General features: G+C 38.7%; 1 protein-coding gene across 10 annotated transcripts; it reads right to left on the reverse strand.

Annotated features, from left to right (window-relative positions):
- Positions 1 to 6,931: 6,931 nt before the first annotated feature.
- DLGAP1 (DLG associated protein 1) lies at positions 6,932 to 422,496 on the reverse strand. Of its 10 annotated transcripts, none has more exons than XM_054059670.1 (14): positions 422,176 to 422,496; positions 340,546 to 340,687; positions 264,521 to 264,631; positions 202,626 to 202,692; positions 149,865 to 150,890; positions 135,803 to 136,017; positions 105,625 to 105,802; positions 102,978 to 103,218; positions 36,407 to 36,780; positions 34,369 to 34,460; positions 25,179 to 25,597; positions 16,580 to 16,671; positions 14,082 to 14,234; positions 6,933 to 11,187 (listed from the first exon to the last, which is right to left on the reverse strand). In XM_054059670.1, the coding sequence occupies exons 5-14, from the start codon at positions 150,816 to 150,818 to the stop codon at positions 10,978 to 10,980; spliced, it is 2,928 nt and encodes a 975-aa protein (XP_053915645.1). In that variant the 5' UTR covers positions 150,819 to 150,890; positions 202,626 to 202,692; positions 264,521 to 264,631; positions 340,546 to 340,687; positions 422,176 to 422,496; the 3' UTR covers positions 6,933 to 10,977. The 10 variants fall into 10 exon arrangements, with proteins under 10 accessions (XP_053915650.1, XP_053915645.1, XP_053915647.1 ...); XM_054059668.1 differs by lacking the exon at positions 202,626 to 202,692 and adding an exon at positions 318,252 to 318,412 and having other exon boundaries at positions 6,934 to 11,187; XM_054059667.1 differs by lacking the exon at positions 202,626 to 202,692 and adding an exon at positions 318,231 to 318,412 and having other exon boundaries at positions 6,934 to 11,187.
- Positions 422,497 to 548,947: the final 126,451 nt, after the last annotated feature.

Below are 548,947 nucleotides of genomic sequence, written 5' to 3' on the forward strand. Positions count from 1 at the left end.
CCAAGCCGTTAGTGGAAACAAACCTATAAACGCCAGGAACACCACGAACGTGCCGCAAATGGCTCAAAGTGCAACCTGTGATGGACAAGTGCTGAAACATTAACTAGACCTTGGGACACCATCTGTACTTGCCTGCTCAGTGCCCATGCCACTGCTCCTGGGAGCCGGGAATGAGGGCTGCGCTATTATTACACCGTGTGGAGAAATGCTGCAACGGTGTTTGCACAGCACTGATGGAAGCACTAGTGGCAGCCCCGAGGTGTCGCTTGTAGGGCGGTGAGGGCAGCAATGAAAAGGTATGGGCTTCCCCATGTGGGGCAGCACAAGAGCTTGGAGAGTTCGAGTGCTTAAGTCTCAGTTTCTGGCTCTTGTTGAAGTGCTATGGGAAGTGACGTGATGGTGTTGTGGTGTGAGGCCACTCTTTCGCGTGAGCTCACACATTAGCAGGTATAACTTTGCCTGTGGTTGAAACCCCTAAGCCTCTCCCTGCCCCCAGATGAGGTAAGGCTTGTGGGAAGAACAGATATAATTTATGAAATTGAGGGCGGTAATAGCAGGGAGAAAGGAGGATGCTAGACATGCTTCTGGTCCCACACCTCAGATGGTTTGGATCTGGGTCGTGTTTTGGATTTTTTTTTTTTCAACACTGGTGAGCTGTCCTGGAGATCAGATGAGGAGATAAAAGGAGCCAGAAAGCATTTCTGAGTATGCAAGTGTTGTAATCACATTACTGCTCTCTGAGCTCAGCTGACACGGGAGACCGGTAAACATCTCCCACTGCCTGCGTAGGTGACAGTGCATAAATCTTCAGAGAACCCTGAGGAATAACAAGTCTTTTGCAACTTTGCCTTTGAACTCTGAAGAAGTTATGCTCGCATGATGGATGGCAGTGGTGCCTGGCTGTACTCTGAGGGAGCAGTGCGGTTCCTGATTCCCTTGCAGAGGCTTTACCCTCACCTGGAGGAAGGGTATAGCCAGGCTGTGTGCCAGTGCAGACATTCTCAGCCTTAAAAATTGTCATCTCCTTTCCAAACATTGGCACCCTCTGCAGGGCACTTGCAGCTGCCTTGCATGCTTGGTATTGGGCCAAAAGCCATTCCTATAGTGTCTGCTCACACATATATACATGTGTAATGTTAACTTACCTGACACGGTAATGCCGTGTTTCTCCACAGGCATTACCACATGTCCGTGTCTTATCAATGGGACAGCTTTGGGTGCAACCTCTTCCATTAAAGCTTCGAATGAATTTACCTGACAGTGTGTCCCCATTCAGGAGCAGCAAAGTGATGCCTTGCCCTGCATGTGCTGAATCACTGTTACCTGGTAACAGTTTGGGAACTATGAGATCATATTTTATTACAGTACACTAAAGCTGCAGAAAAGTATTATATTTTGGGTTTATATCAAAAGACTAATTCTTAGTCAGGATGATAAAGTCTTCAGGTATAGGACTTTGCCTTCACAGCACTTTGTAAAGTAGTTGCTCTCCCAGTAGTGGCAAAAGAAAGAACAGGCTAATTTATGGTGCTTTAAATCATACAATTAATTTCCAAAGACAAATAACAAAATCATAGCAGAGAACTGGTGCGGGGCTCCTTCTTGGACTGTAAACACTACGAGACAGAAACCATCAATATTTGCACAGTGGTGAGCCCAGCCCAGCTTCTCTAGCTGGGGCTTTGGAGGCACACTAGTAGGGATATTAAATCACACTGAATACCTTCTTACGATATTTACAATTTAACAATCACCATACATGCCTGTGCCCAGAACTGTCTAATGTGCCATGCAGCACCAGAATCAGAAGATCCACAATGAGGCCAAGTGTTGTGATAGGGCCTCAGGCTCATCCGGTGCTCTGCTTATCATACATATGCTGCAGCGGCTGGGATCCTTTCAGGTGCTGTCGATATTCATCAGAAACAACTTCTTAGAGAGAGCTATGTGAGAGCAAGTGCGTTACAGTGTGAGCTGTCAGCAGCTGTGCCAAGAACTGTGGATTGAGAAGGCAGGGGAAAAAAAAAAAAAGCATTAAAAATACCATTGCTGTGTTGCCCTCTGGGCTTACACAAATGTGACACAGAGAAGAATTAGACGTTTGTGGTTTCAAGTTTCCTTGACCTTTTGAGAGAGGGAGAAAAAAATGGATCCAACTTCTGCTCCCAGTATAATGCTGGAAGTCCAGAGCAAATATAATACACTGGCTCCTGAGGTGTGAAAGCAGAGCTGTTATGTATCAAAAAATCAGAGAGAGAGAGAACCAAGGTGTAAAGATAACAGAACAAAAGCTGGGTGAGTCAAAAGCTAAACCTCTGTCCCAGGTGAGTGTAATTATTGATGTTTAATGAGATTCATCTGCCTGCTCTGGTGGGAATTTTGACTTGGCATCAGTGCAAGGTAAAGCAGAAAATACATAGCTCCTACAATACAATGTCCTCTTACCGTATGAGTGAGTGATGTACCAAGAGGGAAGTTTCACAGACAGTGTCATCTCAGCTGCCAGACCCTGGAAATGGTGGCTCCGGCTAATGCATGTGACAAGAATGCTGTGACAGTACCCCCATCATGCTCTCTTGACACTTGGGAAAGCCTTGGACCATTAGCATTAGGCTCAGACATCGTATTTGACATGTAAACATTTCCAGTTAAAATTATTTCAGAAGATTGTTTTATTGGCTTGTGTAACTGTTGACAAACAAAATCTACTTGGATTGAACTTTAATGAAAAACTGTGCTTCAACAGGTTTTCTTTGTTTTGGCTTGGTTTCCTGGTTTTATTCCGAGTGCCTTCTACCAGGAAATATTTTAGCTCAGGAAGGATAAATACAGAGGGTGGGCTGCTTCCCACCTGAAATCTCAGCATTGCCTGGGAGAAGCTGATCAACACAAATCATTACAATGAATGTGGTACTGCAAAACAAGTAGCGTTGGTTTTTTTTGTCTTTTGTATACAAACACAAGACTATTAAGCAACGTATGAGAAACGCGTGGAGTACACCGCAGTTTGCTAACATATGGCTGCGTTCCCAGGTCCACGTACATTCTTGCAGACAGGGTGCAGTTGTCATGATGCTATTGCCAGGAAAGATGTCAACAAAAAGGAACCTATTGTTGTCATTTGAAGCATTAGGTTAACAATACAAAACAGTACATCATAGACTGTCTTTCAGGTTGATACATGCTATCTATTTATCAAATATGCTGTTTGCTGTATGCAGTCAAAAGGCTTCATTAACATAAGTCCCCAGTTTTTACAATTCTTAAGATCACAGCAGTATTTACTGTGGTGAGTCAGGGCAGCAAGTGAGATTACGGCATTCTCTTGCACAGGACTATGTCTTAAAATGTGGGTGTTTTAGGCATGGCTCTTCTAAGTTCGCTTGGAGATTGATATACATGTTTCCATTGAAGCTGCTAAAGGTTCATCTTTATACCTCAGATAAATTCCACAGCTGGCAATTAGCCTGGGGTGAAGTCTCCTTTTTGTCCTTACTCTGTAAATGCAAGTGTGGAATTTCACTGAAATGCAATGCTGGGGGTTATGCTGGATTAGAACAGTTGCTACAGAGATGAAAACAAGACTCGCCCTTTGAAACTCTGAAGGCTACTCCATGGAAATAACAACCATGAATTGTCCTGGCTTACTTTTGGGTTACGTTGTTTGCATTAAATCCCTTCCATGGTCTGTTAGAACTGGTGTCATTTCAGCAGTGTGTGACAAAGCCCTGCTCAGTGCAAGCTCTGTTGTTTCCCAGGGGCTTGCATCTCTTGTGCCCTCAGCCAGGGGCCTAGGGGTTCCTTGAGGGCATGATGCTGCCCCAAAACATCATGTAAATTGTGATTATGGTGGCACTGATGCATTCAGAAGGGATGTCAGGTATTTAGAAACTATTTAGTGAAACTTTCCAAGGTGGGAAGGAATCTCCCCCTTCAGCTGTCACTACAGATTGTAACAGCAAACACTTCAGCCCTGTATGAACTTGTTGCAGATTTAATGGTGGTATCCAGGCTCTTCTGCCAAGTCCCTCTCCTTTCCTCCTTCCCTAGGACCACCAGTGTCACTCCCTGTTTGACTTTCAGTACCAAGACTCATGCTCTCAGTTCTTATTTCACTCTAGTACCATACCATGACAAAACACCATTGCAGTTTTAGTGCAGCGTACATGAGCTGCCTGACTGGTACTGATTCTTTCCCTTTCACAGTCAATTATTGTATGGAGAGATGAGGAATTACACACACTTAGGTACATAATTTATCTCAGTTTCTCCCACTTAGGCCTGGCACAGCCATGATTTGCCAAAAGTATCTACAAATTGAAGAAGTTTCAGTATTGGGTTTTGTTTTCTTTCAGGCAGTAGGGAAGTTTTCTTCCTGAAAACTGGCACAACTACTAAAGCACAGTGAGTTATTGTTATGAACACTTATTCCAAATAAAAGAAAAAAAGAACATGCTGTAAGATGACAAATAACATAACTCATGCAATGCATTAACATCTCAGTGCTACATACTTTGTGGAGCGCACACAACAAAAGCAGGGCTGATCACAGTTCTGGTTCAAAGACTGCAGCAACCCAGCGTCGAACACACTGTCATGGAGAGATTCCAGATTGCAATTTTGAGCACCGATAGCCAGTTCAAATAAGCCATACTATTTTAAGGACATGACTTTGGTAATTGTCTAGTTAAAAGCCAGAGATAAGTGACAGGCTGTGAATTCCCAGTGGGGAAATAGGTTAGTTACATGGGAAGGGGTTACCTTTTGCTGTTTAACATCTTGTCTCCCCGGTTACCATCTCCAAACTAAGATGTTTACCTCCACACATGGTTGTTTGCCCAAGTGACTCATCTTACCTCATTGAGACATTTGATACCCATGAAATGTTCTCATCACACTTTGTCCTACTGCTTTTCTTTAGCTCCAGGCAAGGTCCATCCCTTTGCTCAAACCCTTGACAGTTTTGAAACACAGCTGAGTGGTGGTGGCAGCGAGGCTCATGGGCCATGCAGTGTTTGCCTTCTCCAGGGGCACTGCAACACTCTAATATTTCTCGTCTTTGAATAGAGCTGGCAAAATTCATAATCGCTTCCATCTTATGTGGCTAAAAATGAGAAAAAGCCCAGCACCCCACCATGGGTATTGTTCAGTGCAGAGTCGATATGACGAAGGCCTCTGCACCAGAGGTTGCCCATAATAGGTGGTGGCGATGTCACAGCTCAGCTTGTTTTTTAACATATCTCTTCCCCCCTCCCTCCCCCCCTTTCAAGTGTTGTTTTTTCCCCCCCTGGGTGGAGCACAACTAGGGAGGTGATGACATACCTGCCACAGCTTGGTAGATTGCAATCTGGAACTGATGGAGTGTTAACACAATGCCCCAGTAGAGCTTTTCTGTCTCTAATTTCTATGATTATGTTGTTACCGGATCAGTGAAGAGAACCATGAAAAACACAATCACCAGGAAGCCTGTTTCTTTCCTCGTCCGTTTGTCTTGCTGCGGATCAGGTGTATGACTCACAGAGCAATAGAGGACCCACTGTATTCGTTCATGCTACTGAAAAGGGTGCTGGCCTGCCGAAGAGACCCAAGAGCGGGAAAGCCTGTCACGTCTTGTTTTTCCAACTGGCATTGAAATGGATCCTGATGAACCAAGTGATAGCAGCTACCTTCTGCTATACCAGTGGCTGAGCAGCAGCACAGAAGAGAGGCTGTAAAAACCTTCCTGCTATGTACGAAAGCACGGGGAAGAGGAGATGGCTGTGAATGAGATTGTCATGGCAATTGTCATTTCTTTTAGGTCACTGGCATAGCATCAGACTAAAGGGAAAAGTATGTTTCAGCTGTGGGTGCTGGTCCAAGGTCTGCTCAGTGCAAGCCCACCTATGTATCACAGGCTGGTGTGGCTGACCCAATTCTGTGATGTGATGAACAGTGGGAAAGGAGAACTTCACTTATTGACTGCACTCCAAATCATGTATAAACATAAGACTCCAACAACAAATGCCAGTAGCAGCAGAGCAGCCAATATTTTTATTATTAACTGCCATCAAAAATGTCAGTTCAAAGTCAACACCAACTCTCAACAGATCTGATAGGCGAGTGTGCTCCAGACTCATGGTTGAAAATTATTATTTGCCTATTGTGTGCTGCAAAAAATAAATGTCTAGCAGGAGAGAACAGAATTTGGCAAACAAACTGACAACAAGCTATGCTTGTGGAGAAAGCTCATGATTTGATCTGGAAAGGAACATTGAGTATAGATAGGGATAGATTTTACCTTAGGCATGCATGAAAGGCAGAACCATGAACCATTCTTCTGGACTTCATTCTTCTACCAGAGAACAGATTGAAACGTTATCTGCTATACCTTCTGATCGATCATCTTTAGAAAAAGATACTAGCCACCTCAGAAAGTTTTTTATACAAGAAACCATTTTTTTTCCCAATTCCTGGTATCCCCTGGTGACAAACAAGCAGCTGAGGAGAAATCCTTTCATTCTGGGATCGCAAACGTTTAAGCAGAAGATTCCCTGCTTATAGAGCCCTGGCACAAATCTTTCTGATCTTCCTGTGCTGAGGGCCTATTGTGGGCAAATGGTATGTGGTGTAGAACCGGCAAACTATTAATATTGCTATTAAGATCTATAGACAGAATCAGAATCTGTTTAAATGCTGGTATAGCTATGAACAACATAATGTGGGACATATTTCTGTGGGATTTGTTGACTGTCTTTATTTCATGTACTGGGAAAAACCAGTCTGGAAGCAGGACTCCAGTAAAGGGAAAGTCAGCTATGTTTGCCAGGAATCTCTTTCACCACCCCTCCCTCAGTATTTCAACCACCACTGGAGAGCAAAATGAAGGAAGGTAGTGTGGGGTGAGCAGAAAGAAACAGGCTGGGTTTTTTTTTTTTGCTGCTTCTTTTGAAGTCACCAGTGTAACTTCTGACATCTTCAGCGGGGTTTGGCCAGGCTCTGTGCAGAAGCGTCTTTGAAGATTTTGCTAAGGCTCATGGCCTGATTCATGGTAACATTTGCGCCTGTGAGTAACTCAGTGCAGATGAGCACTTCCAGGGTCTGCGGGACTCTTCGTATGAGACTCTGCAGGTTGGGGCTTAAGCAATGAGTGCTTAAGAGAAACATTCTGCTTTTCGAGCTTTTATCCTAGACCACATCAAATGAAATGCCTTGGCAGTTATGGGAGAACAAATTTGCATTGAAAACCCACAGCTCTTACAAGCAGTGCATTAATTATTTTATTAATTTGCTCTTTTTACATTATGGGAAACATTCATCTATTTACATTTTCCTGTCCACACACATACTAGATAGATAATCCTATGGAAACTCAAATCGTTAAGCCATAAAAACGCTCTCCTCTGTCTAAAGGCTTTCAAATTTGTGTCTTTTGTTTCAAATCAAAAACATCTTTAAAACCACATTTGGAAAAGCAGGTAGGCCAGTGATTTACATTCCAGTTACTTAAAATACGTATTTGAACATTTTCCTTAAAAAAATCCCCCAAACCAAAAAAACCAATAAATTCACAAAGATACAGTTTAAATTAAATTGATATTGCACATCAAAGCATTAAGGGAACACCAATAAATAAACTGAAATATATTACAAATAAATTATTTCTATTTACCTTTTCAAATATTAAAAATCTTTAATCCATTTCTTCATCTTTCTTTACAAAAAGATTATGAGAACTTTATGGAAACATCTGCAAAAAATATAATAAATACTTTTTTCTTTTAAACTTTTGAAGCAGGAGACAAAATCAACTTTCTTCTAAAATTTCTCCCAAGAAAAAAAAAAAGAAACCAAGACTTTAGTACCAAAGTGAAACAGAATATAGGCATTTTTAATATACACTGGGCAGGTTTTACTAAAAATAAATAGTTACAAATGATACCAAACCAGATGACAGAGCCAATATACTAGCATTAGTGTCAGAAAATGAGTCAAGTGGCTAACTAGTGGCATTCTAGGGGCAGAAATATTCTATTTTATATTTCGTGGTCTTGGCTGTACTTTTCAAATTCTACTAAAAAACTAAGCAAACATTATAATATCCTCTCCAGTGTCAAATGAACTAACAGGCATTCAGCTAAGAATAGATTAAGTAGGTACAAAAAATATTCTATGATATACAAATACAATAATTTGTAATGTACAAGACTGGATAGTCTTCGCTTTTCTGCTTTTTTAGAGGGGAAGCTTGCTGGATATAAATTTCTGTAGCCACTTGTCAACCCAAGTCTTAACTCATCTTTCGTAAAATATTCACAAAACTAAATAATTATGTGACACAGTTGTGAATGTGGACTCTCACTTGGATACTGCTTTGAGTACTTCAGTGCAAATGAGTTCCAAATAATTTATACTTCTTATGACTATATATGCTCAAAAGTGGCAGTTGGCACTATTACATACTGCAAACACGGTGATGTTTCATTGCTGCTATAAGTTAAACGAGGTGTTTCAAAACTAGCAAACACACTGGTATTCAAATGCTTAGAGGGTCAAACCTTTCAAAGCTCCTGTAACACAAAGCACTCTAGGGTTACACTGGATTTCTGATTACTCTAGTTAAAAGTCATTTATTTATTAAATTATTAGCCCTTATCTTGTAAACCACAGCAGTAAATATTTGTGCCCTGTTTATAAAGACATAGCTCAGATATCAATGGCTTCGAGAGGTAGCAAATTCTCTAGTGGTTTTAGAATGCTGTCATGAAAACACTTGGTGCCACAACCTATTACCTCTCCTATTTTCTTGAATAAAATTAAATTAGCACCTGGCTATGATGTCGTAGGAAAAGAAGCTGTCTGGCATGATCTCGATGAATAGTTTTAGCTTAACTTTTTGATGACAATTTTTATATGCTTTTTAAGTGCAAGCTGCAGAATTGTGCCACCCGTGCAGTGGGATTTTTCACGGGTTGGACTGTCCATACGAATTTAACAGCTACAGGCACAGCCAGCCAGCGCTAGCGTGTGGCAATGGATGCACCCTGTGCTGTGCTCCTCCATGGGGAGGGCTGCCTTCCCCTCCCACATACCTGTGCCCTGGCAGCCAGGCTGAGGAGCACGGAGGGACCAACGCAGGGGGCTGGAAAGTGTCATCAGGGGCTGTACACACACCAGGGAGCACACCACACTCCTCTGCCCCGGACCAGCCCCATCATCCAAACCAGCTCACGCTAATTTGCTTTCAGCAGCACATGCCAGCTAGGCACGCATGTGCACACACACGCACGCACGCACGCACGCACACAACTTGCTTTCAGCAACATGCCTGACATAGCTTTCTTAATGTTGGCACAAGAGGTTTTGGTAGCGGCATGGTCAGCATTGCTCCCTGTCAGAGGAGGTGGAAGACAAGCTTCTGCCTCAGCCTCTGCCTCAGTGGCTGGCGGGGACAGACAAGCAAAGGCTGACCTCTCAGGCTCCTCTCCAGCCCTATTGTCTGCCATTTCTCCCCAGTATTAATGAGCTACTTGGGGTGCATATTTTTCATAATTGCAAAACAATGGCAGAAGCCAGGGTAGGAAGGCTTGTCGTGAAAGAAATTAAGTTCATATTGATCCCATAACTTGTGAAAAATACTTTATTGTTCTTGTTCAAATGGGTATTTTATACTATCAAGAGGAGGCTGAATTAGAAACTGACTCCTAAATATGGACGGTTTGGTGATGAGAAGTCTGAACTGTAGCATACAACCGGCTGTGGATAGAGCAAAGCAAGGCTGGCCTGGAAAAGCATCAGAGGCTCCATGTACAGAAATTCACCTACAGGTGTCCATGTGTGGCTGCGTGGACGTGTGAGATCGGATGGTCCCACTGAGATTAAGACATCAACAAAACCAAGCTTTTTTTCTTTTTTTTTTTTTTTTTTTTAACCAATATAATCCATACAATACAATACAATAGGAATTGACAATACAGTACAATTTTAAAAATTCTTAATACTTGGACAAGAAAATCCTTCTTTTATATTATCTCTTCAACTGTCATTGCTTTTTATCTCCTTCCTTTTCACTCTTTTATTGCCTTTCAAAATAGATTATTTCCCTGGAAGATCGAATTTACAATCTTCTGCTGATTGAAATGTTTAAGTAGTGATTGATGAAATAAAAATGAGGCAGTTTGTGCAGCTGTGAGTGTGCAGGTTATCTTTCCAGAGGACCTTTTCTATCCCTCACCATCTCACCTGTGGGATATGCTTCCACTGTTTCACTCCCACAGATCTGTGTTTTTTTTTCTCTCCCCATCCCTGCTCCCATCCCAGCCCTCTCTCCTTGTGTGACTCCTTAAATTCAGGTGAGAAGGTGTGATTCAGAGGTTTAGAATAAAGTGCGCCATCTGCTTTAAAAAAAATACTAATAAAAAGAAGGGAATCCGAGTCATAGCTCCTTTCATCTTTTGTGAAGAAGATGGCAGAGTCCGAAAGGATCACCCTGCATGACTGAAATTTCCAAAGTCCCTTACAGTTTGATATTGCTGTACACTGGGTAACAGACTAGCTTTAGGTCAACTAAAGATCATGAGTAAGTTAAACGGAGCATCTACTGTACAGGTGCGCAGGTGTGTGGTAGTCTGAGCGCCGCGTTTATTTGTTTCAAACAGAAAAAAAGGATCGTACTCGTTTACATGAGGCAAAGTGGTAGCATCAGTACATGTGACAAAGCATCGTGATGACATGGGCGAACCTTCAAAAAGCAAGGGTGATTAGAGGACATCTCTCTGAGGACCAACAACTACGCCATGGCAGTGGAGTTCACCGGGAGCATCGTGTGGCTGCATACAGAGAGTGGGGAGGAGGAGGAGGGAGGAGGGCGAGAGAGAGCGAGAAAGAGAGAGATAGAGGAGGAGGTACAAATACTTTGTGGTGACCTTGAGCAGGAGCCTAGAGGGGCAGATTATACATGAGGCTTGTCTTGCCAGAGAGAGTCCTCCAGGTTGGATCCCTTCATAGCCTGGTCTGGGCTTCGGGGATGTATATCTCAATGCTTTCGGCGCTCTCAGTAGCTGAGTTCTGGCGGACCGATGCAGCGCGCTTGGCAGCCATCAGCCGTTTCCGGGCCTCTTGACGCTGTGAGCTTTCCAGAGAGCGTTCTCGTATGAGTGGCACCTGACCTTTCGATGGCTTCTTTGGCACTGGAGGAGGGACCCTTCTCTCCTGATCAAAGCAGAAGGTTAATGGCATTATACAGCTTCTCAGGGAAAGGTGGGAAAAACTAGGATACGTCAGTAGTTAGAACACACATTTTACCTAAGGTTTGTTAGCTCTTATCTGCCTTTCTGTCTTCAGTGAACTGGCTTTTGCTCTCAGGGGTTCATACACATAGGGCAAGGGCAACGGGGAGGGAAGGGCCAGCCGCAGTGCTACTTCTCCTCAGGGACAGTGCGTTAAATGCCTGGTGCTGCCAGGGCCGAGGCTGCTAACCACTTAGTGCGGCTCCCCAGGGCAGGGGGGATCCAGGCGTCTCCTGCTGGTGCCAGGGACTAGAAAGGAGAGCATCTCGAATGCCACCTCCCACCACCACCGCAGTTGTGTGTGGCCAGGGAGCGAACGCTGCCCTGAGCAGAGTCACTCTGGAGAACCCCAGCTCCTGGGCCACCTTCTTCTACATGTGCATAATGCTAGATGCTCTTAAAACATGGAGATACCGTGGCTTTGGTGTTCCCAAATGCAGATGGGAAATAACTGCCTGCAGCTGGTGTGTCAGAATAAATATTTTTTAGAACCCACCATATGTTTATGTATATATTTTACAGTGACTTCATGACTGCTCAAAAATCCCACAGTTTGGGTCTCACTGTGCAATCTCATAAGCTCTGGCTTCCTGCTAAATAGGCATGACAAGCTACAATCAGCTAGAAACAGAAAAAATGGTAGTAAAAACTTAAAAACCATTAAGAGAATGTGCATTAATCATCACAGTGGCAGCTAGCTCCAGATATGCAATCAACAAGGAGGACTTTTATGTACATCCTGGTGCATGTACACACACACACACACTCCCGCACACAAACCCAACAAAAAAAAACCCTCTGAGAAGGATCTCTCCTGAAAAAGAATAGTGTATTCAGGTCTGAATATCAGGCGGTCACAAAGACTTTGTCAAGTTAATTAGATTGTCTTTTAAGTTACATCCCCTTCCAACTGTGAACACGGTCTCTGAGCGAATGGATTTTATCGCACTACAAAGGTCCCATTCTGCCCTTTCATTTTCTCTCATGCTGCTCACAACAGCTTCCATGGCTTGAAATATAAAGGTGCTTAGTTACACTTATTCATACTTTGCTTTTTCTCCCCATCCAAGGATTAATCTATGCTGCTTAAAAGGGTCCAATGGCAAAGGCTATAGGCAACGGCAAATATTTGTTCCACAGAAGGTTTTTTCTTCTTTTTGTTTTTTTCCTTTTTAAGAAAGGAGATTGTCTGTTTCGTTTAAAATCATAGACAAATACTGATTGAAATAGGAACACACCCAGTGTAATTCTTTAAAATCTTTACCTTCCTACTGTAGATCCCTTTCTTCAGCACTACTTAACTTCCTTTAACCCGTTATAGTCTTCTTTTTCTTGGAAATTCTTTGAAATGTTTTTCAGAAGCAAAGGAAAGGCACATTTTTTTTTAAGGAAAACTCTCGTTTCTTACTGCTGCAATTGCAAACACTTGGCCTACCCGCTTTACTGTAAAAGCTAATGAAAGACCATACACCAGCGTTTCTGTGCATGCATGCATGTCTGACGGTTTTAACTTCCTTTTCTGACAGATACTGAAAAAAAAAAAGAAGATAAGAAAATGATTGCCTTTGGTACCTTAGGCTAAGAAAACACACTCCCGTTCATTCCCCTACAAAACACACTGGTTGTGCACAAGAGGTGTGAACATGGCACTCCTAAATGAGGAATAAGTATTTAGTCTTGATCAGAGGAGGAAGGAAAGTAATACCAGCACTGCCTTTCCAAGCTTCCTGCTGCAAGATTAATGGGGTTTGATATTATTATGGTTATTCGTCCAAAAGAAAACATCATTTTGGTCATCGGCAGCCAGCTGACTGCAAGTTGAGGCAGCCCAGGCTCCTGTCTGAGCCACTGTACCTGTAAATCATGTTCCCCCTCCTTCTGGTCACCCTACCTGTTGGCTCTCTTCATTGCTATCAGATGACCCACAGTGGAAATTCAGCATCAAATTACATACCTATAGGAGCATCACATTAGACCGTTGATTCCTCTAGGAAGGGGTCTGACTTTTAAGGATTTTCTGAAACATTTCTGTAGTGTGGCTCACCCAAGTGCTGTTTGTCTCAATGTGGATAGTGAGGAGAAAAATATGGCAATGGTGCTTAATGAGAATGGGAAGTGAAATGTGGCTCACACTTGGAGATGTGGTAGTTTTTCATGGTGACAGAAGAAGACTACATTTAAAAAAAATACCAAAGCTCCAGATGATTTTTATGCCACCTTGGGTAAACAACACCACCAGCAAAGTGAACCTGTTCATGAAATCACTCATTTAAAAGAAACCAAAATAAAGAGCAAACCAAGCAAACAGACCAAAAAAAAAAAAAAAGAAAAAAGAAAAGATGTAGAAGTGACATTTTGGAAGGCATATTTTTGATATTGCTCTGTTTGTAATCTAGTTACAAAAGTCAGTGATGGTTACAGTGCTTCCCTAATTTTTTCAGTAACACAGTCTAGAACTCTTGCTATATGCGATATATGAACCGTAAATGTGATTTATTTAATGTTAAGAATCAATATATAAGGCAGTTCCTTCCAACGATTGATCATCTAATATGATTAAATGTAAAGCTTAACAAAGTACCACATTCCCATTACCCGATTCACAAAGACAGATTTGGTTTAAAAATATGCCTGAAACATATTACAGATAATATCCCAGATGATTATTATGTAAACATTGTTGTTACAATGAAATTAATTTGATATGAGCTTCATTTCACATTTTTAATGTCAACGCTGTAACACAGAGGCCTATTTAATCTGTCCAGTATTTGTGCAGGGTTTTAAATGAAGCATACAAAATCTACAATGTTCTACCTTCTTGTCATGAGGATCCATCTGTTTCCAATTATTGGCCTTTAACTGATGAAGTTCATCAAATTTCATACTAATATTTTCTATGGACAACTGCAGCATATCCCAAAACCCTGCTAAATCCTGGGAGGTCGGCCGTGGATGTGCATTAGGATTCTGTGCAACAGAAGAAAAAAACACATTGGCTTTAGTATCTCTTACTGTAAAGCATTTGTGCAAATGGTTACGAATCATGCTAGCAAAGCAGTTTCAGCAGATTCAAGCGATCAAGACATATAGAGAGAAACCAAGTGTAGCGCTGCTTTCGGGCAGGGAATTTTGCAAGCCACTGTGCCTCTGCAAGCCCCTGCTCACTGAAGGCAGTGGCTATCCCCCACGGACCATGGGCAAAGCCCATGTGGCAGGTCCCTTGTGGCAGGATCTGCCTAGGGATGTTCCTGGGCACAACCGGTGATATCCTAATCACACTGAAATTAATTGTCAACCTCTTCTTCACTTTCATGAGGAAGGACTCTTGGCCACGTTCACATTTGTAGAAAGACTGATGCCGTGCAAATGTACATTTGCTGCATGTACAAATAGTAATATACTGATGCGTGAACACTTTTCCCATGCTTTGAGAACCTGAGGTCTACAAAAATACACAATTTCAAGTAAAACTTCCTCTTACTGACCTCAGGCCAATTTCTTAATAATTTGTTTTTACAAGAATAATCTCTGCAGAGTAAAAAGCTCAGAAGAGAACATGAAGCACACTAATTACATTTTTACACACAGATTTTGGGGAAGAGTGAGACTGGGACACAGGTGGGAAGTGTCGCTTTGCATGTGCAAACTCAGTTCAATTCATCAGCCTGAGAGTATTGCTCAGAAGAGCACACATGGGATGTCAGTGCCTCTAGCACGGCATGGGCCAGAGTCTGGAAACCTTAGAGGTCCTCTGTTGTCTTGTGTTCCTTCAGTGCAACCCAGCTCTGAACATTTTCTGCATTCAGTGGACACGCATGGAATTGTCCCTGTGCCCCAGTAAAGTTTGTATGAGGATTTCTACAGGATACATATTTGTAAGCATGTTCCCAATTGAAACTCTTCAAATAAAATGAGGTGTTACATACACTCACTTCAAGAATGTTTTTTCATAAATGCTGAGCAGTCCCTATGCCAGTCTGAGTCAGCAAGGTTTCATGGATGCTGTAGCCTCAGAAGATTGTGTTGATATATTGTTACATATATATAAATATAAATATATATATATAAAATAAAATTATATATAATAAAGAACAAATAAATTATTATTAGACCCCTGCATATTGTTTAAAATGGATCAAGTTTTACTCAGTAGTTAAGCTTTCTCCCTCACCGGAAGCAATAAACCTAAAAAAATCAGTTGCTTACCTTAAGAAATTTCTAAGTATTTGTGCTATTCACAGCAACACTGACAAATTATTTTGATAGGATGGTTATACATCAAAGGAACAATTATTGGAAACAATAAAATATATATTTTCAGATTCATAAGTAGACCAGCGATTATTCTTGGATTCCTATTTTTTCAGCACTTGTCACTAGCACATTGCTCAGTCGTAGGCCTTTATAAAGATGTGCAAGCAGAATGCCTTTTCAATTTTTACATTAAGCATTGACAGGCTTAAGCAGGGTGTATTCCTGTTGCATTTTTTCACCGTGGCAGATTTTAGTTTGGGGCTTGATTTTCAGAGGTTCATTAACTGAAGTGGAAGATGGTCACCCCACTCCAGTGAATAAGACAGTTTGCCTTTCTTTCCCTATTCTATGCTGATAGAGCATAATGTTATGTCCACACACATAGGCTTCTAGGAATATATGCCAAAACTGGGAATTAAATGTGTTGTATCTGCTCTGCACGGCAGAGGAATATAATTCTGATTTTACTACTGTGAACAGAATAAAAAAAGCAAATAAAAATAGTGGTAGAACATACCAATTACATACAATAATAATAATGGTTACATACTGGAGATTTTTCTCTTTGCCCTTTTAGCAATCTGGAAAATGACATTCTCTCTTTTGCTGCTGGGATTATGGAACATGAAGCACCAATTTTTCCTGGTATTTCTATCTTGCTGAATACAGGCAGCATTTGGATTATGTGGGAAAGCCCCATTCACGAGATTTCTGGTCCACCTTGAAAGACCCTCAGGAGGCACCCTCACTTCTCTATGATCACGCAAACAGAACTCAGAGGTCAAAACAAAGGACAGATCCTTGTTCCTCTTATGTCAGTGGCAGAACCTCTGCTAGAGTTCATCCAAAGCTTTTTGCCTGTTTTTATTTTAAGGTTCGCAAGGTATTGTGAAACTCATGGTGACTCTGCCAAGTTTTATAGGGTTACTTCCAAATTCATATCAAGGTCTTTACTGGAAAAACTACCCTGTTTGTCAGAAAATCTGTCTAGTTTAGGTACGATTATTCACAGGATTAGTAAAAAGCACACAACAGTGTGTAGCAGAAAAGTTACATACCAGGTTTTCTTCACAAAGTTCTCTGAACTGGTAAAATTTCTGGGCCATGAGAAGCTGGGCACTGCCCACCGCAGTTCGAATTTTCCCTAGAACTGAGAGAAAAAGAAACATAAGTCACAATGCTTTCTTTGCCGCAGGCAACTAAAAACCTACAAGAAGAGAGAAAGCTGTGCAGTGGTCAGCTCTGGCTTTCAAAAAGAATGTTATCTTTCAGTCATGGATTTGAGAGAAACTGATAAATCTGAGACCAGAGCTACACTAGGCAAACACACCAGTCTGTTGTTGCAGCATATTCTCATTCCCCCAGCTGTAACCAGCAAAGAGCAATTCCATGGCAGTATAAACGTGACTAATCAAAAGCTTTTGCAACCTGTACAGAAAGCTCACGAGAAATTGCACCTCTTGTCATCACTGTGACTCAGGCTCAGGCTTTGAATACAATCCCAGATCCCAGTGCTAGAACACATGGCTCTCAAACACTGTGATGCCATCTACACTATTTGGAAAACACTGTGTCTACCAGCATTTCTGCCAGCTTGCTTAGCAACTCAGCACCTTGTTTCCAGGTTTAGCTGAGTGTTGGTTAATCTGAGCCCCAGAAAGGGAATGGTGATTTTAGTGCACGCTGATGAATCTCATTTGGACCCTCTGAGTATTTTCCATAAGCACAATCTTAAGTGGCTTCTGCCTTTGAACTCAGATGCTCAGGCACACTTCAGGGAGCAATCACACCCTGGCCTCTCCTCCTTACTGGCAACATGGAGAGGAACATTAAAGAGTAGCCCAGCTTGTGCACTGTCCGGGGCCTCCTTTATACAGACAGATGGGTAGTTAAGACCTCTTTGGACTGGCTGAATGCTTGAAGGACTGCAGTGAACCAGAAGACAGACTGTAGTAAATGCCTCTGAATAAAATAGGACCTCATATGGTTTTGGCTGCATTCAACCTCACTGAAACTGTTGGGTTTTACTGCTGCGAGAGGCAGTTGGGAATGTGCTACCCTAAGGCACACATTGGTGCATTCAGAGAACCACACTTCCTTAGGGCTTTGCTGAGTTCTGGTTGAGGGGGACTGTGTGTGTATGGGCCCGTGTTAAAAAAATAAGCAAGCATGTAGAAACAGAGCAGAAAGACAGACATGGCCACAGCCAGCAGCAGGACAGTGAATCCAGAAAAGAGAGTGTGATTTTGGGGACTGCTGATTGAAAGAAAATTGGTGCTGTGAGCAAGAAAGCAGCTATCAGTTTGTTTGAAACTTCAGTGCTCAGGATAAAAATTCTCACAACTCATAAGTTATACACTATCTTTAAATAAACAGGTTGGCATCATGGATGTATCTGGTGCCATCATTAATTTTTCATCTCGGCTGAAGAAATTTATTCTTCCCCAAATCTCTGGTTAAATATTTTTTAAAATTTGATTACATTTAATAAAAAAAAATATTTACTACTTCATTAGTGAAAAACAAGAATGGCAGACACCATGTCACTATTTTTACTCTCATTTCTGCTTCTAGATATTTGCATTGTCCTACTCCTCATATAAAAACAGCAACCTCTCCATGCCAAATTTACCATCTTGATACACGAGGCAGGTGAGTGAGGGACACAAAAACCAAAGAGATGAAGTGTCTCGCTCAAAGTGGGTGAACTGTTGGCAGAGCCTAGAACAGATTGTAGTCCTAAGCTGCCACCCTCTGTACCATCTCTTGGGCATGGTCACTTTTTGTATAAAACCTAACATAATGTTAGCAGAGCTCCACTGGGAAAATACCATGAAGAATTTTGACTTATCACAATGAAAAACACACAAACAAATGCAATTTTGCTATAACCCCTTCTGACGACATGGTCCTGTGACAGGCATGTGCATGTCAGTTCCTTATGACCAGAACATGCAGTGTTTGGTGAGAGAAAGACCCCTCCATGTGATTCACTTGTGTAGCCACATGCTAAGCAAGCTGGCATGAACACTCATGACGAACTGAAACCAGACACCCAGTAGTATGAAATCTGTGTTCTGCTCCTCCAAGGCAAGAGGCTTTTCCTTCAGCAGCCTTAAAGCTCGCTCCATAAGGCTGCTGACGGAAAAGTGGGATGTGGAGTTCATTTATACTTCAGACATAAAAAGGAAAGGAAAAAAAAAAAGGAGGGTGAAGACAGAGTTTTTTCACATTTTTTTCAGAAACTGTAGGAGAGAGCTTTGTGAACACACACACAGCCCAGACTATCATTTTGTTCCCAGAACTGAACTCAGCACTGCCAGGAAATAACTGTGAGCTGGAAGATTCACTAAGTAGAATATTTTCAGCATATTGCGCAGGGAGTTTTGCACACAACTCTCATTATTGTTAGCAAGGCTTGCGTGTCTAATTCTATGCGCACAGTGCTGAAAATGGACCCCTTGGTGTGTCTAGTCATTTATGCAACCCAATATGCAAACCACTCAACTGAAAGGACTCTTCAATAGTAGGAGGAGCTACTCCGGGAGCTTTCATGTGGTTCCCATTGTTATGAAAACTCTTCCCACTGAGTATATTTGGGAACAGCTGCCTCATCTGGAGCTCAGCCACTGACGCTTCCCAAGACTTGAGAAGAGGAGAAAAAACGGTCTCTCGACTTCTCGGGACAAAAGAAGACAAGGCAGACTCTTCCTGGAAACCTGCAACACCCGGGTCGGAAATTGCATCCCAAGCATGAAGAAATGTAAATACACCTTGTTGGTGATGGATGGGAATGTGCCCCTTTCTTTGAGGGAAGAGGAGCTTATTATTCAGAGAGCTCAGCAGAGGGAAAAGGAAGTCCTTGTCCTTGGCTGCCTAGCGACTGGCTATTTGCCTAAAAGCCATCATCCCAGCTGACTGTGGGATGCATGCTGATGTTGTTCTCTATTGTTGCCACTTCTGCTGTATCCACGGCTGTATCTAGTCAAGTGTCACTGATTCCTCTCCTCCAAAGCAAGTGGTCTGTTAATGCGCAACTGGTGAACAACCAACTCCGTCACGGAAGTTAGGGGAGGGAGGAGGGAAGACAGAGCATGCCGAAGACTGAAAGGAATCTCTCCAGAAGGCATAAAGCCTTATCAATAGTTTTGTGTCCAAATGTACATTGCTTTTAGCGTTCCAAGGCAGAGTGCTCGTTTTGCTTACTCAGTCAAAACCTGGTCCCAAAGAGAAAGGCCAGAGTGTAGTAAGAAACCAAAAAGTAAAAACAGATTGATACTTTCTGAGGAAAAAATCCTGTGAGATTTGAAGCCAAATACCAACAAAATAACTTGAATTGCAAAGATAATGTTCAAGATAACATAAAAAAAGAATTAGAGAAATCTTTAACAGCAAGGGAGATGGGCTATAGGAGGAAAACATAAAAATTCAAATGGATATGTTCAGCTAATAGGATGAAAAAAAAAGTATAAAACCAAGCAAACCCAAAAAATACTGACCCATCAAAATGCAAACATAATGGACTTAAACACCTATGTAATATTATTCATGTCTGCTTTCGATTCCATACAAGGTCATACAGCACACTCAGCACTGTTGGATCTGAATGCCTTCCAGTAATGCATTAAGCAACATTATCAACATCCATCATATGCTTTGCTGTCACCCTCTTCCCCAGGCGGAGAAGCATGTCTACTGCAATGTTTTGTTTTTATAGTTTGAATATTTCCCTTTTTTTTTTTTTTTCCCCCCCCTCACTCCTCCTTGCTTTGACCTCTCTTCCTTGCAAATCCGGTTCTCTCTGGTGATGACCTTTAAGAAACAGACAGTTGTGTCTATTCAGGAAGAACTGCTTCCGTATAGCGATTTTGATATAAATCAGCTATTGTGGAGTGCCTCCCCACTATTATTGTTCTTGACTAGAGGTCACATACTGTTATGCTAGGATAGATATGCAAAATATAAGAAAATATCAACAACAAACACCGGAAGTGATGTGAAAAGCCATCACATAGAAGCCATAGGATTTTTGGAGGAGCATCAGCGTTATTTGGCCTTAAAACACCAACCTATCCATTTGCATTTCAACCTTGACAAGCCTGAGGGTCCAACAAGTGGCAAAGGAGGTACTTTGGACTGTGACTATCAAATGCCCTTAATGTGAAAACATCTGGTTGGTAGATAGGGTGCAAGCTAGGGAATAGAAAACCAGCGGCTTGTTCATTGCCCCGGGAGCAAGTGGCAGGAACAACAGCAGAAATTACAGGGACAGAGCCTGACATTTGCGTTGCAGATGTTGGCTGGGCGCTGTGCATATGAAGCAATCCTGCCATAGAGCTGTCACAATCCATTTCCAAGCCAGGATGGACCAGCATTTTAGCCTATTCATGTTGACAGACCTACATTTAAATAACGCCAAGCATGACAAAGGCCAGGAAATTCAAAGTTAAAGCTACTGCTCAGGTCTTAAGCTCGGCTACTAAAGAGAAACAGCCAAATGGAACAAGCTGTGGAAGGGGCAGTCCTTGCTTTGAGTCATATTTACTTATAGGAGTGATCTAATTGAAATTAATAGGGCTGTCTGCATGAGTAAATGCTGTTCACTGGGACTAAAGCAGTTCCCATGTGCTCTCTGACTTACTCGGCTTTTATTAGCACACTTCGTGTTTTTTTCCCCCACATGTATATTGTTCTGTTGCTTGTGGATTCCTCTTCTTTCATTGCTAGCCTTTGGACACTGGCACGGCTTCCAGCCTGGAGCTGGCTTTTTTTGGATAAATCTTCACAGAGGGAGAAGTCCCTTCTGATGAGAAAAGAAAACCAGAACAAGAACAGGACGAGTCGGGCAGACAGCCCGAGACATGCAGCCAGGGGGATTCCAGCAGGACTTGGCCACCTGTCAGGCTTCTGACTGCCCCTTCCCAGGCTCCATCAGCCCACTGTGAGACGGGGCCAAGGCTGCCTTGCTCTTCTGAGTGGCAGGGATCAGGAGGGCTTGGTTATGGAAGCCCTGCAAAGAGCTGGAAAATGGTTTTCCTTGCTTGTGGCTGAGTGTAAACTCAAGGGTCTCCTTTACTTTTGCTGTGCACAACTGTTACAAAAAGCAGATCTTTTCCTCAATTTTCATCTGTTATGCGTAGACTTCACTCTTCAAGTTTTCCTTTGAAACAACCAAAACAAACCAAAAGAGCAGAAAGTGTGCAAACATTGCATAATTTGCCAGAAGTGCCTGAATTTGCAGAGACTCTGGCCCTAACAGGTTACTGCAGACTGGAGGTCAACCTTTGTTCGCAGACTAGCCCAGAGGAGCATAATACGCAGGGCAAGGCAGTTAAAATGGCATGTCTTGTCAAAGCCTTGGTTTTCTGCTTTAGTTTTTACTTCACTGGCCTGACTTGTCTCACCACTAAACCCACATTACACCTGACTTGTGGTGAATCAGGCCCACTGTTGGCTTCTGATGGTTATCTTCACATTACAACTCCATGCAAAAGAGAAACATTTCTGAACAGGGGCAAAATGAAGCCCTTTGGTTCTCCCAGAAAGGTTAACGCCCCATGAGAAATAAAAACACCAGCAAAAAATCCAGCAAAAGCCAGCCAAGGTGATAGGTGTATGTTGCTGTGTTCACACCACTGCTGTGAAAAAAGAGGCCAGAATCTGCTTGATAATAGTGCTGCAGGAGGAGCCACGCCTGTTGCTGCTAATTCTACAACTTTGTGAAATTTTGCAGGTGAGAGGTAGGAGGAGAGAGCAGGGGGTTGAGGAGAAAACAAAACAAAACAAAAAGATGAACAATTGATTTCACTTGAGGCCTGATCCAAAGCATCAAACAATTCTCACAATGTGTTTAGCCTCACATCTCTAACATCTTTTTTTCTTTTATGAGAGCCCTAGAATTTGGAGCTAACGTCCTTGTAACAGCAAAGTACACAGAAAGCATGTCAAGTATTTTAGCTTAAAGAGTGAGTGGTATTCATCTGCCTGTTACGCACACTGCGGCTATATCAGAAAATGATTTCCAATAAAACCAAAATATACTATACAATAAATAATTCATGGTGGAAGGGGAGCCACATTTCTCTCTATATTGGCATTTCATCGTGCAGCCACTGAACCACAGCTTGTTTTTATACACAACAGAAGACTCCATTTCCCAGCTAGACACATTCAATCCCATCTGGTAGATTCATTCCCAGCTAGATAATACCCAACGTATCTATGTAACATACAAGCTACTGTCAAACAGCAGCGAGCCGTCTCCCTGAGACAGCTGTTTCACACAAGGGCCACATTGTCTGGAGGAAGCACGGATCGTTTTACGCAGAGCGCCGGGGGGACGAGCCCTCTGTCAGCTGCCATGGCATTGAGAAAACCTCGCTCATCACAAGTTCTCGTTATTTTGTTATCTGGCCAAACACATGCTGGGGATGTCAGGTTGAAAACAAAGGATGTGTTCCCTGCTCTGGTTATATTTCATTAGGAAAACCAAAGCAAACACACCTCTTACGCTCCTTTTGTCCCTCTCTTTGAAGTTTATAAGAGTATGAAAAAGCTGCATTTTGGGGCAGGGTTTCTTGTAACAGCCAGGCTTTTGTTTCTGGTTCTGCTGAGTGGGCTGCGTGGCCCTGACCATATGCTCTATTTTGGCACCAGGTAGAGTGGGGCATGTTGAGCGGCAGTGGAAAGCCCTGTGCAGCCTCTGCGGGAGGCAGCTGCCACGTGCCTGAGTGGCTGACAGCGTCCCACTGAAATCCGTACCTTACCAGTGAGCCCAAAACATGGGCGACCCCTTTCCACCTCCCTTTTCAGGTGATCATGAGAAGCACCAGCCAGAAAAACAAAGAGGAGGAATAATCCATGGGACACATGCCATGTGCTCTGTACGGAGGCAATGGGAATAACCAGACTAACTACTCCTTTATCTTCCCCTTAACTGATTTTTTCCACTGATTGCTCAAAGAAGGGACCTTTAAAGCTATCATATATCAAAGACACCAAGACATTGAGAGAAAATTCTGCATACGGATATATAAGCTTTGTATGTATCAACCTTGTAAAATACACTTAATTTTCTTTTCCCAAGGTGGATAACTACTTTGAAGCATAAATAAAATATTTGTAGATTTTTTTTCATTATTATCAGTTTATAGATTCACAGAATCTCAGAATGGTTTGGGCTGGAAGGGACTCTTAAAGATCCTCTAGTCTAACTCCCTGCTGTAAGCGGGGACACCTTCCTGTAGACCAGATTGCTCAAAGCCCTATCCAACCTGGCCTTCAGCATTTCCATGGATGGGGCATCCACAACTTCTCTGGGCAACCTGTTCTAGCATCTCATCATGCTCATTGTAGAAAATTTCTTCCTAATATTCAATTTAAGTAGTTGTGGCAAAGAGAAAGCAAGTGTGTTCTGTGGCTTGGACATAGAAATATTGTGTAATTCCTGTTTGTTATGTGCTCACACTTCTTTTTCAATTAAAAATACCTTGCTTCATGGGGTTTATTTCTTGCATGCTAACAAAAGCAAACCTTTGTATACTGACACATGTTCAAAGAGATTTTTGAATGTACCGATGATGAAAATTAAAAATGAGTTTTGAATAATCTAAAACTTGGGGAATCTGGATCTGCTTTGAATGCTAGTCCTTCAGTATTTTTCCCTCAGAAGAAATTGGTAGCCTATTATGTAACAAAAAAAATTTGTAGAAACAGAAAACCTGATCATATGTTAGTGTTAAGGTTATCGCACTTTCCATTGGAAGTCTATTTCCAGTAGCTTACAATAGTGTCTAACTTTAACTATCTAGATCAAACTTCTCTGTGGTTATTTCTTTCATTGGGTTAAATGGAAAATATCAGCCGAAAGAGCTTATGCATTGCTAAGCTTTCTATCTTTCTTAAAAAAGATATTTTTTGCGAGTGTTAATTCCCTTTATTCCATAAATCAAAACTTTCACTTCTCAAAAGAATGCTAGCTCTTTCCTTCTTGAGAGAAAGGACTAGATATTTGGAAGAAGCAATCCTGGAGCTGAAGTACCATTACCTTACAGGTGGGGTAATACTTCTGGCAGCAGTGACAACTGAGGTGTAGTTTGCATGTGTATGTGTTTTATCATGGAATATGGAGAGCTTATTTTACCAGGAAGATTAAAGAGGAATGAGAACTGCAAAGGAGATGAGGTGAGACTTGAGAAGGGAAGAGAGGGACAACAACTTCGAAGCATGACTGAAATTCCTTTCACTTAGGGGAAGTATCCAAAGACTTTGGTGTCAATCACAATCTACAAAGGCAGCTAAAATATGAATTTAATGAAAAGGAACAAGAATCTGTCCAATTTTATTCTAAGGCTATGAGAAATTATTTCAAATGGAAGAGTTAAGAAACATTAATACTACAAGATCCCTAACCATGATCTCCTAATTATCCATTGAACTATGCAACTCCAAAAGCTAATACCTCTGGAGTTTCTGAAGTGCTGAGCATTTGCATTCCCCATCAACTTCAATAAAGATTATTATATACACACATAAAGTCATTTGAGAATCATGATGATAGCTTCATTAGCTAAATAAGACAGGGCACAATACAGAATTCACTTGACTTATATTAAATACTTTTTTGTGGTTGCAATATTATTGTATACAGCTACTTACTATCCTCAGGTAAGTTGTTTTCCCGTTCTTCTCTCTCCATCTGTTGGCACCAGCCCTCCATACGATCTCTCTCTGCTTGAAGTAGCTTCAGAAACCAGTGGCCATCTCGTGGGCACACCGACCTTTGAACAGCTTCCAGAGGATCTTCCGTGATAGAGTCAATCCAGGGGTCAGGAGGAGGTAAAATGGATGGATCAAAATCTGTATCAAAGTCATCATCCACAGCACATGCATGGTAATGGTTTCCTGACCCTTGTATGCTAACGGTAGAGGTGCTTGCATCTCGGGAAAATTGTCTTGACATTTGTCCAGAACACGTATTGTCCTCTTGGGGGTCGATTATTTCAAAGTTCTCATGAAAATCCAGGTCTGCTTGCACGGCTGTTGTTACACTATTAGATCTTGTAAACCTGCGAAAGCTTTGGAAATCAGAAACATAAAATGTTTAGAAAGCTTTTTCTAGGTAACTCGATAAGAAAGGACTTACTAAGATTCTGCCACTCCTCCTAAGACAGACAGTCACAGCTCTCAGGGTGTTTTTTCTTGAGATGATTAGCATAAACTTCTCATTGCAAGCCAACAAACAAACACCTCTCTGTTTACTGAGGCAAGCACCCCTAATTGTTGAGTGGTTTAACAAAGCCAGAGGCTAGCCCAAGAGACAGCTAAGACTGCCAGTAGCTCAGAATTTTAGGTTACCAATTAATGAAAAGTTTAAAGGGCACAACTTTAAGAAGTGACTTATCTTTCAACTTTTAAAACTCACACTGCTTTGAAGTTGCACACCCAAACTCACAAGCTGCGTTTAAAAATCATAGATGTGAGATTGATAAGATATTAATACCAAGCAGTCCGCTATCTATGTAAAGTTACATATTCAATTTATAAAGAAGATAAGTATTTTTAATCCAGATAAGCATTTTGTATTGCTTCTTCGTAACTGCCCTTCATAGTCACATACCTGCTAGTTCACTACTTCTGTAAATCCCACTGCCATTTCTCACAGTTTTAGCACTTATTCCCACTGTTAAGACAGATTGTTTTTCACATCCAGCTCTCAGTTTCTAAACAGCCTTCTCTTCTTTTTCAGCAAATCTAGCATGCTCAGTTGCTGTCTATCTTACTCTCATCATGACGGCTGCAACCCATAGGTATCTTCCTTTCGCCTTGCATAGTTTCCCTATGTAGGTACCTCTGAGGGTAGTGAGCAAACCCTGAGAGTAGAGGTAAAAGCAAGAGAGGAGGTCTGGGGCTTTGGGTTTGAGTGGGTTTTTTAACATAAATAGCACTCCAAATTCTGCAGTCCAAGACATCTGAAGTAAAGAGACTGATAGAGAAAGAAAAGAGGGAAGTATAAAGAGTAAGAGATGCTTAAGGCTGTGGTAGGGGGTGGTACTGAGAGCAGATATGACAAGCAGTAAACTGGAGGGAATGAGTGGAAAATCCACAGGCAAATAATTACAGAGAGTTGGAGTAACTTTAGAAACTGATGCACTGAGGAACACAAGAAAACAAGTGAAGCACAGATCTCTCTTGACCCATGATGAAAGAAGAAGGCAGAACCACAATTAATGTAGATGTTACTTAAATTAGTAATAATTAGGCTTCAGAATTAGCACAGTCTTGAACAGAATAGACACAGATTCACACTCCACCTTCTTACTAACACAGGATGCCTGTGCACTCATGCACCTGGTACTCTGCTTCTGATTTGTTCACAATCTCCCATCTATTCTTGAAACCAGTCTTAGGACCTATTTCCCTGTGATATTTTGGCTGTTTCGCCCTTACTAGCTCTATTTTTAGTTTGAGCTTAAGCAGCAATGAAAATACTGAGAAGAAAGTGAAGATGGATGCTGAGCACCATTTCACTTCTTTTCATCTATATTCCTCCATCCACTGAAGAGCATATAGCCTATTATATAAATAGCCTATTAGATAAATTCAACTGACAGCAAAACTTTGTCAAGTATATTTAGTCTGCAGCTGGGGAGGGAGCAGATGGAAGGATGGTGAGGAAGAATTTCATGTCCTATATACCTGATGCATCCAGATACCTCAGGAGAAGTGAAGCAGACTTCAGAGAGGACTTTATGAGGTCCTGCTGATAGAGGAAATCGGTGGCTGTTGATCTGTGGCTTTGAAAGGAGTAGAGCAAAGCTAAATAAAAGTTGAGAAAGTTTCTTCAATTGAAAAAAAAGGCTAGTTCCTCTGCAGAAGAAAGCTCAAATTAACTCCTCAGCCACACTAATCCCTGGAAACTTTTAATAATAGATTGTATATTTTTTTACAATGGCCTAGAATACAAACATTTTAATATAATGCCTGCTGCTTGCAGTTCTTTTGAAACCTAAACAATGCAAAAGTCATGGTTATGCCACTATAGTTTTGCACACTATGCACCAGCAAACTGAAAAATATGGAGTGAGCAGAACTCTTTTACCTGGTTGTATTTATCCTTTGTCCAGAAGAGCAAAACACTTTGCTACGGACTGATTCAACAACAAAAGTTCAAAAGACAGGACAAGGATCATTGGAGATATGGCATGGCTTCCATAGGAGGGAAGACATTTATTGGTTTCAAAAACAGATGGCTGAGGAGGGATGTGAGAGACCTATGAAATCCCAGCCAGATGATGTTTCACCATTTCTCGAAGTGCAAGAACTGTGGTAAGAAAGGCAGCAAGTTGCAAGGCTTAGAGGTCTAAAGATTTAAATCTAGAGAAAGGAAGCACTTCTTCACATAACGTGTAATTAAATTGCCACCGAATTCTGGGAAAACCAAAGGTAAAAATAGGTTCAAAGAGAATCTGATCAAATTCACAGGAGATAGGTCCAGGAAGAGCTATAACACAGATGTCATATCTGGTTTAGGAAGTCCCTAAACAACAGACAGCTAAATTGGGAAGGTCTACTGGGACAAGTAGTGCTTTATACACACCCTTTATTATTTTCCTTTTGTATAAATTTTGTAAAATAATATTGTATACTCTTTTATACTTTTCCTAAGTATCTGCTACTGGTTCCTGGCAGAGAAAAGCTGTTAGACTGGTATGAATGCTTAGAAAGATTTTAGCTTTAGTTTGACATGACGACAAAAATCTTGTGGTCTAGTCTGTGCTAGTTTATAAAAAATTGCTTTAGTTTGGCCACCAACATAACAAGGCACTTTTCATGCACACATGCACACAGACACATGCAGACAAACATGCGCCCACACAGGCACATGCTCACACAGGATTTCTTTTCAGTTTTTTAGTCAAGGTTCAATGAAAGCCAAGGCGTTAGTACACTGTGTACTCTCTTCCACACCCTCCAGGGTACTGAAGAGAAAAGTAAATTGCTTAATCCAGTCTTGTTCTTTTCTATGCCCCTACCAAGACATCATAGCCACCTTCTGCTTTCCCCAGGGCCCTAGACTCTGATACCCTTCTGTTTCAGATGGACATTTGTATTTTCACCGAACACCCTGGCTTTTCAGTGTACACCAAATCCCAAACATGTCTGCTTGCCAAAATGATGTATTGCTGGAAGTGCTGCATTTCAAAGCTTTCAGGAGTGTACTCTTACTGGGTTCAATATAAGCTAGTACCACCAAAACCAGATTCTACTCAACAAATAAAATAGAATTACCTACATTTTTTACCTTTGTTTTATGTGTAGAATAGCATACTACAGACTTGCTTGACAGATTGTTGGCACTGGATTGTGTAACCTATCTGTCTTCAAACAAAACCCAACTTGGCAATAGAATATAGCATCAGTTTGAAGTGAAAAAAATACTCCCAAGGAAATGTATATTGAATGAAATGGAAATGCAGGAAGGCACCCACTATCTGCCTGCCTCCAGCACATCTATATAAACTGTCTAATAGATAGTAATTTTAGTGTCTGACATAGCTTCCTCACTCACTTCCAGGATGTTTTACTCTTACAAAATAACATTTGTGCCCCATATGAGTGTTTTGCATTTTGTTCTCAGTTAAAATTCCATACCAAAGGAGAGCTGCTGAAGCTAATGTCTAAGTTTTCACTGTTTCTACATATACAAAACATTCACAGGTCTGAAAAAAAAAATAATACATTGGTGGTAATCATCAAAACAAGAGAATTGCTTCTTCCTCTGCTTTCAGGCACAACTTCATAATCAGTTGTGCCCTGCAGGCACAAGGTGTAATAATTACAGCCTCACAGAACTGCAGCAGATATCTGGCCTAAGGTGCAGAAAGCCTCAGACTGGATAAACCAGTATGGTGAATAAGAGCACAATGTGTTTTGAACAGCAACAACAGGGTCACTTGCTAGCATCATACTCTCTGCTTCTAAGTCTGTTTACATGTCAACTCAGAGAACTTCATTCTTTCCTAAAAAGACCCTGAAACCCAGAAAAGATCTAGGTTTCAAATGAATTGATACGTGTTGAGCCTCAGAGGCACTTATATAAAATTATGCCTGTCTCACTTTACCCATTGGCTGTAGTCTTTTTTGGTTTTGGTCTTCTCTGCTAAAGTTGCAGCTGCTGTGAGCAGAACAAAACAAAATGCAGGAGGAGTTGGGAGACATGATACCATGTCTTCTAATGGCAGGATCTTCAGCTATACATATTGAAACTGCACAATCTTGTGTGCTTTGCTCTATGCCTACCCTTTCTCCCATTCATATTGTATTTTTAATCACATTCTTTGCAGGAAAACTCTGATCTGTTATGCAGTGTTAGAGAAGACTATTTCAGTTGGAAGGGACCTACAATGTTCTCCCAGTCCACCTGCCTGACCAATTCAGTGCTGACCAAAAGTTAAAGCATGTTATTAAAGGCATGTCTAAATGCCTTTTTAACACTGAGAAGCTTGAGGCATTGACCACTTCTCCAGGAAGCCTGTTCCAGAGTTGGACTGTTTTCTTGTGAAGATATGCTTCCTTACATCCATTCTAAACCTCTGATGCAGCTTTGAACCATTTCAACATATCCTGTCACTGGATAGCAGGGAGATCAGCACCTCCCTCTCCACTTCCCTTCCTCAGGAAGCCACAGAAACCAAAGAGGTCACCCCTTAGCCTCCTTCTCTCCAAACTAGACAAACACAGAGTCTGCATCTGCTCCTCACAAGACGTGCCTTCCAGCCCTTTTACTAGCTTTGTTGCCCTCCTCTGGATGCATTCAAAGTTCTTCACATCCTTCTTAAACTGTGTGGCCCAGCACTGCACGCAGTACTCAAGTCAAGGCCTCACCCATGCTGAATACGGCAGGATAATCACCTCTTTTGACCAAATGTTTATGCTGTGTTTGATGCACCCCAGGGTTTGGTTTATCCTCTTGGCTGTCTGCAGGGCACACCACTGACTCACACTGAACCAGCCACTGACCAGCACCCCCAGATCCCTTTCTGCAGGGCTGCTCTCCAGCCACTCCTCTCCCAATCTATACTTCTGTTCAGCATTACTCCATCCCAGATGCAGAACCCACCATTTCAACTTGCTGAATTTCATCTCATTAGTCATAGCTCAATGCTTGAATCTATCTATAGATCCCCCTAAAAGGCCTCTTGTCACTCAAGAGAATCAACAGCACCTCCCAGTTTGGTATCATTAGCAAACTTGCTAATGGTGCATTCAGCTCCTGCATCCAGATCATTGACAAATGTATAGAGCAGAACTGGCTTTAGAATTGAACCCTGAGGACACCACTGGTGACAGGCTGCCAGTCAGATGTAGCCCCTTCCACCACAATATGCTCAGCTCAGCTTAGCCACAATACTGATTTGAAAGTCCTGTCCTAAAGACTGAAGAGTTAAGATGTTTAAGTTGGAGTGTAGGACTGGCCTACTGTGCAGGGAAGAGACTAAAACCTGAGTATTTTTTGTCAGGACAGTAAGTGACCAAACCCAAAAACCTATATGGAAAAAAAAAAAGAAAAATGTGGATTTATATAGTAACAAAAGCCAACGATGTGGGGCTTTTTTCCTTGAAGATGGAAGAATTGTTTTTCTTTTAATCTTAGCCCCCACCATTTCAAATCATTTCACTTTGTAACACACCAAGAGATATGATGTAGTAAACCACACTTCATACGTCATGAAGAGGTAGGGGCAGCTTCCCTGACACCATAGAAGCCAGAGAAAATGGAGAAGGACCATATGTCTACAGTCTTAGTCTCCCACGGCAGTGTTCTTACCTCAGAAACTATTCATAAAATTCTGCATTCATAAATCCTTGAGATGCCAAAGCAAGTAAAGTCACCAGTTGATGGTATGCCCAGGAATAATGAATAAGACAATTTTGGGCGTGAGGATGTAACAGGAGGAGGTCTTGGGTCAGGTGAAGTAAAATGCAAGAGAGACTAAGAGTGATTACAGACCTATGGGATTAAGAGCCCCTTGTACAATAAGGACACGTGTAACATAGGATCATAGAATGGTTTGGGTCAGAAGGGACCTTAAAGATCATTCAGTTCCAGTCCCCCTTTTCTGGTTCAGCAGCACTGATCAGCTTCAGTAGATACACATTTCAAAATTGCCCTGGAAGAGGAAGGTCATGGGAGGAAAGGGGAGGAACACTTGGGTTGGGGTTTTATTAGCATGCTGGGGGAGATGAGGTAAGAGATAAGAGAGTAGCACCAGGAAGACCATGAGGTTACCATTGAAAGAAAAGTATACCATTTTTTTTCCCATGAGGAGGACTGGACAGAGTTATTCTAGAAATCATAGAGCTGCACTTAGGAATGGGTAAAAAAAAACCAGTATTGAGAAAAAGATTGAGAGCAGGCAGCATAAGGGCTGAGGCTAAGATGAATAGTGGTGTAGATCCAGTTGTAATACAGTCAGGTGGTGGTAGGTAGGCATATTTGTCCTTTGAGCAGTAGAAGAGGAGGACTCAGTCATTTGTCTTGGCAGGAAGCCCAGGTTACAGAGAGTGAAGGACTAATCAAAGGTCTGAGTCGAGATGGAAGATGGAAGGGATACAGCTGTCTTCTGAAGATGCTGTGGTTTTGAGTTACTTAGATTGAGAAATGGAGGCAAAATCTTTTGCTTACTTGGTCCAAGCACAGAAGCAGGAATATTTAAAAGGACATGAGGAGGTAAGACTCCTTGGCATGAGAATGACAGTCGTATGAGGTGAAGGAAAGGGGGAGGAAACAGCAAGAAGAGGAGTGGTGTAAATTTTCTTTGGTAGACTTTTGATGCATTAAGCAGAGTTTTGTTGTTTTATAACTGTACTTAGTACCTTAGACTTGTACGGAAACATGATTAATTTACTGTATTTATCCTCTTTGCTGTGTTTTTCTCTCTTTTTATTTTATATTTATTTAGCATTTCTGAATCCTGGAATGTTTTTTTAAGCATTCATTTGCTATGGTGCACGGGCAGGAAAGAATGCACTGTATTTACAGTTCTATTCCTGTAACAGATAATCAATACACTGTGCTCCACTGTGTTAAAAAAAAAAAGGAGGAATATGAGTGCCAAACCGTGCTGATAAGCCCTTTGTGTCCTGAGTGCACTCATTTTCTGAGGATTAGGGGCTGTCCTTTATCAGCCAGTTCACTTCTGAAAGTCCATGATAGATTGCTGCTTGCTGGTCTGCTCCGAACAGCAGCAACCTCAACTTTATCAGCAAGGAACTCCCCAAACACAGCCATCAGTCAGCAGTGCAGGAATATTGCTTTCTCAGGCCAGACCCTCCCAGGCAAATCTTACCTTTTTTGTCTGGAGCAATAAAAATTGCAATAGAAAGAGGACTTTGGGAGGAAGGTATTTATAAACAGCCATTTCTTTATTGGTATTTTTTTTCTTTTTTTTTTTTCCTGGGATTTTTTTCTGGGAGGAGGGTTGAGCTTTTGGGGTACTTACATCCTTTGTGCTCAGGCTGAAGGGAAATGGTCCTTCAGCCTCTACTCTAATGTGTTCATTTATCTCTTGTAGGAAGAGTTGTGGGTAAATGGGGCTAAGGTCTAACACATAAAGAAATGTCTGCCAGTAAGAGATGTTTTAGCAGGTTAATGAGGAACTTGGTAACAGCCTAGCAAGGTCATTGCAAAATCACATTTCTTTTTGCTGAAATCACTCTGGTCTTTTAAAACCACAGGAAAGTACTCTGCTACTTTATGGGGAGATTTGGTTGAATTGAAACGTTATAGATAACACATTACTTTTGAGTATTTTTAGCAGACGTAGGAAAAAAGCAGTGTGAAAGTGGACATCTCCTCTACTTAGTACTACATCCGGCAGGCCAGAGGAGGGCAGAGGGCCCTAATTTTGTCAGTTCAGATTTACTGCACCCAGGTTTTCTCTGGAGAGATTGCAAGGGCAACTCTTCCTTCACTGACAAGAGGTACTTTCCTCTTCTCGCGCAGCCAGTTATAAACAAAACAGCTCCAGGATCCAAACGCTTTGTCCATGCATCTTGTGAAAACCGGACAAAGACTTGTGTGGGTGCTTGCTGGCCTGTCTGCTCATGGAGTGACTGTGCTTTCTTCAGTCACTGAGTCCAGTTCGGGGCAGGAATTATGATTACAGTTGTGGTCAAGCACTCAGAAACTTTGTGTGTCTGGAAAGCGCTGTGCAGATTTATGCTGCTGTGCAACATAACTGCAATTTGTCATCAAAAAGAAACATAGCCTTTAAAAACAACAACTACTCTATATTTTTTAAATTTTAATTGGAGCCTCTTTTGTTTCCTAATTCAGGTTACACTGCAGATTGGAGAGACAACCGAGTTTTACGGGTTTGCTTTTTAATCTCATAATGTTTTTGCAAGGGAGAGCAGTTGTAATGCAGAGATGTCTGGGTGAGATACCTGAGCAAAAGCAATCAGTTTGGCTCTGCTGCTGCACTGCTCCACGTGGCTGAAATTACTCTGCTGAAAAACAAGGTAAACTTCCCCATCAGCTCTGTCCTGCTGCAGCCACCCTGAGACTAATAATGCAGCTGCATCCTCTTCTGCTGTTTAGGTAGATTTTCTGGAGAAAAAAAGTCTTATTAAAAGTATATTGACCGTCAAAATTTGTGGCACATTTCTTCCAGTTCTTCCACTGGTCCTGAAAGATCCCTTCTGAGAAATAAGAACTACATTTTATGACTCAGCTTTTCTGCTGGGTCATCTAACAGTTACCCAGGTTTATATGGTCATGTGTGCAGGAACTAGGCCTTTTAAAAATATTTACTTTAGAAAAACAGCATTAAGTTCTACTCACCACTTCTCCTCCTCTACTTGAACTCCTATGGACTGGAACTTACTGGTCACTTTATTTTCACCTGGTTTGGTGGATTCTTCAGCACCATCAACCTTAAAAAAAGTAACCATCTAATTAGAATGTATTTTAGGAAAGATGTCTCCCAGCTACTTACAATTCCTATGCATGATAACTACTAAGTGTCTGCATACATAGAGCTTGTACTTAAGTACCTTTATCTAGTCAGATAGTTTATCTGTGAAGGGCCCATTTCTGATGTTATCAGTGAAAAGTCAGAATTCTTATTAATCTATAAAGCACACATTTGGTCTGCAAAATGCAGATAGAGTTTATCCAGTATTTTATGGAGGATGAGTGCTCAGATTTGCCAAAGCAAATCTCTGAGCAGTTTTAACTCTACTTACTGTGCTCCACCATTTGTTTGATTTTACCTGTTAAGTCTGTATTGGCATGCCTATGTGAACTCGTGTCAAAACTGTTTATTTTGTTTAAATGTTAGTGACCTAAATCAGAGCACTGTACAGATGAGATTTCAAGAAAGCAGGTGCAGCTCTGGGATGCATTTTCTACTGCTTCATCATACAAACACCTGGTCCCTAGGAGCACAAGCAGGAACTTCATACCACCTTTTCATCTCTGTGAGATTTATACCAATGGTAAAAAGTTAAAATTTAACGACAGATATGTCTATGAGCAAACCCACAAACTTCTGGATCCGGTCAGTGTAACTGTTAATTCTCAATGCTATATATAACATTGTTAGTCATACAAGAAAAAAAAATTCTGTCACACAGACCTTGTGGACCACAGCAGTATTATGAAGTGACCTATGGATCCACTCTGTCCCTGGGTGTACAAAATCTCCAGCTGTAGCTAGCACCTGTTTCACCAGTAAATAAACTTGTTGTTGAGAGACAATTTAACAGCCCATGCAGAAAAAGTGCTCAAGGAGGGAGGGGAGTTCAGTGAAGTAGGGTACTTACCTCATGCTGAGGCTTTTGGGGAGATAATTATGCCTTAAATCCCATAACTGACAGAGAAGCAATCTTTTAATGGAAGGGTTTTTCTTTTTTGCTTTACTTGTTTGCTCAACAGATTTAAAGTGAAGGCTTGTAGTGTTCTAAGAGTGACTAAGGGATGTGGAGGACCTGCATGCAGGTTCATCACAAATGCACATTCGGTTTATTTATTAGAGGAGGAAGCAAACCAAGAAATGCTTCTGGCTAAAGCAGCTTGCTCTGCTCTACAGAGAGGACTAAAAATAAGATGTATACCCGGTCTGAATTCAGTGTTGATTCTCAGTTGACTGTAAGTTCAAGTACATTGTTGAAAAAACTAATCCTGCAAGCAGATAGTTGGAGTCCTATGCACATTCTTTTTTTTTTGGGGGGGAAAACGGGAAAGATTAATTAAGAAACCAGATTAAATTAGTCTAGTTTGTTTGCTCTTCTCCTTTCTGTAAATAGGACTGAACTTCAGCAGGATTAGTTTTCTTGCCTCTTTGCATTAGAGGTAACAAAGTGTAATTTTCTTTAACATGAGCAAATCAAAAGGAACTTAGGTCTGTCTGCTCTTGAGGCTGAGATAGGAACAATGCTGCCTCATTCAAGCGGCTACCAGTCATTATGAAATGCATGAATAAGCAGTGACAATTAATTCAGTGAGGCTAGACAAAAATATTTTTGGGGCGATAATGTAATGTAAATAATTGTTTTACACATTCCCTTTCAATGATTTAATTCATGCCTTTCTGACCCCTGCTGTGTTATGATTCATAGATTAGTGCTCATGTGTGTAATTTAACAGAGCTGAATAATAAGCAGCAAGGAGACTTAAACAAATCCCCACATCTGATGTTTTTATGATAAATTAGGAAAACATCATTGGTATCATGCAGAATGATTATGCTGCTGCAATTTCTTTGTAGGCACCTGTCAGGAAAAGAAGAAAAATACACAAAACATTGCACAACAAACAGTAAAACAGTTGTAAGAACCAAAAACAATGGCACACATATAATCCATGTTTTTTACTGTACCTGTATTCCAATAGATAAGCATCTGTTTTTCTTGAAGTGGTCCTTCTTTCTGTCTTCTACTGCAACGGTGGCAATGGTTGTGGTGGTGGTGACAGTGGCAGTATTGTTCCCTACATGCTGACTTGCAGGGCCGTGGATCTGTGCATTGGCAGCTTCAATAGCAGCTGTTAGTGCCTTCATACTGTCCAAGCTCTCTGTGGAGTTGCTAAGTCCAGACTGACTGATGATATCTCCCCTCTGTCCATGCCCATCCATATATGCATCTTGGGCAGACTCTGTGCTGCTCTGGGCTGTGATGGAAATAAATGGTTTGGTGGTAGTTCTAGGTGGGACTGGAGGTGGTGTCTTCTTATAGGTGGTAATGCAGGATGACACTGAAAAAAACATATGAGAATTCTTGATTTATTGACACTGCAGGGAAAACAGATGCAAGTATTATCTCAAAGCATCAGGGAGCATGGACAAAGCAGACTTAAGGAGGACGCTGTTAGCCAGGGAGTCCCCAAAAGCTCCAATATAAGTGCCATGGAAATACCTCGCTTATCAGTGTACTCTGTTCCTACTAATGTGAGCAGCAGAATTGCCAGTAGAGGGAAAGAAATTATCTGTTTGCCGAGTTCCTCCTCAGTCTTCTTAGGATTGTTTTCTCCAGTATACCTCCTACAGTTCTAAGTCTAGTGGGAACAAGTCCTTTCACCAAAATGTTTGTTCTGCTCATAGCTTCCAAACAAGATTCACAAGGATGATAAGTCTCCAACCACTTATCCTAGCTAAAGTGTACTTCATCCAGTTTTATTGCAATTGTTTTCTGTCTCTCTACCCTGTCCTACTATATTTACCAAGCTTATGTAGAATTTTCAACTACATTTTTTTCTGATCAGAGAGAGATCTCCAAACCACCCTAGATCAAAGTCTATTAACACTCATTGTGCTTTGACTTATGTATAAAATACCTCACTTGTTGCAGGCTTCTTAAATACTTTGAAACACTTTGCAAGCTGCTGAGGACGTAATAAAAACAACATTTTGCCATGCCTAAATTTCTTGTCATAAATGTAACATATCAATTCTGGAAAAAAAAGCTTGATTTTACATATAGGGAGTTATCATAATGAAGTCAATGATGACTAAAGCCAGTTAGTCAGTGGGACTACTTAAAGAAAAGTGAAAGTATAGATGTTTGCAACAACAGAGGCTTTAATAAAAGTTTATGAGGACTTCTCTTTTCATATTGTGAAGGCCATGCTCTCTTTGTAAGTGCTGCCATATGCATTTAGGAGCTTTGCTTGAGGTTCCAGGGTGAAAAACTATTGGCCTGTGTATATAAAATTACATGCAGGAAGCACTACCTGGAGATAAAAACATTGTCCTTTAAGGGACAGTTGGCAGCTCTGCATTACTGAAGTCCTGGAATGTGTTCAAATGAGGAAAGAAAGTCAATTTCGAACAAAAAACAATCATGATATGTTCTATTTTTTAAGAAAATAAATGCAGGCATGAACCTGTACAAAGTTCAGACGCAAACATGTTAACATAAGTTCTTATTAACAGTAATCATATGGCAAGAAATGATTCATCAGATCATTTTAATTGGCAGACATCTATGCCACCCACATAAAAGGTAACTACTACAGCTGTTCTGCTCTCTGGTTGCACAGTACGTGCTTGTCGAGCCAGAAGCCATTATGGTATTAATTTGACTACCTCAGATCCATATGCCTTCTATCCCCCAATAGCTGTAAGAATAGTTATAGCATAAAAGGTGTTTCCAGGGCATGAAATCACACAGGATTTTTTTTAAGGACTCTTAGTTAATATGATAACATGTCTGAACCCATGTTAAACATGTTGAATGCTAATGGAAAAAGTGTTTCACTTCAGGTAGTGAGGGTTTTGAAACTATGATTCACTTCTGAAGAATCAAACAGAAACTACAGTACCGTGGAGAGAAAAGACAGCTAAAAATGAACTTGTCAAATTTTAACTCCAGTGAAGTGAATAGAGATGTGTTTTAAAGTGCCTATGAAAAGACCAGTATCTGGAACTAACAGAAAGCATGACAGTTCACAAAGGGGATTGTGATTTTTTTTGTGCCATTCTTCATTGGTTTTGACCCAAGAGCCAAAATATACTTGTTGCAACTGCATGTACAGGTAAATCAGCTGCTGTTGCTGCAGCACAAAACATTTACTCCAGGATTTATGAAGAATTGCGGTGGCTGCTGCTTGTCTGCTTAAATCCCAAAATGAATCAGTGGTTCGTAATCTGGAGAACGTTCTCTGAGTGGTGGAAATGCAAACTGAAATTCACCCCTGAAGAACTGAAAGAACATGCACATGCGTATATCCAGGTAATGCTTTAGGAAGCTGGTGCCAAAATTGTCTGATAGAGGTTGGTGTGCACTGCTACTTTGCAATTGAACAAAGCATAAATGGCACTATTTAAAATATGCTAGGCAAGGTCATTGTGGAACTTCTGGGGAGATGCCAACACCTTCAGGACAACCCAGCAAGGCATGTAAGTATCGTTTTCCCTACATAGCAGATAGGGAAATGGTAATGTAACATACTTGGAAAGCACTTATGGATAGGAGAGAGACCTTTGAAAATAAAACTAAGCCTTAATAAGACTGGTCCTCACATCACGGGGTCATCCCCCTACAGAAAGAGAGTCAATTGCAAATGTCTGTCAACAGCTACCAGGCATTCTGGACAGAGCAGTATGAATACAGAAACGCCTTATTAAGATGTCTTTCATTCTGTTGGTAAATGTACTCAATGTGGAATCTAATCCACACTGCAGTGAGAGATGTTTGCACTCAGCTAATTAAATTCGAAGTTATTCTTAAAAGAAGGAAAGAATTGACAAGTCATACGGTGAAATTGTAAAGAGAAACAGCAAACGTTCTTTTAGCAAGTCAAAACAAATCCTCAGTTTCCTGGAGTCATGCAGCACATACTGTACAGCTCCGGAGAAGTGGAGTGTGCAAGTCATAAAAGAACCCCAAGCACTTCATTACTGGAAATGATGTAAGCTCCCGCCGCTCCTCTGCAGAAACGACAACAAAACAATGCTTGGGCCGCCGCTGCTGTCAGAGGCAGCTGTGCTCTAAATGTCGTAGCTGGCTAAGCCCTCCAAACGGCTGAAGCACAATAACAAAAGGGATTTGGTGCATGAGTTTTCCTCCAGGCACTTTCAAGAACCTGGCAACTTGTGACATGGCAACCTGAAGGATCTGCCAGCTTTTCAAGTGGCTATGGTATTTTAAATGCTAAGCTGTTTGAATAACAAAATCAGTACTCTCCAAGAGAAGTGACAAAGCCCTGGCACTCTTCTTGTGCAGCCAAGAGAGCCTGAGCATTCAGTCGGTGCTGGAAGAGCACATCACGTTGCTTTCTGTCCCTGCAGGCAAAGGAGATGCTCTTCCGTACAGTTCTGCGACAGATGGACTGCCTGACAGGAGGACTCTGAGGGAGAAGATTACAGAATCATGGGATGTGTGAAAAAGATGGAGAAATCCTCACTTCACACACAGGGGACTTTCAAAGGTTTTTGAGCATGAAATTAAGATTAATCATAGAATCAGAATAATTTAGGTTGGAAAAGATCTTTAAGCTCGTTGAGCCTAACCATTAACCTAACACTGCCAAGTCCACCACTAAACCATGTCCCTAAGCATCGTGTCTACATGTCTTTTAAATATCTCCAGAGATGGTGACTCACCCACTTCCCTGGGCAGCCTGTTGCAATGCTTGACAACCATTTTGGTGAAGAAATTCACATCAGGAAGTGAATTTAAAGGGCTGTATAAATGACCTAATAAATATGTTCCTGGACATGTATCAAGCAGCAAAGTTCTGTATGGAAACTGATCCGACTGGAGAGTCAAGTCAAAGCATTGTTTTTCATTAAAATTGTTTAGGCATGGAGTTAATCAGAAATTACCTTCTGAACATCAAATGTGTATATGAATCCTCAGTTTTTCGCAATACAGAGAAGCTTTTCATATGATTTTCCAGAGCACACATGCTGCTGGAGCAGGTATACATTCCTGTCCTAGGGCATATGTAAGTTTTAATCCAGAAACTAGTTAAGTCATGTGCAAGAATCCTCTGACTCCCAAAGCACCTTGAATGAGGCCTACTCTTTCCAGCTGTATCAATCTACCAAGAAATGCTCTCTTCTTCCTTTTGATCCTTATCCTCTCTCTGTTGCCTGCCTTTGGGTTACAGTTTAATCCCAAATACCTAGTGAAAAAGCATGTTCTCCAGGTCAGAGAAAAAAAAAAGTTATAGTGTTTGTCCTCTTAGCACGTATTTCCAAACAACTAGCTCATGGGACAGGAATTTGGAACAGGGAGTGTCAACCACCCAGCTCAGAAGGAAGTCTAATGATAAAAAAAAAAAATAATCCCAGATTGCATAATAATAAAGGGTTGATTTTTAATGTTTCATTGTAAGAGCACTCAGTTGTTCAAACACGCTCAGAAGGGAGATGAGCCCTCAGGAAAAAACATCAGCACGCAAACACAGATCTTTAGCTTGGTGAATGGGTGCTCAGGAGAACCCCAAGGCAAATTAAAGTTTGTGAGAAGATCAAATTCATGCGGCACTCTGAGCAGTTTAAGTGATGAGATACGTACACAGTATCTTTCTAATTTGGCAGTCTCGCATAAGCTTGGTTAACAAATACAAGAATAAATGAAAGTGCAAATCTAAAGTTAATTAAATAATAGTGTTTCTCTTGAGAAACACGGACTAACTCCTCTGTTCGAATGGAGCAGCGAAGGACACAACTTGTGCTCAACTAAATATCAAAGTATAGTATAAAGATAGACCTCAGTCTTCTGATTTACTGTCTGTTAAACAGGTGTGTTAACAGCAGTGCCCTTGTACCTCACAGAACTGCAACACAAAACACGTGTGTAGGCACATTCAAGCAGATCTGAGCCTCACAACTGCAGCCCCTGAGCTCCCCACACAGAGAGGTAGTGTTTGATTTGGCTTGTTTGACTCAAACAGAGCTGTTATTCTCTTTACCATGCACTTATTTCCTTACTTTCTTCAGGTTTGGGGGGGAAATGCTTGGAAATATGGTTTCAGATCCTATATTGTTATTTTTACAGGCAAAAAATTGCTATGAAAACCAAGCATGCATCTTCTTAATTAAAAATACTTTCATATAGCAGATAGCTTCTGAAGATGCAGAGATTTAGTATTAAGAAACCGATATAAAGATTTTCACAAGGACTTCTAAACTGCTCAAGGGGATATACCAGAGTGAGCTATGGATGTCATTATCCCAAATGAGAACTACTGAAATATATGTACCAGGCCATCTTCATGGCTTTGCCAAGGCCATGCTTTTTCCATACCCCTACCACTGCAAGGCCAAATATATTATCTGACAAAAGCCTAAACTACACTGGATTTAGAAACAGGCATAACTAAAATCCTGCATAAGTCTATACAGAGTATCTAAACTACCTTTACTGCACACAATACCACCACAGTGTTAAGATTTAGTATCCTGTCTACTCTGAGGTCTAAAAGCCAGTGCTGGGGATCTTTTCATAAATCTGGACATTTTTATTTGCAAGTAGCATGCCCTTTCAGCTTCCTAGCTGGGTACAATAAAGGACCTCCTGAAACATAAGGGAGGAGTGACATTAAAACTGCATCTCAAATAGATTGAGTTAGGAAATCTGCATATGCATAGTCACTGGATGACAGATGCATATTTCTCTAGTAGATTTTCTTTTCTTTTCATGTTTGCTGCAAGCTGCTGATGCCAGTCAGCAGTTTAATTGCTATCTCAAGGAAGCTGAATTAATCTACAGCGAACAGGTGAGATGGCCAAAAGCGTCTGCTAAACGCAGTTCATCAGTACGATATCACCACAAATTATGGATACACAGACAAAATTCAGTGCATGTAGCCTTCCTATGAGACCCACTTCTCGTACTATATTGCCGTAGCTGAACTTCTCTCTATATAAAAATTACCAGTATGTAAACAGGACACAAGTAATTCAACTCATCTGGCCTCAAAGCCAAGAAGTCTATAAACAACTGAAGGTCTGGAAAGAAAGATTTCACATAAACTGAAAGTTGTTACCCAAACTGGATCATTGCTAGGGTGGTTTATAATACTTGTACTCCTAAAACCTGTGATCTGTACTGGTGTCAAGCAATAAAGACTTGCCTTTTCTTTTCTGAAGACAGAGATAAAATAGGTAAGAATATGACCACATGGGAACACTAGATTTTATTTCAGTTAATGCATATGAACTGCCTCGTCTTCTTGCATGGAGTGAGCAGCTGGAGGGGACAACAGTAGCATTTGCTTCTGCCATTTTCCTGCCTGCATCTGTCTCCATCAGATTGAACTGCACTGCACCTGCAGAGATGGTGCTTTACTTCAACCCTGGCCGTTGGCCCATGGGACACAATGAAGTTATATACCCACAGATGACATGAATAGTTGCTTAAATTGAAGTTCAGTCTGACTGGAGAAGGATGAATATTCTGGCCTTTAAACTCTGGCTACCAATAAAGCATCTGGAAAAACAACATCAACATCTGCAGGGATGATGATGATGATGTGAGTCTGTTCCAGACAGCTGCTCTCTGAGAGCTTTGAAGATTCAAGCTACTTTACAAGAGTCATGGTAGAAGGTATCTGCATACAGAATATCAACCTCTACATTCAATGGAGCATCTTGGAGAAGAGGGAAAAGATAAAAGGAAAACAACAGAGCAGCATGGGCTTTTTTTAGTTAGCATATGAATGATTTGCCATCTCTTTTCAACTGTGCGCCTTTCTTTTCTGAGAAAATCAGGGAAACACTGATCTATAGCTTAAACTATGTCTAACAAACCTTTCAAATACTTCGTGCACTTAAGTACTTCTCCACATTCTTCATGCTTCCCTCCTTTCAGAGCACTCATGGAAAACAAGAAACATTAGAATTTTAGATTTTAAAAAAAGGATACTTAAAAATGTTTTATGTTCAGAACTTGCATGTCATAAACTCACCATGGTAAGAAATTTGTAAGCTTTCTGAATATCAATATATTTATCTTATAAAAGGCATTTATGGAAAACAGAGGAAACCTTGTGAAATATGGTAGTTAATCCCGGTTAGACCAAGAATGTGTAACGGTAAATAAATGTTATAATATGCAGCCTGATGAAATCAGATCCTTTCCCCATATATTTTCCAGGAAGCAACTTCACTCTCACTTTGATATAGCACTTTGTTATGTGTTACTGCAGCACTCTCAAATTCCAGAATTTGCATCTTTTCCCCTCTGGTGATACTGTTAATAAAACAAAATGGGCATTTTTTTTTAATGTGGAGTTGTACTAACCAAATACAGACACATATATGTAAGCAAGTATTTAAGTAAAAACACAGTGCAGGAACCAAAGCCTGGATTTTCAGAAGCACAGCGACTTGAACTTTTTGCAAGTATCGAGCCACCTTATCTAGGAAGACATATTTAAAAAGTTTAAGATCCAAGCATACTCTGAAAAACTAATAACTTTTTATTTTTTTACTGTTGAGGAATAGTTGAATGTAAAAACTTCAGCTTGAAGTGCACATTGTTAAGTTCTTGAGGCTAATCACTTGAAAACCTGTCTCTTATTTACATTTCTAAATTGGATCTGGATTTTTGAAAACCTGAGCTGAACCATGAATATAGCGCCTAATTTTCAGACTATAGCAGTAGATCTTTCAACATGTGAAAAAAGAGTGTGTTACAGTGGAGCCCACACTTGCCACTCTGTCTGGGCATATTACTGCAGGTGCTATTTCCCGAAATTATTATTTAATGTTTGTAGCTACTGGTTCTGGACATATTAATATACTCTTGTATATATGATTTCCCTTCAGCTACAAATAGAATATTTAATATCTGACTAGCCAATACATAAGAGACTTGAATCCTATCAAACCTGGAGATATATCTAGGCAGATGCATAGTCAGAACCAAACTCACGTACTAATGCTGTCCTGAAGCAAGTACCATGCATCATGCCATCCTTTGCAGTTCATTAAGAAGCACTGCATTTTATCCTGCCTGAGCCTCTGCTGCCAATCTTCCATCCTCCCACAGCAGCAATGAAGTGACTGATCATGAAGTTTAGCAGTCAGTTATTTTAGGATGAGCTTGTCATGAATTTGATGGAGAAATTCCAGGTTGAAGTTGTACAGCTTTAGTTGTGTGGGAAGTCGGACAAGGGAAGAATTAGGATACTCCTCTTCTAAATCTGTGAATCCCAGAAAATAACCTGTGAACCTAGAGAAGACTTAAGCAAGCCAATTATCTCCAAGTAATCTGATCATGTAGCATTTAAGTTAGCTAGATATTAATGTAGATGGACATCACCGTTTTAAACATTACTGCCCAGTCTTTTATTTTTACACTCTTCACTGCAACTGATATTCACAAGGCAATATTTGGCTGAGGTATTGACACTTCAAAGTGTGATTTCTGTATAAGAAAAAAATTCCTGTAAAAGTTATTTCCCCTTCCTCAGTCTGGACATGTACCTTCTTTGTCTAGTGCTGATGTCAGCAAGAAAACAAGCTTCTACTGTTTTCTACTCCCAGTGGTTTTCTGAATGCTTAATAAACTTATGGTAGTGTAAGCAGAGTTTTGTATCATTGCACACATTGGCATCAAGCTGATCTCACAGAATTCGATTAGTGATGCATCTAAATTGGCTTAGAAATCAATTAATTTAAATTGCTGTAAACCCACCCCTGATGTGGACACATTTTGAAGTGGATATGACTGATACAGGTCATTTTTAAAATGTTAAAGTTTTTTTTAAAAAAAAAAAACTCAAGTTTTTTTTAAACTTGAGTGAAAATGCAGTGAAAATAAGAGTTTATCCCAATTAACTGTACCAGTTCACTGACTTTAAACTGATTTCCTTTTATGTCATGGTGTGCCAACAAGCTGTACATTGTTATCAATTATCAGTTGAATCCATTGGAAACTCAACAGGTATAATTTGTCCTGATGACAACTGGTGAAATTTAAGAGCCCTCTTTTATTTTCTGAGCCAAAATCAGTTCCCAGGGTTGCTTTATTTGAGCTCATTTGTGCCTGCATGGTTTGATTACTTTTATATCCAGGATTTTTTTAAAAGCTGCAGTAAAACACACAACACAGTGAACAACACTGTTCCTTAATCAAGTTTTCAAAGCTGACCTACTGTGGGGAAGTTCTGTACTATGAGACAGGTGTGTATCTATATATACATACACACATATGGGACAGTTATATTCCTTCAGTCATTAGGGTACCAGTGGATGCAAGAAGTACAGAAATGTAGGTACACCAGTTTTGCGTGTTATTCAAACCTTAGGCTGTTCAGAAGCTTTTAAGCAATCAAGAAATTAATTTCTTTGACATAAACTATTTGTGTTTAATACAACCTATATGAGATAGAATTTACAGTAGCCACCTATTTTATTAAGCAAACTACCTCATGATGCTGATGAGTACAGTTTGTGACACCTCACAGTAGAAAGCATTTTGTCTCAAAATCCAGCAAAGGACGCAAATCTCTTTAAACTCCCACCATAAAAGAAACTATATGATTAAGCTTTCTTGCTCAGTCCCCAACGGCATTAAGGCTTTTCTGCTTTTGCATTGCTTAAAAAATCAACTTTTCAATTTGTTTTGAAAGGCTTATTTTATGCTAGTTGATATCTCAGATTATATTAAATAGTTTGGCTAAGAGTTAAAAGTTATTCAAATCACAGCAAAGATGAAGGACTGCTGTGTTTTGATCAGATATATGTTGGGAAGAAACTGTACAAATGCCAAAGACAAGAAAATTAAAGCCAATACAAACTAAAAGAAGAATGTGATTGATAAAAGCAACACGAACAACTTTTTAGCTACTGTAAATTGCCATGAAACACCACAAGAACTGATTAATATAATTTTACTATAAGTTTCAATGGAGTTCACTAGTTATAAGAACACGTTATATTATTCTCATAATAAACTTAAATATAGAAAACCAGCATTGAGGAAAAAAAGTATCACATGTTGTCAACAGTTTAGCCCTGGCCTGGCAAAATTTTGGTGCCTAAAACAGTGCAGTTGGGCTCTCAATTCCCTTCCCCCCTTTTCACGGGGGAAAGGAAAATGAGAGGAAAAAGACTTTTGAGTTGGAAACTAAAACTACAGCTTTAATGTAATAATAATAACAATAATGATAATGATGATATAATAAAATCTATATAAATATATGAGATCGTGCCCCACCCCACCACTTGATGACTGTACGTCACCACAAATGCTGCAGAGTGGACACGAGGGAATGGGTCCACGGCTAGGATAGAGCTGGACTCAGGAACTGGATGCAGGAACACACGGACCTGGGATCGGTAGCAACCAGCCAGATGAGGTCCTCACTGGATGTTGGCCATTGCAGAAGAGAGAGAGACCCTTGTGATCTCTCAATTTTATATCAAGTATTATGTATATGGGATGAAATACTCTGTCGGCCAGTTTAGGGTCACCTGCCTTATTTGTCCCTCCTTGCAGGTGTCGCTCCCTTCTGTCAGCTTGAGGATGGCCTTGGTCAAGTATGGCAGCATACATGCTTTCTCCTATAGTTAAGTATAACCTTTGGCTTGTTTTGCATACCAATGCCCTGTGTTAGGGAAAAGCAGTGTCTCAAAAACATGCAGCTAGCTTTCAGAGAGTGAAGTTACAGCAACTGAGTTAGACAGAAAACTGACTCTAATTTAGCTAAAACCACAACACCTGGGTATTGAGGAAGAACATTTATTCACCCAGGGAATTACTGACCTGGTTTTTTATGCAGCCAGTACTGCACTCTTCAGAAGGCATATTGTTTTTGGGGTGTTCCAGACTAAGAAAGTTATCCTCGTGTCTTTCTTAAAAAAAACAAAACTAAACTATAACCAAAAGTAAAAAACACAAGAGGAAGGAAGGAAGGAAAGAGGGAAGATTATGACTAGATCCATGCTCTGGGCCTAACAGCGACTTGTCACCTGAGTGAGAATTATGACCCAACTCAAAAGTCCTGCCTTCCCCCATGAAGTTATCAGATGACCCACTAAAACTCTCCTATCAGGACAGGTCCTCAAGCGCTGTGGAGAATAATCCTGTCCCTGCTCAAACAAGGAGGAAATGTAGACAAAGGCTTTACACAAGAAGTTATATTTATATTTAGCTTAATTTCAGGTAAAATAGCAAAACTGACTCAAGCTTAAGGACATCAATATTTTTCAAAACTCAGTAAAAATAGAATTGTTTGATAAACAAGGAATATGAAGTATGTGTATGAAATACACATTCTGTGTTGAGAGGAATTAAAATCTACACCAAAACCTGATTTCTATCTTCCTGTTCTACACTGACATTAGTAAGTTAGGTCCTTACTCCGTGACAGGTTTGCGGTCATTGTGAGGAACCTCATCCTTTTATTTGTTTGCTTTTTTTAATGACAAGAGTCATAGTTAATAATGCAATGAAGTGGCTGAAAATACTAGTTTGACCTGAGAACTTCCTAATGATCAGCCTGATTACCCTGAACACAAAAAATACTGCTCTCTCATTTACGATCACTATAGTGTACAGGTAAGAGCATTTCAAGAAATCTGAGCACAAAGTCACTTCTTGTTGGGATCCTGAACTAGCAAGGGGACAGCATGAGTTCCCAGAAGACATTTATACAAAGAAAGATGGAGGATCTGGCATACATGAAAGAGGACAGACCAGTCTTGTGTTACTTTTAAACTATTTTTGAGTGAAAGAATTTCTCATTTCTTTCTGCATATTACTTCATTTATTAAGGAAATGTCAGTAAAACAGGCCGTAAAGAAATTCAGATTCACATTTTGTAGGAGATATCTGAGACAAACTCCCATAACTTCCTTGGAGACATCAGCTGCATGTCTGAGGATGGATCAAAAGCTTTTTTTCCCCCTATTTTTCTGGCTTGTTTCTTTTTTATTTAAAACCTCATCAGTTTAGTAGAGATGGAAATATTAAAACATGCCGACATGATCCTGAAATTCTGATGGCTGAATTAATCTATTATCATTCCAGTGGTAAAAATCAGAGGTTTATATTACATAATTTCCACAAGGACAAAGCAGCATTGCTATAGTAAAGAATCAACGTGAGTAAACTTTTTTTCTCAAGTACACAGAAGGTTTATCGTTCAGTTACAATTTCCTTTAGCCAAAGATTTCAGAATTAGTGCTTATGGTCTCAGCCTCAGATAAACCTCCCTCTTCCTCAACCCTTAGACAGCCAAATAATATTAGCATTTCTTACATTTACATAATTGTAAAAAATGAATGATGCATTTTGTACCGGCTTCGTTAAAAGTTAAACCCAGACGTTTTGTGTTGGCCAAGTTGAAAGGTAAACCCAGGTAAACTCTATTTAATACGTAAAAAGAGAAAGCAAACACGCCCAAGTGAATGCTGATGCTTCAAAGTATTAAGACCTTTTAAATCTCTAGACTATAGAAATGCTTTCTGAAGATCACAAGGCCAATGCAAATTCTTTTCAAACACCAGCAAAGTGAATCCTACAAATCTGTACAATTTCACATGCACATAGCAAATCCTCCACACCTCTGACTGCATGAGATGCAGGAAAAATCAGATTTTTAATCTAAGCTCCAATTTTTGAGTTCTCTCCCTATCATTTTCTGCCCCAGCCTGAAATTTCCTCTTCTTTAATCATCCCTCTGGTAAGACCCATTTACTACGCACAACTACTCTTCCTATAAACTCGATGTTTCTTTTCAAATAAAAATCTGTCTCTAAGACTTTGCTGGCTCGCTGTTAATCAGAAGGTAACCCAAATCTCCGACTGAAGATGCTCCCACAGGCACAGAGGATGTGAAAGAAAGAGGAAAAATCAGATCCTCTTATTCAAATTGGTCATTAAAAAAGAAAAAGATAAACTAACATAAATAGTCGTGAATGTTCTATGAAAACAAGGATGCTCAGCAGAGCAACAGGCAACCTGGTTCAAATCAGGCTGTTCAGTTCGACTCTGCTTTGCTTGAAAATCTTTACATGACCCCAGTTTCTGTTTGCATAGATGTCTGTCTTAATACTAGCACCTTTATCTGCCTGGTTAACATTGCTGAGGATGTGTGGTTATTCATTATTTGTTATTCTCATCAAATTACAGAGTCTGAGCAGTATCACTGTCAAGTGCCAATCACCCAGCACAAAAAGCAAATAACTAAAATGGACAGATGATGGATAATCCAGAGGTCAGGGTCTGCTTTTCATAAACTGCCTGTTAACAAATGATAAACAAATACGTGTGTAATAATGCGTACAGTTTGCAAACAACTTGGAAACTGGTAAAAATTATAAATCCAAGATTAATATCCATTCTAGTGAGTAAATCAGTCAGCTCTTGTTACCAACAATATTAATACAATCTACTTTTTATCATAAAGGATCTAAGACAATACAGAGCTGTAGGTCATAGCGGCAGCATCCACGGCAGCACGGCACCCAGCTGAGACAACAGTTTAAGGTTCGTTGGATGATTTTCAGAAGAGGTATTACTCTGGAATAATTATGCTTTTGGAAGCGGTTTAAACTGAATCACTATGCCCCTACTTTTTATTTGGTATTAAGGGTATCCAGACAAAGAGTTATTCTGGAATAGTCACAGTACTTTAGGAGAATTTCCAGAGTTAGGGAGATTTTGCTGCAGAGAGTAGCTTGGCACAGTGAACCAGCAGTCTCCTCCCGCGACCTTTGTTTTCCTCAAAGTCTGTCAAAGTGCTGGCAGGTCTGATCCCCTTCAGCTTTTAAAGACTAAAAAGGACAGTATTCAAGGTACTTTGGCTGAATGACTTGGGTGAAGAAAACAGAACTGCCTCTAATATTTCTCAGGGCACAGACTTCCCTACCTGTGGAATGATTAGAAAAAGTGTGAACAATTAGATTTTAAAAATTACAGACAACTTGTTACATCCACAATGCCATTCTTTTGTATATAGGATTGCTATTTAATTAATTGTATATAGGATTGCACCAGGAGTGAAATTTAGTCAAAAAATAAAAAGAAACTTCCTTAACACTTTTTTTCCCTGAATTTAGTGCTTAGGACTGTGGATGAGTCACATTTTCCTTGTTATCTAATTTAGTTGACTTTCTATATATGTCTTCAGTGTGCTATGCATTAACAGCCAAGTAGGCCACCACAGCAGTTTTCTTTGAGATTGGGAACCTGCTGATTTGACCTGTTTATGAAGAGAAAAGAATCATTTCAATAGGACAAGATTGTTTCATATTTTTCCTTCCTATTTTCCTCTTGTGAGCAATTTCTTTTTAACCCCACAGAACCACATAAAAAGTGACTAGCCTAGAGGATTTTCTTTTTCTTCTTTTATAATATTTGTATATCATTCAAGAAAAAAATACAGAAACATTTATATATATATATAAATATATTTTTATATATCTATATTTACATATAAAAGTTTAAATTGTGAAGTTTTATATATGTCTGGAATCTCTTTGTGTCTATTTTTAAGCACATGCATTGGAATTTAGACTCTTAAAAGGGAAAATATGATAGAAATGAGAAGATAATAATTTCAAACCACGCCATGTTCATGCAACAGAATAGACTTGAGCTCTATTGAGCGTGTTAGAGTCCTTCAGGATGGAAGGCACTATTCACTGTAATTTAAGTTACTTATTACAGTCAAAGAGCTTCTGTGTTTAGAAGTGTCCTAAGCTGCTCTGAAATGTCCCGAAGCTTTGTTTCCCTCATTTCCACTGGCACAAGTTAAAACTAAGCCTCCTAGCTCATTGTAGTAACCTCACTGCAGAAAAGTGAGCCAATGGTACCTCCCGCTCCTCCATAAATTAGATGTCAAAATTATAAAATGTGTTAAAAAGGCTACTTTTCATGTTCTTCAGACTGCTACATGCCACTTGGCCAAGAACTGAGCTTCCGATGAGCTTTCATAGTCTGCCATGTGGGAAATTCATCCTATGTGACAATTTTAACATTAACACTTGTTCCTGTCTGCACACAATGTCTTTTTGCACTTTGCTAGATGAGGCAGAGGCTGGTTAATTGGTACTGTGCACATGCAAATTTGTAATAAAAACAATATGACCATTATTATTCTTGGAAATGCATTCAGAAAATTGTTCTCTGCATTGTATGATACACATAAGGGTGACAGGTAGGTGAGGTGTCTGTAGTGCACGTAAGAAAGAGGAGTTCCTCAGTACATCAAATACCTGTGTACATGTGGTTGTCTGAACACACAAATACAGCCACCCACATATACATATACAAAACTACATTCATTTTGAATTCTGCCTTTGAGTTTTGCTTTCATTCTCACCTTAGATGATGCAATGAATTTCAAGGCAAACTGTTTTCCTGAGCTTTGATTTGTATGTTTGGTTTCTTAAAGGATGCTCCTTCTGGGTGGCTTTCTCAGGTTCCTCAGCATGACACACTGTGAGGGATTATTTGGTCTATCCATAGCTACCACGCAATACGTGTTAAGTGTGGAAGTATCTTTTAACAGTAATTATTTTGACTCAAATGCCCCAAACCTCACAAACCTCCCAAAACTAAATGAAAACACATAGAACTTGCAGTAAAAAGGCTAAAATCACAAAAATGAAATGCTACAGGAAAAGAACATAAGAGCTTCAAAGGCTCAGCCAGTGTCATGGGCTCTTCTAGCTGAGAGTGAAGCTGCCCAGGTGATCCTTTCCTACAGGTAAACTAGTTTATTTGACACCACAGATTGGAGTTAAGAGATAAACTGGTTTGAATCCAAATACAAGTTAGTCCTGTGACAGTTCTTCACTTCACAGAATGGTATACGAAGAGGTACTCAGAAATCTTTTTTCTGGAACCAATTTTCTTCAGCTTTGAGGTAAGTGTATATGCATGTGCATATATTTGTATAAAGGTGTTAGTGGGACACAGAGGGAATTATAGTTAATAGCACCAGATGTCCTATGGCTTTGAGTCAAAGACAAAAAATATGCAGCTCGGTTGCTCACACAACCTGCTTGCTATGGGCAAAAAAAAAAATTCTGCTTATGAACAAAATAATGCACATTATTTTACTGCTCATTCTAGCACTAGCCCTATAATTATTGCATTCTCAACTATCTTCCACATTCCCCTTGAGTTGTGAATTACAAGCTTTCAGCATATTGGATACTAGTACTGTGGCATGATTAGATTACCATTTCCACAGGTTGCCAAGGCAGAAGAATAGCTCATCTAAGTATGAATAGATTCATTTACTTGAAGAGAATTTTCTTTACCTTTCAGATTAATCATCTGTGTCTAACACTGAGTAAAAAGAACATAAATTCTTTGCAGGTTATATTCTCTTAGAAAATAAAACCAAATTCCGGGTCTTTATATACCAGCAGTTGAAGGTATGCAGATCTGGGGGGTTTGTCTGGCTGCTCAGAAGACAGCTGTTGTTTGCAGAATGCAGATACAGACCTGTTTTCTGTTGTAGACCAAACGCATTACTCACTAAGAGGCTAGAGCATAATGGAAAGTGGCCATTTTGTGTTCATTTTAGTGCACAGCCTTTGAGAGGAGAAACACATATCTGTGTCATTTTTGATGTGCTATTGAACAGAATATAAAGATTATAAATATTTTATTAGTTGTTTATGGGTTAAAAAGGTAATTTGCACAGAGTATCTCCCTTTGGAATTCATGAAGATGTAGCAGCTTTGAATTTGAAATAAGAACCGGCATTTGCGGATATTTGTTATCTGCAGGCTATGTATAGTGTGAAAATTTAACTGTGTTTGTTCAGAAACGCTCAGATCACCAATATGCCAGTAACACTCATTCCAAAGCTACTAAGCTGCCATAACCCCAGACTAGCATGCAGTTGTCTATCAAATTTACAGCTCCCTCATGGTGCTAGAACTGCAGGCAAAGTAGGCAGGTGAGTCCACTCCACGGTCCATTCAAGTATATTAGCAATAGACCACATGCAACAGGCTTGTCTTTTTTATGTGGAAGCTGATCTACCACATGTGGTGATGCAGGTTAGAAGCCGCCTCAGTGGCTCATGGGCTCCACTCACCCACTGTTGATAGAAAGATAGTTTTGCTGAAATGCATTCACATCCTTGCCCTGCACAACAGCATAAAGCAGACAGCCCCACACACTGCCTTCCCAGCTGTTCTCATTTTACAAAAGGTTTTTGATGGATATAAAGGCTGACCCACGCAGAATGCTGGAGAAGTCAGTGAAAACTCATAGGTCCTTCCATTGTTGAGCAACGTTTGTGGCACATCCTTTATGATTGTAAATGAAATCCCTGCCACACATTTGCGGCCTGCTTGTCATTCTTATTTCCCATGTTTTAACTCTCTGGTTTATGATTTTATTATTTTAATATGAACTCCAGACCATTTGTAAACCACCTACGGGGCCTGGCAGCTCACACAGTTTGGAAACATTGCCTTATGATACTCCTCTGCAGTTATTACATTAGAAGCTTGTTAAAAAGGCAAATCTAAACAGCTTTGGAGATGTTCAAGAAGGGCTACAGATTTCTTCTTGACATGCATCATTGTGTAGTAAAAGAACATTTCGTGAAACACAAGGACGTTTTTATTCAACAGATTACACTCCATTACAGCTTAAGCTAGTCTGGAAAAAAAGGACAGAATTATTTAATTAATGATAGTTTACAAACTATATCCAGAGAGAAAAAAGATGCCTTTTCAGTTTTTGTTAGCCTGGATGTGGCCATGTAAGCATCTCTCACAGAAATACTACTCCTTTTTCCCCTCATACACAGGGACACACATTGTTCTCTGGATTTACTTTGTCCTGACCATTCCTGAATGAATTTCCATTCAAACAAACATCTAGGCAAACAAAACCATGCCACTGTAGGAAGAAGAAGCCTTTTACCTTGGGGTATCTACATCTCTCTCTCTGTAGGACAAAAACTCACTGTGTTTTCCACTGTGGCCTGTCTCCAAGCTTTCCACCCCCTCCTCAGCCCTGCCTCACATTTCAACCTTTCAGATGCTCTTCCCAAGTCTCACTGCTTCCTGCAACCCGATGTGATTACAGCTCAAACTCTTCCTTACCGACTTTCAGGACACTGTATTTCTGCCTGGTAGCTTAATGCATCACATTATTGCTGGCCTCTTGTGCATGTATTGTCTTGCCTTCTGTAACAATGCAGTAAATGCCATAGTTTTTGTCCAGCAGGATGAAGCCCCTGTGCAGGTGCTTACTCACTGCATAATTTATGCACAAAATTACTGAAGCTTTCCAATGTTCTCTTTATGCTCTGTTGCAGTACTGTCTTTCTGAAAATCCCAGTTATGTCCTGACTCCTGTTTGCTAGATAATTTCAACCTCGCTAATTTCAGTTCCTTGCTGTGAAAGGAAATCTGAAACAAATACAAATCACATTCACAATCTTTTTAGTAAATACTTCCAGAAAACAGAAGGAGGAAAACTGTGGAAGAACCTGTATAAATGGCTACAAATCCTAGAAAACACAAGCACTTTGGGCAAGTGACTTATCCCCTCCTCCATACAACAACTATTTTTGGAGGGGATGAACTGCCCTTTGACAGTGTCTGTATTTCTCCCTGTAGTAAACAGCAGGCCTGGATGACTAATTTTGGATGGCCAATTAGGCATAAGGAATCTCAGCACTAAACAACTCCAGCACTTTGCTGCACAAAGTTGCCACTATTTGTATTTGGTCCCTTTTCTCCATCTTGGTTAAGCCCTGAGATGAAAATCTGGAGACAAAAGAAATACTATTCTATCTGCAGAGTTTATCTGTCTCTAATAAAGTGCTTGTAAATGTTCAGAAGGGCTCTGCTTCGCTGTTTGTGTAGTGCTGCCCAATGGAAATGAGCAGTTTGTAGACAGCTCTTTCAAAGATCAGTGAGAACAAACACTTCTTTCTTTCCTCACTGATTTCTTCTGACTTAACAACAGATATTGACCTTATGGAATCACTGTAGCACTTTGTGAATTATGTATGAAACACAATTTTCCTGTCTGCTATGGACAAGTTTAACTGTGCTGTTTGCAATACCCATCGTGAGAAGGCTCAGAGTATTCTCAGAAGCACAGCAAAGTCAACCCAACTCACCAAAAATAAGCTGTTAATTTTCCATTAAAAAAACTTCTTACATTTCTTAAAATCCTCTCAGCAAACAGCTTTTCATGGCTCCTCTCCACCTCCTAACACAGTTTAAGACCTTTTAAAAGTACATGTTTTATATTCTTCCAAGGATTGAACATATGTTTAAAGATAAGGCGCAATATTAATGGAATGGAACAAAATGGAATGGAATAGAACAGAACAGAATAGAATAGAATATTTCAGTTGGAGGGATGTGCGACAATCAACTAGTCCAACTGCTTGACCACTTCAGAGCTGACCAAAAGTTTAAACATGTTGTTAAGGCCATGTTCCAAATGCCTCTTAAACACTGACAGGAATGGGGCATTGACCACCTACCGAGGAAGCCTGTTCCAAAAACCAAAACCCCAATAAATGAGATTCAAAAGTATGCGCGGATGCCTCACTGGCAAGTGTGGAGGCAAGAAGCCAATGATTATAGCCTACCTACCTATTCTTTTTTCCATCCAGCAAAACTTACTGCAGTAAAGTTCTCTCAGATTGCACCAAATGAGTGAACTCATATAACAGATCCCATATAGAGAAAACCTGTCTTTCACGTGTAACCTGACTTGTGCTGGTCCCCTGTTCACCATGTTTCTTGTGCCCTCCGATTTGATCTTCATAGATTTTTGTGAGGATTACCCATGTGACTAGCCTAGGAGATTAAGGTGGAACTTGGATTACCTTAATATGGCTCTAGAAGTTTCGCAGCCCACTACCCAATCAGAAAGAATGACTCAATTTCTCAGTAGGAAAACATATTTTTTAAATTCTAATCGGAACATTTCTCCATAGTTGGTTTATTAAGAAGTTGAAACATGAGCACATTTTTATGGCATTATTAATTTTTTCTTCCTTCTGTTACATTCAGTTTTAAAGCTTCTACTCAGTGTTTTTCCCTCATTCTATTTTATTATCATCTTAGAAACAAAACGCCAATAGAGCAATGAAAAATAAGTGGAAAAACTCAGTTACACTTATTAACCATATATAAAAGCTGTAGGAAAGGATTCAATTACTGAAGCTAGCTGTTTTTTTCTCTCTCCTCTTGTGCAAGCCCCATTAACAATGTACACATAGTCCTGGATGTCTGATAGGGTAGGAGTGTAGTAGGACCTCCCCAGCAACATGGGAGCAGTATCCCGCACCACTGCTGTTTCTCTGAGACAGCGAGATTTTTTTGGTGGGGTACAAACTACAGTCACACCTGAGCTAGCAGCATAAGTAGAGGAAGAAAATGTAAGCAAGCTGCCTTTAGCTGCTGACTGCATGAGCAACTTGGACAGATACTCAAGTACAGCAAGTAGATTTGTGTCAACTGTTCATTCTGCTGAAGCAAGGGTTGTCCTGTAAGCTGCACCCAAAAGCAAGAAAGGTTAGCTTGGAATGTTTAGCTCTAAAAATCAATCTTAAAATGGGTTATTTTAAATGCATTAGTCTTGATTTCCTTATGGGCATGCATAATTTGCACTCTCAGAAGCTGGAGGAGCCTTTTTTCTTCTGCTCTCAAGTAATTAAAAGTGAAACTGTTCAGCTAATTGCATGCAATGAATTTGCTGTTGCCTCACTTACACTGCTATGTCCTGCTACACACTACACTTCCAAGGATTATATATTTCATACACATAATTGCTTTTGATCCTGTGGTGGAAATAAATTTTATAAGCTAGCCAAACTTCTTCTAACCACATATACATCTGCTTTCTCCCTGAAGCTTGCTGACAGTTAATTCCCTTTGCATCTCCTGTAGCTGCACAAGAGGTACTTTTCCCAGTGCCCTTGCAAGGTTATAGCCTGCTCACACCCCACATGACTAAATCAAAGCATTCCAAAAAACCAAAGGGACAGTCAAGTCTCTGGAATTTCAAAGCAAACATTTTCTGTATGTGTGGTGCTTCAACTCCTGCCAAGTCATTTCTCCTGGTAATCATGTATTCCATTTAGCACACCAGCCCAGCTCCCGACTTCCATTTCACTGACAGAGCAGAGGCTTTGATTCTGGCCTGACATACACCTGGATAAATCCACCAAGGTCAACAGAACTACACAAGTATAAATTGAAAAGAAATAGATACAGCTGTGGCTTTGTGTACATGTATATTGTGCAGTAAGAACGCACCGTGATTTTTGTAGTAAAACTGTTCACCTTGTTCAAGAACACACATCTCTAGGGATCAGCAGCCACACTGACCCACTGTGTGCAGGTGCTCAGCTGGGAATGCGAGATCACTGTGGTAAGACAGCAGGCAGCTCATGATGGATAACACACCTGTCTTAACTGAGGACAACTCAAATATAGATTTTTCAATGAAACAGGCAGTTTGCCCTAAGAATGCTAGAGATCTAGAAGAATGACTATCCCATATAACATCAACTAATCAACACTGATTTTACAAACAGCAGAATGTCTGAAAAGCGTTGCCTTGTATGTAGGGTGATCTAATATATATAAAAACTGGCAGGAGCAGAAGGTCAAATCAGAAGCTGCAAGGGTTACACAGTGAGGTTTGCCTAGCTCTGCCTAAGGGTGAGGTGGGTGGGAGCCAGTAGCATTAAAGAAGAGTAAATGGACTGATCACAGTCAGCCTCAAATGCTTCTGAATCAATTGTACTCTCAGTTAGGCATGGGATGGAGATGCATCATCACGCAGCTCGTCAAGGCATGATAATACAGTCTCCTTCTGTGAACAACTGCCAGTACCTAGAGAGACCCAGAAAGAGCTGGTAGCTCTTGACGAGCCTGGCTCTGGGTGGATTTCCAAGGCAATGGCTCTCTGGCACCTCCCTTCCATTCCCTGGAGAAGGAGCTCCACTGACTCCACTGACTCAGCCCTGATTAACAACAGTCTTTTCTCTGCTGCCACTGTCCCAGAGCCTTTCAGCTGAGTCTCTTTTTGTTAACGGATGAAAATATAACAATTGGACACATAAGAATCAATGAATGTTTTTCATCTAAGTATGGAGGTTACACATAACAAGGGAGAGAAGCAGAAGAAAAGAAGAAAGGAAGGAAAGCAAGCAGGTCTAGACTGGGCACCAGCCTCCACTTACAAGACCTAAGGAAAGGTATAATCCTCCTAGCTTTACTCATGAGAAAGTGAAGTTTGCTCTCTTGCACACTGCTCCCTCACACTCTTTATTCCTCTTTTCGTAATGCAGTAGAAATCCTGTACCACCAGCAACCATTTTTAAGGCACCCTATATCACAACATTTATGCTTCTACGCTTATGCTCCTGTATTTTATCTTCTGTCAAATAAGACTGAATTTCTGAATATTGTGACCCATGTGTGTATTATTGGGAATTTGGACCTTAATCTGTGCACGTGCTACCCTTAAGCTTAGAGAGTCCAAATGTGTAGGTACCATTTGAACTAATTTCCTCAAACTTACTTCATTTTTAACTCTCTCTGATTGTACATTTGTCTCTTACATGTGCAAAAGCTCTGCACATAACACACAGACAGTCCTGCAGTAAACATAAAGAGGGGATTCCTTTATCCCTTTAGGTTCCCAGTGTCTTCCCTGAGCCATGTTCCAAAATCTCATTTGCTTTAAAGAATAACCCTCAAAATACTTTTCAGGAACTTGGTTGATCTGGTATTAATTATGCTTCTAAAATTTCAAGGAAGGCCTTGAAAGACATCCAGCTAACAGGCAGTGTGTAGCTATGGACATAATTATTTCTGAGGTTAAGACCTTGAGCTGAATGTGCATATGGTTTACATTTGTTTTTTAAGAGAATTCCCTAATGAAGCACATTCCCCATTCCACAAGGCATAATAGTCTCCAAGATGGTAGAAATGAAGTCTTCTCATTAATAATTAAAATTTTGTTGCTACCACAGTGGTGAGCATAAGACAATTACCTTCTGTCTTTGGAGTTATTTGTTCAGACAGGTTTGTAAATAAATCCCTGCTTTCATGGGTTTGATACATTAAAAATAAAAAAAGAAAAATTGCAAGCTACCTCCTGTCCCAGAAGATGCCAAGGACTTCTGCAAATATAGTGGATTTTGCCCCAACCACAACATGTATTTTGTCTGCATTTTGTTCACAATCTTCAATACATATATCAACAAGCAAAGAGCAGAAAACAATATCTACTACATTTACTCATTTCAAAATTAATAAAAGAATATTTCTGAGGAAGTATATAAACTCTGAGTCAATGCAAATAGTTGTAAAGGCTTCTGCTGTCAAATACAGGAAGCCCTTGGGATGGCTTCTGTGCTTGACAAGTGCAGCTTGTGTCTCAGACACGGTGTAAATTGTACGAATAACAGTCTTTCCAACAACTGCCTGCAGAGCTCAGTGTTGTGGCCTCACGCCTAAGGAATCCAGGCAGAAGAACTAGGTACTTTTGGGATTACTGCCACCAAAGAGAACATAATGGATGGCACCTGGTGATAGCTGCTGGCCAGGTGTCCTCAACAAATGGGGCTATCAGCTGGCCAATGCTGCCTCTTCTTTCAAGGGCAGCATCCCTGGCAAGTCTTGTTACCCAGGGCCCCAGGCAAGCTTCAGTTCACCAGCTTCCATGCAGATGATTGGAGCAAATACGATTTAGATTCTCACTCTGTCCCAGTGTCCTCCCTCTACCTTCATGCCAAAATCCAACGACGAGAACTTGCAGTTTAAAGCTGTGCTGGTTTTTTGCCACAAGTTTTCAGATATCAGTAACATGTTTGAAGCGCTGCGACGTTTTTTTTTTTCCTTTCTATGTGTTCCTAAAATCACTTTTTTTGTGATAAGGAAAAATAAGGATGGCTCTGTATTTTAGAATGTAAATGCTGTGATTGTGCCAGTGATACCATACTAAGAAAAAGCCTAGGCTAAAGTGTTTATAACCAATACTGAATATAGCCTATCCTTTTTCCACTCACAAAGCTTGCAAATTATGTTTTTTTTGTTATGCAACATCATGCTATAACACCTCTTATGGATCTAGGTCAGGTTTTAGCACTTGTTTATAAAGAGTTGACTTCAACTATATCTTGGCATACTCAGTGTTTATCGTGTGTAGCTGAGCAATTTTCATCACACCTGACAACTACTTTTCTTTCATTGTTAAAGGAAATTTTTGTAAAGGGCAGAGAGATTGGCAACTTCAAAATGCCTGCAAAAACACTCTGAGTATCTGAGAAATGAAAAGTGCTCTTTGAACTTTCCATTAAAAATACCTAGAAAGATCGAAGGATACTGTTCAAAGAGACTTCATGTTATTTTTCAGACAAAAATTATATAGGAGAGTTGGGGGTAAAAGTCATTATTGCCAGGTCAGAATTAATAAAATGAAGCACTGTAGTACTTTTCCTAAACCAAATATTATAAGAGGTGGAATTCGGCGGCAAAGTTAAATATAAAATAAATCCAACAAGATTACAGAAGGGCAGTGTAACCCTGTCCCTGCAGTGACCCATGTAATAGCTCTATGCTGGTGCTTGGGATGACATGTCAGCAATACCTCGTTAAATGTACTTTAAAGGCACATTAGCTTCTCCTCTTCTTTGTGCTTCCAGAGGTTTCCTTTACTTCTTTATGAACAAATTTAAGTGTCTTCTGCCCCCTTCCTCTTTAGCCCCGCGTTATCTGTGAATAGCAGACTGTTTTCTCCTGACCTTTCTCCTCAGCTGATTGCTGCAGTGTTTTGAGATACAAGCTCATTTTTTTCTTCTGTTTTTAGCAGAAATCCCTTCACAACAGCTTATTAAAAATAGCTGCCGTGTGCAAGTGCAAGTGCTTTTGCAACCACATTTGCTGTAATGCTGGCAAACAGCTAACACCATCTTTGTGAGATGTGGAGGTAAAAGAGGCAGACATAGTCCTAAAACAGCAGTGGCAGGAGCAGAGATGAATAATGGTGCAAGCAAAAGGTCTAGGTACCAGGTAAATACTGCCTCTGGGATGAGGGGAATAAAATTTTCTTGAACAGAAGGATGGGCAGATATGGAGCGAATATTTAATACATTTTACAGTTGTGACATTACACATTAGATATAATTTAATATAGGCCCTTGCCACTTAATTTCAATTAGCTCTTTCAGAAAATTAGTCCTAAAATTGTAAGTTTGGGAGAGTTAAAAATACTACAGCTGATCCACAGATGTTGTACGTAGGCAGGGGGAACTTGTCTGAATGAAAAAACCCAGAAGCTTCTTATTTTGAGGCCACAATTAGAATCATTGAATCATAGAATCCTAACTATTCTATGATTCTATAGAATAGTTCGGGTTGGAAGAGACCTTAAAGATCATATTGTTCCAACCCCGCTGCCGTGGGCAGGGACACCTCCCACTCGATCAGGCTGCCCAAGGCCCCATCCAACCTGGCCTTGAACACGTCCAGAGATGGAGCATCCACAACCTCCCTGGGCAACCTGTGCCAGTGTCTCACCACTCTCATGGTGAAGAAATTCTTCCTAATGTCCAGTCTAAATCTGCCTCTCTCCAGTTTGTACCCATTCCCCCTGGTCCTAATTCCAAACCCCAAGTCTGAAGGCTGGCAATGCCCTATTGCTTCAGTCCTTTTGGTGTCACTGGGTTGCCCACTCCAGGTCCCTGGTGCCACCAGCTCATGGCCCCAAGCAGAGCAAGCAGCATCCACACACTCTCACGCTTTGGGGATGGCAGGGTGGGAGTTGCTGGGCCTGCCAGAGAGGATGCAAACCCAACCTGGCTTTCCTGCCACTGATTTTCATAAAACTCAGCAGAACACAAGAACTCCTGAGAGCTTTTCCTCACTTAAAAAGATGGCTGAAATGGATCAACAGGCTAAAATATTATGGCATGGGTTATTGGCCCCTGCTTGCCTGTCAGGTAGTGGGAGAATGCAGGTTTAGGAAACCAGGCTAAAATCAGCAATCAGCTATTACTTTTCCTTTTTAAAAGGAACAACTTTATTCAGAAGTAGCCAATTTGCTGTGAGATGACAATGATGAGAAGCTTGAAATATCCATAGCGCTTTTTTATTAATGCTGCTTGTGATAGAAATGTCAGACACCAGCAGTTCAGGAAGCACTCGCTTCTGAACTAACTGTCATCCCTGAACTCCTGCGCTATCTTCGCTTGTGTGTTCTCAGAAACTTGTTCTTTATATGAGCAGTAAGTTTTGCAATGCCAGTCAGGACACACACACCTTTCATTTGTGAGAATACGAGGATGAATTCCTGCTTTTAGTGCAAAATAGTGTTAGGAGCTACTGTGAGAAATTGCATGTCATCTGGGGCTTACATTTTAATAAACATTAGCAAATATCACCCTTCACTGCCACTTGGATCTTGCAGCAAAACATGGCTGATTATACGTATTGGATGTAGGAGCTTTATTAAATTCCATCTGTCCGTGCTATGTACATATATATAAAAGGTACATTATACTTGCATGTATAGTTAGTTTCTCTGTGCATATATTGTAATTTACACAAAACATTTTCAACACCTGGTTTAGTTTTTCTTGCTGAAAAATAACACAAAGTTATTCCTTGTGCCTCCTACACTATTCCCTGTCGCCACATGCTAACATACATGATAGGAAAACGGCCACAGCCTTGTAGAAAGTAATAACAAAAACTACCCAGGCTTACAAGTAGTCCAACTTCTAGTAAGCATTGCCGAATCTTGACATTTTATCAGAGCGTTCTGAAAGCTCTGGTCCTCAAATTAGGTTAATGTTCCTGTAGTAAATCAATGGCATCTGAATGGTTTGAAAATCAGAATATAAGTAGAAAGACATTTCTTTTTTACATCTAATTATTTTTAGGTATACATCAAACTTCAGCATCTGGAGTTGCTGCAACATACAAATGACAGTAAATTGTTTACGGTAGTTGAAAAACCAGGAAAACCTCATAACCAATGAACACATGTTTAAATGTATCCTTCCATCAGTTATGCACAGCGATCCCAGATTTTCAAATGGGCAGAGAGGACATAAATTACACAATGCCACCTTTTCTCTCTTTTCCCCCCTCTAATATTTTAAAATTTGTACATTTCAAACCATACCTCTGCTCTAAGCTAATAAAGTCAACCAGAGCAATTGACAGGAGAAAAAAAAAGTCTTATATTTCACCTTACTCATTCAAAAGAGAAAAGTTGTGACACTTCTCACTGTGGCACTACTTGGAATTTTGTATCAGGTATCAGAAATAAAGCACATAAAAGCAAAGCTAAATGAGAAATGAACAGACAGCCCTGAGCAAGTCACTAAATATTTTTTCAGAAGGGGAAACTTTCAAGCCCCCACATCATCAGGCAGGGCCCTGTACCACCCTGGTATTACAACCTCATTTTTTCAGTTCCAGAAAGCATAAACACAGACTAATACTATATTTAGGAGACTCTGCCTAGCATAATTTTTGTGGGAGTTCTCTGTCAGTTTGCCCCAGTAAGTGATTTACCAGGACAGTAAGATCAAGAAAGTGTTGAGTTGGCCTCTCAAGACAAATTACTTTCTTCACCTGCCCCTTGAAAACCTTTAAAAACTTCTTATAACAATTAATTTTCCAGAATTCTAAAATCTGTTGAAGATAGCGGCTCATAACTACTATATCTCTCTCCTGGGATAAAGACACAGCGTGGTCATAAATTAAATCCCATCCAGTGCATCTATACATTTGCTTTGCCTATCTATTTGTTTCACTTATTACCTGAATTTTCCTATATCATTAAGGTTTTGGTATTTTATAATGCCATATATTTTTCTACTAAACAAAACACGAGAGAGTGTTTTGCCCTTGTTTTTTATATTCATTGTGTGAAAATAATTTGTTTCAGGCGTGGTAAAGACAAAAGCAGCTCACAGGGAAGAAGGAAAATGCAAGTGGGAAGATGCCAATAAAGGCAGAGAAAAGACATGAGGGAGATGACAGAAAGAAATGTCTCCACATACTCAGGGGGATCCCCTGCCTTTCTGCAATACTGGTGCCTTACTGGGACCCCTGAGGAGTTTTGCAATATATATAATAAAGAAATGGTGGTAGGAGACACATGGAGAAGAACAATTGAGAACAACAATAAGAAAAAAATTACAGGCATAATTGTTCCTCGTTAGAGGTACTTTATGATAATAAACAATGATATGTATTTCTGGTGATAATGAACCTGCAGTTCACTCTCTCCACTTACTCTAATTCCCCCTAATGTGCTACTGCTGTCTAATATAGGATATTTATGCAAAAGATGATTTAGAAAATTAGATTCCATTATAATAGCATCAGGTATAATAAACAAAGCTATAGAAAATAACCTCCTCTTCCTTTACTGCTTCTACACCTGTCATTTCCACTGGTTTCCACCACCCACCCACAGACATTAAATATTTTACAAACATCTTGAAGCCCCACGTTCTCTTCATTTTACTGAAGGAGAAACTGAGGCATAGAATTAACTTGCCTACAAGACTGGATGTACCAAGCAGCTGGGCTAGGCACTGGGCCAGTCCGCAGTCACATACTTGAATTGTTTCTGATTCTTCTACATAGAATATTATTAATTACTAGCAATTTGTAGTAGGCAAACCCATATGAAGGCCTTATTAGCAGCGTGCAAACACAGGGAGAAGAGCTTCTGCTCCCCAGAGGAGCTCCTGAAAGGCTCGCAGCTTTAATAGCCCATAGAAGCTCACATTGGGAACAGACATCTTTTACAACATTGCTCCCATAGTAATTTTAATTATGTCAGGTCATTAGTCAGCAAGCCCATACTCGGGGACTGTTTATTGAGCAAGGAAAACCTTGTATCCACAGCTGTAGCTGTGACTGCAAGCTAGAGTGCCTCGCAGTGCTAACAAAGGCAATTACAGAAATATTTTCAAGACCTCTAGCAGTCCCACGCAGGACAGTTTATTCATCTACCACTATTGGTCTGATTGACTTGCAAAACTAGCCTGCAGGGCAGCCAAGGGTCAGGCATTTGCCCCATTTTTAATAGTAATATGGTACCTATGGACTTTGTGTGCCTTTGAAGCACAGTGCAGTTATTTTTAAAGGCTCTCATCAACCAGTCCATCATGTAACTTAAGAAGAAATGGCACTGTAATAGCAGACATAATATTCTTCTTGCAGAGTCTGCAGTTCTTCGACACGTCTGCTTGACTCTCCTTTCATAGCGGACAAACCTCCTGGCAGGAATCAGTTAACCAGGACAGCAATGAGCAGCACAGAGAAGCAGCAACTCTGGAGGATGGCAGTCATGTATTTAAAAAGGAAAAATCACTATCAAGAAGTCCACAAAAAAGCCACAATATTTATTTTTCTAGGAGGTGAGTGGGAAGACTTTCAAAGCGTGGCTGTTATGCCGTTTTGGCACAAAAAGTACTTTTCCAAATTGAAATCTTCCATCGGGCTGGCTTGGAAAACAGCATGTGGTTTATAACCATGGTTTGTTTCTTTCGGCTTTGCCTCCTCTTCCAGGTTAAAGCCAGCAGCTGTGAGCGTCTCTGGGAGAAGGGAGGAGCGTGTAAGAAACACAGCATCCCCAGTGCGTTTCCACTGCCTGGCCGAGGGATCTGTAGGCAGTAAACACAAATGCTCTCCCTAAAAGGACTTTGCTTGGCAGGATACCGGGGGTAAAAAAAATGAGACTATTGCTGAGGTGAGGAGCGAAAAGAAGTTGTTATTTGCTGGCACAGGGGAAAGGAATGAAGGATGCTGAAAGGGTACTGGGCAGCTGCTTTTCCGGCTGCTCTGGGAGCCAAGGGAAGAGCCTTTGATCTGCTGAGCCGGCCTGGGCTTGCCGCCAGGACCTATATCCTTTCTCCAGCAGTGACAGCAGGCTTCCTCACTAGTTCCTCTCTGATTGTGGAGTCAAAAAACAAGTGACGTAACTCATATAGGAACCTCAGTGAAATGTTTCTATTATCACCAGCTCTGCAGAAAACATGTGCTACAGATGCCTCAATTTGAAATCATCCAAAGCGGAAAAAAAAAAAAAAGAAATATGAAACCATGGATTACATCTTGCAAAGACTCATAAAAACCCCTCTAGCATACCAGTGAGTTAAACAAAACCATTGGTTCTACAGCTGAACTACCATATCTGCATAGCACTTTGGCCAAGCAAGCCTTCCCCCAAATTTTAATGTGTTCTTACCTGTTGTGATTGAGGGATTCAAACAGGAATAGGACATCCAGACCTAGCAAGACGCTAGGAGTACTGGCTCAGCAGTTTGGAGTTTACTCAACCAAAAACTTCTATTCTCTCAATAATGCTTCCACCTTGCTATTGGGTACTTACTGCTCTATACTAATGTTACTTGCATGGCAGGGGCAGCTACTCTCAGGCGAAGTCCCCTGCAAGATGCGTTGGGTTGCTCTGTATTAGTTTTCTTTCCCAGGTCATAGCTTAACACTGTGGGATGCAATAATCTGCTGAACTCAGCTGGAGCCTTGGTATTTGGGTCAGGTTCTGTCTCCAGCCATTATCATACTTAATTCAATTTGCTCTTGATGAAACCCTTAGACCCTGATACAACTTGGGACACTAGTGTCAAGCTGTGACGCTGTCTGCTGCTTTGCACAGGGACAGCACCTTTAAATATTTTGTGATCTTTTCTCCCCGTTGGCAAGTTTTACTGAGCCTAAGAGACATTGGTACACATGAGAAGACATTTTAAACACAAATTCATTTATGAAGTTGGGTGTATTGAGAAAAGAACAAACCAGAGAACACGTGCAACAGGTTTTGAAATTGTTGGCTAAATTCACCTTCTAACACACACAATGAACTTCTGCAGAGTTCTTTTTGAACCTATGCCCCTGAAACCTGATTTTTTTTTCACTCAAGACACTGGCTTAATTGTGTGCAATTACTTGAAAATAAGGCAACACACATCAGTGGAGCTCTTAGCTGGAGTAAACCCATGCCAATAATTAGGATTTCTATCAATTTTAAGAAGCTGTTTTGCTCACTGAAATACTGCAACAGCAGCCAAATTGTTATGCCAATCTCAGACAGTGGATAAGGTAGGCTGCTCAAGACAAGAACAAGGCAAAGGATGTTCTCTCTTCCAGCCACTCTCCCAGCTCCAGCGACTTGCAGTTCAGCAGTTTCTCTAGTCTGACATGGTATCCTTTGCAATTATAACCCTTAGTGGATTTTATTTCATTTATTTGCATGGTTGCTTCTTGAACCCATATGGTAACAACAAAATATCTAAATAGTTTTGCACATTTAATGAAAACAGTGAGTTATATTTCCTGCCTATGTACAATTCAGTTTCACTGTTTTCATCACACTCTTACCAATATTCCATGTGTATGATTGCCTTGTCACTTTTTTCTACCTGTAATTGTTCATCTTACTGCTGATGATGCTGACTGATACAAAGACAGAGGTGTAAACAGAAAGGGGACATTTGCAGATGTGGAAACACTTTAAAATAAAGTGTCTGTCAAATGGAAAAGAACAACACTCATCAGGAAAGAAATTATTTTTTCTATCTTCCTACTGTGCACACTACAAATGATGCAAAGTTTTTTAAAAAGGACAGCTTTGAAAAAGTGGTTGACACTTTAATTTTTAAGAAAACTGAATGATGAAGCTTTCTGATGTGTAAATGTTTGAAATCTCATTTTTAATTTGTCACCAGTAATAAATACACAAGCTGTAGAAATGTCAGTCGGGTTTATAGGAACTTAATACTAATATAACTAGAGACAACTATGAAGAAAACTGAAAGCATACGGCAGCAGAACCCTCTTAATTCTCTGTCCAAAGCTACATAGAGGGTTAAGCTGTAACAAGGCAGCCAAAGAACTTGTCAGAATTATTATTTGGCAACATATTAATAAGCTGGAATTTGGCCCAAAGAGATGACACAAAACCCATTTTTCCTTAACAGATTTTGCCTACCATTGGCTTTTTGAAGCTGAAGGCCCATGATGACTTCGCTTTTCCTGTGGCTGGGAAGCAAGTTGCTGTGATCTCCAACAGCCCCCATCACTCACCTTCTTGATAAAGTGACAGAAAGAACTATTAGGATCTTCCTTCTGAAAATAAATGGCAAACAGCCCAAATTTGGAGATTAGGAGGGAGACCTAATACCAGTAAGTCTTCAACCAGTAGCTCTTCTTCCTATCGTTTTCCCATGCCTGTGACTTTGGCAAGTTACTCACTCTCTTAAATGGCATCACATACTTAAAGTGCTTCCTAAATTAGTACCAACCAGATCTTATTTGGTATAGCAGGCTTCTGGGATGCAGAGGTGGGACTAAGGCTGTTGGAAAGCCAGCTCTGGCATCATGCTTTTCCAATCTGGTTGTAATAGAAACCAGCAACATATCTCCTAAGCCTCTTCTTCAGACTGTTGACATGTAACTAATATGTAGCTAGTATCAGACAAAGGGAGGTAAACCTACAGAGCCAGAAATAAAAAACACCCACTAAATCAGATGCATCGCAGCTATGATAGTTTCCACTTATTTTTGCACATCTATACTAATTGCCAAACTGAAATTGGATCAGCCGATTGGCAGTAATGTATAACAATTATGTTCGTGTTCATATATGTCCCTGGTTTCCTTCCCAAATGTACACATTTGAAAAGCCTTATGTTTTGCAGCCCTCACCCAAACATCTGCAATCATTTACAGAATAAAACAATCTGTCACCTCAGCCTAGGATTTTCAGTGCGCACTACAACTGATGTCATTTTGGTATTTTAGATTTTCAAAAGAAACAAATAGGTTTCCAGGCAAACTACATCATAGAACTCGCCACGGTTATCAGTTCGAAGAGCCTCACTGGCGCAGCAACTAGCACTGTGTTTTATCACGTCTTCCTGAGGTCAGGCAGGGAAATGCACATCTATGTAGGAATACACATCTGTGTGTATACAAATAGCTTGAGTTTTAGGTTGTGCTCTCCCTGACCGCTCCCTGAAAGAATCCTCTGCAAAGCACAAGAACTGTCAAGTACAGGCTTGGCCAAGGGTAGACTTTAATATGAATCACGTTACAGTCTGGAGCGTGGGTGTTTTGTATATCATTTCAGTCAGGAAGGAAAACAGACTGACTGAAAAGGAGATTGTTACTGCACTATACCATCACCTTACTGTGAAAAGGCCCCTCAAACTTACTTACAAAAGTGTATTCTGCTCACATTTTGTCTTTCGTCTAGCCCACTCCAGAGCTAGAGTGTGAAATAAACTCCCTAATAATCCCAGAGCACGGACGAAAGACTGAATTCAGGATGGAGCTCTTAGACCTTTGCTTCTCCAATTTGTCCAAAGAGGCTGGATGAATTTTTGGTTCTCCAAGAGGACTCCAGCATGGATCCAGGCTCCAGCGAGTGACAGCACAGACCGGACATAGCAGAGGCAAAGCAGAAGTGCCTCTGGGGCTGCTCCCAGCTAGCTTGTTTTCAGCTAGTAGCCTCAGAAAAATCCTGGGCTGACACCTATGCAACATTTCTGAAACAAATACAGCTGTGTAAAGGAAACTAAGGTCTTAAGATAAAGGGGATGAGAGCACGCTAAGAGTGCAGAATTGGTAGGTATTGATTAAATACTTTGTTGACTAATCTTGACAGGCTACCAGTGATAAAATTATATCAGACACTAAAGACATCCAGTGAACAAACATACTTTACTAAAATTAGAGGAATAAACTGGTCAAGGGACTCAAAGGAGCACTAAGTTTTTTATTAATACATAAAACCTTTGGAGTAAGATTTTACACTATCTTGGTAAATTATTTTGAACCTAGCTGAGCTTGGCAAAATATGGTGTAGTAGACATTAATTTAGATGAGGTGGAATGGCTACAGTTTCAGAAGACCACAAAACATCAAATGAAATGTCCTAATGCTTTTATGTAAAAACTTAAGATAGAAATGAAGAAAATGAAAAAGTTGGCCATGAGAGTGACTCAAGAGTTTGACCCTTGGAAAGCAGCCCCTGCATTGTCACTGGGACTACTGTCCAGTGCTTCTCTTCCCTGTTTGCAGTCTGACATATACAGGCACACACTGCTGGGACTAAGATTAATTTTATTGTAGGTTATACATCCTTATGAAACGGCCCCAAAGGACGGGTGTTGTTCAAAGTAGGCATTCACAGAACCATAGTATCACAGAATAGTTTGGTTGGACCTTTAAAGGTCATCCAGTCCAACATCCCTGCGATGAGCAAGGACATCTTCAACTAGATCAGGTTGCCCATCCAACCTGGCCTTGAAGGTTTCCAGGGATGGAGCACCTACCACCTTTCCAGGCAACTTGTTCCAGTGTTTCAGCACTCTCCTCGTAAAAATTTTCTTTCTTATATCTAATTAAATCTACAATATTTTAATTTAAAAACATTATCCTTTGTCCTGTCACAACAGAGTCCGATAAAATGTCTGTCCCCATCTTTCTTATAAGCCCCCTTTAAGTACTGAAATGTCATCTCTGAGCCTTCTCTTCTCCAGGCTGAACAACTCCAACTTCCCCAGCCTTTCTTCATAGGAGAGATGTTCTATCTGTCCGACCATTTTTGTGGTCCTCCTTTGGACGTACTCCAACAGGTCCATTTCCTTCCTGTACTGAGGGCCCCAGAGATGGATATTGAGCTCACGGAAGGGTCTCACTGCAGCAAAGTAGAGAGGAAGAATCACCTCCCTTGCCCTGCTTCCTGGCCTTCTCCCTTGTCATGCTTCTTTAGATGCAGCACAGAATATAGCAGGCCTTCTGGGCTGTAAGCACATGTTGCCATCTCAAGTCTAGCTTTTCATCCACCACTATAATTTTCTTCAGGGCTGCTTTCAATCCTTTCACCTTCCAGCCTGTATTGATACCACGGGTTGCCCTGACCCAGGCGCAGGACTTTGCACTTGGACTTGTTGGATCTCATGAGATTCACATAGCCCACTTCTCAAGCTTGTCCAGGTCCCTCTGGATGGCATCCCTTGCAATTCAGCTTGGTGTCACCAAATTTGCTGAGAGTGCACTCAATGCCACTGTCTATGTCATTGATGAAAATATTAAACAGTACTGGTCCCAACAGAGATACCTGAAGGACACCACTTCTCACCAGTCTCCATCTGGATATTAAGCCATTGGTCACTACCTTCAGGATGCAATCATTCAACCAATTTCTCATCCACCAAACAGTCCACTCATCCAATCCATATATTACAAGTTTAGAGAGAAGGATGTTGTGGGGGACCATGTCAAAGGCCTTACAGAAGTCCAGGTAGATGACATCCATAGCTCTTCCCTTGTCCACCGATACAGTCACTCCATCACAGAAGGCCACTAAGTTGGTGAGGCAGGACTTGCCCTTGGTAAAGCCGTGCTGGCTGTCTCGAATCACCTCCCTGTCTTCCATGTGCCTTAGCGTAACTTCTAGGAAGATCTGTTCCATGATGTCTCCTGGCACAGAGGTGAGGCTGACAGGTTGGTAGTTCCCAGTGTCCTTCTTTCTACCTTTCTTAACAATGGGCTAAATACTTCCCTTTTTCCAGCCACCAGGCACTTCACCTGACTGCTGTGACTTTTCAAATGTCATGCAGAGTGCCTTGGCAACTACATCATTCCATCAGGACTCTGGGATGCATCTTGTCAAGTCCCATAGACTTCTGTATGTTCAGATTCCTCAAGTGGTCACAAGCCTGATCTTCTCTTACAGTGGGAGAGACTTCGCTCCTTCAGTGCCCATCTTGTGGTCCATCCACTTGAGAGACTGCCAGTGAAGACTGAGGCAAAAGAGTTGTTGAGTACCTCAGCCTTCTTCTTATCTGTTGTTACTAGTTTGCCAGTTTTGCTCATCAGAGGAGTACACTTTCTTTGACATTCCTTTTCTGGCTGACATACCTGTAAAAATTCTTCTTATTATTCTTTGCATCCCTTGCAAAGTTCAGCTCCAGCTATGCTTCGGCCTTATGCATTCAAAAGCACAGGTTTCTAAAAATGTGTTATTCCTTTCCAACCTGGTGATTCTGTGATTCTGTGAAAGAACTATATGAGCTTTGCAAGCCCTATTTTCCCAAAACTCTTTTTTCCCTTGATCTTATCCTTGTGGTGGTGGAATTCTTTTCACAGGCACAAAGCCTGAAAGATCCTAGTGAGAAATGATTCTTCACATTACAGATGCCTCTTCAGCTGTCCATACAAGCTGCCTGGCAAAGCCTTCTAAGCTTTAAGATAGCATCATAAGGATTACTTCTGATTGTAAGTCATGCTTGACATGCAAATTCTACCTGTTTGCAGTGCCCTGGCTTTACACAAACACAATAGCTCCAATGGTTCAGAGGAACGGCTCCTTTCCACAGGCATGCTTATCTGATGAATAAATTTAACATTTGTAAGTCTAAGCTGTTATCAGCACACACTTTAACCAAAAATAGTCACAGTCTCACTCACCCCAGAGTCATGCCCTGAGGTTTTCTGTGCTACATCTAGCATTTTTTATGTACTTACATGAGCTTCTGTTGTTTCTGTCACTCACCAACAGGTACAGCTCAACAAATCAATGCCACAGCTCCTGTGTTTGCTGTTATACTTCGTTCTTAAGAGATATTCACCATGTTTTTATGTTTTGGGTGATGACAACATACTGCTTCAGGTCTATAAACCAGCTTGTTTTGGATACCTGTACTCAATGGACGACAGTTGCTAGACACATAAGCTCTTGTGCATATTCTCCCCATTCCCCAGCAAGCCAACGTCCTCCAGGCCAACCAGAAGAATTAATCATAAAAGCTACTTTACAGAAAGATATTATTTCCCTTTACCTCAGTGCTACAATATTGTAGCAGAAGAAACACCAGCACTACTCAGGAGTTGTGGACAACTCACATAGAAATATTTTAGCCTTACATAGAAATACTGCATGGAAATGTTTAAAAGTCTAATGATGAAGACGTTCCCACTGAATGGGTTCTTCACAAACGGTCATTTCAGCTCCTTTCAGACCATGTATTAAGGACGAAGTTTGATGGTAGTTTTCCTCAGTGGTAGTTCCAATGCAGACACTTTAGCCTCTTCCTGCTACTTCTGCATTGCTACATCCCCACCTGTACTAAAATACATCTGTTGAATGGTGCCATCAACCAGATCAGGTACATGATACACATCACTGTTATTACATTACTACATTCAGGTTTTTTTTCTTTTTCCTTTTTTTTTTTTTTTTTAAACAAATCTACATTCACAGCACAGGTCCGGAAAATAGCCACATTAGCAGAGTTGGAGGAAGCAGTAAAGCAGTAACTGCGAAACAGGGGCAGAGACATAATATAACAGTACCACTTCTGAAGACAGAAGTGTCTGTCACTACAGCCTTGAGGAGCTCCTGTCTTTACATTCACCGTGAGAGCAGAGAGATTTATTTTCCTAGGCTGAAGTTGGCCTTTTTATATATAACCTCTACTTCTCTCCATATTGTAGGAAGATTCAAATCTGTACCCTGATTTTTCCTTCGAAAGCAGGAGCAATGTACCTTGCAGCTAAGGAATCAGACCTGAGGTCACAGAGATAGTGATATTTAACCACTTTTACAGATTTATTAAACAGATTTACAAAACCAAACCAAACATTTTGTCTGCAGGTACCTCTACCCACCATTAAGTACCTAAATATATTTTTCCTCCTCTACCTTTATGTTGGTGCAAATAAGATGAGAATTTGATTCTAGTTCTCTCAGGGTTCTATTTTACCTATTGGAAAAAAAAGATTTATCACCTAGATAATTTGTGTGTGGTCCTGATTTAATGAATCAGCAATAAAACACCCACCTCTAATAACACCCATATCTTTTAAAAGATCTCTACAATGCAAGTCAACCACCTGAATGTATGAGGAATCTTCTATATTCACCATTATAACAATGCCATGTTTCTTTTTTTGTGACGGTGAGCCCTGTAAAGCTGACACACCTAAGAAGAGAAAAGGTTCATCTCCATTAAATCCTGCATACCTACAATAAAACTGTTAAAAAAAAAGGTTTGTTGCAGAATCCTGAACATTGGCAGTGTTGTGAAAGCCATTTAACAACAGGCTCAGCCTGGACTTACTTTGATATTTGTCAATGAAAGGGTGATTTTTATAGAATACCGTTTTGAGAGCAGAAAGAAACTTTGAAATCTTCTGCTTCTGCTGAAAGGACAGGTGGATTGTGTAATAAGCAGATCTTTGCTTCATACTCCACAGGTGAACCTCAGTGTGGTGTCTGTGGAAAGCTAAGCATCATGTATATAACAGAAACTAAAAGCAGTCCCTGCAGAAGCTTTAATTACATGTGGGGGAAAAAAACACATGGTCTCTGTTTTAGTCCATTGTTTTAAAAGTTCAGCAGTGAACTGGAGAAGCTTCCCATCTGCCCTAGCTTTGTATAAATGGTAATGGAATTGGATCAGTCTGTTTGTTGAAATGTTTTCCTGAAAGATACTGGCATAGATTCATCTTGGGGCTGTCTGCATGTTTTCTTTCAACCAGTTACTGAAAATCAAGCAGTTGCAAGAGCCTCTATATGGAAAGTCTAGAGGATTCACTTTTCCTGGTACAGGAAAAGTTTTTTTTAGAAATTTTTTTTTTTCATATTTCTGTCTGGGTAGAAATATATAGGATCCTGGACAGAAATATAGAGGATCCTAAAGTTGCCAAAACCTTACATTTCCAATCAGTAGACAACCCACTCGCTTGTTTCCTAACTGTGTTCCCAGATTTGCTTCAATGGAAAACCAGGCCACCTGGGGAGATGATTTCATCCTGGTCTGTTTCCACCATGCAGCACACCTGGGAACCAGGACTAAAGGTCTAAAGACTTTTCTAGTTCAGACACAGAGGTAGGGCACTTGTGGATTGATCAGAAAAAAAGGCTCATTTAATAAACAAGTAAAAAAGTTTATTTCTTATTTTCCGCTCATCTAGCTCTGGGCATTGAACTATAAACCCCTAGTGCCACAAACAGATCTTGAAAAGTTATTAGACCACAACTGAGTGTTAAGCAGCCACTTATCGGTACATGGAATCAGTACGTTGGAGTCAGCACTGAAAAGCCATGAAGAACGCGCACTCTTTCAAACATTACTAGAATGAATGGGTTCACTACTTACATTTTTGTAGAACATGTCTTTGGATGTTTTTCTTTGTTTAGAAAACTGAGTCGCTATTTACAAACACCGGATCCTAAGGCTTTCCTTCCCAGACCTCCAGTAGAACAATAACTCCCTCTGGTGTTTCCCTGCTGTCGTTACTGCCTCAGCCACAGCCCTGGGAAACCCTGCCAACTGATGTACATACTGTAAATCCTCTCTCTCCTTGGTCGATGGTATTTTACGCTTTGGGCAGAAAGGACAGTGTGGACCCACCAGGCACATGCCAGCTCCAGAGGCTTTCACGTCTGCAGGTGAACATCACCGCATCATGAAAAGTGGATTGCCAAACTGCTGCTGAGCATCTCACAGTGCCAAAGACTCATCAACATGCTCCCTGTATTTATTTAATTACATGAACAGTAGGCTTATTGCAAAGTGTCTGGATGTTTTGTTTGATGACTCCTGGAACTTAACAATCCGACTTCCAAGCGGGTCAGGATACATATAGGGATATATCAAGTAGCTGTATGACAGTACAGAATTAATGAATTGCTGTGCTCTGCTCTTGGGAGGGACAATGTAGAAATGTCACTCAGCTGCAAACTTATTTACAAGAATGCTGTCACAGCTTCAGGGCTCAAATCTGACCTACAAGTGAGTTTCAAGCCATATCTGCAGGCAGAGGGAGCAAAATGAGATGCAAGATAATTAAGCTCCTGTCCTTCGGACTAGAACTTACCAATGTATTGCCATAGTCATGCTGATTGTCAATTTTTTAAACTTAAAATTGACAAGAAAAATCTAAACTTTTAATGTTAAATAACACAATAATTTATAAGTAAACACCCAACAATGTTTATCCAGATTTTTGCTTTAATCAGATGATGACAATGATTCTGCAAAATAAGATGAGGTAACTAAATGTTTGACATATGCATTTTGTCAAAAAGAAGAGGGTATTTTGCTGGCCTGTTTAACAGAAATTCTTTGCAAAGGACCATGTGATCATTCAGCTGGGTGCTTTATATATTTCACCTAATTGTCTGGAGTTTTAGTCTGGGTTTTGGTTTTTTTTTTCTTCAACATATCACAGAATAGGAATCTGTAAGCTGATTATTGTTACTATTAATTCACTTCTGAATGCAAACATCTTTGCCTATTTCAAAAACGGGTGTATAGAGCTGAAATCAGAAAAGCCAGCAGCAGTTGAAAGCTCAGGGTAAATCACAACTGTCTGGCACCTTGGTCAATTCCTCATATTATATAAAGTGTGTAACTGTACTACCCCTTTGATTTCTTTTGGAAATTATTCATACCATTTTTTCTTGGCATTGACAACTAAATATTACAGAAAATCTGATTCTTCTGTCTTTCACCAAAACAGTCTGGATTTTTTGTATTCCACGTTCATTGCTTGGCTGGAACTGGGTCAGCAAAATGAGTAAACAGTTTCTAGTTGACCAGCAGAACAGCAGTGTGCATACTTTTTGTTTGGTCAAAGCAGAGGCACAACATGTCTAGAAGAGCTAACAGGAAACAAGTAAACTGACATTTTCTATATAGGTTGTAAAACACAAAATTAGACTTAGTTGTCTACAATGAATTACAAATATGTCCTTCTGGACTAGTAGAACAATTCAGCAACAGAAAAAAATTCCACCTCAGGAGTAAGAGTCAAGCCTCCCCAGCACTTGGACTCTTACAGGCATGCTACTGGGTACTCAAAGTTTCATTACTGCAAGATTAAATGGTTTTAGACATTTCCACCTTAAGTCAGAGGTAGAGGTTAAGACTAGAAATACTTCATCAGATCAGCATGTTTGTTTAAATGATTTAATCATGACAACCCATGATGACTATAACATGAGTTTCATCAGGTCAAATGTAAGATCCTAAATGACGTAAGATGCATTAACTGCAGACATAATGAATATTAGCCTAAGAGCTAAAACCCATCATTTTATTTGCTGAGAAACATGCACAGTGCCATAAGGAATTTGTAGCAAGCAAGGAGGAGTGCTGAGATACAGCCTCCAATGATACAACAGCACAACCTGCTGATCAGACCATCTCATTTGTCTGTCCAAGCCCAGCCAGCTTGCCCCACTTGCTCCCCAAAAGACTAAGCACAGAATTTTCCCCAGCTTTTTTATGGAAGGCAGGGTCTGCTGCCAGCAGAACAGATCCAGACTGTACTGCTGAGGACTAGGTGTATTTTATTTCTTTTGCCCTTGTTGAGAGGTGCTTTCCACTGTTTTTGGGCATGGGGATCACCCATCCACAAGCCCTATGTGTTGATCTGTCCTACATAATCACATTGTCTTCCCCTCTGGTGGGTCAGCAGGCAGAGTGAGGGATCAGCCGTGGGCTCTGGCTCAGCTTCTGGCTCATTGCAGCTGCTCTGGGGGTGATAAATAAATACACCTGAGCTGAATAGCACAGCTCTTTGGCATTCTGAGTCAATATTTTACAGTGTTTGTCATTTAATCTTGTGACTACAAGAGGCTTAAAGTTTCTCCTGAAGTTCTGTGAAACTCTCACAAAATTTTGATTTTGATTTCACAAAATCAAAATTACTTTGCACTTACTTAATTCACATTACAACCTATACCTTATGAGTCAGAAACCAGAACACAAACTCCCCAACTTCAAGGGTATGAGGGAAGTCATCTTGATAGCCCCTCAGCCTAGTCAGCTTTGAACCATGCTGGATGTTTAGGGATGTCCTGCAGACCAGCAAGTCCCTTTTTGAAGTGAACTGCAGTAGCTCATGTATCATAGCTCAAAGACTGCCATCAGGCATAACAAGAACAATAAATAGTACTGATAAACACTCCAAGTTGAAGTGGGCTGCACATGGGAATTAGGCAGTACTATTTCCAAAAGAAAGGCAGGAAATTAGGCTCTCTTATACTATTTCAAATGTTTACAGTAAATCAGCAAAATTCATGGTTTTAGCAGAGAGAAACTCAACTCTCACTGAGAAATTCACTGTACTCCAAGCAAACTAGCCAAATATTAATTTCCTTACAGCTGTTTTTGCCATTTATTTCCTTGATTTGCCAAAATTAAGTCAGCTGAATTTTCTCATGAGTGCAAACATTTGTGTTGCAAAAAATAAGAAACTCAAAGATTTAATCCATTTTTAGGAAATAAAGTTAACTTATCAATTCTAAGTGCTAATCTTCCAGTCTACAAGGAAGTCCAGAAGCTCTAATAGAAATAAGCCACTTGGGTAACTTGACTGTTTGCATAAAGATTTAGAGTCTAAACATTGAAGGCAAACACCTGCCAAAAGGAATCAGTTTTAGTTTGCTGAGCAGAAAAAAGTGAAGTAAAACACCAAGGTTTCAAGCAAGATCCCTAGGAAGATGCTAAACTAAATTTTTCATGCACATACATCAGTGAATATAAAAAAGAAATAACCTCACCTTTTGCATTCTTCTTTCTAAGGAGGATTAGAAGTTCAGCTGTCACAGGGAGCATGCTTGCTCTCTTTAGTCCTCATCTAGGTGATGACAAGCAACTCTAGTTTGCCAAAGCTTACTTAAGTAATCACTTTGCCAAATTTCATTACAAGGGTGTTGATTAGAAAAACAAATTTTAAAATATGAAATATATTGCCTTGTTCAGCTTCTGAACTTTTAAAATCAGCATAATCACTCCTAAACCATTGCTTTGTTGTCTGTTGATTGAAAAACAAATTTTGAGGTAAGAGCTAATACTTATAATTAATACTATTCTTCTTTAATCTTAATTCTTAGTTGAAATGAGATTAAATGAACAGGAATTAAAAACAAAAGCCAATGTAAACCCATTGTACATATGTTATTACTATGAGGAGAAGAAAAATTTAATATTCAGATGAGAGGCTTAATTTTATCATCACTTACAAGACTGGAATCAGAATGTCCAGATTAAAATTCAGGCTCTAATTCCCTTTTTATTTGAGTTTTCTCATCAGTGATAGGGGGCTAATAATCCTTACTTTTTTCATTCACTGTTTGTTTCAAGGCTGAAAAACGCAACATCGATGTTGAGTATTATCATAATTCGTTTTAAAAGTATGACTGGAATAATGAAGATATATCATGGAAGTAAAGAAACAGGGTATTTTAAACTATAAATGCACAACACTGAATTTATCAGGGAAGAACAGTCTGATGAAAAGAGAAAAATTCACTGGCAACGAAAGAAAAATTTCAGAAATCACCATACGACTTTTTTCACATATTTCCACTAAAGAGGTCTATTCTGAAAATGGTTATGGAGTAATTTTTGAGAGTTAAACCTATTACAGGTACAACTATCTTTTGGTGTATGTATGGGTATAGCCTAAGATTTTCATTTTATAGAAGAGTGGTTACAGACAAAGAACTAGTAGGGAGTAGTGAGTAGGAGTAGGGAACTAGGAAAATGTTGTAGTTAAGTAGATTCCAAAACACCTAGTTTTATAATAAAATAAAAAAAAAATTACAAAGCCCTATTTAATTATCTAAATGTATAAAAAACTTAACCCCTCTCCCTGAAGAATTCATGGAGAACATAAATGGCATAATGGCGTAACTAACTATAACAGGAAAAAAAATGTTTAAAATATTAAAATTAATGCATACAAAAGTCATCCATCAGAGTTTACTGTAACACATTATAATTGGAGAAGCATAATTGGTTTATTATTTTTCCAGGCAGTCAATAGAACAAGATGAATAACAAAGCTAACAAGTTACAGCAATTTATCAGTTGCTTGTAAACTAGTTTAGCTATATTGCCTTAAAAAGTGTCTTGCTATACATCAGCAAATGATGCAACTCCCTTTTTTCACATCATGGACATCACCTCTTCTAGTAATCTCTTCTCTACAGTGGATTTTCAGGACTTACTCCACTGATAAACAGGGGAGTGTAATTCTTCGGAAAATTTGTCTTTTTAACTTTTTTTTCTCCTAATCTCCGCAAAAATTCACACCAACAAACACCAGATTATTATTCAAAACAATGTTACTTTGTGGACATCGTCATGTTTCCTTTCAGAAGAGAAAGTCAAAACTCAGGTCTTACATTTGCATTCACAGCTGAGACACAGAAATTCCAACCCACTTCACACTTCTAGGCATTTGTAAATCAATAGAAAGGTGTAAGTTCCAATGTGATTTTCGGTATAAATTAATTTGTTTGGGTTGCAGGACCAGGAACTAAATCAGTCTTTAAAAATAAACTCAGTCATCTTATACTCGTTGCTAGAAAAACTTTAGGGGCAATGAAGTGAATCAGGGATACAACATAGAAAACCGATGGCAAGGTGCATACAAAGATCTACCTTTGCACATTGTTATTTGCTATGGATAAGTGTCAAAGCTCTTTAAGACCAGAGGATCCATCTGTATACTGTAACATGAGGATGACACCAAAATGACAGAATTTTAAAAGAGAGTGAAAAAATATCAGATTTTGCATGCTGACACACTTACCTGCATAGTGCTACAGGGTTCTTTTAATCTGACTGATTAAAATCTGGAATAATTTTAAAATGAATCAGCACAACATCAAAAGCACTACACTATGATACCATATGTGTGCTTTGTTTTTCTGCAGAAAATGAATCCTTTATTAATTGTACTCATGGTTAATATGACAGTTATCAGAAGAAAAATAGTTTAATGACAGGCATTGGTCTAGACATTACATTTCCACAGAAACAAGGAAGAACATATGATACCATCTAGCTGTCATAAAATTCACAAAGATGTCATCCTTTGTCATTTTCAAAGTAGCTTTAAAACCTTCAGTTAAGACATGCAGGTCTATCATTATGTCAAATCCCTCGCTTTTAACACCAAACACATGATTAGTGTTGTCAGATCTGTCAAAACTCAACAACTTTGTCAGATATGAAGTAGCACCGACTTGGTTGTCAGCAGTTGGTCGGCTCTAGTGGCGCCTGCTGTGGGACTGGGACAGGATGCTTTACTGGGAGGGTTTCAGGGCTCCCTGTCTTCCTCTGCTCCCAGCAGCCCCCTGTAGCGACCTTCTGGGCTTTCACCTTCTCTAAAAGACAGTGTGAGCCCGAGTGCATGGCGAGCTTTCTCAATGATGCAAAGACAGTGAAGGGCTTTAACAGGTGGCTGGTTGCCTGGCTTTCTGTTTAATTTACCATCCTAACGCTGCTGAGATCAAACTGTATTGTTTACAGTGTGTTAAAAAAACACTGCTTTGGATGGGGTATTTTTTATTATTAGTGAAATCAAATAACTAAATGCAAAGGGCAGCTGTGCAAGAAACATTTTGTAGACAGCACCGTATTGTATTACATTACACTACTAAAAGCACACAATAAATGTCAGAGGGTGTAAGTTTTCACCAGCCCCAGTTTTCTGTAGCTGCACCTTTCCTGAATGAAGACAAATAACGAGAACAATTGAATATTTTAGAGTTTCAGTTTTCAAAGACTGATTTCTTATATAGTTGTTATGTACCCAACTCTATGTGGGTCAAACTTTGAAAGCATAACCCAAAATATATGTATAAAACTTATGAAAGCTTTTCATGCCAGAAATTGGTAGTTTCAACTTTGATGCATCAGGTCGTTGCAGGATTTGAAAGAAGCAGCTGCACAGAACAATTAGGCAGCTGGAGATCAGCCCTTCGCAGTGATATAAAACTTCAGTTTCTGAGCCTGCAGGGATATGAGATATCAGATTTTAAGTAGTGATGTCTTAACATGCAGAAGAAATGTCACTGCTGTTTTTCATTTCAAAAAGGGGAATTATCGCTGGGGGTAAAGCCAAATTTAAAGAGGAAATGTTTTGGGGATGTATTAAGGCTAAAGCTGGAAAATTTTTGGAATGGAAACCATGTTTGAAACAACGTATCATGTCTTCATTTTACACCCTAATTATCACTAAATTTACCTTTTCTGCAATACTTGATTTTTAGCCTTGTATACAATGTATTCTAGTGTGCTTGTGTGGGATAACTCTTAGAAATCAAAGGCAAAATGGTAACAGCCTGTCAGAACACTTTGTTCCAGCATTTTTCAGTCTCTGCAAATTTATGTTTAATCGTGGCTTTTTTATATTTGTAAATTTATTAAGATGATTCATCAGATCTGTAGAACTTTAAATACTGCACAGAGAGCTTACAAAGGTGCTCTACACATGCCAGCACTGAATTCTGCAAAAACTCTGGGGACCTTTCCCAGAGCTAGCCAAGTACTGCAGGATGCCCAGCAGTGCTTAGCTCCATTTGCATCTTCTATCTGTGAAAGAACTTCATATGATGGTTGAAATGACTTAGAATCTCATTACGAACATGAATGGTTACAAAAAACATACGTTGGAGATGCTGGGAAAACACACACACACAGGGGCATAAGCTATAATCTAAACTTAATTTGAGTTGGGGAGAAATCCGAGGACAGATGATTAGACATAAAGTGTGTATCATATATTTTTCTATACAACTGACATAGCCATATGTCTGCATACAATACCTAAACTTTTCTAGAGGATGCTGGAAGAACAATAAGTGCCCTGTACTCAAGATGTAAAAAAAAATAAAATAAATTATAGCCCTTATAAGCCTTATCTTAGCCTCTTTGGCTATTTCTTCACAAAAAGGCTACTAATTAGGTACACAGGAAAAGCAGTGCTCATTTGATCAGCAACTCTGCCATATATTGGGCTTTCCTTCTTGTTTAATGTGCTGTCTCATCATAGATCTACTAAACATAGCTCACACTACACCCCAAAGACAAAACTACTACATTCCTTACTGACTAACCTTTTCTTTCAGAAAAAAATACTGCATTTTAAAAGCAACCTTCTGAGGAAAAGCAAAGTTAATTACTCCACTTCAGAGGTGAGGAAATGAGAAGCAGAACAGTCAAATTTAAGATTACCTACAAGTTTTAGTGCTCAGTCTGAGATGTTACCTATTTTTTCCCAGATTACATCACCTCCTAAATGTAAGGAAAAGTACCCTGTGATTTCAGTTCTACCTCAGTACTTCTACAAATCAATCTGCTTCTCCAGCCAGAGACCTATGAAACAAGGAGCTCAAAGTAGGCAGACATGTTTCTGCCCATGACAGGGAGGTTGGAACTAGCTGATCTTTAAAGGTCCCTTCCAATCCAAATTATTCTGTGATTCTATGACATCTGCCAGAAAGACTTGTTTAACATTACACAGGAGCTTTGTGTCAAAAGTGAGGCAGAATCCAGCTCTCCAGGGTAGCTTTCCATGGATTTAACTGTGAGACCACTCTTTTTATCATTGCAGTTCCTTGATCTTGTTTGTTATACACCTTGCTTCTACAACAAATGAACCTCAGCCTCAGAGGACAACCGCTTCAAAACATTCAACAGTCTTTTTTATTTCTATGCTGTCTTTTTTAATATCTGTGCTGTCCTGTTGAGTCACTTTGAGTATTCCGTATTTAAGAAAACAACTACTTCAGGTTATAGTCTGGAAAAAAATATAGTTTTGAATTTAAAAGCTTTCATGGGTATTATTTGTCTCATTACGAGGAATAGACTGAGACTGATCTACCTCAAAACATTAACAGTCTTCTTACCTTGCTGGTTACAATACTCCTAACTTCTTAGTCCCAGGCTTACCATAGTGTCATTCTGGCTGCCCCGTCCACCTCAGAGTCAAGAGCAGTTTATAGCTTTCCTATAAGGTAAATCCTTTGTCTTTCTGACACGTTGCTCCTAAAACTCTCCAAGAGAATTTGCCTAGGCAAAACCTTGGTCCTTGGTCTGAACATCTGCCTCACAAGGTTTCAGGTGAAAATGTCAACATGGGCTTTTTTCTTCAAACAAAGTCATAGGCCTGGTGTGGTGCTTGAGTTTGTTTTTTTTTTTTTTCCTCCTCAGCAAGTGAAAATCTTTAGCTTTACAAAGAGAAGCATCTTGTTGAATATGTTATGCATTATTTTCCTCTTTAAAAGATGACCATGGAAGACAGTGTTTGCATTGTGCTGTAGTCTCTTTACTAGGAAGCAATGCTTGCTGCAAAATGACTTTAAGGCAACCAGGCATCTACACATTAAGTGTGAAGATACCTAGAAGAAATGATTAGCTATTTGCTTTATGTGATCCCTTTTGTTCCAACATGATACACACAAGTAAAACCATTTGTTCTCAGGTCTTGCAAAAGTGGTCTCTATCTATGACAATGAGAAAAGCCAGAGAGCTGCAGCACTGCTTGGTAGGGCTTACCGCTGAAAAATAATCATGTCAGAGAAGGAAGCAGACACATTTCAATTTTGTCATTGGTCTGTTGGAAAGCTATGACCCTTATTTGCAGTTACCTCCAAGAAAGTTCTCATTTATTCATTTTTAGTTTTAAATTAGCTTTGTCAAAAGCATAAGTGTGTATCCCTCAGGGGAATGTGAATTCAGACCACAACTTTCTGCCTGGGACCAATTTGTACCCTAAATTAGTGATAGAAGCAATGGAACTTATTGATGCAAGCAATGCAAATAGGAGAATTTGTAAAAAAGCCTTTCAAGCTTGAATAAAGTTGACAAACTAAGAACTAACAAAACTGAGGCACAACAGCAGCTTTCAAGAAAATGAGCATTATTGAATAATAAATTTGCAAACCTCTGCAACAGAATGGGCACATTTCAAGTAGAGCACCTGTTGAACTCTTTTATTAGCCCTCCAAATCAAAAACATCATTTCACATTCCTTGTTTCCAGGATCAGATGTCAGTCTCCTTGAAAGCAGGAGGTGCAACAGATAATGCCCTCTGTCATGCTTCCAACAGTGCTAGTTGTTACTTTCCAAGCATGTCTTTCTGTTTTTCTCAGTGTTGCGAGAACAGTTTTCATTTTTTGTAAATGAGGGTAATGATGGTATCATGGCAGTTGCATGACTTGCAGAAAAGTGAAAGACAAAAGGCATGCTGATGCAGTTCATGCTGTGCTTCAGTTCGCACACAGATGAACTTCACTCCTCGGAATTGTCTGTTCTCAGCGCTCACCGCAGCTGTGAAATTCGGAGCTGCGCCTTGGCTACAGCAAGGCAGGGTCAGGCATCACAGTTGGTCAAGCACTCAGGTTGTAAAGGAACAAGCAGTAAGCACATCTGCAAGACTTTGTTGTGATTTCACAGATATCCTCAGCGGCTCAAGTTCAAAAGACATGGAATAACGGATTTTCTTCTGATATCCAAAGAGGATAATCCAGGGTGCATTTATTTCAGGGTAAAATTTACTTTGGCTACTGCAACAGTGTTGCCTTTAGTGTTAAGAATTCTTAACGTTTCAGTTCGAATACATAAAAAAGGGATTAGCTCATAACTTTTCAGATATCAGAACTAGGCTTCATTCATACTTCTGCTGCTATTATCAATGTAATTTTTGTAAGGATAATTGTATTTAGTTTAAATCTAGTTAACAGTTTTGTATCTTGTGCTGGATAGATCCTTATGGCCAATTCTGACCCATTAATGAGATGAAGGTTCACTGAAGGCATCAAATAAGATAAATCAGCACATGCATATGCAATTATTAAAAACTTTGATCCTGTGCCACACAATCCATGCATCTGAATGAAATACAGGCTTCAGTTTTGCCCATAAATTTCACATTTTTATTCTAGAAGTTGAAAGAACACAATATACTGTAATTGTACTGTATTTGTAATAACTTCCTCAAAAAGAGATTTTTGTAAAAGAACAATCATGAAGTGGAATTGAGCCAGTCAGATTACTGGCAAAGCTTCCTGCTGAATATGATTAGATAAAGGGAAAACGGAGACGGGAGAAAATTGATCCTCTCAGCAGAATTTGCCTTAATTACATGCAGGAGGAGGAATTAGCTATTATTCTACCATTAAATTCCTCGAGTGGCCAGAAGGAACACTCTTGCATAATCTGCCTTTTTGATCTAGTATGGGCAAAATGAAGATCCAGTTAAGAAAATTGGAGATGTGGCTGATCAGGTTCTATAAACCTGGCAATTTTTCTCCTTGTAGGTCAGGAAGTAGAAGTATGTATTGGAATCACTTTATCAGCATTTCTCCAATAACCCACTAGTTTCTGCTTAACAGAAGTTTTCATTTAAAGAAGTAAAATAATGGATTTTCACACATGCATTAATCGCTGGCAAACTGCAGTGCAAAAAGCCTTTAAATCTCAAGTACTATTCTTGTAAGGCAACCTCTGCACTGGTTCACTGCTGGCATGACCTGAACTCTGCCCCATCGCAAGAGCAATCACGCTGCTGTGAATCTAATTCTTGTGTTTTTACTAATAAAAGAGTAAATATCTGGTTGAAAGCTTCTGTTTATGCAAGGAACTTGTGGCTTGGAGTACAGCTTTCTCATTGCTGCTTAGTTTAAGTGGAGACAGTGCTAATAAGATGAAATAACAATTCTGAGCATGAACTCCAACAGGGAATAGGCCATGCAGCCTAATGAGAAAGGGAGGTGCCCTTAATATTACAGAGTGCATCGAAACAGCAACAATGACACTGTGATAGGGTGGCATTACTGTCCCATGGGCTAACAGCCGAGTTAGGTATCAGAGAAACCACAAGCACAGCTATACAAGTTTTAGTGGAAAAACTCAGCGCTTCCCCTTTTCAAAAATCAGAAACTGTTACATAATTATTCAAATTAGCAACATGAACCAGAATCAAAGGAAAAGGAAACAAAAGCAAGAAGCTATGAAAAGGGACAGCTTGTCTGAAAGATAATTATATACAGTTAAAAAGAGTAAGAAAAAAGCACTGTGTTTAGTACTCTAGTTTAGCAATGCCCCTTCCTCAAATGCAGTCTGCTCTGCTAATTCTCCCCATTTCTTTTAAAATAGATGTTGCAAACATGATGATTTTATTGTTCATGACTGGGTGGGTGAACTCTGCTGTAATATTACTACAAGCTACCTATACTCAGTCTGCTGGGAAGGCCTCACTGTAATTCGAACTGCTAAAATAATCACTGATAAAAAAGGAAAAGAATAAAAAAGAATAAAAAAGAAAATCTGATTTACTAGTAATAGTCCAGAAAAATCTCTCAAGTTGTCAGAGCTGTAACATTGCCCCTTTGCTTCCTGCTGGCTTCCATGTAAACCATTCCCTTTCTTCAGCCAGGAATGGCACTTGTCTGCTGGAGCTGCCTAGTTTGTCCAACAGCAAATTTGACTGTGAATAGACAGAGTTTCCTTTCATGCTAACCAAAAGGGAGAAAATAAAAAGTAACATACTGGCAAAATTGAGTGGAAACCACCGTTACAGCCATGACTGCTTAATATGTGTGTGCACAGCAAGGAGAGCTGCTGACCAGTAGCATCAGGATACAATAAGGAATGTAGCCTATATAAAACACTACTTTAATGGATACAATGCCAGACAAAGCAGCTGTATGCAAGAGTTGGCTTTAGAGGTGGGAATTAAATCAAAGGCTTTGAGACAGCAGCAGCTCGAACTACCTATATGTTATAACTGATGAGCAAAGGGCACCTGGGACACTATCTAGGAGTTCTTCCCTAAAAAAGCCTTTCTTTATTCTGTACATACCACTGATTCAGATGCAGCAAAGACTGTTATGTCATACAGTTTTTAGATACTCTAATTTGCACCTTTAAGATGGAGGCAGATTAGCAGCACATCCTCACAGTTTGGCTCAGAATAGTCATGCACTACTGGGTGGGAGTCCCCCAGTTTCTGTGAAAATGTCAATCGCGTAGTGTTGGTTCAAGAAAAAGTCTGTTGCTTGACTGTTCAATGAAGGTGCTGCTGGCTGACAATCTAAGAGACAGCTGCATTTTTCATAGGCAGGAGAAGGTGAAAGATAAAAATCTATGTGACAAAAATAAATATGGAGACATCACTGGTTTTCTCCATAGCAGTATCATAGAAAGACTGGAGAGCCATTATCTGTAAAAATCAGAATAAATGGCCTAGGAAAAATGATGGTTGACTTAAGTGTCATGAGGTCATCAGATGTAGTTTACTAAACAGGTTTTTTTATTGAGTAAATCAGCTATTCTATTAGCTTCAACTTGTCCCCAAACAAATCTTCATTAACTAACCACTTCTGCCAAGCATGGCAAACAGCTCAGGCTTGATTATTGTGCAGAGTCATCGGGGACTGAGCCAGAGAAAAAACAGTGCAAATGAAAGTCTAGAAGAAGACATGTCAGTTACCTTCAACAAAATATGGATTCAGTGGAAATAGAATTGGAAATCTGCAGTGAGAGTAAAGATGATTCAAAGTGCATGAAATTCAAAGTTCTTCGCAAAACCAGATTTTTAGCAGACAGACTACTAATTATCAGCAAAGAAGCTAAAGTGAATAATGGAAAGTCGACTGGCACATGACTTGTACATTGGCAGCACTTAAAGCATTTGCAGGCCTTGATCTACAGAAGTACATAATTGACATTAAAACTCCTATGATGTGAGCTTCTTTTCACTTAGGCTAATTTGAGAAATGCAACACTTCTCTCCAATTCACCTGAAAAAACATGACTTTGTGACTTACTGCACTTTGAGGAAGATATATGTAAAATGGGATTTTGCAAAATTTCTGCAAACTGCCCCAGTAGAAAGATACTTCTTCCTTCTACATTATCAAGCAGCAAGCATGCACCAGTTTTATTTTACAAGTGAAATGTTTTTCATAACAATATGAATGAGCTTGATATGGCTGACAGCTTGAATTAATAATTTCCCCGGGCTTCTTTCTCTCTCCTAAGAAGCACAATGTCATGCTCCAATAACAATAATAGATTTTTTCAGGAGAAAAAATTAGATATAAAAGATGATGCCAGATGATGCCAACACAGACAGTGCTCTCTGGTATCAGAAGCTGACAATGCCTCAAGCCTCAAAGAAGTTAATATCATGTTGAAACTGAGAAAAAGAAAAGTGTTTTTGAAATGGCCTAGATCAAGCGAGTATACCCAATCCTGCACTCACGATTGATGTCATATGTCCTGAATTACTACAACGACGCTGTTCAATAACCACACTGCTTATTTTTGGATATTAGTGACAGTAATTGGCAACATTCTGCAATTATACAGTTTGTGGCTTGGGATAAAAAGAACCTAGACCTTCTTCCATGTGCTTCGGCATAGGGTTTGGCCATAATGCCACCCTAAGAGAGCCCCTGACTCCGCTCCACAGACGCTGGAGAGGCAGCCTGCTAAACACAGATTAAGGCTTTCTCTTTTCATCAGTAGTAACTGGCAAAGTTAGTTTTTTTGCCACTTCCTCAAAAGTGACACAAAAGTCATGCATGTACCAAATTCAATGTGCTGAAGAGGAGAAAACACAGATGGTTGGCGGGAAGTGCACATGGCTGCAGTGCAAATAGAAATAATCTCTTTAATGGAGACATGCTAGTTTTGCAGTGGGTGGTCTTGTTTAATCATCATTTATCACATGTAGAGGAAATACAGTGGTGCTGGTCAATTCATGGTCTGATGTTATGGAAAACAATGCAAAGCAAAGCACCCGGGATTGCTCCATCTCATTCTGCTGAGCATGAACTCCTCACTAATTGTGGGGCTGGAAAGAAAGGCACAGCCACTCCTCCTGTCTCTTCCACTTACGAATGTGACACAATCTTAAAATTGGGTAAAAATCAGTTTTTCTTGTGCTGTAAATTTGTCTGCTGGGACAGCATAGGGAAATGTAAATATTTACCTCAATGATGTTTCCCAGGATATCATCTTTTTTAGCAGCATAATGTAAAAAACACCAGCATTTGAAAACATTCCCCCTAAACTGTGTTTTGCAAACCATTTCTGTATTATTCCCTAAGATCTGGCCACATCATTTAAGCTTTCAACAGGAAAAGGACGCTTACATTTGTAACTTCTAAAAAAATATCATAAACCGGATTCCAACAGATTCATGCTCCTGACCCAGCCTTTTCTTGTTGTAAAGGCAGCTGCAGTGAAATAGAGGAGCCAGATGTCTGCAACACCAGGCATACAGAAATTATGAGCTGATTCTATGCTGCTGGCAGCTGAGGACACTCAGCACCTTTTACAAATAGACACTCGATAAGCAAAGTTTGCAGGAAAAGAAAGATGGGTCTTATTTTTCCAATTTAACAGACTTCTCTGATCTCCAATATTGTACTTAAAATACTAAAAAAAGTATCTGCAAAAAAGATGAGGGAGGTACTCTTCACTTGATTAAATTCCAGCACTGCTGCTGCAGTCCCACAAATTCCCACAGCTATTTAAGTTTTCTATCCAGTGCCTACCCTTATCTGTCATGTTCATTATTTTTCATTTACAATTTTCCCCAGCCTTTTAAATGCAATAAAGGGATTCTGGATGCCATTAATTTGATGACCATCTCATATCCTCTATAGCTCCTGCCTGCAGAAGAACCGGAGACTCATCACAACTAGAAAACATGTTCTAAAACGTATGTCAAGAACTGGCTACACTGTGATATCAAAGAGCATGAATGAAATGTGCTAGATAGCACACAACCTCTAATTCACATACCAAGTCATATGTGATGAACAAATAAAGAAGAGACAAAGTACTTTGGAAAGATTCAGGTTAAAAGCTCTATGCATCTATTTCTCACCATCAACTATTCACACAGGGAAAGGTGCTACTGATTCTACATTTTGTTGAAATAAATGAATTTTGAAGTGCAGGACACATTTCTGTTTTATGAAACTATTCTGGATTCACTCTGCTAGTCAAATTCAGTCTCCTCCTTGCCCTTTTCCCTCTCCTTTTGCCATTTCTTCCCACCTTTTTTTGCCTTAACCATCAAGCTCTTTGCCCTTTGAAGAGAGGAAGTATGTTGAACTAGGAAAAGAAAATAGTATTATATTAAGAGTAAAAAGTGCTTTAACTCCTACTTTTTTACAGATACATTTTCTGCATTGCTGCATGTCATTTGTAGGGTGGGCTCTTATATTTTATTAAATAAGAAAACCTCCATCCACATGCTTTCTGGTTCAGTACCCCATTACCCTACAGGTATTACTCAACCAGCTCATTCAAGCTCACAAGAAATAAGGCCGGTCTTTGTACTCAGCCTGAGTCTTCTCAACTAACTTAGTTGTATATGTTCTCTGTAAGGGAGATACATATTCACTTTCTCAGTAAACAGTGACAGAAATAGGAAAACTCTCAGGACTGCAGCACACATTTGAAGTCCAGAAAGGGGAATGACTGGGAATCACAGAATCACAGAATCACCAGGTTGGAAAGGACCCACTGGATCATCGAGTCCAACCATTCCTAACACTCCCTAAACCATGTCCCTCAGCACTTCATCCACCCGTTCCTTAAACACCTCCAGGGAAGGCAACTCGACCACCTCCCTGGACAGCCTGTTCCAGTGCCCAATGACTCTTTCTGTGAAGAACTTTTTTCTGATATCCAACCTGAACCTCCCCTGGCGGAGCTTCAGGCCATTCCCTCTTGTCCTGTCCTCTGTCACTAGGGAGAAGAGGCCAGCTCCCTCCTCTCCACAACCTCCTTTTAGGTAGTTGTAGAGAGTAATAAGGTCTCCCCTCAGCCTCCTCTTCTCCAGGCTAAACAACCTCAGCTCTCTCAGCCACTCCTCGTAAGACTTGTTCTCCAGCCCCTTCACCAGCTTCATTGCTCTTCTCTGGACACGGTGAATCAGATTAAGGGAGGATGTTCTTATTCACAATGTCACGTGTAATCCGTGGAAGCATGCAACATCAGAACAGGTGTTGACGTACTGCAGGCTACAGAGTTGGTGTAGACAAGGACTACCCCACAGGTAGCTGATGTGAGGTTAAATGACACTCTACGCTTTTGCATGAACGTGATGCAGTTTTTCAGTTTTAGATAAAGTTTTAGAGGAAGATTTGGGGAAGGTGAATGTTGGTATTGGAAATTTTAACTAACAACTTCTTGTCCTTATTTATCTCCCTTTTTCTGAAAAGAGAATAAACATTATGGCCTTATATGTGCATTAATATAACTTTTAACATGATCTAACACACCCACAGCAAAATCCCAAAGAGGGGGAGAGATAGTGTAAAGTGATACATATGAAGACAGAGCCAGCTCCCTTGGAAGTACCTAAGAAGACAACAACTGACTTCACTGAGATCAGAGCATGCAGCCCTGCAACCCACATTGCCAGAGCTTCCAACAGAGGCAGAATACTTCCCCTCACCCCACCTTCATCTCTCTGAATATCTTTGTCTCCTGCTCCTCCCACCCCCTTTTTTTTTTGAAGAAAAAGAGGCAAATGGTAAAATGTTACATGAGAGTTCAGAGAACTGTGTGAGATAACACAGCATAAGACCAAGGCACCAGACGACAGCTAATTCTATCACTTGGGTGTAAATTACCCTTCATGCAAAATGGAAAGTGGCAGATTCTCTCAGGACTTCCTGAGGCAGCCAGATCAGGGCTCATAGTTCATGGATAGGTTCATTTTCATTTATAGCTTGTTTATTTTTGGTCTGCTAAGACCGTGGCTTAGCAGATGTACACAATTTTATTTGACTCTTAGCAAAGTCCAGGAGAACAGAGTTAAAAGAAATCGAGAGCAACTAATGTCAAAACAGAAATAGCCTACTTTGTTTAAATCAAGAGTCTGCTACTATCTATTTTGTTACTTTATTACAGTATTCTGACTTCCATTTAACTTTCCCAGAGCGATATTGATGTGCATTTTACTTTAGCTAAAGACAGAATTACTTTGAAAAATCATTACAGCAAAGAGAACAGTTATCAAGTCATGATCATCTTGATGGTGCAGAGACAAAAAGTAGGTGTCTTTCTCAACAGAATAAGCAAGAGATCTGTCACAGCAGAGAGTTCCGTGATATTATTTATTATTTTTTTTTTCTCCTTTGATACCTTAGCTCAAATCCTTGATCAGAACAACTAGGAAGTGTTCTGCTCAGATGGCTTACTGTGTTTTAAGTGGAACGCAATTTAGTGCTCTCCCATTGGACCAAAGCCAAATCCAATAAGGGAAGACAATGTCCAAAGACCAACACATCCACTTCCCCCTTGAGGGGCCAGACAAAGGTTTTGGCATCAGAATAGATTACCAGCATCTGCCTACAGTGTGCCTTTGATAAAAGGGGCTATTAGACTGTAATGGCAGATAGACTGTCCCTCTTTGCAAAATAACATTAGGCATTTTCCAGATCAGAGTATTTGAGTTGCATTATGCTTTGTTATTGAGAACTGTAAAAAGCAGTGCAGGGAGATCAGTGTAATAGCAAGTAATAAAAAGAGTAAATCACATCTCCGTGTACACTTCAGAGCTTCTGTAATTTTTTTTTAATGTACAGATTTCTTTGCTGCCACATTTCCTTTGGGTTTATCTGTGGCATTACTAAAGAAAAAAGGTAGTCTCTGTTTCAGAAAATGGTTAATAATATACACACCTCATAGTCCACCATAGCTTCGAAGAGCCAATTACTGTTAGACTGTTGCATAAATATACATTTAGGAAGCATGAAAATCATAGAATCATAGAATTGCTAGGTCGGAAAAGACTGTTGAGGTTATCCAGTCTAGCCGTACACAACCACTACTAAGCCATATCCCTGAGTACTCCATTTATCCATCTTTTAAATACCTCCAGGGATGGTGATTCAACCAACTCCCTGGGCAGCCTGTTCTAGTGCCCGATAATCCTTTCGGTGAAGAATTTTTTTCCTAATGTATAATCTTGGTGCATTTTGAGGCCATTTCCTCTTGTCCTATCACCAGTCACTTGGGAGAAGAGACCAACACTAACCTCGCTACAACGTCCTTTCAGGTAATTGCAGACAGTGATAAAGTCTCCTCTTAGTCTCCTCTTCTTCAGGCTAAATAACCCCAGCTCCCTCAGCTGCTCCTCATAAGACTTGTTCTCCAGCCCCCTCACCTGCTTTGTTGCCCTTCTCTGGACACATTCTGGCACCTCAATGTCTTTCTCAGGACAAATGTGTAACTATTTACTTGATCCTGTACCTAATGCATGATATCTGAGTTGTAAAATGGGAATTACTGACATGATGAAATACGGTGGCTTCAAACGATTTGCTGTAGTACAAGAGGGACCTGCAGAGCTGTACTCATTAAACTCACTTACTGAAAATTCTCACTTAGTTTTTTGAAGTTCCAAAATCACTCAGTCACTTTAAAAAGCTCAACATCACTAAACACCTCATCGGTAACTTCTTGGAATCCATTATGGCTCAAGACAGCTTTGTTATTATTATATCTAAAGACAACCAAAACATTCAAGTCTGTCTTAAAGAAATGACGTGGAACTTACTGTAGATGGATGGCACACACTAGAAAGAACAATCTGAGTTATTTTTACACACTGAATGTATTAATCAAGCATAGGCCCTGCAGGAAAGAGGCCTAAGTCTTGCTTCCCAGAAGACAACGATAGTTAAAAGCAACCACATTAGTCTCGTTTAGGGAAATGGCAGGAATTATTACTGAAAATGTGATTGCATTATATAAATTGAGGCATGTCTTCAGCTTACTGATTCAGCTCATTTCTGTCACTGCCGTCACAAAAACACTGCATTGGAAATAAGCCAGAACAAAGAAAACATTCAGGTCTTTGTTGTATTTTTCCATAAAGAAAAAATTGAATTATTTGCCCTTCATTTGTTATCAGCATCTCAGCTAAGGGGCAATGTATCCTTAATGCTCAGAGTTCTGTTGCTTTAGAGCAGCGACCAATACCTGAAAACAACATTTTGGATAAAGGTTATACTGCCCTCCCATAATATGTAAGTGGGAATGGACTGTGGGTTTATTTCATATTCTGCTGCACATTCTACCCATTAGTTTGCGATTAAGCCAGCAGTGCTGTGGGAAATCTGCTTCCCTGCAATGTAATTCCAGGCATATTTCAAAGGAGGTTGGTTCCTACTCCTGCTTGCAAGTCAGAAAACGCTGTCTCCAAAACCACAGATACAAAAGGCCACTGAGTCAGAGCTGTTAATGTCACAACCACCCTGGCCCTGCATCTCACCTCCCTGTTAGGACACCAAATGAACCTAAACTTCTGCTTCTACCCGAAGTAGACCTGCCAACCAGCCTAAGCTTCATGGCATAGGGTAGACTTGACTTCCAGCAGTGAGCAGGAGAGATGATTGATTTTAGTCACTGCTTCTTGGATTGTGGCAAAATCACTGAGGTTTCATGTTAGTTTATAGGCTTAGAAAACACTTTTCAGCTAATGAGACTTGAGGCACACAGAATCAACACAGCAATGTTCAAATAACTATTTTGCTTGTAATACCCTCCTGTACATTTGTTAGGCAAGCGGCATTTTGTCTCAGCTAGGTGCTAGATATTCAGGTGCTTTAATACGCTCAGACCAGCATGGCTGCACGCTCCATTAGGGGTATTTATACAAAGAATGTTCACACCAGCAGGAGTGGGGTACACAGCCATGGGATCAGGGTTGTTTCACTACATTAGAACACCAGAGAGTCTCCATCTAACTGGAGCTCTGGACAGTGTTACAATAACGTCCAGACAGTGGTGCATTTGATAATACGTGTGTGTAGGCTAAAGCACAGCTCAAATCCAAACATGATCTGTACTTCTTTAGGGAGAAGTATGCAAGTCTGATCACATAAAATGATTTTCACTTTAGCGTGTGCAATATAATCAAAGAAAATGAATTAATGGTAGAATACATTCAGGCACATTCCAGATAGACCTATGCAAAGGGCTTCCATACAATGCTTCGTCTCAGAAAAGAAATTCAGAAGAGATTAACAAATAATGAACCATTGCATTTTATGCAACTAATTATTGCATCCTCTTTATTTGCACTGCCAATAGGTGAACAGTCTTAAAAGTTTTTTTCACAGAATAATATGAGCTTCTGTTAAAGACCTCCTCCTCCTGCAAAAATAATAGCTTTTCCTGTTTCACCTGAGACTGTCAAATCTATGGGTCTGATGGCCACCCTGTTCCCAGCATCACAAAAGGCCCGCACTGTACCACAGCACAGCAGGCTGAATGGCATTCCGTAGTGTGCCCTTGCACTGAGGACAGCTGACTGTATGCCAGGTAGTCTTTGCCAAAGCACAGCCAGCAGTTTAAGGGAGGTGGAGTGCTGGTAAGACCACATCTGAAGTCTGTGCCCAGTGTGGCACTCTCGATTGTGAGAAAGATATGGACATTGGCAGAGTTAGTGAGGCTGGAGTGTGATGCACCCATTTTCAGCCTTGAAGATGTCCAAGCCCTCTGGACAAGTGGAGAACTCAGCCACACAAGCGCTATCTGAACAAAAGAACCCAGAATCATTCTGTGCTTCTGGAAATGTCCACGAAGTAAGATAGCGCATTCCTTCAAGGCATTTTAAGATCATAGTTTTGAATACTTATACTCTTTATAATATCCTTCCCTCACTAAGATCCTTATTCCAAAAGTTTAGAAGCATACTAAGCAAAAGAAGAGTGAGAGTAGTAACCAGAGATTGAATACCAAAGGTACTACAAGTCTTTCATTTCCTGCATTTGAAACACGTTTATAACTTTGGAGACCACCATTTTCAGAGGTGGAAAAATTTAATAGGCCATACGGTACAAAAAAATTGTCCTCTCACCATTTATTTTTAGGAAGTTCTGAGCTTTCCCTGAGCTCTTATGTTCAGCAAGCTGCCTCAAGCCATACTTGAAATTCCAAGAACTGAGCACTTTCCTGAATTGCTATGAAGGAGAGTGGACTTGTCACAAGGAAACCAAAATCACCAAGCTGCAGACTGAATGCCATAGACTGTCTCTCTCCGGATTCAGGCAGCGTCTCAGATTGAATCAAACAGTTTAAATTCAATATTCATAATCACACAGAGAAAAGAGGGAGAACCAGGGAGGATGAAGAAGAATTGGTGTAATACATTCCACTACCTGACAACACTTAAATTGTGAATCAACTGTAGCTACCAAGAGTTCTTAAAGTAGGGGCCAGTGTAATAGTCATTCCAGTAATCCCTATCTTTCAGGCCACAAAGTTCCACGTGTCTTCAGGTCATGTACACTTTGCATCCAAAAGGTAAAATGGAATTTACCAGGCTTATTCCAAATCTGTTCTCAATTAGTATAAAACCATCCCACATGTAAACCGATCTGGTGCAACCTGCCAGATGTTTGGGTAGCCTTTCTGTGGCCGACTCATTCTCATGACTCAGTCTTGCTCCTTCTCAGGCACTTATTATCAGAGCAATTGATGAGCGCCTTGTATCATGTGTTAAATCAATTACAAATGTTCCAGCAAGAGCTCTCTTCTGAGTTCCCCTCATTAGAAACTTCCACTGGCTTCATAAACATGGGGTTTTTTTTGTGTGTGTGATGTGGAGCTTAACATTCATAAAGCTGACTTCTGGGACAGACAAGATGAAACTTGCTCTAGCTACAGTCAGATGCCTCTAAAATTGGAAACAGTGTTCTCCTCCAAGGTCAGCTCCTCATTAGTAAAGGAAAACATTTTTAAGTGCTGGTTTAAGCAATTTGATAGTGGATCCAGAGGCAGACTGCATTTCAGGATTACTCAAGGAAATGGAGGAAATGAACCATGTAAATTCTTTGTCAGTTTTCTACACTCTTCAAATCTATTTTAAGGTTTAACATCTGCATGAAGGTCTTAACTTAGTTATATTTCATCAGACCTTCCACAGAAACATCGTAGTTTTGGTACAGATCCAGAAACCAATCCTCACTTCAATGGGAAATCAAATTTCAAATCCTAATTCCTTGTTTCTTTTTGGACAGAACAGTCTCTGAAAGGATAGCTCTGAGGAGTTCAAGAGAGCTTGAACACAGCTGGCATACAATCAGTTCCAACTTTATTCTCCACAGGATTTCATTTTGGTTTTGAATCCTCTCTGGTGTAAGTCTATTTTTAATGTCTTTCTTTCTTTCTTTCTTTCTTTCTTTCTTTCTTTCTTTCTTTCTTTCTTTCTTTCTTTCTTTCTTTCTTTCTTTCTTTCTTTCTTTCTTTCTTCTCTCTTTCTCTCTTTCTTTCTTTCTCTTTCTTTCTCTCTTTCTCTCTTTCTCTCTTTCTCTCTTTCTCTCTCTCTTTCTCTTTCTTTCTCTCTTTCTTTCTCTCTTTCTTTCCTTCTTTCTCTCTTTCTTTCTCTCTTTCTTTCCTTCTTTCTCTCTTTCTTTCTCTCTTTCTTTCTTTTCCTTCCTTCCTTCCTTCCTAGGCAGCCCCTTAGAGATTTTCCAGAAAATACCTGATCCCTCTTGGTCAGATGTTCCAATGAACGAAACAGCTTGCTCAGCTGTAGCACTGTAATTAGCATACATCGTGACAACTCTCAGTCCTTCTCTAACCTGCTGGCTACACAGCATGATTGCCTTGGGATTTTAAGCAGATTTGCTTTTAAGCAGAAGTGTAATATTACTGAGAGTCACCATATGGCATTGCTGCAGATAACTTTGATATTCCTGTTTACCTGGCTGTACAGAGGTTAGATATTATGAAAATACTTCTTACAAGCCAGTGCAGAGTTTTTGCTGATGTTACTGCTCCAGCTCCATTTCAGAGGCAACACTTTCAACTTAAACATATCCAATCTCAACTATGTATTTGTATCCACATGTGCTAATGCCCAAGCTCTCACAACAACGTAGGGTTTCTTTGCAGCAAAGGAACGCGAACAGCTGCACAGCCATGGTTTAGAAACACAGACAGGCACAAGAAATGTGGGAGGAAGATATTCCTAAACTACTTTAAAAATTAATTGCTTCTTAATTACTGCATTGAAATGCAGTAAAAAAAGCTCATTGAAATGATTTACTGACTTTTAAAATTGTTAAAAGGCTACCTATTTAATGACTGAATATGTTGGCTGAAAAGTTTCGCCTACAATGGTTGCATTTGCAAATAACCTGGGATCAAATAATGTAATAACTCAGACCTCATTAAATTCCTCTGAAGGGACTACTCTCCAAATGACACGAGTGGTAATTTTTAGTGCAGGCTGTGGTGTATAACATATGCCATCACTTCAAATCTGCTGTAGCTCCCAGCCTGAACCGTCTGCTGTCGGGGATGGGCCCTGGCTGGTGCAGAGTGCAGCTGTCTCTGCAGGTCTGATTGATGCTGAGTGAGCAAAGAAGAGGGTCAATGGACCTTTTCAAATGCTTAGCTTTCAAGGCATGATGAAGTTGTGGCATGGCTCTTATTTGCCAAATGTCTCTATTTTCACATAAAGTTGTAAGATCATATTTTCTCTTCTTCGTTTCAAAAATTCCTCATTTAAGAACAGGATAAAAATTTGTTTCATACATAAGACCACCTCATGAACAAAGTACTTTCCTCTCAGATACATGCAGAAACTTCACTTTGGTAAGGTTAGGATTTTTTTTCCCCACTCATGGTGGGGAAAAAATTTCATCTCATTGATGACAACAGGTTTGTGCCTACAGACACGTTTTCACACTTGTGCTCAGTTTCAGCCAAGTGCAATCACCCTGCAGCACTGCTATGATTAGCACTAAAACCAGTATAGGTTGCAGAGGCCACCAGTTGTGCAGTTACATGTAGCTAAGCTCCGTGCCACAGCTAGTGCATTTAGCACTGTGTTTATGGTTAGATTGAACACATCCTCAGGAACAGAATAGTTACACTGGTAGACATATATTCCCAATTTCAGAACTAGACCTCCAACACTGTGTGGCGAAAGGAAATTGAAACCTGAGGCTGCGATCACTGTAGCATAGGCTAATAGGTAGAGGTAAGTGTGAATTTTGTCCATGGTGCTTGCTTTATTTTTTATCTAGATACCCTGGAAGGCTGTGGCTCACCAATTATTCCACTGAAGGAATAATTTTGAATCCAGTGGACAGGCAGCTTTCATCTTTTCCATCATCATCAAGATGGTATCTTCCCAGGCTTCCACAAAAGAAATTCCAAATATCAGTGCATGACCACAGCTTTGTGCACCAGTGAATTATAAAGCAGGTCCCTGAGGGAACTGCTAATATTGATGAAAGGAACCTTGCTTGGTTCAACAGGCAGAGGTATTTTTTGGCAGGAGGACAGCGCTCTCCTTTGGGCATGTTAAATCCATACTTTAGATGATAACTGCCCTTATGTCTCCCACAGAAGCATTTGAAACATTACCTCAGTGGAGATATGTCTGAGATACCGTTCTCTTTTCTCACACCTGCCTAGCTGTTGTGCCATTTTCCATTTTATTGAAGCAGATATTAAGAGAAACTACTAACGATAGCTTTCATGTTTTTTTCTCTTCTGTGAGTCAGCCACAGGCAACAGCAAGGGAGTCAATATAGATGTTTTTGGATGGAATTAATTCAGCTCTAATCCCCATTAAATTGAGAGTGATATGTAAGTCAGGTAGTAAAAGAGACAAGTTCTCTGAGATGCTACCAGGGCAAAGGGGGCTCTTGGGAGTCCAAGAATTAAAAAATGAGAAAGATAACCAAGTAAAATTCCCACAGCAGAAAATGGATTCCTACAGTAGACTTAAAATGCTTCTATGGATGTCCAAACAGAGGGCTGTAAATCATTTCTCCTTCCGCATTTTAAGGGGCTGACTCCAGAAGCATTAACTCAAGACAGACCCACTGGATCACATTTTTCAGTAACAGTTTTTTTCATTTTTTTTTTTTTAATAAAGCTAGCCAGAGAAGAGACCAGGACTCTTTTTTGTGGTTGTACTACAAAAGAAGAGCATAAACAAGAGACAGTTTCCAATAACAATTTTCCCTTTTTGGGTTTTCCAGTGGTTTTGGCCAATATATACAACCTTCTCCATTTATACACCATCATCCTCAAACACAGGCACCATTTCTTGAAGTGACAGAGACAAGCTATTATAGAAAGATAATTTAAAAAAGTTATTATCTCCTGGTTGATTATAGTTTAGTAATTTTATAATGGTTATAGTTATTTTCATAAAGGGAAAGTGTTAACAAAGCCATTTTCAAAGAACTGAAAATCCACTCTGAGATACCCAAGGTATTCTAATATAGGCAAATGCACACTGAAAAATCCCTGAAAAATCCCATCCTTCATCTTTTGCTTTCAGAATACATTCAACACAATCTAATTCTGTACAACTTTAATAGCAGAAATGTTGTCACATGAATAAAATTTCTTAAGGGTTAGTAATTTATATGAGAACTGCTCTGCAGCATTTGTTAAATGCTTTGATGCTTGTGATGTACTGCAAATGTATTTCCAACAGTATTTAAATTTGTTACTTTTAAAGAAATCATGAGTTAAGCTGAATATGTTTGGTAAAAGAATTGAAAATGTCCTTTGATGACATAAACTAATTGATAAGTGGTTTTAAAAAAGACTGGCGTGAGAGATAAGGAACTTACAAGTCATAAACAACTGCACCTATGAGATAATACACAAAAAGGCTGAAGTTTGAACTACAGAAAACAGAAATTAAAGAACTGGGAAAAAGAGATAGTAGGTTGCAAGAAATACTTGAAATAGTCAATGTTAACCATGAATTTGAATATACATGAATAGTGAATGAAACTTGTGTAAAGTAGTGGAATGGATGCAGAGAAGTCAAAAGAAAAAGGGCCTCTCCCATCTTCCCACAGGGAAGAGCACATACACAGGACTTTCGTGATTGAGAGAGGCAGATTTGGATTTTTGTTTCTGACTTGCTTTTTCTTCTCCTTAAGCACTAATTTTGGTGACAGAATTTGGAATTGATTATGATTATTTCCAAAAGAAAAGCAACGTCAGACATTAAAAGAAGTTCTTTAAGTATCATATTTAAACTGAAACCTCTCTCGCTTGCAAGGCTTGAATAGTTCGAACCGCAGAAAGAATAACAGCAGGATGTGAATATGCATGTTTTGACCTGCAGACCACTTCCTTTCTTCATTTCCATGTCTGAAATAGGGCCTAGAGAGCTTTAACCTTCTCTCTGAGACATTAAACAACACATCCAATAAAGTGTAACTTTTTTTTTAGAAAAGACAAAGATCACTTCATCTTTGTAGAAAAACTCACCAGAGGGGCCCTCCTCTGCTGGCAAGAGCTAGCAGATCTGCTAACCTAGAACCTTCTTGTTCAGACTTGCAAAATTGTGACTGCTCTTCTGGGGAGGAGAACAAGAGGAGATATGACCTTGGATTCCCCTTCTATGTGCTTTTAGCTCAGAATAAATCAGCTTGGACATAGGAGGCATCACATCTGCATCAACTTGATCTGTAAGTAGTTTTAGGCTGATTAATCTGTCCAGTTCCTCAGTGAAACACAGACTCTCTTACAGGCTTGGTGTCTGACAGAGAAGAACCCATCAGATTAACTGATGCAGGTACACAGAATGATACCTTCCCTTTCTACCATCCCATGGATTTCCCATTTTGTTACTCACCAGTACTGCTCTGGATGGTCCTCACTGTAGTGGTTGTACGTGGGGGTGATGAGGATCGCAGCGATATGCATTCATCATCCTGGGAACAGCCCTTCTCAATGGCTCTGACATAGCTGTGGCTCCTCATGCGGAAGCAGCCTGGCATGGGCAGATCCAGTGCCTCCACTGCCTGAGATTCCAGTTCACTGAACACCGACTCGCAGACGGATTCAAACTGACCATTCACCTCCATTTCACTCACCTGCAGGCAAAGACCAGGCAGGTTCAGTACATCCCATACATCATTGGATCTGGTACAAACACTCAAAACTGCAGAGGCACAATCGTCAACATCTATTAGAAGATCTCATCACACAGAAAGAACAGCTCAATGGCACATAAACACATCCCATTTTACAACACAACAATTGTTAGCGGGAAAAAAAGAGCACAAAAAGGGGAGACAGAGTCTTTAGGCACAAATTCAGCAGAATTTAGGCTTTTGGTTCCTGCTAAGACTGGTGGGAAGCTGGGAGTCCTCGTAGCAGCACCTGATTTATCTCACTCTGGGCCCACAGCAGAGGCTGAACCTCTGGTCACTATGACCATTACATTATAAACCAAAAATCACTCTTTCTTTGGAGGCTTAGGAAAAAAGCTCAGCTTAACCCCAGTACACAGTCAATGCAACACATAGGCAGTCACAGAGATAAACCTGAGAAGCTGGGAAGCTCGAGGGTAGAAGTGGTAACCAACAATTAGGAAGGGGAGGCTGATAAGGGAATTAGCTTTATTGCAGGGGAAAAATGTTTGTACAACTACATTGCTGGGCTGACCTCTTTGGCTGAGAGCAAGTGATGCAAGGAAATCCTTAAAGCCTGGAGCAGACACTAGATGGTGACAAAGACTTGCTCTCACCCTCGTTAAAGAACATTCAAAAGATGTGACCTTGCTGCAGGTCTCACAAACCTGAAAACCACTGACCTTGGCTTGATTAGGAATGGATGCTCATGTTTCTAAACCGAGAACAGAGGCCTGAGATTGGCATTAAAGCACAATAATCATCACTGTAGGAAACATGCACACAGAAATAATCACTTGGGGATTTTGTTAGTTTTCAAGCATGGAAAAGGCCAAGGTTGCAAGAGAAGATAAAGACTGTTAGGGTGGTAGGAAAAAAAAAATTAGAAATTCTTTCCCAGGACGAATTTTACCAAGGAAAACATGCAGACTATTTCTACATATAAAGGAAAATAATTTTATTTTTCAGAGGAAAACTGCTTAAAAGAGCACAGAATAGTAGTGGATAGTATATTTTAAATAACAATCCTAAAATGGTGGAGAATAGCTGTATCTGAAAACCCATATCTCTGAATGACTGCCTTTTTAAAAAAAAGCCTCCACAACTTCTTCATATTGCTAAATAACACTGGCAGGCAGCTTTGTGTGGGTGTAAGGTGTCCAGTAACCAAACATAGTAATCATATAGTTGCCTTGGAAACCTGAATTTCAGTGCTGTTTCCTCCTAGATACATCCTCAACCTCTTTCTAGAGCATCAGTAAAGTGCTTGACTATAGAATACACAGGTGGATACTCTAAGGTTACAGTGCCCAAATACAGAGCGCCACAGAAATTCAAACGACTGCTCCATTCTGAATGGCACATATCTTCGCTAAGGCCACAGCTGAAGTTCTGGCATCAATGATATCACATGCTTTTGTTGACACTGCTACGACCTGACAGTAACAGGAACTACAAATCCTGCCCTGCTGCACTTCTGGACTAATAAAAGAAAATTCTGTTATCCAACTGATTTATCCAAATGATCCACTTAAGCAAATAAGCCAAGAAACACACCACGGAGCTACAGGATTTAGCAGATGAACTACTGGCCCACTGCCCTGTGGAGTGCTGGCACTTTTGAATTTCTTTTTTTTTTTCTTTCAGATCTGTTTCTGACCGATTCAACTGTACAGGCATGTTGTATGCAAGGACAGACTGTTTTATGATGGTAAAACTCATAAACTGAATGTGTCACAGTGGCTTTTGTTTTTATTTTTATTTTCTAGTTTGGAATGAGCATGAAGAGATCTACAGAACTTAAGGATAATACCTTTGCACTTTATATATGTACTGTGACATTTGTACTACATAGGTGAAGTCTAGAGGTGTATGGGGCTAAGAATGTATATAACAGCATAAAGACTTAAAAATTCTGATAAAATACTAATAAAATTATGAAATACAAAATACTACAAACTTAGTTTTCCTTTAGCATCTCATTCAGCATGTGAGTGCTTTAAGTTTTTTTTAGGCATTAAAAAAAGTTTGCTTTCAGGTACTGAGCACAAGATCCCTAAGAGAACACTGTTTAAAGACTCGATGTGCACCTGCTTTTGGAAAAGAAAAATAAAAAATTACTGCTTCTTCAAACCAAGTGCACGTTGTGCCACTCATCCTATCAAATGTTACTCTCTCAAAAACAAGATGTGAAAACAAAACCAATGTGAAAACACTACCATTTTCTTAAGAAACATTTTGAAAATGTGTGCCATGCAACAGCCAGATTTCACTTAAAGCAAAATCAAGTTTCTTCTACTGCAAGGGCTTGGCCAGCACCCAGCATGGCAGCTGCTCTCTGGGCCGCTGTGGGTGAGTGTCACCCACCTGACTGATGGTGCTCATGGCTCTCATGTAGCTCTCATTGCGGGAGCGGAACTTGGGGGATGTCAGCAGCCCTGCAGGGTCCAGGCTGTCCAGGCTTCGGTTGATGGAGACTTCACTCACTGCTCTCAGGTAACTGTGGCTCCGGATCTGAAGCTTTGGTGAGTGTTCACTGGATATCCTGGGAGGTTTGTGGAAGGAAAAAAAAAAAAAAAAGAAAAGAAAATAGTTATTTCATCAAATCTGACAGGCCTCACTAGGAGTGGGGTAAAGGAGGAGAGGCTCAATAATAAGATTGGCTGCATGATCATAAACACATGAGCTGAATATCCACTTCTTGGAAAAAAAAGTTTTTAGGAACTGTAGGGGTTGTATTCTATTAAACGGTTGCTCCTCTGTGAAAAGCTGGTGCTGACCAGACCTGCTAATGCTGTGACCCTGACATCTAAGTATGTACCCCTTTAATGGGGCTGATTAATCTGGAGCTTTCAAGGGTATATGGGCAAATACAGTAGGCACATCATACACAACATGCAAAAGCACTCCTAATACATCCTAACCTGGGAAATCATTCCAAGAATGTGGGGCACCTGGTAGGAGTTGATGTGCTTTAAAATTTATTTTGTACCTAGCTTAAACTGAAAGTTGAAAAAATGTAGGCTAGAGAAGCAGCTTTATGTGACGATGTCAAAATATAAGTTTAAAAACCACGGTTGTATTTCTGAAGCGATAACATTTCCTAACTTTCCACTGCCAGCGACAGATGAGATGCACAAGTAATCAAAAACAAACAAAAAACCCTCATAGGTAATATGCACAAACTGCAGTACTCCTGCCATATGTGCTTATTCAACTAGATTATTCAAAGGTTATAACGTGTAGCTACAATTTTCCACCTGCGAGCAGTTTTACCCTCTGAAAATGCCCGTTAAGTACTGTCTTCACAATCTGAGGCATCCTATAAAGATGTGAATCACAAAAAGTGAACCGTGTCTTGCCTCTTACGCAATGCAGTTCATTCTGGCGATATTCCTTTTTGAACAATTAATCAGTGGATAAAGTACGGAAAGGATGATTCTGCAATATTTTTATTAAATATCTGTAATATTTTCCAAATATGATGAAGTAAACAAATTAAATATAAAATAAATTTTCCATTTTTTCAAGGTAAATCTCACTTGGATGTTTACAAGTATATGAAAGAGAAATCTGTAACCTAGTTACAGGCTTCATTGTGGTCCCCTACCCTTCAGAAACACACACAGAGATGACCTGAAAGAAGAGAATCCATTTAATGTCTAATTCCTCAAGCATTTGCAGAGCTTTTGTGTTCAAGTACCTAACGCTGGTAATTAGTATGAACAATTTCCCAGTGGCGTGCACAATTCTGGTAATTGTCAATGTATTTTAGGAGGACAATTCCATTGTGTAATCTCACACCTAAGTAGTTCAGAAACTTGATCTGTTTCTGAATGGTATAATAAAATCTAGGTCATCTCTACAACACGCTATTCTCTGGTTGCTAATTACCTGCCTAATAAAAATATGTAAACTTACATTAATTACTCAATATTCCTGTCACAAGATGAAGATTCTGCTTGCCATTTTCACTGGCATACGTTGCAATACTTAGAGCAGTCATATTCACACACTTTGACCCCTTATGCCATTGATTCCACATGACGAAAGTAGAAAGCTTTATAGACATCATAATTAGTAGTGTTCCAAACTCAAAAAAAGGATGATAAAATGATGAAAAAGTGATTGTTACCAGCAGTTAGCTACAACATTTTGATAACTAAAACTAACCATGGAAATCTTGGCAAAAAGATTGTCTGTTATTTGATAAAGAAATAAAAAACCCCATAAAATAGAATGAATAATTCAACACACAATTATTCATATGCATGTGAGCTACTTCACCATCCTGTCGATCTGTAAACTGATGAGCATTGCCTCAAATGCATTTCTTAAATTAATTCGAAGTGTATTTTATGAATATGTTCTGAACAGTTTGCTGCCAATATGTGACATGCAAAATTCAAATATGCTTGATTAGCTGCCAGTGAGTCAAATACGTCACCTGAGGCTGTTGCTGTTCACTGATTAGGTAAGCTAACAAGAAGACTGCAGCACATCAACAAATTCAGCACACAGATACTGTCAGACAGAAATCTGCTAGTGCTGATGCCAGTGCCCTTTAAAAGACTGGAACCTGTACGACAAGATGCAGGTACCCATAGCAGCAAGATTTTGCTGTGGCAGCCAGAGTACAGATCAGATCAGATGCTCCAAGTGCCACAGAAAACCACCACAATAGATATAGAAATAATTTTTCTCTATGCATTAGTGCTGCACAACAATGTTTTCTGAACTCTGCCTCAGACAAGGGCATCCATCCATGAAAGTAAATATTTTCCTGTTGTTTCAGATATGTGTGGTCAGCATAGCTGTCCTCTTTTTCTGACTAGTTTTCTTCCTGACTTTACAACTGGCTGGTTTGGCACATATCTAGAACCATATTTTACAAGGAGCCACTTGTCTTAGTCTGCACATACCTCCCATCTGTTGTATAAAGCAGACCAGGATATCGGCAGCTGTTGGAGGAGGTGGCTCCTTGCTTACTGATTGCTACAATAATTTTTTCACTAGATACAGTGATGGGGGGAAAAAAAAAAAGGATTGAAAGCACAGACAAAGAAACATCTGAAGGTTTGCATTTATAATGATTACTATTGCTTTTATAACTGCGTAATAAATCATGACTATATTCTACAGTATGCTTTAATGAACAGCTGAAATGCTACTGGGATTTTGAGAACATCCCATTTAGGAACAAATCTGGCTATGTATGACAGGGGAAGATCTGAATGTCTAATTTATTTTCTTAGAGTTGCTATTACTAGTAACCAGTAAATGAAAATATTATTTTCTTCCTTAAGAGTTCATTTCCATCTTTGTTTATCTTGCAGTACCTAAACTTCTGTATGTGCCATCATAATTTCCACAATCAAGTACGACAGACAAGGATGGAGATTTTGGGACAGCTCTTTGGCCAATATAAAATGGTCTTATAGCTCTACTCCTTTCCTTGGATATATTAATTGAGAGAATGAGGATGTAAATTATTAAAGATGTGAATTATTAAAGATGTTGAACGAGCTCCTCAAGCACTCCACATCATTTTCGAGCTGCAGGGCCTGCTGGTGGGACACAGGACAAGCACTTAAAGGGCAGTCCTGAACTCAGTGCCAGAGCCCTTTCAGAGGGGCTTTTATACAGCTCACCCTTACTGAAAGATTTTTTTGCCTGGGAGGCTTCTAGTCCCTTGTGGATACATAATGTGGCGATGCTGGTTGAAGCAGCGCTCAAGGAGCTTGCAGCAAGCATAGGGAGCTATGTGTACTTTGGGGTTGGACAGTCTCCTAAGGCAACATGCTGCCCTCACAGGTGTCAGGTCCCTAAATGAGGTGCACCAACTGCATGGGGTGGGAGGAGTAGCACTGCTAGATGCGTGTCATGCCCCGATTCATAAGCTGCGCACTCCACACTCATGTCTGGGTCTTCTTTTGACCTGCTCAGTAGAAAGAAGGTGGTTTGCTCATCTGTGTGGCAATCTGGATGCCGACAAGGTCACTCTCAGGGCGAAAATCAGAAGCAAAATTTATTCTGGCTTTGACCAAAATAAACAGACCATAACACTCAGGTGCACAGCTGAGATATGGGGGTGCAACTTCCCAGAGTTGCAGAAAACCAGATTTCAATCTGTTCAGATCACAATCCAATTGCTGAACACAGCGAAGGGCACTCAGATTCAACCTGAGACACACCAATACCAGTCAAGAAACAGCAAAGTAAATGATATAGAGAGAAAGAGAGAGAGAATGGAAAAAAGAAAGAGTCGCCACATCAATGGGCAATAGCAGTTCCTTGGGAACACATGGTCGCTCCAGTAGTGTCTTTTTCCACACCACATGGTCCAGGCTGCTCCAATTGAACTGATGGGCATGCATGTGCTTCGTGGCTCATTGTGAGTTCTTGTATAAGACCAGTCCGTGGGGGGTGCTCTTGCCACACGTGTGCTAAAGCTCCTTTGGGAGGGTCCAACCAGGGCAGTCAGGTGGGTGTGAGGAGGAGGATGGGGAGGATGGGCAGTGCCCGCTGCTGCATCTCCTGCCCCCATAGCAGACGTCCTGAGCTTGGCCATGCGACGGGGAGCGGTGCTCACTTCTGCACCTTCCTTCCCATTGAACCTGGCACCACATACAAATGTTTAAGGCAGACAAAACAGTAAAGTCGGTCTTTACGATGTGCTTCCCAAATGCCACACAGCAAGAGACACCAGGAGGAGATGAAGGCTTTGGTTTTTTGCTGCTCTGCTGGCTGCCATTGCAATGTCCCAAGGGGATTAATGAGAAAAAGAGCCAGTCCTGTGCTGAGGGGTGTGGAAATCGAGTTTGCCGAGTCCTGGCGGAGAAATAAAGGGTCCTCTGGGTGTAGGAAGGCAAGTGCCTCTGGATACACACTGTGCCTCAGAGAAAACTGAGGTATCCTGCCTGTCAGGGAAAAAAGCTACTGAAAGTCTATGAGGGGCTCTGAGAGGCAGAAGAGTGTTCATTTGAGCAGAAAATGCATTTTAGCAAAGCGTTTAAAACAGAAGATCATGTAAGTGTGTAAAGGAAATCTTTAAGCTCCCTTCGCATATTTCCCTTTTATTTCTGCTCTGCACATTCAGACATACTGAGGCTGATTCTTCTGTTTTCATTCAAATTCAGAAATGAAAAGATTTAAAATGCACACACCTCATCGCCCCTACTACTGTTGCAAAATGCATGTTAATAAATAATTTTAGCCAACCATTACAAGTGTGTTTGTATTTCACAGTCCTAATTCAAATGGAAACAATTACTGGTCCATTCGCTTAAGTGACTATTTGCAGAGTAAGGAGTTGGTCAGCATAGGTAAGCGTGGGAGGAGGCAGGCTTAAGCGATTTGCTCTGGTTTGTACAGGGAAGTCTGAGACAGACAGCACACAGTCTTAGACTCAGATGATCACCCAGGCTGAATGAAGGGCGAAGGAAAGCATCACTGTCTTTACGTACTGATGTTTCATTTCTGACATGGATATACTGGCTGTAATTTAGTTCATTCAAATATATATTAAAGGTTTTAAACTCAGTGTTAGCAGATAAAAAGTGAAATAACTTTGAGTATATTCCTGGAAGAGTTCCCTTGCCTTCAGAATGGCTTTCAAATGCCAAAAAGAAGACAGAAAACAAGAGATTTACAAGAATAGGCAAGTTTGGTTTCAAGTATTTCCTTCTAATTTAGGAAAGCACTATGCACTCTTGTACAAGTGCTCTTTAAGAAAAACACTTTCATTTGTTGTATTTCACTCCACTATGAAAAAAGGGAGAGGCAAGACTGATGATGGCTGCTTTCTTTCCCCTTTAGGCCAGACACCATATAAACAAACTTCACAATAAAAAATAGTCCTAAGACTACTGTCTTCTGCAAGTTCAGCATCCAGGTTAGAGACTTGCTTGCCCAGCTAGACGTCCACAAGTCTATGGGGCCGGATGGGATCCACCCAAGAGTATTGAAGGAACTGGCGGATGTCCTTTCCAAACCCCTATCCATCATCTTCCAGAGGTCCTGGCTGACTGGGGAAGTTCCACTAGACTGGAGGCTGGCTGATGTTGTGCCCATATACAAGAAGGGTTGCAGAGAGGATCTGGGGAACTACAGGCCTGTCAGTCTCACCTCAGTGCCAGGGAAAGTCATGGAACAGGTAATCTTGAGTGCTATCATGAAGCACACGCAAGAGAACCGGGTGATCAGGCCCAGTCAACATGGGTTTACAAAAGGCAGATCTTGCCAAACTAACCTGATCACCTTCTATGACAAAATCACTCAACTACTGGATGGGGGAAAGGCTGTGGATGTAGTCTTCTTGGACTTCAGTAAAGCCTTTGACACAGTTTCTCACAGCATTCTGCTGCAGAAACTGTCAGCCTCTGGCCTGGACAGGCGCACACTCTCCTGGGTTGAAAACTGGTTGGATGGCCGGGCCCAGAGAGTGGTGGTCAATGGAGTTAACTCCAGCTGGAGGCCAGTCACAAGTGGAGTTCCTCAGGGCTCAGTACTGGGTCCAGCTCTGTTCAATGTCTTTATCAATGACCTGGATGAAGGCATTGAGTGCACCCTCAGCAAGTTTGCAGATGACACTAAGCTGGGAGGAAGTGTCGACCTGCTGGAGGGTAGGGAGGCTCTGCAAAGGGATCTGAACAGGCTGGACTGCTGGGCCGAGACCAATGGGATGAGGTTTAACAAGACCAAATGCCGGGTCCTGCACTTGGGGCACAACAACCCTATGCAGCGCTACAGACTGGGGGAAGAATGGCTGGAGAGCTGCACGGAAGAGAAGGACCTGGGGGTGCTGGTTGACAGCCGACTGAACATGAGCCAGCAGTGTGCCCAGGTGGCCAAGAAGGCCAATGGCATCTTGGCTTGTATCAGAAATGGGGTCACCAGCAGGTCCAGGGAGGTTATTCTCCCTCTGTACTCGGCACTGGTGAGACCGCACCTCGAATACTGTGTTCAGTTCTGGGCCCCTCACCACAAGAAGGATGTTGAGGCTCTGGAGCGTGTCCAGAGAAGAGCAACAAAGCTGGTGAGGGGGCTGGAGAACAAGTCTTATGAGGAGCGGCTGAGAGAGCTGGGGTTGTTTAGCCTGGAGAAGAGGAGGCTGAGGGGAGACCTTATTACTCTCTACAACTACCTGAAAGGAGGTTGTGGAGAGGAGGGAGCTGGCCTCTTCTCCCAAGTGACAGGGGACAGGACTAGAGGGAATGGCCTGAAGCTCCGTCAGGGGAGGTTCAGGTTGGATATCAGAAAAAAATTCTTCACAGTAAGAGTCATTGGGTACTGGAACAGGCTGCCCAGGGAGGTGGTCGAGTCGCCTTCCCTGGAGGTGTTTAAGGAACGGGTGGATGAAGTACTTAGGGACATGGTTTAGGGAGTGTTAGGAACGGTTGGACTCGATGATCCAATGGGTCCTTTCCAACCTTGTGATTCTGTGTGATTCTGTGTGATTCAGATTCACAGCACAAAGCACCCTGTTGTGCCAGGCAGGTACTGTGCTATGCTAATAGAAAATGACGAAGCAGAATAAAAGTGGAAGTCCAGAGACATGTCCTGAATGCTCCTATAAGCCAGCAGAGGAGGTTGCTAAAATTTGCCTTCAAACAAGACAGCCCCTAACGACACACTATAAGCAACCCCAAACCAAGAAAAAATAAACATCACACCCACCACTATTTTCAAATATCCTAGCTCTCATTTTTGGAGCCTGCAATGGACAGGTTAGTTCCCTAGGGCTTAATTCTCCTAGGCTGAATGCCCCACCTCTAGCATGGCTGGTGGGCACAACCAACGTACATTTCTAAGCTTAGTTTTATTTGCATTTTAGTGCTGCTGGAAGTTAGAATAATCCATCACAGTCTGACGCAAGGCAGACACTGAAGGACATCAGGGGAGGAACATGTATAGAACAAAGTCATTCAAGTGCATCTGTCTGATCTTGGTCATGATAAGGGTCATCAGGCTGTGGTAATTTGATCATGTTGGACTCTATGTTCTGCTGCCTTTTCAGTGCAGTGAACAGAAATCTGTCATGCTACCAATGTAGACAAGGGCAACACATAAACAGTTTTTGAGCATTCTTCCCCCTCACAAGGGATTTTTCTGGGTTTTGAAGATCTCCTTTCCTGTCTTTGTTTATAAAAAAGTGAACCTCCTCATGGGGATTTCATACCTTGAAGCTAAAAGAAGAAATAATAAAACCTCTCTTTAAGTCCTTAGTAAGCTGCTAAAGAGCCAAGTGTGAGAAAGGAAAATCTAAAACTTGGAGTCAACCAGAAAAAGTTCATCTGCTGAAGAGCATTTCAATGTCATCAGCACAGAACTGGCACCTGCTTCTTTTTGTGTTATGAAAGACTATGCTGTTGAGTCAAACTCAACTGCATGGAGAAGCCAACAGGTAACACAAAGCCGCACAGGACATGACAGTGTTACAGGGATTGTCACAAAGTGAGAAGAGGCAGAAGTTACAGTACAGTGTACTTGTCCCTCTGCCTGATTTTGCAGATTCTGCTAGGACTGCAGAGGAAAACACTTAAAAAAAAAGTATCCAGAAGTCTACACAGTTTGGTGTCACGCAGCTCTAATGTGTCTATCTCCAGCTGTTATGGAGTTTTTTTTGAATAAGCACATGGTGTCCTGCCAGACAGCTCATGTTTTTTTGATAGAGGGCAGCAGGAACTGAATCAACAGCTTCTAGCAGCAAGTGCTTCTAAAAACCCCAGTCCCTTTTAAAACTCTCCATTCTGGCTATTGCTGGCTTCAGAATCAGCCATAAAACCACTTTGTGATTTTATTACAAACATGCTTTCCTCTCAAAGGACATGGAGTCACTGCGTTTATTTCTTTTTGGGGTGTGGGGCTGCTGAGGTATGAACATGTTTCAAGAGCATCTTAAGCCCTTAATAAGTGTCAATATGTTAGCAAACAAAGCTGACCATTGCATAAAAATTCACATCTACACTAAAACAAAGATCCTCTCAGGTGCTGTGTTCTATAAAAAAAAAAATTAGGCTAATGAATTGAAGGAACCTTTCTCTTGTTGTTGATGTGCTGAATCTTCTGCCTGCTTTCTACACATGGTGAAGGAACAAAGCACAGCAAGGAAGGGGCACATAATGCCATATGCAATTCAGGTGGAAAGAGAAGCAGATGGAATATGATGCAGACAGACACTATACAATTTTCTTTAATCAGAAATCTGAAGGGAAGTGATTGTCCCCCTGTACTCAACGCTGGTGAGGTTGCACTTTGAATATTGTGCAGTTCTGGGCCCCTCACTACAAGAATGACATTGAGGTGCTGGAACATGTCCAGAGAAGGGCAACGAAGCTGGTGAAGAATATAGAGCACAAGTCTCATGAGGAGTGGCTGAGGGAACTGGGGTTGTTTAGCCTGGAGAAAAGGAGGCTGAGGGGAGACCTTATTGCTCTCTACAAATACCTGAAAGGAGGCTGTAGTGAGGTGGGATACTCTTTTCCCAAGTATCAAGTGATAGGACAAGAGGAAATGGCCTCAAGTTGCCCCTGGGAAGGTTCAGACTAGATAGTAGGAAAATCTTCGTCACTGAAGGTGTTGTCAAGACTTGGAGCAAGCTACCTAGAGGTGTGGTTGAGCCACCATCTGGAGGCATTTAAAAGACATGTAGATGTGGTGCTTAGGGACATGGCTTAGCGGTGGGCTTAGCGGTGTTAAGTATGATCTTAAAGGTCTTTTCCAACCTAAATAATTCTGTGGCCCGTCTAGTGAGACTCAAAGGTTATCCACAATCTGCTCAGATTAAACTCTTATTTTAGCAATTCAAACATTTTAATCAGCTGGCCAGCAACCTGAGAGCACTTGATCGAGGGTAACCCCTACAAAACAGAAGGAAGGAAATGCTTCCAGGTCTGCTCAGGCACAGGTTTTGACATTGGACATGGACTGCTTCACTGACACTTCTAATTGCTGTTATTATGGTAAGTGAGTCAAATCATTCCTCCTCTCGCATGTTGTGCAACACACTCAAAACATCATTTTGCACACCTCTGCATCTACACTTCCTGAAGCACTCATGACGAGAACTGAAGTTTGAATCTCAGTCTCTCTTAATATCAAGCTTGCTCCTACTCAGAATACTGTCCGACAGCTTTTTTTTTTTTTTTTCTTTTTTTTTCATCCTCAGGGTCTCTTGGATCAAGATTTTCTCCTTGTGCTATTCTACAAAAATCACAGCCTCCACGAGATCAGACCTCACTTGCTTAAATTATTTTTCAGGCCTCCTCCATTCATACATTAAAAGTTCGATTAATGCTGCCAGTGGGAAACCCCAAGCATTACAGCTCTCTGCCAAACTGCAGGAGGAAGGTAGTTACTTTTCAGGAACGTCACCTGGCTGTGTACTGAGCTGGCTGCATAACCAGCCCTCCCTGATTAGCACTGCAATTTATGCAGGAGCTCTGGCTTGCTCCTGGGAGTGGGAGGATAGCACTCCAGCTCAGCTAAAAGGCATCTTCTGGGCAGACTTCCCGTAACAGAGTCTTCCTGTGGTACTCCAAGTTACAATATTGGACAGTATTTATCTACAAATAATGTCTTCCAGTAAATACAAAAAAATGTATTTGCTGTTGAATGTCACTGCAGTGTTTATTTAAGAGCAATTTTCCCTGTTAAATTGCAATGAATTTTCAGTGTTCAGTGTCCTCAATGCCACATAGAACTGAAAGTGATGACCACCCATGTGCTGCAAGGTCATGAGTCTGCAAGCCCTGCCACGTGCCTGCCTCCGAGTCACCTAGTTCAGAAAAACGTTTCCAAACATCCGGGCTAGATCTGTATAAAAGTTTCCCAGTGAGATTAGAAACACATTTTAGTTTTGCAAGTCAACACCATGACTCCAAAGCCTTCACATAAATTAACAGCCCCCTGCATTTTTCAAAAATGCATTATACATATGTAGTATTTTTCCACTTACTCTGCATTGTTCTGCCATTTCAAAAGTTTCAGATACCTACTAAAAAAAAAAAGCAGGTCCAACACCAGCTGTACAGATGTGCAACAAAACAAAAACATTGCAGAACTCTGAAAAGCAAGCGCACTTTAAAAAAACGAAGAGTGGAGGTTAGTAACTCTATAAGAGAGAAGGGAAAAATCCCAAGTCCAACTAAGCAAGATTCAATAGAGGGCCGAGCATGCTACGTGACAAATACTTCAAGTATCACACCTGCTGAGGGCATGTATTATTTCTTGGTAACACCTGTGAATTCTTGCCTTGACGGTATTATGGGCTGGTGATGACTGGATTTCCTCTCTCCTTCTCTTTCATGAAGATCTTTCACTTCGAAAGATCATATGTGCACTCTGACTAAGTGGTTGTTTCAGTGTCCTCTATTTTAGCTGGTTTGCATTTGAAGAACACTAAGCATTTTATAGTGCCTGAAGAGAAGCTCGTTTTTAATTCTTTTCTAAGCAAGTACTTCTAACTTATTACTTTTTTCTTCTCTGAAGTCACCAGGGAGGTGGTGACTTGAAATCTAAGCTACTCTTGATGGCATACAAGCTTGAGGGGGCTGGAGGGAAGACAGAGCAATGACCTCCAGGATAACTCTACAGCCAGTTTCTCTAGCTGTGTCCGGATAAATATAGCTCGGAGCTCAAACATGACTTGTAGCCATCCCTTCCTGATTAAAAAAATGCAAAGACTTTGAGGTAAACCCTTCAAATAGAGTTACCACTGACTAAGATAAAACCCTGCAACTTCTCCTGTCATATCAATGATGCTCGAAATACTAACTTTTATTCTATTATTTTATTTAAAGTAATGTGCTTTAAATGTGCTTTTAATGTACTTTAATTTTATTTAAAGTAATGTGTAATTTTTTATTTAAAGTAATAAGTAAATTAAAAAATAATGGTGTGCAGTAGAGTTTTTGCAAAGTCTCTACTGATTCTCTGGGTAGCAGTCTCTGCTGCTCTGGGAGATTTTCCCTTTTATCACTGATATTGCACAGCAGAAGTGATACCCCAAGAAGAGGGAGACTTCCCCTTCATGTAACTTTACCAGAGCTATTAGTCAGAAAAAAGAAGCCAATACCACTTTCAAGCTGATGTCACTTTCCCGTCAGGTGCTTTTACACCAAATGAAATACCTCAGAAGAAACTCAGATAATGTAAAAAAACCCAGCTATCCATGTGTATTTTATAACTCTCTTTCAAGTTTCCAAGTTTCTTTCCAAATTTTTTTCCAGCTTTGTTTTGCAGTGATGACAAAAAGACCTGTCTGCTATACTGAGATACAACATGAAGGGATAAGCTGCTATTTCAGGTATGAGTGAAATATATTGTGGTCTGGGCAAGTTGACTTGTCAATGGATTTATAAACAAGGCCAAAGCACTGAATACCTTGAGGTGGAAGTCTGTAGTTGATTTTGATTATGAAAACTCCCAATAAATAGAAGTTTGCTCAAAAAATGTAAAATCATGCTTAAACGTATGTTTAGACTTTTTTTTCCTTTTTCTAAAAACAAATGCCTTCTGTGTTATGGGCTATCATAGGGCCAAACTTGTACAGAAAGAATTGTGATAAAGTAGAGCTAATCATATTTTGAAGTATGAGAGACAAAGGAAAAAAAAAAATCTTGAGAAGCCTGCATAATAGTGCCAAACATAGCTGGGGACTCAAAGGTATTTTTTTTTTTAAATTATTTTAAATACATATCATTTAATGCCATGGAAAAGAAATACCCAGAAACATTTATTTGGGACTGGGAGTAAAGGAATGGAGAACCATTTATAATGCCATTAATCACGCTGTTAGTGTCAAGTGCAGCAATTCACATAGAGAGAATGAGAATGTAAAAAATATTTCCTTCAAAGGGGTTTTGCACCTCATTTCAAAGGAAGAGAGCCTTTAACTCCTGAGAAAGTCAGCTGGCCTCTTGTCCTGTAATAGGATGCATTCTTAAGCCTATCCTATATAAATCACAGATTAAACAACCACTTCTGAATGAGTTAAGAAAAATCTCTCCTTTTCAAAACATAATGATAGGATACGTGGTGAAGATGGAGATGGCCTTCTGTCTTACTCAGAAGATGAAGATATCTGGACATCTATGTTTTTATTCAAAACATCGTAACAGGAAGAAAAAAAAAGGTAAGATAAACTAAAATTTTCTGGACAAATAACTTCTACCTCGCATTTAAAACCACAGGCAAGGAACACTGGCTTATGGCTTTGGATTTCAGTGTTGACAGAAATTTGCTGTTTGACCAGAAGAAGAAATCATATAAATGCTCAAACTTGGCAAATAGGTGTGTTAACACTTCCTACAGTGCCTCTCAGATGGCTTTGTGATGCTGAATTAAAGTTAGCAAACATGATTGAGGTTCTTCAATGAAAGAAAATAGCGGCATCATATTTTTATATTAACGGAGGTAAAAGTGACAGAACAACTAAAATAAACTTCAGCCCTAGAGACAGATATTGTACATAAAGTGGAATAGCTGGTTAATAAAGAGTAAAGTGTGTCTGGCGTGATGGTCAAAAGGTACTTTAGAAGAAATGCATGTTTTGATTAAAACCTTTATTGACCATAGATGGTGATTTATGATATCATCTAAAGTCAGTGGTTTTGCTGAGGTAAGACAAAAATCTTTTTGAAAAGATCTCCAGCCTAATAAAACTTCAGTGAGCTATGGAAAAGTCTAATACCTAAAAGGTCACTTACAAGCTATGTGTAATGAAACCTGTAGTAGTTTTTCAAGCATCACAACTCTTAAGGAGGGGAACTGAAATTTTGCCTGGAAATCACATAATTTAATTGACTCATGTGAGTAAGTAGCCTCTTCCTTAGACGACTTCTTCCTTAAATGTATGTTGTACATACAGTGACTATTTTTACCGCTCAGATTTTTTGTCACCTTGATTAGGAAAACAGCAGCATTATGATAACATATTAGCCCACTTCTTATTGTCAGGAGCAACAGGGCAGACACTTGCCTGATGATCTTTGAACTAGCATGTCTTTGTGTGCAGGCAGGATGCACAGGGCCACCTTCGAAGGTCTGCTCAGCATCCCAGGACTCTGACTTCTCCTGTGATGTGCCAGGTAAGGGCCAATTTTTCAACCCACTGAATTTTGTCCCTCTAACAAAGTAGGTAGGGGTTGCTGCTAGGCAAAATAAAGTGGAGCATTCCAGTTCTGCAACACCTTTACATTTTCCTGAACTGTCCATGAATGGAGGTGTTTGGTCTCTTTTAATGACACAAATATGCCTGAGCTGCCTGTTGGTGTACAGGCATGCACTGACCCATCCAGGTAGACAGAAGAAGCACTAATAACCTGCTCATTTGCTCACTGTCCAAACACAGATATCCCAGTATTGTACCATGACTAGACAAAATAACCTGCCTCAATTAATCACTTCTTCAGTTTAGCACACATCAGCAAGCAGTTGTGTCAAATCACCCGGAACCATAGAAACGCAGCTGAAGTGGGGCAACCTTCTTTATGTGACTGCTACTGGGATATAATGTACAGAAGGGACTGTGAAAGCTTGAGAACGCTGTAGAGAGGTGGCCTTGAAAAACTGAAAGGTTGGTCACGTAACATAGTCACAGATACGTGCACAAAGGCACCACGGATTACCTAGCAGGCAGGAAGGTGGAGGATGCTAGCCTGAAAAAACTAAGTTCCTGGTAGCTAGAGCAAAGGAATAATTCCTTGAGATGTTAATAAAAAGCTTCATTTATTCTCGCTAGAGCCAGTCAGCCACTAGAGGGAGGAATAATCAAGTGCTGCCAATGATTGCTATTTATTAAGCTTCCGCAATGCATTATGTTTTTCTTAAAGCTCATCTCATGAGGTTTGCAAAACATTTCCAGTTAAAGGAAAAAACCTCGAGTTTCCATAGTTGATGAAGAAAGCACACAGACACAGAGTTCAAGGACTCAAGAAACAGCATACAAAAAGATGTGGCACATCTTTGTATCTTAGAATATATTCTGATTTGTATAGCCCTGATGATTTGTGGACCTAATTTCCAATTAATTAGGATTCATAGGGCAATTTGCTTTTGTAGCATTCAGCATATCATTACAAAAATGGTAGGATTTAAAGCTTTTTTATGTGCTTTTCATGAATGAAACTATTTTTCTTGGTGACTAGAAAGGGCAGGTCAGCACTGGGGTTGAAAAAGGAATTTACTTCTGTACAGAAACTGTCAACTTGATAAAAAAGTTACTTCCATACTCTTAAAGAATAAAGCTATTTCAAAGCAGAAACGAAAGAAAAGCCCAACACAGTCATACATTCTCGGTGGCTGCACTACCAACCTTGCTCCTTTCACTACAGACAGCTATGCTAAATGTCCATTTATAGCAGGAAGGAAGCAATTTGTATATGCAAAGGCAGGATTTTGTGTGCACAGCTGTTCACTACTTACTAATGAGAAGATTGCTAGATGTTTATTCAGCAGGTCAGATCTTGGAGTTCTGCTGAAGGTCTATCAATGGGAAAGTTCAGGCCTTGTTTTTTCCTCAACTTAAACAAATTCTGCCTTTAATGGGCCTTTCTAATGAGGATAAAAACCAAACAAATTCAGCAGAAGAAAATGAATCAATATTCCTCATAAGAGGACTGTGGCAATCTCATAGATAATCTTCTCTGTTTTAAATGCAGTAAGATCCTAGGATGTTAGCAGAAAACTATTCCTCCACAAGCTCGTGTGGATTTTACTGTCCCTGGCACCACCGTACTCTTAGTGGGTTATTATGGTCCCATCAGTAAGGGACCATAGATGCTGCTTTCTACCCTCTCCAAAGAGGAGAAAGAAGGAGACAATAACAGAGACAAATGTTTCTTGCAGTCTTCCAAGTGGCTTTTCATCAAAAAAATTCACAGGTTTTCAGGAACAGGCATGCACAGAGCATACCGTAGGAACCCTCTCCACTCAGCCAGACTCTGATTTTCAGCGTGTGGTGCATTTGCTTCTCTGTGCAGCACATACAATGGCAGCTCAGGCTCTGAGATGTATTAAAATACCTTTTCCTAGCTCTGAAGGCCTTCCCTATGGAGAAAAACAAGGCATTTTAAGATTCCCTTCTGTTATAGCGTGAAGGGTAACAAACACAAACAAAATTATAAAGAAGTGAGTGGGAAGCCATGTGTTAGTGTATGTAGGCAGGGCATAGAGAGGAGAGGTAGGACTAACTGAAGGGAAGCATGCCTTTCTGTCATTTGCCCCCTGTGAAAGTATCTGAACCACCTCTGGGATGTATGTTAGCAATGGGGGTGGCCTACATGGTGGTAAGATGGGGGGAGATGTGTCAAGTTATGAGAACATCACACCTACGAATTTCAATGGACACAGCAAAATGCAACATGAGTTACTGTTATTCCTAGGAGTATTGTGCTCCCCTTTGCGGCGTTCACACATCATGGGCAAAGCAAATACATACAGCGGGTGGAAAGAGAGAAGACAGCACCCTGGCAGCAGGATGCACGTGGGAAGCACAGTTGAAAAGGAACTACAAGAACCGACCCTTCTATCCCTTGCTGAGGCCTTGCCAGCATCTGCAACTCTTCCTCTGGCAGGGAAGTATGAGGATGAGTTAACTTCTTCCCCACTGCTTGTGCAGTATGGTGGGACTCTTCCTAAGCATCGCAGTGAACACAAGGAAATGCTACCACAAGCCTCGCCTCAGGAGTACAAAACAGGAGCTAAGAGCAAGGGGGCAATGACTAATAATGACTGCTTTAGCATTTCTGCAGCCTCTTCAGAAGACTCCATAATTGCTGCGCTAACTGTAATGAATCAATCCTCATGACATCCCAATGTGCAGGAAGTGTGTGTTATTATGCCTTTTTACCCAGAGCTGGTGGCATACTGATATTTGCAGTTGGAAAAAAGTCAGGCAGGGAGTAGCAGTGATGGGGCACCACGTTCCTTGGCTCCTGCTCCCGAAGCCACAGCTTACCTGCCACAGAGGCACAGCACAGAGGTGTGGGGGCCAACCTTTCCCACCACTCCTTTCCGCTGGGGCAGAAAAGGGGGCACCACACCTGAGAGTTTTGCCTTTTCAGTCCTTCAGTTTTAATTGTTCACCTGATCCTCCCCTTCCTTACAGGAAAATCACAAGCTAGGCACTCATTCCAGGTGCACCCCTCATGCTCTTTTTTTTGACCTGAGAAACACCAAGCAGCCAAATCATACCTTAGAGTGCTCCTGAACTATAATTAACCTTAGTGTATCATTTTATGGAAGGGAAAGCTGTTAAATTTGTCTGAATTCAAAAGAACTTGGAAGAACAGATGCAAGATAATGTTTTTAACACACAGCTTGATTAATTCATGGCAGAGGTTATCATCCCATTGTGTTGGGTAGGAGGCTGACATTTAAAACTTCATATGTACTTTGCAGAGGGGAGAAAAAACCCTTCATCGCTCAGCTTTTAAATGCTACGCTTGAGACTTGGAAACAACACACTGCAGTATCCAGTACTGAGGACCCAGATCCCAGTTGCATAGTATTCCCAAGGACTTTCAAAGAAACAGTCGATATTTTGCTGTGCATTGTTCCTACTAAGTCTCAAGTATTAGAGAAAATAAAACAGTGTTGATTTTGAGTACCATGCATACCTCCCCAAGAGGTGGGATGCCCTCCCAGTGGGTATCTCAGGCTTGTACTGGGGCAGTGGGTAGCCCAGGGAGCAGGGCAGGGGATTTACATTCATCTCAGATGTAATTTGGACCAAATCTAACCTTCCTATTCTGGCTGGCATCAGTGGTGCCCATGTTAGAAACACTGAAGAAATAACAGAGAAATATGAGATAGCACAATAAAAACTAGATGATCCAACTCAGAAACAAGATTTTACCTGTTTTTTTTTTTACCTCTCCAGAAATAGAAATATTATATTTACAAGATGGGATTATATTTTTTAAAATATTGGTATTTGAAAATATTCTAAAAGAGGCTTGCAAATAACCACCAAGAAGTTCTAAATTCAGTGTTTAAGTATTACTTTACATGTCAGTTTTATTTCATCCTCTTCTTTAAAAATATTGTTTAAAAATAAATAGTTTATTATTGTCTACTACATACCTCATTTAAAGGTCACATAAAATAAAATACATAATCTGAAAACATATTCAAAAGATGAAGAATCTCTGCAAAATCACTGTCAAACTACAGCCCTGTTTTTAAGAAGACAGCTGTTCATGTGATTCATTGTTCAAATAAACTTCAAATGGACTGCTTTATTATTCTTTGGGCTGTGGCCCTTAAGGGAACTAGTTACATTAAATAACAAGCTACCATTATGTGGACATACTGATTCCGAGAACAGGGAAAGGAAATACAGTCATAATATGCAATTTCAATAGAAATCGAGGGTTTGTCAATCATCTGCCAGAGGCATAACACTGAGGCAGATACCGCAGTCTTCACAGAGATATAATGAATCTGATTAACTTCTCTGCAGAAGGGACAATTACAGCCTAGAGAATAAAGCCTCCTTGGCGTTCACACATGTTTGCACAGCTATCAGTGTGCAAGAGCTGCCTGACCGCTGGTCGACGTCAAGAGTACCTCGGCTACCAGGCTGCCGTTGTGAGCCACTGCGGCAACTTCTGTCCAGAGAACTGGATCATGGAGCAAACCCAGCTACCCAGGAAATCACTTCAAAGATAGCTTGAAACACAAATGACTGCAACTAACCACCACATGAATTGTGACAGCAATAGAGCACCGAAATGAAGGAAGGCATAGCCGTTTTTCAACATAAGCTGCATGACTCCCCATCAAGAAAAGGATGCAAAGAGAAGGATCCAGGAGTGCTAGCAACAGACCAATTCTAGTCAGAACTAGAAACTGTGGGATAAAATAACTGTGAAAGCGTCACAAAGATGATATTAGTAACAGGACTAGTGAAAAAAGTTAATGATTAAATTACAACTGATGAAAATCTTAGCAGGAGAGTGTTTAGGATCAAGGCCATAATGAATGAAAGCAGAAGAGAACGCTACACACCCATTATTTTCAAAGGTGTGAAATTAATTATAAAGGGAAATAAAATAAGCAATGGAGAAGTGGAAATATAGAAACACTTGATAGTCAGAAGGTGATTTGGTCACTGTGTGAGGGGCTGATGACTCCAAATGTGGTATTCTTCATGCAAATCTCAGCTCTCTTAACGGAGAAAGGATGCTGAGTTAAGTACCGAGGATTACTACTTTGAAATATTAAGGAATCACATAGAAAAGAAAAAGAAAGAGAAAAGAAAAGAGAAAAGGATAACAGAAATAGTGACATCGTGCAGACATTCATTACAGCCACTGTCAGTCTAACATCTTAGTATCACAGTATAGTTAGGGTTGGAAGGGACCTTAAAGATCATCTAGTTTCAATCCCCCTGCCATGGCCAGGGACACCTTCCACTAGACCAGGCTGCCCAAGATCCCATCCAACCTGGCCTTGAACACCTCCAGGGATGGGGCATCCACAGCTTCCCTGGGCAACCTGTTCCAGTGTCTCACCACTCTCATAGTGAAGTTCTTCCTAATGTCTGATCTAAATCTGCCCCTCTCCAGTTTATACCCATTACCCTGGTCCTATCCCCACAAGCCTTTATAAATAGCCCCTCTCCAGCTTTCCTGTAGATCCCCTTCAGGTACTGGAAGATCACTATAACATCTCCTCAGAGCCTTCTCTTCTCCAGACTGAACAGGCCCAACTCTCTCAGCCTGTCCTCGTAGGGAAGGTGCTCCAGCCCTCTGATCATCTTTGTAGCCCTCCTCTGGACCCGTTCCAACAGCTTCATATCCTTCTTACATTGAGGATTCCAGAACTGGACACAGTATTCCAGATGAGGTCTCACAAGAGAGGAATAGAGGGGCAGAATCACTTCCCTCGCCCTGCTGGCCACGCTTCTTTGGATGCAGCCCAGGATACGGTTGGCCTTCTGGGCTGCAAGCAGAAGCAAATTGCCGGCTCATGTTGAGCTTCTCATCAACCAGCACCCCCAAGTCCTTCTCTGCAGGGCTGCTCTCAAGCACATCATCCCACATCGTGTACTGAAAACAGGGATTGCCCTGACCCAGGTGCAGGACCTTACACTTGGCCTTGTTGAACCTCATAAGGTTCTCAGAGGCCCACTTCTTCAGTCTGTCCAGGTCCTTCTGGATGACATCCCATCCTTCCGGTGTGGCAACTACACCACTCAGCTTGGTGTCATATGCAAACTTGCTGAGGGTGCACTCAATCTCACTGTCAATATCATTGATAAAGATATTAAACAGCACTGGTCCCAGTAAGAACCCCTGAGGGACATCACTTGTCATGGATCTCCACCTGGACTTTGAGCTGTTGACCACTACTCTTCGAATACAACCATCCACCCAGTTTCTTATCCACCATACTGTCCACCCATCAAATCTTATTTGAATAAGGCATCATTCACTCCCTCTCGATTCAAATTTATTCATCACAGGTAAACAGCAAATAATTTGTGCCCCAAATAAAATGATCTCTAACTAGGGGATAGGGAGGAAGTAACAGACAGTTACTGCTCTGTCAGAAACGACATGCTCCCCAACAGTAAATGACTGAACAACTGCAGCGGCACAGCCTGACTCATCAGCATTACAAACAAGTCTGAGTGACAAATCTCCGCCAAAGCCCTGTTGTCTCACAGCTCTTGTAGCCACATGACTGAGATGAGCCCCACAGATCCTGAAAGCCATGGTTAGGCATTTAGATTGGGCCCTATTGACAAGACAGTGCCAACATTTTTGAGATTTCTAACATCTTTGACTTCAACTTCATGAAGATGGTTGGCTACATCGCAGTAGAATAAACAAAAAAGACCTTTCCAAAGAAATTACCCCCCCTCAATACCAGCTTTTATAAATATTTCTGCCACTGCTACAAACATAAATATTATGAGATGAAGTCACGAGTCAGTTGATGTCATCACTGACACTATTTTACCCAGAGTGGCTGAAAGCTTTCTGAATTATGTATGTATCCTTGGTTTTCAGATTTATGTGAAGTTCAGAACCAAATTATTTCTCCAAATGTGATAAAAGCAAAGTAGCAGTTTTAAGTCTTGTAAAAGAAAAAGTAATAAATGAAATAGGAACTTTGCATTATTTTGCAGTCTAGTACATTTTCCTATTTTTACCTTGCAAACAGTAATAAATATTGATTCTTACAAGAGAGAATTTTATGCCCATTTTGGTGCAGTAAAGTAATAAATGGTAATTGTGAACATTTTGAGGACTAGCTCAAGAAGGACTACCTTCCAAAAGAAGTTTTACAAGGTTTCCTTTCAGGTATAGAAAAATCAAGGCTTAGCACAGATTTGCAATAGCAATTGTCAGATATAAAACAGGAGAGATTTATATCCTAGTCCTGAAAGCTTCTGAGCTTGCCTTCAGCATGATGCATCACTGTCACAGTGCAGAGCTGCACAGACACAACCCAAACATGGCTGCAACCCTGACATCACTTAAATAAAAGGAAGGATTTGGGTGCCCCAGTGGATGGGGCTGCTGGCATTCGGGGATGACAAAACTAGTTAGTGCTTACTCTGGTCTCTGGGCTTGCTCCAGGCAAAACTGCTCAACAGCTGGGATAGGGGCTGGGTCAGGTAGCACAGTCCTTCTGGAGGGGAATGGGAAATTACTGCGCAATTCAGCTACAGATGCAGCCACAGAAATCTCTCACAGGAACTCAGTATCTCCTGCAAAGGCACTTTCAATAAAAATGGCTTTTTTTTTTCCCTCACCATCAAATCACAGAAACAGTGGTCATATGATGGTTCTCTATCTTTCTGGGTACAATGAATAAGAAAACAGAAATAATATAAGAAATAAACAAAAAATAAACCAGAAATAATATAAGAAAGTCTTTAAGGATTTTCCCTGATTTCTCTCCTCCTGAAAAGATTTATAATTTCATTAGGAGGAGAGGAGATTTTAAAAAGTCAAGTCTCTGCAAATGAACTTTCACTCACGTTTCACTGGGAGCAGAGTAGGAGTTGATGCTGCCCTACTTCAGCAGCTTAGCTACTAGAGGCCACATACTTTATTTGCTGCCCCTGCCCCTAACCTTCACCCCATACTGCATCCAAGCCACCAGAGAATTACTAAAATAAGTTGAAAGTTACTCCGTCTTATCAGTAATAAAACCACAAGATAATATAAGAAACAAATGTCTAGGCATTAACACGACTTAGACATAAGTAATATCTTCTATTTGTAAAGGCAGAACAATTACCCACTTCCATTTCTCTTTTTCCCCTTAACACGATGCATATTAACAGAAGATCCTAAAGCATGTCTGCAGAAACACTGTTTCGTAATTTCACACTAAAACTAAGCTAAAACATACTATTTTAACTTTTTTGATATTTATTCTAAAGGGGCTCCAGCATTTCACTGTAGATGAACATTGCACTTCTAGATGACCAGAACAGAAAATTATTATGAATAATTAATTATCATTGCCCCTTTGCTTGTCTTCTTTTGTTGGACATTAAGGACTCCAGACTGAATTTTGTGCAAACGTACATCTCTTTTATGCCTGTGAATTTTCTGCATGGCAGATTTAATACATCAGCTGAGCTCCCCTCAGCAAACTAAACCAGATAGCACAAGATCACATACCAAGAGTCAAGCATGGTATGGCTGGCAGCAGTCAGAACATAATTTCAGAATGCTAGCAATGAAATAACATTTAAAATACATGGAAGAATTGCACAGTACTGCTGTGGGTGGGATATCTATATTTACAATTTAACAGCAGGCCTCCAGGAATAATCTGCTCCTGATGAGAATTTTATTTTTGTATTTAAAAAATAAGTTAAGAAAAGGAAGTAAGAACAGTGATAGTGGGTTTATTCAATAGCCTGAGAAAGACAGACAGAGAATCATAAAAGATAGGTCTGGAAGGGTCTCCATGAGGTTATTTGGTCCCTTCTCCTACCCTTAAGCAGGATCAGCAATACTTAAATTTGTCCTGACAGACATTTTTTACCCTTTTCTTGAAAATGTCCAGTGAAGTGATTTCTCTTGGCAATCCACTCCTGTGCTTAACTATCTTTACCATGAGGAAAATTTTCCAAACATATAGCATGCGTATGTCCTTGCAGTCTAAGGCAAGTATTTCTTCTCCTGTCACCGCTGGATGCTACCAACTTCCTTCCAGGCTTTTAAGCAGGTGGGCAGAAGTAGGTCTAAAAATAAACAAGAGCAATTTTGCACACAAACATGCAGGTTGGCCGTGCAAAACCCTGAAAGAGACGGCTGAAAAACACACTTTGGTTCACTGATTATAATTGCGTTTCTTAAAGCAAGCCCTGAAAGTGCCCATTTGACCCATAAAATACAACAACAGACCCAGTTTTTTAAAACAGACAAAGGGATGGACTTGGATTCACCAAAGTATTTTTCTCTAAAATGAATAGATGTTTACAGGATTTAACTTGAGAGAAGTTAAAAAGTTGGAAGTCCTTACTTTCATGTGTAGCTATGTCTAGCAAAGCTAAATCTTGTGCAAATTTGAGATGACTAGATACAGGACAAGGCTTTTCATTTCTGCAAGTAAGGCAATCATCTAAACAATATTGCAGCTTTTCTCTAACAAATTATTGACTTCCAAAACTCTTCTTCAGTAATACCAAAATATCACACTTTGACTAGCAAAGTTAAAGTTTTTTTTTCATCTGATGTTTATTCTTACGTAAGGTAATTGTTTCATTACCTCAAATTTCACCAAGTAAAGTTAAAAGTAAAAGTGAGGCAACAAATGTAGTACAGGTCATGGTGACCTCTCATCTTAAAGAAATGAGAAATGATATTATTTACACAAATGTGATAATACTGATGTAATAGGGCATAAGGGCATATGAAGTCAGGTGTTGATCGACACAAGGGTAAATTTTATGATTGGATAAGCAGTGTCTGCTAGCAGTGGGAGAGTAATAGCTAGTGCATCTCAGTTTCATTGCCAGATAAACTGGAGAGGGTCACCAGGGAAGTAGAGAGGAGGAGTGGCCTTCCTACTTATGTACTACACAGTGAACTGTAGGAACATCCTGTCTCCACAGAGGATTGCAGAGTGAGATGAGTGAATTCATTTCTGTGCTGTAAGACACAAAGTCCAGAGGAGAAGCTGCAATGAGGCACAAACTTTCTCACGTGCCCACCAGTGATATTAAAGATTAACTGATTGAACATGCTTTATATAATAATCAGTAGAAAGTTGTAACTGTTTGTTAATAGCTCCAAGATATAAGTTCCTTCAATAAATCAATATTCTCTGCTCCTTAGATATCACGTACACAAAACAGATGTCAGTTGCCTTAAAGAAATCACTGATTTCAGAGGAATGCCCTCCTACTACCTCAAAATAAACACATTTTTTATTATCTCGCCTTTCAAATTTTCTTCTGACTTATAAATTATTCACTGAACTTAATCACACCTGACAGGTGAGCCTGAAGAGTGAGAAATCGGACCAGTAGCTTCTCCCTAGCTTTCAGAGAGAAGGGAGAATGGATTGCAATAATATGAATAAAAAGCTAAGTAATATATCATGCATCAGTGACTGCAGGCTGGAAAATTACTAACTAAGCCAACAGTAGTTCCAGAATACTATTCCTTCAGTTGCATGTCCAAAGCTCATAAAGATGCTCCAGTCTCTTTCATGGGAAATCCAAAAAACTCCCCCTTGAAGCAAACACACAAAACACGTTTCAAGGAAAATAGAAACAATTCTTTCACTAGCTCAAATTTGATGAAAATGAAAAAGACTGCAACGTGAAACAATGAAACACATGGTACTGGAAACACACTGTAAAACACTAATAAAAGATTAATCAGACTTGTTCCTTTTGTAATAATTAGGAAAGTCATTGTTCCCTAATTGGAAGTCACTCAACAAGAAAGAAAAGCTTCCCCACATGTGTCTAAAAACATCCATCATAAGGAACATAAGGTATTGCATCACCTTATATTTTCCCTTCCCCGTTCCCCTATCTGTGATCTGTGTCAGTGAGGTTAATGGGACATCTTCATTTATTTTAGCAGAATGAGGACAACACCTCCATTTTAAAACAAGTATGACATCTTTTTTTTCTGGGGATATTTTTAAGCATGTTATCGTAATACAGGAACACCTTAAAGGAAATAGGACCTTATTCCTAAGACCAAGATGGTTTTCATACTATGGTGAAGTGCAGTGTAAGGATATCAGCTTCAGCTGGTTCAAATGCTAGAACAGCCTAGACAGTAAGTCTGGCTACAATGATCCTTACATCTCTCATCATTTTCCTCAGTACAGACACTTCCCAAGAGCAGCATTTTAGAAAAGCTGAGGAAGTGGGAGAACCATCTCTAGAGTTTATATTGTGCCATTGTTTTCTGAGCACTGTACATCTCAGTTTGAGAAGCCACAAAGATATCTATGTACACAAACACACATTGCATCACTATAGGAAAATCAAAAATATAATGATTTCCAGCTTTGTGCATAATATTTAATGATGCACTTCTCCTTCCCATCAGCCTGTCTGGATGTGCCCAGATGTGTATATATCACCTGCCTCCTGATCACTACAGAACTACCACCAGACAAAATTATTTGGGAGGTTTGCAGATGATAGAACTGTTTTGATCGTAATTTCTTTTGACTTTTACAAGGATCAGGGGGGTTTCTATCTGAAACATCTTATACTATATAACAATGGGGTGGTTGGATTTTTTCTGCTAGTCATCCTAGCAGAGCTGGTCCTGCAACTCTGTTGAGATTTGATTTGCAATATAGGTTGACTCTAGCTTGAAGGTTTGTCCTCCAGGAACGGACCCAATCAATTCTCAGACAGGTGTTGAAAAGTTGGAATTCAGGACGCATAAATCAGATCTACCTCTTTCTTCTTCCTTTTGTCATTGTTATTAAGTTTACTACCAGATTCTGTGTCTTAATTTAGCTTGAGTTTACTGTGATTTTTCAACTGAAGTTTTCAAAACATTTCTATCTTCAGATTCCTATAAACATACCAGTAGAAAGTACTTACACTATTTGTATTAGCACATAAAAAATATAAGCCTGGGTGTAAACAAATGGCATGCACATATTTTCAGATAATGTTTTTGGATATTATTTTTGATAAAATTTAAAGTTAGGAATTGCTTGGTTTATTGTAAGCATCACTCATCTATGCAGTGAATCATAGGAATAGATGCAGCTATGACAGATGTTACTCAGATGAATTCTTTACCATAGAATAAAAAGAAAAGCCCAATACTTTTTGCCTATATGCTCATACACTCTTTTCACATCAGTGGTGTAACTTGATGCCCGTCAAAAAGTGTCTGTGGTGTTTCTAACTACATTTCTCAAAGTCACAGCTGACTGGAAAATCATGATGTGTCTATTAAAATACCTTGAAAATAAGCATTTGTTAAGAAAAATCTCATTTCTCTTTTTCCTTCTCTCCTTTTCACATGAATTCTACAATTGCACCTCAAAAGTATCAATGTCATTGAAATTGTCAACACACTGGCGATCAGAAAGTAGCATTTATCTCAGAAGAAAGTCTGTATGATAAAGTATGAGTTTAACGGAACAGTTCTGCAACTGTATATAACTGAAAATCCATGTAGAATGTCCACAAATGGATTGCCATTAAGTACTGTAATGTTTTGGAAAAAAAATAAAAAAAAAAAAAGAAGTGCAGCAGACTCAAGCAGCTGAAGTTAGGGAAGCAGCAATATTGAGTTAGGAAGCAGAATCTGAAGCCACATTTTAAGCAGTGGAGAAAAGGATGAAACAGAATGAAACAGAATGAAACAGAAAAACTACAGTGACAGGATCCATCTCAAAAGATGAGCTTGTCCTCAACAGAGTTTTCCAGTTCTTTCCATATTCTTCATCTCTCAGATGGGAAAGTGCTGCAATCACTTTATACCTCGTGCCGAGTCACCAGCTACTTTGCCCATGCTCCCTCAAGAGACTCTAAGGGACAGCAGCAGATCTTTCTTTGCCTTATGCAGCTACAGATCTTCATAAATTTGCTGGAACTTCGTATCTTTCTTGCTTCAGCCTCTCTAGAAAACTTCGTGGACATGACAGGTTGGGATGTGGGCAAACAATGTAACTGCATACTTTTTTCCCAATAAAAAACAGGCTAAACATTACCAAGGTACATATAGATAGTGAAAGAATATGTCCTGGATCAAGGTCAGCTGTAATAGAAATGTCAGTTATCTGTTTCCTGCACCTTCTTTAGAAATTAGCTAACCAGTCCATTTTCCATGTGTTTGTTTACAAGTGCAAGATAAACTTTAGCCACTTTTCGGGAATGGGCAAGAAAATGTCTCTTTTTTTTTCAACTAGATCAGTTTATCTAGACTGTGAAAGATTAAACACCGAGAAGATGCTGCCAGCAAAGACAGAGAGAAAAAGCTGCTTACTTCCTGGCAGGATAATGAGAGTGCAGCAGCGGAGGTGTGCATTTCAGGATCACAGCAAGCTGTGCTTTATTCAGAATGGTACCACAGAATTTGATACATGTGCTGTAACCACATGGAAACCATGGCATGAGAGGAATATTGTAGGAGGGAGATTGTAAGGTAAAAGAAAACTCAGCAAAACCAGGAAAATAAATTCGTATTACGTAAAGGAGATATGACACAATTGTGCTGCTCAAAAATTATTCCTCATATAAAAAAAATGGTAATAATGAAACCCTTTTCTTAGAAGAGTAGGTACATAGGCAATGGTAGGTAGGTAGGTAGGTGGAAGGAACAGCGTGGGTTGTGAGACCAATATTAGACTTAAAGGAGTCAGAGAGTAAAAATCCCACAGGATGAAAAATTCATTCAAAACCAACAGCAGACGCAAAAGGGAACATGTTTTTAAGTTGCTTGCTCTGTCAAGGATGAAAGTGAAGCCAACTACATACAGAAAATGGAAAGAGCATAGTGCAATGATGTGCAGAAGATCCCTGACAATTGCCATGGCAGAAACACCATTTTCACAAGATACGTTGTTCTTCACTGACAGAAAAACCATAATTAAAGGAGCGAAATACCACTCAGCATTATGGCGTTAAAAATATCTTGCAACGTCAGTTATAAAGTCCAGTAGTGTCACTTAAAAGTCTGCCTGCTGGCTTTTGGCTCCTTTCCCTAAAGCCGTTATTCAGGTGCAAATTCAGCTGAAGTCAACAGTAAGCCAAGGAAATAACTTGTTATCATACACTACACAATTGCTTGATGACCTATATTCAGTGAGTTAGAGGCCTTAATTTAGTCTCTGGCCGACATGCCCGCAAAACTCTATCATACCTCTCAGAGTAATCACGGTAGCTCTGGGATGAGCAAGCAAAGTAATCGTCAAGGTCAAGTCATACTGAAGAAATCTGCAAAAATCTGAATTCCCAGAGCAAACACTTGGTGAGTTCTCACAAAAAACCTCCTCAAATTATCTTGTTCAGCAGAAAGGAATAAAAGCAATGCATAATTATGTATTATACAATTTGTCTCTGAAAGTGGAAAAGTTCCCCAGGAAGAGATATTTCTATAAAGCATCACCATAGATCAAAATACATAATTCTACTTCACCCCAATTTATGTTGAGAAGTTATTGAAAATGAAGTTTCCTATTTTAATTTCATATTTTTGTCTTCTTTTTTTGTTTTGTTTTGTTTTACTACCACCTACCATTCTCCCCTTCCTTCTTTTACCCTGTGATTTTCATCCTACTTCTGTCTAGATCCTAAAGTTACATGAATTTTACAGAGTGCATCTTAAAATTGAAGTACATTCCTAAAAGCTTTCCTGAACAGGAAGAGATTAAAAACCATATGTGAAATGAAATATTTGTACAAGCACTTTGTTGAATTACAATGACTTCAAAGCTAAACCCCAAACTCCTGCTGCCTAGTCTTCTGATCTAGTTCACCCACTTTGGGTGAACGGTGACATGCAGGACTTCTTTTTAATAATTCCATACTCTTGCAAATCTCATATCAGAACAGAAATGACAAGGGCAAATACACTCACTGTGATGCACTGTACTTCAGATATATTTTATGGAACTATGGAACATATATTTCTGAGGTCTCAAAAAGAGTAAGCTCCATGCCTCATAGTCTGTCTATGCATAAAGCACAGCTTTATGTAGTTTGTGGTGGTAACGTTTACATTCACCTTGCAGAGGCTGCAATAACTGATCTCAGAGTAGGAGTTTTGGCTCCAGAAAGGATGTGCTAAAGTCTGCTGGATGATGACAGGAATCACTGGATCCCTTGAGCAAACACCAGCTAGCTTGTGAAAATCCCTGCAGAAAATGAGATTGCTTTCTCCTTTGGACATTAACAGAAAGACAGAGCAGAAGCAATTCTTGGCATCCCCTGAGACAGTGTCAGGCTGGCTGCTATGGGAGCTGGGGAGCTCCCATAAGGAGCTGCAATAAGCATGTTTTTGTCTTCTGCTCCATTCATCACTGATGTCAAGAGCATGACATTCTCAACAAAGATCAAACACTTCTCTCTAAAACCTATTTCTCAGATAAGGTCTCCGGGAAAAAATGGGGTAGAGGAGGACAAGGAACTAGAGGAAATTAATGACAGAAATGCAGAGGGAGGGTTTTGTCACTAATCACGGATACTAGAAGAGATGCAGCTCTTTTTTTTTTTTTTCTATTTTAAAGCTACAGCCTTAGGCAAGTTATACTAAAATTAGGTTATTTTTGGTTCAGTGAACTATGATTCACTATTATAGCTATGAATTTTGCAGAAGACAGAAGCAATTGTTGATTTAAACTCACACTATTTTCTTTTATGGATATAATTAATTTTCTCGCTTAAGGGGACCTCTCCATTTTAGAATAATTTAAAATAAAACATTAGTACTAAAATTCTCCAATTATGGCTCTTTTAAAAGGCCTGACTAGAAGAAAAACAAAAAGTGACATTAAAAAAAACATAAATTCATCATTGCTCTTATCTAAACCTTTCATACACAATTTAAAAAAATCTATTGTGGTTATATTTCTCCATAAAAATACAGTGCAGTTTTGAGAGAACTAAAGAGTGGAACCCATGGATTTGTCTATTTTCAGATCATCATTGTTTTTTTTAATTAAATGTCAGATGCTCTCTGAAGAGTTGCAAAGAGTAGCTTAGGGCTAATTTCACATGTTGAGCATATATAAATATACAATTACACAAAGCTTTTGCAAGCCAAAGATATAATTCATCAAAGTATTTAAAGAACAGACCTATTGTACATACCTGAATACTCACTTAACACTAACAGGTTGAAATACTTTGCAAATTCAAAGTGCACATGGGAGGGGCCCTTTTCAGAATAAGATTGAAATACATTCTCAAATCTATTCTGGTTCAGAAAAAAAACCAATCAAAACCAAGCATGACCAAACACACTTGTTTCAATACTTAACTGGTACCTAGAAGTAAAGAGTAGAAACAAATAGGAACAGAAACTGTATGTCAGAGACATCTGTTTGATGCAGTAAAACATGAACTTACTTGAGGGTGGTGAGCTCTGTAAGGGATGGCTGGGTGGCCTTGAGATAGCTCTCTCTCCGTGCGGCAATCTTTGGAGATGGCTTCGGACTTGTGTCTGAGTCTCCACTGTCATCATCCCCCATAGCTTTGATGTAACTGCCACTACGCATTCGTCGACAAGGAATCTCATCATCTTTCCCTCGTGGAGTGTACCCAGTCCACTCATCTTGAGGAACCTGGAATGATAAATACAATTCTCTTTTTAGAACACTCTTCCCTGATGTAATTACACAGCAAGATTTAACTGTGCTAAGCCACAACAGAGCCATAACAAAAACTCTCAGGGCCAAGGGCTCATCCTCAATCCCATTTAACCATGGGCTGCTATTTGCAGTGGAGGCTAAATTCTCCACCGCAGAGTTACAAGCACTTTTGGGGTTGTTATCTTCTACTACTTATCTGGGAATATTCTAGCAAGCGTGCTGACACAGGATCCTCGGTTAGGCCTAATACTGGGCTAGATAGATCTGGGGTTTTTTTGGTGTTTTTCATTCAAAGCATTTACAAACTATATTAGGATACTTTTGGATCAGCTCAGCGTATTGAACACCTGTGAGGAGGCACAAAAGATGAAATACAAATCCCCATATCACAATCTTTTCAGTTACAGTATGCATAGCTACATGCACCAGGATGATTTTCGTTCAAGATACATTTCAAATTAGCGGAGCTACATACTAATCATCACAAAAGCAGGTTTGCAAGTGTGAAATTATACTACTATTGCTTCTATAGCATAATTGGTGTGACTGAACACCTGTCAGCTTCCAGGGATCCTCCTTTTGAATTACGTTAGTCTGTGTGTCTGAGTCATACAACTCTTTATTCCTTCTTTTTCTTCTTCTTGATGTGCATTATTTCTTTTGCTCTGAAGTAAGTGCTGTCTATTCTTTCCACTGGAAATCTGGAACACTGGGAATGTTCATTCATGAGATATTTGAGATATAGCAGAGGACAGTCCAAAAGGACACTGCTCTTGCCCACTTGTCATCTTCTTTCCTCTGCTCTTGGGGCTTCTGACCACTGTAAACCAACGCCCTTCTCTTTCCTGTTACTGAGGAAACAACATGCAGTGGAGCAGGGTTGTTGAAGGAGTTGTTCTGAAGTTTTTTTTGCAGAAACCCCATTTTTATAGCTAGGGTGATAGTGCAAAAGGGCTTTTCAGTTGAACATATTTTGCATTAGACTTAAATAACAGTAGCTGTGACTTTTTACTTTGCTAATTTTCTGATTATTCTTCGTGAATTGGCTTTATAAAGCAAGATATACCTACCACGCTCAGAAACTTTCACAAGCCACATTAAACAAGGAGTCTCAAATCTGTTGCTAAAATTTGTACTGCAGTTTACAAATATAAGCATCTACCAGCCTAATCCCTTAGTGTCTCTTTGCCATGGAAAGTTGGTTATTCAACAACATTTATTGTCTGCTGAGTATCTTGTGTATCTGTTGCTTCCCAAACTTCAGCCAGAGCATTTACATGCTTGCTCATTTGGAGAACCCAAACTGACATATTGGACTGTGTGCTAATAGCTGAAGTATTGATTCTCACTACAAACATAATCCTAAATTCATAGGCTGCTAGGACTTTCAAAAGTTACTGTCCAGGCTCAAACAAGTCCTTTCCTCTTGTGTCGAGACTAAGCTGCCTCTTCTCCCAGAACTCTCTTGCTCAAGTCTGGCCTTGATAAACTAACGTGAATCTTTGATATTTTCCTCAGAGGACTCAAGATTTAATCCTGCAAGCGTACTCTAATTTGTATTTTTATCAACATTTTTTCTTATGACTCAGTGTTCCTTCTCAGCACTCAGTTTCCCTTCTATGATGCTCCAAGTTTTATTTGACTAATTATTTCCTGGTGCCTTTTAAAAGTAAATTTCCATGTTTTCTTTAAATAAGCTTTAGTTAATGATGCTAGTAACTCTGCTGCTGTGAAATATTTACGTTCTTAACTTTCAGCAGCATAAAAAATTTGCCACTTTTCCCATCCCCTTCCCCCACCAAGTATAAATTTCTTACAGTAGGAATGTATTTCAAAGTGCAGTTTTCTCATTGAACAGTGGCATACAGAATTGTGTATACACCGGAAGTAATTGAATAAATTCACTTAAACCACTTAAAATATTCTAGAAAAAGGTAAGACTCTAAGAATTGGAGTATTACAGACCGAGAGTACGAAGTACTAACAGAACCTAGTCAAGGAACAGGTTTGAATTTCCCAGATCTGCAAAGTTAATGCTTTCATAGCGTGTATACATTTGCAAAGTGCAAATGCAGTCAATACATAGTAGTGGTTTTGATTCTGATTTTTGACATACAAGAGTATTTTTAACATGCAAGAGCATTTTACACTTTTCCTCCAGCCACAGGGTAATATATTTCAAGTCTTATTTTTGCATTGATTCTAGGCTTATAGCATCATCAAACAGTGAAAATGCAATCTAAATTTACACCACCCCTCACACATTTTGGAACCTACAGCTCCTGTTTGTCAACTGTAAAACCTTGACTTTTCAAATCACCCATGTACAAAAAAGAAGTTAACACAAGATTAGTAAAATAAAGCTCTGCAGACATTTTGATGACATGCTTGGACTTCAATCAGAAGTTTGAAATCTGTAATAGTGTATTTCCAACCAGTTTTCAGGCAGGTATTAAATATCTAAGTTGAAGTATGTAGAGAATCTGTGAATTCTCAGAGGACACGTGCTTTAGTCTGTTTAATATTTTATTTATTATGTTTTAGTTAAAGATCTGTGCTTTTTCTCATTAAAATAGATTAGTGAATTAATCTTTAAAGCGCTAAATAAAATATGGTAGTATAATGTTAAGGTTGGTGTCTTGAACTGAGAAAAAGTCAGAGGAGTTAAAGCTCACATGACACCCATAATTCAGACAAGCTGAACACCAGTAGTTTTATTAAATAATGCATGAAGTTTATAGCTGCAATCCTAGTGATAAAATACAGTTGCTACGGGCACCATACCTCCAAAATTCTTGTTAATAATCCCATACATGAGTACAATAGCTTTCATCCTAAAGCTTCCCAAAATGATTCAGATAAGATAAGCCATGTTTTGAAGATTGGTTGCAATGAATTTACTACAAAACTGGAGGGTGGAACACCTCCCATGCAAAGACAGGCTGAGAGAGTTGGAGTTGTTCAACCTGGAGAAGGCTCTGGAAAGAACTTAGAGCAGCCTTCCAGTACTGAAAAGGGCTACAGGAAAGCTGGGGAAGGGCTCTTTATCAGGGAGTGCAGGGATAGGATGAGGGGTAATGGTTTTAAGCTGAAAGATTTAGAGAGATTTAGATTAGATATTAGTAAAAAATATTTTACTCCGAGAGGGGTGAGGCACTGTAACAGATTACCCAGAGAAGTTGTGGATAGTCCATTCCTGGAGGTGTTCAAGGCCAGGCTGGATGAGGTTTTGAGCAACCTGACCCAGTGGAAGGTTTCCTGGCCCGTGCCAGGGGTGTTGGAAACAGATGCTCTTGAAGGTCCCTTCTGACCCAAATCATTCTATGATTATATGATTTAATGAAGTAAGGCAGCTTATGAAAAAAAGCACAGTATCTTTTTAACAGCTCTTCTACCTTTTAAGCACTTTAGTTGCAGAAAAAAACATTGACCTGTTCACGTAGTCACCAAGAACAAGGCAGTCTTAGGGAGTGCCATAAACCCACTGGCTGGTTGGTGTGCTTCATGTACCAAACCAAAGACTGATAGAAATGCAACCCAAGTTCCATTACCACTCTATAGTTTTAAGGGTAAAGCCAGTATATGCCAAAAAGAAAAGGATGGCTATGGTTAGGAAACCCACCCAGATTTAGAGAAGAGCCTAAGATAACTAACTCGATATGCTTCCAATTTCAGTTTACACATCGAGGAAGGCAGAGTGTTTGAACAAACTATTTTATCTGCCTAGATAAAGCTGCAGTAGAAGAATGTAATGGATATTTGATTAAAAACCTATTTTGGTTTAACAGTTTGCCCAGTTTTCTTGCTGATATTTAAGGTTGAATGGCTTTTGTTGTTGTTTGCTTGTTTGTTTTAATCTTTTTTTCTCTAAGTTTTTCATATTTAAGAGAATATTAAGGAAAGTAATTTGGGTCCAATTCCTTTCTATTTTATTTCAGTTTCACAAGAGTCAGGAACCCTGATTTCAGAAGATGAAGTAGGAGAAAAAACTAAGATGTCATGTAACTGGTAGAGAGCACCTGCAAGGTAGAGAAACAGTTCAGAAGCAGTAGATTTTTTCTCTGGCTTTTAACAGCTGTAATACGTTTTTATGAAAGGATCTCAGAGCATTGTCTGTATATTACCAGAGTGGGAAAAACAACCCTTAGGGCTCAGTATTTCCTTTTATTGTACCTGTTTTGCGGTTCAGAAAATAGAGGCAGATAAAATAATGTCAACATTTTAATACTTCTGTGCCTATAGGCAAATACCTCAAGCAGTGAAAGAAGTGACCTGATTTTCAGAGTTTGCTAAAAGGAATGGCTGTAAGAGCTTATAGCAGGCAGTGCAATTTACCATCACAGACAAGAGTTTCATATAAAGGCAAAAAAAATAAAGCCCTCTCCAAACTATAGATTAGGAAAATAAAATTAATCACTTTATTTCCTGCATTCTGTTTCTATACATATGGTACTGTAGTGTGTTTCCTTCTGTTGATCTGGAAAAATGCTGGGAAAAGTATCTATGTGAATGTCTAGCTCTTTTAAATTTTTTTTTTGGTCAGTCAGGAGGTCTGCGTAAATTTTCCCAAAGGCTCTTGCTTTGTTTGAATGGCCAATATTATGTTTTGCAAGGTCACATACCACACTGCACACAAGTGCATACACAGAGTATCTGCTACCTCAGAGGACTAATAGCTTTAAGATTGACATATATGAGATAAAGCTTTTAAGTAAATCACATTATCCAATTACCTTGGCAATATTGTTTTTTTAGTATCAGAATATCAAGCAGGAAAATCACTTGGATCATTGTTTTTATTCTCATGAAAAAGGGGCAAGAGCTAAACTCAGATCTAACAATGAACATCATTGTTTTAAAATAGAGCTATTATTATTCACACTTTGAATTAATAGAGAACCTGGAAACATTTAACTCAGCAAATTATCTTTATGACCATGTACAATTCTGTCTTTACAAGTCTAGAAAACAAGAGTGAACTTCACTTACACATAAAGCCCAGTGAAACAGAACACCATTATTACTTGAAAATAGATAGAAAATATTCAGCAAAGGCCTCTGTGCCAGGCAACTGAAACTTAAGGCTTCAGCATACACCTGGAAATAAAATGTTTGTTACAAGTATGAAAGCTAAGCCCGTCCATAGTTTCTTTCTCCTCATTATACGGCAGATACAATATTATTTTGTAAACAGTAGGCTATACAGATAACATACTGCCACCAGACAACATCTTAGTTGGATTCAGCTTCATTTAGTGTATGAATTATCTGTCCTGATTTTTAACTAAATTTATGTTGCTCTGGAAGCGTTCAGACTTTGTCATTAGCCAGGCTGTACTGACTGGTCAAGACCTTTAATGCATTTTTTGGATATAAATGAACTGGATTTTTATCACAAAAAGTCTAGGTCCCCACATAAAGAAACTAAGCAAACAGGTACATACTCCCTCCCAGCTTTCAAACATTCATTTTTAAACCTCGTACACAGTGGTATGTGAAAAAAATCCAGCATGTAAGCACAAACGTAAATTTAAAAAGCTTTTATTCAAGTTCTAAACAATAAAATTAGAATATCTAATTTCCTTCTTTCTTTTTTTTTTTTTTTTGCCAAAAATTGTTATTAACTTACCTTACTGGATGAAATAGCAAACAGACTGTCTCTATAGCAAATTAAGTTCATTATTGATCTCTAGTTTGATTTGGTTTATTGTAGATGAAATCATTAAAGCTTCTCCCTGTGCTTTGGCAAAGCAATGTGGATGACTATAGAAGTAAACACAAGAACTGGAAGGAGTGGCTAACCATTGCTCACAGCAGTAGATGTGTAACTTTAGCTTTCTATTAGTATGCAAATACTTAATGAAATGAAATCACACAACTGAAGAACAATGCTTAATGACTGCTCGTTACAGATTTTCAAACCCATGCAATTTGGTTTTCTTAGCCATTATTATGCCTCTTCTGCGTGCTGTTAAGGAAGTTTCAATTGCAGTCTTCCATTTACTAAGCCTATTCCTAGCACTCATGAATATTGAATTAATCAGACCAATAAAGATCAGTAACATTTCATTCTATCAATGTGCATGCATTAAGAATCACTGAAGTACAAAAAAAAAAAAAAAAGCAAGCCTTGGAAAGCTTAAAGAATAATATATGTTTAATAAGCCTCAAGAGTTTTCAAAAAGCCAGAAAGGGAAAGTTGCTTTTATTTAGGACAAACTTAATACACTCAATGTCTGCAGGAATACTTGCTTTAGCTTGTACTATTTCAGTCATCAGGTTCTACGAATAATTAATTTAATTTAGCTGACTTATCTCCATTTTTTTTTACACAAAGAACATTAAGAGCCAAAACGAAGACCCTGTCCAAGATAGAGCAATACTTCCTAAACCCTAAGCGCGCACACCTTGCATCAAACCTTAGCAAGCAGTTTGAAGAACTGCAATCTTCCTTCACATAACTGTAGTTTGGAAAGTCTTCTAAAAAGTATGAACCCTCATGCAGTAAGTAAACAGACAAAATGCTTCAAGCATTGCTCCAGTTTATAATTTTCATTCATCAAAAGGTGCCTTGACCACTACCTTGTCAATCTGATTCACATCATGTTTTATGAAGAGAAATGTGTGTCTCCTACACAGAACAATCACTTGATTCCAGATAAATTTTCCCCTCCCATTTTACATATAAAACTACAACCATCCATAAAGATTGACATACAGATACAATGATTCGAGCCAAGGGCCTGGCAAGTTTGCACCCCCAAACCTTATTCTGCAGACAGGAAGCCAAACAGCAACTACCACATCTATTAGCTGAAGGAAACGTAACTGAAGGTCATATAGCAGAACTCTTGGCCAGGACCTCAAACTAAAACTGCTTCAATGATACTTACAGATAATATTCTTTCTGTAGCAGAGGGCAGACATTCATTCTCATCTTTCTCAACACCCTTGAAACTTTCAGTGCAGTTGGCTATAATGAGATATGGCTCCTTGCCCAAGAAAGGATGACAGGACGACTGTTAACAGGAATACAAATCCTTAAAAGGACACTTTCAATGACTAGCAATAGAGAAGTGTTCTTTCACTTCTAGATACCTTCTTTTGGGGAGAATCGGTTCTCTCCCTAATCTCTTCAGCACCTGCATACTGTGACTAGTCGGCATCAAATGGCAATACCGTTATTAAATGAGATGTCTTTATACCCTTTTTTCACTACATATGACCACAACCCCGCTATCCAGCAGCCAGCGGGACACAGGCTTGTGGATGGAGAAAATGTAGCTGAATTTGTATTCATGGAAGAAAACAAATGTGGTGGTGAGACAATTTTGAGAAACAACCCTTATGCTGTTTCTGTTGGCTGACTGTTAACTGGATAATCTCTAGTGCTTTGCTAATATTTTGTGCTCGTAGGCAGCAGCTGCAAGTAATGCAGTTAAGCTACCATCTCCAGCTGGCTGTTAGTTTCTGTCACATTTTAGTGTACAGTGGACAGACTTCACTGAAACATCCACAATGCTTTCTTTTGGATTATAGAAATGAAATACACCCGAGTAAGAAGTTTTCATGTGGCTCTAAGGAAACTTCCTGGAACATCATAGCGTGTCTTCTCAGTGACTCCAAACTGTCACCTCTGCTTTGCAGTAGTGTCCCACTGGATATCAAATCAAGGTCATGGTCTTGACTCATCTGCTGGAAAATGAATTGCTAGAGATCAGAAAATCTCAAAGACTTCCTAACGAACTGATCAGCAGGCTGGGGTTATGTCAGTAAAGCAAAATTAGACAAACTTAGAGACAACCCAAAGACCATCCCTGGAAGCCCTGGCCCATCAGAACTGTCACAGTCCCTTATCCAACAGCATGGCACATTGCTTAGCCTTTGGTGAGAGAAATATATGTCTACTAGAAGTCCAAACAAGACAGCCCATTGCACAGGCTCAGAGTAAGAGGATGAAAGGACAAACAACATACCACAAATTCATGTTCTTGTTGCTTACTTCACTAATGACAGAAGGTCAACTGTGCAACAAGCACAGTGTAAGAGCATTTGTAAAGCAGAACAGAAACTGTGGCCAGCTGCCCCCAACACAAACCACTCTGCTGGCAGAGAGGTATTTACCCAATTAAGACCTGCACTGCAAATTCCATTCTTGAAACAAAAAAACCAAGAACTGGATGTAGGGGAAATATTCCTTATTACTTTGCACTGAATGAGGAAAACATATCACCATTCAGCGTTTTTTCCCCCACCTACTTTGCATGTCCCAACAATAAAAGTTAAGGATTTCAAATTCAGATGCAGATTGAAATCATCCACTTTGCTGGACTTGATTTGCCCTAATTTTTTTTTTAATAGTGAAATTACTGAAAATAGTAAGATTAGAACACTAGATATTTAAGGCTACAGAAAGCAGTGAGATCCAGGACTGAGTCAAATCTTACCCATGAAGGAAATGAAATAGATACTAAATGCCAGCTATTATGTGCAGCCATAACTTTCATAAACATGTCTGACATAACATTGTCAGGAGTGTCACCCAAATATGTTGCTAAATCCTATTAATATGCTAACAACACAAAATGGGGATCCAGCTGCCAGAATTACATTCATTAATGGATGCTCTATTAGAATGTATGGATGTTAACAGAATGAACCAACACTAATTCAATTTAATGCAGAAAAATAAGATCAGTGCCAGTATATTCAATACCAAGACGTTACAGAATGGTGATAAAACTAAAGGATAGAAAATTATTACCTAAGGAACATGGACTGATAAAGTTACAGCTGTATGTGAAGTACTGACATTGCTGTAGAATAGCTGTCTTAGTTCTCTGGTGGCCCTCATTACTGCAGTACTCAGACACCAAAGGTCAATCCAGCTTTTAATTAAATGAATGAGAACACAGCAATTGTTAAGGTTAAATATGTGGCAAGATCATTCTCACCATCTCAGCTGATGATTTGGGTTTGCAGGTAGTCTAAAAAAACAAGATGCAAGTTCAATTATTTCCTATTAAAATATACTTTTTCAAAATAAGCTATTTTGTGCTTTATTAATATTTTTCAAGAGTCCACAAATTCCCTAACTATATTCATTATTCATACCACCCATCTTAAAATTTTAGAACTGAAATAAATTAGTGTTCTGTGAATGATATTTTTCTATTTTAATGTTCTCAGATATTAGTTTATTTTAAAATTTACGTGCATTTAAGAATTTTCAAGCATTTTCATGATTATTCCATTACATGGAAGCTGGCCTAGCGTACATTATAACATTTGATATTTTATTTCACAATTGTTCAACTTGTTCCACTAGCTTGACGAAGAAGTATGTTTCATATCAGACAGTAAAAAATTAAAAACTTATAGCTCATATACTTTGTAGTTCTGACTGGAAAATTGAAGAGGAAATAATATATGCATCATTTATTTTCAATTTGTAATGGAATAAGAGAAAAAAGAAACATCTTCAGATATATGAAAACCAGAAGATCAATATTAATAGATATTAAATTACAATATACATATACATATATATATATAGAGAGAGAGAGGACATATTGGAAGAATAATGTGAATATGGTAGTGGGGACAGAAATGCAAACATCACAAATGAGGAAATAGTAGAGATTAACTGAAAATTCAGATAGACTTGTACAGATAAGCCCAATATAAAATATCTCACATAAATGGCTATGTCATAGGATAAACACTTTGTAATTCAACATACCACATTAACAAATCATATGACAGATACTGGTCTTTATTAGCACCGTGACCTAGGACAATGCCCTCTATTTGGCCACCCATGGACACAAGCAACAGAAAGAGGCTGGGATTGCGCAGTATCTCCTAAGAAACTGTGGAAGTAATTTACACTGAGACTGGAAAGCAAGTCAGTCTAATGATATGAGTTTCTTAACACTACACATTATATACTAACGCACAATACAGACAACTTTCAAGCAGGAAACCGAGCACAGTGCAAACCAGAGTCCACCACAAGAAAATGCTTATCACACTCAGAAACTTGGCTTATATTTTTTATAGTATTTCTGACAGTCTTCCACTACAGGACAAGTGACGCAAATGTGGAGCTTGGATGACTGCATGATCGCTCCCACCTACTACATTTCAGGTTTTAGAAGTAAAATTCCCACTTTCAGTCCCAAGTATCTGACACAACTGATTTCAGTCTCATCAGATGGGGTCAAAAGAAAATATATGACTGACCCACATAAGAAGAAAAGAGGAATATGACAAATGTCATCCTTTGTATTTTTCTCCTTCTCTTCATGAATGGACCAAGGACAAAAGGAAGAGTAATTACAGGGAATATTGAGCAGCAAAACTACAATCAGAGACAAACTCTGCAGTGTATGTGATACTTTATTAGCTTCAACAATCATGAACTCACAGAAAACAAGAGTGTCAAAAATATCTGCCTGTGTAGTTAGATTGTATCGTCTGCAGAAAAACACTGCTGCTTACATTTCATCTTCGATCATTTTATTTAATTTTAATTTTTCTAGAGGAGAATTTACCAGAGAAGTGGAGGCTGTCCGCTGCTTTATAAATTATTCTCTCAAGGGAGGGAAACCATTTTGAGGAAAAATTATGAGAAAGCAAGAACAGTTCCTTCTCACCTTCCTTCAAATTATTCCAATTGTAAATCTGGATCTAATAAAGCACCTTCCTGAAGTAAGACACACCTTAAAAGAAGGATCTTATCTTTCTGCTATCCAGCCCCTCATTCTTGAAATGAGAAATAAAGAGAAAAACCATTTCCACTCTTGAAAAGCATGTGAGAGAAAAAAGTTTGCTTGACACTCTTTAGACTGGTGCAGGAGCTAGTATCTCCTTCCGAAGACTCACAGTATTGAGCCAAGCCTCCCCTAGACTGACAAGGATGGACACTGCACCTCAGCACCTGGGCTGGAAGCAGAGTCTGCTGGGGTAAGGAAAGACTGTGAAATGCAGGAGGACTCTGCACTCGATCCAAATTCCAAATTATGAGAAATAAGCCCATCTGTAACACAAACTACTGCCAACTCCTTCCACAGAATGCTTATGTGGAAAATATCACCCCAAGTGAGATAATTGTTTGTTATTTCCATGTCTTTACACTGAGAATTCATCCGGATACTTTTGTGATAAAAGTCCTTACAAGCAAATGTGAAGTCAATATCATCTGTGATCTCTGATACACTCATATCTATGAGGATAAAGAAAATTATCCCGGGTAGGCTGAGTTTAAAAAAAGTCACCCCTTCATTGTATTCAGATACTATCCCAAGAAGAGTTTGCATGAACAAAAAATAGTTGCCCCTTTCAAGGATCAGAAAGTTTATGTCCTGGGCCACAAACAGTAGCTTAAATTATGAGTTGATAAAGAAATCTATTTAACATTTCATGAGCTAAATAAAGGAATAAAGAATCATCATAATAATTAAAATAATTATCAGAATTGTCTGGTACTGTAATGAATTAGTCGTTTTCATCTCATTTATTGCATTTCTAATTGTTCTAACACAGGCCATCAGCATTTTGATACAATGATGAGAAGGTCACCAGGAAAAAAACAGATATACAGAATATCTCTGCAGCCCACTAACAGAGTAATATACTCTGTCGTTGTTAATATATACTCATATTGCAGGACAGACAAAAGGCCTCGATTAGGTTTTGCAACCCATTGTGCCGGGCACTGTGGAAACACAAAATGGAACAGAGTCCAAGCCCCAAAGGGCTTGTAGAGTAAAAAGATAAGTGACAGAGTGAAGAGAAAGGCAATGGGATGCATTCAAAATAGAGGGACGTTTTAGTGTCTATAATAATTTGTCATCCTTTTAAACTGCCAAGAGAGAAGAATAGTCCTGACCTGTTTCCTCAAATCTACCCTATTCTGTTTGAATATTATTTCCAATGATAAATGAAGCCTGGATAAGATTTTGCTTTTTTAAAAAAATCATTAAAACTAGTTTTATTTCCATGGCTTTTACAAACAAGCATACAATTAGAAAAATTAAATCAAATGAAGACCAAAATAAAACTACCAGTGAGGATGGGAAACACAGTGAGAATTTAATTATTCTAAGTGAGAATTTAGTTATTCTAATTCCTGCCCTTGACAATTGTTGGACATATTTTCATACAGACACAGATAATGTCCTCTAATTCCACTTCAAGAGTCTATTCCTGTCAGTTAAACATTATCTAAAAGTCCCTATGGAGGTGTTCATTTAAAGATGATGCTGGCACAGTTTTTCACTCTTTTCTAGCCATCTGGTCACATACTGAATTGTCAGCTATTTTATTTAACCTGAGAGGAAGATGAAGGAGTAAACAAAAACATCAACAAAGGAAATCTCAGGATCCTAAGTAACCACAACAATCAAGACTAAAGTTACAATTTCTCCTCACTCACAAAATTTAGACAAAATAGACTAATAAAAAAACCCCAAACATCCTCAAGAGGTTGCAACCTGAGTCAAATTTTAAACCTCTCTCCCTCCCCAGTCCATACACAGGGCTATAAAAACACACACTGAGCATTCATATTACCCCCTCCCCCCATAACAGTTAATAGAAAATACACAGATCTATTTCTCTATATTTCAAACTTAGACTCTCAGAGGCTAACATTCAAAATTATTTTGCATGTCATTTAATAAATCCTTTTAAGATCAATTTTTAAATGTGAATGCCTCAGTCCTGCGCTTTCTCTGCATACTGACTTAAACAACCGAATGTGGAAACTGGAGCTCTCATTAAAGCACTCATAGGAGAAAACTTGCTATAGTCCTTATAGAAATAGACAAGAGTCCCACTACATCAAAATGAAACCAAAATTGTCTCAGCAAACCTCTTTTTTCCTCATGGTCTTCTCTCTTCTCTGTGCAACGTTGTTCCATCTTACACATACACTTAGATGTGCCATAAGTGCTTCGTTTAAAGTGCATAAAAGCTATCCACAGCTCTCCTAAGAATGAAACGGTTTTAATATTTTCTGATCCATGTTCCTGCCACAAACATTCACCGGCAGTATGATAGCTCCAAGAGCAGACATCTGATTCTTGACATTTAAAGATACAATACTGGTGAAAAATAGTGACGCTGTATTAACTGCAAACAGCTTGTGAGGGAGTAGGTGATGTACTCCTAAAATGTATAATCAGAACAAGCAATAATTTCAACCTTTTGATTTTTTCACTTTTGACTCAAAGCCATGAGAAAAAGGAATAGGCAGATAAACAAATCTGGACACATTACAATAAGTAACTATTTAATGAGAATTTATATTCTAAGGCAAAAAGGAAAGTAGGTTGTTTTCCTGCTGGAGCAAGTATTAAGGTACCCCAAAGTTTCTCAAAAGAGTCTCAAAAGCTTCCATAATAAAATAAGCAGTAAATGAAGGCAAATCTTGAAATTACAGAAATCAAAGAATTTGTATCCTGGTAACATTCTGTTAATTGACACTGTAATGCTAACTGTAAGCACCACGACACCAAATTCTCTATACCCCTGCTGTGACTGCCTTATAAATTCAAAAAGTACAGAGAAAGGTCTTATTTTTCCCCCATGAAAAAATTAAACCTGTTCCTACATGAACTGTTTCTTTCAAATACTGAATGCTAGCAAAAAGCAAAAAAGTAACCTGGTTTATTTTTAATTTCAGCAGCATTAGCCTTTGTTTGGTGGTCAGTGACCTCTCGGGAAGTTGAAATATCAGAGCAAACCTCCATCCCCCATAAACACCTAAGACAAGGCAGAGCACAGTTAATAGCAATCAGTTCTCCACACTGTACCTGGAGGTACTGACATGACCGTTCCTGTTGACACGTCTCTGCCTTCACCACTGTCTGGTCCATGTTAACTGATGCTTTCTGGTAAACTTCACGGGCTCTGCTCACGGTTAATGTAGAGGACCAAGAGCTTTTCTTCATTAACTGGGAGTCCAAATTCACAGGCAGGTTTGCACAAGTAGAGCATTTGACATCATTATTGCTTCTGGATGACTTCACAGTATGTTCGCTAATAGTGTTATAGGCTTCCATAAAGTATTGGGAAGAAGAACGATCAGGGCATCTTCCCATGGTCATGACCCCACTGGGACCATGATAAATGCAAACGTCATTGTCCAAGTTGTCATCTGAACTCCACCATCCTGATGCATTGGATCTGGGCTTACCTTCTGATCGCCTTTCTTTACTCTTGCTGCGCTTCCCATACCTCATCGTCTGTGACTCCTCTGGACTCGCTTTGCCCCCATTGACGCTTCCCTTGGATGGTCCCTCCAGAGAATGGGACTTAGTAAAGAGCTTTTGGACAGAATGAACCAGATGCCGGATCCTCCCTGGGCTGTCGCTGCGGTGCTCCATGGCAGTCCGCTTGTACTGCAGAGTGTGGTAGCCATCGCGATTCAGAGGCAGCTGCCGCTCAAACTGGTCCAAAAGATTGGCAGGAATGCGGTTAGTCTTGTTGGCAGTTCCATGGGGAACCAGGGCACACTCATCCTTGAGTTCGTGGTGGGAATTGTAATGCCTCCGGGGAAATGTGCTGCTGGCAATCTGATCATTGTAGGGCACCATGCACTCTGCCTGAAAAGAGTTCCTTTGAGTGTAGTAAGGGTGGTCTGCAGGATGAGGGTCCACTGGGTTTAACAAATATGGCTTCCTGTCTGTGTGGTGTGGTAGACTGTCACATGGAGGGTCACAGGTAACCCCATGATGATGACTACGGCTGCTTGATAATCCCTTCATCGTTGATGTAAAACAAGTCACAAAGTCATCTAACACATATGGCTATGCAACAGGCAGATCTCAGAGAAAGTCCTAAAAGAATGAAATACAACAGAAACTTATGTAAGATATCCAAGCTATGAGAAAAAACAGCATGTGCACTTTTAGTATTCATTGTTTCTTTCAGTAAAAATAAGTAGAATAAACAGTCTCTGATTCTTCTTATTGCTTAATTTTCCAAAGATAGTGATAGGGAATATCTAAATAATGTAGAAGGAAAAATTATCTTGTTCAACAGCTGGGAAACAGATGCAAGAAAATTTTTCTGGTATAAAACTGTCACTAATCCACAGCAACATAAACATCACTATCTATACTTTAAAACCTCAGTGCTGAAAACATTCAGAGCAGGAGCCTCCCAGAAGCCTTTAATTGCTCATGTGCAAGTTTTCCAAACCAAATAAATGCATTAAAAAAAATCACGTCCTTGATGAAGGACTTTCTGGGTTATTTTATACCAAATAAAAAGCATGGTGCAATTAATGGGAAGCTTCTACCTGGCTTCAATGCACATCTGTTCATGACTCAAATGCAGTTTTACTTGATCTCCTTGTTGCCTGCAGATACTTTAAGCACCTTGAGACACCTTCCATCTACAAGAAGGGTTGCAGGGAGGATCCAGGGAACTACAGGCCTGTCAGTCTGACCTCAGTGCCGGGGAAAGTCATGGAACAGGTAATCTTGAGTGCTATCATGAAGCACATGCATGAGAACAGGGTGATCAGGCCCAGTCAACATGGGTTTACAAAAGGCAGATCTTGCCAAACTAAGCTGATCACCTTCTATGACAAAGTGACTCTACTGGATGAGGGAAAGGCTGTGGATGTAGTCTTCTTGGACCTCAGTAAAGCCTTTGACACAGTTTCTCACAGCATTCTGCTTCAGAAACTGTCAGCCTCTGGCCTGGACAGGCGCACACTCTCCTGGGTTGAAAACTGGTTGGATGGCCGAGCCCAGAGAGTGGTGGTAAATAGGGTTAACTCCAGCTGGAGGCCAGTTACAAGTGCGGTTCCTCAGGGCTCGGTACTGGGTCCAGCTCTGTTCAATGTCTTTATCAATGACCTGGATGAAGGCATTGAGTGCACCCTTAGCAAGTTTGCAGATGACACTAAGCTGAGTGGAAGCATGGATCTGCTGGAGGGTAGGGAGGCTCTGCAAAGGGATCTGAACAGGCTGGACCACTGGGCTGAGACCAATGGCATGAGGTTTAACAAGGCCAAATGCCGGGTCCTGCACTTGGGGCACAACAACCCTATGCAGTGCTACAGACTATGGGAAGTCTGGCTAGAATATTGAGATATACAATATTCTCTGCGTGGAAGAGAAGGATCTGTGTGTGTTGGTTGACAGCCAACTGAACGTGAGCCAGCAGTGTGCCCAGGTGGCCAAGAAGGCCAATGGCATCTTGGCTTATATCAGAAACGGTGTGACCAGTAGGTCCAGGGAGGTTATTCTCCCTCTGTACTCGGCACTGGTGAGACCGCACCTTGAATACTTTGTTCAGTTCTGGGCCCCTCACCACAAGAAGGATGTTGAGGCTCTGGAGCATGTCCAGAGAAGAGCAACAAAGCTGGTGAAGGGGCTGGAGAACAAGTCTTACGAGGAGCAGCTGAGAGAGCTGGGGTTGTTTAGCCTGGAGAAGAGGAGGCTGAGGGGAGACCTTATTGCTCTCTACAACTTCCTGAAAGGAGGTTGTGGAGAGGAGGGAGCTGGCCTCTTCTCCCAAGTGACAGGGGACAGCACAAGGGGGAATGGCCTGAAGCTCCACCAGGGGACATTTAGATTGCACATTAGGAAAAACTTCTTCACTGAAAGGGTTATCAAGCACTGGCACAGGCTCACCACCAGGGAGGTGGCCGAGTCACCTTCCCTGGAGGTGTTCAAGGAACTGGTGGATGAAGTGCTTAGGGGCATGGTTTAGGGAGTGTTAGGAACGGTTGGACTTGATGATCTGGTAGGTCCTTTCCATCCTGGTGATTCTATGATTCTATGAGTCTATGAATACAAAACACTATTTCTGCAAACTCTTATCGAATGAAGAAAAAAATGATAACACAATTTGCTACCGCTATCAGAATTAAACTAATTGTTTAATAAGCTAGATATTTGATGGTTTTGTATTTAGTATTTACTTCCTCTTATTTGTAAAAAACAAACCAAAATAAAAAAAATCATACTTAATGCATGGCTTGGCTTTCTTTTCAGAGGACTGAGCAGTATCTAAATATCCCTGCCTACTCCTTCTACCATCAGTAGAAAGAATAACTTCTTGGAATAGCTATAACTTGCACGCTGCTACAACAGTGTAAAGGATTTCAATACATGATTGAATTATTTGGCACAGAAGCAACTCACAATGTTACAGACTATTGATTACAACAAGTTGAAAATTAAAATCTTCATTACAAGTGATCAGAAGCTGAGACACCACTCTGTTTGAAATCAGCTGTCCTCATTTCGGCTCTCACTGCTAGCAAAAGTCTGAATGTAACTGATACTGCAACTTCTGAGCTTCTAATTTATAAATTGTGGGGTTTCAGATGTGGCAAAACATGGTGCTGCCTCAACTCCTGATGGGCGGAGGACTCTTTAGGGGATGCCTGTTTGTACCGCACATAACTGAAGTGGGATTTACTAAACTACTTTATTCCTTTCTAGCATGGCTAATCACATCATACTTTTGGAAATATCACCCTTGAGATCTTTCTTGGACTATGGATAGACATGCATAGCAAACAGTTTTCCATTATGTTTCTCCAGTACTTTCTCAGATAAAGTTCACATTTTAACAGGTTGTAGACATTATACCTACTGACAAATTTGCAACAATGGTTTTCTAAAATAGCATTAAGTTAATGTCAGTCTGGAAGAGCCTGCTCTGCTTTTCAGAACATATTTTCTATTTTCTTCTGAATCTGTGGTCAGCTAAGAAGTTTATTTCAATATGCTTCAAAGCTACAGTGGAAGTCCTGCATTTCACTCCCCCACACTGGATCCCTGCAATGCAGAAAATGTTCATTCTCAGGAGACCTTGCATTCTGAAAAAAGTTTTCAACATATCACAAAAGGCTCTTGAAATATATCAAATGAATGAACTCACTGGCTTACCTGAAGAAAAGTATGGCTAAAGGCACTTTAAAAAGTACAAAAATAATATATTCAGAGAGCAGGCGTCGTCAATTATGTTGTAGTGACAATCCTTGGCACTTCTAAGGAACATTTTATATCCTTCTCAACTGCTTTAAAAATGTGATCTGTTTGGCTGTGTAATAGAGAAACATCCAAAGGGATGTAGTAGTAGATACATTACTTGGATCATCAAAAATCTGACTTGACCAAGAATATCCTGTCAAGAAGAAAACCACTAAAGGAAATAATAACCGAGTAGAAATGATCCAGTCTCTGTTATCTATGAACATCTTTCACAGTTGAAGGCTTGTGAAAACAAGACTCCAGACTGTTAATTTTTATCTAAATCCATTTACAATCATGCAACAGTCCTCAAGATGATTGATAAGTTATCTTAGGGCTAAAAGTAGACTAGCGTGCCATATAAGATAAAAATAGTAAAATCTATACCCAAAGGTATGAGAAAACACAAAGCAGTAAAGTAGGACATACCCACAACCAATGATTTATTTTCATTTTTTCATTATCTGAATGGTTATGATTTTTTCGTTTTTGTGTACTGTGGAAAATGAGTATATGTAGACAAAGAGAAGAAAGGACCAATAATTTACAGAATAGTGAAGTTATGACAGGCACAGGGGACGCCCTGGAATTATAAGAATATGTAGTCTTAATATATTGATGGAGCAGAATCTCTGGCTGGGATGAAGAAACACTTGATCTGATTCATAGGCTGGGGCAGAACAGCGAGGAGCATCTTGAAGATAAAGATGAGCTTAAAAGATGTAAGTATGGTTTGACAGATGAGACCAGCAGTGTTACAAGCTGTGTTTTGGATGTACCGGCAATATGGATGCTAAGAAGGATGTGCAAGAAGTCTCAAAAAGTGAAAAAGCTTACGAAAAGTGACATTTCTCTGTATAGAGGAAAAGGGACAGGCTTTCCATAAATTGTGCAGGAAGATATAACAAGCTTGGCTAAGCACTGCTATATGAGTTTGGATGGCAAGTAGGATGGTGGAAATGTTTAGAAGAAAAGATAACATTTAGTTCTACACCCATTTTGAGTCTGAGCTGTCAATGAATCTTCCATGAGGAAGTGCTGGAGATAAAAGCAGAAAATAGATAGGAAGATCTGCCCAAGAGGAATCAGATGAACAGATACAAAGAATAACAGAGAAAATATGCTTGTTGAAGCAAAAGATCACAGAGTAACAAAAAAGGGAGGATAAATCTTTGCAGGAACAGCAAATGTAAAAGAAGGGGCAAGAAAGGAGTAGCAAAGACCAGAGAGTTACAGAAAAACCAAGCCAAACGGGAGCAACCAACCCATGTAACGAAATAGAGTGATTATAAAGGCTCCAAAACCTGGGAGAAATTGAAATTCAGGGTAAAAACTGCTTATTCTCAAGTATGGTGTATGGATTATAAGAGTTTTTTTATGCTGCAACAGCACTGAAAACATTTATTCTACTATGTGTCAATTGTGATAAAAATATTAGTATTAACTGAAATATAGCTTATTTTACTTTAACTATGTTACTGCTGCTACAGAAGTGTAATGAATCAGAAAAGAGAATCCAAGAATGTACTATAGGGCACCTTCCAGAAAGGAAAGAATAAGTATGATACACTTTGCATCAAAGAAAGGTGTGGTGCTTTTCTTAAACTTAGTGGACAATTCTGCTGAGAAACGCCCCCCCCCCATTACTAAATCATTCTCACACCTCAGTCCTGCTTTAATATGTCACTATCTTAATACACATCTACAAAAAAGCCCTCAACCTACAGCCTCTGATTTCATCAGTATTTTTCAAAAAATGCATCATTTTCTGTAATTGTTTTGGCTGAACTATCAATCAATGTTTCGTGCAATTAACAGCTGGAGGCAGGGCTATCTGATCATGCCATGAATAGCTGAGAGTAAGCCAATTAAGATTTTATTGTATTGTTATTTCTTGGCCAAACTAGAAACATTTAATTACTCATGAAATAAGGCAAGATAATTGATGAACATACTCTGTATTAATAAACAGTGGAAACAGCAATTCTGTGGACAGCAGACCAAACCCACTTGATGGTGTGGGAATAAATGAGATATTAAATAGATAAAGCACTCTAAGGCTGGAGAGTGCTTATTACTTTCAGCATTCATGATACATTTGTTTTTGTTTTCTTGAGGATGCCCTGGGTAAGAAGGGTATGAAGGGTATGAATATATTAATCCTTGCTGCTAACATGGTGTCCCTAATGTACAACAATTTGCTGAAATAAGTCAGTGGCTAGAAAAATGTGTAATTAATTCTTATGTAATTAAAGTGGAAATGCATGCAGAATAACAAAACCTGAATGCATAAATTACCTCCACCTTTACAGATTAAATTTAACTAAATTTTCTACTTCTGTGCTCCAAATTTACTAGTAAAATATGCCTTGAAGATATTCTTTTGCTTACATCTATGTGAAAACTTCTCTCATAAAAAAGATTTACTGATATGCCACATAGCCTCTCCAGCTTCATCTGACGAGACTGCAGAATTACTTTTCATATTTTTATGGGAAGCTGTGAAAAACAATCAGATAACAAATGCCTTCACTAAAATAATGCATACATCGGTTTATAGAGAGTAGGTAGATAATAGCGACTTACAAACCTTCACAAATAATCTATATTTTATAGGATCAGTATGAAGAGTCACCATTCATATTTTTCTCTTTTTTCAATCATCTGATTACACTGTAGCAATTCAAGATTCAAAGCAAGGCAAACTGCCACAAGCACAATATAACACATAATGTAAAGTGTAAGGTCAATAACTGCTCTGACAACTGACAGAAGAGCAGTGATATCTATGCCAAGGTGTGCAGCTTAAATATAAAAACATGCAAGTGATGTATATATTAGAAACAGACAAACATAGTCTTGCAATTTGTATTACCAAAATACAGATGGAAAGCAATACAACTGTATTACATGTAGTTACCAACAGACACACTCAAACAGCCAACCTGAACCCTTACACCAACAGCAACATTCTAATTAAGCATCATCAGAACCACAGCACCTTAAGTGTAATATCCTTGTTTCTTCAGAAACTAAGGAGTGAGAGATGTTGATTGTTTTTCTGTTTGGTGAACACGGTTCTTCTAAGATACCATTCAATGAATTAGAGGATCTTTCTGAATCCTCAGTTCTGTGCTGGGTGTGGAAACTGAAGGGCTGGTAAACAGGTGGAAGGTGATGCCTTTCCAAAGAAGTGCTGTGCTGTGTTACTGTTTGAAGTGAAAGGACATAAATTATGCTTTTTAGCAGTACTATTTGTGGTTGTGCTTCTATTTTATGCACTACAGCAAACAGAGATTCCCACTTCCATGTTGAACAGTATTTGCTTATTTATTTACTCACATGCTATGGGATGTTCCCAGGGAAATTCCCTGATTCTCAGACTTTTGCAAGCACATGGAAGATTGGTTTACATTGAGAATCAAAATTCCACATGTTCCTTATGCTCCTCACATTTCTTTATCCCAAAGGTCTTGATATTTTGCAGCTACTCTATGTGGCCTTTCTGTTCTTATATCACAGTAATGAAAATCTAAACATCAATAAAAGGACACATATGTTAAAATGCATCTATCCATATATTTTATTAAAGATGTTCAGAAGAAAATGAGGTTTTAAATAATTTTCTTAATCCATCTTAGCATGTAATAGGAAAGATACTATGCCTCGGGTAAAACTCAGAAAAGAATATCTCCATTTTTGCTTCTATGTCTGCAATGACACCAGGCAAGTGATAATTACATAATTTAATTTTGAAGCGTGGACAGGGAGTCATAAAGAGAAATATTTTGGCCAGTAACATAAACTCATTCCAAGTTTATGGGCAGATCAATAACTGGGAGTAACCAGAAAAAAAATGTAATTAAACTCTAGCTAATCTGTGGAGTCCCTTGTGAATGGTATGCATACAGAAAAAACAGGAAGAGAGGAATCCCTTCAATGTCATAAAAATGGATCGTTAAGTTTTTCTGTCTGCATCCAGCTCTCTTTAGCTTGCATATACTCGTGGTGGCAAGTTTCACATTTACATTTGATGACTGTTCTCATCCATGTGCATTCCATAAGCGACTGCAGTAGTCAGTATTAGGGTAATATGTGGCTTAAAGATCTGGGTTTCTTGTCTTCATCTCTGTGGCTAATAGTAAGTTGATTCTTCAATAGGAGTGTCACTAAAACTGTAGTCACTATAGGAACCTAACACATAATTAATCTCTGAGTCATATCTAAATACATTACAAGGTCTGCAAGAAGTCTAGCAGTAATATGTCAGCAAAATTTTGACACACAGACCCTGGTTTTTTTCAATCTTGTTAGGAATGTGACTGGGAATAGGCAGGATTGCATGCAAAAATCTTACCTCTAAAAATAGAAATACTAAACTATGATCATCTGCTCTCCCACTCTCCTCATTTGCACACACAATTAACAGTCAACTTTTAAAATATTCTGATCTGCTCCAGTGAGTAATAATATACTGCATAACTAGACTGCTCATGCCTTTTCTCCCTGACATGCTAAGATACAGCACATTGGTTGGAGAGCCTGCTGTAAATAATTCCACTGCAAATTCAAAACTGTCAATCAAAATTTTCTTCTCTCAGAAGAAAAGGACCAGGAGATGATATCTGTACAATGTGCATCTAAGATAATATACTAAATTAAATAATTTGATAAATGTCACATAGGCAAGATTGAAGAATATATGTTACATTTTATCCTTCTCAGTCTGTATGATGATGAACTTTATGATCTTAATATTTTTTTTTGGCAGTACTGAGTTCCCAGAATGCTGTTTGGGTTAGGTGAACTGTGCAAAGGGATCAAAAGGAAAGTATTTCAAAATTTGGAACACAGTTAACATACGCTTACTTGGGTTGCTTTATTTTGGGTACCTACCCTCACACCTAATTTTGCAGTTCTAGGGGTCTTTTACTTGCTTTCTTCACACAGAATGTCTTAAAATGGAAGGATTATAGTCACTACTTTCTAGCGATTACAGATAACCAATGCAATTCAGACTGCTAATATTATCTCAGGATTACAAAAGGAGGTAAGTAACAGAGATAGGCCATGTGTTCCTACTGCACTGACATCCCATAAAAATAAAGAGGCTATCACATCGATGTAAACCATACAGTATTAAATGACTAATACACAAATGGAGATTTCAGGTATGTATATAGATTCCTTCAAGCCAGTCACTTAGAAAAAGCTCATTTTTCTGGCTGAAATGGGATGATCAGCAGATAAAATCAACATTCAATGTGTACAATGTATTTTTCCTGTGAAAGTCAAGTAATGTCATCCTCTGCAATACAGCCACATAGTGAAAATGGACATCCCTTTACTAAAAGAAGTGCTTGATCTTCATGGCAAGGACATCAGTGTGACCAAGGAAAGGAGCCACCATAGCATGAAGCAACTGACAGAAATCTAATGAAGTTGCTAATCTAAGTCAGATCAGATATTAGCATCAATATTACTGAGTTCTTGGCTGCATGGCTCACTAATTTAGTTTCTACCATTTTTTAAACTGATCTGCAATCCTGTAGCATGGCACTTTTGCATCTGGAATCACATTGAAATTATTCCCTTAGATATAAGTTTTCATGAGCTTAAGAGCTTGTCTACATGTATCTACATGTGACAATGTTAATTGTAAACCCAGGCAAATGTCTTTTCTTAGTTCCATGCACTATAGTCCACTCAAGGCGCACCATACCAGAGGATCCATACTTTTATTTCCATGATGGCAGTGACAGCATGATTGTGTGACTTTGCTGGTCTTGACCAGTAATGCTTATGACTCAAATTACCTCTAAGCTTTGTATCCCTTAGTATTCAGAAACTAAGTTAAACATTATATTAAATATTTCTTTCCCCACAAAAAAAAAATCATCACCCAAATAATTTTAATTTAATGAAACATAGTTTTATGAGACTCTTCCTACAGCTCCAGTCTTACTGACAGACCTTGACCTCATTTAGCAGAAATAGAAATTGATTTCCTTGAAAAATGTTCTTCCAAGTACACTGCGATCTTTTAAGCCCAAGCAAAAGTGAAAGCTACAGAAACATATAAGCACCAGTGTCTCTATGCTTGCAGATGGTCTCTCATCTTGGCTTTCAATTGGTAGTTCTATCTGAATGGTATCACCCCTGAAAATCTGTTGTCAGCCCCAGAAACTAAAGAAAATGGAGAAAGAAATTTACAAATTCTTCATGAAAGCCTTACAGGAGCTTTATGAAGACCAAGGGTAAGAGTTGAGAAGACGTTAGTTTTAACAAGGTGATACTAGAGGGCTTATTGATTTTCACAGCTGGGCAGCCCATATGGTACCCCACTAGCTCACCAGGAAGAAAAAAAAAGCCATATTGTAACTACCAGTAACAGCTTCCTGGAAAATCTACTTTATAGTCATATTGGAATTATGGAGCTTTGGCTGTATTAACAAATGTCACCACTATGTTAACCCTGTCCGGTCATGGATACGTTCCAGCTCCGGTGTGCCCATGCCAGGTTTCTCCAGTGAGACAGTAGGAAAAGAGAGGAGGTAAATAGCGGCAGGAATGTCCCACTCATATCCAAGGCCAATGAGCTTCTGCACGGGACAAAACTGACTCTTGGAAGAAACAATAGCCCTCTCTGAAGGTATGAGATAAAAGAGCTCAGCAAGGAAGGTGGAAAGTTCCTTGGGTTGGAAGAAAAAGTCATGCTTAAATCAAAATTTAATCTTACTAATTTTAAGCTATTCCTTCCAGCTCAGTCACAGAATCATGGAAAGGTTTGTGTTGGAAGACACCTTAAAGATCATCTAGTTCCAACTGTCCTGCCATGGGCAGGGACGCCTTCCACTAAACCAAGGTCTTCGAGTCCCCATCCAACCTGGCCTTGAACACCTCTAGGGAGGGCACATCCACAACTTCCCTGGGCAACTTGTGCCAGTGCCTCACCACCCTCATTGTGAAGAATTTCTTCCTAATGTCTAATCTAGATCTTCCCCCTTCCAATTTAAAGCCATTCCCCCTTGTCCTATCACTAGATGCCCATGTAAAAATAAAAAAAATCAAACGTAAGCTCAGTTTGGCATTGAATAAGAAACCTGTTATTCAAAGCCAGAGAAAACCAGGACTATTGTAACTGTTCTCCAAAACAGGGCTGTAACATTGAAATTCCTGATTTTAAGGTGCTAAAAACCCGAACAACTAAAACCTGAACCAAACTCTCATAGTAACTGGTTGACATTTTTTGTCACAGGGAATGTAAATAATTTCTGGATTACTTAAGCTATGAAACTGAGTTAGATTTGGTGGAAGTTCAGTTAAGCCAGTTGCTCAGATCAACTTGTCTCATTTCACCTTTGATGGCAAAAAAAGATAAGAAGTGAAAAAAACCTTCTTTTCAGAGGAAAATACTTCTTACAAATATTATATTTTGCAGTCTAGTTATTGAAGAAGGTGAAATGGCAACCATTTTGATAGAGGGCTCTTCCTCACAGAAGTCTTCAAAAATTATTTGTGAGCTACGGCAAACTGGGAAATAAATTTTGATTTACAAAGAATCTCTGAAAAAAAATTACTAGGACTTTCAAAAAGCTCCTTAAGTTTAACAAGTACCTCATAGAGTACAACATAACAGCAAAAATAAATGCAGAAAAGGTCTGTGGGCACAATGCTCTTTCCCAAGCATGACACAATATAGCAGCTGCAATCTCTCCAGGAGTCCTTCGAGCAGAGGACACAATTTCTCAACTTCTGCTTTGAGGCTTCATTCAGTTCCACAGAGCCACTAGCTGTACTTAACCTATAAATTTGCAACAGCAATAATTTAAAAGCTTTTACAAAATCCCTCTAACAGAAACTTTGGTTTTATTAGGGTATTATTTTGATTGAAAACACAAAACATAAAAAAAAGAGCACCTCAAATTCTACTGCTATGATTTACAGGTGTGTTTCCACAATGTTCATGACCTCTTTTTCATGCATTTTTTTATATATAGATTCATTGATATGTGCATACCTAGAAATAAGTAAATTTAGAGATTAAAAAATTACTCCTGAGGAGTTTATTTGGAACTTTTTTCATGTGTGTTAAGATACATGGATAAACGGCATATGAACACAAACTGGCTGTAGGAATTGTGCTTATCTGATTAAAACTAGAAAATATGCATGTAAAATCAAAACAAAGCCTAACTACTGAGTATGAAACACTTCTAATGAACTCCTGCAAATATGCTAAAACTTATTCAAAGAAATAAAGTTTTTGGAACAGTGAGAATGCCTTAAACATTTCAGAGATTTCTTTCAGAATGACATTTAAATCAAGAACAGGCAACAATAAGTGAAAAAATATTTGATGGAATTATTAATTTTGAATAATAGTATGTCTGACATTGGATAGCTAAAGAGGAAAAATGAATAAACATGCTGATAGCTTGAGTTGCACAGGTCAGCTTTGTAATGTCACATAATTTAAATATAATTTGTACTTGACTGACTGATCTTTACTTAAAATGGTTTATGACTGATCTTGTATCAGTTTGGTGAGGTCACACGGGACCCACTTAGAGGCTTCAACACTGGGAGGAATATGGTGGTAGTACCCTGAATTAGGTGCCACCTGCTTCTGCATGTTCTTCACATGTTTGTAAGAAACTCAGATCTGAAGATGAGTTGTTCTTCCCTGTATGCAGTCTATCCAGAAGCTCAGCACAAATCACTGTGCTGAGATACACAAAATAGTAAATTAACCTCTTACTGTGGAAGGATGCCTGACTTTGTCAGCAGATTAGGCATTTATACACCATACGTTTCACTTTTGGGGGCTCGAAATACGGGAAAAGAGGGAATATGAAAGTACCAGACTGTACCCAATGTTCAAATAAACTAATTTTAGTTTTCATTCATTTTTTCAGCCATTACTTTTCACCAATGTTAAATCTGTACTGCATGGAGAATAAGAAAAAAAATTACATAATCCCCATAAATTAGTCGCTGATGTAAAATTTCATGTTTATCATCTTTCTTGGGAGGTGCACCATAAAGCCATACCTAATGATCATTATGGGCTCTGGCAGTCAGGTTAACCCCTGCTGAAACAGCAACGCATGTGAGTGGGAGCAAAACACTGGGACACATCAGTGTTACAAAACTTGCAACTATAAGATCCAGTGTATTTTCAGAGTGCACTATCTAAGGCAATTCAGCGAAGATCCAATGAAGGAATTTTGGATAACACGGGTAGTTGCTGTCAGAAATGTATGATTTCTGTAGTAATACATTCCAGCAGATAAGTGAAGGACACTAGTATCATTAAATGTCCATTATGAAATTGCATGAACATTAAACTTCTTTGAAAATAAATTACCTTAAAAAAGGTAAATAAATTACTTTTTTAGCTTACAGGGGACAGCTGCTTAAAGGATGTTACCCAAGTAATTGTATTAATTTTGTTCTTAAATTGTATTTTTTTTTAATTCTGCATCAATATTCTGTATCTATTTAAAGAACTACTAGCTGCTGAGTATTTGGGGTAGAGTTCTACAACTGGTTATAAATTAGTGAAGGTAAAACAGCTGGAGACCACAAGTAAATGAAGACATGGGTTGAATCTTATGTTGTAAGCAGAGATCCTCAGAGTCCTGGGACCTGCAATACTGCGCAGTCACAGAGAGTTTGGCCATTTGCACTTTGAATTAATATGCTTCCATCACAGGATGGCTGTATGGAATAAGGTGTGCTCCAGTAATATCAGGATATAGATTTATTTTATCCAGTTTCTTCCTTCCTTTTTATTTCAGGTTTAAGAACCAGTGTGGTCAAGGTAAGATAAGAGGAAGTTCCACCATTTTATTTCAACATCTTTCATAGCAGGTTTTTGTAGAGTGGTGTGAAACAGAAGACACAGTAAAATACATACACTCCACAAAATCACTGAAAACACACCAAATAATGGCATACAAGTAGATCCAGCAACAGAAACACTTCTGCTAACCTGAAGAAACCCCTTAATTATTATAGCAAGTCTGGTTGTCCCACAGTCATGCAGGTAACAAAAACCCCAGTCCTTTATACCTTCAACCCCAGCTCACCCATATGCCCAGAAGTAGCTAAAAGAATCCACAGAATCTGGAAAAATTAACTGTCAAAATTTATCAATCCTTATTCCATACATTTTAAACCTTAGCCAAATTGAGATGTTCTGAAGGTTGCAGTATTCTCTTGCTGATTGCATCCTGGTTGATGTTAGTGTTTCACAATACAAACTTGGTCCTCCTCATGGAGGATATGCCATCATACCTTTATGAAGGGGACAGGTTTACTGCAATGTCCTGCTCTGGTTAGTTAGGTGGGGATACACTCATTCTCCATAGGCAACTCATGAAAATCTTGGACTAGATAGTCGCAGGCTTCTACCTACTCCTTCTCACATTGCCAATAAACCTCTGGTGTTGCCAGACTTTGTAGTCATCATTCTCCTGTGGCCTGAAGTTCCCAGCTACTGTCCTTGTTTTTCTTTAACAGAAGTTGTGATCAGAAACCAGGATGATGGCAAGATTGCAGAGCATTTTTATTAAAATGTATGTATTTCCCTAAGCTGTCAATTTTCATTATATTGGACATGAATAGTATGGCTAAAACCAAGATGTCATGGATGAAATTTACTTGGAACGCAACAACACTGCAGGAATATTCAGCAATGAATTTAATCTAAGGCCCCTGTTTCAAAGCTCTTCTAAAGACCAACTGGATGCCTGCAAAACTAAAATAATTGGCAAATGAATTTCTAATTGTCAGTAACTGAATATTTTTTGTTAAACACTCCATAATATGACTTCTTCTCAAGCTAGCTTCTCAGTCCTAAATGCACACTATGGCCAATAGTTTTTTCCTTTATGATGCAAGTCATGTTTTTCTTCCCTGTGCTTCCATGGATATCTTCAGCATACAGCTAACTTTCCTTTGGTTTAAGGTGATCTGCCCTAAGAAGTACATGCTTAAGTACTCAGGGACATATAAGCAGCATTATGGTTCTAAAGAGTAGTATTATGGTTGAAAAAGAAGATGTAAAGGAAGGGAAGTGAGAGGAATATGAAATACTCCATGGCTAAGAAAGCTTGGCTGTCTTAGAGTCACAGGAGTCAATAATAAGCAAAGAAATTGGCTGGTGGTATTAAGCTACCAGCGAGAGGAAACCTTTTGTGTTGCACCTCCTGGTCATTTACATCTCGTGGTACATATTAATTAACTTCTTGGGGTTTGGTATATGTAATGGCTTTCTCTATGAAACACGAAGAAACAGAATGTACACAGCTTCCCAGAACATCATATGATACCAAGGAGATGAAATGAAACAGGAATGTCTCAGTGACGCCTACAGGAACAATCATCATTGCCAAATTGTCAGCATGCCTCTGCAATTCCAGACCACAGAGAGCATATGGATAGTTTAGGCTTTCTGCCATTAGACTAGATTAGTGAAGCACATGGTTCATACATATCTAGTCTAGCTTTGTGTCAGTGGAAAAAATATTTCCATTACAAGTGGCCCCTGGGACTTAGGGAAGAAGGGATAGTTCTCAGGCAACTTCCACGAAAAAGCCTGCTGCTGCCTTCTGCACCCACCAGGTTCTGTGGTACTTCCCCAGAGAAACCCTTCATGCGATCTGCGATTACAGATCTGAGACCATGAACTGAGGTGTGAAACAGAATACCCTTCCCTTCTGTTGAGCGAACGTGACTGACAGTTCTGCAAAACACTTCCAACAGATGACACTACCGGGGATTTTCATTCTGTTACAACTCACAAAGGCTGTAAGGCAGCAATTTGTGCAAAGCCTGCTCTCCCTGACCTCCTCAGGCAAGAGTGCTTTAGTGAAAGATACACACTGCCCAGAACCTTTTCTGAAAAAATGCTCCGTATCATTTGGAAGAGAAAACTTCAGGTCTGGTGGGACTGGATATTTCAAGTTTCATTTTCTTTAGAAAAACTTAGCGCGCAAGCCATAAAAAACCCACAGGGTGAACAGAACAAAACATGACCTAACTTTTATCTCTCCAGAAACAGATTCTGGTATAATCTGCTGTGCCGTCGTCTATGTTGCAAAATAACCAAGCCACTTAGTGCATTTTTACAGATTTTGCTTATGCAAGATTATTCCAGCAGAAAGTTAGCGTTCAAATTTGCAGTATGTTGACAAAACTATGAAAGCCAGAATATATTATCCTATTCTGCACTTGTCTAAGTGGCTAACTTCTATCAGCCCTGAACGAACTAAAAATATGGTTATATAACATGTTCCTACTTTTGAAGCTGACCCGATTATTTATATCCCAGTACATAAGCCATATTACAACTCCAAGATCTAGGTAGGTTTCCGACTAATATGCTACAGATGTAACAACGGCAATTATGTACCTGCACATTTGTTCCAATTTAAACAAGAAGCAGAATATAAAATGAGACAAAAGCTAAATACAAAAGTTAAATACTGGTTAACATATATATCTATCATTATGCAAACAAAGATGATAAATTATAATAACTTGAATAATCCTAGGCAAATTAATCAGTTCGCAAAGAAAAAATAATAATATTAAATATTTGTGAAATAGAGGACAAAATGTCCCTACCAAACTCACAATTGAATACAGTGTTTAATATAGTCTCTTAGTGTTTGCTTTCCATTTTTTGGCATATTGAGTTTTCTTTTGTATTGGCAGCATACAGGAATGATTTGATCAAGAACTCTTTAAATATTAACAGTGAGCCAGAGGATCCTCAGAGGAAAGACTCTTGTTAGGTCCAATGTATAAGTAAATGTATGCAATGCTTATTTCTGGCATACTACTATTGTGGTCTGTTTTATAGGTCAAAAATATTATTATCCAGCATACTTTAATTAGATATCTTTTCAACTAATATAGAGAAATGCCTTTTTTTAAGGCCACTAAGCCTTCATGTTGGGTATCAATGTATTTTTTCCTAATACTTAAGTATTCTGCAAAATTGAAAATAACAACTAGCTGTGTAAGGTTTCAGTAAAAGTACTTCTGACTACATCATCCCTCATAACCTTTAAGCATGTAACTTCAGGAAGGAGTTGAAAAAGAAACTACACATCACTACATAGGCTTGCTCTTCAGCAAAACCCACCACGTATACATCCTTTGCTAAAATTATCATCTAATACTGACAACTATTAATTGTTTTATACAGTACAGATTATTCTAATAACATTCTAATAATGTTCTAATAAACATTCCCTTTATTATCTACAAATCAGAAAACAGAAATTCAGAATTTAACATATTAGACATAGGAAACTAACTGTTCTGGCAAGTCTTTACATCCCTCTTGTTTGTTCCTACACAAGAAAGTTACTCACTGCTTGCACAGGGGAATATTGGAATGAAGATCACTCCAGATTGGGTACACAAAAATAGCTATGTTTAAATAGGTCATAGCAAGACAGTGTTGGTAAAAGTTGAACAACCACTTCTAAAAAGTCTGACTTTGTACAAACATATTTTCCTAACAATTCTTAGCTACACCGACCACTATGTTGTCAAGCGTAATTTTATGATTTATAACAATGCGGCTCTAGTGCTGAAACCAGCCATTGGAATGTATAGGAATTATACTGCTAAATTCCTTAAGGCTCATTTAAACTAAACTTCAGGTGTACTGGACAAAGTTGTAAGCCTATAAAAGAACATGCCACTGATGCCACTGTGACTGTCATGAGGGTTTGAGGTATTATGACCATGCATGACAAATTGCAAAACAACTGGAAGCTTCAAAGATCTTGCAATTTCTAAGAATTATGAAAATATTCTTGAGCATTTTCTAACACTTTGACAATTATCAGCCTAAGAATGTACACATATACTATATTCCCTTGAGGCTGAGACATTTGTGATTTATGCATTACATTATCTTGAAAAAATCTGTTTGCCATATTCATGACAATGCAAACACATTCGCACGTGTTCTTACTCATCCCTTTAATGAATATTCATTTACCCAACAGATTTTGGAGTACTGGTCTTTTAAGTATTAGATAACCCTTCAGCGAATTTTGCATTCTGAAATAGAAATATTCTTTTTCCCCTGGATAGTCATCATTGACCAGAATAAAGTTGAAACTTGAAGCTTCATTCGTCATTCAAGATCACCATAATTTACTCAGAAAAAGAATGAAATGAAACATGCACTCATCATTTTCTTATTGCTATTAATTATTCATTGAAGTATGTAACCCTTTGTTTATGGAAGGTGGTGGTTTTTTTTTTTTTGAGAGAACTTATTGCTCAACTAACTTCTCTTCTGATTCCATAATTATCTATGAAACACAAGATTCCTTCACTGGCTTAAGAGATATCAAAGGGACTCCTAGGTATTTACAGATAGCATGCAGACAAAAAAATGATGCAGTTTCTCGTGCACTATTCATTGCATTTCTTGCTGCTCATCTATCCTCCTCCTAACCTCAACGTAGCAAGCAGTGGTGCAATACAGCCATGAGGAACTCCATACAGCCTCCTGTAAATCCAATCTTAAATTAGGGAAACATTCTGGGTTAGTAGGAGGCTAATAGGAATTGGAAGCTAGTATTTTGAAAGACTGCTTTAAAATTCTCATTCCTTGCACAGTAAGGAAAACACCACCTCCTCTTAAAAAATATACATTGTTGGATTACGACTACTTGTTCAGTGAAATGTGCCATTGCCTATAATTTACTATTGCATTTCAATAGTTGGAGTGTGCAATAAGAATGAATTTGCAACATAATAAGTCAGATGTAAAATAAGAAGGGCAAAAAGATTGCTTTCCATACTTCACCACTTCTGGAGATTACATTTAATATAGTTTGGGGAAGGAATTCATTGAAAAAAAATTGTCTATGCAAGAGAAAAAGAAGAACGTCCTCCCTGTCAAGTGAGGCAACAAAGCATTTTTACTGCAGAACACTTATATCACTAAAATATTTGTATCGTTGTTATGCAACTAGGCTAGAAATAAATCAATTCATCATCTTATAATGCTGTAGAAAACTGTTTGCATGTAAATTACTACAACACCCACACCGATTTATGCTTTTACCCTACAGAAAAATGCTAGACTTCCATAAGCGTATTTATAATGCCTGTAACCATATTAGTGTTTTTCTGCAAAACCAAAGGCCAAATCAATACAAACACTCTGAATAAAAACTTATGGGCTTTGGGTTTTTTTCAGCATATCAGTGAATTTCATGGATTTAAATCAAAAGGGTTAGCAGGCTCAAACCTTTTGTTTTACCATCTCATCCTGCACCTGCAAGTTCTCCTTATTTTGACTACATTAATGTAAAGTCCGGGGAACAACTCCTGCAAGCCTGTGCTGCCCTTCAGGTTGGCAATGCCCATGCTTGATCTGGATGTATCAAGCTTCCCTTTTTACTTTCTCCTACAGGTGTAGTCACCAACAAGCTCCCTTTCCAAGAGAAGGATAATTTCTTTTTACAAAACTCTAAGCACTCACACATAAATCAGAATTTAAAAAGCAGCGAAGTAGATGAGGGCAGCACTCACATCTACCATAGGTTGCCATCAGCACCAGCAGTGCCACAGGAAAGGATCTTGGTATGTTATCGACTGTAACTGAGGAATAAATAAAAAAGAGAACTGAATTGTGACAGATGATAACAGCAGGTTGCTGAATTTTTCAGTTACTTGCAGACTGCTTGTGGGAAGAGTTCAAGGCAATGTGCTCTCAGCTGTGCTTCATTTGCACAGTAGTGACATTCACGAAGCACTCCCACATTTACAGAGGCAAAGACACATATTAAAGTCCAGGCTTCACATCATGTTATTTTTGTCAGGTCCCACAGCTACGGGTAGGTAATATGAGGGAAACGACATGATATTTAACATGGTATGAGTCAAATATGCAAATGTTTCTATAAACATGCATCCAGCTCTCCAGATAAATTGACAAATGGTTATTTTGAATTTCTTTCTAAAACACTATCGGTAGTGTTTCACAGTTTCACACTACTGATAGTATTTTAGACAAAAAATTCAAAAAACCGTTTGTCAATTTCTGTTTCAAGTTCTGTTTCAAACTCTTTGTTGTGACAGTACACATTAATAACATTTTTCTGGTATTTCAAAGATGATCATCAGAATACACAGCCCAATTCCAGTTTCACACTGTCATCTTCATCAGAGAGCAGGTTCTTACAGTATTCAAAATCTTGCCAGAGTTCCCACTTTGCCTTCAGTCCTTGCTTACACTCAAATGTGTCCTTATGAACTAAAATAAACTTGCAATGTGGTATCTTAAAAGCAGCATTTTTCACAAAGGTGAAACCAATATGGAAGTGAGGAAGAAGCATTTTTTTCTGCAGTATACATTCATTGCTCTTAGAAGAGAAGCGAATTAAGTCCCTTGAAATATATGTGAATATGGTAAGTTCAGGAAAACTTTCAGATTTAAGCTCCATTTTTCCGAAAGCAACCTGTAAGCAGGGGGTTGTTTTTCACCTTCTATTTATCCATTTATCGCTCTAGTCCTAGGAGTATCCAACCACGCAAATAGTGAGCTGAGAGTATCACTGAACTTGATGGAATTAGATGTGGGAACATCTTGCTGTGGCTTGTAAACAACTATGGAACATACTTGGAAATACTGCTAAAAAAATGAAGTACAAAGTATGAAGCATAGCTGACGACTCAGTATACCATTATGCTAAACAGGTGGCACTAAAACTCTGTGCAGCACAACTGTGTTTTTTTAATAAAGAAGACTAGTGTCAGCACCTATCAAAAGACTGCCAAACACCTTACAAAACTTCCTTTCCAGTTGTTCATAACCTTAACACACCTCTGTGCATACAGGCTGATATTTTCCATTAGTGGGGGTTTCTCCCTAGTTCTGAGTGCTCTTTGAAAATTTCAGCGAAAAGAATCCCACTATTTCTGCAAAAAAAATTAGTGAAAATATGTAGTTTTGCTTATTTTAAAAAGAAGTGGTGAAGTTTAAAAATTATGTACATTAGCTCCTTTGTATTTGAAAACACAGATACAATATTTGCCAGATACTTCTTATCTATTCTTGTGAATATTTGCCCAGACTGAGGAATTAAAAAAACACAGTGAGAATTAGGTTTAAACAACTACATTTCCACAGTTTCTCAGCCCCAGGGCTTGTGCAAGTTTGCAGATGCAGTGCAAATACTTTGAACACACAAAGCTATGGAATTCTAGCTCTGAAAAATTATGTCTTGAACCCATGGATGTGCTGAGTACATGGCAGAACTTTCTCACACGCACAATTTGTCTGTTGCTATAATACTTCAAAACCAGGCTATGCATATACATAAAAATATATCTCAAGTAGGCTATACTGTATTACTAGGAAAAAGCATTATTTGGCTATCAGTTTCTTAAAAAGATACCATATAAACAACTTCAGAAAAGATGATTTCCATCTTGACATAGTCCAAGAGATTAGTATATTACTGTGTAACAGCTTCTGGGAAGTATTTGGAAGCTGATCAGCACTGATAATTCCGTAAAATCTCAATGAGTCCACTAAGCATTAGCAGTGTAAAGATAAAATGAAATATGTATAATACAGGTCATGGAAACACTCTGAAAAAGTGTGCTAACTACCACACAGTGGAGAGGACAATGAGAAAATGTGGGAGTTAACCTTGCCTGGCTGTAAGATGACCATCAAGCTGCTCTCTCATTTCCCCTCCTCAATGACCTCAGGACATTCACCAAGCACCATCATAAGCAAACCCGACTCAGTTCAAGGAAATTAATTTATTTTATTGCAAATTAAAAGAAAAGCAGAACAGTGAAAACAAAAAATAAAACTACGTAATAAAAACATCTTGTCCCCAACTGCCTTCTTCTCAGGCTCAACTTCACTCCTTCATTCCCAACTCTTCTACTTGCCCACCAGCAGCACGGGGGGTTGGAGAATGGGGTTTGTGATCAGCCTGTAACCACTTTCTCTGCCACTCCTTCCTCCTCACAATCTTCTCGTGCTCCAGTGTGGGTCCTTCCTGCAGGCTGCAGTTCTACAAGAACTGCTCCAGCATAGGTCCTCTCTATGTGGTACAGACTTCAGGAACAGACTGCTACAGAAAACCTGTTCCTGTGTGGGCTTCTCTCCACGGGCCTCTGTTCTTGCCAGCAGATTGCTCTGGTGAGGGCTCTCCATGAGCTGCAACCTCCCATGCAAGCCTGCTGCAGTCAGGGTGCGGGGGCTGGGGATGGGATGTGTCCTCTATGACCTGCAGTGTGGATACGTGCTCCACCATGGTCCTGATGGGCTGCAGAGGGCAACTTGCTTCACCATGGTCTTTCACGATGAGCTGCAGGGGAATCTCTGTGCTGGTGCCAGTACCTGCCCCTCCTTCACTGACGCTGGTGCCTGCAAGGCTGTTTCTCTCATATTTATCTCACTTGCTACTACAAAAATGCTAACTTAATTTTTGGGGGTAATTGGGAGGGAAAGAAGAGCTTGCTTATGCATCTTGATATTTCCCCACAAGTATCAAGATACTCCCATATTTACCATTTTTTGAAAGATGAAGACTGAATGAAATAATTAGGCAAAACCTTGCTGTGACACCACCTAATAAATTTTTCATGCTACGTATTGAAAATTCCCATCCCTAGTTTTTCAGTCCTTGTAGTCAGATAACCTGATGCATTTTGCAGATTCAATGGAGTTTGAGTTTGGGTTCAGTTGTACTGACAACTGTACCTAAACTGTGGAGTAATTTTGGGCTAAGCTGGAAGAATAACTTTAGTGTATTCAACCACTGTAATGCCCTGTGAAGAAGGGGGGTTTATAGAGTACCTGTAGGTTTTGGAATTATACATCAGAAGAACCTGAAATTATCTAATAGCAGAAGGATTTTAGTTTGCCCCTTCCCTTCTTCGCAATTGGGCCACGTTTTTTTAAAACCAATAAGTACCAATAGCTGCCTCTCCTCAATTACAATGAAGATGGCTGTCCTGAGACCAAAAATGCTGTGCAGTGCTCTCTTCCTTCATTTATATAACTGAATAGATTGTAAAGCTGATCAATTCATTAAAAATGGAATTGAACTCCCGTTGCAATTGTTCCCTTTTTAATCCTGGCTTGTTTCTCAGCATTTCCCACATAATAACACCCTATGCTCTGTTAGAAATGTCATTATTCTCATTTCTTAGCCACTCCACTGATGGACTGAGTTGAGAGATTTTCTAGTGGTGAAAAGGTCCAACTGGACTTGGATACATGCAATACAGTTACACATTTATTTATTTCATCTCATTCTAATCAAGTTTATATGGTCTAAGTTTTCACTTTTTGCACATATTTAATTGATAGCATTCTCTTTTTTTGGTTAACATTCACAAAAGCAACGTAAGCATGAATACTGCTACAGAGCACATTTTCAGAATGTGAACATATGGGAATATGCATTGAAATTGACATATTTTATTCTAGTGTTTGAGAGGTAGAAGCACCTGAAACCTCAGCTTATTTTTACTTAGAGGCACCTGAAAGACATCACATCTCTAAGAACTTGGCCCAAGGTTTCTTTTCTTTAAAAGCCAAATGAAACACACAATAACAATTCATCTCAGTGGTTGCCCTTGGCATTCTCACTGTTTCATGCAAAGGAGTGGGCTATAATGGGCTGTAAAATTTTCTTTAGGGATGCATGGTAATGGATATATTTAACAGAATTACACTGTTGGAGCTGAACACTTCTAATTTCATAGAATCACAGAATCATAGAATGGTTTGGGTTGGAAGGAATGTTAAAGATCATCTAGTTTCAACCCTCCTGCCATGGGCAGGGACATCTCTCATTAGATCAGGCTCCTCAGGCCCCATCCAACCTGGCCTTGAACACTTCCAGGGAGGGGGTATCCTCAACTTCCCTGGGCAACCTGTGCCAGTGCCTCACCACCCTCATCGTGAAGAATTTCTTCTTGATCTCTAATCTAAATCTTACCCCTTCCTATTTAAAGTCATTCCCCCTCATCTTATAACTGCTTGTAATAAGTTCCCTCCTCTAACCCCCCCAGCTTCCTTGTAGCCCCCTTCAGGTACTGGAAGGTCGCTATAAGGTCTCCTTGGAGCTTCCTCTTCTCCAGGCTGAATAGCCTCAACTGTCTCAGCCTGTTCTCATAGCAGAGGTGGTCCAGCCCTCTGATCATCTTCATGGCCCTCCTCTAGACCCATTCCAGCAGTTCTATATCCTTCTAAAGTTGGATATTACTCCAGGTGGGGTCTTATGAGAGTGGACTAGAGGGGGGTAATCACCTGCTGGCAACTCTTCTTTTGATGTAGCCCAGCTGGCCTTTTGGGCTGCAAGCGCACATTGCCAACTCATGTTGAGTTTCTCATCAGTCACCCCCAAGTCCTTCTCCGCAGGGCTGCTCTCAATTACATAATCCCCCATCCTGTATTGAAATGGCAGATTGCCTCACCCCAGGACCTTACATTTGGCCTCACTGAACCTCATGAGGCTCACACAGGCCCACTTTTCCAGCTTGTCCAGGTGTTACTGGATGATATCCCATCCTTCTGGTGTGAAAACAGCACCACTCAGCTTGGTGGCATCTGCAAGATTGTTGAGGGTGCACTTGGATCTTGCTGTCTATATCATTGATGAGAATATTAAACAGCACAAGTCTAAGTATGGACCCCTAAGGGACATCACTTGCCACAGATTTCCATCTGGACATTGAGCTGTTGACTGCTACCCTCTGAATGTAATCATCCAACCAATTCCTTATGCACTGGACAGTCCACCCATCAAATCCATATCTCTCCAATTTAGAGAGAAGGATGTTGTGGAGGACTGAGTCAAAGGCTTTACAGAAGTCTAGATCCATTGATGTGGTCACCGCATCATAGAAAGCCACTAGGTTGGTCAGGCAGGACTTGTACTCAGTGAGGCTGTGCTGGCTGTCTTGAATCACCTCCCTATGCTCTATGTGCTTTAGCATAGCTTCTAGGAGGATCTATTCCTTGTTCTTCCCAGGCATAGAGGTGAGACTGACAGGTCGGTAGTTCCCAGGATCACGCTCTCTACCGTTTTTAAAAATGGGCACAATTTTGCCCCTCTTCCAGTCACCAGGGACTTCCTCAGACTGTCATGATTCTTTCAAATATCTTGGAGAGATTTGGCCAGGCACTGATAGTGCTAAACACAGTATTGTGGTAGTTTTAGTATAGGGAGGGGGGAGGGATGAGGACTTAAGAAGTGAAAATCAAAAAAAGTATCAAAAGCTAAGTTATGATATTACAATACAGTATTCTCCCCTTTTCATCGAATTTAGAAATACAGTTTTTGTTTCTCATTTCCTAATGTACAGTACTATTTCCAGAGTCCTACACAAAGCATTGCTTTCTCCCCCCTCAAATGAAGTCTCTTGCATTCAGACTCCTACCACAAATGATCATAAAAAGCTTATGTGAACTGGCAGAGAAACTCAAGGACAGCCACGGAACCTGAAAATAATTTAGTTTTTTTTTTTTCAAATGGACTAGATTTTAAATGCCCTTCTATATCCTTTATTTTGTTGCCAAAGCATTTCTGCAAGGCTACCAATGGGCAGTGTTGCTCTTTTGCGTGATCTCCAAGTTAATTCTTTGTTCTCAAAAAGAAATGCTGTTATTTGCTTTCCTTTGGGGGAAAAAAAAAATCACAATATAAAGGGTATGATGATAGGGATAATTAGACTAAATGGTGGTATAGAACACAATGGGAAAAATATCTTTTATGAACACCACCTGTCTACTAATTTTTGTAGCCTGAATGATGTTTTGTTTTGTTCAGGGAAACAAATTCACTTAATAAAATCCAAAACACAGATGGCAGCTGCTAGAAAAAAACAATGCAAGATTTTTTTTGCAAAGGTTATAGAAGTGATCTGAGCTGTGAATGGAAGAAGGAAGAATTTCCTCTCTCTCTGTCAATGCTGCTGTTTTCCAAGAGCTATCTCTCGTGCAGTCTGGGATTTAGTTTGAGCAGCAGTTCTAATCCTGAATGTTAGAAATAAGGCTTTCTTTCATGTCACTCTAAGCTGTTTCTTATGTACATTCTTTTCATGCACCTTCATTATTTTATTGTAATTTATTTGAAAAATAAAGCTTGAATTCATACAGTATTTATTTAGGCTAGTATAAAGGGGATCAGGATTGGATTTTCCATTTGTCTTACAAGTTCAAAAGTATATTTAAATGCAAAAATAAATAATAGTTTAAGAAAAGATACCAATTCTTTTTTTTTAAGATGCTAATGTCGTTTATTAGAATAAGTCTGTATCTTAGCTTAAACTCAAATATACCACAAATGTGTTGACACCCTCACTTGGAAAAAAATAAGCCATGAGCTACCTACGAATAATAGTAAAAGCAAGAGTTACTCAGAGAATTATTTAAGAAAAAAAATAATTTACATATTGACAGTGTCTCCTTGGAAAGTCCACAAAACTGAAAAAACAGATTTGTTATGAATTCAGTCTCGTTCTGCTTAGGAGTTTAGGAAGACAGGGGCTTGATTGAGGATATTTCTAGTAGGCTGGTCAGAAGCACATGAGGTGTCTCAGTCTGATTTCACTCTGGTCTCAGTCCTTCAAACACATTTATCAACATATGCAGCTTAACAGAGAGAATAAAACAAGGACTCTAAACAGCCAGTGAATTTTATGGTTGAGATACCAAAACAATCTTCTCCCAGAGAGGATTTTCTTTCAAGGAATCAAAATTCCAGTGATGTTGGGGACCTATTTGATCAGTTTTCCTTAGAACTGTAACCTTTCCCATGGCAATCTTACTTGTGCTTAGAGAGGAGGGCATATGCTTACAGCACTGCTATTCCTCCAGAAACCCCACCTAGAGGGATCAACCAGCGTAAAAACCAGTGCAGACATCTGCTATCATATATAGTAAAGTTATCCAGTATAAATACAGCAGTAGAAAAACTTTGAAATACGTGTGGTATTTTCTACCTTAAAAAATCTTTACTGGACTATTTCTCTACAAATACAGCGTATTTGTAGGTCCTGTATCTTGTTGTAAACATAATACTGGAGAACTGAGAAAGAGTGAAGTAAGAATGTATAATTTACAAAATAGTCTAAACTCATCATATTCTAAAGTTATATATCAGGTACTTCTGTGCTATAATTCTAATGCTTCTGAGACTGTACTTATCAACCATGTAGTATCAAAGACAAGATAAACAAGAAGATACCGTCCATCGGACTGAGACTGAATACTGACCATTTTGGATCCCAGGTTGTAGCAAACTTTGGGAACAAAATGAAACAGCTGCTACCTGACTGTGCTCAGAACCTTCAAAATACATAAACTGGAGTAAAGCTGTGCAACACAGGGCAATACACTCTTTTCTTTACATATTGTTGCAGCACCTTTAATTTGTTATATGAAGGATAGTATTCTCTATACTAAATACTCTCTATTCTCACTTGAGCAAAGTAATACACAAGTCAAGTTAACTGAGGTACTTGACACTTCTGTTTGTCTTTTTCCGTTTTTTGTTTTTCCCCAGCAAACTTAACTAAGCATACATTTAGCCATAGTCTAGATTCTCCCCCGGCAGTCAAACATCCATCCTTTCTGTCTGTGTAGCAGAAGTCATCCTTGTCCTATCAGTCAATGAAATCAATCTATTTTTAACTCTGAAGATCGACAACTGCTAACAGACTGAAAATATAAATGCAATTTTGCCATACTATCACAGATGGACTACAGCACTACTCTGTGTTTTCAATGTTTAAAGGCCTATGAGAGAAGGAATTCCTTATTTCTCAAGGCACAAGAGCATATATACATCTTTCCACCACTATAGGGAAGGGAACAGGTAATTTCATCAAAACTCAGAAAGTATTTGCATGTGTAGTTTCCTAAATAGTGCACAGAGGTTTTACTTACGCAAAACAAAATAAAAATAAGCATTATGAATAAGTCAGTACAAATACATAGATGTTACTTGAAAACTTTTTAATGAGATCTTATGTTCAATAAAACTTACTCTCCTGCTGCAATTCTGCTGGCTGCTTCATATTTGAAAGAAGAATGCAAAGAGGCTGCTTGAAGCTATAGATAAATAATAGATGATGGTCTTCCCAGTGGAAAGGCAGCAAGTGCTTTAAAAGCACAGCAAAATGAAGAAAATCTGTGCTAAGATGTTGAATGGAGCTAGGACTAATCATGAAAAGATAGTTATTTTGTTTAAATTTGTAAATGATCACTCGACTTTGGGGTCAGTGCCCATTCCTATGTTAGAACAACTTTTGACACATTTTAAAGTGTTACTCGCACTACTTCAAAGAGGACATAGGGAAAAGAGAGCTTTCAGTACAAAAAACCCTAATCACTTTCTCTAGTGTTACGTTAAGCAAAAAGTCCTTGCACATCTGGAATTGTAAAAGACATGGTAACTTAATATTAACAAGTTAGATTTTACTCCATTACAGAGGAAAGTATTTTATTTCCTAGTTGATTTTTAAATAAAGTCACAAAATGCAATAACCATTCCCCTGAGTCCAGGCAAAGATTTCCTTTCCAAGCAAAAAAGAAAAGAAATCTGTATTGTATTCAGCCTAGCAAGGCCATAAATGAAGTTCTGAAACATATGGATTTCATGAATAAGAATAATCTCCACTGCTTTTATGCTTCATTTTCTCAAATGTATTCAAGAGTGAAAAGCTAAAGAAACAGAGGCACTAGTCAAGCAAGGAATGACAAGCAAAAGATTCCAGTTACTTAGCACCTCCTGGAGTATGAGCCAGAAAGTTGTTTTGGTTTCCATCATAGCACTGTTGTGAAAAGCCCAAGTCAATATATATTCATAAGTGTATTAAAGATATTGCTGAAAAAATCCCTAAGTGGAAACAGAACGTTTTGTAAGAAATCCTCTTCTCTCTGAGGAGCAAAGGAGTTCTCTCTGAGAGCATAGGATGCTCTCTCATCACCAAGAATGATAACAATAAGCTAAGAAATAGCAGCACCACCCTGACAGAGCAATTTCCAAAAAGAGTCATGAGCAGTCCTTTTCCAACTCCTCTTCAGACAATCTCTAAACAGGCAACCTGCAGTCTGCTTCCAGAGGCTGTATCCATCATACCTTGCCACTTTGGAGAAGTTTCCTGTGCTTTTGTGAAGTTCTGTCCCAGTCTGAGACTTCACTTAGAAATTTTGTCCCATGGAGTTATAGTAGGGACATTAAGGGAGAGTTGGGTAGAATAGTCAGCCCCCCACGAGAAACATAATGATTACACACGCAGACATTCTTTTTACCGCTTATGTGCTTAATGAGGATGTGTGTGCACAAGAAAACAACAGAAATATGAAGCAATTTCCCGAGTCTTATTCTACACATATACAAACCATGTCCCTATTCTTATCACACAGCCTTTGTTGTCTTTACCAGAAGGTACATCATTTGGTGGATGTGGACAGGCTTAACCGTTCAAGCAGGTCAGAGTCCACCTGGGCTGTTGCCACACTATACTACAGCCACAATTCTCCATGAAGCAACACCACTGAATTTATGCAGCACAACATACAGTTTAGCTCCTGACAGTGCTTACCTGGCTCAGCATTTCTGTTCTTAGGACGGGCTTTTTCATGTCACTTTTAACACTTAACTAACGTTTTTTATGATTCGTCAGAGACTATCCTGGCATCTAAAGTATTCAGATAAATGTCATTTAGAAAATCAAACCTAATCTGTATTTAAAAGTTTTCAAAGAGAATTCTTTCATTGTAACAACTGAAAAAAATGGGGACACAAACCCTAGAACCTATATTCTACCTTCTCAACAAATACGCCAGCTAGTCCCCAAATTGCTTCTTTTCTGCTTCTTTCCTCAAATTTTGCATTCTTGATCGCACAGTGATCCTGTAAGCTCAGCAGTGGGAATGGGAAGTGCTGGGCAGCTGGGGTACTCAACACACACAGTGGGGTTTAGGGAAATCCAGAATCCAGGTGTCATACCTTCTAGGTGAGTATTCTAATGAGGCTACTAGGGAAAAACTTGTATCATCACCCAAAATATCATTATTACCTTCTTCTCCAGCCATATATTTTATTTTATTTTCCACCTTAGCCCAGCATATTCTAAGCATGCTCTGAGTCTACCTAGCAAATCAGGGCCTCCAGGAGATGTGTAATTTGTGAATCCCACTTGATTCAGCCAAGACACTGATTGTGTGAAAACATAAAGTAACACTGGTTTGGATATTTGAAAATCTTTAAGTGGGAAACTCTGTGGTGGTGTAGATTTTTACTGCTCAGGAGTGCTCTCGCTTTCTGGAGTTTGGAATGCTTTTGCCTCAGTTGCATTTGAAGTGCCCAAGGACCATTCTGCATCTTATGTTTGGTCTTGAATTGTAACACCAAATAAAGTAACTTCGAGTATCTGGTCTCCTCACTGACAGCAAATAATTGATCATAGAATACCAATAAACTGTCATCATTAAACAAGTACTGAAAAATATTATTTTCATCTCAGTACCATAGCTGTTGTCACATATTAACTTTGTCATTTACTTTCACAGAACTGGAATCACAGAATCATTCAGTTTGGAAAAGATCTTTAAGATCATCAAATCCAACCATAAACTTAACACTGCAAAGTCCACTACTAAGTGAGCTATAGATGTTTGCTGCTGTTTTCACATGAACCTGAATGTATCACTGGAAAAATGTAACAGCAGCTCAGGATACGAATTTATCAGAAAATGGAAAACATTTGTAAGCTCACCTGTACTTTGAAATGTATTCATTTAAAGACAAGGTTTCCAGCAGTTCCTGTCACAGATATGGACTTTCCACTGCGTTATTAGCTAAAAGGTGTAGTTATAATTCACAGTACACAGGCAATGATAAATAAACCTTAGATTTTAGGCACTCCATTTTGCATCGGGTACCTACACTTTTACTTTTCACAAACAAAATATTTTTCAATATAATTCTGTTCCTGAATAGTGGAGTAAGAAGCACAAACATGTTACTAGGAAATTAGTGTCCTCTTTGCCACTGGACAGTATCAATGGCAACATCAAACAACTGACAGCTGAACTGTCTTCATGGTGCAAGGAAGTAAAAAGCTCTGTAATGAGCTGCTTCACTACCTCCATTGAAGTCACAACTGTAAAAGTGGCCTGATCCACTCTGCTACTTTTGCAATCCCAGCAAGGCCACCTATCCACTGTACAGCTTTCTCTACTACATCCTCTCCAGTTCCCTCTACAGGTGTACTCAAAGAAGTTTTCAGAAGATGAACATTATTTCAAGTTTAGCAAGAAAGGAGCCCTTCACGTGAAACTGGAATAAAATACACTCAAGCAAAAACCATTGCATTGCTGGTATGAAAGCTCTGTATTCCTTTGTACTGCTACTTTTTGCAACTATTCATTGTAACTCTGCAAAATCTGCAGTTTTGATAAGACAGGTGAAAAACACTAATGAAGTATTCTGAGAAGACAGTTGCTGTTATGTACTCAACAGCTGTCAGTATTCTATGCTCCCTGAAGATAAAAATATTATTTACTTATAGAATGTAAGATTTAAACTGACAAATATCTCAATTTGAGACTTTGAAAAATCCCAGACCTCGTTTTACATCTGTATGTACTGCACTAAGAAAAGAGCAAACCTGTTTCGATTCAAACATGGGTGGATGTTTCACTTTGGAACTAGCCCTTCTTCATGGTGCATATATAGAAGCAAAATCCAGCCTCATGGTCAGCTCCAGGTAAGCCCGAGAAGTTTCCAGCTGAATCAGTCATTGTAACAGGAGAAAAGAGACTGCTTGGATCTGCACTGTTTCACTAGTGTAACTCAAGTTATACCTGAAAACCCACCAGATTCATTTGGCTGTTTTGCCTCTAGAAGTCAAAGGATGTTTTGCTGGCAACTTCAATGTGCCAACGTGCTAAACACTTTACCAAGTGTTTAGATTCATGATATATCACATGGTCAGAATGGGTTTTGAAAAACTTCTGAGTGGAGTTGGAGAGAGACACCCATTAACACTTAAGAGACACAAAACACCTCAAAGAATAACAAACCAAAGCTGTATTCATTCCAAAAGCACAGTTTTCTGATCTTGGAAGAAGAGATATCATAAATAATTTAAGAAAAAATATGTGCAAGAAGATAAACTTCTCATAATCTAAATTCACCTTTCCTTGCATAACAAGTGACCACTTAGAAAAAGACCACACATAAGTTTGAGCAATACTTTTAAGACTGTCAGTGAATTCAAAATCAAAGAGAAAGTTATCCTTTGTATTGGAATTTTTGTTCAGGATTCAGGAAAGGTCAGGATAATAAAGCATTTAATTTCTCTCTCCTTATAAATGCTAGACTTGCATCAAAGGTGCATTTTATTTGGAAACAATCTATTTTCTTTCTTGGCATGAACTTCCAAGCATATCATCTGGAGTTTTGTGCAAAGCCTGGTTGTTTTCCCCAAGACATATGGTTGATTAGAATCACACATTAAAAACATCATAAAATTTAATTTCAGCGGAGAATGATAATTCTCCCCCTTCCCACCTCCAATTATTTTTTAGGCCAGATTCAAGGAATAGAGCTAAAGTAATTTTCAAAGCTAGGCTGTGCCCCGCCCATTACGAACAGCAAGCTTGGATGTCAGAGTCTTTCCTATGCTTTTGTACATAATACAAATTGTATAAGAATGAATTGAGACAAAGCTTCACTACGCTTTTGTAATGGTCCCTGTGGTATCCTGGGCCATGCATTTAATGAATATATGTATTTATAAGCTAATTGTACCATCCATCAGCTGTGGCTTGAAACTATGTATTTGCTCTCTGTAGGTAGATACATGCCTAAAGGTAAGGCTCAATAAAAGTAACACTTTAAAATAGTTACTTCTGAAGTGACTTTAAAAGAGATCCCTGGACCCCTTATTTAGTCTGGAGAAGAGGCTTAGGGGAGACCTTATGGCCCTCTACAATTACCTGAAAGAAGGTGGGTGTTGGTCTCTTCTCCCAACCAACAAGTGGCAGGATGAGAGGAAATGGCCTCAAGTTGCACCAGGGGAAGTGTAAACTGGATATTACAAAAATTTTCTTTGCTGAAAGAGTAGTGAAGCATTGGAAAAGGCTGCACTGGGAAGTGGTGGAGGCATCATCCCTGGAGATGCTAAAAAATGCACAGGCATGGCACATAATACACATGGGACATTGTGTATTAGGCATGGTGGTGTTGGGCAGCCAGTTGGACTTGATGATCTTAGAGGTCTTTTCCAACTTTAATGGTTCTACGATTCTATGATTCTATAAAATGAAGAAAATGAACCCTAGTCAGTAATAATTTCAGCAAAGTTAAGAGCTGACAGATAAGGAATATAAGGAAATTGAACAAAAATATTCACCAAATCTTTCTTTAAGAGGTGCTTGAGCTGATCTTAGGGAAGCTCTATAGGTCTGTGCTAGAGAAGGGTAAACTGGTAGGGAGGAATGAGAAATATAAAAAAAATTATAAAAATATAAGAGAGAAATTTGAAAGTTCAAAATACTCGGCTTTCTTCCCTTTCTGTGAACCCAATAATAAATAATAATTCTAAAAAAAATCATCTGTTATCTGAGGAAAATTAAAAAAATATCCGTTGGAAGAAGTTAGGAGGACAAAGTACTGGGAAGGTCACAATGTCTCTCTGGAACCTTCTTGGTTCCAGGCTGAGTAACACCAATTTTCTCAGCCTTTCTTTGTAGGAGAGGTGTTCCAGCCCTTTGACAGTTTTTTGTGGCCATCCTCTGGACCTGCTCCAACAGGTCTATGTCTTTCCTGTGCTGGGGACCTCAGGACTGGATGCAGTACTTCATGTAGAGCCTTACTAGAGCAGGGTAGAGGGGAAGAATCACCTCCCTTGACCTGCTGGCCACACTTCTTTTTATGCATCCCAGGATACAACTGGCTTTCTAGGCTGCAAGTGCATATCGCTGTCTCAAATACAAATTTACATCTACCAATGTCAGTGGATGTTGCAAGACGAGTCCTCTCAATTATCTACCAAAGCTCTCTGCTGGCTGCAAGCTAACCAATGTTATTCCAGTTTATAAGAAAGGCATGAGGAATGCTGGATTCTACACCTGGGACGAACTAACACCAGGCAGAAGAATAAGTTGGGAGAGGAGTGGCTGGAGAGCAGCCCTGCAGAAAAGAATCTGGGGGTGCTGGTTGGTAGCAGGCTCAATACGAGTCTGCAGTGTGCCCTGGCAGCCAAGAGGGCAAACCACACCTTGGGGTGCATCAAACACAGTGTAACCAGCTGGTCAAAAGAGGTGATAATCCTGCTGTACTCAGCATTGGTGCTGCCTCACCTCGAGTACTGTGTGCGGTTTTGGGCCCCACAACTTAAGAAGGATGTGAAAGTCCCTGAGTGCATCCAGTGGAGGGCAACAAAGTTGGTGAAGGGGCTGGAAGGCATGTCTGTGAGGAGTGACTAAGAGCACCGTCATCAAAACAGATACCATTTTCTTAACTGCTCTGGCATAAGGAAGCATACAGAACTGTTTACAGAAAAAAGACTTCTGAAGAAACTAATATTTTCTTTGAATTTGACACCAGTTACTACTAATACATAAACAGCACCAAAAATTAAATACATATCATACATAAAAATTAACGCATCTCTATACAGAAAGAAGCACCACAAGGAAAGATAACCACAGCAAAACCAGCCAGAGTTCTTTAAAAGGCCAACTAATCATCCATGCATTGGACTGTTTTGCAGCTAACTGAGAGAAACTTGGCTTGCTGAAGAGACAAGGAGTACAGCACTGAGGAAGAAAAATTATATCCTGGCCAGACTGAGGTAACAGTGTCGGCTTCTGCTGCCTTCTCTGTGATGTGCCCTTGTTGTAATGAGCTGATGGCTGTCCCCTTCCACCAAAAATGAGGTAAAAGTTCTTTCTGGGTATAGGGCATTAGAAAGAACAGATACCAGTATTTGTGTTTATTCCATTCTAAGTGTTATACTATAAAGATTTAGCATTTTCACTGATGTGGCACTATTTACATTCTGCCCAATCTGCCAGCTATGTTCCAGGGACTAGGAAAAATTTCTGTTCTTTGCCAAAATTGTGGCCTCATAGGTGTGAGCTTCAATGTTATGAAGAAGACATAACTAGATTGGGTGGGGGATAATTTATCTGCTTTCTTTTCTTGCCTTTCTCAGATAGGTAAGGAATTTTTCTGGGTTCGAAGTGATTATACTGTGCTTGACTAGGATTTGCACTCAACTATCTCTTCTGAGTCAAGAGTAAGAGAAGTCACCTCACAGTACCTCTTAAACTCCGTTTATACTATGGATGAGTATAAATTGTGGGGTTTTTTTCCAGTTGTGTAAGCTATGTTTTATCCTCAGCAGTACTTGGGCTATTTCTAGTGTTCACTTCTATAACAGTTCTGACTAAAATGAAATTTCTGCTTCTTTCACATGGAACACTCTACCCTCCCTGCCCTCTTCCCTAAAAGGGAAACAGAAATTCTCAGGTAATACTGTTACAGTAGAAAAACAAGTGGATGTCAAGAACCATTTACCTGCCACCACTTTTTAGACCACTGAGCATCCTAGCTATACTTGACATCCCTCCCTTTAGAAACAACCTTTCTGACGCATATTAAATGGAGATATATGGTGACAAAAGTATAGCCAGCAACAGCAGTATCTGAATAATTCAATGGAGTCATAGTCCAAAAAGGTGATACAACTCATATTTTAAACAGCCTTTAAGGATGTGTTCTTGGAGGTTTTCCTACAGTGATGTCACCTGACACTATGTGACTTGCTTTCTGCCAGTGTAAATAAAAATGATTATAGTGATAAATGAGGCTACTTCTCTTCTGACTGGCTCTGAAGTGAGTTTGTGACTTTATCCATACTTCTGATGAGACTGATTGGGCAAATCACCTCCAAGAGGTAACAGATGCTGACTTGACAAGATAAAATTTCTGGTGAAGGACACAATTTTTGACTGTTAGTTTGTCTATTAATTCATATTTTCTGAGAAAACTATGGGGCTCTTTGAATTTTTGCAGTATGTGTCTCCAGCATTTGACAAATCATCAATACAGTGTTAAAACTAACATCGAAGTTAAAATGAAATATTATGGTTGAATAAGTGCACAAATGGTTTTCCTGCAAAAATCTAAATTCTCAACAAATTAGGGAATTTCTGAACGCCACGTGGAATTAAGTGTGTCCCAAGTTATTTTTTAAGTTTGTTCTAACAGCGCTCAGTATATGAAAAAATAATATTTAAGACATCATCTCATTTTTAAAAGGCCTGGCTTAAAACCAAATGAATTTAACAATGAGGTTTTTGATTGATTTTGAAATACGTTGTATTACCTGCTTGAATATTCCTCTTGCGGAGGCTAAAAGACAGCATTTCAAAATTCAATTAGAAAATCACCAATAAGCTCATCTGGCCCCAAAGCAAACTCAAATGGGGTTTGTTCTCATTTCTGTCAGACAACACGCTACACAAGAACAAGGTCATGTCCTGTGCTATACAAGCAGACACTGCTGCATATGGCTTGGTACCTTGAAAAAATGCTTCAAAGTATTGCCAAATGGATAAAATGTGCATGTATATATATATATATGCTATACACACACATAAAACCCACATTCTAATCATATCAGATGTTATCCATGTAGACTCTCAGTCAGTACGTAATAGATATCTAGTCTTCTCTCTGTGGAAACCAAACCTTCCAGTAATGCTACTTTTAATGAAGGTGCGGGGACTACTGCTGTTGTTGACTTCAACTGCTGTGTCTTAGAAGGACGTTTCCAAATGACAAACATAATAAGGCGCCCACCTTGAACTGGAATAAATGTTTTTAAATCTTTTTTCCTAAGGGAATTTAATTTATAAAATAGAGATTTCATAGTGTCATAGTATCATAGTGTCATAGTATCACAGTATCATGGTATCATAGTATAGTAAGGGTTGGAAGGGACCTTAAAGATCATCTAGTTCCAATCCCCCTTGCCATGGGCAGAGATTTAGCTGTGGGCAGAGATTTAGCAGATACAAAAACTTTGAGGATCTCATCTTAAGCCTACAACTATAAATCTGAATCATTAAAACAGATTGCCGTCACAAAATTCTGGAGGACCTGAGCGCCCACGACAAAACAGACTCTTGGCCTGTAGCATGGTGTCCTAAATACATTCATTTATCATTTTTAGAGTTAAATGGCAGCTTAGCCATCAGAAGAAACACTTTCTTGTAGACAGCCTTTGCATAGCACATGAATACTTACACACAGGCTTATACTCCCTCCCTCATAAGGCATATTTTTCTTTTTGCAAAGCAGTACTGGTAATGGCTAAGCATATAATAACATATATTCACAGAATATGACATACAGAATCCAAGTGTAGCCATGTCCTAAGGTCCCTATTTTGCAGAAAATACTACTGACATATTTTGCTGATATATCCTGGCCCAGTGTGCATCCAGCCTATTCAGCAGAAAGGTCAGAAACTCATCTCTCACCCTCCCCAAAGCCTAGGTTCAAGACTCTTATAGTCCTCACGTCCCACTGCTTGCTCTTGAACAAAAAGGAATTACCTCATTAAGTCCAATCCTTGCTGAAAAAACTCTCCTCTATGGATCTATATGAATGATAGGGAGAGGTACTGACTACTGCTGACAGTCTGCAAAATAATCTATTTTCTCAGGCTGACACTTCAGTTACTGTAAATGTGCAAAGTGCAAAAAAGAGAAATTATTTAAAACTAGATAAAATTGATTTTTATTTGGCAAGACATTGCAAATTGTGATTATTTAATTTAAAAAGAGGAAAACAGGTTTATCCATAAAATCATAGAATCATTTAGGTTGGAAAAGACCTGCAGAAACAAACAATGAACACCTACAGCTGGGTTTCACAGAACTCACCCACTTTTCCTATAAAGAATGTAAAGAAGAATGGTACAGAAGCCAAGGAGGCAAAAATAATCCACTCAGTTACTATCCGAGCCAAGAGAACGAAACACATTCTGCACCACTTTAACCACTCATCAAAAATATGCCTATGGACTTTTACCCAGCAAAACTATCACTCATATACTTCAGCTAAATTAAATCATGCAGTTTTGCTGGAACTTCGGGCAACAGCTTGAAATTATGCTAAATCATTTACTCCCTAGAATTACATTGTAGGTCAAGCAGGGAAAAGCAAATAAAACTCTTCCTATCATGTGCTGCCCCCAGTTTCTCTAGGCAGACAGTAAGAGGCAATACTGTCACTTCTAAAACTTTCCTTAGGAAGAGCCATTTCGGTTTATCATAGACTTACAAGTAGCCACATACAGCAGAGGTACTGAAAGGAAACACTGAGTGGCAGCCCCAGCCCTGCTGATTTCTGGCAATACAGCAGCAATGTTTACCTGGTGATTCTCCACAGTTTCTCTCTTTCAGAGAAGTGGAACTGCATCTGCTTTCCACTGTAAATAACCACAAGAGCAAAGCCCATCTATGGCTGAACGCTTAAACTTGTTCTCCACCTAAGTGTGGCACAAATGGTCTAGATAACAGGAGCAATTCCTGTTGCTAAGTAGCACCATTCTGATGAGTTTTTAGAAACTCTCTTCTATACGAAATTCTGCCACTTATGGGCAGAAATTTGAAACATTCTCTTCACAGATTTCCTGGAGGTGTTACAGCTTTACCTAGAATTGGGACAGCAGTGGTACCTGCCTATCAGCAGCCTTATTGCCATTTGAAGGTGGCCTGATGTAGCTTGGATACATATGCGTTAAGAAAAACTCTCAGTTCATTACATTGGGAATCAAGGAGACCTGTATACTGAAATAACGCCCTGTAGTTTCTGTATTGGTTTTGATCCTTTATTACATTGGATGGCAGATATGTAAAAATGGTTGCCATCTCCCTGCCTTACACCAGCAACAGTATATTTAGCAAACCTAATGTATCAACAGCTACTCAAGTGATTAATATTTAATTAATCTCAGCCTATAAATAAATAACCAAATCCCTCAGTGTCACTGCACCTATATGAGTTACTCCTCTTAATCTAGTGGTAGAACACCATGTTTCTTGAAAGCAAGGATATTATGTTTGGTCTGACAGGTAGGCACTCAGCTTTCACTGTACTGCTTCTTAATTAAGAAATCCCACTGAAAATTGGTAAATTAATTTAATTGTTATACAAAGGGTGAGGGTTATGAAATTGTAGATTTAAAAAAGGATTTAGGATTCAGTTTTTGTTTAGTTTTTGTAAGACATACCGAAGCTTGACAAAAAAGGCAAACTAATAGGTTCCTCAATGATCTCTGTATATTTAATCTGGTCATTGTCCTCTTTTTACCTTGGATCCTCTTCAGGTTTTAGGTCTTATTTATTTACCTCAGATATATTCAAATTCTGAATACCAGAACTCCTTTCTTCTCCTCCATCTCACTATTTTAATCTCTGTATGTGTAAAACATCAGAACTCATGTCTTTTGTTTGTGTTTGGATGTGAATATGCTTAAATAATTTTCTTTCAAAAAATTCCAGATTTACTGGCTGAGTAGATGCTTTCAGTTCATCTCATCAATATATGATCAATTTAATCCTCATTCTTTATTTTCTCTTGCATCCTACTACGTTTGCAGTTATCTACTCTTGGATGTCATGTTTTGCACATGACCTTGGATCAAAATCCACTTTGACAAATGCCAGTGATTTATTTCAAAGGACTTGTGAGCTTAAATTCACCATCTCAGATGTACCTTATATATTGTCTGGGGGCTTTTTATTTTGCTTGGATAAGTAAGAATATACAATTACACACAACCAAGATCAGTAGAATTCACTGTTGAATATGACGGAGTTTGCTGTTGCTCCTGTAACAGATTGTCCCTATTACAGAGACACTGAGAGACTGAGTCACAACTTACAACATTAAATATAAGAAAAATAATAGAAATTTGAATAAGCTAACTACTCATCCAGTAGATACAGATGTTTACATGAGCATGTATTACCATTACACTGTAGAGAAGCTTTGATATTTACATTACACTTCCAGTACTGCCATGAAGGCTTTTCTACCCTCCATTTAAACCACTACTGTCTAGACAATTTTTTTCACACAAGTTTTGAATACTCTGTTGTTCTGGACAGCATTATAGACTAACCACCTAGCAGAATATTATTCTACCTTTTAAAGATATATAAATATGTCTGGCTATGGTAACTCACCCAACTATATTGCATTTTTTGGTTCAGTTACTGCTTACATTGTTTCAATCTTTCAAGTCAATTAACATTCAGAGGAATAAGAAATCAGCTAAGTTCAGTCTTGCATTTTACAAGAGGCTTCCATGGTTTTAAAATGATCTTTTTTTATTATCTTTTTTTAAGGTTGCTGAAGTCTTGCTCTCTATAGAATACATTTTATATTTTAAATATATCACCAAATAACCCTTACAACAGCTGTAAAGTCTCACTTAGGGAATTGTTCTAAAGCTGCTCAGAGGTGTAATAGTGCTGAAAAGTGAAATCTTAAAATACTCTCAGGCCAGGAAAGTCATTCTACTTCTGCAGACTAGTAGTTTAGATCAAGGCTCTATCTTGACAATAATATGTGCTTCTCCAATCTTTTGCTGTCTTTTTCCTTTTATTTAGGAAATTAGCATAGCGACTTTATATGTCAAGATAATTAAATGTAACAGTGAACTGTGATTATGAATTTACAACTTGGGTAATAAAATGGGTGATAAAAGAATAATAAACATCCAATTCTGTTGCACAAATCTAGGCTTTACATTCTTTTTACATATTTTTCCAGATTAGTCACAGAGAATACAATGACAAGGCATGGTAAAGCAGTTCCAGTTTATATAGGGTTGAACAGACTGGTTACAATTACTCGATGGTTACTACTGACTATCACATCAGCAGCAAATCTAGCTTAAAAGAATTTTTGTTAAATAAAATAATTAACAGATGAAACCTGCTGTCCATTAATCCATAAACACAAAACACTGATCCGCCTCAGCTTCATTTTTAAAGATGGAACCATTACTTAAGACGGCACCCATCTTCTAATGATTCTATTCTCCTTCTTAAAGAGTATTTCTAAGATTTTAAACTGCATTCTGGTTACAGAAAGGAAATGACATTTCTCTTTGTCCCAGTGAAAACAATTAAAAAACCCTAAAACCAGAATGTACATAATCCACTTTCAGAGAGTCAGATTCCCCTCATTTATATGACAAAGAAGATTAACCCTTTCAAAATAATCAAAACTTGTGTATTATGACCAGCACCTTTTATAAAATAGTCTCAGAAGAATTTGAAAGCAGAGTGCAGGAGAACAACAAAGAAAGAAAAGAAACTATCCACCTGTCTAATCCACCCAGAACTGCCATAGAACTTCATGCTCAGAACTTAGCATGCTCTCAGAAATCTTAAATTAGCAGCTGGCACTACCCAGTTTTAAAAGATTAGGAGAGTGAGGGAGAACACAAAAACATGTTCTCTTACATAAAAGAGAACATTTATATATTCTTTTTGTTCAGAACAGATTTTATACTGTACCTGAGCTACAGTTGAGTGACCTCAGCATCTAGAAGAGTATGCACGAAAGCAGGCAGAAGAGAGACAAAAGGAACTGTGGAAGAGTAGTCAACAGTAGGAGAGACACAGTGGACGAATGCCGGGCAAATCAAAGCTGAGAGAAGAGGGGAGAAAACCCCAACCCATTCCCAAAACACCAAGATGGTGTCTTCAGTTCTGAGATAACCAGCTCATTGGGAGAAGCATGCGCACAAAGTAGTCTTCACGTGGAAAGCCCTAAGTATTCAATTCCAAATGCTAAAGTCTGTAACACTATAAACTCCCAAAGTAGATCAAAGGAAACACTGTAGGTATTCGGGTGTAGTAATCCTATTTTAAAACGGAATCTGTATGATGATTATGGGATCAATATTTTTTAATTGCAGTTGAACTATTTTATACATAATTGTTCTGTAATATAAAGCAAAAAAGCGAAATAGTCTTTAGCCAAATCGCAAAATCTTATACTCTTAAGTGTTAATCAAGCCTATGAATATCATAAAACTTGAAGCCACTTCATCTGGTGTCTGATCACTCATTTTACATATTCAACTCACACAAATACTGGAAATAAAACACACAAAGGATATTTTCTTTACAATGCTATCTCATTAATTTTGAAATATATTAGTTAAAAGCTGTTTTATCACTAAGTTTTGCAAAAAATGTCATGAAATGAAAGCAGCAGTCAGTTTTCACAGCATTTTTCATAGATGTAGAAGCATAAACATCTGCTTTTGTATTTTTTTTTTTCCAAAATTCTTCAGGCTTGAAAAAGTTACACACCATAAATATCACTCTATGACTCATTTACTTAAGTGAACAGCTGCCTGCTAATTAGCCAAATGCTCTCCATTTTAAATCATACAGTTAAATGAACACACTTCAACAGGCACAAGAATGAAGCACAGGAACTTTACTAAAATGATGAAATGGCAGAAACTTGCTATTTTCGTAGCAGCAAACAGAAGTAATTTCCTTACTCTGCATCTATGGACTGAGACACATAATGAGCATTTGCAGTAGACTGTGGGTCTGAATATAGAAAAGCAGGCAAATACCACAGAGTCTTGTTAAATATATGAAATGATACAGCTTTTAGACCACCACTGCTTTATACTAATTTAATAATGCTAGCTTTGCCTTTTCTCACAGAAATGCTGAAGAGTGCTAACATCTGAAGAGCCAGATTAATAGGCATTAGAAAGGAAGGTTGTTCATGTTTACTGGAAAACTCTTCTGTTCTACAGTTATTTAGAAAGCTAATAAAATCTAAATAAAAGACAAAGTAGGCATGATTTCCTAGAAGAAGAGAAAACAAAATAAAACCCCCTTTTTCTCACAGCTCTTCTTGTCCATCATTCGGAACTTGTATTTTTCTTTATTAGTGTAATTGATGACAATAGAAAAGAACTGTATGAGTCAGGATTTCCCTTTTGGGCTCATGTCTTGCCTTCCTAACCAGAAATTCTTTTAATATAATAATAAGGAAACACAGATACTCAGTTCTCAAATGAAACGCAAATGGTCAAAACAACCTAGTGTATAGTGAGAACAAAGCATCTGATCTATCTGACTGTAACTAATGCCCCATAGCTCCACCTTTGCAGGCCACTAGGCTTTGGGTATGCTTTTGCAAAGTTACTTCAGAACAGGATATAAAGAGTTTCCAATTGCCTCTTTGCATCTGTAAGCAATCAAGGAAAGTTAGTTTACAGAGGTGCTAAGAAAGTCAGAGCCATAAGATCTAAAAGGCCAGTATTTGAAAACCCTACGTAAAATACATTTTTCAGCAAATGCTCAATCCAGATTAAACCTGTAGTTAAAAAAAAAAAAGCCCAACAACCAACAAAACAACAAGAACAAAAACCAAGAAGAAAACACATAATCATTTTCTTCCTGAAAACTATTTTTCAAAGAAAACTGACGCAGTTTGGAGAGAGGGCTATTGTGTGTTGTGGGACACATTCTGACCTGATTTTTACTAGGAACAAGAATGCACGCGTTCCTTTTTGTTCTCTGTTCATTAAAACTGAGAGGTATACTTAAACAATTAAGAAGGTCTACAATATCATTACAACAGTGACCTCCAGTGAAAGATAACCGTAAAATGAATAACTCACTAATAGGACAGCCATAGTGAGGGGCTTTAAAACTTAAATTACTTTATTTTTAAATTACTTTATTTACCTATTTCTATTCTATTTCATAGAACATAGGAGAGCTTCAAAAGTTCAGTTTTCGATACCTTTGCTTATACTATCAAAATAATTTCTGAAATGGTATGTGATAGATTTAAAATAGAATTGTGAGACTAGATTCTTTGCAGTAGAAAAAGACTTGACTAGATAACTCCTCCAAATCCCTTTAAAATACTGTATTCATAATGTTAATCAACACAGGAAATTTCCTGGAAGAAACAGGTATTTTGTGTTATTTTAGTATGATCCCTCATAATGCTTTCCTACCATCAGTTCCTAATCAGACTCCAACTTCTCATTTTAAATGACTGTATGCTACTGTTTTGGGGTTGCTTTTTTTTCCATTTTCCCAACATCACATCAGAGTTGGGAGCTTAAAGTGACACACAATTAAGAACACCTACCTTCCTGATGGTTTATCAGTTTTACAGTGATCCATTTGTACATCAAGACCCACAATCCTGTGAAACCTGTTCAGTAAATCAGGTAAAACTGAAATAAAAAATCCACTCCCCATACAGACAGGCTGGAAAAAAGTGTCCCCTGATCCTGCCAATTTCTATTTCAAATGGAGTCTATGAACTTTTGAATTTTGGGCTTACAGTTGCTATTCTGTTCTTTTGCAAGATGTAAACGACTCCTTGAGGATTGAAGCCTACAAAAGGAAATGACAAGTGGGTAAACAATTTCTGCTTTCATCAGTGCTGCTACTCAGAAATCAATTATTTTAAGGAAGGTGCTTTGTAACATGTTCCTTTCATTCTGCTTTCCTCCATAGTTGCAAAAAGAGTGAATATACTGAAGCAGTTAAAAAAGATTATATCTCAAAACAGTGAATAGTTACAAATCGAAAAGTTCTGCACAGAACCTCAATTGTCTTACTGAGGAGATAGAGGGCAAAATTTGTTATTAAAAGATGCAGATGCCATCTGTTCATTGGGAAAACAAACTGCATCATTCACCTAGTATATCTCTCATTCTTGCCAATACGCATGATTCAAACAGAAGTCACATATTTTTGTAAAAATTATTCATACATTGAGTATGAATACTCACTTTTTAAGCACTGACATCCCCTCTTCTTACCAAGAGCCTTCAAAAAGGCCTCCTGCAACAAAAAGTGACTGAATCTTCCTGTCTCTCTCTGAATCAAGCTCTCACCCAGCCAACAATTTCCTTCCTGGTCTATTAACACCACCGTGTGCCAAACAGGCAAATTCTTTTAGGAATGGAACAGCCACAGGTGTAGCTGGAGAAGGATTTGAATACTGTTATGTAAAGATTAACTGTTTGAGCTCTATCATATTGTGAAGGGATTAAGACGAATTGTGAGAAGAAAAATGGAAGAAAACAGTGTGAGGAAAACAAGAAACTTTTCAGGAAAGGGAAGAGTATCATATATTTAGGGTTTGAAAGCCAAAGTGCAGAATGAATTTGTAGAGGGGATTACAAATGTTCATGTTTATGTAACCTGCCTTGACTGTGGATCAGAAGTCTGTGCACAGCTAAATGACTTTTTAGCTTGAACTGCCTCTGACTGCTGTATTTACATAGAAAAGACACACCAATGTCCACAGAGACATATCAAAGCCAAAAGACTGCAGCAATTTAGAAAAAGTATGCAAGCACCAAAACCTGCAGCAATAACAGAGAAAAACTGCAAACCATAAACAGAAGTTCTAAGCTTACAGAGTCAATTACTTTAAATAAACTGTTTCTTGCAGAGAAGAATAAATAACAAGAGAGAGAAGCGGAAAACTCACTTTAGATGGATAGCTCACCATTTCTACAGAGTAATGATATGTCTATTTCATCTTAAATATTCTAAAAATGCAGAAATTGGTCTGAGATGCTTCTCTCTACAAGATTTAGTGACAGTTAGGTTTTTCCTCTTTGTTCAGAACTCAAACTGCATCAAAGCCACCTCAAACATCTGTGCACTAGTTATGTGTAAGGAAGACATACAGCTTCCAATGGAAAATCAGTCAAGATGTTTGAAAATATAGGTTCTGCAGCAGTGAAATGAAACTAATATGTATTCCCAGATTAGGGGACAGAAAAATCAAGAGCAATTTCCCTTTCTCATTCTCTTGTCACTCTCCAACCTTACATACATATTCTATAGCACATGACATTTTCATATCTGTATCAAACTCATAGTGTTACTTGCCTGGAATAAGACAGTCGTACATTTTACTGATAGGTTCAGTAAAACTCACCATCTTCAACTCTGTACCTCTTCTGTGTGAGTGTTTTAATAAACATACTGGGCTAGGTGTTGCAAAAGGATGTAATTCATTTAAAAGCCTTAATGTGTTGTCTCAGCAATGCAAATGAATTAAACTCGGATGGCAAAGAACAGTTACCATCCTCAGCTGTTTGCTCTACTTCTCTCCAATGGACTACCATCAGCACTGCATGGATGGGCAAACCACATATGAGGCATATCCTGAAACCATCACAGTTAACAGCCTGATGCTTTCAGGCAAACTATAATTGATTCTGGGCTGTAAATGGCAGCAGGAGATGCTTAACAAAATGCTCAGTAGCTTATACAGTGTTAATAGAGCAGAGTGCTCAGGAAAGCTGCCGAATCAAACATCTCAAGAAACTGCTCCTGCTCAGCAGCATTACTCAAAATGGATCTAAGCAGCTTGATGCTTTGAAACTATGCAAGTGCTAAACAAGCTGTTTTTTCAGCAACTTCGTTACATATTTACTTTTGCAGGTAATATAGGTATTTCTGTTAATTTCCTTCTGCTCTGCAAATTCAGAAAAAATAAGAAGTAAGACAGGTTTGTCAGGGTGGCTGGTCTAAAAGCCCACTGAGAGTGTGCAGTGTCTCCATGGAGAGATTTATCCCTTTGTAGGACTGTTAGCTGAGACACGGAATTGCCTTCTGGACATTCCCTGATCACAAAGCAAGACTAAGTAATGCTCTCAAACAATGCACCTACCTCTTGAACATTCAGTTGGACTTTTACTATCCTGAGCAAACTTCTGTTTTCATTCAGGTTTCTCCTTACCATGTTTTTCCTTTGGTTTTTTTTTTTTTTTTTTTTCCAGGCAGAATAAAAGGAAAGAGAAAGGCATTTCAGTCACTTTGCACACTAGATTACTACGCATCTACTGAATTCTGACATTAGAAAGATTCTTCTAGTGCTCAGCCTAGAATTTCCCTCATTTAATGCTATCATATACTCTTAATTACACTCCCACTTTCTTCTATGCTAAATAGATCCACTGTTACTATTTATGGAATTTGGAAGAGAGATTTCCAAGTCTATGAACAGTAAAAAGCGATTGCTCTTGCATTTGATAAATGAGTAGATAGCATATCAGAACAAAAGGAAATAGCACACTTCTAAAGACATGCTTCGCTTTGCCTTGTCAAATCATCCACATGACTCATTTAAATCTCAAGTATTCTCTGCGGGATTGGAAGGGTACCATACATGTCGGAGGCTGAGATTAGTACTAAGGCTTCACAGGTAGTCCTTTCAGCCTGAGAGTTCTTATTGCTATGGATGCATTACTTATTGCGCATGGAAATCAGATTTTGTGGATTGTTACTAATAACAGCAAAAATGTGAGCTAAAAATATCAGATGAGAGGTCAAAATGCATTTTATCAGGTAAATTTGTACTCCAATTCTAGCTTTAGTGTTTAAAAGAAAACTATTGGCTAAACTATTATCTCCAAAACTCAATATTGATATAGTACGGTGATTTATGTTTGGTAAGGACTTCACACTTCCTTTGCATAGATTTTGTGTCAAAATTCTTTTTCTCAAGAAGTAACTTTTTTTTTTTGAAAAGAGGAATAAGATGAAGCAGCCATTCAGCCTAAATTAGATAATTTCTAAATTTTAGCCAGACAAGGTTATTTTTTCCTCACCTCCAAGTACTCCACTAGGTGCCAGTATACTAAGACCATACCCAGCATGTTACATATGTCTATGAAACTAAAATCCCTCCCAAGAAAATTCACTTTGGAATAAATCTCTGAAATAAAAAGAACTTTTTCCCTGCTTCTGTTCCATAGTGATATTTTACTTTAACACTAAAATTTCATGGAGTCATTACCATTTGGAAAATATATGAGGCAAAGTTTGTCTACTATAGAGTCAAAAACAATCTTCTCGTGAACTTTAGTATATCAGGGAAAATAAATTAGAAATAAAGGTTGATGAAGAAGACCAAGTAAGATTTGACATTTTATGCAAAAAAAAAAAAAGTTCCAGTGTGGTTTGTGGAAATGATAGATGCATAAAGAAAAATCACATGAAATCTCTGAAAGAAAAATGGTGCTGAATTCTAAAGCTAACAGAAAGCTTTGTCAGGTAAACTAATAATGGGAGCAAGTTACACTTACGCATTTGCCTTTACTGTTAGGTTTTGAATTAAGCACACTGTTAATTTATGCAAAATACTGTAATTTTTTTATAACGTAAAAATACTACTTCTAGGCTGATTTATTACTCTTATTTTCTAAATATTTAAGGTCTTCACAACAGAGGCATTTATAAAGTCTGTGTGTTTTTACAGCAGCTTGTACAACGGAGGTCTGACTTATCAAGGTGCCCAGATACTCTAAAATAAATAGGTATCCATACAATATCCTTAGAAAAGTTGACATCTGTTAAGAAACACATACTAAGACTGTTTTTTCCTTTTTCTGTTTTTGCAGACAGTGCATCTGTCTTTTTTTGTGAAGGGTAGAAAAAAAGCAACAAAAATGTTTTTAGACATTTAACCATCATATTTTGCAATATTAAGTTAATATGAAAGCAAATAATAGTATGTTGCCTCAAACATTCAAAATATTGGCAGCTACTTCATTAAAATTTATGAGAGTTGTTTAAAATTGAAAGGGTTTTTTGATGGATTGTGAGAAATGAAAGTGAAAAATCCATACTAAGTATACAGAAACACATAATGTGATTCATGAACAGACTTCAAATCTGGAAAAAAAAGAAGAGAGAATAAGAGGTGGGGCAAAAAATGAAATAACAAAGAGATTTGATTGCACTATAATGTACATTATTATTGTACATCTCAGCCTTAAAGTGAGGAAGAGAACAGTCTACTGGAAATACAGTGTATACTGTAACAAATTAGGTTTTAATTCACACAAGGAGAAAAAAAAAAGCCTCAAACATGCATCATTTGTAAGGACTTCTTCTCCCTTAATTACAGAAATCTGATGTGACATTAAATGATTAAGAGGACCAGACTGTCAGTTTTCATTAAAACACACTTAAATAAGATAAGAAGTACTTTTTGATGAAATTGGTGCAAGAGGCATCATCTTTACAACAAACCCCTTGCTACTGCAACATGGAAATTCTCTGAAATCCTCTCTAGGTCAGTGCTGAGGATTAACACTTCAGTGAGATGAGAAAAATACCAAGAAAAGGGCAAAAGGGGACAGATGGTCACAAAGCAGACACTGACCCTGGCAGTCCACGGTGTTCCGAGAGGGAAAACCATGGATCCTCATTTCTTACCTGTCTTGTCTTCAGGGAATGCACATAACCAGGCAATTTCAGAAGTATCTATCTTCTCACCTTGATTTTGATGCCTAATCTGTGATAGAGTTTGGTATCTAAGGAAACTGGAGGTAGATATTATCAAAAACTGTGATCTAAATTTTTTCATCTGTTTCAGCGTCTGTGTCAATGAGACCCTAACAGTCAAGGGGTTGTACGGGGATCAGTCAAGTGCTGGTGAAACACCCTGAATAACATGAAATGCAATTTAAAAGCTGAAACAGTGGCTGGGTTGGACCTAACTAGCCTCACTTCTCTGGCTTTACAATACCGCCTGATGCTGGTTTTACAGCATCTGCGTTTCCAAATTGGAAAACAAAACTTACAACAGCATCCCTCCTTTCCTCGTGAATCTTGAAATTTGCAAACTCTTATGCTAGACACTGCATTTCTTGATCTTACAATTCGTTCTTGAAGCCTGTAAGTGACAGGTTCTTTGGTACTTTTCTGATTCACCTACTGAAATAGAAAAACCACCCACAAAATTGATTCAAATATATTTGTTTGCATTAAGACTTTGTGTGTCAGTCCCACAATATATTGCATAATTGCTCCCATGGATTTTGCTCACCATCCTCAAAGGAGTGGTTCAAGACTTGGTTTTGCATTAAATACTTTTTTATCTTATTAATGAATTCCTCTAAAGGTAATTTTAAACATTATCCCTCTCAATTAAGGTGTTAAGCAATAAAAACTATTCTACTTCATGCAGTAAATGGCATACCAAATAATTGCTGTAGTTAAAACTTTTCCTTTGAAGAAGCTGCAGCATTTTTGTTCACCTGCAGTGCTTGCTGTACCTGCTTCAGTTTTCAGAATTAAAATGATCACATTTTCAGCTTTGATTACTGCGGATGCTTTCCAGCTTTTGCTCTTCCCTGGAATATAAACTTTAAAGTTAACTTAGATGAACTGCATTTAGTTATAATAATGCCTTGGCAATTTTTCTAGCAGTCGAAATAGACCATTTAGGCAGCATGTAATATTTAAATCCCTTATGCCCACTTCACTTTTCCCAAAGGATGACTAAGGCCTCTCCCTCATATATTAGAGCAGTCACTCTACATAGTGCTTCCTAATGAGATGTCTCTATAGTAGTAATCTCTGTAATACAGACACATGCAGTTTTAAGTAAAAATAAAAGGTATTATTTGCTGCAAGCTTTTGTCTGAGTGACAAAGATATTTAGCCATTCAAGGAAAAAGAAAATAGCACATACTAGCATTGTTACCCAAATATCATAGATTTTTTTCCTTAAAATTAATTACCTATACAAATTATGTAATGTGAATTACATGTTCTGGAGTTTAACAGACTCCCTAGTGTTAAAAACAAGGGAGGAAAAGGTGAAAAAAAACCCCAAACCTTCAAACCAGGAGCCATTCCTTGATATTCATCTTGCAATTTTCTAGTTCTCATCCTCTTTGTAGCCCAAGCAACACATCTCATCTCTTGCTATTTATACCCTTTAGGTTCTGCAGTACAACCCGTGCTGATATTTGTATGGACAGCATCAGTCCTCACAAACACACATGAGATGAGCTTCAAAGCAGCAGTGCTTCTAAAGAAACTTTGACAGAGTGAGAGACTTGCTCACTGCCACCCAGGAAATCTCTTGCAGAGCAAGAAAAGAAATCCCACCTTTCATCTAACTTTTTGATGCCATTTTGACAATAAAGTGTCCAAAATGAAACACAAGTAATACTTGCTTCAGTAATGCTACACTTGGAAGACCCTGTGCCCTGATGGAACTCTGTGACGTATAGATTCTGCATGCCTTCTGCTCCTTTGGCTGTGGTTGGGATATATTTGATAATGCTGTGTGTAAGCAGCACTGAGCACAGATCATCAGAGCAGGCAGTAAGAGTGGCAGGAGAAAGCTGAGAAACAGCATGGCTTCTAATTTGTGAAGTAGCTCCATCTACCCAAGCGGAGTTCCCTTGGAAAGACCCCCTGCATAGAAAATGTTCTGCACAGTTTTGGAAAACAACATTCAGTGGCTGTGATGAATATTTGTAAACCAGGAGCTTGTCAGACTCTACGGAAAGAGCACTGCTGAAGGTGAGCTACTGCAGCTTAATGTTATTGTGTACATCATTATCACCCACACAAACCTTTTGATGGATGAATAATTCTTATGTGTGGGAAAGTAACACTAAGTGATGGATTTCACCAGCATAAATATCACCAGCAACTAGTTGGAATAGTCAAAAAAAAAAAAAAAAAGAAAGAAAAAAAAAAGAAAGACAGTACAGTCAACACTTCAATTTAGAAATATATTAATTTTAGATTAGTAATTCTAATTGAGAGTTTTATATGCCACAATGTAAGAGAGCCTTCAGAATAGAATGAAGCTTTTTTTCTACCTCTACTATGATTGCAAAAGGGCTGCATAAACAATGAAACACTTTTCAAGGAAGGACAGTGAAGAATATTTTCAGTTCAATTTTCCATCTGTTTTGCGAATACAGAATATTCTTGTGTTATATGATTTCCATATAGACAGTCCCTCCTAAACTATAAAATGAAATTCTCCATACCTATTATCTGACCAACAAATGTTTAACATTATTATGGATATAATCAGTTTTGCTCAAAAGCAATAGCTGTAACACAGGACAACCCAATGTCTGCCAATGATGTGCAGAAGACCTAGAGAGCTATTTCAGAACAGCCACTGGCCTAACAAGAAAAAAAAAGTATTTTTCTTTAAAAATAGACTCTTTTCAAGAGGACCAAGACATACACCGCTGCTGTTCTCCACTAACTCAAGTCACTCCTTTTGGGTACATAACACACTTTGTAGGAAATATCAAATTAATCTACACAGTATTTCTTAAATTTTGGCAATATGTTACAGGTCTCTCTACATCCTGTAGTATGAAATATGCCTGTAAATCACTTGTATCTCTACCAAGAAATGCTCTACTTGCAGATACTAGGAAATGACAAAATAACTGGCCAGAAAATGGAAGCAGAAATCTGAAATTGCTGATGGAGCATCTCTGTGTCACTGAAGCATGAGAGGGGTTTCTAAAGACAGAACAGAGAAGGAGATGATGAATCATGAACGATATGGAGGGAAGTCTACGGTAGATGGTAAATACGGTCTGCAGTCAAGGGCTAAATGATAAAACATCACAGTAGCCTCAACTGACCTGAGGAGGACTTGAAATGCCCTTATTTGAAGGATGGAACAGCCTCTAAAGACATGCAGTTCTGCATCTGCATACACACACGTAAATGACAGAAAGAACAAAACAAAAGAGATCTTAGGTTCTTTATGTAAAAGAAACAGATGTGCCTGAAACAGTGTTCAGCAGCTACATGTCTTTTACACGTATTATTTTGGTATGAAATCCGAGTATTGGAACAACAAATCAAATATGAGCAATTTCATGGAGTTTAACTGATTTGATATTATACAGCGTATAATTCTTAGAAGTTCACAAATAAATAAGTAGGAGCATCATGTCACTGGTTAGGCTGTTTCCTATCCTATCCTATCCTATCCTATCCTATCCTATCCTATCCTATCCTATCCTATCCTATCCTATCCTATCCTATCCTAAGATTAAATATTCCCCATTGGCTTCACGCTCCTTCCATTGCAATCTAGGTAGCATAAATATCCTTTTTGAAAAAAAAAAAAACAAATAACTCTGAACAAACTGAAACACAACAATAATGTTTCTCAGGCTATTTTAAGCCTGCTACAAGCTATGTATAAACCAGTACATTAATAGATATATGCTTCCTTGGTCTTTATTGCGTACACATATCAGCGAAAAGATTAAATGGCACTAGGTATTACATTACCTTATGAGTTTTGGGAATCACATAAGAGATGTACTGAAGACTATGAATGGGATGTAGCAGAACATAGAGTCATGTAGGAGGGACTGTACCTGCAGCTCCTTGGTGTCCACAGGGCTGTAACACACTGTCTTCTTGGAAGAGATATTTGAAGGTACTATTTCCATAAGCATTCGGTACCTACCTTTTCCATCTTTTTAACTGAAGTTTGTATTTTTTTTCTTGGTTTGGTTTCTGCAGTATATGTGGCAGTTCCAATTCTTTCCATCATTTTTGGGAATACTGAAACTCCAGCCCTAATTCACTACTTGTTCCTTAGATGCATCTCTTGCACTTATTTGCTGCCTTTATAATTGTGAAGGCCCTTAAGCTCAAGACAGAAGTCAAGGCCTATTTAGTTACCAAAAGTACTGCTGGACAAATTCAATTAGTGAAGGGGGATTACATACAGTTAGACCTAGGTTTTAGCAGGTTACTCACTGCACTGAAAACTATTTCAAATCCTACCTTGTGGATTTTCATTTTTCCGAAAAAAACACATTACTTGTACCGTTTGGAGCAACAACAAAGAAAGCAATCTTTAATTATACTATACATTATAAATATAGAATCACAGAATCATAGAATCACTAGGTTGGAAAAGAACTCTTGGAACATCGACTCCAACCACCTCCCTGGGCAGCCTCTGGGAATTTTTTTTTTCTGATATCCAGCCTGAACCTCCCCTGGCGCAGCTTGAGGCCATTCTCCCTTGTCCTGTCCCCTGTCACTTGGGAGAAGAGGCCAGCTCCCGCCTCTCCACAACCTCCTTTCAGGTAGTTGTAGAGAGTAATAAGGTCTCCCCTCAGCCTCCTCTTCTCCAGGCTAAACAACCCCAGCTCTCTCAGCCTCTCCTCGTAAGACTTGTTCTCCAGCCCCCTCACCAGCTTCGTTGCTCTTCTCTGGACACACTCCAGAGCCTCAACATCCTTCTTGTGGTGAGGGGCCCAGAACTGAACACAGTATTCAAGGTGCGGTCTCACCAGTGCCGAGTACAGAGGGAGAATAACCTCCCTGGACCTACTGGTCACACCGTTTCTGATACAAGCCAAGATGCCATTGGCCTTCTTGGCCACCTGGGCACACTTCTGGCTCATGTTCAGTCGGCTAATACGATAGCTTGGATCATCTGAAAGTGGATCTACTGAAGAATGAGAAATCAAAGTCCCCGTTTTCCATTTTTGATTAGCAGAACTGTGTTTTGTATTGTAGTTGTCCCTTTTGATGCTTCATTCATAATCCAAAATGCAGTGCAGTACGGAAAATATGTATAAACACACACAAATGCTCTTTCTCTTTATACTATATACTTACAGAGTATGTGGAAGCAGTAAAAGCAAGTACGTGGCAAACAACTGAAGCACGGCTTAAGACTGATAGCAAACAGTCCTGACATTTGTCTTGAGATTTGTATTCTGATGATTGCTGTATTCTATTAATTTCCTTTCGACCATTAGGCATCTGTCTTTCTTTTTTATTAAAGGTTCATTGCATCTGCGTTCTCTCCTTTTTTCCTTAGGTGCAGAAGCACTTTGCTTCTCCTTACATCTCTATTTTGAGTCAGATCCCCACAGGTATATACACTGCTTATGCATTTTTAATGATCTTATCCCTATGGTATCTAATTTCCAGAATAAAACATTTATATGCAATATCTTGTAGATCAGATAGTCTTTCCCATGTCTACACTTTGGACCGCTTTTAAGTTAAAAGGCAGGTTGGGACAAACCGCATTTTTCTGCACTCCTTGCGCATCTGGTCATAGAAGCTCAAAAAGCAGCTACCTATATGAAGCACTTCTACTGTATAGTGTAGACTGCTATTTTTGGACACCAGTGGTTTCCTATGGGATTCTTAGACCCAGCTCTACAGTATTTAAGATGCCAGGCCCTGTCTTGTATGCTTTAAAACTGTATTTTAAATCTGTTTGAGGTGATGGAATTGCAATCACTGTATGTACTAGATGTTATCTATCATAAAGACAAAATTATTTGGGTTTCATTAGAAAGAAAATGTGTTATTACTAAACTAAAAAGAAGATGGAGAGCAAAAGTAGTTATCTATATACAGATTCTTCATTAAGTTAATGAAATTGGCTTAAATACAATACAAGTTAGAGGAAAAATCTCTAGACAAGATCAAAATCAAGTTCAGCATTACAGTACATGGTAAAGATAGAAACATCAATCAAGCAGGTTACCACAGATGGTTTCACATTCATTTTCTATGTTCCTTTCCCAAGCAAATTGTTGCAGGAAAAAATGAAACAACTTTCCATCACAGAATGCAATTGGAATCTCTGTCCCTCCACTGACCTTCCTTGATTGGAAATGCCCTGAAGAGGCAGAGAGGAAGATATTCCGGCATAATCTGTCAGTTCATTCCAGAGAAAGCACACTGAGTGTGTTTCACTCTGGACTGAACTGCCAGGTTGCTATGTGACCCTGAGTCCATCCTCTGTGAAGCCCATGTCTCGGTTTACTGACCTTTTAAAAATGGAATAATGACGCTCATCCACCTATTTAAAGGTCTGTAAGGGAAATTATTTATTGCTTTTATTTTTCTCCAATCTTGTTGAGATTTCTGTTTCCCTTTCAGGCATTTCAGTATCTTAAGGTGGTTTTCTTTTTTAAGTTAATTGAACTGAAAGCGTCTTAAAAATGAATGAAGAGAATGGAATATTATTTAAAGAAGCAGGAAAAATGGGAAAGCAGGCTAAAGAAACAATTTGAGTTGTGATATCAGTAGGGTAGCTAATGATTTGAATGTGCTTGGCAAATGAATTTGAAATACACAATCAATGCTTTGATGTTTTTTAATCACAGTGGACAGTAATCATATCTCAAGCTGTATGGCTGTAAGGAAGCCTTGGGGAAATCAGACCACTGGGCCCATCAAAATCATTGGGCAGAAGAACTTTTTAAAAACACTTTAGAAGTATAATTTAAACTACAGCAACAGACAGAAGTAATTTCCGCAATGTACTTTACAAATGGAAAGGCTACACTGGCCTACGTTGCTGACGGTATGCCATCTGAAAATGACAATATATTTGGCTTTAATTCCATTTTCTCTTGCTTCAGAGGTTGACAGGCTGGTAAGTCGAGTGTCATTGGAAATTCTGCACAGTGAAATTTCTCCGCAAACAAGTCAAAATTAGTTTCCAGATCTCTTCATTCCTGAACAGAGATTTACAACAATTGGGTGGCCTTCCAACACCTTTCAGTGGTTTTAATAATGAAGTCCTTAGAATAAAATACTGCAGCCTTCAAAAGACACTTCAGTAAACATAATCCAGGGAGTTGATCTAGCTAAAGTCTCTCTCATTATTTCAGAGGTTACTTTGCTTTATTTGAAGGAATTTGGACCTAACAGTTGTCTGACTCTTTCTCCTTCACCCCATGCAAAAATCCCGTCCACTGGCACTCTCATCTTAGGCTCTCTTGAGCTGGTGGCTGAAAGCCAGTTGAGATTTTCCCAAAGAGGGTGTAGAAATAGCCACGTGAGCACAGTGATTTTTTCAGTGCCTCTATCTAATCTATTACTGTCTGGTCAGAAGGACAACCAAGTTCTAGACTTCACTATGAAGGAAAAAAAAAATACAGCCACTCAGCTTAACTAAGCACTAAGAAACATGTATGCCATACAGCAGACCACAAACCTTGGCACATGCAGCACAGGAAGGATGCAGTGTCTTAGGCAGGGCTTTTCCAGTGCTGCTAATATTCTTAAGTCAGTTAAGTCAGTGGCTCAGACCCCAGTATAGGTCTTTCAAGCCTCCATTCAGTGAATACACACACAGTGGTTAAGCTGCTACTAACTGAGGCAGAAAAGAACCAAAATTTGAGGTCTGTCAAATGTGAGAGCTCTTCAGAGGGAAAACCAACAAATCGTGTTTTCACTCCAGAACACATTATTTATATGTCTCCTATAAATAATAGAAAAGGTTTTCCAGAAGACATTCAGAGAGTAACTCAATGTCTGTCACAGCATCAATATACAGAATCTTGTAACTAATTTAATTCTTTCTTCCCTAGTACAGAGTTATAGAAGATACTTCCTGACTTGACCACAACCTTTAGAGATGGCAAGTGTTTAAGTGGGAAGACCACATAATGGCATGCCACAAGAAAATGAAAAGATGTAGAGTGCAGTAACTCCTCCAAAGCTTTTCTTTCCATTTTGGGGAAGAAAGACTTGTTCTACCTATTAATGCTCTCTCAATGACTTAACAAGTGATGCATCATACCCTCTTGTTATTTATATCCCATTTCCCGGTTCACAGGAATGAAGAGTATGGATTAATGAAGACACAAAGGAAAGACACAGACTGGAGAAGAAACAAAGTTCATACTGCGAATGGAAGGTAAAGGGAGGCCAACTGAATGAGCAGTTAGGACAATAAATAGACTGTTGCAAGGAGTAGCACTAAGGTAAAAGTTACTACATTCTGTATTTCAACTCTTTTGTTGCACGCATACATTTCTCAGTGATGTTATCATTCCCTAATACTGTTAAAAATACAAATCCATATTTACATGGGATTTTTTGTTTACTAAGGGATGTGCAGTCACTGTTAATACATCTTATACAATGTAAAATGATCCTGAGAGTCACATCATATTTAATTCACTAATATCACTGTCATAGGAACACAGCAGGAATTATCAAGTGAAAGTATTATTTTGCCTATTTCACATACCAAATATTTATAGATGCATTAAGAAGTATTAAATTTTCAATAGATTTGTAACTTTAATATCATCAGATGCCAAGCTCCTAAATGAAACTGAAAGCCATTTTAGTTATCACTGAAAAGACAAGGAAAAACTGCTGTAGGTTTTGATAAAAGGATGCGCCTAGATGTACGCAGCTACAAGCACTAGTAATATATTAAAAAAAAATCCCATGTTATTACTAACATTTCATATCCTTTTATTGACAAAGCGATGTGACTTCTGTTCAGCAGTTGCAAGAAATAACATGAAACCAGTTGGGGTTTGTCAATGTAAATAACTCATAGGAGTAAAACTTTTATAGCAAACAGACTAAATGATAGCAAGACTACAGTTCTTAATGAGGAAACAACAGCAGTATTTTCAAAGTTACCTTCCTTTTTTTGAAAGTCTTTTTTATTGTCTAACAATCAATTTTGATGATTTAGTGACTGAAATAAGATAGGTGTTTCAATCTCTTTGATCCTTATCTAAAGCCTGATGAAATGGAGATGGGTCCTTCCAGTAACTCCCATTACTTTGGGAGGCTGCAAAAGCTCAGTGACTGACTATTTCTTTATTTATAACTTAAAACAAATATAAATAGCAACATTTCAAATTATCATTGTATGCATTTTTTTGATGGAGGTTTTTGAACATTGAATTCATCCCCAGCTGTCTAGCCTGCAGTTGTTGAAGGTCAGATACAAAACTGTAAACATGGTCTTACACATAAAAAAAGAAGTGTTAACACCCTGCTCAGGGACTTGACGTGCAAGACAAGTTGCATTGAACTTCTTTTTTTCTGACAAACCAAGCAGCAAGTTCAGAATTCATCCTGTGTCCTCTAACGTAACTCTTATGGCCCAGAACTTCCCAGAAGTGTTCTGACCTCCCTAAGGGTGCATATTTTCAGCTGCCTTTCTTCAAGTTGATCAGTTTCCATTTTTTAAAAGGTGAAGAGCTGATATTTTATCTAGATTGAGAAACACATTTAGGTCTATTCATTTGTTCCTCCTTGAGGTGCTTGCAACATCTTTTTAATTAATAAAATCTGCATACTTCAGCATACACTTTATTTTCTTTCCTCAACACTCAATTAAATGTTAATGAAATTGAATCTAATCCTATCTCTAGATTTTGTCCTTTAGGTATCTCCTACTCGTTGATTGTTCAATTTACCAATTTAGTTTCAGTCTCAGGACAGAGCAGTATTTTATTCAATATACTGCTGGTAATTACAATAGATATCATATGTCCTAGTGTAAAACAGGAATATTGCACTGATTTAGATTCTCTTCCTACCAGTCTCTATGAATTGCTGGAGCTGCAGATCACAGCAGAGTCACTCCATCAAGAAGCTGGCCTGACTGTTGTACTTAAACCAGAGCATTTTATATCACTGAAATTTGATCCCTAATGTGGGAGTGTTCTCAGCTCTGAGCATAATTTGATGTGCACTTATCCTAGTATAGAATATCCTTAGGGATCCGCTTCCACTACCTTATACATTTGATTTCTAACTACATCCTGCTTGTATCACAGCATACAAACCTTCCATGCAAGAGCCTGTAATTACAATGCTGTGAAACTTCTGCTGTCCAGTAGTACAAATTACCGCAGAACAATTCGGAGCAAGTCAGTAGACAAAATCCGTGTCCATCACTGGGCAGTCCTGGCCTCTCCTCACAGAGACCGCCCCATAAGCCCTCCCAGGGAGTGCTTAGGCACAAACACTCTACAAAACAAATTATCACAGAACATTTTGGAGCAAGTCAGTAGACAAAATCATAGGTACAGCCAAAGCAAGGGGAAACAAAGGTGGCTTTACATCACCTTTACACTTCACCTTCTGTGTTGAGGGTATCCAGTTGCTTTACATTGTTACATGATAATGACTGCAATAAGAATGCAACAATTATGAGCCAGAGTGAGTATGAGGAAGCAACAACAGCAATTAGTTTTGTGACAAATACATCACACACAGTTTTGTCAATGTTTAAGCCTCCTTTGCTGCAAGGTCTCCCAGAGTTCAATGTACTCTCTAGCAGAGCAACAGCAAGACCATGTTGCATTTTAGTGATAGCACTTCAGCAACAGGGAATATACTAAGGAAGTTCCTATAGCTAGAAAAAACACAATGAAGGTACAACACAGAATGGGAAAAAGTCACCACTGATATACAGAGAAACTGTAGGCGGGCAAAGCAAAAGAACAAAACTAAATCGTGCTGCTGTAGCCAGGCTTAGACTTGCTTAAGCTCCAGACAATAGCTCCAAAATGGGGATACAGATCAGGCACTGCATCAAAAGCTGACTGCAGCTAACCTGAACTTAATGCAAAGAATAATCCCACTTGAAAAGAAACTGGCGGTATACAGACTTTCATAGTGAGCAGAGACCTGTCTTCTTAACCAGAAGAAGAATTTGTGTTTTTCAGTCCTGAAAGGCTTGCAACTGCAAGTCGAGCCTGAGAAGAGTATTAAGTTCAGATAATATTTTAATAGCCTGCATTAGTTGATGTTTTAATGAAAAGTGGCAGCATGTTTAGAACTGTCTTCTCAATGTTCTCCAACCAGAGAATACGTAGATTCAATGAAATTTTAGAAAAGTCAGAAAAGGCAACATTGGACTAATTTTAGGTTGGTGACAGTGTTTCACATCCCAGTTCGGACATCATATGAATTTTCTGCAGTGTGCCATTTTCATTGTCAGTGCCATGGGAATAAAGTGACATACACATACATTTCATGGACTGAAGTCACAAATAAATTTCCCAATGCTAATACAATCTTCACTCTGCTCTGTTAGGTAGTGTATGCTTTCAGACAGTGAGTATAGTCCAAATTCTTTGAAAAAGAAGTAGGAAATAGTGGTGGGTTTGATCTTGGCTGACTGCCAGGTGCCTACCCAGCCGCTCTTCCACTCTAACAGGAAGAAAATAAGATTAAAAACCTCAAGATAAAGGCAGGAAGATCACTCACCAATTACCACCACAGGCAAAAAAGACTTGACTTGGGAAATTAATTTGATTTATGGCCAATTAAAAATAGAGAAGGATGGTGATAAACAAAGACAAAACAAAACATACTTTCACCCCTACCCTTATTCCCATGCTCAACTTTACTCCTTCATTCTTGACTTTTCTGCCTTCCTGCCAGTCATTCAGGGAGATGAATCATAGAATCATAGAATCCCTAGGTTGGAAAAGACCTTTGAGATTATCAAGTCCAACCGTACCTGTCTACTACTAAATCATATCCCTAAGCACTTCATCTACCTGGCTTTTAAATACCTCCAGGGATGGTGACTCAATCACCTCCCTGGGCAGCCCGTGCCAGTGCTTGATAACCCTTTCAGTGAAGAAGTTTTTCCTAATGTCCAATCTGAATGTCCCCTGGCGCAGCTTGAGGCCATTCCCTCTCGTCCTATCACCTATCACTTGGGTGAAAAGACCCAACACCCACCTCTTACAGCCTCCTTTCAGGTAGCTGTAGACAGTGATAAGGTCTCCCCTCAGCCTCCTCTTCTCCAGGCTAAACAAACCCACTTCCCTCAGCTGCTCCTCATAAGACTTGTTCTCCACCCTCTTCATCCATTTCGTTGCCCTTCTCTGGAAACACTCCAGGACCTCAACGTCTTTCTTGTAGCGAGAGACCCAAAACTGAACACAGTACGTGGGGTGCGGTGTCACCAGTGCTGAGTGCAGGGGCAGAATCATTTCTCTGGTCCTGCCGGCCACACTGTTTCTGATACAAGCCAAGATGCTATTTTCTTGGTCACCTGAGCACACTGCTGGCTCATGTTCAGTTGGCTGTCAACCAACACCCCCAGGTCCTTCTGTGCCAGGCAGCTTTCCAGCCACTCTTCCTCAAGCCTGTAGCACTGCACAGGGTTGTTGTGTCCCAAGTGCAGAATCCTGCACTTGCTTTGTTAAACCTCATCTCGTTGGCCTCAGCCCATCGATCCAGCCTGTTCAGATCCCTTTGCATAGTCTCCTTACCCTCCAGCAGATGGACCCTTCCTCCCAGCTTTGTGTCATCCACAAACTCTCTAAGGGTACATTCAATCCCTTCATCTAGGTCATTGGACGAGGAATGAGAGTCATGGACAGTCCACAACGCTTCCTCTATGCTGCTTCTTCCTCCTCACACCATTTCCTTGCTTCAGCGTAGGGTCTCTCTGCTAGGATACAGTCCTTCATGTACTGCTCTAACATGAGTCCTTCCCACAGGCTGCAGTTCTAACAAGAACTGCTTGAGCACGGGTCCTTCCCATGGGGTACAGTCCCTCAGGAACAGAAAAACAACACATGGAAACAAATGGAGATACTTTATAAGTGATTCTGAAAAATTAAATTGAAAAAAGAATTTGAGGGAAACCAGAGAGTTTTAAGGTGCACAGTTCATTATATCTATGTTCATTTCTCTATGATAAATAGTACGTTATGATATCATTCCATTAGGTGGTACCATAAGCTCAGAATTTCACTTCAATATCAGAGAAAAAAATGGATCAAGAATAAGGGCATGTAGGTAGACAAAATTAAAAAAAATTTAGAAAAACTCTTAAGTACTTGAATATGAAATTAACTTCATTACACCTTGTCTTTCAAAGTAAGCTGAAAGCCACAACTGATACAGTCCTTTCCCTCAAAGGGTCATTTCATTTATTCTCTCTATTGAGCTCTGTGCCAAATGACTAAAATCAACACATATTGGAACTTCTAGATAGAATATTAAAACAGTGAATTCGCTGCTGGTAGAATCTATACACAGTGTGACTGGAACATCATCCCAGAAAGTAAATACATTTTCTGGTAAGATTATAAGAATTTAGAGAAAGACTGATGTGTCTAAAGCAACGGCATGCTCCTCATGCTAGATATCATCTTCCTTAGATTATTGTTTTCACAATGTCAAATAGTTTGGCACTAATGGGACTCAGTTTTGTTTTCATATCCTTTATTAAAATAGAATGAAGGTCAAAGTAAAGCTCATTTCTCACACTTAGTTAAACAGGTTTCCATTTGTTTATTGTATTTATGTGCTATAAAAATATGATTTTCTTACTTAGCTTCTTATCTAGTAATCTTCTGTGATGCTTAGCCTTTCTTACGGTGATGCTGACATAAATATTAAAACCATATTTAAAATTAGTAGAATCTTTCTTGATGTTTTAAAGATTTCTGATGTTGTGACAAGTGATACTAATTTATCCACAATTAATTTGTATTCTGAGTAGTTTTATGGATAAATTTCAGTACTGTATTCATTATTAATTTATAACTCAAGAAAATTGCATACAAGACTAAACTACCTGGCGCAAAAAGAAAGTGACATTAATTGCCTCATGCTATTTGAAAAGTATTGATACTCTTTTTAGACATATAGAAAGGTCTTATGTAAACAATTTGCTTTATTTCAAAGAGGAAACTCCCTGAGATCTAGGCAACACCAAACTGATAACTACTGTTCAGAAAAATACAGTGACCATATAGACTGGTCAAGCAAAAGATCATTTATAAGATGTAAATAGATTTTTTTTTTAACAAAATCAGACTTATTTCGAGCTACAGAAGAAGAAATTGTTTGATTGAAATTTACTGTGATCCTTGACCAACCCATGACTGTACAGTGCAAGGTTTAAAGGAAATGTTATTCCAAAATGCACGATGAGATCTGTTGCATTTACACATCAATGGCTCCTGTACCTATGATCACCCTACTCACTGTAAATATGCTGCTGTTGAGAGAAAAATAAATACAAAGGCCAATAGCAGCTCTGAAGCAATAATATGATTTCCTTCTCAGTCTCCTGTAGCTTTTATTTTAACTGAAACTTCAAGTTATAATGAAAAAAATAAAGTAACACTGTGTTCTCTCTATGCTAAATGCTACCTGAATCATAGAACCACAGCATGGCTTGGGTTGGAAGATCATCTCTCCAACTCCTCTTTGCCATGGGCAGGGACATCTTTCACTAGATCAGGTTATTCAAAGTCCTATTCAACCGACTGACCTTGAACACTTTTAATAATGAGGCATCCACAACTTCTCTCTTCCAGGGTCTCACCACCGTCATTATAAAAAATATCTTCTTTACACCCAAATATACCCTCTTTCACTTTAAAAACCATTGCCCCTTGTCACTACAGGTCTTTCTCCATTTTTCTTATAAGCCCCCTTCATACATTGAAAGGCTGTGATAAGATCTCCCCAGAGCCTTCTCTTCTCCAGGCTAAACCACTCCAACTTTCTCATCCCTTGTTCACAGAAGAGTTGTCCCAGCTCTCTGACCATCTGCCTGGCCCTCCTCTGGACCCACTCTAACAGGCCCAGGTTTGTCTTGTGCTGGGGGCCCAGAGCTGGGTACAGTACTCCAGGTGGGGTCTCACCTATAATATAACTAAAATCTAATTTGGGAAAACAAAACAAACAAAAACCCAAGCAAAGCAACACCAGCCAAAAACTCTATGAGAGAAACAAAAAAAGAGATATGGTAGATTTTAAAAAGTACATTTGTGCAGACAGAGATTCAATCTTTTTCTTAGACAAGCTGACAGAGTGGAAAGAAATCAGGGAAGTTCTCAAGCACAGAAGGTCTTTTTCAGTTCTAAACTGTTAAACGCCTTTGTGCACCTATCCTGGTCAAAACAAACTTTCACTTTTCCCAAGCCAAAAAAAGTAAGAAAAAAGAAAAGTAAGAAAAAAATACTCTTCAACGGCACTACTACAGAAGTGATCATGGTCACAAGAGAGACCAAAAGAGGCCTAAGTATGTGAGGATGAATTAGCTATGATTTCCAACTGTGCAAGTTTCAAACAACTTCGTCAAGACTTATTTATATAAATACGATAATTACTTCAGCAGCTCCCAAGGATCAAGCAGAATCCTCACAAAATATTCAGTATATTTGTACCTAAATGTGTCTATGTCTGCATTCTACAAAAACTGCTTTGAATGAGATGGGTGAAGAAGGCTGCACAGGAAATTCCAGCTGCACTGGACTTTGCACTCCAGAGACTCTTTGACAATAATGCATAGTATGAAAATAATACATACCAGGACTTTGGCCTCAGCCAAGATCTACAGAGGTTAAAAAAAGAAAACTCAATTATATTTATTTTTGTGGGTTTTTGGCCTAAAGATAATTTCAGAAAAGAATAATGGAAGGTCCAAACAAATTGGCTTGTTCAGATATCACTGAAAGTCCACATTTGAAGGAAATACTGATGAGTAAGAAGGCAATAGTCTAGCTTCAATTTTAGACACTTAGTAGAGCTGGCAGATCTGGATCTGAAATACACGATTTTATGAAAAAGATGAAGGACAACGAGGAACATGGATGGTGAAATACTTACACAGGTTTCTTTAGAGAACTGTTTTCTTCAGACCAGAATGACATTGTGCACTATTTTGCATTACTGAAATATTACCTCTGAAAAAGCCAACAATTTCCAAATTTTGCTTTCTGAAGACATAACAGGAGTCCAAAAAGTAAGAATAACATACTGTAATTTATAAACTATTGAATAGATGTAAGCAATGTTATACTTTCAACTATATTTTAATGATACTCTGTTACATATAATAAGAATGTAGAGTGCCACTGTGATCCCTGAAAAAGGGAAAAAATATCGAAAGACCAATGGAGACTAGAAAAAACACAGAATCCTTTTCCATAGTTGGTTACTATCAAGGTTAATAACTAGATCAAATTCCAAAGAAATTCTGTGCTGCTGTCTTACTAGATATCAGGCTAGGTATTCCCCTGCCTTAAAAATGGAAGAACAATCCTTGAAACGCCGCAATATCTATTGGGGTGCACCAGAAAAGCCCTAGGTCTGGTGGGAAGTCCCAGTCATTCTACAACTACAGATAATGACATCTGAAAGATACATGCTTCTACTAATCAACAGATTTGCAACATTCCACTTCGCTGCCTTCAGGTATGTGAACCAGTTTGCAGCTCCCCTCATGGCAGGGTTTACTGGACTCCCAAATATCCCACCTTTCCTAGTCCTGTTCATGATGCCAAGTACAATATCGTTTCCCCATTCATATGCTACTAAGAAGCTTGCCTCCTTCTGCTGAATGATGTCTTATCTCATTTAATCTGCAACTTTCCAATATGCTGTTCTTGTCTAGGCAGATAGAGAAGGCTGCAGGTACCTAATCTGAAAAAAGCTACTGTCATAACAAAACTACTCTTTTGACAAGCTTTAGCTGAAAAAAAGAGATGATCAATACAGGATCACTTTGCTTTCTTTCAGCTGCATAACTGGACTTCTGGAGCTGAATGTCATCCATACAATTAAATCCATTCTGAAATGTATAAGTAACATTTACTGCAAAAGGGCTGAAGACTTCCCTTGTTTATTTTGTTTTAGCATTTCTCAGTGTTTGGAGTAAGACTCATGAGAGTCCCCTGAAGTAAAAATGCAAATTTGCCTGCCCCAGATAGAGGAAAACTATATCTATGGTGCTGTATTAACTAATATAACTATATATATAACCAATATAACTATATATATAACCAATATAACTATTGGTGCTGTATTATTGGGACATTGATATTTAAAGTAATCTGGACACCTCAGGAACTGCTTACCATTCGTAGGTACTTATATCATACTGCCTAGGATGAAATACTCTACTGAACACCATGTTCCACCATTCATGCAGTAACCTTCATTCCAGTGCTCTCACATACCATTTAGCATTCTGAGCTAAAGACATTTTCACAACTTGCCATACTGCCATCACACCACTGACTTACTTGACACTACAAAAGATGCTAACAGCTATGCCTAGGGATTTGATGTTTTCACCCCTTAATTATTGAAGGACTAGTTAAATTTGTCTGTCTCTATGGAAAGCTGAGGGAGGCATATGCTTCTCTCTTGGTCATGGGGTGGCAGCCACAGTCACATTGTTCAGATTGCAGATGCTGCTTGCCTGCCTGGGAGATGCTGTAGCAGGTCCTACTCAGATAAAGTAATCCACACCTTCCTTTGCTCATCATGGATGCTGCCCCAGATGTATTCAGTCTTGCACTGATCTGAGAAACCCAAAGCACAAGGACTCATACCTTAACTCCTTTGATTTCTAATGCACAGACCACAGTGACCATCAAAAGAAAAGTAGCTGGATTTTGTCTCTAATAATGCAACTAGGAAGCTTAATCTGTTCAAGAATCTCTTTTTAGCGCGAAGTCTGCCAAGAGGAAGGTGTTCAGGAAGAAGGTTTTCTTGCACAAACAGGGCTACTCTGACTGAAGCTGGCTGCTCGGTGACTCCCAGCAGCAGTGGGAAGGGCTAACCAAATTATGTGGCTAAGTCCTGAAGGTTTGAGGGGAAGGCTTCCTTCTCACAGCCCCTGACAGAAAAGCTTCTTAGCAATCTGTCCAAACAATGAACTGCTTCTTTGAGCAATTTAAAATTAATGTGACAGTATTCTGCGGCAGGGAAATATGCAACATATATTTCTGATTATAGTTTATTTAGTAAATGATACCCTTACTAGCGAAGGGAATACAATTAGATGTTTTCACATATTTTTTTAATTCCCTCCCCTTGAAGAATGAGGGAAAATATATAATTTTTTAATAATTAAACTGCTAAGTTGCTGTGGCCTTTTGGAAAAAAACCCAGAGATTCTCTCCCATCAGCTGTGTGAGCTGATACATGGTACACGAGGCAGGCCAACCATGCAATGTGCGGTAAGGAACACAGCATGCCATCAGCACAGATGCCCTTACAGAACAAGACAAAATACCGAATCAAGCGCAAGGCAGGTGCAAACCAAATATTCAGGATTCATACAAGAAAGCCTTACAGGAACTTAGACTCCTTTAGGAAGTCGTAGCACGTTATTATTTGTAAGGACAAACACTCCCATCAGTTTCTGCCTCCTTTTACACACACTTAAAACAACCGGAGGGTTCTGTACTGCCCCATCATGTGGTACAGGAATGGACTGTACACCCCTTTTAGAGGTGGGAAGGAGACTGGTTTTAATCCATCTTCCTGTGGGCTGAATTCTAGTTTGGATCTGTCCCAAAAGCCTTAAATAATCTTTAGCTTCTGTTGAACATACACCTGATCTGCAGTACCTCTAGGCTGTCCCACAATGCACAGTCCCCCAGCGATGCTCTTATGTCATGTCAGATCTCTTCCCTTTCACTCAAGTACCGCCCAAGACATCGCAAACTCCAGGCCTTACAAAGAAATCTACAGGGGACAATATTATGGCTGTCTTTCCCTACCACAAAGAGAAGCTCCCCCTTGTTTTAAATAATCAGCCAGTCAGTTCTGGAAAGGAATTCAACCGTGATTTCTACTTAGTAAACACGGAAACATTAATTTGCAAATAAGAAGCTGAAATTAAGGAAATGCCTAATTATTCTGCTGAATTTGGATTTTAATAAAGTATCTTAAGTAAGAAATATTTTTCAAAGGATACGAGAATGTCTACATGAGTGAGTAAAATATTTTTTAAAATGTGAAACATTATTTAGGAGTAAATGCCAATTTAAATGGCATTTCATATATTAACAAAGTCTGAGTTTATATTTTAAATTAATGAAATACTATCAAGTGGAATCTAAACAATTTAATGGTTGGCTGAGTTAATTAGCATTTTTCAAAACCCAATAATTAGTATTTTTTTAACTTCAAGGTCACAGCTCAGAACCAAGATCTTACTAGTTAGAGCACTGACAATAATTAGGAGGACAAATATAGCATTTTCATCTAAAGATCTTAACATGTTTTATTTCTGCATGTATTTCCTCAAAACACCTACAAGATAAGTGACAATTTTTAAGGCTTGTATTACAGAGAAGTAGGCTGAAACAATATTTTCTTCAATAATCATAGTAGAATGCAGAAAAAAAATTTTGCACAAACATTGGTAAATGGTCTTGACAACTTTGCAAGGCTGATAAAAATATGTGTCTCTTTTTATCCTCTTCCCAAATGGATGTATCACTGTTCAAACGACAGTTTCATACAAATATATAAAAGTGCTTTCAGTGAAAACAGCAAGGGTTAAAATACTCACAATCACTAAGACCATTGAGAATTTCCTTTATTTAATTAAAACTTTCTTTTCCTAGAAATGTATGTATTAATTAAGTACAAGACTGCTTATATAGTACTCAACAACATGAAACCACTTTCCATAAAAAAGTGATTGATTTACTGTTCCTAACACCATCAATATTAACTTGCACACACAACTCCTGCATAGACCGTATTGACATTTGTAGTTTGGGGCAGTTCAAGTTCAAAGAACTTCATCTAAAAATATCAGAACAAAGAGCTCCTTTCCCAATTGGTTTATCAGCTTTTCACTCATTTACTATTATTTGTACTACTTGGCACAAGAGACATCCACTTGAAATCACAGCGAAGCTGTGGAGTGTCATAGAACAAGATCTTTCCAGTGGAACCTTCCAGCTGATCTTGTTGAGACAGATGAACAGTAAGAAAGAGGAAATATTAGATCCTTTCATGGAACTTGATCAAAGCCACCAATATATGTGAAGAAATTTGCCAGCAGTTAAGCAGAATGCCTGCAGTGAAAACTCAGTTCGGTGCCTTAGTAACAAGACCGTCCAAGTGGTATATTAAGAAGCATGATTCAGGTACATAAGCATAGGCAGCTTGTGCCATTTTGGATGCATCTGCAACTTCTTTGTGGGACTGGCTGGTACAAACTATGAGACCTGAACAACAGCTTAAAGCCAGTCAGGATAACGTACAGCAACTGAAAGAACAATAGATACTCGGTTCACAAAACTTGAGTCCAACCTCTCTTTGGTTAATTCTTGAGACAGAAAACAGTCTATTAAAACTATTTAAAACAAGGAAAGATAAGAAATCTGTAAAAGTGATGGAAAGCTGGTGTGCTGCCAGAATCAGGTCATCATTAGAAAATTCTCCTTTCATACAAAGAGCTGTAAACATAATGCAATGTTAAACATTCAGTTTCAGCTTTCCTGATTTTCTTCTACAGGATGGTGACCTGTACAATCACCTCCTCAACTCTTTATTATTTTGCAAGTAAATTATAATTAATAAAGCAAAAGCTGGAAAATTAATATAAAAAAGTAAACATTTCTTTATAATTACAGAATTTGATAGAAAAGATGGTGCACTGTACTGCACATTATTTCTTCAGGTTTTTCTCTTTTCAACTAAATGTAGTGAAAAAAATATGAAAGGAAAACATAAGTAAATGAGGCTTAAACTGATAATATCCCTAGGTACTGACTACTTGCGCACATGCACCTCTTCAAATTCCCTTTAACATATTGTGCTCTATACCACATGGGACACATAATTCTTACACTAATTTTCACCCCTTCTTCAATAGCTTTCTAGGTGCTTTCCTAGCACCTAGAAAAGTTTTGTGCTACAAACAGTAGAAGGTTCATTTATCTTCTGATCACAGGGAACCTACAGAAACATTTTACAACATCAAAAACATAGTTGGTGACAATCATAGGGCTAAATGGAACAAAATTTCATACTGTTATAGTTGCAAAACACTAAAAAGTGAGGCCAGTGGAATTTTCTATGTATATACATGCACACATGTGTATCTGTCCCTGTCAGTTTCAGCACTCCGTCTGGATTAGGTGAAAAATTTGCAAGGGAGCTCAAATCCAAATCTGCCTGTTTGACACTGCAAGATATTTGGAGAGCAAATCAAAGACCACGCTTCCTTAAGAAAGCAGAGATACCTTGTGAAGTGTCAAGCACACAGGCACTGCTTTTTGGGTAAAAGTCTTAAATCACCCTTCTGCTGACAAGTGTGCTCAGGGAGCTCCCTCCCTCCTTCTTTAAGGTCATTTATCTTAATGTCCTTATGTATTCTCTGCAGCCTATTCACACATAATGCAAAAAAAGTATCTTGGAAAACATGCTACTGACGTAATTCTGTGCTGTAGCTGAATAACATTAAACAAAATTTATCCAGCCTTTGAAGCGCAACCTCTTTATTCTCCCTTCGAAAAAATAAAATAAGTAAAAACTGAGGCTTTCATGTTAGCTCTCCCATCTTTTATCCCTTTTCTCCAGCAAACACAATGAAAGCTGGGACTAGGAAGCAGACAGTAATGTAACATAAAGAACTATACATTTGTTGCAAGACTTAGTGGCTTAACAGAAAAAGAAATCAGAATTTCATACAACTGTTTGTCTAAGAAGTTTTACCTACACTTGCATTTTATTTTTTCCTGAAGACTATGGTCCAAATTCTGTAGTTGTTTATATTCAATCTCTGGTAGCCCAGAACATGGAGTTCCGCTTCGCAATGCAATTAATTGACAGCAGATGTCCATGCCTGAACACTGGAAGCATATTCACTTTCTCCCACTTTTTTTTTAAGCCCTTATCTGCATTGGCATTAAGTATGTTGTCATGTTATAGTTGAACACAGTGAAGCATTATTCATAAACATGTTGAATGTTCTTGATTAGTATCTCTGTAACGCATTTCAAAGCAGACCTGTAGTAATCTAACACAGTTTAACAAAAATGACTAAGTTTTATTAATACATGCGTTTAAAAAGGGCCTAAACACCTGCTGGCTTCCAGACTGAGCTGTTTTTGACAGATGTTTTTAAAAAACATTGTCAAAGTGCTTTCAAACAGAAAGATCAAAGTTCCTATGATGAATTCAAAGGCATTGACTCTCCATATTCAGTTCTCTGTTGCATAAGGAGCCAAATAATAAAGACTGTACCACAGAGCTGATCATAGCACAGGAGCATCAGAATGGTGCTGTGGCTCAACTGATGTGTGCTTCTCCAATCCACAGTTAGCAAAAAGCCTCCAGAATGAAGCAGTGGCCCAGGGTAGGCAAGGAAGGGATGTGCAGTACAAGACTGGCTCCTTTTTGGCTGCTGTGCAGCTAAGCTCAGCCAAATCTGGCAGCTTCGGGGGACAGAGTCATAACAAAATCTAGGCTGTCAGGTATCTCTGAAAGTCATCTGGCCCAACCTTTTGGTCGAAGCAAGGCTAACTTCAAAGTTAAAGCTAACATCAAAGTAAGATCAGGTTGCTCAAGGCCATGGCCAGTCAAGTTCGGAGTATCTCTAAGGATAGAGATGCCACAGTATCTCAGAGATCTGCTCAAATGCTTGATCACCCTACAGGTAAATTATCTTCCCTAATATCAAAACATCATTTATTTTTCAACTGGCAGAGTTGAAGAGAGCAATATATTCCCACTCTTTTCCATGCAGTACTGAGCAAACCCAGCTTTCAGCCTCTCCATCTTGGAACCTTCTAATCATCTTGATGACCCTCCTCACTGTATGGTGCCAATTTTACCCCCGTCTTGTTTTGCAGGTCCTATCTGCAGTAATGAAGGGCTCTTGTGAAAGGGGAATAATTATTTTTGCAATGAGCAATGGCCTGGGCACAGGGTATTTGAGCTCTGCCTCTCCTCCTTGTATTTTTCTTGTGTAACTGTGGGAAAGTCATCTCCTTGAGTTTGGTTTTAGCAGGGTCTGTTAAGCTCTACAACTTGAATTAAATCTACCTAAATTTAGTTATCTAGTATGCAAAAATAATGCTTGTCTATATTGATTACATGAGAAAGAGAGCAGTTGGGACCCTGAAATAGCCACTTCAGTTAATTGCCAAATCCAATTTGAAAGATGGGTTACAGCCTAAGGTAATACAAAAAGGGAACGATATGACATTGAGGTGAACCTGGGTAACTCTGGTATAACAAATGCCTGTTATCAATGGCATCAACTGAACTTAAATTGATTTTTGCATGTGCTTTAACAGAAGAGAATGGCCAAGGCAGAGTTATTGAAAGTATGTCAGACCCCCAAAATCAAGAGTTGGGGCAAAAATATTATGAAGACTTTAGGGAAGATCAAGCCAGTTTTCTTTTATCTATCTTCTAATTCTCCACTCATTTCAGATATAAGTATAGTAATAACCACTTTGCCACTCTTTGTGCAATCACTTTAACATGACTCCAGGGGCATGAGCTCTTACCAGGGAATCAGGATCCCATTGCTCTGAGCCATGAACCCAGCAAATATTAAAGGATGCTGCTGCACTGATGAGCTAACAAAGCTTCTTGGATAGTGAATTGGAACAAATATTCACCAAAACCTCATTGCATACAAATGCCAAAAATCTCTTAGATGGAAATGGCACTTAAAACCCGCTGAGCTGTGCAGGATTCAACTTAACCTGCAAGGGAATGGCTTTATGCATGAGTAGAAATAGTTTGAGACATCCCTTGTCCTTAAAGAACGTAGGTTACATCTTTCAGAATGAGCTGAAATACAAGCTTATTAAATCAAATTTTAACATTTTTGTAGCTTACATCAGCAGATGTCCTGCATATAAGAAATGTGCAAAATATCCCGTAGCAGGCTCTGAGTATACACATTTAGATGAATATAAAACTGTTTTCAGAGAAATAGTTTTTCTTAGCTGAAAACATAAAAATGAACATTATCACACCATCCAAATTCATTTTGAAGTGCAAATGTTTTGCAATATAAAAATTATTTTCCTTAATCCTGTTGAAAGACTGGCAAAGCAGATGAGTCTTGGTGCCAAAATAATAGCAATCTGAAGTCTGTTCCCAGCTCCACTTGAAGTGACCTTGAAGAAGCTGTCCAATATTTTATTTGTGAAAATGAACCACTGAAAGATACTGTCAAAGTCAGAAATATGAACCATGTGTAATGTGAAGGAAACAGAAATATTAGCAGCAATTAGGAGGAGAGCTGGAACTGAAATTTATGCTTTCTGGGCTTCCTATCAAATGTATCTTGGTACATATTAATGGCAATAATAACAGGGACTGTCTGTGTCTCTTCCACAGTTGTTCTAGTTCAGATAAAATAATGCACTCTGGCCGTTGTGTTTATCCTAATGTTGCTGGCCAATCTGATAGCCTTCTATGATGGCATAACTTGCTGAGAGATGAGGGGAGAGCAGTGGATGTTTTCTACTTTGACTTCAGCAAGGCTTTTGACACTGTCTCCCACATCTTCCTTGGTAAGCTTAGGATGCATGGGTTAGATGAGCGGACAGTGAGATGGATTGAGAATTGGCTGGATGTCAGAGCTCATAGGGTTGTCATTGGTGGTGCAGAGTCTAGTCAGAAGCCTATAGCCAGCGATGTACCCCAGGAATCCGTACTGGGCCCAGTCTTGTTCAATATATTCATCGATGACCTGGATGAGGCGACAGAATGTACCCTTCAGATAGTTTGCTGATGAAACAAAACTGGGAGGAGTAGCTGATACACCGGAAGGCAGTGCTGCCATTCAGCAAGATCTGGACAAGCTGGAAAGTTGGACAGAGAGGAACTTAGGGAGCAATAACCCGACGCACCAGTACAGGTTAGGGGTTGACCTGCTGGAAAGCAGCTCTGTGGAGAAGGACCTGGCAGTCCTGGTGGACAAGAGGGTAAACCTGAGCCAGCAATGTGCCCTCATGGCCAAGAAGGTCAATGGTATCCTGGATGCATTAAGAGGATTGTGGCTAGCAAGTCAAGGGAGGTTATCCTCCCTTCCTGCTCTACCCTAGTGAGGATCCAGTTCTGGACTTCCCAGTTCAAGAAAGACAATGAATTAGAGACAGAGAGTCCAGCAGAGGGACCCGAAAATGATTAGGATACAAGCATCTCTCCTGTGAGGGAAGGCTGAGTGAGCTTTATTTGTTTATCTGGGAAAGAGAAGATTGAGAGGGGATTTTTTAAGTCCTTATAAATATCTAAGAGGCAGATGTCAAGCGGATGGGGCCAGACTCTTCTCAGTGGTGGCCACTGACAGGACAAGGGGCAAAGGGTATGAACTGGAACACAGAAGTTCCACCTGAACAACAGGAAAAAAAGTCTTTGAGGGTGACAGAGCACTGGAACAGACTTCCCAGAGAGGCTCTGAAGTCTCCCTCTCAAGACCCGCCTGGACACATTCCTGTGCAACCTGCTCTAGGTAAACCTGCTTTAGCTGATCTCCATTGCATTAGATGATCTCCAGAGGTCCCTTCCAACCGCCACCATTCTGTGATTCTGTGATGTGAAAAAAAGGCCAGGAGGTAAGAATTTTAAATAATGGAAATCTGAAGGTCCAAGCCAGAATCAGTGGCACATAGATCACTTCTCCTTAAAGCAGGATGCTTTGATTTTCCCTTTTGCAGCTATGAAATCCTTACAAGAAGGAAGACTGAAAATATATTTCTTCAGGTTAAAAGTAAATCAGATTATAATTTCACTGACGATGCTTTTCTAATCTTATAAATAATCAAAAACAGTTAAAGAAAAGTGTATAATCTTTTCTGTATCAATACAAATTTCTCCTTTCTTTTAGAAAAGGGGGAAATGATAAACAGCAGGTTTGAATTGCTTAAATGAGCCATTTTTTGTGTTGCAAAACTCAACAATTAGCGATAATAACAGGACAGAAGGTGAGGTTGCAACACAATTTTCTTTTGGCTTGCAAAATGACTTGAAGCAGTGTGACATGGGCCACTACAAAGCTACTTTTACTGATATTTTGAAGGTAAAGCCAGACCTCAAAATACTGGTGCAGACTTTTCATAGTTTTAGAATAATGACAGATAAAAAGTGTTTAGATTTTGTTTCCACTAGCATATCGAAACATGTCAACGTGCCCTCATGGCCAACAAGGCAAATGGTATCCAGGGTGTATTAAGAAATACGTGGGCCAGCAGGTTAAGGGAGGTTATCCTCTCCCTCTACTCTGCCCCAATAAGGCCCCAGATGTCAGGTCATCTGCAGTTCTTCAGACATCTATATACTTTATATCAGCATAACATTTGGTTATACAATGTGACTTTAAGTTATGATAATTAAATGGTTTAAAATTTTGTATGGAACTAAATTTAATAACAGTGAATTTTACACTGATTCTATAATCAGGAATATATGTATGTAAGACCATGATCTACAAGACTCAACAAGGATATATGAACCACAAGCACTGAGAGTATTAAATTGGACTTAGATCTGTCATTTTCTGATGGTAGTTTAAAGAAAGCTAATACATATCAAAGGGATCAATCATGTCATCTCTTGAGTGGAATTCCCCAGGCCTCCTTTTTCTGTCAACTTTGTGTGCCTTAAGAGTATCATCAGACATGACGGCCTACTCTAGCACTTGCAGGCAGTTAAGTCAGAAGCAGCTTGAGGGACTGACAGGAACAACTTTAATATAAAATAAACAGAAGATGAAAAGTGGATCCAACGTTTGTAAAATACCCCAGCAGTGTAATTATTTGTTTGCTTATTTTGGAAAGAACTAGAGAGGTTGCAACACAGGACTAATGTCTTCAAACAGACTGGAGAAATGGGAAAAAATTGACTACTGTCTGTAATTAGGAGAGACAGCAGCTCTGTTTCTCAGACCCTTATCCTGATTTTAAGTTACAGGTCTAATTTTTTCAATTTTCCTTCTCATCAATAACTATTTTCTGCCTATGATAAGAAAGATTCATACTGTTGTTTGATGACATATCAAGTCCCGCATTTCTGCCCATAGAAATGTACTATATTTGCACCTCTATCTATAAAAATATTGTAACTGCTATCTACATAGATGGCCTGGAGTGAAAAACTTCTCCCTGAGCAATTTCTAAATTTTAAAGTTTTTTCTTCCTTTTTGGTAGTGAATTACTCCCTGCCTACCTCCCCAGTACCATGTTTCAATGTTTCCTGCTGGACAAATGAGGGATATACTGTTTTGCCTAGATTTCTACTGTGACCTCATTTTTCATTAGAAAATGTTGACTTGGAAACATTCTTAAAGTGAATTTATTAAGGTTTCCTTAGTTTAGAAGAAAAATATATGTAGTCTATCAATTTTATGAAGGACTTTTTTTTTTTTCCTGAAGAGCCTGTCCTGGTTTCAGCTGGAATAGAGTTAACTTTCTTCCTAGTATAGTGCTGTCTTTTGGATTTAGGATGAGAATATTGATAATATATTGAATGTTTTAATTGTTGCTGAGCAGTGCTTACAGAGTCAAGGACTTTTCAGCTTCTCATACCGCCCTACCTGTGAGGAGGATGGGGGTGCACGGGAAGCTGGGACACAGCCAGGACAGCTGACCCAAACTGGCCAAAGAGATGTTCCATACCATATTACATCATGCTGAACAAAAAAGAACAGGGGTATGCTGGCCGGTGGGTGGTGGCTGCTCCTCAGGGACAGATTGGGCATCAGTCAGTAGGTAGTGAGCAATTGCATTGTGCATCCCCTGTTTTGTATGTTCTCTTATCATTTATTCTTTGTATATTCATTTATAATCATTATTATTTTCCTTTCCTTTTCTGTTGTATTAAACTGTCTTTACCTTGATCCACAAGTTTTAACTTTTGTTTCCCCAGTTCTCTCCCCCACTGGTGTGATGGGGAGTGAACAAACACCTGTGTAGTGTTAAGCTGCCCAATGGTTTTAACCACAACAAGCTTTACAAAAAATCTCTGTAAAGGGGAAGTAATTAATTCATCTTTTTAAGAAAACATCATCCCACATTTAGTGTTATTGCATTTGTCATCTCCTTTCATGAATCAAGCCATCAGCTCCAAGACATCTATGGATGAAGTATAAATTAACTGTACCACAGGAGCACATTTCATTTACTAGACATATATAGCTTCCTCAAGCAGCACCACTTCAGCACACCCAGAAAAAACCTCCAGTTTGCATCAGCAGTACAGTTATATTTTATGGTATGTGACAAAGAATGTGAGAAACTCACCCTTTGCATTAAAAATAAGGTAAGTTTCTAGTCCTCAGCTGTGTGAAAACAAGATCCAAGGGAGTACTAAAAACTTAGGAACTAGCAGATGAATAAAAAGAAACGTAAGTCAAGGATTTCTGGAGCTTGAAGGTTTTTAAACGTCTGAGGCTGACATTGCTGAGTTTATTACACATTTCAACTATGATAGGTCCACTGCGACTACCTTGTGCTGTATCTAAAGCTTACTTAGTTGCCTGGAAAAATCCTGTGTTATTGCCTAGGAGCTACCCTTGCTAATGTGTATTTCCGCTTTGAGGGTCAAAATTAAGTCAGAAGATGTATTTAACTTCTTCAGTATTTTTGGTGTTAAAAGAACTGAGATGGTTTTTCCTGCTCAAACACACTGAAAAGGCCTCTAGATTAACGTTTTTTTTCTTCATGTTTCTGGTATTTTAAACACTCTGCATATTCAGAATATACAACAGTGCAATTGTTGCAAGTAACCAGAAAGCAGCTACAATGGTCGGGTTTTTTTGTATTTTAAAGTAGTGCTACTTTGCTGTATTATCCATTCGTAATTATCATGATGCAACAGAAATTAAGGAGAAATCTAGCAGGTGAGTGCAGGGGATTGGAGGCTTCCTACTAACACCATTTACTCCTGTATCCCACTCTGTGACTTGCTTTCAAGCATCCCATGCAGGTTGGAGATGAATCTATAGAATCCGAAATGGTGAATGGGAAATAGTTTTGCACTTGTCCTCAGCGTCTAGGATTCTGAACAGGTACAGAATTATGCAAATACTTGCCCTTGTCCTTTTTTTTCTTTCTTACAGGAGATATAGAACACCAGCTACCATGAAACAGCAATGTACCATCCAAATTCACTGGAGGAAATCACATGGAGACTCTCATGGAATGTCCTTTGGTCCCCCAACAGGACAGCCAAAACATGATGGGTTTTTTCTGTCTTCTGTAAAATGAGTACATATGTCCCCACTCCCAACCACAGTGTCATGAAAGCACCTCTAAGTATTGGCACAGATTGAAAAGCTTGAAAGTTATCTGTTTATACAGATAAGGTGAAATACTTCTGTATCGGTAAAGACTTTTTTATACAAGTTCTAATAAAATTTCTATAAAATTGTATTGCCCCTAAAAACAAGTTACTCTAAATGCTACAGTTTCTTAATGCATGGTGTTCAGAGATGTTTTTAACAATTTTACTGTTATAAATACACAAGGACAATAAAATTGAAATATTTCATATCCAATGTGCACAGAAATGTTATCTAAATTAGAACATGATTACTCTTATTGGAAGCATTTTCATTACACTTAGCACTCAGTAGGTCTTGCTTTTTTCTCCCTAAGAAGAAAACCAATGGCTGGAGAAAGCCATATCTACTGTAGCATCTTCCTATAACTACCACAGAGATTTTTAACAGTAGGTGCATTTATTTCCTAACTTTGTGGGAAGAAAGTCAACACAATCTCTTTTAGGAATCCCTGCTGTGCCAGCACTATTTGTGGTCTAATATTTTCTAACAGCCTTTCCCAGGTATAAATGAGATGTCAAAATTAAATTAACACTGGAAACATGACCTGCCCTGCTCTTTTGCTGCAAACTGACAGCCCATACACTTATGTCAAACGTGAATCGCCCTCCCAGCTAACTACAGACTCAGGATTGGCATATTGCTGAACTGCAAAATTTTCTAACAAAACATCACCACAAAGAATAAGGAATCCCAAACAATTCCATAAACTCTATTTTTCCATGTCTTTTTTTTTTTTTATTATTATTATTATTTTGCAGTGTTAAACTTACAGGGCCTCACAAAGCCTTCCCGCTTAGCAACAATAAGGCTTTCAAATGAACCTCTTCCCCTGAGAACTACATTTCTTACACCTCCTTCTTACACACTGTCATTTGCATTCTGCTTTGCTCCTTCCTTCTTCATAATCATAATAAAAAATGCAACCTGGAATAAACTGCAGATGGTGATTTTATCAACCCTCCTACCAAAACTGAATACACCTATATACTTTTGAATCTTCCTTTCTGAAAAGCAAGCCTGTCAGACTTTTTTTCATATCCTTAACAGAATGGAAAAATAAATTTCGTTCTTCTCTGTAGTCACCTCCTGGTTAAGTAAAAGTTATAATATATCCTCTTAATTTTCTTTTTCTTCTAAGCAGTCATTATTAAGCTTTTCCTCTCAATAAATAGTTTCCTGGACTGGTATAATTTCAATTGCTCTCTACTGAAAGTTATCCTAATCTTTCCTGGAGCACAGCACCTAGAAGCAAAACCAGAACCTTCCACTGTAACCCTTCAGTGACAACTCTTTCCGTCCTGTTAAAAGTTCTATGTAAAAGCCTTTCAAAACAGCAAATAATTCAAAATGATTAAAAAAATAGGTAATACAAGGAGAGAAAGATGTAGTGAAACCTCTGTGTCTTCATGTACCAAACTTTGCTTATCTTCAGATCATCAAAAAAGAGGTTTTTAGTTCATTTGGACTAAAAAAGATCTGAGAAACTCGGAAGACTTGTAAAAGCTTAACGTTTCATGTCAGATAAAAGTAGAGATAAAAAACTCCTGTTCCTTTCTATGCAAATGATAAACCCATATTCTCCATGGACCCCAAAAACAACAGGAAGAATGAAAGCATTTTGGAAAATCATGCCATCAAACCCACAGAAAAGTAGAGGACGATCAAAAACATTGAAGACTGGCAAAAAAATAAGATAAACTATTTTTTATGTTGATTTTCATTACCACATCTTCCAATATCTGCCTCTCAGTCATAGCTAAACATAGTTTATGTAACTGCAGTGAAATACCTTTTAGCTCTTCAGTGTGAGAGACTAATCTGCAATCTTTGTCATTTGGCAAGTGAATACTTGCTCAGCACCTCATATTTCAGCACATTTCCAGTTCAGTGGCCAGTCCCTCCTTTTCCTCTGGCATTTTAACTTATCTCTCTAAAAATAAGACTTCTGCCTTTACGTACCACTGCAATTCTCTGCTGATCCACCTTATCAACAGCATCCTTATTTCACCCAGGAAAGTTGACACTATTACTGACTTTCATCCAATAAGGATCTGTTTCACCACAGATTTTGCAGGACATTGGTATTTTTTCTCGAACGAAAGTTGAGGGCAGGAAATAGGAGTGATAAGGGTGGATGGAAATATGCCTAATTCACAGCACGGAAATTCCGGCCTGCTCCTTCTTCCACACCACTTCTAAGGCTTCTCTAGGAGTTGTCAGAGCCTGGTGGCAGCAGCAGTACTAGTATACTTGCATGTGGTCACACGATAGGTATGTATAGGAGTCAACACTTTTTCTAGGTGAAGCAGAGGATTCAGTATTAAATCAACTGCACTTCACCTTGGGAATTAATACAGATGACAGCTATGTAGGAAGGAGGCATTTCCTGAGCAGCTAATTAGAATATTCCTCTGAATAAACAAGAATAACAACTAGTCATTATTGTAATTATTCATTTCTGTGCCAGTCACTTTGCCTTCTCAGTGTACATTAATGTACTTCAGAGATGGCAAGCACAGCTGAACAAACATCCTATATCACCTGAAATGACTGAGGCACAAAAAATGAAGACAGTATATTGGTGGTTCTGATACAGCAATATGAAGTCATTACTGAAAAACAAACTAGATGCTGTCATATGTCAAAGACTAAGTGATCTTTTAGAGAGATAAACATACTGTATATACAAACTGCAGTTATATGTCTAGATAATAAATGTATCAGCCATATAGGTTCAAATATCTGTTCCACGTGCAAATGGGTCAACATTCAACAACCGATTATATATATATATTCTAACCAGAACAGAGGTACATATAATCATGTTTCAAATGTTTCAAGTATTCAGAGTTGCACTACTTAATTTACATTTCATATTTCTGGTACGTGTAAGGTTTATTAACAAATACAGACATGAAAGCTATTACCACATTCAGAGTTCTGGAATTCAGCAGCTCAGCAGTGTGTGAAAACCCATTCACTATGTTACACATTTCATTGTACTAGTCCTGGAACAGCCTTCAAGTATCTGAGTAACCAGGTATTTTTACCACAGCTGTCTATTCTCTCTGAGAAGCTGATCTTGCTTTAATTCCTCACCACCAAGTATTATTCATGAAGTTAATTCCATCAATAACCTTTCTATCACATTTTTTTTTATTTTGTGTATGCAAGGTCAACATTATAAATTAAATATTTATTGCTATTGAAATAGTGAAGATTTTACATTGACCTCCATTAAAACTGTGAGCTTATTCTACATTGGCTGTAAAAACTGGTTATTGATAAATGTTAACTTCAAATCTCAATTACTCTAGTATTTGAACAAAGTGAATGAGGCAAAAAAGCATCTGGGTTCTAGGATGCAAAATGTGATATGCTTCTACAAAATCATTACAGAACAAGGGAGAAAAGCCATGGAAACATTTCTGTGATAAAGAAATGGTCATAATAATTATTTCTCTCTAGTTTTTTATCTCATCTCCTTTGACAACATAACTCCCAAGGCCTTGCATAACATCAGCAGACCCATATAAAACAAACGCGTCATGTCAACAAATGACAGCCACCCACCAGCAAACACTGTGATAGATCAGAAATAATACAAGAGTAGGATGAATCCCTGTGGCACTCCCAAATTAAAATCACGAAATATTGATTGGGAGCAATTTGGAACAACCACCTGGTCTCATTACATCATGATTTTAAAATGTGATCATAACTGAATGAGTGCAATGTTAGTTTTGCAGGTATAATCCTGTTCCATAAAGCAACTTGAAGAGATATATAGAAATTCTTAATGGGAATTCCTGTGACATTGGGAAAAATGGCAGTAAAACAGTAAACATGGTTGAAACCATCCTTCCTTCCTTCTTTTCCGATAAGATTTTTAATTCATTGTCTAATACAGCATGACAGAGTACACTCAGCGTGACAGAGTACACATCAGACAAAAGATAGTAGAGCATAACCTCAATGTGACTTCATTTTCTAGAATTTCTTAGTCTCATCTGGAAATGCCTCCTGTAACTTAAGTAACTGAAACCTTTTAACCTCTTCAACGTACTTGTACTGAAGCCAGTAAATGCAATTTGATCCAAATAATAATGAAAAGGAGAGAAGGAGGAAGGAAATAACGTTTTTGACTTAAAACTACCAGACACTATTTGTTGATGCTTAATCATACAATTAAAAAGTAAAGGACTGTCTTTTACATCAAGAACTGAAGTCCTAATTTGGCCTGTCTTGAAAGCCCCATTAGACTGTTAGGTCCCATGCAGGAGATGGACCTAACATCTCTTTACCTGTACAAGATGCTGGCTGGAAAGCATAACACCATTTGACAACTTAATATCCACTTTGAACAAGGCATATCTTGCCTCTACCTATGTGAAGCTCCAGTGGCAGTCCTCAGAGATGCTGCAAGAAGTGGACAGAAAACCGCTCCAAGCATCTTTTTACTCTCATGTGGAGAAGAAGTCCAATCCATTAACCCCCCTACAGACTGCAAAGCACATTTCAACAATCACGTCAGTTATAAGATGAGGAGGGCAGCCTCACCCCCGTGCCCATCCAACACTTTCAGAGACTGGGAGGAGGAGAAATGGACACAGAGCAGAAAAGAGGCTCTGTGGGTCTCACTGGCCAGGTCAAAATAGGTGACAATGCTTTATCTCAAATGAGGTATGCCATATTGTTTCACTTCACATAGATATGCTGCACTTAAACTGGAAATACATGAAAGCATTCTCAAGAAGAAGGCAGTTGGTTAAGCTGTTGATTAATATTTTCAATATTTCTGAAGTTTTTATTTAGTTGCTTGCAATAAACTCCTCCACATATCCTGCCAAAGCTGGATCAACGAGGAGCAAGTATGCCATCAAATTTTCTCTGCCAGTCATGAAATTACTCTGTTAAATCCCCATGCTAGTGCAGAAAGAAGAACCTCCTCCCAAGTCTCTAAGAGTGGGCTCTCTGCTCTCTCCTCACTGTTGCAAGCCTTTGGATTGACACTGGTTTTCCCTTTGGAAGCGAAAGCATTCCTGCAGCATGTGATAGGCTATTAAGCTTGCCTGGGGTGCTGTGAAGAGCTGACAGAAACAGCCAAGCTTATCAACTGGTTATGCTTCCTCTTTCCCACTAAATTTGCTGTGAAGTCACACATCAAACTTCAGCTAAAAAGAAGGGAATGTGCAAATCTGCAAATTTTCACAGGGAAGAAGCTTAAACCCTAGAGATCAATGTACTGACAATCACAAAACACATCTTTAACAATACAACAACTCGCAACCCTATGTCATGTCCTCCCATTAGTAATCCAGTGAAGTTATTACAGCAGTTCAACTTAATAAAAAATATTTAATTCCATAAATTTGCAGTTCTGATATTTTATGTGCAGAAGCTAGAGATATTTTGTGTGTGGGTGTGCCTCTTGATACTGACACTTCTGCTTCATCTTCGCAAAACAGCATCCTGCAGCCTGTACCGTTTTTCATCCTTCTCTATCTCTCAATGACTGTTTCTAGCCCATCAACCATATTTTAGGATAAGCCATTGCATCTTCTGTTTGAGTCAACATTAATTCATGTATCTTCTTTCTTCTTTTGTTAGGCACTGCCAACAACAAAATGGAGAATCTTTTATAAACTTAGCTATTTATGCTGACTACAACATGGCCAAAACATCTGATGGGCACTTTATTTATCACTACACATCGCTAAACTAAAAGAATCTCATTGTCTTATGTTTTATTTGGAATAAATTTGATGTTAAACACTGGTTTTCCAGATATATGCCATGAATGCACATTTTCAAAGCATTAAAAAAATCTTAGGGCTTTGAAAAAAGTAACAGAAACTCTGCAAATATTCTCATTATGCCTGTTCTATGCTTCAGTTTTTATTTCCAATGAACATTAAATCCTGTAGGCTGGTGAAGGAATCTGGTGGTACTTCAAGTATGTTATTATCGTATCAGAAAATTAAAAGGTGTGCAATGATCTCAGTATAAACTGTGTGAAAACCTAGTTGTTTATTTTATTTTTCCTTATTTGTAGACTTGTGTAATATTGATAAAAAAATATGACAAATGGCCACAATATATTGAAAGAAGAAACTACTGAAAACCAGTCAGGATCTGTGCAGCCTTTAACTCCCCAAAGGATGTAGTTCTGAGGAATAACTGTAGCTCAGCTAAAGGGTTTTTTTCTTACAATGAAGTAAGAGGTTGGTCATCCCCAAGACAGATGTATCTTTTAATCCAAATTAGATGACTGATGCCCTTCTCCCCCACCCAGAGACAGGTATATTTACACAAGTTTTTAAATCTCTTTCTGTGTCACTTTTTATCCCGTTCTCCATTCTGTTACACCATGTCACCAGACTCTCAGAGACCCTTTATTTATAAAATCCTACTCTAATTTCTTCCAGGCAGAATTAAAATGGCAAGTATTGTAAATAGGCAATGCAAGGTAAAGTGAAAGCTACTTCTAGGCTGACATCTCTAACCAGGATATTTAAAAATACAGTGGAATGCAGTAAAAATCCATCAACCTTAAAAGTGTAAAAGTTTATTTGAGACTATAAACCCAGACAAACTGCTGCAGAAAAATAAGCTGGGAGATCATGAAACCATGAAAAGGTTATAGCTGGAAAATCAGATTGGGAAACCTTTCTACTGGGGCATCAGGGTGTATCCAAAGTATGCTATTAGGCCAAGTACAAAGAAACACACAATGGTACAACACTGCTGAGGGATGCAAAGATGACTTAAGAATACAACTAATTAACGATCATGTTCATCGGGTGTCTCCTCCATCAAAAGTAACTAGGGGGAAGCTTTTGGGTACCAAGATGCTGAAATCACGGCTGTACTATACGTTACTATTGATTCAGTTTGATTGAATTATGTTTGCTCTCAAACTTTATATAAATGTTTGGATTAATAATCAGCTAATATTTTAAAGAAATTTGGTCATAACTATGCAATTTTAGGGCTTTTTGTTTTTTTAAGATTATCTTCTGGTGCTGTATGTTAAAAAGTTTAATCCAGACTTCAAACAACAGAAACTAAATTCAATTCTGAATTGTGAAACTGCTCTAGTTCTCACAGTATGCCAAAACCATCTCTGGAATTTGGTTTGATCATAGATACTTTCTAGCTCCGCCTACATTCAGTAATTCTTTCTAAGGATAAGCTCAGCTATGCATATTGGAAATGAACTGTAAAAAACAATGTACAATTTCCTTCCTGATTTCAAATTAGGTGCACAGAACGTACCAGATATCCATTTTGTTCATCTGACTATGACATAGGATCAATAAATGGCTGCCATTGTTCAAGGCAGAAAAAGCCAATCTGTGGCTACTTACTTGGGACTACTTATTCTAAATTATACTAGGCTTTCTCATAAAATTTGCTTATCCCTTTTGTCGTAAGCTCTTTATGATTTGTATTTTTTAATCATTACAATTTCCTTCTCTTAAATGAACTTCTTTACTTCATTCATGATTTTAATAGTACTAGGGATCATGAAATGCCAGTTCAATAAACAAACTCAATTATTTTAGTATTATGAATCTCCCAAGACCTAGTTTTGATGAGATGGTATCCTACTAGAACATTCATCATGCTTAATTCTGTTATTTCATTAAAAATGTTTTGTAGCTTCTAGTGAAACAGCATAGCAACTGTTTACTTACCAGAAACATGATGTCAGTTAGTAAGCTTTGTTCAGCTCAGATTCAGAGCTGTTTGAAGCCTTTACAATAACCAATATATTATTTTATCTGGTTAAATTTCAAACTAATAACTCATAAAAATGAATTCTAATATCTTTTTGATATTCTGTATCATTATGCTGGGCAGTAAAAGGCTCAAAACAATGAGAACTGACCACAAATATTATTATCTAAGACTGTATTTTGTAAAACTGAAATGGGAGTTCCTTTTGATTCACTAGGCAGTTCATTCCCTATATCCAGATATTTATCAAATGACTGTCAGCAACTTGGCGAAAAAACAGTGTATTCTGAGAACACTTTTTGACCTATGGTTTCTATCAACTGCTGTTATAAGCACATTTATAAAATCCCAGGCAGAAGTCTACTCACTACCTTACAATCAAGAAAATCTCTATTAAAAATGCACGGGGAGAAAAGGAAACATGGCTTCCTACATGAAATCCACTTTGGTTTCAGAGACTTGATATTTGTTTTTTTCTCTGTGCGCTGTACAAAATTACAGAAGCACACAGAAATGACACTTTGCCCTTGGGTGCAATGGAATGACAGATTAAATCAGTAAATGGAAGACTTGGAGCTTCCTCCAAAGGGAAAAAATAAGCTACTTAAATACTGTCAAAGCCCTTTCAAGTGTCAGCTTTTTTTTTCCAAATCAAGAGTGTAATCATTTAGTGAACCAACTTGAATCTCTTTAGAAAGTAGGAAGCAATGGGGAAATGGATGGGACATGGAACTTGATTAGTTCACCCACAGCTGTGACTGCCTTCATAAACACCTGATTTTAACCTGAAGCTACATAAGCCTCTTGCTTGTATAAAGACAAGCTGCATCATCAGCTGACACGTCAGAATGCTTCTTTTTCTTCTATCAGTGAAGAAGCCACTGACTGTGCTTCACCTTCAGAAACTAAATATATTTTATAATATATTTTGACCCTTCATCATAACTTAAGGGAGAACTTATAGAGCACATTAAAAGATGAGTCAAATTTCAATTCAGACTGCAGGCTTATACCAATTTAAAATTTCTGTATGAATTAAAGACAAATTGCAACAGCTCAATATTAGTATGGGCAGGAGGGTGGGGTTCTGCAGTCAAATGTCTACCTAACATTCACTAGTAATGGCACAGAACAAAGACTCAATCTCTTGTGCCTGAGTTAAAGAACTTCCTTTGAGCAATTTTAATATTTCACAACATCTTTACAACCTTTACAACATCTGAGTGTTTCCCAGTTTCAGTTACATAATTTTTTTCCATCTTCTCTTAGGTTACATTTTATAGATATTTGTTACTGAACAGGAATATTTTGTTCACTTTTCAATTTATAAATTAAACTCCTTTCATCAAAACAATAAATTTAAATCCTTTGAGGGTTGAGAATAAAGTGATAAACTCAAAATGAGGATGGATCAGAAATATTAATTTATTGAGCTCATTGATCACATTTGCAAATTAAAGGAACAGGTAAGCACCACTTTGACTGTAGCCTTCTAGACTCATTTTAAACAGCTATTTTGAAAAGAAAGGAGATTATAATGTCAAGGTCAAGACTTGAAATTTAGCTGCCAGAAATTTTTGGGGCAATAGAAGATGTAGGTGCTGTAGCACTGTGACCCAAATGTGAAAACAGCAACTTACAGAAGAGAATGGCAGAAAGAAATCCTAGAATGCCTATTCACACAACTTATGCCCCACATTTAAAGAAAACTGGAGCTTCAGTAGAAGTAGTAACACGAACCAACACTCCTAGGGCCCTTAAGAGATAATGATAATGGCTTACTCTTCCCAGACAAACCAAGAAGGAGCTGTGAGGACAGTTGAGGACAGATATATATATTTGGATAGACTTGCAATTCACATGCATTGAAAAATGCTGCCGTGTTTTATGGACAATCTATAGCTAAACACAAACTTTCCTGAAATAGACAGGTTTGGTCTCTCCTATGAAGAAAGGCTGAGACAGTTGGGGTTGTTTGGTAGGACCTGCGGTGACAGGACAAAGGACAACTGTTTTAAACCAGGGTAGATACAGATTGGACATAAGAACTAAATTTTCCATTGTGAGGGTGGTGAGACTGTGCAACAGGTGGCCCAGAGAAGTTGTAGATGCCCTATCCCTGGACGCATTCAACGTCAGACTAGCAGGGCTTTGATCTAGTGAAAGATGTCTCTGCCCATGGCAGAGGATTTGGACTAGATGATCTTTGAAGATCATCGTCCCTTCCAACTCAAATTATTCTAGGAGTCTATGACTGTACGATAGTTATCCTACCTTAAGACTAAATGGATGCTTACTGAGGGTCTTTCCTGGAGGCTGCGGAGTTTTTTGGGAGGTGGTGATGCTTGCCTTCTGCACACCCTGCATGGCTCTGCACACTCGCTGCATGCAAGCGAAAAGCAAGGTCAGGCAGCAGGAAACGCAAAGTTGTGAATATGTGTCCTTAGACAGAGGTTAAAAAATAAACCCATGGTACACACGACAGGCTGAAAAGGCAGCAAGGACATTTCAGGAAAGGAAATTGCCTGTTGTTTATTCCTCCTGCATTCAGAAAAAAATATGCCTTCTGTATCCTCTTTGCAATCTAAACAGAAGATCATTAAAGAGATAGTTGACTCTCACAATCCATTTCATCTCCAAGCAGAAGAGTTTGGCAAGGGTCCAAACAATGGCCTGAGTAATTCTTTCATGAGGCAGCAGAACTTTCCAGAACATGAACAATGATTCATATATGGTCTTCTATTAGAAGGAAAGCATTTAAAAAAAAGTTAATAATCATAGAGTGATGCAAAGAAATAAAAATAACCAAGTAATCATCATCTTTTTCATTTTCTGTTTTTCCTTCTCATTTTCAGACCTGTGGTTTTCAGTGGTTCTCAGTGCTTCAATGCTTTCTCAGAAGAGTACAGCCTTTCATATAGTAAATAAAAAAAGCCTGCTGGCAATAAGCTTATTTCTCTTAGTGTTCTTTCGTAGACTTCCTTGGACTTGTTTATTGACTGTGAACATCCAAGGATCATAGGTTAAAAAAGCTTTGGAAAACAGAGGATTGGCTGATTGACTTCCATCAGGCAGCAAGCTATCAGAGACAGAAAACCAGCAAATACTACACAATTTATTTCACTAAGATTTGACTCTTCATTTTTATTTTCAGATTTGTTATTCAACTTCTCATGGAAAAGCCAAAGGCAAAGTAGAAGACCCAATTCTGGCAGCCTTGTTTCATCATTATTATCTAATCAAATGTTTGTTCATTCATTCATCAATATTTTCCAAACTATAATGAAGACACTGCTAAAATAGTATACCGAGAAGCTTCCCCATCCTACGTGCTATTAAAAAAAAAAAAATCCAAGATCCTTAGTTTCAGCTTTGGGTGTGTCATACTGAAAACTACAGTACAGTGAGGAAAATGTAAGATTTCCACTCCTATACAAAATATTGACTAACTAATCTGTAAAATGGTTATTTTTTTTATAAGCGTTTCTAGCAAAGATTTCAGGTTTCAAAATAACGATATTTTTGGTTTGATATGCAAAATATATCCTGTTTACAAATACAGTTTGGGCATATTAGAATACCCTTAGAAATAATAAACTCATGCATTTCCATCCACAGCAGGAGTATACTGCACTCATGAGCATATATTGTTACAAGCTTTCTGGAAGATACTTGTAGATTCAGAACGATTACATGAGTGAAAAATTAAGAATGTTTCCTACCTCCAAGAACCAGATTCTAAGTGAAATACTAAACTCTGGATTCCAAAATGACAAAAAATAAACACTGTGGGAAGATTGTGATGCACTTGAAGAGAATAAAACCTGTACTAAGTACTGCAAGAAAAAGAAGATGCAGAACGCGAGGTAAGGGCTTGTTTTTGATAATCTCTGTAATATGTTCTCTAATGTGTTTCATATGAATGTGTAAGTGCATAGATATATCTGTTCACTACAAAAATGACACTAAGACAGGTAACACAAAAGTTACTCCCATTCACATCAACATCAAGTTATGAGATAAGATAAAAATACATCAGAAGCACAGGATCAATTTGACTCTTTAAGAAACTTACTACAACAATAAGAACTAAAGCATTTTACTTTCATGTTCCCATACGTCAGAATACGTTATGCAGACACATGCATTCTAGGATGTAAAATTTTGGTAAAAGCTTAATTCTAATATCAAAAAGTGTATTTCCAGTGAATACACGAGTCTCCTAATTCTAACTTACAATACGTAACATGAGATGCTTTACTATACAAAAATTTTATTTTATGTTTTTAGGTGCAATCTGGATTGCCTGTCTTTAATGTTTGAATAATTTGTATATTGTTGTAGCTTTCAATACCTACCATTGTCTTACAAATCCTTAAAAATGTCAACATGAATTATTTCATTATTTCTTGTATGTGGTATAAAAGAGAGAAAAAGGGAAAACCAGAGCTAGTATAAAGAGTAAAGAAATGAAAGTTATTTATTAGGGTGGTGATGTCGGCCATATAGTCAAGGAAAGTGACTGATAATACTCAACTGACCTGAGAAAAATTGGTAACTTAAATATTATAACAGGCAAAAAGAAAATTTAAGAGTGAAGAACAGGGGAGAGATGGAGCACAGACCATCATGAGATCTTGCTATTATGGTGCCCATATTTTTCTAAACTAAAGGAAATTTGTCTAAAGCTTTAGACAAAGATTTAAAAGATTTTCATCATTATTTCTCAAAGTGTTTCTCATTGCAGTTGAAATTTAGGTCATTAATGCTGAGTCAACAGTACAACCGATGGTAGCTTTTTTTTTTTTTTTTTTGCAGTGCAATGCAACACTTAAATACTACTGTACTAAAGAAAAGGCAATGTGAAGCGAGATGAGATTAGACCTGTAAAGACCAGATGGCCTTTTTACATAAACTGTAAGATCCCAAGCAACACTTAGGTCAGGCTCCAAGGGATAGGTACTGAAATGCTTTCACCGCCCTTCCCCAAGTCAGCCAGCCTCACAAAAAACACACAAGCAAGCTCCTTTCTGTGGTCTCTTGTATTTTCAAATCTACCTTTTGTGACACCAGAGAAAAGAGGAGTCAATGACTGCTTGTGTATAGGAGTTTTTTTCCACATTTGTAGCAGGAGCTACCTATAGATCGCTCAGGGGAACTGAACTCACCTGACTCTGTGCCTTTGCACACCTTGGCTGGACCTACACCACCCCAACTCCCTGGGCAAGGCCCCACTCCTGAGACTTAAATCAAATGAGTGGTCGAAAAATCTGTGCTATTAGAACACAAGTGAGTGCACCCAGAATTAGTGGATGCTTAAATTGAAGGAAATGGTGGTGGTATAGCAGAAAGTAAAGAAATGATTTTGTAAAAAACTCAATATTAAGTATGTAGGATTCTTAGAGCACTGCCCCAGTCCTTCTCCATACTGCCAAAACTCTTAGCCTAGAGCAACTGAACAAGATGCTCCAGGAAAGATGAAACACAACCTTGAAAAATACTGACATTACTAAAAAGCAAGTTTAGCCACTTCTAGATCCAAGTACGATAAAGCACAGAAGAAAAGAGAGTATACGACTGCCCTTAAAAACTACAGATTTAATAAGAGTACAAGACAATGTAATAGGAGAAAAGTAAGATGGTTTAGTGCATATACGGAGCTTTGCTGGCTATCAGTGATAACCCAGCAACCATCTAAGTTTTATGTGATAGAAGTTATATATCTATTTTATGACAGAGGTAACTTTTAAGGATGAATGTGAAGAAGGAGAAGATGCTTGGACGAAACATAACACTGCATACATTATATAGATACATCATATACGTAGGAATTTCTCTTGTAAACTGCAGTATAAAACACAGGGTAGGATAATACAAGAAACACCTTAAATCAGTGTAACTGAACATTTATTGAAGCATGCAGAAAAGGCACAGAGAAGTTAGACCTTCCTGGACTTCAGCTATGGCAGCAGTAAAGATAACCAGAAAAAATTAGAATAAGAATGAGAAATGAGACAAAATTGCCATGTGCTGAAGGAAGCAAATAATCCTGGCAGATGCTAAATACATTTATTTGCCTTTTAAAAATTTTGAATTAGTTACTGATGTATTTGGGCTCCATATAGATTAAGAGGATTTTAAATATGTAACATCAGTTTGCATTATACAGATAAAGAAAATTTTATGTTAATAAAGAAAGAAGTGTTTTGCTCTAAGAAGTCACTCCCTCTACACTGTTAATGTAGATTCTCACTTGCTTAGGGGAGGAGCTATTTCTTGGAACTCAGTTTCCAATATTGTAGAATCACAGAACCATTTAAGATCATTAAGTCTAGCCATTAACCTAACACTGCCAAGCCCACTACCAAACTATGTCCCTAAGTGCTAAATTTAGACATCTTCTAAATACCTCCAGGAAGGTGACTGAACCATTTCCCTGGGCAGCCTGTTCCAATGCTTGATAACCTACTCAGTGAGGAAATGTTTCCTAATATGCAGTCCAAACCTTCCCTGGTGCAACTTGACATAATTTCCTCCCATCCTATCACTCGTTACTGAGGAGAAGAGACCAACACCTACCTTACTACAACCTCCTTTCAGGTAGTTATAGAGAGCAACAAGGTCTCCTCAGCCTCCTTTTCTCCAGGCTAAACAGTCCTGGTTCCCTCAGCCGCTCCTTGTAAGACTTGTGCTCTAGATCCTTCATCAGTTTCAGTTTGTCTTTGGATGCACTCCAGCACCTTAATGTCTTTCTTACGTGGGCTATAAGATTTCTGAACAGCTGAATTACCTTTCTAGCTCTCAGTCAGAAATGAGTATTTGCGCTGTGGGATTCATGTATCCTACTATCACAAGGATCCTTTTTAAGAAACAATGCAAAAACCTTAAGATTTCTAAGATGCCCAGGATTTAGCGTCTCTGTTCCTTCTTTCTGACACACACTATTTTCCTCTGGAGATATATCAGATGCACTAAATTTTTCATGGCCTTCTCTAACTCTTTGATTTTAAGCCATCCAAGTATAGAAAAAACAATGTACTGACATGAAATGACATTCATGCCTTAGCAGAATGTCAGCACATGGCTTTTATAAAGCCTGAAAAAGAGAGATTGCTACTTAAGAACAAATTTGCTTCATTCAGTGCAATGAAAGTACAAAAACTGTGGAGAGTGATTCTTTTAATAAATGTCCCTGACAAGGGCTTGTATCAATCAATGTTCAGACCACATTATGTTTGCTGTCATCCTGCCATTCTCCTTTTACATGAGGACTGTGGTTGGTTTTCTTTAGAAAATGGGTTCTCCCAATCTGTATTGGGTTTGCAAAGATGAGTTACCAAGGAACGAGCACTCTATTGAATAATTGCCAACTATGCTGCTTTAATATGAACATTTAAACTAACCTTACTTATTTAATCCTAATGCACTTACTGACTCCAAACAATTTGCTCTGTGTCCATATGTTAGCATGATCCACCTATCAAACTTGTTAAACAAGGCACTTCTCACCAAAACAGAAGTTCAGTGCCTACAGAGGACAAAAAGTTGTAAAACAAGTTTCTAATGAGGCAAAAAGACTTTTTTTTTCTCTCTCTTTTTTTTTTTTTTAGCTTTCCTGCCTCTCTAGAGTGTCTCTACTTCTCAGTCTATGGCAGCATGGTATCACTCCCCCAGCTCTACTTTCACCGTGTTCCAGATTATGTTTTCTTATGCATAGTAATTTGAAGTTGCAAAGTAACATTATTAATTAATAATCACCCATCTTAGAAGTTAGCATCCAATACTTTCATAATTGATTAATCACACAAGTAGCTATATATAAAACAAGACAGTCTTCGCTCCTATAAACTTTCTTCCTTATTAACTTGCATGACACATGTACAAACATTCTTGCTCTGCATGATTCAGTGACTCTGAATTTTAATACTTCTGCTAGGTAGGACCACTATAGAGAAAATGATTTAAGAAGCAAAATAAAAGTCAGTGAACAGTGGCAGAACTTAAGGAATTACAGCTGATACTTCAGCTGAAAGGTTTTCTCAGAAATGTGCAATATATCAAGACCGTATGCATTCAGTCAAGAAAGTATTCTCGATACAAAGTCATCTCTCAATACAATACATCTCAAAATTTAAAATAGTTAATGACAACATAAACTTCTAAGTATTTTTGAATTTTGAAGAACATTGATAAAACAACAATAGCAAGCTACTTGGAATTTACATATGAAGTTGTTAGAAGGCTGCAAGTAAATGTTTTCAAGTTGTCCAATTAATTCCTTAAGGACCATCGAAGAGTATCATTAACTGCATGAAACAGTTAAAAGTAGAATCTTATCTTCACTGGGGCAGCCAAACAATAAAGATCATATATTTAATCCCTAATCTGACAGATAGTCAATATGGAAAGGCTGTGTGTGACTCTTACACCTCCTCAACAGTTTATCCACTGCAGTCACCCAGTAATTTTCACTTGATTTTTTTTTTTTTTTATAAACACATTCTAAGTATGCATTTAACTTAGGACTTGTGAAAGGGCTAAATATAGTAGCAGGCATATTGCCTGGATGCACATCACAGAAGTGTGACATTTGGTATCCAAACTGTGATAATACAGGAAATAGAAAGGAGAGAATGAATTAGAAAGAGTTAGGCACTGCAACTTAAATAGGACACTATACATTATGTATCTGTATACATTACAGATATATAATATTCTATAACATCTGTAAATCCTGTTTCCTTGTCTTTCTGACAGTTAGGAGTTAAAAAAAAAATCTGTGCTTGAGTTGTTCTTGAAAATAGACACAAACAAATAAATATCAAGTTATAAATGAAAAAGCAGGATGCCTTTACCTACACACAAATGATAATTTTGGGGTGATTGGTCAGAAATTATAGTAGTTCTGGTGTCCTGGTTTGAGGCCCAAATTATAAGTTGTTCTGTATTCAGTAATAAATGATACATGACAGCTTTAGTATGTTATCAGATGGGTTTTGCTCTATAATGGAAACAGGGAAAGCACTGTTAAGAAAATAGCAGTAAGAAAATATTGATAATGAAATACCAACTCTACAGAATATATTTTCCAAGACAGAGGTAAATTTCTCTGTGAAAACGGTATAACGTCTTACATGAACATTTGCATTCCTCAGTTTTTCTAGTATGAAAGTCCAGAAAAAAAAGGGATCTGCTAAGTGGAAGCAGAGCTAACTTCACGCCCCACTACTCCCTCTTTCCCAGCACCCTGCAGACCCATCCCAAGGCCAATGAAGCATTTATGTCGTACTTTATCTGTAATTTGAATACATTCTGTCAAGTAACAGAATTTTCAGAACAAATCATACATCATGTGTTGGTAGTCATATTTCCTACTGGAAATTAAAGTTGTCAGCAAATCCAGAGTTAGTTACATAAATTTTATTAAAAATGCATGTAACAGTTTTTCAGTGTGAGATTACATATCAGTAATGTAAAAGATGAAATTATAAATTATCTTAATAATTAAAAGAGGGATGATTACAGACAAGCAGAAGAACATAACCTGCCTTGTAGATTCTTTGGCCTATCAATACTCTGGGTTAAGAAACAATTAATGCACTTCTGAAAACTGCCAGACTTCTACATAACAAATTGTATTTGACAAAGAAGGATATTTAAAAAGTACCTAGGAGTCTTTCCCCCACCCTGCACTGAAGTCCACCTGTTCCTCTATTATAACTAGACTTCCTCTTGCTAAACTGGAACCATAGGTTTCCATACAAAACCTGTTTTCTTGCATAATACAGCAACACTGAACTGTTACATAACAGGCTGAGGCGATGGCAAGTGCTCTGTTCTTCTGCAAACCCATCTCTCCTGTCCCTATAATTCAGGCCAGGCAGCTTTCTTTCTGTTAAGTCTGGCTCCAGGATAAATTTCATAACTCAGACAACTCTATTCTAGGGGAAGAATTATCCCTACTGGGATGAAGTGATAAACAAGTAGGAAAAAGCGTTTGCTACTAGATACAGGTGGATCTCCTGTTCAAGGAGGATCTCCTATGAACAGAAATGCCTGCGGTGACTAGTAGCACTTAGTCCATACTCCTTCACTCATAAAGAGGCAGGAGGACAGAAAGAAGAACATAGAACAAGTAAATATTACAGAAACTTTCAGGCCAAGGAGAAAGTACATAAACAAAAATGCCTACTGGACACTTCACTTTTCTTAAAAGCATAAAAAGCACACTGGGGAGATAGTTCACTGGAGAAAACCCCTCTTGCTTAAACCACATAGAGGAGAAAGAAGACATTTAAAAAATATTTCCTAGATGTTGGCATTTAATGTCACAAATCAAGGTTCACCAATGTACATCAGATACTACAGCACAAGCCGTCTAGTACTTACATGGACTAAAAAAAAGGGTTTGAGAAATATGACGTTCTATTGAAAAAAAAGAATATATTCTTAATAAAATTTTTATTCTAAATAACAACCAGGGTGTAAAATATAAGTGGTATAGGTCTGATTGTTTTTTTAATTAGTGTTTTGATAATTTCTTAACCCAGGTAATAGACATCACTACCTGAAGGGACGCAATACCGGACCTGATGGTCACCAACGCAAGTGAGCTCATCCGTGACATCAAGACTGGAGGCAACCTGCACTGCAGCGATCACGCATTGGTAGAGTTCAAGGTCCTTAGGGTTATGGGACAGGCAAGCAGTATAGTCGGGACCTTAAATTTTAGGAAAGCAAAATTCCAGCTCTTCAAGGAGTTAGTCAGCATGACATCCCTGGGATACGGTCTTCAGCGACAAGGGAGCAGAACAGAGCTGGCATATATTTAAGGATGCTTTCCATATAGTGCAAGAGTGCTAATTCCCAAGATGTAGGAAATGAGGCAGGGAAGGCAAGAGACCAGCATGGCTGAGTCAAGACCTGCTGGTCAAACTGAAGACCAAGAGGGAATTGCACAGGCAACAGAACCTGAGGAGAGTATGGACATGCTGCCTGTTTGTGTAGGGATGGGGTCAGGAAGGCCAAAGTGCAGCTGGAAATATACTTGGCAGGGAAGCAAAGAATAACAAGGACTTCTATAGGTTTGTCAATCAGGAAAGGAAGGTTAAAGAAAGCGTAACCCCACTGATGGATGAAAACTGTGGCCGGGTATCAACAGATGAGGAGAAGGCTGAGGTACTCAACAACTTTTTTCCTCAGTCTCCACTGCCAACCACTCTCCTCTCCCCTCCTGGGTCAATGGACAACAAGATGGGGACCAGGGGACTATAGTCCCTCCTACTGTAGGGGAAGATCAGGTTCATGACCACTTGAGGAACCTGAACACGTATAAATCCATCAGACCTAATGAGATGCATCTCAGAATCCTGAGGGAACTGGCTGATGTGGTTGCCAAGCCACTCTCCATGATATTTGAAAAGTCATGACTGTTCAAAGCCCCTGGTGACTGGAAGAAGGGTAAAATGATCCCCATTTTTAAAAAGTGTAAAAAAGATGACCCTGGGAACTACTGACCTGTCAGTTTCATCTCTATGCCTGTGAAGATCATGGAACAGATCCTCCTAGAAGCTATCCTAAAGCACACGGAGCACAGGGAGATGATTCAAGACAGCCAGCATGGCTTCACCAAGGACAAGTCCTATCTGACCAACCTAGTGGTTCTCTATGATGGGGTGACCACACCAGTGGACACAAGAAAAGCAATGGATGTAGTCTATTTGGACTTCTGCAGAGCCTTTGACATGGTCCCCCACGACATTCTTCTAAATTGGAATTATTCTAAATTGGAAAGATATGGATTTGATGGGTGGACTGTTCAGTGGATAAGAAATTGTTTGGATGATCTCATTCAGAGAGTACTGGCCAACAGCTCAATATCCAGATGGAGATCTATGACAAGTAGTTTCTATCTACTGGGACCAGTGCTGTTTAATATTTTAATCAATGGCAAAGACAGCGGGATCGGGTGCACCCTCAGCAACTTTGCAGATGACACCAAGATGAGTGGTGCTATTGTCACCAGAAGGACAGGATGTCATCCACAGGGACCTGGACAAGCTGGAGAAGTGGGCCTGTGTGAACCTCCTGACATTCAACAAGGCCAGGTACAAGGTCCTACAATTGGGTCGATGCAATTTATGGTTTCAATACAGGTTGAGGGTGGGTGGGACGTGATTGAGAGCAGCCCTGCAGAGAAGGACTTGTGGGTGCTGATTGATGAGAAGCTCGACGTGAGTTGGCAATGTGCACTCACAGCCCAGAAAGCCAACCATATCACCATATCCTGGACTGCATAAAAAGAAATGTCGTCAGCAGGTCAAGTGAGGTGATTCTGCCCCTCTACTCTGCTCTCATGAGACCCCATCTGGAGTACTGTGTCCAGTTCTGGAACCCCCAGAATAAGAAGGATATTGAACTGCTGCAATGGGTCCACAGGAGGACCATGAAGATGATCAGAGTTCTGAAGCACTTCTGCTACAAGGACAGGCTGAGCGAGTTGGAGTTGTTCAGCCTGGAGAAGAGAAGGCTCTGGGGAGACTTTTTAGCAGCCTTCTGGCATTTGAAGAGAGTCTACAAGAAAGCTGGGGACAGAGTTTTCACAAGGGCATGTAGTGACAGGATAATGGGGGATGGCTTTAAATTGGTGTGGGGAAGATTTAGGTTAGACATTAGGTAAAATTCTTCACGATAATGGTGCTGAGGTGCTGGCACATGTTGCCCAGGGAAGCTGTGGATGCCCCATCCCTGGAAGTGTTCAAGGCCATGTTGGATGGGGCCTTGAGCAGTCTGGTATAATGGGGGTGTCCCTGCCCATCACAAGGAGGTTGGAACTAGATGATTTTTAAAGGTCCCTTCCAATGCAAACCATTCTATGATTCCATGATTTAGGTCTGATTGTTTTTTAACTTCTATTTGAGAACAACCTAAGGGAATAAAAGACAGATTTCTCTTACTAAGCAGGACCACTTTTAGGTGGTTTCTTGTGCTGTTGTATTTCTTTATTCATTCAAGAATAGGTGGATAACAAAATTGTATACTGTAACTCATACTGGAAAGTCTCACACAACCGGAAATAAGTTCTGGGCTTAACCAAACGTTCTTTCAGCTGCTCTACAAAAAATAGTGCGTAACTGAACAATGATTTAAAAGACTTCCAGTGGGATTAATCTTTTTTTAGATCAGTCACCTTGCCTCAGCTCTTTGCCAATAGAGCTGAAGAGAAGCACATCTGGAGGTGTGTGTTTGGGGACAGAGGGCAATAAACTGTCCTCATCATTTCGGGATTTGGCCAAAAACATTCTTTGTTGGCAGTATTTCCACTGCCTAAAGACAGACATTAGACAACTATCTTAGTATAAACCAGTAACTTTGGATAGATCAATGTGGGTGAGTTGTACTCATCCATAGCACCCTGACTAATGCCACTTGTGGGAAGCATTTGAGAATAAAAAGTAAAATACAAGACTTATTCAAGAGCATCCATAACACACCAAAATGAACTTGTGACTGATATTAAATGATCATTTCAGAATTCGTGCAATACTATCATGTTTTAGCAAAAATATAATTAATTTATAGGAAAAGCTAAACACTATATGCATGGAAGAAAAATGTTCATTCAAAGATGTGTTTATTATATTCCCATCAACTGCAATCTGGGTAGCTGTACATAATTTAAATTGTGAATTAAATAACACTATGCTATGCTAAACAATAAGATTTATCAATTACATTGCTGTTTTTTCTAGCCCAATTTAACATTCATTCACATTTGGAGAAACAGATGATCCTTGGATGAACAAAGGATCATATTTTTCTGAGCTAACAGCCTTCCCAGTAAGTACACTCCTCTGCCAGCATTTACATTATATCCTCAAGCAGAAGTTCACCTATCAAAGCTGAAAACAAAAATTACATCATTAACGTTGACACAAGCTATTTATGGGTTAAGTGATGATGGCAGGTAAGAATTAATGGTGCTTAGTAATAGATTTATTTTCCGGAGAATCCCACGCACTGTAGAACAAGCTCTCTTTAGCTGTATCAAATAAAAGAGTTTCTCAACCGTGAGCCCACAGTAACAGCACAGGAGACAAGCATGCCAACAGAAATCAGTGATAGCAGGAACGCTACATTACCTGGGTCTTGTCAAACATCTGGATTTAATGGCATCAGTGGAAATAATCAAAGCCTGTTAGTAGCCCGCTAAGTTTTCCCTGTTCTCTGGAGAGTAACTAGTGCAAATCCAAGTCCATTTCCAAGAAGCCTTTCAAACACTGTGGACTCCCATTTTGCTGAGAGCAAAGAGAGATTGCTCACTCCAGCATCAGCACACAAGCATCAGTTTGTCCACAACAAAACTGCCTTCTTGAGACACCTACCTGCTGTTTAAAATTGCCATAAACAGTACATGTCCTCTTGGAGGTGCCTCCACTTTCAGGTCCCTTAGATCACTCACACTAGAGGAAACTAACTGCTTAATATGTGTCAGGATATCAGGTACTACCATGATGACCAGAACAGAGAAGTATAATTAACAGATTAAATGGGTCCTGTACAGAAATCATCCCTTTGTTTCCTAGCTATAAAAAGGTAGGTTTTATTTTTTTAATTAAAACCAAAATACATCTCAGTATACCTACCGAGATTTTGGGATCGAAATGATATTTATTCAGACTGGGATATCGAAGTCCCAGCTTTCATAGATTTTGAAGGGTCAGGAGGATTAGTAAAAACTGCAAGGGAAAACTGTTGAAGAGATTAAGAGATTTCATGTATGTTTAATCAGGATTTGCCAGAGGAATGTTTGCTATATAAATAATTCAAGTTTGAAAAATATGCCACTAATGTGCATTCTGTTTCCCTGGAAGAAGATGACATAGCATTCAAACCTCATACATCTTCCCTTGTTTTAGTACCACTGTAGCTATGAGTAAGACCATAAACTAATATTATGCGTTCAGAAGGATAAACAAAGCTAGTAATATTTCAAAGTCAGACTTTTTTCCTTCTTTTGCACAGAGGTCTAGCTCCTCTGGGTGAGGCATTTCATTTTATGAAGTTAAAAAAGAATACTATATCACATCTCTGTAAAAAGCAAAGCATTAAATTTATCAAGATTTCCTCACAGAAAACAAATAAGTTTTCACTTCTCAAACATGCATGAAACGAACAGTCTGAAAGACTGTGTACCAGCACAAACTATCAGTAACTATAGTAATACAAATTATTTCAGCAATCCTGTTCAATCACTCTAAACAAGAAAGATGTCTGATGAACTATCACTTTTTTTATGAAGAACCACAACATAATGATATTTTGCATATAATTTGTAAATCAAATGGAACTGAATTGAGAGAAAATAGCTGTATTACAGGAAACAGTGACCTGCTGATTCAATAAACTACATTTGTCATCCTTGATTTGTTTTAAGATTTGGATTTTAATTACAAATCAAGTACCTAATCTAAGCTGCAACTAGATAATTCAATTTATTCCAGGTATGGGTTTATAGAAAGTAATCAATCTAACATTTCAGAAAGAGGAAGAGAAAGGATTTCTATTAGTTCATTATTTGTTTAAATATAGGGAAAAGATTGAGAAAATAAATAGAATCAAAATAAAGTAGTTGTACAGAGCTGTACATATGAAAAGCTACTTAATATAAGAAACATTAGATTTAGAATTTAAGAGCTAAAAAGTATTGGTATTATTGATTTTTACTTGTCCCCTGACAGCTAAACAATTACTCAGAGAAGACATGCTATAAGCACACAATCTTACCAATAACATCATGTTCAATAAAGATTAGAAATTGAAAGTAAAAACCGCACCATGTTGTTGAAGGCTACAATAGTGAGGCAGTGTAGGGCAAATAAATCCTTCTGGTAGAAGAATATCAGGATACAGCAATTATTTTCTCTTTTCTCAGATACTCAGGCTATTGAGATCTCAACAAGAGATCAGTTCATTATCCAAACTGTCTCAAGGCATTAACTTGTCTAACCCTAAACCAGATGCTCTGTCAAATAAGGTAATCTCTAAAACTGCTATGATATATATCTGGTTCTGTTACGCTTCCCCCACAGCACGTGCTTCTTTGCTTTTTGTTGCTCTAAGACACTCATGATACTTAAAAAAATCTGACTGGTGTCACCAAGTATCAAAGAGTCAGACCTAGATCAGAAATCTTGCTGCAGGACAAAGTTCATCCTTGCTACAAACTTCACCAAACTGGAAAAAAAAAAAAAAAAAAAAAAAAGAAAAAAAGAAAAAAAAAGATCAAAAGATCCTACATGGTTCAAAAGCATCTGCATGGAGGTGATGGTGCTGCATCATAGCTCACTTATTTCTGAATTAAAATAGCTGTGGCTCCTATAAAGTTGCTTGCTTGTATCTCTCATTGGATTGCTCCCGGTCTTAAATCTAAGAAGCTCTATAGTTACTTTAAGTCATATTTCAGCCCAGTAGTGTTATTTCCTTCTTGATGTCATACTAACTGCCTTCAGTCCTGCCTAGTATTATTTTGCTTATAGGCAGATTCCACAACACATATTAAAGAAGATATGTTTTGACCTAATCAGTCCGATTTATACCTCCTGGGACAGCTAGGTTGCCTCACTGCCTTGAACACACTTTTTGGGTTACATTTTCAAGTTGGATAGAAAGAAAAAAAGAATTACTTCCATGTCCTATATTTACAAATGCTTTAGAAAAATAGATATACATATATGCACAAACCCACATATATAATGTCATGTAAAGAAACATAATGTAATAATTACATGACTTATTCAGTGCAAGCATGTCTCAGACAAATTTGGCCAAATCAAGAGCTGAACTTATTTAGCTTATCATAAAGCAACATAACTCGGTTTTTATTGTGTTCAAAACCTAATTTTAACAAGGTTCAACCATCAGGAAGCAGTGCATCCTCCAGATGAGAGGGCATCTTCATGCTGTGCTCTGCAGCTAAAATCACAAAAGTCTTAGGGGAAAGCTCTACAGTTCTTTGAGGCACAGGAGCAAACTGGAGTGTATTATTTGCATAGTTGCATTATAAAGCTATGGAAGTTAACAAGGATATATACTACTTTTGGTCTTGCTCACTCATAGCAACAAAAAATGCCAAACTGCTAACTTCAGCACTTTCATTTTCTCAGTCACTAACATAAAATAATTAACTGCTTGGACCTTGGGCACCTCCAACTCATCTACCTGGCTGGAATGTCTTGATCTTGAAAAAGTACTCTATTTTAAGATTGATTTACACTTTTTCCAGCACTGGACATCACAATAGCAGCTTTTTACTCTGAACTTGTGTAAGCTGTGCAAAGAAAGCACATGGCAGTTGTCATCAATTTGTCTGAAATATATACTGCTGCATCTCCTCGTTGGACTCGATAATTGCATGATAACAATGACAAACACAGCAATCTCATCGGTATAATTTTTATTCTAATAATGATAGTTCATAAGGATGGCAAATAGCTTTTATCTACTGATAATGATACTGGCCTAACAACCTAATACTATAAACTTGTTGTCACACTGATGCCTTGGATAAACAGATTTCCAAAATATCTATGATATATCAACCATTACCTAAGCACTTATTTTTCTTTGTACTTAATAGTCAACTCAATTCACTTTTATACAAACTGAAGTAATTTATACACTTCTTACCACTGAGCTGATATAAGCTTGTTTTTATTTACAACAAAAAGTATATTTCGAAAATGGTTAAGAGGAACACACAAGTCATAATTTAGTGTTAACAACCAAAAGTGGACTATTCATTTTCTGCCTCAATTATTTCCCTGTTGTTAAATTGTGGATTCCTTAAAAAACAGAAGAAAAAAAATCAAGAACCCCCCCTAAAACCTCAATGCTCTTGGTTACTGCTCTTGGTTACTGCTCTATACTTAGTGTTTATCAGGCAGAATTTGGATTTCTAGAGCCTGACAAAACTCATCTTTGTGAGTAAACAAAATGCAGGAAAAAATCCAGCTCTGATTCAAGGATATAGCAATCTTCCTCACCCACAGGTAAGCTTTACTTTGCTCTCTGTGACCATGCTATTTCAGATGCATATCTCTGAAAAGTAATACTAGGAAATTGGCCTTCAGATAGTACTTGTGCTGATCAACCATGCAGACCCTAGGCAGTGAAGTGTAAAAAAGAAAGCAAATAGATAATTTACGGGGCTGCAGTGTCCAGTGACAGTGAAATTACTGCTTGTACTGATGCGTGACTGGATGTTCAATACGTCTGTGTAGCCTCTAATTCAATGTAACTCTTACAGAGGTAAAATCAAGCCAACCAGACTCACTCATTTAAGATCAAAGTTATCCTGGTTAGACACAATGTCCTGAAATAAATTCTTTTTATAGATAATAGTACAGAAAAACAATAAATGTTTTATTAATATATCTATCTAGTGATATTTCAGGACCCCCTCTAGTCAACACACGCAGACCGCAGAGGAGGTCCTGAAACATTTCTGGTCTGGCAATCAAATTAGCTGTTGAAAGCCTAATAGAAAACAAACTCAGCTGCTTCATACCATCTATGTGCACAGGTCTGGCCTTTCAGTCTTTTCCCCCAGCAGCAGAATGGAAGTGAAATAGCATCCTACTACTGTAACATGAATCGCTGTCATCTTATTAAACAGATGGGGTGTAAGAAAACACTTTGAAAGTACTTCAACAGCAATCTCAAGCAGCTCGTATTAGGTCAGAACATTTCTTAGCTATCCTCACATACAAATAAATAAACACAGTAACTCTGTGAACAAGAGAGGCCACTGGCACAATACGGTCCAACCTGCTGTGTAATATATCACAGAACATCTCAGAATACTCCACAGCACATTCGAACAAGCCCCCATTTGTAAATGAAAAGCAGCATACTTTTAGCTTTGCTGCACTTCTAGAGGAACCCAAGATGAATTTAATGAGTACATTTCAAGGATGTTTGAGCATCTAATTCCCTAAATTGCTTCAGCAATCCTAGCCTTAATTCCAAATGAAATCTTTGGAGTTACAAGAATCCACAACACTGCTTGGTAAATTATGTTATTTACTTCTGCTTGAAAATATGCACTTTGCTTCCATTTCTATGTTTAACTTCCATGTAGTGCATCTTTGTTGTCTTAGCTTGTAAGTGTCAGAAGTCCAGTATTTTGCTGTCTTCCACAGCGGGAAAATAACTTTCCAGCTATTCCAGAATACTGAACCAACCCGGCCATTATTTTTAGACTCATTTGAATTGTTTTTGTGCTTCTCCCAAAGTCTCTCCGGTTTTCAACAAATTTTTTAAACATGACTGCCTTAATGAAATATGTCCTGGAGTGGCCATATTTGGAATAGAAATGTGATCCTCTCATATTCCTAAGCCCAAGTAATGCATTAAACCTGCACACCCTCAAAAATCTTTTCAGAGTTTTAATCATATCCCCATTTTTTACTCCTTTATTTCTTGAACTGCCTCATTCTTAACCACAAAATTTATCTATATTTATATCGATACAGGACATACAGAATGATACTTTAAATATAAAATCATCTAAGATGTTTAAGCAACTCAGCCTCCTCAGTATCTATCATTTCCCCAGCTTTTGAACTGTTTCCAGAGTTTCTATTATTTTAGATTTTCTTCCACTCCTTGAAATCATCCTGTTTTCTAGGATTAGCAAGATCTGAGTGTTAGTTGTTCAAAGAACTTTCTAGACAGCTCATAAATCCTAGGTGAATATTATTTCATTGTGCTGATTTTATTTTAAAATAAAAACAGTAAGATGAGTATTTGCAGGAAATTTCTAGCCTAATTAAACTTCATCAAAGTGCTCTGATAAACCCATGCTTTAAGAGTAAAGGCAATTAAAAAAGTTTCAATAAAATACATAACTATACATTTTGTACTTGAGAACTTGCATTTTTTTTCAAACTGTTTTCCTTGGTCTTGAGAACATATTCGCTGCATCCAACAATGATTGTGCTCTCTCTTAAGCATTCAAGTCCTGAATACCAGAATTCTTTGCCATGTACCTACTGTAACTCACTGCTATCCTGTTCCTTCCCCAAACTGCTGGCCAATTTTTTAAATTGTACCTTCAACACATATGCAGAAGCTAGAAATTCTGGTAGTAAAGGGCAACAAAACAAAAGATGAGTAGAAATTATACAATAGAAATAAAACAGATTACAGAAACTGTTTAAAATAATAGACATATGGCAGAGAGAGTTTCATATACAATAAGGGCTTCAGAGGAACATCGTTTTGCATCACCCAATGAGTTGGAAGATGCTACTAAGGTACCTTGGCCAGCCTTTCACCATTCAGTAAGGACAAGTTGATCTTTTCATCTTGCACAGTACAGGTTCCATACCTGCAATAATGAACTAAAAAGATTGTCTGAATCAAAATTTTTTTTCATGCTATTGCTTTAGCTATTGTGATAATAGAAAAACATAGAAAGACAGATCATATAAAGACAGACCATACATCCTATACTCTTTCCTGTGTGACAATACACCTGGAGCCACTGATTCCATAACGACGTCAAGAAGTCATGAGATATTTATCATTGTGATTATATCTGCTTATGATGTGCAAGGCAAACTTAAGGAAGACAAGGCCAAATGCCGGGTCCTGCACTTGGGGCACAACAACCCTATGCAGCGCTACAGACTGGGGGAAGAATGACTGGAGAGCTGCACAGAAGAGAAGGACCTGGGGGTGCTGGTTGACAGCCGACTGAACATGAGCCAGCAGTGTGCCCGGGTGGCCAAGAAGGCCAACGGCATCTTGGCTTGTATCAAAAATGGGGTCACCAGCAGGTCCAGGAGGTTATTGTCCCTCTGTACTCAGCACTGGTGAGACCGCACCTTGAATACTGCGTTCAGTTCTGGACCCCTCACCACAAGAAGGACGTTGAGGCTCTGGAGCGTGTCCAGAGAAGAGCAACAAAGCTGGTGAGGGGGCTGGAGAACAAGTCTTATGAGGAGTGGCTGAGAGAGCTGGGGTTGTTCTGCCTGGAGAAGAGGAGGCTGAGGGGAGACCTTATTACTCTCTACAACTACTGAAAGGAGGTTGTGGAGAGGAGGGAGCTGGGCTCCTCTCCCAAGTGACAGGGGACAGGACAAGGGGGAATGGCCTGAAGCTCCGTGAGGGGAGGTTCATGTTGGACATCAGAAAAAAATTCTTCACAGTAAGAGTCATTGGGCACTGGAACAGGCTGCCCAGGGAGGTGGTCGAGTCGCCTTCCCTGGAGGTGTTTAAGGAACGGGTGGATAAAGTGCTTAGGGACATGGTTTAGGGAGTGTTAGGAATGGTTGGACTCGATGATCCAATGGGTCCTTTCCAACCTTGTGATTCTGTGATTCTGTGATTCTGTGATCTCTTCATGCATCAGCAGGCTAAAATCGGTGCCAGTTCTATAGATCAGTTTGTTTCTAGGGCAAGTGAATTATTTCAGGGATATGATTTTACACCATGGGAATAAAAAGGATTTGCCACTGTGCTCAATTTGAAATTTTTTACTGGAAAAAAATGAAGGGAAGAGAAGAAATATTCACGTTCTCAGAGGTAATAGTATTATTTCTATTGACCTGCTATGCAAGCCTCTTACAGGCATCTACTTTCAGTAGTATGCACTTACAAAAATAGCCATACTGGAGTGAATTGAAAGGCTCATTGAGCCACTGTCATAAACCATTGTGGAAGAAGATTCCTAAGGAAGAGTGTAAAAAACTATGAAAAAGTTGAATAACTTGGTATTTCCTGACCTAGCAATGATCTCTTCTGAGGCTTGAGACCTTACAGCAGTGTTAATTGTTCCCAATAGTATGCCTATTGGCCTCAGGTGGCCACTCAACAGCCATGCATTCACAAATCTAATTTGCTGTGGCTATCACTGTAAGAAAATAAAGTCACAAGGAAAGTAATTTTAAAATTAAAGGGCCATTTAGCATTCCATAGGATTAACACAAAATAGGAAGAAAAGGTATAATATAGCAAAGGCCTAGATACCACTGGATCGGGCTGCCCAAGGCCCCATCCAGCCTGGCCTTGAACACCTCCAGGGATGGGGCATCCACAACTTCCCTGGGCAACCTGTGCCAGTGCCTCACCACCCTCATAGTGAAGAAATTCTTCCTTATGTCTAGTCCAAATCTGCCTCTCTCCAGTTTATACCCATTGCCCCCAGTCCTATCACTACAAGCCTTTGAAAACAGTCCCTCCCCAGCTTTCTTGTAGCCCCTTCAGGTACTGGAAGGTCGCCATATTATCTCCTCGGAGCCTTCTTTTCTCAAAGATGAACAAACCCAACTCTCTCAGCCTGTCCTAATTTGGGAGGTGCTCAAACCCTCTGATCATCTTTGTAACCCTCCTCTGGATCTGCTCCAACAGCTTCATATCCTTCTTATGTTGAGGATTCTAGAACTGGACACAATACTCGAGATGAGGGGCTGAATCAGAAACAGAGGTGCTGAATCCCCTCCCTCTCCCTGCTGGCCATGCTTCTTTTGATTCAGCCCAGAATATGGTTGGCCTTCTGGGCTGCGAGAGCACATTGCTGGCTCATGTTGAGCTTCTCATCAACCAGCACCCACAAGTCCTTCTCTGCAGGGTTGCTCATAATCACATCAACCCCCATCCTGTATTGAAATCGGGGATTGCCCTGACTCAGGTGTAGGACCTTGCACTTGGCCTTGTTGAACCTCATGAGGTTCTCAGAGGCCCACTTCTCCAGTCTGTCCAAGTCCCTCTGGATGACATCCTGTCCTTCCGGTGTGGCCACTACACCACTCACCTTGGTGTCATCTGCAAAGCTGCTGAGCATGCACTCAATCTCACTGTCAACAGCATTGATGAAGATATTAAACAGCACCGGTCCCAGTATGAACCCCTTAGGGACACCACTTGTCACGGATCTCCATCTGCACTTTGAGCCATTGACCACTACTCTCTACATATAACCTCTCAATCAATTTCTTACCAATTGAACAGTCCACCCAGCTGTAGAAAACAGAGCCTTATGGCACTCTAGAATATTTTCCTCTGCCAATTTTCCATCTTCCACAAAAAAAAAAAAAAAAAAAAATCAATATAGATAACAGAGGAAGAAGGACCACATTTTCTTCTGGAATTCAGTCAATAAATATCTGGATGACACCAACTGTTAAAAGGCAAGAGATAAAAGGTGCATTTCTGAAATAAATTTTGACACAAAAATTATTATAGCAGTGAGGAATCGTTACCTATTTCTGCTAGATATGATAAAGTGAAATTTTGTTCAGACTGGCGTAGAAAAAAATGATGGCCTTAGCTATAACCAACTTCAACCTTACTCTTTACTTTGTTCTTTTTTCCCCAGTTACATAATTAAATAGTGCAAGCAAATTCATCACAATGTTTTATTACTCATGCATAAGCTTCTGTACTTTCTAGTTATTAATGAGTGTTTCCCTATTTATCTGTTGAAATGAGATTTTTGATACAGTATTTTAGTCTATATCTCAGCACCTCCCTATCTTCAGTTTCTGATATTTTCTCCACATATATAATATAACCCTATTTTCCTTTATGACATTGTCTGTATGGCATTCAAATCTAAGGAGTGTTCCAGTGTAGTTTCAGTATCCATCTCATCCCAAAAATTTATAGACATTCCCTGGATTTCTAACTTGCCACTGGATGCAAAAATGCATTTGGCTCTTTTCATCTCCTCAGGTCTCCCTTGTTGCCTACATATTCTTGCTCAAAAAATTTATTCCTATTTGTAATTTTGATGTTAGGTTTTCCCATAAGTAGAGAAGGGAGTGGAATATATAAAATGTACTTTGATTTTAATTTTGCTGCTTTATCCAATAGACACTACAATTCACTTTTCTATCTCATAAGTTTCTTATCTCTGATTCATAGGCTTTGTATAGCCAGTCACAGAATTAACATTCAAGCTATACTAAAAAGTCTTGTCTAAATTTTTCTTTAAAAAATTCCACACGAGTCATGATCAGTTTTCAATTAGCACCCAAAAGCTGATTTTTTTAATATATTCTATCACATTGCCTCATCTAAACTTTGTGTCTTCTCAGTGTACTTTACCTGAGGCAATAGTTCTAATTATTCTTATTACAGCTGTTACCTTAACACCTGCATTATTAGTAAAATATCTTACACTTCCTCTTGTACTGCATCAAAGATCATCACATCTTTTAACTGGTAATTTGTTCTCTATGGCTTGTGTCCTTTTTCCCTACAGAACAATATTTTGAAAAGCCTATGACTGCTACATAATTAGATCATACAAAGCATCCACTATCCACTATCCTACCTCTCAATAAGACAGGAAGACCTTAAGATTTACATTTCTTTCACACATCCTCCCTGAAGAGGATTAATTATATTCCTTTTGTTTGGTCTCATTAAAGTGCAATTTCCTCTTTGTCCCTAATAAACTTCGTATAGATTCTCCTCATCTGACTTTTTCAAAGCCCAGCCATATTCTCCCTGCTTATAAACATCTCAAATTAATGGCATATTTAAGTTCTATCTGTAAATGTCTTGAACAAAATTCGCTAATTCACAAAATAAACTAATGTACATTGATGACATGCTTATGAAAATAAATGGACCACACCTTGTTCTTTCTAAAAAAGATTGTCACTAGTCAAAACACCTTCTTCAATTATATGATGCTTTCTTTTGTATTTCTTTGTTAAGAGATTTCTTATGCTCCCACCCTCACATCCTTTTGCCTCAAACAAAACATCTCCTTTATAGAAGGGCAATAAGTTGATAGGAAGCCTGACAGAAACTGGTGTTTCTTCTGATAAGCATCTGTATCCTCACAGGAGTACTTAGCTTCTGTCCTTTGGTCCATTCAGATTACTGTAAGACAAATGGTATTTTTTTTTTTCTAGTTCTAACTGTATCCCCCAGTACTTCAGCTTTCAGTTTTTATGGGCAAACAATTAATTATCTAACAAAACAGTGTATTTACAATAAAAATCACTGCTCTCTGCATTCTCCAACACAATGCTCTATATTGAAAGAATTCCCTGTGACACCTCTTCTCCCAGCATGCAGTGAAAAAAGTCTCTGTTCTGCCCTCCAAGTGGTGGTAGAGCCATTGCTTCTTATGGATAAGCACAGGAGTGTTTATTAGGAGGAATGTGTGTGTTTGTATATAGCTACAGATAACCTATCCAAGATCTTAAACTACCCTATAGAAAACTGGACGGGTTGACGGTGTATGTGGACTCTATAAAAATTTGTAAGAAGGATCAAGTTTAATAATAGAACTAAATGACAAGTTTACTTCTTAATCATTAAAAAGGGAAATCACCAACACTCAGGTGAACTTCAAGTAAAACTACAGGGAAAAAAATGGTACAAAAACCTGTTGTTGGAAAGCATCTGTCATGTGTGTGAACTGACTATGCGCATTTTGGCATTTCCTAATTTCTGGAGAGGTAACTGCAGAGCCTTAATAATGTTCCTACAGCATCATTCTTAACTTCCTTGACTCTTTGAAAAGACACATGCTGAAATCCTGGTGCATATAACAGCCAAAGTTGAGCACAATAGTAAGAAACTGAAGACTGAGAATGCTGGAGATAGCAATTTTAAGCAGCCACAGGGAACTGAGGGGATAGATTTTTTTGTGTATAAAAATGCATATTCATTGATGCAAATATATGTGATTAAATGTATTATTATGAAAAATGAATTCCTAAGCTAAAATTCCAACTTTTACTTGCATAAATCACAACATTGCACACGTTGTGTCACCATTTCAATGAAGTTTCAGAGCTTTACAGAAGGCCAAACTGAGCCAAAGGTGGTTGAACTGACCTGCCTACTTTACATAGTCAGGAAACATGCACTAGTTCTCAGTCCTATTCTTCAAAGAAAATGCTCCACTTACTAATGTATACATCCCTTAAAAATATATACTTGTAATATATAAGTACATGTATATGCTGCAAATGTAACATACAGAATCCTGTATATACAAGGTCTGACAGAAAAACCCCAAGACTAATCCTATAGCTCAGGAACCAAGAGTGGAGGGGAGAGAAAAAGAGATGGTTACAGAACATATTCTAACCTGTCACAGTGCGACAAGACTCAACTCAATTGCTTTACTCAGGATGAGTGGATGTGTGTTCAAATACAGATGTTTTCTTACCCTTGGTCAGAAATGTCGGTGTGCACGAGCAAATAGCGAGTTAACAAGACAACACGCCAGCCCATAACACTCTGCCTGTGAAGCAGTTTTTAGCTATTAATATTACTGTGCTTGAGCATCCATCCTGTTCACCAGATCTGGCTCCCTATTCCCAAAGATCAAATTGGTGTTCAAAGAAGATGTTGGGAAAATATGTGAAAGCAAAAATGATGGAGATCCTCAACGGCCTTTCAGGAAGTGATCTGTGGAATTACTTTGAATGTTGGCAACACCATACGCAGCTGTGTGTCAACTCAGGAAGGAACTATTTTGAAGGTGATCATAGCTGATTTTCTTCATTTGTTAAATAAAAAGAGTTGCAGGCACAATCTCTTTTTTGTATGTGTGTGTCAGACCTTATATATTATGTGTAATAAATTCTTAAGGATACAGTTTTACGGTTAATGAAATGATGCAGCAGCACCAGTATTTTCTCCTCTTACAGTATGTTTACTAAAATACAAAGCAATTGCTACTGCTGGATAGTTAGATAACACTCTAATTGGAAGAAAGTAATTTTTTTAAGTGAGGTATCCATTGAAAAGTAAAGGGAAAGCAACAGATAAAGATCACTCCGCAGTGATCCAAAAGGCATTCCAGAGATGTAAAATATTAAATATATAATCATTATCTTAAACTTATGCTCTACTCAGAGACATTACAAGTTGAAGTACAGCATCATACCTAGGTAAACTTGATAAACTCATAACCAGTTATATAATTAATTAATTTAACAATGTAATTAAATTGCCTGTTTCTGAACTGCAAAGAGTTGACTATAGCATAGTACTAAGAGATAATTTTAAAATTATATCAAATAAAAAGTAGCATTACCACAATTTTAAAAAGAAATACAGATTAAAAACACTCCTTGTTTTAGCTCAGGTATGTTCAAGTCCGTCACATGGGAATTAAGTAGGATATGGAACTGTCGATTTTAATTTGTGTCGCTATTGTTAGCTTCGTGAAATATAGTTCACTATATGCAGACTTTCACTACTATTCAATTTCTGTTCAAGAGGCTAGAGTTGCTAGAGGTCTGCTTATCTTCAGTATGTCTATCAGGTCAGTAAAGTCCTGGGTTTTTTGTAGCTCTTAGTGTAAAAGAAACCACAAAACCCAATAACACAAGGACAAAAAAACAAGCTGTGGAAACTGTGGAAAAGGAAGTTCTTTCTGCACTAGAGCTTCTCTAGGCAATGTTGCTTCCAAGATGCTGCAACTACTGCCCTATGCTGTCTTCTGTACTTTGTTTTTGGCTACCTCTTTTTCATTATACTCCTCCAGGTCAAGTCAGTCCTTTCCTCTCATGTTCTCTAAACTCACTCCATAGCTATGGCACATTCAGCCCTGTGGGGTTCTACTCAACATTTAAGATTACAGGCTGCATTTTTATGTTCATGTCAGACTCATGAAAATCGTTCACAATGTTCAAAGACACATGATACTAACACTGCCTGCAGCCTGCAGACCTAGGTAAGTATAAAAATCAGTTATCCGATGTATAGTCTTCTAACACAAAATAGTAAGCTGTCAGGCTACCTTCAGTTCCATTAGAGCAGTTCAGAATTTGCAATGATTTGGCTTTCTGCCTCTTACAAGCAAATCTGTAGAAAAATGAATAAAAGCGATGCAGAGACCGATCAAGGACAACCACCAGAGAATAAGAAAAAAGGACTCACCTCCTTTAGTCAGTTTTCCATTTTAGTTCTTTTCAATGGTTAAAGAGGGAGGATATTTTTTGCACACTCTTTAATTCAGATGTCAGTTCCAATATTTGATGCTTGACTCTTCTGAAACAAAATCAAAGTGTAGCAGTTAAAACTACTAGCCTGAAAAAAAGATAAAATTATTAACATGGCAAGCAGCTACATATTCATTAAAATCACAGCAATCTTGAGAGGCTTTAAAACAGTGGTCCATGTAAAATTTTCACATGGTACCACACTCTCCTCCTTGCAAGAAAAAAGCACAAAAATAGCATATTTAGATTGTATAACACTGCATTTGTGCTGCCATCTCACAGGTTTTACTCTCACTGCACAACGCATGAAGAGTTTGTCGGTTCTTCTACAGAAAAAAACCCAAAGACTAGTTACATGTGATTGCCTCAGTAAATCCACTGACTCTCTGCAAGCACACCTCTCCCCCAGTCTCATACTTCTACAACCTTTTCCCACACTACATATGCACCATGAAGTCCTGCTGCCTCTGTCTGGAAAAGCAGAGGAGAATGGTGAGAAAACCTGAACAACCACCCAGCTGTATACACAAGGCTTCCCCATCACCGTTTGATGGGTGGTGGACAAAATTGTAATGGTAAATAACTGTACATTCAAACATATGACTTTTTAAAATTATATAAATGAAAATACTTATTTCTAAGCCATCTTCTTTCTGTGTTAAGGAAAATTATATGTATGTTTTCCCCTTCTTAATTCTCTACTGCTACTTACTGAGACTAAGAGAAATAAATGGCTTTCCTCTATGTTCTATATTTGAGCTCTATGAGTCATCTCACTATTTCAAGTTTTGTTTCTCATCATTTAAAGGTCTAGCCTATTTTATTCTGTTTTTCTTCATGTGAACAATTTACAAGTACAAGCCAGAATAAGCACAAACTGTTTGTCTTGTACATGCAGCTAACAGCTCCAATCAAACTTTTACTGAAAAGCATATTAAAAGAGAGAGAAAAAAGTGTGGGTAAATCTGCTTTGATACTAGCCTCAGCCTGTACTGTTTAGTACAACAACTTGTTTGACATGTTGAAAATTCGTAAGTTATTAAGAAACAGCCTTACACAGACAGCAGTCAACTACTGGGCACTAGTTGTCAGAAAAAGCAAGTAAAAATTCTCAGAACAAAATTAACTTGCAAATATTAAAAGCTCATTTTATACAGCCAGAAGAGACCAACCAGACCAGAGACTCTAATACGTCACTTCCTATAGGCTAGAAAAATTCCTAAATTAACTCCTTTGGAAATGAAATGCACATCTTAGGAAAGCACTGAGCTTTGTATTGAAGTTCTTCCAGATAACCACTAATAGGACAGGAACAGTCTCTATACACAAGGCCAATTTATTTCTAGGAACCCCTTAACCTCAAAGGCAGTCAAATTGATTAAGGCTGCAGCCTGCCTTTTGTTATTGTCTTTCTATATACTATGAGACCCGTTTCCAAAATGAACTAAATTCTGACACTAGTTCAGAGTCTCTGAAATGAATATCAGAATAGAAACACATTCCAATAGTACTCCAATGACAGCACTTTGTGCGCAGCTGGCTTTGAGGGCCTGCCTGCCCCTTGAGGTATACAACCATCTTTAGTGTATTTCTAACGTCTAAAAAGTCTAAAACTAACTTTCCAGTGCTTTCTGTGCAGCTGGTCTTTAAACAATTTTTCTTTCTTGGTTGTTCAGGTTTTTGTGTCAGAAGGGGGAGAAAACATGTTCAAAGCAGGAAAATGTGGCGGTAAAACTACTAGATTGGCAGTGGGATCACAAGAGAAGTCCAGAACCAGAAATTTTAAATAGTTTCAGAAATGCGTAATTTCCAGTTCACAGGATCTCTTTTGAGAGAAGAGTATAATTTGACCACAATATTGGCTACATCATACTCATTTCAGATTTTCCCTGAGAGTATAAAATCGACAGAGTATATTTAATTGTAACAATTTTACTGGATTGATTTTCCATACAGGATCCCCTTAGGGAGCTTTCAAACACAAATCTCTAAAGGATCATATCTGGCAGGTCTTTATGCAGAGGCTTCAGTTTTAAGGACTCCTCTGAACCCATTCAAACTCCTGTGTGTTTGAAGAACTGTGCTTGAGAATCTTGCTGAAGCTGGGCTCAAACGGGTTTCTCTTAGCCAACAGAATTTACTTGGATAAGAGAAATTTTAACTTGACAGATATGTTTAGTGATGACAAAGAGACTGAAACAAGGCAAAAAAAGGTATCACCCGCATCACACAGGTGTAAAGCACACTGTAAATCACTGCCTAAAATGTAAAAGTGAAGACAATATTTGAGAGAAACTTTCTGCAAACATTTATTAAAAGGATATACGATAGCATTTTCAGAGACGGAGGTGAATGAGTGTTTCAAGCTCTTGGTACTATCCAAGTTAGCAGTCCAAACTAAATCAATATTGTTTTAATAGTTTTATAACTTCTTTAATTCTTCATCCCTTTTGCTTTTAGTCCTTCTTATTTGTGCATGTCCATGCACGCAAACACAGAAGGACAGGGTAAGAATATTTGGTCTGTGACAAACAGAACTGGACCATTGAAGCTTTAAGAAAATGACTGACATCAAGGAGAGGGTCGGTAAAGCTGTTTTTTCATTGCCTAGCCAAGAAGTAGATAGCATCAAACGGAGCTGGTTAAGAATGCCATTCAGAATAAGGAAGAAAGCAAAGCATATAAACAAAGGGAGTTGGCTCTTTCTGCAGTGTGCAGTTGTGCTGTGGAACTCGCTGCCACAGGACATCATGGACATCAAATCATGCCTTCAAGAGAAGTCTGGAGGAGCGTGGGAAAATTAACCCCTCTGAATTTAGCTAACTATAAATGTTCAGAAACATCAAGTTCAGAAAGGCCCAAAGTTCAACATAGCTGGGTGCTAAGAGCATACGTTTGCCATATTCTTATACAGTTTAGATTTTCAATGCATGAAACAGGACACGGGACAAAGGACTTCACGCCTTGATGTGGCAGACATTTTTATGTTCTTTGCATGGTACAACCAACAAGCTGTGCACCCCCCACCTCTCTACAAGAAGAGGGCAACTGAATTGAAGGTGGACAGGATTCAAATGTTGCTCTTTTAGATCCATTACAATACTTTGAATGATGTTTAAGTAAGTACAGAAGTAAAACTTGTAGGGTATCTGATCCCTTTCAAATAGTTTCAAAATTTTCATTTTTCATGAAATAAGAAGACATTATGAATTGACTTTTCACTCGAACAGACTGACCTGAAAGTGCCTCATAGCCTACATGCATCACCGCGGCAAGAATCAGACATACCTTAAACACCCCAGTTTCTGGTTCAGTTTTAGCAGAGAACAGTGACTCAAATTAGCCAGGTACTGTACGGCAGATCATTTACAAAAAGCAGAATCTCTAAAACTAGCTTTTATGTGGCAAATAGTAACCTAACCACTATATGGTTCTAGCTAGATTTGGTCACAAAGACATGTGGAAAAAGTGCAGGGAAGAACAGGAACAAAGAATAATCTGGAACAGGGGCTCAGGGAGGCTATAGTATCTCCATCCTGGGAGGTACTGAACACTTAGTTGAACAAGACACTCAGCAACTTGATGTAATTTTCACATTAGCCCTGCTCGAGCATGGGCTTCAACTAGATGAACACCTATAATTCCTTACTATATAAATTATTCTGCAATTCTGTATTTCTAAGAAATAAACTCTAATTATGTCCGTATCACTCCTGAGCAGACAGCAATTCACAGTGTGACCATTATAATTAAACTAAATTTCAATGCAAAAATGAAGAGCGAGTCTTCAAGTGTTTCATTACGTAGTTACCCACTTGATTTCTACATGATGCAACTTTACATTCCTGGGATTCTATTGTCATGTGCCATTTTTAATTAACAAAGATATACTGTAAAGCAGGCAGATCAAATTTTTACCTGATTTTTTCTTTCTCATGTTTTTTCCCCCATTTCTCATATTTTTGTTAAGTAAAATTAATTCATAGTGAAGGTGCACGATTACCCATTTTTCTGTAAGCAATATGAGGGTACCGACCTACTTGAACCGTCCAAATTTGTTCATTTATAAATATGTACTTAAGAGGAGCTTTATATATCTAGTGCACCCTTTCAGTGAGGATACCTAGGGTGGGAAATGGCAGATAACCTCAGATGTTCAGAAAAGGCCTCTTTTAGAAGATGATTTAGTGCCTATTAAGCCACTAGCATCAATGATTTTTTACTTTAAGCACTACGCAGGACCCTTATGTATTTGCTATTCAAATTATAGCAAAATAGTAATAATTACAGAAATGAGGACTGACTGGTAACTACTGGCAAATGAACTTCTAAATATTTAATTAGAACCATACTACTGTAGTAATAATGGGAAGACCTTATAGCTTAGCAATAAGCACAAAATTCAACCTCCTTTTTATAAAGGCAAAACTACAATATTACACGCTTTTCCCAGCTCATTTGTAAAATTAACAGTCTCCCTCAGACAATTAAAAATCATGCTGAGTACTGAGCCACAGTAAATTACAAATATAATTAAGTAAATAATATGAAAGCCCAAGTCCCTACTTAAATATGCTGCCAATTCAGCTAATCCAAGCACAGCAAATATTAATGCAATACTTCAATGTCTACAGCTCCGCTCCTGATCTACAGTAATAATAACACATTAAGATTTTCTTTGTACTCAGAACAAAACAGCTTATTTTCCCCAGGACAACTGGAGCACCAAGTTACCAATAATAAGCTACTTGTATCTTCCATCACGCTGCTGGGGAAGGCAGGCAAAGAAGAGCACTTTTAGCATGATTGTATTTGCCACCAATTACATAGACACACTCCCTCAACTATACCTTACTCTAAAATGAAGACAAGCCAACCTGAAGCTATTTAATGACAAAGGATTAAAATCAATGCTGACTAAAGGCCTCTGCAAAGTGTGATTTTTAATTATGCTACTTTAGGAAGACACTAGACAATCATTATTGGTATTCCCTTGTTTCTGCATCCAAAATGGAAACAATTCATACCTTGGGAAGACTTTCTGATTTCAACAGTTAGTACACCAATGGGAGAAAGTTTAGAATTCTGGATCAGTGCTAACTTTGAATAAGTACTATGCAAGAAATGAAATATGTCTGAAATTACGCTGACAAAATACGTCACTTGCCAACAATGTACATTAGTGCTAATATGAGTTGCTATCTGTTTACAAGCACAGAGAGAAAGGAATAAATACAATTTAATTCATTCAAACTTAAATATGTATTTATACCACTATAAAGCAGCATGTGAATCACAGACATTTCACTGTCTCACAGCAGTTGTATTATTCTCAGTTCAACATAATAAATATTAATTGCTTTTGAAACTGAATTATAAGAATACACACGTCATAAAGGAAAAATCCCAAGCACAGACTTTCCCTCAACATCAATCTATAGGAGGAATAAAACATCCTCTATGAAATGTTCCTGCATCAGCATCAGTGGGAAATTCTGCAGCTTCTTGTAGTTGGAGGTAAATAATTCTAATTTGCTTTCCCTTGTAAGTGAATCAGTTACATAAAGCATTAATGCTTCCAAATGTGTTCTGCAATAAAAAGAAGCTTCCACAACTCCTCACCTGTCCTACTGTGAGATTTTTTTATGGTATGAAAAGATGTCTGCTTAAAAATAGTTAGAAATATAATACGGAGGCAAATTTTTTTAAGATAGTAACAACACATTCTTTGGTATCTAACATCTTCCTCATCCCCCCCAAAGTCTGTGTATTTTAAAAGGGAACTGTAAGAAAACACAACACTAAAAAGGGATGACAGCAAAAATTTAAGCACAACAAGTGAGAGAGCAAGGCAAGAAAGGCCATAGGCAACACCTATGGTCACGCTCACTCCTAACAGCTGCTGCATTACTCCTGTTGAGAACTTCTTGCCCTGCATTGCCTGGGGCTGGTAGACACAAATACTTCTAGGGAGGTGAAACTCTCACCTCCCCCTGATTGCAGAAGAAGAGCCAAGCAGCTAACCTAAACATTGCAGCTGCTGTGCAAAAAGGTCAACAAAGTATGAGAGATGTCTAGACCTGGCAACTAGGTATCTAGCACGCGTGCAGTATCATCCCAGTTTCAAATGTGTCAATGGAAAAAGCAATGGAAAAAATAATACATGAAACAGCCTCATGAAATTTGTAGAGCATATTAACAGCCAAGGTCATTCAGCTTGTCCTCTGCTCCTAAGGAAGGAAAATGAGATAGAAAAGTTTTATATAAAATAAACATGACCTAAAATAATATCAGTGCAAAGCACTGTATAGACTGTCCAGCCCATCTCCCATTACTATTTTTATTTAATTATTCATTCATTCATTCATTCATCCATTCATTCATTTGCACCACATATGTGGTAGAAGTCTTTGCATTGTACCTGCAGAGTCAAATGAAATGTTTCTTTCACATACTGTTGTACATCTTATGCAATTTCTGCCTAAAATACTTATACATCATAGAAGTGCTTCTAACACAGCTCTGCCAATTTTTAAAAATCCATGTACCTCAAATGACATTTCCACAAATGTATAATGCTCCTCAAATTATACTCGTCTCCATATTCCCCACAACGTCCTTATGTTCCATCAGTTCACCCTCACTTCTGGGAATAAGTATAGAAGCAAACATGTCAGTAGCACTGCAAGAATTATTGCGGTTTTGAACCACTGTAATTTTTCATCCATCTCTTCCTCAAAATAAATGGGAAATAAAAATCAAGGTGTCCTCTTTTTCACAGTATACAATGAAAAGTACACTGCTTCAAAGTACACCTTCCAGAATCCACATGTGAATTTTAAAAATGTCCTGCTCATGTTTGCATTGTATGAAATCCTACTCCTGTAATTACTGAAATTCCCTTTGCTTTGACATGCCACAAATCTGTTCCCAGCCTAAATAGCAATCATGAGGCATTTGAGCAGTTTTTGATACTGAACATGTTAAAAAACTGTATACAGCTGTTGCAGGGAGAAATTCTCAATTACACAGTTGGTTGAAAATATGCTGTGTAGCAAAGAACTCTACTTGTGCAGCAGAATTAAAAATCTGCAAACATGCTTTGATAAACTCACCACAATATTCATAAAGGTTACATTTCTCATAACACAAATTAGTCAATGCAACAGAACATCTTTCAAAATATTTAAGAGCATATTTCTTTCTCTTTACTGTTTCTTGGTGAAAAAATGCCCTATTTCTTTTCTTTCATCAGGTCCATGTCATTCCACACTTGCTTTGGAGCCAAAGCAAAGATTCACTGCGGATATATGACAGAGGCTACCCGTGTTATGGGTAAAACATCTAGCTAGGTAATGGTTTTCCCATACAGCATGCATTTTTTTTGTTCAGTCATCATCTATTGTCTGTACTTAAACTCAAGCCTTCTAACCTACCAAACAGGACTCTGGATTCTATACTGGTTGTGGAATAAAAGCTGGCAACAGAAAATTCATTATCTTCCTGTCATACTACACAGGGTGGTAAAAAGACAGAAGACTACTCATGCATGAATTCCCACCAAACTGAACTGTCCTGGTCAAGGCACAGTAGAGATTGCGTATTATATCCTGCATAATTAAACATTCCTTTTGTTAGCAGAGAAATTGCCTTAAAAAATAAATAAATAAAAAATCAGGGTAGGTCATGTATTTTTCCACCTTGGCAAGCTGAGAAGGAAAGACCTAGGCAAGTTCAAACTACCTTGTCAATGGAACTGATTTGTAAGTCTACAAAATAACCTCATATGACACTGGCATAAATCATGGCACGTGGTCACTTATAACTTTCTAGGGAACATACAAGCAAATGAAAATACAGTATACCAAGTTTATCAGCTATAAATCAGTCACATTTAAAAAAACCCAACAAAATAACAAACAATTCTGCTAGGTTGACCCAAGCAAAAATTTTTGTCTTTACTTTGAGCTAATAGGCAAGACACATAAAGACAATTTGATGGAATTTTTGTAGTACCTTAGTCACAGCAGTTTCCTGCTGCTCTATCTCTGCTCGCGCTGGCTGCCAATATTGCCGTTGATCTGAATGGGAACATAGGTTGAAGTAAAAAGCTTTTAAAAAATCCCACACAGTGTAATCAGTTTTATTGTATCTAACTACACAAGCACTGGTTTTGAATTATATTTTACTGTGAGAAAATTGAAGAGATCACCTAATCAGAAGAACGTTTTATAGATATTTTTGATTATAGACTTCACAGCATACCGGTAGGCAAAAGGACTGTACAAGGACAAAGGAGAATATAATTCCTGTAACTGCATGTTGGTTTTGCTTAATTAGTTTATTAACTTCTTGATTAGCTAGTTTGCGCAGTACTTAGGAAATGTAAAGCAGTAATAAGTGCTAATTAATCGTATTATTTATGTAACATTCAACTACAGCTGCAAATTGTACACACGTAGCAAAAAAATATGAACTGCATAGTGGTGAAGAAACAAGCCTACATTGCTGGTGAACTTCCTTCTTCAGGAAAAACAGAACTAGAAAGCAGTCACAGCACCAAACAGTAGGCTGGAGCAGCAGAAAGGCTGCTTCTCAGCAAGTGACAGAAGCAAGATGAGGTGAGTGAATGATCCTGAAAGCGCTGCCCAACTTCTTATATTAAGGAGAACATATGGTGGAAAAGAAGCAGAACTGCAAGGAAAAAATGACAGTTTCATTGAATTGCAAATGAGAGGTAATAATTTCAACATTCACTGTGACAGAACACTTCTATGTGTTATTATAAGCTCTGGTGGATACTGTCTTAAACAAATTAATGAATTGGATCATTTGGTGCCACAGCATTTAGTGCAGTAAGGTTGGAGACAGAAAGGTGCTCCTGGTAGCATTTTCTGATGACCTAATGAACCCACTCTAACTGGAACAGCAGTTTCTGCTGTCAGAATGACTTAAGAACTGAGTGATAAAGGGGACACTGCATTTATCACTTTTTCAAAGTCCAAAATCATGCATAAATGGATGAAGCAAGTGGGACAGAATACCTACTGACTGTAAAAAAAAAAAACCAGAAGAGAGAGTTTAGCGGAATGAAATATGAAGAAGAGAGAGATATATCTGCTAGTCTAAGAGCGAAGTTAGTTTGACTTCTACAAAAACAGCCACAAAGGATGAGAAGGAACTTCACATCCTTTATGACAGAAGTCAAACACTTGACAGTGACCTTCCAAAGAAAGAAAGAAAGAAAAAAGGTGCATTCTAGAAGTGAAAATAAACCCCTTCCAAAATGCTTCTGCCACAGATTTCCATGGTAAAGTTATAGAATGAATAACAATAAGAGTTTAAACGTACAGCTAGATATTTAAAGGTAAAACAAACGAATGGAACAAAAGATGAAAAAACAAATTAACATATTAATCTTCATAACTAAGAATGTTTACAGTCTTAAATACTATTATGTCTATGATATCAAACGTTCTCCAGATAATACTTCAGAAAGTTTAAATACAACTTTGTGAGGTGGATTTCTGTGCCATTTTTTTTTCCTTACTGGCTTCTTTTCTTCAGCCTGCCAATATATGTAAAACAGCCTGCAAAGATGATTAGTAGGATGAGACATAAGGGTTTTTTAATGTTGCTTTAAATATAGAGGATGCTGAGAAAGCTGATGGATGCATATCTTAAGAGATAAAGAAGCCAAAACCATTTTGTGATACCATTATTAAGTTTATCTAATCAGGTAAAAAAAGTCCAGAGTTCATTTGCAATTTTGAATTCATTTCCTCTGACACATTATTAACCCTTATTATATTTCATTTTTGTGATCAAGTCCTACTGAGTTGTCCTTTTATTAGTTTGAGGAATTAGCATTGTTTTAATTATTTATTATTTATAACATTCTCTTTAAGATCTAGTGCTAAGGTATACAAGGATGAACCTTGTTAGGTACTTTGTATTTTATGATATTTACCGTAATAAGGGGCAAGTACCTAGGAGTCATAGTTCTATTATTCTGGAAGGCATTATGAGCACCTTCTTTCCAAGGAGAATCTTTAAGTGATAAGTAGATTACAGTTTTAACTTAATGACCATGGAATGTAGAAAAAATTAGTTAATAAACTGAAACCTCTCAGTGGAAGTTGCAGGTCCTCAGCACCAACTGCTTCAGTGCACTGATTCCATCTTCTCATGCTGCAGTAGTTTCTGAACAGACACAGATTGAGAGTCCAAATGCCCACTCACCATCGCTTGCATTTTTGGCACTTGCACTTTTTTACTGACAGAAGGTACATACACCCCACATGATGATGACAATCAAACAATGCTGGAGGAACAGAGTCCTACCCTATTCTCAGGCTGTTAATAAGTGACTGGCAATTCATTTGTGCTCTTGGCTGTTCCTCCCTTCTATCCCAGATGTCACCTCCAGACTCGGAATACATCACAACCTGCATTATGCTCAGATTACAAGTTTCTGCTGAAGTGATGAGGCAAGAAACCATTTTCTTTCATGGAAGCTGAACTTATGACTCCAGGAGCCATTCTCCATCAGGTGTATCTAAGCCTTACTGAAGAAAACATTTTGAGCATAAGGAAAATGTGCTTTGAATAGTACCTCGTTCTAGCCTTTAAGGAAATGCAGCTGAGCACTAATTCTAAAAGCTTTGGAACTTTTTTTTTTGTTTGCCTATCACAATCCTTCCAGAAGATGACACTACAGGGCAAAATGCAATCTTCAGTTTCTTCACACTTTAAAAGTCAATTTTATTCAAGTTGGCACCTTTTGCAGTTATTGAAAGTTTTGTAAAGAGGCTGAAGTTGTGTATATGTATGTCTTATTCAAAGTAAAAATATTTGGGTTATTTTTTTTGAACTTTTTTTTTTCCCTACCATCTGGAGAAGGACCACAGTCAACAGATCTTGTGTTTTGTTAGCTGAACACACCCACCTATGCTTACTAAAACCTGATCATGTGGAACATGAGCTAATCACATCTACGTGCAAAGTAACATACAAATCTCAACTATGCACTCGGTAGATTTATGTGTTCCTACACAAAGAATGAAATTAATTGGGGCAGATCTTTCTACCCAGTTTGCACAGGAACCGCTTTTAGTGTCTTCAGGCTAGTAAATCTCATAGAAGTCCCACAGAATTCTGAAAACTCCCCAAACAGATGAACCTTCATGAGATGCTACAGAAAATAATTTTATTGTTTAAGCGTGTAATGACATGCTGCATGTTACACGGTGTATGACCTACAGTTCTAATGAACACTTTATAACAGAACTGACAGTATCCTCAGTATAACCATCTCTGTTTTGACAGCTCATTTGGTAAATTTTGCACTAATGGCAAATGACAACCTTGGGAAGGAAAACCATCTTCAAAATACTTATCAAGAATGCCCATTGTTTCTTTAGATGGCTTTTGTCTTCTTCTGGTTTTGACATAGTTAGCCAGTTATTGTGACATAGAAATCAAGTCTCGATATGAGAAAATTCTTCTCAACAGATTTTTTGAATGAATACGGGGTCTTTTCAATACTAAATTTTTCCAGACCATGAAAATACACTCCTTAATCAGTCAGAATTTTTTTTTTTCTCATACGTGGAACTTTCTTGCTCTGATTCTTCAGGTTCTCTTTTTATTTACCATGTTCGTCTAAAATCCCGCTGTTTAGCATGCACTAATATTTATTCTATGACATATTTAGAGATGGATAATTCACAGGTTTTTTTTCAAACAGAAGCTCTTGAGGAAGTGATTAATAAATGTACTGGGAAAATACGCAATAAATGCCTCTGGCACTGTCTCCATACAATGTTGGCGGAATGTTTGAATATGCTCACTTTGTTCTTTTGCAGTCTGAACTGTTGGTTTGTAACACTGGCTTCTGTCTGCTAGATTACAGAAGACGACATTGGGTGAGAGATGCTTTCATTCCAGGTTAGTGAATACAAAATACCAGAACAATATAATGCTTAAGTGTTCCAGCACTCAAATAACTTCCTCTATTGTAATCACTTGTAATACAAACATCAATTGCACTTATTTGCTTGCTTTTGGTAAATACCTTTTGTATTCTGGACTCCCTCAACAAACCATGACTGTCCACAGCAGCTGACTGTCATGCCAAATGTGTCACTGAAATATAGCTTTAATTTATATATACCAGCACTCAAAACTTCTTACACTATGGCACATTAGAGACATTGCTTGAGTGGTAGACTGTGTATCCGTAAAACCTAACCTGTGATTTGCAAAGAAATATTCAGATTGCAGAAACATTCACGTAAACCAACACAGACTTCTCCACTGAAGTTCCTCTCATCAGAAAGTTAAAAACAAAATGATGATTCAAGCATAAAGACTTGAAGAAACAAAAGCTTCTTGTGAAAATTCAAATCACTGCACTGAATGATTAATGAATTCTATTAATAGCTTGTGAATTAGATTTCTGGCCCAAAGGGACTGAACTACTTCACTCAGCACTTAAAAATATTGTTGCAGCATTACAAATAGATAAAGTTTTCCTAAAAGAAGACACAATACTGCTTCTTTTAAAATAATGTCTGCAGGAAAGCAAAACACCTTAAGGTAAAAAACCCTTGATTTTCTGTGAAACTACAATGAGTACTGTCTGTCTGGCCAAGAAATAAGTATGATTTGATGGGGTTTAAAAAAGTTTCCTAGCATTCTTCTGAGGAGCCTGTAGCACAAAAGTTGTGAGTCTAATTTCATGTTTGCAACCAGAACGAGTCATAGCTCAAGATTTTTAATACAATCATTGTATAAGACATAGTATCATGATATCACTGCGTATAATTTGCATTCACTGTAGGCAATTTTTATAAAGAAATAGCTATTACAAATGCATGAAACTTGGTAGAACAGAATTTCACCAAATGACTTCAGCATGATTTGTTTTTATCTCCCTTTTCATTATTAGGCTAATAAAAACTAGCCTTATTTCTTGCCTGAGTATTTTTTGACTTTCTGTGAAGGCAGATTTTTCAGTTGAGGTTCTGGAGTACAAGATGAACAATCTAGTCAGACCTCTAAACCAGAGTTTTAAAAGCCTGACTGTAACCTGCATCTACCTTTCTGCTGATTACAACCCCTGCCAAAATGTTCAAAACAAACACGTCAGGACAAGAAACATGAATAACATATTTTCCTATATCCTGACTATTGAACTCAAACAAGTCTTCCTGCACATTAACCAGAATTACTATTGTGCACTCTTTCCTGAATCCCAGTATCAATAAGTATGACATGTTAAGGTTGGCCAAGCCAACAGAAATTATACAGTAACACAAGTGATCTACCAAAGCTAATTGCAACAATAATAAAACTTTCCTTCCTTACAACCCCACTATCCACAACTGGGTCCCAATAACACAATTTGCTTTTTATTTGGGAAGAATTTGTTTCCCAAGAATAATTCTCAGCAAAAATGTTCTGTAGTAATTTCTTCACCAGGTCTGACCAGCGGTCAATATACCCTAGTGCTGCATCTGCATCAAACCCAGGAAAGTCAAAGAAGATCCAAGTTGCAGAACTGCTACTATGTGCCTTGCAGGAGGATGGCTGATCTTCTACTTCAGTTCTCAAAGGTCCAGCTAAGGTAACATAGGAGATGACTGTACTACTGACCTACAGCCAATCTGCTTCATCTATGCAAGTCACTATCTTTCCTACCTCTCCATTGCTCACTACCAAAATTAAAATCTCCTTTTCTATAGTTATCTCTTTCTCCAATACTTTTTTTCCTTTTCAAACGTAAAAAAAAAACAGTTGGCAAGTTACAGCTTGCGATGGTCAGAAAACTATTGCAATCCACTCAGTATCTTGATTCCACAAGCATTAAAAAACAGAATTCCTGGTGGATAAAGGCCTTTGCATGCAAAATATTGAAGTGATATCATATCTGTTTTCTAACCAATTCATTAATGTGTCATTCCATACAGAGAGATGAACTGAAGTGCCATAATTGGCAATCTCATCAGCAATACTAAAGTGGAAGCTATTAAGACTGCAATCAAAAGCTGAGGGTAAGATATACAATAGCAAGGAGGATGCTGTTTATAGGGCTGTTGCTTATGTCACATGTTGCTTACCAGCACGGCAAGCAAGTGTACCCTTTTTTGCCACAAACTTGACACAGATATCCTATGCACTGCATTTGTGGATCAGGTCTCTCTCTGTGCAAAAAGGAAGGTATAAAAAGAATTTTTGTTGTGCACTCGTTCAGTCTTAACTTGGAATTATTATTAATTATTAAATATTACATACAGGCATACTGACAAGGTTAAGAAAGTTTTCAGACAAAGTCAATCATGCTATGAGATACAGAAGAAATTGTAAATATCTCACTTCCAATACCAATATATATCCTTTTTTTTAAAAAAAAAAACAAAGAAAGAATACTTCTATTATGCAAAACAGCATTTCCCCAATTTCTTTAGTTTCAGGTTAGCAAGCTCTTCAGAGTCAAGTGAAGTTTGCATCCCATCATCAGGAGAGGGGATAAATTGTTCAGTGAACGATGATTAATAATTTTTCTACTTTCCCCTTTCCAAAGTTGCTTGTGTTGTCAAAATTTGCAAGTAAGTTACACAGTTTGAGAAGGACTCACTTTCAATGAATACCAGCCAGGCACACATGAGGAGGTCAGAAATTGTAATCTTACTGGTTACAAAACAATTACTGATTAATTTTACCTTTCTTTAATTATCCAGAGAGCTGCACAGAACTGGCTGATGTTCATAAGATCGACATTTATTTTTATCATGCAAAGCAGATATGCACTGAGTGTCTGGATGGGGGACTGGATCACACTTCTTTAAGGATACATTTAACATTTGCATTTCTTTAACAATTCTCCAGATTCAGACTGTCTTTTTTTTATACAATGACTAATATAATAGATCTTTCATTACTGATTGGACTTCCCACACAGTGCAGTGACCTCTGCATTAAATAGCAGCACCATAAGAGTATTAGGAGTCTGTTTTGGTAGCGATGCACTACTGAAACAAAACCTCAATTCACAGTATAGGCGTATGAGAAAAGAAAATCAGCTAAAGCAGGGGAGAATGCTACTGAAGCAGGAAATGCTTAAATACCAGATGCAGCTGAGCTCCCTCAACAGAATGCACTTTGACTGCAAGATGAAGGGATAGATAAAAAGTGAAATTCAGTCAGAGCTGAATCAGATTGGCAGGAATATTTGTCAGATATTTTGGTATTGTTTTTTTGCATGACCAAAGGATTGTCCTTGGTGAGTTAGTACTTTTCAAGAAAAGTAGTAAAATTAGATCAAATCAATACTGCAGAGTCTATTTTACAAAATGTTTTTTTTTCAGTATAGGCAGAACAGTATGTCTTAGGTAGTTCTAAGGAAGAGTATCCCCTTTGACTTTTAGATCTCCATGGCTCTCTGCCACTGAGAACATAGTGCGGAACTTCATACTATTAATTTTACTCTCAGAACAGATGATGATTTAAGGGACGAGGTTTCTTTCTACAAAATGCTGATAATTTCAGCACAAAATCTAGATGCCAGCCTTTAAAAAAATCTGGAAAAGCAAATGCAAGACTAGTAGTATAAAATGTTCAGAGGTACCAAAAAGAGACAAAATGTTTACATTCCACTTAATTTCAACAGAGATCACTGTTAGAAAGCTACTCTATTTATTGCCTAACAAAGATGGTACCTTATAATCTCTCCTCCCTGCTTTCTTGGTAGCTTAAAAACACCCTACCAGTTGATATACCTTGGTTGTATGTTGCCTCTTTAGGAATAAATGCAAGTTCTTTTTCTTTCCCTAGGAAAAGGGGTGGAATATTTCCTCATCTTTTTGCTATTGTTACAGTACCCTGCCTGTCTGCATAGTTTTGCAAAAATGTTGTCATTCAGATGACCTAAATTCTGAACAAACATGAACATCTACCATCTCATTGCTAGCCATACTTATTCCAGGAGAAAAGGAAATCATTGCTGGGGAAAATCATGAGTGCCTTCTTACTGTGTTCTGTTTTACAATGCAATATCAGATGTTTTATTGTGCTTTATGCTGGCTGTCACTCACCTTCAGGAATACTATAAGTAACACTTAAAATGCCAGAATTCCAAGTGCCACCTCCCTCACTGTATCTTTCCAATTGAAAAGTAACTATTCTGTCTTTTAAAAAACATTTATGATCGACAGCGCAACTGTCTTGCACTGTTATCTTAGAGTGGCTGGATGAACAGATTTTACAATTTCTAAAGGAATATATAGCCAAAAAGAGTCATAAAGTACATTCACATGTGGAACAGTATTGCCCAAAGCAAGGTTGTGAGCTGTTTTGAGTACTTCAACTGCCCATGCTTGTCATTTGCTCTCACATACAAATATTTCCTTGTCATACACTGAGAAATACCTCAACCTGAACCTATTTCACAGAATATCCTCCCCCATTGTTTGTTTTGCCAGGTTATACAGAGCCTAATACGTCAATATTGACACAGCAGACAATATATAACTTACTACCTGAGACAGAAAGTTTTGAGCTGTGCTACTGACCTCTGTTTAGAGACAGAGACAGTAACAATGGCAATACAAAGATGGCTTAAAATAAGGCTGTAGAAGAAAAGGTAGAAGGAAAAGTAATAAGTATGGAACATGAGACCAAGAATTCAATCAAGCAACCAAATAAAACACATTTTGTCTCAGGAGATAAGAGCCTTACTCATAGTATCACTTATCAATATTAAATAACCTCAGTTTAGGGAACACTAGTATTTTCGGAACTGCTTAAGTGCAAAACTTCTAAAACTTGTGAGAAATTTGCTGCTTTTTTTTTTTTCTAGATTACAATCAGTGCTATATACTGCAATGCAATCTAGGTATTTTTGAGCTAGTTTGGATATAATAAGCAACTTGGTCATGGTAATAAAAGATAAGGCAAGACATGCTCTGCTATGAGCTCCATGTTGATAAAATTTATTTTTGCTAGTGTAATACTTAGGCAGGTGAGCGTACATTTGCAGTTGGAGAAATAACTATACTGATGCTGGATCATTTGGATCAATCCTAATTTCTTCAGAAACCTAACCACCACAAGATATGGTCTAGGGAAGTCATGGGGGAAGAAAACTTGACAAGCCTATGCCATTCACATGCTAGACATTATTTCCAAGACGGCCTTGCAGAGAAGTAGGAACTGCTCAATCAGATGCACCAATTTGCAGTTTTTCCTGCAAGCTCAGACCAATGAAAACCAGATATGTCTCTCTTTCTGTCTTCCTCCAGCAAAGAAATGCAACAGATGAACATTAGGATAAAGAGCTCATTTTAAATTCTTTCCATCCTCACCATTTAACAGATGACTTCCAAGGTAAGCGCAAAATCAGGTGAACTACTCCAGCAGTTGTAATGGAGCTAAAGGAGCTTTTCCACCTGCAGCTTTCCCTCAACTTCTTTTGAGTTCCTTTCTGTTAGACTTGGCAACTCAGTTGCACCTGTAGCCACTCCTTAATCCTACTCCACTAAATCAAGTTTAGCTTGAACTCCTTCCTCATTATTATCTCTTCATTACTGACTTTCTTCTTCATTTTTAAAACAGGTCTTTTTGACCAAACAAGGCCTGGAAGCAGCCAAGCTTCATAAGCGTATCTGATCTGATTTTACTAAACATCATGCAAACTACACACTGTTTTGTGTGACAAAGAAAAGCAGCTATATCAGAACAAGGATTAGCTACTTCTAAGATAAAACAAGAAGCAATTACAGATAACATGATCTCTCATCTCAGGTCTTCTTTTAGACACAGAATCTCTGAAATAAAAATTCCTAACTTCAGTGTCCCTTGCAGCCTTTTGAAAAGCTCCCTTGAAATACAACACTATTTTCTCATTGTACTGAACTGGAAAAACATTTTGTAAAGGCAAAAACCCCCTTACAGTATACCAAAATAAGAATGGATAATTTATCATTTATGAAGGGGATGATTCACACTCTCTTAACAATTTTTTAACACTTAGGTTCTCTTGCACTTTGAAACGAAACCGATGTGCTTAATTAAATGAAAATTATCGTTCCATGATAAAGTAAATGAAGGCTCTTTCATGTCTGTTTTTATATATTCAAGCCCAGTGACCCCTTTAAAAGAAAATTACTTGCTTATTAATGTTTCAAAATTTATTTTTAATATAATTAAAGATGTAACTATTATTTAAAATTGTAAATTCATATTTGTACGTACTGCTTATGTTGAAATACTCTATCTGGAACAAGTCATGAAAGGGTACAGATATAAATATATCATGATTTAATAAACAAAGCTTCTGGAGACATTTCATCATATTATCTGGACACCATAAATTAGTGAGTTGTTTGTTCTGAGTGTTTTGAGATGTTTACTTTCTCTTGAATTGTATCTCAGTCATGAGATGGCTGCTACTTTCTATTAAATTGCCCTCTACATAAATACATTTGGTTAAGCATATTTTAAAAACTGTTGTTATTGCCTTTTATAGGCCACTGCTGAATGTGCATGAAAATCAAAAGAATTTCATAAGAACCACCCCTAGAAGCTCAGTTTTTCTTGCATCATAGTTGAATTATCTGTTTATGAAATAAATAGCTGACACAACCATCAGTGAAAACGCAGTAGTTCTTGACCTCCTTTATTAAATAAACCAATAAAACCAAATGGTCATTCACACTCTGTGTGGGCACATCAGGGGAAACAGTAATGATTTCCTAAAATTTAAACAGGAGGTCTTACCTGTATAACATCTGAACTTGAAGGTATAAGGATTCTAAGAAAACCGCACCTTTCTTAGCATAAGAAAAGAAAGCTGAGATTCCCACGTTCCAACATAGATACTGAGAATACAGTGCTCGAATGACCTCTGCAATAGATTATCATAGCTGACACATTTAAACAGTTTTGACATACAGCCTCTTCCTTTTGCCAGTTTTAAAGAGATCCATCCTTGAAAGGGCAAGCAAACTCTAGACTACTGGAGCAAACAAAGACTACAAGGACTACAGATAAGGCTGCATATCATTCCACAGGGTGTCTTCTTTATGGAAAAAATGGAGAAAAAAAATCCACGTCATAAAGATTATAAATTCCAATCTGTCCTATTTTAAACCTTTATAAATGCAGCAATTCAAACAACTATTGCTTATAGCAACAAATATATGATAGTACAGACAGAGAGGGAAAAACAAACATTACTGTAAGCCCATTATTGTGCTTAGCAAATTCACACCTCTGAGAGCATGTTGGGTTTGATAAAGGAGGAAAAGGGCAGACATTAATGTTGTGGTAATGAGGACTACACTTGCCAGTGTTTACATACCCTAAGTCACCCTTAGGAGGCCTTCTATAATTGAAACACATGCACTTATCTCTCAGAAGTGTGTCTCAAGACTATGAACTGATAAGGCATATTTCATTTAAATGGACAGCAAATAAACTCCCCACCAACTAATTAGCTCACTAGGTTTCCTTTTAGTTAGAGAAAAATATTTCCAAGAATAAAGTAGAAAATATTACCAGTGAAAATAAAAATCAGCCTTTCAGCAGAACCGCTGCAAGCTGAAGAGCTATGATTGTGCTGGTTGGCTGAGAGAAAATAATACAGTGTATAACAGCTGCATGATCATTACCTAAAAAAACATGAATTTTCAGTAATGACACAAACATGTTTACTTTTGATATAGATATAATTTTGCTAACTACAGAAATGACCTGACCAAAGCATACTCATATAATTTGTTTGACATAACAGCAACATCAAAGGATCACAATGTCCCAGTTCTCCATCTACTGGTGAGCAAACTGATATTACACTCCCCCTTTTACCAGCAGTAATTTTTGCTGCTATGACTTGGAAACTATTTTTGTTTTCACAAATTCTTATGAAGAGCTTTTACTATAACTGCTCTCACTGTCATCGATACATCTTTGCTCTACGCAGAAATACAGGCACAGTAGCGCTCCATGTTTATTCTTCTGTGGTGAAGTCCTCTACAGATAGTTGCTATTGCCTCCCTCACCCACCGCAGCCATCAGTCATGCAAACTGGATGTGCACTTTGATGAGCTGTTAGGCTTCTTCTGTCTTGCATATCACCACCAGCCTTGTATATGCCAACCAACCACCTGACAAGTGAGTTTGTTTATACATGGTCTGTAAGAACTCAGTCAACACTAAAGAACTCAGGAGAAGGCATGCATGAAGGAATATAATGTAGTCTTCTCTCTCCTAGCAGCACTGGCTTCGGCATGCCAGTGAGAACAAAAAATCTAATTTTGCCCACAAACTCAAATAGATACCAACCTGGTTTGTAAATAGCTCAGTATTCACATAATTATAGAGTAGAAGCCATTGTTGACAAGTTTTAACAGCAAAATCAGTGTGATGTGTCATATCAGAAACCTGGTGATAACACATAGCCTGTGGAGTGGTATGGGCTATTACGCTAGCGTCTGTGAAAGGCAAATTTTTGCATGTTTTCAGGAGGGCAGATGACTACTCTGGAAGCATTACAAACATGAAAAATGACTGCTTTCACTTTGAAATACTTCGAGAGATGTAGGAACAAGGAAATATAAAGCAAAGTGCATGGCCTTGGTACTGTGCCTGGAGTTTGGTGCATGTGACATCAACTTTCAAAGGTCCCATGAGAATCTTGCAGACCTGTAAGAATGGAAGTGGTGGATGTAAAGATGAAGTACTGGGAAACAGCCAACACAACATTTGCAAAGGGAACTCATGATTCATCATGCAGCCTGTGTTCTTTGAAAGGGTTTATGACCACGTAGATTAGGACAATCCATTGATCTACACTACTGATTTTTTATTTGGATTTCCAAAATTATCCTGAAGATGTCGCTCACAAAATAAAAAAGCAGTAGGGCAAAAAACAGAGTACACTTGCCCAGATACAATATGGATTAAAAAATAGGAAAAGGAAAGTTCTTGTGCTGGAAAGAATGGACCCCAAAAAATCAAAGATATTTTCTGGGAACAATGCTCTTAAGCATTTTAATAAGTTATCAAGAAAAAGAGGTGTGTGATGAAGTCACCTAAAATTTGTTGGTGATACTGCGTGCTACTGGGTAATAAATGAGGACAAACTGCAAAAAACTGCACAGTGATATTACCAGATGGAGCAGTAGTGTGACTGTGGAAATGTTGTACACATACATGGAAAGTGACACAAGTGGGGGGAAAAAAATCCCTAAACTTGCACATAAATTAGTCCTCTAAGCTACGACCACTTAGCACCTATGTCCTACAGCTACTGTCTTCCCAGAAAAATGGCAGCTGAGTCATCAGCAGTATTAGGAGTTATCAGGAATACAATAAAGAATAAGACAGAACTTTCCTATGTCACTAATTGAATAAATGGCCCAGCTGCATCTGCTACACTGCCACAGCTTTGCTCCACCATCTCAAAGGGATTTGACAGAACTAGAATGAGGAAGTGAGGATGATCAGTGTTCTGGAAATGTTTCTACAGAAAAAAACCCACAATTAAATTGGCTGGAATTCGTCAAGCTGGAAAAGTGACTTTTGAAATCATGGCATAGACTGTGAAAAGGGATCAGTTCTTCACATTGTAATACAGAGCAAGAAGGCCCTTATGAAGCCGAGAGAACAGGTTTCAAACAAACAGAAGGTAGTTCTTCATGTAACTGGTAACTGATCTGTGGACATTCTTGCCATCTTGTGGATGTTAGCAGTTTACATGGTTCAAACAGAACACTGAAAATGTCCACTGGTAAAAATTCATCCTTCCATTCAATGTAAATACACCATTTCTGTCAAATCCAGTCCAAAAAGCTGAGGAAATACTATGGAAAGTGTCATTGCGAGGTTTCACAATTTTTGCATATTTCCCCAAGCTTCTGGGTTTGGTTATTGCTGGAAACAGGATACTGATATAAGTACACTTGGCCTGAGTAATTTTCAAGTACAGCAAATTAATGATTCAATGCAAGCCTTAATCTGATGCCCATTGTCAATGTTTGTAGCCATCTACTATTTCAAAACTTTTAAAAAATATATATTATTATTATTCCAATACTTGCTGGATTTTGTTTAGGCAGAACATTTTCAAGAACTTTGGTCAAACTTTTGGAGGCTGCCGAGGTACCCAGGTCATTAGACAGTCCATTCCTAAGGTACCTGAAATCCAGATCTGACCTACCTGTGTTTATATTCTCCTTTATGTCTTTTAGGAAATTCAAAGTGAGTTTTTCATAATTTGTTGAATGTATTCAGTTTATCAAGTAGTTTTCTCTCCTTATGGCATTAACAATTAAGATTATGCTTGATTTTTCTGAAACTGTGATAGCAATTTCCTCAGGCTAGGACTATTAGAGTCAGTCATGAACGAATAAAACAACACAGCGCTGTCCCCAGGCATGCCAGAAAATCTGCCCAAGATTTACTTTAGACTTGAGCAAAAAAAACCGAAACAGCGAACCAAAGTACTAGTTTTCCAAGACCAGTAGAATACTGTAGGTTTCTAACAACATTCATCATCTCATTAATGACTGAATTTAAATGCCACATACCTTCCTTGACAAAGGGTGCATGCTTTTATTAGTGATAATGTTACCAGAAATCCTTCAAAAGGAGTGTCACAATCTGAGACTAGAATACCCAAGAAAACCTTCTGTTCCCAATTCTCATTGGATAGCTAAATTGAACTTTTTGCCCCAGCTCCGAGGTTTTGATTAGGTATTCTCAGGTGCCTAAACTGGGCCACTGAATTTTGGTGCGTAAAAGCTAGGAAGCTAGTCTTTACAGGCAATCTTCACCGTCAGCAGAGAAAGGCAGGCTGGTTCTGGTCAAGAGTACAACCTTGGTATCTGACAAGCCCTCCTGTATCCAGTCTGAAATGAAGACTGGTTTGAAGAAGTCCATCAGTCCAATTCAGGGCATCCCCTCACCTTCAGTTCTATTGTTTTTGGATGACCGATGGGAACACTGTTTAGAAGCACCTTCACAGCACATGACCATGTCACCATAACCGTCAGATCTCTAGGGGACTAGCCATGATGCTGCAGCTGAGTTCTGCTTTCCAGGCTGGACCAGGAAAGCCTATTAGATACTGGTGCATGCGTGTCTTTTCCTTACAATTTTCACTTGGCATAGACTCCTCAAAGGGGAAATGAAAATAAAACCCAAACTTTTACTTGGAATAGTGACATGCTTTCTGTAGGAAGAAGAAACATAGCTTTAATCTGCTTCTTATTCTAAGTAATTTTCACTGGTGTAAGACAGCAAAGTTATTGGATGATTGAACTCATGGTTGGAAAAGAAAATTCCAGGTGAATTTTCTGTAGAGGATCTTTACAATTTGTTTGCCTCAGCAAGATTTTGTCTTATTCCGCAGCTCAGCAACTTCAAAATAATTGTTTTCTATCCATTCATTTGGAAATTTGGATGGCACTCTCACTGTGGCAGGATGTGATTTTTCACTATAAATAGAGTCTTTTGTTAACATTTATACCAAATAATTCAGGAGCCAGCTGCTGCATAAATAATAACAAATCATCTTTATCAGCTGAAAGACCAAGTAATCTAATATTAGTCTTATAGCTTCATTGCAGAGAATTTTATTCACCTTTGAAAGAATATTAGTAATTTGAGATAAAAAGTTTATTTTGTAATCCTCCTCTTTTACAGTGTTTCCAGCTTTAAAGGTTTTGGTGTATGCCATATTGGAGAAACGTCTTGCAATATCCTGGTACAGCACGCATACACATTAAAATGTTAAGATAATCTACTTCATCATTAAATTACTAAACCATCTCTTTTTAGACTTCACTCACAGGAGAAATGGTTAAATGACCACAGAAAAAAAAGTTTTATATTTATTTTCCCCTCTCTATAAGATGATGTCATTCAGTATGCTCGGGCCAGATTTTGGTTCTCTTATTAACCTGCAATCTGTTAGAGGTCAGAGCCTAGGTAGAACACCTGAACAAATAACCAAACTTTCCATATTACTCAAAAGTGACAAATATTACAGGGAAGTCACATCATAAAAGAAACTCAAGAGTGTTACCCTTGCTGTGATATAAAATTTGCCTGTCAGGGAAGACAAAAGAATATTAATAGCTTTTTGCTGTGTGCTTAATGAAAGACTTCCCAGACTACCTGCAAGCTCCTTTTTTAAGAACAATGACCTTTTTCTTGAGATCAATGACATAGTTTTAATGCAGACAACCTTATCAAGGGGCTTGTTCTATTTTTGTTACCTATCTAGACAATAAAATCTACAATAGCAGTGATTCAAATGTAAGCAATTTCTAGACTTAAAATATGACGCAACTGTCATTCAAACAAATTACCTCCAAATGTGCCAAGAATCACAAGTATAGTTCTTGGTCTAAAGAACATACCAGTATAAATTCATCCTGATGCAGTGGGATCTTAAATAAAAACTGATTAAGAAGTGAGAGAAAAGACAACACAAAGTTACCTCAGAGTACTCTATGTCAGTATTGACATTATTTTTGTTTACATATCTCTTCTTTTGCTTCTTACAGACAGGAAAGAGGAAATGACAGGCAATTTTTGATGACTGTTTTACAAAATATTTAGGAGTGATTGCACGGAAGAGTCTACAGATTTTGTGACCATGTTTTGGCTAGAAGCATAGGAAAAAAAATGTTAAGGACAAAAAAGCTGGAAATAAGAAGGGGGAAAAGGGCAAATGCAAAGGCTTGTTAAAGATGTAGAGAAGCATCATTTCTCTTCTTGCATTAGCATTCTCACTCTTGCAATAGATTTGTCTTCTACTGGCTGTTTAGTGGGCTTTGGTATTTTTACTATCATATTTGCACAGGGTGTGCCAGTCCATCCTCAGCTGACAAACATTAAGTATTTTAGTAGCGACATACTACTGCATGACAAAGTAGTTCAGCTGAACTGCCACCATGAAAGCTGTGCTAAAACTCTGCAGGATGGCTGTTTGCAATACATCCATTGCACAACTGTCATTTACAACTGCCCTAGACAAGTGTGAGAAAGTAACACAGGAGTTTCTTTTTTTCCCCTATACTATTAGCAGTAGTAATGTGAAACCATTTCAGTAAAGCCATTTGGCAGCTGCTCTACCATTCTCAAATCTGTGCTTTCAGGTACATGTCATTACATTTAACTCTCCCTTTTACCCAGCTACCGTCTCAATTTCTATCTTCTCTTCACCAAATTAATCTTTAAAGCTGAGTGACTCAGCTGCTTCACTGAAAAAATCTGTGTCCCAGTCATACATCTTGTCCTGTGAAAATAAACTATGATGATAGATAGTTCTATTCAATCCAAAGCTTCTTGAACTATAAGGTTTTTGATTGGGCAAATGTCTTCCTCTTGTTTGACAGGAAGCTATGCAATGTTTCATATAATCTGCCCTTTATTCATCCTCCAAATTTCTGATTTTCAAATTACATTAAGAATTTCCCTGTGATTGTTAACATGGCTCATCACAAGCCAAGACCTTAATTCTTTGCATGTAGGAATACTGATCAGTTGTCGGCCTTTGCAGAAAAGCACGGGTCAAGACTTTCACTTAATCTCCTGTGACATGAATGAAGAAATGCACTAAATTAGCTGTGTGGCATGATTAAATCACTACAGTCAAATGATCAAATGCCAGTACAGAGCTACCATAGAAGCTTAGGCCATTAATGAGACTTTTCTGCTTTACTGGATCAGTTAGTTTTGGTTTCAATTCTTATTTGTTAAACACTGTTCCAAAGCAGGAAATTGAGCTCACCTGAAGAAAGAAGAAAACGTACATTTCTGTTTGTCGTCTTTTAAATCAAATTCAATGCTTTTACAACAAGTCCTAAGAGTTCACTTTTTCAATAGAATTCAAACTGCATCAGATAACTGGATCATTCGCTTTTAATCATGTGCTGCAAAGCCACTTTTTAATTTCAAGTTGCCACAGAACAAACAGAACAAGCTGTTGCTTAATGATAGCATAGAATGCAAGTACTTGGAAGTGCTTCTAGAGAAAGAAAATAAGATGCTAAAATCAGCACCATTTAATTCTAAATGCTGAAGTTTTGCGCAAGAGTAAAATACTACATAACAACTAAAATACATGAAAAAAATGCCAAGAACCTAATCTAGAATCTCTTGATAAATATTTTTCAGTGGAGTCTTTAAATCAAGTTGGCTATGCAGAAACTGAAGCAACCCACGACTTCTAATCCCTTTTTAAAATTATGTCTAACATATTTACAATCACCATGGAGATGTAACGTATAGGAGCTAGTTCCATTTGATTTTAGCAATATGCAAGAAACAAATTGCTGATTTTACCTTCTCCAAATTATCATAAATGCAGCTGCAAGTTCTTCAGTGCGTTATTGCAAGTTGATAACTCAGTTAGTAAATAAATCTCTCGCTTACAGAATTTCTTCTGAACATTACCGAAAGAAATAGCAAGTGTTTCTCATTTAGGAGCACAGATATCAGGACAAATTACAGTAAGTTAAATGTTCATGATGTGTAGAGAAGAATTCAATGCCATCCTGAAGTATATATCTGTGACTTTTTTAAAGAAGAAGCAGTAACTGCAAGAACTTTAGAACATCAGAATTTTAAATTATTCAGTAAACCTCTTTCACTATTAGAAATACCAGCAATTTAGTGACACCAAGCTAAACCTTAAACACATAACGACACCCAGTTAAACTTGAAACAACAAAGATATTATATACTAAACATGGAAGCCTGAATGGAACTCTGGAAGTCTTTAAATGCAATTGTGTACTAAGTGTGTAACAGCACATGAATCTGACAGGGACTGGTTCAAGGACAGCAGGCTGAAGGCAGATTTATATCATCAACTACCAGCTTTGGTTGTAAATGGGCATGACAGTTTCTATCTACTTTACTGCTGATTGAGATTGCCTTAGTGTAGCAATACTCAATGAACTCTGCTAAATTTAATTTCTATTTCCATTTGACAACAGGCAGGAAAAGCATCCTGTCAGTTAGCTTTTAATAGCTATTACCTGTCGGATTGCAAAAAGTCATTCTAAATTTTAATTTATTTTCCAAGAATATTTCGGGAAATGTTCAAGATGAAGTGTATAAAACTAAATGGAATAAACAGCCCTAAACTGCATATGAAGGTTTACTATGGTGATATAAAGTGAACTGGTGCCAACAAAAGCATCAGTCATACCCCAGATTTTCACGGAAGTAGCTCAGAGGTGAAGTTCTAGCACAAATGAAACCAAAGTTTTCCCTGTTTTGGGTTCCTTGTTACATTTACTATTACCAGGAGTGGTGGCTCCTATCCAGCCTGATCACTGAAGGTTTTCTTCTCATGGAAAGCAGGACATGGCAAGAAGGGCAGAAGGAAAGAGGCACTCCTTGTTCTCAACCAGCAGGGTGCTGGGACACTGCTGGAATGCTTTCCCATACCTAGGAAATGAAGGAGCACGTCTATTACAAATTACAGCTTCTTGCCTTTAAGTCACCACAGCCACCTTAACTGTACAACACTGCAGTGTATGTTCCTCCCTCCTCCTCTTTTCCATATGTAATAGGTCATTATCGTACACAACACTTGGCATGGCAGACAGGAATTATAATCACATTTCCAGAAACATGGTCTTCCAAAATTTGATACGACTTCCTTATTCAACCTTAATGTTATATTCTCTTGAAGTCTTCCATATTTTTATTACCTACTGCAGTAAACAGCATAAATCTGGACAGCTTCGTATTAAGAAATACCACTCTCAGAGACAGTTTCTATTCTGATGACATCACTGTTATAGTGATACATGAACTTAGTGAAATATATGATCAAAATAGCCGCATCCTGTGCTTTGACTAAAACATGAAAAACATCCATCAGATGAAATTCAAGGCATCCATGAGACTTGTTTCCACAACTCTATCTCAATTTTTGAATAAGAACTGAGGTTCGAGTTACATGTGATAAATCAGTTTCGTTTTTTCCCCTGGGTAAAAATTGCTCCCCTCTAATGGACAAATGCTTAAGTATTTTTAATTCAGATGCTCTGTGTAAGCAGCAGAGATTATGTAAAATGATGGATCTTTAGAACACAGGACCACTACAACTATAACACTATGCTAGCTCAAGATCTTTTTGAGTTTCTCTTTAAAATAACTTTTTAAGTATGACATAACTTTTTAAGTTTGCCCTGTATCTCAGGAAAGGGATGGAATGTGAAGAGCTGTTGTTGAAGAGTAGTCATGAACAGGTTGAAAGCTTGTGGGTAAAAATTAAAGACGGAAGAACCAACTGGAACGTTGTGATTGGTGTATACTACAGGCCACCCGATCAAGGAGGGACAACTGATGAAGCCTTCTTCCTCCCGCTACAGGAAGCTTCAGGCTCGCAAGCTCTCATCCTGCTCGGGGACTTCAACCACCCAGACACCTGCTGGGGAAGTAGCATAGCAAGCTGCAGACAATCCAGGAGACTCCTGGAGTGCACCGAAGATAATTTCTTAGTCCAGCTGATAGAGACTCCCACTTGAGGAGAAGCAATACTGGACCTTATGGTCACCAATATAAGCAAACTCATCAGTGATGTTAGGATCAGTGGCAGCCTGGGCTGCGGTGATCATGCACTGGTGGAGTCCAAGGTCCAGAGGGACATGGAACAGGTGAGGAGTATAGTCAGGACACTAAATTTCAGGAAAGCAGACTTCCAGCGCTTCAAGGAATTACTCGGTAGGAGCCTCTGGGACGTGGTCCTCCGAGACAAGGGAGCAGAACAGAGCTGGAAAATATTTAAGGAAGCTTTCCACAAGGCACAACAGTGCTCAGTCCCCATACGCAGAAAATCAGGCAGGAAAGGCAACAGACCAGCATGGCTGAGTCAAGACCTGCTGGTTAAACTAAAAAAGAAGAGGGAACTGCACAGGCAGTGCAGGCAGGAACAGGGAACCTTGAATGTGTTGATGAGTGAAAGCAGACAAGGGGGGTTGGGAGTGTTCGTTAGAGCTTGGAGTTGTTCGCCTTGAAGACCTTGGAAGTTGATAACGAAGGAGCCAGCTAGCAGAAATTTACTGATAAGTGGGCACTGGAATGCAGAAAGCTGGCTGCATTTGGTTCAGGAGTTTGAAAACAGAGGAGACTAAGTCTGCGCAAAGTTCAAAAAGAAATGTATTCATCCCGAGGAAGACTTCCTACTTCATCCCTAAGACCCCGGCCCACAACCATCAGGAGGCACTACGCAGGCGCAAGACTGAAGTGAACTTTCCAGAACTAATTATAATATGAAGCAGGGAGACGGTATGAATATGTAGTAGGCGCTTATACCTATGCATGTCTTCACACTATAAGTAGCTGCTTGTTAAGCTATACAGTGTGCAAGCTAGGAGGAGAACCCCCTTGCACCCCAGCGCTGGAAATAAACATACCTGCTTTATAACTCATTTTGGGTTATAGGTTTGATTCTGCAAAACAATATATAGAGATGCTGCCTGGTTGTGTAGGGATGAAGGCAGAAGGCCAAGGCGCAGGTGGAGCTGAACTTGACATGGGAGTAAAGACTAACAAGAAGGACTTTTACAGGTACATCAACAAAGGAGGAAGGTCAAAAAGAACATACCCCCACTGGTGGTTGGAAATGGGGATCACATATCAACAGATGAGGAGAAGGCTGAGGTACTTAACAAATTTTTTGCCTCCTCAGTCTTCACTGATAACTGCTCTTCTCACCCCTCACGGGAAAGCAAGATGGTGACCGGGGGGTAAACCCCCTCCCACAGCAGAGGAGGATCAGGTTTGCAATCACCTGAGGAACCTGAACATATATAAGTCCATGGGACCTGATGAGATGCATCCCAGAGTCCTGAGGGAATTGGCAGACGTGGTTGCCAAGCCACTCTCCATGATATCTGAAAAATCATGGCAGTTATGAGAAGTCCCTGATGACTGGAGTCTCTCTAAATTGGAGAGATATGGATTTGATGGGTGAACGGTAAGGTGGACAAGAAACTGTTTGGATGGTTGTATTCAGAGTAGTGGTCAGTGGCTCAAAGTCCAGATGGAGATCCATGACAAGTGGTGTCCCTCAGGGGTACATACTGGGACCAGTGCTGTTCAATATCTTTATCAATGATATCGACAGCGAGATTGAGTGCACCCTTGGCAAGTCTGCAGATGACACCAAGCTGAGTGGTGTAGTTTAAAAGGTCAAAGAAACGAGCAGCTTTTCAGCATAAACCTATTTAAGTAAAAAAATAAAATCATGACAGTTTAGACTTGTAATTTCTTTTGAATTTTTGGACTGCATAGTAAAAGGTAATATAGCACATATTAAGAAGTAAACATAGCCACAGGTAAAGAGCTCAGACTGCTTATATATGTGATGAGAGATAACTGCATTCCTATTTCATGGTATCAACAGCAGTAACATTGAGCTATCTGCAGAAATAATAGTACTTAAAAATTATAGGTGCTAATGACGAAGCAGTTTTCCAATAATTTACCTATTTTTGTGGGATGTCCCTGCCTATGGAAGGGGGGTTGGAACTAGATGATCTTTAAGGTCCCTTCCAACCCAAACTATTCTATGATTCTATGGTTTTTAATTTGCAATAGCGTCCAGAGCTCTGGATTGCAGGCTACAGCACTACAGCTGTCATTGAAGAAAGCCTCAGTTTAGTATCTAAGTGTCAACAACTACTCTTGAATCCTTACACATACACAAACAATCCTATTTCCCACATAAGAAGGAAAGCCAAATGGCTCAACTCTGAATCCTGTCATGACCTAGAAGAAGGGAATTCCTGGCTCAGCTTGTCAACTAGACTGACTGATAATTCCTAATTTTTTGAATGACTTTTACTATTCTTCTCTCTCATATCAAGAACTTGGAGTAAACTTAGATGAATTTCCACACTGGTCACACCACAGGTTCACTTAAGACTCCTATGTTGTAACAACGATTAGGAATTGATGTTATGTGATACACTTAACTTTTGTGTTGCATGACTGCAATCACATATTTTATCTTGACTTTCAAAAAGGATTTTTAAACCACTGAAACAGATTTTCACTTGCCTATCTTCCTCATTTTCTCTCATCTTGAGAAAACAGGGCTGAATTCACTTTTGTGCTGGAAGAGCCCATCCAAGGACCCGATGCTGCAGGTAGTCAAGTGGAAGAGATTAAGAGATTCATCTGGTCATTTCAAGAGATCCTTAAAACTATGGCAGAATTACTGAAATCCTCTAATGGAATGTGACTGAATTATAATTTGTAATATTATACAATTTTTGAAGTATATTTAGAGATTATATTCAAATAACTGAATTTCAATATGCCTTTACACATCTTATCCAGAGATTCAAACCTGTTCCCTAAGTAGATTTCTTTCTGCCTGGGAATACATGTTCTGCTTGACTACACAGTATGGAAGGTAGGGAAAAATACCAGTTCACCTTGTGACCAGAGAAATGGGTGGAATTCTATAAAAAAAACCATTAAAATAAATGCTGTAATAACATTACAGTGCACCTGAACCTCTTAGATGTATTTAATACATTTCAGCAATCCTTTTGATCTATTCCATATAAATCATACATAAGTTTTTATAAATCCATATAAGACTTGAAAGAATAAATACTATTCATCTGACAGAACTGTGTGTACCTCACTGAGAACAAAGAATCAAGAACTGTGCTGGAGAACAGGTAAATAATTTCACACAAAATTTAGTGAAACAGTCTCTGCAGTTGTATACACTCTGTGTTTCACATAGCAATGCGTTTGCAACTGCTACTGATGGCCGTCAATGGAAGCCTTTATTTGGAAGAGAAAATCTTTGGTAGTATGCCAACAACTTTGAAAATTCAGACCTGATTTTTCTTATATTTGAAACTGGTCTCTTATTCCTCAATGGCATCTAACATGAACCTTTTTGTATGTGTTTACATACAATGATGAATGTTCTTCACGAAGTATGGGAAGAGTGCAGGAAGAAAGTGAGGAGAGGAATCTGGACACAGCAGTAAGGGGATAAGATGGAGAATAAAAGCATGAAAAAAGCTGACAGTGGATGGTGGTGTTGCCTCAAAGTTTTGGAGAAGACTAGGGATCAAAGAGAAAGTAGGAAAAAGAAACAGAGAGAGTAACAGAGATAGAAGCAAATTTGCTTATTGGGCTACGCTAACAGGCTTAGCCAGCAGGTTAAAAAAAAGTGATTCTTCCTCTCTATTTGTCATTTGTGAGACCATATTGCAAGAACCACATCTGGTTTTGGGTTTCCCAGACAGACATTAATATACTGGATTAAGTCTAGCGGAGAGCTACCAAGATGACTAGAGGGCTGGAGCAGATGACAAAGAGACTCCGAAAGAACTGGCTTCCTCAGTCTTAAGAAGAGAAGCCCAAGGATGGGTATTACAGTGGTATTCAACTAATCTGTGTGTAGGTGTAGAGAAGACAGAGACAGCATTTCCTCAGTGGTGCTCAATGAAAAGTTGCAAAGAGACAGAACTTGTGACAAAGGATATTTCAACTAAATTTTCAGAAAAAAATATTAACTGTGGAAATTGGTGGTCAAACTCAGAATCAGATTTGTCCAGAAAGGCTGTAGAATCTCCATTCTTGGAGAGTCTTAAAACCTGCCTGCACAAAGCCCTGAGAAACCTACCCAAGCTTGGAAATCGGCTCTACCTTTGAAGTTGACCTCACTTTGAGGACTTTCCTACCTAACTTGTTCTGTAAGTCTATGAATTTGAAACGAGGATTAGACCCCAAGGACACAAAGTGAGAAGACTGCAGATGAGTAGCCATAAGACCATACTCTACACAGTCTAAAAATGAAGAGTATTTTCTAGAATCTCAGGACTTCTGCAACAAAACATCTGCAAAACTTTGTGACAAATCGTCTCTCATCCCCCCTCTAGTGGCTAACGCACATTAGGACAAGTCACTGCTAAAAGCCACTTTTATAAACTAGTGGGAAGTACTTGGGAAGAGTAATGAAAGACATTTATCACAAATCCGGATATCAATGTATCCTGACATCATGGAGTTAATGAGGTTTGTTTTCAATTCTGGATTTTTTTTTTTAAAAAAAACCTTAACAAATGGTATATGACATATATTCCTAGCATTTTAGATCCCCCTCTGCTACTAAAGCTACCTTAAATATGTTTTTTCCTGATTCTGAACTTGATTTTATTTTTCTTTTCAAGTGCTTTTTGCACATTCTATATTTATGCTTATATATATATATACATGCATACATACATATGATTACCTCTCTGCATATGTGCATCATTTTTGTGCATATTTTCTCAGTGGACTACATTAATAAGGCATTTCCAAGACCCTCTTCTTCAGACAAGGTTGCCTAAAGTAATCTTTTACATCTGTGAACAAATAAAAATGCCTAAGCTTCAAAGATGCTTCACTAATTACCAATTATTTCAAAGAAGTTAATAGATTCAGAAGAGAGAAAAATACTTCATGCTTCCACAACTAAGCATGGAAGTAGGTATGTACAATAAATATTATAAAAAAATTAGATTTACATGGATTTTAAGAAACGTATTATCTACTGCAATTTAATCAAAAAATATAAATGAAATAATAAAGTCAACATTAAACTGCTTATAACAGGGAATACTATACAAATATTCACTTACAGAGCTACTGTTCATTGGTCATATCTGACATACGTCTAACAGAGAAGGAAATATAGAAATACTATTGCTGCTAATTATGCAAATATGATTCTTATAGGAAGAACAAATAAAGAAGTCAAAATGAGTCATTTAAAGCCTTAACAAAAAAATTATGCATAGCATAGATGCGAATTCTTACATAGATGAGAGAACAAGAGAATGTTTTCCAAAAATTTTAGTGATAGTTAAAGAACTTAAATAATGAAAGTTCATAGAAAATGATACTAATACAGAAAAGATGCAAGTGGTGGTAACTCTTCTTGTTGATTCAGCCATGCTAAGAGACAACCAGTATTCTCAGTCTGCTTGGCCTCTAGTGTACTGAAAACGTCTTTGCATCTGTCCAGCAACAGTAAGACAGCTTATCAAATACAAGTTCTTCACTCAACAAACAAGAAATGCCTTCACGTAGCTCGTTTGTACAGGGAAGTGTTATATAGGATGCAGGTACTAGAAATAAATAGCACATGCAGAAGCTCAACAAGCCATTTTGCTAGGGTTTCCTAACCACAGTCTGCAGTATTCACAGCCAGGTCATTCGTATTTGGATACCAGCCGGTCAAATGGTTCTACATGTAGTGCTAGTTTTAATCATCCAAAGACCTAACAATTTCAGTGGGGCAAACCATTTGCTTAAGGTTAATGTGTGCCAACCATGTGCAGAGTAGGGCCATGAACATTTCATTTGGTAGCAGAGAGAGAGAGAGACGACCTGTTATAACCAAGTGGACATAAAGCACTTGTTTCCACAGCATGGAATGAAAAAAGCATCTTTGACCACCTGCCAGTGCTGATAGCCCTATTCTTCTACCTCCAACAGCTGCTATTAATGTTTTGCGGTACAAAAACTATACTGGGCATTACAAAGAAAACAGTAAAAAAATGCAGCCAGTGTCCAGAAGTTTAAACAATCCAAGTTACACCTCTCACTATAGATAATGGCATTTAACAATAGGGTGGAAAAAGTTTGCGGGTGGATATGATTTACAAGAGCAGACTTATGAGGCAACGTCTTCATCAGGCTGCTTTTGAAACTGCATCCATTAATCAGTTGTCCTAAATGTTACCTCGGTTATTTCCTCTACAGAAGCAGCAACATATGCCACTCTTGGTCAGTGATACCCAGGTACATACTCTACAATTTAGTCTTGCTCACCCAAAAGAAATATGGAAATACAGCTTATATTGCTATTGCCAATCTCAGAAGTTGCCATTTGGTATGAACTGGGCTCCCTTAATAGAAAATGTAAAGAAAAGGCATCTTTATATCCTCTAAATTATGAAAGTACATTTAAATGGGTAGATTCATACTCTGTGAATGTCCTTTTCTCGCTACTGCCTATAAAGACACCTTAAGCAACTAACGTTGACTAGAACTTAGCTCTTAGCTTAAGATAAATAAAATCTCCACTTTTATTTTCAGAACTCAGATTCAGACACTGGTATTGGATTAATGAATTTACAACTGGTAACTGCTTTTTTTAGCACCAGCTAAAAGAAAGGATAACTAAGCTACACTAGGAGGTAAGCCCTACTGCAAGCACGTGAAAAGTCCCAAATAAAAGTATATGGATCAATACTGCTTTAACAGCATTAACAGCAAGCCAGAACTGCAATACAAAAACTGATGGAAATTTAGTAATGCCAATGCAATGCTGGTGACTGCCAAGGAAAGGGACACCTTTTTTCATGCTCCTAGGAAAAGAGATGAATTGGGGAAAAAAAAGGAACAAAGAAATCGGGTAAATAATTAGTAATATAAGTAGAACAAAAACATATTCACTAAACAGTATGGTACCCTGAACGCCGGTAAGCACTTCAGAAGACATAAGCCATGAAAGTAATTTTTTGGGTGTGCAGAAAAAAGAAACAGAGCATCCTTAACACAAAAACTTCATGTAACAGAACACAAACTGAGAAGTCATCCTCCACAGAGAAGCACTTCCTTTAAGATTTCTTATTGCATTTTTCTTCTAAAATTGCACATTTTTCTTTTAAGTTTTACAGTTCCAAGATACAAAATGAAACAAAATGATTCAGATGATAATTGGCTGAGTCACAGACTGTTAAATATTTGAGGATATGAAGAATTGCCCTTTTCCATAAAGGATGACAGCCAATTTAAATACCATATTTTTAGGTTCTGAAATACTGTGTTCATTAACAATTGTTTATTGAAAAACAACAACTTGAACTATTCCATGGACTAATCTTGACCATATGTATTACATAGTCCAGGATCTGTGCAGACATCCTCAGGGTAAGATATATTTGCTAAACCAATCCCTTGCAGCTGGAACTTATCCAGCTCTCACTGATGTGGCTAATTAGTGCACTGGATACTATTTATCAAGCCTTTCAGTAAAATGAGCTTGCCTGATCAAATGACACAAAATGAAAAACCACGTGTGCTGCAAATCACTCCACTACTTTGCTCTGAAGTACTGGTTTAGGAAATACAAGTGAAAAAAGCAAATCTACTCGTGAATTCATCAGTTTAGGAGGTTTCAAGAACACAGTAGTACCAAATGACTTGCTGTTGAGCTTTGTCAATTTAGTGATTAGTAAAAAAGCCTATAAGGAAAAGCAAGGGGCACAGAATGGAAAAGACAGGGTACTTTCAAGTAGGACTTAACAAGCAGAAATACTGGAAAATATCTTTTTTAAACAGTGAAATTTAAGATAATGATAAGAAAAAAAGAAACCAGATTTAATTCGGTGTTATTCTGTATTGATGAGTAATTCTCTGAATTTCCTTTGTGGAAAAATGATACAACTTTAACAAAATGATTCATAGCACTCAACCATTTTCCTTAGCAAACACTGTGTACATTAGCAGGACTTCTAGAGGAGAACGTTTCTCTGGACGATTTACTACTGTGAGATTATGGTAAGATGATCTGGATTTCATACATCTCGGTGTATGAAATCTGAGTCATCCTGGCAGAAGTACTTTGTTCTTCCAAGAGGCAGATGCACATTTGAAAGCAGGCAACAGAGCTTAAATTCTGAAGCTGCAGAGTCAGGGTCTGTAAAGGCTCACATTGACTTGGCAATAGGCAGTAAAATAGCAGTTAGTGTGTGCCATTAATCCCGCACCAAGCAATACATGCTGGCATGAGCAGGGAAGAGGTTCACGTATTTCCTGAATTGAAGGAGGCACTGCAATAGTAATAGTAAAGCATGTGTATGGGAAGGTAACGGAAGGAAGAAAAGAATGCACTCTGACATTTTTAGTGTCGCTGATAGAGGTTTGTTTACCAAAAGAAAAAACTCTTCCTATGACCAGCATCAATATACCAGAAAACAGCTAAAGGAAAAGCAATCTCACTGAGCAAATTGCACATATGGTAGAAAGCACGTGAACCTAAAAACAAGAGCTTTTGAGGATCACATTTGCAAACTACCCCATGAAAATATTTGCTATCTAACCCCCTGAAAGAGATGGATTGGAAAATGAAAGCAAAAGCTATAGTTTAAATAATATCTGTCAGAATTGCAAAGGTATATAATTGACTGTATGAACATAAAATATACTGGTTCGGTTTAGGTTGCATCATCATCATAAAAAACCCCAAACCAAACGTATCAGAAAACCCAGTGGGTGATAAATGTTTTTACACAACCCTTGAGGCAAAGCAGATGGTCTAATGACTTCCACAGTGAGCCCACCTCCAAGTCACTGGGTGACAATGAAAAGAAATCCACCCACCATCTGGATTACTAGCCAACATGATTCACAGACAGCAGCTAATAACCTTCCTGTCCCTTCTCTGCCTTGTCTTCCCCAAAGAATCCATATATGAAGCAGGATTCACATGGCAGACCATCACCCAACTGTAGGCACACTGGGCAACATTAGAAAAAGGGGAGCACAATGCCAAGGCACAGCTTGCAAGGAGCACCTTCCTACCAGAGCTCTTTTGACAGCAGGGTTGCAGCACAAACAGCAGAATCTCCTTCCAGCTCGGCAGCCTGCATGGCAGGCAACAGACCAGGCTGAGCACCTTGGGCCAGCACACAAGAACTCAGAGCCACAGACTAGCTATGACTGTAGGTATTTAAAAGCATAGATTTAGCTGCAACCCTAAGTTCATCTTCCAAGCTTCCAGCTTCTTGCTGATAGACATGCTGGGGAGAAGGCATCATGCAAGAGTGTTATGCAGGTCCTAAGAGGAGAGCTTAGAGGCGGATGCAGTTCTGGAGCATTGGCAACCTGGTATGAGTACAGTTTATATATTAGGAATGAGAAGCAGGGCAGGCAATAAAAAGTTTGAGCAGCCAGAAGGTGGGGGGGGGCACTGATTTGGTCAAAGTAGTAGAACAACAGTATGAGGGAGTGGGACTTATGGCAGGAATGGCAGAAGACCCGATTTTGGAAAGCTCTATGGAATGTATATCAAGAAACTGTGGCTCTCAAACATATTGCAGCATGGCTTCCAGATCTACAAAGTCTGGCAACCCTCACTCTGTACATTCCCCTATAAAGTTATTATCTCTCGATGTCACTTGCTCCTGTATTAAACCACTCCACCCCACACCCTGCTTCTCATCCCATGAATCCTTCAAACCCCACAACACTTAAAATAACTTTTAGTTAAAAACTAGGGAATACAGTCCTCAGGGGCTCACATACCACATCTTTCTGTAATATCAAATCAAATGCAAAACTAAGCGTGCAATTCAAAGTGTGAAAGTGGACTCATGAAGGCTCCAGAGGTATCCCAAGAGCCTGTGCTCATCATTATCCTGGCAAGTGGCAGGGGAACACCACTCTGAAGTAGAACTGTAAATGTGGGTTGACTTCACTCTGTGCTGCGCATGTGCACCACGTGGGCTCAAACAGACAGTCCTACCATACAAGTTAATTACATTCAATGGGATTTAAGTTAATATTGTTCACTAGTTGGTCATCTGTACTGTAGGAATTACCCAGGTGTACCATGTGGTAACAATAAAGCCCTGAATGCCAATACATTTAAATCATTAGTGCTATCTTAATTATTGCTGTTAATGTCAGTGTGACATCACAGTGGTAACCTTCCAGTACAGTTAAGAGAAACATGGGCTAAACCCCAATGCTCAGGCTTACTTTCTGTATCAGAGGGGTGTAATGATATAACCTCTTTTGAAGATCATCATCAAAGCCTATTTTGCTATTGAATTATACTGAGTGTTAACAATTAAACATCTGGCAAATTTCTCAGCTTCCTCTCATTGAGACCCAATAAAAGGTAATCTATTTATATTCCAGCCAAAATCTCTAGTGGTTCTTTACTACATCAGTATCCAGTAAATTGTCACTAAGCTTATTATGGAACAGAACTAATATTTCACTTGAATTGGTAGGAAAATGGCTTCTTTAGCTCCCAACAAAAGCTGCTGCTGAATCTGTAAAGTGGGAAGGAATCTGCGTAGCATACAAGAAAGCTAACCAATCCCTTAAACGACTTCCTTTAAACAGGAGCTGGACCCGATTCATGGGAAAATGTGTATGTTCAGTGGGTGGTAACTTTGATATCGTTCTTTTATGTATATTAGGGTTAGCCAGAGTGTCTGAGTAAAAAAGGAAGCCAATCTGCTTTTATTCAGGCATAGCACCATGTGGGCTGAATTTAAAAACCAGAAATGGTATATTAAATGCGATTCAGAGAAAAGACTAATTTTCTTTTTAGTACAAATTATGGGAATAGGAGTCCAGCTGAAATGCAAAACACAATGATATGAATCAGTGATGACTGTAAATGTGTCTTAGAACAAAACTTGTTTTTCCTATTGCCAAGGATTATGGTGACGTATTTGTTTCTACCATCCTCATGGAAGAGCTGGAAACACCTGTGAGAGAAGTAACTGATCCTCAGTGATGTTCCAGCTCCTCCCACATTCCTCCTTCCTAACACTGGGACAGTGCAGGTACAATTGTCCTTAAAATCTGATCATTTAAGGGTCTCCTATAATTGTGGCATTAAAACCAAACCACACCAATACCAAAGGTACATTCCTCCTTCAGCCCGTATGTCCTTGTTTACCCCCATTCTGGGGAAGAATGCCAGGAGACCCACTGCAGGAGAAAATTTGTGTACTTTTCCTAGATGAAATTTACATTTGTAACTCACTACGCATCTCATAAAAGGAACAGCTGTTTAAAATTGAAAATCAAAACATCAGTTTCTGCCAGATTTAAAAAAAAAAAAAAGAAGCAGCCATTTAGAAGTCACATTTCAAGTTTTCAGGGGTTATTGCATTTTATTAAAACAGGTCCAATATGAAGCACCTTCGTCATCATCATTAAAAATCCACTGCTGCAAATGAAAGAATCCTTTTACATGGAAAATATTTAGAAAAGCTTCCTGATCATTTTGTAATTGGATTTCTAGAAAAACACCACTCAAAAGTCTCTGAAAAACTTTAGATTTCTGTATAACATTTTTCTTTCTGTTTCTGTGAAGTGGAAATTAATAAAATCATCATAAAGAAGTGGTCTTTATGAACTGATCAACCCAGTATCATCCAAAAGACTGAACTCTCTTCTGGAATTTCTATCTTCCAAATCCCTTCAACAAATCTTTGCCTGTACCATTTTTAACAAAGCAGCTTATATGACATGGACATTTGAAAAAGAACTAGACAGTAAATAATTTTACTGTAATTCAGAGAGGGCAAAATATTTGCAGGAAGCAGATCAACAATTTATGGCTGTAGAAGGGGACTGATGGTATCACAAGTATGATTTAGACTGTGTCTGTTACATAAATGACTGAAGGATTTGGGTTTAGAATTACAATTTGGAGTCTATCCTGAACACAAAGCTGCAATCCAGTTCTACCCTTTTCTTTCGAAAAGCCATCTTTTGATCATCTCTACTGAAGGAGGAGTGCAAGATATGAAGACACGTGCCACTTGCGGGGTGCCTGTGATGGACTGCAGTACACAGAAGCATGCTCAGGTTAGTAATACTCTAAATATGGTATTTAGCACATGTAATTTCATCTAGCCACATTAAGAAAAGATGTATCAACACTTTTTCAGTGCCTAGAAAAGGCACCTAGACAGTAGCTCAGACTGTCTGCCCAGTTTTCAGACACCTGAAATGTCCAAATCAAATGGGGAAATGAATCTTGTTTGCAACTACTAAGAGCACTGCACTCATTCATAGCAAAACACGCTCTGCTACAGGTTTCTCAAGACCACTCACTATTCTGAGTGCTTACTGGGGGTCTCCAGCCTGCACTGAAACTCATGACATTCAAAAGTATCATTTTACTCAACTGTACTAATCTCGTCCTGCACCTATCTACATCAACAGCCATCCCAGGTTTGACAGAAATGTAGTCATGCCTTTCAGGAGAGTTGCCAGACAGGCAAAACAGTAAAATTGATTTATCAACCCTTGGATAAAGGTTCATATTCAAGGAAGTATGAAGTTGTTAGCCTTGATTTCATTCACCCTGTGTTTGCATTAAAATTTGTAGGTCCTTTCAGCAGTCTTAACTGGTGAGTGAACCAGGACCAGCCACATACTTCTTATGTAGCTACAGTGTAAACTTTGCAAACTAAACTTAAACCAAACTACTAGTGAGTTGAAGTGTGTCCCTATTACATTGAAAGTATTTTGGTTTATACATACCAGCTTCTTAGGTTTATTACTTTGCATCAATTTTGCCTAAGGCTATTAAGTATGGCTACTGGACCGTAACAGGCTGATTTATCATGTCACACAGGAATCTTTATGGTATTAACAACTCTACTGCCAGAGAATTCTGGTAAGCAGAAATATAGGGAATAAATAATATGAAATCTGAGACCTACAAAACAATACACAGAATTGTACTTCCATGTCAAATTCCGCTACTCCATTTTGACAGGCTGAAAACTATACTGGTGAAAGCTTTTTAGCAAATCAACTGACATGGGTTATTCTACAAAAAACACAGGATGCTCTGTTTCTTTAATACTTTTAACAGTTCTCTTAAAAGAATCCTGTGGGCATATGGTGTTTGGGGGAAACAGGGTCACGAGGGAGGGAAATTCTCTTCTTCTGAGCCCCATAAATCTCTCTCTCTCCCCCAGGACTTAAGACAGGCCAAAGGCAATTATGGCTATTTACATGAAAAGCCGACACATGTAGTCTCTCAGTTTCTATGGCAGCACAGCTTCTATAAAAAACAGCTCTTCAAGCTCACTGGCATCCCTGTATACTCCCAGCCACTCATTTAACAGCAAATTTCCCTCAATATGTGCTAGACTGTAAATCAACGCTGACCCCACCACCCGTGAGGCAAACTGCAAGGTGCTGGGGAATGCTCTCACTATGGATGTCCAGTGGTTACCACTGCTGCCTCCTGGCCTCCCTCCTGCCTTTTGCTGGCATTCTCACCAGGACTGCTGAGGACTTGCCAGGCAAGCAGCAGGAAGGGAAAACCATGCCAGAGAGCACACTTTCCTTTTACGTCCTGCTGCCTTCTCCTTCTTTTCCTCTGAGTGAACTGAAAAATCCATCACCCACAAAATTAAGATGGAAAAGACTGAAATCACTGCTGCCTCTATCATTGCTATGATTACATAATAGAAACATTTCTTAGATAACAGGATTTGTCAGCATCAGCTGAAAAAATGCCTTCTGTGTGATAATATTAACAAACCAACTACCTCTATAAACAGGAAGTGACTGACATTATTTTTTGTTTAATTCAGTGCCTGAAGCAAAGCCATATATTATTGTTAGCTATATAGATAACTGGAGAGCTTATACAGAGTTTATTTAAATTTTACATTGCAATTAAAGAGTCTGCTTTACACAGACACCTGCTTAATCTTTTCAATACCACCTTACTCCATTCCTAGGAATGATTGTAAGATTTGCATATTACTCTGGAACACCTAATTGCAGCCGATAAAGGAGAATATGTTCTCTATAGAGTATCAGGAAGCATCCAGTACATTTATTAAAAATTAAATGTATTAATGTATAAAATACTTTACTTCAATTGAGTCCAACGGCAAGGACATTTCTACAGGGTAAAAAACAAACAAACAAAAAAAAATCTTCTTAGGACAAGAATACTCGATAAAATTTAGAACTTTTTTATGGAAGTTAAGTATCACATCATTATGTGACAGTTTTCCCTTCTGATGCTGAGAGAGTCTTGGATTGGCAAGAGACTTAGAAGTTTTGATTAACAACCCACTGGAGCTTTTGGCAATACGCCTGGGTGTTTCAGATTACTGCTGCTATAGAAGCTCCCCTGGGTGACTGTGCTGCTTTTCTTTTTCTCACATTTCTAAAATGTTGGACTTCAATTTAATTTTTTTTTGTCCTTTTGCAGTTTGCTCCACTTAGTAGCAACTGCTGCACTACTGTTCTACTCTCACTGAGTGAAAAGCACAGCTACACAAACAGCTATCATTACAGAGAACAGGCATCATAAAAGAGTTTGCCATATGCTTTGTCAGCTGGCCAAACTGAGGACACAATTCTTTTACAGCCGTCTGGGTGGTTCATAGGAAGTATATACATTTCAGGAAGCTGGCAATTCATTAGTGTTTCTCTTGGCGTAATACTAGTTAACATACTTCTAAGGACTGATTATATGAGAGCTTAATATTAGCTTAATTTTAAATCGCTATTAAAAAGCCTAATTCCAATGTATCCAAGAGAGAATGGAATACTGACTTCAAAATCACACAAAAAGAATTCATTTTTGCATGACGTTCTCTCCTTTCAGTTTGCTTTTTCTCAATTCTCTTTCTTTCTTCCGCTCTAGTATAATACAAATTATACTAACATGGTGAATGGACTATCTCTTTTTCCAGCACCACCGACAGACTTCCGTGGGAGCAAGAGCAGGAGCACAAGCACCTTCCACTGCTACTACTTAATGCAAAGGAGTATAAAATAGGGATGCAGCATGGAGTGCAGTACCTGACTGATGCCCTTAGCACCTGACCAGGCTGTATCACGCAGTTATCCCTGTCACACCAAGACCCTACCCAGGCCATCATCAATGAAGTGACTGCATCTTCTGCACACATGAGCTGCCCCATGCACACAGCTGCAATTGTGGTCCCAACAATCTCAGGGTTTAGCAAGCGTGGACATAAGACACTAAGCTGAGTCCAGTCTATGGGCACATCAAAACACATGCACTTGTGTTCGTACACTTGCGTCCCTGGGAGGAGGGCAGCCACTACTAGGCTAATCCCTGCCATTCATTCCTGGTGCCCTGATGGCCAGAGACTGCTTGCAAAGGGAACAAGCTGCAAGTGGGATAAGCTGGTTCAGCAGTGATGATGTATTTCTTGGCATCTTACCTGTACACATAAGGTCTGGTCTGATGGGTCATAGCAGGGTTGTATGGCTCCTGTACCAATGCATGAATGGATAAGCTGCCTCCATCAAAATAGCTCATGCAGCTCACCCTTGCTGTGAAGGCTTCTGGGAAAAGAGGGATACTACTACAGGAAGAATAAACAGTCCTCAACTGAGTCCAAACAGTGCAAACTCTACATGTGCAGCTGACTGACACGTGGCAATAAAGAAACTATCTGAGTCAAGTAAGTCACATTGGTAAGTAGAAATCCTTGCTTGGGAGATTTTTTTGTCAGCTAGACAGCTGCCCAATAGGTGTGGGCTCAAAGCAGGTGAACCGCTGAGCAATTTTAGCTCTCAAGAATATCCATGAAAACTGCCTCTAGAGGGTAAATAACATTTTGCAAATGGGTTCAAAGCAACTGAGTGATTTAAAATAAAGCTACAAAAATAGTACTTTTGTATTCTTCTTTCAAAGAAATGCCATCAGAGACTGGATTACACTGAATCTCAGCTGTTTGGAAAACCGGTAGCCTTTTATCTTGTCCTCCAGAACTTAGAATTACTACACACAGAACAAGTTTCCAGAACCACAATTCTGAAAAGATCCTTCTAAATATTGTTATAGCCTTTCATATCCATTTTATATCTGCTGGAGCTTGCTGAGAGCCTGAAGCAGAAGCTGAGACACAGATAAGTGTAAATCATCCCTACTGTTTAAAGACAGTATCCAAGTTAAACTCAAACCATAATAATTTAGAAATTGATTTTGTTATCTACTTCACTGATCAAAGCTTACAAAGAAATGGGGCATTGTATCATTAAGGTCCTTATCAGCTGCTAGAGTTATTAGGAGAAAGATTTGCTGTTATGACAAACCCTGACAAAAAAAACAAATAATCAAAACTTATCTTAAAATGAGAAACTACAGAAATATCCATAAGGAAGCTAGGGCAAAAGTAATAGCCAGAAATGTTTCAGAAAAAAAAAGCCCAAAACCACGAACTCCGAGACCCCAAATGTTCATATAATCCTAACTAAGGAGATGCCTCCTATGCTATACAGCCCTATTAGAAATCTAATTTAATCTCCTCATGTCACATGAACAAAACCATGACAGTTGACAGCAATCTCCAGAGCACTTCTGGTCTAAGCATCCAGCTCAAAGCAAGTCCAGTGAACTTATGCATATCTCCAAGGAAGGAGATCCTACAGCCTCTCAGGACATCTACTAAAGTGATTTTACCCCGGTATTTTCTCTCCACCACAAATTATTTACTCAGAATTTCCTGTTTCATATTGTCTGTGGCTTATAGTCCTTTCACTATACACCTCTGAGAACAGTCTGGCCATGCTTTCTCTGCATGTCTCAGGTACCTGAAGAAGCAATAAGACCTCTCATCAGCAATCTCTTTTTAACACTGAACAAACCTAGTTCTCTCAGCCTCACCTTATACAATCTCAGACGTACTTCAGTCCCATGACCACTTTGGCAGCTCTCTGCTGGACTCAACCCAGCATGTCAATGTCTTTCTTTCACTGGAGAAGCCCAAACTACTCATGATTCTCGTGGTATGGTCTCACTAGTGCCAAGTGGAAGGGAAGGACCTGCTGACATCACCTGGGACATGACTGTCTGTCAGTGCTGCAACAGCACACTGCAGACACACGTACAATGTGTTGTCCGTGAACACCTTCCAGCAGCTACAAAGCTGCTTTCTAGCCAACTGGCCTCCCAGTCTGTGCTGCTGCATGGGATTATTCTAGTCCAGACAGGATTTCGCATTTGCTTCTGCAAGAAAACAGGATGCAGCATTTGCCGTCTCTGAGTGCAGCCTGGGTTATTTCAGACTTCTCCAGACCATTCAGCTTTGCAGGAATGTTATTATACATTGCCATCTACTCTTTTACAGCATAGGGGATTAAAATGGCCAGAGGCAACTAGGAACTTTCACTGCAATTACTAACACAAAATTAGGAAGAAAGGGTCCAAGTTCCAAATATAAAATAAAGTTATAAAATTAAATTATATTAAGAAAAAATATACATTATTGCTAAAATAGTGCACTGTGTTTTATTTATGGTTCAAATCTTAAAAAAGGCAGCCTATGTAATACCTAGCAACACTACTTTCCAGGAAGAATATATTGAATTTTAAAAGTGTTCAGGAAGAAAACATTTAAATTCATTTTCATGAGGAAAAAAGCAACGGACATCAAGAGTGGATTAAGAGCACTTTTAGTCTCATATTTCCTACTTTTCTCCTTTCTCATTTCTAATCTCGAATCAACATCAGATCACAGTTCACTTCTGAAGCAGAAAAAATGGGAGAATCCATCTCAGAACTCATAACATTCCTCCCATTGTGGCTGAGGTTTATCATTTGCAAAACTGTGAAGAAAATGCACAGTTTCACAAACATATCTAAACATGTCATTATCCCACAGCATTCACAACACTCAATTATCTGGTGATCAAGGAAAGAGGAAAAAGAAATAATGATCTGCTGTTGTACCATCATCTTTCATGGTGAAGAATCAGCCTTTCTCTATGCTTGAACTACCTAGAATAAAACCATTTATGGAACATCAGGAATTACCAACAAAATGAGGTGAGATAATATTACAGTGAAATACTAGAAACAGTGATAGTCCAATATTCAGAAGGTATTTAGGGAAATTTAACTAACCACAGGAGGAGATGGTGTGCTTCCCTTTATCCTCCACATATCTCATTAGCCATTTCAAATGCTGTGGTATAGCAGTGGTGTCTCTGCTCCTCATCATCTGCAGAGTCAGCATACACCACAGAAACACTGTATTTCCAGATACTCCTGATCACAGAATCATAGAATCACTAGGTTGGGAAGGACCTACTGGATCATTGAGTCCAACCATTCCTATCAGTTCCTAAACCATGCCCCTCAGCACCTCGTCCACTCGTTTCTTAAACGCCTCCAGGGAAGGTGACTCAACCACCACCCTGGGCAGCCTCTGCCAGTGCCCAATGACCCTTTCCGTGAAAAATTTTTTCCTGATATCCAGCCTGAACCTCCCCTGGTGGAGCTTCAGGCCATTCCCTCTTGTCCTGTTCCCTGTCACTTGGGAGAAGAGGCCAGCTCCCTCCTCTCCACAACCTCCTTTCAGGTAGTTGTAGAGAGCAATAATGTCTCCCCTCAGCCTCCCCTTCTCCAGGCTAAACAACGCCAGCTCTCTCAGCTGCTCCTCATAAGACTTGTTCTCCAGCCCCCTCACCAGCTTCATTGCTCTTCTCTGGACACGCTCCAGAGCCTCAACATCCTTCTTGTGGTGAGGGGCCCAGAACTGAACACAGTATTCGAGCTGCGGTCTCACCAGTGCTGAGTACAGAGGGAGAATCACCTCCCTGGACCTGCTGGTCAGACCGTTTCTGATACAAGCCAAGATGCCATTGGCCTTCTTGGCCACCTGGGCACACTGCTGGCTCATGTTCAGTCGGCTGTCAACCAACACCCCCAGGTCCTTCTCTCTAGGCAGCTTTCTAGCCAGAGCTCTCCCAGTCTGTAGCACTGCATAGGGTTGTTGTGCCCCAAGTGCAGGACACAGCATTTGGCCTTGTTAAACCTCATGCCACTGGCCTCAGCCCAGCAGTCCAGCCTGTTCAGATCCCTTTGCAGAGCCTCCCTACCCTCCAGCAGATCCACGCTTCCAGCCAGCTTAGTGTCATCTGCAAACTTGTTGAGGGTGCACTCAATGCCTTCATCCAGGTCATTGATAAAGACATTGAACAGAGCTGGACCCAGTACTGAGCCCTGAGGAACCCCACTTGTAACTGGCCTCCAGCTGGAGTTAACTCGATTGACCACCACTCTCTGGGCCCGGCCACCCAACCAGTTTTCCACCCAGGAGTGTGCGCCTGTCCAGGCCAGAGGCTGACAGTTTCTGAAGCAGAATGCTGTGAGAAACTGCGTCAAAGGCTTTACCGAAGTCCAAGAAGACTGCATCCACAGCCTTTCCCCCATCCAGTAGTTGAGTCAGTTTTTCATAGAAGGCGATCAGGTTAGTTTGGCAAGATCTGCCTTTTGTAAACCCGTGTTGACTGGGTCTGATCACCCGGTTCTCTTGCATGCGCTTCATGATAGCACGCAAGATCACCTGTTCCATGACTTTCCCCGGCACTGAGGTCAGACTGACAGGCCTGTAGTTCCCTGGATCCTCCCTGCAACCCTTCTTGTAGATGGGCACAACATCAGGCAGCCTCCAGTCTAGTGGAACTTCCCCAGTCAGCCAAGACTGCTGGAAGATGACGGAAAGAGGTTTCGAAAGGACATCTGCCTGCTCCTTCAATACTCTTGGGTGGATCCCATCCAGCCCCATAGACTTGTGGGTGTCTAGCTGGGCAAGCAAGTCTCTAACTGCCTCCTCTTGGATCATGGGAGCCTCATTCTGCTCCTGTAACTCCTGGGTTTGTACACAGAGGGAACAACTTTCCTTGCTATTAAAGACTGAGGCGAAGAAGGCATTAAGTACCTCAGCCTTGTCTTCATCCCCTGTCACTGTTGTTCCTTCTGCATCCAACAGGGACTGAATATACTCCCTAGTCCTCCTTTTATTGTTAATGTAGTTATAGAAAGATTTTTTATTATATTTCACAGACATAGCCAGTTTAATTTCTAGTTGGGCCTTAGCACTCCTGATTTTTTCCCTGCACGATCTCACTCCTTGCCTGTAGTCCACCCAAGATGCCTGTCTCTTCTTCCAAAGCTCATAGACATTCCTCTTCTTTTGATATCTCTCAAGATCTCCCTATTCAACCAAGCTGGTTTTTATCCCCGCGGCTCCTTTTCTGGAACATGGGGATGGCTTCCTCCTGAGCTGCTAGGATTTCATTTTTGAAGAGTGCCCAGCCCTCGTGGGCTCCCTTGCCCTTAAGGATTGTCTCTCATGGGACTTTGCCAACCCGCCTTCTTAACAGCCTTCTGATAAAATGCTACCTCCCTGCTCCTCCTTGCAAGGAAACTGTGTCGACAGAATAACAATTTACTTCGCTATTTCTCTCTTCCCTTTTCCTTCTTTTTCCTTCCACCCTCCAATCTCGATATTTTGGGGCTGCCACTCGGGATTATTGCTCTTTTTCCCTGCTAAAATAAAAACAAACAACAGTTATACTTCAGATTCTGGGTTAAAGCATGAGATCTGTCTCCAACATTCAACAGTCACATTTTCTTGCCTGAGGTGCAATGCTATCTCTTATGACACAGACTAAAGCAAGCCTTGCAACTTAAGGCAAATTCTGCTTCTGGATTCACATGAGCAGTTTTCTGACCTTTCTGGTAACTACCTATCTGCAGCCCTGAACTGTGCCCTGAAAACGCAGCACTGGCTGACATTTGCCTAGTCTTGAAGAATGAAAAATTCGCCTTTCCAAAGTGAACTATTTAGGATACACACAGCTAAATTAAAATATTTGTAACCTAAAGCACTCCTTCTGTTTGATACACCTTCATTTCAGAGCATCTTTTATTACAGTTTGCTTTTTCCTAAACACCTTGAAGCTTACTACTTGCAGATGGCACATTTGTAGGAATTTAGCATCTACAAAATAATATGCAACAGAATAGTGTCCATTTCAGACCTCTAAATGAAGGTCTGAAGGAGAGAAAACACAATGCTTTTCCAGGAGGCAATGACAAAGATTCCCCCTACACTGATCACAGAATGTCACACATGGAGTCCTAGTTCAAATCAGTCTCAAGGTTTTTTTAATCTGTGCAATATCAGATACTCCCCAAATTAACGCAAAATATCACCAAGTGTTATTCAAATGTTCATTTCCCTTCTTTTTTTTCTGCATCAAAATAGTTTCAGCTATAAGAGTAGGTTTTCAGTACCTGAAAAGAATTCCATTTCTTGGTAAAATTCAATATTGTAAATAACTGAGAGGAAACGAAAGAGACTAAGTGTTTAAATGAAAATCATTGCTTTCCCACTCTAGATAAAAGGCCAGTGTATAGCTCAGTTTTCTTGCTTTTCCATATGAAGGTTTTAAATGGATAAATTCAGCTGAATTCTGAGTTGTCCAAGACACAAACTGGGTGTGTTTGCTTCCCTTCCACAAGGCAGACCAACATTGTTCAAGAAATTAAATGGGTTAATACCTGACAAAAATACTTTTTTATTTTCAGTGTATTAGGCAAAATGAAACTAACATACACTAGATTTTCAGCAGTGTGAGTCTCAAGGGAATTGAAGCATCAAGAGAATTACGGGAAGAAGAACTGCTTGAGAAGAAGCCAGAAAGGACAAACTTACTGACAACACAAAAGGAGAGCAACAGAAAAGTTAAAAGCTTCCATGAAGTACACAAATGGCCCCTCACCTTTCTGAAAAGGATTCAGCTAATAAATCACCAGACTTAGCAACTCAGAAAAGACAACCTCTTTCAAGAAAGAGTAGTCCAAATAATATACATAAGGATTATCCAGTCACAGCAGGATTTCTTCATGGTCCAGACATGAGGACTGATATAACTTAACAAGAAAGCAAGTGGCTAAACACAAAAAAAGTCTTAGACTGCCAACTGTTAACCTGAAAAATATCTATTGTGTTACTGGAAATGCTTTTTAAACTACCATTATCATCTGTTGTAAATGAATAGCAGGATATGACCTATACTCTTCGACTGAGTTCTCCTGGGAAATAAATGCTGTTACATGTAACGAGCTATTAGTAAGCACTCAGTAATCGTATTGATTAGGAAGGAATTCTCACTATTTTAATGACTTTGAGCATCAGATTTAATGCAGTCACCCTTAGGAATATATGTAATTCCTTTTCACAGGTGTTCAACAGACATTCCAAGAACTATCATATCCCTTTAGAAGTAACACAACCCTTCCCAAGGCATATACATAATTTTAGCAACCAGTCTGACATAAAACTTCATATAAATGAATGTTTGCAGATTTTGACATGCTCTAAAACTTTTTTCTTGCTCAACTTATTTATTCTTGGCACATGTGTACTGATCACTTATGTTTTGATACTGTCTTCTCTCCCTTGATGGCAGTTACATTACAGTGAAGTCTGCAGCTATATTACATCGAAGAATTCAGCCCAACTACCTAGCTAAGTTCCTGGTACAGTATTTCAGCTTGGTGTAAGTGTAAACCTTAGCTCTGTGTTCTCCAGCTGTGCTTTCAAAGGGTTAGTCAAATAAGCGACACCGGTTTTGTCATATTTCAAGTTCATGAAAAGCTTGTATCTTCATTTGAACTAACACAAGAACCTTCATTCCTAAGTTTACAAGACTAGTATTCACATTTGGATATTCTCAACATGTGTTAAGCTTATCAAAAACTATTCCTTTCAAAGTAACCACTGCTATCAGAAAATTAAGTTGATATTTATAACCAGGACTGAAGGTGTTCCTGTATCAGGCAGCAGGGCAGTTATCTGTAACCCAAGCCACAAGTCCACATAGCACATACAGCTCGGTGCTCCTGTACGTGCAACGGCTGAAGTCTCTGTAGGCAGCATGGCTGTCTTGTTAGGACTCATCAGCTCAGCCAGTGTCCCTAATCCTACTCCAGCAAGTTTCATCAGTTAGTCTCTGCTTTTTCTCCTACTTTCTTAGAACGAATCAAAAGAGGGAACTGATTCAGCTTCAGATAGTAAGGTATCTTTTCAGTAGAGAACAGCAAGACAAAAATATCTGAGTTACTGTCTACTTGTTCCTCAAGCAGTCTTCTATAACATGCAAGTGAGATGACAACATTGCTATGAGCAAAAAAGCAATGTATATATCCATCACTGCTACACTGCAATAACATGCCCATATTTAGTGATAAGAAATAAATCAAAAGCAAACAAGGAGCTTACTGAAATTAATATATTATTAGAACTCTTCAAAATAATTTCAGTGAGGTTATAAAATCAAGGTATTAAAGGTATGGAACACCACATTTTTGTTTCTGTAAGCTCACTATGCCCTCTGTTGATCATTATAATACTCTTAACGACTACATGATGATACATGTTTTCCCAGTGATCCTGTCTTATCCAGAACAGTTTGTGGCTGCCTAGTCAATGAAGCATAACTGCACAGGTAAAGAGTCTCACGTCTACAGAACCATTCCTTTATTTTGTGCTAACCTTGGAAAAACACAGCATGAACAGGGCAGGAGATTAAAGAAAGAAAAGGACTGTTTAATGCTTAAAACTGCCAAATACGCCCCCTCAAAAACCTGCATTCCTTCTAACTACACTATTTCTATGTGATATCAAATTAGACTAAGTAAAACCAACAATTTTTTTTTTTTTTTTATAGCTGGTCATTATATTAGTGTTTCTCATCTCAACAATGTCCTGAACAAGACTTTTGATATAATTCATCAAAATGCTAAGAACTGAGGACACCATAAAAGCAATGGCAGCATCGCTTTGATTATGCAATGCTAAATATTTTGAAGCATAATGCACATACAGATAGTTTACACACGTACTTCAGTATTGCCACAGATCTTCAAATATAACTGGAATATAATTCTTATCCCTCAGATCAACAGGCTTACAATACTATAGCCACTTACTTCCATCAAAATGGCTATACATTATACAACATAGTTTTTTTCCTAAAGGTACTTTGGAAGGGAAAGAGGAATTTGAATAGCTTTCCAAAATGTACTCCTGCAGCTGTGGAGTTTCCCTGAGAAAGTAAAGGAGACAAGAATTTTACTCCCTGATACTACACCATTGGGCACACAATTTTCTCCTGAGTGCGTTGGAAAATAACGAAGCACATCATATTCTAAAAGTACTTACAGAATTTTGATTGTGACCTAATTGTTTCTGCCAGTTTTCTAACAGTATCTGCACCAACCTCTGGTTTCGTTTCTTTCACATTCAGTTAGTGTGGTCTTCTCTCTTCAGGCTTAAAAAGTATTACAAATGCAAGAGTCTTTATACATCTTCCCATCAGAAACTCTGCTGGTTACAGTTCAGACACAAACTGCTGTAGAAGAATCTACTAATACAATTTTTAAAAGCTTTCTGAAAATCTCCACTGCTTTTCTGAAATATTTATCCAGTGGAAGGGTAGCTCAGACCATTATTACTAACATGCTGACATTTGAAGTTTTGTGAAAATGTTTCAGAAGTAAGATGCACACAAAGAAACTCTGTATGCTACTGAAAATGTATTTCTTTGCTGTCATGCAGTGCTAACTCTCCCTTTTGGATCTGTCTGTGTTGCAAAACATCTCTCTACTCATGTCTTACACATGTCTTACCTTTTGCTGGAAGTTTCTGCACTTAGTGGCTTAGTGTTTTGCTTAATCTTTCACAGTTTCGATTTGTGAATTTCACATCTACACTATATGGTGTATTTGCCTTAACTGCTTTTTCGTGAACTCCTCTCCAGGTCTGTCTTCTGCCTAATGTTGTCAGCTTGCAGACATTTATTTGCAGTTACCTGAATGCTCAACTTCGCTACAGTATCTGCTAAGTCTGAACTACTCTGTGCTGATGATAAAATCATGTAACTTTTGCCAATGCCTGCTCTTATTTTCCTATTAAACAGTCAGATGTCAATTACTACCCTTTCACTACATAGTTAATTCACAAAATACTTACACAAAATCTTCCATCACTTACAGAAAATCTTCCATTTTCCCTATAGTTCTGGTCCTTGAAGATACATTTTTCTTTATTTCCCCATGAACGTGTTTTAAAGTGTTTTTCTCACTTTGCTGAGCAGGCATTTTTCATACTGTAGTTCATGTAGTTCTCTTTTCTCCATTTAGTCTTTTGCATGACTGCAAAACCAGAAACACTACCATCACTCCAAAGAAACAACATACAAGATGATGCTCCAAAGCAACAACATACAAGATGATGGAATCACTTTCTCGACCTCAAAAGCCTTGCACACTGCTACTGCACATGCACAGATAAAAAGTTTGTTGATGCACTATGAGTTTTAGAAAACACTTACTGTTCCTCCAAAATATTCCTCAGGCAACAGTTTATTGAACTAGATCCGCTCAAAAGATTGAAGGGAAAATAACACACACATCAACTACATTCCCAGAGTACAATTATTGTGTATATATTCAAAATGACTGAAATGAGGCAGCAGAGATCTGGACATGCGAAACGTATCTGATAAAATGCAGAAGATTAAAATATCCTCTTTCAGTGAATTTAAGTATTTTAAATCAAATGTTTTGTAGGATTTGGAATATATGCCATACCGGTATGGAGGCCAAGCCACAGTTCTTCATTCTGCATCTACTACCACAATTAAATGTTATTATCAAGAAAATTTCTGATTAAATCTTCAACCATATGCTTCTGAGAACTATCTTCTAGTTTTAAAAGGCGCCCAGTCACATTTTACATCTAAATACAAATTTGCACACAGACAATGACTGCACGTTACCAGTGCAGTTTGTACAGCCATATGCAGTCTCCAAAAGATCAGAAGTATTTGCACAATCTCCTCCTAGTACCGAAAGGTTTGAGGACAAACTGACCCTAATTCCAATTAAATAATGCTAAACAAAATAATCTTAATTTGGAAACCTGAAGAGCTTACAAATCATAGCTATATCCCTCATAGTGAAAGCTAATGCATTATTTCATACTCTACAGTTGATAGCTTAGTTTTAAGAAGTGTATAACAGTGCCTTCTGTAAAACCATCTCTGCATTGGGTTGGCAGTTTGATCAATATGTATTCCAAACTACATTATGTCACTTTGACCTAGAGAGAGAGATACCAGCCCTTTGGACACAGAATTGGAGCACACTGCTTTCCTAATGCTGTGATTAAAGCTGCGAGCTACACCCTGCCTAGCTTTCCTAATCTCTGGGCTTTCTAATTTATAGCAGAGATGGATAGGCTATCAGTGGGGAATTATAAGGATTACTAGCTGTTTATCTCTCCTTTACAGAGACACTTTGCTGCTTATGGAATTACCATAAACCCTCCAGCTACAGTGCTACTTCTATACTTATCCAGAAGTCCAGCTACCTATTGGGCAGAAAATGTTTTGGTAGCCAAAATATTAGAAAATGTTGGAGTTGATGGATGTATTTTTTTCTGTAAATGATTTGAACATACTGTCAAGACCTGTTATGTTACTTCAGCGGTAATTTGTCTGCAGGTTATCTTGCATTCCCTTGAAATCCAGTGCTGTGATCTTGTCTACACTAATTAGAGTTCAGCATTAAGGCTTGGAGGTTGCCCTCAAGCATCACCACAGGTGAAACCATTAAACATGTATACCAAGCCATTTCTGCACTTGCAGCAAGTTATGTAACCATTTCAAAAGCTTTCATTTTTATGGCCACCAGGAATGTTACTGACTTTCCTGCTTTCTGAAAATGAAGGGGTTCCTCAATGCTTCTACAGAATTTCCTTATGCTATGGAGCACAAGTTTTGTTCTGGGATGAAACTAAATCGAAGAGTTTGAAGGGAAACAGGACTGTTATTTGTTTCAGTTTCCTGAAGAAAGAAGAACTAAATAGATCTTATAACATTTATTATTCTACTGACTTTTAAAAATCTGAATATGTAGAGAACAACTTTGCTCCTTTCAAAAGAAGCTCGGGAATGAGAACCATCAGTAAGATAAATTTTAGCCCATGTACAGCATATTTGTAATAACTACAAGTGTCCTCCAACACCACCTTTTAACTATGGACTGCACTGATAGCCAGCATTTTTATAGTATCTCTGTAACCACAATTTAATCAAGTGACCATTTGAGCACTAACATTCAGCTAATTTGCACATATTTCATCCTGCTTAGATACAAATTTTAGCCTACTTGACATAAGCATGTTCTTACTTAACTCCTCATCATTTGCCATTGAGCTAAAACCTTGCCTTAGCCAGCCTGCAAAACAGGAGACATCAAGAAGAGCTAATTTAAAAGTTTTGAACTCTATTTTTATGCATCAGAATAGGTGCATGCATATTTATAACTGTAATAAAAAGATGTACAACACAAAGATTATTTCTCACTCAAAGTCACAACATACTGTCTTTGTCATCGTACAGTCATTGGTATTTGTCTGTTCTTTATAGTCAAAGACTGTAACAAAAGAAAATGGTTTAAAACATAACTGTTGGTTAAAATAACGAACTCTTCTATTCTCTACATTATATTCATTCACTTGTTTCTTATACCTACACACATCTTTTGAAATACTTGATTTTTTTAAGACTTAAAAAAAACTCATCTAAAACCAAACAACTTCATGCCTGAATTCCTTTCAGAACATTATAAAATGTCTCAGCAGACAAAATACGCAGGCGTAGTCAGCTAGGATCTTCCTTCAAGGAATTATGTCTTGTAATAAGAAACAAAAATATAATTACCAAAGGGAAGAACCCCTACCTAGGAACCAGATAGTCTGCCAGCCCAGTCTCAGCTCACATTTGTGCAACCCTATCATGCCAACTTCCATGATTTTATCTCATCATCTAACCTCTGGTCAGCTCCTCAGTGAGTATAAACCAGCAGAGATTCATTCCTACTTTCTTGGGTTTTTTAGTACTTCTTCAGTTATCTTCTGCAGCATAAGACCTCAATTGCCTTCTAGGACCATCTAGGCTTGTCTTATGTAATTAATTCCCTACTGTCCCAGTGGCTTTGTAACTGAAGATACTTTGATCTTTCCTCTTCTCTCAAGTTTATTCTCTGAGGGAAGGAAATTATTTTGTCTGAATAAAGTCATTTGGCCAAAAAGAAATATACCTACATGAAAGTTAACTACATACAGAGAGAGGAGATCATACTAATTACCTAGTTCAGTCTCACACCCTGTGGAGGCCTGCTAACAAGTCATACTATGAGAGAGACTATCCTTTCTTTCATTGAGCCATGTTAAGTCTATGCCTTAGTGTGCTGTCATATCCTATTAGCAGGGCGAAGTCACCTTATTTTCTTCTGCACTGCGTTCGTTTGCTTTTCTGGCAGCGCATACTAAAAAAATATCAGGTTGTATGGATTTATCAAGGCAGATTTGGCTAGATACAGAAAGGCAGAATTGGGAACCTTTCCAACAGGTTGTTGAAATCTACTAGCACACTTACATAAGATGTGAGACTTTTACTCCATTTACTTTCATTTTTAAATGGATCACCTAAATAAGTATGTGTCAATGCATGAAACATGGATAAGTCACATCTGCTTGTGCAGTTTAAAGGGATGTAGCACACTGCCAGCCTATAACAGTGGTACTACTTCTAAATAAGACTTTAAAACCTACTGCAAATAAGATGGTCTGTGATGTTTTTAAAAAGGTAAATTATTTCCATGACTCCTTAGTAAGTGCTAGAAATTAGTTATTCTGCTGCCTTAGAGAATTAAAGAATATTAGGAAATACTTGATTTTTACACTTTTGTATTTAATAATTTGCATTGTTAATACAGTTGGTCTAAATAAAAGTGGATTATGTCAAGTTCATACTCTTCATTCAAACATAAGTTTTCTGTTTTGCAATTAAGAACCACTATTCCATCTTCACTTCTATTCCATCTTCACTTCAATCAACTAGTCATTGCAAAGTAATGTTCCTTGTATTTTCAAAACCCTATAACAGCAAACTAAATATCCTTGAAAAAGAAAAACAAAGAACTACGTGTGACTGGGTAACAAAGTACAGACATTGTCCTGGCAAGAATACAAGCATCTGTGATTCTCTAATACACTTACGAGCTCCCTTCCATTATGAAAAATGACTGCCATTACTAATTTTTTTCTCATTAAATGCACAAGATTGGAAATGAGGTACTGTCAATATGAAAGGAATTCAAGGAGACACCTTCCTATTATCCTGCTAGCCTATGTCACAGCACTGTCCATTTTATTTATTACTTCACTGAGCTGGGCTTCCCAAAACAAGCAAGCTGATAGAATTACCACGAAGCACTTGCCAAAATAATGATGACTATTATTACACAGTAGTGCTTCTCACAAAACAGAGACATAAAACAGATTTCCTTTGACATGAGCTGCAAAAAAAAAAAAAATCCTTTCTTGGCTCAGATGCTAGCCATAGCTTGAAAAAACATCACTTGGCTCTGGAATACAGTTAGTGCACTGATCCTTCCCCGCTGATGCCACCACATAGCTATCCTTACCTTTGGATTACCAATAGATGTTGGCAGCAATGATGTCCTTCGAGAAATATCTGCACTTCACTAAAACACACTCAGCCACATGTTATTCATGACTGACTGACTTTAACTATTTTTCCTTCCCTCCTCCAACACCTACAGTCACTTTTCCTCCCCGTACCTCCTCCCCTAACTCCTCAAGTTTATAGAGAAAAATAGGCAAAGTTTTATACCTAAAAGGAAAGATCCACTGATGTACTGGTACAGAGTATCACAGACTTATGATATGAAGGAGGGAGTTAACATTTCCTCTTCTCCCTAGTATCCAGTAATAGACCACACAGGAATGGTTCAAAGCTGTGCCAGCGCAGATTTACACTGGACATTAGGAAGCATTTCTTTATCAAGAGTGTGGTCAAACACTGAAACAGGCTTTCTAGAGAGGTAGCCAATGCTCCAAGCCTGTCAGTGTTTAAGAAGCACTTGGACAATGCCCTTAACAACATGCTTCAACTTTTGGTCAGCCCTGAGCTGGTCAGGCAGTTGGACTAGATGATCATTGTAGGTTCCTTCAACTGAAATAGTCTATTCTATTCTGACCTTAAAGATGAAACAGAAAAATATAAACCGAAAAGACAATTCTGTCGAGCACAGTGTGACATGGCGATTAAGGAAGAAAGTATCGTAAAAAATAAGCCATTGCTTGCTGGAAGATATTCAGGACAGCAAGGTTAAATGAGATAGAAACTGTAATCAAAATCACAACCATCAAGCTAGAAAGACCGGCAAAGAAAATGAAGACTGGAGTGCTCTTCTGGGGTGAGAATAACGCACGCTAAATACAGCAGCAGTGAGAAGACTAAAAGCTATCTAATGCAGATTATATAACGCTGTATAGTCCATCATAAAAGACAGCTTAAAGTTTGAAGCATTAGTGTTCAAGGAATGCACTCAGCTGAAGCAGAAGAGCAAGCTCTTTGTTCCTCACAGGAACTGTTGCTCTGTGGAATCTGCAGTGGTACTAGCTTTGGAAACTAATATGAGTGAGAGACTCGGCATAAAATGGAAAAGGCACCTGCATGAATAAGTCTAGAAAGCTCTTACTTTATTTGAACTCTCAGCTATGCTTGATATCACTTACCAAGACAATAATGGTGGAAAAGTTAAACACATGATCTCGAAATGCTGTGCAGCTTTAGCCTCATGTTAAATAAAAATCTGTGTGCGATAACAAAGCTGGTATCTCCATAGTAGAATTTTGTCTCAGAACTGGTTTTATCAATGAAAAAATAATCAATTAATTAGATTCAGAATAAGAAATGACCAGATGTTCACTTTCGATACTTCCAATGAAGTATGAATAGCACCTCACTACTGATGACACTCACGTTAACTTCACATTCAACACTTATAAATCATTGACAGTGAAGTCAGCTTTGGTCCATTAAGGCCAGAGAATTAATAAAATAAGAGAAATCATTGTCAAAGTTACTTCCTTTTCTTTTTGAAACCCTGCTCAAATTTAATTATTTTACATATATAAGTTAAGGTAACAAAAGGCACCCTGTATTTTTATTCCATCTTCCCATGAGACCTGATTAAAAGCAAAAGTATTAAAAGTATGCAAATGAAACATTGCAGGAAAATATGCACGTACCATGGGAGCATCCTGTGGGGTTCTGTGACATTTGTGTCTCAGACTAAACTTAGAAGATAAATAGAAATTGTTAATACTCGGGAGACATCCATTCATGAAGTTACAGTGGCCCAGGTTGTTCCGGTTCACTAACAGAGAAAGTATTGTACAGCTCCTCCTCTTGCATAGCAGCCTACAGACAATGGCTTCTTGCGACCACTGAAGCTGCTCTATGCCATTCTATCAGCAAAACCTCTCTTGAATTAATTTATCCAATAATTAGGAATTACTCCGGCCAGAGGGAAAAAGTTCCGAACATAAAACAAGGACAATGAAATGGCCCTTGCTGTCCTTCCTCCTGTCATCCTGGGGCTGGAAAACACTTCTGAGAACTTGTGTATTGCGCCAAATGACATATCCACAGGAAGAGTGCAGAGAAGCCCTCATGCTCCTCCAAGGTATTGCATGGGATTTGACTGATGTTTGGCAGCTCGGAGTCACAGCATCAAAAAACTAGCTCATATTTATCATCATGCTGTCTACTCAAAATTTATTTTAAAAATAAGGTTGATCTGGAAGATTCTCTCTCTATAATATTATGCTAATATCCATAGAGCCTCACATTATCCCCGTGTCAGAAAGATGTCCAGGAACCAGCACAAAGATTTCAATAGCAAATAAGCATTCAGTTTCACACAACCATTAAATGCAGATGTTGTGTACCTTTGACACATGAACAAATCTGGAGAGTAAGAGAAATCGAATTTTTGCCCTAATGACTTTCTATTTCTCCAAATTCCCCTATAGTTTAGACAGGAAGATTTTACCATATGCTCAATTTAGAAAAAGCTTATTTAGAAACTGTCAGCTTTACAGGAAGTTCGGCAGAACTGCACAACTTAAAAAAAATACTTATGATTTGGGGCTTTAAACTGCTTCTCTACAGACTCAGTTGTTCAAGAAATATGGATTTCTGGCCAACGTAGATGATGACTTCAATGTAACAGTGGTCTTCTCTTTAATAACAAATTGCTGACATTTCCTGTTTCATACAGCTATTTTGCACTACTAGTCCTGAAAGTACAAACGGAAGCAAGTCATTACTCAAGCCTATCACTGTTTACTGTTAAGAACAGGCTGAGTGTACGATATGCATCTGCATAAGCTCAGAAAAAGACCACAATTTTGTTAGACATAATAAATAAAAGCTCCCACAATAATTCTGTGGGATCAATTTATGTTGTCATGATCAAGCTGGACAACTTATAGTTTCTATTTATATATTTTTCTTAGAGTGTTTCTTATGTGAGACTAATTGGGTTAGTGTTTCTAATTTCTAGTAAATATTACATTAAAATACATTTAAAGCCAGAAAAATGTGTAGAGATAATCTAAGACTAATTACAACAGATTCTCAAATGTAAATCTGTTTTCTAGAACTATTACTCTGATCTGACAGAGTAATAGGGCACTCTAATGTATAGGGGAGGAGCTACGAGTACGTATATTAGAAAAAAAGATCTGAGGCACCCTAAACATAATTAATATTCATTCCAAAACTCAGCTTTAGACTCTTAGAGATGGAATTCTAGTGGCATGCAGGAATAAATCTGAAGAAACCTCCCCAAAATACAGAGGGTAGTACAGGTAGTGTAGACATCTCTGCATCTTGTTATTTCTGCTCAGTGCTTTCTGACGGCATTACATACTCAAAGACAATGCCAGAGGCAGTGAAGCACACTGCAGTGGAAACACTCATTACACATTCCCTGTTTTCTTGGGGATGCCAGGTTGCAACTGAAAAATGAGTGAAACCATTGAAAAGGGAGTCAATGTCAAAACAGAATTGCAAACTTTGTTATATTAAATAACTTCACTTGTGGCTAATCCAGACATTAATTATGCCACAAAACAGCAAGAAGTAATTTAAAAGGTTTTGTCCAGGAAGAATATACTGTAGGTCTCAGGTGATCTCGTGTTAAAAATAGAGCTAACAACAAAGATGAAAGAAAAAATAACCTACTCCTTTAAGCAGTATATAGAGAACAACAGAGGAATGTAAAGGTAATGTAAATGTTTACTATAAAATTAATTTCACAAATGAAACAGATTTCTCATTGAATATCAGCAAAATCATATTGTAAATGCTTACTAAAAGTACACTAATAAGTACACTAATATCAGCCAACCTGAGGACAAGCTGACAAGTCTTATATGATCAGAGAAAGGAAACATATTTCCTGTTCACAATTTGATCCACAAGTCCAGATTTTCAGCTTCCTTACCTGTCCAGACTAGTACTGCCTCTCCTTTTTACTTAACAGTAGTCATACTTGCAATTACACAGCTACATCAATACTTCTAATGCAAACCAACACATTCCAAATGACATCGTTAGATTAAAAGATAAAAGTTACATAGCTATTCAGTAGTTAAGAAAATGCTTGTTTCTGACCTTCACCTCTTAAACCTAAAGGTAGCTGAAGAAAAGTAAATCCATAATTAAAGAATTTCTTATGAATTATGAATTATTTTCATATATTACATTATTCTAGTTAAGATTTTATTTCTCTTTCCACAATATTAATATTGTCCAAAAATTCAAATACTTCTTGAAGTGATTAAAAACTACACTGGTTTCTTAAGTTTGGGGTTTTTTCTTTTTGAAAAACAAAAAGGAAAGACCACAGTTAATTAAAGTATTTTACAATGTGTAAATTTTAACTTATTATACTTAACATTGTTTAAACACATGTTAATAGGTCAGTTAAAGTGCTTTTGTTGGAATCAGACCCTAAGCAATACTACTGCAGAATCCAGTGGAGTAGAAAATCACTTACTTTATTAAAATTAAGAAATTTACATGTCACATAATTCCATGGAAATTATATATGCACATCATACATTATGCATTTTGTATCTAATTAACATTTTTGTGAAATGCCAGAAAATGTGATTCATAGAATACAATTTTCAGCTATCTCACAGACACAAAGCATTCAGCCTGAACTTTACGTAGTTCAGATTCCATCACAGTATGTTAGTTTGTAGCCAAAATACTATCTTGTTGATGTAAAAAGAGAATAATAGCCACTTTTGATGTTCATATTTCCTCTGAAGAGTAAAATATCTAGTCATCAGAAAAACAGAAGTTATTTTCCATCATTATGCATTACATAGAAGATGGAGATTAAAAAGGATCACAATTCATACTATTATATGGCACAAAGAACACCTTTTTTCTTCATGTGATTTTCATAATTCTATTAAATTCCAGGGAACTGATCTCTCTCCTCCCCAAAACTCCCTTCCCAATTTACTGTTGCAAATCTGCATAGAGATGCTGAAAACCAAGAGAAGCAAAGAATCCTAAGAATGAGGAAATTATCAACAATCATGCTTGATACCTACCAAAAGCTTGCTTAGAAAAAAAAGTTAAGGGATAAACCATTCACAGTTTATGGTGCCACAAAACAATAGCAAATTAGTAATAGGAGTCACTAACAGCCACGATCAGATAAATTCAGCTTTCAAATAAAAGGAAGATGTTTTTAATAGTAGGGAGAGTTTACTAAGTACTGTCTATAGTTGCTCCATTCATGAATATGATCAAAATCCAGGATGCATAATTTTTAATAGAAGATGCTCATTAAGCTCAAGACCTCAGCTACTGTACAGTATCTAAGAGAGCCCTCCAAGACTACTCAGCTTTTTCTTATTGTAAACTGTCCAAATATTTTAAAACTTATTTTTTCAAATTGTAAGAATTTTCTGATGTCATATTATACTATCAGAATTTTTAATAATACATCACAATTGTAAATGGACTGCAAATGGTTTGCAACTCTGACTTAGTCATCTTTATTTCTGAAATACATGTAATGCCTTATAAAGTACGTATAACTACTGCACCTGATTAAGTAAATACAGAATAATAGACTTAAAGACAAAAAGGTTCATCAACAAAATTTAGGTACTTACTGAATCAAAAATAGAATGGCTTGGAACATTCCAAATGACTCGTGTTTTAGGATCAAAAGATGTTTAACTAGAAAATATTTTTTCTTTGAGTGACATATTTTGAGTGGAAGTATGAGTTTCAAGGTATTTCAAAGAACAAAGGCAAATCTGATTTCCTTTTAAGACTACCTGTCTACAAAAGCTTCTGTGTGATTGGTGGAAATGAAACTGCCAAATTCTAATTTGCCTTACAGTCTCAGTTTTTTGTACCCCGATGTCTTTACTATGGTTAGGCATATCTTTCTCCCAGAGACCTTCAGTACATTTCAAAAAACGTCAGACCTCTATTCCCAAGGTACACTCGAAGTTCAAATTAATTTCCCTGTCTGCGAAGAGCTTATACAATTAAACCAGCTCTGATGACACTCATTTATTAAACAAGGTAACTCTTCCATCAGAGGTCAGTCTCAGAAGAGAGATTGCTTGGAATAAATGAACAAAAAGGGAAAAAAAGTCTGCTTAAGTACTACTGAATGTAAAACAGACCTGTTAATCTCCTTTCAATTACAATTAGCTCATTATATTTCATTCAGTTTCAATAGTCAAATACCTAGATATATTATGTTTCATTAATTTAGGTGACTGAGGAAACCGGGGTAACTTCATTTAGGAATTACACGAAAGATGCTAAATGCAGAAACATTAAGTGTGTAAAATAAACCTGGGAATATTTATTAAGTACCCTTAACAGAGACAATTTCATAGTAACATTAGATTATTATTTTAACTCTCTAACTATATGCTATGAACTGTATATTGCTTAGTTCTGCCTCAAATATAAGCCATGTTCTCCTGTTACGTTAGTAGGTACAAGAATTCATCTTAACTCTATTGTGATTATACCGTAAAGTTGAATTAATACTTGAAACAAATAATACTCAATGCATCCATAAAAATCTCTAGGTAGTGAGTTATGTTGAGCATATTAGTTGCAAACACTAAAATAAAATACTTCAAAGTGATAATTTTGATGATAATATGAGGAAAAAAGAACATTACCATTAGCTTTTCCTCATTCTTTCTGAAATATGATTGACTTTCAGGACTAGCTTCCAATGCAGAACAACTTATTTGAGAGAAAAGCATCCCCTCTGTTTTAGCAAAAATAATCTCCCCACTTGAAAAAAACAGTAAGTTGCAGCTAATACAACCCCTCCCCACAGAGAATGGGGAAAAAAAATCCTTTCCTTCTAATTGCTGTTATTCACAATCAGCTTTGTGAGAGACTTTATATATACTGAACATGAAACACCGGGAAGGAAAGATCCACCTGTTTTTTCTCTGCTGCATTTTCTGTCAGGAACAGAGTGCTAATGGCCAGCAACATGGTGTCCCTACCATTGCAAACTGCTTGTCTAGAAGAACCACTCAAACGTGCTTAATGCTATCGAATGACAACCCTAATCTCACCTAAATCCTAACTACTATTATTCTCAGGTGCTTTAGAGGAGTCAATTCTGTAGCATATTTTCACTGTAGGGAAAAGAAAAAGAAAAAGAAAAAGAAAAAGGAAAAGAAAAAGGAAAAGGAAAAGAAAAAGAAAAAGAAAAAGAAAAAGAAAAAGAAAAAGAAAAAGAAAAAGAAAAAGGAAAAGGAAAAGGAAAAGGAAAAGGAAAAGGAAAAGGAAAAGGAAAAGGAAAAGGAAAAGGAAAAGGAAAAGGAAAGGGAAAGGGAAAGGGAAAGGGAAAGGGAAAGGGAAAGGGAAAGGGAAAGGGAAAGGGAAAGGGAAAGGGAAAGGGAAAGGGAAAGGGAAAGGGAAAGGGAAAGGGAAAGGGAAAGGGAAAGGGAAATAAAACCCTATTTATTAACCATTACTCTCTCTAATAAGCCATACATTGCAGTCCTTTGTACTGACGTTTTCTAAACTCAGAAAAAAGCACACTGTAGGAAAAAAGGCACCTCTATAAATTCCTACTTGTACTGCAAAATCGACTATCGAACCCCTTATTTTAGAACGTAAGCAAGGATTACTTTCTTTCACTTTTTAATGGTTAACCACTTATCTGTGTAGAGAAAAAGTATTCCTTTCGTAATGGATATAGTTAATGAAGCAGATAATATTCCATCAGCATGGTAAAATCGCTAAATAATTGAATTAAAGCTTTCTAAACCTCGTTAGCATATTGTATCTTGCAACTACACTAACCTTATTTGATTTCAATCCATTTATTGGATATTCCCCTGAAATCCCTTGTACCTGTCTCATACACTCACATGAGTATTCTATCCTTCCATGAATATATAGCAATGTGGTATTTTTTGTAGTTTAAAAGTTACTTCAAGAGTAAAATTATGAATTATGATAATTTTAACATTTCAATAGTTAAATTAATTTTTGTAATTTCTTTCTGTTATGCACTGATGACTGATTCAAAGGTAGTATTACTTTCAGACATGATCTATCACATTGCAAATGTAATTTTTTCACATACAGCAAGAATAAATCTCATCACTGTACTATCTTTCAAAACATCACCACTCCTAAGAACAAAACGTTTTACCAACTTTGCTGACCTATTTATCTTCTAAAAATTTAGAACCGTCAGAAATATTTAATGACTTGATTTAAAGTGCTGAAATGGAAGCAAGCCTAAAACATAAAAAAGTTGGGTTTTTTCCCAAAAAGTAAAACTTGTCAAATTAATAGGTTTTGAAGTGGAAGACCTCATATCAATTTCAACTTGCAAGTATCCAAGTAAACACTATAAAAGGAATGGTTCTTATTGCTAAAAAAGCATGAAGTCATTCTGTCCCTTTCTGATAGTAAGATTTGTTTGCAGTGAGACTTCACTACAGAACATTCATATTCTTTTTACTTCAAAAGCTAATTATGTAGGAGAATTAACCTCTCTCCCTTGAAAACTACTGGCCATAATTTAGAGAGAGGCAAACATAATTCTGGGACTGATTTAACCATTACAGCACTGAAAAAAAGCTTACAAGTATTGCTATACTGTTTCTAAAAAGAGGCCAGATGCTAACAGTCACACTTTTCCAGGTATGCAATACGAAAATAGCTCTATACTGCAGTTAAGACACATAACACACCTTCAGTTTCAGCACGATGGAACAAATCACAATCCAAATGTTTTATCTAAGAGACTTTGCCTGATAAAACTTGATGTGAGTACCAGCAAAGTTATTCTTTATTTACAAACATCAATTTTTTTTTAATAAGAATTCAAAATACACACATCTAACACCACTCTCATTAGAAACATAGAATAGTTTGGGTTGGAAGGGACCTTAAAGATCACCTAGGTCCAACACCTCTGCCATGGGCAGGGACATCTTACCAGATCAGGCTGCCCAAGGCTCCGTCCAACCTGGTGTTGAACATCTCCGAGGTGGGGCATCCACAACTTCCCTGGGCAACCTGTGCCAGTGCCTCACCACTCTCATCGTGAAGAAATTCTTCCTTATGTCTAATCTAAATCTGCTCTTCTCCAGTTTATACCCATTTCCCCTAGACCTATCACTACAAGCCTTTGTAAGCAACTATGATACCTTCTCTAGGCAGCACAGTTGCAGCTGCAGTTGGTCTACCTTTTCGAAAATAAAACCACTCAAGAAATAAAGCCCAAAATGCTACCATTGATTTCTTTTCAAATATCCAAATCTCTGCTTTAGGTTATTTTCTATGAAGATACACCATATAGGATTAAAAGGTAAAGTGTTTCCAAATATCTGAGAAATGCCAGCAATGTTTCTACTGAAGAACATTTCAAGCAAATGTCAAAATGCACATTAAAAGAAAGAAAAATCAAACAGTACGTGAAAGATGTACTAGAGGAACAAATCAAACAGGAATCAAACATATATTTATATTTTAAAATATATACACACACACACATCCACATAAACAAAACCTCCAGCTAGAACTAACCATTGCATATAACTGAAAACTTTTAAATATTAGAAATTAAATGTTTTGCCCCAATTTAATACACAAGATGAAAATGTCAATAAAGAATTCTCTTATTTATTAAATTATTCATAAATGCATGACATGTCTTCTGCAGCATTCTACAATATCAATACAATGATCTGTAATTTTATGCAAGTTTCTGTTATTGACAACATAGTTGATCAGTTCAAGTTCAATCAGAACAAATTTCAGAAAGTAGCTTGAAAATAAAAGAACAGAACTAAAAAAAATCTTACTTGATGGTATGGCAGTTGGATAGTAAAATAGCAAAATGAAATAAATATTATAATAAAGTTTTAGTGATCTCCAATTTTACACTACTTGCTTTACTTAAACACAACAATCTTGAAATATATTAAATTACAGTACTGCTGTAAGCAAGCATTTAGGAACTATAATGGCATGCTTCTTATAAACTAGCATAAGAGTGTTACAACAGTTAAAAGACCATCAACAGTGTGAAAAAGCATGAACATTCTTTTGTGACATGGCCAATGACACGAAAAAACTCATCCTGATATTGATGTCAACTGACTTGCATTTTCCTCATATGTTTAAAAGTTGCCTCGTATGATTAAAACTAGTTAAGTTCTTGCAGACGTCCTTTAAGAATTTGATGCAACTGAGATAAGTTCCTTTGATGATTATACAATATCCGTCCTGGTTACATTCTGCTACAATTTTCTTTTTTCTAACCTGTAGAAAAAGAACTGTGGCATTACGAGCACACTCTAACTGGTCTGTGGCTGTTACTGAGGCGATGCAAGTTCTAGCACCTTACCTAATCCTGCTGCACAGGCTTTTCTAGGAAGGAGGTCACCAGCTCAGTGTACATAGCCTCTAGTATAGATAGGAGTGACCAAATTTCAAACAGCCACAGCCAACTTCGTATTCAAGTACGCAATTGGGTAAAGAGCAAATAACAAAGCAAGATCACATGGGTCCTGCACTCTAGACCCTGCTCAAATCCCACTCTGTGAATTTATACAAAATACATAAAATTCACTGTTGATTTTATTGTTGATCTGTGATAACTACGCTTTAGTAGCGCATTTATTTTCTATTTTTTTTTTTTTTAAATTATTTGAATCTGCTATAATACATCTGTATTTATGTAGTGGTTGGCATACTTTTGAAACATTCTTTCTTTTTGGTCACAAGTCAGTGAAATTGATTTCTACTTTCCTTTTCAGTTTTACCAGCTATTTCATAACAGGGCAAAGGCTAAAAGTAGTTCAGTATCTTTTTGCATAACGCATATCTCAACCTACAGAAATGTGTCATAATTCAAAAGTAACTAGTTGTTTATTTGCACAGGCATAACTAGCAGTATATGCTGAGTTATCTGTAATGTCTTATGATTGAAGAATAAAGTATGGCTTTAACTATGAAGGGAAGGGGAGGGGCTGGGCGGGGAGAGGAGAGGAGAGAAAAATTATCCTAGAATGACTTGGAATTTGGGTTTTCATAATTTTGTGGAAGTGCTAGATTTCTAGTTGTAAGTAAAACTGTTAAATTTTCTTTCTGTCTTTTCTGCATTTGCCTTGCTGCACTTATAAAGATTTAATTTTCTCACCTTTTGACAGCAAAAACAGGCATTGTATAAAAAAAACCCAACCAACAAACCCCACCCTAAATCCTCCTGCTATTTTTCTTTTTCTGTGCCTTCACATTTTTTTTAATGACAGTTGTAACAAAAAGAGTTCACAAACCACTTTAATTCCCAACCTTTATTTTATATTGTTAATTCAATAAGTTCTGTGGCTACATCTTTTCCTGTCAGAAAATTACTGTCCTTGCATCTTCAGTTAATGTGAAATGGTTCTTTTGTCTTTGCCTAACTGAGCTCGAACAGAGAAGCTATTGGCTTCTCTTCTTGAAATAATGCATCTTAAGATTACAGGAAAACTCAGGTAGGAAGGGACATCTGGCATATAACAGCTTAAGCTCCTGCTCCAAGCAGGGTCAGCTGTGAGATCAGACTTGGTTGTTCAAGGCTCTGTCCAGCTGAGTCTTGAACACTTAAAAGACGGGATGCAGCCCAGCATCTCTTGCCAAGCAAATGCAGTGCCTGGCTGTTCCCAATATGAAATCATTTTTCCTTCTGTCCAGTCTAAACCCATAGTTTCAGCTTGTGCCCATTAACACTTGTGCCTCCACCGTGTACCACTACCTGGCTTTGTAACCTCCCTGCAGGTACGAGGAGCTGCTGTTCGGTGGCCCCAAAGTCTTCTCTTCTCCAGACTGAAACAGTCCTGGTCCTTCAGCCTCTCTTCAAAGGACAAGTACTCCAGCCCTGACCATCCAGGTGTCTCTCGAATGAACTTGCTCCAGTTTATTAATGTCTACTCTACTAGGGGTGCCAAGACTGGCCCAACACTATCAGAATTCATATGCCCTAATCAGGAGCCAGCTTTTCTTCATACTGGCCTGGAAGACCTCAAAAGTTTTTCCAAAAAGAATTAAAAGCAGAGCCTGGTCCTGCTGGGGAAATTCCAAGCACCAAGAGCAAACACCAACCAGGGTAGCAATCCACACCACCTGCAAGTTCCCTACCCTGCAAAGGGCTCCCTTACTGCTGATGCTCTGCTAGCTGCCATCACCATCACCTGTTGTCAAGCTCTGCAGTCACCCTCAACAGCCCAAGTCTGACTTATGCTGCTCCCAAGCCGCCAAGGCCCTGCTTGGGCCCTGAGGGTCCCAAAACAGCTGAGGCCCCATTTACTGTCCCAGGCACCAAAGCTGTGCTCAGGGTCCCTAACTGGACAAGGTCACGCTATCTGCAGTCCCGCTCCAATGAGGATTTCCCCACAATAGGCCCCTAGTCAGAGACAATGTGCTCGGCTGAACGCCTGCTGCAAGCTGTTAGTTCACTTCTCACAATGACCCCAACCGAAATCTGAATCCAAGGGAGAATTTTTTCTGATTGCACTAGGCAATACACTGGACTTTTACCTGAGCTCCTGCCTCTGCCTCTCTGCCAGCAAGTCTGCACTGGCAGCTGTTTCAGCTGCTTCAAATCAGATTTTCATGGGCCTGTCCTTGAAAGCTTTTCTTTTGTAATGTCATACTTCTACATGGCACCATAGTAAGCAAACAAAACAAAACCTGGATAACTTTCCTTACTCATTTTAATTCTCCATGTGATTTTCATGTCAGTGAGACTGTTTGCAGAAAATACAACAAAGATGTAGTTAGATGTGCAGCTGCAGATCAACATACCCAACTTGTCATCTACATGCAAAAAAGATGGTTAGATCCTAGATGCCTAAAGCCCAATTCAGTTGCCCTCAGAGATGCCCTGGAATATTCCCTCCTGGCCTCCAGGTGTCCTACAGATCCTGTGATGTATTTATCAGTTCTATGTGAATGCCCCACGTACCCTGCGGCATTTCAAATAGCACTAGTGGCAAACACAGCTGCCAGTGATTTGAACCTATAGAAGCTGGTCGTTCCAGTAATTCTTTTGGCCTGACTAACATGAAGACATATAGTCCCTTGATTAAATAACAGAATTTAGACACCTAGCACGCACTGAGACACTTACATGTGCTTGCCCTAAAGTGTCCTCACCACAAACTGTAAAACCACAGCCTGAGATCATAGCAGATAACAGCAGACAACGACAGCTCACAAAGTAAATGTCAGTGATACGTGCTGTAGGTGAGGACACTTGGAATAGTACTATGCCCTGGGTTTGGCTGGGATAGAGTTAATTTTTTCCCCAGCAGCTGCTGTGCTTTAGATTTAGTATGAGAAGAACATTGATAATACACTGATGTTTTTAGTTGTTGCTAAGAAATCAAGGGCTTTTTCCATTCCCCATGTGCACAAGAAGCTGGGGAAAGCATAGCCAGGGCGGCTGACGCAAGACGGCCAAAGAGTTATTTGATACCACATAACATCATGCATAAACATGATATATAAACAGGAAGCTGGCCAGGGGCCAGAGCTGGCTAATCTGCAATTGCTGCTTGGGAAAGGCTGGGGTCATTTGGTCATCAGCTGGTGAGAAACTTCATTGAACTGTGCATCACTCGTTTCATATACTGTATTATTACTACTATCGTCATGATCATCATCTCTTTATTATTATTATTATTGTCATCATCATCATCTGTTTATTATTACTATTATCATCATCATCATCATTCCTGCACCTGGGTCAGGGCAATCCCCATTTTCAGTACACGATGGGGGATGACATGCTTGAGAGCAGCCCTGCAGAGAAGGACTTGGGGGTGCTGGTCAATGAGAAGTTTGACATGAGACGGCAATGTGCGCTCACAGCCCAGAAGGCCAACCATATCCTGGGCAGCATCAAACTGACTGTGTGGCCAGAAGGTTGAGGGAAGTGATTCTGCCCTCTTGTGAGGGCAGATTCCTCTCTTGTGAGACCTCATCTGGAATACTGTGTCCAGTTCTGGAATCCTCAACGTAAGAAGGATATGGAGCTGTTGGAATGGGTCCAGAGGAGGCCTAAAAAGATGACTGGAGCGCTGGAGCACCTTCCCTACAAGGACAGGCTGAGAGAGTTGGGCTTGTTCAGCCTGGAGAAGGCTCAGAGGACATCTTATAGTGACCTTCCAGTACCTGAAGGGGACATACAGGACAGCTGGAGACGGACTACTCATAAAGGCTTGTGGGGATAGGACCAGGGGGAATGGGTATAAGCTGGAGAGGGGCAGATTTAGACTGGACATTAGAAAGAATTTCTTCACCATGAGAGTGGTGAGACACTGGCACAGGTTGCCCAGGGCGGTTGTGACTGCCCCATCCCTGGAGGTGTTCAAGGCCAGGTTGGATAGGGCCTTGGGCAGCCTGATTTAGTGGGACGTCCCTGCCCATGTCAGGGAGGTTGGAACTAGATGATCTTTAATGTCCCTTCCAACCCTAACTATTGTATGATTCTATGCTTCTATGATCTCTTCCTTTCTTGTCTCATTAAACTGTCTTAATGTCAAACCATGACTTCTACTTTACTTCCTGATTCTCTCTCCCACCCCACCAGGGCCAGGGGAAGGTGGTAAGCAAGCAGCTTTGTGATATCCAGCTACCAGCTGGGCTAAAACATGATGAATTAACTAGCTCCTTCACACTTTGTCTCAGGTCTTTCATCAAATGCACATTTAAGACAAAGTTGCACTTGGGAGAGTGACAATTATTTACTCCTTTCTCTTCACTGACCACTTAATCTCAGCACATGCTACCATTTAAGAAACAACAACTAATGAAGTCCAACTATGGTCTGTGAGTTGGAGATGTGAGGTAGAAATCAAATCCCACCTATTCTCCAATTCCTGATTTCTGTGAACCAAACACTGATACATGTGCCAAAATAATAGGTTCAGTAAAATGTCAACAACAGTAACACGCAGAACTACCATGTGCCTTTGAAAACGCAGAAGATAAACCGAGCTCTCAAATCTTCATGACTTTCATACTTCAGAGAATACTAAAAGGGTCTTCCAGAAGTCCTTCTCTTAGCTTAAGAGTAGCAGAGATTTCCGTCTCTTGTTGAGACTGTTGTTTTGAATTACAGTGGTAGTCTTTGCCCTTAAAAAAGCTCCAGTTGATTCTGCTATCTTTATTTAATACTCCTTCTCTTCTTTCTAGTAAACTTTCATATAGTTGAAAAAATGTATTAAAATTATCTGAGTCTGCTCTACAGCTGTGAAAGAACCATGAACAAAGAACAAACTTTTAAAGATTTTAGGTATGCTAATACAGTCAGAAGCAGACAATATTCATGAGACACAGGCTTTTCTATCTGCTAGGGGCATTTTCATCCACTACTAATTTCTTGCTCTTGATTTGTACTTCTCCTTATGCTTTTCTCAACTGATAGTCTGTTTTACTCAGGTGGGTGACCTTTATGTCCCAGAAAGGTACCTAATTCTGCCCTATACTGTCAACTTTATTTTTCCCAGCTGCTTTGTGAACTCAAATTATGCAAAACCCAAACTTCCAAACTGCACAGAGGTGCCAGCTGAGGTTGGGGCACTGCTTTGATAGTACTAAAGGTAAAATTGAATAAATTGTGAAAACATTAAGCAGATGCCTTATTTCTTCTAAATGAATGTTTATGAATTATTCACTTGTCTAAAAGCTGATCGATTCATATGAACAATCACAGAATGATTTGAATAAACTGTTTGATGATGTCATTCAAATTCCCTCTGGCTCTAAGTATTCTGAAGCCATTTGGATGAATTCCTACATGCCCTCCCAGATGATCCTAAATGTTTCTTTGTGAAAAATTTTGTTGTGTTCATTTGTCTGATAACTTAGCCAATGCAATTACTGAAAGCTAATACTGTAATACATCACCTTTCTGATAATTGCAGGGTCTTACAGATCTATATGAAGCTGGAGACCAAACCTATCACCTTCCTATGACAAATGAAGTTTGTCTTAAAGTACCTGCACAAATTAATACTAATTGTGTAGGAAATAAAATGTAAAACACTGTGGGATCCCTTTATTTGAGGAAGTCTTCATTTAATAAATGAACAAAGCCATCTTCCTTTCTGATATTTTGCAAAATGCATGTTTATGGCAAACTGTCACTAGTATTCTGATTTATAACCTAGAAACCACAGTGATGGTTTGTTGGAAATGCTTAAAATAGATAAGATGGATTGATTGATCGCATATTCCTTTGAATTACTGTGAAAGCATCAGAACTATCTAAATCATGCCGTGAAAAAAGTGGAGTTGGAAGTTATGTAACTTCAAGTTGCTATAAATTGCTTCTTGTTGAAAGCTATATAAAACATTTTCAAATCTGTCATGTTCCACCTCTTCTGCTTAAAAAAATAATCTAAGTGAAAATGTCCAAGAGAAATATGAATCAGGATTATGTTGTTAAGATAGATCAAAAGTTACGCTACCATGAAAACTAGATACTCTTTTGCAATTAAATATAAGAACTTGGTCCATTTTTATGTCCAGAACATATTTATTACAATAAGACGCATTTTATTAGGTTAGCTAAACCAATGTAGCTAATTCAGTAACACAACTAGCTCAGACATATGTATTTTCTCAGGGACACGCAATCTATCTTCACTGTTACTTTGATCCAAGTTGATTTCCTGAAGGCAGGTTATACTTACCTTCTTTCTGCTATTGATATTCCCATGTGCCCTCAGAACAAGCTATCTGGCAAAGCAGCCAGGAAAACATACTTTCTACTTCTCCTCCCACAGCAGCATGCAAGATGAATGCACAGCCACAGCATCCCAGAGAATATGCTCTACAATGTCTGATCTGACCTCCAGCCTTCGCAAAAAAACTACCACAAAGCAGCAGAAATTGCATACAAAGAGTAAGAGAGCATGAAGGAGCTAGAAAATTACTTTAATGGTACTAGTAGGAACTGAAGAAATAAGCACAGTACATGGCAGAACACAGCACAGAGGTTAAAGCTGCAGGACAACACCAGAAGACTACTCTTGCTTAGCCATTAACCATTGTAGATTAACCATTGTAGCCCATAACCACTGTAAAACCAATAATAGTTGAGATGCATGTTAGGTCCTTCCTTTCGATCCTGAAATACATATTTAAATTTAGAAAGGAACCCCTTTTCCCTCTTTTGGCTATTTTATATACATAGATACACATTTCACAACTGCTATTCTGATTTCTTTTTACTGGCAATGAAATTTTAAAAAACTTTAAAAGCACCTTAACAGTGTCACTGGGAGCAGAGAGTGAAACTACTACCAAATGAGTCTTTGAAAAAGAACAGTCAGAGAAAGCACTCATCATTTTCAGGACAGAATTCTCATTTGTGAAAAAAAAACTTCTTCCTTACTAACACAGGTGCCTTCGTCATTAAAACAAAAATAAGCAAAATAACAAAGAGGTCATGGCAGAATTGCGTTTGATATGTTGAAAGTGCCTATCACCCAGCACTGAGCACCACTCTATGATTATATCCTATTTTGTACTCTGAAAAACAACAGCCTCCTACAGCAACAAAGACAATTATAAGACAGCTACCATTTATGCCAGGAAAGCTCTTTGCTACTTAGAAAAAATCTAGAAAGGAAAACAACCCCTTGCTAGTGAAATTAGCTGAAATTAGTTCTTCTGATATCTGTTCCTTAAATTGGGAAAGAAGAAAGGATATTTTTTTGTTCAGCATGATTTATTTTTAGACTGGCAAAGAGACAATGGCAAACAGAACTGAAGCTCTGTGGGCACCTTCTGAGGTTAAATTACCTTTCATGCCATTTGCACAGAAGACTGTTCTCAAGCAGCTTGAGCAGATGGTTGGGACACCATTGTCCGTTTACTTGTATCCACAAAGATAAATGATGGCTCTTTGAAATCCTGAACAATGTGACCGTTGTTATGCTTTAGGCTGCCAAGGGAAAAAAAAATATATACAAATAAATACAAAGTTAGCTGAAGAGAAGAAAATACTTTTGATTGATTAACTTTCAGCTTAAACTACTAAAAATCCCTCTTTAACAAGTGCATTTACCTGTAACCTGTAATAATTCTGCTAAAAGGAACTAATATGTTCCAGAATACTTAGCAAAGTAGGCGATGCAGATGAAAAAGAATCGTACACAGTAACTCCATCTGAAATAGAAATCTGCCATCTCTGCACAACTGCTTTGACTACATACAGCATTTGTTGGAGCATGCTGCTAAATAAGCACCAGTTCTGCTTACTGGGCCACAGAGACGGCGAGAGATTTCTAGGATCAAGCCAGATGAGACAACTGCCAGGGTACGGCAATACAACCACCCTGCCAAGTAATGGTAGAGAAGGTCATTGAAGTAAGAGAACATGCTAGGTATGTTTTTTCAGTTGTTTTAAGAACTTCCCAAACTTAGAGAGCAGCCCTAGTGAAACATCACCAATATGAGTATTTTGCCGACAAGCAACGTACTAAAAACTTCTATTGAAACAAATTACTAATAACAATGAGTGAATTTAAAGAACTGGAGACATGCACAGCTATGAATAAAAGAACTTTTAGGAACAGTTTGGGGGATTTAAGGGTAAAGTGAGCAGATATTAGTCTTTGGACTTGCAACTAATGATTGCACAACCCATCACTCTAAAAAGCTCTTGAAAGAAAAAGAAAAGCAAGGTTGCTGAATATGGCAAGATCACATGGAATCAGTGAAAGGGCCCAGACATCAAGTTCAATACACACAGCAATATAAGACAGAATTGGGTTTAGAAAATAACAGTGAAATTAGATAACTATGACTCACCAGCCACTCAACTAAGCCAGCAGGTACTGCAAAACATTTAATTAACTAAAGTTGCATAGAAGATACATAGCTGTTTCAGCAATACCTGCTTGTTTAAACACTGACAAGACAAATAAAATTCATATCATCTTCTCTTTGACACCATACATTCCACAACAACAGCAGGTAAATAGTGGATACATTTCTCCCTCTCTCATTTCAATGATCAAGACTTCTTTTTTTTTTTTTTTTGCATATTCAACATGCTTTAGAAAAAAATGCATGATTTAGGCATTTTAGATTCTTGTAAAATTTTTAGAAATTGTTAACCTTCATTAAAGTAATGAAAGAAAGGAAAAAGGTTGAGATAAATGTCAAGCAGTGGTGTCCAGCAACTCAAAGTAACAGGTTTTGATAATGGAGGAGTAATTATAGCTCATATAAGCCCACTCCTGGGCTGCATCAAAATAAGTATGACTAGCAGTTTGAAGGAGAGGTTTCTCACCCTCTACTGCACTCTTGTGAGACCTCAACTAGGAGTATTGCGTTAAGTTCTGGAGTCCTTAGCACAAGAAGGACATGGCTCTGTTAGGGTGAGTCCAGAGGAGGCCACAAAGATGATTCAAGGGCCGGGGCACCTCCCATACAAAGACGGGCTGAGAGATTTGAATTTGTTTAGCCTAGAGAAGCTAATCACCTCTCTCCAGGGTAAGACCTTATAGCAGCTTTCCAGTACTTAAAAGGAGCCTACTGGAAAGCTGGGAAGGGGGTCTTTATCAGGCAGTGCAGTGACAGGACAAGGGGTAATGGTTTTAAGCTCAAAGAGGGGAGACTTAGATTAGGTATTAGGGAGAAATTTTTTACTGTGAGGGTGGAGAGGCACTGGGACAGGTTGCCCAGAAAGAGACATCCCTGAAGGTATTCAAGGTCAGGTTGAGTGAGGCTTTGAGCAACCTGATCTAGTGAAAGTTGTCCCTTCCATCCTAAACCATTCTATGATTCTATTACTCTATTAAAAGGTGTGAAATAATAAGATGAATAGAAATTTACAAAAAAAAATAAAAAAAATTAGGGAAACAGAACAAATTATGTTCATATGAGAATACCAGAGAAAGCCCAGATGGAAAGATTTTCTCTATCCTCCCTGTTTCATAAAATGGGGAAGCCAAAAAGTTTGTTTTCAGTATAAGTGGCTCATGCTAGCTTTCTTGCTAATGTTATGTCCATAAAAACCCCCAAGGCCTTTCTTTCCCCAAGGGAGAACTCAGTTCACTTCCCCCACATTTTTCACAATACGAAAAGGAAGGCTATTGCCCCTCAGCTGCTTGTTTCCACTTAATTTTCCCAGCTACATTTGCCTATTTGCTAATACACTACAGTGAAAGTTATGAATACACTCATGAACATGTTTAATGTGAACCCACTGTCTTAGAGAATAAGATGGGTGATATAGTCATCCATCTCTCAGCAAACCAACACTATGCCTTCCAAAATCAGTAGACTTCACTTAGAAGCATCTCTATTATTACAAAATGGACACTATTTTCTTCCTCATAAACAAACAGGTAAATGATAAAAAAATGCAGAATATATTTATATTAAAAAAAAACATGATAAAGAGGTCCATGATGGACATGATAAAAATGTCCCTGACCTCAAAATTAAAACATTTTCACTGAAAACACCAGAGTATACATTTTGGTTGTCCAGCAAAAAAAAAGAAAGACAGAATAATAAATACTGAGGCAGCTGCATTGTGATCAGACATCCAGTTTCTGTGATACCAGTTATAAACAACCTGATGCTTTATAGGAAATACAGTGAACGAGCTTTATTTACAAATGTGATATTTGAAATGTGTTCTAAATAACTTCCATACCAAATGAATTGGAGCATCCATAAACATTTTAGCTCCCTCCAGACATGAAGTTGCTCAAAAGCATATCAACAAAATAGAATTGAAACTGATGTTAATAAAACTTCAACAAATCAACTGAAATTTCACTTTAGTTTGTGCTCCTACCAGGAGCTAAGAAATGCCATGAAGGGTAGACTGGTAACAGCAATACACATACCGAGGCAAGCACACATATGTATAGAAGGACAAACAGATTTCCAGGGAACTGAGGATGAAAACAGATGCAGAAATGTTGGTAGTTAAAACAATCATTTATTCTGCCTTGGTAAAGCAACAGCCAATGAGATTTCACATCACATAAATTATTTTCTAGTTCTTTTCCCAAGCTCTTGTAAGCTTGGCCACAATCAGCCTGCAATAACAAGCTGAGAATCAGGCTGTTTAAAACTGCTGCAAAAACTGAGATAGAGATTTACGCTGTCTTTCCCTTTGTACAACTGGGCATTAACACATCTTCCTTTCTGCTGGTTTAGAAGTATAAAAGGCCCCAGTGGGAAGGTCGTGAAGGTGTTCCCATCTCTCGATTATGCATTGAGTTAAATCGATCATTATTTATGGAGAGGGATTATGCTGTACACTCTCAGGTATACAACTCACTTTAAAAAAAAGGTGAAGAACAATTTTAGTTTTAATGGGGTGGTTGTACAGCAGTTGATCCCAGAAGGAATTTCTCAGCACTTAAAGAAGTCCTTTCAGACTGCACCTTGTTTGTGAGTCAACATAAACACAGAAGAATACAGTGAGATTAGTAAAATCTCACCTATCTCACAAAAAGCTGAAGATACAGTATGTATTATTCCATAATCACAGAAGGGAGGTAACACAAAATGGAAAAGCTGTATGTATTCTCAGCAATATGAGTGACCGGCCTGGAACACGTTTTAAACAGACAGCTATTCTGAATGAGGGACATAAGAGTACCACAGTTTATCAGAATGTGCACTGGGAAGAAAACAGTACTTGAAACTGCATATATCAGAACTGTAGTTATTTCTTATTTCCTAAGTCTTTGTTTCACTAGATGTAGCACTAACAAGACGTCATCTCCACTATAACACCAGAGAAAAAATAGATATCCATGTGAATAATCTCATAAGTCAATGGGAGAAAGAATGAACTCCATGATAACATGGCCCGATCACAGAGCACTCCACTAAAATCAAGCAGAAAACTCTCCCCAAGCAACCAACGCTGTGGTTGTAAATAACATATTAGCTCCTGACTTGGTGAAACTAGCAGATCAAGAATTTACAGACTGTTTTGACACATTATTTTGCAGTGGTAAATGAAATGCAAGCTTCCAAGTATAATACACATTACTAAGGACAGAAATATTTGTGTCTTCAAATAAAAATAAAAATAAATACCGTGACACATTCAGAGCAATTATTCCCTCATACCTGCACATCTTTCAGATATTTGGCAGAAATCATGTCCATTTATGCAAGGTTAGAATTTCACTACTGTCACGGCCCACTTTAAAAGATTACTCAAGTTCCAACATCTAAAGAAGCAGAAAGAGGAAAACAATGTAATATCCAACCCTATACGAATTCTGAGCATGTCCTTCAAGACTCTAGTGAATGAAGTGTTTTGATGTTGTGTAAGAAAATGTAAAACATATGATTATCTATTTTTTCCTACTTTATGTAGATGCAGACATTGTAGAATGGGTGCTAAAAGTCCTACCAAATCAAAATGACTCCATTTCACAATACTTTTCTACAGGTATGAAGAAATATCTAAAATATCAGTAAATGGAGAAACCTCAAGCCTTTCAAGAACTACCAGAAATATAATTTGGTGTAATCTGCAATGTCATAAACTATTATAAATACTAAAGAGTTTCAGGGCATCTTTTCTAAACATACATCTCTGAAACCTTTAGTTGCATTTCCAAGACATCTAAACTTCCAAGAATTCTATTTGGTATTTCTGATGTTTCTGCTTGCCCCTATTGTATTGCAACTTTTACCACAACAAAGACCTGTTTTCAGTACACACACAGACACCACTTTGATTCTGGGAAGCGAAGAATTCATTACACTTACAGACCCTCTGATGACAGGGCTCCACCGAACAAAACCCTTACCTGGCTCACTCCATGTTCTGGGCATCTGAAAATCTCCACAGAGATATGTGATGACTACCTAAACTCCCCACAAGTTTAGTGGAGTTACTGCTAACCTGGAGGTCATTAAAGCCTTACCACTTACATGTCACTTCATCAGCAACCACGAGGTAGTATAAAAATATAATTTATTTAGGGAAAGGTAAAGCAACTCCCTTCTACATGGAATATTTACAGAATGACTGACAAAACCTACCTCTTTCACCATGAAAATGGCCAAAAACTAGAGTAAGCTACTCAAGACAAATCACGGAATCTTCACCTTTGGACATATTCAAACCTAAACGGAACCAGGCCTTGAGCTATCTGATCTAGCTTTGAAGTTCTCATTAAGGTTCAGAAGCCCCTTTTAAAATAAATGATCATATGAATTTATGAAGAACTACTTTGTCCTCAGCTGGACCACAGCAGTATCCAGAAGATAAGGCAAGAATTTGATTTGCTCTACTTCAGACACTTTCCAAAAAGGAGTGTGGCTGAGCCAGGGATTTCCAAATTGTCTCAATTGCTTTGTAGTGGCCATAGGAGAATAGCATCTCAGCTTTATGTTTCATAAAGACAATAGCTGCTCCAGTGCTACAAAATCCTTAATTCCCAGCTCATGCTCCAGTAGCAATTCCAGAGAAGTATTGCTAACAGCCAAAAACCTGCCACATCTGAGTTTTCCTTTGAGGTCTCCCATCTCACTAACGATGAGATTGACTTGGCTTCCCGTACAAGATTTAGCAAAGAAATAGCCTGCAGTGATACTGAAATGGAAAACAGAGCAAATTAAACTGGTTGCCTTCCTATTTTACAACCAACTGCAATTACCATATCGTGGAGATGCCATCCAAAGAAAACACTGAACCACACAAACAGGAACCATTTCATTAGCATTCCCAGAGTGAACTTTTCCCCAGGTGTAATTTAAGGAGCCTTTAAAATATGCAATTCTGTCTACTACTTTGAGTCCTCAATCACTTCCTACTGTAATTCTAGTTTCCCTCTACATGAAATCTTGCAGTTAAACCTACTTTCAGGATGACTGCCCCAATTAATAACTCCATAATGCCTATACTCTCTGTTGGATAAAGCATTTCTTTGTTCAAAAGTAATCCTTTTCCTCTGAACGCTGGCAATTTCAGTGCCAAGGGAATGAATCACCACTGCTTGGTGCTGCCATTCACACTGCTGGGATGTGTAGTCACGTGAAGTCAGAATGAAGCCATAATTTCTTATCCTCCTCAATCAGCTGTGGCTTATGACAGTGAAAGGACTATATGGATGCAAGCAACTCACAGGTCATCCAACATGTCCATCTAAAAGACCAGAGCAACTTCACAGATACTGAATGAGTTCTGAATACCTCCATTTCTTTTAAAATTCTGAACGCTAACTTGAGAAAGAATAATATTTGCTTGAACAAACAAGGCTACTAAAAAGACAGAACACACTAATACAACATACAGTTTCTGGAAGGAAATGGAAGGGAAACAATGCTTTGTTCTCTACTAAGTTCCACCACTGATTGCTGGAAAATGAATTTACTTGTCAAAAAAGTAGATCAATACTTGTCAAAAGTGATCAACATTTTGATCTCCACTCCGGATAGTGGAATGAAAAGGAAGTAAAGAGCTCTTGAGTTTTCACTCACAGGTACATTTTACAGCAGAGGGCAAATATTCAGTGGCCTGAATTGGGACTTATGTATCACAAAGAATCATTTAGTTCACTGTAGAGATCTGAGCATGAATCAATGATACCTCCACATATCAACCCTATTGGTAGGCAATTAACTATTATAGGTATAAATGCTTTTTGAAAGGCCATTTCACCTGGATGTAGAAGGGAATAATTTTAGAAAAAATATTTCCAGAGAATAGGATAACATTAGCCTGTATGCCTTTTCTAGGAAAAACATATCTTTCAATATAGGATTTAAAAATTACTAAACAAGTTTATTAAACACATTTTACAATGATCCTACACAACAATACATTAATAAATTTATGCTGATGACTGAGGGGCAGAATTGAACAGAAAAAAAATCCAGAGGAAGAAAGGCTGAAACATGCATTATTTTATCAGCTTATTGGGGCCCATTTCACCTGAATTTAAATTACTTGAGTAAGATTATGCAGTGAGTCAGCTCAGAACCCAGAATAGAACCAGTGAATCGTGGCTCATTGTCTCTGTCTTTAACCATTAATTCCTACTCCCACACTGAGAAAAATAGATGTCACTATTTTATTAATCCCCCCCATATATTTAAATTATACCACTACACAGAATCATACTGAATAAAAAAAAATAAACTGAGATGTAAGCCAGACATCCAGTTTGAAACTTGCGTCATTGTGAATATGTGCAGAAAAGAGGCATGCTTGTGCAAACTGATGGACCTGAAAGCTTTACCGTTCAGTCCTCTAGCTTTGATTGCTTTGGGTTTTCTAACAACTAAAATATGTCAATCTCACTTTCAAAACAAAAGAAAAAAAAATTGCAGAGGTCCCCAACCACAAAGAAGCTCTTTATATCATAAATTATTTATGTATTTGCTACTGGAAAGGTTCATTCTGTCACAAATACATATTTTACACTTTCCGTTATTTTTTCTCTTTCTTTTAAAATCTCATGATAGTACACTACTATTTGCAAAGTGCTTCAATAGATAGAGCACTGGATAACTGTTGCTTAACATCAAAACTGCCACTTCAGTCTAAGACAGTAGTGAATGGATGCCCTGAAAATCTCCACCTATACGTCACTTTACAGTACAGTTTAAAGAAACTTTCCAACGTTAAAATAAAGAATACATGTTCTGGTAATATTTAACTAAATTTAATACCTAGTAAGGAAATTAATCAACTCTTTATTGCTAACAGAACTCTCTCTTTTAATTAAATTCAGATTTTTAAATGAAATTCATGTTTTGGGGAATATTCTCTTTATTTCCCTTTTTCCTCACATTATGTTTTTCTTTCACTCATTCTCAGATGATCCCCCTTTTGCCCTGCAAATGGGAAGGATCTCTTCCAGAATCCATCAGGATAGTAACAGGTCTGTAAGTGCTGTAATACCAGCTCAGTACAGACTTGGCCTGCTCTGTTCTAAAACCACTATCAACTGGTTCCAGATCTCTTACAATGTTGCGTATTTCCAAACAGATTTTTCACCTCAAACTCAAACACACGAATACATTTGAAACCGTCAATAGCCACTGAGACTGGACATGCCACATAAATACGCACAATTACTTCACAACCTGTTCCAGGTAAGAAGAAACCCACAGCTTCCCTAAAACAGCACAGATCAAGAACTCCTTTACATCTGCATCAGTTGTTTCCCACCTGCCCATCCTGGTTAACTGGGATGAGCCAGTTGTATTTCCATTTTTCAACACTGCACAGAACTCACCCTGTGCTCTCCCTGTGCTCTCTCTCAGTCACTCCTCCTCCCAACAGACAGTGGGGTGCAGACAGTATGCATTCACTCTCACTACTTCCAGTTGCTCACAGCAGATAATAGCAGGTAAATAGTCATCATTCTCCTTCCCACAGCGAGAGTCAGGGATAGATCACTGCTGAGTTAAGGAAGAAGAATGACTCTCACCAGTCAGCCAAGAGGTAGAATCATAGAAACATTTAGGTTGGAAAAGACCCTTACCATCATTCAGTTCAACTGTTAACCTAACACTGGTAAGTCCACTGCTAGACCACATTCTTAAGCATCATGTCTACACGTCTTTTAAATATCTCCAGGGACAGAGACTCCACTATTTTCCTGGACAGCTTGTTCCAATATTTCACTACTCTTTTGGTAAAAAAGACGTTTTTCCTAATGTCTGGTCTAAACCTCCCCTAGTGCAACTTGAGGCCATATCCTCTTGCCCTATCACTTGTTGCTTGAAAGAAGAGACTGACACCCATCTGACTACAGCTTCCTTTCAGGTAGTTGTAGAGAGCAATAAGGTCTCCTCTCAGCCTTTTCTAATCCAGGCTAAACAACCCCAGTTCCCTCAGCCAATTCTCACAAGACTTGTGCTCTAGACACTTCCCCAGCTTTGTCACCCTTCTCTGGACATGCTGCAGTACCTCAATATCCTTCTTGTACTGAGAGGTGCAGAACTGAACACAGCATTTGAGGTGCAGCCTCACCATCACTGAATACATGGGGACCATCATTCCCCTGGCCCTGCTCCCTGCGCTATTTCTGATACAAGTTTAGGTAAACAACATGCACATCCCTTCCTTCATCCACTAAGTGGATCACCTTGTCATAGAGGAAATCAAGTTGGTCAAGTGGAACCTGCCTTATGTAATGCAGTGCTGATTGAGCCTAATCACCTGTCAACCAGTTTCCTAAACAGGCCAGAATCTGCTCTCCAGAAGTCCAGGATACAAGTTCTGCTGACCTCACTTCTCGCTTCTCCAAGAATCAAAAATTCCATCGTTTCATGATTGCTATGCCCAAGACAGCCTCTAACCATCACAACACTCACAGGTCCTTCTCTGTTCACGGTCCTCTGTTTACAAGTCTAGCGGGGCACCTTCCCTAGTTGGCTCACTCACCAACTGTGTCACGAAGTTAACTTACACACACTCCAGAAAACCCCTAGACTGGTTCCTACCTCCTCTTACTGTATTTCCAAGATACATCTGGTAACTTGAAGTCCCTCACAAGAACAAGGGTTAGAGATTGTGAGACTTCTCCTAGCTGCTTACAGAATGCTTCGTCTGCTTCTTCATCCTGGTTGTGTGGTCTACAATGGACTCTCACCATTACACCTGCCTTGTTGGCCTTGCCCCTGATTCTTAACCATAAACCATCAGATCTATTATGTCCATCATTAAGCTCTAGACAGTCAAAACTTCGCCTTTACACACAGGGCTAGCCCACTGCCTCTCCTTCCATACCTATCCCTTCTGAAGAGTTTATAGCCACCTATTGCAGCACTCCAGTTGTACGAGACCTCCTACTATGTTTCCATGATAAGTAGGTAGATGAGACACTGTTTCACAGCGTGTTTTAAAACCTGAAAATTGTTCTCAATGGCCTTTTACAAGGCTGACCACTTCAAAAATTAAAAGCTAACTTTTGAATATCTTTTAAAATGTCACATGCAGACAGAGCTATATAACATATGAATATATGTTTCCTTGTCACGTTGCAAACTCCTTACCAGACACTTTTGAGGTTTGTGGATCACAGGACTGAAGAATTATCAGTTAAAGCTGTTGCAACATGTGAAATAAGGAACAAAACAGAACACGAGCTGAGAAGGCAACAGGGAACTGTGTTTATACAAAACATGCAGGATTTGCATACTGTCAGCTTGCAGACTCAAGGTGAAAATTTCCTGAAAGATGCAAATAGACAAGAATTACAAGTGACATCAGCAAATTATGCCCATCTGACATAATTAAGATAGATTTCTAAGCTATGTATCTCTCTTCTGATTGTAAGAGAAGGGCGTCACACATGGTGTCACCCTTGCAGAACCTTCCCAGCAACTGCTTGGCAGAAAGAAAGAGAGGTTTAATTGCTTTAGATACTGCCTTCCTGGAAGTCACCTTCATTGCAGTGTTGGCAGACACCTAAGAGTAAAATAAAAGATCATTTTGATAAACTACGTGCCAACAGATATAATAAAATGTTGCTTTTTGAAAGTTGATAAAGGTAAGACTTGTAACAGATGGGTTTAGAAGCAGTGGCACAAAAAAAATAGTTTCCCTAGGTAAAACATTAAATCACCAGCAAAATTGGGAATAAATTTAAGATCCTAAGGATTTTCTATGGAATGATCTTCTGGAACATTTTTTCTCTGCAAGATGTAAATTACTAGGATATACTGTTTTCTATGTGTGTGCACATGAAACAATCTGTAAACCTGTATTCTTCAGAAGATCATAAGCTATTTTTGTACTACTGAAACCTCCACATACCACTTGAAACTCCTAAAAGGTGTCTATAGAGTCATTATAACTGACTACAACAAAAAAAAGTCAGTGCTGTCTTATGATATTACTAGCCAGAAGGTTCTAAATATGATTTTGATAATGTAATCAGCTGCTTGAATAAACATAGCATAACTGAAGTAGTGTTCCAAAGAGTGTTCTATTATTATAACTACCCTGATAAGTAGTTGTAAACAGACAGATGAATGATGCCAAATGACCTAGATAAATGTGTCCTGAGAGCTGCCGCTCCTGTCTTGACCTTTGACACTGTTTCAGCCGTGCAATAACTTGTCCCAGAATTAAGGGAGAGACAATCTCAGGCTCATTCTGTTCTGGGCAAAATACTAGTATTTCTCCACAGATAAACAATCTCATAAAATTAGTAAACTAAAACATATTTCTAAAAGAAATATTGAACCTTTCTACAGCTCCTCATCTCCTACTATAAGCAAACAAAATAAGCAAACAATTAGAGTACTAAATTAAATATAATGCATATTTTACTGGTAGTTGGATGGGTTTGCATTTGTTTTGAGCTTTTCAACTCAGAAAGTATAAGTCTCATCAAATCTCATTCCTAAGGAATCTTATTTCCTTCTAGTAAACAGAAGAAAGGAAGATAAATGACAGAAAGTAGTTCTGACTTAATGTATTCAGAGCTGTGATCTATATTCTGTGTAATTCAATGCATAGTGGTAATTCACCAAAAATAAGCTGGGCTACAAAAGAAATCCTAAAGTGATCTCAAGAGAACACGTAAAATAGGGTGAGAAGCTATGATCACTGTAAAATCCTAGTGTAAACAATAATTCAGATACCAATGTGTACGTTATAAAATAGATGCTATATTATACACACAGAGTACCCATGTTTTTTATTTAAGAAACCAGTTCTACAATGTTGGGTGATGCCTACATTCTAGCATTATCCTGCAAATACAGCCAAGAAGCTTAATACAAAACCACACCACTAAATTACATAACTAGAGACTGAATTTTGTATTCCCCTATGTAGCCTTATACCCCTAGTACTAAAGCAGAAAATCTCCACTGTTAAGCAATAGAAAATATTGCCAGTTTTAAAAGCAAATAAACCAGATCTGGTGGAGCAACATCACTAGTAAAATGTGGCCTAACCTCTGCTATTTTCTTCAGCAAGAGTGAATGATTTGTTGTGATGGGGAGGACAAATTGGAAAACTCTTCACCAGTTTTGTTAATCATCACAGTAAAAAGTCAGAAACAAGGCTTTCTGCCAAGCCTTTTTAGAATTCTGCTAGAAGAAAGTTCTCCTAAGCAGCTGTCCACCATTTCTTTCCCCTTCATCCTTAACTGCTTCTTTACGTCACATTAGCAAATCACTGACAGAGCAGTGTTGTAACAATAGGTCCATGAGATGCAGATGATATTTTCCTACAATGTCCAGCTACTTTAGCAATGTACAACAAATTAAATGTAGTTTAACTATAAAGTCTCACTGCAAAAAAAAATTAAAAATAGCTAAAATACTATTACATAATTGAATTTGGATTAAAGTAAACTAGAGAATTTTCTTGTGATGTTTTGTTTTGGTTTCTTTCTTTTAAGACTTACTGGTATTGTTGTCAGTAAGTGACAAATATACACAACTTTAAAATGTTCAAAAGTCTTTCCGATAGGTATCTTCCACACCTTTAGGCATACTTAAATGCGAGCAATGGGTACTTCTGGGAGGCTAGAGGAAGGGAAGTCCTTATTCTGTAAGATAATACCTTTCCGGTAAAGAGTGACAGTCACTGAAGAGTCTAAATAAAATGTGAAGCCAGTTATAATGACCATACTATATTCAGAAATGCCCTATACTGAACTTCTATATTCACTGAGATAACAAAAATCTAATTTTATGTCCTACAAAAAAGAGCTTTTAAGGCTCATTTTGAAAACTAAATGTTCTGTTTTAAGCTAAAGCCAAATTCCTTTCATTATTATCTTTTCTTTACAGCTCTTTTAGCTTCCAAGCCGTAAGTCTCACTTTTCCCTTACTCCTTTCCCAGTGTGTGTGTGGCAAGGGGTGGGGGACAGGATTAGGACCTGTGGAACAGCTTGTGTTTAGCTGCTGACAAAGCAAGGAGAAGGACTAAGCTGTGACACTGAAGTCCACTGTTAACTTGCTCCTAACACCTTTGACTTAAAAGAAAAAAAAAAAAAGAAAGAAAAAGAAGAAACTTTTACTTTATTTTTGGTTATGTTTTCAGATACTGTACTTAACTTTCCTATACAGTAATTTTGACACTAAGATGACTCACTTTTGAATCCAGACACAGCAGGATGGCACTTTCCCTGTGCAGAACACCAGGGACCACCCCCTACCAGACAGCATGCCCAATACAGTGTTCCAAAAAAAATAAAGCTAAAAACCTGCAACAAGAGCTATAGGAAGAAAGTAAAACAATGATTTGAGATCTGCAAAACTTACTTCCTAGTGAAAAATTTAGGAAGCTCAAACTATTTGAACTGTCCCTAAAAAAAAATATGATTCAGAAACAAACAAAAAACCCCTCAAACGTCAGTGAGCCCAAGCCTAGATCAATGGTAACTGCCCACTTGGAGTTTTTTTCTGTTCTCACTAAAATTGCACTAGACATGTCACCTAGCCCACAAAAAAAAATTACAATTAGGCCACATTAATCAAATTGTAGACTGAAGGACAGAGATCACGCAGAGTTAATAAACTCTTACCTTTGGTTTCATAACATACCTAAGCCACTCAGAAACTCTTGAACAAAAAGGTGTCTATCTGTGTGGTTGGCACTCTTCTCATTTAAGCAGCATGCTCGTATAACATTACTAAAGACAGTGTCAGTTTTAATCCATTTTATGCTCTGAATAACGGCCTTCTCCTTTGAATGAGTGATCTGTGTAGGTAACTGGGTGATTTAAATGTTCACTTCAGAAAACCAGAGAGCAAACAAGACAGTGAGAAAAGGGTTGAATTACATCAATTAGAAATTTGTCATGGATTCACTCAGTCCAGATTTTCACACAGCTATATTCAAGCTTATGCCTTTTTAAAAACAAAATAAACAGTAAGATCATTCAGTGCTCATTTTTGCCCATTTTAATGGAAATTAGTGATAACAGAGCCTTTTGAGGCTATCGCCTATCATTTCTGAGGGAAAATTACTTAAATCCATGCATTTGCTGACTGCTTTGCTAGCAGTGCTTCTACCTCCTCATGAAGCTAAAGCCAAAACCAATCTAATCCACTTTCCTGCCAATATTGAATTGATCTTTATTGTACTTATACTCTAGCTAGATTTAAGTGACCAAACATCGATGTTTTAGTTCCATCTTTTAAAGGACAGACATCTCTGCCTAACAGCATCCATTGAGAAGTGGATTATCACTGTAACTGTCCTCAGAGTTTCTTGTGCTTGTGTTTTATTTTTAGCTGCAAACAGGTCATGGCTCACAGAAGCTATCAATGGCGGTAGCATCAAAGAGTATATCTCATTCACATAGAGGGGAAATACAGGTAATTTGTTTTGATATTAATGGGACTTGCATACACATGTCCTTTAAGTTAATGGAAAAAAGGACCTTAAAGTTGGCACAAGGAAAACAGAGTAAATCAGAAACTGGAAAGAAAGACAGGGGAAAAGTCTTTCTTTCCCATATCTATCTAAATCTCTCCAATACCACATTTTTGTCTGTGGCTTTACGTATCAGCCTTGATCCTGAGACTTTCTGGTATTTAAATGTTTAATGACTACCTTTTGGAACTAAAAAGAAATATGCTTAAAAGCTGACCTAAAAGAATGCTTAATGAGATCTAGATAAAATGTCAAAGTAACTTGTTGTGATCTTCGCTGTTTTAAGCCCTTGGCATCACCAGTAAGTCCCACTCCAATGAAGTATTCCAGGCTCCTCAGAAACATAGGGATGCTTTCAATAATGGACACATAGATCTGTTACAGCTCCTCTCATTTCAACACGCAGTTTATAGCAACAGGTAATGTACTGAGCAATGAAGGACCTCTCCCTCCAGGCAGCATAGAAATGAATGGACAAAGCAGGTTCAATGCAGAATACTGCAGTTCAAATAGTGACTTTTTTTTTTTTTCTCCACAAAACAAAGATAAAGTGATTGTCTGGATACTTCTCGAGAAAAGGGAGTCAAATCAGCATCAGCAAAAAGAATCGTCAACTTCATAACAGACACCTTATTGCCACTGTGTTAACAGACCTGTAGGAAATGAAATTCCCAACAGAGGTCACTAAGTGACCTCTACAATGAATAAAATTAGCCACAGGTGAATAAAATGGGAATACTGCCTCTGCCTCCTGAAAGCAACTCCGGTGTCCACACAACTGGAAACACATACAGAAGAGAGATAACTTTTCTCAATCCTATGGATATCGTAAGGCATTGAGATTCAAGATTTGGTAGCATTTGTAGTGCTCTACGTTTGAGAAGACCATAATAGGTATTATTTGCACTTTATCAATTAAGACTTTCTTTGTCCTAAATACACCAGCAAAGATGGAGGACAACTGTATTACAGACTGCATGAAAGTAAGTTTTCGTTGTTAAGATTACACATTCTCAGCAAAGGAAAGGTTAATGAAGGATCTGGCTCCCCTTCCAGAGGAGAAAATTTCAGACATAGAAATTTTAATTCACCTGTCCAATACCACACCCAAACTCTAGGGTAGAACCTACATTTTGTTTTAAAAGTCATTGCCTGACCACAGTAGCCTTTGGTAAATCACAACTCAGTTTCAAGTGCATTCATCAAAGAAACAACCATGGACAACCCTTATTGTACATTGACAATTTTAATCAAAGTACTTGAAGTGTATCCAAACCAAAACATTTTCAATTTGACATGAGTTTAGAACAAATATACACATTTTGCCTGTGGCTACAAACTGTCAGATATCACATCTTTGACAGAAAATAATATCGGCTGATATTGTAACTTAGCATTAAAAAAAAAAAAGTAAAAAGAGAACATCCTGACAGAACAGGAATATCACAAGTTAATTTTAGCCTATCAGAAATACAATTTACATAAATGATGAGTGGGTTAACTCTCACTAGAATTAATGGAACAGAAAAACACATTATAACATACTCCATCAACATTCCCTACCTGAATATATCTAAGTAGAAGAAACTCCCTGTTCCGAAGGAAAACCACATCAGCACAACTTCTAGCATTGTGATGGAAAGAAAGGAGGCTCCACTTCCTCCTCAGAGGCTCATGATTGAAAACTCTCACAGAAGAAAAAGATGCAACCACATTCCAAAACCACAGGGACTAAAAACTTGCAAACAAATAAGGCTTGCAATTGATCATGTGAGTGAGTGAGAAAGAACAACAGAGGATAGGAAAAAAAGCTGTACTTTCATTTCTACATAAGACTTCTAAGAAGAAAACTTGCTCCAATTAGGAAAATATCAACGCCTTCAGCTAGCACAACTTTGATCTTATTCTTTGCCAGAAAAAAGAAATTTAATCTCTTCAAAGCTTTAACCAAGTAGAACCAAGTTATTAAGGAGCAAGAAAACTTAAATAAGAATCCTTCAGAGAGACCAAGGGCAAACTGACAGGTATAATATTTTAATTGATTGCCTGCATCAGAGGAATTAAAATAATAACATATCTCTATCAGCACAACAGTAGTCATATATATTAACCTGAGAACTGAGTGGCATAAAATATGCAAAATTTGCTTGAGAGAAAAGACCAACAGCCACCTCGCTACAGCCTCCTTTCAGGTAGCTGTAGAGAGTGATAAGGTATCACCTAAGCCTCCTCTTCTCTAGGCTAAACAACCTCAGTTCCTTCAGCTGCTCGTCATAATACTTGTGCTCCAGACCCTTCCTTAGCTTTGTTGCCCTTCGTTGGATGTGGTCCAGCACCTCAATGTCCTTCATGTACCAAGAGGCCCAAAACTGAACACAGTATTTGAGTTGTGGCCTCACCAGTGTCAAGTACAGATGGATGATACCTTCCTACTCCTGCTGGCCACACCATTTCTGATACAAGCTAGGAAGCTGTTGGCCTTCCTGGTCACACTGGTGGGTCATATTCAGCTGGCTGTCAGGTGCGTGGACCTGCATCCCCGGGTCCTTTTACACTGGACAGGTTTTCAACCACTCTTTCCCAGTACTGTAGTGGTACCTGGGGTTGTTGTGTCCCAAGTGCAGAACCCAACACTTGGCGTCGTTATACATCATATAATTGACTTTGGCCCATTGACCCAGTCTGTCCAGGTCCCTTGGTGTCATATGCAAACTTACCGAGGGAGCACTCCATCCCCTCAACCAGATCACTGATACAGATATGAAACAAGGCTGATCCCAAGACTGAGTTTTGGGGAACACCACTTGTGACTGGCCCACAGCTGGGTTTAGCTCCATTCACAGCTCCCTAGGCTTGGCTATCCAGACAGTTTTTTACTCAGCGAAGAGGGGGAGGGGTCTCTGCACTCTCTGCCATTCCTAAAGATATGTATTTATTTGTATTTACTATTCTGAATTCTGCACTGGTATCTTACTGGACTAGAACAACTAGTGACTTTGATCACTGTTAGATTTACGTGTCACGATGCATATTATACAATAGAAAAGTCTTTATTTTGCCCTTTTAAATGTTTGTTTGCAATTTATTTTAAAAAAAACCCCAACTCTGTAATATAATGGGATAAGAGAAAGACATTGATCATCCACTGCGGACATTCAGGGTCAGAATACTGAAAATACTTGCCATAGACAATTGAAGCAAAAAAATGTGTGATTTCTTGCACTGTGAAATCATTGCGTTTGACTTTTATATTATTAAATCCTTCTTGCAGACAAACCAATACTTATGGACTTAGTCATTCCATAAGCTAATCAGCACCTAAAATCTTTTTCATCTGACTTTGAATGATATCTTAACAACTTAATATCAGCTCAGACTGAAAACCTGATTAGTAGAGACAGGTGACAATAGCAATGAATTCTACTGTGTGTGGGACCATTACTATGCTGTTAAAATACAAAAGGAAAATATTAACTGCTACAGCTTTTGCTTTTGAACTTCAAGAAAAGCCCATGCAAATATGTTTTACGTGGAATGCAGTTTGATCTCCTTTTCCTCATCTATAGTCTGCACCTGGATCAAATGAATGAAAACTTCTCACTTCCTCTGCGTATGGTCTAAATCACTATCCAATTACATGAATGTATTCTGAACCTTAAATGTTCACAAATAAAGTTCTTCGGAACAGGAAGAGCCAGTAAGCCACCAATGTATCAAAGAAAAGGTTTGGTATAGCTACATAACTTAAAGCATAAAAGTTATCATTAAAGGAGGCTTTGATTTTGAATCAAAGAAAGGCTTGGGTTGGAAGGGACCTTAAAGATTATCTAGTTCCAACCCCCATGCCATGGTCAGGGACACCTTCTACTAGATCAGGTTGCTCAAAGCCTCATCCAATCTGTCCTGAGCACCTCCAGGATGAAGCATCCACAAATTCTCTGAGCAATCTGTTCCAGTGCCTTACCAACTTCACAGGAAAACGTTTCTTCCTAATACCTAATCTCAATCTACCCTCTTTCAGCACGATTGTTAATGTTAAACTGCCCCATTAGTCTTGAGAAAGCAATATATTTACTTCAGGATATTATTTTGACAATGGTCTTCCAGTCATACTGAAGAGGTATTACAGACTTTACACTGGTACTGTTCTGCAGAACATGCAATACTAATGCAGGAATTTTTGTGGAACAACGAGAACTGATTATAAGGGGTTACAAACTGAAGAGCATCAGCCTGTCCTTCCCTCAGATGTTGATGACAAACAGCTCTTGCTTATATTGGTATTCACAAAACTCAGTGAAGGCCTCTGCTTTCAGTATTTAACATCACATTACCATAATGACAAGAAAAATAGCAACAAGATATTTACATGGAAGATTTAAACTGGGTTATTTGCAACAGTAAATAAGATTGGCTTGTCCCTATTTCATAGCTGATGAAAACAATGCACAGAGCCATTGCACAACATGTCCAGGAACACAAGTTATGACTTACTAAGGAAGGGCATCCTGACATAAAGGCAGAAGTCTTCACGTTTTGATGCTATCTGTGGCAGCTAGGTTGTGATGCTCCCTATATACTTTCTGTAACACAGATACTGTCAAAGTATAATCATATTTTTCATCACTATTCCCTCCACATCACGCTATGCCTCAAGTAATTATCACACTCATTACAACACAGCAGTACTGTATCCCATGTCAGCATTTAAATGAAGTATGAGGATATGTAACAATACAATTAACAGAAGTATTCCCAATGAATGGGGCCTTGAAAAACAGAGAGAAGCCTTGATTGGAATGATTCTGCACTTGAGGCCTATACACAGCAATCACTAGGGCTTTTCATCTTTCTTTTTTAAAGAGAACCGACAAGCCTGATAGAAGGAGAAAGAGAGAGAAACTACAATTTTGAAGCTTCATTATTATTCAAGATGTAGCACAAGGACATCCAGAGGCAGCCTAGAAAACACGGGATACAGTCAGAAATGAAGCCTGATTTAGCAGCTGAATCCATTTATTCTTTTAAGGTTCTGTATAGCACCTGACATGAGAGCCTCTCTCCTGACTTATGTCTTTCAGAACTTTACAAATAAAAATATCATGTCTGTCTGAACAAGAGAGACCCAAAAGACAAAACAAACTGTAAGTTTGTATCTTATATTAAAACTTGTGTACTTTCTGCTCATGCAGCAAATACCTCTGCACATTTATTCACCCTGGACAATAAGAAAGGTCACTCATTATGTGCATAACAAGCTAATCTCAATTGTAATTACACTGCAGAAAAAAACCCTTCATTTGAAGGTTAACTAGATTTAAAATAACCCAGTTCTCATCAGGGTGTTGCATTTATTTCAATTAAGTCAATCAACTTAACAAGGATTTAATTAAAAACAAGTTAGCAAGTCAGAAGTATTTTAAACGTAATTAATAAATATTTAAAATAAGCAAAATGTAGCTAAATCAAATAATGCACTAGCCTATTATTTCTTTGCAGGCATTTGCTACTGGTGTACAACAAAAAGCACTCCACCCCGGGAATCCTGGTATGCAGCTTATCCTTGCAAAGACAAACAAACGCAGTGCCCAGGAGGTGTAATACTGAGCTTTCAAAGAATTAGGTAGAGAGATGAGAACCTGTTTCCATTTGTTTCACCAGAGGGAGAACCAAAGTTTGCCCACACTTTCTTTGCTCTATTTCACCCATTGTTGTGTGTACAAAATAGCTGTTCAAGGCAGTTAAACAAAACAAAGTGCCGTTTCACTGAACCAACGTGTGGTTTCTTTCCTCTGTGAGCACTCTGAGCTGGAAGAGCAGAGAGCACAGCACTAATGAACAAAAACAGACAACCATCAATATGAAGAGTCTGGTGTTCACGAGGGCCATTACTCATCCAGAGTAATCCACATCCAATGTGTTCCCATTCTGTGCATTTCCATCTTGGAAAGTAATGCTTCCCTAACTCTGGAGTCTAACAACTATGCTTACACTTATGCCTCCCACAGCATCCTTCAATGTTTCCCAGGGATGTTTCTTCTGTGTAGCACCATCATACTCTCCCTTGTCTCTGACATTCCTGTGGGGGGTGGGACCAAAACCCACCTGTCCCGCCAAAAAACTGAAACCCCAAGGACAACCCACAAGCAAGGTTCCTGTTGTCCTTTAGCCATCACTGAAAAAACCTTCATTCTGTTGGCACCAACATAGACCAATTTCATTAAAATACAACAGATGTAAACATACTTTGCGTAAACACACTTCTAAGTTAAGGGCACATATATACCCAAATGAAAGGTTTTGTCTACCTCCATTGTTTACAACTGACTGAGCACATTTTCTTTCATGTATCTGACACATTGAGAACAGAAGCACAAAGATTAAGACAAGAATGATCAAAAATGTCAGCTCCTTTTGGGCAACCAAATTTGAGAAGCCTATGCCTGATCTTTCAGATTACTTCACATTACATTGCACTTTTCACCTTCAGACCAGAATTCCTATTAAACTGGCCTCAGCTACAGCTGTAAGTGCTCCAAACTTAAGTAAATCAACCCCTAGGTCCTGATGTTAAGCCCTCAGAATATAAGCGACACAGAGTGAGGAGTTATGCTTGAGTGTTTTTCTATCTACATGATTTGCCCAGCATGACTGAGGAATTCTGGAGCAGAGGCAAAGCTGAAACCCAATTAACCATGTCATGAACATAGTCCCCTTGGGGTCCTCTGCATTATGCACTGTGAGTTGTCCCCTCTTTATATAGTTCTAATGCAAATCCACCTCATATGTGGAAATTGGAAGGGCAAGCCTCTTTAAGCATATAATTAACCAGATATCATAATGTGTATGCACAAAGGTGCTAAATTAGTCATATATGGATCAACTATATGTTGCAACAGCATTCCTAACTTGCAAGCTCTTGACTTCATGGGTTTCACACATACTTGTCAGAAAAGAAGGGTTATTGACTTTAACAAGCCTAAGTCTAGAAGGACACCGAACAGGCACTCTGCAGTCCTGTAGTCCTATTTTCACTACTCGTATCTCTGCCCGGTTCCTTCCATTTATTTCCCCAACTTCTCTTTGAGGTTTAGTGAAACCACTTAATCAATTTCTTCAGAAACTACTGGATGGGAAGTGCTTTTTGAGAGTTCTAAAATTACTCACTTCAAGTAAGTGATCCAAAGCACTTACAAGAGGAAGAACAAGATTCTTTTATGATACTGAAATTTCACCATCCAGGGCCTACCTGCAGAGAGGAAGATCTCTCTACAACCGAATTATTTCTTATCCTTGTTTACCCAGATTACTTTAGAATCAAGCTTTCATAAATTGGTAACTGCAATTTAGACTTTAAGCCTTTCTATTTCAGCTTTACTGAAGATACTTTGTTACAAGTATTTTGAAAATGACTGTTCTGATATAGTTATCATAGTAGACGCTAAGGTGGATAAGAAACTGTTTGGATCGTCGTATTCAAAGAGTAGTGGTCAGTGGCTCAAAGTCCAGATGGAGATCCTGGACAAGTGGTGTCCCTCAGGGGTCTGTACTGGGACCAGTGCTGTTTAATATCTTTATCAATGATATTGACAGTGAGATTGAGTGCACCTTCAGCAAGTTTGCAGATGACACAAAGCTGAGTGGTGCAGTTGCCACACCAGAAGGACGAGATGTCATCCAGAGGGACCTGGACAGACTGCAGAAGTGGGCCTCTGAGAACCTTATGAGGTTCAACAAGGTCAAGTGTGAGGTCTTACACTTTGGGTTGAGGCAATTTGTGGTTTCAATTCAGACTGGGGGATGATGCGATTGAGAGCAGCCCTGCAGAGAAGGACTTGGCAGTGCTGGTCAATGAGAAGCTCAACGTGAGCCATCAATATGCATTCCCAGCCCAGAAGGCCAACTGTGTCCTGGGCTGCATCAAAAGAAGCGTTGCCAGCAGGGAGAAGAAAGTGATTCTGCCCCTCTATTCCTCTCTTGTGAGACCTCATCTGGAATACTGTGTCCAGTTCTGGAATCCTCAACGTAAGAAGGATATGGAGCTGTTGGAATGGATGCAGAGGAGGGCCACAAAGAGAAGCACCTTCCCTATGAGGACAGGATGGAGAGTTGGGCTTGTTCAGCCTGGAGAAGAGAAGGATCAGAAGAGATCTTATAGGGACCTTCCAGTACCTGAAGGGGGCCTACAGGAAAGCTGGAAAGAGGCTATTCATAAAGGCTTGTGGGGATAGGACCAGGGGGAATGGGTATAAACTGGAGAGGGGCAGATTTAGACTGGACATTAGAAAGAATTTCTTCACCATGGGAGTGGTGAGACACTGGAACAGGTTGCCCAGGGTGGTTGTGACTGCCCCCATCCCCGGAGGTGTTCAAGGCCAGGTTGGATAGGGCCTTGGGAAGTCAGATTTATTGGGATGTCCCTGCCCACGGCAGGGGGGTTGGAACTAGATGATCTTTAATGTCCCTTCCAACCCTAACTATTCTATGACTCTATGATACTACGATCACCTAGACTGAAAATTTAAAAAAAATTTAAAAAAATTTTGTGTGCCTTTGTATCAGTTGGCATCAAAACCATTATACTGTGCAATGCACTTTCCAAGGACTTAAGATAAATACTTCCAGAGAAGTGCATCTTAATATCAATTAACTCATGATAATTGAGTTATCTATGAAAGGCACGAAATCGCTACAGGAATATTATCTGAGATTTAAGCTGATTTTTTTCTGTCTTCTCTCAAGACTCCATGCAGATGTCATCCTTTCCATTTGACGCAAATTGGCAAAGAAATTACATGTTAATGAGTAGCAGGAACAGAACAGATATTTTGGTGAATTGAACCCATTTTGTTTTAGTGTTCCCCTTACTGCCGACTATCAAATATAGTTAAAACAGATGATATAAACCAAAGCCTTGCCTCTCATTTAGAGGTAATTAAAGATATCCCTAGTACCATGTTATTGAAAGTCTTAAACGTTTATCTGCATCCCCAACATCCATGGAAGCTCTCTGAAGCGCAGTGTATTTTTAGCTGACCTAATAATCTGCTCGTTCTGCTGAAGAAAAATAGTGGAGTTTGTTTTGAGGATGTTCTCATGTCTTTCCCCTAAATCTGCAGCTCATCAGTCTCTCTCAGGTAAAACTGTTTCAGTAAAACATTAACAGCTTCTAGGGAGACTTTTAGTACAGGGTGAAAGTATTTTCTTCTTAGGAAGCCCTTAAAAAATCAAGTCCCAACAAAAGTAATGAAGAGGCATTTTCCTACAAAAGGATGACAGAATCATGGAAGGGACATTAAAGCATTTGGCTGACTCTTTTGCTCCAATGAAGGACACATATATAGACATATCTGAAAATGGTTTTTCTAATCTGATGCTTAAAATCTTAAGTGTGATAGCCTGCCCTCCTTCTAGCAATACCTTATACCATGACAGATGTTGACTGCACTACCTAATTAAATAATTTTTAAAAAATAAATTTAAAATAAAACATTCCCCTGTAGATACATTTCTAGATCTCAAACAAGTGTTGCTGTGATCCAAGACTTTCTTCAGCTGCTGCTTAGAGTGCAGCGTCCACAACTAGGAGCAGCAGTACATCTGAGACCCAAGTGACATTTATTTAGTTGCATAGACCAATTACCTCCTCACATTTCACAGAAGTCATACTGCCCATTTTTGTAACTGCATCACAGTGCCACATTTCCATTCAGCTTGAGGTCCAAACAAACAGACCCTGTCATCCTGGCTGCCTAGCTAGTCATTCCCCACGATGCACTTGTGAATCTCATGTTTACTGAGAGCAGCGATTCATGCTTGCATTAAATTTGGATCAAATTGAATCTTGTTGCCATTACAATACACATCTCAAGTCCTTCATCAAGAACCACAGTGTTATCTCCCAACTGCCCCATCGCCATGCTGTGGTACCTGGGAGCGGCGCTGCCTTCTGTTTCCCACAGACAGCTATAGAGCACTGAAGTCTCTGTGCTGGACGGACTGCAGAAAAATTTCTTTTAAACTACCACGTCAAATAAACCACCCTAACTGGCAAGAGCAGTACTGGCCCCATACCTATCTTGAGCTACTGAAGCTGACTAAACATGAAGGAAAGGAAGACAGTGAGAGCTGCACGCTGACTGAAAGCATCATGTATTCTAAGCAAGATTTCTTTCCAGGGTTTCCCCATTAGCAGGAATATTCGTAGAGAGCTGTACAGGCACTACGCGTTTGGACCTCAAGCATCACTACACACAAAGAAAAAAATCCACAAATACTTCCAGTATTACATGAAAATGTGAGTAATAAAAAAATCAGTTAAGTCATTTGAAATAAAACTGCTACTTAAAAGGGAAGTAAAATATATTCATCATCTATTGCCTCACTATTTCTCATTTTCACTCAGACTCAAAATGAGAAGGATGCCACTGACAAGCGCATCATAACCATCCATTCTATGTGACAGAAAGATCATTTACTGTATACTAAGGAGGACTATTCTGGCATTGTGCACAGTGGTAGCAGCCTTAATTGCTAAGATGCACTGAACAGCTCTTCTAAACGTAGCAAAAATTTACATTTTAAAAACAAAACAAAGACACAAACAGGTGGAAACACTCCATTGTGCCATATGAAACCCTTGTTCCTACAGCTGCAAGTCAGGATAAATGCACATCCACTAAAATATCAGTTTGGGATTAAAAGTAAACAGCTACAGAGCTAAATCCTCAGAGTTCAGGAAAAAAAAAAAAAAAAAAAGAAACTGCAGGGTTTATTCCAAAACAGTGAAACAACATGTTTGGAAATGAAAAGATTTTACATGCTAAAAAATGGTGTGTACAAATAAGCTACACTTACTATATGATATTCTTATAGACAAACTAGGGAGCCATGGTCTAGGGCAAACCACAGTAAAATAGGCTTACAGCTATTGAGAACAACATCTAATCACTGACAAACACAAGGATTACTTGGGTGAAGTTCACAAGAGCTGATGTTCAGTACGGGATTATTTTTATCAGCGAGTTAGATGATGGAACAGTGAGTATGTTCTATTAAATTCAGAGATCACACTAAGCTGGGTGGGATTACAAGCATTTTGGAGGCCACAATTATAATTCAAAAGGCACTCAAGAAAATAGAGAAACTGTTTAAAAGCTACAGCTCTCTTATGAATGAATACAACATGCTGCAGTAATGCAGGAATGGTCATTTGCACAAATTCAGGACTGAAATTTGACACAGAAATTCAGCAAAGGTTCGACTGTCAAGAGTTTCCAAAAAAGAGGACCAGATGGCTTCAATTTATCATAAAACACACATGCATCAACTCTTAAATAATAAAAATCCAATCAGTTATCCCACTGGGTTGTATGATCAGTCTTCTGTGAATGAGGCATGAAGCAACTTACTGTTCTCTAAATCCAAATTTCAGCCTAGCTGCCAAAGACCTTGAGATGCACTAGCAGGCTCTCCCTGGAAATGTCAGTGAAAAGTTCCACTAGGCGGGGGCTCTACTAAGCTTGGTTGGGCAGCAAGGGAAGCTGCCTGGAATAAACCAAGAGCTTACAGCTAATCAAACTCAATTTGCCCACGGACTGGTTAATTTTTCCATCTCTTGGCAAGACTCCTATTAAACATGGCTAAATACTAAAAACTGGAGAAAATGTGACTGGAAGGCAAAAGCACCTAACCTGTCCACTGTTTTAGATTTGGTATGTCACCCTACAGGAATGCTGCAGCTTACAGCCTTGATATAAAAAGTTTGGGCTAAAAGATGGAGTTGATACTTTCTTCTTTAAAAAAAAAAAAAAAAAAAAAAAAAAAGAAGGCTCCAGGTGGATTGATCAATACCAGCGTATGCTTTCTAAAGAAACTGAAACCCCATAAGGGTTGCAAAGAAATCTGGCTAAGAAGGAGAGAACAGCAAGAGAGGAAGTGAACAGATGGGAGATAAATGGGATACGGCAGACTGGCTGACGGAGCAAAGCAGCAGTCAGAGTGAGCAAGAACAACTGGCAGAGAAGGCAGCTAGTGGGAGCCAATGGCAATGGTCCTGGCTGGCAGGGAATGGCTGGTGTGAACGTCAAGGTCAAAAGCTTGCTCCAGCAAGGTGTCCCAATGCAACTGATAAATGGCAATCCACTAGGCTAAACAAAAGAGCTTCAATATTTGTTTCAGCAGCAAGATGGACTCTTGTTACTGATGTTTGTTCAGACTGATTTATTCCAAAGGTTCTTGTGGCTGTACTTCAGTATCAAGGTAATCAGCTCTCCTATCTCTTCGATCATGTTGCACTGCAATCAAGCATTTGGTGCCTATGGTATACATAGAATCCCAGAATAGTTTGGGTTGGAAGGGACTTTTAAAGGCCAGCTAGTCCAAACTCCCTGCAATAAGCAGGGACATCTTCATCTACATCAGGTTTCTCAAAGCCTCATATAGCCTGACCTCAAATGTTTCCAGGGGTGGGACAGCTACCATTTCTCTGGGCAACCTGTTCCAGTATTTCACCAAGCTCATTGTAATAAATTTCTTCCTTATATCTAACCTATACCTACTTTCTTTTAGTTTAAAACCATTACCACCTGGACTTTCTAGTAGGGCCTGTTGTGACAGGACATCTCCATCTTTCTTATAAGATCCCTTCAAGCACTGAAAAGCTACAATAAGGTCTCCTGGAGCCTTCTCTTCTCCAGTCTAAACAACTCAAACTTTCTCAGCCTTTCTTCACTGCTTCATGGAAGGCGTTTCATCCCTCTCATCACTTTTTAGTTCCACATGGAGCACACTGTTTGTGCATGAGAGATGTACCTCAGATGTCCAGAATGATCCATCCAGAAATGGAACAACTCTGCAGAGCTAAAGCAGGTGGTCTCTCTCATGCTGGCCTATGAGGCTAGGCAATGGCAAGGGGGTTTACAGGTGTGCCAGGACAAATCGGGCATGGCCTGGAAAGGAATCTCTAAATAAACAGTCTGAAAAATTGGTAGATGACCATGAGAAAGGAACATTTTCTCAATAATCTTGTCAACATTTCACAGACAAATAAAAGCAGCACTGAACTGTAAAATAATTCAAATGTGAATCAAGATTGAATGCATGAACACCTGTGATGATCTGGTGTGGGCCGAGACTGGAACTCGCTTGGGAATTTTTGTAGTTTGGAGTTTCTTGTAATGCAGTCCTATTCCCCATTATTATTACAATCTCTGTGAATGACCATATTCTGACTTTATATGACTGAACGCTTTGATACTGCCATTATATCACAGTTTATTGGCACTTTCTATTGGCATGCTAAGTGTCATGACTCTCATGACTAATATCTGCCTCTGTATATTCTTTTCTTCATTGATTCTACTTCAAAGAGAGAATTCTGCATGAAGAAGATCATTTGCTTTGACAAGTAATAGCATTGGGAGATTCAGGTTTTAATTTGAAGAGCAAACAAGGTCAGATGTTCTTATTGCTATTTTGAAGGCAGATCCTCCTTCTGCCTGAAGGAAAAGGTGGTGAGGCTCACATCGATCACTTGAAACAAAATAAAACTTCATAAAGAAGAAATCATCTTCTATAGAAGTTCTTCTTCCTGCATGGATAAAGTCTTTGTTTGGAGGGGAATGGGACAAAAAGAAGGGGAAAGAAGGCAGCAGACGCTTAGATAAAAAACACAATTTACAAAGAGGTTCAGAAACCCTTCATAAGCAGATACAAAATTAAATAAGAAGCTATGCTTTCAGCTGTCACAGTTAAAACCACCTGGATGGCATTTCAAAACCTTCTAATTATCATCCAGCAAAATGGAGTAGAGAATGTGGCTTTTTCTTATTTTCATAAAGGCTTAGAAGTAATTGTGCTTGATGTATTCTTGAAAGCTGTTAGCAGAGATTTCTACGCCATCTGCACATCAATAACAAGGTTTTTGGTTGTTTATTTTAAGAGAATAAAACAGCACAGTACTGTCCAGGACGTTAAATTTATTTTTACGGAATTAAGAGAAAGGGGATGGTAGGTGCAAGACCCCTAAAATAAGGACTTTTTAGATAGATGAACATAATTTACATTATATTTAGGCCTGAAGACACAGACTTAAATTATATTACAGGTTAAAACATCACAGACAAGCCTACATGACAAGCAAGGAGGAAGTTTTACTATCCATTTCCCCACACAAAACACATTAATGATATACATGCCATTTTTTGCTAATAATCCCTCTTACAACCCCCAGTTCAGATTCTTATTTATACTTACAATGACATTTACCTTACGTAGCTTGTTTGAATTACTTAAGAGTAAACTGTGACTATGATATATACAAAGGAATATGATCTACACAAACGAAATGAAAATATAGCCCATGATATATTTATCAATAGAATAAAAAACAATGACAAAACCAACTTTTGGTAAATTTTTACAAGGAGACAAACATGACATTTTCCTTTTCTTTTTTAAATTAAATGTATAATTGATGATGAATAGTATCCAAATACCAGGTAAAACTACCCCTATATAAATCTCAATGTCTTTTATCAAGGAAAAAACCTCCAAAACCAAGCCTCCTAACTCGTTACTTTTCCAAAACAGCCCATAATTCAGGTTTACTTTTTATAGGCTGTGACTTGTAAGTTGATTCTTGCTAATAGAATAAAATCTGAAAAGAATAGAGTCCTTCCTTCTAGAAATTTTGCTTCTATGTACAAGTGGGCAGCTCTCGCCACTGATGCCAGCAGGTTTCTCAGAACAGAACCTTTAGAAGTTTCTTGAAATAACTGAAGGAAGGAATCAAATAATTGCTAGCTACACAGATGCTCAAAGCAAAAGAAGGCTTGGCCTTCTGTGTCTGTAGCTATTTGCAGATACATCTTCTGACTCAAGGACAGGAAATAACCCTATCTTCAAGGACATATATGGCATATAACTAAGTTATGAACAATTGAAAAAACAGTATTTCCCCTACAAAGTACAGATAGGAAACACCACGAGAAGACTTATTTTTTTTTTTTAAACATCAGACCTAAACATTTGCACAGGAATTAACACCTAGAAAAGTCAGAAAGAGATTAAAGCCTTTTGAAATCAGATGAAGTACCAAATTCACATACTTGGATCAGTTCCTGAGGTCAACAACTTCTAGTATGTTTTCTCAGGAAAACAGACTTGCATACTTGATTGTGCATGCTTGAATTGTATTTTTCCTTTGCTTCTTGTTATCCTTTTTGTTATTCTAAAAGTATGGAAGCACATAAGCATTCAATAGGAAAATTGTGAAACTATGTTTGCTAGAAGCTGGTTACATACACGAGAACTAAAGAGTGATGCTTGAATTCCAAGTCTTTTTTCGAAAGAAAATATGGATTCAACAGACTTGAAATGTTCTACAAAACCTAACAGATTTTGTTGAAAATGTGCATGCAAAGTCAACTATTTCTGGGCAAGGTCAAAGTATTTCCTTTCAAAAACATCAAAGAGAACAGCAAAGACTTTGTTGTTTTGACTTAGTATTACTGCAAGGCTGAGTCAAGAAAATTTAAGCTAAATGCTGCCTCTTTATCCGGCTTCACTGGGGATACCAATACCCAAAATCACTAATACCAGAAAACAGAAAAATAAAGAAAAAAATTTCCACTAACTCTTAAAAACAACATATGTACCAGCAATTTATTACTTGTGGTTCCTATGACAAATACATGGTATAAATAATTGAATTTGCGTCAGTTTTACTTATATTTTGTTCATTAAGATGAAGTAGGCTAGCCTTCACCAAAAAATACATTTGGTAAGGCCACAGAGACAAACAAGGAGTCAGCAATTTAATCAAATGAAAAAATGAAAACCATTGTGTCTTTCTTCCATGATGATACACTCTGGTGGAAGGGTCATTAAACCAATTCAACTTTTCAGATAATTTATTTTTGCTGTTGTCAAGTGGACAAGGAGAACAGAAAACGTCATCCTAATTTCAGATGTCACAGTAAGCTTACCTTTGACTCTTGGCTACTATCATAGCCAATAGGCTTTAAAAGATTATTTTTAAGGGAATGTACTCCCACTAAAAGGAATAGGGTGGAAACGAAGGATGGAACAGAATGCTTGGGTAATTGTCCCATGCTGGAGACTGGTTATTGAACACTAATAAAAATACATGAACTATCCATCATACTGCTGGCCATAATGCTAACTTGCAGAAGTAATCCCAGACACTTCAACTCCAGAAGTGAACTCTTAACAATAAACTGAACTGGTGAAGTATGCTTCTTTTTTAGTGGATTGGTGGCTATGAGCTTTTAATTACAAGTACTTATTCAGACTTGTTAATTACATTCCTCCCTCTCCCTCAAAAGACAGGAAAAGAGGGAGGGGAAAAAGAAAAAAGGCAGCATGAACCAACTGCAGTGTTCCAAATTCTTAAGCTGACACATTTTCACAATTCATTTTTAATCAATAAAATCTACACATTCTTTCTGTGCTTCCAGTCATATGTAGAGCAAAGCAAACTATTTGGGTCAGCAGAAGAAACTTGGGGTATAATATTTCAAAACCACCACAGTTGTATGTTTAGCTATACGTGTTAATAGACAGAGAGACAATGGAAAATTAATTTGCAATAAAACATGCTAGATAATGCCAAGAGTAATTACATTAATTTAAAACTACTATTCCAGTCCTTGCTGTTTATACCTGCTGGAGTACAGAGGAATGGAGCTCAAGGTCCTGTTTCTCTTCTGAGGTAGCCTCCTCCTCCTCACCTGCACAGAAGCACTGAAGTCAATGCTGCAGTTTAAAGTTGCCCCTCAAAACTTCAAAGGCAAACTCTACTTGCCACGCCACAGAGAGGACAAACTACCAACTTGTCTCTCATTAACTTCCTACAAGAACATGGTCAAAAATACCTCAGCATTCAAAGCTTTCTCCACAGAGAAGCACATTCACTTACATATTTACCATCACCTCACAGCCACCAATCCACTAAAATAACTCAGCTAAGAATGCATTAATAATAAATCAAGAACTAAATCTGCAGCAGGTGTCAGAGTTGTAACTTTACTCATAATGAAGCAGGTGCTAGCAAGAAGGTACTGCTCCAAGTCTAGGCAAATCAAATGTCATCATCTTATTCACAGGAACTCCTACTGACAATTCAGCTGAATTTACTTCATCATGTTGAAGTAAATCCACCTACAAAAACCCCCAGTATGATCATTTTTAACTTACTCTTAAGGAATAACTCACAAATTCTACACTTATAGCACAAGACTGAAAAATATCTGAAAAATATCTATCAGATCTTCTAATGGCACTGTATTATTCATGCTCTTAATGAACATAAGCATTGTTCCAATAGCAATTATATTTCAGCTATGTATTTTCTCTATGTAGGTACTAATAAATGTAGAATTTACACATATAAGTGCAAAAGGTCAATGATATCCACATTCTTTAAATACAATTTTATTTGCAGATTATTTGATTTTTTATTTTTTGCTCTTTAATTTGGAAATTCAACTTTGTATTACATAGATTTTCATTATAATTGAATAATTGATTTAACTTCTCATAATCAGATATTCAATGTGGAGCAACTGTTTAAGAGGAAACATTTACTAGCACACTGTTACATATCTGACTCCTTGGTATCCAGAAGAGCTATAAGATTATTAATTAATTGACCTTCAGAAGCTGTACATATATTGCCAGTGCTTAATTCTTAAAAAGTACTCCAGATAAGCCATCTTCAAAATTTACAGCACTCCAGCTGTAAAAAAATTTCAGAAATTATGAAATAATTCAAACATTCTGAACTGAAACTTGGAAGTTTCATGGGTTTGGCTTGGTAACATATCATCATGGGACCCCACCCAAGCTTCCTGATGCACTCAAGGGACTTTTGCAAAAGAACTTGTGACAAACTATTATAGCTGGGAAGAAAACAATTGTGTATGATTTTTAATTATTTTCTGTCCCTTTTTGCTCTGGAATTTAATGTTGAACTCTTCATCAACACAACATGGAATTCCTCTTCGCTGTTGTTGATTCTGTCTTTTTCATTACAGATTTTCAAAAGAAAAGTAGATTCCATCCACAGCTGTGACAATGTAGCATTTAAAATGTAGCATTTAAAAGCCTTCCCTTGTTTTGAATGTAAAGTGACTGAAGGTAATAATGAAGTGATGTCTATCCATGAAGAACTGATTTCAGTGCCCCAGGATTATTAATCAGAAAAGAAGATAGTTTTATGAGATAATCTGTCTTGTCTACACTACGAAAGATAAGGTCCCCAAGCCCGTGTTATAGGCTCACTGTGCTCACATTATTTTACATGTGTTCAGAAGTTCTACCACTGTTCTTTCTCCATACACAGTCACAAAAGCTGGCAAGAGGTAAAACCCTGGAACAGTGTATTTCCTGCAGCATCTGGATCTCACTATTGAATAAATACAGGTGATTTAAGATGTTTCAAGCACTAAATTAAGGAAACAATAAATGAGGCTGGATTACCAAACTGTTAAAAAAAGCTTTGATTCAGACACATCTCTGCCACAGCAGTGACAAAATGGGAAAGGAGAGAAAATTGCATTGCAATTTAATGACATTTTAGGACAATCTAATATGATAATGCTTTGGCTGAAGCTGCATTGACCCTGACAGCATAACCACTACAGAATTTGATATGCTATTCACAACTCATCCATTACCATTTACATAAACCCTCAGCTTGGAAATTATTCCTTTTAATTAAAAGAAGATCAGTATCATTTTAGTTAGAGCCATAAAACTTTGTAGCATTTTAGATAATTTTCTTTCCTAGCACAAATTTCATTCAAATTACTGTGATTTTCTTTGCAGGGGACAGAGTCAGTTTATAAATAATGAAGGCTATGTGGTAGCAAGTCACAAAAAAATACCAAAAATCACACACAAAAAGAAAATAGGTCACAGAGCTGAATGTCCAAAAAAAAGAAAATACCTGCTTAATACTCTGGCAATATGGAGACTTATTTCAACTTTGCCACAGAGCATCAGAGGGCAGATTTAGATTAAACATTAGGAAGACGTTTTTCACTGTGGGGGTGGTGAAGCACTGGAAAAGCTGCCCAGAGAAGTCACAGAAGCCTCACTGCTGGAGGTGTTTGTTCAAGGCCAGGGTAGATAGGACTTTAAGCAACCTGATCTAGTGGAAGGTGCCTATAGCAGAGGGGTTGGAACTAGAGATGATCTTTAAGGTCCCTTCCAACCCAAACTGCTCTATAATTCTATATTAAACCAAAGAATAACAAGCTCACGTTCATCATCCTAAAGAAGGTATAAGGTTATATCTGTGATACAAATGTTTCACCAGATCAAGTCTCCAGGACCCTGTTCTCATTTACATGGGGCTTTCCTCATATATGCTCAAAGTCAGGATGTCAATGTTCTGAATTCCTTTACTGCCAGGCAGAAATGTGAAAGTATAGTAATGCAAATGAGAACCTCAAATCAGGCCTCAAATAAAAACCTGTCTGCTTTAGTGTTGGGCCTACCCTGAATAGGTTAGAGTCAGCAGCACATGAACAGGTTTAATTCTTTTATAAAATCACTTACCACTCGGGGTGTGGGAGTGTCTGTGTTATAGGTTGCTTTTAATAGTGCTATCCTGAGAACATCAGATAATTACTTTTTTCAGCTGACTCAGAATAGGCATAGCAGCACAAGGACCAGCTGTGCACACTTTCCTACTCCAGCATTTCCAAACAAAGACAAACTAAGTAACATATTGCTTTGACTAAACCAGACTGCAGATCTTCATCAGACTATTTCCCATCTCAATACTCCAAAACCCATAACCGCCCAATTGCAGCAAGAAATATCCAGAGAGTTATTTAAAAAGTAGAAGTAACATAAAGGAATTATATGGAAAACAGCTGTGTCCAAAACTATTATTGAAATAATATGTGTAAAAAAACAAATTAACATATGTATGCAAAGAAAACAATATATATACATACATATATCTCTCTATATGTACACAATATATATTAATACACACATACATATATAAATTACATAGGTACAAATTAAATTTAAATAAAGATAGATAGCTCTAGGAAAACAATCCACAGATGATCTTGGTTTGACATGCACTCATTATGGATGGCTTTATCATATCAGAATGAGTCCTATGTTCTATTTAGTCCAGTTTCTAGTACCTTATAACAATCGCCTTGTCTGCACTATCACCCAGTGAAATTACTCCTCCTGAAAGATGTATCACCTGCCCTATGAAGGCACCTATACCAAAAATCCTGTACTACAATCTAATTTAGGCAAAGGCAGACAAGTGAAAATGAAAAAAGAAAGCACAGAGAAATTATGCAACAAATCCAAAGCTACACAGCAGAGACCGAGGCAGAATTAAAATGAGATTACAAGATCTGAACTCCTGCATACACTGTATTATGTTTTCTTTCAGACCACACTGTGAAAGCTCACCTCCACCCACTGCTAAGGATATAAAACAAAAATATCTGTGCAACAAATATGTAGATCTAGTCTCTTCACTCTACACAGCCAAAGAATCCACTCTAAAGTCTTTTTAATAAAGTTCAGCTTTTGAAAAAGATTTTAAAAGATTATTTTTACACAGTTGATTTTAACAATACAATATAGTCCACACGATATGAAGGCAGCTTTGATGCTAGCATATTTATAATGATGTTTTATTCATGTATTTCTTTTGTAGCTCTGTCACTAAGAATTGAATCAGCCACATACAACTTATTCCTTCCACTGCTAGTTGCACAATGAGAAAGTAATATATTGCTTTCTGATTGCAGTAAAACAAAGTGAACTGTCTGTTCTACCATGATTAACAAATGCAGTGAGCATGAGATATGACATGAATGGCTACTTTTCAACAGAAATGTCATGCATATGGAGAACTTTGTTATACATATACCAAAGACTTCCAGATTTTTCAAAACTGCATACACATCTGTAGATCCAAGCTGCCAAAGGACGTTGCCCTGCTATCCTTTATACATAGTTACAACAGCTATTTTGTGATAACTTAGGTTAAAGGAAAAGAGCATGTTGTGGACCTGAGAATTTCCAAATTTCTAAACATTGGAGGCATTAGAGGTTTTACTTGCTTTCTTTCTTTTCATAATAACAATAAAAATAATAACTAAAAAAATCATAAACAAGCCACACCTCTGCATCTACTCTTCCTTTCTGCTGTCATCTGAAAATTATTTTAGAGAGGCAAACTCAGAGGTAATTAAAAAAAAAAAAAGGAAATGGAGAAGCAAATATCAAATTTCTCCTCAGATTAAATGAAGATTTCAGTTGAAAAGTTTTTTAAATGTCTGGCAAAGCAGCTTGCCAATGGCTGTGGATGATGGCAATTGAGAGTTATATGAAAAAGCAGAGCATAGTAGTGAATACTTGATGACAGGGTTTTGCAAGGTCCTAAACTATCTTCAGAGATACTCCAAGTTACCTTTGCTCTGGAAAAAAAGCAAAAAAGTTACTAACTACTGAAATTATGCAGTGATAATAAACTCACATTTCAGTACCAGTAACATGAAAGAACATGACATTGATGCCACCTCAAATAGAAGACAAACTCCTAAACCTCATGCGCAGACACTCCAGGTAAGATGTAAGACCACCTGCTACACAGCCTAGCTCCCTCCTGCAAACAAACAGCACATCTGTTACATCAATATTTAACACCTAAAAACAATATTCATAGAATGCACAAATTATAGAATACTAAGGATCTACAGTCTTAGATCTCATGTGTAAAATGGAAGCTTTGTAGGGGGCAAAAAGGCTCAAATACTGGATGATTAATTTTATTAATTACTCTGGACACATCAATTTGATGTCTAATCTGATACCATTAATATCTTTGGCGTGTTTGTCCTCAATTTTAAAGGAGCTTGGCATGCATTAAAAGCAAGCAATGAGAGTAGTTTCATATCAGAGGTATTCAGTACAAAATCTGTGGCTTTGGAGGCATAAAGGGAATCGTTAATTCACCAGAATTGTAACATGAAATTAAGATCCTTTAGAAGAATTAGAAATTACAACTCTAACTCATGCAGATGCTGCTCTGTGTACTGTTATGTGATGCAAGGAGAGGTATTCTCCTGGTGGCTACAAGCAATTTTGAAACTGTTGGTATTACTGTATATGCAAAAAGATAAAGACAAAAGCATCACAGATGTAGACAGAAGAAACAATGGAAAACAATAAAATATCAGATGAACATTTGTAATACAAACAGAAGAAAGCTCAGAGAGTGCATCTCAAGCATAATCTTGGTACTAAGGAGAATTTTGAGAATACAGAATAAAGTGAATGCTCCCTTTATTATTCCTATTCTTTTTTTATTTAGGAAGATATAATTTTATGAAGATTTGTTTTGCAAACAAATATAGATGCATCTAATATTATAGGCAATTCTCTCATCACTCGTTCTTCCCAAAAGAACAACACATAAGGCTTTGAATACTAACCATTTAGCTTAAAAGACAGTATGGTATATACTCCCTTTTGTATATAGCTGGACTACAGCCAAACATGACTCCAATCCTAATCACGTTTCTGATACTAAAGAGGTCTGAAAGCTCCAAAGGAAGCACTTTTGAGATGGAACTATGTAGCTGATCTTCTTGACCACTTGCCCATGGGTTTACTGTGAATTCAGCTAATCATAGAATCAGAATAGTTAGGGTTGGAAGGGACCTTAAAGATCATCTAGTTCCAACCCCCCTGCCATGGGCAGGGACATCCCACTAAATCAGGCTGCCTCATTGACCTCTGCTCTTCCAATACGACCATCCAACCAGTTTCTTATCCACTGTACCGTCCACCCATCAAATCCATCTCTCTCCAATTTAGAGAGAAGGATGTTGTGGGGGACCGTGTCAAAGGCTTTACAGAAGTCCTGATAGATCACATCCTTTGGTTTACCCATGTCCACTGCTGTGGTTACCCCATCATAGAAAGCCACTAAGTTGGTCAGACAGGACTTGCCCCTGGTGAAGCCATGCTGGGTGCCATTAATCACCTCCACATCCTCCATGTGCTTTAGCATAGCTTCTAGGAGGATCTGTAATGCCATAGGCTTTCGAAAGCTGGCAGTATGCATAGTGTTAAAATGTCAATCAGCTTCACTGTCTCAATCACTGTGCTCCGCAGAGCAGAAAATTATATTTGACAGATTTGAAGAAGGTTCTTGTAATTTACTGTAATTTAGATAAATCATTATACATATAGCTTTAAAATCTCATCTGTAACTTCCAAAGAACCACCACCGAGACAGTGTGGTTATTTTATAACATAATAGAAAGAAAAAATACAAATTATGAATTTAGATCAAATATTCATTTTCATTCCTGTGGACAGCACTGTCATCATTTCTATCTTTAAACATTCTATCTTCAAACTAATTTTCAGAGAAGTCTAATTTCTATATCATCTAGCCTTAATTAAGATGATACTGAGTACTAGTCTTTTATATTTTAACTTGCTAAGAATTTTCTGCTGGAACTGCTTTTCATTTGAAACATCTGATTTACAGGTGACATTTTAATGTAAAATATATGTCAGGTTTCATGAACTTTCTATAAAATTGAAGCAGCAGTCAACTATATTCTGCCTCATACATGCTGCTTTTATGTCACTACATCCACTATGCTGGGGACAGATAAGTCAGAAGCCATGTCTCTCCAACACCTCAGGGATAAAAACTGTCCTAAATCTGAAGAATCCAGGACTATCCGACATGGGAAACACTCTCCTTCCAGGGTTCCCAGGGATGCCGCAGAGCACCCTACCTGGGAAAGACTTCTTAGAGTTGCTAGCTCCAATGCACATGACAATATTTTCATTGGTGATATAGGCAGCGAGACTGAATGCACCCTCAGCAAGTTTGCAGATGACACCAAGCTGAGTGTTGCAGTTGTCACACCAGAAGGATGTGATGTCATCCAGAGGGACCTGGACAAGCTGGAGATGTGGGCCTCTGAGAACCTCATGAGGTTCAACAAGGCCAAATGCGAGGTCCTGCACTTAGGTCAAGGCAATTTGTGGTTTCAATTCAGACTGGGGGATGATGTGATTGAGAGAAGCCCTTCAGAGAATGACTTGGGGGTGCTGATGGATGAGAAGCTTGACATGAGCCAGCAACATGCACTCCCAGCCCAGAAGGCCAATAGTATCCTGGGCTGCACCAAGAGAAATGTGGCCAGCAGGTCAAGGGTGGCGATTCTGCCCTTCTACTCCACTCTCGTGAGACCCCACCTGGAGTACTGTGTCCAGTTCTGGAATACGCAACATAAGAAGGATACGGAACTGTTGGAATCGGTCTAGAGGAGAGCTACAATAAAGATCAGATGGCTGGAGTACCCCTACTATGAGGACATGCTGAGAGAGTTGGGGTTGTTCAGCCTGGAGAAGATAAGGCTTGGGGAAGACTTAAAGCAGCGTTCCAATAGCTGAAATGGACTACAAGAAAGCTGGGGAGGGACTTTTTACATGGGCATGTAATGACAGGACAAGGGAGAATGGCTCTAAATTGGAAGGGTAAGATTTAGATTAGACATTAGGAAGAAATTCTTCATGATGAGGGTGGTGAGGCACTGGCACAAGTTGCCCAGGGAAGTTGTGGATGCTCCCATCCCTGGAAGTGCTCAAGGCCAGGTTGGATGGGAACTTGAACAGCCTGGTCTAGTGGGAGGTGTCCCTGCCCATGGCAGAGAGATTGAAACTAGATGATTTTTACGGTCCCTTCCAAGCCAAACCATTCTATGATTCAATGAATTCCTTTGCATCCTGCCAAACTATTTCCCTTTCTGTTTCACTGCAGTCTTTAGCCTCTCAGTGTCCACGCTACATACATATTAGTTCACACATAGACTCCTTCTTTGAGCAATCCAAGCAGTTCCATTGGTGTGAGAACCCAAATATTGAAGAAAATATAACATGGTCCAAGATCTGTACAGTACAGACACAGGCCAGTTCACATCAGCCAACGTAAGTCTTGTTTCTTGTTTCCATACCAAAGAGCCTCCCAAGAGTGGTGCATCTTGTTCTTCAGCTATAGATTCTAAAGGAGATACCTTCTATACAACTCCAAATTGTCCATACATGTCAGTTCTAAACCTCAATTCATTTGCAACAAAAGTCAGGTTTGGATGCAAAGCCTATGATAATGCCCTTACATACAACATGAAAAGTGCCTCTATGAATCTATCTTCCTTTCATGCCCCCTTTGTCCTTCAACTGTTGAGGTCACCAGTTTAAGAGGTATGAGATGCTCTGATGGAGTGCTCTACAGCCTCCTTTATGCCTTTAATATTTACACCAATGGTGTGTAACATTTTTTGTGTATCATCCACCTAATTGCCTTATTTTTATGACAATGATGGGGAAGAGAACAGATAATATTAATGCATTAAATAATTTCTCCTATTGTTTGTCTTGAGTTTGAAATAATTGGGTGCAATCAGATATATGTGATCCTTTAAAAAAGAAGTGTCTATGATGAGATATTTAATACATATACCGAGACTACATTTTGCTCTCTACTGACAATTATTTGAATCTGAAGAGAGGGAAATAAAGTCTAATTTCACTGTGACCTTCAGGACCTCAGTGATTTTTCGGTTATTGAGAACTCTTGAATAGAAAAGTAATGTCTAGAGCTCATCTGGCGGTTTTAGTAACATAGTGACTAAAAGGAAACACAGATGGCTATTAACAACTTGGATTAAGTTTCAGGAAGCATCACAAAACCAAATTACAGAACTCCTGCAACTTCTCCCTCACAAGCTAAAACCCCCAAACCTCTTAATTCAACTGTTAAAGGTTTCATGTTACTGGAAGGACTGTTTTTTAGATGCTTTACAGCTTTCTTGACTTAGTAGCTTCTGAAATTGAATGTTTATTAAAGTCTTCTCTTTTTTTTTACCTATTCAATTTGTAAACTGACCAACGCCTGTTTATCAACCCAAAGAATTTACATTACAGAAGAGAATTTAAAACTGGCAACCATAATAGAAATCCTTGAAGAAGCCTAAAATGTAGCTAAATGTAAACTTAAACTATTAATAGAAGCAAGACCTACTAATTACAGTTTAACAAGTATTCAGTATCCTAAGGCAATGGTATGCAGATATCAGACAGCAGAAACTGCAGCTACTGAGCTATGGGTTGCAGGATACTGCCACTGACTGCTAGCTTCTGTTATTCCATTAGCAGCTTCACGGGGAATGGGAGAAGGCATTCTGAAAGATATACATGAAAATTTTCCTTTTACACTGGAAATTTACTTTATTTCAGGAAATAAGAACTGTGAACACCCCTCCTCACTTGTGAAATTTCAGTCTCAATCAAGAGTGCTGTCAGCTTAAGGCATCCAGTTCTGTTTGAGTGTCTCCTGATGCCCCCACTGTACATCCCGCTTCCCCAAATAAAAACAAAATCTATGGGACACAATCATGTCCCACTCAGTTCCTATCAATGTGTTGACTGGTTTTTGAACAAAGAATACAAAAATAATAAGAAAACATTTACTGAAATAGCTACCTAATCTGCATTTTCTTGTTTGCTTTTGTATACCTGAAAGCAGACTGTATACACTTTGATTAGTCCTGCCGTGTACTTCTCAGGGTATTCTAATTAGTTCAAAAGTAAATCAGAGATCCACTTCTGAGGTGCATCCTAACTCAGGAACTATTTCCTTAGCCATTTTTAATTGAAAGAAAATAACAGCATCACATAGTGCTTTGGAACTCTATAGCAGTTCTCCCAAAATGAAGATCACACTCAGAAGCTGCAGATCCATTGGTCAGCCGAAGTGAGATCAGATGGGAGTCAATAAGCAGCCTTCCCTGACCTCCCCTCCAAGTGTGATCACTGCAGAGGAACATAAAAATGAAATCTCATACAATGATGAAAGAAGGGAAATACAGGGAAGGACTACTACTTCCATAGTAGTACTTGTCTCTTTCTTTATACTTTGGCCCTTAAAAATCCCAGATTACAGAAAATGAAAATGGTCTGATGGCTGCATCAAGACAAAGAGAGAGGAAGACATTTGCTCCTCCTCTTGCCTTGCAAGAAATAATGGGAAGAGAAGACAGAAGTGTCCCCTGTAATAGCTATTTAATGTCATTTGAATAGAAACTGAGACATGATTTTTCACCACTTAAGTCTGCTATCCAGTTCCTCTTCCAGAACAAACCATATGAAAAAAAACAACCATCAAGAGTTGCCCACTCATTTGGGCTGTGATGGGTAGAACTACCAAATAGAGGAAAGAAAAAGCGGACCATGTCTCACACAGGTTTCCTGCTCCACACATACAGTTCAGATATCACCACATGTTACGTAGCATGTTTTACCACAGCAGCACACAGCAGGTGCCTCTAGTTTGCTGCAGAATAGTAGACACACAACCAGAGCACCCAAAGCCTCTTGAGAATTCACCCTCCCCATATAGGGAAGCAGGTAGCACATTGTTAGTCATAGCACAGTTTCAGGCAACCAACAGACCCATTTCACAATCTGGTTCTGGATTTGTTCTCACTGTCCCTCACTAGTCCTCATACAACAGTCGGTTCAGAGGACTTTGTTATTCTTTTTACAACTGACAAGACAGTGGTCACATTTATAGATATATATAATATGAATACTTAGTATTTATGTTTACAGCTGCTTAAGTACCTCAGATGGAATCAAATTTCTCAGTCCACGTAATTAATGCTTGGGCTGGGATAGAGAATGCAGTGGTCCTCGGCTGAGTTACCAGAGAACCACACATGCAGCCAGGTTTATGACCATCAATTCAATACAAGGGTTGATTTTTCTTCGCAGCCTGTTACACTTACTCGCTTTTATCGTATTCACAAGATTTCAAGAGTCAGATTCTATTCTCTCATCCTCCAGTGTACAGGACTTGCCTTGGTTATGTTCTCAAGCTTTTTTTGAAAGCCTGCTTTTAATTGAAAAGCAGACCATAGGAGATAAACAAAGGAAAAACTGCAGAAGAAATTGAGAATTAAAAATGCAAATGTATCACATAATATCATGCAAAGCAGCTGTCTGGGTTAATAAAAAGCAAGACAAGAACAGTATCACAAATACTAAAAGCTAAATTAATAAAAAAACCCTTAACTTAATAAATTTACCTGTCGACAGCCATGACCTAGAAAAATTAATTTCTTTGTTTTATAACATTTTAACCTCTTTTTGCTACCTCTGCTATTTCTATATGAAAAAAAAATAAATCAAAAAACATCCACAGCCCCTTCTCGAGGACTGTCTCGCCTGGAACTGTTAGCCAGGCTTGTTCTCCCTGGGGCAGAGGCAGTACCTACTTTCTTGTCTTCTAATCAGTTAGTCTGCTCCTTCTGTTCATCATTAACTATGCCTCTTCAAAAAAAATACGTCCCCAATTTTTTTTTTCATATCTAAGACTGCAAATGTAATCCAAACATGTTTCTTCAGTCTGTAGCAGCATTACATACACATTTCAGCCAGAAAGATGTGTACATTTGTTCAGAAGTAATCTTTGTGGGTTGATAATTATTGCTTTGCAGTATTTTATACACAGTAAATCTGAAAACTTCTTTTTTCACTCCAGTACCTCAGTCTGGGATCCTGTATCCATGCTGGGCCTCATCTTGCTTTGCATCACTTGGCAATTTAGGTTGTGGAAGCTATATTAACTGCTCACAGATTTTCATACCAATGACATGTACAAGATGTTGCGGCTTACTTACAGTGAATCCACTAGCTGCAATAGACTGTAAATCCATTTTAAAAATTTTTTAATAGGTATCATACACACAAATATATCTTTGTTAAAGTGTAAAGATGGCAAAGCCACTCATTCAAATGTCTGGAAACGCCAAAAATTAATTAGTGCTGCGTGCATCCTTATGTTCCAAAGCAGCTGAAAGTAGTTAGCACTTCTGTAAACTGCAACACATTCTCAAGTCAAGCAACCAACTACCTAAATCTTCATTTAACTGCTATGACACACCATCACCTTGGCAGAATCGGAGAAAAATACAGCTCTGAAAACCCATTCACCAACCACAGTCACGCATTCACCCTTTTACTTCCTCAAGCTTCTTGCTTATTCAGTACATGTCCCTTTGTGCAGTTAGCTTCTACAGGCCAAGGTTTCTCTGCTAGAAACCCTGACCTGAGTACCACTGGTCCTGCCTATCGGTGCCTCAGCCACTTCTATCTTCTTTACAGCAACCAAACCCTTCACGCAAGTCTTGGCCTGTTCCTCAACTTCTTGACCATCTTCATCCCCAATCTCTTCACTTTTGCTTCAACTCAAAACTGCCCTGCTGGGCTTTGTCCAAGACTTCAATGTGCTCTGTAATGTCACAGAACTGGTTAATTTGTGCACATAAAAGAAAATAAAAAACAACTGTCACTCAAACAGAAAAACAAAAGATATTAATCATTTGGTGTTATCACCACATAGCACATGTGCATATATGACTAAGATATGAGGGAGGAGAACCATATGTACCTAACTATTTGCAATGCAGACCTAACGAGGTTTTCCAAATCAGGTCACTGACAACAAGAGTATCAATACAATACACACATACACAAATTCAGATGCAGTATTTTTACAGTCCGAATGGAGATGAGGATCTCTTGGGTGCAATTCATGCAATATGTGTTTCATAAGGCTGAGGTAACAGTAGTAATACTGCAGAAGCAAAAAAAAAAAAAAAAATTATGTAGAGTTTATTTTATTTCAGCTAAGCTAGCTAGGGAATTTGGTCTAAACTAGAGCTGCTCCATTGCTTCTGGATGACCAGATATCAGTAAAGGATCAGTAACATCTATTTCCATTTATCTATGGCTGATATGTTGCCAGTTTTTTCTAGAAACAGACATTACAGAGGCTATAGCTCTCTCTTCTTACCTTCCACCTGCATCACTGCAATCTGCTCTGAACTTAAAAAAAAAATCAAAAATTCAGATAGCATAGAAGTAGGCAATATTTCAGGGGCAAAACATTTGGAAACAGCCATCTGTGCTTCATAATAGGTGGAAATTTTAGAAAAATACTACTTTTCTCTTTTTTTTTTTTGTCAAAAACATTCTTTTTTTTCTCTGAAATTTTTTTCACTAGTTCCCCTCACTTGACGCTTTCTGCAGTGGCCTTAATTTCAGTCGCAGTTGTGGAAAACAGATAGAGCTTTACAGCCATATTTATTGTGATATTCTACACATTACTAATTCATGTTTACCAGAGATTCTGGCTTCCCTGTGCTCTTTCATGTCCCATTTTTATTTGCTACCCCATCTCTCCTAATTCTCCCACTCCCGTACCTCCCCCTTTTACAAATTTCTCATTGTTTGCCTCAGCCACTGAGACCATCCAAGCAGTCAGGAAGCCAATCTCTAGGTTTAGGTGGGACAACTGCCAGCAAGAGCATGTTCACCAAAAATCTAGTCCAATAAAATAACCAATTCTTTCCTTGTTCTAATAGAGCTTGAATTTGTTGACTATTCAACACAATGCAAACCTTCCTGCAGGTTTCTCACTGAAGGAAACATCATGTAGTATCATATGATCACTGTTAATTTTAAATAAAGTCAGGTATGGTTCTAGCAATGATTAAGCAACAGACCATTCCACTTAAGACAACACGTACATTGAATATTTTTCTGAGTTTCTTCCACTCCCTTCGTCCAAAATATTTAAACAAATATTAGCAAATCTTGTTTGTAATCTCAACTGAAGCTGAGAAAGCTGTTAGTTCAATGTACATATACTCCTTTCACTGACCTAAATTATAAGAGACCAGCATCAAAACCACTGACTGAAATCTTAAACACTGAGCAAGCGTAACAGATCCTGTAACTATACCTCCAGAAGCAATGCATTAGAGATGCAGTAGGAAAAAAAGAAAAACCGCCACAAAATAAATATAGAACCATTAGGTGTCATCTTAACTCAAACATGAATTTCTGTTTTGCAGCCTAAGGCAGTTCCTCTCCCACACACTGTGTTACTGAAGCACAAAACTTGTAACCTTAGAGCGCTCTGGCACACAGCAACGTCACAGTGGGGCAGCTTTCTCTCAGAAATGGGTGCAGTGGTTCAGCTACCAGCCTGGTATCAAACAAACTACTTCTGCTCTTTACCTGTCACTGACACACTTTGGCAAAAAAAAAAGATAAAAAAGACCTGATCCACTTGAATCCAGGGGTCCTTTCCCAAATGCTCAAAATTACCAGCTGTATGTCACTACTTTCTGATGTCGAAAAGCAGTCTGTTGACCATAGGACACCCCACTGTTTCCAGACACTAGACAATGCCATCCATCCTTCCCTGAACACTGAAGCTTGGTGAGACACAGACTGCTTAGGCAACTTATTCAAATTGTAAGCTAGTACAAAAAATAAACATTTATGCTTTCTGATCGCTGGTACTGATGCAATAGAGAAACTGTAAAAAACTTTTGCAGGTGCTAAGAGAGTCTAGCTTTCTTCAGAAAAAATCCCTTTTGTCCCTTAATAGAGGTGATCCATTAGCATGTATAACTAAGACCACTGACCTACCCAATAGCAGGATGGCAGAAGCAGGTGCGACCTGTTTCTGAATCTGGATAAAATCACTACAGTCCAAGTGCCTCCGGGGAGTCAGCTTTGCTGGCTAAAGAAATTTATCACTTGCTATGTTCAAGCTTCTTTGAACTGCTTCTTTGATACAGGCATTTGCTCTACAGTTTGTTAAGTCCTTCATACGGTTAGTTGCGATTAATTTTCTGGATTTTGAATGGCTTACCTAACTTAGTAGAAAGGTGTACATAGCATATATATTTCTACAGTGAACATTCCCAAAGAACTTCAAGTATGCACAATATGGCAGGTCTCTATCTTCATGTACAAATTAGCAAGTCATCCTGCCTCTAGCTTTGACTACATTCCTTGCTTTAAGCCAAATTCAGAACTGCAACAACTATGCACAGCTAATGTCTCTGACATGATCCTGCATGGAAGCAGCACGACCTTGCGAGGCTCAGTGAAGACAGAGAGAGAAAGGACATTTTTCTCACAGCATGGCCATATACACACACTCCATGTACCAATCCTGCTCTGCTGCTGCCCAATATTCTGTGCAAATCAATGTCATGCCCAAGTCCCTCAGCAGGGAAATCTGGTTGCCTTCCATGATTTTATCTGCAATACTAACAACAGCTCAAAGAAAAATAATTATGGTTTGAGTACACACGTTTTGCACTAGTTCTGTTGCTTTTCAGTCCAATGATGTATCCCCTCATTATATCAATGCTGATTTAAAAAAAGAAGTTAACTTTTCCAGATAAGCTGTCTTCCCTCCTTTTGAGCATGGTTCTGTTTGTTCCTGCCTGACAGAACAGAGAACATAAAAGAAAAATAATAACACATTTTGGCAGCTACATCTAATAAAGAAAGTATCTACCTTAAGACTTGAAGACAGCAAACTAAGACTGAGTTCATCATGTCCTAGCCAAGAAAACCTGCAGAGAGTCATGCTCACACTGAAAGCAAAACTGGAAGCTTAGCTTTCTTATAAATTCCAGCATCTAAAACTACAACAAAGGAAAAAGAAATTTCTAAATTTGTAGTGGTATTGTTATAGAACAAGTTGCAAATAGCTACTCAGTCACTCCTGATCTGTGTCACAGGTTAGCAGGTAGTTTCATTCATGTCTATCTGAGAACTGAACCATGAATTATTTTTGGGGTACTTTACAGTCTACTGCCATTACAAGGGATCAGCCTTTGATGACTATTTTAGTAGGAGAGACCTCATGAAAGCATTTCTAAGAACATATTTTCTCCCTCGTGTCTGACTTCTGTGGTTATAAAGCATTAGAGGAGAGAGGATTGCTTCAAGTCGCAAGAAGTGTCTGCTTTGACTGACAGCAGCATCATTACAGCACAGGAATAATTTCAGATACGGCAACTCAGATCACTTCTATCAACTTGCAAGTACTTTCCCTTGAAGCAAAACTCAAGTCAGTGGAATGCACCACGTAGTCTGGCTTCCAATATATTTCAGTAGTTAAAATCTTTTCTACAGTGTTGATGCAGAGTGTCTAGACCTGAGGCTAAGGCTTTTCAAAGCTCTACTCTTTAAAGCCATGTGCCTTACCGCTCTGTTGTTCAAGAACTAATGACAATATCCACACATTAATCTGCCAGAAGCATCCCCAACAGCTCAGGGGAAGTCTCAGCATGGAGGATTTTGCTCTCTGTGGACTGTCATCTGCACCTTTCAAACAAGTACCCAAAATCTTTGAGCCTACTTTACAGCTGGAACTGATTCACTTCACTTGTTATTTGTGGCTATATTTATACCAGCACCCCCTCTCAAAAAGAAAAAAAAAATTCCAAGTAAGGCAATTCCCGTTAAAGCCACATGATACTTCAAACTGTATGACTGCATTTCAAGTACATACTGAAATTCAATGCCTGCTACCTTAATAAGCAGGAAAAAAAAATTGTAGCTTCACAAACTATCCTAAATTTGATCCAAAAGGGAATATGACTCTTACAGCTATTATTCTCTGAAACAACCATTTAGAATAACCATTTAAAAACAACTGCTGACTTCATATAATCCTTACTTCATTTATTCTAAATGGAGGTTTTTCTAAAGAGCTAAGCATTCTTCTTAGTTCTCTTGAAATCAACATCAGTTCTACCTGAAGTGATAAGAAACACATTAAGATATCAAGATAGAAAAAAAATTTTAGTAGTAATATCCATTTAGCTATTACTAATCAGTAAATACTAAAAAAAAAAAAGAAAGGTTTAAATTCTCTGTATTTAACACCATATTTCCATTGAACAATAAAAGTGAACTGTATTTAATTGTTACCTGAAAATCCATGCAATATAATTTTATCTAGCTGAATATGTAAAGGAAGAGATCTACATAGTTAGGTTTAAACTGCAAACAGCTAGTCATCAAACAACACTCCTGATCAACCTACTGTGTAAAAAAAATCAGCACACACACTGCTGTTATTTTAAACGCTGCATGTGGGCACAAGCAATAACCAGCTGTTTAAGTACTGATGCTCCTACATGACATTTCAAAATACATTTTCTCCAGTATTGCTAGCAGTTATTTTAGGCACATGCTCTTATCTTGTAAACCTGTTCTCCTCTACTACCTCCGCTATTGGCTTGACCTAGCATTTTTCTTTCTCCTCTAAAAATCCACTTTGAACACAGATAAAACCAAACCCCAGTATCTTTCTGAGAATCAAAAAAGTATACTATGACTGTAGCTATGCAAATCCAGGGCAATTTCATGTGGAGCTCTTTTCGATTTACCCCATATGGAAGACAAGAACATGTTAATCCCGAGCCAAAGAAAGGACCACGCTGGTAGCAAATAAACATGCTTCTTCATTGATTCTTTACATATTCTGAGAGGAAAGGAACATTAACAGTCTATTCCAAACCAGAAAACCAGTTAACCAGAACTTTTACCTAGCAAATCGCTACCCAAAACTGTGAGAACTCATCCATGTGTTTGTATTCTGAGTTTGACTTGAGCAAGGCATCAGGAGGTACTGTAAAAATGCCTGCTTAATTAGCATAAACTGCTCTTAAAAGCAAATAAATAAATAAATAAATAAATACACTCTCATATAATGCTCAGCTGCCCAGCCTCAACTGACATCCACCTTGTTGATATAAGAGGTACACCAAGACTTTTTGTGTACATGAAATATCATCACATCTGGCCCATCTAGAACAAGAGGAGACACAATCCTATTTCTAGAGCATGCACCTGTCAAAAAGATCACGCTCTCTTACAAACCACATTTTCGCAATCAGTAAAATAATTTCAAAATATACTTTACTGTAATGCAAGTCAGACACATCAGGTTTCACATATAAAATGTTATGAAATACAAATTATGTTACTTGAGAACAAATAGGCTCACCAGGAGGAGGAATCTAAATAAAATAAGATACAACAAGCAATTTGCATTTCAAAGAAAAATGGTCAACATTTGGTAAAGATCTGTTTGCAATGTAATCATGATCAATTTCAGAAAAAAATGCCACTTGAAACAATTTTCTTTAATAGCAAGATTCTTTAAAAAATCAATTTTATAAAATGTGCTTTGCAAGACTTATATAGAAAAAAAGATCAGGCTATCTGCCTTCATGTACAATTTGATCAGATAGCATGTAATAGAGGTGACAAAGCCCTTTGAAGTTTCCTCCGAGACTTGAATTTCAGCTAATTTTCTTATGCAAATAAGAGCTAACTGGTTACTTTTAAGATTCCAGCTCTTTTGACTACAAAATCTCTAAACAGATTATGCGTAGCTCTCGTGTTTAAGAAGTTTTGAGTGTATTCTCATCTCATTGCACAGACAGCTATGCATAAGCCTCTCATTAAGGATAAACCACCTCTCATTGAAATGAGAATATACCCTTAAGGGTTTCTGAATTAAGTTCACGTTCAGTTATTCACCCAAATTATTTTACATTTTCATAGCATATTAACAAAGTCTCTATAACTTCATGGTAAAGACAGATTTACTACTCCGAATCTGCACTAGAATATAAAAGTATGTAAGGCTGTGCAGTGTTAGCACATCTGTTAAACGGCAGGGGGTTGGAAGATGCATTTGGAAAGACAGTTTTGCTACGTGTCAGGACTTCTGTCAGCACTCACAGATTGTTTGCTATTTGCCATGGCTTTTCCATTATTTTGAACACAGCTTAAGGTGCATTTTGCTAGGCAAAAGACAGGGTTGAAAAAGTTCTGTTTGACAAAATAAATGGAATTCAATAATAGCCCAGGCTAAACGGAGACAGAAACAGTACAGAAAACTCCGGTTCAGCTCTTGACAGTGTTTTGCTGCAGGGTTTAGCATACCCTAGAAATACATTATATCTAGATCCTGATCTTCAGGTTGATTTTTTAACTTGAAATAGCTATGTAACCGATTTGGCAGTTTGTGTTACATTCCTCCTTTACCTCTGCTCACAGAGAAAGGACACTCGTCTATCAGCCTTCAGCTATGAACTCTAAACTCTTCAGCTTAAAGTTAAGATTCCCACATTTTCCTGTGCTTGTTCTCAACTCAATTCAAAACCACTTCATTGGCCAACAAATGAAACAGATGCTTGAAATTAAGATGCAATGTAATTTTTTGTTCTCTAACACTTTAATAATGTCCTTCAGAGGCTAAAAAGAAGAACAAGAAGTAAATATTTTTTTTTTGGCTTGTCTTTTTCTTTTCTTCCCCATAGTTCTAGAATTCACCTTACCGCTACAGTAAGTGCTACGGAGAAATTAGCACTATGTTTTAAAAAATGACTTTAAAATTTTCTTATGCTATGATTAATACAATCTGGTTTGGAAAACAAACAAACAAACCAAAAAATCTATCAAAGCAATGGTCAGAATCATTTGACCTTTGATTGTATCTATATCTATAGGTGTATCTATCTATAGATTTGCAGAGACTCTTTCTGTTATGAAGGTCTCAGATCTACTGGTTGAGTAGGTCCATATTCATGATGTGACATTGTGCTGAGTACCTTATGGCAGGTCCCAAAAATTCTCAGTTCCTACTAACAGTAGTAGGAAGTAAAAACACTCAGTCTATTGTACAGGCCTCCAAAAACTATGCACACACTGACAACAGAACAGTCTCTTTTCAAAGATGTTCTGAACCAGTATTTGCCTTTATCATTTGTCATGAATTTCAGTTTAGAAAACCTACACAATCAACATAATAGCAGAATTTCACAAAGGAAATCAAACCCTTCAGCAAAGTCACTTCTCACTTTAAATACTAGATGCTTCAGAACTCCCTGAGATATCATTTGTACAACCAAAATCCAAGCTAACTGAGAAAATATTACTTAGAGGACAATATTCAGATACCAATCTGGTTTAGAAGTCATTATCTTCTGTGAGATTAACATTTTTATTTATAATGCCTTAAAAATATAATGCATAGGAGAATAGAATTTATAGTATATTCCTGCTCTGAATTGTAATAATTTGGACATTTCAGATTTAATAAAACTGAAAACAATCAATAGGAGCCTTTGCTGCTCTGCAACTCCCTCTTAAAAGTTTTACACAAACTTTAATAAAATACTGAACATACAAAAATAAAGCTTTGTATACTGCAACCCTTTACTGCTCATATAAGCTTACTTTTTCACAATCAGTAAAATATAGAAACGCAAAAGTAATAGTGGCCTCAATTGACAAACTTGTCACTCACCCTCAAGAGACACAGAAAACAGGTTTTTTAAGGTCATCTAAGTGATTTGGATATCTACTTTCTACTAATAGGCAACATGGAAAAAATCTCAGTCTAAGTATTTTATGTCTACGATTACAAATTACTTAGCCCACCAGGTCACACTCTCTCCCTACTGATTTCAATATATTTTGCATACAGAATGACTGAAACTCCTATGGAGTTGTACTTACCATTATATCACATGCTTTCAGGATTTGCAGAGGATATAATTTATCAAACACACACATTCAGACAGAAACTTGATTCTGGAACAGAATGAGTTAAGAGCATTTAGATGCTCTTCAGAAACATTCAGCAGACAGGACTAAAAGATGAGAAACACTTTTGCATCACATCAGCAGTAGTGGTGTGCACTAAACTAATATGAGTCAGAAGGATTCATCACGCACCAAAAACTTTCAGAGTTCATATTGTGTCAGAACAGTTATTTCGCTGCAGTGGCTCACAGTCTCACAACTGCAGAAAAAAATGTTCCTTTCCAATAGAAAATCTTTTGCCTTTGGTCTCAGCTCAGACATATTTTTTTTTTTCCTTTTCTAATCTGATTTCCTCCAGCTGCTTTTAAGCAAAAAAGTATCTTAAGCAGAAAATTAAAACATACAATGCAAAATATCCCCCAATTCAAATGAGCTGGCCACTTATATTGCACATTATCCAAAAAGCTTATTCTGACTGACTTCTGCTGTTCACTGAGGTGTCAAAAATGAGAAAATAAGAACCCTGAGGCAGAAAGAGAGCTCACAGGCACTAAAGAGAGCAGTAGCATCATCAACGGGCAATAGTAACCTCTGTTAAAACAGAAGGCTACACTACAGACTACCTCACTTACAGATAGTTATAAGAAAGTCAAGCAATTAAGCACCTCAGTGACAGTGCTTAAAATTAGAGTGGTAACTAAAACAGATATGAAAATGAGAAGAGAAAAAAACAGGCATTAATTTAACTGCACAAGCAAAGTCTACCCTGAAATCCCAGGGCATGTGAGAAATGTTCAGTAGGGCATAAAAACCTCAAGCAAACGGAGTTCCGCATATTATTTTATACTCAAGTTCACAGCATATAAGTGAGATTCATAACTTTGCTGCCTGTGGATCACAAAAAGTATCTATAAATCACAGTTCCAGCTTGCTGAGCATGCATCAAGGAGGCCAGATTCTTCTGGAAAAAGCGAGACATTAAAACATAAACCCCTGCATGCTACTCTAATGTATGAAATTTAAGAACACAGATCATCAAGATAAACTGAAAATGCTATGAGTTCATAGGAAGATTAATGTAGTCATATAATGTCATGTAGTTCATATGTTCAGAATTGCTTTTAAGAAGCCCTAGTGGTATTGTTAAGTTAGACCTGTCTAACTTCTGAACTTCGCAGTACAGCAACTACTGAAGATTTATATCCTGTGTTAACAGTCTACTTGCACACTTTGCATGTTTACATAGAGATAAAACCCTCGTATGAACACATCCAGAAAGTAAAAGGAACTCCGGATATGAACTTTTGGAATGAGAGGTTGTTAATATCTGTCATTACTGTTAAGGTGTCCAAATTCTGTGCTATCAAATGTGTTAGAAGAGTTCTGCAAGGAAAGTAGCAGTATTTGGCACAGGTTTGGAAAAGATATTGAAGAAATATGTGAAAAGAGTGAAATTTTCAGCTCCCTGAACTCTTACCGTTTTCTCTGAACAGTCTTCAGGTCTAACACGATTCCTAAGATCAGCTAAACATACAACATGCATCCCTCCACCGCAGGCAGACATCAAGTCTCATATGCGATAAAAATGACTGAAGATTTGTCATATTTCTTTGATTCCAAAGAAGTTACTTATTAAGTTATGAGTAGGAACACAATATGAAGCTAATGACACCCAAGGAAACAGCCATTTTATTTGTGTTTTCAGTAAGTTACTGGAACTGGTACTGTCAGGAAAACATGGAATTTAGGCTCTAAATGCTTAGACATGAAAGAGAAGTAAAAAGAGGATTGCATCCTTCATATCTGTATTTATTTCATTGCATTCAACTGTCTCAAATGCTTTGCTTTTAAAAGTGTGTTTCCGTCAGTGGACCGGACTACGCTCCCTACTGACGCAGATTATTCCCCACGCAACTAGAGCCACATCCCTCTTCATCAAGTAATGCAAGTGACAGGTACAATGGCTGGTGATTTGGACAGCAAAGCAATTTTTCCCATCATGATCAACGTAACAGAGGCAAGATGTTTGCAGACTTTTACGCAAAGCACACAATTGAAATGTATAGGGAAACATCTGTGGCACGAAGGATGGAGAGGCAAAAGAAAGCACATTAGGATTACGAAATAAAGGAAATGTTCACTTTTTGGAACAGTTCTCCATTCCAAAAAGCCACAATCTGAAATTGTGCATACTTCTTAAGCTCCTGAATACTACACCCTTCTTCCTTACTGAGAAAGCAAGTGAACAATTGCTTCTTAGGAAAAAAGCAAAACAAAATAAAACACACACAACGAAAACCCCATCAGTAATAGATTTCTGTGATAATGGGACTGTGGTCGGCTCTAGGTGTGCAATTGAACTACGGTATTCTTGCTGATAGCTCCTCAAGAAAAGAAGCATTATTTATCAAGATGCATCTGTGTACATGGCTCAAAAAATCTATCCGTAACTACAGACGCAATGAAACAATGACACACTGCAGCTCCTAAGCAGAAGAGATTCTATAAAGATGGAATACAGCCTGCCAAAGTTTTAAGCTTTTGCTTTTAAAGTGATCCTTTTTGGTCTAATTTTTCTGAAGAAAAACTATGGAAATGTCTTCAACCCACATTTGCAAAACTGTCATAGAAACTGCAGTTGGACACAGAATATATGCATGATTTGTTCTATATGATGTAAATGCTGAAGAGCTCATAGGTAGGACTAACTGCTGCTTCTGGGTATTTTTAGTGCCATGGACATTATTAACAAATTTGAAACAACCTTGAAGAACAATTCACAACAGAAAAACTTTTGTCAAGAAAATCTTCAGATCTCATGATGCCTTCCTCCTAGATGTTTTTGTAGTCAGGAAGTCTGGAAGTACGTCACAGAAAGCATCACTATAAACTTTACCTGTTCTTATATATTACAATATGTGTTCACCACGTCCAAATATTAGAGCCAGAATAATGGGACTAAGTGAAACATTCACACATTGCACTACAAAGTTTAATCAGAATTGAATTACAAAGTGAGAAATGTTTATAATGAAAAATACTTTAATAGACTACCATTGTAATGTGGAAAGGGACTAAATTCAGGCTGTGGAAAGATGTAACTTTAACAGAACACAGAAATTTGTTAAAGTTTTATGTAGGTACAGATTCAGTGGCTTTTAGAGGCAAATCCCATAGCATTCATCCAAACAAAACTCCTAGTGAAGTGAATGAGTATTTTGTCTAAAGGCTGCAACATGTTGCCCTTAGAAATGGAAAATATTCAATAATAAAGAGTTTCGTTTAAATAAATTCAACAGCAAATTAAGCTACACCAATAACAAAGAGAAAAATAATCTTTTGATTAACTATTAAAGTTAGAATGCTTCTAGAAGTCTACTATATTCATACATTTACTTATAAACTATACATTTTCTCTACTAATATCATAGTGTAGTACCCAGTAACCTATATCAACTACATAATAACTGCTGGTATAACCTAGTTGAACTGTTGCTATTTCACTGCAAATTCTGCAGCTAATGCTCTGTAATTTGGTTAGAAATGTTCAGTCAGGAATAAAATGTTTCATAAAATAATTCTGGGTTTGTGAACTCACAGTGAGATGTAATAGAATTCAAACTTTAAACGGATGCCAGAGTGAAAAAACTTTACATATGGATCTGAAACACAGTGCCTATGGACACCGAACTAAACTGGTTTAAATTAGTCTCCCATATATGCTCTAATATGAGATAGTTTCTTACGTGACAGTCCCCAAAAACAGATTCTACTGAACTGAAATCAAAGTAGCCAAAATTTACCACATGTAATCCCACAACTGATGGTAGAACATATACAAAGCCTGTGTGCTTTTATCACCAAAGTGTGGTACCTACAGATAACAACTGTGAAAGCATTCAGAGGTTTGGTTCACATAAGCACTCAAAGTCCAGATGCTTCTCTGTAAGAGATCAAATTTCTTTTTCACTGATTTTCCTTTCGTTCTTCCTTCATTCAGTGCATTATGCTTCCTCTACATGGAAACATTACCTTCATTTCTGCCCCCATTACAAGAATTCAAGCACGTTAATCTTTCATAATATGCTTCATCAGCAACATCAAGAAGATCAACTTTCTGAAGTTAATCACAAGGGTGCACGAGGTGTATTATGAAAAACTGCTAAAAGGGCAATTCAGAAAGTAAACAAAAACCCAGGAAACCACATGATATTTCTGAAAAAGCTTGATTATACAAAAAGAAATCAATTCCACTCTTAAGGATGCTCTTGAGACTGAGAACTAACTCTACAACATCATTAATACCCAGTATATGAATGTGTTGCAAAAAGCCTTTATTAGATTGGAAGAGGCCTCCAGGCTGACAAAGACTTCTCCCTTGTTATCAAACACAATCACATCATATAAGCTCTTAAATAAACTTAGTAAATTTCATCTGAAAACACCATTCTTGGAATGCTGCTCTAAAACTTCCTGTTAGTGAAAGCAATAAACTTTTCTCTAGTTTCCATGAGTTGGTAATTTGCGCATATATCAATACTACCCTTTGACTAAAATAATTGTTCCCTCTCTGGTGTTCAGTTCAGTTCCTCACACAAGTACAGAGAGGCATTTTGTCACCATCCAGCTCATCATCTTCAGCCATACAAAAATACTCTCTCTCTCTCACCCTTCCAGATGGCCTTTGTCCAAACGCAAACCTTCCTTCTTCAATGGGTGATAAGAGTTTTACACAGCATTTCCGATAAAATCTAACGACTATAGTTTTGCAATAAAATTTATGCTTTTCCTCCTTCCATGTCAAAAAAAGTGGTCATGGAGAGTTCACCACAGCAAATAGCTATGGCAAAAGGGATTACAGGTCTCTAGAGGAATGAAAAGGAGTGAGCAAAACTACAGAAAAGCTGCATGGTTATGTGATCTCTGGAGGAAAGCATTATCAGTGGGAATATAAGGATTTTCTTGGGAAGAAAGAAGAACCGACTACAGAGAGCAAATCCTTTGGGGCAGACAAAGGCAGCAGGTAGCACTGGAGCGTACCCACCTCCCTCATCCCCGCCCCTCTGGCTTCCTCCTGAAGTGTCCTACTACTCCTTAGCAGCAGCAATTTGCCCCAGTCCAAGACTGCATCCCAGCCTCATGCCCTCTGTGCCACTGCTCTGAGAACAGACAGCACTGGGACAGGTGAATCATAGAATCACTAGGTTGGAAAGGACCCACTGGATCATTGAGTCCAACCATCCCTAACACTCCCTAAACCATGCCCCTCAGCACCTCGTCCACCCATCCCTTAAACACTTCCAGGGAAGGTGACTCAGCCACCTCCCTGGGCAGCCTCTGCCAGTGCCCAATGACCCTTTCTGTGAAAAACTTCTTCCTGATGTCCAGCCTGAACCTCCCCTGACGGAGCTTCAGGCCATTCCCCCTTGTCCTGTCCCCTGTCACTTGGGAGAAGAGGCCAGCTCCCTCCTCTCCACAACCTCCTTTCAGGAAGTTGTAGAGAGTAATAAGGTCTCCTCTCAGCCTCCTCTTCTCCAGGCTAAACAACGCCAGCTCTCTCAGCCGCCCCTCATAAGACTCACTCTCCAGCCCCCTCACCAGCTTCGTTGCTCTTCTCTGGACACACTCCAGAGCCTCAACATCCTTCTTGTGGTGAGGGGCCCAGAACTGAACACAGTACTCAAGGTGCGGTCTCACCAGCGCCGAGTACAGAGGGAGAATAACCTCCCTGGACCTGCTGGTCACGCTGCTTCTGATACAAGCCAAGATGCCACTGGCCTTCTTGGCCACCTGGGCACACTGCTGGCTCATGTTCAGTCGGCAGTCAACCATTATCCCCAGGTTCTTCTTCTCCGTGCAGCTCTCCAGCCACTCTTCCCCCAGTCTGTAGCACTGCACAGGGTTGTTGTGCCCCAAGTGCAGGACCTGGCATTTGACCTTGTTAAACCTCATGCCATTGGTCTCAGCCAGTGGTCCAGCCTGTTTAGATCCTTCGCAGAGCCTCCCTACCTTCCATCAGATCCATGCTTCCACCCAACTTGGATGCATATGGGGCAAATATAGCTGCAGTAATGGGAAATCTTCAGTGCAAGCATAGCAGCACCCACCACCTCTGCACGCCGGCTCTTTAGGCAAACACCACACTCAGCCTACATCTAAGGAAATTTCATTCTGTGTTACAATTGGCCTTCATCTACACATGAACCATGATTATGGGCCTTCCCTGTCATTCTGTACTTAGCTAGTTCCCCAGTTTTCTCTCTCAAACAATGAATTCCCAACTGTAAATAGGAATTATATTTGTCCTTAAGCACTAGCATGTGTGAACCGGTTTCTTGCAACTCTTAAAGCTAAACCACTTCCCACTTCTGTAAATCCAGTCCTCCTCCAAACTGTAGATATCTCCAAAACATTGACCCCTTCCTTAGTGTGTTCATACGCTTTATGTCAGGGTCAAATATGAAATACTAAAACACAACAGATCTTAAGACTTTCAGCAATGCAGATTTTCTCCTAGCCAATACTGCTCCTTTCACAACAGTCGTTAGTCTCTCCTTTGCCCAATACCTTATCCATCTCACAATTTGTCACTATTCATGTTTCAATTAATAACTTCTCAAGTGGCACCACAATAAGTGCTTCATTGAAGTTCATATTGATTGTATCTGCCATGTTTTCTTGTATTAAAAAATATTTACTGATTTTTTTAAAAGGTAGAGTTTGTTTGACAACTCTGTCAAGTCCATATAAAATTTTATGCAGCCTTTTATTTACCTCCACATTTTAATTGTTCTTTCAAGCAATATTTTTATCTAAGTATTTACAGTCTGTTAATTTAAAATAAAGGGTCTTGCAGTTGCTCATCTTCTTTAGGTAAAGGAAGAAGTATCAGCAGACATTTCCTAACTCCCATAAAACATCACTCTAATGGATAGACATTGACATACATCTTGTAGTCTCTAAAATTTTTGTCCTTTGCTTTACCTTTGCTCTCATAGCCATATCATACTTGTTGATAAAAGAAACAATATATTAATATACCTTTCAATCTACACCTAAACTCTACACCTAGATCTCTATAATTAAAGTCCTCCCTCAGTATTTCTTATTCCATGTCTTTTTCTTTTCCCTTGGTTGAAGATCTGTTTGTTAAAGCATCTCCGATGATATCTAAATAATTCTTGCTTTTAGAATTTTGTATTCTATCCTTTAATGGCTTTCTTCACTGATTAGCTGAGAACAAATGGAACAGATTCATTTCTTAATTCTAAATCATTCCTAGAGAATGATAATTTTACCCAGTTAAATCAGGAAACACCTCTGACAGATTTTTTTCTTGTGCCACTTGTTTCCAGTACCTTTTTCAAAAATAAAAGTAATGGTGTTTCTCTCCCACAGAACAAATCCCAAATTCCTCTCCAACAACTTCTCTATATACTTTCCCCATTTCTACATTTTCTCTTTGGAAAGTAAAGAACTGAAGCATACTGCTAGTATACTTCTGTTTACGTCAAAATGAATCAGCTTATGAACACTCAATTCAAGGTGGGTTTTACAACTTTTTGGTTTTTTTAATAAAATTAATTTCTCTAGTAATCACAACTTGCCAACTATAGAGCAAAGCATTTAAGGCTGTCACATTGATAACAGTATTTATTCCCCAATCTCCACCTCTGAATTTCTGCTACTGAGTTTTATCTCAGTTCATAACACTGCAAGAATCTATATCCATAGTGAATCCTGTCCCTGGAGTATCCAGATAGGTCTTTTTTCACCAATGAACAAAATTTCTCCGATTGTCTCTCCCCAAAGGATTTTTGATCTAACAGCATCTTTTTACCTATGCTACTCTTTCTTGTAAGTCTGTGGCATGATTAATTAATCATTTTCTCTTTAAGGAGCTGTCAGTAGGTTTAATGAAGATATTGCATATTATTCACGTGGGTAAAAAGAAAATTTAGCTATATAAGAGACTATAGAGCTATTACATAGTAGAATTTGTGTCATTAGTTGTGCTATGGCTCAGACAATTAAAAGCAGTTATTGACATGATGAACTGTGACTATGAAGCGATAGAATTTCTGATTCTAGGTGGAGGGGGATCAGCAAAACCACTATGATGGATTTCCAGAGGGCAGAATTTGGTTTGTTCAGATCTGAACAGAATGGTTCATTCAGAATGCTCATTATTCTGTCTCTCCCTTGGGAGACAGTCCTAAAGGGCAAAGGGGTGCAGGAAGCCTGGACTCTCTTCAAGAAGGAAGTCTTAAAGGTGCAGGAGCAGGCTGTCCACATATGCCATAAGATGAACCGGCAGGGACGACAACTGGCCTGGCTGAACTGGGAACTTTTGCTGGAACTCAGGAAAAAAAGAAGAAAAGAAAAATAAAAATAGTTTACCACTTTTGAAAGAAGGGGCAGGCAACTCAAGAAGAGTACAGGGATCTCATTAGGTCATGCAGGGAGAGAAAATCAGAAAGGTCAAAGCTCAGCTAGAATTCAATCACTGTGGTACAAGATAACAAAAAATGTTTTTACAAATACATTAACAACAAAAAAAGAGCCAAAGAGAATCTTCTCTCTTTAGTGGATGAGGAGCCGGAGGGAACATTGCCAGCAAGGATGAGGAAAAAGGCTGAGGTACTTAATGCCTTCGTTGCCTCAGATCCAAGACTCTGAAGTTGTTCCATATGGTGCAGCAATGTATCCACAAACTATTAATATTTTATTTTAATTAGACAGAGTGCTAATTATTACAAAAACCCTCAAAAAACCCTACTACATTGTTGCTAAGTGCCTACCTCTACCTACTGTAACCACCAGGTGTGGATGTGTTATAAAATGTTAAAAACTTTTGCTTTGTTTTAATATTCTTTTCCATTTATAGTAATAACTAGAAATATTACCCTGAAAGTAAAATTCTACCATAAGCATGGCTTAGGAATTCACATAACAATTCACTTCCATGTTTTTAGACCCTCTATGTTTTTATGTCTGATCACACATACACATTCAAGTCCATGTTCCTGGGTGGTTCGCTAAGATTTCAGGACTCCATTAATAAGCTCCAGGTAAAATTTACCAGCTGCCTTTAAGAGTCTTTCGGACAGCTCTAACATGATAGTAATAGATTTAAATTGCTGTCCCTGAACTCAGAATCTACCTATGAGAAATTTACAGTTCCTAGAGAGTCAGATCTGGGATATGGTTTATGAAAACTGCTGTTTGCAATGCCCGAATGCAGAGCCAGATTTGCAGACAATGAAGCTTTTGGCATTAGTGGTGGTACTGGTGAACTTTACATTCAGCGTCTTGCTTTTATGTTTTACTAAGGAACGGTTTACTTTTGCTTTAAGTAAATATGAAGTAGATGACTCTTCTGTCAACATCAGCTTCTCAAATCAATACATTTTGATGCATGTCTCTCTTCAGGCATTAAGTTACAAGTGATTGTTACCAAAAAAGAGAGTAGAGATTTGTGGTTCAACAGCTTATAAAGACCTTTGCAAAGCAGCTTTTTTAGTTGAAAAATATATTAGGCCAAATTCTGCTATTTACATGAAGATGGAAGCCAAACGTTGTCAAGCTTAAAATCATCTGGTCTTTATGAGACTATTGCAGGCTACTGCTATATTCAAAATTTATCCAGGAAGGTACCACCTAGTATTCACTAAGCAACATAGATTTAACAGCATGAAATACAGTAGAATCTTAGTGAAATTAATTGAACTCTAGGAACCCTAATCGGACACAAGTTCTGCGAGACTTTCTGTAATAGAAGACCGGCTCCCACTAAAGTGATATGGGGAAGTAAAGCACCTCAGTGTCTTAGCCTGCAAGGAGGTCACTGATGACCCAATCTTACAATAATCAAAGAACTCCCCAGCTTTCCTTGAATCTCTTACCTGTAAGACATCAGTGCAGTAGAAAGGAAGACAATATTGAGATGACTGTCTTGCTAGCCTCCATAGTGGGCCCATGACCACCCTGAAAGGGTCATTTATACGTGTGGAAACAGTGTATTCTATTGTAGACAGCAAGGGCTTTAGAAAGGTAAAATATATTCTAAACACTACCCTAAAAAAGCTTAAGAAATAAGGTTCAGGGAGTATAGTTTGACACTAAAAAAAAAATCACATACATTGATTATTAAATATATGATTATATAAAACACCATTCTGCTTTTTGTCCAAGAATATAGATGCATACCTATCACAATTTGCTGGATTTTGAATTTTTTTTACTCAATTATAACTTCCCAGGGTGATGAGATAAAGGGTATGAGAAATTACGGTTTTCTAGAAGAAGGAACCAATATCAAATCGGTCTTTAGAGGTGACACTGCAAATGACATGACTATTAACTAAAGACCAGTACAATTCACAGAATTACAAAAGTATTAAAGAATTCGGTCTTCCTTCTTGCTTCCTTCCATTTATAAAATGGAGATCGACCTATTAGCTATGTTAGCCTTGAGCACCACCACATAAATACACAGGGTAGCATGAATCAATTTAGTTTTATGATACAACATAATCCCAAAATATCCAGACACAGGTCTGTAGATATAGAAACACTATGCCTCTATCTGTCCGCTACTTTTGTAACTCTTCTTTACATACATCTGTGCAAATTTGCAACATAAATTCAAGTTATCAAATTTGCGTACTTAATTTTGTTAATTATAAAATTTCAGCTAGTCTAATAAGGAATGAATTTAGAGGGTCACTAAAATCAGATAAAAGGCACTGAGTTACTTATTGCATATCTATTTTGAGTCATCTACTATTGTGCTTATTTTAAAATCATTACCTATTTGTATATTGGTATGCAGTCTGAGCCCAGCTCTCCTTTCCCAAGTCAGCAGTGTATCTGAGACAAGCTCTCATTTTGACATTACATCCACTAATTCACAGATAAACTGAGCCTCTTTTGCTAACTCTGAGGAGAAAACATTTCAGGTCTATGCCTCAGGAGTGTAAGAAATCAAAATCTTCACACTCAGGGAGACAGAAAAGAGAACACTAATGAACTTTTGGCTACCAAGTACAATAGTCCCAACGCTGCATTCTCTGCCCATAGTGGCCCGCAATGGAAGTGATAATGTTCTGTGTGTTTCAATCTAGGTCACAGCTGACAACACAAATCTAAATTACTAAGTCTACAAGCCATCAGGTGCGAATCACATGAACACAAAAATAATTTCCAATAGTCAAATGCTTTATATAAGATATAAAAGTATGTTTGATAACAGGTTTGTAGAAAGAAGATATTTTCTTGGTATGATTCTGCACACTGTAGATATAAACTTCATGCCATTATTCTTCCTGAAACATTCCTGCAGGAGTCCACAGGAACAAGTGCAAGATATAATCACTTCAAATGGCAGACAAGTTGGAATCCACGAATTCAGAAAGTTTCTGAAGCTTTCATATACTAATTTTTCCTCAAGCTTTACTATACAGCTATTGAGATGATGAACTGTAATAAGCTATTTTCCTACACTAGTTCCAAATACATTTTTCCCATTTTATCATTTGTCTAAAATGGATCTAAAAGTAGGTCATAATTTCCATGCAGTTATTTAATAAGCAGAAATTTCCACCCCAAATTTTTTTCTCACATAACTATATGAGAGGCACAGGAGTATTAAATATTCAAAGTTTATTTTGATATAAAATGATCACTTAACTTATTTATGGTCCTTAACAAGATGTGATTATGAAAGAACAACAGTTTCAATGCCACAAAAGAGCTACCAAAATCATCACAGAAGTACTTGATTTGGGTGTTTGAAATCCATGTTAGAGTCTGTCAAATTACATTATTTTTGCATTAATCGCTGAAGCATTAAATCCATTTATTTTTAGCAAGAGTATAGCTTAATCCTCTATAAAATCAGTGCATAACCAAATAATACTGTTAAAATATGACCCTATTAATACAACATTTTTAATATCAAGGAAAACAAAGAACACCAATTTCCCTCTGTTGCAATGGTGAGCTAGTGCCACACCCACAGATAATAAAAGCAGAAAATTTAAGAGGTAACCTATGAACTTGGTAAAAACAAGAAGCTACAGTAAGACAAATAAACGACACATCAAAAAACTGCAAGTAACTGGACAGGAACTGGTTCTTCTTTGGAACATCTATTTCAGTCATACTAGGTGCTTCTAACGCATTGCCTCCCATGCGAGCAAAATATCCATACCCTCTCCTGCACCACAGAAAACAGAAATGCAAGTAAAACCTAAAGAAAAAGACCTAATTTAATCTTCTCTCTGAGGGACAGCAATACCTCCTGAATCCTCAGCTGAATAGGACCGTTCTTTCAGAAGCTATTTCCTCTAAGATGCAGTGCTAATGCAAAATAATGATAAGCATTAAAAATTCTACATAATCACAATTAGTTTCCCCTACACAACATACAAAGTTCCACAGCTCTATTCAACTGAGAACCAGGGAAATATTATCTAATGGATATCACCAGTATTCTCTCAGACACTAAACACAAAGACTGTTTGGTGTCACCATTAGAATAGTATTTTAATTGTGAAAATGATCTGAGAAATATGGTGATACTGAAGATTAATAACATTTTATAGTGCAGATGGGAAGGAAAAGAGAGTTTATTATTAGCAACAGAATAAACAGTACACTGTCAAGAGGCCTCTAAAATGTGAGCAAAGAAGTCTAATGGAAAAATAAAAGCTAAAACAATAAAAAAAAGTTTACATCCTGTTTGGGTGAAAATTTCCTTATATCATTATTCAGCCTGTATAAAGAAGCTGATGTTACGTTTGATTTCATTGCATTGAGGAACAAAGATCTGATCAAATCAAGTTAATGAACACTTCTGTTCAGCTACTAATGATGAGTAAAGAACAAGGGAAACTTTAAAACCCTTTAGAGCAGATTACAAGTACGTATTTATTAGGACAAAAATACTGAGAATTAACTAAATATTACAAAAGAAGTTTTAAACTGGAAAAATGAGGAAATACATCAGGAGATGAAGCTACTGCTACAACCTTAAGAAAGCACTGTTTTAAGAGTACTACAGTTTTAGCAGGAGTTAGAAAGAAATATTATCCTTCTGCTTCAAAAACTAAAAACTGGAATCTACAATATCACTCCATGATGGATGTATACACCATATTCAATCTAGCATATATCACAACACCTGGAAGCAGTTTAGTTGCTTCTTTACCATTTTAGGCACTCTTACAGTCTCTCCAATCCAATTCCACCAAGAAATGGCAGTAAAGAGTAACATTGATCCTCTCTCCTTCAAAGAGAGAATTCCTCCACTGAATCTTCTCTCAAATTATAAATGCTTCTTATCACAAGGTCAGTTTACTCTTAACAGTATGGAAATATCGAGTATCTCATGCAGTATATATCATGCTCAAAGTAAAATCTCTTCTGTTGTCAGGATTACTTATTGGAACATACAACTAAGTATGTCAGCTGATTTCTCAGGTCATCTTTGTCTTTCTGACTAAGAGCCAGAAAAGTGATGCAACCTTTTCCCCAAAACAATCCTAATTGCTTTTGTATTCAGATCTCAGTGCCTTGGCTCATTGCCATAAGAAATCACCATATCAAAACCCATGGCAACTCCTGTTAGCAATAACCCGAGAAGTCTGGCTTGCTCTTCACTGGCCAAGCTCCTCTTCCTGCCATATCCATCAAAGTAGTTTTTCTATAGTAGCTCCTGACCTGAGCTTCCTGTAAGCAGTGAGTACCATCAACTCTTGAATTATGGATGCTGTACACTGTCCTTACAAGCAGCTCCATGTGAGTGGGAGAGGTATTGTACAGCATTGCATCATGCCATCATACATGATACCCTACCAAGAGGTTCCTGGTAAACCAATCTCTCCTGACAACATCTAACCTCTTTAAATAGCAATTGCTTCCACCTCCTCATCATAGCTACTGCCAGAGACAGCCTAGGTCTTAGTTCTGATTTATTCATTCAATTAATCTTGTTTAAATAAAAAATGGGAAATAATCAGAGTTACAAACAAACTGTGAAAATGTCCAAGTTGTTCAGAGTCCTTAAACTTTTTGAGAAGAACAATCGAGATATGTCCAAGCATATGGATTTAAAAAATACTGGTTTCCTTAAGTCAAATCCTTAAAAATATCTCACTGAAAAGCTATGACCTCTAATCTTAAAAATAGGGCAACAGGGTTATCCTGGTTTGAAAGCTATGAAAATCATCAAAAGGTGGCCTTAGAACTAACTGCCATTTCATCTCACCCAACAAGAGTATGTTAGAAGCTGTAAGAAAGCTTCTCTTTGTATCCAGTCCCACAGAATATGCTGCCTGAGCATCAGCCACTGAACGTACCTCAGTCTGCAGGTGAACAAGAGCCTTTCTGGAAATCTTATTGCTGTTCAGTGGGAAACAATGGGTTGAATTCTAAAAATGATATAAAAAGATAGTCTGTTTCTAGTACCTTCTATCTTCCATCCACACTTTATGGAAGGTGTGAAGAGAAGGCAGTAGTAGCGTTCAGCATAATGCAGAAAAAGTGGGGAAAGGAGTATAGTGCACACAGAAGGAACACGAGTCAAGATGAAGAGACAAAGTAGTCAGGCTGGGGGAGACAGATAACACAGGGGCAGGGAGATATGCAGTCACTGAAGTATATTTCATTCCAGAACTTGGAGTGGAGCCCAGAAAACTGAAGTCTCAAAAACCTCCTCTGCTGTCAGCTAGAATTTACAAAAGCTAATTGCAAAGCTCTTCTCTTAGATTTGCAGCTGGACACAGAAAGGGTAACAGTCTTCTACAGATACTTGTCCCTTCACAATTCCAAGAGGCAGACAGCTTTGTACTACAGTTAATTTCTTTGGATACCTATATGACATTACTAAACAGAAAAGGAATTGTGTTTCGTTTAATAGCATGATACTTAATACTCTAAAAATGTTTCATGGTGAGGAATTTAAAAAAAAAAATCATTTAACACAATGAAGAACGAATTAAACATGAAATTATTCCTGCATACGCAGTAGCATGCACACAACTGGCACACATCTCTTTTGCTTTGCAACCACGGGTAATTAACACATGGCCCACATAAACATGTATGACAGTATCAGTTAGGTTTCCTTTCTTCAACTTTGAAACAAAATTTCATTCTTTTTTCTGTGACACATGGTTTCAGCCATATGTAAAGGTTTGAATACACAGAAAACAGCTGTCTGAGTTAGCGTGAATAGGAAACAATGCAAGGAGAAAAAAAAGAGTTTGGTCAGATGTGCATCCAGGCAGCCTTTCTGCTGTGCCAGCGTTCTGCCATGCAAGTTGTATCATGCAATCCTTATGACTTTCTTCCCCTCCCTCTTAGCATGTCTCACGTGTAAGAATGTTCACAATCAACAGCAAGTTTCAGAACTCCTTCAGAAGATGAAGACCATGGGGTTCCCAGGAAAGCACTAAAACCTCTCAAATGACAGAATCAAGCCAAATGCAATGATTGCCTTCGGGGAGATATATTACAGTAACTCAGGGATTCAAAGTATTAATTGCACACATCTCTACAACACCTATTATCCTAAGGAAGTGTCTTTAGCCTCCACAAGTAAAAATACATCCATTTTCCACTGCAGTTCTATGAAGTTACTGTATTTCCTGATTTGTATTTATTCACCATTAGTAAATAAGGATTTTCACCACACATTATCATTCCTGAATAATAAACGTACTCCCTGAAAGTGGAATGTAGTAAATGTCTTAAGTGTAAAATCCTGATGAAATGTTAAACAAAGCAAGAGATAGGCACTGACCCATAAAGCGGACATATAGCACCATTTAACAGGCTTACGGACAAAATCTGTGACCTTATTCTGCATGTGGCTGAAAGTGACAGCACATCACTGTACAATTAGCATATACTACTAATGGAATATTAATCCAACATTCATTACTCTAATTAGAAAAACTTGCCTTGAAAAGCAGTCTGACTTTTCACCTTTGGAACTGTAATCAACACGCAAATTAATTTGACGGCCTTAACTACTACAAATCCTTAGTGGAAGAAGTAAGTGTCTTAATCTTCCAGCGTTTAGCTTAACAGCCAGTTTCCACTCTTTATGGGTAAAATTCCAGCCAGCTTAGACAGTCTCGTGCAAAACTTTAATCTCCATTAAGTACTAAACATACATCTAACATGAGCCAAAAATAATACACAGGCTATGTGCAGGTTTACTGGGGTGAGATTAACTTTTTCTTTGAAAGAAACTTGGCGCATCTGTCTATCATGTACAAAGTCATGCCTGAACTGGTATTTCAGTTATCCGTGGGCATGCACATGCTTCTTAATCCATATAACTTTTTTTGTACCTTCAGAAGTGCCATTTTTGCACACATACAATATCAAAAATCCCTTAAATATTAACCAAATACAAAGGAGACCAGCTAGCAGTATAAAATCTGCCTTTCAAACACTGCACACGGAAAAGAAAAGCACTTAGGAGATAATATTTTGAAGTGTCAATAACACAGCAGGTGCCATAAAAACGAAAGCAATCTTTGTGCTTATGTATTGACAATCCAATGCCTGCTTAAGGCAATGATAGATATTATATTCCCAGTGTAAGCCACAGATTTCAGCAAGTATCAGATTAGGTTTCTACAGATTAACCTAGCTATGCTAAACCATGAGACATTATTTTAGCAATAAAAATTATATCCATATATGTCAGATCCTCCATTTTTACAGACATGCTTCTTTTCAAACACCTTGCGGAAAACGTTGAAATCTGGATCCATTTGAGTCACAATAACTTCTGCTATTTATTTCAGAGGGTGTCCTGATTTTACCTAAGGTAACATCATAGATTATAAAATATCTCAATTCCAACTCCCTGGTCCTCAGAGAACTACCTAAAACTAAACCATATGACTAGGAGCATTGTCCAAAAGTTCCCTGAATTCAACAGGCACAAAAGACACACACCCTAGCATTAAAAACCTTACAGTACTGTTTGACCTTACAGGATCCTTGTTAAAGTCAATATAAATAAATTGAAATTCAAACAATTGACAAAATTGACAAAATATAATGGAGAATTGATGATAATATAAAACTATGAGAATAATTATCTGATAGATTAAGTCAAGAAAGATTAAGTATTTATGGAATATAAAGACTGTTACAATTTTTTTTTTTATGCTACCATTGCAAATTACTGTTATTTTCATTCACATTACCAGATATTGTCTGAAAGCATGTGAAAGGTCTATTTATCATTTCCAAAATAGGAAATTCATTTGGAACCAATAAAGTCTAAACATTTTAAAACTCTAAAAGCATCACTTTAAATTGCTTAATCTTCGTCCCTGGTGATACATCTTCACTATTTTACTTTATAAAAGTCAATCAAACTACATGTTCATTTGTAATTAAGCTGGCAAAGAAAACTAATATATTACCTGTACTACTTCAGTTTGATATGATCTTCTGTTGTTCAAAACAATTTTTGTATGAACTCTTCTTGCTAAACACAGAACTAGTTCAAATTCATTTCCTTGACAACAACACCCTACCAAATAATGACCACGTTTTACCACAGGAGGGATGGCAAAATTGTATTAGTCACTGAGGAAACAATGAATACACCTGTGGTCAGTACTACACAAATGATTTGCCAGTTGTGATATTAATTGCATATTTCTTCCACACATTCTGTTCTTGCTTTACCTACAGGCTACTCTGAGGCTTAACATCATATATGCTAACAATCAAGGCCCCAAAATTGAAAGTCATTCCTTAATTGGCTATCAAAGCTGTTGGAATTGGTGAACTTAATCTTCTTTCTTTCTTCTTTTCTTTTATTTTCTCTACAGTTGTTGCATATTACACTACCCAAACAGACCTCCACCTCTTCCTTCCTCAAAAAAAAAACAAATGTCCAAGGTGAGGCAAAATTTAAAAACAGTAACTACATAACAAAACCAGCTTTTCATTTGGCTTTATGTATGTACATTTAAACTTACTTGAATCTAGCATTAATTCAAATCCATTCCTGCTTTCATCCCACTCACCTCCCTGTAAACACACCAGACACAAACCTAGTCTTCTGCATCTCGAATGCACCGAGATAAACTTTAAGACAAACACATTACTACTTCTTCTTAGTGTTATCCAGCTGACACACAGGACAGAACAAGACTTGGTCTATTTTGATAAAACATACGGGTTTGAGTATTTTATTTACAGAGCATTTTCTTCAGTATATCTTTAGTTTAATTTCACATCTACTAGGCACAAGAAGAGTTAGTTAAAAATAGTTATTAGGTAAAGCATGGCTAATTTAATCCTACTTTTAAAAAGTATTTGACCTAACAATAAAACAACAAAATTAATCCTGTTTCTTAAAGTATCTCCACTTAAACTTTTTAAAAAAGCTTAACAAAATAACCGTTAATACTACATTTGCCACACTTAATTTTCCAGTACATACACAAACTTAGCTCTAGAGACTTCACTGCATTAATTTACTTACTTTAGCTGGTATATTGTAAACATAATAATAGAATCTATTAAGAAAGGACTGCATGATTAGGTTCCATAAAACTGTGGGCAACAATCCATGACTAAGCCGCAAATTCAAAGGAAGAAGCAAAATGAATTTTTTTCTTTATCTATTTTAAACAGATAAGATGTGCAGTGCACATACTGATCAATGTATTTAAACACAGTCTTTCTAATACCATGGCTTAACTCTGCATTCCACAAAACATACAGCAGGCAGCTTACCTTAGAAAAATTCATATTACAGATGAACCACCTGGAAAGTGACTGAATCTTTGGGTTACACACAAGTTTCAGCATCTAATTTTAGGAGGGCCTAGTTTGGTTCCAGGATGATTTGTCATTGAAATTCATTTGGAGCAAGAACTGTTTTCTTGATTGCCAAATTAAATGTTAGCTGATGACTGTTTAACTAGTATGTGCTGAAAGATTTACTTTTCCCCCCTCTAAATACACATAAATAAATACATCTTGTTCTATAAAATTACAAGTATCGCAGTATCATACCAAGTATGCATTTGGCTTTGAGTAATAACTTACCACAAATGTAAAGCAATTTGTTTGTATCCACTAAAACTGAATGAATCATATCCATGATACCAATTGTAGTAATAAATTACTGAGCTCTGAGTGGTGAAAATGCTTTATCATATTAGATTTTATGGTACAGCTCTATTATAGTCAAGTTTTATTTATTTATTCAGCCATTCATCATGGTATACTAAATAACATATTGGCTATTTACAATCTGTAGAGGGCACACCTCTGTCTAGATCAAACTGTTTAAAAATACTGTTTCCTTTACCTTGGATTAGAGATGCTTACTATAATAAAAAAATATAAGTGCAGTGTAAATTGTGCTGCTGGAATCCAAAAATTCTGGACAGTCACCATGACTATACAGAAAGACTGTGTAATAATACACCCACTAAGTGAATTATTTTTGAGAACTGGACTTGTGAATAGCTGGGTCCAGAACCATAGAACTGTAGAATGGTTTGGATTGGAACGGACCATGAAGGTCATCTAGTCCACCCCCCCTTGCAGTGAACAGAGACGTCTTCAACCTGACCAGGTTTCTTAGAGACCCATCTAACCTGACCTTGAATGTTTCCAGGGATGGAGCACCCACCACCATTCTGGGCAACCTGTTCCAGTGTTTCACCACCCTCAGCAAAAAAACAGTTTCTTCCCAATATCTAAACTTCTCCTCTTTTAGTTTAAAACTATTACCACGTGCCCTATTGCTACAGGCCCTGCTAAAAAGTTTTTTCCCATCTTTCTTATATGTCCCCTATTTAAGTAGTGATAGGCCGCAATATGGTCTCCTCAGAGTTTTCTCTTCTCCAAGCTGAACAATCCCAGCTCTCCCAGCCTCTCTTCACAGTGGAGGTGTTCTAGGCCTTTGATCATTTCTGCAACCCTCCTCTGGACTTGTTCCAACAAGTCCATGTCTTTCCTGTGCTGAGGGCTCCAGAGCTGGACACCAGTATGCCAGGTATGGTCTCACCAGAGTAGAGCAGAGGGGCAGAATCACCTCCCTCACCCTGCTGGCCATGTTTCTTTTGATGCGGCTCAGGACACAGTTGGTCTTCTGTGCTGTGAGCGCACATTGCCGGCTCATGTCGAGCTTCTCATTGACCAGGACCCCTTAGGTCCTTCTCCACACGGCTATTCTCAATCTCTTCATCCTCCAGCCTGTATCAATGCTGAGAGTTGCCCCAACCCAGGTGCAGGACCTTGCACTTTGCCTTGTTGAACGTCATCAGATTTTCACAAGCCCACTTCTCAAGCTTGTCAAGGTCTCTCTGGGTAGCATCCTGTCCCTCAGGGGTGTCAACCTCACCATTCAGCTTGGTGTCACTGTAAACTTGCTGAAGGTGCATTTGATCCCATCATCTATGCAATTGATGAAGACATTAAACAACACCAGACACAGAACAGACCCCTGAGGTACACCACATATCACTGATCTCCATCTGCCTTTAAGACCTTCCAGAAAGGAATTCAGTTCCTCCTTGAGGTCCTCATTACTTCCACCAGAAAACAAGAAAAACTCTTTAAAGTGTCCCACGTGCCTGAATAGCTAATCTCAACTTCTCTTCAGCCTCCTCTACAACACCAAAGAGGAGGGAGAGATTAACATCAATAAGAACGAGTTCAAAGGGAAATCACTCTCTCACTTTTTATTCTCCCTGCAGTTCAGGAAAGAAATCCCATCAGTCCTGATTCAAACCTAAACTCAAAGCATATGTAAGCCTGAAGAGGTACTCCACGTTTATCAGGTATATTGCCACCATGGGCAGTATTTGTCATGAAGTGGATATGGAAGACGAGTACAGCAGCAGTATATGGTTACACTAAATGTTAAAGCAAAAACAACAGATATATCCGAAATAATTTATATTTTACAATAATTCAAGGTTTTTGTATATGCACAACATTGGAATCAACATTATGTTCAATTTTCAATACAAAGCAGTAAAAAATTAAACCAAACCCCAAACACTCAAAACCAGGATACTGCTTCATTCAGCAATTGTTCAAACCACTATCTGAATCAGCTCCAAAGAGTCTCTATGCTAAGGCCCTGTAGGGTAAGTGAAGCCAGAAAGGCTAAACTAGATCTGGCAGACTCCTCAAATTATTAATTAATTATACCACAAATAATTAATTCATGATCCCAGTTCTGTACAAAAACCAAACAAACAAAGAAGAACCACACTTGACCCAAGTAAAAAACATCCACATCCAATTTATTTCTTGATTTGCAAGAAAACACTGGGATTTTCTGCAATAGCCTCAGATTCAAGCAACATTTCTTGTGTTAGGACATATCTCACACAGACATTACTGGGAGCTGCACATCGAACACTGGTAAGATTTGTTCTAAATGATCATAAAATGGTTTGAGTTAAAGATCATTAAAGATCATCTAGTTCCAACCTCTCTGCCATGTGCAGAGACAGCTTCCACTACAATAGGTTGCTCAAAGACCCATCCAGCCTGGCCTTGAACACCTCCAGGGATGCAGCTTCCATTACTTCTCTGGGCAACCTGCTCCAGCACCTCACCACTTGACAGTAAAAAACACTCTGTGTTATAACACTGACACAGAAGTGGAACTGACAGGTCAGTAGTTCACAGGGCCCTCCTTTCTACTCTTTTTAATAATGGGTGCAATGTTTCCCCTTTTTCAGTCACCAGAGATTTCACCTGACTCCCATGACTTTTCAAATATCATGGAGAGTGGTTTTGCAACTACATCAACCAATTTCCTCAAGACTCTGAGATACAACTCATCAGGTCCCATAGACTCCTGTATGTTTGGGTTCCTCAGGTAGTCACCAACCTGATCTTCTCCCAAGAAGTGATTGGTGACCACCTGAGGAACCTTCTCTTGAGAGAAGATCAGGTTGCTCACTGGGAGGGACTTTGCTCTCCCAGAGCCCATTTTGCAGTCCATCCACTTGAGAGGCATGAGAAGAGAGATGGCCAGTGAAAAACGAGGCAAAAAAGTTGAGTTACTCAGCCTTTTCCTCATCTGTCATTACCAGTTTGCCAGTCTGGCTCATCAGGGGGGAGTACGCTTTTGTATCAATATGGCCCTGATCAATTGGCACTCAACAAGAAAAACCTCACATGACTTTTTATAGGGAAGGCAACCTGCTACTGCAGCTCATGTTCAAAATGTCAGTCAGTGTAAAAAGCAACAGATTACACCATATCTGCTTTGTAAATGACCAAAGTGTTTGAACACTGCAGAACTTCTTTGTGTTCAGCTTTTTTTATTATTTATGATCGCGTTCCTAACTGTGCAAGGTTTTTTTTTTTTTCACATACATCTCTAAAAATGGGAATGGCATTTTCTCTTCTTTTCTGTAAATCTAGTACTGATAGTTATTAAAATCTGGGTTCAGAAATGTGCAAGTTATTACATCTTTTCTGTCTATCTGACGTGATCCTGATTTGTAAAAATATCCCTTCTTCTGAAAATACATTTTCTTTGAAGACAAACAGTATGCAAGAACTTAAACATACATATAGAATCCTAAGTGTCTTTTTTATTGTGCTCATTAGAATATTTGTGGTGTACTAGAGGTCTCACAGGCTTCACACTCTTGGTTTTGTCTCTTAACTGAGAAATAATTAGCATATGACATAGCAAACAAATGAACTTTTTTGTGTATAAATATCTTTGTTTCATATATTATTCTGCTACACAACTCTCTCCGCAAAATACAGCATGAAGATTCCTAGTGGGTAAATTTGTACCATGCATTAGCAACAGCGAATGTAAAACACCATACAAGCATTCTGCAAGTCAAACCACGTACCATCATCACAGTACGCTAAAAAATACCAAACAGATCTGTAGGTTTGAAAAAAATTAAAAATGATAATTTGTACATTAAAAAAATCAACTTCCACCCAAGATGCAATGAGTACTCCTCAACAACCATGGCACTTATTTTTGTAAAACACTACACGGCTATTGTAACAGCTCTACAAAGAATACTGTCTTTAAAGCAGTTTTTAAGAACTAATGAAAAAAACAAAACAAAATAAAAGAACAAATCCGAAGTAGAAAAGCTAACCACAGCTATCATGTGAATAAGCGTGTAATATCACAGGAAATAAAAACCATAAACATAACTTTCTGAGATAAAAGGACAGCTGGCTGGCTTGAACACCATTCAACAGCTTCTCCCAAGTGCAAAGTAAGCAGCTTTTTTTTTTTTTTCAAGGAAAAAAAATCCCACATTGGGCCTTTTTACAAGGAAGAGCAAGATCCAAACATGTAATTAAAAGGTTTCATCTTTTATGATGAAAGTTTACGATTCCTATTATTTTATCAAGTAGATAGCCATATTACATCTTTTAGAAATACGTCTTTTTCACTAGAAGTTACAGCCCTTCCCAAATAGACGACATATCTCTTCTTCTAAAGCCTTTCATTTCGTACAGTGATACACATACTACACTTTACAAAGTACCACTAATCTAATTGCGAGCACTATTTCACTGTTGCTATTTAATTACCTATTCTGTGAACATATTATGAGTTCCAGTAAACAATACATCTAAGATGGTAATCTATACCCAGCTATATGCGATGAGTTTCCTCAGAAAATCATTTGAATGATCTCCCCAAACACTGCATTTTATGTTTGCAAAGTTCCTCCATGAACAGAATTACAGAATTATCATTCATTTTCAGATTAGATTGTTTTGACACCACAATGCCTGCAATATTTCATTTCTGCAAAATAACAATACATTCAAATGAATCCTATCAATTCTACCTTTCATTCCTTGGGATTTTCCCCACTCCCTTCTATTTTATTCTACTTTTCCATCTCTTTGCCACTAAAACCTAAATTTTGATATTCATCAATAATATTTACAAAACTGTTCATAAATTTGATAGCAAGCACTTCTCTGCAAAGAAAAGCTCTGTTAGAAGGAAAAGCTAGGTGGGTGGTATGTTCTTACAAAGTGAGATCAGATAACATATTACAGGGATCTGATAATGTATTATACTGATGTTCTAAAAGACAGTCACAAAAAACACCCAAAAGCAAAAACCACAAAATTAAGCAGGTAAATCTGTTGCTGTCAACAGCTTTAAAGGACCAAACTGCAGCTGAGCATTACACCTGATGAATGGATAGCCAGAAGAGACAAACTGAAGAGAACAATCTCCTTTGATATCCTTCCAAACGTGTACTAACACAAGTTCCAGCACCATGAAAAACAGCAGCTACCTTTTCCTACAGTTCATTAAGCCAAGCTCACCTTACGTGAATGGTATACTGCAAGGAATCTGAAATTCTTTCAGCTGCAGGACAGAAAGATGATGGAGAACTTTGGACACCTGTGAGACACCATGTGTCCAAACATGCTTAGTCTCAATATTTCTGCTAGACAAAGGCAATAGCACACTGCCTGTTGCCCAATTACGCACGAATAGACACTGTTGAGACCATCATCAAATCTCCCAAACCTCGATGCCATCTCTTTTTTCTTTTTCTTTTTATGATAGCAAGACAAAAGAAAAGCACAGTCTACTGGACAGTAGTGAGAGACTAACTCTCAACGTTGAGTTTCAATGTTGGATGTACACTGCTAAAACTGAAGTCACCACAACGAAGGGGAGACTGCTACTCATTGTCTTCTATTGACTTCCAGTCAGACAGACATATTATCCTGTTCCATCTGCAAAACTAAACAGACACATGGGAAGGAAGTGGACATAAGCACAGGATTAGCAACAGAAGTCACACTCCAGAAACCGGCTGGAAAAAAGCACTCTCTTTCATTTAAAAAAGTTTTTTAGCTACCATCCTATCAGCCCATCCCTTGAATTATCTTCAGTAAGGATTTATGCCCAGAACATGAAACTGACTTTCAGGTCCAATTCTTAAAAAAAAAATTATATTTTGGAGATCACCTTCCCCTTATCTTCCCTCCTCAAAAAAATAAAAAAAGGAATCCCTGACTGGATCCAGCAAAGGCAGCACATCAGGGTATTAAGCAGCTGAAACTTGTAAGCTGTTGCAAGTCAAGTTACTGCAAATTACATTCAAAACTAGCCCATAAAGCTTAAGAAGAGCACCTCTAGATATAAGACATTGTTTATATAAGATCCTTGTGATATAAGATCCTTGGTTGAGTTGATGCCATATACTTTCATTAGCTGAACCACAGCAACCAAAGTTCAAAACTTGCATAATAGGTATCTAGAAATACACAATTCCTTCACACAGTTTGAAGCCCATTAATGAAATTCCTAGTTTCTTTAGTACAAAGAACCTCTTCAGTTAGTTAAAGGTGAAGGCAAAATTTTCAAAGGGAGGGAAGCAACTGGGATGAGGGACCTTCTTTGAAACACAACCAATACAGGGACAGGCCGTCATATGGAAAGAGGACAGGAATTTCTCATATACAAAGGATAAGGGAAAAGCTTCACAGGCAACTTTTCAGAAATGGTTCTCCTCTAGCAGAAGACATTGAAGATACACATAAAGTCAAGCTTACATGGCAAGGCAGATTATGAATGTACTAGCTGCTATCGTTATGGCTTCTTGAGCAAAGTTTCAAATAAGACAGGCAATTCTTTCAGAAAGATAAGAGATACAGAAAAGTAGAAATCCACTGCATGACTTCAAAGCACTACAAAGTGTTTCTATAGACAATCTGCCAACAAGTTAAGAAGGCCAAAGTCAGCATTAGCATCTGTCTTCCAATTACAGAGTCACAAATGACATATTGCTTAGTGACAAATGGTGACTGCTGTCTTATACTAAGATGGTTGCTCTAGCAGATGTTTTCAAATTTTCCCAAGCTATGTCACAGGGAAAGGCAAAAGAACTGGAAATACGCCCAGAGAGACCTGGTGCACCAGCAGCCTAAGGGAGTAATTTGAAAAGCTATTTGGTATCCTCTCATGAGATGTTAGCCACAGAAAATGAAAACAGAAAGGAACAAGGGACTAGAAAACACATTACAATCCTCAGTGAAAGTTTTAAGTATCTCATTCCAAGATCACTGGGAATAAAAAGTGTTCACTTCATCTTAGCTTGGACAGACACACAGTCTAGGCAGACAGTCCTTCAAAGAAGAGAGGGGAAAAAAAACATAAAAATCCAACAATTACAACAATTACCCTAGAAAGCAGTGCTTCATAATACTGCTCTGTGATTACAGTGCCAGGGCAAAATAAACTCTTTATGACAAACATCTCCAAACAGTAATCCTAGTATCACATCACGTACCGATTCAAAAACTAAAATTAAGCCCTGCTCCCTGGTAAGAAGAGGTAGGCTGGTTTTACTTCTACAAAACCTCTGGGACACCATGGGGAAACTTTGTCCAAAGAGTACAGAGAAACAGAAGAAAAGGAGAAAAAGGAGATGACCGTCCTTTCACTATTTCAGGTGAAAGTTCTGTCAGTTCTTACACACAGAGCCAAGACAGGTCTTCAAATCAAACACCTAATGGGGAAAAACAAATTATTTCCTGAAATCCCACAGTCAAATCATGTAGGTACAGAAATCCTGAAATATCATGCAAGCAGAAGAGAGCATGAGAGGAGAGAAAGATACAAAGGTTGAACTCATCCAGTGTAATATCGTTCTCAGGAGCAGCTCTCTGGAAGCATGAGACAACAGTAAAAGCATGACCCAGTAGACAAAATAACCACAAAGAGGAAGGTGCCAATGAATGCTGCTACAAGTTAAGGAATGGGTAGGCGTCTAGTCTTGACCTACCGTGAGGGAGAAAATCCTTTCTCTCTCGTTACCATGGAGATCCCCTTTTCAGATTTCTCTGGATGAGCTTTGTGCATGAGTACAAAATTTGGCATGAGGAGAACAAGTATTAATTACTCGCCCCTTACAAAAATAGCCTTCTTAAATCTTGAGAGATAATACAACAGAGGCTGCAAAAAATAAGTTCGGTTACAGAAATTAAGGGCTGAATAAACTATCTCATGTTAAAGCGCCTTTAGCTCTGTCTTCTTAAAACAGCAATGCCAGCCTGAGGGTACTGCGCCTGCCTAATACAGTTTGCATGAGAACTTAAGTTACTGGACGATATAAGACCAGAGTGCAAATAACAAGAAAGAAATTGTATAGAGGCTACTTACTTGGTACAAAATTGTCTTTATTTATTATAATATTTAATTAGTCATGTGATTCTTTTTCTATTACCAGGTGGCAACACTGCCAGGTAGCCAGGGCTGCACTGAGATGCACCACCTTTACAGGACGGACAATATCACAAAGTCTAACACAAACAGATGATATTGATATGGTTGCAAGTGCTAATCCCACAAGAGATAGACCAGAATGAGCCTTGAATTAAACAGGTATATTAACATACATAGTTCTGGTGAGGAAAAAAATTTTAATTCAGGAGGATACATATATAATGCAACACTATTATATTCTATTTTGAAACTACTTGATTACCTCTCTAATAAGTGTATTTTGCTCCCACAGGTTTTCATTAATTTATACTATCTAATTTTAATAGTTCTGAAATACACAATATGCTGAGACAAGTCAGCTATACAGAAGACAACAAGAAACTCAATTGTCGCCATCAAAATCCCCTTTAAACCTTCAAGTGTGTATCCTTAGGACTTTCTGATCCTTTGGGATCCTTTGTATCAGTGAACACTCATCAAACTCACACCAACTTTTAAGTGAGAGGAAATACCTGGAGTCTATATACTGGTCCCACACACCAGTAAAGATTAGTGTTGCCTTTTTAAGGGTGCATTAACACTGAAATATAATCCAGCACATCTGGCTAAGCATACACCATGCCTACAAATAAAAGGAAAGTGTGCTTGTAAGCAGGCTATAAGGTTAAACAATTACTTTTTTAAAAAACCAAAAAAACAAAACCAACAGTCTAACTTCATATGCTGTCCACTGCATTTCTCACCATATTTTCTCCTGTTACTGGTTCCTTTATTTGGTTTCCTGACTTTAACATCGTATTTACGTATCTCTTGACAGGTGTAGAAAACAACATGAATGAAACGAGATTATCTCAAACCAATCGTGTGTGAAACCAAAGCGGTCCGTGCTAAATATTAATTTCTCAAATAACTTTACTCCAAGATGCATTACAACCATCAACCTCCTTCAGAAACAAGCCTGGTGTAACAGTTTCCTTGCCGGCATCCTGAGCCGGGTTTAGTAACAGCAACAACCAGAAGAAGGGAGGGAGAGGAGGGGGGAAGAAGCCGTAATTACATAACAGACCTGGCTAAACGCCTCGTTTTCCCCGCGGAGGGGGGACGGCGGCATAGGCGGCTCCGCTCCCGCACCCGAGGAACGATGCGCACCGGCACGGGAGGGGGAGCCCCGCATCTCCCGGGGAGTGCTTTAACGCCCCGGCTCCAGGACGGTCACGGGAGCTCCTTCGCCGCTAAATGCTCACACCTGAGCCACGGCCGGGGGCGCCCCGGGGAGGGAGGGGGGGGGATGCGCTCGCTCGATCGCCACCCCAGGTGGCCGGGCAGCTCCGCTTCCCGAGCAGCCCAGGCTCGTCAACGCCACCTTCCTTCCTTCCTTCCCATCTCTGCCTGAAACGCTTCCCTGAGCAGCTGCGCCTCCCTGCAATTAGAAAGTCTGGAGCAGGGTGCGGGCGAGCTCCCGCGGGACGCGATCCTCTCGGCGGGGCTGCTCGGTGCGTAACCCCCTCTCGGCATCACGGGATCCCCGCACCAAGCGGGCTTTGCCGGAGAGGGAATTCACACCGCTTCCCTTTGTCCCGCCGAGGCAAACTCGTCCCGAACAACAGGCGATAACTAGTTGCGGAGCCAACGGGGGGGCGGCGGTGGGCGCCCCTCCACGCCGGGGCGCGGGGCAGGGTGCGGGGCGGCGGCCCCCGAGCCGCTCGCTGCCTCCCCGGGGCACGGGAAGGAGGATCGCAATCCTCGTCGGCTGCTAAGACACCCGCGGAGGGGAGGGAGGGGGAGATAAAAGCCCCGCAACGCAAGGCTAGCTAGAAATCACTCATTTGAATGATGCAGCAAACGACGTGGAGGGAGGGGGGGGGAGGGGAGGGGTCTGGTCCTCCCGTTGCCACTCTCCAGCCCTGATTAATAATGCACAGGTTCCCTGCCGAAGCGAAAAGCTCGCTCTCTTCGGCGCACACAGCAATTAATAGCAACCTTCCTCCCGCGAAGCCTCCGCTAAAGCGCTCCCACGCGCCTCGCAGCCCTCCGTGGCGCCTGACAGGAGCACAATAGCAGAACGTCTCTGCCTCGCAGACCCGGGGTGGGGGTCACGCTGCGGGGAGCCAAACCTCTCAGGGCAAAACCCCATTCCCCCTCCCTCCGAGACGGAGAGTCCCGGGGAGCGGCAGGAGGGCGGGCAGGCTGCCTGCCGGGCGAGCGGAGGGCGCACCAAACACCATCACCCATCCGTATTGTCAGCAAACAGCACACACGCATTTACCTTTCTGTGCCCGCTGTCCGTCAGTCAAGCGTTTGAGGGAGAGAGGGAAAGGGAAGGAGAAGAAAGAGACAGAGTAATATAGAGAGCGAGAGGCGGCTGCTAATCCCCCTGTAGAAAGACTTCCAGCAGCAGCAGCAGCAGCAGCATGCATGTGTGTGCGTGTGCGTGCCCGGAGTGGAAGCGCAGCCCTCCTGGCGATGCACCGAAGTGCTGTCATGTGCGTATCTCGGTGTGTGGACCCGTGGAGAGGGGAGAAAATGAAAAAAAATAGGGACGGGGGGAGAGTAGTCAATCACACGCCCGGCTGTGCACGGCTTGGGGCGGGGGGGGGAGGAGGAGGAGCCCAGCGCTCCCAACCGCCGGAGGAGCCGCTCGCTGCCGGGCACCGCCGGCCCCGCACGCCCGCCCTTCTCTGCCCGCTCCCAAGGACGTGCCTCCGGCAGAGACCCCTCTGTACCCGCTGCACACGAGGGGTACACGACTCCTACGGTTTTTGTCCCAAAAATGCCGCCTGCAGAGGACCCCCGGGCTGCGGGGATGCGAGGCTCTCGCGGGGAAGGGCAAGGGGCTGGAGCCGGGGGGCGCGGTGTTTCCCCGCGAGTGCTGCTGCAGGCAGGGGCGTGACAGGGGGACACCCCTCCCCTTTCCAAAGCGTGGGGGTCCCCACTTTGTCCAGGCGTGGGGGCGACCGGCGGCGCGGCTGTGAGTCGGGAGGATGCGGGGGATGCGGTGGAGCGGGGGCTGAGCGTCGAGAACTATAGCCATAACTACAGAACTATAGCCATAACTGCAAAACTATAGCCATAACCGCAGAACTATAGTCATAACTTCAAAACTATAGCCAGAACTAGAGAACTATAGCCATAACTGCAGAACTATAGCCATAACTACAGAACTATAGCCATAAATGCAGAACTATAGCTGTAACTATAGAACTATAGCCATAGCTGCAGAACTATATGTGTCTGCTGGGATTGAACGTGATCCCATGGTGAAAGGTTGCACTAATCCAGGCCACTGTGCAAACTCCCCGATACTTGTGTGTCCAGTAAGGTACACTGGAATTTCAGCTACGGCATCTGACTCACTAAAAGGTATTTGAACAGTGGTAATACATGCAAATCAGTTATTTGCTAAATAGTAAATACTATGTTCATCTTCTGGTTGTTTAGCCGCATATATGCATATAAATGAGATTTTGACATACGACTCATGAAAGAGGCAAAATGCAATGACCGAATTATTCTTATACTTTTAAATTTATTAGCGGGTCATGACAGGAAGTTTCAAAATGTGATTTCTGTAAGCCCCAAATCAGGAAAAGTTTGTGAGAAATGTTTTTTGTGGTTTATTTTTTGCACAAAAAGTAATACGGATGGACTGAAAGTTAATTTTAGTAGTAGAAAAAGGTTTGTTAAATGACAAAGATGAAAAAGTTTTGGTAGGGATATCTGATGCACTCTTCAAACTAATTTGGACGGTTTTGTAATGGACAGTGTAGACACAATGTTTCAGGGATAAAACAAGGAAAGGAAGAAGTGTTGTTGACATTTTCAGTTACAAATGTAGGTCATGTCTACAGGCTAGGTAGGCTAATAATTCTGATAACTGATGATTATGTTAATTAGCAAATAACCAATTGAGTGGGGAGAAAATGGTCAACTATTTAATAATAATTGTGGGGGGTTTTAGTTGTAGATGTCATAGGTGGTGTAGAGAGGAAATCACTGAAAAGTTTGTCTGTCTTGTAACAATTTTGCTGTTCACAATAAAATATTTTGAGACCTCCCAGAAGTCCTGTAATAAAATCAAAAGGGCCAAATTTGTTGTTACTGAGTTTTATAAATCAAGTCAGTATGACATTGTTAAAAAATAAATGGCACTCCAAAGCCATATAATTTGGGGGTTTGTTTATATACATAAAGGTACACATACCCTTTTAAATCTTGAGCTGAAATACAGATGCTAAATCTGAGCTAACACGGGTGAATAAGCTAAATAGTACAGCGGTCATTGGTTTTCTTTGCTGTTTATATGGACAGTACTATCCTATGCAGTATATTACTTTATCTCTTAGCAAGAATTTTTTTGACTTGTCATTGTGACCTGTATTTCAAGCTAGTTTCAAATCTGGTATAGTATGTTTTTTAAAATATGATAGTCTATGAAGACTTCATAGTAGAATTTATGTAATCTTTCCTATGTAATAATGTGAAGATTTAGCCTGCCCTCCGTAGGCCTGTGAAGTTATAGAGCAGATTTAGTCATGTTATGTGTGATAGTTCTATAAAAATAGTTATACCGAACAGGTTGATTGCATTAGTTAGTAGAAGACATATTTAGTCAGTAGAATAACATATTTTTAGGCTTCATACAAACTTCCAGAAAACAAAGTAGACCAAATTTGCTTGAAAACCAAAGAGTAAGAAGGAAAATAAAAAAAAAAAATAAATAAAAGCCAGCATGGTGATTATGTTCATCTACATGATGATGTAGATAGTCATTGCGAGCAACTAATTATTTTGATTTTAGACATAACACTTGCCTGCACTGGAAGTTCTGGTACTCACGAGTGTCTCAGAAGACAGGCAACTTGGAGGGGAAACTTCCAAGATGGGAGCAGAGATTCATCACCAAGCTGTGTAAGAGATGCCATGCACAAACAAAACTGAGAAGAGGCTGTGAAGCAGAGGGTTTCGGTAAGGACAGCAAACAAATGTAAGTGAACAAGAAACAGATGAAGAAAGCAAAGCCTGGAAGAAAAATGTTCCAAAATAGTTTTCAGGTCAGAAAAGTAGGAATCAGAAAGGAAACATCTTAAACAGCCTGGGGATGTGAGATAGTTCATATTAATAACCTCGGCCATATGCAGTTTTATCAAACTACCCCAAATACCAATGTCCTTATATACCATGTTCACATTTTGATCTGTTTCTTCTTGGAGGAAGTCCTCTTTGCTTTGGCTGATGGTGAAAGAGGTTGTCATATCAACTGTCATTTCCAGATAATTAAACTACACGCATGCTTACATAGACTTCATCCGGATGCTGATACTTACCAAGTTACAGTTTTTAATTGTTTGAAAATACGGTTAGTTTTTGTGTATCACTGCCCTCTACTGGAGAGCAGATCAGAACTGCTGGATTAGGTCTTCGTGGGAAGCCTTAGAGCCACTACAGTTCCTGGGCGTTCTCGTTTGTTGTTGAATCACCTTTCCACCGCCGAGGCTTGAAAGTGTGAGGTCCTGGATGGCCAATGCCCAAAAGAGGATATCTTATTCTTTTTCTCTCTGAGTTCGAATAATTGAGCACACAGTTTGCTGTCTGCTGTTTGCTGACACAATATGATGACTAAGTAATGGTTGAGATTTTAAGATACACATCTTGCATTAACTAATGGAGAAGACACATCTAAAATCATCACAGAGATGCTGAGAATCATGAGAAGTGCTGCTTTGATAGTACTTGCCTGTAACTTTGTAGAAAACCTCATTGCTTTTCATATCTAAATCCATTGGTTCACTCCCCATTTAATTTAAAAAAGATTGGCCTCCATCCCTTTTCCAACTCTGACCCTTCATGACGCTATACTTGCTTTTCACTGTCTATGTCAATACTGCCAGAGTACCATATTTTTGTTGTATTTCATTGTCGTCAATGACTGGGCATTAACAGAACAACTGAAACATGGAGAGCGCAGCAGTGATAGTCTCCCAGTTCCCCAGTGCCTCGTTTCCTCCCCCTACTGTCACAACAACTGATGCACATCGAGAGCAGTTTCTGTTGGAAATCACTCTTTCCCAGCTGGGCAGGCACACACTTCGACAAGGCACACTGAGAGCTGGGAAGGATGAGACCTGCTCAAAGAGCACGGTATAGGAAGTTTCACTTTCAAACTCAAAAGTATGTCTTCTACACAGTAGATGCTATCAATTTCTCTATTTTTTTTTTTAACTTTGACACATCTAGGTCAGATTTACAGAGAAAAACATTGTGTGTGTGCTTTTCTCACTCCCTTCTGGCATCAGCTATTGCTTTATGGCAAGAAAACATCCTGAGGGTAGCTTTAAGGGTATCTTCATTGCGCTGAAGGCGATGGTGTCCGAGGTAGACGAAGCATGTGGGTTGCCTTGTTTCACATTACCCAATTATTTGCCATCATTAGCAAATTAGCAAAAACATACTGCAGCACATTCCTTTCCTTGACCTAATGGATAACATGGAGGAAATGATAGAACATGGAGTAGTGCAGTTGCTCCCAGTGAGTGACTCCTAAATGACAGGTGCCCTTCAAGGAAGGGGTAAGAAGACATTGACTCAATTTGTAGAACCACACTGACTATCCACTCGTCAGTTAAAGATGGGTAATAAGAAGGCCTGGTAAGCCCCTGGTTACTCATCCAGAAAAACTGGAAAAGAGTAGCGAGTCACTCAAATACAGTGTCAGTTCTGCATAACTACTTAATATAGAGAAAACAAACTTCAAGATTAGCATGGATTTACAGTGGATACATATTCTTTTATGATTTAGGACTAAAACACGTTCTTTGTTGAAGGTGTTATTCTTGTGACCTTTAGGCTATCATAATTCCACAAAACCTGTGTCTTTCAGCAACAAGTCAGAAATTGTCCTGAGGTATTTGTCAGCAGGGTCCCTGTTTTGGAAGATGTAAAATAGAAGATTTGAGAATGACATCTTCCCTCCCATATCTATGTTTGGTATTAGAAACAAGCCAGTTGTTGGGTTTTCCAGATATCAGGATGTATTTCAGTGGTCTCAACAGCAATGTTCTGAATAACTATAAAGAGAGAGGAGAAAAAATTCTTTCAAACCAATAAACCCATGAAATTCCCTTAGCAGAATGAGAATACTTTTCCAGACACTGAAACATAGCAAAGCCCTGAGAGAATGGCAAAGTGCAGATCAGTTTGTAAACGTGTATCAAGAAGGTACATTCAATTTCTTAATTAAGGAGAGCTATAATAACTTATGATATCATGTTTATATGTACATATAATTCTAAAGTGGAGTACAGTACAGCCATAGGAGTGGGTTTGCTCCTTTTGACAGAAAAGTGGGGAAACAAGAAAAGATTGATAAGAACTTTCTATGAATGAGAAGAGTAGTAATCATGTAGAGAATTGTCTGTCACTTAGGATTTTAAGTGAGGTATTTTTAGATAAAAATATTTCATAGCTGCATTAATTCCTGAACAGGCAGCACAAATAACATAGCACAAAGCAATCAGAACTAGCTGAAAACTACTGAGGCTAGTTTGTACAGTAACCACCATTCTTTCATGTGAGCTGGGATTACTCCTTTCTTACAAAAGGTAACAGTGGAAGATACTTTTCCTCTACTCAGACCAATTACATATCAAAGAGCCCACAACAGTCAACTGAGATTCAAATTGAGATCATGGCTTCACTTTCCTTGTGATGCTAGCAATTCAAAAATTAGTGAAGAAAAAGACTGTTGAAAGCAGTCTTCTTCATAAATAATTAATAATTCAATGATATACAACATAGAATCATAGAATCATCAGGTTGGAAAGGACCCACTGGATCATCGAGTCCCACATGATGCGTGACGGGAAAAAGAAAACATATTACTTCTATTTTGCAGGTTGGAAGTTGAATAGCCAGAGAAGTAGAAACAAGAGATGGACTCCTATATTCTAGTTTTAGATTTTAACAGTAAGATTAGCCTAAGCTAGATGCAAACGGGTTTCAACCACCAGAAGAGTCTCAAAACACAAGCCTTCACAGAAAGTGCCAGTGTCCTGGAGAGAAGTGTCCTAAAAACATTCAGCAGGGCTTTCTGATGTGACCACTCAACTTTCTCCCTCTCCTTAGATGACTGGATATATACGAGTGATAGTTAGATTTGTCCAGATTTACTCTTGTGTAATGATCTTGTCATTTATACAGAAATGGGATCAGGGAGATAGAAGTTGTCTGCTGCCTTTGAGAAGAATTGAGCATAAACTGTGCATTAGGGCAGAAGGAAAGACATCTAAAGCTTTAGAGATGGGATTATTCATTCTTCTGAGTTTTTTTTCCTCCATTTTTCTTTTTAAAAGGAGGCAACAATTTGGTTTGCTAACTATTTTTCACCTTTCTTCCACGTGAATCCAAATAAATCAATTAGTAAGGGTGTTTCTGATGAGAGCTTTTAACAGAAACTTCTAACAGAGTTGGGTTCCAGAAAGGACAATATTTAAGATTTACATGAGGAAAGATATCAGTCAAATATGGGAAAGGAATTATTTTAAGGCACAATAAAGAGCTGATAACATCAATGAAGGTAGCATAAATGGGTATTTTAAGCTTGTTTTGCCTCCTGTGTAAGTCAGCAGTTTTACGGTGAAGTTCGCAGCAGAGTAAGATAATAAAGTATTTCATCAGATCATGTATTATTTCCTATTTTCCATAGATGATTTTTGAATCACCCAAACTGACACGTGTTATAGTGTAATTATAATTAAGAATTGTCTTCCATGGAGTGTCTGTAGTTAAAATACAGACAAACCAAAAACAACTCAGGAAGAAGCTACTTAAAATATTTTTAAGCATGTATGACAACTTATTCCAATATACTTTTATCTCAAGCAGAAAAAAGTTTTCAGGCAATGATGGAGTTCTACATTTGTTCACAAAAAAAGAGTACTTCTATGGAAGGCCATGCTGAAATTTTGAATTAATATTAGCAATTTAAGAACTGAGGGTTTCTCAGACCTTTTGAAATCTCTGGACATTTTCATTTCATCAGCTGAATTCTATCTGCACTGTTCCAGAGATTTCCTTTCTTTTGAAAGCACGCATATGTATTTCCTGTTACTACAAAAGTTATGAACTAATAAAAAAATCTCTATTAATGGATAAGAAAAAAAGTGTGTATTAACAAGTGACTCTCTTCTGCATTCTTTGTGGCACTTCCTTCCAGGTATTTGCTGGGGGGGAGGAGGGGAGTGTTAGCTATCAAAAGCAGGGAGAAGAGTTTATTCTGCTGTTGTGTGCTTACTCCTAAATAGCTGAAGTAGCCTTCTGAACTTACAAAAAAAACCCAGACTTTTTACAAATGAGGGAAGATATAAGGTTTTTTACTCCTTTAAGAGGAAATCCTTCTGCACTTCCTCCATTCTAGCACTCTAGCTACCAGCTATTCAGGAATCTTTGTTATCTAATAATCAGCAAACTAATCTGTAATTAGTTTTCAATTGAGCTAGCACAGTCTTGGAAATCTGCAAGTGCCTGTAAAGTGCTGTGCACCTCAGCATATTTTATAAAGTTATTTGGAGAGCACAATAAAGTATATCTGACATCATTCTTGAACAACAGAGCTCCAAAAACATTGATCTGACCTGGTAACATTTTATTCCTATAAGCTAGTAAATAAAAGCCCTAGTTTGCTCTTTTTTTAATACCCATTAAATTTTATTTTAGTGTTAAAATGCATTCAGTAAAGGACAGCAAATTACTGTGAATAAATCACTATGCATATGCAATAGAGTGTCTGTGAAGGCAGAAACCTTTGGCAAAAGCAATACTAGCAAATTGCACAGTGCCCTGCAACATCGTGTAAGGAAAAAGGGTTTGGCCAATGTCAAGCAATCAGATTTCTCAGCCACAGTGCGAGCCACAACAGAGGTCATCCAGCAGTTTGGTGACTCGTTATACCTTGGGGAAGACCTTCTGCCATATAGCTTCTCTATGCTCCTTCAGTGACACAGAGAGGCCATAAAGCTGGTATAGTTGACTGTCATGGAGGGAAGTTGAAGGCAAGGAAAATGCCATTTTGAACTTGTTCATAAAGCAATTACATAATGTAATATATGATAATTATATGTACTGCTGTGATCAAGAGGATCCAAAAGCCACCAGGATGACCAGAGATCAACAAAGAGGACAGACTATTTTAAGCACAGGTAAAAAGTCAAAAGACAGGGCTTCCTCAGTTTATTTATTCAAAGAGGTTTTTAGGCTGCCATCCTTGAATCTGGGGTTGAAAACCGGATAGTGTCCGTTCTGCATCACTGAAGAACAGAATTTTAGGAGTATACCATTGACTTAGTAGCTAATAATGTCGCTTTTTAAGCCACCTATAAACCTGTTCTATCTGTCACTGATATATCACTTCTGCAGGATTAGCAAGAATAAAGAGTGGTAATATATGCTTTTGTCTTTAACAAGAATAATAGTCATCGTTTTGAAGAAGAAATTCTTATGTAAAAAGGTGCCATTGTTTTAGTTGTACCATATTTTATTTTCCACCATAAATGCTGTGGGCCTGGAAAGAGGTGAGAGAAAATGCATTACAGTTTCCTTACAGTTACCAATCCAACCTGTTGCTTTTTCTATACTGAATGTTACTTTTTCTGTACTGAATATCTATGAGGCTCTGGAACAGACTGCTGCAGGAAACAGTGAAAGCCCTATTTCTTTGTCTTTAAATACTCTTTTTTCTACTTGAGATAAAAGTATATTGGAATAAGTTCTCATACATGTTTAAAATACAAGAAAACATTTGAGATTATGCTCTTGTTCTGCCAAAGTGGCTAAACAGACTTATTCAAACATAATGATTTTTCTGGCATTGATTTTCATACATATTTAAATGGATAAATTTTCAGCCTTAAAAATACAGGAGTATTTTCTAGAGATTGCTAAGTGCTATTATCAATATCTCTTTAACAAATGGGAGTTGTGTTACTTGTGTAGTACTTCGTCTTCTTCTTGCAGTGTGATGGTCATCCAGTATTCTTTAATGGAACCGAACAGACTATAGGAACCAACCACAGGCAGCTTTTAAACTGTTCATCATAGATGAGCTGTTCTAAATCAGGTTGGAGACTTCAAACCCAAGACCAGCAACCATATTCTCACCTTCACTGACAGAAGCAACTGCTGCCTATTTGAAATAAAGAGGGTCTCATTCGGGAATGAAATTCATACGATCTAAGGTCAAAAGAGCCAGTAAGCTGGTCTCCTATTTAATCACCTTTTTTTTTTTTCCCTACATGTACAAGTTTAATAATTTGATTTACTTTGTGAAAAAATCAACGTAGCCTGAAATGCGCTCAGCAAATGAATGATTCTTTTCCTTTTCCATGAAAATAAACTAATCTAACCAGCATCAAATAAACCAGCTTTGAAAAGTTACGACCCCGTATCAGACTGGGCTCATAGAGGAGTTAGCCAAAGGCCAATTACAAGCTGATCTAGCTAAAGCCAGTGTATTCTGGACCTAGGACAATCTGGATTTAGTCCAAGACCTAGGATGGAAAGAGCTTTACTGGATGATGAATTATCTCCTGCTGTCAGCAGACAGTAGAAAGACATACATTCTCATCTTCTTGGAATTACACACCATAAGATAAGATAACAAGTGCCACTTAAAGGTAGCATGAATCTTAAGAAATATATTCTCCGTTGCTTGTGATGATATGCCTGCTTATTTTCTAACATTTCTGTGACTATAATATGGACTATGTATTGTAAATTTCATCCCTCTGCATCCCATGTAATCAAAACAGATTTCTGCACATAAAGAGTGCACCTCAATGTAGTAATTGGCTTTAAAGAAAAGAGATTGGTTAATGTTCATATTGTTGTAATGCCTGGGAATCATGGTCAGGAAGATCAGTTTTCCTGTGCCAAATACTTTGCAAATACAGAACAAAAGAGTATCTTTCAGAGAGCTAATTAAATGAGAACAAGACTAGAGATGGAAGATGCACGCAGACAAGTAGAAGAGTGCAATGAAGGAATGAGATTGAAGATAGCCAGGATAACAAAAGCCTAGCTCTGCAACTAGCTGTATACCAAAGTGCGGGCTTAAGGCCAATTTATTCATTCAGCTAATAGAAGAGTCTTTTAATATCATATTTAATATGTTATTCGTATTATCATTGAGAATTTGTTAACTGGGTTCAGGGCATCCATTCCAGCTTCTAAAGATGGGTGAAAGCATCCAGAACTCGCTTAGAAAATGCATTTACAAAATGGATTATATGGAAAGATGTCAAAAACTTTTGCATCTTGGAATTTTCTCTATATTGAACAAGAACTTGACCTGGGTAAGAGACTGGGTAAAAGTTCAACTAGCTGACTGCTCTGAAAATTTACATGATCCACGTGCCTGAAAAGGTTGCAGCAAGAGTCACGGACTGCTACGCTTTATAAGACTGATCTAAATACAAGAACAAGGCCGATTAGTTTTAAAAGTTAAGGACATGCCAGCAGTGCAATAAAAGTTAATCAGAATTAATGCTTGTGTATGTTCTTGCAAGCTTCACATTAGTGAAGTGTAAAGCAAACAGAAAGTGGTATACGTGGCCAAATTTGTCCTTCTCTTAGAAGGTTTTCCCACAAGGGCTCACATATTTTGGGATGGAACTCTCTCCATCGTCAAATGTTTCAGTAATATGTAATATGTGTGATGGTGAAGGTGAAACTGTACACAGTGGTACAGTTTTCAAGAGTAGGACTCTTAGGTTGGATGTAGTAGGACAGAGAAAAGTTGTGTAAGATTTTAAAAGTAAACTTATTGCCCTCTACTGAGGTGCTTTCTTTATACCCTTAGTAAAATGATAAAAGCTTTTTTCTGTGTGAAAAGAAATGTTTTATTTATACACTGAAGCACACACAAGTTTCAGTCCTGAGTTGGTATAAATGGAATACAACCCATAAGGTCCTGTTATTTCTCTGAGAGTTTGAAGCTTTGAGCATGCATTGCACAGCATGTTCCAGATCTAGGTTCTCAGTGCAGTGACGGCCAGCAAGGTTACTCATAAGGATAAGGTGGAACACAGACATAAACATTTTATAGAATTACATTTTTGGCCTCTGTCCTGGAGCATACGCTCTCAATTTAGTACTTGCAGTTTAAAATATTGCCCTCTGAGAAGCTCCTTGTATAGCTGTTCCAGACACAGTTCATCATCTTGCCATTCCTTAGCTGGCTTCATTGATGCATTGTTAGCTACATTTTCTCTTAGACAAGAATGTGTAAACTTGTATCAAGAGGCTGTGTCAAAAGAAGGGAATAAATGCCCTCTTAAGTGCTAAACTTCAACTTTAAACACTGTTAAAACAATTTCTGTGGATGTTATTGACTCTCATGTGGAACCAGTAAATGAAGTAAAATGAAAGTAGAAAAGTGATAAATAACCATATCTTAAGTCATTTTGGACACATTCACATATTTATCAAAATAAAACAGGATGTTCTTTTCACCCATGTTTAGACAATGGCTAATGGTCCAGGCTCCTAGCTCATAACTAAAATTTATTGGTGCTTAGCTAACTTAACATTAAATATAATTTCTCTACTCACCTAAGCAACTGATCTGTAAAGTTTGATATGTACTTTCAAGCCTCTAAAGTCTCATGTATATGGCCAGGGCTCAATCCTACTGCAGTGCGGAACAGTTCATTCCAGAGGAGCTCAGCAGGTGACTGGAGCTGCCACCTCCATGGCAACAAGGTGCCAGTTTGACCCAACATGAGGCCAAGGGAGCTGGTTTGCTCCAGGGAGCTGTTAGAAGATGCTGTATTTCCAGAGGAAGAATTGCTGACCCTTTTTTTTTTCCTTTTTACAGGGAGTAAGTGATCCACTGCCACATCAATGCTGCAACGTCTGCTCCTCCATACTCATATGAACAGCACCAGGGCCAAGAAAATCCTTAAACTGGCATTTCTAACAGTAAGCCAATACTGAAAGAGGGAAAAATAATGGTTTCTGCTTTGAAATCTTGCAAAACGTCTCATACTTCGTTCACTTAGACTGTAGATGTTTTTTTTTTCCACTAACGTACTAAATCCTACAGTACTAAAGCAAAATAAAGCCCTAATATACTACATAGACACACAAAGTCCCTGACTGAAGCCTATACCTTCCTATGAACAGGGCACTTAAATAGTTAATTCAAAACTCCTGACCTATTTAGCTCTTTTATAAAAAAAAGAATTTGTGTCCTCACAAAAGGTGGTGTTATAACTCATACCGATACTTCCAGTGGCCTCCTTCAGCTTCAGGCTCTGTTCCAATCTTTTTCATTTTTAGTTGTACTACCTAGCTTTCACGCAAACCTGAATCTTTGTCAAACATTGGGCCATTCATTCCATGACACGTGGATAGAGATATAGAATAGTCATGCACAACTGGGATGCAGATGCTAATGCTTGAATTCATGTATGTCAAAAACGTTCTATTCAGAAAAAGAAGGAACAATTGAAATTAAGAAAGGGAGATGCAGAGAGAAAGAAACAATGTGATGAATACAGTTCCTCACAGACAGATTTGTTTTTTTCACTCCTTGAAAGATGTGCTTTATAACACCAATGACCTTTCATAGAATTTTTCTATGACAAACAGGAACATGGAGAATAAAAGGGGGATTCCTATTATAAAATCAATTAACAAATCCTGTGTGATATTCCTGCAATTCCTTGTTCTGCTGAACAAAGAGTGGTAAATCATTATAATGGTCTTTGCAATATGTGAAAATAAACAGGAAAGAATGATTCAATAATTCACTTAAATGGTATTCAATAAGCATAGAGGAAGAGCATATGCAAGAAGTGTCTGTGTTTATATAACCTTATGATTGGCTTGTAGTCTGTGAAATTCACACTGCTAATGTCAAAAAAGCATTTTCCCTGGAACAGTTTTGCCGTTCAGACAGTAGTATAGGCACTGTAGTACACTGTGTTCAAAAGCAAGTGTGGTAGATCCATGCAAATACAAGCAAGGGTGAACAGGGATAATTTAGAAGAGTCATCAAAGCTTATTTATGTAGTTCATTGGGACCTCTCTATTCAATATACATGGGTGATGAATATTCACCAGGTACAGAAAAGCAATAGATTAAAACCAACGGTTTAAATCATTCAGAAGCCATTAGTGTTCTGTGATTCTGTAAATAGCTACAAAAAGGCAAGTAATTACCTCCATTTTGTTTTGTTTTATTTTGTGGGTTTGTTCTTTTATTTTAAATGAAACAGGAAGTAAGTTTTATGATTTTGCAGAAATGTTTCAGCTAATGGTATTTCATAGGGAGTATTCTAACTTTATCATTTAACTATAAAGATGCCATTGCTAAGTATCATTAGCATTCTTGCTAAATTTGAAAAAAAAAAAACCCCAAACCAAATGACCCACAACCGAACAGCAGAGTAAACCAGAACCTTGCTGCTCTGCAGGGGAAAGCTGAAATGTACAATTGCCTATGTGCACTGCATTTCCACTACAATCAAATGTAAATTTACCATTCTCAGTTTTACCGTTAGAAAATTCAGCAGTGACTAGATGGGAAAATGAACTGTGCAATGAAACAAAAGTTTAACTGTACACTATTTACTAAAAACACATTAAAAATAGAAATAAGGATAGCTAGTAATGAAAGAGAGTAGGAAAGTAGGAAGGCTACAGAAATAATCCTTGGTAATATAACTGTCCAGTACACCTCAGTTTTTTCTATTAGTAGATCTACATATGTACACTTTGTAGAAGTGCTTTTTCACATTGCAAAAGTATGAATTAGTACAAATCATGTGAGGATCTTCCAAAGTATTCATTGCCCAGGAGGGTTACTAATAGTTAATTAAAAATATATAAATTTTATAGTACTAAAAACTAAACTGGAAAACAAATATACAATACGCGGAAACTATCCTACTGAACTCATATTAGCTTGTAAATTTTCTAGATCAAAATGTCTTCTTAATAAATCTCAAGCTGTTAGCAGAACATATTTTAATTTATGGTTAGCTTTTCTTAGACTTCTGGGGAATTTGAACAATAAGAGTAGATCTGACAGAAGGTAAGTGAAAGAGAAATTGTTATCTAATAAATATAGGAATAATGGAAGAACTACTTAGAAAGAATGTCTAACATAAAAGGAATATAGGCATGCCGTGGTACATGGATAGTAAAAACATTCCCATCTCTTATAAAAAAAAGATTTTTATTAGTTATTCAGAAGCTTGGTTTCATATATCTTTTGTTTTCCAGCCCCTGCAGTAGCACCAGCGTGTGGAAGGTGCAGGGAGCTGATACGCTTTATAGCTAAAACATGGAGAGGTGGAACTTTCTGGCACACTGAAGTTATTAAAATGCCAACATACAGGCACATTCACTCACTTTGTCTGCTCATAATTAGAATATTATTTGCAACCACAAAAAAAAAAGCTGTCTTCTCTGACATACAAAAACGTGTGGTGTTCTGTGTATGACCTTTCTGTATACAACAGGAGTTGAACTAATGATGATGATTTTGCTACCTGAGAGAATTTTTTTAAGCACAAATTTTCCATGCAAGCTATGGACTTCAGTAATTTCAATATGGATAGCATCAAATGTGAGTCTAGATGGGATATGAATGATGGACAAAAAAGATGTTCAAAGTAAAATATTCTGAGAAGAAATCAGTTTTTAATAACATCATGTGACTGTGAGTACAGTGAATCCATCAACCTATCTGGTACCTGGTTGACTTGCTTAGTGAACCAAATTAAGTTTTCCAGGCAGTCTTCACCTAGTTAGAAAACATTGAAAAACTCTGTTTTTAAAAGATGGGAGCAGGCATATTTCATTGAAAGGATTAAAAAATTGGAGTTTGATGGCACACTGAAGTTATTTAAAATACATTTTGACACAATGTTAGCATTTGAAATATCTGTATTTTAGTAGAAATTTTGAATATACAACTACAGCTAATTCCTTAAAACTTGTCTCCTTTCCTGTTCCTACAGCATCACCTGCACCTATTTTTCTCAGGTGGTAAGAAAGTTCAAAGAACTTTCACCATTTTCTGCTTTCAGTATCCATTAACATCCCAGACAGTGTGATATGACTGTTAATGAAAAAAAAAAAAAAAACCTCAACAAAAGAAATTGTCTTCATCTTCTGCTGTGAATATTTATATGTTATGTGTGCTTCCTTGTTCTTCATATAGGAGTTAAGTGAATCACAGTACTTGGAGCAAATCCAAGGTAAGCACTTAAGTGCTGTGCAACCTTCAGAGATAACACACTGGTTACGTCACTAATGAATACATGTATCTTTCTACTGAGTTTCTAGATCCTGATATTCAGATGTAGGGTTAAAGTAGTCTTTGACTAGAAATTTTGAGAGTAATGGGTGAGGGCTACGTTAGATCATATACAATATAATGAGTTATTATGGCCAACAGCATTTTGCTGTTGCTTATTATAGGAAGAAAACCAAAATGAAAAAAATCATTCCTTATTCAACACTGATCTCATGGGTATTAACTTTACATTATTTGCTGAGAGCTGTCTAATTCTATTTCATTTGTTTTGCTCAGTTGTAATGCATTTCTTTGTTGTTATGTTATACTAACCATTTCATATGAGACCTGTTATGGATAACAGCCTGTAAAGCTCTTACACAAGTTCAGGTTGTCAGTTCCTTTTTGATTCAGCAGAAGCTATGACTTGTCCTACCATAGACTGACAGCAAAATACATAATTTCTGTCTGATCTGCATATTTTTGGCCATTTTCCAGATATGAATAGATTTTTAATGAAATTATATATTCATAAGTATTAATTCATGAACAGTATGTGAAATTCATCGTTATGCTTCTATATATTAGAACTGCAAGATTAATTGTACTGTATTTCCATGGGATTTTCCAGGAGCTGACCTTCACAAGGCAAGCCAATTAGGCCAGTTGGAGAATTCCGCTGCTCTTCTGAGAGGGATGAAATTAGAAAATGTCGTTATAACTTTCTGCAGAAGGTGGAAGCCTGAAGAATTTGAGTTTGAAGTCATCCTGGTTAATCTCCATGGACAAGAGGTTTCCACATGATTAAGTTACACATGCAGTTTTAAACATCTAATTTCAATTCCTGTCTGAAAGTTTGTACTTTCTCTGTCAGTTCTTTGCAAGGAAGAACTCCATCGCAAATATTGAAGGTGAAGCCCCAGGATTTTTCTGATCTCCTTAATACCTACTGTAATTTTTAGGTTTCTAGACATTTTAAACATGGAATTGCTTCTGTGGGCACTTATGGTCTTTCGTGTACCAAGGAGAAAAACTGTAGATTTTAAACCTTTGTCCTATACCACTACATGATCAATATCTGGGAATTTCCATAGAGATAATTTTCACTGTATGGACACAGAACTGATGTGTTAATTTTTGCTTTCCAGAGTTGGACAGAGGAGAAAACTTTTGACTTAGGACTTTTAATAATAATATGCATTAAAATATGTGTATTTTTCAACGAGTATTTTTAATTATTTATAGTTAGCTGAAACAAAATCAAACAACACAGAAATGCACGCAAGCATGAAACTAATCACTACAGAATTTCCATTTTAAAGGTCGACCCGTTTGCTTTAGTTCACCTATTGTATTAGAAATGGAGAAGGAATTTAATAAATAGATAAAGAATAATGTAATTAGAACCGAAGAAATTAAGAGTAAATGTCCATGTGTATAAAATGGGTTTTGGCATACTTGTTTATATCTATACTAAGAATAGTTCCATGCTAAAATAAACGAGTTTAAAGAAGGTAGTTTGATTGCAAATAAAATTAATCTAAAACAATAGACTTTCACAAAATAACAGTAAAGGTCTAACTGATTTTTTTTCCTTTTTTATGATTTTTAAATAGGGCAGAGTAATTTTATTTTCAATATGTTGCCTGATTTGGTAATTTCATTTAACTTTCAGTAATCATTTTTCTCCAAGGCCAAGAAGAATTTCTATCCCAAAAGTCTATCTAGTTTTCTATCAAAATAGAAAGACATGAAACACTTCCTGGTAAAACTTTTATCAAAACCACTGATGAATCATTCCTCTGAAGAATCAGAATTCAACTAGTGTGCTATATTTATCAGAAAAGAAATTGAATTTTCTTTTAAAGAGGCATTATTTTCAATTCACGTTTCACCTTTTTTCAATCACTCTCCCACTATTTTATTATTTTATTTGGGTGCTTCAACTCACTAGCAGTGAAGGTGATAGTTTTCACTGATTTTAAGGCCTACTGAGATAATTTAGTTAATCTCCTCCAAATTCCTGATTCACAGAAGATCCATTGTTTGTGTTCATTAATTGATGATTGAAGCTGAAGTTAAGTACACCTTCCAGAAAAACTCCTTACGTTGGTTTTGGAGTGGTTGTCTGCAGAGTGTCTATCACAGGCCTTGGTTACAAGTCCAAATAAATAACACCTTTCCCATTCAAATTGGCACGTTAGTTCAATGTCAGCATTGTGCCACAAATTTCTGTATCATTAAGTTCTCTTCTAGGTATTTGGTACTATTACTCTTGTTTTCTAGACAGAATTATCCTTTACCTGATTTGCGACATTTACAGGTTGATAAAATTACTCCTTAATCTTCTGTTTGATGAGCTAAATTGATTGAGATCCTTGAATGTCTGCTTGTAAGTGATAGTTTCCAACTCTTCCATGATGCCTGTGCTCTTTTTCAAACCCAATTTAGTTCACATCAGGAGCATAATAGTTACATCCTAAAGGACAACATTATCCCGGGTTTCTCATTGGAATTACAATTAGCTATCATCATGATCATAATACTTTATTTAGAGTAACTGCTCCCTGGTGTAGAATATCCTGTCATATACGATTGTCTGCACCTTGGCTTGTAAAACCTTGTAAAACCTGGTATCTTGCATCCGTGCCCTCCTCAAGCACAGTGGTTTGCCATGTCTAGAAATCAAGCTACCTGCATTGCTTTGTATCAGTGACCTGTCCTTAATCATGATTTCCCCCTCATTCACTAATGGCTTTTTGTCTTCTCTTTCATGTCATTAACAGAAGCAATAAATGGCATAATTCAAAAGAGATAATATCATAAGTCATTCAGAAAATTCGTTTCTTTCAACTTGTTTTTAAATTCCTAGTTGCAAGCAAAGTGGATATTGAGAAATACAAATCTTCCTCACCCTTTCTAGTTTCACAATTACTCAGTTTAACTGTAACTGGTAAAATTAGACTTAAATTGGTCCACTGCATATTGTGTAATTTACCCTTTGGTTTAAGGTTTCTTTTCCTAGTTGACGGTATTGTTCATACATTAGTTACAATTAGTTATATATTTAACTATTAAGACCAGTTAAATATTAGAATTTCTGTTTTAAAGGACAACTATAAATACTATGCCAATGTTAGCAGTAATACATAATCTCCATTTTAAAACATCGTATTATTGCAAACACACATGATCAGATTACTCACTTTTAAAAAATTAATCAAATATATTTGTGTATTTAAAGCTAAGTGTGTACTTAATTACTCACTGTTTTGTCTTTTAAAATATAACACAGTTCTGACTGTTTCTACTTCTCTAAATGAACCACAAGAATCTTATCCATACACAGCACTGGCTGGCGGTGATGTCCAGATTTGAGAGCCCCAGATAAAAATTGCTTTGGGATATTTTCTGATTTGAACCCACATAAATGTCATTAAAAGCCATGTTGCAGCTAGCATTCACCCTATGTGAAAAGTATGTTACCCAGTCTATTTCTTAAAATGCCTTAACAAAACCAGCAGCTGACTTAAATCAGTATTACCTCTGAAATGGGACAAGTGAGTTCTAGTGATAAGCAATCATTTCTGTGAGCATCCTTTAGGCATTCACAGAGAATCCCACTGCCAGTGATTCTTCAAACTCAGTGAAGCTTCCCTTGCTATTTTGAATACTGTATGTAATAAATCTCAGAACAGTTTGCATGTCTAATGCTTAAGATTAGGAGTTTTGCAGGCAGGATTTTGGTACTGCCTATTTCAATTTTAAGCTATAGTCTGAAAACATTACCTTGTTACAATTTCAGACATTTTTGTTCATTCATGTTGGACTAACATGATCCAAGCACAATCTGCTAGGATTTCTCCCAGACTGTTCCACTGTTTTTCAAAAGGAACCTGAAATCTAAAGTCACAGTTGGGATTTATTCTGTGGGAAACAAAACTTTGGGACATCAGCACTGATAATTCCATGGAAGTTGATCTGAAGTCCACAGGCTCTCTAACTGTTGTTTGACTATAATCTTATTTTTTCGCACCTGACCAGGGAGAACTATAAATTTCTTCAGATTACATGACTAGAGGCAGCAGTGTGTTTTCTTTTCTTTTGTATGCCAGAACTGTCGGGTGTTACTTAAATATTGAGCCATGCTGCTGACTGAAATTCTATTCAAGTGCTTTATGTGAATTGCTATGGCCGTTTTCTTAAAGTGCATTTTATGAACATTGTTTCTTGGGCTACAATTCCTTTTCTATTTTGAAGACTTTTGTAATGGGAAAATTAGCTATTAAAGACATTATTGAATTTTCTGAAGCAAAATGTCTACAAAAAAGCTGAGTGCTATCTTGGCCTTATGTCAGAGATGAAAGATGTACCTAGCGATGTGCATTCTTTCTATTTTCCAGCAAAGGAAATGTGTTTAAATTCACCTTCAATTTTTGTCATATTATCTGAGACACTTCTCAGAAATGTTAGGGTCAGGAAAAGAATTAGAGTTCATCCCTAAAATAGCTTTGAGGCTCAGAATGAACATCCCTTAATTTCTGCAGTGATCTATTCCTCTTCCTTATTCCTAGTAATGCTTGTAATTCACAAGCTAAATCATTCTTTCTTCTTTTCAAATCTGGTATTGCACAGTTCTGGGTAAGATTAGATGCTCTGAATGACTAAGTAGATTAGTGGAGACTCACTGTACAAAGTTAAGTCATGTTGTATTTGTTTGGGAAGTTAATCTTAGAACCAAGGACCTACGAAATGAAACCCCTAGAGTTACAGGTACCTTCAAAGTAAAGCAATGTATTAAAAGATAAAAAAGCTAAACCAAGCAAATGTGAAAAATTGAAATCTATGTAACACATTTGTCTTGGGAGGTATATGTTAGAAAGGGTAGAGTGAAATATTAAAAATTCACTGTAATAAGCTTAATCAACTAATTAAAAAAGAGATGAGATAACTTAGCAGATTTAATTATAGGCAAAATATAAAAATTTGAAATAATTAGACATATTAAAGATGTCATATTATAGCCAATACTGTAATAACATTAAAAATACATTTGTATTTTAATGTTGAATACGTTGAATATTGAAGGTATTTTATTGAATACATTTAATGTATATTCATTTTGAATTCTAATATTGAATACAACAAAAATGTCTTCTCTGTAGAGTCCAAGTCATAGCACCATAAAAGAGCAAGAATATCTTCCCTGCAGGGTAAGTCCTGTAGTCATTAACATTTCTTATGACTCATGCAGTGTGTTTTCTAAACAGGGAAAAAGCTGGGAAGCTTGAGCAAAGGCAGAAATGGTACCAGTTGAAGCTATATTGCTTCCATTAATTTTCAGGCAGACTTCTGGTTCTTCACTGCATCTGAGGCAGAACTTTTCACAAAAAAAAATACAAACTCTTCTCTTTCATGCCAATTTAGGAAAGCCCTTTCTAGGTGGTAGTTCTGGAAAACTTGTGAGCTGGAAGCCATGCAAAGAATGGTATAACCCTTCAACTGCCAAAATCCTCAGCTTGATTGATTCCCCTTCATAAGAGCTGCCTGTGACATAGTTTTGTGTAAAGATGAGAGGGTGCATCTTCCTGGCACTTTATAAAAATTTCAGAAGAGAATCCATATTAACGGAGGCTGAAAAGCCAAAAAAAGAATAGAGGTTCATGACAGTGCTCACTTACACAAGCAACACATGAGAGGCAGGTCAAAGGAGATGAACTAGTGCATTCTTCTGTGTAGAAGAGGAAAGGAGTTCCAGTGATGTGAAGTAAAAGTGCAAAAGCTAAGGACATCCACCAGAGAAGAACGACAAAACTGGTGAAGGGGCTGGGAAACAAGTCGTCTGAGGAGCAGCTGAGGGAACTGGGGTTGTTTAGCCTGGAGAAGAGGAGGCTGAGGAGAGACCTTATTACTCTCTACAGCTACCTAGAACGAGGTTGCAGAGTGGTGGGTGTTGGTCTCTTCTCCTGAGTGATAGGTGATAGAATGAGAAGGAATGGCATCAAGATGCATCAGGGAAAGTTTAGATTGGACATTAGGAAAAATTTCTTCACAGAAAGGGTTATCAGGCACTGGAACAGGCTGCCCAGGGAGGTGGTTGAGTCACCATCCCTGCAGGTGTTTAAAAGGCAGGTAGATGAGATGCTTGGAGACAGGATTTAGTAGTGGACAGGTACAGTTGGAGTTGATGATCTCAAAGGTCTTTTCCAACCTAATGATTCTATGATTCTTTGATTTCTTAATGGATTTAGGAGAGAGGTATTTGAAATAACAACTGTCAATAATATTTTGGAATTTAGGGTCATGTATCAAAAGGTGGAAACAGGAGTAGGATTAGAAAACAATATGTATGTTAAGTTATACAATCTATGTTGATAGGAAGAGTTCAGGAGGCAGTAAGAGTAGGGATGGAGGTAAAAGTGAAGGTGGTTCACAGCCAACAAGATACTGGGTAAAATCATGAACTTTAGGAGAAATTAAGGGCTCAGAAATAAGTGTTTTCTCAGTATTACCTTTTCTTCTTAAACTAGTATGAGGAAATTATGCAGTGTTCATGGAAGTCATCTGGGTTAAGACTTCCATTACAAAAGTGTTTTACACTTTGACCCAAGAAATCATGTCAACCAAATACTTTATACGCCTTTCTTTTAAAGTTCATAAATATTTGGAAAAGTCTGATACCAGAAGAAAACATAAAGTTGGTTTAGGAGTAGATGGGTTTTAGTAACATTTAACTGAATACAAGGCTAGGTGCAGATCAGTAGATGAGAAATACAAGCCCAGCTGATCGAGTGTCTCTTGTACCCTTGAATGTCTAAAAAGTCACCAACAACAGATGAGCAAGGAATGCGGAAGAGGATAAGTAGTGTTGGCCCGTACAAAATATTGACTTGCTGATTAACAGAAAAGAGAATTTTAGTTGAAAAAAAATAGAAAAAATCAGTTTAGATTTTGTTGAATAACTGACAATAGCATCTCCAAAGCCTTGATGAAATAAAAATAGTAAGAACAACATCTCACAGTTGCATAGTATAATGAAGAATCTCATGACTAGGAATGGCAAGGGCAAGAAGACCTTCAGTTTGACATATGGAAGCAAAGGTGTAAACATGACTAATTATTTCATTTCAGCAGATTTCAGTCTGAGTCATTCTAATTAAAATGGTGAAAAGGGAAGCTGAAGATGAGTTTCTCAAAAAACTTTATTACTTCAGGAAAACTATGTCTTTTAAAAATATGCATAAAGAAATAGTTTGATTTCCTTAGAGTTTCTTGCTTATTTTTTGTTTTTTAAAAAAACATTCCTAAGCTAACATTATTGTATATTGAATTCTGTCTAGTTACATTGAATTGTGAAACCGTATTTGTGTTCCGTAAGTGTAAAATTCGCCATGTAAGTTTGTTAGCTATCTTAGTGAAACCGAGAAACAGCACTGCTGTTTATGCTCAAAGCTCCCTGGGGTATCCCAAATTTAAGAATAGAACTCATATGATGACCACTGATATATCCTATTTCCAGTTCACCTTGAATGACTGCAGTAGAATGATTGTACTTAACGACATTAAAAGTCCAACTCCAAAGTAAAGCTTAAAACAGCCTCTGAATTAACAATGCAAACCTGGTCTGAAAACATTAGAGGACTACAATATGGAAAATTCCAATATTTGGCAAACTAAAAAAGCTTGATTGAGACAGTGAAGCTAACATGCACACAAAATATTAGAAAATATCTGATATCAGATTCTGACACGGATGAAGAATTAATACAACATGGCATAAAACCTAATTGTCAAAGGCACCTTGCCAGACGCAAAAGTGCCTTCACTTACGCTCACGTTTATTTTAAGCATCTTTAAATGACGTTTGTTTTAGAAAAAGGTATTACAGATGCCTTACTTCTGGACATAAAGAAATACTACTTGATAGAGAATTACTGTTTCTCTGTCTTGGCCAAATATAATAATTCCTTGTTCACCTGTAGTTTTCTTCTAAATTAGTTGTTTCGGCACTCTCACTATCTTGTTTGGGTAAGGAATTCTGCAGATTAACTTTGTTGCTGTTGCACTCAGGTTTTGAACAAGAGTAATTTAATTTTATTCCCAGGTGTCTTTAATCTTGTGTGTGTGTGTGTGTGTGTGTGTGTGTGTGTGTGTTTATTTCAGTCCTAGACAGTGAAATAATGTATTTGATCTTTTGGGGAAGTCATATGTGACATATCTTACCTCTCTGTTTGCATGACACAAATCTTCGTAGTGCTCTGTTTTCATCAGGGTGTGTTAAACTTTCTACTGCAAGAAACTGGAATCTTCAACACACTTTATCATACTAACCTGAAAAACTGAAACAGATGGAAAAGAGGTTTGATGTACATGAACTGATGTTCAGTCATCTTTGTTAGGAATTACATGTGGCAGTTTTATTCAATTCTTGTAAATGAGGACAAACAACTCTTTTCTGGCTTCTGTTTCTCAAGAGGCTCTTCTATTAAAGACCATATATTTGTGTGAGCTCTGAAATGGCAGAGAAAAAGTTCATATTCAGCTAAGCGTTTTCTAGTGACAGCAACTTTGTATTGCTACTCAGTAAATTTCACACTTCACTATTCACTACTTCTAGTCATTAATAGTAATGCTAAAGATGAATGCAAAACTAGTTGAAAGTGAATTGAGTACGTTAATAACTCAAAACTATTTTTCACTGAAGAAAAGACTTCTTCCAGAAATCTTCATGAGGAAAATAGATCCCTATGAAAATCATAGTTAGAGAAGACTCTTCTTTCCTATTTGCTGATAAAGAATGACAAGAAAATTCTGCAATTACTCTTCTCAGAAGTCTGTTAAAGCCACCAAATATTGTTGAAGCTTTGCCTGTACCTCAGAGGTGTCATTGCTTATTTAAATAATTAAATAAAGCTATATTAGTGTCTGTGTGGTGGTGTAGCTTTATCATCTGTGAATGATAATACAAATGGTAGCTCTTGCTTTTTACACAGTATGTAATAGCCGTTAAAACACACACTTTGGTGTTCTTCATGGCCCCAGTTTTCCTGGGTCTAAAACTTTAAAATTAAGTTCCACAAAGATATGAGACAAGCTTGTCCCAAATAAAGTGTAAGCTTGACTCACCATGGATGATAGAATTAAATGTAATTAAAGTTATTTCAGTGTCTGCTAAGGTGTTAGGCTATATACTGAATTATGACAGGTGCTAATCCACAGAGATAACAAAGGTATCTTTTTTTATTGATTTTTTCTTTGAAGTAGCAGGCTGTCAGCTAGTGATCACTGCAGAACTTTGCAGGATATTAGTCGCAAGAAAGTTACTACTTCAGCCCTATGAATGCTTCAAGTCTTCTATGCTATCTCTCCTTAGCAGTCTTGAATAGACCCACAGTCTCTTCCATCAGTTAAATCTCATCATTCCTGAAAGTAGTCACAAACACAGAAGAACAAAGAAAGGCTTGAGAGGGCTCTTTTGCACAGGTAGGAAACCTCAAAATGTGGCAGGCAGTCATGAGCTACAGGATAAGGTCTAGAACTGCAGCCTGAGGTAGGAATACTGCTTAGCTTCACTAGAGCTCCAAAGCACCCGTAGACTTACCACAGAGAAATACATCGGGGTACAGAATTACATGTCATGTTTTTATGGAATGATACCTATTCTCACAACAGGCCGGGTTCCTCTTTCAATGGTTATGTAATGTTTTCTGCTTCTACTTTCTAAGAAAATTTTTCTTAGTATCGCAATTGTAAAAACCAGCTGAAAGACATGATTAGAGTGCACTTGGGTGGCCTTATAAAAGCTCACATCAAAGTAAAAACTTAAAACCACCATTAAAGTTTAATATTTGGGAGCCTAAGTTTTCTCTTTTGTATACCTGTGCTTCGCTAGCACACAATCACAAAACTGGTCTGGCTTCTGGAACAGCACAGCATGAACACCTTTGGGCAGTTGGCTTTCTTGACATAGGAATGGTATGGATTTACTCTCAGAATGGTATGGATTTACTCTCAGAAAGCCAGAGAGGAAGGCTCCAGTCATCCTTGTCTGGAAAGACATTTTGTTTCATCCTGGTGGACAGTATTTCAGGCTTAATTATCTTTGCCACTTCAGCACCAATTCATCAGCATATGTGACCATTCCGACTTCCTCCTCAAATGCAAGGCATGTTTTTTCTGTGAAGATTTCTCAAACATTATAGAATACAAAATATTTTTCAAAAATCCCCTATACCAACGGCCTGTTGTCTACATAGGTTCTTTTTTCCCATGGAAAGCGGATGAAAGAGACCATGAGACACACGTGACATCTTACTGGGTAGCTTAATGCGCTACTGGCAGCCTCTTGGATACTACAGTGATAAGGGTGGAAAAAGAGCCTCTGTAGAAGAGATTAGCCAGGGATTTCGGAGAAAGGAAGCCAAGTGGCAATCAAACTGGCTGAAGAAAACACAGGGAGCACAGAGAGGATTGTACAAGAAGAACCTGCCTGTCAAAATACTCTGAGTATATATTTACCTTGCTTTAGCTATTTTTCGTGAGTCAGACAGCACCGGTAGCGGCAAATTGAAGCAGCCTCAGAATCCCTGGATATCAGCTTGGCCCTGTGATCCAATAGCAGTAATTATCTGTCATCGTACAAGAGCACCTGAAAGCAGCTTTTGTCTAGCTAGAACACTATATGCTATAATGGAAAAGCAAAATTGTATCTACTACTTGAAATTGCTAGGTGAGATTTTTTATGACTACCTCTGAGATATAATAGTTCTCTACTCCACCTCCTCCCCCCTTTCTTTTTTTTCTTTTCTGGTGCATAGACCCCAAAATAATCAGGAATCTTGACTGCAATCTGTAGGATATTGTCTTCAATAAGGCATAAACCCTAAACGATAAATAAAAGGACATTTATTTCCAGCTCTAATACTGTGGAGAACTTAATTTTAATAAGATAAAGTCAAGTAATTACACTTCGGCATCTACTTAGTTGCATGAGAAAGTACTAAATGCGGCACCTTAAGAACACGAAGTTAGGATTTTCTTGCTTATAGCCTGTAATTTTTTTTCTGGACATTGTCTATATATGAAAGTTACAAAAGAAACACGAAAATAAATAAATAGATCAGCAAGATTTTTAAAAGGAAGAGAGAGTAATTTAGAGTACAACAATATTAGAACAGCTGAACAGTCATATTTATTTGGGGGCTATTTTGGCTCTGGCTTATAGGAGACTAATTTTAATCCAGATACAAATGTACCCCATTGTCTCTACTGACACTAGTCATACCTAAAAATCAGATGTACTCTTACAATCTTACGTTCCGATTGCAACAACTTTTGCAAAAAGTAAACAGAGGAGCAAGACAAGCTATGTCTACTCTAGTTTTAATTTTAAATACGGATAAAGATAAATATAAAAGTTTATGGAAGATAAACATTGTCGATTGATAATTTAGCACAGAACTCTATTAAATCAAAAGGTTTTTTAAAATATGATAGCTCCCATAGAGATGATACCATCCATAAATTTCTAATGAAATGTAGTAGTCTAAGTCAGCAGATAATTCTAAGGTCTCACTCATCGGTGAAGGTGCCATAGAGTCCAGAGTCTCTGTCTCCCGTAGTTGATAGGAATGTAAGAGAAGATGTCAAACAATCACGAACTTTTATAACAACAGATAGAAGACACTGTCAGAATCTCAGCTAACAGCTTCCTTCCTAAAAATCATGAACTGGAAATGCTTACTTATATGATGAATGTACTCTTTGCTTTGCACACAAAAACCCCAAAGAGCCCTCAAAGGCTCATGAAAAAAAGAAGTTTTACTTATAAAGACATATAAAGGCCTTTATAAAGATGGAAAGGCCTTTGAGAGGTCATTCAGTTCATCCTCAATTCCTGAGAAAAGACCAGCCATCCATAATTCCCTCTTTATCTGCTCTCGCAAACCTTCATTGATGGAGACCGTGCAGGCTTACTGGTCTCTTTCACTGCTTTGCTTAACAAGTGAAAAGTTTTCCTCACATTTAACATTGATCATTCTTGGTGCAACTTAAACCTATTATATCTGGTCTCTGCCCATTTTGGACACAAATAATGGATTATTTGCTTGTATTTGCAACAGATTTTTCATACTGGAACTCTGTTGTTACATCCCACTCAGATTCTTCCTTTTCCTAAACAGATGCAGGTGTTTCTCTTTTATCATAAATAATGCCTTCTAGATATCTAGATGAACAATTGTTTCTTTTCATAGTGTGCTCCATTTGGTTTACATGTTGCTGAGGTGCTTCTCGAAACATCAAACAGGGTGAGGTCTCAACAGTGAGAAATGTTACTAAAAGAATTATTCTACTGCTCTGGGAAACATATTCCAATACAATGACCTTCTGTGCACCTGCATGGCATTAAAAGATTCACTTAGCAGTAATTCCCAGAGCCTCTCCTCAGAGCAACTACCCACCCAGTTATTTTGCATCTGTTCTTGTGAATGTGATTACTCCTACCTATTTCATTGAGGGTTTTTTTTCAGTGTCAAAGATTTTTTTTTCAACCATCTGTAAATATAACTTTGAGTTTTAAAACATTTTCTAACCTCCCAGACTTGGGTTGTTGGTAAATTTAATTACTTTCACTTCATTCTCCATATCATTACTAAAAACACTGACCGTTGAAGATCTCACGTGTGACACATCTGTTGAAATTGACTAGATGCTTCCTTCCAGTTTGACAATGAATCCAGTGGTATCTGTTCTTCACGTGCTGTTATCCAATCAATTCTTTACTGCAGATCGTATTTCTTCACCTTCTCAGTGAGAAGACTTTGTTAAGAACCTTACTAGAGCTCAGATACAGAACAGGGTCTGTTATAGAAAGAAATCAGGTTGGTTTGATCCGACTTGCTAACATAAATCCAGTTGGCTGCTACTTATCTTTTTCTTATCTTCTAGATGCTTACAAATATTTTTTATTATTCATTCTAATTGTTTTTTCATGGGACTGAAGTTTAGATGCCTGACTTGTAATTTGCTAGATTGTCTACTAAAAAAAAACCCAAAACAACAGAGCAAAGATTCTTCTGTGTATGTATATATATTTAATCTTCTGTACCATGCCTACTTTTCACCTTAATGGTTCTGAAAGTGCTCTGGTGTCTTCTAGGATAAAGCTCATCAGTTAGAACTCATGTGACAACAGCTATATTGCCGTATTATGCTCTAAGCCATATTTTTTCTATGCTGTAAACTGAGTTCTAGCCCTATGTTTTTGTGATAATCGGACCTTGAAAGTGTTCCTTGTAGGCAGATATACAAAGCTTTTAAAATCTGATATTGTATCTTTATGGAATACATTTGTAGGAAAACCCATCTAATTTTAGCTATTCTTACAGTTGTTGCAAGATTCATCTCCAAAAAATTGTCCCTGTTTGTGCAATGCAGTCATAGAATATGCAACACAGACACTTATACCTAAATCATCCTTAGGTACTGACAGCAAACACAAGTCAGTCAGGCCTGTAAGTCGAGCCTGCCAGAAACCCCAGCTACTACTCTGGCTGTAATTAGAGCTGAGTATTCTGCTGCTGCATTTTCTCTGCTAATAATTATGCTTGTTCCTTAAACTGAACTAAAGGATACCATAGCTGTTCTTCAGTAACTCAGCTGATGAAATATATCTCTCCAAATATCACAGTCATGTGTCCCTTAAATAAAATACCAACAGTGATGAGGGAAGTATCAATAGGGTTAAACTGCTTTCCGTTTATGGTATTCTATTGGCAATAGATTGTTATTTCCTGTAATTCCTTTTTCATGCTTCGCTATTTTATAAATTACTTTGTGGCAGTGTTTTATTTCATAATCAAAAAGACTGAATTCAAGTTGTCTTTTCCGGTAATGATCTATCAGACTTGTTGGATAGCTCAGATTAGTCATTTATTCACTATATTTGAATTTTCTGACTGCATAAATATGTAAATACTTAGGAAATATGTAAATGCTTAGGACATAAATTTAATCCATTTTAGCAGATATTTAGACCAGCAAGGTATGTAATCACACATGTTCTGCTAGTATATATAAAATAATTTTAATATATAATTCAAATGCATAACAACAATACATATGAAACTAAGCAAATTAGAAATATGGTAGGATATATAAATAATTCTAATCACTCACTATATATTCATGAAATAAAAATACAAAATACAAAATATTACTACCATTTACTATTTTCTGTATCGTTCCATTTAAGTTCACTTTGTGAAGAACATTTTATTTATTAAAACTATAAAGAAAATGGTTTGGAAGCCAATGATACAGGTTCCGGTATGTTTTGGAAAACCGTTATAGTCTACTTGCTAAGTCTGAGGCATGACCCAACCTACTGAAGGAACATAAAGTGCAGTGAAATGTTGAAGCCAAAGAGAAGGAGAGCAAGGAGGGGATGGCAGAACTGGAAGCATATTTCAAGTTCAATTTAACATAATTTTAAATTAGTGCTGGAGCATCCAGCTAGAATAATATTTTCAGAAGCCATTAGTGCACTCTAGTGATGGGCAGAGGACACCCTGAGGAGCTTTATAAAGCAACACCTTCCCTACTTTGCCTTCAGGGCTTGGTGCAGCCCAGACCTTCGCAGTCAGATCAGCAAAAGGAAAGGGGAGGGAAAAGAAGTTATTTTAAGCAGTATTAGGACAAGCTTTGTGTTAAAGGGCTTTAAAGCTGGAACAGAATATTTGTTCTGCTCCAATCCTTCACCCTCCAAATCATTCATTTCCCCCATGAGCAGAACTCACGATCGACTGAACTTGGAAAATGATTGTGGAGTTATTCTTCTGATTTCTTCATTTTGTATTCATAGTAAAACAATCTGCTTCATTGTCAGGAGACCATTTTTGTTTGGTTGAATTGGGAGAGGGGTCAGAAAAGAGAAGAAGTAGAGGTTTCAGAGAAAATGAAAACCACATGAGGAAGAAATAATAATTCAGGTCAAGTTAGAGTTTACAGTTTGTTGGAAGACAAGTGTTTGGTTTTGTCTCAAGGTTACTTAATCTTTTTTTTCTTAACTCCCACTCTTTTTCACTTACTTATTTCAAAAAGAAATGGACATTTCAGCATGAGAAGGTAAACTGTTTTTTAAAAAAAATGTCAAAAGTATTTCAGGTACTCAGATATTAGAACACAGTAGCATTTTTTAATACTGTCTTTTTTTGATTGAAGGTATTTGGCCACATCATCTCTTTAGAACTGTGTGCAATTGTGAATTTACTATTTGCTAAGGGAAAAAAAGCAACAACCCAAAGCTAGCTGCTATTGAAAAACGCAAGATTGCCTGGGCAATAATTATTTGTTGCAGATATGTGGCTTTAGGCTTTACATCTAGAGATTACTGAGGAACTTCTATTTTTAAACCAAATTCCTTGAGATACATAGAAATCTCTATAGCTCCTGAAGATTTAAACTGTTCATATCATTCTTTCTCTTTAGAAAAAAACAGAGTTTATGTTACTGATAAATAGTGCACAAGGAAATATAGAAGACCTCAGTTAAAGAAATCTTCCCAAAATTCTCAAAGATTAGGAATTTCTGTAAACTCCCTCTCCTATTAGGACACCATCGAAACATTTCAGGGGTCATTTTTTCTTATTTTTAACTACAAATATAGGCACAGAAAGATGCTCCATCTTACAGCAGTTCAATGCCTGGATTAAATATGTGAGACACAGTCCTGTCTTTTCTCAGTACCACTATTGGATTTTTCAACATTAGAAAAAAGCCATCAAGAATCATGTCTGCCCCTGGATTCTCCCACACCCCAAGGTGAGAGCTAATTAGTAAGCTAAAGAGAATTAGTCTGTCTCTCCCTGTGTTTGAAATATTAATGAGACTGACAGTTTGGGTGATGGGCAGGATGAGGATAAATATATGACTGCTGAGAGGACATGAATATCCAGTTTTATTAGTGGTACTTAGGTGAAGAAAAACTACAGGTTTAAGATGTGAAGTAACCCAGTCTGCTAGAATATGAATTCACTACCATGTCGGGGGAAGACTCCCGCCTACTTCAACCTGAAACCTGTTTGTATCAAGTTGAGCGTATGATGTAGCTATGCCCGTATTAAGCTGAATCATGGTTTGCAGGATTTTCTTGATAGGTCTTAAAGCAGGGTAATTTTTAATTAAGCCTTACATTAATTAACTCTCTTTTAAAATTAATTATCTCTTGCTTTATGCATTTTTGTGGGGTTTTTTTCTTATAAGGAAAAGCTGTGCTGTTGTCAGGCTGTTTGTGGCTATCCCAACATGAAATTCCACATCTGGTCATGGCACAAAGTCTACAGCTTGTCAGATGGAGCAGTGTTACCTTCTTTATGTAAAGAAAAGTTAGTCTGACAACTTTATAGTGTTATGGGAAATCTATGTGAAGAGAAAAGCTGGTCCCTCCAGAAACAACATTTTTTCCTAAATGACTCCAGTTTGCCTCTTTGCTCACTGTATCCTTGCTCACTGTATTAGAAGTGCTTACTGCTCTTCTAATAAGTACTATCAACCTTTTTTGCTTGTCAAGTCTGGACATACCTGCTGAGAAGGCTTGGTTTACTTTTCAATCTTTTTTGTCAATGCCAATGCCAAGAGTATTTGTACATACAGCTCTTCATTGTTCTAATGGGAGACAGGATTTTGTTGGAACTAATTTTCCCTTTAAGTTCTTAGAACTTAGAAATTTGCACAGAGATTTTGTTACAAACCCAGTCCTCAGGAAACAAATCCTTTGCCTGTTCGTGTAGCCCTGGCGAATGGTAGACTTCTTTAAACAGTGCTCCCTTCCTGTCCTAAAGATACTTTGCTGATGACCTGGCATGGATGAAAAGCATGACTCCAGTGAGAACCAATACACTGGGTTAGACTGTGCCACCACATTTGCTTCTGCTATGGCAGGCACCAGCAAAACTCTGTGCCAGTATTCTGTTAAGATATCCTCACCTCATCTCTCTCAAATGCATCCATACTTGTAGAGGCAATGTAGTGATAATCACTGTTCAAAGCATCGAAGAATAATGATTAGAAATAGGACAGGCCACAGCAGGGGAGTTTTTTTTTATTTCACTGCAACTCTATCACAGCTTCTCAAAGGCATCCAAACAGTAATGTGTCAGCTTTTTCAGTCAGCTTTAATTTTATCTCCTAGCTTTTCCAGCTAGTACAGGGGAAGAGCTGTTGCTGTGTATAGTTCAGTTAGTGCATACATCCAGGATAAAACTGCTTTGAAAAATAGAAACTAAATCAACTTCAGGACACTGATGAACTAACTATAAGTTCAAAGACAAACATGAAGATTATTAAAAATTAAAAAGCAGTGAACTGGATGAGTGTTTGGTTTGATTCACTTCTGTAATTCCAGCATTCCTACAGGATGCTTAAAAATCTGGAAGAAGGACAAGCTCACACTATCCTAAGTTTATAAAATTCCTGAAATGTTACAGACAGTTCCACCATCGCAGCGGTAATTCCCTCAGTTTCTAATTAATCTGATTTATAAACCAGTAATCTTTAACAGTCAAGTGTGTACGTGTTCTGTGCAGGTGTGTGTACAAACAGAGGGAGAAGACATGAAGGAATACAACCACAGACCATAAGCTGGAAAGTATCTGCCCATTTCCAGATCTAGGCCAAAGGAGAAATACCTACGGTCTTCCATTGACAAGACATCTCCATGAACCCTTTTTGAGTTCTGGGATGAATATTCTCTTCACCTGCCCAGGCCACCTGACTGCAATCACTATCACAGTATCACCAACAGGGTACAACATATTATAAAAGCATGGACAAACAGGCATATGGTAATATAAGGTTTTATTAGGTTGAACTCTAATCATGGGATTGTAGACAACTAGTTATCCAGAATCAAAATGCAGTCACTCAGTTCAGGTATAGAGGCAGATGAGGAGCCTTGGCCTGAGGTCAAACTGCTAAGGAAGAAGTGTGAGTCTCCTGGTCAAAATAAAAAAGAAGTAGTTGGTAAAACCTGAAGTGGTCTGAAACTATGAAGACACTGGTGAATAGCAGGATAAACTATGGATTAGCAATGGTTCTCGCCAAGCCAGAATTAACAGATAAAGTCTTAAAATCAGCAGACCCAGGGCTAGTGGAGGAAAGAGTAAAATGAGCTTGTCCTAATTATGTGTAAGAAGAGGAAAAAGGAACATTAGGCAAAGCAAACCATGCAATCAGGGCTGTTCTGGGTCCTTCTGTGCAACCCTGGACCTCAGATAACAGTAATTTAATCCTTGCTGATAGGAACAGGAAAATGAAGTGGTCATATAGACAAAAAAATACTTGGAACAATAGGAGCTGGAGCAGAGTAATAGGGTCAAACAGAATATGGCACCTCTGCAGTTAGGACATTGCGTTCTCACTTCACTGTTGCAGTATTTCATGACTATGTGCCAGGCATCCTTGCAAACTTCCTAGCCTTCTGTGAGATTTTCCAGGAATTTGAACAGAAGTGTAATGATTCTGTCTTGGCAGAGCAGACATTTTTGTAGTATATGGTGATTCTAGTGGTAAATTATTCTATATAATAAAAGCAATATAATTTTCCAGTCCTAAGTCTAACATAGCAAGTCATTCTGGATATTACAGAAAAAAAAATTATTCTTTTTGTTAAAGATGATTATATAATGCATTATATTCGGTCTCCAGAAAAATACAGGCTTTTAAGTAAAACAAAAGTGCTTCAATGGCCAAACTTAATTAACTTTCAAAATTTTTACCAACTATTTCTCTGCATCAAAATAAGGAGTGCCTGTAATTTTTATCAAAAATCAGTATAGTGTACACATAACTTAATAACACACAGATGCTTAAAATGTAACATCTAGAGACCTTTTTTGAATTATTTCACTTGAAATGCAATGATTATTGCCAGAGTACAAACAAATAAATTGAATTATTCTAAACGGAAAAAAAATTTTATAAATCTTTGCAGGCAAAATTTACTGCTTTATTCCAGAATTAGTCCCACTTAAGCTGGAGTACAATAGAATTCATGTACAAGTAGTCCTTTTGGAACAACTGTACAGGGACTACAGAATCATCTTTATGAGAACTGTCAAGACTGGAGACCAGGAGTGTTTGGTGGAACTAACACAGTTGTTTTATTCTGGTCCCTAGATGTTCACGGCTAGAGGCAAGGTCTGTAGCTGATCCGGAAGAACTTTTATGCCAAAGGGGAAAGGAAGAGTGAAGAGGTGATGAGCACAATTGGATCTAATTTTTGTTTTCTCATCATTTCATGTGTAGATGTTAAAGAATACATTTTGATATTTCATTAATTACCTTAAAGTTGTAAATTTACAAGTGTAATGTATGTAATTTGAAGATTAGTACCAATTCACCTGTTCTGGATTATATCCCAAAGTGACAAACATGGATGGGTTGCCCATACATAAAAGGTGATTTAGACGCAATCATACTCTCTCTCATGGGACATCTCGGTGTGGGAAAAATGAGAGAAAGACAATTCCACCATCTTTTCTTCCTGGAAGTTTGCTTCCCATTTATTCTAATAGGGAAGCAGATTTGAGACCAGTTTGCTGCATTTTGGATCTCATAATTGGAAACCTTTGTTATTTCCAAACAAGGAGAGGAAAGGCAGGGGACAAAGCAAGGAGTGTGAGAAAAGTTTCTCCACTTAAAGAGCTTGTTAAGATGGAAAGTTTCAGACAGCTAAAATCAGGAGAGCTTTGGGAAAACCTGCAGCATCTGGGAGAATAGTATTGCAATGACAAAATCAGGGTGCAAGAATCTAATTGCAGTCTAGAAATAACCTCAAAGTAATGGCACGTGTTACCACCACTACAGCAGTGAGAAGAAGCAACAGCTCTACTCTAGATCTATGAATTTTTTTTTTCCTTTACTGGCAAGAGACTTCTCCACTGCATGTCTGCTTGAAAACTCCTGCAGTATAGTCAATAAGCACATCCACATGCAAGGAGTTTAGCTGAATTTTTTAAGTGACTCGATGAAAAATGAGTAAAAACTACTTTTCCAGTTTTAGTAGCTGGCTAACAGGCATCTTCCAGGTGTGTATATTTCTCTTGCAGGTACAAGGCAGAAGGTAAAGTGACCTGTGGTATCTATAGCTCATACTACCTGCACACACACACACACACACACACGCAGTATTCCATGGCATTAAGCTGAAAGACTATTTTCTAAGCTGTGAAAATTTGCAGAAATTAATCTCCATCTTGCCTTTTTTTTTTTTTTTTACTACCCAATCAGCGTACTAACTGATTTCACTCATCTTTATAAATAGCATTTGTCTTCCTATTGCCATTCAAATATAATTTACACCAGGGAGAGAGCTGACAGACCTTGATTTTACATGAAACATCTTTGAGTCATAGTGAGCAAAATGACTCACTTCCATCATCGCTCTTCAGCAAAATGATTCTGGGATATCAAAATTATCTGTTCTGTCTAGTTCACCCCATTCTATTTATTTTCCTTAAATTTGATTTTTGATGAGCAATTATTTCTGGCAAAATTTCAAGCGTGCCCCCTTTGTTTTTCAGACAAATCTTCCACTATTACATCTCCCAGTCTTCCAGGCCAGACAACCTGCCATTTTTGTAGCTTTTCTCAAAGGTGGTATTTTGCTTCAGGTAGATTTTGCATTCTGATTCAGATGCCAGTCAGCATTTACAATAAGAGATCTGACTGGGAAAGAAAGAGCTACATGCTCCTCAGAAAAGCTTACTTTGACAGAGAAGGAGAAAGCTTGTGTGGTTGATTTAAAGGAAGGCAAGTTCAGGAAGTTATTTATGTGGTGCACGTGACATAGAGTCAACCTTAGGCTTAGTTCTGGACTCCCCAGTAGAAGAAAGATATGGGTGTATTGGGGTGAGTGCAGCAAAGGACTATTAAGGTTACCAAGACATGGAAGTATCTGACGTATGAAGAGAGGCTGACAGAGATGGGTCTGTTCAGCCTGGAGAACTGAATCATACAATCGCTAGGTTAGAAAAAAACTTTGAGATCATTGAGTCCAACCTTACCCGTCCACTACTACATCATAGCCCTAAGCACTTCATCTACCCATCTTTTAAATACTTCCAGAGATGGGGACTCAACCACCTCCCTGGGCAGTGCCCGACAACCCTTTCAGTGAAGAAATTTTTCCTAATGTCTAATCTGAACTTCCCCTGGCACAACTTGAGGCCATACCCTCTTATCCTATCGCCTATCACTTGGGAGAAGAGACCAACACTCACCTTGCTACAACCTCCTTTCAGGTAGTTGTAGGCAGTGATAAGGTCTCCCTTAAGCCTCCCTTTCTCTAGGCTAAACAACCCCAGTTCCTTCAGCCACTCCTCACAAGACGATCTCCAGCACCTTCACCAGCTTCGTTGCCCTTCTCTGGACACACTCCAGGACCTCAATCTTTCTTGTAGTGAGGGGCCCAAAACTGAACACAGTATTCAAGGTGCAGCCTCACCAATGCTTGAGTACATGGACGCATTCACATCCCTGGTCCTGCTGGCCACACTGTTTCTGATACAGGCCAAGATGTTACGGGCTTTCTTGGCCACCTGGGCACACTGCTGACTTATATTCAGTCGACTATCAACCAATACCCCTGGTTTCTTTTCTGCCAAGCAGCTTTCCAGCCACTCTTCCCCAAGCCTGTAGTGCTGCACGGGATTATTGTGTCCCAAGTGCAGGACTTGGCACTTGGCCTTGCTGAACCTCATCCCATTGGTCTCAGCCCATCAATCCAGCCTATTCAGATTCTTCTGCAAAGCCTCCCTAACCTCCAGCAGATTCACACTTCCTCCTAGCTTCCTGTCGTCTGTGAACTCGCTTTAGGGTACACTCAATCCCCTCACCCAGATCGTTGATAAAGACATTGAACACAACTGGACCCAGCACTGAGCCCTGGGAACACCACTTGTGACCGGCCTCCAACTGGATTTAGTTTCATTTACCACCACTCTTTGGGCCCGGCCACCCAGACAGCTTCTTACCCAGTAGCAGAATGCCTGCCCGGGCCAGTGGCAGACAGTTTCTGAGGCAGAATGCTGTGAGAAACAGTGTCAAGGGCTTTCCTAAAGTTCAGGTACATTATATCCACAGCCTTTCCATCGTCCATTAAGTGGGCAACCTTGTCATAGAATGAGATCAGATTAGTTTGGCAGGACCCGCCTTTCATAAACCTATGCTGATTGGGCCTGATCATCCAGTTGTCTTGCATGTGCTGTGTGGTGGCACTCAAGATAACCCGCTCCATGACCTTCCCTGGCACTGAGGTCAGACCAATAGGCCTATAGTTTCCTGAATCCTCCCTCCCTCTGTTCTTGTAAATGGGCATAACATTTGCCAGCCTTCAGTCAAGTGGAACATCCCCAGTCATACAGAGCTCCTGGTAGATGATGGAAAGGGGTTTGGCAAGCACCTCTGCCAGCTTCCTTAATACCCTTGAGTGCATCCCATCTGGCCCAATAGATTGGTGAATGTCTAATTGGCCAAGAAGGTCTCTAGCCATTTGCTCTTGGATCATTGGAGCTTTGTTCTGCTCTCCCTCCCTGTTTTCTGGATCAGGAGGCTGAGTATCCAGAGAACATCTTGCCTTACTATTTAAGACTGATGCAAAGAAGGCATTAAGTACCTCAGCCTTATCCTCATCCTCTGTCACTAATGTCCCCCCTGCATCCAGTAAGGGATGGAGATTCTCCTTAGGCCTCCTTTCATAGTTAATATATTTGTAAAAACATTTTTTATTATCTTTCACAGAATTGGCCAATTTAAGTTCTAGTTGGGCTTTAGCCCTTCTGATTTTCTCTCTACATGATCTCATTTCATCCTCGTAGTCCTCCTGAGATGCCTGCCCCTTCTTCCAAAACTCATATACTTTCCTCTTTTTTTCTGAGATCCACCCAAAGCTCTCTGCTCGGCCAAGCTGGTTTTGTTCCCTAACAGCTCGTTTTCCAGCACACAAAGATGACCTACTCTTGTGCCACCATGATTTCCTTCTTAAAGAGCATCCAGCCCTCTTGGGCTCCTTTGCCCTTGAACTCCTTTCAAGAACTTAATCAACCAGCCTTCTGTACAGTCCAAAGTCTGCCCACCAAAAGTCCAAGGTGACAGTTCTGCTGACCCCTCCTCTTACTTCTCCTAGAACTGAGAATTCTATCATCTCATGATCACTGTGCCCCAGGCGTACTCCAACCAACACATCTCCCATAACACCTTCTCTGTTCACAAACAACAGGTCCAGTGGGGCACCTTCCCTAATCAGCTCATTCACCAGTTGTGTGACGAAGTTGTCTTCCACACACTTGAGGAACCTCCTAGACCAATTCCTCTCTGCTGTATTATACTTCCAGCAGACATCTGGTAAGTTGAAATCTTCCACAAGGACAAGAGCTAGCCATTGTGAGACTTCTCCCTGTTGCTTGTAGAATGACTAGTCAGTCTCTTCTTCCTGTCTGGGTGGTCTACAGCAGACTCCCACTATGATATCTGCCTTATTGGGCGTTTCACTGATTTTTACCCATAGACACTCAATCCTATCATCAGCATCACTGAGCTCAAGGAAATCAGAACACTCTCAAACATGGGGGGTTACCCTACCACCTCTCCTTCTTTACCTATCTCACCTGAAGAGTTTATAGCCAGCCATGGCAGCACTTCAGTTATGTGAGTCTTGCCACCACGTTTCTGTGATGGCAATTATATCATAGTCTTCTTGCCTTACAATGACTTCTATTTCCTCCTGTTTGTTGCCCATGCTGCATGTATTGGTGTAGCTGCAGTTCAGCTGGGCTATTGATCATGCTGTGTTTCAGAGGGAAATATTCTTAATTCCTATGTGACTACTTGCTGTAGTTTCTAACCCACCAATAACCCACCTTTGTTGTCACTTGAAGTGCTATTCCCCACTTCCTCTGAGGTGGCAGACCAAAGGGCTACACTGGCGCACTGTCCCTCAGACACTGGAGCACCATTCCCAGGCGCTTTTTTTATCAAGCCTTGTTTTGTCCCCCTCTTCCTTCACATCTAGTTTAAAGCTCTATTGATGAGCCTTGCTAGGTTCTTGGTAAGCACCCTTTTGCCCTTTGGGGACAAGTGTACCCCATCCTTTGTCAGCAAGCTTGGTTCTGTGCAGGCCAACCCATCGTCAAAAAAACCGCACTTTGGCTTCTCACACCAGGTGAGCAGGTATTTATTTCCTGGCTCTTCCTACTATTTCCCTCATCATTCCCTGTAACAGGAATGACAGAGGAGAAGACTACCTGTGCAACAGATCCCTTCACCATTTGTCCCAAGGCCCTGAAGTCCCTTTTAATTGCCCCTGGAATTCTGGTTGGGTTTTCATTACTGCCTACTTGGAAAATCAATAATGGATACTAATCCATGGGCCTGACCAGAGTTGGAACTTTTCTTTCTACATCTCAAACTGAAGCCCCGGGTAGGCAGCAGACTTCCCTGTGTAATGGGTCCGGTCTGCATATCGAGCCTTCTGTTCCCTTCTGAAGGGAGTCCCCTATGACTATGACAGTGACAATGACGCCTCAGAGAGGATCTTATCAATGTGTATAAGTACTCAGTTATGCCCATTGGAAGGGCAAGAGTCGATGAGCACAAACTGAAATACAGGAAGTTCTGTTTAAACATAAAAAAAAATCACTTTGGTTGTAAGGGTTTTTGAATCCGAGAACAGGTTGCCTAGGAAAGCTGTGAAGCCTCTGTCTCTGGAGATGTTCAAAATCCAAGGATGTGGTCCTGAGCTCTAGATGACCCTGCTGTGACCAGGAGTACTGGACTTGGTGGCCTTTGGAGGTGCCTTTCAGACTCAACTATTCTGTGATTCTGGTCGGAGTTAACTTATTGGCACCTGCTGAGAAAGCAGCCTTAGGAAGTATACTGTATAGTGTCTTAGAGGAGTACTAAACAAATCGCCATTCCCTGAGTCAACAAGGATTGTGCTTTAATAACAAAATAGAGTTACAGTTAATATGCTTCCTGTATCCTTTTTGGCCACTGTGTTTATGCTGAAATAACTGCATGCCTCAATAGCCACAGTAAGGATCTTTAATCATCGGCCTGCAAAAGGAGGAAACATTTGATTTTTTTCTTCTTTATATGAGCAAGCAAAGAAAAGATGAAGAAAGAAGAAGGGTGTAGGGAACTCTATACAAGAGAGTGTGCGTCCTTCAGCTTCGAGGTAAATAAAGCCTACTAGCAGTAAAACATATAATGGAATAGTGTATGAAACAGATCAGTTTAGTGCAGTAATTTTATTAGCAACTTTAATCATGTGTTCATCAAAAACAGTAATTATTCTTCCAAATGGGAGAAAAGGAGATTGTGGTGATTTCTGATGCATCAAGATAGAACAATTTTTTTTCTGTTTTAGGAAGCAAAGTAATGTGAGAGGTATCATATGTATAAGAAAAACAGAAGAGACTCCTATGCAGGCATGCAGGGACTATGCTGAGAACTGACTGGAAAGAGGTCTTTGTACAGCCTCTATAATACTACTATTTTTGCCTCATCCCATTCCAATAATATCCCTCACTCCAAGTCTTGTACTTTATCAGCAGTGGCGGAAAAAAACCCAACATGGAGTATATTGAAGTTCTGGCTTCAGAACTGTAAGGGTGCTGACCTTACTCCTTTTGAAATCCTGACCAGAAGAACAGTACCTGACTGAGCAGAATCTGGGGCAACAGCACATGTTTGCATATCTCAAAACCTGTACCACTAGGCCAGATCTTAGAGAACGGACCAATTTACTCTCATGCGTTAGACCTACAAATTATCGATAGAGTAGAACAACCTCCTTTTCCCCCTTCCTCACCCAAGAGCAGAGGCCCAGAAATGTCAGACACTCATTCTCCAGCTGGCTACTGCAGCCAACAAAGCGAAGGAACCCTGGGCAAGCAGAAGCAGTTAATTTTCATCTCTACAAGTTGCTTTCACTGTAATTTAGATAAAACCACCCTGAGGCTCATTTCCTAGAGGTGAGAGAAAGAGAAAGGTGACTCTGCAGGGGCAAAAGAAAGGACAGAAACTGTGAGAAAGGGATTTGCTCTTCAAAGTTAACATCCTGGCTATTCCCAAGGATTTTATATCCTCTTTACTGCTCCAAACTGTTCTTTGTGTTTCCATGCCTGGCATCTTCGAAATAGATGTTTTCCTTCCAAATAGGAACCTGTTAATTGGTAACCAATATTATTTCATTTGCTTTCCCAGAATCTATTCTAAAATTACTTGCAATGTCCACGCTATCCAAAGTGCAAATTTATCTGTTGGTCCCTCCTTCCCAGTGAATAAGTAGCATTACGTATAGGGGGCAGAACATGATCAAATAGTAATCCTAGAGCATCTTATTTATTACAAATTCATACCCTTCGTTAACATAGAATATTTTGTACCTGCAGCCTTCTCCTAGGCAACCTACCTGCTTTTCTGACGCAGAAGGTGGGAGAATGGTGTTCCTGGTTCTTGTTAAAATGTACTAGTTTTTCATCCTGCTGTGGCATGGATGCTGTTTATAAGCAAGCATGAAAATAACAATCCAGTTTGTCAAAGTGCAGCTGGGGCAGCATAATCTCTTTCTTAAATTTTACAACAGAATAACCAAAGAAGTCATACTGATGATGCAGAGAATGTGGAGTTTGGTTTACATCAAAGGAATGTATGAAAGTTAATGCATATCAAAAATAAAAAGGCATATGAGTCACTGCACAAAAGCTATTTTTGAACTTATATAATCAAATATACTTGCGTATGATATAAAGAGACTGTGCCAGCTATGGCATGCATATCCCTCTACTGTAATTAATCTTTGCAAGCACTTTCAGTCATTTTAAATCTACATTTACTTCTGCCTCACACAGTTGTGGTGTTATCTCAGTTTTCACCATCTGTCACAGACATCAGAAAAAAATGATTTAAATCGAAGATCAAAAAATAATTTTTAAAGCATTCTGCTTTTCATACTCTACAGTTTCTGTAGGTCTGCACATATAATTAAGACAAAAAGCACCATATTACTGAATGACGATGAGAATGGAAAGGTAACAGCAAAGAAGCTCCTGCTTTCATGAGGCCTTTGCTTAATAAACATACTTAGGTCTTGCATCTTTCACATCATGGTTCACATCCTACATTTCAAGCTCCTCTCTGTTTATAAAAGAAAGATCCAATGAAAATAGCAGGCGAGGAAGAAATCTCTTGGCAGGTCAGCAGTTGCCAGGGTGTCTTTTCATGCTTCAGCAGTCGCTAGGACTCTTACCCAAGAGCTATGTCATTAATGAGAAGTCTAATGTCTTCCATTCCTTTTCTTAAAGGATTCGGCATGTCAGCAGTATGTATGAGGTAGTCTGCTGTAGCTACAGGGATATTATGTTTATGTTCTTCACTACATTTCAAGCTGAGAGATGCTGAAAATGGAGCACTAGTTTATCTGCATTTTTGTTGTTGCATTATTGGTTTCTTTTAAAAACCTTTCCCTTTCTCCTTTGTAAATACATGTGCCACATTTGTTGCAGCCTGAAGCTAGAGAAATGTCTTCAAGCTTGTCACCAGATCTATTTTCCTCCAAATATCCACCAAATCATCAGAAGCTCTTATTAACTGTGCAAGCTGAACTTTCAGACAACAACTGTTCCAGTCCCTTCTGGGGATTTTCTATCCATGTATAGTAAATAATTCAAAGTTTGGAGTTGATATAGCTCTTTTTATTTTTAAAAGCAATCAAAGACAGCATTTTATTGGCAAAATGGTAGTTTCTAACACTGAAAAACATCTTCAAGATGAATCTGTTTTCAAATTTCTTCTCGTGACATGTTTCCTTTTCAAATTTTATGAAGACAAATTTGTTTTACGTTCCTTCCTGAGACCATAAAAAGTAGTTAAGGTCTCTGTTTTGCAAATACATACTGCCTTCATCACTGAAAATGTTCCTCCCATCAGCAGTGACATTGCTCATGTGTGGAAACAAACATAAACATAAATATTTGTAAGACTTCTACCTTGACTCTTTACTGTTTCCAGTTTATCCTCTGGCACCTATGTTATCTACCCAGTATTTCATTTAATGAAACTGCAACCATCAGGATATTAATTTAAAAAATCTCTTCTTATTTGCCAAGTTAAAGTCTACCTACATGATTAAATATATGAAAAAGAGAATCCTGGAAGTGCAGACACAGTCAGTAAGATCAAAACTCTTTGAAGTGTAGAAATACCATTGAAATACTGATTTCAGTATTTACTGAAATACTCTTAAAAATCTTAAATTGTTCTCCTGGCACCTTTACTTTGTTATGATTTCTCAAGGAAGCAGAAAAGAGATTCCCTCCTCTTCTCCACTCTTCCAAATAACTTTAAAAGCACTGTTGATGTATGAAGCCAGGTTGGATGGGGCCTTGAGCAGCCTAGTATAGGGGGAGGTGTCCCTGTCCATGGCAGGGGACTTGGAGCTAGATGATCTTTAAGGTCCTTTCCAACCCAAACCGTTCTATGATTCTATGATTCTATGATTCTATGATTGATACAATTGCTATCCAGTCCATCAGCAGCCACTTTAAAAATGAAATAAGTTATGTTTCTGGGCCAGTTCCATGATAATTACTTGTAGAGGTTATGCAAGCAATGAGAAATACACAAATTCACTTCCTGTCTATGAAATTGCAGGAACTTTTACTCTTGTGCACAGAGAAAGCTGTAATCAGAATGTCTTTTTTTTTCTCCAAGGAATAGTAAAAGTGTCCTTGTTCTCTGCCATACCATTCCCATCTCACCAGTATTTTTCTCTTGTGCTCTCTTTTGACCTCACAGTCTAAGGGAAATGTACATCAGTGTTCAGTGATAAGCTTCTGCCTTTTATAAATAATTTTGACTGTATATTGATTGATGATCACTGGGAGATTAAATATTTGCATCACTTCTCCTCACCCTTCTCTCCACTGTAGAACCCCATTCTGATGATCAACTGTGAATACAAGGCAACATTGTGAGAAAGAATCCAGAAACAAGACAGAGTTTGTACTTGACACTCAAATATTTGTTTATTTTTACACAATATTTAAGTTTTGCTTCCAGTAAAAACTACATGAAAAATTTCTGAAAGTCAGATATCATCCTATTTTTTTTCAATGTATCTTTATGGTATTTCATTGTGATTAAGTATCATGGGGTGGAAAATGAGTCATAGAGCAGTACTGAATGATGTGTTAACATCCTCAGTTCTGTTTTTTTCCCCTTTCTGTGACTGGAGTTCTTCTGTTATTCTATATTCACCAATACATTTTTGACATGTAACTTGGCTATAAGGCAATTATGATGTTCTTTAGATGTTACCAAAAAATGGAGTTGGATTTTATATCTTTTATACCTCAATGATCTCCAGCTTTTCCAAGTACTTTTAATACTATCTCCTCATCAATGACTCATAAGATTCCCCATGCAATTGGAGCATTTACTGTCCCTAACTAGGCTAACAAGAGTTAGCTACCTCTTAGGAATTTTCTAGAATAATATTCGTCATAGACCTCTACGTGGTGTGCCCAGGAAATAACAGAACACAAAGGCAGATTGTATCATTAATCTCAGATTTGAAATGAAAATGACAAGGTTAGAAGGATTGATTACAATAAAAAGAAATATTATCACAGCAAAGGCAAGTGTTAACCTAAACTTTTCTGAAAGCTAACGCACTAGTGGCAATAATTCAACCCACTAATATCCACTGGCTGAACACACTACCATCAATCAGGAAACTCTCTCAGGACTTCAAGATAAAACCAAATGGAAGGAGGTTTTGTACAGAGCTGCTGTGCTAGGTGAGGAACCTCAAATGCCTGTGATGGGAGGAGTGACAGGTAACAAGTGGAGGCAGATTTATAAAGGACTTAGGGCTAATCAGAGTCTCTGCTGGACTCAGGCCCCCTGAGACATTGCAACTTGATGAAATAATAGATGCCATTTAAAATGGCTATTTATTGCACTGTGGTACTTTTTACTTACATGAGTATTCAGTGGGAATTATAATAATGCTTAATGTGGGAGGTACATTGTAAGGTAGAATGTAAGCACCGGTCAGAGAAATCAGACAAGGGAAAACCATAATTCTATACAGTCAATGAATCTAAATGACTCTTTAATTATAATGTGAGGTGCTATGAATCCACATGTTACTGCATGAAAGAGATTTATTACTCACAAAAAGCTTATTAATCCCCTATGCCCAAAGAAGGGGCATTGTGATGCAAAAGGCTATTTTTCTAGTCAAAAGTACTGTGAATCCATGCTTTGTAGCTGGAAGTTGTGAAAACATTTCAGTAATTAGAAAAAAAATATTATTCCCTTCATTACAGCTAATATTTCAGACAATCCTTATATATTAAACCCTGGGTACCTTAAAATGGAATTTTTCTCTAGTGTAATTTTTATTTGTCACAGGACTTTCTCCTTTTTTTGTATGATTATTTTTAATGCTTAACCTTACTGAATATCTGGACATTAGCAATATGCATGTGTATATGCTTGTAGGACTCTAACCAGTAGGTCAGAAAGTGGTTTTAAAAACCAGGAAAATGAGGCTCATAAGGCAGCCCAAGGAAGTGAGTGCAGAGCAAGTGGGGAGCAGGCTTTCTCATTGTACTCTGACCCCCAGAGCATTCCAAAAGGAGGATTTGACCTTCTGTTATTGGCGTAAACAAGGACAAATATTTGCTGAATTGTACAAATACTAAATAAGTACGAATACTAAATAAGTACAAATGCTGAAGAAGTAGAAATACTTGAATGGGGACATGTTCACAAATAAGCAGCTCTTGGATGTAATGGCCACTTTTCCCTCTGTGTGCCTGTAGGTGAGCCCTTGTAATCAAGTCCACTAGGAGAAAACAGCCAGAAGCTCCACTGTTTTGCATTAGCAAACAGACACCCAGGTCCCTTATGAGTATTCTTTTAATTAGAGAGGCAGAGGGTGAGGGGAAATGCCCTGCTTTGAAGCCAGTAAGCAGCTAATGTGTTTGAAAGCCTTTGCTGCCCATAGTAGGTGTTTAGCATACAGGGAACTACACTGCAGTAGAGAAAAACAGTAGAAAAGCATTAGAGATGAGAATACATTCTGCGGGAGCTGGAGCTAACAACTATGCAAGTGAGCAAAGCAGTCCAGGCGACAGTTTACCACCTTATTCACAGCACAAGACTCAGGCACATAATTTCCCAATGGCCAGCATCAGCCTCTTTGACATCGAACTGGCTTACACTTGGGCTTCATGGTGCAAGACTGCAGATGTTTCAATATATGATTCCTTACTGGCAAATAAAACCCTTCCAAAATCAGTTGCTAGTAATCTCCTCATTACATGATTCTACACAAATGTTTACCCTAACTGGCTACTTCGCCCCATAATTGTGCCAGCAGACACACAGTCATGTGTACAGCCTTCTTGTTAGGCAAAGTGTTTGTGAAGTACATCAGCTGGCCAGTGCTTGTACAAGAACTGTTCTTGACACTGCGGCAGTCATTAAATGGTCTTTTTTATTTATAAAATTTATATCATTTTTAACACCAAAAAGCATATGGATCCATCGGATTTCTTGTTACAGTGTGAGTGGTATCTCCATTTAGCTTATTGAAACATTCGTTTTCAAAAAAAGTGTTACATTGAATAATACATTCCTATTCTGAGCTCATAGTAAAGGTTTAGAAAGGACTTCCTAGAAGATGTTTCTGTAATCTGACAGTACTATCATTATTGTGACTTAGAGAAATGAAATGAAAATTAAACTATCAGGGCAAGTTTCACTGAGGAAGAAGATCCTTAATGAAGCATCTTACCTGCTTTATGAGAAAAGGAAGTTTTTAATATTCCCCTCTACCCCGTTCTTCAATATTCTTTGCTCTAATTTGATTGCACAGTATTTATAGAACAAACGTAATGGGATTTTTTTTCCTAACTATATTACAGAAGTGCTTTTCATATTCCCGCAGCACAACAAATAGCTTTCAACCACTTAAAGGAGTTTAAACAATTCTCAAGTAGCGGAAAAACGGTTTGTCTGATGTATGTTTGTAAAGTTACTTGCAGTACTACATATACAACAGCAACTACTGTGCTCATAATTCATAGATTTTCCAGTGCCCATGGAATAGGACTGCACTTCTTGCAAAGTAAAATATTTCTTAGTAATCACAAAATCCAACATACCTCATGTATTCCAAAAGGTATACAAAACCAGATATTACCTCCTGTTTCCTTTGTGGCATAATGCTGAAACTACAGTCACCTTATTTTCCTCTCATTTTCTGGGGTGAAGGGCATCTACATTAAAGTCTTGCAAAGGAAGTAATGTGAGGGTAAGAAACTCTACCTCCAGTACAAGTCAGATCTCAGCAGGGATTACGAAAGATGTGTGCTGAGGATAACTGGCAGGTTCAGAGAGCCTCTGGCCATGAAGCCCTGAGCGATGCCAGTCTCCCACAGCAGGGCTTAGTGTCACTCTCCTCTGATTTGGGGCACTGGCTCTCAGGCTGTGTGTGATGTTTGAAGGGCAGAACAGAGGAAAAAAAACCAAAAAGCTAGTCCTTTCAGCTATTTAAAGTTATTTACAAGAAAGTAAAATAAGAAAGTAGGTTCAAATCTCAGCTTCAACTTAGCTGTGCTTTCCCTCAGTACTAGTTAGAAGTGGTGTTAGTTGTCAGTACTTAAAAGAATATCTGATTGCCTTGGTCAGGATAAAGTCTTACCATCCACCCACAAATTCGTCCTACAGAGAATGATAGGAAAGTAACAAATAGGGGGAAATAGTTCCAGTGGTAAAAGGAAAAACAAAAGAATTGCTAGTTCCTCACTGAAATTAGCATATTTTTTTCTGAAACGAATAAAGCAGACTCAGAAAATCCTGCTCCTCAGAAGTCTCCACTTATGTTTGAATTTTGACAGAGATCACCTCTAATAATAAAGCTCCAAATGTTTGTTACCCTGAAAAAAGGCAATGTCAACTCACTGGATATAATACGTGTTGATATGTTGTTGAATTGTGCAGTTATTTCCCCAGAAATCCAGAACTCCCCACTCTCCTGTCAGTGTCTCATAGTAATTATTTCTTCTGGTGATTATTCCTTACAGATTCACACAAGGTAATTTACTATCACTGATGTCATCCTTTCATAATTTTCATAATCATAATTTCCAGAATTTCATAATAATAATGTCCAGATTTTTTTATCTAAAAAATAGAACTATATGATTTGAAAAATATTTGCATAAACACTTATAATTATAATGCATCAAATCATTGGATTTACTCTGCTACCTGCTTTTTAAGAAAATTAAGTACAATATTCCCTAATATTTGTAGACTTAAGTAACTGCATGGTGAGAAATTAACTTTAAAATAATTAAAATAATTTAAAATAATTTTCTGTTACATTTATTTATATTGATGACACTTTAGATTTATAATACCACGCCTCTTCCAAAATTCAAAGAACTACTTTAATATATATTAACATTTTAAATATGGCTAAAAATACAGACACTTATTTACTTCCTTTCTTAAACCTCAGGATATCCTCACTCCAAAACTTAAAGACTTCCTCTGAATGTATTCATGTTCCTAAAAAGGAAGTTTCTTTTGTGAAAACTTGACATGGAATTGGATGTCTGAAGAAAATGCTGAAATGTGAGCCTTAAGGACACATTGCCAACAGTCAGCTTAACACCAAAGTAAGATTAGAGCGCTATCTGCTTAATGATGCAAATATTGCTACAGCAAAGGTAATAAATATCAAACCAAAGGAAACTGTGTTATTGTTTTTCTTTTGCAGTTTTGCATTTTGCTGTATGATTTCAAGACTGATCTTTGTTCTATATATATTTATTGGGTAGAGTTTACAGAAAATGAAAACTGTCAGATCGTAGAATCATAGCATCATAGAACCATAGAATAGTTTGTGTTGGAAGGGACCTTAAAGATCACCCAGTTCCAACCCCCCTGCCATGGGCAGGGACATCCCACTGGATCAGGCTGCCCAAAGCCCCATCCAACCTGGCCTTGAACACCTCCAGGGATGGGGACAGTCACAACCGCCCTGGGCAACCTGTGCCAGTGGCTCACCACTCTCATGGTGAAGAAATTCTTCTTTATGTCTAGCCTAAATCTGCCCCTCTCCAGCTTAAACCCATTTCCCCACTTCCTGTCACTACAAGCCTTTGTGAACAGTCCCTAACAAGCATTAATTTTAATCCCACATGTTTCATTCAGCTGTGTTTTCTTTTGGACTAGTCATCACAATAAAGATCTCAGAAAAAAACAAGCACAGTTGCTCATTGCAGACACTGGGGTTTTTTTTGAGAACTCGTACTTTTTTGATTGCAAATAGCAGTCATTAATATTTGTACTTGTCTGAAGCAATATTTTCTACAGCTAAGATCTGAGCACTGCAACCAATTCAATATCTGAATAACCTGTGACATACAGATGGGTAGACACTCTCCCATAAATAAATAGAGTGTGTTTAAATTTGAAATTATTTCACTAATAAAATCATTTTTTTGGATACTTCGCACAGAAAAGAACTTAAAGTATAGCGTGAGAGTAGAGTTTAAGGCAGCTGGACTCAAACGTTTGACAGTGCTCTTTACATCAGCTCAGAAAGGCAGAACACACTGGTGGTGTTGCAAGCTCAGACTCTTCCCCTTTGCCCTTTTATCTTTTCAGAATTATTCATGTCTATAGTGCAGTAAAAGGAAAAAATAAAAAGATTTCTTTTTGTAAGAGACAAGTTGATTGCTGTCTCTTTTTGAGAAGTAATGTGTGCAGAAATGAGGTCACTGTCTGAAATCACTCCACCATCTGCTCTGTTTAGCCTGTGAGTCATATGGAGTAAGAAAAAAGATTATATGTACCAGAGTTAACATGGAACAGAAAACAATAGAATAGCAGAGTAACAAAAGAAATTACTATCCCAGAGTTAACTCTGTTCTCCTCTATTTGCTCACTAGATTGGGTGCATTAATTAAGAAATTCAATTGAAAACAAGGCAGTGAGAAAAGTACAATGCTTAATCATGAGTAAAGCAGGAGAAGAAGAGATTCCGGTAGAACTATGGCAGGCATGAAGGAAGTGAACATGTTTGATGATCTATTAAGATTCTTGGACACGCACTTCTTGGAAGAAATACTAAAACTGTTATGAATTTTATCAGAGCTGAGATAATACTAGCATGTCCTGTCAATGCAGCAGACTAGAGTGCCTTCTGGTCCCTAGAAATAAACCCCAAGTAAGTTACAGGCACTACATAAAGGGTGTGCAGTGACACAGATATAAATGCAAGGTGGTAATACAACAGCATACGGGAGGTATCAACATAATAGTTGCACTTTGCACTTGAATCTTTTTCTCCTATAAAGTTCAATATAAAGGAGGTTGTTTTCAGGGCTTTTCAATACAGATTTGATAAAGTTTGCAGATAGACAGAAATAATGTCTTCCAAAATAGGTAGTATCAAGATTCATTGAAGACAACATTTATTTTCCTTTCAAATTTTTGGGTTCATCTACAGAAGTAGGTCAACATAATCTGCAACTAGTTCATGATCTAAAAATGCTGCTTCAGATGTTTTGAAACTATCCGTGAAATTGGGTCTTAAATAATACAGAATAATTTTGGGCAGCATGAAAACTAAATTAAAAAAAAATAGAAGTAGAACAAGGCTGACAAAAATGGGGAAGGACCTATTCTTGGATGCATCTCTTGACAAAAGAGATTTTATGTCTTTCCCTGAAAAATAAAGTATTTAATATTGCCCATTTGTTGTACAAGAGAGACAGCTTTAAGAGGAAAACAGCCAAACCCGAGATGTACTTTTCTGCACAGCTCTGTGGTTGTCTTGCATAGTCTTTACATCTGCTTTAGAAAGAGAGGAGAAACAGTTGCTCATGGGACTTATACACCTGAAAGCTGGGAGCTGGAGGCACCTTCAAATCTACCTGAGCAGGTCAACCTCCACCCCTGAGAGCAGTCAAAGTCAGGCTGAGCTCAGCACCCACAAGGGGAAGCTCCTGCTCTGCCACCACGACCAGAGCCCCAACTCAAACCCCAGCACTCACAGTGGCAATCAAATCTCCCGCAGGAAAAGATAGATCCAAATTCAACACTTCCACATTTGGTGGACTGCCCAGTCACTGCCCCACTGCCACCAGCCTTTGCTGACAGGACGTGACTTGCCATTTTACGATGTAAACGTAAAGTTGTGTGTTTTTCTGACATCATCTTGGCAGACGAACCAGAAAGCCAGTGTTTGCATAAACTTAGTCAGCTGCCTTTTGCTTTCAGCCTTAAATTTATTAAAATATTTCTTGGTGCACTTTTCCAGGGGCTCTGCTGAAAGCAAAGAAAGACACTAATAGCACAGGGGAAGATATTTTTGTGAAAATATAAAATGTAAGAGTCTTCATAGTCCATCAAGGAGCAGCCTTGGGAAGGATGATTCTTTATTCAATGCTTTGGAAGGGAGGGGGAGAAACTAATGCAAGGATTGATCAAAATTAGATGTGAAATATTAATTAAAAAAATAAAAGTGCTGATGAAACCAGAATGAATTTTTAACTCTAAGATATTCAATATACTGAGTATAACAAATTTATTTTGTTACCTGGTTAAAATCTTATGGGCAGGACCACGAAGGAATAGAGAATTTTTCATACATTTATTAAATACTTTCTCATTAAATATTTATTAAATGCTTTAAAAAATCAGTTGCCAAAGCCCATGCTTGGTAAACAAATCTGTGTGCTCATTACACATCAAAGAGTCAAAATAAAGTCCTTATTCTTGCTGAAAATAAATAAAAATTGCCAGATCAGATACCTTTTTAACAGTATTTTTTTTTTAAGTCAAACTCCTGTTCAAAAGCAGCTCTTACCTAGGGCTACATACTCCAGCACCTTGCTTCTCTGACATGAAAGTGTGCATGCAACAGCCAATACATCAACTAATAGCTGAACTGGTGGATTCTAAGTCACATAAAGTTGTGATTTCAGCTTAGCTTTCAAGGATCGGAGTTTGCAGTTGGAGCTGGTATGAATCTTGTTTTTACGAAAATAACATTCTTCGCAAGTACTAAAAGCAAGTTTAAAAGATTTTCATTACTCCCTTAAACCTTTATCCTGCAAATTCTTCTGTGTTTGCTGAAATTTCCTACCTGGCAGTGAGACCAGAATTATGATATGACATTTCATTACTACCAGCTGAATAGCTAAAATGCAGAAAACTCGCAAACAGAAAGAGTCAATGCAAAATCGCAGACAGAAAGAGTTCATTTGGCGACTACAACAATCTGCTGAATATTAAAATTTGTGAAAAGTTTTACTTTCTTTCAGTTACCTGCTGTAGTTGGCAATGTCTCTGCAGGTAAAACAAGGTCAGGTGGAGACAGCTCAACTCACTTAGTTCTCTCCCACTTCATCCCAAACCCATTATCATATGTCATGTCAAAATACACTAAATTAATAAAGCTGAATCAACACCTACAATTCTCTGAATACTTCAAAAGCAGAACAGTAACCTGTAACACAGCCAGCTGGAGTGTCAGCCCTGAAGGATTTATATCTGTGCTTACAAAATGTCAGAGAAAATGCAAAACTAAACATGAACTTCTCCCAGCCAAGACAGTCTTTATCAGTTTCTGATTAAGACTCCATCACTATGTCTGCAATCCCAAACACTAGTAACACTCACCTTCCTTTAAATTCTGCTGGCTCATCCCCACCCCCATAAATGCTGCAGCCCTTATTGTGTCAGTGACCCCAAGTTTGAGAACTGCTGCCTGGGTCTTTCCCTCCGCTATGCTATATTTGTATCCAGTCAATGAATCCGAAATCCCCTGCTAATTACCATCTAAGCTGTTATAAAGAATCTACACGTGTTACCACACAAAAGAGGATTACCGTACTTTAAACTTAGCAAGGCTTGGTAATCCCATGTGCTGTAGGAGCAGACACCATAACAGATGCAATTTTACAGGCAGCACTTTGGGCAGTGCTTCCTCAGCTGCATGATTTAGTTGCTACCACTATTCTTTATTTCTGTTGCAATACCCAAGAAGTCTCTGGTCACAACTGGTGTGCAGCAAGCTGAGGAGCCATGCAAAAAGCCAATACAAATACATGCTGAGTAATATCTTATACAGTTAGGTGGTTTTACAATTCTTAAATATGTAACATCCTTTCAAGATGATGATGTCAGATTTATTTGAAGGTACTTACAGCCTTTCAAAATTCCTCTGAAATCTGTTTTGGAGTTAATGATTTTTGTTTGCAACATCCATTGGAAAGAAGTAAGTAAAGCTCCCACCATAACGGCTCAGATAGTGACCTTAAGCCTATGCTTATCTCCCAATCTACATATCTTAGACATCCCAAATTCCTGTTTAATGAACAAGTTAATAGTTGAAGACAGCATGAGAGTAAGTAGCAGGTAGTCATTCTATTAAAATGTGTTTTCAAATTTAATCAGTGCTCTTCTGAAATGCTTCTGATCTCATGTCAGTTAACATCAATAATTTCACCATTATAACAGCAAGCATTCATTTTAGTGCTTTGCTGTCCATGTATATAAATCAAGTCACGCTAATGCTTCCAACTTTCCTAATGCAAATGCCAAGACTGAGGGCTCCACATCTAAAGGAGGCTACCATTTATATCCTTCCCTAGTATTTAGAAAATCAAAGGAAATCTCAGTGAATTATCTTTCTCCCTGCTCCTGAAGGGCAAATGCATTATCACTTTTTTCACCAAAGACAATACCTGAAGTCATATAATGATTAAGGTTTTGATGTCCTCTTCTAACTGATACCTCTCTCATCATTCCTGGCAGAGAACCTGTGGAGGAAATTTTACTTTGATATAGTATTTTCATAATTAATATTATTAACTTACCAAAGACAAGCAATGCAATAATACATCTCTTCACATATGAGATTAAAAACCTGCTCATAAGATATGGCTAGTTAAAAAAAAATCAGGTAACACGATAAGAAAATTGGCCCAGAAGCACGCTCAAGACATAATGCACTGATGACATTCTGCTTAGCTGGGTTTAACCTCTACAGCAACCATGGTCCTCTTCAAACCTGCTGCAGAAAAGGCAAGAGACAGAAAAGATGAGCAGATGATCACAGAATGGTTTTGGTTGGAAGGGACTTCAAAGATCGTCTAGTTCCAACACCCCTGCCGTGATCAGGGACACCTTCCACTAGAGCAGGTCGCTCAAAGCCCCATCCAACTTGGTTCTGAGCACCTCCAAGGATGGGGCATCCACGACTTCTCTGGGCAACGCGCACCAGTGCCTCACCATCCTCACAGTAAAACATTTCTTCCTAATATCTAATCTAAATCATCTCTCTTTCAGCTTAAAATTATTACCCCTTGTCCTATCACTACAATCCTTGATAAGAGCCCCTCCCCATGTTTCCTCTAGTCTCCCTTTAAGTTCTGGAAGGCTGCTGTAAGTTTTCCCTGGAGCCTTCTCTTCTTTAAACTAAGCAAGCCTAACTCTCTCAGTCTGTCTTCAGGCTGGTGCTCCAGCCCTCTCATCATTTTTGTGGCTCTCCTCTGGAGACCTTCTAACAGATCCATCTCCTCCCTGACTCCAGAACTTAACACAGTACTCCAATGGACCACAATGGACTGGAGAAGGAGAATCACTTCCCTTGACCTGTGGGTCACAATTCTTTTGATGCATTCCAGGATATAGTTGGCTTTTTGGGCAGCAAGCATGCATTACAAGGTGACTTTAACAGTTTTTTTCTACCCATTGTGATATTTTTAAATATGTATCAATAGATTTGCAGGATGATGGCCTGAGGATAAAAGGAAATCAAGGTTTTCAGGAAAAAGCAGGTAACAGCGGCTGGGGAAAAAGGCAAGCTTACAATCACTGTTCCTTAAGAACCTGCTAAAGGCACTCAGAGACAAAAGGGTGCATATTTCCTCTATTCCAGCTTTGTCAGTGAATCTAAGGAAAAGGTATTACCTCTCACTAGAAACCCTTCTTCCTTGTTCGGCGTGCTGCCTGGTCTCAAACTTTGGGTCAGTCTTTTCATAAGTGGCGGAAACACCTTGCAGTTATATTCCTGCACTGTAGAAGAAGACTTAACTAGGAGCCATCATACACTAAAGATGAGCAAGGTTGGAGGAAAAAGAGGCACATCTTACAGACAGACTCTAGTCTTCCTGAATGTACCTATTCAGCTGCAATAGCACTTTCCCAAAACCTTTTCCCTTTCCCCCTCAACCACAGCATGCAGGAAACCACTTTGCAAAGATCTTTCCTCCCTTCCCCCACATTACTTTATTTTTACATCTTCTCTCTTACATTGAGAAAACGATGCAGAAAGAGTAGCCAGTGTTTTCCACACCAAATAATTTGTTGACTGTTAGAGGGCATATGGGCAGGACAAGCATTGCCTTCAGCAGAGTATCTGTGCCCTCTGTCATTATTTTCTGCTCTCGCTGCCCGTTCCTAGCTCAAAGCAAGCCCTACTTCCGTCCGCTACTCAGAGCAGTCATTTAAAGGACAAGAGTTTTTTTGTAGCTGTGCTGCAATTCACAATGCCAACACAGAAAGCCTGGATCCTTCTTTACTTTTTATCTAGGAGTGAACAAGAAAGATGGGCTGGGGGAAGGGAAGGAGAGATGGAAGAGTGCCCTAATGTCTCTTCTGTGCACAACGTTCATTGCAGTGTTCATGGACTTAACATATATTATCTGGGTTACCTATGGAATATTAAAGCGTACAGTCATTAAAATTCAGTCAGTCGTTACATTATCTTCAGTTTGGTAACTATAGAAGAAGAAATTAAATTATTTTTACTTAGAGTAATTGTCCATTTGTGACAACTGCTTTTTAACTAGTATTTTAATGAAGTTGCTGTTTTGGTAGCGTACTTATTTTATACGTGTGGTAAGTAGCCACTCAAATATTGCTTGGATTTATCTACCATAATCCACTGCTACCATTTATATAAAAAAGTTTAAACATGATTTTCTAAAGGTGTGTTCTTTTTCATATCAGGCTTAATTTTAAGAATTCTTTTGTGTGTTTTCATGTAAGACTTAATTTTAAGAAGTCTTTTGCATGCTGCTTTATTAATAGCCATAGTTTTATAATATGCTAAAGTTATGTATACTAGCAGATGAAAGCAGAGCAGAGGCATTTACATTCCTGGAATTTTAGAAACTCATGTTTCTTTGCCAATCTAAACAGACTAAAGTCCTTCTCCTCCTGTCACTCAGCTCATCAGTAGCCTCAGTGTGACAGCCTGTCTTTGCTCATATTTGCAAAATATTTTCAAGAAGTTATTTGTGCCATCACATATGGGTGAAAATTCCCAATTTCCAATTTAATTTATTGAATTGAATCTATTGAAAATTTAAGAGTAGATAAAGTTTTAGTGTACTTTGCTTAAAATTGAGGTAAGCTATGTTAGATTTGAATCTGACTACAGCAAAGGACCTACAGACACAGTTGCACAGTCGCAAGGGGCACTGACCCCCGGGGGAAGTCACCAACATAAAAAAAATTCCAGCTGCATAATCCTCTTATGATCCTCTGCTAGTTAAAAAATGCCACCAAGTCTAACACTGAAAAAACAAAAAAACAAATCTGTGCTGTTCTCTTCATTTTCTTTCTAAGAAGAAAACACAGCTAACCTGCCCTATAATTTTCTTATTTAGATAATTGTCCTTTATGCTGCCCTCAGCTGAGCAATGGACCACGGATAATGTAGCCTCAAAATATCTGCAGGAAAGAACTCAGTTGCCTCCTTCTCTAGGATCAATGTTTAAATAGGTGAATTGCATTCAATTCCATTTTGTTTTGAACATAAGCATTTGACCCATTTGATATAGTCAGTCAACATTTATCATTCAGTCATTGAACTGGAAATATTTCTTTCCATAAATGGTGTGAGTACAGTAAGGAACAGAAATAAAAGATCAAAACCTTCTGAGATAAGGTGTACAAATGCAGTACTATAGAACACTCCTTCCTCCAGCTAACTTTTTCTACTAAAATCAACAGGAATTTCTTCATGTAAGCTGTTATAAATTTTGCAATAACTAATCTATTATAGAAAGCAACATCAGGCTTCTAAGGAAAAGAAGATGTATGGCAAGCTTGAGGTCTGCTTCCCATTCCAATCGGCACAACCCATTTCCTGCTGAGGTAAGTAACCAGGTGCCTGCCAAGGAGGCTTTCCACAGCTGTTCAGGCAGCAGCAGTGAGTGGAAAATGAGGACTTTGCCCATACTATACCTGATGACCACCTCCAACTGGCAAATACAGAGATTTTAAAGCAAAATGCTATTTAGAATGTGTTATGGGGGAAAGAAGTAATTATCTCCTTTCTTTGTGAATTTAAATACTTCAAAACCATATGAAAGGCTCAAGATATTTTTACATTTTTTATGTTATCATATGAAGTTGAAATCACATTTGACACATTATTGAAATACTGATATTGGGCTGGAAAGCTCTGCAATGGAAGAATGATGCTCTCGTGCTGTGCCTATTTCAAAATGGCAATTTCTCAGTACCAGTCTGTGTCATTGGAAAATGTCCAACTGACTACAGGTAGGTATATGAATTCTCAGAGGTATAGCTTAATCTCTGGGATGCAGGAGAGTGCAAATTATGTATTGGCCCTTAGTCTTGTCCTAAAACAGTATTACGTATGCTCTCTGACACATGAAACTCATGGCAAAGCTAGCTTACATCTCTGCTACAAAAGGACCTCCGGTATTTTTCAGGTACAAAAATATCAGAACTATTTGTGTTTGGAAGGGTGCAAAATAGCTTGAAAACAGTAAGCAGCTTTGTAAGAACTGACATGACGCATTCACAGCCTTCTTTGTTAAATGCCAAATGATTTTCCATTTTGCAGGGCTTAAGCCCACCATCTCTGTTGCAGAATTCACTAGTTTCTCTAGCCTACCTCAACGTTGAGATTTTTTTGTTCTTGCACACAGCCAGCAGTCTGGCAAGCTAATCATCCTCTGCTGATTCTGCCAGATGTCTGAGAAATAGAAAGCTGCCCACCACCAAACAGACCGGCAGTTTTATGACTGTGACAATTGCTTGTGGCAAAATTATAATTAGTACACCAATGTTGCTATGCATTTTCAATTGGATCACACTGATTCTTGCTCCATTTTTTTTGGACATTCTGAATATGATTTTTAAACAATTGTGAAAACAGCTGCATGCTGGTTGCTATTAAAACCAACATCTACCAGATCTCAGCATCAGGAACAGTGATTTTTCTCTTGCTACTCCAAGAAATGGTGTAAGCGGCAAAGACTTTGCTATGTTGGTCCAGGGAAGGCTGTCAATGTTGTTCTTAGAGTTATAAAACATCTTTGGATAATTAGATATAACAGCCCATGCAACGTCTCCAAGTGGTTGCTGACATGCAGATTATACAGACTTTTTGCTAAACAGAACGTTCCACACAGGGCTGTTGCTGTGATTAAATATTTTTCATGTGTGTTTCCATTCCAAGCATTTTTAAACACCTCAAAGCAAGGGAGAGTGGGTGGGAAAATGACATGCAGAGGAAAAGACTTGGAAATTTAATATTTCACAAAGATTATTCTTGAAGAGGTCAGAAATCCTGTGTTTCTCCCTGACTGCTGCCCCAAAGTGTCTCTCCTCTTACTACCTAGTCCCCAGGAATGTGGAAGACACAATCCCACCAAACTATTTTTTAGATACTGTTAGTATTGCCTGAGGAGGGGACGCACAAGGTGTGCACCTCCCTTTAAAAAGCTCAGCAGGTTATTTGCAGCCTCGTTGAGCTGGCATGAGGTCCTGTGGTGGTGGCTGGTGGTGGGGAAGAAACTACTTTTCCAGGGGCTGTTTCCACAGACACTCACTCCTGCATGGGGAACAGGTGTCTTTCCAGTGATACAGCTGTGCTGCACTGCAACGAGGTTTCCAAACGTTTTGCGTGTCTACCTAATTGCTCTAATCATGGGAGTACAGAGCAAAAACCCCTGGCATTTTCTTTTTCTCTTTTGTGACTGTCTCTAGTTTGTAGACAACACTGTACAAAGCTTAAGCAAAGTTGGTGGCTTTTGATCCTTTTATACAACTTACTTGCTGAGGCTAAGAAAAGCCGTATGAAGAAGAAACTGCTCAAGCTGGGGAGAGGAGCTGCCTGGTCTCACAGCCCCACGGCTACGAGCTAAGAGGTAAACGTGCAGAGCCCTCTGATGAGTGCATGGAGAAGAGCCCACCTTGGGTTCTCTTGAACCAAACAGGAACTATCACCGATGGTGGCTTCTCACCAGCCATCGTAAAGCCTGGCCTGAAATCAGCTGTGGTGATTGCAGACTATTAAAACAAACCGAACATGAAATGGAGATTGTAGTAGGCATGCTGAGACAGTAGGCTCTTGAGACAAGAGTTAAGATGACACACTCTGCCAATTACCAGAAAGCTGCATTGCAGGCTAGCAGGCCCGACCCCATGGATACTTCCTGCCATGGGGGTCACAGCAGCTGCCAGGGCTTCCCAAATCCAACTCTCCTTCAGATGGACCCACAAGGAGGGCCTGAAGAGTTGCCCAGAAAAGCTTCACAGCCCAGTGCATGCACAGAGCAGGCAGAGAGTGAGCAGCTTTTACAACAAGAGGGAAGTTTTGCCGTGCATTTGCTACATGGTCTTTTGTGAGTTTTATAAATGCAAATTTTTGAGTACTGAAGCAAGCTCCGTAATATGAGGTACCTTTGCATCAGTTATAGCACAGCAGCACTTGGGAAAATGAACAAACAAACAAACTCACTGGCCAGAATCTTCAAAAGGGAATGTTCAAAGGAACATACAGGGAGCAGCAGTTCTTGTTTTCCTAATGGCAATGTGACTTGTAAGTCTCTAGCGTTGGCTGTGACAGGTACAAATAAAACAACATCCATGAGCTGCCACTGCATAAGCTGTCCTCCCATTCTGATTTTCTACAAGGCAGGTGTAAGGTCATGAAGCCAAAAAGATTGGGAAAAAAAAATCACATAGTAGTCAAAGGAATTTTCAGAGTTTGCTCTAAGGTGAACAAAGAGAGAACAGAAATACCTATGCCTATGAGGCTCCTGCACACTCCTCACACTCACAATCACCCAAGCTAAGACATGTGAGCATCTCCAGGGGAAAACTCCAAGGAAGTGATCAGCAGACAGCTTTGAAAAATCCAGCTTTTGAGCTCAAATATGCTGATTATAGATTGCCATGGTCACTGTCATTGTGCTAATGACCTAAACACTGTTTAGCATTCAAGACAGGCCTTTCTGTTGTTATTGCAAAAGCCATCGTATTTTAAAAGAAAATACTCCTTCAAGACAATTTTATTGTTCAAGACCTGGCAGCAAATGAGAAAATTGTCCTTTTACACTCAGCCATTAGTCCAGCCAAAATGAGAAGGAAAAAAACAGAGACCAAAACTCTGCTTCTGGACATCATTTTTATCATTCTGCGTGATGAACCTTAAGAAAGAACAAAAGGAAAAAAAGCCATAACGCTATCAAACAAGAAATAAACACCAGCTTAAATTTCCTTGAGTAAGGAAAGACATCAAATAATTTTTGTGGCATACAAAATTTATTTTACAGATGAAAAGTACTTTTGAAGCCTACTAATCCAGTTTTAGTTATAAGTAAGATAAAAATATTATGGGTTTGGTTTTGTTTTTTTTTTTTAAATAAAGAGGAATTGTGCCCAATTGATGACTAGAAAGAACCACTGTGAAAAAAAGGGTCAGCTCTGCTACTTAAAAATAAGTATTTCTTAGCAACGTGGCTCATATCTCCTGGAAATTCAAGACAAGATTCACTAGAACTATTGTAAAGAGATATTACAAGAGTCAATGTTCATATGGTAGCACTCTGTAATATATTAATATTGACCTAAGATATTATTGAAGCTACTTGTAGTATAAAGTAACTCCTATATTCCCTCACTAGCAGTTTTATACCTGGAGTAAAGGAGATCATGGAAGAGCAAGGAAGGAAACAAGACGAGGAAAAACAATTTAGTGGGTTTTATGGACACAGTGGAAAAGTGTCAGTGAGTGATATCTCTACTACTATACATTAGCAATGAATAAAGTATGGCTGAGGGACAGCTGGAAAGCCCCAAAAGACGAATAGCTTATGTTTTTTCCAGGAATGTCATACAGCAAGTAGCAAACACTGTGTCACAGGGCAATTGCTTGTGTATTACACAGTTTTCACCCACTGGCATTTGCTCCTTACAGATGGTCTTTACAGGTATCATAGTGTTTGGTACACTGTGAAAACAGTTGGCAAATGAGAAACTATTGATCCAGTTAAACATTAGGGATTTATAGGCAGCTGGTAATTAATTGAGCTGATCATTTTGCTGCAGCAATTTGGAAAGTAGCTAGAAGCTAGAAGACTTTAAGGATATAATGGAAAAGCTACGATCGAAAGCAATCTTCCTCCCCACCTTCTCCTGCAAAAAGCCACCTCTTTTCTTTTGGCAACTTCACTTGTGCTAAAATTTCCTATAGATTCAGACATTTTGTGAAATGCATTTATTAAATGATAATGTCTTCTGTGTTTTTGTTTTGTGAGCGAAAACACAGGTTGCCAGAAATTCACAGCAAAATCCACCCAAGTGGATCAGAGTGAGAAATTGCACATGAGAATTTCCTCACCGGATGTCTCTCACCTTTTTTCATAGGTACCAGTGTGCTATCATCAGTGACTAATGTCCTTTAAATAATTAGCACAAAACCCTCTTCTGAACACCACATATTGGATGGAAGAAACATCCTGGTGACCAAAGCTATGCAGTTAGGGGTGCTTGCAATGTGGTGAATGGCAGAGAGAAAGCAGTAGTCCTCCCCATGTGTATCTCCAGCTATGCAAAACAGCACAAGTCATCCTCTCTAGCATATGGCATAGTCATCACAGCACTCAAACCTCAACAAAAATAAAACCTAATATGCTATTCCAGGGACAGTAAAAAGATTAAAGTCACAAGTATAACGGATATAAGGGATATATTGATCCATCACATTCCCCTCCCATCTGCTGTTTCCTCCACAGTCACACTCCCAAGCACTATCCTTTAGCCATCATTGTGGAAAACCAGTACCAAAAGAATGTAACCCAAGAAAATACACAGCTTTTATAAGATGTTAAACAATATGGCTACTATAACACTTGATGTCACGCCTTCAAGGGAAGTAAAAATCCTGCTGAAAGAGAGCTTAAACAGATTAGCTTTGGCTCAGTATGGCTACGAGAGCTGCAGCTGGCCAAAGGCAGCCCTACTGTAACTCACTACTGCACAATAATCACACGTGTGAAACTATCATCTGGACAAGATCTGTGTTTGCAGTGATTTTGCTGTCAGTTACTTAAAAAAAATAAAGAGACAGGTAACATGCTTGTGGTGATTTGAATGCTGTTTCATGTTAATTAGTGAGGTCAGACTGGCTGTAGCATTTGAATTAATTGTGGGAAAGTTGCATCACTAGCTGACTGCTAGGTAGCACTGACAGAGCTGTTAGGAATCTAATCCATCATTCAGAGACAAGAGGCAGCGTTTTGGAAGAAGATACAAAGCTTCAGCGGTTGCCTTTTCTCTGTGACACTCTGATAGAGCCTGTTATTAATCTTAATGTTTTATTAATGAAGATGCTAAAGGAAAGAGAACATTTTCTGGCATGCCTGGACTTGGGACCCCAAGCTGTCTGACGTGGTCCATTTCCCAAAAGGACAGAGCACTTGTAATTCCAAATGCTTATCAGCAGCCGTCTTTGCTGATTTGGCTAATGCCATGCCTGTAGTTACACAGGCATTGCCTACACTGCATGCATAAAGCAGAGGTTCCCCTTGTACATCCAGCACTACCAAACTTGGTGCAGAAAGAGAGCATCAGTCTGACATTGCTGTGAGGCAAAGTTTGTTAGCAAAACATCTTGCTTTTCCCCTGCCCCCAGAACTGCTCTGTCTTCTTCAGTGCTAGTGATAAGTTTATGCATTCCTGGGGGAGCCTGCAGCACCCCTGCAAGTCCCGTTTTGGTTTTCTGAACAGCCTTTTCCCTGCCTTCGCTATGAAGTTATTCTCTCACTTTGTTCTTCATAAATACTACTCAAAAATCTTAGTGACAACCAGCTTAGAGGAGAAAAAAGGAGCATTTGTCCTCTCTGGCTATAGTACAACATACATACAAATATACCCCCTAGCTATAAAGGATTCCTTGTTCTTTCCAAAAGCAATTGCTAAAGGTTTGTTCTCTAGAAGACAAATACAGCTGATTAAGAGTGGTTATTATTCTCTATTAAAATAATTTTTCCTACTCTTGACCAAACTTTCTAAAATTCTGTAAGAAACACAATTTGCTGCCATCAGTGAGAACTGAATTTATCATACAAAAATGGACAGTAAACAGACATGTGAAATTGCCTCATACTCATCCCAGGCCAACAGATTATTACTACACAATTTTGGGGGCAGTTTCCTCAACTGAACATGTCAAATTGGGTAAGGTTTCTTTTTTCTTGATTAGTCTCCTATGTCATTTTCTGACTGTTGGTACCTCTGCAGCTCACTCTAGCAGTAGGCACATTTTAAATAACAGCACATTTATTTTTTTCACGTGTATTTATCTCATCACAAAAAGAATAGCTTAGCTGTAGCTTTTTGACCTAACCAAAGAAAATACAGTAAGTCAGTAGAAAGAGTCCAACCTAATTGATCACCGGTTTAGGTCCATGACCCCTAAGTGTAAAAGGTTAAAAATAAATAAATAAAAAATAGTAATAACTGTCAAACTTTTTTTTTTTTTTTTCTGGATAGGCAGTGTGCAATTGTTCTGCTTTCCCTACACTCCTGCTGAAGATAACATATGGCCATATAGGAAATCTTGCCAATGCAGTGCACAAAGCATCCACATCATTTCTCCTCACTACAATATTTAAAATGAAACAAAACTAATTTTCCTTCAAATGCAGGATCTTAATGGATAGTGCCACATTTTTTTTCCAAAGAAACAGTATTTTAATCTCTGAAAAAACAGATATCTCCAGTGTGGAGCCATCATGTATGGTTGCTATGGTGACATAACAGTTGGCTAAATTCAATCAATTCTCCCTATTATTTTGGGATTCTGTTTAAGAAATCACCACTTAAAGAAAAAAGCTCCCTTCCCCCTTCTTATCTTCACACACATTATTTAAGAGTACTCACTAGGCTTATTGCTGTACTGGTCACTGTAACATGATCTTGCCTTGAAGAAAAATCTCTTCTTGAGGAAACCCCTAATAAGCACCAAGAATAAACAGCTCTTAAACTGTGGAGACACAAGACATTGCATTCTCCTCTACCTTCCTTTGTCTTACCTAACTGATACATTCCTGTATCCTCATACACTGATGTGTCTTCGCTGAGGCTATTTTTAACACATCAGCTACCTAAGCAGTTAGGTTGTTTGATTTTTAGGTGGGTTTTTTTTCTCTTTTCCAACTACATGTTTTTCCTTTCTGCCTTTCTTCAGATAAGTAGAATTCCATTTTCAGAAATGTAGAAGTTTTAGCCACAGTGGAATCATTTTGTAACCCCACAGTGACATGTGTAATGTTCAATATCACTACAAACTGGGAGCTTTTTAGAGTCACTGAAAGCTAGTTCCACTTTCCAAATATGACAAGTATTGTGGCTCAGTGAAGGAGTTTGAAAAAAAATCTGATTGAATTATATGGGAGGCCACCTTAGTCCCACATAAATCTAAAATGGCTGTGAAAACAGTGCAAAATGAATGTAGCTACTGTAGGATCAGAGAAATGGAACCCATTATGTTTGTTTAAGCTTTAAGAAACCGCTTGTTATATTATTAATGGGTCTGTCTTAAGACACAGCCCTATGCGTCCTGTTTCATTATGTAACCAATCTCAAAGAAACTCCACAGCAAAAGTGCAAAAAATACAGGTGTAGAGTTGATCCGGATGTGCAGATGCCTCTGCCTTGCAAGCAGAGTGAAATGGTAGTGATCTCTATGCACAACCTTGTGATATTTTTTAAGGCCAACCTGGATCTGAGCAAGAGGACAAATGCAGATGTTAGCAAGATGTAGGGTCTTCACACATGCAGAGACAAACACTTGAACCCAAGAGCTTCACACATGCATATCCTTCCTTTTCAGCCTAGTCCACCCTCATGTTGCCCCTACTGGAAGCAGGCACTGGGCTGACCAGTGGGCTTGACCCATCACTAGGGAAAAGATCTTCCATTTTCCCAACTGCTGTCAGAAAATAAGTACAACTGGGACAGATGATCTTTTGAGCCAGGAAGGTAAAACCTAAGCCCAGGCAAGGCTTGTACCATGTCTGTAGCATCTCGGTAACCTCAGGGGTGCCTTTCAGCTTTCTGCTCTTACTTCTTGTCCCTTCTGTTCATTCATCATTAAAACAGACGAGCTCATATTTTAATGACAACTTCCTCTCTTTCCAGCCAAGGACATAGGATTCAGCTCAAGATACATTTTCAAAGTGTTTTCTCTGCTTAAAAAGCTTTCTGAGTTTTTAATGCAACCTTAAGAAATGCTAAAACATGTATTTTATGCAGCAGCTGAAAATTAAGCTAGCCCTGACAACCAGCTCCCAAATTTAAATTGCTGTGATAATAGAATCATGTATATTTATACTTCAAGAATGCTTTTCCCACCAATCTGGAAGCACACAAAACTCACATTTAGCCAAACAAAAAGGTCCTGCTTAGATGTATGGTTTGCAGTGGAGGCATGCCTGAGGCCATTATTTTGCCATACTGTTTCAATTCACTTTTATTTTTATTCTGGAGGTATGTAGTTAAGTCGACAGTAAATGAAACAAAGCTCTCTGCTTACAAGTAGAGGGACAATTGTGAGGCATTTTAATGTGGAAAAAACCATGAATATTTCAAATTTTACAAAGGATTGCCTGCTACAAATCTGCAAAGCAAATCTGAGACCATTGCAGAATGTGTTAGTGTTATTTGCATTCATTTATTTGTGCTAAACCCTCACTGAATGATGCCTGGCAGAAAAGATTTATTTTGTTCACCAAAGGTTCTTCTTTTTGCAGTTTACAATGAGCAGATGGGAGCGAATGAGAGTAATGATCTTTTTCCTCCAGTGTACTTAAAATAAGACACCAGCTACTGCCTTAGTGTCACAACAGAATGAAGCTAATGCCATCTGTGGATATTACTGCATTTTCTATGTTCAGAAATAGTTAGGAAGTTTGACAGTTTTTCAGGTACTACCAAAAAGCCCATTCAGGATCATAGTCTCTATTATGGAATAAGGTGAGTTTTAAAAGGCAGCAAAACCACCAAAGCTCTTGATGAGCTCAAGAAGGTGTCAGAACATCGGCAGTTTCATTGAATTTTCAAAACAGATTTAAAAAGCTTAATGGATATCAATAATTTACTCACAAGCCTGCTGAAGTTGCTGGGTTTTGAAGCATGTAATTGATGGAGAAGCATGAAAGTTTGTGTTTCGTGGATGGCTCAGCTAGATGTGGTAAACATGCCTGAGAGGCCACAGTATTTCTTTGAGCAAAAAATGTCCCAAAACTTAGGGCCAGGAGCCTTGCCACCAGCCCACAATATTAGAATCATAGAATCATTTAAGTTGGAAAAGACCTTTAAGACCATCAAGTCCAGCTGTAAACCTAACAATGCCAAGCCTGCCACTAAAGCACATCCCTAAGCATCATGTCTACGTGTCTTTTACATACCTCCAGGGACAGTGACTCAACTACTTCCTTGGACAGCCTGTTCCAATGCTTGATAATCTTTTCGGTAAGGAAATTTTTCCTAATATCCAAACTAAACCTCCCCTGCTGCTACTTGAGGCCATTTCCTCTTGTCCTATCACTTGTTGCTTGGGAGAAGAGACCAATACCCACCTTGCTACAACCTCCTTTCAGGTAGTTGTAGAGAGGAATAAACTCTCTCTCAGCCTCCTTTTCTTCAGACTAAACAACCCCAATTCCTGAGCTGCTCCTCTCAAGATTTGTTCTCCAGCCCCTTCACCAGCCTTGTTGCCCTTCGTTGAACACACTCCAGCAGCTTGATGTCCTTTTTGTAGGGCCCAAAAGTGAACACAATATTCAAGGTGTGTCCTTACCAGTGCTGAGTACAGGGGGCAGCCACTTCCCTAGTCCTTCTGGACAGACTGCTTCTGATACAAGCCAGGATACTACTGGCCTTCTTGGCAAGACTGCTGGCTGCCGCGAATATGATTTTTTACACAGCTTTGTTTTAATAGCAATTTAAGATTTATTAATATTTTTGAGATAGATCACTAAATTAGGTTGTGTAGTCCTTAACAGCGTTTAATCATCAAACAGTTTAACAAAGTGATTCAATGGAATTTGCTGCAATCAAAATAGTGACTTAGTTATAGAATTGAGAGTAGCAGAGTTCACCTAAGACAGCAGAGCTTTCTCAATCAAATCACACATACTCACAGAGGGAGGTTAAGTCAAATCAGACACACACAGATAGACAAATGGTTCCAAATTAAATTGCATACGCACACACACACAGATGTTGGTCCATCTCTGTTCAATGTCTTTATCAATGACCCGGATGAAGGCATTGAGTGCACCCTCAACAAGTTTACAGATGACACTAAGCTGGGTGGAAGCGTGGATCTGCTGGAGGGTAGGGAGGCTCTGCAAAGGGATCTGAACAGGCTGGACCACTGGGCTGAGGCCAATGGCATGAGGTTTAACAAGGCCAAATGCCGGGTCCTGCACTTGGGGCACAACAACCCTGTGCAGTGCTACAGACTAGGAGAAGTCTGGCTAGAAAGATGCCTGGAAGAGAAGGACCTGGGGTGTTGGTTGACAGCTAACTGAACATGAGCCAGCAGTGTGCCCAGGTGGCCAAGAAGGCCAATGGCCTCTTGTCTTGTATCAGAAACAGCGTGACCAGCAGGTCCAGGGAGGTGATTCTCCCTCTGTACTCGACACTGGTGAGACCGCACCTTGAGTACTGTGTTCAGTTCTGGGCCCCTCACCACAAGAAGGATATTGAGGCTCTGGAGCGTGTCCAGAGAAGAGCAACAAAACTGGTGAAGGGGCTGGAGAACAAGTCTTATGAGGAGCAGCTGAGAGAGCTGGGGTTGTTTAGCCTGGAGAAGAGGAGGCTGAGGGGAGACCTTATTGCTCTCTACAGCTACCTGAAAGGAGGTTGTGGAGAGGAGGGAGCTGGCCTCTTCTCCCAAGTGATAGGGGACAGGACAAGGGGGAATGGCCTCAAGCTCCACCAGGGGAGGTTCAGGCTGGACGTCGGGAAAATATTTTTCACTGAAAGGGTCATTGGGCACTGGCAGAGGCTGCCCAGGGAGGTGGTTGAGTCACCTTCCCTGGAGGTGTTTAGGGGACGAGCGGACAAGGTGCTGAGGGGCATGGTTTAGGGAGTGTTAGGAATGGTTGGACTCGATGACCCAGTGGGTTCCTTCTAACCTAGTGATTCTATGATCTATTCTATGAGGTGTCCCAGCTCAGGAGGAGATACTAGGTCGCACAGCCTGGTGTGGTTCGAGAGAGCTCAAAGAGCTTTCAATTGCTATTTATCAGATTGTTAGGTGATTGGCTTTTGGTCAGCGCTTTCTGTTCTGGCCACGATTTGTGCTGTCATTCTGGCATACAATTCAGACAACAAATGGCCCAGGTGTGGCTAGGGAATGCCTGACTGCCCCATCCCCACCATTGCACTTGCAACCAAGATAACAGCATAATCGGGGGGTTTCCCAAAACATACATGCCTCATCCTGAGACCTCGGAGTGACGTGGGGAGTGGCACCACCACTGTCCACTCCATGACGAAAGACAATCTATCTTTTCACAAGATGATGGTGTGGTCATGTCTTACCTCTATGCCTATGAATAGAAAACGCCACATTCCAATTATAATTTGAGGAAATTTTTTCATGTTTGGCCAACTTCCATAACTATTAAAGTTTCTTTAAATATGGTTAGACAACATTATGTATCCAGAGGGGTCCTTGCAATTGTTTAGCTATTCTCCAATCTCCAATGTATAAAACAATGCTTAACAAGCATAATATAACAGGAGTCAGTAAAATCATGATGCAGCAACAGGTTCAGCATTCCAGTTGCCATTGGAGACTATCCAAGCAGGACTTCCCAACATCGATGTTCTCCATCCCTTTTAACTCTTTCCAATACTGACTGTATGTCTTCACTACCATGATGGACTGTAATAAGTTTTTTTTCTGTCCCATTTACTGTGTTTAACTAAAGTCAGATTAATTCCAATAAATATCAATTGCATCTCATGATATAGCATGTAATCAAAAGAAAAATCTTCATGATTAGTTATGGATGCAGAAAAATTAACATTACTACCAATGATCATGAAAAGTTGCACACACATAGATTATAGTAACTGGTTACATTGCAAACATAATAATCTATTAACAAGAGTCACACAACATTGTGTTACATACACATCCCTTTCCAATATATGTAACTTTAGTTTTAGGAATCTCATTGGGATGTATTTCAAAGTGGCAAATATTTTGTTCTGTGTCCAAAGAGATGTCTTGAGCTTCAGGAGTATTACTTTTGCAAACAAAACCTTGTTGTTTCTCTATAAGGCATCCATTCACATCAATTGTTTGCCACTTTCCTTCCTTTTAAGGAGCCCACCGACTACGTTCTAAGTGTGGTTCCATTGTGATTTAATTCTAGTGTAATGATTTGGTATATGGTATATACTGAAACATTGCTTCTAGTGAGAACAAAGGCAACAATCTTATCACCTTCTGAATCATAAGTAAAGTTGACTAATTGCCACCACAACAGAAACTTTTCCTCAAACTCTGAGGCATTGCTCCAAATCGCTTTACGAATTTTGCGTAGGTTGGGTTCCTTCTTCTTCTCTAATAACAGCTGCTACTACAGACTGTATCTGTAATTGTACTTGAATACAACTCAAGGCAAGATTGGCATTACCTTGGGTTGTTCTGAGGGCATTTAAAATAAATTGGTGATCAGTTTCTTCATTTAATTCCCAATCAGGTATAATGTCAAACAGGAGCCATTGATTTTCTCCTAAGGCAAATAAAAGATTTTTTAGTGAGCGTTCTAATTTATTTTGGTCATCGGTAGCAGCAGCTAACTTGTTCATTAGGACTTCAATGCCTATGCTATTCAACACTCCCAGATTTGTTCCTAGGATACCAGTCACACCTCTTTTTGATCATTTTGGAGCGGTGAAAGTTGGTGCAGTAACTATGCTAACCAGACAGTATAAGCTTCTCCCCAAAAGGCAGAACAATTTAATTTAGTTGCCAATACATTAATGTGCAGTGCTAATTCCACCCTTTTTAGTGACCAACTAGGGTTAAAGAAAACTCACAGCTCTCCTTTATTTTCAATTATATAAAGGCCAGTGTTATAAATGTGAGCAGATAACTTAATAGGAGGCTGGGTATTGTGAGAATAGTTGCTTAATATCGATTTTGAATTGGAAGCCTAAGTTGGGATGAAATTTAGAGTCTGCCCAAAGACACATTGTGAGTGTTGAGCAGGATACAGTAAAAGTGTACCAACATTTGGGTCCAAAAGGACGGATATGCGTGCTATCCGGACAATGCCCATGTTTTCCTCCAGCATAGACCATACAATAACCCATGAAGTTGTGGTACAGTCAATGCAGTTTTCAATCTGGCGTACTATTGAAATAATGTTCCCTTTAAAGATGGAATCTGTTGATCCTTGTCTTCATTTTTTTATAATCCCCTCTTATCTGTGAAAGGTTATTATGTAGTACTACTACAGATAAATTTACAGATTTAACAAGAAAAGTGCCAGGTGCAAATTTATTAAAGTCTTTGTAAGCATTAACCCATGGCCACTCATAAATTCCATATTTTGTCCACATCAGTCTTAAATTTAAATTGCAGTCCACGTCTACAGTGAGCCCATGTCCAAATCACAAAACCAAGTTGTACTAAGATGAAATTACACCAACAATCTAGGTTGCATAATCACAAAATGTTGCATCTATACAGGTCCAAATGGAGTCTGCATTATAAACAATCATTTCTCTTAGTTTTCAATGGGTATATTCGTTGATTGCTTGGCATCCTACTTTAATTTTTTTCTTCTCATGTGGCTCAGATTTGGGGAACTAATTTTCTCTGTTCCACCTCCATCCATGTCTTAAGAACATCTCATTTCCATGCATAAATAAAGTAGAAAGGTTTAAGCCTGCCCTTTCCCTTGATATTCCTATACTTCCAATATATCTTACTAATAACAGTGGCTTATGCTTATAGCCATAGCATTCTTTCAAATTAGCTGTCTAAATCGAGTCAAACGGGGTTGTTTTGAGAGTACTTGGACATCATCCTCCCTGTGGACCTGTCTGCTGTTGAGTTTTTATAATGGGTCTAATCATAAACTGAGGAGGTTCAGGAAGGTGAGCTGTTATTATCAGAGTTATTCCAAATATTGCCATCCAAGTCCTCAGTGGACACTATCAGTTTTCTGGTCTGAACTTTGTCAGGAGGTTTTGAAGCTTCCAATAACATCATTTCAACACATTCTCCTAACTTTTTTTCTTTCAGCTAAGCTTCCTTAAATTGTTTTTGCAATTGTTCTGTCTTTACTGACAGTAGCAGTTCGGTAGCTTTCTGTCATTCTATTTCATCACGTAGATCTTGCATTTTATGGATTGTTTCCCTCCTTCCCTACATGCAGATTTGAGGCAAGCCCCCAACGTTTTGCAGATTATCTTTCCCATCATTAGTCAAGGCCTGACAGCATATATCTTCTTCTGTACTGCTTCCCAATTACACCCGTTATCATGACCCCATTCTACTGAGAAGCTGGGGTTCCGATTAATGCCATAGTTTAGTAAGTTATCAGTGACACTACTTGCCATCCTTCTGACTATACCAATTTGTTACAAACATGATGTTTTACATGGCTTTGGTTTAGCAGCAATTTAGGATTTGTTAATTTTTTTTGAGGTAGATCACCAGATTAGGTTGTGTAATTCTTGACAGCACTTAATCATAAGCCAATTTAATAGAGGGATTCAACAGAATTTGTTACAATGAAAATAGCAACTTTGTTCTTAAGTCTATAGTGTTGTATGGGGTTGCATTAGGCAAAGTCTTCTAAGTTGCATCACCACTGCTAATTAGAGTCCTTTAAGGTTAACTTAGCTTGAAAGAGTAATCACACGTAACGGAAAAGTGAAACTACCAAGACAAATGGTTTTGGCAGCAGATGAGCTGTGCAAGTTGAAGTGCAGAAGTGAAGGTGGGACAGCTTGGAAGCCAACACCTGAGTTAACCACTCTTGTGAAAGCTTGAAGGAAACTGGAAGAAATTACAAGCAACTTGCACAAATTCTTAAAACTGAGCCAACAGTTTGGCATTCCTCATTTTTTGACTACCCTTAGTTCATCTCTTATTATTATCTAATACTGTTCTAGGGTCCGTGTCTTGATTCAATGCTGTTTTTTTTTCTTTCAGAGAAAGACCAACTCAGAACCAGCAAAGCCCCAGTACCAGCTGGCATGAAGGCAAACCTGTTTCAGAAGCCTTAATAGGATAGCTACTATACACTGGGAGATTAGTTTTCCCAAAGATAAGATACAGGCATGGCAAGCCTGAAATTGCTATGAGTTAAGGAAATGCTTACTGAATAACTGTGTGTTTTCTTACGTCTCAATAATATTTTTTTGTTTTAAATCATGTCTTCTCCAGAGTGCCTGTTCAGAGAATACACTGTGTAAATTTTAAAATAATATACATGCAACAGCATTAAAACAAACAAACAAACAAATTAACAAATATTTACAGGAAAATAACACTGTAAAGTAATTTTTGTTAAATCACTGAACTCCAAAGAAAAACAGATTCTGCCTGCATATAGGGCATCTGCACATATCACTTTTATTTAAGCGGAAAAAAGAAAATATTTTTTTGTCCTCAGAGAGGAAAAAAAATATTAGAGAAATCACTTTGGAATTGCTCCAAAAGCAACTTCAGGCACTGCCTCTGACCCTGCAGTTCTGACCTGCTCAGCTGGTGTTGGAGGTGGAGTTTCTTAGACTTTTTAAAGCTTTATCTCTGCAAGCATGCTAAATAATCACCACAATACTGAAGCATTTCAGTGCTCAGCCATACCTAAACCTGATTAGGGCTCAACATTTCTGTGTCCATGTCTCTGACATTTTAATCCAACAAAACATACTCAGATTAGCACTACTGTATACTAACAATATCAAGATCAGTTCTTCTTGCCATCAGGCATGTTTCATAGGAAAATTTTAAAAAATATAATTGAGACAGAATCATCTTAATGAAACAGGAAAATTCTGCTTATTCAAGAAACAGAAAATCAGATTTAATTTCCCCCCTCTAGGAAAATGATTTGAATTCTGTTCCCCTACTACCAAACAGCTTAGACCTAACTACCTTAAAATTACGAGAGCGCTCTGAGACTGTTAACTTAGTGAACCATACAGAAAATAATTCAGTAGTTCAGTGTTTTGGAGAAGGCAGAGATAAGCATACTGATATAGATGTACGGTTTAATCTTTCACTGAGGTGTGCAGAGAGACGAGTTTTGCTTTTTTTTTCCAAGAGGGTTTCTTCAGTTTATTCCAATCTACTGTATGATTTAATCCGATTACTAAATTATTTAACTAAGGACTGCTGATGCTACTTTATTTTCTGAGCAGATTATATGAGAAAGGATCATTTCCATTAGCTTTTTGGAGATGAGGAGCGTGTGAGGGAGGGATGAGCTGCAAGTCTTCAGGAGAACCTTCCAGGCAGGTGCTCCAGTCGACAGAGATACAGCATCTTGGAGTATGATTCAAACCCGGTTTACTCATCTACAGGCCGGTAGTCATGGTAAGGTGGTGTATTAACCTCGGATAACTCTCTTTTCACATGCTCAGATCTTTGTTCATCCCATCTTCTCAGTTCATGAGTTTGGACGCCTGAGTTCAGCCACATTAGGTGCAGGTCCTGTCCCTGCTTCGGCACGCTGAACTTCACCTTCATTGGTTCTAGCCCTTCATTTTCTCTAGCAAACAAGAGTTTTGTTGAAAAAATGCAAATAAAACTTGAAAGAAAGAAATGAAATGTCAAAAATAGTCTTGTAGGCCCCACCACAGCTCCTGAAAGAGCAGTGCAGATTGAAATTCTCACAATGCAGCATTTAAAACAATCCGCATGCACTTTTCAAAGGATGGTGTAAGGATTTTCTAAGTGTAGTGGCATTTCACTATCTGCCTTGGTCCAACTAAGCTCCTACTGAAGCCCACGGGACCACCATGTCCAAAAGAGCGCATACGAAAGTTTGGTCATGTCAGTGCAGCTCTGAAAAGTGGGTTTTTTTAAGTTGTAGGAAGGATCCCTTTCTTCAGCTCAGCATATCAGCAATGCTCAGCTTTCATTTTCAAAAAATAACACATCACTTAAAAGGAATGTACCACCTGGAACAGATTCTCTTTTTGGAAACCTTGGATACATATGTAACAAGGAGATAAAGTGCTATTTATAAAGATCCTTCTGAATACCTTAATCAAGTAGGCATTGATGGATGGCTGAGATAAATATTTCTACCCACTACATTTTTACCTGAAGTCAACAGCTTAATCATGAAAGTCCCCACAGGAGAAGTACACTCCCAGTTTTCAGTAGCACACAGAAATTGTGCACTTTATGTTACCTATTATCATTTCTCCTCATCTGCTTAATTCCTAGGTTTAATATTGAAATTGAAATGCCCAATCAAATTTCAAACATTCACATTACCTTCCACAGTGCGGTGGTGGTTTTTACTTTTTAAATAACTTGCCTGCAATGCTGTGACTCAGAAGAAGTGTGAATGACAGAAGGAAATTTATTAGATTAAAGACAGTTTGTTGGAGAGAGTAGGGAAATGAATTCAGTTACAGGAACAGGTCCAGTATTTTATTTTATTAGCAGAGATCCAGGAGCCTCTTCCCACTCTGCTCCAGCTCATGCACTAATCACTGTTTGAGGAGTCCTTCAAGTCAAGGCCATGCAAAGCCTGAAAATGGATTAAATTTATCTCAAATAACAGAAGAGTAGTCCCAAATTAAAATTTAGTTTAGGTTACAGCTTAAAGAAATCCATTCACCTCTGGGTATTCCAGAAGGTGGAACTTTCCCATTTTTTTCCAAAATAACCCACTATGGGGCTAGGTGCCCAAAAGCACTTCGCCTTTATGTATTCAGCAACGCTTCTCGGTCAACGTCTAATCTGGAGTACCTTAGCAGAGCCTTACAGTACCTTATATCTGCTCTGAATATTTTGCTCAGAACTGCCAGAACTGGACACGTTAACCACATGAGTCCCTACTTTAAGGCTTTGCCTCTAGGATCCATGAATCATTTTTTTCCTACCACCACAACCAAAGGAGTCAGTTGTATTTGCACAGCCTAAGAGCACAACTAAAGCCATGAAAAAGTGCAGCTGAAGTGGGAAAAGCCCTTTAACTACTTGTGCACTGAGTGAAAAGGTGAAGCTGTCAAAGTCCTAGGCACAAGGGTCATATTTTTCTTGATGAAGTGATGAGTTTGCATCTCTGACTTTTTGGAAGAACGCAGCCGCCAGTTACAAGGCAGACTTCTGCAATGAGGGGGCATCACGTTACCTCTAGAGATCCCCGCCAACATAATAGCTCCCTGATGCAAATACAGCTATATCCTGTGACCCCCTGTGTACGCTGTGTCCTACTACACAACAGCACCTATGCTTGGGGAAAACTTTCTAAGTCTATGTAACTCTTCTATGTTGAACAAGTAGCACCGGGAGATGCATCATGCAAGGCTAGAGCTAGACAGTGGCAATTTTTTTTTTAACATTTGAGACAGCCAGACTGTGAGGGAACAAAAGATTGTGAAGTGGATGTCTGGCATTGCTCAAAGGGGAGCCCAGGTGACAGAAGCTTACGACTTTGCAGTTGTAGGGAAGGCAAAGCCTGAGACTTGTTGTGCTAACATTAGGTGACAGTGATTAGTGTTGCAAAGGAAAGAAAAGCTATAGAGGGAGGCTGGACCAAGGTGGGGTGTGTGGCAGTGCTGAGTTTAAGACAATATCAGTTGATAGTTATTTAAATGAATTATGAGGTATTTCTTCTTGGGTTCTCACTACTTCTTCCACTGAAAGTGCTACTCACATGTGAAAGTATTTTATAGTTATTGAATAAGAGAAAGTATGCTTTAATATCTCGGTAGATCACTAAAGAGATCTATCTGCCATTACGAAGATACTTAAGCATTCAAAAACGGCAAACACTTGGAAACAAAAGGAGATATTGAGTAGACAGAAGGTAGAAAGGCAAGTTTATTTGCACAAAAGACCTGTGACAGAGATTTCCGTGTCCTGATGTACCAGACTGCTCAGTAAAAGAGAGATGGTTTCTTCTTTTTCAGTGGAAGTTTGTAGGAAAGGGCAGGCGATGCTGTGCAGGTAGAAGTCCTGGCTAGCATCTCTACACAAAGTGGACAGTCCAGCACTTGGGGATGAGTGATGAATATACAACCAAATGGAAGTTAATTTCTGAAAGCAGTCACTCAGTCTCACAAGAGTCTCTTATACTGTATGTTATATAGTTCAGCCTATGATCAGAACAAGAATAACCTTATAGGAATTATTCAAAAAAAGTGTAGAGTTCTTGAGGGAAAGAGATTTTTAAACTTATTTCTACAGATTTCTTATCATTCAAATTTTATTCAGCATTTCTAATAAAAGATGTTTAAAAAGACCAGTTCTTCAATGCAAAAATTTGTTCTTGTTTTCCTTCATAGAAAAGTCATGCAAAGAATATATTTATTTTCCTAACACAGGAAAATTGAACATTTAAGTCCAGGTATAAAAGAAATCTTAAAATATATATCTTTTCAAGAAATCCATTTAATAATTTTGCTCTCTAAACAGAAATCACAAGACTAATTTCTTTTTTTCTATTTATTCAAAATATTGACATTAATTAAAAACAAACTAAAAAACCCAACTCCCAACCTCAAAATTCAGGTTTAAAGCAGGTTCCCACCCAAATAACATTTTCCCATTTTTAACAACAACTGTGCTCACAGGCTTAGAGGTTCTGATTATACATCTGAAATCCACAGCTGCATTAACACTTCAGCAGAAGGTGAGGAACGCAGTACTCAGTGCTTGCATCTTATCTGGTAGCTGACAGGTGTTTTACTAGCTCCCGGGAAGGAAACAACTGATAAATCAAGTGTATCCTAAAGCAACACATTCAGCTGCCGAGAAGCAGGCCTAAGGTTTTGGACTCAAATATCCAGATACAGACAAGTGCTTTAGCAATCTACCCTAGAGAAAGAATAAAACTAACCAACTTCCTGATGTATAAAACTCTGAGGATAAAAAAGCAAAATAGGACTGATATACTCCTGATTTAATCTGATTTTGAAGGACTTGATCTGGCTTTGTAGTACACATTTGTCAAACACAAAAAAAGTAAAAGTATGTGCCACATCAAAATTAAGATACAAAACTTCTTGTAATTCGCAGATTACAAAGGGGTCCTTTTGACCACTAGTAGTGTTACAATAAGCAGCCTATTATATCATTTTCTTCCTGTCTTTCAAAGCTACATGTAAGTTTTCTCAGGTCCTCCGAGTGCAAGAAACATCACATCAATTAAATAACTGGGGTACTGCCAATGCAGTGAAACAAAAAAGCTCTAATCTGAGCAAAAAGACTACTGAATGCAGGTACAAAGTACTTTACACAAGCTGTTTTAGAAGCAGTTGCCTTGGAAAAGCAGTTTTCTAGAAAGTCTAGTATTGTGCAGAATAAAACCCTTATCATTTGTTATACTGAGCAGGAACAGGCAGGACAGAGCTGCACTAATCTCTGCCTCCTTCTTGTGACTCAGATCTAAGTGCTCTTCTCCATCACAAACCTCATGATTAAAAAGCAGCAACAACCAGAGGAGAGATATGCTTAGTGTCGGTGTGGTGGTCCGTAATTCAGTCACTTAGTTATGAACAACTTTGTGTAGATTTTAGATTTGGAGAGTGAGGCCTGAAAATAAATCACAGAGTCACAGAATGGCTTGGGTTGGAATTGACCTTCAAAGATCATCTAGTCATCGTCCCCACTCTGACCCTGTGGTGGGGGCATCTTTCACCAGATTAGGTTGCTGAAAGCCCCACCCAACTTGACGTTGAACACTGCCAACAATGGGGCAGCCACAGCTTCTCTCGGCAACCTGTTCCAGTGTCTCACCACCTTCATCATAAAGAATTTCTTCCTTATATCCAATCTAAATCTACTCTCTTTCAGTTTAATATCATTGCCCCTTGTCGTGTCACTGGAGACCCTGGTAAAAAGTCTTTCTCCATCTTTCTTATATAAATACCCTGAAAACCTCAAGTATGAGGGAAAGATGCACTTCGCTGTATTAGCAGCTACGTTCCTCCCATAAGAAATTCTCAGAGTGCTTAATAAACATTGGTTGAGCTTCATAACACCGTGGGAGATGTGCATGACTTATTATGGAGAGACGAATTGAGGTACAGAAAGATTAATTGACTTGCCATACACTGACTTTGCATCAAGCGTCTGTCAGATATTTTGAAATGCAGAGATTACTTCAGCTTCTCAAGGGAAGTCAGAGCTCCAGTGACTTCCACATAGAATGGCTACAGGCATCTGCTAAGGATCAGACCAAAGCAATGAGGCTGCTCGGCAGAAATGAGACAAACTAACACAGATTTGGTCCAGGTAAAATGTAGATCTGCACACTTAATTCAGATTGCTAGGATTAAAAGAGTAGCCTCATGCAGTACACCCAAAGTGTTTCTCCATCAGAATGATTTCCACCGAAAAGATTTAAAGTTGAGGTTTTAAGAAAGTTTAGCTCTCAGAATACATGAAAAAAAAAGTCTTCCAGACTTTTTCTACTATCGTATATCTATATTTTTACTGCTGCTGAGGTCTAAATTCAGTGTACATAAGCATGTGCAAACATCTAAGTATAAAAGTTATACAAGAGAATTTTAAGTTCAGCACTATGAATGTACCTAGAAGGTGATATAACAAATAAATTTCATTTAGAAGGTCTTGAACATAAGCATGCATTTCCCAAAATTAATTCAGGTTCCCGTTTCTATTGCTCCTTTTGTTCTAAACTGCTAATTGTAGAACAAAGGTGTGGAAAAAGAGGGTTTGGCACAGTATCCTTTACACTCCGTTCAGATGACTTGAATAAGAAATTATGCAGCATTAATCAAAGTTAACAGTTTCAAATAGTTTTTGCAGAAGCCAAACGGGTGAGATTTATGTCAAAACACATTAATACTTCAGAAATTTTTTTTTTTTTTTTCAGGAATTTTGATCTTAAAAGTGTAGAAACCACACCTGTCTCAGGCACTGCAATCAGTATTTCAAGGACGAATTAAGCCACTAAGGAGAGCAAGAGATATACTACTACCTAGGCTTCCCATTTATTTGGAGAAGTATTTCCACTGAAAGGAGTGTAGTGCGCATTATCAAGACAATGTTTTGGGGAAAAAATAGTCATAGTCTCCATGGAAATTATGCATATCATAAAGAGCCGAAAAACAGGCTGCAAAACTGGGGAGAGGGGACCTATTTAATTTTGAGTTGTTTGGTTGGTTTATTTACAAGGAGATAATAATTTTGTTATGTGGCTGTTAGAAATGTTTACAGTCTCCCTTGTGACAATAAGGTCTAGAGGTCTTTAAAAGACTTCCAGCTCTAGGCCTCAAACTACCTGAAATTTTCACATATCTCCTTTATGAATACAAACTTTATGAGTGATTTACCTCAAATGATTTATGTGTAAATAATTTTCTTTACGTGTATGTGTTCAAGTCCTCTTCCAAATGGCCACATGAGTATACACTAACTGTTTTCAAAAATGAAAATAGAAAAAAACCAAAACAGGACACATGATGTGCCCTGTTAACATTACAAGAATCCACGGAAATCCAGGCTATTTTCAACTACCTATATTTTTTTCCCAAATTTCTAGGAAATTGTCTACATTTACTCTAGATTTTTAATCCTCACCCCCCTATTTTCCATTTTGGAGAGCCCAACTCTCATAGCTCAAGCTAAATTGCCAGTTGTTGAAGTTTTTTTTTTGGGGGGGAGTGCTCTGTATTTTTTTTCAAAGAGGTACCGTCAGAGACTCAACCAATTTACGTAAGCTGCCTATTCCCATGGCAAAGGATGTGCTTATCTGACACCAGTCAACAAGACTTATCTCACTTTCACCAGCATAAATCTAGTTGGACTCCACTGATAATGCCTGAGGTCAAATGATTTGCATATCAGCTTATGTCTCAGCTGCACAAACTGAAAGTCAGCAGCAAAACACTGCTTTAGTTCTATTCTTAACATTTAACCCTTTTTCACTTCTTACTTGGGCTCATTGCTTCCTTTTGTGCAATATATCCACAGATAACCTTGCTGTGTTGGAAAATAAATGTAGGAAGAAGAGCTCCTGATTTGATGTAAGGCAAACAATGCCTAATCCTATTAATTTCTTCCTGAAGTACTGAAGAGTTGCATCCACCTTATATTCTCTGCCTTCAGTTCATGAAAAATAACTGTTGCGTAAGGCATGAATAATATTGAGATATATAAATATCTCATAGTATATGAACAAGAAAGTGTGTATTTATGGAGTGGAAAATGCGTAAAAAGCCAATTGCTTTCCTCAGCTATATCTTAGTGGGAGTTTTCTCTAAACAGTTTCCTAACCATACTCTTTAAAGCTTAAGCATTTTCCAAATATATTTGGGAAAAGCTGGCAAAATTCCATTAACTTCAAACCCCACTAAATTAGAGTCATTTCTCCCTTGCTTCTTATGCCCTCACTGATATGAACTATGAAAGAATTCTCTTGCTACCATATTGCCTGTCAAATTATTAGTACTATATGTGAAAACTAAACCAGTAATGAGACAAGGAGGCCCAGGAGATGCATGCTATAGCAGCGGTATCATGCTGATACTGCATTCAAGTATTCCCTAGCTGTTACAGTAGTTGCTAATTCTATGTCAAACAGGATCTGTGCTATTAAGCTGACTTCCCTATGTTCCTTTACATGGCATTGTGAAAGTCCTTTATTTTCCAGCTGGATTGTTTTCCTTTGATGTTGCTTTATTAATGTGCATATCCCTTCTGCTTTGCTCATGCAAAAAGCTAAAGTAGAAAGCCAAAAAGAAAACTGCAATAATTACCATTCTGTACTTCTACTCTCTGAAGGGACTAAGTGGCATAACATATTTGTAAGAGCTTTTATATCTTTCTGAACCCAGCATAAGGCAGCTCTTGGTTTTATTCTTACTCTTTTATGCTTAGATTTTTTATATTTGAGATACCTTTTTTAAAAAGGAAAATATTATTCATTTTCCAGTGCTGTTGTAAAGTCTGAGGTAACTTAATCTAATTGCTTACCAAGGCAAGCCAAGGTGGTCTAGGGGTGCCCCTTACTACTTTGGGCAACATAGGCCTGTCTTCCAGAACACTGGCCTTCATCTTTCCTTACAAAAGTTCACGTTTTACTGAGGTACAACAATAAAGAGGCCAGCCTTAAACCTCATTACCTCAGGGTATTTCCATGATTTCATTAAAAGGCACCTTTCTGAAAAGTCAGTCATCAAGATGACTTTTCTCCGTAGCAAGACATAAAAATGTTTTCAGACAAAACAGAAAGGAAGAGGCCAAACTAAAAGCTATGGCTCGAATTAGCTATGAAAACCAAGAAAGTAAAATTGCCTCAGGAGCTCTTTTATGCATGATCTTTATCTGTGGAAGTATGGATAACAGCTATTTGCCTTAGCATTTATTTACTACAGCAGCAGCGTTTCCCTGGGAATCATGAGTGTATTACCCAACAGAATTACACCTTATGTAGCACACTGCCAAAACCATGACTCTTCAACAACCCAATGGATGCATGCATAGCACTGATCAGAGCACACTTTGGTACCACCATCACCAGTGAAGCTTCATATTTATCATCATAGACACAAAACATCCTTGAAAATAAGAAAAGCCAAAAGGTGAGAAAGCCATGAAAAGAAGATAGGATGCTTTAGGTCAATTGCAACCAACTGTTATTAAGCTTTCCTTTGATTTCTGCTCTCATTGCTCTTGCATTGGAAGAGAAAACCCTCCCATGGCTGCCACTTTACATGGCATTCATCACAGGTGTGAGCATGGGACACTTGTGGTTCAAGGTCATCAACACTTTGACCAAGCCAAAATGCAGTAAAGTATGAAAGTAGCCATCAGTCTGTACCTTCTGCCTCCATCAGCTGAGACAGTGGGTTACCTTGTGGGGGGAGGTGGGAGCTGCAGCAGAGACAGTGCTGGGCAGCCACCAGTTAACCCGAGGCTCCAACCACAGGGACAGAGACTGTGCTGTGGAGCATGCAAGAAGTAACATGCTGTAAATCACAACTATGTGGCAGTTGCTGTGGCAACTACACCTTTTTAAAGATCAGTTGGCAGATTAAACAGTTACACACTATCACACCCATCCCTTGCACATAAGCGAAGGCTGCAAAGGCATGCTTCTATCTCTTTGCATAAGCATTTTCCTTCCATGATTTCTCGATCACCATCGCTCAGAGTACTCAAGACAAGTCTGCAGGGAAGGAATAAGAGGAGGATGAAGCAAACAGACAATGCCAGATTTCTCCATACAGCTGTGAATAGCAGCAGCCACTCAGACAAAAATCTTCCACCCTTTATTGCCTTTTTCTCCTTTCCTGTTTTTCTCAAGCTTATGAATGCATCACTCCTAACTTGAATTTCAGCTGAGATGTCTTGATGTTTGATACACAGACAGTTGTCTTTCATGAGTTTACAGGAAAAAAATTCAAACTGTTAGCATATTATAATACTGCTAGGAAGCTTTATTTTATTTTCTTATTACTAAGAGTTACTTTGCTAAATGTATCAGAATAATTCTTTATCAGCTAAAGATTTCTCTACAACTCAAAAAATACTGGTGATTGCCCTGTAGAGGACAGGTGTGGGACCTATATTCGAACTTTTGTTTCGACATGATGGAACCATTATTACAACTTCTCCTTTCATCTTTCTTTTGGTGTGCTGGATTTGCTCTCCTCCAAGTCACTTAGAAAAGGCAGAAATTTTCTGGCAACCCTGACAAAATCATAACGAAACCAACCCATTATGTCGCACAAGGACCCAACTCACAAACAGGCACTTTGTTACATTGAATCCTAAGAAGAGTTTGTCCTACAAAAAAATCATGATACACCACAAGTCAATGAAGTGCATCCAAAAAGCTTATAGATGAATTGATTTACATATATTCTTATACATGCCTAGGGATGTTGCATATTTATTAGCAGATGGATTATCACAAAATACTCAAAGTTATGTTCTGCTGAAGGCTATTTCAGTGTGGTTCACCAGACTTGAAAGCATGATACAGGTTCATATGTGAAATATAATTAATTAAAATTTTATGATGTTTAATTAATTAATTAAGAAAATATTTTTAGCTTACTGGCCTCGGGATCTTGAAAACAGAAAACTTATCTGTGCTGTCATGGGACATGAAAACAGATCTGCGTAACAATCCTTGGTATTAATCAGTATTAAGTCAAAAGAAAGAAAAAAGCAAACCAATGATATGATACTTTTGTCCTTAAGAAAATCCAAAATACAACAAAACACAGACCAAAGTAATTTTTATTTTTCTTAGGGGGAAAAACATGGTAGAAAAGAAGCCAAGCATGCCCTGTGCAAATACAGAGAAATATATTTGGAATATATTGAGAAGGTATCTATTCAAACAAATAGATGTATTACAGCAGAGATGAGAGTGATATTTTGCAGTGAGATGTGGTTGTTTACCACCATCAGAAAGGTGATTTGTGACTGAAACCAATAAATGTTGGAGGTCAAGAAGCTTTCAGAATCAGAACTGAAAGTGAGGGCCTGGTAGGACATTAGTACTGGACATTGACATAACTACCAGAGGTCATGCATATACTTACGCGTGAGAATTAAGGATCTAAATTATTCTCTGACTGATATTCAGAGGGAGAGGAGATAAATTTGAACCGATGTTGTTATTACAATTTCCTCATTTTTAAGCAAGAAAAGAAAGCAACTGAAGTTGTTTCTGGCCAATACACAGGAAGGAGATAAATGTGCGTTCCCACCACCAGGTGTGCCAGTGGAAGCTGGCACCTCCTTCCTACTAGCCCACCCCAGCTACTCACTAACACCCAGTGCTGGGGATTTCTGCCTTCCTCAAATCCCCTTCCATCATAATACACAGAGTAGTCTCACACTTCAACCACCAGAGATCATTTTGCGAGAGCTGGGAGGACAGCTCACTTGCAAAGCTCGGCCATCAAATAGGGGGACCTGCACTGGCACAGGGTGGGGAAAAAAGACAGGTTAATAGGCAGAGTGTTCCTGCCTGCAATTCAAGAGTTGGTGAGACAACTACCTTTTTTTCTTATGTTCTTAAAATATTTCTCAAGGAGTTAATCTAATGCAGAAAAACAGCACTGAAGATTAATCCAGAGGCAGAGTATAGACTATTTTTCCAAAAGGACAAGTATCTTTCGATAAGCCAGCAGCTCAGGGGACAATATTCCACTCAGGAAAGATGATAATGCTTCACTGACTTTTCATCCTTTAATGGCTACCTGCAAGCATCTTCTCCATGTATGATAGATGAACATTCCTCATCCACTATGGGAGGTGATTCTGATTATCTTCATTTCTTATAGTACACTTCCCAGGGCATTTATACTGTTTCCCCTATATCTGATGAATTTTTGTTTCCAGATCTTTTCATGATCTGGAAAACAGACAGGTACATTCATTAGGCAAGGTTGTACAGACCTGAAAAAAAAATAAAAAAATCCCAAACTAAAAGCAAACAAACTCCATATAAGTCTTCCTAGTTCTCCCTTGCCCAGCCTACCAAGAGACCACAAATCAAAACATCTAAACCAGCAACAGTTCTTCATTTTAATTAAATATTACTGTTATGCTCTGCTAACTGATTTTAACAGGAGAGAATTGAGCCGTTTAGAAGTTTTTTAGGGCCTCTTGCAGAACTGGGACTTCTATCTTATTCATCTCTTGAATGTGTAACTATGTTTACTTTCAGTATAACCACATTTGCTTTCATCCATAGGGAATATGGCTTATTAGTTCAAATGTTATTGCAGTAAAGCAATTGCACAAAAATACCAGTGGCAAAAGCCTCCTCCTCTTCATCAGGCCGAGGTTATTTTGCTCTAATAAACTTGCCTGTTAGTGGAAAAGGTAAGAAGCAAAAAAAAATCAAAACAATAAACTTCAAGAGGCACGCTAACTGTTGCTATGACATATTTGTACCATTAATGATTTCTGTCTACACTATCCTAAATAACAAAAACATTTCTAATGTTGTTGCTGTAACAAAGCACCTTGCTTCTAAAGTGAGATAAGATCTTCCCCTCCCCTCCTTTTTCACTAACGGTTCACATACAGCACAGCTTCAAGTCCTGTCAAAGCCTGGAAAACACAGTACATATTCACTGATTATTCCACTATCGATTCAGTGGCATTCAAGTTATTCTTAGGCCTTTTCTATGGATACATCATCACCAATACCCTGCTGATTTGCAATAGTAATTGTCAACCCAAGTTAGACTAAAATTATCAATTCCTCAAATCAAAACAGTGCTTGAGAACAACTTAGATCAATAGAGCTGCCTGATGATGTATGCTCCCACCTCACTTAGAGAGAGAGAGATATTGTTAATGTAAGTGATTTTTAATGGTATTTCATTCTGTAGTTCCTACAGCCCAGTCATTAACCCCCTAGGATAATTGGGGTTGAAGGGGAACTGTGAAGGAGAACATCTCATTGAAATAAGAGCTGTGCAGCTGAACAGAGGTGATTCTTTCCCCACACTTGTTTTCAACTCTCATTAGACATAATAAAGTCGGAACTACTGCTGTGTTCAGTCCGTGTCAGGTATGAAGTTATCCAATTCTGCCTTTTGTTTTGTGATTCTTACAGCAAATCAATGTAGTTGCAAAGAGAAGTGGGAGAGAAGCAAAGGGAGTGGACAAAAGGAGTCAGAAAAAAAAGGTGGGCGGAAAGAAAAGTCCACCAGCAGCTCTTGTGTTCCTTGTCATCTCCATTTCCTCTGACCCACATTCTACTATTATTAGCTTGCCCTCTCTTTGCAGCTTATGACACATTTGAAGTCTCTATATAACTATTTATGAATCATGTTAATTCTGTAACTGTTCAAACAGTTCAGGAAAAACAGAGCAACTGGCATCCTACTGGGCATGAGAGGTAGTTTGACTAGACTTGGGATGCATAGAACAGAATATTTGTTTTAGGAGGGTTTTAAAAGGTAGCTCCTGAAGACGGATGAACCCTGAAGTGGCACTGGGAAACACAAAATCACTTCTAAAGCAAAACTCTCCTGTTTTGGCACTTTGATATGATAGACATAAACTATCATATTTCAATGACTGCATTGAAACACTATTACTTTTTCCTTTTCAAAAAAGTTAATTAGAAACACTATTCTCATCATAAATGGGTCATTAATGACTAAGTGTAGTAGTAAGTCTGACCCTGTTGGCCACAGGTTAGATGTTCTCAAGCTGCGGAGCTATGCTTGAAGTAAACATAGAAATACCCACAACACCTTGCTTACTGCCTGGAAGAAGATTTTTATATCAGGAAACTGACTTCCCAGATTTGCCAGATATGCCAAGGTGTTTAAGATACAACGAGTTCCAATCATACTACTTGGTTGCTTTAGGAGAGGCTATGAAGGCTTTTAACTTTATGGCCTGGTCCCAAGTTTCACTTGGAATTGATGCTCCAAGTCAAATCACAAAAGCTAATCACAGAAAAGAAACGCAGTTAAGTCCTGTGAAGATTATTAACCCAATAGCACTCAGGTTCAGGCCAAAGACAGTGCCACACACTTACCAAATCAGATGTCATTACGGCACCGGGCTGTGCTTGCCTGTGCAGCAGCTTTTGCATTCAGACAGCATTTTAATTTGTCATATGAGATATTCTTAATTAGTACAGCAGGAAACTAGTATCAAGGTTTGCAGGAATGAGTCCTTTCTTCTCTAAACTCTAATCTTCTGAAAAAGAACTTTTCTTCTCTTCTCTTGAGGAATCTGCTAGCCGCTTTCCTTGGCCCTTCAATGCCTTATGAGACTTAGAGCATCCTTGATGTGCTCCTGTAAAAACACTGGATTGTTACCCTTGTGCAGGCATTCAAAAAGGTAGCATCTTATCAACATACTACGTGTGTACTAGATAGTTAGCGAAGTTCTGTTTCAAGAAGCCTTCTCTACTTCTCTGTTTTCTCTGCTGAATTCAACATCAATAGGTTTCCATAGAATGGCTTGCCATATTAATATAGTTGTAAGATCACAAGCAGCAAAGTTCTTCTACCACGAATATAGTGCTTCTCTCTTCAATCAGCAACAACCCCCGCCAAGCACTCTGTACATTTTTTGATGTGTATTTTTGATGTGTATTTCAGAACTGAGAAATCAAAGTCAATGCCTTTCAAAATGAGGTCATGTGTAGCTCCGAAATTATTTCTCTGCCAGATTTCCATTTTCAAATAAAAATAGAAGAGTAGAATTTATTTTTACAGCAGAGGAATAGTCTCTGTTCATTCTTCTCTGACAGAAGGGGTTGAAATTATGTTTATTCAAACTTCTGGAAACAAACATCTGGCTCCACAGGGAAAGCCAAACTATGCAAAAACATCAGTTCATAAGATGAAAACAAGAGGTTACTGTCAGCATCTGGAAAAAAGCAGCTGAAGAGACAACGCTATATAGCTGATACCGAAAAAAAAGTCTTGCCAAGGCCCAACAAAAACACTTTGCATTCAACATGCTCCATCCTCAGAGGTATGTGATAGTGCACACTGGAAATCTGTACAGAACTAGAGCTTTTACTTTAGCCTCAGAGTGCTTTATTTCAGTCATATCACAGTAACTAAATTTTAAACTTGGGCGCAGCTCTGCCCAATTCATTAATTTCAAAGGGAGACAAAAAAGGCAACTACAGCTATAATAAGTCTTTTACACTTTTTTCAAAGTACACCATCCATTAACAAATCTAGAGTGGAAGAAAGTTTCAACAGCTGTAACCCCCCCCCCATTTTACTAAAATACACTATTACCCTCAATGTATCTAACACACTAAGCAGCGATGGTAGTGCTTGCTCATGCCCTATTTTCAAACAGTCTATTTTGTACTGTTAGAAAACATGTGTATTGTGTTGTCAAAATGATGGGTGAAAACATCACCAGCAAGACAAAGTCCTGCAAGATCTTGTAGTAAAGAATTTCCATATATTGCCAGCTATGGGTGGTCCTGTTCAGCCTTTCATATCCAGCCAACATCATCCATATAATTATCCCCACCACAGTGTACCAAAGTAGTTATTTCAGTGGCATACAGGCATGAAATATGTTCTTTTCAGTCACTTTAACACTGGAATAAATTATCTGTAGAAAGCAAGAATAGTATTAATGTAGCTTATGGGTTTTTTTTTCCTCTGTGCAGCACAACTCCACCCGAATGGTGACTTAGGAAGCTTGAAGTAATTGCACCACTACTTTTCCACTCTGCCATTCAATGGGCAGATCTAACAATTTAATTTCCTGGAGACAATTATTTCAGGTTGTGTCCTGTTGAGTAAAACAGGGACTTGCAGCTTGCAAGAGCTAAGTTAAGGTACATTCCTATAACATTTAGTTCCAGGATTAGTCTGAAAAAGGTGTTCTCACTCAAGCATAAACTAGGCTAGTTTATTTTAGTTAATTTATATATTAAATTTAATTTAATACAAGCTGTCTACTGAAATAGCTGGAGAAACTCTCTTTCTGAAGGTGATGTGTAACCTATAACAGGGATGTCGATACCCATAACCTCACTACAAATTTCATATCACTTCTTGCAGACCACATAGGCTAAATGGAAAATTACACTGAAAAGTGAGGTACCCCCTCTAGTTCCAAATCTCCCGGTTGTCCCAACTGGACTGGACTGGTAAGCAATTTATTACATATGCCCAGCTCCTTCTTCCATGGGAGTGAAGATGCTTGGGAGCAGGGCAGAGAAAAGGAGGAGGGGGAGAAGCTGCTTGACCTGTATGGGCCTTATGATTGACACAGCTTTGTCTCCATGCGTGACTTGGAGAGCATAGGATTTTGCAATTTCAGGACACTTTTTAGGATAGCTTTCTCCCTGGTTACTAGGTACACCTCTGAAGTAAGCAGAAACTCAGAAACCATAGAATTGCAGAACAGCAGAACTCATGAGCTCATTTATGTGAATCTTGTCTCATGGCCAGGTGATGGACTATGACCAAACTACTCCAATCCAACATGTACCTAAAGAGCTCTGATGGTAAAAACTCCACAAGCTCACCAGGATGTGCCTACTGCACATTGCTGCTCTCACCAGTGGAACTGATTCCCAGCATTCAATTTTCTTGCTGAAATTGCAGCTTATTTCCTCTCATCTCCTCTATCAGGGGCATAGATGGCAATTTCCTCCCTTCTTTGCAACAGCCCTTTGTATAGTGAACATTTGCATTCCTCTCCTCCATCTCATCTTGGTTAGAGAAGGATAATGCTTTCAGCCTTTTCTTAGATGCCAGTTTTGCTGCCCAGTCTTTATTATTCACTTTGTTGTTCTTCCAGCTCTTCAGTTAGCCAGCAACTTCCTTGAGACATAGTTCCCAAACAAACACTGTATACCTCTGAGGCCTTCTCAGAGCTGACTATAGGTTGCAAGACAGAAATCATTCATTGCTAGTGTTGTACAAGTCAGTTTTGTCTTTCTGCTAGGTTATATCAAGGTGAAGCTATCTTTATGCCAGCAAACAGCCTATATAGTGGCCCTCCTGAGGTCAAATAACTTCAAAAATACTGACTCTGCATCTTGTCCCTTTCAAGTGCTGCTTCAATACCCCTTTGTTTTTCTAAAAAAAAAAAAAAAAAAAAAGATTCCAGAAGACTTTGTGTTGCACTCTAGGTTTCACGCATATCGAAAGTTTCTTGTCTACCTGTTTTAATTTTCTTTTACTGAAATATTCCATCTTGAGTAAAGTAGCTTGCACCTATGCGCAATATTGACAAGCTGAAGTACCTCACTAATTACACCATCAGAGTAGGCTATCTGTACATTGCATGAAAGGTGAAATCACTGTGAAATGTTAGAGTCAAAGCAAAAAAACAATACAAATTCTTAACTACCAAATGCCAATAACTGTCGCTTGATCCAGACTCAGGCTGTCTCTAATTGCTAGTACCTAGAAGTATAGAGACTTTCTCTTTAGACAACTCATTCTACATATGTTCAGAAGCAAGATAGAAATCAACAAAAGACTAGACAAAAGCATTACTCCTACGGTGATATGATAGAGACCAAATTTTACTAGGCACCCATGGCATATAACCTCTAGTGTCTCCTTGAGAAAAGACCAAAGTAAACTTTGTTACATACCATCTAGCACACTCCACAAATTAAACATTAAATTTAGCAACCTCCATTGCAGCCATGGAGATGCTTGTGCTGTTCTCTCCTTTTGCGTCAATAACAAAAGTAAGTGATGTTTGCAAAACAGATGTTGTTGATACTTCAATAGTAGGTCCACTCGTCAAAGGCACAATTCCAAAATCAGCTGAAAAAGTAAGGTTTCATAAAGTCCAAATCTCTAAATATGACTGACGTATCCTTTCCTCTCCACTAGTTCCACCAGTTTAACCATTCAGTTCCACTTCCAAGATTAATTTTCCATAACTATGCTATTTTTATAGTTCAATTTTCCTGCTTAGTGATTTCAAAACAGAATAGTTTATACTATTATTTCACTAAGTGTAAACCTAGTCTTGAGGGATAGCTCATCCCTCTTGCAAACCACAGAGCCTTGGCCTTCTAATTGTTTTGATAGTGCCAATAGCTGTAACTTACAGACATGCCACAAAATTGTTGTCAAACTTTAAATGGTACCTAATGTTTAGCATGGTTCTTCCAGCATAGATAAGACTCTAGGGAGCAACTGGTACCTTTGTGTTCAACTTCACACAACATAGAAGAGATCCACATTGTAGTTACTTATTGTTCTTTGAGATCAGAGACCTATTTAAGGTCTGCTAAACTGAGCAACAGATTTGGAACAAAAAGAAGTTGTTGTTTATTTAAAAACCTTGGCTACATAACTTGCAATGTATGGGTTAGCAGTACCTTATTAACATGCAGTTATGCTAAAGCCATGACTAACACTGCTGCTTCTGTGTGCACAGTTGTGCAGCAATTGCTGTTCCACTCAGGTGCAGTGTGATAAGGCTTGAAAGAAATGCAAAAGAAATAAGATTCCTAGACAACCATGAAAAAAGTGCATCACTTGCTTTAAATTTTACATAAAGTTTGAAATACACGCAGAAAGCAGATAACACAACCTTGTAATGATTGTAATAATTATCAAGTAAATTTTGTGAGATTGTAAAGCCTATGGCACTGCACATTGAGCAGAAACTATAGCAAAGAATGCAGCAATTGTAAAGCAATTAGCCTTGTTCTACTTCTGTAACTGTTTAGGTTAATATTAAAAGCCACTTGTCACTATAGACATTTACAGAATAATGAAAGATTAGGAGATACGATTCAAACAAGAGAAAGTTTTGCTTAACTGTGTGTTCCCTTAGCACCATTTGGAATTATTAGAACCTGTTTTGAGTTTAAAGGAAAATCTCGTGCTGGTATAAAAGGTTATGAGATATTGGACTTCAGTTACTGGTCAGGTTATACCTTGTTCAGGCTGGTGTATTTAACAGCCACTCTTCACTTTAGATAGTTCAGATATCTTTGAAAGATAGTTAGACATTTCACTATTGAAAGGGAAAGTGCAAGGGACTTCATGAATCGAGTGCTCTGGCTTGAGAAGTTCCTTTAGTATTATATAGAAACCAAGGTAGAGAGGAAACAGTAGGCATAGTATTGTTCGGCCTTGACTGAAGTTAAAACACCAGTTTGAGAGACTATAGATGAAATATATGACCAGTAGCAATAAAATATTATCAATGATTATTGCCAGACTTGGAAAAGCAATTCCAACACAAAGCACCTGCATGTCCCTATCTGGTCTCTTTTCAGCATCTCCCAATGACTTTGAGGAAATAATAGATAACAGTCATATAAAAGCCATGAAAAAAGGAGGTACATAGGTGACATGAAGATGAAGAAGTAGCAAAGCACTCTGAAGGACAAAGTCAGCATGACTATGACAAATTGGACAAGTGGTGTAAGAAGATAAAAGACAATGAAGAACAGTGTGATTGATTTCCTATTGCTAAATCTAACACCTAGCTGCAAAACAAGGACCATAGCCTCCAAGGACTGGAGTTTCAAGTGTAACGGAACTAAACAGGAACTCTTACAACCAAAATCACTATCTAACTCAGATGAAATTGCATAGGTGTACTGTAATTATGACAGGCAAAAGATTCCAGGCTATTCTGTTCAACACTGATGAAAACATGACTGATTCTCCAGTTTTGAGCACTACATGTTAAAGAAGACACAGAAGAGTAAAATAAGACATCCAGCTACTCGTTTCTGGTGCTACCAGCATAAGCAGTCAGATTGTATGGCAACTGAAGGACTGGCTCCTAGTCAGTATAGCTGTGAACTCTCTCATTTCCCCCAGTTGCAGTGACCCAGCTTCATCTTCAGTCCTGGCTCTACTCCCATCTTCCCCTCCTATGCCTTCGATCTCTGAATAGGAAGTGTTGAGCTTTACTGTTTTATTTTCAGTTCTCATTTAAGCAAGGCTGAAGGTAAAAAGCAAGAATCTTCCTTAACTCTATTTTTTAAACTGGAAACGTACGTTTGAAAACAAGGTATGCCAGAAGTCTGAATATCTTAGGTTGATTCAGCTTGCTCGAATGATAAAAAGACCTATGACAGCAATGTTGCTAACCAAAAACAAGAATTAAATCAATAAACTGATGTTATGGCTTTCTAGTGCTTAATCCTTCAAATGATAATAATTGTAGATGTTGACCCAAACAAGCAAATAGGGGAAAAAAATATCTTCCTAGACTACAATCCAGTTGTATTTCCAGTATACCACTAGAAAGATAGCTTTGTGTTTAAAATTTGACCAGCAGTTCCTTTGGATTGATATTCATGCTGCATTCATCCAACCACACAGTTCAAGTAAACAGCCTTGGGGGAGAAAAAAAATTACCTAAAACACAGTGGTTCAAAAATTTCAGTGCAGCAGTCTCCTATTCAATTAGAGTTTCATGCCTTAGGTGAAGACTTGTATTACACCAAGCTTTCTGCATAGTTCTATACACCATCAGCATTGTGATAAACACCCTTGTTTTTTAATATTTTGTTGTGTTATTTCATTACAAAAAACCCAAAACATTTTCATAGATCAGTCTTGCATTATTCTGTGCTCTAGTTTAAACTTCTGGTTTTCAAGAACACCACTGTGAACCTGCATGTTCCCTTAGTGCATGGCTACTCTATTAAACTACTCAATTGCTCTGGCAAAACCAAATAAAAACATGATATCTTGCACGTCATTAACATTTTATGCTTTAGATTCTTGTTAGATGCCTTACGATTGAAAAGACAGAATCATAGCATAGAATGACAATAATCCTTTGTCTATCTTTACTTAAAATATCATGCATAACAATGGAAAAATTTCCTGAAAGTACTAGGGCCAACGGTGGAGCAGACTTCTGCAGGGCCTTTTGATTGATTATATTCCTTTGAATCTGTGAAGTACAGCTACAGAGCTATAACATGCACTTCTCCAATATAAAAGATAACCTTTAAGATTAATTTTTTTAGAAAAAACTCTCCACTGTACCACCACAAACTCGTTTGCTTGTCTTCACGTTTGAGGTTTGGTTTTTTGTTATTGTTGTTTGCTCTGTGGTGGAAGCAGCTGTTTTTCCCATGAATCAGGGTTTCCATGCAGAGATGGAAAACAGCAGAGTCCAAGACCACCGTTACCCTCTCTATGTTCTTGTTACAAGGAATTGATATGACTTGGTTATTTAGGATCCATCTTCCCTAGCATTTTCAGAAGGAGCATTTGACTGCTTTTCTTTCCAAAATTGACATCGACTCAATTATGGTGAAGGGCATCTTTAAAAGCAAGGATCAGAAATTTAGAACTCTGAATTAAGTCTTGAGGGGCCAATGCTCATCATTTAGATGTATCCCTTTTTCAAAGATCGCTGCTATTCCCACATTAGCATGGTTTTCTGCTTCCCCTAGAAAAGGCAGGAAGGCAGGAGAGTGGATATCAACCACTCATCCTCCTTGGGCAGAGTCAGCTGGCTCAGTCTGTAAACTGAAATTTTCAGGAGTTCACGAGTTAACTCTTCATAACAGGAAAGCAGCAGATAAGTCTGCTTTCTCCCTCTCTCTCTCCTTCACCTATGGATGTGCTCTCTAAACTCCTGGCAAGCCTATGACAAAGACCTGAGATATCAATGGTTTCACTAGCTTCACCTTGCCCTTTACAACTCAAGCCAAGCTGCCAGCATGGCGGGGAACTTGGGCACACTCCAACCTTGCCATCCAGAGCAAGAACAGACACTTTATGAAGGTGGGTGCTTAACATGAGATGACAAGAAAGGCTATCCATGTCATTTATAGGCAAGTTTGGTAATGTGTTGGCAAATCTGGCCATTTCAGCACGTGGATGTTTGAATTAACATGAATCATCTAGATTTTTTTTTTTAGTATTTATTTCATAGAATCCAGGTTAATTAAATGTCTTAAAAATCAGTGATTTTTAAGTGACCCCTCATATTTTAAGTGACCCCTAACATTCAGTAGAGTGACGGTTTCACTCTACTCTTCCATGGTTTGCATTCTTTCTTACATAATTCCAGGGAGATTGGAAGGGATCTCTGGAGGTCATCTCTCCCACCCTCACTTACTTAAGATGAACTCCTGGAGTCAGTTGCACAAGACCACGCTCATACAGCTTTTGAGTATCTCCAAGGCTGAAGACTGCACAACCTCCCTCCCTGCACAATCTGTGCCAGTCCTCAGTCACTCTCACAAGGAAAGTGTTTCCTGATATTCAGAGGGAACTTTCTGTGTTTCAGGTTGTGTCCAGTGCTTCTGATCACTGAGAATCACTGGAAAAAGTCTGACTCTGTCCACTTTGCATCCACCCTTCAGGTATTTATAGACATTGATGGGATTCTCCTGAGCCTTCTCTTCACAAGGCTGAGCAGCCCCGGCGCTCAACATTTCTTCCAGTCTCTTTGTCTTTGTGAACCTTTACTGAACTCTCTCCAGTATGTCTGTCTCGCTTGGAGCCCAGAACTGGACGCAAAACCACTAGCTTCATATAAGTATTTTTGCAGTACTAGTCAGCACAAGCCGATGTGACAGTCTCTTCAGCCATCATTTCTGGGTTTCCTATGTGAAAGCTGCTTACAATATTCTAGTTTAGATTATGGTCTTACTCTTTTACCTAGTCATTTAGCATTTGGACTAAGCAATTGTACTAAGTTCTGATTGTCACCACACACCTCACAGTGTCTGTATATCGACTTATATTTTTAAAGAGAAATATCTCTCTTCACATTAATTGGAAAGTAGTTTTCCATTGCAGTTTTTTCCTAGCAATACAGTAAGTAGTTTGCTGTGTTTGCTGGTCTTAAGCACAGTGACATTTCACAGAAAGCAGTGCTGTGCTCAAGAACACTAGGGAGAGTTCAGAGCCCTCTCAGAAATCCATCTAAAAGAATAGCTGAGAAAACAAAAAGAATCAGATACTGTGTTATATTTAATAGAAATGCTGCTTCATTTTACAATTCTCTAACAAGGTGCACCATAACACAGTGACTGAAATAACTTTAAGTAATGGGACTATATTAGTTTATTTAAAAGGAAGCTGTTCATTAATTAGGGTGGACAGAGCAATCACATACTGAACAACAGCAATGTCGATTCACACTATTGACAAGTGTCTAATTAGATATTAAGGGCAGAAAACTGTGCAAATATTTCTTCTATCTACCAGAGAAGCACATGTCACAGGTGTATATAGTGAAGGAATCTAAAACATCCATCTCCAAAGAGATTCAGGAATCCATTTTTTTTTAAATTAACCCTTCATTATACATAGACAATTAGCTCAGAGCAGGTGCCTTCTTAAGAGACTATTTCTATTATAAATCCTTCATAAGTCTCAAGATTTTTTAGTTACTTGAAGATTAATATCCCCATATCCATGAAAGAATTTTAAAAAAAAACCCAAAACAAAGAAAAACAAAAGCACGACAACCTCTCAAACCCATCAACATTAATTACCCAGGAGTTACTCAACACTCTGGCCAAAGACTGTCCAGAAAGAAGGTTTTTTTTAAGTAACTCCTCAGTGTCTCTCTGTACAGTAGGGATAATACAGTCCAGTCCAACGTATTTAGGAGATATCTTGCCACCTTGAGACACAATGCTATGAAAACTTGCTTATGCGAGAGTAACATATCTACTTGTATGTGTGCTTAAATGCCTGTATTTATTTGGGGTTTTTTAGTTTAAACCTCAAGCAAGTTAAATATCTGACAATGGTATTTTCTGTCATCCAGTTCAAGTAGGGCACAGAAAGCACTTGCTTCATGGAAACAGCTTATGTATCCAGAAATGTTGATGCACTTAGAAAATTGCAAGACCAGGATCTTGGTAAGCAAGTATATTGCAAAACATAGCTTATCTTACCTCCTCGGGTTTTTTTTATTTAATAATAATAATCCACTTTTATTAATAGCACATCTCCTAACATACTAGATAATTAGTACAATATCTTTCATAAGCTATATTAATAAATCCTAGCATCTTTGTTTCTGCTTTGGGAGAAATTCAATAAGCAAAGAGACTAAAATTTGTAAAGAACAATAAGCAATTCATATCAGAGACAATTTGTCTTCCTTCACAAAAACACCCAAGACTGTCTCTTATTCATGTTATCCAGAGAAGGAGAGATACCTGACCTGATTCCTTTGCTTGTGTTGTTTCAGTATGACTGGGCTAGACTGCTCACCTTTGAGGACCAGAAAGGTGTATTTATTCCCATTATGCTTCTCAAACAGGACAGGGATTTTTGTCCTTTGGAAGGCATAAATACTGCCGAAGTCAATGGCTAACTGGAAAATGGTATAACATGGACAGTGCTCATGGCTTCAGGATAGTCTGAGCCACGTCTTGCTCACTCAAACTCTTGAATTACATTTCTCACACACACTGCTAATGGTCTGTACTTGGGAGACTAGGACTTCGACACTATCTTCATCCCTCTCCTGTTTTGTTCCTGGGACAGATTAAGCTTTGCAGCAAATGTGAACACCCATGGTGAAACACCTGAAGAGTTTTGTGGATCCTTTGAAACAGACAACTTTTTGTGCCATATTTTACAGGCAGATGTTTGTATATTCTGCCACAGAACTTTCCTTCGGTTCTATGTTCCAATTTCCTAGGCTGAACAAGACAAGGTTGGTTAGTTTGGTTTTTTCAAATGAAGTTTTCTTTTTAGACTATCTAGTAGACGACTGTCTGCTGAAACGAAAAGAAGGACAAAAGAAGGATAGAGCGAAGGCCAGGAAGTGGCAGGGTAAGGCAGGAAGTCCTCACCTGTGCTTTGGAGACAGCCGGACCAGCTGTGTCCAGCTGTCCCACACAGAACACAGCTGCAGTAGCACTCACCCAGTTGTTCTCAAATATGTAATTGCTTTTACTCTATCTGGAGGAAAAATCTGGCAATGTGCATAGCTTCTCTGCATCTGGAGGCTAAACCACTCTGTTAGCCAATTACCACTTATACCGTAGCTAAAAATTCTGATTTTATGGCTTTTTAATTTGTTTTCAGAAGCTTGCAAGAGGAAGACACCCAGACTTCCAACACTGTAACACTGTTCAAGACTTTTGTGTACATCAAGGCCAGTAAGTTAGACCACCCTTTTGGTGTTTTGTACTGCTTTTGTGGGCGACAGAACACAGTGACCTTCTGTCCTGGCACTGTGATACTCGGTTACAAGAGAACAGATACAGACTTGTCTCCTGCTCTTTGAAGCTGAGAAAGAAGAGAAACCTGTATTTTCCTTGACACTGTAGCCCATACTGCTTCATCCTTGAAATTAAAGGTGGGGGAGGAGACAGAGGGAGAACGTCAAACAGAGCACCAACTGTGAATATGGTGTTACAAATTTACTTTTTGTATTAATGTGAGCATTTCACTCTGTTTAAGTGCCATACAGCTTTACTTCATTATTTGCAGCTAACTGTGATGTGGCTAGAAGGTAATGATTCTTCATTGCAAATCGGATGCCATTATATGAGTTGTTTCAGATTGGCATCTTGACATTGAAAGATAGTTACATTTTCAGAAGTAGCCAGGAAACTTGCTCTTTTGCTTCGGAAACTGTAAGCCAAATTTTGTTCTTTCAAAATGCATATATTCATGAATGGCTAAACAAGCCAGTTTCCCCAAGGACATGCATCATTTATCAAACATCCTGGAAGATATTTTCTTGCAAACCCTGTCATGCAACAGTCCCACTGAGGTCAGTAAGGTCATTCTCAGAGCTACAAGAATAGACCTTCGCATTTCATAGCAGGCAAGCAACTATTTTGCAGACTGTACTGAATCCAATGTCCTGAAATACCCTGAGCTTCCAACAGTGACCTTTGGATAAGACCTCACTGCTATTTGTCATAACAATTTGGCAATAACTTCCAATCTCAGCATTTTGGATTTTCAAGCAGAGATTGAGAAGATGATCTGTCTTTGCAGTGTGAGAGTACGGTATCTTTATCTAGGAGAACAAGCTCATCCTAAGAAAAGGGCACATCTAGGAACAGCTAAGAAAAGTGTAGAGAAATAAGAAAAGGAAAGGAGCCAACACAGAAAGGTGATGGAGAACAAATGAAAGAGAACATGAGCTGCAGTCAGAACCAAGAGTATCAGTGTGGCCCTGTCCAGTTACTATTGGATATAAACTGTGGACTGGGGTGAAAAAAAGGAGGGTATATCATTATGCCTATCCCTGTTGACAGTCTGATGCTACACTGGCAGTTACCACTATCAGAAACAGTGGTAACCAAGCAAATTTTTATGTGTACATACATATTGCCTTGCACCTGTTCATAGTGGGATATTTACATAAGATACATTGATGAGATAATAGGAATAGAATTTGGGATAATTACTTTCTTTTCCAGTAAGTTTTCAGGTACTTCTGAAAGTGCTAACAGGGAAAAGTGTAGCTAACATAACTACCCAGGTAGAACACCTGATAGACATCTGCAGGTGACCAAATAGTGGTCTTGAATAAAGAGCAGTAGGGTAAACACAGTCAGATTTGTAAAGCTTCCTTTAGAGTACCTAAGGTGAGTAAATTAGGCAATAGTAAGTAAATACAGGCAATGAAAACAAAGGCTCTAAAGGCTACCTCAGAGTCTCTTGGCAAGTCACTGCCTGTGAAGCAGCTCTGAAAGGCCCCAGAGGTCACGGAGGACAGTGAGCTGAACGTAAGCCAGCAGCGTGCCCTGGCAGCACAGAAGGTTATATAGGAATCCTGGGCTGTATTATCAGAAGCACTGTCAGCAGATCAAGAGAAGGGATTATCCCTCTTTGCTAAGCACTCGTTGGATTGCATTTAGAATACTGTGCACAGTTTTGGGCCCTCCAGTACAGGAAAGGCACCAGTAAACTGGACATGAGTTCAGCAGAGGGCCACCAAGATGGTCAAAGCTAGAGCACTTGCCCTGTGAAGAAAAGCTGAGGCACCAAGGCTGGTTCAACCTGAAGACAAGATAGCTCTAGGAACATCTAACAGTGGACCCTCAGTAGCTATGAGCTCACTCGGTAAATAGAGCTATACTCGTTACAGTAGTGCACAGTGAGAAGACATTGTCTATAAAGAGACGTAAGAGACAGACTAGATGCAAGGAGAAAATTCTTCACCCTGAGGGACAGCTGTGCACTGAATCAAGTTCACCAAGGAGGCTGTACAAGCTGTGCCTGGAGGTTTTCAAGACTAGAAACCCCAGAGCAACCTAACCTAATGTCACAGTTGACCCTGCTTGGAACAGAAGGACCAGAGACCTCCTGAGATCCCTCCCTTATTCAACTACCCATCCTACAATCCAATTTGCCTGCAGTCCCTGCTCTGAATCCAGTCCTCTTTTGTATTCGTCCATAAAGCATGAACTGAACTGGAAAGGCAGCAGGAGTCCAATTCCTTCTCTTTCCAAAAAAAAAACACCTCCTTCATGTAGCAGTTCCACTGCTCATTCAGCTGAGGTCCACTCAAGCTGGCAGCTCATCTTCCTTCTGGGTGCACAAGTAGGTCTCTAGCCTAGTAGCTGGGACATCTCTTCAAAGGCCGTAGCTGTGGATCTAGGAACAGAAGGGGCTCAGGTCCAGATCTCCCACTTCCCAGGCAAGAGGTGGGCGGAAAACACACCACCACCACTAACTGCCATAGTGTTGAGTATGAGCTGAACATAAAGCTACACCTGTGCCTTCAGCAAAGCTGAAAGATTAAGTGGACTTTAGGTCTGCCTCAAAACCAAGCTAGGTCATTAATGAACAAGAATACCCAAGACTGAAGTACAAGCTTACCTTAGCACCTGAAGGGACGGCTCTATTGGACTTGAGGGATCACCACTACCATAGAACACTGTGCATGGTCAGTCTGAAGAGCCTTCTTGGGAGCAGGGGCCAACGTTTCACCTAAGATGGACTTATGCCCTTTTGTAGGCAATGCATAGCTTTCAGCAAATCGGGGTGATGGAGTTGTCAGAATTCAGTGTTTATGGCACAGCAGAGCTTACAGAAGAAAGAAAATCTCAGACTTATATTTAGCAAGTGAGCAATGAAGCGAAATGGCATAGCAAATGCTGACGGTAGTGGTGAGGCTGTGGGGGTGGAAGGGGAGGCGTGAAAACTGGCAAGAGCTTCAGGAGAGCGAGTTTTGGCATTTCAGTATGAGGTAAAGACTAGATGCTCTGCAGCAGGTACTGAAATTCCAGCCCTCTATCTTGTTTGAAAAATATTTACAAGGGGGTGAAAGTCAACCTTCAGACATGTGACCATAGCTGCATGTCGATGCTTTCTATAAATATGGGTTTGCTGAAGCACTAAACTATGGTCTGCAGCAGTATGGAATTATGGCTTCTCCTCAGCAAAAGCTGTTTCCATTCTCATTCTGTATCACTGCTAGTCTTGGCATCTAACTCTCAGCTACACGACTTTTTTGCCCTCCATCTCTAGAACAGATGAAAGAAAACACCCTCAAGTCCAGTTTTGGTTGGAAAGTCTGGTTTAGTAGCTTAGACATATCTAGTGGGCAACAATACAGAAATTATTTAAGAAGTCTGATGATTCTGGGCTATGCTTGGGGTGCTGCAACTCATTTTGTGTTTAGTCATCATTCATTCTGTGTTTCTGGCTGGATCCACTCAGAGTATCTGGTGCATAATTTAGACAGTGCAGACAACTTACATTTTAATTCCCCTACCTCTTTTCCCAAGTTTCACTTTACACTTGTTTCAAAAGTCCTGCCACCTGCATGTGTGTGGCAGACCCATTTGAAACCGAGTTGCCCGTGGATACTAGCATGAGTAAATTTATATGCACAGCTCTTCAGCAGTGGCAGGAGGCTTACAAAAAATGTGTGGGTTTTTTTTCCTCCCACAAAATCATGTTCCTTTTTCATGTTCTTTATACAGTGGAGTGGCAAGTCCAGCTCATCTTACAGAGAAAGAAATTTGATTACCCTAAATGTAGGAAAGGGATCGCACAGAGATGTATGCCGAATAATAATTTGTATTTAAATAACAGTAAGCTCAAAGTAGAATGGCTGAAATTCTAAAAAAAGATAATCTGCAGCTACACCTATACATACTATCAGCAGCCAGGAGATATTGGTTTGCTAGTATTCATCTTCCTTCATTTAGAAATCAAGTCAAGCATGCAAGTGTTTGTTCAAGAGTTCTAAAAATGTCTGCATCTGTCTTCCTGTTCTTCTCTTCCCTTTTGCCTTTTCCAGCTATCCTATTTTCCCCTTGCATTATTCTCCTTTAAAGTGAGAAGAGAACTCACACAATTAGCTTAATTTTATCTATAAAATAGAAGTAACCCAAACTTTTTCATGCAATTTGTCACCAAGCATGATCAATTTACAATTCATGGTTTCACAGTGCCAAAGCTGATCGCTATGTTAGTTCAGACTTCATAGTATTGTGTGATTCTGGATGTGCCCACCCATGAGATAACCTCATGCCAGACCTAACAGCAAAAATTACTTCCAAATTCTATTTGCCTAAAGGCCTGCTTGCTTTGGCGTCTATGCCAGCTTGCACTGGTGACTGGGCTAATAGGAAAGGAGAATTAAAGTTTGTGGGTTTTTAATCATCTTCCCAAAAGCATCTGTTTTGGACACCCATGGAAAGAGGCTATTGGACTAGATGAACCTCTGAATTGATCCATTACAGCTGCTGCTCTGCACCCTCTAAGGGCAAAAGTTCATGTCACATTTAAAGCGCTTGTAGTTAAACAGTTCATTCCAAGAAGAGACTATATTTTTGTATCAAAACACAACACAGGCTGCGGAAGACAGGGTTAGAAGACCTGCTCAAGAATGGATAAAGACACTGTGGACAGATATGTGCAAGAAGAAACAACAAAAGAAGGCTACAAGCAGACAGTGGAGATTTGTAAATCTAGAAGTTTGGCATTCAATTAGTGAGAGAAGGCTTATGAGTCAGACTTCAAGTACTCTGTTCCTTCCAGCTTTTCCAATAATTAAACTCTTCTAGTATGCAACACTTAGTTTGAAAATTAAAGAGTTTAAGTATACCTATATATTTAAGACTTTTTCATGCCATTTTAAACTAGTAGCAAATATTTATAGGAAAAAAATCAGCTGAAAGAAGAGGAAATCATGAAAACAAAACTCAGAATAAAGAAACAGCTGTACAAACTCAACCTTGAAATAAGATGTCTTTTCCTAGCTGTGAGGGTAATTAGACATTGAAAGAGCTTACCTAGTATGTGGTAAACTCAGCAGAAACTGAAGTTTTTAAAGATTAAATATCTAAGAGATCACACAATCCAGTGTCGGAGGGAAAAACCTGACATCCGTAATACGTACCAAAGAAAAAATTAAAAAAAGGCTAGATTACCAGAATAATCTCTTCTGACCATAGAATCTGTGACCATAGAGATATTCCTATATATTCCTCCCTCTACTAACCACCCACGACACAGTTTCAGACACCTGTGAAACAACAGTATAAAAGCGTTTCCCTTGTCCTGATCTTTGGATCATGCTGTCAGACAGTAGCTCAGAGCCTCGGTGAACCCACAGATAGACCCACACTTGCTTCAGACACTGGCGTGCAGGGAGCAGAAAAGACTCTCACAGTCTATGTCGCTGGGTGGACATGCTCCAGAGCTATTGTATGGCACCTTCCTCTGTCAAGACAACCAGCTGGCTGAAGAATGGATTGGACAACTGTAGCTTCTAAGTGAAGGGGACGTTGGGTTTGGGTTGGTTTTTTTTGACAGATTCCAGCATAACTCTCCTTCTCATGCAATATGTACGTGCCATCTCACCAACTTTCCTGCCATTTTGGGAATCCTGATCACTGGGAACAGTCATAGTTACTCTCTGTGCACACCAAATTCATTTTCTGGGGACTGAACTGTACTGGGCTAATGAAAGAACCACTGGGCAGAGATTAGGTCATCTGAGGGAAACTGGATAGCTTAAAGTCCAGAAGTAGTCAGGTGAGCCAATTTATAGGTTTTCCTAATTTAAGACCTCAAAAGCCTTAATAATCAGCAAGTTTGCTTTTCAGTATAGCTTTCTTACAAATCATAAGCAGGACAGCATAAGGAAAGTACAATGTTATTCTTAAGAATCATTCCTCTGTTCTGTTGCATCTCTATTTGCATTTAACATATGACATTAAGGCCTTTTGAAAGCATTTAGAGTCGCATAGCAAATGAAAATAATGTCTTATTAAACAGTCTCCCAAGTATATAAATAAGTTTTAATACAAGTCTTCCCACAGCATACATTTACATAACTTTAGAAAAAGCCCACGACAGTTTACCTGCCTCACGCTGTTCTTCAAAATAATAAAAGTCTATTCAAGACTATTGGGAAAATGAGTATGTGAAAAACCAACATGCTGTGAAGCAAATGTTCTCCCAGAGCTACTGGGGACCTAAAGATATTTTTATACTTTCAGAGTTGGGGGTATTTTTCTCACTCCTTTGGAGAAGGGCCATTGTCAGTTTCAGATTTCGCATTTTATCACAGATGCAGGCAGTAGTCACCTCAAGGCTTCATTTTCTTTTCAATCTGGAACTCCCAGCACATCCCCATGCAAGTGCAGAGTTTGGGAAAGCTTGGGTAGCTATCAAGGGACACACCTGATGTTTAGCCTTCATTTTACCAAGGGCTAACTAGACACAACAGAACATTTTTGATAATAAAATGGTAATAAAAAGACCTCTTTGAAACAGAAGCTCATTATCTTGCACCAGTTCTCAGAAGTGTAACAGGGATACTTACAATTTAACGATCTTTGACACTGTGATAATCTTCATACCTCAGTATTCAGGCTTAAATCTTCCACAATTTTTCTAACTCCTGTAGGCCATACTGCTACTGGAGCACTGTCCAGTCTTTCTACAGCAAGATGCAGTCCCATACAAGCCAGCCTGTGGCACTATTACAGCCTCAGCAGCCAAGGACATTCTCCCAAATGCTCTGGCATGAGGTGAGAGGTCCATGAGAGAGCCCCCTAGCAAAGATTACTCAATCCATGGGGTGAGGAAGAGGAACATTTTGCCATGCTAGGCAGAACCCCTCCTCTGGGACGACTCCTCTCTTCCACTCAAAATCTCCTAGCCAGGCATTGGTAAACCTGAGGTTCCACCCTCCAGCTCTCCAAGGTACAACTACAATTTGCTTTTGCTCAACACCTTTATTTTTTTTTTTTAAAGCTTCAATTCATCAGTGATCTCCACAAAACCTTAAAATAAAACAAAAAACCATCACAGCGCTCTCACCATTTTAGTCACTTTGTCCCCAAGTCCATGTACTTGCATCCTAGTCGCACTGAATCAAAATACAGCTTTGCCTCCCTTTTACAGAAACAAGCACCATGGTTGCCCCCAAAATAAAATCTCTTTTAAGCTCTTACTTAAGGGGGGGGCGAAGGAGCAGAGAAAAAAATATCAATCTACCTGGCAGATGTTAGTAATGTGTTCTGCTGCACCAGCTTCAGCATGTGAGCGTTCATCAGCTCATGTGGTGACTACATCTACATCTGCCTTTGGCTGGCCTCTGCATGTCCCTCAGTGGCATGTGGAATATGGGGAAGCTTTAATCACCAGTATACTATTGCACCATAATTTCAGTTTTTAGGTAAGCAATACCCAGGAGAGAGCTGCAAATCAGTTTTTACCAAGAATACAAGATCTAAGAAAAGAGTCACTAGCAATTTGGATAGATCCTCCTTCTTACTCACAGCCACTGTAGGTGTCATACTTCTGTAGCTTCCTCAAGAAATATTTCCAGCCATTTTGAGAGTCTCAGAATTGATGTGTCACTGAAAAAATGCTCAAAGTATCAAACAGTTCTCCTGTCTTTAGTTTTCATGCAATGTAAGGTTTTCCACCTTCCTAAAACAGGAGGGATTTTTATTTAATGATTATGGTTATTGAAGATTTGGTGCAAGTTAATGAAAAGTTTTCTTTGACTTCCAATTTAGCTGTTTGCTCAGTTGGTTTTTATCACCACAGAAACTGGCCCAGAATCTAAATAAAGTTTCAGTTTAATCTTTTTTACTGCTGTAACTGGTAACGTGGTTTCTCATCACAAGATGGTTTCATTTGGTGTATCTTTCTTCCATTCTCAAAGGGCTCCTACAGAGAATTGTCCCACTTGCTGGCTATGGATCAGGTCCTTTCATTACTCCTTTAGTGGTTTTTGAATAGCCACAGCCCGATTCCCCCAGTGATCTTGACCTGGTCAGGAGTTTTAATTCTGATTTTTGTCCCTCCCTGCAGTCACTGGGGCTTTGGCGCCACTACAGTGTCTTCAGAGTAATCTTTCTGTACTGACAACTCTGTGGATTATTGTGAACTTGCTAAATTGGAAGTGTTAAGCCAAAGGTTAGAGCAAACAAAGAATTTCAGACCCTGCTGTTGACCTTGGAAATTAGAAGCTATGCTTTTCAGACTATCAGAAAACTGCTGCCGATAGTTATGACAGCCACATCTCCTCGACACTTTGTGGAGAAAACCAGAGAGATGTGGCGCTCCTATCATACAAGTGCTCATTTGTTACCCTCTTCTCTGGCTGATCAATAATCTCCTAGTCAGATGTACCTGTTAACGTTTGCAGTTTGCTGAATAGTTATCTGTTAGAGGGAGATGCTAGAAGTCCTGAAAGTAACACACCAGCCTGAAATCTTCACCTTTAACTATGCTGCCTCTTTCAGATACAAATCTCATTTAGATGAAGACTTCTATTTTGTAATAGCTTATGAGAATTTGACATCCTTCCATGAACAAGGATTAAAGCAAGTCAATAGGAGACCTCTTGTCCAAGTCATTCAGGCCACAACATAAGAAAGAGCAATTAAAATTTGTAACAAAACAAATATTTTCTGTAGTGATATGGGTTAGCAAGGTGAAGAAAAGAGACTAAATCATAATAACTCGCCTCTGGGTAGTTCGATGTAAGTTGGCACAACGTAAGTTGTGTCCTGAAAACGCTGCCTTCTCTCACAAATTTCTAAATGCTTGAGCTGTCAGTAGGTGCGTACACGGCCAAGATATTTTCTAATCACAAATCCAAGTTGTCTGCTGGTACATATTCTCATTTAGCACATGAAGTCAGTCAACCTCACTTGCAAACGTGTTTCTTAGGTTTGCTCCATCCTATAATTAGCACCAGCTGAAGAAGAATCTGCAAAATCTTTCTCTAGAGATTTTCTCTCTTACTTCAAAGCCAGATCCCACAATTTTTGTTCTATTTGTTTGCTTTATAAACAAAACAGAACAATAAAAATCTAGGCTAAAAGCAATTAATATTTGCTTCACTACAGAATTCTTACACTATTTCTAAAACACATCTATTAAACAGTCTAGAATATTGCATGATTAGAGACTGAATATTTTTGATTTATCAGATAAATGCTTAAGAGAGTCAAATATTCAGAAGGGCTAGGCCCAGAGCCTACCATTATTATTCTTTTAGCTTATGCCAAAATAGACATACCTTCTCTACATAAATATTTTTCCTGTAAAGCAGTAAAAGGACATAGCCTACTGAGCCAGCCAGGGACTCGACATCACTGGTTGGGTTTGATAGTAGCATGTTATTTTCTTGAAATTTTAACAAAGAAAGTCTCCAGATGCAATGTGAAGGTGTCCAACTGTGTTTGCAGTCACAGAGACTAGTTAATCCTCCATGAGAGCGCAGCTGGAAAAAAAATGTAAGGCCTGTAAGGAGATGATCTGAACTTTTTTTCTGACTGGATCTTCACATGCATTGTCTGTACTGGTAATACCTTCTAAATATCTGCCTGCTATCGGATTTACAGTATCCATGCCTTTGTCTCTCTCTGAGCCAACAGCCCCCGTACAGTTCATTCTTTTCCTCCACAACCGCTGCTCATTGCCCCATCTACTCACTGCTTAAAGCTAAGATGAGAAAGGTTTATTACCAATCTATTCCTTCTCAGGTTCCTTAACCATTCCTGTGAAACAATTGTGAAACAATTCAAGCATCAGTTTTCACCCCTTCCTCCTTTCTTGCTTTCTACCAGCCCCAATCCTCTTTCTTTCTGCTCTCTGCTATTTTCCGCTGCTCACTGCACTACAGCTCTGCTCCTTACTGCTTACACGCCCTCTGCAACCTGCTGGATTTTAGCAAATTCATCCCAGCTGACCATTATACAAAAATAGTAGGAAAGGAGGAAGGAAATCAAAGAAAAAAAAAAAACAAACCACAAGCCAATCTCTGCTCTGCAGACACTGTCACAGCAGCTGCTGAACTGCAGGGTTCCTCCTGCATCCTAAAGGTGCATGCAGTCACCTACAAGACTGATGCACGTTCACTATTGCTGCCTGCAGACAGAATATTCTGAGAATTCAGACTGCTTTCATAAATGAACACATATCTGAGGATATATAAACTGATTTTTTCCTCAGGTGTTTAACAAACCTCAGCAAAAGCAAAACCCTTTGCTCTCTTTCAAAGTCTGCCGTCTGTCAGATTTCAAATCCCTACACAATGCCAGAAGTAAAAAATCATCTTAAAGAAGTTAAGTCTCGCTCTACTAAAGAAATAAGCAAACAAAAAAATCCACAACACAAATAAAAAAAAAAATTAAACTCACACATACAAACCAAAGAAACACACCAAACATTTTTCTCCTCTATTTGCCGTCAGCTAACATGGTTCAGCCATTTCTCAAGTAAACCAAAGTCATTCTGAGAGTAGGACATCCAAGAAGGGAGACCTTAACTTGAGTAATTCAGAACCAGGAAAATGGCAAGAAACCGAGAACAATATCTTCAAATGAAAAGTGCTATGTAGCTCTTACTGGAAGTGCAGCATCTGACTGTAACTCCACCTGGCTTTGCCTCAGCAAACAAAGATTTTACTGTAGCTAAAGCAAAGTGCTATAGTATAGCAAAGAGGAAGGTTTTACTCAAAAAGTTTTTTGCCTCAGTCTTCACTGGCAACCACTATCCTCACCCCTCCTGGGTCAATGGACAACAAGCCTGGGACCAGGGGGGTAAAGCCCCTCCCACAGTGGAGGAGGATCAGGTTCATGACCACCTGAGGAACCTGAATAAGTCGATGGGACTTAACCAGATGCATCCTAGAATCCTGAAGGAATTGGCAGATGTGGTTGCCAAGCCATTCTCCATGATATTTGAAAAGTCACATTCATCAGCAGAAGTCCCTGGTGACTGGAAGAAGGGTAACATTGTACCCATTTTTAAAAAGAATAGAAAATATTACCCTGGGAACTACTGAACTGTCAGCCTCACCTCCGTGCCTGGGAAGATCATGGAACAGATCCTCCTAGAACAAGACTAGCTAAAGCACAGGGAGATGATTCAAGACCAGGTCCAGGTTCACCAAGGCCAGGTCCTGCTTGATCAACCTAGTGGCTTTCTATGATGAGGTGAAAAGCAATGGATGTAATCCATCTGGACTTCTGTAAAGACTTTGACGCGGTCCCCCACAACGTTCTCTGAATTGGAGAGATATGGATGTCATGGGTGGACTGTTCAGTGGATAAGGAATTGGTTGGATGGTCACATTCAGAGAGTACTGGTCAGCAGCTCAATGTCCAGATGGAGATCTATGTCAAGCGGTGTCCCTCGGGGTCCATACTGGGACCAGTGCTGTTTAACGTTGTCATCAAGGATATTGACAGTGAGACTGAGTGCGCACTCAGCAAGTTTGCAGATGACACCAAGCTGAGTGGTGCAGCTGTCACACCAGAAAGACAGGATGACATCCAGAGGGATATGGACAAGCTGAAGAAGTGGGCCTGTGTGAACTTTATGAGGTTTAACAAGGCCAAGTGCAAGGCCCGACACCTGCGTCAGAGCAATCTGTGGTTTCAATACAGGATGGGGGATGATGTGATTGAGAGCAGACCTGCAGAGAAGAACTTGAGGGCGCTGGCTGATGAGAAGCTCGACATGAGCTGGCAATGTGCACTCGCAGCCCAGATGGCCAACCATTTCATGAACTGCATCAAAAGAAGTATGGCCAGCAGGTAGAGGGAGGTGATTCTCCCCATCTATTCCACTTTCGTGAGACCTCACCTGGAATACTGTACTCAGTTCTGGAATCCTCAACATAAGAAGGATATGGAACTGTTGGAACAGGTCCAGAGGAGGCCTAAAAAGTTGACCAGAAAGCTGGAGCACCTTCCATATAAGGACAAGCTGAGGAAGTTGGGTTTGTTCAGCCTGGAGAAGAGAAGGCTCTGTGGAGACCTTATAGAGGTGTTCCAGTACCTGAAGGAGGCTACAAGAAAGCCGTGAAGGGGCTTTTTACAAGGGCATGTAGTGATAGGATGGGGGAGAATGGCTATAAATTGGGGGGGGGGGGGGGATTTAGATTTGACGTTAGGAAGAAATTCTTCATAATGAGGGCAGTGAGGCGCTGGCACAGGTTGCCCAGGGAAGTTGTGGATGCCCCCACCGTGGAAGTGTTCAAGGCCAGGCTGGATGGGGTCTTGGGCAGCCTGATCCAGTGGAAGGTGTCCCTGCCCATGGCAGGGGGTTAGCATTGGATGATCTTTGAGGTCCCTTCCAACCCAGACCATTCTATGAGACTATGGTTAACACAACATTAATTCTTATTCAGTATTAATAATATATATCCTTCTGGGGAGACCTTTTAAAATAGAAAGCAAACATCCCTGTGGTTTTCTTCTGCTGCGCTTGTGAACCAGAAATTTGGATTTTTTCTTCTATCAGAGAGAACAATTGCCCATATCAGTCTTGGGTCCATTAGCAGGGACAACAACTGCTTTCAGATAGGGAGAAAAAAAAAAGGATGACAAATATAAATGAATCAGTAAAACTGCATGATCACACGCACTTGTGGCTTTTTTTTATAATTACATACAGTGCTCTGGAGGGCAGTGACACAGAAGTAAATACATTTTTGTATGTTATATGGGTTATATACTGTTAGCTGGAGGGAGAGCACAGTCTAGGAAAGAAGTCAATACAGAACAACTTAAGCTTTTTAAGCTCCTCTTTCATGTACACTTGAGCTGTGTATAATCAGGAGCATCCATCTTAGAGAAATATTCTTACAGTACACTGAGATTACTGCGGCCTGGAAAATTTTTTCAATCCCATTTCACTTTAACATCCGACAATGTTAATGACAGGCTTGTCACAGAGCATTAAGTAAAATTGTGAAAATTAATTACATGCTATTTGTTTAACTTCTCTCGTCATCCATCTCTGCTTCTTCTATGTGAAAAGTCATTGGCTGACCTAAATCATCCTTCCCTCACACAGACTGTGTGTAACCCGGACCTATATTTGCATGAATTACTTCCCTCCATTCCTTCAGGAAAGGAACAAATTTAAGTAAGTGGAAAACCTTTAAAGTGTTTATGCTCCATTAAAACTTAATTCTGCTTTTAATCCCAAACCAGAGTGCTGATAGATTCATTCATATTAAATAGAACTTGGGTCTCTGTAGTCCCTTTCTCTCTAATGAGGCAAGAAGAGAAAGAGGTTGCTTGGTATTGCTTGCTGGTCCCACTATGTGATCCTACTTTATCACAGTTGTTCAAAAACTGTACTTTATGCTATAGCTCCCTTTTCAACTTTCATTAGCTACATTGTCACAGTTCACTATTAGAACTGAATGGAGCACTAACTGCAAGGGACACTGCAGGGGAGAGGTAAATGAGAAATGCTATTCTTCCTGGTTGCTAGAACATAACTATTTGCCTCAAATATTCCATTTGCGATGCCGCGTTATTTCTAGACCCCACACACAGGTCGAACAGTTACCTTAAGATAAGCTGTAGTACTATATATATTTGGCGATATCTGTTAGTACGATTTGCTACTGATATGATCCCTCCAAAAAAGCCCCAAGTAGAAAGTCATTGGAACATTTTCAATGCACCAGGTTCCCATTAAAAAAAAAAAAAAAAAAAAACACCCAAAAAACAAACAAAAAAATAAAAAAAAAAAAAAACACAAACAACAGAACACAAAAACCACCAAAACCCAAAAACAACAAAAGAAAAACCCTCCAAATATCTACCACCACCTCAGCTCTGCTAGTTCTATTTCTACCTATCAGGAAGAAATCAAGTCCCAATGAGACCATAGAAGCAACAAATATTCAGCCAAATCGCATAATTTTCAGAATTAAATGTAGTATTTAATACCTTTACAGACCACGTTGTCTTTGTAAGACACTTCAATTCTTTGCTTGAAGAAGTGACATTACTTTGCAGAAATCCTTTGTCCTCCAAAGCTCTGCGATGCCAAACCCTTCCCTTTGTCCTTGAAGTGCATGAGGGAATGTGTTGTTCCCCTGTTATATCAAAACAGTACTCAAAGCAATCCCACATGTGACAACACTCACTTTCTGGGCTCAGCTCCCTATGGTATTTGCTCTGGGGTCACCAATGAGCATGGCCACACTGCTGTCCCCAGGACAGACACTGACACAGCTGGCTGCCCAGGGCACTGCCAGCCAAGCACTGTCCTCTTCCCACAGTTTGCTGCTATTCAGATATAAAAGAAGATGTTTGCCTTGTTAATGACACTACAGTGAAAATGAGGACAGCATCCAGCCCTGCAAGCAAAGCAGCTGTTTCCACTCCTGCAGGAGCCGCAAATTGGCAGAACCGGCCTGTCCCTGCTGACCCCAGTGCCCCACTGCTTGCCTCTGGCAGGGCTTGCTCCACTTGAGCAGTGCTGTCCAGCTCCTGCAGACTCCTTGGTATTCTGCACCCTTTGGGGAGTGTGCAGGGGCAGCTGATTTACATCTTTGTCACCTCTGTGCTTACATCAACCCTCTGACAGCTGCTTTACTGTATTTTCTCCTGCACTACGTTTCCCTAGAGCGTGTGACAAGGCAGATCATGCTGTGTAGTCTGTTGAGGACAAAGGGGATATGGGATGACCAGACTTTTATTGTCACACAGATTTTCTTTCAATACAACTATTCCAGGAAAAGCACAGGGTGCTTTCAGCAGAGCAGCTCAGTCTAGCAGAGGCCTGATAAGGCCAGCAACGCAAGCACCTTGTTGTGTGAATTTCTGCTATGCTGCCCCACGACACCTGACTTACTGTGCAGGACTTGGCTGCACTGTGCTGCCCAGGAGAAGTGTGTGAGAAACAGGCATTTCAGCTGTCCCAGGAGGGTAAATCCTGCCAGCAGGCTGGAGCTTTTAAGGCTTCTCTGAAATATTTAGTGTAGAAAGCATTCACCTGAACATGGACAGAGCGTTGTTCTCTCTCTCTGGATAGGAAATGGCAAAGACAAGGGGAGAGGAAGGTGGAGAAAAGAAAACAGAAGATGAATTCTGTTCTTGCCAGTGTAAAGCTACCTGCATTTAAGTCCCATCACTTATGCCTGTTATGTAACTTACAAGTCTACAACTGTCTGTGTCTGATGCAGGTTTAAGTAACAAGGTATCCAAACGCAGGAAGAAGCCTGCAGGTCCAGGCTGTGCTTGCTTGTGAGTGACCAGCAGGAATTCTGATAGGATAACACATGAACAAGCTCAAGTGAGTCCATAAATAGACATCTTGGGCACATCTACAAAGGTGTTGAGATGCAGGACCACAACCTTCACCACTATAACATTTATATTACAGAGTCCCATGTGGCAACATCCACAAAATAGCTTGCTTTTCCACATAAGTAAAGAATCATGACTAAGCCTGTAATTATTTATTGCCCTATGACAAGCTCCAAGAGAGCTGAAAATGTCAGTAAGTTGTGTACTGTAACTTGTGCAGAAGGAAAGCCAGCCACACTACCATCAGCTGTGGACCGTACCACCTGTAACTCCTGAGCTGCAGATATCAAATAAAACAAGCACAGAAGCATCTAAAATTACTTAGGAACCCATTAAAAATAGAAAAGTCCCATAATACTATTAGATAGAAACAATGAATTGTCTAGTTTAGCGTCAGGGTAATTTAGGTAGTAATTACATTTCGAGTAAAGCCTGCCAAGTGCTAAATGCAAAGCATAAGTTAAAACGAACTGAACTTGTTCAGCTGCCCTGAGAAACTTCCCTCTTGGAGAGGAAAAAGAGGAGGAAGCCTCCTTCTCTAATAAAGACAAATTGGACATCTTTATTCTAGTCAGATCAAAATGCTATCCTTCTTGGAAACAGCGTCTTACAAGCTTTCCGTTTCGAATTCATCTACCTTCATAAAAACTCCCTTCTCCTCTGTTGCCTCCAGGTGAAACCTCCACCGCACAGCTTCCGCAAGCACTTGCAGCCAGTATTGCACCAGACGCTAAGCAGCTCCCTACCTTTAATTACTGTCAGCAGCTATCAGGATGAGGAAGGCAGGAAAGTGAATATTCCCTGAGCTGCAGCCAGTAAAGCAAGGTAGGTAACCAGCTGCTGGGCAATTTTCAGGCAGTCTCCACACCTTTCATCTCTCCTCTTGATAAGCTGTTGCAGACAGGCTTAGACGAGCGCCATCGCATTTCCATAAGTAGCACAAAGTTGGTCACAACACACCAGTACTCCAAATTATAGGGCATTAACTTTTCTTTATGAAACAGCAGTATTCAGTCACTTAAAACTCTACTGACAATGGGGAGAGCTGAGGTGAGAGGTAGTGTTCATCCTCTCAAAGGGTCAGGCTGTGACTTTCCAGGTACATTTCAACAGCTTGAACACTAATCCAGAAAGGTTTACAGGGAGGTGAGCTGCTGCAACTGCATACAGAGAACCTGAAAGGATTTCAGTGAAATATACAATTTGGGGTTTTTTACCTTAGTTATTGAACCCTTTATCTGAACATAAACTCAACAGACAATCCACAGACAAATCCCTAGTGTGGCATTTAAAGGCAGTTGGTGTAAATAATGCATAAGAATAACAGATGGAACCTCCGGCCAGTGCAAGGTGACTCAAGTTACATGTCCTTAGACTCCACTCTCAACTTGGCATGCAGAACCCAATCACAATTTCTGCACTGGAATATTTGTGACACTTCACTGCCACCAAGAGCTTCAAAAGCCATATTGTGCCATTTACTTTTTGAAACTGGCCTTTCTTCTAAATTCGGAGGAGAAGACACTGAACAAAAAAAATAAAGAGCAAACGTTATTTTAGTTGGAGTCATTCTTTCTCTTTGCCACTGCAAGTTTTCCCTCGTCTAGCTTGTTACAACATTTCATTACACAGGGAATCAAGCATTTCAATTCAAGGGTTTCCTCTGCTCCTGTTTAATGTCAGCAACTCATTTCTGGTGCAGAAAGTATTTAATGTGGATCAGAACTTCAAGAAAGAGGCAGGGAGAACATATGATGATATTTGTTCAGAAATATAGAAATCATTAGCAAGAATTGATTGAATTACTAAAAGTCAGAACACGAAGGGGAAGGTTTGCACTAAAGCATATTGAGATGTTTAGTTGCAAATCCTACCCAAAGTCAATAGGTGCTTTATGAAAAGAATGCATAGACCTTTACGATTTGCAGTATCAAGAACTCTCACCCTAAACACACGTGCAACAGGTTTTACAAGACACAATTTTCTTTTTTTTCACAGAAGTTTGCATGCTTACTTTCCCACCCATCATTCAGGTCTGTTATTTCTCCTTACTTAACCTCTGCAAGATGAGTGAGCTGAAGTTACTCGAGTAAGTCTGGTCTGGTCCACCACCCTGCCACAACACTACCTCCAAGTCGTTACTTAAACACCTTAAAAGGCAAACAGATGACACAGCACTCTAGGTCACTCAACCCAAACCCTTCACAGCTGCTGATTTTGAGTTTTATTTTCCAAAGAGCAAGTATTCAGTATTTCCCAAGGTTTGAAGAAGAAAAACTTGAAGAAAGAGTCAGTTATGAGTTTTGATGTTATCTAGGTTCTTTTTAGCACTTAAAAAATAAAACAAACAAAAATAAAAATCAAAGCCCACAACTCCAAACCAAAATCCAATATCACAACATAACCCTTTGGTTTCTTTCTAATCCTTCATTTGCAAATATGACCAGTGATGTCTCAAATAAATGTTTTATTGAAAAACATTGTTCTTTTCAGTTTTTAGCATTTGTTTCTAAAATCACCAGTAGCACAGAGACATGAAAACAAAAAATTCTGCTCTCTAGTAGGCAACATTATTCCCTGTGATGATTTGAACTGTGGTTTTGAAAATTTATGCCACTGGACACAATAAATCACTTAGCTGTAGACCCCAAGTATGCACTTCTCAACCAAGTAGCAGTCATTTACATGACAATTTCCTTTTATGATTTCTCTTTATTTGACTAATTCATTATAATTCAATCTGAGGATTTCCTCCTTCTTTAAGCCTGATAGGAGCCCCATTTCTGTAGTCTAGGGTTTAGAGTTTGGATAATTCTATACTTATGATGATCTGCAAACATAAAATGAGGAAACAACTTTGTATGTTACTTAATTAACCACAGGTCAAGTAGTTGCTAGTTGCTGAAGGGACAACAGTAATAAGTACGTAAAGTAGCATCATAGTCATTTGTACATGTTAGAACAGTGCCTGAGGAAAAACATCTAGTAGGCAGTCACTGTTCCAGCAACACACAAAAAGCACAGCCCTTATCCCTGAGGAGTTGTTAGGCTCTGAATAAGTGAGACCAGCAGAGGAAGAGAGTGAAAAAGAAAAATAAAAAAACGGGACAGAAGCAAGCCAAGCAGAGTTATGACAATCAAGCATCAGATTTTCTTTTTCCTTTTAACATTTTTTTGTTCAGGACTTACTTTGAAAAGCAGCATCTAAAGAAAGAAGATGGAAAGCCTAATGAAGGATATAAAAGTAAGAGAATTAACTAGGAGAAAAGAGGAGTCAGCCCAGGTCATAGGAAGGGAGAAGTGCCTCCCAAAAAGTAACCCAACTCCACAATGCTGAACAACTCCCCCCAACTACAGATGCTCTGAGCCCACTACCAGCAACAACAGTACCTTTTTTTTTTTTTTTTTTTTTTTTTTTTTACAATCTCTGCTTCTCAGTCTTCAGCGCGTAGCTTCTCCCTACATTGCCCCTAAAACTTGAAATCTAACATAGCTGAGAGAAGAAGAAAAAAAAAAAACTTCTAAACATCTCAGCAGAGGAGCTGCCTTATAGCTGGGGGTGGTAAGAAGATGAACGTTCCCAGCTGGAGATCATTGCCTCACCAAAGGTACATAAAGTAAGTCTGCACACCTGTTTTCCCATCCTTCACAGGTGGGTGTAGAGCTCACCATGCTTTTTAAGGAAAATACCCTGAATAACTCAGTGTAGACACCTTATACAAATGTTGCAACAGTAACATCAAGTGATTAAGCTATGCTTAACTGCTATAAACACATAGAACATCCTTGTAACATTCCTTATATTTTTCTTCTTTTCTTTCATGGTTGATAAGCTGGTGGAGTGTGTGAGTGTACCAGAGGTTACTAGGTGGTGCAAAATGAGAACGAGAGTAGGCATGTATGCAGTCTATGAGATAGATAGCATGGTCAATGCAGGAATAGCCAGGCTGCAATGTTGAAAACACCACTGGAAAAACAAATGCAAGCCCTGAGCTCTGAAGTGTGATTCTCTCACTTTCCAGCTAGGAGCAGAAAGCAATTTGGTAAGAATTGCTGCTCTAATATAAATTGTGTGACAAAGCTGTGGCTGCAGCATGCCTAGTCATTTAGCTTACAGGTAAGGTAGAGCGAAAGTCTCTCAGCTTGAGTACCACAGGCTGAAAAGTAGCTTGAGGTCTTCAGGTTGCCTCAATATCAAGGGTCCACACTTGTGTGGCACACCTGTACCCCTGACTTTAGCTAGTACTGAGATTAAGGGACAACCCTGCATGCTGATTTTGGACCTCAGATGGTCTCTCTCAAAGCAGTGTTGAGAGTCTGTGATGGAAAGCAGGATGGGCAGTACTGTATGGCACTGCAGCCACAATTGCAACAAGCAATAGTAGAAGCGTGAGAGGAAAAGTCAGAGCTAGTAGGGAAAAGCACACAAGGTGGCAGCAGTGAAGACTCAGGCAGGACTATGGGCCTGGGAGGCAAATGCAACGTAATATATACGGTGTGAGAGAACATAGTTAGGCTTCATGTGGCCATCACTCTCCTAAGGAAGCTCTAATTGTCACATATACCACTTAGGCTTTCCTCCAGCTGAAATTACAACTTTAGGAATTGGTTACTTGCCAATAATGGGCTGTACCTTCAGCCGCTGTAAATCTACGTGACTGCAAGGACACCAGAGCAGTCACACTCATTTAAATCAGCTAAGTAGCTGGCCCTGAACATTACACAAACACTGATCAAAGAGGCATCCTCTGCTTGGTGGATTTATGGGCACAGTCCTTTAGCATGGATGGGCTCGTCCTGACGTTTTAAAACTGGTGCTAGCTTGGCTATGCCTGTGATTTATAGCTGGTGTGCTTAGCCCAGACCAGAGTGTCCTGTTTGCCCACATGCCACATGGGGAGGCAGGGATGCTGCATCTTGACGCCCCACTGGGATACAGCTGAGGCAGGTGATCAGTCTTGGAGCTGAGAAATGCCCTGGCTCTCTCCATGACACTGCTCTCCCCAGATGGAGGAGCATCCCTGCCCAGCTCAAGTTCATCAGTGATGCAATGGGAAGCCAAAGCACTTGCAGGGCTGCTGTGCAGTGCTCCATGATGTGTGCATCCTGGCCCAGTGTGGCCATTAGTAAGTATAAGAGAAGATATTAGACATTGCTGGATAAATTATATTTTCTGTGGCTATTTCTTGTCTCGGGGTTCTCTGCATAAAGCCCATTTGGCACTGTGTCTCTACAATGTCTATTTACATAATTAAGAATGGCTTCTGCTCTAACCCTTAACCCAGGCTTTTTGTGTTGCGGCTGGAGGAGGTTGAAATGTGCACATTGTTTTTGAAATCTGTCTCTGAACATTTCTTTTAGCAAACATGGATTGCATCTCATAAATAGCCACATTTTTCAATACAAGTTTTACATTCATTAGTTCTAATCTAATTATTTATAGAAATGCCCTTTTCCTGTGATCCATAATCTTCTGAAACCTTAGTGGTTTCTTGCTGGAAAAAATGATTCATGCTGGGCTGACTGTAGCTGAGTATTTGTTCATTGAATTGCGTTTTCTGATCCAGAAAACTGAATCTGGAATCAGTTCCTGGGGAATAGCTCTCACGAAGAACATTGCCAGAGGGCTAATCCAGTCCCCAAATGTTCAGGATGTTCCCAAAATTAACTGGAATTGGATGCAGAAGTAAAAGTAAATGTCCTTAAAACTCTTCTATCAAATATTTATAGCATCTATTTTCTCCTCATTGACAGATTTTGCAACAGATGTTCTAAAGTGTTTACCATCATGGAAGATTAGCTTTTTTAATTTAAAAAGTAACTTATTGTGGTTGAATGAACTCACATAGGTTCAAGATGACAGTCAAAATGAGAACTGGAAAGTTCAGATGTTTGTGTGAAAGTCTACCAAACCCGTCTGGTTCTTGAAACCAGTGACAAATCAGGTTGTCTGCCAGACTGGGGCTGTGGTTCTTCCAAGACAGGGTCTAAATGCAATGGAAAAGAAGTTCTCAGGAAGGGAATTGACCTCAATTTCAGTGAGTTTAAAGAGCTTCATTCAAATCTAGTTTACTGCAGGACCTTACCAGTCTGCAGACAGTCAGAAAAACATGCATAGCATTCAAACTACTCTTTTCTCCATTTCACATGCGTTCATTTCAGGACCAAAATGCAGTTGCTGTTCTTGGGGGCTAAGCAAATACGAGCACACAGTCAGTGTCAGCGCTGTGTGTTTTGTGCCACAGGCTGTCTCCCAGGGCCCCGCTCAAATCTACTGACCTCTTGTCAAGCACATTCCTGTCTTATAGCTGCAGAGAAAAATCTCACCCTTAGTGGTGCTGAGGTTGCTTAATGCTCCCATGGATCTCAGGAAGGCTGTAGACAGCAGAAAGCTTAGTGTGCCTCAGAGACAAGGAGAGCCTTGCTGCCCGCTTTACACGTGCTCCCCCCTCTCTGAAATTTTCTGTAGCATATTTTTAATAGTCCTGTTCAAGGTGAAAGCTTCTAACCGGTGGATTTTTTTCCCCTTTAAAATACATATTTATCTTGAATTGAAGAAAGAAGAATATTTTTTTCATCATTGAGAAACCCCCCACCCATATATTTCAAAGGATGGGATTATTCCTATGATTTTCTATGATGAAACTATTCTATGATTTGTTATATGAAATCACTTGGGCAATCCCTATTAACATGTTAATTATGATTCAACAAGTTTTCCATGGCAGGCCTAAAATTAATGTTAATTTATTTGGGTAAGATTTATTAAGAACTATTGTAGCATGGTAAATGGAAAACGATCATTGCCGGAAGGGTTTGTTTTGTCAAGTGTCACTCTAATTGGTGATGAATGCAACCACGCAGGGAGTATTAGACACGTTGGGCTGGGAGTGAGGGAAGGTTTTTCCCTCTGCAGTTGGTTATATGACCCCATTGCCCTGCAAACTGCAAAAAGGAGCATTGTAAGCCCGTTGTGCTTCTATTGATAATTGAACTCATTAGTGTTGCACGGTGGCTTGGCCTCCTGTTTACCTCAGTAGCTGTGGAGTACTGAATTTGTGTCATTTCTGATTTACCCCTTCCACGTCACAGCTGCTCAGCACAGACACTTTTTCACAGGCAATTAAAGGACCTAAGATGGGAGCAAGAGTGAGAGGGAAGACACCGTGTGTTAATGGGAAATTTTGGAAGCAATTGACAGAGTCATGCAAAGGCAATATCCACAATCTGTTGTTACAGTTACTGTTTTCACCACTCACAAATCTGAAGCAGTTTTACACTTAATTGACTTCAGGCCTATACCAGACATGCAGAGTTTCAATATGAAAAGTTTTGCTCTTTGGGGTATTTGGGGTGGAAAAATAGGACCCACTTCTCAGCCATCTATAAATTATCTAAGAAATTCCACCAAAACAATACTAACATTTTTTTTCTACAATGAGGAACATGAACATACATATATAAAAACTATTTTCACAATGAACCAAACATGTTTAACATTCTGGTATATTTACCCCAATAACCCATTAGTAAAACATAACATTTTAAAAAAAAAAATGCAAACAGAAAAATTCTCCCATTTGGAATATGAGTCATTACCCTTACATCTTTTCATAAATTTAGTGAGGAATAATAAGAATAGCTTCTTTCTTGAATGAAACTGGATTTGTGGTATCAAACTATGTGTGTATGTCCTGTGCTTCCCTCCTTCTTTCTCTTCCACAGCCTTCGAATGCTGCCGGACAGCTTCAAGGTGATAGCTAGCAGAAATGCATGGCCAGTGCTCTGAAACATGGACCCAAATGCCTAACAGAACTCCTGTTAATGTGCTCACTGAAAGAATTCAATAGAGAAACCATATGGGAAAAATTTGCAGAAATCTGTATTTCATCACTTCTACATACAGCAGGAGGTGTTGTGCTCACTCTGATGAGCTCTCTGCTTCAGCGCTGAGCAGCTCTGGCTGAACTCAGGAATATTAATAGTATATGAACTAACCACAGAAGAAATACTGAAACATGTCTAAATGCTGGGGAGGGGAAAATATTGCATTTGTGTTGTGCTTTATTTCCCTAATTCAGTCTTCTAGGTGAGATTTTGGTGTCTTAGTCTTGTTGCCTACCCAATTTCTTAAGGTTTGCAGGGTTGCTAACTGTTTAAATATGTTACAAATTTGGGTATGGAATCACATGGTCTTCTTGTATACGTGTATAGGATTTATCTACGCAGCAGAACACCTACCTTTTGTCCAAGTACCACGCTGAAGAACTTCTTCTGTGCCATGCCTCTAAATCCCACCTCCTTTACCTGGAGGGCCACTAATGCCAGCGTGCGCAGGGATGTGTGACTTCTGCTCTGGCAGTAAGGCTCTTTCATCAGTAGAAAGGAGACAGCTTTGTGTTAGCAGCCAGTGAGATCAGAGAGGCTGAAGAATTAACAAGCAGAATTAGCAGTTTTGCCAGCAGCTATTTAGATTAGATTAGTAAAGGTGTTAGGAGAGATTAGCTGCGGGTGCACTCTGAGATAGTGATACAGGTCAGTGGGGACATTAGAGGGCACTCAGGGACGAGACTTTCTGCATCACCACATCCCCAGGCTCAGGTGAAAGGTTTGTGTCAGATATCGCTCAGTGCCTGAAAGGGACAGGTTGGCAGACACAGTGCAAAGTGACCATGTCCCATGAGCTCTGGATGTACGTTTCTCCTGTGCTTCTGCCCAAACCGTAAATGCCTCATCTGTCCCTAGAGATCAGCTGGCCTCATGCCATAAGGGTCCTGGGGAAATTTGCGTTAGGCCTGTGAATATATGACAAAGCTAAATGCTTCCCTCATGGACCTGTGCTATCTGGTCTTGACCATGAGTTGTTGCTAGAGAGCAGGTGCCTTTCTGTGTACAATGTAGTTTCTGATGGGACCTGTGTAAACAGGAGATCCTTACCCCTCACAGTGGCACTGCCTTCATCAGCCAATAGATGGTCTTCACTGTGTACACTTCCTGACATGTCGACCTCTCATTCTTTAGCCCTTGCTCTGTGTTGCTGGAGCTCTGTCCATGCTGCCATGCGCTGGTTGCAATTCTACCCCATCTTACACTTTACATGAAAAGGATGGTCTTTATCTTTCCTCTGCCGCTTTTCTACCTCTCCCAGAGGTGATGGGAATGAGACCAGAGGGGACACACCGGTCTTATTTGTCTTGGTAATTGTAGACAGAAAACTGCTTAAAAGAGACCTCCACTTTTTCTTCTTCCCACAAAATAATTTGCTCATATTTCTTGCCTCTGGATAATCCCCTCCCTGTCATGTATTCCAAGCACTTCACATCACCCCAACAATTACACTAACCAGATCCACCTCGGGGTGAGACAGAAACCTTGGGAGTTTGCAGTTTCCCTTGTTAGCTCCGGCGGTGCCTCAGTAGGCTTTCTCTAGATTTAGGAAGGGTGAATTCTATATTTGGCATCATCCTTGCTCTGCATGATATGCCCCTATCTCACAATCCACCATTCCTGTAGAGAAAGACTTCCTGTAGTAATGTGGAGGAAGACCAGCAAAGGTGATTACGAGGTCAGGGTGATTGTTAAATTCAGAGTCCAAGGCCAGACAAGGCAGGAGGAATACCACAGGTGGACAAAGGGTGCTCTGCATGGAGAGGAAGCCTGTGGAGCCGTAGTTTTACGTAGTCTGTAAAAAAGATAGCCCACAATAGGATATTGAGAAACAAGGCTAAATGGCCTGGAAAGTAAAATGCTTTTACAAATTTAGAAAAAGGAAAATGGAGAGAAATTTTTAACAGCCTTGGCTCTACCCTGGGCCTATATTAAGTATAAATTCTGAAGTGACAAATGTGATAAACTTAACAGACAACATCAAGGATGTGCCATGAACTGCATCTACTCTTTGTTGCAGTGAGCATCCACAGGGCTGTTGAGTCAGTTTGTTCAAGCATCTTCCCAGAACTAAGGGTTACCCAAACTAGTAGCTCTGGAGGGGAAACAGCCCCACTGCCATGGCACATTTTCTCCACTACTGTACATCTGACTTCTGCAGAGAAATTAATTTCATGGTGCTAAAAAAAGGCAAAAATGAAACAAACCAACCAAAAATAAAACTATAGAAAAAGAACAACATTCTGCTACTGAGTGGCTAGTCTGCTTAGACCAAAAGAGTAGCAGCATTCGCAAGGATAGCAGCTTGTGGGGAAAAACTGATTAAGAAAGCGAAGGTTAAAACCTCCCCCCAGCCCAGAATAATAGCAAAGCTTGAAAACGAAGTATCATTTCTTAGAATCACAGAATCATAGGTTGGAAAAGACCTTTGAGATCATCAAGTCCAACCATACCTGTCCACTACTAAATCATGTCCCCAGGCACCTTGTCTACCCGCCTTTTAAACACCTCTAGGGATGGTGACTCAACCACCTCCCTGGGCAGCCTGTTCCAGTGCCTGATAACCCTTTCTGTGAAGAAATTTTTCCTAATGTCCAATCTAAACTTCCTCTGATGCAGCTTAATGCTTTTCCCTCTTGTACTATCACCTATCACTTGGGAGAAGAGATCAACACCCACCTCTCTACAACTTTCTTCTACGTATTCATAGAGAGCAATAAGGTTTCCTCTCAGCCTCCTCTTCTCACAGCTAAACCTGGAGCACCTCCCATATGAGGACAGGCTGAGAGAGTTGGGCTTGTTCAGGCTGGAAAAGAGAAGACTCTGAGGAGATCTTACAGTGACCGTCCAGTACCTGAAAGGCTCTACAAGAAAGCTGGGGAGGGACTGCTCACAACGACTTGTGGTGATAGGATGAGGGGCAATGGATATAAACTGGAGAGGGGCAGATTTAGGCTAGACATAAGGAAGAATTCCTTCACCATGAGAGTAGTGAGGCACTGGCACAGGTTGCCCAGGGAAGCTGTGGATGCCCCATCCCTGGAGGTGTTCAAGGCCAGGTTGGATGGGGCCTTGGGCAGCCTGACCTAGTGAGATGTCCCTGCCCATGGCAGGGGGGGTTGGAACTGGATGATCTTTAAGGTCCCTTCCAACTCGAACTATTCTGATTCTGCTGAGCCTCGATGACCGAACCCCAGTGGCTGCGGTGGCGGCAGCGCGACGCCAGGTGGCGCTGTGGCACTACCGGCCGCCCCGGGGAGACCCAGCTTCTTTCCCTTCACCTAGTTGCTGTACGTACATTATATATATCTATGATGTAGATATATGGCCTTGCATTTTTAATCCTATGAATTACTCGAGGTGTGTGCTTTGTTAGGCTGTTTGCCTTCTCTCCTTCCCCTCTGCACTGGGTCTCTGTATCAGAGATGATAAATAACAGTCCATTGTTGGACATGATATATATATAGACAGATTATATACATACATATATAGTTAAAGTATTATACATTCGAATCTTAAAGTGGTGAATTAGCTTAAGCAACGATTCTTAACCAGCTTGCAGTGAGAATGTATGTGACTGTGTTAGAGAAGTAAAGCAGTGAATTAAAATCATAGAATAGAATCATAGAATGGTTTGGGTTGGAATGGACCTTAAAGAAGACCCAGTTCCAACCCCCCTGCGATGGGCAGGGACACATCCCACTAGATCAGGCTGCCCAAGGCCCCATCCAACCTGGCCTTGTAGCTTAATCAACAATTCCTAGCCAGCTTGCAGTGAGAGAATATGTGACTGTACTTAACTAGGGAGACAACAGGCACGAATTGGATAAAAAAGTAGAAAAGTGGTTGGAACTGCTTGGTATTCATAAGACCTTGAAGCAGAGCCCAGGGAGCATGAATAGCCAGGAAAGATGTTACAAGAACAGCGCCTGGTGTTGGAATCACTGTTAGTGTGGGACAAATAATAAGTTGGCACACAGCCTGCTCATGCACTGGCCAACTGAGGGGCAAGTGATGCTGCTAACCCTTTTTTCAGTCCTTGAGAAGAGGATAAAAGGAGCTGGGCTGGACAGGTGGGGATCGAGAAGGAAAACATGCACATCTTTGAACTGGGGAATGACCTGGAAGGTTCAGTACCAATCAACTCTGACCATCTGAGCACCATGCTCCATCCCCTTCTCCTGCTTGGTGATTGACATCAATTCATGAGTCGGTAAGCTGGTAAATTTTTATGTAGCCGGGTATAATAAGTTAAGGTATAATAGTGTGTTTGAACAATAAAGCATATTTGTTTTAACTATGTTTTAGTGGTCCTGTCTTTGCACATGGGTATCTATAAACAAACCTAATACAGTCTCTTGTATTCACCACCGGAGGGATGTGGTGCATCATTTCTGTGGACAAATACTTGTCTCAGGGCTGGGAGCTGGATTTATCCTGCACAGGCAGGTTTTCACATGGAGTCGGATTTTTCTTCTCTCAGAAGCAGAGGTGGAGTATGTAACACAAAAGGCTCACGTTGGGAAGTTAAAACCCAGTTTGTTACCCAGTGTTTTTCAAGCAGTGGGAATTCATTGGTCTGTGGCACCCCATATGACTTTTATATCAGTGTGTCCACATAAATAAAGCAAGCAAAATAATTATGTTCTCACTGACCACATCTCTTGCTTTTGCTACTATAGCAACTGGAAAGTGGCTGTACTTACATATAAAAAGATCCATTTGTGAATGGAGGGGGGAAATCCACCAGATTAGGAAACAGTTGAGTGCAATACTTCTGTTCTGTCGCCAGTGCCCACAGAAGCTGAAACATAAAGCTGGGTGATGGCAAACACGTCAGTAAACACAGCTGCACAGAGCTCAGTGGGATTCTCTGCATTTCATCCGGCCTTTCTATACCTTGAGAGAAAGAAGAGAAGTGAAAATTAAAATGTATCCAACAGCTGACATGTTTTGACTCATTCTCTGACATTTTATTTCCTGTGCAAGTTAGGTCTGTTTTTTTAACAGGTTTCTGAAATACGGTCACTTAAAGCCACTTGGCCCTTAAGAGAAAGGTTTCTGAAATGCCTGTCAGGGTCATTGTGGGAAATCACTCTTCTGCAGAGGCTTGTGAGGATTTCCACACTAGAGCAACCATAGCAGGAACTTTCTACAACCTTTTGTTCATACAAATACAAGATGATTTACAGACTAATTCTTTCAACTTCAACTATTCAGAGATTTTATGAAATAGCTTCTACTCTCTTAAC

Source organism: Cuculus canorus, chromosome 2 (genome assembly GCF_017976375.1).
Source record: "Cuculus canorus isolate bCucCan1 chromosome 2, bCucCan1.pri, whole genome shotgun sequence".
In the NCBI taxonomy this organism is placed as follows: Eukaryota; Metazoa; Chordata; class Aves; order Cuculiformes; family Cuculidae; genus Cuculus; species Cuculus canorus.

What these genes read in the sequence shown, in the direction of transcription:
- DLGAP1 (XM_054059670.1), bottom strand. Translation starts at nt 150,818, where the DNA reads ATGAAGGGATTATCAAGCAGCCGTAGTCATCATCATGGGGTTACCTGT. An exon ending in CCATGAGCACCATCAGTCAG is followed by an intron (nt 103,219 to 105,624) that starts GTGGGTGACACT and finishes CTTTGCCTGCAG; the next exon opens with GTGAGTGAAATGGAGGTGAA. An exon ending in AACTTTGTGAAGAAAACCTG is followed by an intron (nt 14,235 to 16,579) that starts GTATGTAACTTT and finishes TCTGTTGCACAG; the next exon opens with AATCCTAATGCACATCCACG.